Genomic DNA, 576716 nt, shown 5'->3' with positions numbered 1-576716 from the left:
ATAATTCACCAAAAGGCTTCAGCGACGGTGTCCGGGGATTAGGCGCGCACAAGGACGCCATTCTTTCGGGAGTTGCCGGAGCGTGGTGCTCGCCGAGAAGCGTGCAAGATGCGAAAGCGTGAAGGGTAATTGTGTGGCGAAACGCGCCCGAGCATAGAATAGCGGGAGACTGCGCACTGGAGCCTTCGGGTTCTGTACTCTGGCTGTTGTGCCGGGGCGTGTCGGTGTTGTACGCAGATAGTGCGCTAAATACGGGCTCAGGGGCTCAGACCGGCGGGGCTGCGTGGGACGATACGGACTGTTCGCGGTGTGCGTGCTCGCTTTCAATCCGTGGTTCCCATTTTGATGGTTGGCGTAGTCGATTATTGTAGGAAAGCTGCCTTAGTCTGTAGCTTATGAATGGCCCTCTTGTGTGTTGGGGGGAGAGGGGCAAGGGAAACGGTAGGGGGGCTTCCTTTGACGGTTTTTGTGTAAGTACATCACTGTGTACACCGATTTTGGTGTCGCAACACTATACTTTCCAAAAGGGATAACGTGGTGCGAAAGCATTGGTTAAGTCGTAGTCTAGTGGTTATTGTTGTTAACTAAAACTCGTGTCTACTACACCAAATTAGCCTGATACAAGTAGCATAGGCCAACATTATGTGGAAAATTAAGTTGCTTAAGACTTATGCGCACCACTCATGAACACTCCAAAATTATGCAGACCCTTGCAACTGTAGAAAGTGGTGTTATTCGAAGCACATTAAAAGTAGTTGATCATCTAACATCGTTTAGACTTCTGCAAACCATCACCACACGGACGAACATGTTTCTGTAATGCGAGTAATTGTGTGTTTAACGCGAGCATGCGCGTGACGACAGCGTTGACGACAATACATTCACACAGCACGACGTTAACGAGACAGCCTGACAACGGGAGGGGAGGGGGAGGGGGGGGCACCAACGTTAACAGATTGAGCACACCGTGGTTGTGCATATAATTGCTAACGCATTAAAAAACGAAAATTCAATTGGAAGGAAGGCGGCTACTTAAGTACACGCGAAAGTCGAAAGACTTGTGAGAGTTCACATATGCTGTAGAACCGTAAACGCCCTTACGGCAGTTGAAAAACGAATCCCCCGTCGAACCGATGCCTATATAGATGTTACGGGGTGAGACCGAGTAATCGTCGCTTGTTCACACGCAATTTCTATTAAGGGCCTCGCGCCGAAGTTTTTTGTTTGATTTCTAACTACAGCATACGATCGTATGATCCTTATAGAGACATTATTTCCACAAGTAGTAAGCGAATAATTCGTGTTTTACAACGAAGCTGTTAGTTCGACAGAAGCGCTCAGCGACGTTGTATTTGGATTCTCACTGTGTACTAGGCGCGAAGTTTTGACCACGCACGATGTTTACATTTCATAGAAGTGTAGGGAATGTTGGTGAGAAAAGAATGAAAATTTTCAAGTGTGTGCGTTAATTAATGGATAAATTAAAATTCATAAGCCCTCGTTTTACAGCGAAGCTGCTTCTGCGAATATAAGTACTCGAAAGTATCGTATGTTCGTCTTCTTCGTGTCCTAAAAGAACTAGATTATTGATCAAGTTTATATTTAGAAAAATAAGGGGGTACACTATAGTGGCGACGTGCAGGCAAAGTTGCAAAAAAAAACAAAACCAAAATAAAACGTCGGTAAATATAGCTAAACCAAAATTGCTAATTGTCTTCTTGCTGTTTGGAAGCGTTATAGTAAACGATTGTAAAGTTAGACCACTGGTCTGCGAACACCAAAGGTGGTATCACTTCAGTATTGTCAAGGAACAAGGTCCACGTTAAGGGTGATACGTACTGCAAGTTTGGTGTGTTCAAGTTAGAAACAGTCCTTGTAGGTAAATTACTTCTGCTTGCATTGCAAAGCTTTACAAGCGTATCTTACAAAGCACGCAGCAGGAAGTTTGTCTAATGTATTGAAAGAACGCAATGTGCTACGATGTTTAAATTTGAAGGAAATAAAAAGGGACATTTTATGCATAATGTATTGACAAAGCTTTATGAGCGTCGGGTAATCACTGCGCATTGTAAAAATTATTTCAGCAAGTCTTTGAAAGCGTTATATGGCCGTTATCAGCTAAGTTTTCCAGTGTCCCGAGAGAAGTCCGGTTCACACCGAGTTCACTTTCTTTTTTTAGATGCGAAGCATTTCTTGCCGGCGGATCTGTCTGTTGTCCCGTGTCCCACGCCCCCACAGCGCATGCGCGTCCCCTCCCCCTCTCTCTCCTCTCCTACGCTCCCTCCCTTTGTCTCCTCTAGGAATCCGGAGCGGCGCGCTTGACAGGTGGTGCGACAGCTACATACTCCGCTGGGGGCACCACGGTAGTTCCGCGGTATGAAAATGACGGAGCGCGCGCGCCTCATTCTCTCTCCTTTACAGCGCCGTGATGAGCGCTCGCACCGCTGCCTCAAACCATCTCCCGCTCAAGCTAACCATCTAACCGCTGCTTCGCATCCACACATGCTTCCCTTTAGCGGGAGATGGAGTAATTTTTTGTTGTGAAGATTAGATGCATTTTAAGTGTGACACTTGGTAAAAGTATAACATTTCTGTCCACTTGCAGTCTCACTCGGCGAGGTTAGGAGTGCAGTTTGTTGACGTGAAACGCCTTTAGAAAGACTCTAAGGGTGTCACTAATTGAAACCGATGTGACGGAAACATGTTATAGTATTATCGCTTATATCTTTGCGACCATACTACCCACGTACCTTGCCTTTGTATCGTTGCGTAGAAAAAAAGAAGCCATTACTAGACCATAGATGTGTCGCATGCACAGATGGTGCCGTTGTTTTCCCACGCATGAAACAATTGGAATTAAATTTACCCTCGCGGGTGGCGTTCAGAGAGAGGCAGCTCGGCAGTCCGTTGAAGCACAAAGTTTGAAGCAACATTGAAGCACGAAGTTTACAAATGAATAGTTACGTATTAGAAATGGACACAGCAGTTCTACAAATTGCATCTGATAGAGCCTCTAAAGCAAAGAAATTTGCGGTATAAGTTTACAGCTCACGCAAAATTGTTACAATACCTACGATGGATTTGCAGTTCCGCAGGAGCCGTGTGTCCAGGACATCGGTGAGATAGCGCAGCTGGATGCCGGCATTGGTGATGAGCGAGAGACAGTAACGGGGCCCTGCCAGGCCGCTGAAACGCGCAACCAGGATGCGGCGTTGACAGTGCCGAGGCATCATACGGTAGCATGCGTCGGATAAACGAAATATGGCCTCGTGCACTACCAATGGCGGCGCTGCGAAGGGTGCTCCAGTGACGTCAGCTGGGGGACTCGCCTTTGGTGTCCCCTACGCTCTGGCTGGAATAGATGAATTTTCATTCCTATCCTGCCGCTTGTACTGCGTGCTCGCGTAGCGCGGTGTTCTCCAAATATTATCTATATTTTCTTCTACTGGTTATTTTGCAAATTCCAGCATTATTAGGCCAACAAACGTCGGATCCTAATGTAACTTTCATACAGCCGCAGCCGTCGAGGTCAGGGGAATGATCATCACAAAACATCATGCCGAGTAAGTAAACTATAGTCTACAGAGCTTTGGAAATGAAGCTAGAATTCAAGGCCTATTAGTAAAACTATATTTTTGTACATGACTTCGTACATCACTTTTTTTTGCGTCGTCTTGGCGGTAGAGTTGAGTGAACATTTTACATTTCCTTTATAATTCGATCTAGTCATTTGGTGTTGCTTTGATAAAATTTTGTTTGGTTAGTTAGTTAGTGAGTTAGTTATATAAGGTTTTACGGCGCAAAAACAACTAAGGCTATGATGCGCCAAGCACAAGATGAAAATCTTACATTTTCATTGAGAAGCCATTTAACTTGAACATTATTTTCACACCACTCTATCATGTTTCCCAAGAGTCAAGCATCCTTTGCATATATTCTTGCAAAAAAAAAAAAAATCCCACTGCAACTTTTCAGTGCAAGCAAACATTTTTTGCGTTCATTTAGGTTATCATATTTACACGATTTCTCGTCAAAAATTTTTTAGAGGAGCGAAAACTATTCGTTAAACGTGTCTTTATGAGCGTAAGATTGAAAATATTTTGTTATGAAGAGTAGAAAACACCGCAAAACGTGTGTTTTAGGTAGACGTGGTGCGTTAAACATTTCATTGCGCCTCTGTGCTTCCCTTCTTTGTCATCGTTAGTTTAGCGCTACCACTACTTTCTCGCTCGAGTACCGGCGAACCGACACGTCTCAATTTTCTTGTCTTTGTTTCAAATACGTTATGACGCGCTTACAGAACAAAATACGCTGAAAACGGTGATCTAAGTATCTTTAGGCCAAGGGTTTCATTACGACCCGATAGCTCCTATTCGCATCGCGGGAATCTCGCCCGTGAACTATGCCCGCTGACTATGACACGAACAAAGAAAGAAGAGTCGGGTTACGTCAAGCAGGCTAACCCGCAGGGACCGAGAGGAGTAATCGTGGAAGTAATCAAGTTTAATTATCATGCGCACGTCAGCGCTGCAGCACAGTGATACGTAACTTTGTGTGCTTTTTTCAGAAATCTTGTCCGCTGTTCTACCATGTGCTCCAGACATTCCCCAACCACTGCAAACCTGTGGACGGTTGGTCTGCGGTACGCACGAAGAACTAGACGACAATGCTTGGATGTGAGTATGGTCAAGTTTCTGGTACTAAAATTAACCTTCCGAGTTCAATGAATGGATTATGCCCTCTGCTTGTGCTCTGCTTGTGCTGCTGTTTTGTTTTACGGAAAAGCGAAAAACATTCCAATTGTAAGTGAAAGGTGCACGGAGGAGGAGGAGGAGGAAAAAAGAAGGAAAGGCAGGGAGGTTAACCAGAAGCACGTCCGGTTTGCTACCCTACACGGGGGAAGGGGTTTAAAGGGATGAAAAGAAAGGAGAGAGAGAGGGAAGAAAGCACTCGCAGTATAAACACATGCGGTTGTCCCACACTTCACAATCGGTCACTGAGGCCAGTCGACTTCATGAACTGTAACAATGCCCGCGTCGCTTTGTAAGCCTGCGACGCGTGGGGCCATGGTCCAAGAATCTTTGTCTCTGAAAAGGTCTGCTGTCCAATCGGTCTAACACAATCCGGAGAAGGTCACGTTCGGTCTTATAAAGATGACAAAAACACAACACGTGTTCCACCGTCTCCTCACAGTTGCACGAGTCACAGATTGGTGTGTCGGACATGCCCAGAAGGAATGAGTATGCTTTCGTAAAAGCCACTCCTAACCAGAGGCGGCAAAGTAAAGTTGCATCACGGCGGGGGAAGTTCGATGGAATTTGTAGCCTCATTGTAGGATCCAGCCGTTGGAGATGACAGTTCGTAAAAATCGGGCTGCTCCATGACGTTTCTCTCTCGGTTTGAGCGAGTAAACGAAGACCCCTCGCAGCGTCTGTCCTCGATAAGGGTATAGGAACAGTCAGGGTTTCCTTATGGGCTGACCGGGCGGCATCATCGGCAAGGTCATTACCAACGATGCCACAGTGCCCCGGCAGCCATTGAAAGATGATGTCATGTCCGTTCATGAGGGCTTGATGGAGAACCTCTCTGGTCTCAAACACCAGTTGTTCATGTGTCTTGCGTCGTAATGCTGACTGCAGACTCTGAAGGGCTGCCTTGGAGTCACAAAAAATGACCCACTTTCGAGGTGGTGTTTCTACGATGTAATTAACTGCAGCACGTAGAGCGGCAAGTTCTGTAGCCGTAGAAGTCGTTATGTGGGACACTTTGAACTTCCTTGTGACTTGTAAGGTCGGGATGATAAAAGGTGCACGAATAATCAAGCAAACCAGTGATGTGACACTCAACCTTACATTTTCTGTTTTCGCAGTATCTTCGGGCTCTCTGAGCATGTTTGGCTTGCATCATTACGGACATTTAAAACTGCTTTTTCATGAATCCCTTACCTAATCTCACATTTTGCGCTAATGCCACATTGCATGCAAAATGCCGCATTTTGCTGCAATGCTGCTAAAGCAATGCACGCAATAACGCATCGCAGTGACCACATAATTTGTTGAGAACAGCATCAAACATTTTTCATGGCAGGGTAATGCGTTAGAGGCAACGAAAATGAAATGATTGCACATGTTGTCAACCGAGCATGGCGACCAACCACGCCGGGTGCGCTGAACACCGGCAAACACTGTTTTACAAAGCTGACACACCAATCCAAGATCAAAGGCTGTATACAGTTCATCGACAAAAAAGGGCTGGTAAGCCATTATGAGTGCACCACCGCCACGGAACAGTTTCGAGAAGAAATCCAATCCTTGCAGGCGCGTAAGTGCAAAACTGATGACTAGCAGGCGAAACCAGCAGCAATCCGGACAAAACGCGGCTCCGACGGTGACTCTGCTAGATTTATCAAGGAATAGAATATTGCGTGCATACTGTGCTGCAAACCAGCAGACTCACGACATTTAAAAAAGCTCGAGCAGTGACCTACGACGTCAAGTAGCCTTCACGTGTAGCGACCGTGGCGCGGCAGCGGAGTCTTCCAGCTGTCGTCACACGTCATAGGGCGGCATGAGCATCCGCCGTGGCTGTGGGAGGCAAGTGCTGCCGCCGGATACTTACCGGTAAAATAGGTACAAGCGCACTCCCGGCCTGGCGCTCGGCCATTATGAGACCTCAACGCTTGGAAAGCGGTGTTTGTCTCTAACCCGAAAGCTTCCCCACCTCAATAGGTGCATTTGGGGCGCCACATGGGAAATGGCCGCCATGGGATGGGCCAAAACATCAATTTTTTGGGAGGCGGATCCCGAGGGTTTCAACGGAAATTTAGGACGCAGGCTCCTTTCCCAAACGTATCACCCCTGAAGGAAGCCGAACGCCAGGCCCGGGTACGCTTGTACCCAGTTAAACCAGTGGGTGCCCGGCAACGGTGGGAATCGAACCCAGAACCTCCCGCAGCCGAGGTGGGTGCTCTACAACTAGGCCACGGCTGCGGTCCAATCACAACTTCCTTTTTTTTTACTTGGGGGGGGTCTCCCATGGCGTTCATTTCCCATATGGTGCCCCAAATGCGCATAGTGAGGTGGGGACGTCTTCGTGTCGGGGACAAACACTCCTTTCCAGCCGTTGAGATCCCATAATTTACTAAACTGCAAGCCTTCGACAGACTTTAAGTACAGTTTGAGCATGTGTGCATCTGTGAATGTACGTGTCATTTGTGTGTTTGTATGATCACGCGTTGTATGATCACCAGGCAGTCAGCTAGGCAAACACCTCAATCTTTCCATTAGAGACAGCATCTTTCTGTCGGCAAACAAGGGAGCTCTAAGCCGTAACCCATCACTGCTGATCTATGTAATTATGTAAGGGACATACATAATTTTATGAGCTATCTTTTCAAATAATGGCGCCACGTTTCACGCTGCTATTGTGTAAGACGCACGCGTCACGAAGCAAATATAGCGATTGAATTTGATTTGTTTTTTAATTCACCACTAAAATATGGTTGAGCGACGAGCAATGGCGGTCGTCATATTCTGCCAACATTATTAAAACGCATGCTTGAGCTCCTTTTAAAAAAGTCCTTTTTATTTTCTAGTTTGGGAATTAATATTATAAGTAAATATTGATTGGTTACGCCGGCTACTGACAGGTACGATCTAATTAAGTTCAATAACTCAGTCGGCACTGTTTTAGCTCCACGCTTCTCTTCTCTTCACCTTTACGTAGGGCAAGTTGGGAAATGCGGTGGAGGAGCTGACATTGCTTGCTTCCTGCTTCTCCACTTCACTTCTAAATGCACCCAGTCGCTTTTAATTAGAGTCATGAGAAATAAAGGTAATGAAGTACAAGTTATACCTAAAAAGCGCGACCTCACAAATACACACACACAAAAAAAACGAGTTCAAAAAGATCAAACGCAAGTGATCACATTCAGTTGCTTTTCGTGGTCGTGGTGTAAGATGACATCTCATTAACGTACATGTACCTGTGTGTTCCAGCCCGTATGTGCAGTACTCATGTCTATGCAGCACCTGAAGAATCTATGGTGTATTGTATTTACGATGCTCGTAAAGCATTTTATAGTACCGTTGTATTTGGCGTCATCGCTATGGAGTATTCAGACTACCGCTGCCTTACTACTGCCTTAATAACTACGTACACGAACTCCACAAGGCAAACCCGTAGTGTAACACGTCATCAGTTAATCCGAAACTATAGCATATTCGTTACGTACCGCGACCTGCACGTAAGTGCGTTAGGTCATCTAGGCAGAATGCGGCAAAAAAAAATTCCTTGCAGGTAGTGTTGCATTTCATCTTGTGTCTTAACAAAATGGAAGCAGCCGCATAGTGTCACCGCTTTGTAAGCGCCAGTGAATCGGAGAGGCAGCCGATTGGGAGAGACGAAGCTGCGCTTGTGTGTGTCCGTGGATCAGGACGCCAGTGTCTGTTTGCTATTCTTTTCTTGATTTTTGCTATATTACAACGAAAAATGCTAATGACTATTCCTACCCAATTGTGGTAAACGGGTTAATTACATTTATTACGGTCATTTTATGGTCAGTCGCGTAAGTTTGTCGTTACTTACAGAAAGAAGGGGTTTATCAAGAACGCTTGTCGGCAGTCACCGACGAGGATGCTGAGGTAGTCGCCGCCGTAACGTTGTAGTTTGTTTCTCGTGCCTCGTTTCTTATTTATTTATTTTTCATAGAGCACACTCACCGTCACATGAGACGATCGAGGTCAGCCATACAGATGAACTCGTTTCCAGCAAAAAAAAAAAAAAAAGATGCTTTGTTACCTTACGCAACTTTCGCCATATGAAAGCAAGGAGCAATGTTTTTGTTGCTGTTCTTTTTTTGTGAACACTTTCAGAAAGAGATCATTCTATAAATGCAGTGTCATTCGTTGTGGTCTCGTGGATTTGTGTATGGGTTTAACTGAACTCTATTATATATATGTTATTATATTACTAGTTCCGAGAGTAGGTGTAAGCAAGGACTTGCTCGCTCACACACACACACACACACACACGCACGCACGCACGCACGCACGCACGCGCGCACGCACGCACGCACGCACGCACGCACGCACGCACACACACACACACACACACACACACACACACCACACACACACACACACACAGATACGCGTGCGCGAGCACACACACGCACACCCGTAAACACACGCACAAACGCACGCACGCACATCCACACACAGTGCGCACGCGCATATAAGCATGCCCACACACACATACGCAGACCCACTATGCACGCACATACACACATGCGGACGCAGACACCCACACACGTGTTCAGACAAATGCTTTATCAAACACGAGCGCACACGTTCGCACACACAAAAATTCACACGTGCCCATGCATGCACGCACGCACTCAATTGCACGCACACATGCGCGCGCGTACTTACACGTGCATACACACACTCATGTGCAAATGCAAATGCGAAGGTACACGTGCACACAAGAATGCACACGCACTAACACACACTGTCTCCCTCCCTGCTGCCTCTCAAAAAACCTGCGCGTGCAAACAGACTGAATGGCACTCGCTGGGCCATTATACCGTTCCTACTCCAACTGTAATAAATCGCTGTACGGATTAAATTTGGCGCCTCTTCAAGTCAACTCTGCCGGGAGTTGGCAAAGCAATTTGCTTCTCTTGTGTGCCTTTACCGCTCATCCCTGACCAAAATACTCATTCAAAGCAGCACGAATGTTACGACGAAGTGCAATAAATGCGTATTTTGTTAGCTGGGAGCACCCTGTCGGCACTGCTAGTTGAAACTTTTTGATAATCGGCCGATATTTTGAAATATAATACCCTAAATATTGTGCCCATTCAGTTACGCTGTTGCATTTCCGTGAAGTTCCACAGAATGCCGAAGGGGTAATGTCCAAAAGTCCAAGGTATCGACTAATCTTGCAGTTACTAAGGAGGAACGAATCATGCATGTTACAGCTTAGCTTCCACATTCAAATTAATCGAGGCTCTGTACGAAGTGTCGTTCTAGATTGTTTGCCCTCTGCGTAGCCGAAACTGCCGTTCCAGATTTTTCAGTATGCCTAGCAATAAATTACTTTTTCACCGACAAAAATGTCTTTTTGGCCGTACCTTCCCATTTAACATCGACAACACTACTCTGGTGGAAACATTCTAACCCTTGCGTGGTGGATAGTTGTATTCACGATCTATTTCATTTCCAAATCATATACAAATAATTGCTTCGGAGCGCTGGAGTTTCTACGAAGCAGCATGATCAAGTCGTACAATCATAATTGCGGACAAATGCTCACATAAATGGAATTGTGCATACAGGTCGTTTTTTTTATTCGTCTTGATAATGAACATGAGGTCATGAAAATTGAAAATAACCATGCACAAATAACCTAAATTGAAAATACTCCATTATGCTAAGTTATAGCGCACCTCTATTCGTGTTTTCATTTCGCGACATATTGGCTGGCACGGACAATCCGTCTCGTGCGGCACGCTGCAAACGGAGCGAAGTATGGCGCGACGGCCTCGCTAATCTGGAGATCGCGAGAGCCAGCGCGATCCCAGACCAAAATACTCTTTTAAAGCAGCCGCCGCCGACAGACCACCCAGACGAGGCGCGCTACTCTGGCGCCATCTCGTATACGTCGTCGGCGCACTACGCTTTTTTTCTCACTCTTTCATTAAACCCTCCTCCTCCGCTTACCATCTCATGGTTCCAATGCACCCTCCTCCTCCGGTTTCCCCTTCATGTCTGTAATCGCCCGCTGCATTCCGCGTTCGCTTTGTTCTTTCGCTGTGCTTGTTCGCTTGATTACGCCGACGCTCGCCACAAGGAACGGACTGCGCTTTAAAACGTGCTTGGGCTTACGTGAGAGCTTCGACATTCCTTCGTGAATTCATTAAAGGGTCTAACACATTTAACCTGTTTGTCAAAGATGGGTGCATTACAATTTTACAGGGTTAAAAACTACCTAAAAGTCTTACTTGCGGTACCACATCCTGTTTATTATTCTTCAATTCATCAAACTTGCTTGGTGGGCAGCATGATATTTTCTTTGGAATAAGTACTTCAAGCTTCTAATAGAAGATGATGATTTCTTTGCTCTTTTTTTCTTTTTTTTCTTTTCTTGTTTTAGCGGCCCAATCTTTCCAAACTTTTTATGTTCGACAAATCGAAGAATTCTTCTCTTTTTCATCGCTCCTCTCCAGTCCTCTACGAAATTATACAAAAAAAATGTTGGCATAGCCGTTTGACCACGCCGCAATATATCCTGCGGACGATAGGTAAGGTCCTGGCAGTGAAGTACCTTCCGTTCATTTACAATTTCTGAGAAAAACACATACAAACTGACGATGCCCGCGAAGGGGCATCAACGGCTCTGCTGCGGCATGAGACTCGCCGCGTGTGCGTAGAAACAACGCGTGAATAAATCACAATGCCTTTCCACGTCCGCCAGTCACCCGCCACCGCCTCAACGGGGGATGCGAAGCGAACTTTTACAAGGGTTCTCCCGCGGCAGCCACGGCGTCGACGACCAGATCGCCTCGGGGGCCTCGTAGTGCGACAGGCGTCCGGTGGGGGCTTTGACGAGACTCGTCGTCCCTGGGGTGTGTCTGTCGCCGGGGCCCGCACGTCTGTTTCAGGAAAACAATACAAGGGCAAAGCACACGGGAATAAAGACGTAAACGAAGCCAAAGAAGTAGACGGAGAAAAAAACAGATGATGCGGCGTAGATCCAGAAATCAGGACAGCGCGCTCTTTCAATATGTCAGACGTCGCGACGCGCTGACCGGTGAGATGAAGCAGCCTGCCTGCGCTCACTGAAAGGACCAAAATGTGATGTCTTTCTCGGAAGCCGGCCCGGGGCAACCTCTGATGACGGGAAATAAAAAGAAATGATAAACATCTTGGGGGAAAAAAAGGGAAGCCAAGAAAAAAATAAGGCAATGCTGTCTTGCAGAAGCAGGAATGAAAGGTTGCAAAAAGGGCAATGCCATCGAAAAAGTGCTTCATATTGGCTCATTGTGTTTTGTTCAAGGTGTGCGTTTGTGCACCTGGGACGTGAGCGAGGAGGTTGTACAGCCCGCGGCTAAACACGTGTTAAAGAAAGAGTGTTGTTGGAGTTGTTTGAGTTGTTTCCCTGGAAAGGTCGAAACAGAAATCGCGCCCCTGGCGTCGTCACAACAGGCTCGGAAAAAATCTCCACTGTCACGCACCATTTTGACGCAATGCTTATTTTTTATAGCCTTTAAGGATGGTGAAAGCATTTGCTTGAGGGATCTGGAAAAAACAGTTGTTCGATTAATCTTGAAATGTTTATTGTGTGTTGTGTTTGTGTGCTGTGTTTGTGCTTTTGTTTAAAGAAATTTTTCGGCAGTTTCTATAAAACTAAGACAGCTGCTTATTTTGCTGAGTTTTGTGAAGCTAAGATTCTTAAAAGACGATAATAAAATTTAACTTCACATAACCTGCATACCCTGTACTATGTATAAAACTTCTACCATTGGTACCATTGTTGGGGTAGGTTCAGGTTAACATATCTTGAAAAGAAGGTCATCTTTTGTGACACGATCGTTCTTGCAGTTCGCTGATTCACTGATAGCAAAATACTATATATATAATGCACTCTAAACCTTTTGACCAATTCCGAAGGTTCTGCAGTTAAAAAGAAAGTAAACTAAAAGTTAAGCAGAGCGCTCGATGCGAGTGTAACATGATACTAAAGCAGGGTAAGGTAGCATAGATAAAGTGAAAGCGACTCAACAGCGGTTGACATCGAAGAAACACAAGGTCTTCTGGGAGAGCCTCTCTTCCCTTCTGAATAAAACACATGAAAAGCCATGGAACAGCAACACGTGGTGCACTAATGTACCCCGAAATGCCTTCTTTTTATACTTCGATGTCAACCACTGCTCAGTAGTAGTATAAACTTTATTTTGTCCGAGATGGAGTTTAGGGAGGAGGGGAGTGGGAGGGCCCTTCCTCTTCTTCCTCAGGCGGCGGTCAGGCCTTGTGCTTTGGCGGCGTCTTCGGCCATCTGGACGACCCGGAGTTGGAGATCCAGGTCTGAGCTGAGCAGTGCAGTCTCCCACTGCTCTAGGGTAGTGATGGGAAGGGGAGGCAATAAGCTAGTGGGTTTTTTGTACCTTATCAGGGGACATGCCCACATGATGTGATGAAGATCGGCTCTACCAGCGCATAATTTGCAATCTGCGGTATATAGCCCAGGATAGAGGTGACTGTACGTCACTGGGTTTGGGAAAGTGTGCGTCTGTAAAAGGCGCCAGGTAACCGATTGCTTTTTATCTAAATTTTTGTGAGCGGCAGGGTAATGCCTCCTGCCCTGGCGGTAGAATTGTAGAATTTTCTTACTCACTTTTTTTTTTGCCATGGTTACCATGCGCATGCCGCTACTTACACCAGCATAGTTTCTTGCCTCTTATAATTGCGGCAAGGAGTCATAGTTACAGAAAAACACACATTAAAAACGTTATTTTTTGTGTCGAGCAAGTTTATGCAATTAACAGTTTTTTTTTAATTTACTGTTGAGCCCACGGCAAACACACCCACTTCCGTGCTATTTTGCCCTCTACGGACATCTGAAATTTACCCAGGCTCTCCTCTCTTACGCTCCCCCCTTTCTCTCCTCTAGGAATCCGGAGCGGCGCGCACGACAGGTGGTGCAACAGCTGCATACTCCGCTGGGGGCGCCACGGTAGTTCCGAGGTATGAAAATGACGGAGTGCGCGCGCCTCATTCTACCTCCTGTGCAGCTCCGCGATGAGCGCTCGGGCCGCTGCCACGAAACCATCTCCCGCTCAAGCTAAGCATCTCCCCGCTGCTTCGCATCCACACATGGTTCCCTTTAGCGGGAGATGGAGTAATTTTTTCTGGAGAAAGGCGGTTCATTTTCCTGCGAGAAATCAGTTTTCATTTGAAATTCCGCACAAAACTACAAAATGCGGCTTTGCCCTTCGATCGTCTACACAAACATACGGGATGCGTAAACACGTAATGCATCCATACATTACCATCGACGTGTTTCTGTACGTGGAAAATCTGCACTCTTTTTCACTCCGTTACCGAAGCCTTAATCAGCAGTAGCCATAACAGAGTAGCACTTTTGCATCGCACACAATCACTTACAACTACACATTTCCTTCGGAACACATACACTCAGAAAACGTGCGTGAATTGGGGTCAGAATGCGGCGGGACTAAGGATCGCTAATTTATTTATTTTTCTTTAAATATACTGCACACCTTCTAGGTCCAAGCAGGAGTGGTACACAATATATACAATACAGTTACAATGGTGTCGCATTCAGAAAGAGACGAACAGAATCCAAGATTAGAAGAAAAATAATTTTAAAGGCAATTCGATGCTGAGTACATTGTAAACAACAGTGTCAACAATACAGAGTTCAGCTCATCTTATAGGTGTGTATTTGCGTATCGGATGCACGTGTTTCTTTGTGTCTGCGAGAGTGGGCCCGTGCCTTCGTGTCTTTTTTGTCTTCATGCGCCTGCGTACGTGCGTTCTTGCCAGGCGCAACTTTATCTTTCATCTATACTTCGTCTGCAGTTCCCCTTTTCTCGAATTGCGAGTCAAAATTTGCCAACGACGTGATGAAATGCTGTGCCTGCACGTGTTCGCCATACGAGCAGTCATAATGACGCGTATTGTGCCGCCTTCTCAGGCACTGCATGGTCACTGATTGCTCTCGCTTTGCATGCAAGAAAAAAAAAACGAAACTTCTTGCTTTTCTTTGACACCTAAAGAAAGACAGTTGTAAATGCAAATAGCACGAAATAATACAACATTTCAGGCTGCGCATCTACAGGGCGGGGTGGGTTGGAACATAGCATCTCCTCTCATTTACGTCTCTTCACCTCTTCTTCTTCTTGCATTCTGCGCGCAAAACAATTTCACCAATGAACACCGAAAAAAAAAGCGATATAAAGCAAGGCTGCCCTACTTCGCTTCGGTGCATTTACAGACGGCCCCGCCGAGGTAGGACTGCAAGTAGTCCTTGACACAGCCGAGTGCGAACTCAATTTTCTCCCGGTGCAAATCTTCTTCCCGAGCTACCGCGCCAGTGGTATAGCGCGGCCGCCGCTAGCGCGCACCCGGCAAGCTCGCGGCAGCCGAAGCCAGCGGAGGATGATAGCGGCTGCTATTTCTTCTCCCTTAAGAAGAGCTCAGCACACAAGATCAACCGGAGCTTTGGCGGCTGAGACGTTTCCTCCCCTTCCTTCTTCTCGTCTTTCTAGCCGTCCTTAATGCTGTTGCTGATTCTTCTACGCGGTGCAGACTACCAGTTCGCAAAGAGGCCTCACTGGCGGAGAACAAAGAAATTTCGCGAAGCAGTCCCGAGCTAGAGAGAAAACGACAGCGCAAATAAAAAAAAAAACGATGTCGCGAGAAAAATAATGAGGGCGAGTGAACAACGGTTTGCCCGAGCCGACAGCGGCGGCGTTTGGTGCCGCGCCGGCGTGAGAGGCAAGCGTCGGCATCGCGTCGCGTTTTCGTATAGCATATAACTCGTCCTCGTCGTCCTCGTCGCCTCGCCGCCGTCCGTCTCTCGCTCCGTATACACATCAACCGTCAGCTCTGCCTACAAGATCGCCCCGGTTCCGATCGGAGCGCGAGCGTATACGAGCGAGCAGACCGTGCTGTTTATTGTTATATTTTTTTTGTCTCGCCTACGCCGCCGAGGCGCAGCCACGTCAACGCCGTCCAAAATCATCATGATTGATGATAAGGCCGGCGCGCGTACTTCAAGTGGGGGCGGCTCACGAGCTCGAGTGTTCGGGCTCGCACGCACTCGCTTGAGTGTTGGAAGAAGGCATGGAAGAGAGCGAGACACACACACAGAGAGAGAGAGAGAGCTGGTTTGACATAGCAGGAAAGAAGAAGGAACTGACAATGATGCTTCCTGCGCTATCTCTGCTTTATTTACTTATTTTTTTATCATTCGCGCCCCCAGTGGGGTGTAAGGTACGAAGAAGATCACGGACGAGGAATGGAGGGGAGTAAAACGGGAGGATAGCTGGTCTGGCGGTGAGGAAGGGAAGGTGCGAATTTTGAATATTTCACACGGTCCAAAAAACGAAGCGACGCGCCCGCGCGCGTTCTAGCTGACGCCGTGCGCCTTTGCTACGAAACGCTTACGGCCGCGCAGCGCGCGCATCGTGAATTTCCCACGCCTTTGAACGCAGCGGCCCGCGTCTCTGCTCTCACTGGAGGAGAGACGCTTCTTCGCGAAGAAGAGCCATCGCTCACTGAATTCAGACTAGCAGGTATAAGGCTCCGGGCGAAGAAGAAAAATAGAGATGTGACGACGGTCCTCCAAGAGATCGGCTCGGGGGTGCCTGGAAATAAGGTTAAGCAAAAACGACAAATCTAGGAAGGCCTGAAGATTTCGGCTTTTTTGCGAGGCGAAGTGTAGTTCCGCCGCGTTTTCCGATGTGCAGAACGATATATCTCGACGCGCATATGAAAAAAGATATGGGCGTGAAATATATGCCGCTGGTAGCATCATATAATTTGAATGGAGTGATGCCCAGAGAAAGAAAGAACGAGAGTGTTGTCATTTTCTGTGATATAAGGAGTAATGCGCTTTACTTTGATGTTCTTGGCTTATAGCAAGAATGCGCCACAACCCTGCGCTCCCACACTTCCATTCCGAGCCTGTACCCTTGTCACATGCCCGTCCGAATTTTCATTGACTCTTTGCAGGTCGCAATTCGTGCGTTGACAAGTTGTTGGGAGACAACCCTTCACAATATTGCTTCGAGGAATACGCTGAGAGCTCCTCATTACGAAATTATAGCTCAGCATCACCGACGAGCGCTACCGAAGCGCATAGGTTGTACAATTTTCTAATACTATCATCGAAATACTTTCTTTTTTTTTAACAACGAGAGGCCTTTCGCTAATTCATAAGGCCTCTGAGAAAAACAGAAAGGGTGAGTTCGTCGGAGCCAGCGTGGGTGAGAAAGAATAGCTAATACAATTATGCAAATCACGTGCACTGTGTGAATCAATGTTATGCGAAAAATTTTGTAGGTAAAGAGGGTTATCTGGCATTCTTTGGTGCTCCGAAAAAGCGTTACCAGGTTTCAAAAAAAAAAATCGAGTCAGTGTAAGTTTAACGGATACCTGTGTGTGACGACAAGGGTAAGGTTAGGGCACGAGGACGACTGTAAGATGATGACGGCGACTACAATAGTGCGATGCCCTTGAAATTTGTGCGACGAAGTTTTGAGCTCGCTTTCAGTCTGCATTGAATACTCTAGCTTGAAAAAATACAACTATACAGCGTTTGCTTTCAAATCCTTCACACCAGTATACAGGGTGTCCCAGCTATCACGCAGCACGATTTCAAAAAAAAAAGTTGTCGCAGTTTCACCTGAAAGGCGAAGCATCAATTGCGATAGCAAACTTGTAGAGAGCTATACGGAGTAATGATATTAGCTTTATCAGCTGTATAAACTTGGACATGCAGCAACATCGGCAACACGCAGAACTGTTGAAGACGCCATCGGCGTTTTGCCCGCGTTCGCTCAAAATGCGTGCGGCGTTGGTGACTGTTGCCGGAGCCTCTGATATAAATAGGCACTGCGTGCCGCAGCTAAACGTCGCCTCCCTTCCCTCCCCCTCCCCCACGTTCTCTCGCTCGTCGAAAGAAGGCGCGTTTGCTCTACATACATGGTGATTGTGAAGGAGAACAGAGACACCTACTTTTGCAGCCCTTAAGCGAGCACGGCGCAGAACGCGCGTTTGTTCTCCGCCGTGCGTTCACTCCCCGTGAAAGACGCGCCCCTCGCGCCCTTTCACTCGCACATATAGCGTTCGGCGCTTTATTGGCATGGCCGACACCACCTTTCTGCACTTCGAGGCGTCGTGGAGTTCCTTGACTCGTCAGGGCTCTCCGCACGCCTCTAAGGACATTTCTACAAGCGGGAAGGCCTCACGGCCTCCCACTCCACCCCGGGCCTGACCGGCCTGGCACAACACCCCTGCAGACTCTGCAGCACGCCAAGGCCTTCTATCTCGGCCTGATACGTGCCGCCTATGCCTGCCGGTTTTGCTTCGCCCAGCCATGGCGTCTCCACTCTATCCCTTCTTTCGCTCCCACTTACCCCGCCCCGTTGGCGCTGAGCCGTGCTCCCTCAAGGGCTGCAGAAGATAGCGCCAACCTTTCCCTTTCCCTCAAGAACCACTTACCACCTTTATTGGCGCTGAGCCGTGCTCCCTCAAGGGCTGCAGAAGATAGCGCCAACCTTTCCCTTTCCCTCAAGAACCACTTACCACCGGCGACGATTTCTTCTCCAAATGACGTCATACGGAACCTCACGGCGACGGCGACGGCGACGGCTACGGCGACGGCTACGGCGACGGCTACGGCGACGGCGACGGCGACGGCGACGCCGACGGCAGAAATCTGCTTTTGAGTGTCCATATAATTGCTATCGCAATAAAAGAGGAACGGCGTTACGCAAAGTAGACCTAGTGCGTATTGTTTCCAGTACAGTGGAGTAGCCGCCAGTAATTTTTTTCGTTGCTGATATTTCATTAGCTAACTGCAAATAATTGTCTAACTCGAGAAGTACTGCCCTAAATATCAAAGTGTCAATGAGAAAATTTTAGAGCATCATGAAAAACTACCGATACAGCTTTCTGTTGCTTAGTACGTGCTACATAAAAGTGTTTTTTCCGAGCATGAAAGAAGCCTGCGAATACACGCAAAGTGCCTCGAGCGGCCAGTCGCGCGGTAATTCTGCGTGTATTCGCGGGCTCCTTTCATGCTCGAAAAAACACTTTTTTGTAGCACGTACTGAGCAACAGAAAGCTGTATCGCGAGTTTTTCATGTTGCTCTACAATTTTCTTATTGACACTTTGATTATTAGGGCTGTATTTCTCGAGTTAGATAATTAATTACAATTAGCTAACTAAATCTCAGCAACGAAAGAATTACTGGCGGCTACTGCACTGTACTGGAAACAATACGTACTAGGTTTGCTTCGCGTAACGCCGTTCCTCTTTTTTTAAATCGTGCTGCGTGATAGCTGGGACGCCCTGTATATGCCATTTAAGATCTCCGATAAGGTCAAGTGATATCATGGCGATGCGTCTACACTTTTTTAGTGAAGTGAGCTTATCATCATCGTCGTCATTTACGTTTCTTGCGATAGGTGTCATGTCTTCTACGCTCGTTATCTGCCCTTAAAAATACCTATAGAATGAGCGGCATATTTCTGAATAAAAAAAAAAGCGTTTGATCTTGAAGACATCCTATAAACAACGTATGTAGACGCCTTCTACATTGCCTTCAACATTTTTTTCAAAATTCACTCAAAAGAGATGAATGGGTATGAAATTATGGGTGCATGTGCAACTGTCAAGAAGTGGTTTACTCATATTCTTCTCATCCGCTTTCGAGAAATTTGACACTAAATTGATCTGGACCTCTAGCTGTGCCATCCCAGACGGCCGAAAGCAACCTTGAGGTGTGTTTCGAAATCACTGAGATTGCGTCAGAATACCGGACGCGACAGCATATGGCAATGTACAACACGTAGGTTCCTCATCTCTGCGTTTAAGCAATGAAATACAGTTTTTACCGTAGCAAACATGACGAGATGATGGAGATACCAGTTACATGTAGACGAAGCTTTTGCTGTCTAACGCTGGTACTTAAAATTAAAAAAAATTGCTTTTCCGAGTTTATAACATAACAGTAGACAATAAAAGCGATTATGTACCATTGTTGTGTTCGGGTCTCAGGAGGATATGAATGTGCAGCATGTTGCCTGCAACACATTAAGGCTACCACGTACTGACACAAATTGAGCTCTGTGTTCAACCTGTTCGAATGCACATTTCTAAAGAAAAGGCTACCCACCGAAAATGTGATGCATCAAACATAACCTCAATACGAGGTTTGTTGGTTTGTTGAGGAGAAAATGCATTAGAGAAATGCATGACGTTTGAAGGCGCGCACATATGAGTGTCCATAACACACTTAGTTGCAGTCTAGCAGTTAAATTTGTTTTTCGCTGCGCATCAGCCTCTTTGTAGATTTCTGCATACAAGGTGTCTTTTATTTAACAGCAGAGCTGTTTAAGCCGGGCGTAATGTGTCTGTTGAATCCAAAAATGTGGGCCGATCCTGGCGGTAGTGCAGAAAGGGTCCAAGCGCAATGGCACATACCCCTGTGAACTAGCGAAGGTGAGCTCTTGGCTAAGTCTGGCTAAGCATGGTTGGGACTACTTAAGCTTAGTCAGACGTCGATAACCAATGGATAGCCAATCAATAGCTAATGCGGAAAATTCGGGAAAATGTTGGAGATGACTTGGCAATGCTTAGCCTAGCCCAAATACGTGGCCAATACCTTGCGATAGCCAATCAATAGCTAATCAATAATCGATCAATAAATAATAAATTCTTCAAAATGCTGGGAATGACTTGGTAGTGCTTAGCCTAGCCGAAAAGCCAGGACTAGCTAGGGGCCCGTTAGCTCCGCCGTCTCTTTAGCATTGCGCCTCCAGTGCAAGCTATGGTAATTTCTTTTTGTGGCTTCACCAAGTGTTTAAAGATAGCCTGTGGCAAATTGCACGATTCTAACCTTTGATCTAAGTTACTCGATGAGGCGACCCTTACTTTTACGCGAAATCAAAATACTTAATTGAATAATGAACATAATTATGCTAGTTAAACTTTTTTGAACGGACTTCCCGGGAGCTCTCACCCGTAGTCTGCGACTGTCACACTAGCGCCGTAACCTGTCTTGTAGAACCATTTTGTACCTAGCAGGGAACGAACCCCAAATCGTTTGCTCCATGGCTGCAGTCGTCTCTACGCCTTGCCGGTGAGTCAGCGAACCCGCCGTGGCGCCCCTTTGCGTGCACTGCGGAGCGCGAACGAGCAGCGTGTCTCCTTAGACCTTAGCTAGCCGGGTTCGCGGGAACGTTGTGCATTGTATTAGAGCCGACAGAATAGCGTGTACGGTGTTGTGTGCATCTTGACAGCAGAAAAAAAAGTACGCGCATTTTTTTTTATTTCTTTCCCGCTATTGCAACTTCAAACAGTGTCGGGTGAATCATTGTCTAATTCACTAATTGAACTGACAAGCTGTCCTGCTCTCAATATGGCACCAACAGACAGCACACCTCACTCAATTGCTCGCTATATAGTTGCGCATGCTCTGAGTTAAAACATCAGTAAAACGTTCTTGAAGCGTTCGTTTCGTGAGCCATATTCGGAGCATCATAGCAAGTGCCTACGCTATAAATATAATGCTCTCATATAGAGGACGGAGTTCAAACAATAATTTCTGCTTGAAAATATTCGGTTCCTTAGCAATGTCCTAGCGCATGTTAGAAGAAAATGGCGCCCGGAAACCAATACTACCAAACCCTTCTGTACAGAACAAGAATAGAGCAAAAACAATGAATAGAAAGATAATTTTGTAGATCACCTTGAATGAAAAGCACGCATTTGATGTTACGTTCGAAATATTGACACATTGCTACCAGATTTAACTAGTAATGCCACTCATTGAATCGCTTATCAGAGTAAAGCGTGGAATGTGATGAAAGGGATCTGGAAGAAGGTTCCGATGTTAGGGCTAGTAAGTTAAATGGTGAGTGTTGGGGTCTGCTTAAGGTATCTTTTTTCTTTTATTTTTTTATTTTGCAATTACTACACATATTCCGTAACACTACTGTAGAAACTCTAATTGCTGAAATCACCTAAAATATATATCATTTCATGCTACAAACTCATAAGACGACCATTAAAATGTGAGATATACAGGTGTCATTCGGATTGTGTTGATACGCTGTCTACAACCCGAAACGGAGGCGATTGTGTGTCGAACTTAAAGATTGCACTCTGAACTACCTTGCGCAAGACTTGGCTGAGCCAGAAAGTATTTTTACCTTAAACAATCTGTGTACGTACTTGTTATGCGCATGTATCTCGTTAAGTAGGAGTCATTTTAATGTGGCATTTATATTTTTTCGCTCTAAAGCAATCTAGCCAGGCAAACCATAGGCGAGCATCTCGATGATCCAATAAACTCTCCCTTTTCACTGATAATGTGGTTTAACTGCTACAATTTCTTAGCATTTGAAAATGGTAATAAAACAACACTGCTGTGCTTAAAAAAAATTTTTTTAGTCATATTGGCTCGTGCACGTCTCAAGATATCAGCAAGAGAAAAAAATTAAGCTCCGATAAACTGGCTCTTATGACCTACGCTGCTTTCGCGGAAAAGAACCCAAGGTTATATAATACGGCAGCCGTCACGGCCACGAATAGAAAGGTAATCGGGGAAATGGGGACCTGGATCGTTTTCAGCGTCGAGCTGTTTTCCTTCTCCTACAAGGGCTATACGCGCCCGACCTTATTGAGTATTTCGTTCCTAAAGCAGCTCACAGGCGAATGCTTAGAAAACGAATCCGCCGATGCATGTCATAAATAATCTTCGTATTTCAGTTAAGGCCTTTGGTTCTGCTTCCCAAGACCAGCGATAAATGAAGCGTTCATGTTGCGGCGCAGTTTGCAGTAATCAGCACCATTGGTATACCTCAACGCCGAGCACATTCCTGCCTTCTGCGCCTAATGGAGTTAAATTTTCATTTTGAATGGTTTAGATTCGTTCAACGAATGGAGCCGACTGCACTGTTGCCATATCGCTGATTACGTAAGGCGAGGTATAGTTTTGCTTCTCGTGATTAGCTTAAGCGGAGAGCTGCATAGTCGCATTACTTGGTAATGTAGTATAACAATACAAAGAGAAGACCAATGCTAAAAAGAGCGTAAGTATGATAGGAGTCACCGACATAGTAAGTTAAGGCACGTAATGATATGGGGCAAGCACTTTACATAAAATAAGCAAAATATCCCGATATTATATAGCAGGCAGCAGAAACGTCAATTTCTACTCAAGATATGCGTTTTTGCACTAGCCGCCACCGAAACTCGGCTGCTTCGGTCTGCCTGTTCGACTATGTGATATATGAAGCTCTTGACTTTGAAGACCAAATATTATTGGCGTTTATTTCATCGCTATTAAATATTTTGGTAGAAACCTTGACAAAACGCGCAGTTGCGAGAACTAAGACTTTTGCATGTTATCGCGCGTACATTGTTTTTTTTTTTGTTTTTTTTTCACTATGACGGTGACCATTTTTCACTGTGATTGCACCATGGCAATATTTTACTGTATATAAAGTAAGATAAGTACGTTGTCCGCATGACCCTTGGGTTAATCCACGAAGCTTGTCGTTCGTTGCAGCTAGCTATTGACTAACTACTTTTACTAATAATGTGTCCGACGTTGTAACTGACAAATAGTTATTGGGGACAATTCTAAATTAGAAAATTTTTCGTTATTATTGCCCCTGATGTCAAAAACGTACACGCCGTCTTCTGGATCATAACAAAATCGGAAGTATTTGGCTGAGCAGAAATGCAATGTGAGTGACCAAGAATATGAGTATAAAAAACAGCTGCTGCTATTAGGAACTGAGCCCAAGAAACATTGCTTTGCATAGAATACACATAATAACATACACAAACTTGAATATTCTTTTAAAAGATATGCGCTTACAACGTCACTTACTGAGTTGCTTTAGTGGAAATAAAATTCAAGAACATCCCCATAACGTTTTCACGGCAGCCTACCACTGTCTTCTGCCAATGTGGAAACCGGACCTTCACATCCTACCGGCCATCTCATAATGATGAAAGTGAGAACATGCCGGACGGAAGTATTTCTGAAGGAGATCTTAAGATATAAAATTTGGAAGCCATCAACAAAACAATTACGGCAACAAGGTTCAGACACTGCACGAATTATCTCTTCTTATTTCTCATAACACAGCGTCAAACCATACCGTCGCACCTTCGATGCGTACAGCACCCCAAAAATTTAGTTGTAGAAGCCAAGTTTAGTTAGAATGTCTACGAAACGCGGTGAACTTGATGCGTCATGTCTTTTTTTTCCGTCTGCCGTTGTCTATAGACTTCGCAAGCAACTTGTTTAGAAATCTGCGATTAACAGTGGGCCAGAAATTAAATAAGTCGTTTACTAATTTTACTAAAAATGTCTCGTATGCTTACTATAGACAAAAGGACGAGTCTAAAAAAAGTCAAGCTGCGGACAAGCTATCGAAAGCTTGACTTTAATTTGTGCCGTTTTCTTCGTGTTATGCACCCAGATTCTGATTGTGTTAAGTGCAACATACTTTGGAATGATGCCTGAATATATACCAGACTAATAAATCTGTAAAAATGAAGTAATAGTTATTTAGCTAGAATAAAACAATAAGCAGGATGAATTATTTGAAGTGATAACGCGCATATGTATTGCTGTTAAATGCGATCACTTTATTTTTTTCCCAGCTTGGAAAAAGTTCCATTGCCATAAATCTACTTTTTTTTTCGAACGTAAAACCTGCGCAACCGAAAGCCTATTCTCCAAGGTCAACTTTTTCCGATGCTTTCAGAATAGAAGATCCTAAAACAGAATAGTATACAAGGAATTCAGATCTCTTTAGGATGCCCCTTTGGTTATTTGTAGGAAAATTTGATTTTGCAAGCACTTCTTGATGAAAATAAAATTTTAAAAATACGCCTTTGCAACATTCAACCAACCGATGAAGAAACTTGATTTCACCACCCATGTGCCTTATGTCTCCGCTGTAACGTGCGCAGAATACTGCCTATGAATGTCGCAACGACAGGAAGGAGTAAAAGCCACATCCAACCGAGCGATGCCATAAAATGAGATCTCGGACAATTTTGCTCTGTTTGTTATGGTTCCTATTCTTTCGGGGCGACTGATCCAGCAAACAGCTGCTGTATTCTTCATTCCCCTGCCAGAAAGTAAAACCGAAAAGAGCAAAGAGGCGACAATACCAAAAACTCGCGGCTCGATAAAAAAGAACTTGCGTTTATACAAGATAATTGTGCTGGTGGACCACCATCGCCCTCCCGCGAGAAGAGACTATCTCAGGACGCCAAAAATAACTTCAAACAATATCCAGCAATTGTTTGCGTAATCAAAATAGAGAAAGAGAAACTTAGGGCTTACTTCTAAACCTGCAACAGAAAGGAATTGCGACAGCAAGTTCACGTTTCTTTCTTGCAACCGCTGCCGTTATCCGACATGTTTTCGCTCATCAATAACGGCTTCAAGTGCACGTTGACTAACGTTTGCCCGCAAGGAGAATATGCTACGTACTCTACTAAAGATTATGTGTTTGATGCGGTGCTGCACTGTGACGTAATGACGGCTGTTGCCTCCGAGATGTTGGTGCCCAGCTTTGAGCCTTTTTTACCACCTTTTATTGCTTGACTAGATGTATTACTCTCAAAATGTTTCGGGAAATACGTCACAAACAAGAACACTAATTGTAGAACGCAACTGATTGAGATATTTCACGTCATTATCATCTCGGAGGCGCATATGAAACGGAAGAGGCTTCAGATAAAAGACTTCACTTACCAGTGCGAATTAAGAACTAAGTGTAGTAAAGAAATCTGATTAGGCATGTACCGAGTGAAAGAATGCACCGAGTTCTTGACGGTGATAACGCAGCAGAAAACAGCTGACCTGGCACCACTACTAAATATACCTACTTGAAGAGAGTGACTGATCTTGCGCGGAGTATAATATAATATGCATAAACACGTGGATCGGAGTGTTTGAAAAGTACTCAGTACGTGTTAGATTGGTACCAGGCAGGGGCGTAGCCAGGGGGGGGGGGGGGAGGGGCTGATGGGGCTTCAGCCCCCCCCCCCCCCCCCGAAATTTTTTCGTGCTGGCATGCACCGCCGACCAAAACTACCACCGACGCCGGTAATCATTCTGGATTTTGTCGACAATGTCCTTTTCGCGCTCGAAAAGACATTTCGGCACGAACATTGCGAACTCGGGCGGATTTAGTGACAACGCCCTTGCACCTGGAGTCACGTAACGCAAGGAGCCCCATCCGAGCACAAACTTTCAACGGCTTTTCGATAGCGAGCGGGCGCGTTGCGGCATCTCGCAGCGGCCGCGGAATATACGGAACGCATGGATTTCAATTACGAAACTTTATGGGTATAAAGTTCTCATAAACTTTTGACACGAAAGGTGCGCTGAAATTTCCAAAGGCATGCTTTAAAAGATTTTCAATACTGGAACTTTATGGGGTTAATGCTGTTATAAACTTGGGCCAAAATGCGCGCACTGGAATGCTCGTGTCCAAGCCGTTCCATAAATGGAAGCGCGCGCTCGCAATCTCCCACACACACGAAAATACTAAATATCACCGTGACTGTCAGCTAGCAGCTGATAATTTTCTCCAAACATTTTCAGGAAGCGCGCCCAATGTGATTGATCAGCTGGACCCGGGCAGGCAAAGTAAAATATGAGAAAACAGAAGAAAGTGAACAACCTATTATTGAGGATTTTATTTATTTATTTATTTATTTTTTTGCGGGCGACAAGGTCTGGCTCTCCGTGGCCATAGGGACAGGGGCCCCCTATGGATTTAAGGAATGCCCCTGCTGAAAATACAGGAATTTTCAGAGTGCTTCTTCGCGTGCGAGCTGATTGTGGAGATACATGTTTGAAGAACCATTTGGAAAGTTGCCCCAGTATTGCCTCGTATTTAAGCCCAGACGCACAAAACCAAATTATAGAAATTTTTGGTGACATTATCAAAGAAATCTTAGATTCAAAAGCAGGCTGCTTCTCCATACTTCCTGACGAAACGACGGACATCGCTGGAATCGAACAGCCTACTGTTTCGGCAAGGTACCTAAACAAGTATGCCAACGACATCAAGGGACTGTTTTAGGTTTTAGCACCAGAATAGATGCCCATCTCTCACTGCGACAGCAGGTTCTATGTAAATGTGTAAATACTCCTGCAGCTTCTAGTCACCCTTCCAGTGACCACTGCCAGCGCAGAGAGAATATTTTTTTAACAAGAGTTTATTAAAAAACTACTTGTGCTCTACAATGTCTGTGGAACGCATGGTTAGGCTGGCGCTTCTATACACCCACAGAGACGTCGGCATCAACGTGACCGCTTCGCTCAACTTTCCCGCCAAGAGAAGTTTGTCCTTTAGATGGCGAAGCAGCAAAAATCAATGCAAGTAAAAAGCACTGTTTCTTCAAGTCCATAAGTTCTTAATTATGAAAACGTATGACCGCTCATTAGCTTTTAAAACCGCAGACATTTTCGCCGTTTATTCTAGCAGTTAGCACCATGATCACAATTATCACGCGAATACAAAATTACGAGGATACAAATAACCAATTTTGACCGACCTTGCTCATTGAAAGCCCGGCCCACGCGGCGTTCGCCAAAAACACTCGGATATTGGGTAGTTAAACTTACCGCATCATTTGTGGCCTTCGTTTGTCCTTTTCTTTCCTTTTCAGCTACCTGCTTTTATTTCTTTTTTGCAACGAAGGAATACCCTCCTTTAATTTTGGGTGCAGAATAATTGTTGGCGTTGTGCAGGCAGTTAAATTACACATTTTCGCACTGATTTATGCATTATTCCTCTATTATTCTAGCCACATGGCACTGTCGCAACCGCTGCATGGCCCAAGTACATATCACGATTTCTGCAATCATAGTTATGTTCTTGCCAGGATCATCTGTCTTTCTGTGCTCAAAGTTTACTATCTGTGACTGAGCAACATGTTTATTTGTCGTATTTGACGCATTATATACACTGACGTTTGCTTAAATACGTAGATTTGTTGGAGACTCATGCGTATTTTTAAATATCTTACTGCGAGGTTTTGTGTATACAAGCAGTGAACTTTGTTTCCAGCGACTCTTTTTTTGCCCTTTAGGGAGTTGTATCTTCGCATTTGTATATTCCGTTCTATCTTCGCATTTCTAATATATACTTTGCAGAACTCCCACATTTTATTTGTACTCACTGCTACGAGTATTATCTCGGTGTAATTACAATACACGACGAATTACAGCTTCTCCTGCGCAATCGATTGCAACGAGGGATAGCGTCATTGAGGTTTCTTCCTGGCCGTTGCATAAGTAGAAATATGTAAAGAAGGTTCTTGAATGACAAAGATTCATCAAAATATTTGTCATCAACTTATTCATTTCATGGCCTTTACGTTTTTCATATAAGCTGCATTCATTGCTTTGCTGGTTTCGAACTGATATTGACCCTTTTGGCGGCGATCCCGTGGGCGCTGTCATATTTGATCACGTGGTGATGCGTCCATTGCTTGCCTCAACTGCCTCCGTTGCCTCCTTGTTTACAATGGAAATGTATGACGCCGGCGCGGCTTAGAAAACCTCTGTTTTCGGAGATATCGTAGACGGTGACTAGGTGGACGACCCGAAGCTTTGATCACAGCTTCAGAGAACATGCAAAAGCGCTTTCGGAGCTGATTGAGCTATGTCCAAACGGCGCAGGCAGTTTATATGGTGCTTCTTCTAAAAACGGGGCTAAATATGCATTCCAAGCTTTGCGATTATGAATTCAGTCAAGATTAGTGTGTTTTGCTCTTTGTTCTTTATTCGGCAAATATTTTGAAGCAGTGGCCTGTCAGTTTCTGACTCAGTGAAGTTCCTCGGAGCGGCCACTATCAGATTATTTTTTGCCTAACTGCTCGCGGGTGTGCTCAGTTCCGAATCCGATAGATTTGTTCTTGCTGCGCACAAGGCTTGAAACGTAGCTGTTTTGTACATTGTAATACCTTGAAGCAACTATATATTACGGCGAGTAACTTGCTTACTCTTGTGGACCGTCACGAAACATTCAGCTTCGACCATTGGTGCGCCATAGGTGTAGTCCGTCATTTGTGTGTATACAGTGCGCATATATTCAAGTGTGCGTCCATTCACTTATTCTTGATACGTCGGCGATAGAGTGGGCGTAAGTTTTCCTGACATTTGGACAGATGTGTATAGATAACGTGCGCGAAACTTACTATGACAGGAAGCGGCGCTACTCCCTTTGTCATTGTTTAACGAGTGGTACTCACTGTTGCCGACGTTCTGGGGATGAAGTCCTTTCTTTGAAGATTAGCGATACAAGGCTGGCGGATGAGCAAATTTATGTATCCGCGAGGAAAGCCGTACATCACGAAGTGCCGGTAACACGTTCGGACAGTTGCAGCAGCGGTCCGCGAACTTCGCCACACAGATTCATTCTATTCCTTAACATGCCAGTCACTATTTTTGCAGCCAACTACTTACTGCACACATCTTCAATCCACATTATTCAATCTAGCATGATTGGAGCACAGTGTGGTAGCGAAAACTCAGTTCCATTTCCGACAGCTGATCGCACAGCTGATCGCATTCGTGCGCGGTCGCTGAGGAGAGCTATGGCGCGCCGCCGTGAGCGCCATCTCGTTTCTCTAAAACAAACTGCTCCGCGAAAAGGGTCAATAGTTCTAAAGTTCATGTGATGTTTTCTTTACTTATTAATTAGACAAAAAGAAAACACGGAAGCATTGATATCAGTTATTTCTGCCACAATTTTTGGGGCATACGACTATATTCTGTTATGAAAACAAACATATTTTAATGGACAGTGCATAGCGTTCAATAATTCGTTTGCAGCATCTAATATACAATGAAATCGGCAATGCAGTTATTATTCATGCATGTGATCCTTCGACAAATTCTATAAGGAGGAGGCCGCGCTGCAACCTGAGCGCCCCCCCCCCCCCCCCCCCCGAACAAAATTTCTGGCTATGCCACTGGTACCAGGTGACTGACTCAGACCATGTTCTGTAAAAAAAAAAAAATTACTTCCCATGTATGAACATAAGCTTTCAAAATTGATAGCCTCGGTGTAATTTTGGCCTAGATTGCTATCCCGGAATTCATAGGGCTAGCAAAAGCAGCGGTGCGAAAACCATTTTTGCATTTACGATACTTCTGACGACTTCTGTCGGTGGAGCCCGTGGATGCTATGCAACTGTGTGAAAGACTATGCCCCCACCTGTAAAAAAAATTAAATTATGAGGTTTTACGTGCCAAAACCAGTTCTGATTATGAGGCACGCCGTAGTGGGGGTCTCCGGAAATTTGGACCACCTGGGGTTCTTTAACGTGCCCCTAAATCTAAGTACACGGGTGTTTTCGCATTTCGCCCCCATCGAAATGCGGCCGCCGTGGCCGGGATTCGATCCCGCGACCTCGTGCTCAGCAGCCCAACACCATAGCCACTGAGCAACCACGGCGGGTCCCCCACCTCTATGGGCCTACAACAACATGAAACCATACACAGTGCTACACATTCACTGACATTTAATCAACAAGCAATAATACAACTCACGATGTGAGGTGTTGTAAGGGAACGTATTCTTGTTATTTTTCTCTCTCTCTTGTTACGGTTACCCATCACTTACCAACCACTTTTCAACCCGTTGCGTTTAGTTTAGTAGAGTGGTCGTGGCTCCTACAAACAAAACAAAAAAAAACTTTGTTTTGCAACTGCCCTTATAAACACATACGGGTGTTAAATTAAGTGGCTCTTTGCGGGAAGATCTTATGGCGAGAAATAATACACGTTTAAACCTAGAGTAGTCATGAAAATTTTCATCGCTGTTTTCTTTTTGTTTGTAAGCTCGAAGTTGTTGCTGCTTTTTTTTAACGATAACTTGAACCAGGTAACAGGCTCTCTTATGGTTCCTTTATTCTGAAAAAAAACGAAAAAACTACAATAATAAGCTGTGTCTTTAGTAAGATATGACACGAACAAACTTAAGTGCTCAGGTGCACATGCCAGCCCTTTTCACTCCACCCTTCAGCTTCGAATTGTCTTGTACGGCTAAACAAAACAACTAGATCAAACAGAACACCCTGGGCCAAGTTGCATCCGAGATCAAAAGGGGACTCATGGCGGTGCTAAAGACCCTTTGCCCTGGGGGTCCTCCACGCAGTAACAACCTGAATGCCTTATCCAGTCCCTCGGGAAACAAGATGAAAGAAGGGGAAGGAACGGCTGCATGAGTGATTGCGTGGCGAGCTATACTAAAGCACAAAACAACGGGAAGAAAAAAAAACGAACACGAACGCTGCGAAGAACACAAGTGCTTGGCCGAGAAGCCAAAAAAAAAAAAAACGCGCTGAACATATAAAAGAGCGAGAAACAAGCGGCAAGCACTATCTCTGGCAGACGGGCGGGCTCAGCAAGCCGCTTATCTCCGGCAACTTTGATACCCCATAAAACGCGCGAGGCTGGAAAGGCGGCGAATGGCGGCGTCGGCATGGCGGGAGCGCACTTGGCTCGCCGCTCGCAACACCCGCGTGTATGAGCCCCGCTCTGCTCCGACTTGCCCGGATACGTTCTGGTCCCTCTTCTCCCGTCCTCCGGTTAAGCAAGAACGCGCGCGCGCGCGCGACCCGATAGCCAATCTGGATAGCCGTAAAATGAAAAGGGTCGCGAGGGCAGGAGGCGGCGAAGTTTGGGACCCTAGGCTGGATGCTCTCTCGGACCAGACGTCAGCGACCTCAACCGACAGGGCCAAATTGCCTGCGGAGTCCTACACAACCCCTCCTATCCCCCCTTCCCTCCTCTTCCACTTGCTTCTATGGTCTTACACCATACCAACCTTCGGCGGTGATGTTCGGTGGTCGACCCACATCCAACCTTCTGCCTGCCCCATGCCGAGGTAGTGCGTTATCTCGTCTCTGGTGGCGTCTCCGGGGTACGTCCAATGAGCCATTGGCCGCAGTCAGCGGCAACGCTGGAGTCGAAGGTCTAGGCAACGAAGAGAGGGAGCGGAGGGTGGCGGGTAGCGTACTGGATGTGTATTCGCGTATACACCCCCGCTGTTCCGGTGCTGCTGCCTGAAGAGAACCGCTCATCGAGGCGCAACGACAGAAACAAGAGCGAAGATTGTTGCCACGCGCTGTGACTCTCCCTTCAGGGCACGAATCGGTGTACTGCTATACTGCCTGTTTTGTTCGCTGGTTCTCTGAAGGAGCGCCTGCAGCTAAGAACCCCGCAGGACAGCTGACGTGAAGACGCAGAGTGTTAGTTATCCGCTGATTAGGCACGATGGCGGACGACGGCTAAGTGCTTGTTTTGCTCTTCCTTGAATTTGCCCGTGTGGTGTATTTTGTCTCTGCATCCGAGGCTGCGCAAATTCACCTACCGAAGTTGTACGCAGTATTGCAATGTTAATGCGAAGACCGCGAATGGCGCGCGAATAAAATTATATTATAATGGCTATTACGGGCAGTGCCGCAGCACGTAGTGCTGTGTGCTGCCATGTCAAGACCAGCAAGCAGTGGTTATAAGGCGAAGCGCCACAACAAAAAGAAAAGAGAGAGAGAGAGATTAAAGGTGAACCAGAAACTGCAAGTTCGCTAATGATGTACGCCACGTGGAAGCCATCTTGCCCTAAATAATGGACAATGACAAGTTCCCCATATCTGATCCAATAAAATGTTTCCAATACCAATGATAAAAATCTACCCGCCATGACATGTACAAAGACAATTAAGATATTCGCTGTGTCCACGTACGCAGTTTCTGCACGTGGCACTACGTCCAGTCCAACAACTTCATTAGAGTTGCTCAACAATAAAATAGTAGCGATAAAGAAGTCATATCCCGTATATGTCCCGCCGAATAATCCATAAGAGCCATCCACTTACCCGCACAGCGTTTGCCAGCACGCTTTCGTATGTCGTCACTCCACGAGCATGCCATAATGGTCAACGCTCGCTGATATATCGATGTTCCTGCGGAGTATTTTATTCCACGTGACTTAGATACCGAAAAGAACGAGCACATTTCTTTGCGTAACTTCCATAGCGAAATGCTAAGGACTATTAATCGGTGAATATAAATAGAAAAAAAAATCATACAAAAAGAAACCGCGAGATAGAATTCGAAGCTGACACTGTTCTGCACTTCCGCTGAATGTCAAATCCCGACACGCGACCCCGCCAGTGGCGGTGCCTGTTGATTCCTTTTTATTGGCCTCCGTCCACGCGTTTCCAGGGGGTATTATTCTCCGAAACCACAGCATAGGCCGCCAGAGGGAGCGAGGGCGCGCAACACGTCTGTCGAAAAGCGCCGCGCTCCACCGCAACTCGCACGCCGACTGGCAGGACGACGGAAAGCGAAACCGTATACCGACACGAAGGGAAGCTACAGAGCCAGGACCTGCTGGCAGTATAGATGGGGACGAAAGGAAAGAGCGGTGCATTGGGAGTGGGGTGGGGATAGGGGGATGCCGCTGCTGCCTTGGCCGGCGGGGGTAGCGGTGCTTCACACCAGAGTCGGCCCCCACCGTTGCGCCAGCCAGCAGGCTGAGTGTATTTGTAAAGAGAACAGAGCTACAAAGAAAACAGCGCGCCACGTCGACAGCGGTGCGAGCGTGTGTGTGACTGGCGCGGGGAAATCTGAGCAGCCGCAGCAGAGAAAGAGGCTGGAGCCATCGGGCGCAGCTGTTTCCTGGTGACGATGGCGGCAAGCTCACGGGCACGCACACACGCGCGAGCGCGCCTATGGGCACTCGGGCTTGCTTTCGCGCCGTTTGCTCTGCCACGTGAGGAGGGTCTGAGCGCGCCTGAGGGCTAGGACGCAAGCGAGAGACCGGAAGGAGAGGGGAGCTATAGGAATGAAAGGGAAAGAAGGAATTTCGAATCAACGCCAGCCCTAGGTGCCGTTCTATGGAATCAGTTCCAGCGGCGGTTCTCTCCCCCATTAGTAACTACAGGTGGACGAGTTGAAGAGGGGAGCGCAATCGCCTCACGCACAAAACACACAAGCGGGCGGACACACAGACGTGGGCTCTCATTACGCGCGTAGCTCAAGTAGTGAGAGGGCATAACAGGAAGATATTATCCACAAGGAAGAACAGAAACTATACAGAAGGGGAAAAAAAGGGGGTGGGGAGGAATTAGGACGGTAAGCTGAGATGTCACATTATATGGCTTTAGCTCACTTAGCCGCCGGCAAGCCCTGGACGAGACGCCCGATTTCGTTTTGTACATCTTCGTGCGTATATCTTGTAAGACGCCCGAGATTGCCCCCTTACATCAGATTAAATGTACACTTTCGCGATGCGGCCATTGCGACACGAAGAGAGCACCCGCTTGTCGCAAATCATCACGGAAGGGCAATACATTGTTGCGTCCTATAGTGCGTGCGCGAGCTCAACGCGTCCTATGCAAATACAACGTACGTCGTATTTTCCTTGCTTATATATATATATATATATATATATATATATATATATATATATATATATATATATATGTGTGTGTGTAAACGAGACGATTTTCATGATATATATATATGAGGAGCCAGCTATAATTGCACGCGCGCATTCTACTGCGACTAAACATACATACTTTGCTCTCGTACATAACTGAACGTAAGCGGAGAGTAAGCTGTTTGCCTTCGACTGCGAGTACGATTAATCTATTGAAGTTGCTGTCGAACGTACACCGTCCTGACACAAACTTCTGAAATGCCATTAAGTGTGTCACCAATGACCAAATGACTCTTGTTCGTAAGCGGCCTGTTTTTGCCCAGATAAATCACTGTTACGCTCGGCGTATATTTTAGAAGATAGTAAACGATGATAACAGAGTTGTATTTCTTTCCTGCTTTTCGTGCATGTTTCTAACTTACTATGCGAGGTTTAGATCGCATCAGTTTAATTTTGAAGCCAGACTAATATAACTACCGCCAGAGATTGTTTTGAGATAACAACGACCAACGTCGATCCCCAAATAAAAAAAGCGCACTGAGCAGTTGTGAAAATCGACTGAACGGACTAATCAATGCTGGTTTGGGACTCGACAATGAAATCGGCCCAATGTGGAAGATTTGCGTGCCTCGGCCTTGGATGCAGACGCGATTCACCCAGAGCGTGTTCTCACAATATTGACACTTCTACTAGTTTATCTTTCACCGGTGACCGCTTTCTACCGGTAACAAACGTTACCGCTCGGCGCAGGACGCGCCTGCATGTATCGGAAGTATCTGTGGCAGGGCTTTCCACGCGCGTACTCCGTGACGAAAACAAGAGTTGCAGGTGCTTCGTGCTTCAGCAGAAGTCTGGATCGGATCAGTAGGGCCATCAAGTATTTACCGACTCGCCAGTCTTGTGAACGAACAACGGCTGCGCGGGAATCGAGCATCATCACTGAAGAAGCAAGAGCCAGTGGGGAGGAAGGGAGCCCCACGTTCGGGATTTGTGTATTATCATTTTTTTAGCGTCTGCTTGCAATGGAGGAGCGGCTAAAGTAAGGTACTTAACTTACGTCGCTACTGCTTCTAATAGAGGCGCACCGACGTGTATCGTGGCAGCAATCATCATTTATGCTTAGAGCACTTGGAACCGAAGAAGCAGCTTTTCTAGGCTATGCGAACAGAAGGCGCTAATCGATGTTGGCGTACGTTGCCAATTGCTCGCGTTGACAAATGAACCGAGTTGTCGAGACAGATTACCCAAAGAATAGTGCCTGATCGCGCACGTGCTGGGACCGGCATAAAGGCCCCATATTCCTCGTGGTTTATGTCTGTATGCGTACATTGTAAGTAGAGAACAGCTCAACGTGAGTCGTTATATGGCAATATCTATCATGTTGCTTGCCATCCGAAACCTCACTCGGCCGAGCGGAAATCGCAAACGCAACTTTGAGCAATGTCAGGCAGAATAATATTCTAGGAGAACTGAATAAACCTTTCGTCTCAGATTGCAGAACGCAGACGTACTCTCCTATGGCAAAATATTTCTACCATAAACAAATTCTAAACTAACGTAAAACATGAATATAAAGATTAGCCTTTTTCCAACATACTGCGTTTCCGATCATCGAATTGTTCAGAGCTCTTTTTTTTTCATATCTCATGCATGCCGTCGCCGCTTTTATGGTCTCTAGTCACTTCTACTCTCTCGGATATAAGCTTTGAAATTACAGCGAAAGGAACTCCAGAAGCTCACTAAAGCGTTCTTTCAAAGCTGCCCTCAAATATAGTCACATGTATATCGCAAGCTTTCAAACGTTCTTGTCGGCCAATACTAGCATAGAATACTGCAGAACGATGCCATGGCGCAATCTGCTTGCGTAATCCGTTGCCCCGGTCGTCGCGTGCACATTCCTGTTAAAGACGTTTGTCTTTATAGACGGAATTTCGCTGCTGCATATCCCAGTAATGTATTGCGCGTTGGGATGTGCTTTTTTTTAGACTCAGTCCTGTGAGTCTTCTGAAAAGAAACGATGAATTAGTGAGGAAACTTGGCTAAATACTAAACGCAATAAAACATTCTCACATATTCATTCCTACAGCGTAGTGCAAGGCATGGCGCTCTCACTCGATCGCTTGGTTAGTTCGTGATTTCTCAAGTGGATGAGCAAAAAATGGCAAATCTAGCGACGTTAAAGTAGAATCCACGTGTCAGACAGCGCACGAAAAGTAAGTTACCATTCAGAGAAGAGGCGCTGAGGTATGTAGAGAGAATACCTTCTTCATACCTGCCGTTGAATATCATATCTTCTGCCCTGAGCATGATCCATCTAGGTACGAACTGATATAGTCAGGGCAGTGAACAAGGTTTGTACATTAAAAAAAAAATTACAGAGCCCTCGGCCAACAAGCAACATGCAAATGTCCGCTGAAACAACTCTGCAAAAAAATTAGCAGTGGCTTAGCTCGGCTATGCCTGGATTTACGTAGCGTGAGCTAAGTCGGCCACATCGTTCAGAACCGGTAGACCTGGTGGCATCGGTGGGTAACGATACCCATTGGTAACGCTAAAGAGTGGAATCTTCTGCTTAACGAGAAAGTTCTTGCACGTTGTACAAACCCGCGCCACGGTTTCAGCCCACTGAGACGCCGCCGCTAAACTCAACGTTTCACGCATGGCACTACTCAGCGGCGTCAAGTCTTTCATGTGCCATAGTCTTTCGCACACGTCGCACACATATCCAAACGGATTGTTTACGAAGTCCGTCTGGAAGGTCCGAGTCGCACTGGCGCTTTCGCTGAGTTTCACAGTATATTCAGTCGATCGGCGAGCCTTGACGTCATCGACGGTGTTTTGTTGTTGCTGCAGGGGTGGTCGGGCACGTCGCTCAGCCTCCTGGCGACGCCGCTTTGCTAGACGTTCGTCCCTTTGCTCCAGTGTCTCCGCAGCACGTTTAGCCTTCTTCTGTTCATTCCTCCTACGCTCAACCGCTAATTGCCAGGCAACTATTTCAGGATCCGATGAGTCAAGCTTCTCCGTTCTTCTGCGCTGTTGAGCAGCATTTGCGCTCTCCTTCTCCATGGCTATACCACACTGGCAAACGCCAGTCAGAAGCGCAGCGGCTCCAGCGCAGTGTTAGACGGCGACTGCACAGCGAGCGCGCGCCGGCGCCAGTGCGTCTACCACGGCTACGACGTCACTCCTCTGGAATGCGCAGACCGGCGGCGGTGAGTCGCGCGCGGCGGCGGCGGAGTGCGCGAGAGGTTCCGGCTCCGGTGGCTCCGGTGCGCAAGCCGTGTGACATCACTGATCCTTGCGCATGCGCAGCACGGCTCTTGATGTGCCGCGCGAAACGGGCTTGGCTAGACCAGTGTAGCTAACGCTACGAAATTGTGTTAAGGCAGTGACATTGTATTAGCGGATTTGTGCACATCTTACGATGTCCGTCTGCTACAAGTAAAGAAATGATTTGTTCATATGAGTGCTTTTTATTGCCCCATTAAGTTTGCAGACTCTCCAGATGCACTCACGGCGTCGGCGTCATGTTAAGGCTTTGGACGGTTAAAGAAAGATCATAAAAACAATGATAGCGTTCGCACTGCTCAGTGAGGCCCTCCAACCACAGGACAGATTGCTCTCCGGTGGTTTGGTGTCCTGTGAAACGTAGTTTAAAGCTGGTGTTTGCAAGATGTACCAGCCGTTCCGAATGTCAACGCTATTACTTTCTATGTTACGAGATGCCTGCGTCAAAATGACGGCATCGAACGTCGTCATCGTGCTCGCCTCCGTAGTTCGCAGAGGCACAAAGGCTATGTCAGCTCCGAGAGGCATAAAAACCTTCTGTCCCAGGGCACGTGCTACTGACCTGCAAATTATGACACTCAGAAGACCGCCGAAGTGTTTTGTAAACGCACGGCCGCACTTAGGGAAAAACGGGTGCCGCGGAATATACCACGTGGCAGTCTCGTGTCGCGTGAGGGCTTGGTCTCTGAGCTATTTCTCAGGGCATGCTGCGCGCCGCAGACAGTGGAGACCAATGAGAGCGACCACTTCAGTCACGTGCACACGAAGGAGCCGGTGTCATCTGGACCCACCGGATGGCTCGTTTCGTAGTCGCGTTCATGTCCTGCCGTTATATTGCTGACATGTGCTGTTCGCAGAGAGTAGCCCTGTTTGTGTTTGCCGGCGTCATCGACTCTCGAGTGGGATCAATTAACGATCGCTGTCGTGTGACGAGGACTACAGTAACTACTGACCAACCACAAAGTCATTGTTTTAAATTCCAATAAAAAAACTTTTGAACAAAGAAGGATGCAAGCCGATCAGCAGTTCATCGAAAGCGGGAACCACGTGCATTGCATTATACTATCGAAGTGCTGGCGCGAAGCTTCGCTACAGTATTTTAAATTGAGAAGCAACATAGCATAACGCCTGCACAACGCAAGCAACATAACGTCTGCACAACGTAGGAAGCGTGGTTGAATAAATGAGGAATACGAATGATCGCTCCGGTCGTTCGTATTCGTTGTTCATTCAATAGCGCAATCGCAATACAATCACGCAATACATTTCTGTGGTTTTGACCTTCGGACAAAACTGAGTTAGACACGCCGTGGTTGCTTAGTGGCTATGGTGTAGGGCTGCTAGGCACGAGATCGTGGGATCAAATTCCGGCCACAACGGCCGCATTTCGATGTGCGCGAAATGCGAACACACCCGGGTACTCAGATTTTGGTGCATGTTAAAGAACCCCATGTGGTCCAAATTATTCCGCAGTCCTCCACTAAGGCGTGCCTCATAATCAGATCGTGGTTCTGGCACGCAAAACTGCATAATTTTGGTTTAAACTGAGTTAGCTTTTTATTATGTTAAATTTTTGTACTGAAACCCGGAATATAATACAACAGTGCCTTTATACATCATGCAAATGTTTGTTTCCAATATTTGAGATTTTCTTAGTACAGTCACGGCCGCTGGATAAAAAAGTTGTCGCAGTTTCACCTGAAAGGCGAAGCATCAATTGCGATAGCAAATTTGTAGAGAGCTATACGGAGTAATGATAGTAGCTTTATCAGCTGTATAAACTTGGACATGCAGCAGCACCGGCAACACGCAGAACTGTTGTTGACGCCGTCGGCGTTTTGCCCACGTTCGCACAAAATGCGTGCGGCGTTGGTGACTGTTGCCGGAGCCTCTGATATAAATATGTACTTGGTGCCGCAGCTAAACGTCCCCTCCCTTCCCCCCCCCCCCCCCCCCACTGCCTTTCGTGCGTCAGAAGAAATCGCGTTTGCTCTACATATATGGTGATTGTAAAGGAAGAAAGAGACGCCTACTTCTGCAGCCCTTAAGCGAGCACGGCACAAAACGCGCGTTTGTTCTCCGCCGTGCGTTCACTCCCCGTGAAAGCGCGCGTCCCTCGCGCCCTTTCACTCGCACATACAGCGTTCGGCGGCGCGCGGCGACGATTTCATCTCCATTGACGTCATACGGAACCTCACGGCGACGGCGACGGCGACGGCAACGGCGACGCCGACGGCAGAAATCTGCTTTGGAGTGTCCATATAATTGCTATCGCAATAAAAAAAAAAAGCTGCGGCCTGCCGCTTGCATCGAAAACGGTGTGATCCGCCGCGGCACCACACGCCGGGGGCATCGGCATCGGCATAGCAAATGCGTCAGGAACGCGCTTGGAACGCCGTCGCGCGTGCAAGCCGACGCGTTCCATCCCCGTCAGCTAGCGCCATTCGGCCCAACCAAGCGGCCGACACTGCAACTACGGCCGTCACAGCAGCGCGCCCAACGCGGCAGGCCGGACCTTCTTTTTTTATCCAGCGGCCGTGGTACAGTTCCGGTACTGCTTTGACGGCGAAGTTGTAATACAGTTGTGCATGCATTAACATTGACAAACGCGTCCTTCCACACAAAGTTTGCGCACAAGTGTGCTATTGCGTGCTGTACAAGACTACCTGTTCACAACTGGAGTAGCCGGTACCATATGCGCGTGCCAACATCTCCTGTTTATTATGACGATAGAAAAATAACGTCATGCCTTCATAACGTATAAATCATTTTCTGCTATTCCGGTTGCAGTGGATGATTACCCTGATCCTACTGGAATGTGCGACTGCTGCAGAGGGTGGTCTTCCTTTTTTTTATTATTTTTTTCGCATTGGCTCCATGCTCCACCAAAAACATTGCGGCATCATCATGCGACGAATGTGTTACGTGTCAGTACAAAGGCAAACAGCGAAGAAAAACGTACGCTACACAAAGAAATAGATTGGGCGACTGTTGTGTGACAAAACGCGTTAAGCTGTAAGTGGTTCTAAGTCCTTGTCTCGTTCCATCTTTTTTCTCGCCTTCCATACAAATCTCTTCTTTGACCATTTCGTGTCGACATCAAAGCCTGTCGAGCAAACTTAGTAACATTTCAGCAGGTGTGCGCGCTCAACTACTGGTAAGTTCGGCGGCCAAAGAGGTGGCTGACGCTCCAAATTGTTACAAATGGCAAGAACGTTTTGTAAACGAGTTGCTTGCTGGCTTTCCGCCCTGGTTTGGGACCCTTATTCATAAAAGGAAAGCCATTTCAGTAAAATTGGTTTGTTAGAAAATATTCCATCCAATCTTGATGCTTGAACTTTTAATAGCGAACGTAATTGGCCAATGGCAAAAAAAAAACAAGCGAAAGAAAACAAATTCTTAAATTCAGCCCCAGATAACGAAATCACAGCATATTAATCTTAAGCCTCAGCAGCGGGCGAACAAAGAAAGCCTTAGCCGGGAGCCAATCGGACAGTTGGAGTGGTCTTCGTAAGCCGTGCCTTGCTTTCTTAAGCGAAGAAATCTAGTTGCTGCTCGTAAGGTAAAATTATACAGCGACGTTCAGCATTTTCATCAGTCTTCCTTCATTCATGGTAACACCACGGTTTTCGTGTCGACGAATAAATATTGTTGTTGGAGGTTAGCGTCATGCCTGTCTGTTCACGCATTCTTCTGACGCCTCATTCTGTTCATTCCACGCCAGTATTCAAAGCGACAAAGACAGTGTATGCCAGGACTCGAAAAAATGTCTAGACGGGAAAATACAGCATGTTTGCATGCGGGTCAGACGAATATGCCAGTGAAAATGGCACGGCATCGTTGTGCCCTGTCCGAGCTACGCGGGCATGGTACCATCTGCACTGGGCTTTGCAGATCGCATCTTTAATGGTCGTGGGATATATAGGAAAGGGAAACTAAAAAAAATTGGAGGACGCTTAAGCTTCGCCTTTAAGAGTGGAACGCGATAGCGTTATGGGGCCCCGTTCGCATCGCATTTTTCTTTATGAGTAGGCTTCACTGCAAGACACAACGGGCGAAAACCAGCTTACAGAGACCAAGCTTACACCGATCCCCGTAAAGTCGGCTTCACTTTTAAACACAAATGCGTCACTTGGAAGACATTTTCCCAGGGGCAATATAAGCCCTCTTATATCAAAAGGAGAAGGCCCTGGGACCTTTTTTATTACATTATGGTTTGTTGATGCCCCCTGGCGCGCACGTGTCCAAAACGCATTAGCCAGGCGAAGTCCCAGTTTGACCTGCCGTAGGGAGTGTTGCCTGTAGGCTCTTTAACCAGCCGAGGACGCGAGCGTCATCTGGATGGTATTTTACCAAGTCTACTACCCGGGTGCGCCGCTGTTGTATGGTAGAAGTGCTGGAAAAGGGGTTTGCGTTTGAGTTTCCTCGCAACATAAATACGTTTTCTCGTACATTCAAATTACAGTCCGACACTATCACGTCTACATGTTAGTGGTTAAGTCGTACTTCACGATTTTTGACGGATATTACTTTGAGAAATAAATTTTCGTTCACTAACGCCTTGCTTCACACGGAGGGACTGTGCGGTCGAGATGATTCTGTATGATTTTCTTGGCAGGGCAATGCCCCCGACGTCGTCACCGGATTTTCTGCGACACAGGGCCCATAACGAAACATGGTATGGTAAAGCTTTATTCAGAGAAAGATGGCTCATCGGCCTATTAAGGGTACTGGAGTTGGGGAATTGAGACATGAGGACAGGCCCAGCCACCGAGGAACGCTTCCCCACAAGGTTACCCCATCCGGAGATTTCCCTACTCTGCAGAAAAGGCAAACAGCGCTCGCAGGACACTTTCGGCCTCCGCCGAGGGACGGATCCACTCCTCGAAGCTGGCCACTTGCCCCTGGTGCTTTCGTCGGAGGGCTGCTTATGTTGGGTACTCCCACATCAAGTGCCTGATGGTTGGCGCAGCTGCAGTTTTACATGCTGGGCAACTGGTCTGTATAGGTGGTAGCACTTCCGTAGTGTTGCCCGGAAAGTGTCTTCTCTTATTTTGTGCACTCCAGTGTGCAAATACATCCAGCGTCAGTGTAGTACCGGTGCGGGCCTTGTGCACGAGTACTTGAGACGCACGCGACAAGCCTGAAGGCAGTGGATCTTCCTTAAGTGCATGTTTTCGCAGGCGTTCACGGAGCTGTCATCGCCTTTGTCGTTGTTCTAGGAAGGATGTATCTTCATTTCCGTCATTTTACAGGGGCACACAAGTTTCTACATCGCTGCGGCGGTTTAAGGAGAGTATCGCGCTCGCAGCGAAGTGAGCCGCTTCATTCCCTGGTACTCAGCAGTGGCCGAGAACCCACCATACCCGAGTTTCGGCTGCGTGTACCGTGCGCAGACTCCTGCTTGCCTCCGCTATCTTCCTTGCGATGGGGTCAGTGTGTGGGCTCGTAATACGCGAACCGCCGCCTGACTGTCGGTGTGTATTGTAATTTGTGACGTAGCTGGAGGTTCTTCGCGGGCTTCCTGCAGTGTGTTACAGACAGCCATGAGTACACCATGAGTACGTCTGGTGGTTCTTGATTACGAAATACGTACTCTCGGGCGGGCGTGATTCCAGTGTCGAGGTGGTATATTCCAAATCCGGCTCGCGTACTGTCGGGCGTCGTGCAAAAGGCAGCGTCCACGTAAAAGGGAGTGGCACTAGAGCTGGCTAGGCTCTCCATGTGCCGATTTGCGTAGCACTTTCTGCGATCTGGATGGAGGCGCGGGTCCATGTGCCCTGGCAAAGGTCGTGAGTCAACCAGTTGCGTATGTGTCTCCCATGGTGGTGTCAGTGGTGCGGGCTGCAACTCAGAGTCCGGGTTTCGCCAAGAGCACGTAGGAGAGCACGGCCCTGGAGAGTTGATTGGCGTCGGAGCGGGTCTACATTGCGTCTATGATCGATAATGTGTTCAAGTGGTGGTAGTTGCGCATAGCGTCGTAGATCGTCCAGCCGTGCGGAGCGTGGCAGTTCGGTGACAACGCGGAGTGCTTCGTTGTACAACACCTCCAGCTGTTGGACGTGTTGTTTCGTCAGTCTGTACGCAAACGCTCCGTATGTTGCGCGCCAGGACAAGCTGGAGGGCTGTCTTGGTTCCGGCCCCTCCGAGGCACCACGATATTCACCGTATCAAATGAAGAATCAGACACCAAGTTGGACGTAACTGTCAGATTCATATGTCGGGCCGACCATCTGCTGCGATCGGCACGCCAAGAATTTTCACATAGCCTTCGGTCACTAGTTGTATGGGCGCGCCCTCGAAGTGTAAGGCCACTTTGTGCCGGCGTTCATCATGGCCACCAGTGGTGATATACGAGGTCTTTTCGGGGGAGGGATTCATCCCCGTGTATTCCAGGAGGGCTGTTAAAACATAAAATTTGTCCGCATCCACAGGACGGTTCAAAATCTTTTCAATTCCTTGTCACGAACTAAGAAAAGGGTACTTTGCCGCAACGAACTTGCTTATTGTGGAAAAGCAAGCTTTTCAGGTTGGTAGCTAACACAAATACAGCAATGCACCAACCAGTCTCGGCAATTTTTATTGCGATAGCAATTATATGGACACTCCAAGCCAATTTCTTCCGTCATCGTTTCCGTCTTCGTGAGGTTCCGTATGACGTCCAACGGCGATCAAATCGTCGCCGCGCGCCGTATGCTGTATGCGCGAGTGAAAGCGCGCGAGAGACGCGCGCTTTCACTTGGAGCGAACGCACGACGGAGAGCAAACGCGACTGCTTCCGTCGCGCAAAAGGCCGTGGGGGGATGGGAGGGAGAGAGGGGAGGTGACATTTAGCTGCGGCACCACATACGTATTTATATAAAAACGTTGCGAGGCGAGAAGGTAGTAAAGACTTCCGACGCTGCTCGACGAGTGTCCCGTTCTGATCTCGTCGAAAACCTCCGAGCCGCCGCCAGAGGCACTGGCAACATTCACCAACGCCGCGCGCGTTCGGTGCAAACGCGGGCAAAACGCCGACGGCATCGACAACAGTTCTGCGCGTATCTGGTGCTGCTGCGTTAACAAGTTTATACAGCTGATAAAACTACTATCCGTATAGCTCTCTGCTAAGTTGATATCGAAATTGATGATTCGCCTTTCGAGTGAAACTGCGACATTTTTTTCGAGCGTGTCGCTAAAATGATACCAAGAAGTCACTAAATTATCCCCAAGTATTGCTGCATGTCGCTAAAATTTCCACTCACTCTCTTGTTATTTTCAAATAATGTAGGTGGTTGGAAACGTTATAAAATGGGTTAAGGAGAATAAGCTAACATGGCGCAAAGCATTTGCCGAAATTTGACGCGTTCCACTAGCGCCCTCGCAGGTGACAAATAAACTGGGATACTTAGAGTGTAGAAGTCTTTGAAGTTACTAATATAGTTCCTAAGGAATGGATGATGACAGCTGAAATAATTAGTTTCCCTTCAGATTGTGAGTCGACAAATCCAGCACATGAAAAAAAAAAGAAAGAAAAAGGTCAAATAAATGTTTTTTTTTTCTCTATACGAAAACGCCCTTCAAGACTTAATTTAACTCGAATGTCTCCAAAAGGCTGACAAATTGTTCTGTCATGCCGCTAAAAAACGTCGCTGGTTGCTATTTAGAAAAACTAGAATAACTCGAAAAACCTCGCGCTGTAATCTCCTAGCCTCCAGGCTCCCTAGCCACCGCCGCAGTAAGGCATCGGTCCCGGGTTCGAATCCCAAACCAACATAAACTTTTCTTCACTGCGAAGCTTTCTTTCTGAGAAATTCATATTGATTTCCTTCGTAGCTGGGGCTAGATTCGGTTATATCACAATTTCCCGTTTTAAGACACTTCTGTGATAATATATGGTACGCGGGAGTGGGAAATATAAACACATGAAGACAGTGCGCCGTGCGGTGGCTAAGAGGACACCGACTCTTGGCAAATACCTGTGATTGGGTATGTGCGAAAGGGTATCTACCTTAGGGGTCATCATCATCATCGACACCGTTTGTGAGCGTCGACAGTGGCGCCTCGACAAGCGTGGCTCGAGAGAGCGTGGCCCGTGGCGTGAGCAGTGCGCGAGATTTGGCGTTCGACTGCAGAGAGCTTCCTCGCTGGGAGTCCGGCCCATAGGAGCTATTGCCACCCGCGTCACTACGTCTGCACCCGAATCAAAGCTGTCACCAGCTCAGAGGCCACCTCGTCCGGTTCTTCCGCTGGGCAGGACCGCCAGTCCAGAGGACTGGCGGTCCTGAGCCTGGCTGAACGAGCGTTCGGGTGAGCGGCCACAGGGCTACCTCGCCTGCTGTGGACGTGACCCGGTGGGCTGATACCGTGTGCTCCCGGGTGCAAACCCCATCGTCGGGAAACCGGGCACATAAAGGCTCCGGTACATCGACTGTGGCGCAGGGCCACCTGAGCTCCACGATGTGGTCTGACCTCTGCAGTTCGACCCTGTTGTCCAACCCTGCTGTCCGCCCCTGTTGTCCGACACTGCTGTCCGACACTACTGTCCGACATCGGTCCCCCAACGTCTCCGACATGGCGACACCTGCTTCCGCATGAACTGTAGGCAGACTACATTTGACTAACCTATATATAGCTGCATGTCTTCTAGAACGTGTTTTGGGGAACTGTTCAGTGTGTGCCATTTCAGTGTATTACGTGTGTCCAATACAAGTCTGATGTGTGTTTCTGCATCTGCGTGCTGCTTCTATCTCTTTCTGGAGTGATCCTGCACCCATTAACATCACAACTTCTTCAACCTTGCGGAATTCCGCCCAACAAATTTCCAATTGCAAAGCTTTGTATCTGTACAGATGAAAAAATCGCCAAGGTTAGATAAATTGTTAGCACGACAACACTGGAACCAACGGAGCGATAACTAAGATGACAATAGTTGCAGAAAAAAAAATCATGCACCCGGCGCTGAAATCTAAGGAGCGAAATCAAGCTCGTCTTATCAGTGAAGTTAACGTCCGTTTGGTGAGAGACGCTCGGCCACGGCCTGTTTCAGCATGAGGCTTCATCAGTATGCGCATTTCTCTGCTGTCTTGCATTTGATTTTGCGACAGTGTTACAAAGAATTCAATTTTGGAACAACTTCTTGCAAATTTCCGCTCCCACTGTCCCGATACGCTGAAAGTGGCATCTCTAAGAATTTTAAGGTCCTTGGAATAATGCTGTCGACCACGTAGTGCTTACGTAGATTGCATTTCACGACTCAGAAACGCCTCTAAATTTTGACGGTTTCTATAGACTCTCATACCTTCAAACGCCACAAGCAGATTCAGAATGTCTTTTGGGCCTTGAAAAACACAACCGCTCATGTGAAACGTGGGCTAACTGGGAGCAACCCATCTCCTATGAATATCTTTAAATAAAAGACTTCGTGATAAATCATTCGAGAAAAGCGGACGTTTTCCACATAAACAGAAACTGTTTCCAGCTTGTGGCCTCAGACAGTGGTTGATGTCCTGATTCTCGGTTTTTATACTGTAGTAAAACCTAATAGGTTGTTGTTGTTGTTGTTGTTGTCATTGCTGTTGTTTATAATGATGATGTCTATCTTCACGCTTATTCTGCCTATATTGTGCGTTCTTTGTTAGCTTAGTTGAGAAAAGTTCTGTTTGGCCTATCGTGCGTCATGTCGTGCGTTTGGCCTATCGTGCCTCCTTTCTCGCCGGGTGCGCGTGTTAAAAAGAGGGACATCTCTTAATTCTCCACAAATCCCTTGAAATACTCAGTCACGTATTGTTAAAAAAGAAAAAAATCTTCAACCGTGATCAAGTTCACATTGAAATACTAATAATAATAAATGTCAGCAAGTTTAATTTCCAGCCACGGCAACTACATTCCGACAAAGGCAAAGTAAAAATGCCTCTTCACCGCGATAGTGTAACCACAGGCATTCAAAATTGTTTCGGAGCCCTCCACTAGAGTACTCGTAGCTCTTGCGCTGTTTGTGACGAAATAAATAAATAAATAAAGAAATTAGTGAGCTGATAAAATTTATCAATCACTTAATTATTCTATTTCAAATCTACAGCTCAAAGTCACACCTGTAGGCTATGAGAAGCGCCGTGATCAAAGGGTGCAGATTTTTTTAACCTCAATGGATTTCTTAAAAGTGTACCCATATCTCATTGCATGGAGGTTCCTGCACATCGGCTCTCTTGAGATTTGACGACAGCTGCAACCAGTCGCATCCACTTCTTTTTTTGACTGCAAAACAACGCCTCCACCGCGGAGCAACCGTGGTGGAATCAAATTGAAATGCCACGATTGCGAAATGCGATGTCTGAAACTTCGTACTTTGATTGCGATTTAACCAAAATGGCACATATCGCTTTCCAACTCACTTTCGCAAGACATGGACCGTTTTCGCAATACACCGTCAAATCCTATTCATAGTTACACCGGTTAGCGGGCTTCTGGGCCTTCCTGGATTACAATGTCGCTCCCTGTAACGTAGTTTTCCTATATTAGTTTTTTAAATGCGAAGCATTTCTTGCCGGCGGCTCTGTCTGTTGTCGCACGTCCCACACCCCCCCAGCGCATGCGCGTCCCCTCCCCCTCTCTCTCCTCTCCTACGCTCCCCCTTTCTCTCCTCTAGGATACTCTACGGAGCGGCGCCCGCGTGCCACACCCCCACAGTGCAGGCACGTCCCCTCCCCCTCTCTCTCCCTCTCCTACGCGCCCCCCTTTCTCTCCTCTAGGAATCCGGAGCGGCGCGCTCGACAGGTGGTGCGACAGCTGCATACTCCGCTGGGAGCGCCACGGTAGTTCCGCGATATGAAAATGGCGGAGCGCCCGCGCCTCATTCTCTCTCCTGTGCAGCGCCGCAATGAGCGCTCGGACCGCTGCCGCGAAACCATCTCCCGCTCAAGCTAACCATCGCCCGGCTGCTTCGATCGCATCCACACATGGTTGCCTTTAGCGGGAGATGGAGTAATGTTTTTCTCTATTGACGTTAGAATTGATTCTCGGTAATTGCTATTCTAGTTATACGTGTCAGTAGTTAAGCGCGCACTACTTACTATGTCAATGATTTTATAGTGATGCTTTTTACTGGGGCAAAAATGCATTGCCGATAGAATAAGTCCAGTCATTTCCCACGTGCAAGATCATATAAACTACAAAATTAAAAGACAAGTGCTCGACATCAACCAGATGCATCTTTATTTTCTGAACCTATGTTGTCAGCCATCAGCACCTTTTGACGAACATCTCCATTACTCAAGCAATAACTCGAACTTTGCGTTCGTCCGCGCGCGAAGTCACCTTGCTCTCAAACACTTTTAACGAGGACGCTGGAAAACATTTTGCGCCTGTAACTGCGCATAATTTTAGTTACATCTCGTTTCCTTAACGCTATAGTTTAAATGTTTTCGCGTGCATGCATAATCCTTCTGTTAAACACACTTCGAACTATATAAAATAAAAATATATAAGAAAAAAAAACAAGAAAAACGAAAGACCAGGTTTGCCTTCTCTTTTAAATGAATCTCGCGCGCGGAAAGATTAGTCTTGTTATTCAGCGCCATGAACAAAATTAAACGACAATTTTAATTATAGCTGCTGATGAAACTGATAAAACGCACGACTAAGCGTGCGACGCTCCGGAAGTACTGGCCCTCATAATGCGGACTGTCTGCTTATGGTAAAGGGACACCCCAAACAATGCAAGCCCATTTAAAAGGACAAATCCTCAAAATATATTAAACAAAATGAAGCAAAGGAACGGAAAATCAGCGGGACAAGCAAATTTCCCGATAGATTCAGTCAGATTCAAGTTCCAAAGAAGAAACGAGTAAAGTTTTTCTGTTTTTTTTTTATCCGTGCTTGTATATTTATTTTTAATTTCCTGGAATTGCACTTCGAGATTTTTTTACAATCGAAAGGAAGTGGTAGAAAAACAAGCAGTAACGTGTGAAGGGACAGAAATGGCCAGGGACACGTAAGTTTGCTGCTGTCTGCTTCAACGAACCGGCACTTCTGTTAACCTTTTTTTTTTTACTGCTCTCCCGGAGACAGTGGCTAAGGGGCAGCTGAAGCAGGTCACTGAGATTTGCGTTCCAGGTGTAGCACCAGTGCTAGGAAGAGATTGTTATAGATAAATGCAAAGGTACAAGATCAAAACTTATTGTCTAGAGAACCAACAAAAAATAATGAACGGCCGGGCGATGCCTGAGCGATCAGCGCCGAGTTCTCTTTTCGATCTCCCTAATTTCGGCTCCGACGTGCAAGAAGGGCACGTTGGCTGCTGTGCACACAATATCTCCGCAGTTGCTGACGCCTGCTAGCTGGGTGCAGGCGGTGGCCTTTAGTACACCCTGCATGCTCGGCTTTGCCGCTCTGCTTCGGAGCGACGGGAGCGGGTGAACTGCGCAGGGGGTTGGGAGGAGGGTGACGTTCGCGCGTATGCCCAAATTAACGACACGCACGCACTGTCGATAGAGGATCTTGGCTCACACCCAAGATATCTGCGCCGCCGAGCGGAAAATCGCGGCAGCAGCGTCTGCCTTTGCCCCCCCCCCCCCCCCCTTTTTTTTTCTATTCGCCGTGCTTGCGTAGCAAGCAAGCAAGCGCACACTCTCCGGGACAACCGAAAAGAGAAGGGGAGCAACACGTTTTGCCGATCAGGCGTGTTGGTCCGCCAGCCGCCTGTCTAGCACTCCCCCTTGCTATCCGCCCCTCCTCTTTGCCCTTCCGCTTCTCTTCCAACGCCTTTCCCCAACACCTTCTCGCACTCCACTCCACTCCTCCCTTTCTCGTTGCCCCTTTCCAGCTTTCCTTTTGTCTTTCGTCGCTCTGCCACTTGCCATCTCTGTCACGCTCGTCGTATCAACGGCTCTCTCTTGCCAACTTCCGCTCCCTAACTCACTCTCGCCAAGCCTGCGCATCGAGCTCTCACCCTTCTCCGTCTTTTGCCACCTTTGTCTAGCACGCTACGCCTGTCCCGATCTTCCTCATATCCTGTGCTCGAGCGCCGTTGTCCCCTTCTCGACTTTCTTATTTTTTTTTGTTATTTTCTCTCCGTCTCTCTTCTGGCTCTTCCCCTCATTTTCCTTCCTATTTCCGTTTATTCTTTTTTTCTTATCCCTTCCGTTCGCTCGGTTGATCCTCTCCAGGAGAATTAATCAAGGGCCGCCATGTTCGTTTCGGACCGCGAGCGCGCTCACGGCAACAAGGCAAATGAAGCCTGCGCCCCCCCCCCCCCCCCCCCCCCGCGCTGCTTGCAAACGACAAAGCAATTGACGGTGACGGGCACTCAACGCGCACTGCGCTTCATCGAAACCGACAGGAGCGAGCATGACGCGCTCACCGCGGACAGCTTGCTCACTTGGCAAGAGTGCCTTGGCTTGAGCTTTTCTTCTCGCTTATATGTCAGGGCAGAAGAGGGGGCCGAATGGGGAGCACGAATAAGCTCTCGTGATTAGGTTGAGAAGGTTATAGGCCCCGTTCTTCGGGGCTGTTACTCGTATTTTGCGCATTTACATTGCAGGACGGTGTTTTTGTTCCAACACGCTGGACTGGTGATCATGCCGATTGTGTTTTGGGTGTCAAGAAGGGGGTCAACTGTAATTTCTGGCAGCTTTATCAGCTCTCTGTATCTGTGCATGTGTGTGTGTTCGGGGAGGGGGGGGGTTGTGTGCGTGCATGCGTGCGTGTGTGTGGGTGTGTGTACGTGTGTTTATGTATGCGTGCGTGCGTGTATGTGCGTGTGTGTGCGTGCGTTCATGTGTATTGCGTACGCGCATGCATGCGTGCGTGCGTGAGTGTGTATGTGTGTGCGTGCGTGCGTGCGGCGGCAGCTTCTAGATCAGTGTCAACAAAATCGATGATGCGCTTCGTTGTCACCGTCGCTTTGTCAAGCTTTGTCGTGCTGCTGTTGATTTCATACGCGACATGTAACCTATATTGCTTCCTTCTTCCATTCTCGCATGTTTCCGCGCAGAATGCCACCAGAGCCCCGCTGCACATTTTATGTACGACTGGTCTCTGCTACCACCTTTGAATACACGGTGAAATGTTGTGTATGCAAGGGCTTAGCTTCTTATATTTTGCCTTTTTCCTTCCTATACTATTCTCTCCCTCTTTTATGCTCCCTGAATGTAGGCTAGCAAGCCAGGGGCAACCTTAATCTGCCCAGCTTTCCTTTCTTTTTTTCTTCTTTTTTTTCTGGCTCTCCTTCTCTCTGGCATGCTTTGGTGGTCTTCGACGCGATGGTCTCACTTTTTGTACGTGAAATACTAGGCGTAGGCATCAACACTCTGTTACTTCAGTCCGAGTGATAGTTTGTCACTTCAACCTCTGCCTTACGCTTAAATATTTAAAGAGCAAGAGATTGTTAAAGCGCGTGCTTTAAAAAAATTTGCGTAGCTTGCACTGGAGGCGCAATGCTAAAGAGACAGTGGAGCTGATGGGCACCTAGCTAGTCCTGGCTTTTGGGCTAGGCTAAGCACTACGAATTCATCCCCAGCATTTTCCGGAATTTATTTATAATTAATCGATTATTGATTAGCTATTGATTGGCTATCGCAAGGTATTGCCCGTCTTTGGGCTAGACTATGCACTACCAAGTCATCCCCAGCATTTCCCGGAATATATTGATTATTGATTGATTACCGATCAGCTAGCTATTCATTGTCTATTGATTGGCTATCGACGACTGACTAAGCTTAAGCAGTCCCAACCATGCTTAGCTAGACTTAGCCAGGCTCAGCTTCGCTAGTTCACAGCGGTGTGTGCCATTGCGATTGGACATTTTCTGCACTAACTCTAGAATCGGCCCACATTTTTGGATTCAGCAGACCCATTACGCCCGGCTTAAACAGCTCGGCTGATAAAAACATTCCCATTCAAATTACTTGCTGCACAGCGCGCGCGAGCGGGCGTACAGCCGGGGCGCTCGTTTCTCACTTGAGGCCCCTTTTGCAAAAAAAAAAAAACAAAATCATTCTAGGAGCTAACAGCGCAAAACGTATCCCCGGTTGCAGCTAACGTCGTAGCAAAAATAGTAAAGGGAACTAATTACGACTGAGGAGACAGAGAACTATATTGTTCCGCTCAGCAATCTGGGAGAAAAGCAACACCTCTTGTCCCATGGTATGAGGCAAAATAGCACAACCTTAACAGCTGCAAAATAATAATAACAACAAAATAAACCTTGAAGTTATAATGTTGTTGTGACATGTATTGTTAACTGATATGACAGCAATGGTCGCTCTTAGTTAATTGCGCCTCTGATGCGGAATCGTCCACCGAAACGAGGGACCGTTTCACTGTCCGGTACTGTTTGCTGTAGTAAAACAATACTGTTTTAGTAACACGGCGACTCTCTGTGGGTTCGTTTACGGTGCACGTCCGTAGCATGAGCAATGGTATGTAGTCATTCTTGTGCGGTTCAGCAGTAACTCTTAAATGAATATACGGCCGTATTAAGCACAACGTTTTTTGCTAAGGGGATAATTTTCAAGATTACTGAGAGCACTAACAGTCCGATGCGAGTGTGGTCGGGCATGGTCGAAACAGGATAGATTTAAAGAATTCAAGTAATCGATTTCGTTTGTTTAGGTGTATCGCTCTTGAAGCACATCTAAAAACTTTGTTTTTTACCACGCAATACAGCCAACCTGAGCACTATCATGTGGTTCCCTGTCTCACAACGGGCGTTGCACCTTCGCGTCCCAATTTCCGTTTTAAAATCAAACAAAAGAAAATTAAAATTAGTCATGAGGAACTTGTTAGCACAGTCATATGCGTAAAAGCACGCGGCAACGGAAAAGTTGGCATATCTCTTATTTTATGCCAATTACACCTGCCCGTCACTGTTGCCAGTTCCAAACACCGAGCTTAACCTAAACCGAACCGACTCTATCGTTCACTTGAAGTCCCAACTCACCCTTCCATAGCGGTGGTTTGATCCCAAAAACGCTCAGTGTTCTTAAATTCTCTATACATCAACTGAGCCAAAGCGAAACTCCCATTTTTTGCGTAATAACAGTTTTCTCATCCCGCCAAGACGACTAGAGCGCCGGAGACCTGGATAAAAATATAAGGTGAGAAAAAGGGGGGGAAAAGGGACAAGAAAGGGGGCCGGCTACCTTCCGCATCAAGTCACACGCCCAACCTCCGCACACATTTTATTCCTCGCTTTCCCCAGTGTCGATACTCTCGATCCTCCAGAGATCCTTTATTGCTTCTTCTGCTTTCCTCTCTTCCCTACCTTCCCTCCGCCTCCGCCGTAGCTCCCTCCCCCATCACCCCCCTTTTCACCAAAGCGGCCGCCAGCTGAGACCTGATGCGCATGCGCTCGCCCGCGTCCGTAGCCTCGACGCCAGGATCGATCGGAGCACGCGGACCCGTTCGGGGTCTCCCCCCCAAAACCCAGCCGCGCCAGAAATGTGCAGCTTGTCGCAAGCCGGACGCGCAGCTTTCCTCGAGGTCCTTCTCCCGTGCCCCACCGCGCTCCGTGAGCGCCGCGGGAAAGCGTGGTTTCGACGAGCGTGCACGCGTCGAGCGCCGGCGTCCGTGGAGGCAACACCTCGGTGCACGCCGGCGTGCGGAGAAGCCAGAATGCTGACCTTCGTGCTTTTCTGTGCGGTTGCCGCCGCTTTCGTTTCGGAGTGTCAGCCGAGTGCTTGCTAAGGCGAACACTGCGTCGGAGTGACTGCCCACAGGTATTACCTCGCGAGTATGCGTTTACAGTGACTATAGAGTGGGAAACATTTGTTTCGCTTCCGACGGTCTCCAAGCCGGTGCCTGCGGGCGACGAAGTCCTTCTGCTGGGCACTGTCAGTGATGAGCACGATGCGCTTGTGGTATAAAAGCTTGGTTTCTTGCGTCGGCGCATACGAAGATAAACGCGGACACTACAAGAATAAAGTGCGGTCACTGGCATCACAGTGAAACAGAAGGTCGCATGCTTGTTGCACAGTGCCGTCACCGCAGCGACCTGTGGTACATTTGTGCGCCGATGGCCAAGTGTGGGAACACAAACGACGCCTACAGTCAAATCGTCGCTAAGGACTTGGTGTTAGTTTCCAACAGGACACGTCTTCTCGCAACCATGTTCAGGATAACCATGCTTCAGCTGTCGCTGAGTTTCGTGTTCCCGCTTCTACTGCTGTCATCGACGATGACATCATGTTCTGCAAATGGTAAGGTGCCTCGGCTACATTGACGCACTTACATAAATTACTTGTAACGCTTAGTTTGCACAACTGTCGAGTTACCAAAACGCAAAGCTATAATGTATTATGATACGTTTTTAAGAGCTCATTCATTCTTGCAAGCGCTCAGTGCACGTGACCATATATTTCAGGAAGATGCTTTCAGGGAGATGCTTCAAGAGAAATTTTCAAAGCAACACGTTATCCCCTCGGTTACATAAAAAAAAAGAAAAGAAAACCGAAATCTTGTTGTTGAAGTTGTATGATCTTGCCTAGCTGAGCAAAGCTCACGGAATGTAGAGCTTTTATTGAAATCGCATTTCTTCCTGAGTCTCAACAACCAAAAGAACAAAGTTTGCGTTTTTTATGCACGTTTCTTTCACTCATCTCACCTAGTTTAGATTGCGTTCAAAATGACAGTCAATGGATCGATTCCCTGCCATTGGGTACATTTCTATACAATTGTGATCCTCAAATGATGTGGAAGAAACCCTGCACAAATTTCCATTAGCTTTGTGAATATAAGAGCACTGTTCAGGGCTGTCGCTCTTGCTACCGGTTAATTTCCAAGGGAGCGTCCTTTTTTTTTCGCACTGGCTGAATGACAAAACGAGCAACAGTCTTTTCAGTGAATCTTGCAGTAAAGCTTTAATAAGCGGATGTTATTAACAAAATTCCAACACAGTTTCTTTAACAAAGCACTGGTTTCATAGTAAGATCTTTTCGTGCCTACGATCGGTACACATGATCAGCGCGGATAACAGAACAAAATTAGTCGCGTACAGGAAATTGCAGATATACCTATTCTAAGAGCATCTTCCGTTGACGAAGCTATTTTGGTTATTTTGCATTTCAAATGTTTATCTTAGGCGTGTGAGACGTCAATGTAGAACTCGTCTGGCTGATACGAATGAGATAAAAATGTTTGCTACTGTTTGAATGTGAGACCTGAAATGACTTTGACGCTATGACAACGCATGTGCAACACCATTTCGCAAGCTAAGGTTCCGAAAGGGTCTGAGCTTATGTCTCTAGAAAAAAAAGACTGATTTTTCACTACATTTTTTTCGTTCTTTCTTTTAGAAAATGTGGTCTGTCTTTCTTCTCGGGTTATTGTCTACTTTCTTATTTTCCAGTGCAGGGTAGCCAACCGGACTCGGCCTGGTTGAGCTTCCTGCCCACTTCTTTCTCTCCATTGTAATATATCGGTAAATATCTGGCTGCATGGCTAATACGCTTTAAAATGCAGCACAATAACAAGACAAGGACTTTTCATTTCACTAAAAAAGAAGACAAGGAAGAAATATGAGATAACGGGATGGCGCTGTCTATCAACTTACAGATTTATTTCACTGAAGCCACTATACGAATATGCACAAAGAGCCAACACATGCTGTAATGGCAGAACCACGTCAAACTAATAACATTGGCTTCATAAGTCAGGCGGACCACCAGTATGTAAGCTATAGAATGAGCCACCAAACGTAGAAAGAAATTGCCCACAGGGCAGAGCAGGCGCATGATTGTCGATAGTCTATTCAGCTTCAAGGCAAGCCATTATCTCCCCCATTAATAAAACAGAGCAACCCCACACAGGAACCAATTTTCGCAATGTGATAGCCTTCAAGTCGGCCTACAGTTTGAATGACAGCCACACTCTTCACAATTATCTACGAGATGCGTTGGCAATGGTTTCTTCAAATCACCGTGATACTTGCCTAACTGCTTGCTCACACAACCGGCGCTTTTCCTGACGTAACGTTTGCCCCTCCCCCCCCCCCCCCCCCACTCAAAAAAAAAAAAAAATGTGTCCGATATGCAATGCCCATCTGAGAACTTCTAAACTTCTTTTTGTGAATAATTGAACAGATTGCCCCCTTGGTACCACTTCCGTTTTCCGCTCTGCGCGTTTTTGGATAATGGAACAAATACTTGCAAGTTTGTTCCTTTGCCCGGAAAAAAATATGGTTTGAACTTCGTGCGCAGACACTTAATTGATCGTATGGAACACCCGGTGAACGTGTGGTACGTATGTAATGTACTTATTAATGGGTCGAGCTAGAGGGTCATTGAATTAACGCGCAAAGACGAATTACAGTTGTTAAACTTGAAAATTGATAAAAAGTGGTATATATTAATTTTCGATTTAGAGAATCGTTTCTCCAACCTAATAGTGCTTTAGAGCACCTAATACCGAGTCGTCTCCGCTCGGAGTACTTGTACACATGCGATTAGCGGTCTTAATGTAAAATAATAAATTGACACAAACTATGAAAAAAAGGACATTCACAGCGGGAACGAGAATCAGAACAAAGTTTCTTCAGTAAGCAGTGCATTATATTTTAAAGTTTCAGTATCACATTTATTCGCCGAGTTATCCTGCTCTACCTCGTCACCGAACGCGTGACAGCCGATAAAAAATTTTGGGCCTTTTGATGGCAGCCACTCAGGGAAACTAAAAGCTAGTGGCGGAAGAGCAAGGCCCTAAATTTGTGACAACCTTGTCGTGGATGACAAACAACTTTATGATTATGTTTTTCCCCCCTCCGTTCTGTAATAAAGTTTCACCCACTTGCGCCCGTGGTCTTTCAGGGCGCTTGGTGCGCTCATGCTGAAAGCAGGCAAACTGCAACATTAGTAATAAATTTCTAACTCACTGATGCCCAGTAACATAAACAAGTACATACGTTCGTGGGAATATTTCAGTCATCGTAATACTGTAAGTAATGTTCTTGCTCAAGGCCGTAAACCATTAAATTTCCCGTGGGCGTCATTCTCCGGTTCAACTTAATCATTGTTTAGCGAGAAAAGCGCTAACTTCGTGCCTTCCGTCCGTTGTAAACGTGCCTCGGAGGCAGCCTGGCAGCATGTTAGCACTGCGTGTGCAGAAATGACGAGTGCGCTGCATAAAATATTATTTCGCTAATAAACGCTAAAAGGTTAGCCATGTAGCCGTGCTTACACGCAACAATTACGGGGCGCTGCATCCGTTCTTGTCCTGGGTTACAGCGTCACCCGATTCTTAGGCGTGACACAAGGTCAAAGCGCGGCTCCAACGTCGTAACTATATACGACCGTTGTGACCCATCTGCTAAATACGTACTTTGAAGAAGTGCTGGATCACCATCCGTTTCCATAGTGAAAAAGAAAATGCTGCTTGCTGCCAGTGCCTCTTTTTTTCTAATTTCTTGTAAGGCTTGCCGCCGTACATATTCCAACTAAGAAGAACGTGTATAGAGAGACACAGCTCATTTTTCTTTTACTCCTTGTCAGCCGACAAGATGGCTTACTGAAAATGGCATGTATAAATTTCCTTTTTAAAAGTAGTTCATGTGACACAGCACGAACTTTGAGACGCCACGCATTTTTATGCTAATACATTCTGTGGTTTCCTGCCTTTGCGTATGGCGTCGAGGTCACCGGGTGGCGGGAGAAATTCATGATCGAAATGCGTACATGTGCATACATTAAATGTTTAATATTTTTCAGGAAAATGAATCAATAAGGTACACTTTCGTTGTTTAAAGTTTTCTGTATGCTTAGCTACCTATATAGACTTGTCTACCCGACCGCATAGGATCGATTATGTAGAAGATAAACGATCAACATTTAACGTTGAGACGTAAGCACGTTTGAAGTCGTACTATGGTACTTCAGTCGCCATGACAACGGAACGTGGTTGCCCCGGTTACCATTATTGTCATAACGTCAAGCAGTTTTGTTGCAAGCTTTTGGGACTCGTATGCGTATGTTCAGTTCTTTAATCTTACCGTGAAAAGTTATGAATGGAGATTCTATTTTCTTAGGATGACACAAAAGTACTTAAAGTGTTAGTTGTATCTACAAGCTTTTGTACTCGCACAACCAGCGGAAGGTGGGCCGACTTGGACCCAATACGACATAAAAAACAAAAACAAATCTTGGATAAAAGAAAGCCAACCGGCCAGATGTATACAGAGAAAGCGTTTCCTGTTCTTGTGTTGTACTCTGATTTTTTATTATTAAAAAGATGCTGCTTTGCTTTTGGAGCAAAAGTCCAAAGTCGATATGGCGCGGTTGTGAAACAAAGAAATGCTTCCTTCTTTTGTTTCACTTTCTTAAATATCCATATGGATGCCTGCGGACAATCGGCACTACCAAGAGAAAAAAGCCAGTTTGCGTGTCGTCATGGGTTGTGTTTTATGATCGGCGTAAAAGTTTTATGACACGTGTGACGACAAATAAACAGCGTCTCACATGCCAACGCAACAGCGTAAGCGTCGTCGTCCCCGTAGTGGGATGACGCCATTTTACAAGTTCGGAGAACGTTAAAACGAACATAGAAAAAAAAAACGCCCCTCCCTCCTCCTCCCCCCCCCCACCCGTTTTTTGCCTCTTCTTCCAAACCTTTATGTTTTTATTTTTGCTTCTCTACATGGCTACCGTTCCTCACTACGCCGTAGGTCGACTGCTACTTCGCTCAGGCACTCAAGGCATGGAAGTGCACAGAAAGCTTGTGTCGTCGCATACGAAAGAAAAAAAGAATTTAAAAACGAGCTACAAACGAATAAAATGAAACCTGCCCGAACACTGACAGAGCGACTCGCGGGACAACGTGTGTCCCGACGACTCGGCACTGTCACGGACGTAAAGAACACAGAGGAACGCCTGGAGGGTGCGGGTGGCATCGAGGCGCAAGCAACTGGCAACAACAACGACAGCAGCTGCAATAACGGCGTCAGCAGAAACGCAGCTTCGATCTGTTTGTTCTTGCCGACCGTGCCAAATAAGTAATGAGTCGGAAGCGTTTATAAATTACGTCTCCCTTCAGAGACGTCGGTCCCACCACGCTCTTGTTGTTTTCCCCAACCGGGAGCCCGCTTTAACCCTCTCTGTTTTCCTGAGCGCGCCCACTTTACATTCCGCTCGCGTTAGCTAAGCGTTTATGACGCGTTCGCATTATGTTCCCTCGGTGTTAACTTGGCATTTACGACTAATTTTAACTGCGCCGCGGAATCAGCCGCCCCTTATGAAACGGGTGTTAATCCTAGTGGCCCATAAACTTTGCCTGCCAAGCCTGCAGAAAGAGATAGGGAAGGGACAACCAGTGATCCTCGCTTTTAGTTCCTCTCTTCGTTTATTATAATTACTATTATTATTATTATTTTATCTCCGGTAGAGGCATGCTTGGAGCGCGCGTTAGTGTTTTGTATCGGTAGGCGTCCCTGTCCCCGTAATGCGATTTTCAACCGTTCCGTTGTGTTTGCACGTACCGCTCTCGCGAGGATCGGGAACGATGCGGTGACCGTTCCATACGCAAAAAAAGTGCCTGTAAAATGAAGGTTCATCAGAAGCACAGATGAGAGAACAAGCTGAAGGAGAAGGGCGAACAAGCGGTACTGTAGCGTTGTCCGCTGACACCCGAAAACAGCGTGCCAACCTTAATTAACTGCTTCTTGTTTTCGGTCCCGCTATAGGGGGAGTGGGCGGCCCTTTTTTGAATGCGAAGCAAATGAATGATGATGGGTTTTGCTGGTTGGGATACCCTCAAGTAACCGTACAATCACGTTCTACGTAGTTTCTGTTGTTGTATCCTCAACATTTAGTTTTTTTCGTCTGCTTTCCTGTTCTAGCTTTTTGTTAGAATGATTGCTTTCCTTTGGTTTCTTTTTTTTTCGCCATTAAAATGCTGCTCTTCACACCAATCTTTCATAGCGCATTACACGCCACGAAAAGCGAGCGCAAACTTATGGGGTTCAAAGTTTCCATGAATATTATCAAAGTCTGCTTCTTTATATAAACGAATCTCTATTGCTTCTGCACACCTATATCTTGCTTATAAGTAACCATCTAAAACTTCTAGGAGCAGTGTAATATGCATGGAAGCGCCAAAATCTGAGTTGTAGTGGCGCCCATACGACGACATTATATAGCTTCCTTTACATAAACTAGACACCGGGAGGTCAGCAGTCGAGCTGACGCAACCCAACCCGAACGCGTTTACATGCATCTTTCCATGCCGGATGAGTGAGACAACGCATTCTTTGCAGGTGGATTGACAGAAACCACCTCGACTCCCGCTCTATTCGGTAGCGTTTAGAGGAACCCAATGAACGGATTTTTACCCAACGTGCCGATACAACCTAGGTTTATCGAATTAATGTAAACGAAGCTTATATGATATGTGTGTAACCAAGGATGAATGAAAATAAATGACAAAGCAGTAGCACTACTCATCTTCTTTTTACCTTTGTCCCTCCAATGTGATGTGTAGTCTATAGGAACCATACCGTAATCAGAGTGTCTATTGCGTCGTAGAAAATTTGGGCTATGAAAAGGAACAACGTTGTCAAGCGTCGTATTTACTGCACGTGCACAAAGAAGCTACATCGGAATATTTTTCTAATAGAGTTTGTATCGTTGCACCTGAGTTCATTAAGCAAGGTTGAACAGAACCCAATGCAAATCGTCTCGCCGCTAATCAGAGTCAGGTGTACATTGTGCGTGGGAGTGTTGCAATGTGGCTACGGCAACGGTAACTACCCGCTTTATTTATTATGCCTAGGGGCATAGTACGGTAATTAATGCACTGTTGTCGCATAACTTGTAATCCCATAACATCCCTGGGATTCTTCCTGCTATACAGTAGTCCAGGGGATCACCAGTAACCACGCGTACACGAATGGGTCATGCTTTTCACATTGATAGGCTGGTTACTCGAAACTTATCAGTTCACTTAGCGGAAGGCTCGCCAAATATGCACTGAGCACATGGGCGCAAGTTTTAATCTTCCCCAATCAGTTCCTAACTTGTCTAGTGCAGTGTACCTTTCTATAGCATCGAACGATTTCATGCACAAGCAGCGTAAGAGTGCCCATTAGCGAGACATCATGACGTCCTGCCGACCCCTTTGGTCTGATTTTTCGGTGTCCGAGTAGGCAAGCGAATGCCTTAATAAGGGCTCAAGTGCACGTTCCGTGATACAAACGACAAGCGGTGCTTGAAATCACCGCGGTAAGATCCCACGAGCCAGGTGAGCGCGTTAAGCTCCGGAGCGGCGGATTGGGGCGACAGTCTTTTGTAAGCGGACCACCCACGTTTTACCTCTAATCTTTCGACGATAGGTATATTGAGTTCTTTTTAAAATTTTAATTCCCGGCAGGTGCTTTCATCTCGGTAACTGGAACACTTTGAGTCGCATCGAATGGCTACGTCGAAGGTGGTCTCTTTCACTGCGTTTTGCAAAGCTAATTTTAGCTTATCTCGCAACATCTGGCGGTGGGAGAGGAACTGCGCGAGTTCTTTCGCAAGCAGCTACCAAATAATAGCAGGAGAGTTTGCTTTCCTTGATCAGCCCTGCATGAATGAGAGAGGCTGAGGTTAACGAATGCGTCAGAACGTTTGACGCCAGAACTGCGTAGTACAGGAGACACAAAACAAATAACAATTTCGATGGCGGCTAAAAAGCCACAGTGCCGGAGTAAATGATCTACAGATTCATTACTAACCATTACGTTTTTGAAACGCGAGTAACCCCCTAATTAGCAACGACCGTGCTCTGCAGGCATCAGACGCAATAACAGCGTACTTTTTTTTTCTCTCGTGTTGCCGGTTAACCGCTCCATCTGTCAGAGAGAGGAAATTCTTTAGATATGCAATTCTACGTAAACGTCTTGTTGGATTTGAATTTTTTTGTTTTTTTGTCTTCATTCACGCTGCTCCCTTCGTTATACAGGGTGTTCATTTTGATGTCGTACGAAATTTCTAGAAATAACCTGTGGCAAGTAGCATAATTCTTATCATTGAGCTGGATTATTCGATGAGGCGGACATTAGTAGCACGAGTTAATTTTTCCTAATTAGTTGAATGTGTGTTTCCATTTCTCGTGCTACTAATGTCCGCCTTTTTGAATAACCCAGAAAGAAGAGAGAAGAAGAAGAACCCAGCTCCACGCGAAGAATTGTGCTACCTGCCACAGGCGATTTTTAGAAATTCCGTGAACCTTAATTTTGTACACCACCCGGCATAGTAAAGTCTCACTGACTGCATTACGAGAGAGGAATATGACAATGGGACACGAAGAAACGTGCCGTATAGGCAAAGTTTTCATCGCTACAGAGGCTGTCCTCTGACCACGCCCTGCATTACGCATTTATGGATACCATTTCAGACGACAGACTAGTTTCATTAGCTTAGATCAGAGCTCCAATTTCTAATGTGTAAGCAGATGAAGGTGTAGTCCTGACAGTTGGGCATTGTTAATAGAAAGACAAAACTTGAAACACAATTTAGGGTGACTGTAACCTGTGTTTAGCCTGCAGTCAGTGTCTCGTATTTATCAGAGAGATGAAAGACCAAAGTCGCAGGTGCGAACGAGAGAACAGCAGAAAGATCGCGTGCCCTGGTCGTTCTTGTTTATCTTTGTGTCCTTTTTGCCTGCTTTGCAACGGCTTTAGCTGGGCTCCAGTGCTTTCAGGAGGACAAAGAAACTCACGAAAGGCTTTCCGCGGCGAAAGTAAGACGTTCGAGAGTTGCTGCGAATTTCCCACGCCTGGCGCTCCCATTCGGGCTGAAGGCGAGAACAAGAATGTGGTGCGCGTCGCATAAATCACCGATGCGGCGCGCGAGGAACTAAGGAAGCGAACAAGAATAAGAAGCAGACAGAAAGTACAGTGGTACCTTGCTTTTTCTTCCCTTGGATTGATATTTCAGGCCGAGCCCGACAACGCTCGAACCTTGGAATCGATGGTCCGCCAGCGCTCCCCTACCACGTGCAACACAACAAACGTCCAGCCAGCGCCCATGGAAGGACAGCGCAGGAACCATTGATTTGCCTCGCGTGAAGAAAATGTGTTGAACGAGACAACAGCAAAAAGAAAGAAAAAATAAAGAGAGAAAGTGAGTGAAAAGGAGAAGTGGGGCGACGCGAAATTTTGAAATTCCGCAGCTTATTCCGGCCAAGGAAACGAAAACCGCTGACGCGCTGTAAACACTCTGGACGCGCGGACCTCAGTGGCTATGCAAAGTGCTCTCTCCAAGGCAAGGGCACGCGGCTCAATACAAGCCGGCGAGACCGAGTTTTATGTCGTACAGCGCGCGCGGTTTTGTGTCATAAAGGTGTGGACATCGGGGGGAGAGCCAAACAAGTGGCCTTCGTCTCAAAAAATTACAGAATCGGAACTCTATAATATTAATGTCGCCTGGGCCTTTACTTGTCTTTCTTTTTTTTGTGAAAGAGAGAGAAAGAGAAGAAATAGAAAAAAAACAAGCACCAGCTGGTCTTTCCAGTGCTTGAGTGGAATGATGTGCTGTGCATAAGATGTGCTTACCCGTTGCCACTAGTGTTGTTCACGAAGACAGCATTAGTAATCCTGCAAGCGACACGCTTGAATAGCTCAACCTTAACCTTCTTGAGGTGTTTTCAATTCATTTTGATTTCATGTGCACAAAAATACCGCACTCGCAAATCCACAGTTTAAGTGCCGTTGGCGGATAGTATACAGTTCTCGTAGTACAAGGTCAGAATAATACAAGGTCACATGATAGGATATTATCCGCCCAACAAGGTAGCGTTCCGGTTAAAGCACTGTTCACACTTTTGCTACTTGACGTAACTCTCGGTTTCAATATAAAATGCATCAAATATACCCCTGTCCTTTCAATATGACATTAGGATAACACGGGCACTCTGCATTTTGTGCTCGTACTCAAATCACGACAACTCAACCTTCAAAATTGCGCATAGCATTCGCTAGAGCAACAAGTCAAAGTTACTAGTATTATTATTCCCGTATTCTTCCATAAATACCATACAGAGAGGAAGAGAAATGGGCAAGAATATGTCTCATTAAATGGACACAATGCACACCCACTTCAAGAGGATAAAAAACAAAGGGGAAGAGGAAACGAAGGCACACCACAATGAATCACGTCAATCACAGAGCATGCAAGTCTCACGAAATGACGTAGCGTGTAGGCAAGGTGTGTCTGCCTCTGTGTTCGCCCATATCCGATAGAGGCTTCAAGCGAGAAAAACACGGTACGGCACAGATCGTTTAGAGCGGTGGTGAAAGGAGGTGGCTTTGCAATGCCGAAATCGTGCATTCACAAGAGGGGAGAGGCCGAAGACGGTGAACAAGGCAGCAAAGTGGAGTGTTGGAGCGGTGACGGAGAGGGCCCAGGGAAAAAAAAATTAGGAAAGAAAAATAGGCACTGAGGCATGTTTGATAGAAGAAACGGGAGTGGTTTGCAAAACACGCGACGCCATGTTCCGCTTTGAAAATTCGAGACTTCCGTGCTCGCGGTTGGCCTCCAGATCTCGAGAGGCGGGCAGCTGTGAGAACCGGACTGGCCCTTACAAGAGCTCTTCAGTTTTTTTATTGCGATTATTGTTTTCAATGCGCTACAAAGGAGAGCGCTTGTGGTCGTTTTCAGGAACGTACACAACGTGACGGTGCCTTTCATCCGCAGCTTTTCGTTTTTTGTATGTATGTTGAAGTTCGGTGCGCGAAAAATCCTGGCGCTGTTCACAGCGGCAAGGATGAAACAACGAAAATGAACATGCTAAATATGCGTCCGTCTATTGAAATACGCGCGGTCTTTTTATATGTATACATGTTATTTAGTTTGAGAGGGCTACGTGACAGGGTCAACTGAAACTGAACAGAGTGGCAGCTTCCGACCAGCGCCAACGTTTCGACGAATGCGCATATCATACTGAGCAAGAAGGCGCATTCATCAGTGGTAACGATGGCAAATGAATTAACCTACCTCATTTGCTTGATATGTTTTTTTGTTGTTCTTTTTTTTCAGATAAGCCCACATCTCTCGACTTCAGTGCCTGATGTGGAGCAATTATGTTGGCCAGGAAGAACAATTATATATTTAAAAATACCATAATTGCACGACTTCTAAATCAAAGGCTGGCTTTACGAAGAACTTGGCTCCCATTACCAATAATTGCTCTCGAATTCTCACGTTACACATGTCGGTGAGCAGACAACAGCGACTCCTTACCAACGTTGCCATCTTTTTTTTTTCGAGCGTGTCGCTAAACAAAGACAAAGAAGTTGCTAAATTTTGCGAAATTTGGGGCCAAGTTCGCTAAAATTGTGAGTAAAACCTTGGAGCAATTTTTTTACAATGTATGCGTTTCTTAAACTAAATATTGTGCACTGACATGGCATAACGCATCTACAATAATGGTTCATGTTCGTATAGGTTCCGTGCAGGTGAGAAATAAAATGTGAACTTACCAGCATTATGTACATGCCGTTTACTTTCTCTTACACCCCGTCTAGGGTAGTAAACCGGACGCTTGTCTGGTTGACCTCCTTACCTTTCCTCTCCTTGTTTCTCCTCTCTCTCTTTCTACTTTACTAATGTATTTAGAAGACACGCATAACGACAGCAGAAATGTCGCGTTTATCTCGAGATTTTAAGATTACAACTTCAAATGAACACGGGTCACTTGACATTACTAGCGCAAGAGATACACTTCGTCCAGCATATTCCTGCAATTTTGTTAGTTTTCAGTGCTCGTGAAAGAGCTATTAAATTATGCGACACGATCTTGGTCATATTAACGTGGCAATGACAAACACGCGAACTTAATAGAGTTCAAATACTACATTGCCGCCCCGTAATCCACGCGTGCAGTATGGATTGGTCGAAAAGCCTTGCGAAACGCAAGCGGTGCACTCAGTTTCAGGTGAACGGGCCCTGCTGCTGCAATAGGCACCTTGCTGCAGTTGATCTGTTCTATTACTCAGCTGTTGCGGTATACACCGAACTATAAAATTTATTACAAGAAGTTTTGGCAACCGAATTTACTCTAACGCTTGCGAAGTAAATCAATCCAATGAACGTTGTGAAACTGCGGCACCCGTGGCAGCGTTAACCTAATGCGTTTTAAAAAGGATGGAAAAACACGCATTTTGTGAGCACAATGTGATGCCAGTTTCCCTCGGCGCGATTGACCGCAATGTGTGGCCTCCGAGAGTGCAGGTGACCGTTCAGTTATTGTGGCCACAGAGCCCACGTGCCTTATACAGCCAATTACGGCCTACTTTCCTTCCCTTTTCTCTTTCTATTCCTCTAAGACGTAACGCTTGATGCTCGTAACTTGCACTATAAAACTAAAGAGTCAACTGTTCTTGCAGAAAACTTTCGAGATGACTACGTACAGTAATTTATGATGAACAACAGGGCTAGCGTAGCAATACGCAAAGTTGGTTTTGCTGTTGGAAGCTTTGCGGTGTACACTAGACATACACGGTTAGTATCCTAGACTGACATGTGTGTCAGTCAGTCAGCGCTTTCAGCGCTTTTTCTTTTTGAGTGACGCAAACTCATTGTGCAACTCAGATTGTCAAGTTCAGCTGCTTTCTAGAGAAGACGTTACAGTTCCAAAATGCCCGGGCTAGAGAGAGAGAGGGGGGTAAGGGGAGACAGAAAGATACACATTGAACACACACGGAAATAGAGGGAGATAAAAAAAATTGCGCTGGCTTTGCTATCGCGAACACTAATGACCAGCGGAGCTGTGGAGGCTTCGCTTATTGGCTTTCTGTTAGCTCTATCTTGGCATTAATTAGCTTTAACTTGAATTTTCTCTTAACCCAGTTTTTTTTCTCTCTTTCTTTCTTTCTCTCTCTCCCTTTTCTCTCTCTCTGTTTCTTTCGCTCTCTCTGTCTCTCTCTTTCTTTCTCTCCCTCCCTGCTTCTTTCTTTCTTTTTGTTTCTCTCTCTCTGTGTCTTTCTCTCTTTCTCTCTCTCTCGCTCCCATTTTTTTCTTTCTTTCGCCGGTAGCAAGTTGTGTTACAATCTCGGTACAATGGAAATATATGGTTCCCATAAATGCATGTTGCGCTGCTAAGCACGAGGTCGCGGGATAAAATCTCCGGAGTCCCCTACTACGGTGTGCCTCATAATCAAATCATGCTTTTCGCATGTAAAACCCCATAATTTATTGCATGTTCTGCAAGCGTTAAAAAATAAGAAAGTGAATGCATAGCGCACTGCTCATGACGCTCGCCTTCGGAATGTGGGTACCCGGGTTCGAATCCCGCCTCGCCAAGAAAGTTTATTTTGTTTTACTTATTTCTTTATTTCTCTCGCTCTCTGTGTGTCTCTCTTTCTCTCTCACTCCGCATCTCCTCTCCTCCTATGTTCTGCTTTCACTCTCTCCCTGCTAGGCGATGCTGCGCACGACAACGAGACCAACCTAGTGAGCCCTTAACAGCTCCGCTGTAAAAGAAACCACACACACACACACACACACACACACACGCACACACACAAACACACACACCAAGGAACTCAGGGGTGTCATAGTCGTTCAACAGGTCGCTTGACCGGAGAAACTTCAGTAGAGCCTTCGTCGCCTTCTCGTGCGACGACCGCATCAGCCGGCATTCCAAGATCGCCTGCTCAGAAAGCGGCCGGTCGTCGAGGCGTGCCAACTTCGTCACGAGCTACTGTCTCTGGGAGCTGTAGCGGGAACAATGACACAGGATATGTTGGACTGTTTCCTCGCTGCCGCAACTATCACAGGCAGCCCTGTCAGCCATTCCGACGCATTCCATCTGGACTTTCCCGAATCGAGACAACTGCTCCCTGCCCACTGTGGCTTGGAGTATCTTTTACGAATGCTGGCTTGAGTAAATACAAAATGTCAATACCTTTAACGCCCGTCATATCTTTACGTAATAAAGGTGTAAAGTAAATAATAAAGCTGTAAATGTATCAAGTGCCATTACAAAATAATAAAGGTATCACTTCCATATCTAGGCCTACTGGTGGGCCACATGTCAGACTGAGGTAAAAAACAAGAACTTCGCATGTACTTCGGCTGGCAGATGACCTGCAGAATTCTCGGTTGTGACACATACGCTCAACTGTTGACTCCTGAGACCTTCTTTTTTTTAGTATTTATTGCAACGAGTGGAATGTTATGCCTGAATATTAAGCAAGTGTACTGGAGGCTGTACATAGATGACATTCCTTGCTCTATAGATCCTTTGAATGAATCATGATGCTATAATTATTTTCATGCGAGTGCACTTGCTTTAGCTTTTTGCAGTGTCCCTCGTCCCGTGTCATATAGTAGTAAGCAGGGACACAAATGGATTAATAAAACAGCAGTTAGGCTTGCTACTGTTGGTAGCCAGTGAATCAAGTTTAGTACAGGCATTCTGGTTAGCACTGAACGTGTAATACTGCTGTCCCTCTCTTAACACCTCATGCCGGTGTAGAGAGGCGCGGCTAATCCTTATTACGCGTGCTACAAGCGTTGCGCTAATGGGCATTAAGGTTATGCACTTTGGCCAATCCTTACGCAAGCAAACTAGGACCTTTGGGAAGAACAGAATAGTAATAGACAATTAGGCAAATATTTTTTTTCTGTACAGCCAGCAATTTTTATCTAGAAAAGTGCGCATTTTTCTCTTGTGAAAATGAAGCGCCAGTCGACGAAGACTTCAAAGAAGGTGAAATCACACTGGCGCTGCTCACAGTTTTAGCAAGAACTCATTACGCAAACAATAATGGATGCTAGTCAAATTATAATTATACAGAAAAGGCGTGGGACGTCGTAACACTTAATATTGGCATCGAGATACCTGGTGGTGAGCTTGAGTGCACAAGAAACTATAGCATGTAGGCAAAGGCGCTAAGCACAGCATGGTCGTTCACAGAAAACAGAGCCAACAAGAACGCTGAGCGTGCGCAAGGGTAAATTAGGATTGTGCTTTTACACGATAACGTCGCGAAACGCAGGAAATTGCCAGAGGTTACTGGTTTCCACTTCAGGCGGCGATGCAACGTCGGCGCATACATAGCCGAGTAGCATACTGCGGCCGCCGTAGTTTCTAATGCATCATAAGCGATTCCAACAAATCTACCAGCGATCTGGAAATGACGCGCAGTACGCGACTGGTCTTCAGCTGTTTTGAATTTTTATGATTTTTTCAGCACCAAATCAGTACACAGAGGATAATCTAAGATGCAGCTAAACCACCGTGTTTGTAAACTCGATAACAAGCTAAAACAATGCGTGAGTAATGAAAAGCTAAGCCAAATATCCGACCTCCATCGGCTTTCTTTAAATCCGCCTTTTTACTCGTTCCTTTCTCATCTTCAAGCGCAGCAAGAGCCGTACACGACCAAGAAAGACGAGGCAACAAAGCAATACAGTCGGCGATCACGTGGTTGCACTGCCGTCGGCGTCTCAATCGTCACACAGCGATGCAGTCTAGCCGCGCTCGATCCCGGAGTGCTCAAAGAAAAAGGTTTTATGTTGCGCGCTGTTGATTCCACATTCCGCTCGCGTCGTCCTCTGCCCCCCCCCCCCCCCCTCCCTCCCCCTTCTTCCTTTCTCTCCGTCGCTCTCTACCGCGCAGTTCCAGCGCGCCCTTCTCATTTTCTCCCAATACACGCTCACTTTCTTTCGGCCTTTCTTCTTTTGTTCTCCGCTGCACTGGTAGCGTCGACGGCCTTTGTACTATGTCTTCGGCGCAGCTTCGGCTTCGCTACTGCTTAGAAATCGTCGGCGCGTGCTTTATTTTTTTAGAGACTGAAGCATATCCGCAGCAAAGTCAGTACGAAAACGACATGAGCGAAAGAGATAGAGAAAAAGAACGAATGACTTGCGTGCTTCTTCGCAATACACGCAAGCAGTGCGGAAGAGTGACTCAGGTGAGCCGGATGGCATCGTATACAGGGAACCGAGAGAAGCCACTGGCATTCGGCAGGGCAAAGAGAGGTTGCAGAGGAGGGAGTGACGGGCACGCGGGAGCTTGGGTTGCGGAAGGCTTTACTACCTCTCTGAAAGTTCCGATTGGAATGGAGGCTCCGAGTGTGTTGAGCGCTACGTGAGCGTTGAAAATAAGACGCATCTACCCTCCTCCTCCGCGCTCCGCTCCCTCTATTCTGCCTGTTCGTCCTTATTATTTTATTCCAGCCCGCTCGAAGGAGGCTGGAGAGCCGTGCGATGCGTGCTATGGCGTCCGGAGGAGGCTGTTGTTACGCGCCGACAGAACGCATCGAGTGCGCTGGCTCGCGAGCGAGCGAACGCTTGGGGCAGTGAAATGAAGTTTCCGTGTTGCCGTGAGAGCACGTGCTTCCGCGTCGCGGGGCTGCCGAAGCTGGCGAGGGACTTTCGAAAGGAAAGGCAAAAATAAGTGCAGGATCGTGATTAAATTTAAGGTCGGTGGGATGATGAAAAGCAAAGGAGATGGAAAAAACCGGAAGTGGATCAATGGCCTTGTGTGGCTGTATATATATATATATATATATATATTGGTTCAAAGAATATCGCCACGTGCGCGAATTTGTTTCGTAGGGCGCCCTGTCTTCCCTTATTGTCGGTTCTGCTCCAAAAAAGAAGAGACAACTATTATTCCGTATAATATTTCGTTCAAAGTGCATGCGCAAAACCATAAAGCCACTTCCACGATATTGTATTCGCGTGTGTATCAAAAGGAACGAAGCCTAGTACGTCTAGAATACTAATTTCTTCGAAGCTCCGGGAATTGACCACTTCCCGAAACCACAACAGATAGCACGGATGGCGATATGCCGGGCGAGGGCGGCTCTGCGCTCCGCGAAACTAATCACGGTCTAAAATGATGGATCAGAGTGTTTGTTTGTGTTCATCCATGATTGGTTCCCGAGTCCCATTCGCCATCCACTTCGTGCATATTGATCACAAGCGCGGCCCACGCGAGGCTGGCAATTATCGGGGCAGTAGTAATAATGAGAAATAAAATAATACCTATTGAAAGGCCATAATGCACCGCGAGAATGGTGTACAAAGTGGTATAAACTCACATACACGCTGCCAGAGATTACCATCTTATTCGGCTCACATAAAGGTATAAATGTACAGTGGATATATCACACCGCATACAAGAAAGAGAGAGAGAGAGAGAAACGAGATGGGAAAGGCTGGGAGGTTAACCGGAACGTAGATATCCAGTTTGCTACCCTGCACTGGGGAAGGGGTAAGGGAGACAGAAAGATAAATAAAAATTCACACACGTAGAGGGAGTTGTAAAAAAGAAAAAAAAAGGAAAACAAACACGAGCACACATACAAAATGCACCACATATGCCATACCATACAAACACATCGAATCCGGTATATTGTATATGACAAATAAAAGAGAGAGAGAGAGAGACAGAAGAAAAGGGGAAAGGCAGGGAGGTTAACCAGATGAGAAGATCCGGTTTGCTATCCTACGCTGGGGAGAGAGGGGAGGGGCAGGTAAAGTGACAGGAAAGTAGAGATAGAGAAAGAAAGGAGCACAGATACACAATCACAATATAACAAATAAACATTACAGAAAAAGAACAGGGACTTATTTTACAGTTGGAAAATCGTCAGATTCCATTATTGGAATGTTGGCTATCGTATACTATGGTAGAGTATTATTTTGCCAACCTGATATTTATTGCACTGCAGTATAGCTATATGGCTGGGTGTGAGTATGCAAAACGCAGTGCCCTAAGCAGGTCTGTACTCCGCCATTTACTTTCTTCAATACAAAAACAACAACGAACAAGAGACAGTTAATAGCGTCTGCGTCGTTTGCGTCTCCCTCTTTGTTTGAAGAAGACAGAGGTACACAGGAACACAAACACTTGGCTGAAACTTTCCACAAGTCGCCTTGTCGAAACATCAGCTCCAGTGACACCCTTCGTGCGACAACAGCCTGCGTGGTGAACTGCGAGAAAAATGTTTCCGTACTTGTACCGTGTTTCTTGCTACACCAACAAAATGAAAGAAAGCATATACTGCATCCAGCAACATATCTGCGCATATACAACAGAAACAAACTCTGGGCGGTAATTGTATGAAACAGGCCAAATGCGCAGCAGCGTGGAAGTAAACACAAAGTAATGATTGCGGATTGCCGTTAATAACTAAGCCAGGTGAACTGCCGGCTGATTAGTGTACGAAAGACAGAGGAAATACGCTGCATGTAGTGTTGGTGGCTAAATATTACGATGCACGGATTTATTCTAAGAAAAAAAATTCATTTCGTTTTCTTTTTTCAATTCCCGCCGACAAAGTGTAGATTAATGGAACACTGTGCAGAGTGCAACTTCAATTCCAGACAAAGTCTGCAGCATCGCGGAAATTGAACTCTTCTTTAAGATCTAGCTTTTTCTATTTTTTGGCGCCGTTTCTGTATGTACTCGTCCGTGAAATATATGTCATTGGTATTTGCGTTTCCAATCAGAAATCACAAGACTACCTAATTATAAACAAACTCCTATCGGTTGCTCAATGTGCATTAAATAATAAATGCTTCGAATTACACGCTTCGTCGTTTCTGTGCCCTCTCAGGTCAGAAGACAGGACACAAGACGCAAGGTCTCACTCAGACGGGATATAAAAATCGAAGTCCCCCTCGTCCGATATTAACACGACAGCGTTATAAGGGCCCCGTGTCGTAGAAAATCCGGCGTCGGCAACCGGCGTCGGCGTGCGATGTCGGCGGGTGGCGGAGAAAATCATCCCCAACCATCCCGACCAGCCCGACCGCGCAGGCCCTCCACGCGGTGCAAGGTTTTGGTGAACAAAAATTGAATTTCTCAGAGTGAAATCCGTCAGAAAAATGCTAAAGTCGTATTCAGCATCGGATTCGCCGTCGGATTGTTTACCAATCAGCGTCGGATTGTAATTTGAATGCACGAGAAAACCTAATTCTGTTACGAGGAAACTCAAACACAAACCCCTTTTCAAGCATTTTTGCCAGACCTACAGCCACGCGTTCGGGTACTTCAATTGCGAAAATGATATCCAGATGGCGCTCGCATCCTAGGCAGGTCAAATTGGGACTTCGCCTGCTAATTCGTTTTGGACTCGTGCGCGCGTCGGAGTAATAGCAATCAATTCATAAATTAATAAAAAAGGTGCTAGGGCCCTCACATTCTAATATAAGACCACTTTTATTGCCCCTGAAAAAAGGTCTTTGCAGCAATGCATTTCTGTTTAAAGTGAATCCAACTTTAAGGGGATCGCTGTAAGCTTGGTTTTTGTAAGCTGGCTTTCCCACGTTCAGTGTTGCAGTGAATGAAACCTACCTGCCGTATGCGAACGATGCGATGCAAACGGGTCCCGATAACGCTATCGTGTTCTACTCTTAAAGGCGAAGCTAAAGCGTCCTCCATTTTTTTTCTTCTTCGTGGTTGGTACGTCGGCACTAATTCCAGGAGTTCGATACTTATTTCACTTGCGAAGATTTCGGCAAAAGCGGAGGCTGCCACGGGCCACCAACCTAAACAAAGCCTATCAACAACAACAACAACAAAATAGAAAACAAACTAAAGTTAGTAGAGCACTGCACGGGCCGATTTTTTTCATCCCGGGCCCGGCCTGGGCCCGTTTTTACGTTGGACTGCCCGCCCAAGCCCGATCAAAACTTTTATGGCGAGACCGTTACCCGCCCGGCCCGGCCCACCACCCCTCTACCTTAGGCCCGAGCCCGGCCCGAGCCCGACTCGAAACCGGCCCGAACCCGGCCCGAGACCGAAAATTGATGTTTTTCAGAGTTGAGACGCCCGAGAATAACTCGCTGCACGTTACATGCACACCACCAGAAAGCCCGAACCCGGCCCGGGCCTGCGTCAAAAGGCACACGCCGTGCCCGAGCCCGGCCTGAGCCCGTGAAAAAACTGTTCTACCGGGCCGGGCCGGGCCCGGGCTTTCGGGTAAGCCCGAGCCCTTGCAGTGCTCTAAAAGTTAGTCACCAAATTTGGCACGTCGCAAAGGCGGCGGCGCTTGCAATTGATTTTTAGCTCCAGACCACACTCCTTCCTCAAACACCCGTGTCGGCAGCGTTCGTCGCCCACAGCCATTTGCGCCCACTCAGCGGCCATCAAGTCGCAGTTTCGACCGCACCACCCACTAACCGAGAACCTTGAGTATACTAGTTAAAATTCCAAATCGATACGAAAATTAAACAAAAAAATTGCCATGGCAACAATAGCAGAAAAACAAACATACACGCCCCGCCATCACCGGCGGCGTTCTCCCTGCGTGAATCCTACGCGAAAGTCCGCGCGAGCCCGCGTCGGCAACTTCGGCTCTTCCGCGTCCATCCGTCGTCCTCGGCTTGGTGCGCTCGCTCTTATCAGACTGGGCGCCGCTTCCCGAGCAATTAGTTCCGCTCTTTTATTCCAGTCATACACGCCACGCACTCCGCGTCGGCTGGTCCGCGATTGCGCTGCTCGAAGCAAACACAGACTGGTGGGTGGGTGGGTGAGGCGGAAGGGACGCGCCAAACGCGATGAGCCATCCACCACTGAGAAGAGAAGGACGCGGCGAAACATGAACGCGTAACACTGGAGCCTGTTCGGACACGCGCTTGAGCTCCAAACACACACGCACGCAGGAACACTCGAACCAAAAGGAAAAAGCGAATGATCCGGGCACCGAAAGGGGTGGGTGTCCCGGGAACAAGCCGAGTGGCAGCGGATCTAAATCTAGCGAAAAAAAAATCGGAGGGAGGGGGTGGAAGCGTGGTGGGAGGAAAATGAGCACGAGACCTTGCTGCGAGGCTCGGAGGCGGGCAAGCAAAGCCACGCTCCATGTTTGCTTCTTGCGTTTTTCGATTACGCGCCGTGTCATAACCAGCTCCGGAGCATCCCGTCGAGAGGCCGGCGGCGGCAGCAGCGGTGAACTGATTTATCAGGGGAGCTCCAGAAGCGGCCGGCGGCAGATTCTGCTCGCGGCCGCGTGCGGGAAGGCGGGCACCTTCCTCGCGTCCCACGCAAACAACGGGTATCGGGGGAAGAGTCCGGCCCCGACTGTACCATGAACGCAGAAACAACGGAACGAAACAAACAAGGAAAAGCGGGACTATAGTGGCTATAGCTCCCTGGCTGTCCCTGTTTGGGATGGCAAAAGGCAAAAAACGGGTCGGCAGGGAGCTCGGGCAAGAGCTGGAGGAAAAGGGAGAACGGATGGAGGGACTCTATCCCGAGGAGGAGACACAGACAGACACGGCGAAGCTTCTTTGCCACGTCTTTATTATTACAGCGGAAGGAGATAGCTTCCCACGACTAGGGGTCCAACAGTCCGGGCGGCAGCCAATTGCTGTCGGCTTGTTTTTGTTTCACCGTTTTCTTTTTCTTTTCTTTCGTTGTTTCGTTCCCCTTGGTTTCCTTCTGGTATACGAATGGCATGACTCCCTGTCACTGTTTCTGCTCTCTTCGTATATACGGCTTCCCCGTATAGCTCTGCCGGTTTTCCGCGGCAATTACCGCTGGTGCCTAGCACTGCGGAATGAACACGTCTCTTACACATGTACGCACAATTCCTTGCCCGACATGTATGCCTAAATTGTTAACTCGGCCTTGTCGGTTTCTTGCTTCAGAAGGATTAACTGCTGTGCTTCTTTGTCTGACATGTTGACCGGAAAACTAAGCGTGAATAATTTACACACAGACATATGGAACACACGAAGAGAAGCTTTAGTCCCTTGTTATAGTGAGGAAACAGTTCTTATTTAATATAAGCTTTCGCACATTCGCTGTGCAGTTTTCTCGCTGGTAAGAAGACTACACTGTTGGTGTAATAAGTATGCTAAACAGGATCCCGAAAACCAAGGATGTTGGTGCGTGGCATTACAAATGTCATGAGGAGCCGGGTTTTCTGTTTCTTGCTTTTTTTATGAGCGTAATGTAAGTGCATCGCTTCGTTAAGAATGAAATGTGTACCCTTACGTGCGCAAGGTTCTTGTGTATCTACGACGACGCTGCTCGTCTCGATTGCATTATCGACATGGGAGCAAGTAAAAGTGCTGTGGCCACCCGTCTCCCGCTCATTGCAAATACATATTAATTTACGGTTGCATACGTCAAAAGCTACGTGATTGGTGGAAAGAAGAGTTACAGATTTCTGACAAAGAACACAGCAACGATTACGAGTATCAATTACAGCACAATTTCTGCATTCTCATGCCCCGCAGTGTCAGCACGCAAGAACGTGTTGATCACCGTAAACTCTATAAATAAAGACCCCAGCCGCGTGCTATCGAATTCAATTTTCTTCAATAAACGCATGTACGAGGCCGATGTTAGCTCAAGTTACCTGCGAGCCAATATACGTTCTAGGTCTAACATGCCGCCCTACCAGCCGGTGACTCTCGGCGATGGCGCTTCCGTGAAGGGCGATATTGTTGCGCGTATTCGACACGTATGGGGCGCGGTGTTCCGGCGACAACGTGTGCCGCAAAGCTCTTCCTGGCGTCCGCCTCGACCTTCGTATTACCGGGTGTTACCCGCCTTGGCCAGGGTGCGCCACTCTCCATCGAGTTTTCCTCGGCTGGTTTCCGCTTTGGTGGCGGCGACCGTACGGCTCGTTCCGCTGGCGCTTCGTTACACCCTCCCCTTCCTCCCACCACCTCGCCCCAACCAAACTATCTGCACGCCCCCCAATAGCTGCCGGAACCTACGCCGCGCGTCGGCAGCGGCTCTATCGCGTTCGCGTCCCTGTCGGCAACCGGCGCAGCTTGATTAATTCTGTTCGGATTAGGGACCCTAGCAGGCCGGCCCTAATCTAAGTTACTGAGGCGCGAGGCTCAGCAACAATTAATGGAGGCCCGGACCAATCAATTCCGGATCCTCGGCGAAAGGGGAGGACGAAAGAGAGAGGAAAGAGGAACGTTGGGCCCTCAAGATCTTCTGGAGGGGACACAGTGCGAGGAAAACAGAGAGAAAGGCGAGGGCTGGCGTTCCTCGTGCGTTTCTCGTTGCGTTGTTAAGCTGTATACGTTCGACGATATACCCTTCGGGTTTCGCAACTATGCCGCCGCGGATACTTGCTGCTCACACTTACACACCCACGGGTTTTCTCTCTGTTTCTTTTTTAGTTCTGACTTTTTTTTAGTTTCACGTCTTGCAATTCCTCGCCTCTCTGTCGAAACCTTCCCTGCAGGATTAGCGCCCGCACGTTCACGGTTTGCAAGCCCCGTGGCAAGGATTTAACAAGTAACGCAAGCAGGGGCTGTGTCTCATTAGTGACTGTATTGATAATGAACTCAAAGGTTGCAGACGTGAAAATGCATAAGGATAAGCTCTGCGTTACGAACAAGAGTGCTGTAGGAGAAGTGGAGTTCTTATTTACCGCACAATTCGAGTGTTACAGCGGGCTGGTAATAACGGACACTAGTCAAATGTGTTAGTTCGCCTATTAATAGATAAGGCGGTAAGCCAATGTCTGTTACATGATGCGAAGAAAATACTTTCTGATTTCTGCCACGATACTTTATTCGTGCTCACTGACGCTGCCCATTTAGTATCGTCGTTTTATGATTTCTTCGACAAGCATGAACTATATCTAAAGAAGAGAGGATACCTTCATTTCTTGATGATACCCGGCAATAGCTTCTAGAACTAGAAACATAAACAAGCCAACACCATGCCGATGCCTTTGCGAATGTTTTTTTTATTAAGGAAGAAAACGGTCGCAGTTGTGCCCGAAACGCCAATCATTGATAGCGATAGCAAAGCAATATACAACACAGAGTAAAGTTCATAGTTATATGGGCCGTTTAAAATTCAGTAAACACTCGCTTACCAATTAACTGAACCAACATGGTGTCACGCGCGTATAAGCAAGCGTGAACAAACCTCATCCGATGACTGCGAACACTCACTGTCACAATGCAGGCATGATGAACAGCGCCTCAGCCGGTAGAGAACGCTTCGCGCTGCCTTTCGCGTTAACGCGTCTTCAAAACTTCAGATTACGAGACCTCCAACTATAGGCGTGCGGGAAGACAGAGTACATGAAGCTACCAGCCATCTCGGCTCGACTAACGTTTGCACCCGCCGTAGAATACCTCCAAGATAGGGTGCGCGGTCCATGCATGTGCTCAGCCACATCATGCACAGTCATCGCCAGACTCGCGGACGAGATGCCTGCTAAGTGCTTCCCCCCGCCTTTTTTTTTTCTTTAGCTAGCTTGATCACCTGTCCATTAACATTAAACGCGCGGGACGCGACCATATCGCACTAGGACTTCATACGGAACATCACGGCAACGGAAAATTTTGCTTGCAGTGACCACATAATTGCTATCGCAATACAAACTAAAAGATTGGGAACGGAGAGTCAGTATTTCTATGTAAACGGCTCGAAGCGCGCCAAGTTGTTTACTCCTGTACTAAGCCTTGCCTATTGCTATTTAGAGGTTGCGCTTCGTTTGTTACACACACTGATCATGCTAAAGAGAGGTCATGCAACAAAGTTATGAGACCTGATTCTGTTTATTTCATGCAATAATTGCTTGCCGACTGTAACAACATATAGGCGCTAGTCGGCAAGCAATCGGCGACGCAGAAAAATACAAGTGGTCTGAAGTTAGGGCACGAATTTAGTTTGTCTTTCACCAGGCGCGAAATTATTCTTTCTGATCAGCCATTAGACAAAGCAAGCGCAGTGAGGGGAAAATTCTACATAGTGGCCGCAACAGGAAACACTTCCCAAGCAATCAAGTATCGCAACAGACACGCTTAAAATACGAAAAAAAAACAGCAAATCCAAAGAGGCCGTCGTTTCTCTACAGAAGAGAAAATAACTTGCAACGTGCCCCCCTTTAACTCCATTTGCACTCTGTTGCTCGTCATGCAAGCTTCATCGCCCCTTCGCTCGGAAGAAGAAAAGAAACTCATTCTCGCATATGCACTTGTATGGTTCTCTTCTTTTTTCTTTTTTTTTTTGCTATTTGTTAGTTCGTTTGCTTGTTATTTTTCGGTCCTCGCACTAATATTAGCTTATCACGCCTGGTACCTCTTTTGGGCCGCTTATCCGCCAACGGCGAGGGAGCATCCGAGCAAAACCCGCATCTCCCAGATCGGCCGTTCGAACAAAGCAGTCACGCCCGAACGCGCATTTGCGGGACCAGAGGCGCGGGCGATTGCAACCCGGGGGAGAATCGGGGGGCACACAAAGGCCCGCACGCCCTAAATAACCTTGAGTGGAGGGAAAGGGAGTCTCAAGCCCAGACAGAGAGGGGAGCTAGGGGAGAGAAGCCACAGATTGACGCACACACTCACACGCGCGCACGCACGGACACACGAAAAAAAAAAAATTGGATAATAAATATGAACGAACACAGAGACCGAAAAAAAGAAAACGGCGACGCGCGGAAGCAGTGGTTGTGAGTAGCGTGCTTTTACACGCAGCGTTTACCACGGAGGAAAATTCCTGACCCGTCTTTGTGCAGGCCTGCGCTCGGGCCAGAAGCATATCGGCCTCGCAGACTCTTCATGCGACAGCGCACGCTATAGGCTCGCAGATGTTTTACTGTACGCTGTTGTTGTTTGTTTGTCGGTTAACTCGTTGTTTTATTTTACGTTTCGTTTTCTATCTGCTCAGCTAGCTGCTGCTCTCAGCCGGAAGAAACACTTTTCCCACTTAGGAATTTCTCCGAACTCTGCCATGGCCCGTCACGGAGCTTGACGCTTGGTGAAATAACCAAAACTGAAAGGAAGAGAGAGCGTGCGCGGAGCAGCCCATACGGCGTTGGACAGAAGCCGTGTTGAACAGTGCGCCGCAGGACTTGGCTTTTGCGATAGTTTTAAGGGAGCAAAGTAATCTAAACAAGAAACACGATAAAAGCACACCGTCTAGCGCTTCTGGACCAAGCCCCATTTCGCACAGTTCTGGGGCAAGCTGCTGGACGCCCTTGGTCGCATCTGTTCTTTCTACTTGTTTTTTTTTCGAGCGTCACAACACACCAGCGAGTGGCGAAAGTACAGCTTCGAGGCGGCAACGGGGCGGGCGACGGCAGCCGACTGGGCTCCCGTCGTCTCGTGCGGCGTAATTCGTTTAGAAGCTGTCAGTGGCAGTTTCTCTCCAATCGCGAGACTGACAGGAATGTAAGCACACCCCGATTCTTCCTCCACCACCGGCTGCCGGTGGCCTCTACATACTTCCCTCACGCCCCCTCCTTTTCTCTTTCCATGCACTGTCTTGCCGTGCTGGACAGGCGAAGGCTTTAATCAAAAGACCACAGAAAAGCAAAAGAAACTGACACGAATACACATAATGCCACGGCCGATACGCCAGATTGCTACACTTCGGTATATTGTCAGCGATAGCGAGAAAGGAATCCTGACAAGTGTTTGCTACAATGTTGTGTTGTTGTCGACGGAGGTATGTGTGTTTCGGCACGCACTGCAGCGCTGAAGATGCGAAGCGAGAAAATTATCCGTGCAAGGGGCGGGGAGTCCGTGGAACCGATGAAACACGTAATACTGGATAACTGAAAAAAAAAGAGAAGTGACGGCAACGTTTCAGCGAAAGTAAAAAGGAATTATAAACAGAAAGAGCGCACGTAGAACAAAAGAAAGAGGGCGGAATGAAAAATCTAGAGAGGAAGGCAAACAGGGTAACAAAGGGGAAAAAAGAGGGGGAAGTTCAGAAACAAACATTGGCAGATGCGAAACTGCTGCTGGGACATATAGCATCTCGTTTCCTCTTTACTCTTCGTTCTTTATCCCTTTGTGCTCATCGCGCTCGGTCTTCCGCTTCGTTCGACTCCGCAAGTACATGACAGACAACTTTCCGTTGTCAGCCACAACATCAGTGAAAAACGACCCACACGCTCGTGGGGGTGGATGAACACAGATACGTACCACGCGCGGTCTCATCCACCGATATATGTGGGGACGGGCTGACTCCGACATACATGTTTGCGTACTGCCAGGGAGCATTGTTTCATGGCGGGTCGGAAAGAGCACGGGAATACGTCGAGGCTTCGAGCAAACAGAGAATGCCACAGAAGAGGGGGAAAAACTGCAACAACACCAATGAAACCCGGAAGGGAGAACGTTAGTAAACCCGATATATAATGCGACGCGGCGCGCGTACCAATGAACGCGTTAACTATATACGCGCGCGTGCGCTCAGGGAAATTGACATACAACTTCTTATTTGCTGTTCTTTGCGAAAGACAGTAGCGACGAAGCTACCTTCCGCTGTAGTTTAGTGGATACGACACTGCGCTGGTGAACTCGAATTAACGGGTTAGATCCCGGCCGCGGCGGCCGCACTTTGATGTATACGAAATGCAAGAACGCTTTTCTACCTTGTTCTAAGGCACATTAAGGAACCCCAGGCAGTCAAAATTATTCCGGAGTCTCTCCATTACGGCGCGCCTCATAATCATATTCTGGTTATGGCATGTAAAACTCCAGAATTCAAATTATATATAGTGCCCACGTTACCTTCAGGTCAATACAGCATTTACAGCCACTTTCCGGTTGCGTTTGCGGGGTGACGTCGTAGCTGCAGTAGCTTCCTGGCAATTGTCATGCTGCATGTGAAAGTTAAAATATGAGTAATGAGACCAAAGAAACGAAGCCGCCTCATCTCTTAATCGAACTTGCCGGCCTTTCTCTCTGAAGAGTGACGCTTAATTTAGTAAGTGCGGCCCCGAGAACGTTGGAGTTTCGGGAGCCACAATGCTTCACAAAGTGCATGTTTGAGTGCAGACTTATCTTCACGATATATTAGAAACCAGTACTGGGGTTAAATGTCAGATACGTTAAACGAAACCAGGAGCATGCGACAAGGAGAGAGAGAGAGAGATAGATAAGAAAGATAGGAGAGAGGGGACGAGCTTAACGAAAGTGGACAAACCCGGTTTCCTACCTTACGTTGGTGCCACGAGAGGCACAGGCCGAAAGATAGTAAGAAAGTAGGTATAGACGGAGCCTATACAACAATCTGAGCTGGTCAAAATCAGGGCCGCAACGTAGGCTTGTTGGTTCATCATATAAGGGCGAACATTCATCGTAAATAAATAAATAAATAAATAAATAAATAAATAAATAAATAAATACAATGACACATGGCAACACACATACCTTGTGCCTTTCCTGTGTGTGTCTCCTATGTTTGGGTCCTTCGAGCGCAAAATGTCGCATTGGCGGACGAAGTCACCGCGCACTATCACAGCAAAAGACCCCGCGCAGCACAATGAACACCAATTAAGTCTGCAGCCGTTGGTGCATGCTTGTTGTCCTTCAGGATTGCAGCAGTGACTTCATCGCCCATCGATGTGATTACTTACGAAGGTGGCATTCCAAAGTAGAGTGCTGTAACAATGGTCTGTCAGCAACGCTAGTTGGCAGAGTCACGAGCGACCGTCTCTGCACAGTGTAGAGGAATGAAGTAAAACGCAAGAGCTAATACGCGTCTAGTAGTTTATTTGTTTCTCTCTCTCTTTCTCTGGAAGGAAGTATTATTGTTGGAAAATAAATATTACTTGCTATTATCTGTGGTAAGCTGTGTGTCCGCCATTTTCCCTTATTCTGAGTTCATTCAGTGCCTGAATTTGTTTGCCTTTCAGGGACCTGGCTTCGAGTATTCCGTATTTATTAGAATGCGCAATATAATGTAGACGGGGTAAATGAACTACATTGTGGGGTTTTGCGTGCCAGAACCACGATCTGATTATAAAGTACGCCGAAAGGGGGGGGGGGGGGGGGGGGACTTCGGAATAATTTAGACTGCCTGGGATTCTTTAACGTGCGCCTAAATCTACGTACACGGGTGTTTTCGCATTTCGCCCCCATCAATATGTGGCCGCCGTGGCCGGGGTTTGATCCCGTGACCTCGTGCTCACCCGCCCAACACAATAGCCACTGAGCGACCACAGCGGGTAGACGGGGTGTCAGAAGGTCTGTGTGAGCTGACGTCACATTTTAGTCTGCCTTACGTGGATAATATTGTTAATTTACTCCGACATTTTTTATTATATGTTATTTAGGATATGTTCACGCCTTTAAATGGCGCCGGCTACTCCTTTTCACATAGAGATATGAAAGAAAGAAAGAAAAAAGAATTAACCTACATGCATTAAAACTAAATGTCGACTCCAAATCAGAATAGCACAAAGTCCAATCACATAAGTACACTAAGCCACACTAATACTTAGAGTCAACTCAGAAACACAGCAACACAAAGTTCAGTCACAAAGACGCATTAAGGTAAACACAAAATCCAGTCACATAAGTACACTAATGCCACACTAAAACTGAAAGTCAACTAAGAAAAACAGCACCCTATATTTGTAAGCTGAGACTTTTTCAGTGTGTTACATGGGATCTTTGTTGCGAGTTGGTGTGCGTTTATGTCAATTGACTTTAAACATGATGAAATAAAATGAGACACCAAGATAATTCGTTTTTGCGGTAAACCGTCAGAGAGGGAAGACAGCGCACAGCCAATTGAGTTCATCGTAGCCTCTTTGTTGTTTTAGGACGTGAAACACAATCTATTAATCAATCAATCCGGTGTGCTCTCGGAAGGTCGTCGAGCAAATCCCGGTAATTGACTTTTGATAGGCTGTGTGTTAAGGATGAATGAGATGAACAGTGATTCGCACTTTTCCCGCACACCGACATATCCTAATGGTTTCCTGTTGCGTCCGATAAGCCATTACACGCACTTTATGGAGCCACGCTACGCTGCATATAGAGGCGCTGACAATTAGCAACATCGAAGGTGCCTCGGAAATGTGCTCCATGTGACAGCTGCTTTGAGCGCAAACTCTGCACGGAAAACTAAGTGAAGTGACAAGACGGCGCCTCTGAGGATCGCTGTCGGCTTCAGCTTGTCATTTGCCGGTGAAACCAAAATAACGAGAACAGCTGCTGGCGACGCGACGATGAGGAAACGATGCACGCTTGGTGGTGCGCTTCGGCGTATGTTGTTGCAGGCTCGCCCTTTTTACTGAAATTTGGCCATGCGTGCACTAACTACTAGCGACAGTTAGGTTCGACTGCCTTTGCCTCCATTGCCCAGAGGAGATGGAACATCCAAATATATCGCAGCCAGAACAACTCGTCATGCGCTTTTCCAACACTCACAAAGGTTTTGTATTTAAAGTGAGGTTTCTTGGCGGAACTATCCCGAACATGAATGACAATGGCTGTTGGGTGCCGTTGTCTTGCCGAAGAAGAAGAAAGGGAAAGAGAGAAGGCAGGGAGGTTAACCAAAATAAAGTCCGGTTGGCTACCCTACACCGGGGAATGGGAATGGGAAACACAAAGATCACAGAGAGAGAGAGAGAGGAGGAGGAAAGCAAGAAGGAAATTAGCGGTGAATTCGCTGACGCGTGTGGTATTGCACTAAGAGCTCATATTTAACCCTTTCGCTACCGAGCACGCTCTCCGAAAGAGACCCAAGTATACAGATTGTTTGGTTAACAAACGTAAACGCAAAGAAACAGCCAAAATTAAGCAATTGAAAATATTTGTTTCAGGAGAAGGCTTAAAAAATACTTCAATAAAATCAACAGAGAGTTTGCTCGACCGCTGTAATAATAACAACGTCACTCTGTTGCTTCGACATTCGGAGCTTAGCAGAAAAGTCGTGTTCTTTGCTCTAAACAAGAGCGACAGTATCACCTTGATGAACACTTGTCTTCAACCGTTCTAAATGTTGGCCTCTGTATGGCATACTTATAAGCAATGTATAGTGTACAGCGCCATGCCGCAGTCTTTGCACCCGATCTTGGTTTTTTTCGTGGGCTTCTCTTTCGATCACGTGAGGATAATCTTGACTAGACGAAGCGTCTCCTCCTTGGCTTCTCAGTTCTAGCAGTTGACGCAATGTATTTGTAGAAGTGGCGAGCGATAATCATTGGCACGAGCAGCCGAGGATTTCCGTTGTTTTTGCAAGGTTGAAGTGACGTAGTCGACGTCTTGTAGACGTCGACTACGTCATTTTGGAAAGCTGGTTGCAAGCACAAAGAACATGTCACTCTGTCGTGTGACCTGTCGTGCAACATCGAAAAAAAAACACATGCAGTGAAGCCGAACAACGATTGCTCTGTGAAGCTAGGGTTTTACACGGCAAAATCACGATCTGGTTATGAGACACGTCGTAGTGGGGGATTCCAGATTAAGTTCGACCACTTGAGATTCTTTACCGTGAAACCCAAAGCATGGCACACGAGCATTGTTGCATTCCCCAACCATCAGAATGCGGTCGACGTGGCCGGGATTCGATCCCGCGACCTCGTTCTCAGCAGTGCAACGCCATAACAACTGAGCCAGCGCTACGGGTTCGCCAGAAACCGTGCAGCACCACAATGCACGTTGGAGGCGCGATGACGGACAGGAAGCTCGCACACCGCCAGCCGGTGTCCGAGTGGCTATGAGCAGAGAAGAGAATTTCATGCTATTTGTAGTTTTCGTGAATGACGAGCATTTACATGGGGACAAAAATTCAGCCCAGGTGTTCATGAGTAAGTTAAATAACTTTATTGGAGGTCCGGCATCGGGAAACTACACTGTAATAACAGAGCTTATCTGGATTGGCATTCGCAAGCCGCGAGCTTTGAACGTGCACCCGAGTCCGTCCAAAACATTTTTGTGTCATATATAAAAACAACCTCGAAATGAGAAGCACTGAAAAATGAAAATTCCCAGTATAGAGAAAACGATGTCTACAGATTTGTTCAGAACGCATGAATTGGGTAGTGAAAATTGTTTTTTTTTTGGAACAAAAGGAACCGATAACAAATCACACGAGCTATTAGAAAACACGAGCAATGAAAAAAAGAAAACGCATAAGAAAGAAAAAGAACAGTGAAGGAAGAGCAAGAGGGATGTTATAGAACTAAATGGTTATATGGAAACGAGTGGCTCGCAAGGTTAAAAAAAAGAAAGAAAGAAACGTATAGGTAGAACTAGCAGCGAGCGAGCATGCTTGAATTCAAGAGTGTAAGTTCCAAAACAACACTGAAAGCATGGGAGTGGGAAGAAAGTTGAGCAAAAGCGCACGGGCGGCATTTCCAAAGGTGCGCGGGGGAACTGGGAATCTAGGGAGGGGAGTAAATGGGGAGGCGGGGGTGCAGTAGATTTATGGGTGCCGTCGGCGAAACAGAATACCGCGGCGACTAATCTCAGCGCCTCCGGTTGAAAGAATAGTGAGAAGAAGAAGATGAAGCACAACAAAAAAGGTCCCACGCAAAGATCAGACGAGGTATAGCAGAACGAACGGGGAACAGGAAGAGATGGTTCTCAAAGACGAAGAAAATAAAAGGAAAAAGCACTTCGAAGAGTGCCCGAAAAGCGCAGGCAAAAAAAAAAAAATAGGGGGGGAGGGGGGATCTTGGAGTGAAACTAGGAGAGGTGAAGTTTTGTTCTGTGCTCCGCGCGTTTTTTACTTCTTTTTTTCTCAGCGAAACGGCATTGATAAATTAGACGCTAAAAAGTCGTCCCCCAAGAATAGCGAACAAAATTCCTCCGCCGTTGCGGTTACGAGCGACGATCGTTTGTTAACATTTATTTATTACGCGTCTCCATTACGCGCTCTTATGCTGCGGCGGACGTTGCTTTGCCCAGTCACCGTCTCGCCTAATGGAGCGTATAGGAGACGTGCAAGGTGTCGGCTCAAGTCTGCGCACCCAGCTTTTGACAGCGAGGGCGTAGCTTGAGACGGAGATCTTGGCGCAAGAAGTGACGTCGTCGGCCGACACCGAAGCGAGTGCGTTGCTGTAAGGTCGCGCACCGAAATTTATTGAATCCGTTTATCATTTTACCGTCTATGCAGAAGTGCGCTTCTTCCGGGGTCATATTTCGCGTTGGTTTAGAGGGAATTCGCATTCGTAATATTGATGGCTGCGCCAAACTTCTGTTTCCTTACTTTCTTTATGCAGTGTCATTCTTTAGTTTATTCCGGAATAATTTGGTACATCAGCAAGCTCTTGACTTGCAAATCCTTCAGTTTTAACTAGGATATTGTCAAATTTCTTCGAAGTCAGGTTAACCATTGCATTTTACAGGTGACTGGCTGGTCGTGCACACACTTGGGTTGCACCCACTTGAGCGGAGACAGGGAGGGCGGACGGTTGCTGGCAAGGTGTCCTAGTACCACACAGATGCTTTTTGTTGTGTGTGTGTTTTTGTTTTGTTTTCTACCGGGGGGGGGGGGGGGGGGTCAAGGGGAGGGCACCTGCCCGGTGTACCACTCCCTGGCTACGCCACTGCGTCCATGGCTATTATGGTCAGCACACAATGGCAGTTGCACCTGAACAACCTGTGCGTCAGTTTATCGACAACACATTTCTCCTTCACAGATAACCTATCAAGATGTGTGGACGTTTCGAGCTAACCAAACATGGTAAATGTTTCATGCATTATTGGGATGGTACCCCTCGTTTCGCAAAGGCTTTCCTGCATCCGGCTTTGACGAAACCATCCCTCTCTCCGCCTGCGGCACAATCATAGCAGCAGCTCAAAATTTTCTGATTGAGTTACGCCAGACTTTACAAATCAATGGTGTGCAGAAAACTGCAGTCGTGGCAACTTCTTTCTCTTAAAAAAAAAACAAGACATTCTTCGTCGTTTGAAATGTGATGAATGTTTTTGGTGTCGATCGCACTTCCAGACGCGCCCATGTTAGTTTCTAAAAGTCATAGGTGTCACTGAAGTCGGGTTGTAGCCAGATACAAAAAAAAAAAAACTGTCAGCCCTTCCACTGCGGAGGAGATGGAAGACCAGCGAAGCTGTACTATGGTGGGAATTATGTAATTCTAATTATGACTATTAAGATGTGATGGTGTAATTGGTTATTTCAACTAGTAAAGAATGAGAAATATATATGATCCGGTGGTTTTCATTTATTTAGTGACCGCAGGGACTATGGTCTTATGGTCGCTACGGTACAGCGCCATAGGGTGTACGGCAAAGGTTGGCACGTTCTTCATAAACATGTCACCAACGCCGCGGGCGTTCGGTGCGAACGCGGGCAAAACGGCCCCGCCGTCGACAACAGTTATAGAAGTGTATACGACTAAGTTATACGAAGTGTATAAGCATTTCCTCGTGGTCCGTGGCATCGGGGTGCGCGTTGTTTGTGTGACCGCACACAACCGCTGTCAAAACGCTGGCTACGTGACGAAACGGCTAAACGCCGTTGTCGACACTGTTAGGGGAGAGGCGGGCGAGAGCCCAAAGAGAGTCGGCGACACAGGTGTCAGAGGCCGGTAGGGCTGCGCGCATGCGCCGCAGTGGGAGAGCGGGCACGCACACGCACAGTCTAGGATGCCTCGATGCTCCCTCAAGGGCTGCAGAAGATAGCGCCAACCTTTCTCTTTCCCTCAAGAACCACTTATCATCCCTCCTCACCCACAGCTCGCCTTCCACTGGGAAGTCGCGTTTGCTCTCCGCCGTGCGTTCGCTCCCCCGGAAAGCGCGCGTCCCACGCCCTCGCACGCTTTCACTCGCACATAAGTCGCGTTTGCTCTCCGTCGTGCGTTCGCTCCCCGTGAAAGCGCGCGTCCCTCGCCCTCGCGCGCATTCACTCGCACATAGACCATACCGCCAATGAGAGTTTTTTTTCTATTGTCGGACGCGGCCATCGAAGAGTGAGCCCTTAACAGCTTCGCTGTAAAAAATCGGGCTCAATGCTAATGGCGCAAGGATAAAGACACAGCGGAGCTGATCGGTTCCTAGCTTGTCCTGGCTATACGAAGTGATGCTAAGTTATACGAAGTAATGCCAAGTGATGCTAAGTTATACGAAGTGTATAAGCATTTCCTCGTGGTCCGTGGCATCGGGGAACGCCTCGCGTAGCACTTGCAGTCCGAGAACACGTAGGGGAAGTGGGGCGAAAGCTATGCACAGTGCACGGGCGGCGCGCAGCAAACGACACGCCGGGATGACGTCAAGGTGCATGCGCAGTAGTGCGTAGCTGGTGGGAGCTCGGTCGAGCCGCCGCCAGAGGCGCCTGCTGCAGTCACGCAGACACCGCAAGCGTTCGGCGCTAATGCGGGGAAACGGAGAAGCGCCGATGGCATCGGCAGCACCTCTGCGCGTTGCCTCATTGGCGCTCTCATTTTCTCTTTCTCTCTCTCGAGCATAGCGCGTGACGCGCGCACTCTCTCTCGCTCTAATTTTCTCTTTCTCTCTCCCGAGCATAGCGCGCGACGCTCCGCGAGGTGGTTGCTTCTGTTTCCCGAGCATAGCACGCGATGCGCGCCCTCTCTCTCTCGCTCTCATTTTCTCTTTTTCTCTCCAGAGCATAGCGCGCGACGCCCCGCAGGGTGGTTGCCTAGGCAACGCAGTGGCAGGCGGCACACATTACGGCTGGCTTAAACAGCTACTCTGTTAAAACTCCGCGCTCGAAATCCCGTGGCGGTGGGTTGGCCGGCGAGAAGCCGCTGCGAGCGGGGCAATTCTCCCGCGGAGGCGCAGCTCCACTAACGTAAAACTTGTGGAGGTGCGAAGCATGCAGTGATGCACCGCTAATGGGCTCATAACCCCGTATACGCGGCCTCCCCATTACGACAACAGAAGTGAAATTCTACAATGGAATGATGAGCGGCAACGTAGCCAGCTGTGGAAGACTACGACAACCACGAACGCGGGAGCAGTGGCACGAGTGCGTGCAGAGCGCGAGCAGGAGCGGCTTGCTTGCCTACGACGATTACGACAGGAGACGCCGACAGCCCGGGTGCATAAGGTGCTTAATTCCCTTAGGTGCTTCGCACCTAGAAGTGAACTAGGAGGTTGGGTAGAGCACAACTTCGCCGATGGAATTATAGTTGGCCTATCGAAAAAACGTTTAAGACGTTATAAACGCTGTCTTTACGTAGGCCTCTTTCAATAGCCGTGAAGTCCTCATAGGCTAATTCTTCTGTGCACATGTGTAGCAGGTTCACACGATGCAGAAACTACCAAAGTAATAAAAAAGCCTCAGATACAATTTTCTTGCCTAAACAGTAACACCTAACCTTTAGGCCGAATAGCCATCTGGCGGAGCACTCCCAACAGAAAAATTGAAGGACGCTTAAGCTTCGGCTTTAAGAGTGGAACGCGATAGCGTTATCGGACTCCGTTCGCATCACATTTTTCTTTATGAGTAGGCTTCACTGTAACATACCACGTGGAAAAGCCAGCTTACAAAGACCAAGCTTACACCGATTCCCTAAATTCGGCTTCACTTTTAAACACAAATGCATTGCTGGGAAGACATTTTTACAGCAGCTATTGAAGCCGTCTTATGTCAAAATGTGAAGGCCCCAGGACCTTTTTTATTATTTTATTAATTGTTTGCTGTTGCCCCGAGGCGCGCGCGTGTCCAAAATTTAGAAATGCTCGGTATTCAACATTCCCCTCAGTGTTGCCTAGAACTAAAGTACAGCGAAACACCATCAGAATTGGGGAACGCTTAAGCTTCGCCTTTAGGAGTGGAACGCGATAGCTTTCGAAGATCACTGGCTGCTTATCAGGCTTTTTCTCGTATATTCAAATTACAATCCGGCACTATCACGCCTGTAGGTTGTGGTGAAGTCCTACTTTAAGATTTCTCTGCGGGATTTTACTTTGAGAAATTCAATTCAATGTTCACTAACGCCTTGCGCCACGCGGAGGGCCCGTGTGGTCGGGGTGCTTCGGGATGATGTGGTTCGTCATGATTATTTCCGCCAGACGCTGTTGCTTAACGCCGACGCCAAAGCAGACACCAGCACCGACGCCGGATTTTCTGCGACACGGGGCCCGTAACGCTTTCGTGTTAAAAGTGTGTGTTTTCCATAAGCGGCTTGTGCTTACCCCCACCGCACTCCCACGTTGCTGTACGTGATTTTGCCGGTCGGCGTGCTCTACTATGCGTCAACTGCTTGCTAACGTAAGCCATTCTCTTGCGACCAGCTATCTGCTACACACTGCGCTCTCGGCCTCAACGGCATGGTGGTACTTCAAAACATACTGGTGCCACTCTTAATTCTCTATGCGTTCTCACTGCTGCTGCGATCAGCAACATACCAACCGCACACCAATCTTTGCTTGTTAATGGTATAGGCGCGTTGTTGCAAGGAGTATATGCAAAAGAAACCAGATGACTCCACCAGTTCGATGTGCAGCTTTAGCCGTCTGTGGCCTTGCGTGGAGCTAGAAGAATGGTTATCAGGGGCCAGGTGCAGTATGTACCTGGCCGCTGTTAGCTGCAGTGTGGCGCGTTTGCTAATAAAATATGACAAGTTGGAAGAAAGAATGTGCGACATCGTTGGTTGTCAAAGTCGAAGTTTATTCGACAAGAGTACAGAAGGATAGTTTTCAGGCGTACAGAAGAAAAAGCTCATTACAGCCTTTATGAGGTCCGTACCCCTTAAAGAAATTCACATTGCCAACATGATGCTAGCAGCATTTATGCAATGACTGCGTATCAGAAAGTATGCACATCATATCGTAAAAAAACTAGAAACAGACCAAAACAATGTTATCTATTTATTTAGATGTAATGACAATCTGTAGCGGATCATTTGGTTAATGTTGTAAAAACATTGATGTGCTTATGAGGACATGAAGCCTGTGCCTGAGCGAAGGATGGATTGCATTAATGTTAAGAGAATTGTTTAGCGATCGCCATCAGCCGTGGCTCAAGGTGGCCTGTGAGTTGAACAGAGAAGACTCACAGCCGTCTGCGCATTTTGCCACGGCCAGCTGTCGCCTCTATCGTTCCATCATGACATAGCTCCATTCAATAGTTCGTATATAATGGCACGTGCCGTTCTGCTGCTTCCTGATATGTGCAAGTTTGATTTCTACCTCTGGGCTGGCAAATAACAAATATTCACAGGGGAAATTCGTAGAACACTTACTTCCTGCTCCATACACAGCCGATGAAATTAAGTTCCACTCGAGTGCATACGAAAGTGCGCGCGCTTTGAGCGACGAATACGACAAGGAGCCCGCGTCGCATTGTGCCATAGTGTATTTGCGAATCTCTCTTCGAGAAACCCCGCGAACGAAAACGCACTCTCCCGCGTATTACTTTTGTTGCTTAAGAAGGCACGAATGGCAAAAAGCCGAATAAAAAGACCGCAACGCTCTCGTCAAACACAATTCTCCGGAAACACGCACACTCCATATCCCCTCCCCCCCCCCCCCCCCCCCCGAAAAAAAACAACTTCCTTAAAAAGAAAGAAATAAACAAAAAAGAAAGAAAGAAACTGCAGATGTAGCAGCAGTATACAGTACTCGAGTGTCGGGATCCCGTCCCTCTTTCGGAGCTTCAAAGTACGTAATAAAGACGGGCTACTCCGCCTGTTCTCGTTCTTATATCGGAAAGAGAGCAGCTCATTAGGGAGCTTCCCTCTTCAATGAGGCGTGCTCTACTTTGTATTGTGTTGCGCGAGCGCGCTCTGAACAACTCGCGACTGCCGCTCTTCTTACTCATTCTTCTCGTCCTCTTTCTTGCCTCATTCACTGTACAAATACCCGACGCACTAGGATAAAAATTATCAGCAGCGTAGCCAAGGAAAAGAAGGAAGGTTGAGTGGAGAGGAACAAGAAAAATGCAAGGTGCGACAGAAGGTAAAGAAATGGGCTCTTCTCTCTTTCAAAGGACGAAGAACATTGTTCTTCAAGGTGAAAAAGAAAGAAAGCCATGCAAGAAGTATGGCGTTGTCACGTGATTAGCGACATGCAAACAGGCAACCCAAGAAATGAGCAGGGAACAAGAACAAAAGCATAAGAAGTAACTATAAACCCATTGAAAGCAGGAACGAAAAGAAAAGACGCACTAAAAAAAGCGACGAGATATGAAAAGAGAGCGAAACGCAGATCTGTATACTTTATGCTTTAGACATAGAGCTCGTGCTTCGAAGGCAGGCTTAAAAAGAGATACAGAATACTCTGTGGCTGCGGAAGCGAGCAACATTGGGACGCCGCGGAGAAGTTCAGGAGCAGGTACTCGAGATGGGAGTGGGATGCCTGAACAGGGGCGGGATGTTGCGTTTGGGAGGGCGGTTAGGAGAGATGGTTGGGCTTCGTCTAATGAGCAACCCAGGTGTGTGTACCTCATTAATCTACTTCGTGGTCCATGGAGGGAGCAGAGTGTGGAGAAAAGAGGAAAGAGAAAGAAAAAATTCCCACGGAGTCGCGTCTCTCTCCTGGCTCTCTCTCTAAATGCGGGCCGGATAACGAGTTTGGCGCGCGAGCGACTCGCAATCTCTCTATATCATCTTTTCGTAGCTCGCCATAGATGGCTTGTTTTATCTCTCTCTTTCTCTCTCTCTCACTTTCTCAGCTCAGCGCATTGTTTCTTCTTCCTTCCCCTGCAATGGCTTCTGCGCAACCTGATGCGTTTTCCGAGTGATCTTTAACAATGGTTTCCCCTTTCTTTTAACTCGGTCAAACGGCGGTGGGTTTCGTTCGCGATGAAACTTGAGGAGGCTGAAGAGAGTATAAAGTGAAAAAAGAAAGATACGATATGCGTGGATAGGGAGTCTTCCGGCGCTAATGATGCGGCGCCAGATCTTCTAGATGCACATCTTGGATTGCAGCTGTTGTTGCTCTCTTAAATCGCGCTATCATTAACTGCCGAGAAATCAGAACTGGCGCTGATTCAATATTAATGTGGAGAGGCGAGCGCACTATAGTTTGAGAGCAAGTGCTCGGCTTACTTCGGCCACGGAGCGTGGAAAAATACGGAAGACGCGAAGCTGCGTGCGAAGCCGAGCGAATAACTCCAGCTAGCTCCAGGTTTCGGTGCTCGAGCCTTAATAAATGGGGGGGGGGAGTAACATAAAAACGGCCGGTGATGCATGGCTGTTCAAGTTATCGTCAGTGGTATTAAGCCACAAGTCTGGTTGAGCCTCACGATTGATTACACATGATTACATTAGTCATTATGCTGAGCTAGCCTCGTGATATTAAGTAAAGCTATATAAGTAAAGTAAAATAAACAAGGCTGAAGAGTGCTTGTGGTTCTCAGTCTCGTCCGTGTTTTTTTTTTTTTCACTTTTTTATTTTACTCTAAGGTATGAACCAATTAACCCAGCAACAAGCGTTGTCTAGTCTCATGAATTCTGATTACACTTGCGGGCCTGAATTCTTTAATTCTTTGTTTACGAACAGTGCCTTCGAAAAGTTAAAAAGTTGCTCCAAGCGAATCAGTACTGAAGAAAGCATGAAAGTTTGTGCCGACTGAACTTCGCAATGCACCAACTTGCTAAACCACACATCGAACACGATAATAATCACGATAAGAAAGCTATCAATTGCAATTCTGTGGACATACTCCTCCTTGCGCAGAATGCCAAAGAATGCTATAAAGCTGCGTCGGCTTACTGAAAGTATTTGTTCCGTGTCACGGACCATGTCATCGCAGTAGTATGATTCCCTCTTCTGAGCATTTGCGGCCATGAAAATAATAATTAAAAGCAATGCTGAGCCAACAAAGTCAAAAATAAGAGTGGCGCATACCAACCCTCGTCGTTCGGAAGAGTTCGCATCTCTAAACACCACATTCCCGTGTCGTTCTAGTTTTTCTACTCTTTTTAACGTCAAACTGATACAATATATATATATATATATATTATATACAAAAAATTCGCACGTGTCTATATGGTCCTGCTAAATTTCTGCGAGCACGCTTGAAGTCTAATGGAAGCTTGGGATGCCAGGGAATTAAAAAGAAAAAAAAGGACAAAAAGCAAAATAAAGGAGTGCTCCAAGAAAATGTGCGGTGGAGAACCGACAGGACGCTCTGCGGCAGTTCGGGCAGAAGAGCGTTCCTCCTTCGACCGAACAATAATACTCAGTGACTGTGGCCGCCGGGTAGGCATTCCAGCGCGGATAATACGTTGCTACGGTTCCGCACGTCGACCGGACGCAGCGTTCCAAGATGCTTTCAGCGAACGAAAGCGCCAGAAACTCTCAAGCTCGCCACTTTTATTTTGCTATACATTCCGAGTCCTTACAGGACGATGTAAAGAGAACAAAAGCCACACACACACGGCGAAAAGCACAGTCTCTTTCCTTTTCCTCCTATAACTATTTCTGTAAAATTTACGAGCCTGTAGAAAAGTGTCTTCTCGTCAAGGTTTTGTGGCAAAGAACTTCCTTCTCTTTACCCACGCGAGGCACATGCTATTTTGATCATAGTCGAACTCATGCTGATGGATGTTAGGCGATCACCTTCGTATATTAAAGTACGTCATTTGTCGCTGTGGATCGCGATAACGCAAAGAAAGCGCGTATATAGCTTCAAAGCCCAGGAAAGTGAACAGCTCCTATTTGTTGCTTCAGTGGTAAACGAAGGGAGATGGGGTGGCCTAAAAAAAGTGTTTCCGTACGGATAGCCTCGCATTGGAGAATTTGACATGGATTTCCACACCGCTTTTTGGGTGCTTGCATGTCGGTTGCAATTGAATAACGCTGCATGATAAAAAGGACAAAAAGCTTACGCATAGACAGCGTCGTGTTCTGACGTGTCTTGTCCGGCTCGGCTTGGATATAATTCTTTGCAAGAGTAAACAATAAAAAAGTCATTTGTCATTGAGTTGATAACTTATTTTGTTAATTAGGACGGGAACAAACAGCGCTAGGACGGGACGAAGTGAGTAGACAGACAAGGCGCTGAACTAACAACCACTGGTTTATTGCTGGGAAGGCAATATATACAAAACACAGGTTCAGCGCAGAAGGCTACTCACTTCGTCCTACTCACTTCGTCTACTCAGGCTACTCAGGCTACTCACTTCAGGCTACTCAGGCTACTCACAGGCGTCTACTCAGGCTACTCACTTCGTCTACTCACTTCGTCCCGTCCTAGCGCTGTTTGTTCCAGTCCTAATGATGTACCAACCAGCCCAGACCAGCACACTCCTTTATTTTGTTAATTATTTCAAACAGCGACCGCCTTTCTTAAAAAGGGAATTAAAGTTTTATTCATTCATTCATTCTCACTAATTAAGAAAAATGTCAATGTCCGATTTGCTGCTGGGCTACTGGGGGCACTTTCTGGTCGAACTGAACTGAGTTCATCGTATGAAGCCCACACATGGGGGCGCTGCCACACAGTAAAATCTGATGCTTCATTGACTTTATTTCAAGGAATACAATGAATAAACAGTTTAGGACAATGAAGGAGCCGTTGATTTCGTCTTTTGGTTGCTTCAATGCTGTAAGATATACACAGATCTGCACCGACACAATGAAGTGTTTGATACAGCAGTTGCTTAGCCTCCTATGCATATTATACATGTTCAGTTGCCATCATTACTATTGATACGCAACAAATATTCGAACGTCCTTTGTATGCCAGCTTCAGGCATGTTAGAAACACGCACGCCATCTTACCTTCCTAATGGAGATGCCGCTCTGAAGACGGCCTATATTCAGAAAACAGCCGGTGCCTAAAGCTGATCGTTAAAGCAGGGGCTCCTGAACGAAGGTAGTGGATATATCATCAGCGAAAGCAGCTTCCAAACGTGAAAGAGCTCTTAATAACGGGATGCTTTGCCAATTCAGCCCCCAGCGGTTTACGCAAGGCTGATCACCTATGATCCAATGTTTCCTGCATATTAAAGCGCTCAGCAAAATTTTATGAGAGCAAATAAATGTGGTGGCTCTGCAATGATCAATATCCTCCACCGACGCAATTAACAAATACAAATTAGAAGCACGGCAATAAAAGCGTAGTAGTTCCTCCGAAGAACGGAGAGGGCTAATAAGCGGGGATCTCAGAAGCCTGTTTTCATTATGACTACTTTAGCTGAAGTTTTAGTTAAAAGTTTGTGCTCTAATTAGGGACTGGCTTTAATCACGACCAGAAAACCGAGGCCGAGATCAAAGGAATGCATTAATGAACTGTATACGTATTAGCGAGTGCCATGAGAAAAAAACACAACATTGCAAAAATAAACAAATCAAAAACGGAATTCATAAGCAGGTCACTCGCGCAAGCAGTTCGCATGCAAATTCCAAATCGCTTTCGCATTTAGGTGATGAATATTTATCGTCGGTTTTGTATGAGCCCAGTGAATAAATCAGACGGGTGACATTTATTTCGCGAGACATGATGAAGCGCTCTGAGTGAAGCTTTTGAAGGACGTACTTGTTCGAATCGAGACCGTAAGATAGTTCTGCGCTTTATGATCTTTATATGCATTTGGTGCGGATATCATAGCAATAATAACCACTTGCAAAGTGTTTCAGCTGCTCAGTGCGTAGTATGAAATCAAATTCTGCGCAGTCTCCCGCACAAATGATTGGTAGGCATGTCCGGGATAATGTAGCGACTTCTATTCCAACGGTATTCCTTTCCGCGCTTCGTCACGGACCTCAATGGCTCTCCGCTTACGTTATCAGCGGTGTTGGAAAGGAATAGAATCGTGCGAAACAAATCGTGACATTCCAGCTGCTCGGTTTCCTCGGCGCTGATATCTTACCATAAAAAGCATAATATAGATTTCTTAGGTGATTATCCGCTTGTGTTATTTTACTAGTTCGTATGCGCATCGTAGCAGGATTAGTCGTCCCGATTGTTGCTAGAAGTTTAAAAGATGATACGCATGGCCTTGCGTTTGCATTCGTGCAAGTATAAATATTCGGGAGTATTTAACAACACTGTCAATTATGACTATTTGAACAGAAATACCACAGCACCTGGAAGATGCTTTGCTTATTCTAGCGTAACCAATCACCATTAATTTTATGCCACCAGGCAAAATTTTAATGCGAAAGCATTATATGGCTCATGAGGCGGTAAATCCAGCGTAGTGCTCGGCGTTGGCGTGATCACGATGTCTGAAAAGGCTACGAACCTTCGACCTTTGGTGGGAGTCGAACCCTCGACCTTGCGTTGTGTGACCTTGTGACCAACACCATTGGTGTTGGTGTTGGTCACACCTTTGGGGGTGTGTGACACACCGCGACGTGACGTGACTAACACCGTTGGTCACGTGACGTCGCAGGTACTTCTGCTGACGTGCCGCTCGTGTCACGTGACTCCGCCAGTGGCGCCACCAGGCGTTTCCATGCTTCTGTTGAAGTGATCGCAATGCTTTCGCATTCATCCACATAGGGATAACTAAGTTCTCCTTGATTTTCTTTTATTTACCAGCAGAGCTGTTGATGCCGAGTGTAAACTCTCTGTCGTCAACAGAAAGTGTGGGCCGATCCTGGCGGCTGTGCAGAAAGGTTCTAAGCGCAATGGCACATACCCCTGTGAACTAGATAAGCTGAGCCTGGCTAAGTCTACTTAAGCACGGTTGGGACTACTTAAGCTTAGTCAGTCATTCATAGCCAATCGATAGCCAATCAATAGCTAATCAATAACCGATCAATAATCAATAAATTCCGGAAAATACTTGGGATGACTTGGTAGTGCTTAGCCTAGCCCAAATACGTGGCCTTGCGATAGCCAATCGATAGCCAATAAATAGCTGTGCGATAATCGATCAATAATCAATAAATTCCAACAAATGCTGGGGACGACTTGGTATTTCCTCGCCTAGCCCAAAAGCCAGGACTAGCTAGGTGCCCGTCAGCTCAGTTGTCTCTAGCATTGCGCCTCTAGTGCAAGCTACGCAAAAAAATTTTCGGGCATTTTTTTCACTCTGCGGTAATTTACTACAATGGGTACAGTGAATACATCTGAAGGCGACAAAATAAACAAATCCAACACACATATTGGGACCTATATGCAGCGAAGCTACAATGAAGCGGCTTAATAAATGTTACACAACTAAGTGCGACTTGAACAACTGTGTTGATTTTCATACATGTGCAACGTGTAACTTCATTCAGTGCTTATGCTTGCGTAACTGCACAGGTCGCAATCTCTGCCGAAATGCAAACACCGAATCGAACGGATTCACTGTGCGAGACGTCTACGTGCACAACATTGTCATGATCCTAAAGACGAGGTATGATGCTTGTCGAGGGAATAATGGTGACGACCGGTGTATGCACGGATAAGTATGGGATAAATGTAGTCACATTTTAGGATTCTGTATCTCGTGTGTAACAGTGGCACATATTCATTTAGGCGGATTAACCGAGAATGGGCGCATGCCAAATGGGGCACGAATAGGTACACCAACTATAAGAAATTCAGGGAAGAAAAAAAGAGAAATGCTGAATATCATGCCCTATTCTATCCAAGAGATATGGCTGCTTTAGAAATTCTTACGATTTCATGTTACATACACAGGTTCTATGGTCTTGATTTAATGCGCTATTACCGAGAAAACTGGCTCGCTCACTGTTACTATTTTGTGAGTCAATTCCGTGATACGACGTATATAAACCGAATTCTCATCTCCTGCTGGACGAGAAAGCGCGAAGGACGTGAAACAACGGATAATAGGTAAGGAAACCTTCCCTTAATTACGTGCTTGTATTACTGTGCTAGATTGTCCGGCTGGTTGGGGCCTTTAGTGATCACTAATGTTTATATAGCGTCGTAAACGATGAGATATGGCTCGGCGACACGATGTAACAAGCGCATATTCGGCCTTTCCGTGTATATTTTGCTATTTCCAACGCCATAGTGCCCTAAAATATTGTTATTCACTCTTATATTCCTTATCGCATGACGTAACCATGAAGAATGAAAAAAAGTAGGCCACCTATATAAACGCTTACCTGTGACGTCTTCACGGAGGTTGACATCAGCGTCTTTCTTGACTTGATATTAACATGAAGCGGTTGCACTTGTCCGCAAAGAAATTCACTTATATATTGGTTCTTCTAGTCGATTCAGCCGTATTATCCTACGAAAATAGTTAACCGGAGGGATACTTTTCGTGACGACACCTCCATTTTTCACTGCCCCCTCAGCACCCTCCCCCTGCAGCTTGAACGGCTTGAGCACGCTTCCCAGCTACCACGAAAGAAAAGAATACAGAAAACAGGCTGCATCAATTTCTCCGAATCTGAAATCACTTTAGTGCAGCAGGAGCAGCACCTTGCCAAAAACAACGCCATCTTCTACATATTGCCCACGATGGCCCCTGAAATACATGCACAGACGCCACCACTCTCGGAATCTACGTGACGCGCAAAACCGCGCACAAATTGCCAAACGTAAAAGTTGCATTATAACCCTTTGGTAAGCGTGTGCGACTCCGAACTGCACATTGCCGTAGGCGCATGAGTTCAATTCCCACTGCTGGGGATGCAGGAATTTTATTTGATCTTCCCTTGTAAACGATGCGACTGAATGGCCAAAAGAACGCTTGGACCCAGCAAACGAGGTTTCGAAAATTGAACTGCTGTCACAGCAAAAGTCACAAAATTATAAAAAAAGAAAAGCACGCACGTTGTTGAATACTTTCATGCAGTAGCTGCCAGAATGCCAGAAAGTTCGAATGACCAACTAGCTCGTATTTCTGAGTTGTTCAAATAACGTGACGCTAACCATTGCCCGTATAATACTTTTGAACTCTATCGTAACAACCAGAATCTCGTGCGATGTTAGTGTCATACTTTCGCCGCCGGCTGAAAGAGTTGGGCGACCGTTGAACTGGAACCTGCACAATGAACCGAAAATCGAAGGAAGAGAAAGAGAGACAGAGATATCGGAAGGAGCGCTGGCATCGAGCCGCACCACCTTTGCCTTTATTTTGTTTTCTTCTTTTTTGTGTTATGAGGGCCTCCGGGTTGCCGCGCGCCGCGTTATTCGGGCCACGGGCCCCGACGCCTTGAAGCGCCTCTGCGCACGCCACGGGGCGGGGCGGCAACCACCGGGAACACGGCAAATCAATTACAAGAGTCCGGGGAGTAGCACTGCTCCCCCTGTTGTTTTCAACTAGCCCAGAGAGAAAACGCTGCCGGTGGAGCCTCGCGCGAGCGTAGAGAATCGCAAAGTGCGTGGAGCGAGTGGCAGAGAATGAAGTCGGGAGCTTGGAGAAGATAAGCTGCAAATCAGCAGCAACGGAAAGCAAGCGAAGCGCGCGAGAACCGAAATGCACGCACTTGTTCAACGGCTTCTCTAAATCAGTGCAGCTCTCTACATGCTTGAGCGATAGCGCCGACAATTCGGGAAGCCCATTTCGAAGACCTACGTTTCGCGCATCTACAATAAACGGCTCCGGATTAGCCGACGTCTTGACGACCTGATCGTTGGCCTTCACGATTAGCCTGAAAGATAAGCGTTTGAAATATAGGCCGTAACTGTCACGCGTCTCCCGCTGACCTAAGTCAGCTAAGCGCATGCTTAGCTGACGCTACTTTCTTACTTTCAACCCCACTGCAGCGATTTCGGGGAGGCGAGAGAGTAGCGGGTATTGCTATGCGCGTCGCGTCGCGCACGCTTCCACTGCGATGCACTGTATACACGCGAGGAGTACAGGAAAGCGTTCGCTGCTGCCTCCCCCACGCCGCGCGAACAGCGGCATCTTGTCAGCGGTCGCGTCGAGAGACAACTTTTTGTTTGATTGATTACATGTTTGTTTCGTTCTTAGTCGACACCGTGGTCTGGCAGGGCGTAGCCCGACGCATTTGTACACGCTCGTGTAGCGTTGGCCTTTCAACACGCTTCGCAAAACTCCTTTCGGTGCTTCGAACCGGTCAGTTCCTATTCTCTCCTCCTCCCGCTGGCCGCTGCCTATGGGGGCAGGCGACTAAGCGAAACCGCCGCCGGGAATGCTCAGGAAAGAATTTTCGAGTCAGAGTTGGGCTCTACCCGCGAGGGAAGTGGGCCTTTTACAGCGTCCGGAAGCTGCCTGACTGCGCACTCTTGCTTGTCATCTTTCTTCTTCTTACCCTTCTCCTTGAGTGGACGCGACCCTCCTTGTACGAGCGAGAGCTCGACGCGAGACGTGCGAACACCCCGGGTCACGTAGCGCAGGCCGAGCGAGAAAGTGCCTGGCTCTGTGTCGACGTGGCGCCGCTGCTCTTGCTGTTCGGGAACGCTGAGGAGGATCTGCTGCGAAGCGTGTTCAATCGGGAACGTATTGAACAAGGCGGAAAAGCGTGTTGCTGACGTGTCTTCGGGGTACATTTGAAGAAAAAGGAAATGTTCTAGAAGGGGCGGCAGAGCGTGTAGCTTCTTGTCCAGCTTATTGAGATTCATCGCGAGTGGAAGGACAGGCAATCTGTTGATGTGGTGTGTACTGGCTTGGCTGTCACCTAAGGTTGGTCTGATGGATGGTCATGTTGAAAAGGGAAAGGTATTCTTGAGGTTCACACGGATATTAATCTTAACTAGAAAGTATACTTCGAGCAAGTCATGTTAACTTTTCACCGGTTTTATAGAGTTCAAATTTTTTTCCTGCCATGTCGACATTTCAGCATTCCACTCAGATGGCAAATAAAGCGGGCCGTAGATTTTGAACTTCCTTCCGACCTTCTCCATTAGAATATACGACGCTGCGTGAGTGTTATCGCGCGAGTCAGCTAACGGTGAGACATATGCTAAGGAATAAATGAAGTTGAACAAATTATACATGCATAATGTATATTCACACTATACTGGTCATTTTGCTCGTTTACGCTGTGCGCACACACGCGCGCGCACACGCACACAAACACGCACACACAAGCTCGCTCGCTCGCTCGCTCGCTCGCACGCTCGCACGCACGCACGCACGCCGGCAGGCATGCAAGCATAAACCTGAAACCTGTCTCATGGCTCCCCTTTATATGGAACCACATGTATCTCAAGGGTAAATCCTACTGATCTGGTTTTATGTTTAGTATAACGCAAATATGTCAGTTGCAGGCGATTTATTAAAAACTGACGCAGGTCGTCTCTCCCCTGTATCTCTAACTGCAGCCTGTGAGTGCTGTCCCAATGCTCGCTATGAGTACATTCGTTGGAAGATTTTCTTGAGTAGGCATTGCTTAGGGCTCAGGCATTTCATTATTCTCTGAGAAATTACAGAACCCACCATAAAGCGGTATTAAGAACGTTGAGCAGACTGCAAACTCCGAAGTACGTTACAGTCATCATTACAATCTGCAAGTTTGGCTAGAAGAAACCACGCGTCGTAAACCCCATCATGCATTGACTTAGTGTTGCAAGGCCCCAGTCCTGCACCTCCTGCCAAGACCATGACTGTTTAGATGGAGTACATTATTCTAATCTTTGAGCAGCCTATGCGCTGGTAATGTAGCGTAGTAAATCAGGCTAGAGCCATATTTATGCATGAAATATCGCGACTGACGTTAGAGCTTTGCTTTGATTTTGTTTGTTTTACAATTAACTACGAAGAACTGCGAGCAGAAGCAGGACGGAAAGCAGAAAGAGAGAGAGAGGGAGAGAAACACGTAATGCGCTAAGATGAAGCATTTTTAAATACCGTCGATACTTTTGAGACAAGGCTCCGGGCGAGACCCCATGCATAATGAAGATACGCAGTGTTCTTCGGGCATATTTTCTCTCATCTCGTTCCAAGCGCTACTGCGCAAAGATGGAGCTCCGTTGCGGTGAAAGCCAAGTTAAAAAAAAAAAGCGGAGAAAGCACAGGGGATCAAGATCGGAGACATGGTCGTCTCCGAGGCGTAGCGAGGCCTGGGACGATCAACCGAAATGAGCCCATTATGCAAAGCCGAAAAGAAGCCTGCTCGGAGACTGCATTGCAGCCGAAGGCTCCACTAGAAACATAAAATAAAATAGGGAAGGAACAGCGGATAAGGAGGAAGAAAGAGTACCAAGGATGGGTGCGTTAGGAACTTAAGAGCCCCGAAACAAAAGAAGGAAAGAGGGCCATTATTTGGGGGGGGGGGGGGGGGGAGCATTTGTTTCTTTTGCTTTTGCGTTCTCGCGAACTATATACATACCACAGCAAATGCCACGTGAACGACGAAGTGCAATCGTTAAGAAAAGCGCTCAAGAAGATTTCGGGGAAACAATAAGAGGGTAAGTTGGATCAGGCACAAAATAAAAAAAAAGTGAGGAGATAAGGAGTCGGACGAAGGTTCATACGTTTCTCGATGCGAGTGCTGCGTTTTACGAAGAAACAATGACATGGAAGAGGCCGTTTGCGGGAATTAGCATCTTTTACAGTTCCCACTGGCTGCGCTCCTGATATCGCTCATATAAGAGATGATGCCCTTTGGAAGAGCTGTTAATAAAGCGCAGAGGCGGGCAGTCGAGTAAAGAGAGCAGTTTTAGAAATGATCTCAGAGAGCTTAGGAGTGCCTGAGCAACAATACTCTGTCTCTTACTTTAGCTTGCAAAATAATTACCCTAACATCGTTACGGTGTTTTCTGCTGCCTGGAAACAAAACAGAGCTGCTCCTTTGTCAAGTTGTCATTTATTTTGTCCCTCTGACGTCGCCTAGCTGTAAAATTTGCGTTTGAGCCTATTACTTTAGCTATCAGTTCAATGGACTTGCTTTGTCAATCAGATTTTGCCAACTTCCAGTTTTTGGAGCTGTTCATCAAGTTCACTCAAGGTGGAGTTTAATCTTCGCTTGACGAAACAGACAAAACAGTTACGGTATTAGGAGAAGCGCTAATACCATCTGGAAGCAGAGTAAACTTTAAAAAAATGAATGAAATGGCGTGAAAGCTAGTTTACTGCTGCACACTTGACTCACGACGTTCACCGATTACATACATTAGGTATATCGAATGAACCTTCACTGAGAATTTTTTTTTCTGCAATACAGAAATGACTGCCACGTTCCGAAATAGCGGTGCTCTACATGCATTCATTTTCCTGCACCATCGAATACCAATGCGACTCTGAGTAGTCGAATTTCTTGAAACACGGCAGGCAGGCATGGGTGTTTAAAACTAGAAGTGTAAGAGACGCGTAGAGGTTGAACGACCACAGAAAAATTTCGGTGAGCCTTGTTAATGTGCCACTTTTACCCCGACATTGGTTTATGCCTTGCGCCAGGGAAAATGGTTGAGTTAGCAGCCATACAAAGGATGTAAAGGTTTGCTTTATTACAGGAATTGTTCTCTTCATTACGTTTACTTGTTGCAATGTAGATATGAAAATACCATTTATTTTATCACTCGGTAAATTCTTGGGCAATATACTAGGCAACGTGGGCTCCTAGAAGGGTAGTAAAGGTGCCACTTCTTGAAAGCGTCTTCCTGTCAAATGTTCTAACTCAGTCGGTGTGCACAAAAAGATGAAAATTGGTTCCGCCATGACGGCTCAACTTTGAACATGTGCATGAGCATGCGCGTGGTGCCGCCGAAATTCTAACGACTCACTCTCGCCTCACACGGACTGACCATCACGGAGGATATGTCTGTGTCGCCTGGCTGCCTCCGAAAAGCTGCCACATGGCGCGGCAGTGTCTACTCAGGCTTCGGCTGCTTGCTATCTCTGTCATTGCTCCTGCCTTCTAGCGAAACTATAATCTTAAGAAATCAGACAAGTTTGCACTCGGTCGCGCAAAGCTTATAGGCACAGCGAAGCTTACTGGCTGTGACTGCTGGGTAATAACTTGGTTGCTTCTAGGTCTTAACTTGGTTTAACTTAACTACGCATGTAGGAAGGTATTCTCGAGCGATCATTTTCGGAGGTACCTTCCCTTTCGCGACATTTCGCGTGACTAGCGCTATACGCGTCGGCGCCTACGAGCGACAGCGCTCCTGGCATGCCACAAACCCAGGCATGCTAACCAAGGTTGGCACAGTGCCAAGAACGCTGCTGCTTACCGACGGCGAACGCGTTGGAGGCTAGCCGCTCGATATCAATCGGCCAGCTTCGCTGTGTCTTGAGCTTTGGGCGGCCTAGTGCAAGCTTTCGCCTTTCTTTTTTTTTTTTTCTCCTGGCTCAGCGCACCGCGGAGAGAAGAGAGACAGGGGTCGCGAAGGCAGGGAGCTGGTGAGGAGGAGACCGCGTGCATGCGCACGCGGCACATATCGCAAGTGGTCTCCTCCTCCAGGTTGCCATGGCTACGGCGTGGCAGTTTCTTGGCACGCACCACAATTTACGGCTGGCTTAAACAGCTTCGCTGTTAATAAAACACTGCACATTTACGAACTTGTGTATTTGTCAATGTGCCCTAAAGCTGTCATTGGTTCTTAGAATTCACGTTTCACGTTCGTGTTATGACCACTTTCCTTGAAAGAGGGATTATCCTTTCCTTTCATTTTTCATTCCTTCAGTGGTATGCACTCTGAAGGCAAGAAAATAGAGAAGAGCTTTTAAACAAGGGGAAAAAAAACCTGTCTCGGTTTTCATAACACAGGATCTAAAGATTGTGCGTGAATGCAATACTTCGTGCTCACCATTTTTACGTAACCTTTTATATCATATCTAGAGATATCAAACACTTTGCCGAGTATAATCAGTTATTCACAGCCGGAAACGTTTAGTGCCTATGGTGAACTTATTCTTTCGTCAAAGTGAAAACATAAGAGCAGTACCTGTCTGCGGTCATAAATTGCTAAATTCCGCGAGTCACAAAAATGTCATATAGCCACTCATGTTGCACGATCAGGTGCTTTGACCCGGAGGGTGCAGGTACGAGCATTGCAGTTGTATGTGTGAAACTATGATGATGTTGGCTGAGGATTCACGTAGATGCTGCCTTTTATTACGAATCGGAAACTTTAGCTTGGATGAAAGGCTGGCATGCTCGTCCACGTGTGTATAGTAAGTGTTTATAGACGCATGCTCAGGTTAAATCAACTTGTAGTAGAACAACAAAGGCGCGGCTGGTTTGCCACTCACGTAGACCAGAAGCGCTTGTGTTTTCCGAACGCACAGGTGGGGCTTCTGTGAGGGCGGAGAATATCCCGCCATTCCAGAGAACGAGTCATGATGCATGCCCGGTGAAGACTTGAGATATATGTGGTATAAGTTATCCCTGGGATAGGCAGTGACCGCAGGCATATAGATCATGGTGTAAGCCATGCGCTCATCTTTACAGGGAATCGCTGTCTTGCATAAGGTTAATAGTATAGGTCACGTTGGGCCTTGTGAATTGAATGTAAGTAGCAATTAAGTCCATCGGAAGCAGACGAAGACAGAGCAAGGAATTTTATGCTCCCATGACCTGTCCATGCTTGTGTCATTCTCGTAGCCATATATCTTAGCTTTTTCTTCCTTAACTTGCTCCGTAATCCGCGGACTTTCTCGGTTAACGTTTTGTCAGTTTATTTGTTATATATATGTTTCACACTGTTCAGTTTTTCTTTTTTGCCATCTTTCTTCTTTTTCCTGTTCTTCATATATATAAATTTCGGATAGCCAGTCCTATTTGGGGCCGAACTTCCCATATTTCTTATTTTAATGAAGAAGGAGTGAGAGGTACGGAGCGCTGTAAGGCACGTGAGGGTTTCCTACCGAGGTCACGACGGCGCGCAGAGGTATCAAGGCGACTCAGTTTTAATAAGGGGTCCACACGGAAAGTTCGCTTGACCCGAGATAGAGCATTTCTAACACTACGCGAAAACTGGAAATAATCGTCCCTACGTATATTCTAAAGCAAGAACAACAACAACAACAACAACAATATTTAAAAACATATATTGGAGGAACTGTTCTGCCGAAATTCTACGGGCTCACCCGGCAGTGCAGGTTGGTCTACCGGAACACAACATTCTTGTGCAAGTAAGAAACTGGGGCACATGGAGATTCGGTGTCGTTGACAGGCAGCTACTGCGTATATACATGGGGTTGATATCAGTCATTAGACAGTGGTTCGTGATTAGGTGTACACCACCGACCTTGAGCAGTCTGCTTTATATAGAACGCAAACAAAATGTGCCTGCTGCATGACTTGTGTTGTCAGCATACTTTGTATATAAAAACAATAGCTGCGCGTTTTTTTTGTTTTTTTGTTTTTTTTACAACAGTAGACTTCATGCCAGCATTCGCTGTCCGACTTAATCTAACATAATGCGCTATCTCATCGGCACATAGAAAGGTTTGTATGTTTTGTGGGGCTCACGTCTCGAGACTGTGAAATTGGAAGCCAGTGTTTGATAAGCACTCTAAGGGTAAATAAAAGCCAATGTAACTTGTTTTATTCTCGAAAGCTTGTCGGGCCGTAAATTACACAATACTACGATGTCTTAATTACCTCCTGGAGAAATGTAAGAACAAAAATTTTGACAAAGTCTATAAATACCACCGGGCGATTAATTTTTTTCAAGCTTTTAATATTTAGTGATTGATATAGCTCACAGTTCTTATACTGGGAAATATTCTTTGCTAGCAAATATAACTAAGAAATGTTCGTGCGAATTAAATATGAGATCCTAGGTTGCGTTGGGAAACGGGATTTAGAATCAACATAACGAAATCACATGGCGAAGGCAGGGACGTTAAATAGAAGACAGGCGTCGGAAACATCAATTACAAGCATGAACTAGCAATAATTATTTTAGTAATTCGCGATGGCTTATAATCTACTTTACATTGTCGTGAGGAACGTACGCGACACCGCCCATCAGGTCCGGTGGAAATTTATGTCCAGTTCAATATAATTCTCTATTTTTTTTTCTTTACGAATACGTAACATTTGTTTCTAAAATGTCGGTGACCAGCAACCGCAAAAGCCAGCGCTTTTTTGAACTTCGTTTCGGGTTTTCTTTTTTTTTCTTTCTTCCTCGCATGAGAAGAATTGCACTGAAGCTATTTCTGTCGTTTCGAAAAACGACCTCTTCCTAACACCAAAGTTTGACGAGCGTAACAAGCCGATAGTAACTGTGACAACGCGCTTCTGGGGGCATATGAAAGCCGAGCGTCGAAATATTGCACATAAGCGTCCACCACTGCAGTGAATCCGAGATTGGTCGAAGAAAACTGCGACAAGATTCCGAGATAGATCGTATCAAACGAATATATATATATATATATATATATATATATATATATATATATATATATATATATATATATATATATATAGAATGATGAATTCAAATTTGTCGCTGGAGGCGTTACGGACGGAATGAAAGCACTCTGAAAGAGAAATATGGGAGAAAGCAATTTCACGACAAAACGGCCGCAGGAGGCAGCAGCAGCTTCAACCGCTCGCGACAGTAAGAAAATGGGCGGATGGCAATTTAATTTGGAGCGCCGACACACATACGCTCACAAAAGCCGAATTGTCCGCGAGCAACAAGCGCAATAAAGACGAAAAACACCTTCCGTTGTTTTTTTTTAAGATTTCTTTTTCTTTTTCTCGGAGCCCGAAGCGAAACGCAAGCGGTGAAAGCGAGCGCTCAAAACAATAGGCGGGGAATTACGAAGAGAAAAGGCCTCGCGCGGCTCGGGAACAAAAACTAACAATAATGGTGGTGGTAGAAGCAACAAGACGGAACAGACGCTCGGTGCTTTGAAGCCGGATAAATTATGGACAGTAGCGCAACAGAAGGCCCACCATCATTCGTTATTATATAAAAAGACAACTAACACACCAGACAAACACACACACACAACAAAAAAAGAAAGGTTAAACAAGAAAACCAAACCAAGCCAGAGCTGGGGTTACGGAGAAAGCGTGTGAGGAGCGGAACAATGGTTGAAACCTGAATAAAACATATCTAGAGTCTGATTCTACTTCCTCACGTTTCTTTCTTTTTTTTTTCCTCTCTCTAAAGCGCCCACTCCGGTACACGTGGTTCTTGCCTAGGGAAAAGGCTTTGTGCGCGCGCTCACAAAGAAATCGCAGGCTGCTTGCCCCGCCAGACGAGCTTCGAGCAAAAGCAAGCAACATAGCCGAGAGGGTTTTAAGAATTGCAGGCAGGGAGCAGGCGGACTGCGGAGAAAGTTGCGGTGGTAGACTGCGACCGTGGACCATCGCCCGCCACCGCCGCGGCAATATATTGCCATGGGAGTCACGCGGCGGAGGGGGGGGGGGGGGGGGGGGGATGTGTGGCTTTCCTGTTCCCCCCCCCCCCCTACCCCACCCCCTCTACCACCAAGCTCTCATGATTCCGCTTCCGCGAGCGAGGATTTCAGAGGAAAAGCCTTCAAAATGGTGCAGCGCACTTGTTTGCTCGGCCGGCTCGCGGGAGTTTTATTGCCGGCCTGAGCCGTAATATTAATAGGCTTCACTGTTTACACCGCTATCCGGTGCGTTTAGTTGGCGAAGCTCGCTACCGGCGCTGTATTGAGAGGATGTCAGTATAAAGTGATGTCGAAACAACAAAGGCCTATACCGGAAGCCGACGCTGTTACGTTGTCCCAAACAGAGTAGTTCGGGTTTACTAACGCGCGCACCGTGATCCTTCTCGAAGAAAGAACAGAGCATGCTACTTTGTTATTTTTCTGGTTGATCTAAAGAAAAAAAAAAAGGGGGGGGGCGGCTCAATACCCAACCGAAAAGCAAGAGGATATCCCGGAAGCGGACCGGTATCCCGTAACTCCCAGAGATTGGGGAAGCTTTTCTGCACGTCGTCACCAAGTATGAACTGCGTGCTGCATACAGGACTTCAAACAAGCTCCTCAACAAGCTTGTCAACGTAAATCACCGCGCAGATTAAAATTTCCCAGTGGTTGTGTACGAAATTCCCTGCATGGACTGCAGCTATCTGCTACATCGGTGAAACCGGCACACTCTCCAGACGACTGAAAAAGAACAAGCTTGACGTCGATAAGAACAGCAGTGATCACCGGAGAAAGAAGCACGACGAAGATATTATGACTTGAATCCTTGCTGATACAGTACCGAATGGATGGAACTTTGGCCTAAGTTTATTCCCAATCATTACGTCACGCGCCGCGTAATTAAACTAACGACGACCTTATGTCTACTGCACTGTGAACAAGAGAACCGTGTGAGTTTCGAAAAGTCAATTAATTTGACGACTTTGACCTCCATTAGCTTAGCGTGGCGACTCTTCGTTGGGAAATAGAACCGGGAAATTAGAGGAGCGTGATTGATGATCGAAGAGGCGCAGCACATGACGACCTTCGCACTCCGGTCATTGCAGATGAGCGTCTCGATAGCCTGGCGTCATCTGAGCTAGCTACTCGGGATCATCAGCGGGCACTGTGAACCTAGTTTTCAAGCCTTGGCAGCCTTACTTGCTTTGGCAATGAGCGCTGTCTTAGACTGCAGACTTTGCGCGGAGCCATTCGGCATTTTGGCCCGTACCCACAAAAAAAGTTATTACGCTAGAATTGTTCGTAAGAGGAAATTCCAGATAATCTGGATATGGGGACGAGCGTTGCTTTTTTTTTTTTTTTTGGTAATGGGTTCATTTGTGTGATCATTGCGGCGGAATATAGCACATCCCATGCTGGATGACTACGCGCAAGATATCGCAACGAGAGATGTAATACTGGACCCCACGAATGGCATGATGTGGTCGAGCACTGACACGGCATCTTGAAACAGGTGGATAAACCGAGTGCGCCCTCCAAAAGTTCTGGACAGGCGCTATACAGGGTGTCCCAACTATCATAGTAGTTAAATATATGCAAATGCCACGTAGCTGGACAGAACCAAGTTAATGTTGTTTGCAATCGCTTGGAGATACCCAGATTATTTTTGCAGTCCGCCTAAGTACATAGTCTTAATTAATTAATCAACTTCTCAAATATTATAATTAGATGGCAAGTGTCAATGAGAATATTGTAGAGCAACATGAGAAACTTCAGATACAATTTTATGGTGCTGAATACGTGCTACATAAAAGTTTTTTTTTCCGAGCGTGAAAGAAGCCCGCGAGTACACGCAAAATTGTCGCGCTACTGGCCGCTCGAGGCACTTTACGTGTGTTCGCGGATGTCTTTCACGCTCGGAAAAACACTTTTATGTAGCATGTATTGAGCAACAGAAAGATGTATCCGGACCTTCTCATGTTGCTCTACAATATTCCCATTTACACTTTTCATCTAATTACAATATTTGAGAAGTTGATTAATTAATGAGGATTATGTACTTAGGCGGAATGCAAAAATAATCTGAGTATCTCCAAGCGATTGCAAACAACATTAACTTGGTTCTGTCCAGCTACGTGGCATTTGCATATTTTTAACTACATGCATGATAGTTGGGACACCCTGTATATCATGAAGCAAACATAGGCCTCCTATGCCTAACACCCCGTTGAACTTCACTGTTAGAATAATGGGAGTTATGAGGGCGGAGAAGCAAACCGCGGAAAGCATAGGGATCAAGAGGATTTACACCATAATGTATGAACCCCCTCTCCCCCCCTCCACCCCCCAAAAGAGTGGAAAGGGAAGACGCCGAGTGGAAAAGGAGGTGGCAGACGGCAACAGCTTTCCAATGAAATCCTTCTTTTCTTTTTTTCTCGTTTTTCTCATCCTCTTTACAACGCTGCTGAGGTCACCTCACTATCATGAATCTCCGGGCGGCTAAACTCTCGCGCGCCCACGCGTAATCCCATTGCTCGGCGCGCCGCACGTGCGACTCGCAATTCCGGCGCATTAGCATCGCCAACTATCGCATTTGCCTCGCCGTGCGCCGCTCGCTCGAGACGCTTTCTCGTTCGGCAGGGCGTTAGAGTGGGGCGTACAGAAAGAGGAGGAGGAAGAGGAGGAGGAAGTCGAAAGCGAACGCGCGCGGCTGCTGCAAACCGCGACGATCAGCGACAAAGCGGCCTCCGCCCCTGCTTTCCCGGACGAGCGAGGCGGGAGCGGTTGGGGAAGCGACGAATAGTGCAACGGCGTCGGCGACGACGACAACGCTCCACTTTGGTCGCCAGATGAAAACTAATGCAACTGTCGCCGCGGCGATGTTTGTCTAGATCAGCGCGTCGCACTGCTTTCGTTTCCCCCTCCTCCTCTTCGGCGTGTTGCGCGTGCCGCCCTGAAGCCCCTCGCACCGTATCTCTCCGACTCACCCCTTTTCCCTACTCCCTACGTTCGTTCCCCCTCTCCCGTTCCCGGTTTCGCGTTCCCTTTCTCTCCCCTTCCCTGCGCACTTGAGTCCTGACGCTCCTTCTGAACTATTATTTACTATACGCTCGTCTCTGCGTGCAATACTGATCCCGTTGTTCGCGTTCTCTCTAAGAGAAAGCGCGCCCTCCTACTCGCTTCAGTGTGCCCTTAAGTGGCAACGTCCTTCCTGTTAACGTGCCCCGCTTTCTTGCTTCCCATTTTCTTTTCCTCCCTATCCCGCCGTCCTGGAGCATACTAAGTTCCTCGTGTGGTTGTCTTTCGGAGAACTGTGCGCGCATTCTGCCCTGCGACGATGCGCGTCCTCGATGTTTCGCGTGGGTTCGTCGTGAGCACGCGTGCTTCCATGTTAGCCTGCGTTTACTCAGGGCTCGGTAAACGTGCCGCACGCCGCATGCAAACGTTCCGCTGTGGGACGGGCAACCTGATTTCGCGAGGTAATTCCTGTTTCTTCTTATTATTTCGTCGGCAAATTTTTGCTTTATTCGTGCATGTCCGTATACACAGTGTGTGTGATTTCTAGCGAATTTATGCGCCCACCTATGAGACGTGAACAGTTCCAAACACAACATTCGACTTTCACGCCGCGATAGAGATCTCGTCTTTTGCGATTATCATTCACTTGTTCCTGTATGTTATTTATGTTTTTTTTTTAATTTCAAGATACTGTCAATTCTCTAGCGAAGATTGTTACAGGAATGGCAATAAAACATTACACAAGCATAGGAAACAACTCACTCAAGCAAAAAAAAAATCACAGTCTTGCGCAACTGTCTCTTCTTTTGAAGGTAACATTTGTAATACATATACTTATAATATACAAACATTAGAACACAGTGGTTTCAAATGAGAAGAACACAGAACGGACAAAGAAAAGAAACGTTAAATGCAAAGCCTACAAATGGAAGTAAATGGATTAGTATTAGGAGCTTAGGAACTCCGCGATGATATCCTGAATTTTTTCTAGAAACCTTTGTAGTGAGTAATAGTGAAAAGGGAACTTGGCGCAAACTTCAAAAACTTTTTTTTTCCTCTGCACTGGAATGAAAGTATCGACGCACAATATTTTGTGCAGTACACACGACAAGGGGCTTTTAACAGTGAGTTATTGTGTTTAGAACTTCTGAAGTGTAAGGAATGCAACGTTATTACTGATCTCCTGAACTCTTCCGACGTACGCGTGTAACTATTATCTGCTTTTCTTCAGTGAAACCTAACGCAGGCGTCTATGTTGTCTCAATATGCATAGCGTGAGTCGTTAGTTTCGAACATGGTCGTCTAGATCTGTTCCGCTGCCCAGCAGAAAAAAAAAAAAAGAAAGGGGGGGGGGGGGGGGGGCAAGAAAACAGCTATATCCGCCTCGTCTCAATCTTGAAAAATTCACGCCCGTCGAAGAAGAGCCATCAAAGACGCGTAAATGAACTATTTGGTACATAGCCGGAGCCATCGAAACACCCGACTGCGAATTCGTCGCTCAAAGGAACGACACCGTTTTGGCCGAATGCTTTACGCGCGGTCGCCATGCTTGGCGATCTATAAACCCTAGACTATAGCACTCACGCCGAAAGAGGGGCGCCTTGAAAACATCATCAATACTGCACGCGGCAATTCGGTTTGTCTAGCCATCTAACCGCCGCGACAAAAAGAGGCCTGTAAGGACGTTAAAGGCACTGTTGGCGTCGCCCGAGAAACTTTCGCCGAGCCATAAATATTTAGACACGAGGCGTCCTCAGTCGAGAGTGCGCGTCGTTTCGTGGAGGAACAAAAGAGGCGAAACATTTATTATGCAGATAAACAACTTCATTTCGGCGTATACTGAAAGCAATCGCCTTTGCTTCGACTTTGGGGAGTGATGTTTTCTTTTTTTCTTCTTCTTCATTTCGGACTTTTACGATCCTTGTGCACTCAGTATGGTTCCAGTCCACATATCTCACTTATCTAAGTTTGATGAGTAAGTAAAATTAAGGGGTTCCGAAGGGCTCAATCTTGCGCTAGTCGCAAACATGCGATTTAACAGACAATGAAGCCAGGGAAAGAATATAGCACGCAGTAAACCTATGCTTGGCTTTTTTCTGTAGGAGAAGCCAGTTGGCGGTCAAGCTTCAGCCACTTTTGAATAAGGAGCTGGTACATAAGAGGGGCTAACTTCCAATTATTACAACAGTTTCACCAATAATGCTTGCACGTGTCGGTACTTCAAGTCACGTTAGCAATGAGTACGGTGCTGCAAAAAACAAATGAATGAAATAAAATGTGGTGCAGAGCAAGGGGAAGGGTGTCCCAGACACAAGAATTTTATATATGACGTAGTATAGCTTTATTCCCTACTAATTAGTAGGCTAATGTCATTGTACTTCGTCATATTGTGTTAGGTTACGTACGCTGCTTTTTATTATATAAGGGAATGGTCTACCTACATTGCCACGTACGTTTGGTGAAAAGGCGCAACGCTTTGCCTGAACGACGTCGGTTTAAAATGTGATATCCAGCAAAAGCCACGGCGTGCTATTCCCTCGCCGCTTTCCTGCAGTCAACAGGCGCACGCGACTCTAAAGCGCGATTGTTGTCCCGTCGTAGAAACAACCGAGCCTAAATGCATACTACAAAAGCTGCTCACTTCTCTCGATTCCTGATTTCAATAGTCTCGCAGAGCACCCCATTGTTAGCGCTTCATGGAGCGTGCATGCTAACCTCCTACGGCGCTGCCACACGGCTTCGTGACAAGGCGGTTGCCGAGGCTAAGTAATTAATGGTGAGTCAGCAACCAACGGGGTTTGCGGAGCTCCGTATGCTTCGGGAGAACCGTATTCAGGGCGCGGCTTGCTCTGTAGCGTCGCAATTTCGCCGTGCAGTCAAACGTGCGGCCTTGCAAGCTCGCCTTAAGTGTCTCCGCCGCGCTGTTTACTTTCGACTGGTCCTTAACAGGCACCTACTTTTGGTGCAGCCACAAGAACTACACATCTTACGGGTTTTTGTGTATTATTTCACAACAGTTAGAACATAGGCTAGGTGGGGTGAGATGTAGGGTGTGAAGCAGCCGCAAGAAATTTTGTTTGGATTTGCTGGGTCAACAGCCGTGCCCTGTAGATGGGCAAATACCCATGAAATGTCGGTACCCATGCAATACTCATGAAAGTGCTCCGTAAACTACAGGAAACACAAATATATTTTACTGCATCTTGAAGCCGCATCATTGCCGAAGCTTTTACACTAGAAAAAACAAAAACAAAGGGTGCCGAACGGTGGATACAGTTGCTTTTCGAAGAAAACTATACAGCAATATAGAATTATGTGAGGCATGTGGAATTATGTCTTCAGAAGACACCAATTTATGCATATAAAACAGCTGAAGCCGCTCGGCAGGCAAATACAAAGCGGGTAGACGAATATAATACAAGTCATATGTCATGAGAATCAAGAGGCTGCAGTGCACGTAAGCGTCATTAAGTTCTCCTCATGTCCCTTCATCAAGCTGCTTTCGAAACGCGGTGTGATGGTTGTTCCAGGAATTTCGTTAATCACTTTTTTGTAGAACTTGTAGATGCGTTCAAGGCATGTACCAGGTGGATGACAGGTGTAGCCCATTGTATGTATCACAGAAATCAGTCTCCACGATTCGAAGCTATATATATATATATATATATATATATATATATATATATATATATATATTACGCAACTTTCCTTCCTCGTGGGTCGTAAACTAATAATAATAATAATAATAATACGTAGGTACATATTTAGGGGAAATTGACAGTTACGTTACTTTTTGAAAAGAAATGACACACTTAGAAATCATAGCGATGACTGTAAATGCAGAGTAAGTGGTGTCATTTCCTTCGGTCATGAAACAAGTACCATTTCTGATCAATTAAATTCTAAACAATCAAAATAAAGCGCACTTGTTAAAAGGCGCCTACTAAGGCACGAAGTACAATATCATTGTTATAAATGTATTTGTTCAGCCATATGATCATCATAATAACCCTTACATCAGCAGGCTTTAGTTAGAGAGATTCGCCTATCTTTAAGGGCCTTCGGGAACATTAGCTGCAATCTTTACATGCCTCACCACCGTTAATTGCGCTCTGTTTCGTTGTTTCTTTTGGTTGTTTTGGTTCATGAAAACATTATACCCCAGTACACACGAGCATGAGCATTCACAGCACGTCTTCAGGTCGCTTTACGTACCTCTGTTAGCAATACCCTGGCTGCGGTGTTGGTTGCCTTCGTAGGAAAACACTAAATGTCCCGCCGGTTGTTTCGTTTTCCCTCTCCTTTTAGCTACCACACCGTAGTGTCACACAGGCACTTTGTAAAATTGGCCGCAGAGCCAAGGTCTTGCAAGCATTGTGGGCCTACTGCGCAGCAGCACATTTCTTCCTCTCTTTTCTGGTCCTTCTCTTCAGGTTTTCTTTTCTCTAAACGCTAAAAAGGAGCAAATTTTTTCTGCTCAAAAGAACTAAAACCACGCACACACACCCACAGGCGCTCAAGTGAGGTACACGCGAGCACTCTCGCGGAAGCTGCACAAACACAGACAGCAAGCAAACAGGCACACACACACACACACACACACACACACACACACACACACACGCACACACACACACACACACACACACACACACACACACACACACACACACACACACACACACACACACACACACACACACACACATATATATATATATATATATATATATATATATATATATATATATATATATATATATATACATGGACACTCGCCACGCAGGCTCGCGGCCTCGGGTCCGCAAAGTAGCCATTCCGTCTCGCCTCGCAGTGAAGTACGACGACGATGCCGAGGGCTACGGTGCGGGATGGACAAAAGAGAGTGGGTAGCGAGTGGGCGAGAGTGGTGAAAAGCACCCGTGGGCTTTCCCCTGGCTCGCGGAAGATCGATATTAATAACACCTCCCGTCCTAACCGCTCTGGCCCCGCTCTTCCTGCGGCACGTGAGGGGTGGCATGGGGGTGGAGGTGAGGCGGGGGTGTCGGTGAGACGAGACCGGGGCCGAGGCAGGCTCGTTAGCGGCCGGACTGTCGGCCAGGCGCTCCGTCGCTGCCTTGCGTAGCTGTCTCCCTAACGCGGTCGCGGTGGAAGTGCCCTCGCTCCGCTGGCGGCGACAACGGCGACGACGAGATCGTCCCTTCTCCCGCAACGTGCCGCACCAGAACAGTAGCGTACAGTAACGCTGAAGCTTCGCCGCCACCGCAATACTGCGTCTCGAAATCGTACCGGTCACATTATGTACACTTTTACGGTTTTGTTAATATTTTGTGACAGCTTGTCTGGGGCCGATTGCAACTCCCCTCAGTAGCACACGAATGACAAAATACAGTATGCGGAATCCTGCGAGGCGTAGACGGATTTCTCAAAGGAAAACTCGCAAGCAAGTTGACAGTGTAACGAAGCCATAAAGGAAACCCTTACGGGTGGCACACGAACTAGTAAACATTGTAGCTGCAGCATTTGGCTACATTCATGTGATTGCGAACTTCGCGATTCCTGAACAGGTCAAAAAAGTGAACAAAGAAATATTTGAATCATTCCCCTAATAGTGTTCTAATATGCACAGACGTTTGCTAACATCCATGTAGTAGCGGAAAAGTTCTTTTTTGACGACCTTCGGGTTGCCTCAGTCTAATTACGCTCATTTGCGTTCTTTTCTATTTCCTTGTGACATAAGAGCGTAACAAATTGTAAGATGAGCGCTTGTAATAAGCACGAGAGCCGCTGTTGCGCTTCTGACAGCATTCGCATGCGCCTTTTCACTAGATTATATTTGATCGCTCATCCAGCGATATTCGATAACCTTATGTATTTCACCATTACAAAATACTTAAAGCTGCGATAATATTTAGACTAATATATAAAGCAGACAACCGATACGTGTAACCAGTGTACTTCCAAGTAAACACCAGTACAAGAAGGCCTAGTTCTACTGCCAGTCAGTGCATTACCTTTTTTTCTTGCTTATATGGGAAGTATCCTTGCGATGGTAACGAGTTCGGTCACATGCTTAAGCACTACACTGAAATACCGGCTCCCGCCTATGAAACGCTACAAAAACAGAAGGCAGCATCTTGTCACAAAGTCTATCTGGAGTGGACAAGCCAGCTCTCACAACTCTTTTTAAACAAGCGATGTTGACACCGGCGAAGAAGACGCATCCGCTCCGAGTTTATGTACCAATATAAGAAGACGAATGCTCCCACTGAAAGCCACGCTTCTGAGCGACAACTTTCGGGCGGCAGGTTGTCTGTGTCCTCAAATAAAATGAGGGAGATTAGCCTATCATCGCGCGTTACGTCACGGCTTTTAGGGAACATCCGTTATGTTTTTGAGGTGTTGGCTACGAGTACGCTCACGGAGCGCCAGCTTTTAACACGCGTCGCTGGGAATGGGGGTTGATCCCTACAGATTACTATATCTTAAAGGAATGTGGAATGTGGCGCAGGTACCTCAATAATATCACGAAGCTCGTCGACAAGCTAGAGCAACACACAATTTACAGAACCGACAGTTATGCGTGCCAATGTAACTCTATTTTGAGGAACACAGCGTCAAAACTTCTTTCATTCCTATTTCAATTTTGTTTCAATTCACGATTAGTGAGCAGTACAAATGACGCCGCGCTTACGTTATCACATGGATTGGCCTATGGTGAACGGTGGAAGATACGAAAAATAGAATAGAACAAAAAAAAAAAAATAGCTACGCTATACCTGCCCAGTCCAGCAAATCCTGTAGTGACAACACAAAGGGTATATCGGGAACATATTCAGTCCACCGCTGTTGCTGCCGGAGCATGCTTTCTTTTTTCTCGTATCCGAGTTAAGGCCTGCGGACTTTGTTGGAGAGCCGGGTAATGTGCGTGAGGGAAAATGGTGGCACCCACGTGAATATAGTTATGAACGTAGCGAGAAACCACGCTCGAGGTTCTCGGGAGAAAAATTATGTGTCTGCAGGAAGAAGGAAAGCTTTAATTATTTTAGTTAGTTAACTTTAGTTTAGTTCTAAGGTTTAGTTCTGCATATGAGCTAGGCTTTTTTATTGTCCCCCATGCTAACATCCTTGGAATAGCGGAAAAGCTCCCTTTTGACGACCTTCGAGTTAAAGTAGCTTTTAGTTCCAGTCTAAGGATTTCGCTTTCTTCCTCTGTAAAGAGGAAGACATGTGAAATAAAAGAATCTGAATCCAACCGAATTAGAAAGTTGAAACTCCCCGAGTTGCCGACTAATTAACATTGACCCTGCACTGTCCTAGCTTCCTGGTTAGCACAGAAGGATACAGTGAATGGCTCGGTTAAGCTATCGTCCCGGGTTGCACCTACGTACTTTTAAGAGGTTCCTTTCAGAAGCGAAGCGTTCTTTCCGAGGGACCTGCCACAGTTTCCTTCGTAGCTTGTTAGAAACAGATGCGGGGGTGCACCAATGTACTCTTTCCCGAATATTTATATCCCTGTGGCTGCTTGGGATTTTTTGGTGAACATTTGAGCTCTGTCTCGCTACAAGTGAAACCCAGCGAAAGCAGCGAACATGCACGCGAGCTTAAGGACCATGACTGTTGGAACAGTGGCGCTTACATCTATGCAAACAACTATGCCCTCTCCAAGCACACATCCGTCCACTGTTTGTCGCTCAGCATCCCACGTATGCGTATACACGTGCGCTTACGACAACGTCTCTTACTGAAAAACAAGCTGACACACACACACACCCTCGTCCAGGCATAATCAATGTCGTGCACTACCAGTACCACGCACTGTTTGCAACTACCACACTACACTCGTAATCCAGTTCAACATAGGCTCCTGCAAGTAAGTGGAACACATTTGCCACAATGTTCCAGTTATTATGTGACGCCTATGTGGAACATATGACCTTGAGCATCGGCTCTTCCTTCGGTGGAACTTCTTGTCACCTAATACTGCAACTTACCGCCTCCCGCATCTTAATACCACCTCTACAATCATTTTACCGTGATTTACTCTTAGCAAGAACTCTTCCACTCTTATATATAGTTCCATATAATTTCACCAAGTGGAACATCTCAATCTCATTCCGCATAGGTTCTGTCAGCTATGTAGAACATATCTACGAGGATGTTTCACTTACTTAGTAGAACATAGGTGGAACGAGATTGAATGTATAGAATAGTCGTCGTTGCAGCTACGCTGCACGCAACTATAGCACTTCCCGTGCCTGAATGCAGAAGCCGTGCACCATACGAGTGTGCGTCGTTCTTGCCATCTCTTACATCTCTCTCCTGAGCTCGTTTTCCTAGCGCGTACCACTCTCTCCTCATTGCTGACAAGGGCCTGAGTGCTTCGCGCGACTGCTGTCGCCACGCGCTAAGGACCCGTGCGTGCCGGCTACTGCCTCTGCTGGAGAAAAAAAGAAAGAAAAACGGCGATATGGGGCTGGCCATTTCGAGGATTGCGGAGAGCTCTTAAAAGATGAAGAAGATGTGCGCGGTATGGCAGCAGTGGCCGCCCGTGGCCAATGGACGTGTCTGCGCATATGCTTTCGCCGATTGCTTCGCTCCGTGTTTCTCCAAGGAGAACTCTGTTGTACAATTCGAAGGACGCAATGGGCCTTTCTTCCGAATGTGTCTAGCGAGAACAAGCGTGGTATAAATACCAAAAATGGGCAACGTTGAATCGTGTTCTATTAATGTCATTTATAGTTCCGAAACAATCTAAAACAGCCTGATATTGCTCCTTTCGGCGTGGTTGTATATATGCTAACACACGTACGTACTTGTGTAAGTCGTCCACTTTATCATTGCGATAGCAATTATATGGACACTCCAAAGCATATTTCTGGCGTCGGCGTCGCCATCGCCGTGAGGTTCCGTATGACGTCAATGGAGAGGAAATCGTCACCGCGCGCCGCCGAGCGCTGTATGTGCGAGTGAAAGGGCGCGAGGGACGCGCGCTTTCACGGGGGTCAACCCACGGCGGAGAGCAAACGTGCGTTCTGCGCCGTGCTCCCTTAGGGCTGCAGAAGTAGGCGTCTCTTTCCTCCTTTACAATCACCATATATGTAGAGCAAACGCGCCTTCTTACGACGCGCGAGAAGCCGTGGGGGGGGGGGGGGGGCGAGGGGGAGGAAAGGGAGGCGAGGTTTAGCTGCAGCACCAAGTGCCTATTTTAACACGAAAGTGTTTTATTCCGGGGTCCACCAAGACTTCACTGACGTATTTCCGTCACGGAAATACGTCATAGAACATAATACAAAGAAAGAAACCAGAAGAAAAAGTTCCACAAACATGCAAAATTTGGGAATCGAACCCACGACCTCTCGGTCCGCGACGATAGATCGCCGAGCGTTTAACCCATTGCGCCACAAACGCATTCGCAGAGAGCTACACAGACGCGCCTTATATATCTAACCATAGCCTCCTATGATCTAACACTCCTCCGTGTACCCGCGCTCTTGCTCGGGGCGGTGCCGCCGCCTATGAGCAGAAAAGAGAAGTACTGCATTATGACACTAAAGCCCGGGATACATGGAGCGAACTTTCTCGACGAACTTCACGCGTCAAGTAACGACGCGGCGACACGACGCAGGATGTTTGCTGTGTTGCAATACATGCGGCGAACGCCGCCGCGCGTTGGCCGCCGTGTTGGCGGCGGTCCCGGCCGCCCGCTTCGAACTGAATTTGGCGTTGTCCTTGTAGAATTCACTTAGTTGGAAGCAAATGACTGCGTAAACGGCTTTCGCTTAGTCTCAGGCCGCTTCGACGACAGAGTATTATGGATAACCTTGAGTAGTTTTCGAGATCGCTTCTCGTTTCGAACGCGTCTAAGCCTAGCGAAAGAAATATCCGATGCCAACGCCATCTATCGGGGAAGTCGGGAGATAGGCATGACGACAGCATGTGGCCTCTGAGATCAGAAGATTTCTGTTGAAGGTTGTTGTAGAGAGCTTGCACTGCTTGTCTGTTTCCTCGCAGATCAGCGGATATGGGATGTACAAATACAACGCGATTCCTGAGAGATCATACTAGGAACTACTCAATCGGTGCAGAGACATGCAGACACGGCAACACCAACGCGATTGCAGACGACGCGAAAAGGCGCGCGCGCGCGAAACACCAGCATGCATTGCGACCGGAACTAGTGCCTCCTGATTGGCTGTCGTCCACCGCTGCGCGCTAGACGCTTCCGGCGGCGGCGTTCGCCCGACGAAAATGTTTGGACAGGCAGATCGGCTGCGGACGGCAAATTTCTTGACGCCGGCCGTCGGACGTTCGCCGCCCGACGAAGTTCTTCGCTCGGACGCCGGTTATTCGCTCCATGTATTCCGGCCTTAACGCGCACCGACAGTGAACGCTTCGGTGGTCTCAGTACTACGACGCCTCGATGCCAGCATTCGAAGGGACGCTGGCATCAAGAAGCACTACCAACGCCACCTAGGTGGCGTTCACCGTACTCAGCACAGCGGAGCGTGGCCTCCGCAATTAGCTCTGAAAATGTTTCTGAAGTTGATCGCGGAGGCTGCAATTACGACGCGCTGTACGCGCTGATTTGACTCGGTGACGATTCAGTTACGTGCTTTGTCTTGCGCGTTGTATTAGTGTGTCAGTTACGTGCTTCGTCTTTCGCGTTGTGCTAGCGTGTGCAGCGTAGTGCAGCTTCCATATGCACGACGGTTGCTCATGGTCATCGACGTTGGTAGTCGTGATGGAGGAGACGTGCCACCAGGCGTCAGCGTGGGTGCATCAACGCCTAAGGGCGCTTTAGCCACAAAACACCAATAGACATTATATATCAATGTGCAATAAACATTACACTACTTCTGTGAAGACACGTTTCACTTTCGTGTTCTATACCGATTCCTATATAAGAGGGATCAACCACATTTTTTATCAGATGCTCCGGCAACAGTCACGAACGCCGCACGCATTTTGTGCGAACGCGGGCAAAACGCCGAATGCGTCGACAACAGTTCTGCGTGTTGCCGGTGCTGCTGCATGTCCAAGTTTATACAGCTGATAAAGCTACTATCATTACTCCGTATAGCTCTCTACAAATTTGCTATCGCAATTGATGCCTCGCCTTTCAGGTGAAACTGCGACATCTTTACTGATTTCGATTTAACATCTTGCGAATGTGGAACAATGGTGAATGTGAAACATCACTAAGGGGTTTGATGTTGAACAATCAGTGAATTGGCCGTGGCGTTTTTCTGTGACACTCAGCCCGTTAACAATCCCGCATGCAATTTGTGAGGGCATTTAGGCATGTCTGTTGACAAATTACGTCACGAATGGTGCATGGGATTGCCCAGAACTAATAAACAACACGAAGGATGTGGCCTCCAATGAAAACCTCCAGGCGCGTTGGCGGAGCGCACTGCTCAGCTCTGGCCTGGATCACCAACTCTGGGCACTCCAGCAGGCCGAGGAAGCAGCCGGGAGACGTGGTCTCTCTGCTGGCTCATAGGCGGGCGCCCACCCAGCAATTTGCCGGAAACAATAAAGTTCTTATGGTGATGATGATGGTGTATCAGTGAGCCAGATACATCAAAGAATGTGGTTGGTTCATCTGTCGGATGGTCGGTCGGTCGGTCGGTCATGCCGTTCTTTGTCGCAAATAACTGTACTTCAGGCATTTCTTACCTATTAGTGCGTCGATCAATTGACTGATAGCTCACTTTCGGTGGTCATGGCCTGGTGCCGTACTAGTAGAAAATTTCTTGCAACACACTGGATGATCTTTAGGGGTGAAGCTCCTTAGGGTGTGGGTCTGTCCCTCCTCTGTAGTATGTAGTAGTAGTAGTAGTAGTAGTAGTAGGTAGCCACGTCTACTTTTATGAAAAAAAAAATTCCGAAAGTTGAGTCCGTAGCGCGGAATCGAACCAGGGACCCCTCGCTTCCAAACGCGCGGCGCTAACCACTACGCCACGAAGCTTTTTTTTTCTTTATTTCCAGTTTGGCTACAAGCCTGAACAGGAGTTTGTCAGATCACACTCGTTTTATATGTGCTAAAGCATCCCACATTGGTATCAAATCTTCATGACAGTCAGTCGTTTTGTACACATCACGTACTTTCACAACCATTTCAACAAAATAATCATGCACAGATCGCCCTTTAACATCACAGTGTCTATATGCCAACAGAGAACGCCATACTGCATGCAGCCCGACTACGCCACGAAGCGCACATGGACACACGCACCACGATGACAATAAATACCCAACATTAACGAAAGACTGCGCGTTTCTAACGCGTTTGTGCTAGCGCATTACGGCCCGTGTAAGAAGCTGGTGTAAGACGCCATGCCCTCTCCGCCTTACCCCCGTATTCATAAACGCTCCTCGACTTGAACTTGACTTGCCACCGCCTTGGGCAGCGCGTTCCAAACGCGTTGAAGGCGGTGGCAAGTCAAGTTCAAGTCGAGGAGCGTTTATGAATACGGGGGTTATACTCTCTCAGCAGTCATGTGATGGCGTCGGCAAACGCGGTGCACGTTCCGGCATGTGTAAACGGCTGCGTAAGACGCTGTGGCCTCTCCCCCTTACTAGAGAGTACTGCACGTTTCTAACGCGTTTGTGCTAGCATCCCCTTAAGCGGGAGATGGTGCAATTATAATGAAGGGCGCTGTTATAAAATAGGAATGACGTCACATATGGCGCGTGTCATTGGTGGAAGTCAATCGTTCGATTTAGTGCGGCGAGACTGGGCGAATTACACGGAAGATTCACGGTTTACCGATGATTCCCTCCGGAGCTTCGCCCACTCATCATCATTCACCCCGTGGATATGCGGTGTTTTTTTTTTTTATTTCTACTATGGCCACTCTTTACCCCTTTTGTAGTCTTCGTCGTCATCGTCTCGTAACTGCATTCGTCGCTGCCGTCACTGTCCTTGTTGCTTTAATGCGTTAGCATTTTTAGGGTACTTCATGGACATTCCGGGGACACATTCTGTCTATGCATAATGCGACGTTGAGCTAATTGGTTCATGCTTGAAACGTGGTTTTGGTGCAAGGAAAACTAAACGGAAAGAAGGGACAGAATGAGCGCCACTTCCAACTGAATTCATTACACAGACACACCCAATTTTACGCAAACAAGATTAACATGCGCAAACCCATCAAGTGCACTACACGTGTAAAAGAAAGAAAACAAAAACGTGCTAGCAATGCACGTCCACGTCGAACACAAGACGTGGGATGCCGTTCTTCCGTATGGAACCTTTGCTTACAACTCTTATCTCAGTAAGGACCGACAAGACAAACCATCACGGCCAAAACATCAGCATAGAGCATCCAAAAATTCGTTATTGTGCAATGAGACCGAGGGGACACTGACACTAGAATCAGTCTTTTTCTTTATGTAATACGCTTCCAGCATTTCACGTGCCAAGCATGGCGCTCTTTCTGTCCCTTCTTCTTTGCGCTTAGTTTTCCTTACACCAGAACTACATTTATATCTGCCTGTCTTGTCTGTATTTAACCATTTCTCCTCCAACCTAGGTCGCTGTTGAGTCTATGACCAAATGGTTAGGGCATCGGGCTGCTGTTGTGAGGGAACGGGGTTTTAAACCAACCGCTGAACCAATTTGAGTCACTGAGTACGTGCAATGCTTGTTTCTTACGCGAAGCTGTGGCGTAATTTGATCCTAATTATTAATGACCTCTGCGCTGCTTTCAGAAGCCCTTAAATGTCTGCATTTGCCCCCCCTTTTTTTACCAAAATAGAAAAAAGCGATTGCCGGCATTGTCTTTCTTACATCCTCCAATGACAAAAATGTCTAGAAAACCATTATTAAAGGCCTCAGATGACAAAAAAATACGTATGAACCAAACTCCAAACATGTCTAGCGCACTTCTCCTCCAAAGTCACCGGTCCTTCACTGAGCGGGAGACGACGACACGAAAACAAAGTGCACGCAGATCAATAGCAAAGTGCTCAAAAATAAATTGAAACGGCACTGAAGATTTCCTAGCTACGTTCTTGACAGGCCTAGGACGTAGCTAGGAAAGTGTAGTAAACGTACTTTTTTTTATACGTACTTTTTTTTTTCCTACGATATTTTGTGGAGCGCTCTTGTTGGGGCTAGCCCGTGGAGAAAAGCGGATTACTGCAGGCGCGCCTGCGAAGCAGAAGATCCGCCATCTCGAAACTACCTTTGAAGCGACACTTTATCGGATGGAATCGCAGCGGAAGAGTGCTCTTCTTCTTGCGTCTCGCCGAAGAAGTTGGAGGGCCCCGCTCGGGCGCTTACTTCCTTCCTAGCCCCACTTCATGGCTTTTCTCTTCTCTTCAATTAAAGATCCCGGAGAGTGTAGGGGCACACAACGTGCTTTTGAGCGTGCCTCAGAGCCAAACCCCTGCGCAGCCACACTGGTACGCCTCACTCGTTCAGTCGACGAGATATAGAAAAAGAAAATGGACAGACCAGTAAGGACTATTTCTGAAGTGCTCGCTCGACGCTCTTGCCTATTGGAGCGACAGGAAAGCTCAGCGACGCAACCCAGCTATCACTTCGTTCGATGCAGAGCTGAGCCCTTCTCAGCGAAGCAATTTTACTGAATCCCCCCCCCCCCCCCCCTCGAAAAACCTTGTTTTTTTTTGTATTGTTAGGCGTTGCGCCCTGTAGTGGGGTAAAGAGATGGAGGAGGGCAGAGTTTTTTGGATGATGAGCAGCCTGGTTTACCGTCTGGATCTTCTACGATGCCAACCTGAGCTGTGTCAAATATATAAAGTCGTGCGGGGTGCTCAGGCGAGACGTAAGTAAAACGCCAGAAAGAAGAAAGAAGAAATATTTAAAGTCGAGAGCATCTTGCTGCTAAGGCTGTTGACAAATATATTTTCTGAGCCGAGAGAAAATAGGTTCAAAGGACTCTTTACTGGACGCAATTACTCGTCGTAGCAGAGGACAACCTAGAAATAAATCTGAGCTAGGAGAGGGCAACGTGCCATTTGCTGCTCGCGAGAGTCAGATCTGTTTGAAGCCCAACTTCTGCTGAGTGGTGCGCAACATACAGGTATTCCCGCAAAGAAATGTATTCACGTGGGTCGCTTGAGGTAAACTAGTCGTTATGAGCTCAAGTCAGAGGGTCGTAAGGCTCGAGTGTACAGCGGTGAATTTTGAAGCACGTTTTGAGGGCGCATACTACTGCAGCACACGCTCAATCATGGCATGCGTAGATATGAACGTGTACAATGTTTGCGATAATCAGTGCCTTGCTTTACAGTGCTGCTCGTTATGTTTATCAATAGGATTACTGTTTCGTCTAGACGTTTTCCTATTATTGTCGGGCGTACTCGAAGTAAGTTTTCTCTTACTAAGATTTCTAGCCTAAGGGCTTTTTTTGTGATTAGGGACCCTGATTTGCAGTGCAGAGACTCCATCACATTATTTTTGCTGTTGAGCGTGGCAAATGAAAGCTCCTAAAACCCGTAGCAGATCCTATCTTAGCGCCTGCTTCGTATGTTTAAGCTCAGGAGCACAGCTGAAACATATCTCCTCAAGCAGTTTTTTTTTTCCTACTAGTAAAAATAGCACACACAGCTACACAAAGCGAATACCAGGTGATCTGACGCGCAAGGAAGGCGCGCCTCGCGATCCATTAGGACGCGAGCTTCCCCGCGCGCGCGTCCAGCCGAAGACACTTGTGAAGAGCGTCGAGATAAAACCGTAAGCGGCGCTGCATGATGCATATTAGGTGCCTCCGAATATCGGGCTCCGAACGGATTACGAGACCTGACTACGACGACGGAGACGACACCAGCGAAGAGCGGAGGGAGCAGCCGTGTGCAGTATACATCGCGGGCGCGAGAGAAACCGGGCGACGTTCTTATCGTCATCCTTCGACCCATGCACACACACACACACGCACACACACACGTACACACGCTGGACACCGAATGCGGCGGCGAAATAGATCGCCGTCTCGTACTCGCTAGCCCCACTCATAATGTAGGCCGCGCTCTCTGCGCTGTGTGAGTAGGGATGGTGGCGGGAAGGGGGGGAGGGGAGGATTGGAGGGGGAAGCGCAGGCCTGCATCGCATATCGGCCGTGACGCGCGCGCGCAAGCGCGCGCACTTATGAAGGCCCGCGCCGAAGAAAGCGCGCGCGCCGAGCGCCATCCATTTTCGGATGCACACCTCCTGATAAGCCTGCTCATTGAAAACGGTAGGCCTCACTCCTTCGAACTCGGCTCCCTTCCACTCCCAGCCGTGCCTACATCACGCCGCGTCTGTCCGCTTATGGCGCCCTTATATATGCAAGCGCCGGAGAAGCGCTATACCTCCCCTGGATCGCGCCGCTGCCTCGCTCGCGCTTCCTGTTTCGCGGCGGATGGACGAACGCCCACGCGTGGTGAGTTCTGACTTCGTGCCGGCGTATATACAGTAGTATACAGGCCGGTGCAGTCAGTCAGCACGCAGGTCTTTTTTTTTTTTTTTTTTTTTTTGAGGAGGACGCCGTCGGATGGGACGGACGAGGAAATATGGTGAGGGAGTGAATTAGATGAGCTCGTTCCGTTCGCGCGAATGCGTAAGCAGCCATGGCCTAATAGGAGAGTGCCGCCTCATCCGCTGCCTACGGTTGCCTCTGAGATTGCATCGTGGATCACGCCGAAAAGGAGCTCGGGTGGGTGGGTGCGTGCGGGCGGGGTTCTTTGCGGGGCTTTCTCGAGAACGAGTTGCGCTGACCAGACGAAAGGTGGAGGAGTCGGATAGAGTGCGTGTGACTGGACCCGGAGGCTAGATTCAGCTATCGTTTCCGGTATGGTTTTAAATGTTCGTGGAAGACGTAATAAGGATAGCGACGTCTCATGCGCTATCGGTAACTGGGTCGCTAAGATTTTATTAGGAAGGGAGCCCGTTAGTGTACAAGGTTTGCTGAAAAGCTGTTAGAGATCGACGGGATAATTTGGTGGCTATTATCACGACAGAGGTGACTAAATATGTATGACTTCTAGGCCCAGACTACTCTAAAGTTGTAAATATGGATGTCCGATCTTAGGAAATAAATCACCACCAATTTAAAAGAAAGGAACAATCAAGCATTAAGCGCATTAAGTAGCAGAGACTTGTTAAAATTGGTTCCGAAAAGCCAGATTGGTACTAGCGCAGCGTAAGAGAGGGAGCCGCCACCCCACAAGCGCTCAATTGCTCCTCCTTCCAGCGCTACTCCTGCAGCGGCGCATCACTGCTTCGCACTTCCCCAGGTTTCACGTGAGTGGAGCTGCATTAGCGCTGGATTTGAACTACACAAGCGCAGGATTTGAGCAGAATTGGAGCTACATTAATCGCTGAATTTGAGCAGGATTTGAGCTGGATTTGAACTACATTCGAGCTACATTGTGCAACTGGACGGGGTTGCCACAAATCATCCGACCGCAGCCGAAGCCAACGGTTGCGCGCTGCAACCATTTCGGGCGATTCGCGCTGTTTCGCTTCTCTCTCGTCCGTCTACTGAGGACTTCGAGCTTAATTTTTTTCATCAGCGCAATATCTCAATACCATGATTGGCCCGCTCCCTATCTGCTTGCCACACATTTATGGGGCGCGTCATGGGCGCGTCTCTTCTTTCCGACGTTATCTGTCTATCCACCGCTCCCTTGTACTATGCAAGTTATTTAAGACAGATTCAGTGCACATTACGCACATCTTGAAATGCTTATAAACTACCATAAAGCGCCTAATAAGAATACATCAAAAAAATTGTTTTTCGATAACTTACTTGCACAGGTACTGCGCGGGTAGACCAATAAACAAATGATAAAAGGCACGGATGGCTTGACCACGTTACTCCTCCTCTTTCGGGGGGAATATAGATAATCCATTGAACCTAGAGGCGCGCCGAGGCTTGAATGTTGTGTCTTGATACAATTAGTTCACTCATTTGATGACGTCGGCAGTTCTCGCGGAGAACCAGAATTTTGCCACACTAGGGCCTTCTTGCATAGGATCATGGTACCGGAATAATGAAGCTATTCTTTCGATCTTCTCAAGTTGATATAGAATGGCGCCCCGCTAAGTTATCACTATAGGACTAGCCAGTCTTGAGTGCCGGATGATTACGGACGAATAAAATCGAGCAAGAGGAATCGGTTGAATTTACTGTGTCGGTGTTTTTATATGTTAAATGTGGAACTAGGGCTTCTATGTTGTACGCGTTCGAAAAGCCGATGTTCGGTTTCGTCTAATCCCGATCCACATAAAGCGATTTTCTTGCGAAAAAGTTGGCGCAGTTTCACCTTAAAGGCGAAGCATCAATTGCGATAGCAAATTTGTAGAGAGCTATACGGAGTAATGATAGTAGCTTAATCAGCTGTGTAAACTTGGACATGCAGCAGCACTGGCAACACGCAGAACTGTTGTTGACGCCGTCGGCGTTTTGCCCGCGTTCGCACAAAATGCGTGCGGCGTTGGTGACTGTTGCCGGAGCCTCTGATATAAATAGGCACTTGGTGCCGCAGCTAAACGTCGCCTCCCCCCCCCCCCCCCCCGGCCTTTCGCGTGTCGGAAGAGGGCGCGTTTGCTGTACATATATGGTGATTGTAAAGGAGGAAAGAGACAGAGACGCCTACTTCTGCAGCCCTTAAGGGAGCACGGCGCAGAACGCGTGTTTGTTGTCCGCCGTGCGTTCACTCCCCGTGAAAGGGCGCGTCCCTCGCGCCCTTTCACTCTCACATACAGCATTCGGCGGCGCGCGGCGACGATTTCATCTCCATTGACGTCATACGGAACCTCACGGCGACGGCGACGCCGACGGCAGAAATCTGCTTTGGAGTGTCTATATAATTGCTATCGCAATAAAACTGGCGAACGGCCGCGCGCGCCATCCGTCCGGCCTGCGGCTGTTCGCCGTCGATCAAGGCAGGCTAGATATGTTCGCAAGCGGTCAACCGCTCGGTCCACGCAGCGAATGTAGGCTGTCAGCGCGGACCAATCAAGGGTGTGGTCGCGTCCGACTTCCTGCCACCGCATTTGAATCGGTTAGCCAGCCAGAGAGCTAGAGCGAACATGGCGACAAAAGCTGCGCGCATCGCGTAACATGATCGACTGATCACAGCCGTCTAGGAGCGACCAATATGGTTCAGTTGCAGATACAAAACTATTTTACATGCAAAGCAGCTTATGGCGGGTGCTTTGTCCGTCCCTCCGTCCCGCGGCGTCCCATACCCCCACAGCGCATGCGCGTCCCCTCCCCCTTTCTCTCCTCTCCTACGCTCCCCCTTTCTCTCCTCTAGGAATCCTCTACGGAGCGGCGTGCACGACAGGTGGTGCGACAGCTGCATACTCCGCTGGGGGCGCCACGGTAGTTCCGCGGTATGAAAATGACGGAGCGCGCGCGCCTCATTCTCTCTCCTGTGCAGCGCCGCGATAAGCGCTCGGACCGCTGCCGCGAAACCATCGCCCGCTCAAGCTAACCATCTCCCCGCTGCTTCGCATCCACACATGGTTCCCTTTAGCGGGAGATGGAGTAATTTTTTTACTGCATTTTACTGGGAATCACGCTGTTTCTAGCAACACAGACATCGGGGCGGTGGCGGCGGCGGCCGCCTGTTTTTCGCCGCATGTGGGTGCAGCACGGCGGCGGCACGCTGGCGTTCCGCCGCACTGGTGCGGGCCGCGCGAATTTCACAGTGAAAGTTCGGTCCATGTGGGCGGGGCTTAACGCGATTGTCCACACCGCACTGATATTGCGGCCTAGGCCAATCTACGCCATTCGAGTGAGGCGAAACTGAACGTCGACATTTCGCATGCGTACAAGACTGCGGCCTAGTTCTTCTGAAAATCAGTGTATGCTGTCTAACTAGTGCACCACGGAAAGGTGCAAAGAAAGCTTTACATTCGGTGCAAGTGCAAAAACAGGTACTATGTGCTCTGTAACGTTAGGTTTAGTGTTTAATTTCGCGATCGAAGGCATCTGGCGATTTTAATAACTCAGCAGGCAATCAGAATTTGATCGCTTTTCCCGCTGAATAGGTATGGGAGATCACCTAGGTGATCTCCTATACCAATGTCCGTGTCTCTTTGAGCATCCCATTTCATCTGACTTTATACACCGTGAACGTTTCAATAAGAACCACATTTGTCGAAGAGTGAAGGCGCATATGAAGTTGACATTTCCCCTTTCCCCTGGACATGTGCATACAAACAACCCTGACTTAAGTTCAGACGAGGAAACACGCAATAAAGTTTTACTGGTTGGTTAAACGGTATATGTCGAGAATTTCTGCCAAATAGTTATAGGTCAGCAACCTTATTTTTCACCCTAATTAAGGACACGCGGGAGTGAAAACTTTCTCGCATCTGTACAATTAGCTTTGTCGAGAACGAACAACGTGATATCTGCACCTAAAGCCTTTTAAATTTCAACCTTCCGTGTAATTCACTTAAACTCTCAGCGTCGATGTTTTTCCATTCGATATTATATCCCTCATGCCTGTTGGTCGGCGCTAACCTGCTCTACCGAGTACAATACGCGTCTGATTTTGTATGAACATTGAATCTTCATTATCAGATCTTATACCACGCAGTAATTTTAGCTATTTATTTGGTCGATAACAAGTCCATAGGGACAGCCACAGTACTATTACAGTATATTACTCTATTCATTGCTTCATCCTCAGATTCATTTTCATTTCTTTTTTTCTTTGTTGGCAAGTAATTTTCACAGAATCAATTTATATGATGTTGTTTGTGCTTCTAACTTATAGATCCCTACAGACCCTTCCACAACAGCTATACAGGATAAAAATTGATATCCACGAATTCACGTCAGCATTGTCACCGATGACGAACTTTCAATAGTGCGCGACATGGATGAGAAAGCATCAGTTGCTTGATTCTCCATAACCCTGCCGAGAAGTAGGCAACAAAAATAGATTTGCGTCCATGCAAAGAAAAAAAAAGAAGATTGAGTATAATAAAACCAACGGACCAATCGTACAGGCAATAAAAAAAATTACTACGAAGGCCGCTCCTGGTTTCCTCCTCTCCTTGCTTCCTCATACGAAAACTAATCACGTCACGTAATGGGGAGTGGCGAAGGCCATGCTTCGGACAACTTGCTTCGCTGCGTCGAACGAAGATCGTTGAACGAACGATATATGGCTGATTGACCCGACTGTGCACATCTTTCTTATTTTCGCGAATAAGTATATGGTCCACGGGAAATAAAAAATAAAAACAACATTTTGAGCTTGTGACACGCCAATAGCATGAGCCAGAACCACTACACCAGAAACATAGAAAAAAAATATTCGTAGAACAATTTTTGCGTCTATTATAGGGCCTCGTTTTCTTCGCTGTCAATTTTCTCCCTTCTGTTGCTTCCAAGCTTCGATATTTATTTATGTCTCAATTTTTTTTTTCTCAAACGCGGAAGGGGCTGGGGGGAGAGAAGTTCTCACAACACTTCCTGAGTCTTAGTGCCCGTTTCTCAGTGTACTTTGCTGCCTTAATTGTTCCTTTATTGTAGCTGCTACAACTGCTACGTGACACGAACTTCTCATAGCGACAGTTTACAAAACTACACTCCGAAAGAAAAGGCTCGAGGGGAGCAAAACAAACATCGCCAAATACCCGATTATAGGCAGTACAACACCTCCCGATAAGAACGTATTTCAAGCGAGTTGCCAAGTTTGCGCCGAGCCTTCACCATTCTCTTCGTCCTACCTCGTCGTCGACGTGTTTCCTACTCTGTTCGCCCGCCTCGCCTTCACCTTTCGCAATTGGCCTCTGCTAGCTGGAAACTAGCTTCAATTGTACTTCAGCTTTTTTTTTCTCTCGCTTCTTTCCCTCTCGCAATCGCATCGCTGCTTTCGTTTGTTGTTTACTAATAATTTGTTTTGCGACATCGTTTCGAAATTTCTCACTAAACGTTTATGCCATCTCTTGCTTTTCACATGAGCCCGGCGTCTTTCCCTCTTTTTAGCTTCAACCGCGCAGTCTGCTCGGCTCTCAAAAAAACCATCGTGTGTAGCAGTAGAAGCTTTAATGTTCGATATTGCCTGCCACCTCCCTTCTGCACTTTCCTTAACCCTGTCACCTTCCGGGCACGTCTATCTTCTTTATTTCTATTTCATTTCTCCCACGCCCAGTTTTCTTTTTTTCTTCCCACCCAGTCTATTCGTTTGATTCCCATTGCTTGCGCACGTCCTCCCCGAATTTGTTGCCGCTTCGCCACATCAACCCCCTCCTTCTACCAGTCCTTTCACATATTGCGAGCCAAGGTGCTTTTCCAGCTATCTTGTCCGAGGATCCTGTCCTGTCCTTTGTCAGCGAATGAAGTAAAGGCAAAACGCTGCGCAGCATTTTTTTCCGTTTCATTGGATTCGCAATGAAATCGATTTAGTGTGGGACAACCGAGTTGCTGCGTGCCTGTTGTAGTGTATTGCTGTACACCCGCACATTTTGGACACCGAATAAAAAAAAGGCAAAGCCCAGCCATGATGCCACTTTTAATCTTTTCTGTGAGGCGCTGTTGGAGAAGTAGGATGTCTGCCATTGTTTCTTTCTTCCATTATTTGTGTGTGTGCTTCTATATATATATATATATATATATATATATATATATATATATATATATATATATATATATATATATATATATATTTGCCTCAGTACACGCGATAGAGTACGAACGGTTTATTGCGGGGTCTACACTGCGGGACAAGCTTTTGCCGTTTGGTGAAAGAACTCGATTCGTCCGTTGTGATTACTGTCGTTTTTCGTAGAGCGGAAGTGACACGTAGAGTGAACAATGGCTCGGACACGAAAGGTTGAAGGGGCGAAGAAGGGGTAAAACAAAAGAACGGCAACAAAAAGACAACTTTGCCAGGGCGCGCAGCAACTTTAATTTGAGAGTTGCCTGACAGTTGCTAGTACCATCGTATACGGCAGGAACACGCAATAACCCAAGTTTTTAGAAGTTCCCCTGCCTTATTATTTTATTTTTTGCACTTTGACGCTACAGTTAGCGCACGCGTCGGGCTTCTTGCGTTAACGCTGACCTGACGACCACGCCTGCGCGCTGCGAGCCTACGTCAACAGATTTAAGAAGAAACATACACAACCTCTCCCCCAAGGAAGTTGAAATGTACTGACTGCGTTGTTTCCTCGGTGCATGAAGTTTCTCTTGACAACTGAAAAGCTCGCAGCGTACGAGGAAAGTTATTTCAGCGATGCTGTTATGACGTTTTGTTTCGCTGCTCGTTTTATAAGCGCTTCTGAACAAACAATGAAAAGGTACTATTTTGCTAGCTGCACACACATCTCTTAGCTGTTCTCATGGTTTGTAGCTCTGCGCGCTTATTAATGAAATAAACAAGTGCCGTCAACGCGCAAAAAAAAAAAACACGCATAAGCGATTTAGCAATTTTGTTTCTTTAGAAAATCATGTCGATCTTAGCGCCACGATTACCGGAAGATACATTCCATGAAATGTAGTCTTCAATAGGACAGACCAGCTAAGTCACAGTTCCCTAGCTCTGGCGAGCCATCAAAAAAGAAAGTTTCATGAAAGTTTCATATAACTTACAGTAAATTAAGCACAAACCAGCTTGCTGAGCATTGTCATAGTCTACATGGTGTTTCAGGGGCGTTCGGAGGCACTTTTTATTGCCTATTATTTGCTGTTTACGATTGACATCGTGAGATGCATTTTGATTTTCGCCATAAGTTTAACATGTCGTTTTAAAGAAATTCAACTGCGGAAGAACATTTTTTTCTCCAATTGCTCTTTGTCTACTTATTTCTTTAGTTCACTCGTTTCCTGTGCTACAGGCCACCGAGGTACACTCCATGAACCACAATCAAGCCCTGTTAAGAGGAATTTTTTGAATGTAGATTATGGCAATAGGTGACGAAACGCAAGAAATAGCGCTTGTGCGCAAGCGTCTTTTAAGGGGAAAGATAAATATGTGTCCACTGAAATTCGTAGGGTGCGAATAATATTCTGAACAGTGTACACCACTTGAATAGTTGTCATTCAAGAAGAAGATGGAAAGAAAAATGCGAAACTTTGCTAGGCGCTTTTATACATTTCTGCTTCGCATGGGACAGTTTACACGCTCACCTTTCGTGATGCTGGAAGGTGAGAAAGTTGCGCCTCGATACAGCAAAAAAGAATGGACCTTCCTTTCTGATAAGAATTTAACTATACTAATGCTAACGAGTCCTTTACTAAGATGTCATATCTCAGAAATGTCGCTTTACCCAACCACCTCGGCACAGAAACGCGAATGTTTTGCCAAACACGATCCGGTATACAAAAACATACATAATTCCCTCAGAGTCGATTTGTACGCAGCTCGAGGAAGCCTAACGCGAAGTACTTTCCCGAAACTTTTCGGGCGTTCGCACCACTGGAGAAATTTTCAGGAATTAGCACTCCGCATGAGTTCCAAGTGCCGCGCGAAGATAATCCCGTCGTCCAAGCTGCCTTTCCTCGCCCAGAAAACTATCCCGACTCTTTAGAGACTAACTGGGCGCGACCAAACGGCGTCTGCACGTCGGGCAGTGTTTACACCACTTGAATCCCCGAAACCGCAGTGAACGCGGCAGGCCCGGATTTGCTTGCGCACCTATTGTCTCCGACGCGTTAACGTCCCGGCACAAACGAGGGCTCGTGCAGTTTAGACACCGCTTGCGTAGCGAATCACCCGCACGATTCCTCCTTCCCAGCGGCAGCCGCTCTGATGCGAGCGCAATCGCAAGACTGCAAACTGTGCGCTGTCTGTGTAAACGAGACCGCACCAGAGAGGACGACCGTACACAAACCGTGTTAAATTCGAGCACAAAAACTATCAGGCGCAAATACACACAGAGAGAGAGAGGGAGAGAGAACAAGGACTCTAGGTGGAGCGAGACACAAACTAAACAGCCGCTGCTATAAGCAGGAGTGTGGGTATAGCTCGCGAGACTCCCGTGTCTCGCCTACAGTGCAGGGGAAGATCAAGAGCCCCGGGTACTTTGAAGGCACGCGTGTTCTCTCCCTCACTCGCCCGCAGCCTACAGCGCGCTCCGATGCCGAGGATACGGTGCTTGCACCATTCCCCGGGGCCAAAGCACGCCCTTTGCAAACACGGGCCAGGACGACGATCGCCGCCCAAAGAACGCCAGCGCGAAGTGGAAGGCCGCCCGGAGACCTGTTCCCAGCAGCGCCTTGTTTGATGAGAGCGGCCGTGGAATCGCGTAAGCGCTATAGGCGCAGCCCGATCCGGGTCTCGGTCGCATCGTGATGCCTGGCTGAGGAGAGCTGGTTTGTGTGCGCGGGCGGCTCAGCGAGGAGGGCTTTGCAAACTGCTTTCGGAGTGTGTGTTTTTTCTCTCTCTCTCTCTCTCTCGCTCTGTTCGGGTCCGTTTGAGCAACTCGTAGGAGTCGTCGTCTGAAAGCCCGCGTGGTGCGGTGTAGCTTTTGCGCCGACGTGCGGTGTGGTGCGAAACTTGCTGCGGGGTAGCTTTTATAACTGCTACCGCCGTAGCGGGAGAGCGGGGCTATACCAAAAATGTCACGAAAGAATAACATTTCATGGGTGGGTAATCTGTAGATGAGTGGTTTCTGAAAGCCTGTTGCGTTTTGGGTGCGCTGAGGAACACTTTAGCTTCTCGATAAGACGAAGAAAATGTTTTGAAAAAAAAAAGGCTATCAAGTAGTGCATAGAGTAAGAACTGTCTCATCACTTGCTATTTGTAACCACCGAGCGCATTATTTTACACTGTATATACATGTATGGACGTATTTGTCATCCAGTGTATATGTGAACGACGAGGAAGACAAGCAGTGATCCAGACATGCTCAGGTGCCATTTCTGTGATGAACCAGAATCTTATTAGCATTTCTGCACGCCACACTGTTATGCGGTAAGAAGCCGGGTCACCGTTTCTTCTCTTCAGTGAGTCCGTTACGCCTGGAAAGCACGGAGCACGCACGTGTGCTCCATGCGCAGTTAGTGCACATGGAGCACACGACGTGGCGCCAAGAGCCCGCAAGTCTGCGCTTGGGGTGAGACCGACGTCAACGCCAAATGGGGCGCTGTCCTACTCGCGTGCTCACGTCTAGACGGCAGTAGCACAGCGAATGTATCTCCACTGTTTGCCGCAGTATGTCACTTGCCGCAGTATTGCCGCAGTCACTTGCCGCAGTTGGTTGGCACGAGTCTGTCACTCTTATTTTCTATGCGCTCACTTTGACTATGTGTATAAAGAAAATATATAGTACGATACACCGTGCAGCCCGTGTGGAATTACATAGTTTCACCACGGTCGTTCTTTTACTAGGGGTATATTCGTGAAATTGCAGCCGCATGACCAAATGTGTTCCCATTCATAGCTGATATCGGTCACTGTGACAAAGCTACTGCTAAGTTAGATTCATGAAAATCTTCACTGCATCCTACTCGACCAACAGTTTCTCCTCAAAATCTTTAACAACAATACCTCCTGCTAATACATTTCGGCAGTTAATCTATACGTTCCATCGAAAGATGGAACGTATAGATGGAATATATTATTACTTGTACTGACTAATTTATCCAATTAAATTAAAAAATAATATAAAATGAAAGTGGATGAAAAATCAACGCACCGCAGGTGGGGACCAATCCCACATCTTCGCATTACGCGTGCGATATATATATATATATATATATATATATATATATATATATATATATATAATTTATTTATTTAGGTAAATGAGTAAGTACAAATGGCAATACTGATGCCTTGAGGTTGCGTGTGTGGCTAGCTGCCTGCCTTCACCCAGCTAGCTGCTTTCACCCAGAAAGATCACGTGCCCCTGACGCCTGCGGCAGAAAGGATGCTCCACATCCGCCGCCAAGGTTTCTGAGTGGTGGCACTGGCTAACACTCCCAGGGTTAGTTCTAGTAGTAAAACATAAATAGCCAAGAAAGTGGATGGGAAAACGGCGCCGCGGTAGCCTAATTAGTAAAGTATCCCACGCGTAATGCGAAGACGTGCAATCGTTCCCCACCTACAGCAAGTTGTAACAGCGGAGCGGAGCTGCTTAAGGTCGACGTTGAGCCGCGCCGAGCGTACGCCAAGAATCGGCGCAGCTGGGTGAGGAGCGCAGGTGTTCGGAGAGCGGCGAGGGTGAGAGAGGAGGATGGCGCGCGCTGAGCAGCAGATGGGTAGAGCTAAAGAGAGGGCAGCGGTGAAGCAGCGGTGCAAAGATCGAGGGAGAGTGTGCGCCAAGCAGTAGTTGAGGTGGAGCTTAAGAGAGAGAAGTGATGACGTAACCATGACGTGCAGGGTTTTCCTGAGTGGTAGAGAGCGTGTGCTGGCGACGGCGTCATTATGTGACCCTTCGCCGTGCTCCCTCAGGGGTTGCAGAATCAAGCGTCATTTCCTTCTCTCGATGACTCTGTCTGTCTCTCTCTCTCTCTTTTTATTGCGATAGCAATTATATGGACACTTCAACCGGATTTCTGCCGTCGGCGTCGCCGTGAGGTTCCGCATAGATAAAATCTTCGCCGCGCACCGTATGCCCCAGCGGAAGCGTGCGGGGACGCGCGCTATCACGGAGAGCGGACGCACTCAATCTCCCACGCGCAAGCAAGGAAGCGGAAAGCCAGCGCCGGAGGGAGCAGGGGGGGGGGGGGGGGGGCGCACTTCTACTCTGCCAACAACCGCGCTCGTCGCTCGACCGCACCGTCTCTTATCTCCACACAGCTCTGACCTTTATGCATTGTGCATTCGCCGCTCAGTTTCTGTTGAAGCGATAGACCGCACGTACCTTCGCCCGCTGCAGCGTATGGGCTTGCTGCCAGCGTTTTCACAGCTGTTGTCTGCAGTCATTCAGTGTGATCTATTCATGTTTGTTTGTGCGCGCTCACACCACGCTTGTTCATTCAGTTAGTAATAGTCGGGCCACATTTTCCAACGCACGCTACACATGTAATGCTGCCCGGATCGGCAGTGCAGCGCTACAGGTGTGTCCCTTCGCACGCGGGCTGCCCACGGGAAGCGCTTCACATCAACACCACCGTTTCACACGCGCCTTCTCGTGGTCATCGAGTCTCTCTTCATGTCGGTCTACTTACGCCGCAGCACACCTGCTTACTTAATCAGCTCATGTTTACTACAATTTATATTGCCACCAAAGCCGCTCACCTTACATCGTATGACATTGCTGTGTTGCTATCGCATTCATTGCTTCGCCCTTAGGGCGAAACTGTGACATTTTTTTCTCATTCTGCCATGAGCATGACTAGTACGAAGAAGCAGCTTTCTCCCGAAGAAGAAGAGGCGCGGCGTCAACGGCGTCACGATGATACTCGGGAGCGGCTTGAACGACTGCGCGCAGATTCAGAATTCCGAGCAAGGGCTGCTGAAGCAAAGCGATGTAGGAGGATTGGCGACCCGCCGTGGTTGCACAGTGGCTATGGTGTTGGGCTGCTGAGCACGAGGTCGCGGGATCGAATCCCGGCCACGGCAGCCGCATTTCGATGGGGGGGAAATGCGAAAACACCTGTGTACTTAGATTTAGGTGCACGTTAAAGAACCCCAGGTGGTCCAAATTTCCGGTGTCCCCCACTACGGCGTGCCTCATAATCAGAAAGTGGTTTTGGCACGTAAAACCCCATAATTTAGGAGGGTTGGAGATCCAGAGCTTACAGAAAGATGCTGCGTCTCGGCAACGCTACGAAGAAGCCCACCGTGAAGATAGATACATCGATGTTAAAGCTATGGTAAAGCTAGCAAAAAGCTAAAGTTAAAGCTAAGTAAAAGCAAAAGGTAAATCTAAGTAAAAAGTCAAGTTAACGCGCCGGAGTAGAACGTACCCTGCACCCCCCCCCCCCCTCCCTCGCCTCCCCCAGTACGCATAAGCGAAGTTATAGCTAAGTAAAAGCTAGTATAAGCGATTAGCTCTGCTGTTTCACCAGTCTTTGCGACGTAAAGTCTGTGAAGCTGGCAAAATAGTTTTTGATCCACTCTCATCTTCCATTCATTTATAATTTCTTTAATTCTATCAGCAAGTATTGATAATTCTCCCCTATGTTACTCTTGGTGTCTGCGTTTGCAGGGTTTCCAATCATATGAATAATAAAAATTGGGCCCCTCGGTTACCTTTCGTCTCGTTCAATTCAATTCAATTCAATTCATTTTTATTGATAAGTAAATTAGTACATAGACTAGTATACAGGTCATATATATATATATATATATATATATATATATATATGCTGATTTATCTAGCTATTTATTTTAATATACATGGTTCTAACAAGTGCACTGAGCTAATAATTGGCAACATAAAACTAATCTCCGATCCTTACTCATAAGCACATTTCAGTTTGAAAGAACATGAAAATGAACGCTTTAAAAAATATCATATAAAAATTCAGCAATTTCCACTGTTGCCTTTTCATTCTTTCCGATAATCCTTACGTACACGGCTTCTGAATAATTTGGAACCGATGTGAGAGTTTGCAGCATTCACAGCCCTGGAGAAGTCAGCCACTAATGTAAACATTATTTGAAATACTTTTTAACAACAGTTGATTCTCTCTTCATAGTGCTATTAGCTGGCACGCTTTCTCTAGCAAATATCTGCTATATAAAAGGGCCACATAATAGCCAAATGACATTCCACACTGTCAGAAATATTCAAGTTTTGTCAGTGGTTTCGCCAATGCAGCGATTACAGCTTGCTCCAACTTTGTTTCGCGACTAGTTTTATTTAGTGCTTTCACACTTTTCTGGCTAGCCTAAGTGAGAGACCAATGCGGGATGCAATTTAAGCACAAACGAACTTGAAACAAGATGAAAAACATGCGTTGGAATTTTAGACACTGATTACTTAAGCTCTCATATTCCAAATTCCATGTCCCAGTATTTCATTTAAATTCCAAAAATCGTTTTCTTTGCACCCAAGACAATACACTATCATTTCAACGGCATAAGAGAAAGAAACAAAAAACGAATTTTTATTTAAAAAACAAGAAAAACGCCTAAATTAGCATAAAGCTACTGAGGAAGCTTTTGTTCGCTTAGTGCTTGTGTGAAACATTACGTGTCGGCCTATATTACGAACTTCCGATGGGCATGACGGCTAGTTAAATAGAAAGAGATGAAGGGACAGTGAAGAGGTAAAAAATTCAGCAAAACTTCTACAACCACTTTTCCTAACATTGATAAAGGAGAGAAACATTCTACGATGGAGCAAGGACATAGCGGATAGTAACTAAACTCGAGTGAATATGACAAGACATTGAATGGTATAGCACATACGATCCTGGGTATTTCATCATGACCTCACTTCATCTTTTAAATACAAAGAATTTTCTTTCCTAGTCGGAGCCAAGGTCAGAGCGAGGTCACGCGCACGGATGCGTTAATTTTGTCTCCGAATAATGTCGGCCGATTCCGGACATAGTGCAGCTCTAAAAGCCGCCCGACATTGTGCAAACACAGCATGTAGTGCAAATTAAGGCGGCCCAATTGACCAGTGTCGGACATAGTGCAAACAAACACAGGAAATAGTGCAAATTAAGGCAATCCGATTGGCCGCTACTGCGCGCCGTGTAAACTCCCGATATAGGGCGAATTAGGGCAGGCCACGGCGGCAGAAGATGCACGTGAGCTCTTAATTACGTGAGCTCCAACACCAACGTGCCGTTGTTGTCATGATGTGGTTGTCATTCCGTTGTCATAATTATATTACTTGAAATTGCGATCATTATTTCATTGTCATGTCAACGTCATTTTCAGCTGTTTTTAATCCGTTGCTCTCACTGCGTTGTCATGTCGTCGTCACCACGCCGTCTTCGAGCACTCGTCGTTACACCGTTCTCATCGTTTCTTCGTCGTTATGCCATCGTCGACATCGCGTCGTCACAAACTCGCAGTCATACCGTCGGGGTCGTTGCGTCGTCTCATTCTGTCTTAGCGATTGCACTGTCGTCAAACCATTGCCGTCATACCATAGTCGATCCGTCGTAGTCGTCAAACCATTATCGGAATGCCATTGTAATTATTTTAACATCGTCATCTTTTTGGCATCACTATAGCATCGGCATCACAATTTCGTCCCACCGTCGTCGTCTTCACATGACCGTCAAGTAATCGTCGTACGTCGGCGTCATACCATCATCGGCACTCTTCGCACACATCTTCGCGGTCTATATCTTTCGTATGGCACAGATATGTGCCATACGAAAGATATGTTTCGAAAGAATGTTTCGTATAGGCACCGTGCATTGCAGTTTGCGCGCGATCTATGCGCCACACTCAAGTGAAGCTTTGGGACGGCCAGCGTAAAACCAGCAAAACTGGAGAGACGCTGAGTACATTCGCTGTGACACTTTCGATCGCTTATCGCCAGAGAAGACTGTGCGAGTTGTGAAAATATCAAAGTGCGCATGCTCTACATATGCCTGCACACGTTCGAGGTCGATATCAGAAGCGCGAACAATTGCGAGCTTGATATCGTCAAAGCTCAGTGCATACCTCTCAGACGAGTGATGATAAGGGAGCCGTTGTCATTCCGAATGGCGTATCATTTTCATCGCCTCTCTAGCGGCCGGTGTCGGCAATATTGGGGTGAAATTTGAAATGTCGTAGCGCCATCTGAACAGTGAACGGTGCCCATGGCACAGATAATCATCAAAGATAGTTTGCGCCTTCATTTTTTTTAAGTGACGCTTTGCCTGCGAACCCTCCCGGGCTTTTCTGACCATGGCTACTGCTGCTGCTGCACTTTTGCCGAAAAGCCAACAGTAATAATAATAATAATAATAATAATAATAATAATAATAATAATAATAATAATAATAATAATAATAATAATAATAATAATAATAATAATAATAATAATAAAAGCGGGCAAGCTTGCACTCGGTCGTCCAAAGCTTAGCCACAGCGAAAGTGTCAATCCTCAAGTCTTACTGGCTGCTACTGCTAGGTATTAATTTGGCGGCTGCTAGGTCTTAACTTGGTTTAACTTAACTACGCATGTAGGGAAGGTATTCTCGAGTGATCATTTTCAGAGGTACCTTCCCTTTCGCGACATTTCGCGTGACAAGTGCTGGACGCCTCCGCGCCTATATGAGCGACAGCGTTCCTGGCATGCAGGAGCAGGCAGGAGCTGTGTTTGTGTCGGGCCAAGCGAGTGCGCACCTGCGCCGGCGGTTACTAGGCAACGTGACGTGACGTCATCGCTATTGTTTCGGCACATGCGCGGCTAGGCAACGCGGGCGGCGTCGGCAGCAGCTCTGCGCGTAGCCTCGTTGGTGCTGCTACAATTTGTTTCTCTCTCTATCTCGCTCTGTCTCTTTCCCTCTCCCCAGCGTGCTCTCCTTCCCTCTCCTTAATGTCCCATGTCAAGGCAACTAGTGCACGGCACGGAGAGGAGGCGAGGCACACGCCGCTGCGCGAGGTGGTTGCTAGTAATGGTGGTTGCTAGTAATGTCATAGCTCGGGGAGGTTTTGCGACAGCAGGCGCCACTTTTTACGGTCAGCTAGAACAGCTTCGCTGTTAAAATAACTACGTGCCCAATGTTGCGATTGGACCGAGACCCCCGCACAGCAGCCTGATACTAGAACCAGTAGGCCACAACCGTTTTTTTTTCTTTTTTTCTTTTTAAACAGTGGTGTTGTTTAAGCTGACCTTCAGTCCATCTGTCGCGAAAATGTGGGCCGATCCTGGCGGTCGTGCAGAAAGCGTCCAAGTGCAATGGACACCTGTGAACTAGCGAAGGTGTATAAGCCTAGCCCAAATACGGGGCCAATACCTTGCGATAGCCAATCGATAGCCAATCAATAGCTAATCGATAATCGAACAATAATTAATAAATTCCGGGAAAAGCTGGGGATGACTTGTTAGTGCTAGGTGCCGATCAGCTCCGCTGTCTCTTTAGCCTTGCGCACCTATAGTACAAGTTACGCTTTCTTTTTTCGTGGCAATTGTTACAAATACAAAACATTAAAGGGAAAATGAGACATCCACCCAAATGTAGCAGTTGCTACAAAGGAAACCCATCCGGGTTCTTCGAAAGAAAAGCCTCGCAGTTGAAGAACAATTCGTCCTATTCCGGGACTTTGGGTGGGTGTCTCACCTTCCCTTTAATTACTTCTCTGCACCTAGTGGGTTTCCGCTGGACTATTACGTCAAATACAAAACATACGTGCACAAGTTCTCTACATAGCAGCCACACAGCCTAAATCCTCTTAGACGCCATTAGGTCCCAACCGCGCGTCAAGTCTTCTTGTGCACCCGCCAGACTAGCTCTTTGAGACGATCATCGCGTGTTGACCATGATGATGACTTCCATACTACGGCACAGTACCCACAACGGGGGGATATGCAAGAAAGCGGGTGGTATACATCGTGCCAACGTCAACCAGCTCTTTGAAATGATTGCCGCCTGATTATGATGCCGATGATGATAATGATTTCCATACTATGGCACAATATCCACAACGGGGGATTAACCAACAAGCGGGCCGTGCACTTGAAATAGATCAGAATGAACACAAGCTAATGTAATAATTGTCACATTTCGTAGCACGGGTGCGCGCGAGCTAGTTTCGCTTACGTCAAAGACGAATGAATGAAATGGGCAAATTTAGAGCATTTTATTAACCGCTTCACGATATATTCACTTCACATAGATTCCAAAATGTGCATTGGATCTGGATATATATCTTTTTTTTTATTGTTCCGCGTAAGCTGGATTCACACGCGGGACCAGCCGACGGTCATGGCGTGGTTCAGTGCCACCGGATCAAGCCACGCACAAGGACGCGGCCGATGAGTGGCTAGAGCTACAATTCGTTGCAGCTCGGCCACGTCAGGATCATCTGCGAAGCGGCTTGGTGATCCGGCCCTTTGTGTCAATCCAGCTTTACCGCACACCATGGAGTTTCCTACAATAATCACTAGAGGGAACTCTTGCGCTGCGATCTTTCAGCCAACATGGAAATGGCGGGTATAGCACGTGGATTTGTAGGATCTTCGTACTTGGGGCTTCAGACGTTCTTGTGACTTTCATTTATTGCGTTTTTTGTGGGCCTAAAGTGGCGTAAATTACATAGCAATTTAAACTTTTTTTTTAAATACAGACGGCAATAAGACTCTGCAAGCACGCATAATCGCTGCTAATTGCAGTGTTCCCGCTCGTCCATGCGTTCGTGGTGTAACGGTGCCAATATCGGGATTTTCTGTTCGAGGTCCTCTGTTCGAATCCTGCCGTCTGACCATTTTAATGTTTATTTTATTATTTATAACCCAGTACGTGGTTAAAAATTATCGCATTGCGAAGTCACGATGCCATTTAAAGGCCTAAGGACGAAGTTTAGGCAAATCCAGGTACCATCCTGCGTGTACCATCCATGTACCATCCAAATCCATCCGGCGTGTACTGGCTGCACTACCCTGCCTGCGACTCCTGTAGTCACTAGCGCCGCGGTTCCCTCTAGTATAATTGTACGAAACTCTAAGCTGCGCGCCGTCTGTGAATTGCGGGAAAAATCGGGCTGTCGAATCTTCGTCCATAAATAGAAAAACAATCGCCAAAGAGGATTGCACAAGTCTTTCGTCCTTTCACGACCTTTTGCGTAAGTAAAGCTTGAAACATTCTAGTGAAACTAAGAGCGTTGGGTCGTTTGCGTAACAGAAACGTTGATGCATGGAATTGGATAGTTGTGTAAAGAAATGTTCTGCCCACGTGTACCGTGCGAAACAGTCATTGCGCTGCAAGCTGATAAATATGCACAAGTTGTGAGAGCCACGAAATATGTGTTTCCAAAAGAAAATCGCATTGCGGTGGGAAATATTTTCTCGGCCCATTTCTTTCGAAATAAATATGTTAGGAAAGCACTTATTATTATTCAGTACCGCACATATAGGCAGGTCATCATAGTGCTGTTGTAGCTAAACAAAAAATATGAGGGACACTTTAAGCATTCCGTTCTATATGTAGAGTTCTAGAAATATGGTCCCTGAAACAAAGCTTTGTACGCAATTGCATGAATATTAGCTTAAGGCTTAAGGGTTTGCGCCATGTTTCCACTTCGATTTTTTTCTGTAATGTCATTCTGATTAAGTATTGGATATGCATAAACTAGTTCTTTTCTGTTTGCTGGTTTTCTCGTTCGTTTCTTTCTTTGTTTTGTTTTGTTTTTGTTTATCTGCTTGTTTGTATGTTTGTTTGATTGTTTTGCTTTCAAAAAGGGAGTGATAGGCATCTTCTTCGCAAAAGGGACACTGCCAGAAAAGTCTGCAAAGCCATGGGAGGCGCCCTGGTTATTTGGCGTAATTGCACAGACGTGGATTGCATACGAAGTAATAGTTGTGCTTGTTCGTCGTTATGCCCATAGTTAGACTTGACGGACCGTCCTTATTTGGTTGCGCGGAACCTTAATGTCCATGAGTGTCCTCGTGGCGTGAAACCATGCACGAAGTAATAAGAATTTCGTTATCAAGGCGTCAATGCCTGCGCCAATGTAGACGTACCGTATAGCCATTGTCTCGAATGTTTACTTCAAACATTTTATTTACCAGGAAGACAGGCGATTCCTTAATATCGAGGAAGTTATTCCTTTTTGAATGATAATTGCGTGCTTGTTTTATTGGAAGCAATGCTTTCAGCACACTAAATAGGTTTGTTTCTGAGGTACTAATTCTTTATGCATAGTGGGTAGCTTGCGCATTTTGGCTATCAGATACATGTTTCTTTCTCATTTTTTCATAAAGGCGCTAAAATATACCGTTTAGCGAGTTCACTCACTCAAAGGCATTGAAGTTTTGAGAGAGAGAGAAAGTGTACTGGCGATAACTGATAGGCACCTACGGCTTCGGTTGCCAAACGTTTTGGCAGAAACCATCTCAGAAAGACTGTCGACCGTTAATACGATTAGCATTCAAGCAATGCAACGGCACACCGTATATATTGCCACTGCCAAAACACTTCCCGTATGAGGCGTGTACTGCAACCTGGTTCCCCTTTCGCGGTTACTTTCATTGAAGAGTGGCACACACTTGGTGGCATATGGCACCTACCACGTGACCCAAGTTGGCGTGAAAGAAGTTCATTGAAAAGCGGCACATACCCAGTGGAACACACCGGTGGCACTTACGAAGAGACTCAAGTTGTCACGTCGGGAATTTAGCTCGATCCCGTCATAGATAGATACCGTAAGGTACATGAAGTACCCTAAGGGTGCTAATCACATTAGTACATTTACACAAGGACTTCATAACCCGTTTATGTTGTTTACAATCCGTTGAGACTATATCACGAATCGTAATTACTGCTTATTCATCTGCATATCCCCTGCCAAGTGGTACAGGTTTACTATTCGCCCTATCGAGCGATCTTGCTGCACACACAAATGAATCACCTTTTTTTTTTTCTTTTCAGTATCGAGAACAGCCCGTTAGGTCTAGCAATGCCAGGCTTTAGTCCTCCGTCAAGTACACGCACTTTCGCGTCTCATCGCATCGACACAGGCTCGATGAGCTGCATAAGATGTCCCCTGCTATACCGTTAAGTCAATAGAACGGCCGTGGTCGGAACACTTCGCTCGCAACTGGCAGTCTGAGAGAGAGAGAGAGAGAGAGAGAGGATATGAGGGAAGGCAGGGACGTTAACCAGGCTGAGCCTAGTAGGCTACAGTCAGTGTTTAAACTTTGCTGTGCCCAAGGATAATGAAGCGCGGCTGTCTTTAATTGCACCCCCCTTACTTGCCCCTCCCTTCTCGTTTGCTCGGATGGTTGTCCAGCCGAGCAAGCTTGGGCGATACCGGAGACATTGTAATCAGTGACTAGTCCACGAAGTGTGTCATCGCAAAAACTTTAATGTGGGTTCTAACGCGGGGCGGTGCTAGAGGCTGAAACATCACAGTGCGCGCACGACTCACAACATTAACCAGTCAAGTTAACCAATTATCGCACTAACTAGTCTGTCTAAGCAGGTTTACCCAGAATCTATCGCTTTACTTTGACCTTATTCGGGCGAAGTCTTCAGGCAAAATTTTTCCATAAACCAAACTTTTTCCTGTAATTGCGCCTGTTAGGGTTCTTATCAGGTGTATCGTCAATATATATAAAGTGGACGCTGATAACCGCCGGCATACGAATAAGAGTTACAAGGCCCGAAACAACGTTGCCACCCGTTTATTCTTACAGTTATAAGCAGTAAAACTATCGGAAGCGAAGCTTGAGCGTCCGTAACACTGAGCCGTCACCTGAGCATCAAATTAGTTCAGAGTAATGTGACGTATGATTGGACTAATTAAACTGGACAGATTGTTACAACAATTGAACACCCGTCGTGCAGTTCCGGTAGTATATAGCACGTTACAATATACATATATACATATATATATATATATATATATCAAACTAGTTCGAACTGCGTTACGTATGTTCCGTCGTTCTAATCTTGTGGCCACTTTATTCAGCACGTCCTACATCACATTACGCCTTAACCAACTGGGCTGACTGGTTGCTGTTTTGACCTATTTAAGTGTGTCAAAGCCTTCTGTGTCTGCGTGATTTTATTTTAACGCGAAAGCGTTAAGGGCCTCATGTTGCAGAAAATTCGGCGTCGGCATCGGTGTTGGCGTGGGCGCGGGCTCGCCGGCGTCATTGGTGGGAATAATCATCCCAAACCACCCCGACCACGCAGGCCCTTCGCGTGGCGCAAGGCGTTAGTGTATAAAATTGAATTTCTCAAAGTAAAATGCGTCAGAAAAATCGTAACATACGACTTAACCGCAGCCTACAGACGTGATAGCGTCGGATTGTAATTTGAATATATACGAGAAAAAAGCCTGATAAGCAGCCAGGGACCTTTGAATGCTATCGCGTTCCACACTTAAAGGCGAAGCTTAAGCTTCCTGCAAAAAAAAATTATTTTTCTTTATGCGTACAGCAAATGTGAAATAATTTCGGGATGACCGTAAAATTATGGTTAAAGAATCCTCAGCAAAAATAATGCGAAGCCTGCTTAGCAACCGGAGCACCTACTAGATACTGACAATAAGCTTCTACAGCCACTGTCATTTCAGCACCGTCTAACAAAGCCATGCTAATGCAAGTCTTGTACTTCTCACACAGCGAACCACCTCTCATTTTTTTCGGGACAGAAACAAAACTACTCTTTGAAGCACACAAATACACACACAAAAAAAGTGGGGGAGCGAGCAAATGGGGAGGGAAGTTGTACTATCTACAACACCTCTCGTGATGAGCCTTCCAAACGCCAACACTATACGTCAGGACCCCAATAATGAAGTCGTTCTCTCTTAACGACGACAGCTTATTAGCACGCTATTAATCGTTACAAAAAGGCTGTCATTGCTTCTACAAGCAAGATACCGCAACACGTTCGGTAAGGAAGCGCTGTTACATAAAGCGCTTAGAAGACCACGTAAAGAAAGAAAAAAAAAAGACATGGAGACAGCATGGAACGGCGCGTATTATGTACGAAGACTAAAGCGTTGCGACTAAGGACGGACCAGGATTAATATTGCGAGCGGTGAGGAGTTATTAAAAATGTCGCAGGCACGCCGGGTCTTCCTCCTTCGGCGCCGGCTTTGGAGACGCGCCAGTGCTCGAACAAATCCGCTCGAATCCCGCTCCCCGGAGAGCTTTGGCGCCTCGCTGGGTGCGGCGTGGCCACCCTAATCCCGCGCAAATTTATATCTCCAGCTTTCCGCCGAGGCCTCTGTTGCTCGGAGACGAAGGATGGACTGCCATGGGAGCACACGAGGAAGTGCGTCGCACTTTTTTTTTTCTTTTACTTACGGTTGGTCTGGCTCTAAATCGCCCTTATTGTAGGCGTTCTAAAGAACGTTCAAAGGTGTCTCCCCGGCGGGGATCATAAACCAGAGATGCCAAAGCTGTAGGCGACGAAAGTACGAAGAAATGTGAAAGCGTGAACACTGTAAACTTACGTTTAGCGAAACTGAAATTTAGGATAGCTGGGGTTACGCGGTGAAATGGCTTTTAAATATGTCCTCCGTTGTGCCAGCACTCGGTCGTTTACACGTGCTGTGGGAGTGATACCCCGTGGTTCACGCTCCGCTTTTTTCGATGTCTCAAAACGCGCAGTGGCGTGGCCTCCTTGAGAGGGGCGAAATGAAATGTGACGGGTTCTCTGCAAAAAAAAAAAAAAAAAAAAAAACTAATATTTCTGAATAAACTAGAAATGAATGTCAATCACAGATATATACATTGTTGCCCTTTGCGTCACATTGTAAACTGCCGTTCGAAAATAATATGCGCGTCCCTGAACCTTGGGAGCGTCAGCGTGAGCTCCCGCGGACGGAAACATTCGCGCTTACTTTCTTTAAGTTCGCTCTCTGTCGGTGTGTATCACATGTTTCGGAAGTGTCATATTTTGATGCATGGAAAATCGTGGTAATGATATTGTACGAAATGAGCGCGTCTCGTATGACATTGTTTTCCTGAGCGATGCACGAACCTGGCGCGTATGCAGCGATAAGATGGCAAGACCACGTTGTAGGAACTTCCAGAGCAATTGTAAAGCTTTTTGTGGTATATATATATATATATATATATATTATATATACATATATATATATATATATATACATATATATATATATTATATATATACATATATATATATATATATATATATATATCTGTGAAAGAGGGTAAAACAGGAAGGGAGTGGTTTATAGAGGTGCTATGCAAATGGACCCCCCAGCGACGGCATTCTCTGAGTAGCAAATCCAATCTAGAAGGCTATGTTTTTGCTAGCTGCAAAAGCATATCCTGAAGTGACTGCAAGCCGGAAATGCGTCATAGACGCTATGCTTGGACACCACCTGTTCACCACCTGATAATACATTGACTTTCTAGACATCATTTTAAAGAGCAAAACAAAAGAAAGTCTTACCTCATACAATTATCAATGTATACTAGTATATATGTACTGCTAGCGTAGTGCTGACAAAATTCAATTATTTTCCGTTTGACCTGTGCGGCTCTTTAGGACGCGGACACATTGAGGCACTAGTACTCAGCACTCCGACCTATGCACTTGCCTAATCGGACTCGTAGTCTCATACAGACACACTCGGGATCACCAGAACTCGAGGATTCACGGAGCGAGACACACACGGGAATACTCGGACTAACTACCTCCTATTGATTCAGACTTGGTGAAGCTCATGGACTCAATCTCATTAAAGTGTGCCAACGATATATTAGTCATGTATACTGTTACATTCACACAATCTGCACCGACGCAAGTACAAGTATAGCGGGTGTTGTGAACATGCATAGTTGCGTATTAATAACACAGGCTTTGTGCAAGCCAGCTCAAGAAACCGAGTCTAAATTACGCCCCTTTACGCCAGACTCGTTCTAAATCCCAGCCAAACATGCTTCATTACCATCGCATCGGGAGGTGTCCCATAGGAATTCCAGAAGCGCACAGCGGTTAGCAGTGGTGAGTGCACCTTGGTGTTACAGTAAAAACAAACGAAAAAAAAAAGCGACTGGATATATATACTGGCGTCATAAGCCACGCTTGCGTGATTGTGCATGGCATACTGCATTAGCTAGAGCGCGCAATCTTTATAGGATGCAGCCCTATCCACACACAGCACATGAGCTCTAGGAGGGGCGATCGTGGTACCGTAAGGCGCATGATCCAAACATCATATATTTGCTTCTCTTGAGCAGTTGCATACAGCTTTTTTTTCCCCCGGATACGACTTTCGCATACAAGGCTGTTTTACGCTGTTTTTCACTTTCTCAAACTTCTCTTTTTGTCGCTGTTAACAAACACGTCAACAAAAAGATCTACGTTTTCTTTTCGATCTAACCTCGTCCTTCACGTTACTGTGACGTGCCTTTCTAGTACACTTACAGCGTTTGCATGAATGCGATACATTAGAATGATTATTCAGGTCTTACTGGGTGTGTTCAGATAATGACAGACTAAGGGGGCCCCGACTATTTTTAGTTTTCAGTGAAATCGTTATACGATGTGGGAAAATGGCTCTAAAAAAATCAACATTCGTTTTGCAAAAGTACGGATGTCTGGAAAATAAGTTCTTATTTCACTAAAGGTGGTAAACAGTGTTTTGAAGACTTGAACTTAATAACGCCAATATGCTATGAGGTGAAGTCAAAGCGCAAACGAAAATTTTGCAATGGTGGGACTCAAATTGAAAAAAGAAAGTTTTTTTTTTTCTGGGTGAAAATGCAAATTACTCAGGATTAAAATTTCCATGACGAAAGTGTTATGCTTCTCAATTATATCCGCTTTTCTGCATATTTTTATGGATTATCTTAATGTATTACCGACATCTAAACATATGCCAAAATAGCATTTGTGCCAAATTCAGGCTTTTATTTTAGATCCTGTGCGTAGCACAGAGGTGAAACTAAAGTGTTAGGAGATGTTGCGGTTTAGGTACAGTTCTATGAAAATAATACCAGGTTTTCTTCCACGGCTATTTTTGTGAGAATATTCCCCAGAACGCTATAATTAGCGCTTTTTTACCTGGGTGGTAAGGGTTAAAGAACACAAAAGTATTGTGTGAAACTGTTTTCTAATGAAATACAAATGTACAGACAACGCAAAAATCCGAATTTTGATAGAATGCACGAGACGGTTGACTTTTGGCAGATTCCTTTCACACCTGCTTTTTCACCGTTTCATGGAATTCAAAGGGCCTCACGTGCCCAAAAACTTTTTTGCCGGTCAATATTGCGAAAATACTGACAAATTAAAGCTTACATACGTGGAATTTTTCTCGTAATTTTTTGAGCGAATTATTATGCGTCGAGCGCCCGAGTTGGGATAGTTGGCGTGGAATGACCCAAAGGAAAAATGAGCCACTATACGCTGTGACACAGCTGTCAATGAATTATGGAGTTTTACGTGCCAAAACCGCGATCAAGATTGTGAGGCACGCCGTAGTGGGAGACTCCGGAAATTTGGACCACCTGGGGTTCTTTAACGTGCACCTAAATCTAAGTACACGGGTGGTTTCGCACTTCTCCCCCATCGGAATGCGGCCGCCGTGGCCGGGATTCGATCCCGCGTACTCGTGCTCAGCAGCCCAACACCATAGCCACTGAGCAACCACGGCGGGTAATGATACCGCTGTCAATATGGTACCACAGGAGAAATAATGAAAGCGCATAGCTAACATATTTACATATGTAGCAATTTTATTATTTATTGATTAGGAAAGAGAAAGCGAGGAGCAAGGCAGCCAACGGCCATCAGAAGGGGCACGACACCTGCCTACTCTTCGGAAAGGAGGAGACAAACATAGAAATGAAAGGACAGGAAGGAGGGGAGGAAAGAGAAAAGTATGTAGCAAAATAAGTTGAAAATAATGCATTTATGCTTTGGGATTGTAATTATTCATCAGGGCGAGAACAACAGTGAGCGGCGCTGTATGGTACTGCCTTTTGCGTACGCACTGGGAGCTGTAAGCAAAACCAAAACGAATTAAGACACTGCCCTGGATGGGAAAAGCCTTCGCTATAAAATCGAAGCTGTGAAAGCAGCAAGTAAACAAGCACGCTTAAATGCGCATGCCAAATACCCGTATATATTTGTGGCGCCTCATGAGAAGCATGCTCGACAATGTTTCGCGCGCAGGCGCCAGACGCTTCCTTACATCTGCGATTCCCTCAATCATACTGAAAATTATGCAGATACCGTGCACTTTGGGACTCGATGTTATGCGAAGGAGTTTTCAGGTAGCTGGCTATCCTCCTGCATCGTTTGGAGTTCTACAAGGAATTGCGCGTGTGTAACGCGAGCGTGTACGGGAAGATGAAAGCGAATCGACGATAACGACCGTATGACGGCGGCGGCGAAATGAAGATGAAAGCGAATCGGCGATAACGACCGTATGACGGCGGTGGCGAAATCATGACTTATTTGCGTCTTGACTTATTGCATGTGCCTTGCAGTTAAGTAATTAGGCATATCAGCGCTAAAGGGGGCCACTCACCCCCTGTATTAGGAAAACACGCACATCTCCAAGGACTGGTCTGAAACAGCTTGTCTCAAAGTCATCCTGTCTTTGCTTCAAAAGCTCCGGAAGCGATTCATAAAACCGGCTTTATCTTTGAAACAAAATAGGTAAACAATGCAGCCTGAAGGAACTAAATAGGTATGTCCAGAAAATGTCCCCTTAGTTTGGTCGCGGCCCTAGCGACATTTCTTTGATACCTTACATATAGTTAACCACACACGCCGACAAGTACAAAAATGGGACGAAGTCAGCCCTCGTCTTCACCCATGTACGTACTTCTCCACCTTTGCGCTGAGAATAATCTAGGTGAATAACCAGCCAGACAAATCAGACAAGCTCCTAAATAGCAGGACTCCGCATTCTAAGTTATGGCGTCATTCGGGAAGGCGAGAGTGCTCAGCTTCACTGGGGAATGGGGACGACGCTTGAAATGCTTATCCTTTTTTGCAATATTATGGTTTTTAATGAATGCAGCCACCGCACGCGACGTTGTGGCTCCAAGCACGTAGTCATATTGTTATTTTGAAGGTGCATTTCGTCGTCAATTATACCGATGGTGCTTGAATAGTTGGCTTTGAAAACATAACAAATGGTCATGACAAATGGAGCACTTAGCATTTGAATGCCGTTGGTGTGCGTGTAATTAGCCTTCTTACAGTTCTGCCTACTTGTAAGTTCGTTACGATGACTATAGATGTTGCATTATGGAAATTGCGGAACGGTGCGTGACAAGATTGTTTGCTTATGCGCGATTGACACGTGTACGTGTTTATCTTTCTCCAGTGACCGTATTTCCACCGGCTATCAAATGTTAAACCTTATCACTTGGTGCAGGAGGCACCTGCATGTATGGGAAGTTTCTTGAATATTATAGATGCTTATATCCGGTGTCTGTGGTCACCGAGCTTTGTGTAATCTGATCTTATGCACCACGCGAATTGTGTAGGACTTTCTGGAAGGCACGCTGGCACCAGCGATTACGCTGGAACCTTCGACGAGTCATGTATAAAAGCCGACGCGCTTGACCCGCTGATCAGATATCGATAATCGCCAAGTTGTCTCGCCCGTATCGTTGTGCTTCGAGGGTCACTTCCTTTTTTGGGGCACATGTTCGCCCAATAAAAAGTTAGTGTCATGATTTACAGTTTTGCTACTGCGTTCTTCACCGTCACTACAACGTGATAATCTCGCTAATAAAAATCAGTTTATAAGCCATCTCAAACGAGCGCGTGTTTGCCTTGGCTGATGGGCTCGGCGAGCGTCGGCGACGACTGTCGGCGTCCTCGGTGTAACTGAGCTAACGAGCACAGCGAAGGATGAAAACACACGCGGCGCGCAACTGGAGATGAAAGACGGCGATAGCGAAAAGACTGCGAGGAGGAAAGTGGAGGAGGAAAGCAGAGAAGGAGGGTGCAGCGGAACCATGAGGCGGAAAGCGGAGGAGGAGGCTATGGCGAAAGCAGGAGAAGAGCGTGGTGCCGCGCAGGACTGGCTCTGCGGCGACGTTCGCTACGAGACGGCGCCAGAGTAGCGCACGTCTTCGGTCCACCGATACCGTATATGGAAACAAAACGCTGCATGAGTGGAGGTCTGTCTACCACCCCTCCTGTGAATCGCATTCATGCGTCACCCACGCGCTGCCTCTCGCGATATCCCGACTAGAAAGGCAGTCGCGCCACACTTCGCTCCCTTTGCAACGTGCTGCACGAGACAGATTGTCCGCGCCAGCCAATATATCGCGAAATGAAAACACGTATAGAGCTACGCTCCAATTTCGCTTTAGGAAATATCGTAATCGTCGGTGTTTTTTTTTTTATCCGAAAGAAACACCAAGTTAAAAGTTCTTGAAGAATAGGGTGACATCGTTTCGGCGATAATCCAAGCGATTTTCCAAGCGATTATCTGGATTCTAGCGCAGTCTTTTTTAACGATGTACCAATCTACAAATTTATTGAATTCCAGCATACTTGTCTAAAAATATTTGTGCTCACTTGAATTTTTTCAGAGCATTTTGTTAATTAAATTTCATTCAGCACGTTCTTTCGTGGCATTTTTATGGAGGGACCCGCTCGACGTTTTACGCCGCCATACATCTGGTTTGAAAAGACATTCATTGCACAAGTCCTAGCAAATACAATGCCGAAAGCCGCTATTCAGGGACGAGGCTTATGTGTCTGTTAGGCTGATATGTTTGAATATACAATTTAGTTTTCTCTACCTGGCATGCTACGCATATGTACCGCACAAAAACAGATGCAGACATTTGTGTTGCCTTTTCTTGCTTTTCTTTTTGCGAACGTTCTTTCATCTATGAATTTTGTTTGCTTGTCTGTTTCTTTATTGTATACACAGGGCGAGACGTGAGAGAGGTAAAAAAAAGTATGCTTGCTTCCTTTGTTCTCTCCACGAAGAACCTACTGAATATTTCATGCGCTCGCGTACGACCGCTCCTGCGATTCACCGGACAACCGCGAATCGTTATCGCTTTGCGCCGAGTAAGGTGAATTCATCACCCAAGATCGAGCTGATGACGACACTTTTCTCGGTTGGAGGCGCAGTGCGCTGAAGATACCGATATATACGAAAAAAAAACTGTTACCGATCCATTTTCGCGTTGCCTTTCTTAGAATTTACCACAAGGCGAGAAAGAATGAAACGGGTATTGAAAAATGGAGAGTGTTGCCCTTACGAAAGAAGGATGCGCGTTGTTGCAATGGGTTGGTGCCAATAGAAGCAGGCATAATCCACCGACTGTATTCACGAAGAAAGTAGCTCACATGCTCCATCGCGCTTGCCAAGCTATTTTAAGGCGCAAGCTTGTGCGCACATGATTTGCAGTGTTTAGGGCGACTTTCTCTTTATTTGTATTCTTTGTGATATAACACGGGTATATATCGTATTGGTTTAGGTGTTTCTATTCTCAACACTCGTACGTGTCCTTTTTATCTGGTGGTAGCTTTCAGCATTTTGCATGTGTAATCCTTTTCTGTAGTGACGCCGTACATTTTAGTGTTGTGTAAAACGGTGTGCACGACTGCTACGCAGACGTAAAGTCCCTGTCCTTGCGTCATACGCGAGGCATACGCGACCTTTAGTTTGTGTGCGCGATTGACAAGCCACTATTCTAAGCAGTCATTATAAGCACGCGCAGTTACGCTAGAAGATGACACAGTATTTTCACTCACCAAATAGTGCAATGTCCTGGTCCTGCTCCTGGTCTTGTAACGATCACAGTTAATTTATTATGCTTTTTATTTCTTCGCCATTGGCTCAGACGCCGGTGCACTGACGTTATTGCTGACGCTGCAGTTGGACGCATTCAATGCGGAATATGTTTGGTATGCGCAATACACATCGTAGTGATTATGTTTACAGAGTTTCGGTCGCTGAATATTGTCCATAATTTTTTGGGTAAAAGCTCCTCAACGCCGCCGCTTCTTGTAGTAGCTGATTCCATTTGAAACAATACAGCTCTGGACAACGACACGCAATACCCCGTCGAGAGGCATTTGTGGCCAGTATAACTGTTTGGGCGGGTTCCACGGTAGCACTATGTGCCAGAGTCTGCCTTGGAAAAAAACAAAAACAGCGTTGGCATTTGATTAGCAAGAACGAAATACTTCACTGCAAAAATTATAAATGAATTCTAAATACACTTCTAAGCAGGAACTTTCGCCACTTGGCAAATTAAAATTGTAACTGCGTGGTCTACTTTCAATCGATTGTATCATAACTAAAATTCAGTCATATCTCAAGTGCATAGAGTGCTAAAGCTTTGCAGGTGTGGCAACATTGAAAAGAAACACCGCACAGTCGTAATTACTGTTTCGCATCTTTTTATCTTGCTTGCTCGATTACATTCCGCCTCGACACAACACTGATTCCTTCCTTTCTTTTTTTTTATCTGTTCGACAAATTGCCCCGTTGTTAACACGACTTCACCACCACACGTGCCTACCTACCACAAAAGTCGCTTAGAATGCGCGGTGGTGTAATTTCTCAGCCTCGAACAATGTTGACTTGGCAGGACGTTGCTCGTGCATTGACCAAAATATGATGGCAAGAGAGGCATTAATCTTTTCCTCTCGTCAATTTGCAAAACGAAAGAGAAAAGAAACAAGGAAAACACCATCGAAACCAAGACACACAACGGTGTCGCCCATAGAACGATGTTTCGGAGGACAATAAGGTTCGGAAGGCGATAACGCCGCCCCCCCCCCCCCCCCTCTTCTCTCCCATCTCTCCGCTTTGTCAAAAGAACCTTGCAGGATGTTTCACGAAAAATCCGGGCCATTCTTCCTTCTACTCCTCCTCCTCATTCAGGCTTCTTATAAAAGCATGTAATGGCCTCGGCCGGCCAACCGCTGCTTGGGCAGCAGGAAATTAAAGACAGGCGGGGCCATACCCTCCGCTTCCGTAAGGGCAACGCCATGTAGTCTGTGAGTCTGAAGGTGTAGAGAGAGGAGAATGAGGGGAGGGGGGTAGTTACTGAGGGATAGGCCAGCCCTCCGTTACGCAGCACTTACGTCGAGGGAAAGAGTGAAGTACGGCAATGGCGTCGTGAAAAAGCGCGTAAAGAAAACGACGAACTAATGCTAAAAACGTAAGGCAGAAGAGCCGACGCTGTCCTGAAAGTGGTGGGGCACGAGCAGCAAATATAAACGAGTCGTTTCTTAGGGTCCTCGCGTCCCCAAAGTCGCCATCAAAGCCTCGTAATTTGTCAAGGGTCGATCCTAGCCACGGCCGCGACGATCTTTCTTTATGGGCCGGGTCGCGGCCTTATAGGCGCCTTGTGGAAAGGGTAGAAAAAAGAAGGAGGGATACATAGAGAGAGATGGTGCGGCGGTGGAGGCGGGCGATGCGCGGTCTTGCGTCCTGAAATGACTCCACGCACACACAAAGAAAAAGAAACAAACAAAAAAGATGGGCATCGCACAAGACCCAAAGCACTACTGGGGCCGAGGAAAGTGGGTGGAGTAGAGAGGACAAAGACGAACAAGAGCAACAAATAAAAGCGCGCTGTAGCAACGGAATGAAGCTTATCGGGCACAGAGGCGGAGTTTATATTCTTATTTCCCCCTAACGAAGTCACAAAAAAATAAGAAGTCCGCATAAAAAAGAGGGAAACTGGTAAGCGGCTGTAGGGACAGAGGGCGAGTCTATATGCGCGGGGCGGTTCGTTACGTCAAGCTATGTAGGCTAGGAGCACCACCAATTACGGAGAGAAAACTCAGGCACATGTCGAGGCCCAATTGCAGACTCGGAAAGTTCTTGCTGAGTCTACGCGAGCCCGTTTAGGGCACAGGGTAAGAGATTGAGATAAAGTAATATGTGGAACATAAGTTTTCTAGCAAGAGTGTGCAACTCGGATATAAATTGACAAGAGGGTTAAATTTGACTAATATGTTTCTGTTTCATTTTGTTAACCCCTTCTGTGACAGTTTTTTTTTTTTTAGGAAACACAATTTCTCAGATTTCTTGATGACTAATTCACTGTGGACCGCTTTCATTATTGCAATACCAGCAGTTCATTTGCTATTTTCTGTTGTCTTATACTTGCAATTTTTTTTTCATGTTTTTGAGTTGAACGTGGACAAGGCCAAAGAAACAATCTATATATATAACGCGCGATATTTCTCAGAACTGAAGTAAGGGGCGTTTTCTTATATTCGATGCTATGCGTTATTGGTGGCAGTGGCGTGGGACAGAAATCGCAGAGGCGCCAGCGGTGAAGCGTTTTTGTCCCGCCTTGCCGAGGAAATCAAGCTCGCCGGAAGTTCTAAATCTTTCTGCGAATCGTTAGTATTAGGTTGAATCTTCGAAGACGACTCGCTACAGCTTTTCAGTTCTAATTGCTTGCTTGAGGTAAACAAATGTCCTAGAATACCACGAGTTCAAAAAACAAACGGTGCCCGTCGTCGCTGCAGGTACCCTCACTCCATGCAATCATTTTTGAAAACCCATCGGAGCCAGACTTCCACGTCGTTCCCGGCTTATAAGCATTCGCAAGGTTAGTTTTCTGGAACGCTGGTGCCACCTAATAGTGCCCCGTTCACGTCAATATGAGGAAACTACTGCCCCTCGCCCGTGGGACTCAGTAGACGAAAGCAAATGCCTGGACGAGTAAGACTCGTCCTTGGCACTAAAAAAAGGTTAAATCCGTAATATACAATTTCTTATTGTTTAGAAACACTTCCTGAAGCGAGCTTTCCCTTCAGTTTATTACGAGACATCCTTGTAACTGTATTCAGGACTAATTGATTTTACTGATGGCCAGAATTTTCGGCGCCATCAAATTGTTTTATGACCTTTTATAGTTATAACAACCAATGCCTGACATCTTGCGGACAATAGTTTGCTGAGTTGTTGCCGAGATAATGAAATAATCCTTTTATTTTCAACTTGGGCACTCATCTTCTAACACCTTTAAATGGCAGTGGCATTTGTCTTAGCCTGAACTACCGTGTAACTGCGCACTGTCCCATTAACTTACCAACACACAAAGTCAGATTTTGTAAGCGAAGTCTATTAGATCAGTGGTGTGGTTCTCCCCTCAAGAATACCGACCTGTTTCGTGCTTTGTTCGTTGTTCAGCTGAAATCATCGTTTGGCAGTGCCATAGACTAGAACAATGCATTTCCAGGAGTGGCAAGATACGAATGTTTACAGAAATCTAAGCTCTCGGCTTATTATAGACCCAATACAACAAGACAAATTTGCCCGTTCCGTCTGCGCTGGTCGCAGTCACACTTGTGGTCCTCGTCCTACTCATCGATCGTGTTGCATACTGGTCTGTGTTCTTCATTGATTGGCGTCCGCTATTCAAGTTCGGTGAAGGGCGTAATGCGTGCAAACAAGTCGATACGGCCCACTACACGCAATAGACACTCGGAAAACAACTAATCAGATTCACAAGAGACAAATGAATCTGACCGTGTTCAATTGATGGCCTTCGAAGAATGTAATGCAGGCAAACAATTAGATACACAACATTAGGTTCAATGTGCACTAGGCTAACATCACGTTTACAAGCCACGAATGAAGCTGACCATGTTCATTTGGGGCAAAATTGAATGAGACAAATAGCGATGCCTGGATGCCAAAACATATTCTGTGTTTCTCAGTTACGCACAGCCTGGCATGTAAATGAAGGCTTCAATTACGGGAGCGGGTTTTCGCATCAAGATGCGAGAGCAATTTGCAGCTTCCACTCGGTGGCAATTTCGCGGCCGTGGTGGTCGGGAAAGCACAGTCATCGAGAACAGCCGCCTGCGTATAAATTGCTCGACTTAACCATTACGAAAGTTGCTTGTGCATTTGGCACCGCTGAAGGAACCGCTCTGGGGATCGTGAAATGCTAAGGAGTCTGAGGTCGGGCAAACTGCCGAGGATGGCAAACGTACCGTTACGAGCAAACACTCGAGACCGCGTGAGTGGTGGTTGGGTTAGGTGGAGTGGTGTCTGGTAGTCAGTGTGGAGCGAGATTTCGAAGGAGCGAACGGCCGTTTTTAAGGTTGAATACTTTAAGTATTATGTTTATGAACCATTATGCGGATATGGTGAATTTCTGCATGCAACCGTGAAATGGTAAAAATGCGATACACAATTTGGAAAGGTTTAATTTTAACCACCTGCAAGGTTATTTTCTCCCGTCGTTCTGATTCGGCACATCGTGAACTCCCTGCTAGAAGGGGGGCTCCCTGCATTAGGCAAAGCCGCGATGTGTTGGCCCGTTTGGAGAGTCGTTTGAACAGGTATCGTTTCCTTTTGTACACACACGTTATGTTAAGTATGTCTCATCAGTTACGCCCTCTAGTTGCCTAAAATATGGGGAGTGGAAAGGGTATCGACATCTCTCTACAACAAGTCAGAAGCGCAAGAAAGCAAGAGAAGTGTAGGAGATATATTTTTTTCTTCTGTCACTTCACTGAAGATATTTTAAGGGAACGTACCAGCTTGCTTTTAAAGCAAATTTTAAATAAACTCGAACATTCGGTGAATTGTTAATGAAGAAAAATTGCCCCCCCCCCCAAAAAAAAAAACAAAAACAAAAAAACTGAGCAAGTAGCAATGTTGGAAGCCTGCATTTCGCACGCACTCACGCATAGGCTCGCCTATGCACACTGTCACAAGTTCTATCACACATACACGTATAAGTACAGCCATCGTATCCGATCATCAAGACAAAATCTTCTGCGCTAAGACTCGTAAGCGCCCTCTCCATACTGTTCGCATGCATATTCGAACGCCAACATGGCGGCGCACGCGCGCACGCACGCACGTACACACACACACACACACACACACACACACACAATTTGTATATATATATATATATATATATATATATTGTTTTCTTTCTTTTCGCAGTTATATATATATATATATATATATATATATATATATATATATGTATATATAACTGCGAAAAGAAAGAAAACAACAACTCCAGAGTTTGCAGAGAAGCAAGAAACCCAGCAAAACGTGAAGCCAGTCCGAGTAAGACCGATTGAAACGGGGCTTTAGTCTCGGCCGACGGGTCTTCAATCTTTGCGTCTCGACTCGCGACGGCGTATATATACAGAGCGCGCCGTGTCTGACGGAGACCAAACAACTCCGAAGCTTCGACGACGGCGACACCGCTTCGAGAGATGCCAAGAGCGCGAAGCCAGCCGTCGAGGAGGAGGTGACGTTCCCTTCGGCACTGTGGCGAAAGCAGGCCCCGGAGCAGCGTGTTCGCTGATTTGTTTGCAGTAGCGCCGGCTGTCGTTTGGGGGCGAACCACGCGCAGGGCGACGGCCTGGACAGAAACGCGTGAGAGCAGGGAGGATAGAGAGGGGGGCTTGCACGGGCTGGAGAGGAAGGGTGGGGGGATTCGTTTGATTGATGATGTGACGGCACGCCACGCAAAATGCCCGAAAGTTTACCTCAGTCACTGGCGCTGTGCCGAAGCGCCGCATTTAGTCGAGGGGGGATTCTGATAGATTCTGCGCGGCTTTGCCTCAATTCCGATGGATATTGCGAGAGAACGCTGCCAGGAGTGTCGGCATGAATGCCTCTTGGCAAGGTGGAGGTTAAAGTACGAGGGAGTGTAGGTGCTTTGGAAGTGTGATGTGCATGCGAAGGTTGAGAAAGAGGCACGGCAAGTGCGAAAAGCGATCTTATGCAATTCGCCATCTTCGGTATCAGCAGGTGATCTTACAGCGTTTTCAGCAGGTGAATTATGAATTTTATGAAGTATGAATAATTCATAAAATTCTCTCAAAAACATGAAAAGGAAAGTCGTTGAACTCGTGTTTCGAAAATTACGACAAACTGCCGATCCAGCTGTCTGGCTGTGTAGAAAAACATTAAGGCATTACTTCTTATTTCGAGTCTTTCATTACTACGAATGAAGGCAAAATCAGAGTGAACAGCATGTGACTATCAATTAAATTTTCCTAGTATTGAGTGCCATTCACACGATTTCATATATAAGTGGTTTTCAGATCTGCGTTACCTATTCAAAAGCCTTTCTGACAAAATTAAGAAAGTGAAAACATACAGTGCTTTGAAATGATGTCATCAGCTTTCAATTTCAGGCCCCTTATCTGTGCTGTACCGCTACGTTCCAAGCATCTTAAATTAAAATGTCTCCTTCCATTACGACATCAGGCAGCCGCATAGTAGATCATCTGTATCAGTCTTCGTTCTGACACAATGTGGCTTTCACTGCATGTATGTTGACGTTACGCAATTTCAGCAGCATACTTGTACGAGCTCGGCCTCAGCAGCGGGTTAACCTATCGAACACGCCCCATGATGCAGTCAGCTTTCAAACGTCTTTCATCAATCGCATCCTGCCTCGCTTCCCAGCCAATCTTCGTGCGTATTCAGCTGTCTTTTTTTTCCCTTTCCTTTTCCGCTGCACAACGCGCCACCCGAGGCACTTTGCCACGCTGTATACCGCCGGCAGCTCCAAAGCTAATCAGGCAGAGGGCTTCTTTTCTTCCTCGCTCCTCCCTCTCACGATCCACGTAGCTCGAAACGTGCCAACAGAAAGAAACTGCAAGCGTCTACACTTTATGGGAGCAACTTTGTGGCCTGCACAATGGCTGAAACCAGTTTCGCGACTTTCTCATTCAGCAGAGGCAGCACACAGTAGTGGATGCGGGGAAATAAGGCCTGGGCGGCGAGGGACTCAGGGGCGGTGTGGGAGGGGCAGGGACTTCAGAGAGCTCTATTCCCCGCTGGACGCCGTGTTGGCGCGTTTATTTCGGGGGGGGCGCATTCGGATGCGCGCTCTGTTTTGTCGCCGCTGCACTGCTATTGTTGTGGAGAGGGGCCGGCCAGGGACGCGGCGCCGGCTTGCCTTGTAATTAATTCCGATCGAAGTGAGAATAAACGGCTCGGCCGCCGCCGGGCACCGGTGTGAGGGACTCGCGCCTGGATGGCCCTCGGGGGAATAATTAAGCAGCGCTGTTGCGGCTGCCGCTTTCTGTGTCGCAGCGCAAGCGCCGCTGCCTCGTCGCGCGGAGCCCAGTCACCCGCGTTTTGGTGAGCCATCGACTACTCGGCCGGCTCTCCAACATCCTTCCCTCCGCTGCCACACACCCCCTCCTCACCGCGCATCCGCTTTGCAAACTCAACATTGGGAAGAGGTAACTTTGGGATACCGCCGCTCCTCACCGCTTGTCAGGTTCGATGCTGCCGTATTTACTAAACACAGTGCATCGCTAGCAAGCCTTGCCCTCGCGGGAACCGTGTGCAACGATTCGCACTCCTGGTAGCTCTCCCCGTTACAGTGACTATGGTGGGAGCTGACTCCGCTTCGTCGCAGAATTTCAAATATTGGGCTACACCTAAAAAAAAAAAATGCTGACTTTCGGGATACGAACCTGATGGCACAATTTTCGCGGACAGTACATTTGTTTTCCATTACGTACGAATTTTGGCATCTAGAGTTGTTTATTTGCAACACTCGTGTGCGTTGCGTTCGTTTTTCGTCGCAGTTTTCTCTGCCCTCTAAGTGCGCACTAGACATGCAGTCCTCGCACATTTCGTATTTAGGATGCCAATGATTGATTTTGTTTGCTTCGTTGTTGTGTTAATCGCAATAATCGTCAACGTCCCTACTGCCAGTCCTGTCATCCTGACTGCCGGTGCCATCATCAAAGCCTTTTGTTTGTTGAGGAAATAGTAATACTACGGTGACTTACCATCCATGGAAGAGCCGCCTGTACACTTCCGCCGAAGAAAAGTGAAGGAAATAAGGCATTCTGCACCACTCCCAGTTGAAGCGTGAGCGTAAAGCAAAGTTGTAATACCTAGAGTCGAGTTGCAGTAGTCTGCACGTCAGCAAACGTCATATACAGTATGTTTCTACGAATACTTTAGGTAGTATTTAAGAATAGCTGTTTTGAAAAATAAAGGCAGGTTCCTACGGAGACATGCCGTCAGTGGTGGTGCACGGCTGATACGGCGTTATTAGTCGCTAATTAACAAGGATTCATCAATAAACTTTAAGTTTTTAATGGCAGCGGACTCATCGTAATTGGGAAATTGAAACGACCTCTTCGTACAAGCCATATCAAGTTGTGGATCTGGGAAAATTCGGTTACTCTAGAAACTGTGGCACGACGAATTTCGGCTGTCAGAGCGCGGAAAACTGAAACTAGGAGCTTCACGGCATATTGTAGCGCGAAGGCGCCATAACAAAAAAGACACACAGACACACGTCACAGACGCGTATGTGCGCGTCTGTGTTTCTTCGCGATTGTGCATTCGCACTACAGTGTGTCGTAATTAAAACACTAACTAGCCCAACAAGTCCTCAAGCTGGAAGGCTGCAGGGAGCTCAAGCCTCCCCCCCGAGGCAATGTTCTATTTACGTCACCCAGCAGCGGGCAGTCAGCGCGCTGTAACAGCAAGGAGCATCGAACCGCACAACGCTAGCGGCCTGCGCCTGAGTAACGTAAGCAGAACGTTCTCTGTAGCCTCCAAGTTTCGGTTTCGCGAGCTCTGGTAACCGAAATGCGTCGTGCCACTGTTCCCCAAGGTAATCACATTTTTTTCACATCCAAAAGTTGATTAAGTTTATCATAAATTTTCAGTTATGATGAGTCCGCTGAAACTAAAATATTGAACGTTAATTAAATGCTTTCTTTTAATTAGTGACTAATTACTCTGTACCACCCATCATACCGTGGTTGCCACCACTGACGGCATGTCTTCGAATGAACCGTACTTTTATTTCGAAAACGGCTGTTTTTAAACATCACTTATCATGTTCGTAGAAACACCCTGTAAACATGCTTTGTCAAATATACACCTGTAAATTAATGAGTACAATGAACTGCATATTTGCGTTGCTGAACCAATGCTACGTCATAATATTACATATAAGAAACCAGTGTAAGAAAGGCGTGGAGAGATCCGAAGAAGCGACGAAACAGTGAAGACAAACTATTGCGCACTTTACACAGCATTAACTGTGCTTAGTATGAGCAGAAGCAAAAGTATTCCTCCCATCTTCGAACAAATGTGCCGAGCCGTTACCTCAGCGCTGAACTTGCATTTGGCATTGATCGTATATTCCAGTGCATTGCGGTGCCATCGCGTGTAGAGTTTTTCTTTATCTGTCTAGCAATAATAGTTATGCTTTGCGTCTCATAAGCCCTGCGCCCCACTTCATTTGGGTACCCGTCGTTATTTGATGCAAGACATGCTCTGTCTCTGCAGTTCACCGTTTCTGACGGTCCTTAACCTAACTATTAACCATGGAATCAACGGCATTGCATTCCGCAGTGCCCTGTAAATCATGAAAGGAAAGTTGTTTAGCAGTGCGGGATTATTGTTAAGGACATCTTTCTTTCTTTTCTCTTTCTCTCTTTCTTTCTTTCTTTTTTTTTTTTTTTTTTACTTTTCTTTGCTGTTCTTTCTGTCAGTGGGTTACGGCCATATACTTCTGCCATGCTGTTTTTCAAAAGTGCCCTTTAAAGCGTGCTTTGCCTCAATATTATACTGCTTGCGGCTGAGCCACTAACGATGAATGCCATGCGTCGTGCGTTGGGAATTGCATCGGACCTCGCATAATACAAGTTGCATTGAACCTTCAAATATTAAGTTAAAATCTTTCAACAATTTTAAAACGCACATGTCTCACAAGTCTTCTTTTTTTTAATGAGACGGTCTGCAATGAGACGTGAGACATATTCGAAAGTCATACGATATTTCCGTCAGCTACGATGTAGTCGCGGTTCCTAAACAAGGTAGTAATTTTAAAGAATATTGCAGCGAAACAATGAATAACTATAGTTGCGTTGCTCACAGTGTTTTCTTGTTAAACATTATATAGAGAAAAAGCCATACAGCTTTGATTGTTTCAAAGATAGCATGATCACGTCGATGCAAAATTTTATTTTCCGCGTGTACATGCAAGCAGAAGAATTAAAAACAAAATAGCTTCCTGTGTCAGCTATTGCACACACAATTGAGTGGTGATACAGTCTTAAATATGGGTCCCATGAGAAGTACAGTTTTCGAATAGAACACAATGTGGCACCAAATCGAATTGAGCAAACGACAGTATTTCGCGAGTGTGGCAGTTTGAGAGAGCAGCAAGAACGCTTTAACAAAATCTGGTAATTAGAAACGCAGTTAGAAAGACTGCAACAACTGGTGAGTGAACAAAACTACAAGCGCATAAAATAGCAGCACGTTCAGTTTGACCATCTTACTTAATAAGTATAGAAAATAGCACCGCTATATTATTAAGGAAGTTTATTTTGCTGTTGTGGCGGCAAATGCCCGTATTTTCAAGATTGTAAACGTCGCTGTTTTTCAGTGCGTGCTAGGTAACTTTCGTGCTCTTGCTAGGCAGCCGCGTCTTCTATAGCTGAAAACTACTGTTGTATATTAGCAGTTTCCTGCGTTGATAACCCTCTTATTTGAGACCTTACTGTACTAGCACGTAATTTCGATGAGCACTTGTGGCGATTCCAATTGGACTACCATATAGCTGGGGCAGGTCGGTAGAACTTCATTGTTGTACACGGAGAGATATAAGAGACTTAAAATCTACCACGGCCGGTGCTGTTTTTCATTCGTGCAATATCATTTATACGGACACTCAAGACACACTCTCTCCATCGCCGACACCGTGCTATCAGGAGTGCGATGGTGCGTATGTGTGGTCTGTGCACCGAGTGTTGCAGGTCACGTTCTCTCTTGCCGGTTGAAGACGAGAGCAATTTCTTGCGATGGCGAGCAGTTAGAGCAAGAAGGCTGGTTCTTCATGGATGGTGCTCCATACAGATGTTTCATAAGCGCGTTAGATGTGTTCAGAGCCGCGAGTTACACCCGGCTATATCGTTTTTAGCTGTAAAACAATCAAACAACGTGCACTTTTCGTCAGGTTTCGCGCATGCAATTGGCTCGGCAACAGCGTCAGGGCAGTGCTTCTCCTTCCGCTGCTATCATGAACATTGTGCGTATGCGCAATGACGTTCCTGGTGCGCAGCTATGTGCGCACACTGGTCAAACCTCAACGGACAGTAATCTTCAAGCCACAAAATAATCAAATACTTTCTTTGCTTGCAGACAAACATGACGCTTTTCTGTTGATTTCCCCTAAAGCACTAGGAAGTCTTCATAATCTTGCCTACGCTTCAACATGTGCGTATGAAATCTCTCTAGACCCTATATTGAGCCCCACCAAGACGTGACGACTGGTACGTCGCCGGTGGCACTTTAGATCTCCCCAGTGTTACGACAGTCTTGGTAGCTGCAATGTGTCGCGCCAGCATGTCACCTAATTGTTAGAACACCGACTGAGGAGCTCTAGCTCAAATCTAGACCTTACCATCAGTGTTAATGCTTCGCCCTTCCGGCAAAAATTACCGATTTTTAATCTAAGCGCAAGATGTTGCTTGCGTGCGCGATATTATTGAAATATGCAGCTACGATCCGAATATTATGTCACACAAACAACCTGCCACCGCATTCTTCGTTCTCGATAAGAGGTATCGAAAGGGCATATAAGCTGGAAGCAAGAATCCTTTAACTTTCCGGCTGAATATCGGGTGCCACATGGCTCCACAAATGCGATACTCGGGCAGAGTGAAAGAAATTGTGGCGGCCATATCCGTGCTCTCCATTTGCGACGTCATAGTCCCCAAGCTTTCTTCATTAATTTAGACATTTTCTTTTTATGTCCGATAGTGCGGTTGTCTTTATGCATGTAAGCCAAGACGCCTGAAATTCTCAATTTAGAGTTGTTAACGGTATGCACGTGTGTGCACACCTTCGATACTCTATCACCAAGCTTATCCAAACAATCGTCCATTTACATTACCTCGATCGGTGTAAATGAGCCTTTAGGTGCGCTGAATTATTTGGAGCTAACGCCACCAGCTCACAGTCCGAAATGAAACAGAATTTCTTCGTTCCACCACATCCGAATGCGCACCCGCTTTTCGTCGCTCTTCGTCAGAAGCGAAATGACGACGACACGTGCGCTCAGCGGATGGAAATCGAAACTATAACTCTCAGAGAATACCGGTCGCACCTTTGCTTAAGCACCAAAAGAAAAGAGGCTCGCGACTCACTGCGTGTGTGGAACTGCAATAAAATTCACAGAGTAATACACGAACACTTCGCGGCAGCCTCAGTGCACACGCCGTTTCAGTTAGAAACTACCAATGATGGGAAAACGACAAATTTATCGCCGCCTCACAATGTGCCGCGAAACGACACGTTGGCAAATGACAGTCGGATGAAGAAGCGGAATACGAAGCGGGCGGGGGGGGGGGGGGGGGGGGGGGGGGGGCGGGGGCGAATAAAATGTGAGATTATGATGAGCAAGAAAAAAAAAAGAGGAAATGGGGTAAAGATGAAAAGACGCCGTACTGGTCGGGACCAGATTGGATAGTATACGTGAAAAGAAAACCAAGGAGGTATCTTGCGGAACTGTGTCTACCGTTCGCTCTCATTTCGTGTTCTTCTTTTGTTCCTCGTGCCACGGCTCGTGGCACTCCGTCTGCAGGTGCGCCATGGCAGCCGCTTTAGAAAGACAAGTCGTCGCGTGCGCGCTTTGCGCAGGAGCGAGACAACGACGTCGACGACGACGACGGAGGAGCTGGCGGTCATCAAACTGCACTTACCCGGCACTGCCAAGCTAATGTCTCCCGAGACGCGTATGAAAATATGTACGCGCACGCGAACAGCGTCTCACACAAAACGATATGAAAAAAGAGAGCGAGATAAAGAAAGAAAGGATGAGAATAAATTGAGCTGCAGGAGAAAAGAACCCAAGTAAGCGATAACATGCGCTCCGCTTCACTCAGTTGAGCCCCTGAGTGTCCCAGCTCCGCGGGGCACCATCTATCGCTCGCGAGGGAGGAAAGAAAGAATGGTAGCCGCGTGCGAGAAGAAGGAGCGGAGAGGTGGGCACACACACTGCTGCCGCCGCCACCACCGCCACCAGGAGCAACGGCGCTTCAGGTTCAGTAAGGCGGCACATGCAGATGCGCCGCCATTTGCGACGCCATCATTCTCGGATCAGCAGCCTCAACGATGTACGGCTTTCTTTCTTTCTTTCTTTCTTTCTTTCTTTCTTTCTTTCTTTCTTTCTTTCTTTCTTTCTTTCTTTCTTTCTTTCTTTCTTTCTTTCTTTCTTTTTCAACAAAACGACCTGCGGCGCGTGCTGTCGAGGAAGCGGAGGGAGGGGGTGATAGCTGGCCAGGAAGCTCAGTACTGTCGGACGTTCCGGGCGCGTCCATCACCGCCACCTCCCGCGCGCGCACCGAGTGCTGCCTCGGTGAGAACGGCGGCGCGGTGCCCCCTGCTGCTACGCGTCGTTATCGGAATTTGCAGATGACGTTCTTGATCTGGTTGCGCCGCGATAATTAGCGCGAGGAGACCCTGTGGCGACGACGACGACGACGACTGAGCTTCCTCCCTTTCTCCCCAAGCACCGCGCGTGCTGGAGATATATAGGGCTTTTGTGGCAACTACGTGGTTCGTTAGGGATGAGGGAAGGGGTGAGAGGGGATCTAGAGTGCGACGCGAAGGAGGGTACGCTGTTGGAGCTTTGACGTCTGCGAACGCCAGGAGACGGGGCGCCGTCGCTTGAGTGGAACAGACCGTGACACTGATCGAGTGCTCGGCTCAAATCATTAGTCTGCTGCCCCTTCTCATCGGTACGTTCTGTTTGTTGTATCGTCTTTAGGTATAGATGACGCTCCTGTTGCTTGTGCGACGCAATGTGATGGCGCTACCTACATATTGCGATATGAAACGTATTTATTCATTTTTTTTCTTCGCACTTTATGAATCAGACGTAACAATGGCAGCTGTATGCAGTGTCTTAATTACTAACATTGTCTTCTTTATATGTATAGTTAAGATTTAAAATTTAGATTGTGGGGTTTTACGTGCAAGTAAAACACTCTGAATATGAGAGACGCCACAGTAAGGGCCTGCGGAATAATCTTGACCCCCTGGTGTTCTTTAATGTGCACTTAAATCGAAGTAAACGAGTGTTTCTGCATATCGCCCACATCGATATGCGGCCACCTCAACATGGATTGACCATGCGAAGACGAGATAAGCAGTACAGCGCCATAAACACTGGGGAAGCATGGCAGGTAAAATAAATATGCTTAAAAGGCTCTTATGAACAACTTTAACACTATAGTAGCCACTGAAGAAAAGATCATGACTAAGAATTAAAATAGCGGAGTGGCCTTAGCAAGGAGGGAGAGATAACGTTTTTTAAAGTAAACTGGAGAGGTTTGCCTTGCGGCAAGTCTAGTGTGCAATTCCAGATGAATGCAATGACACGCGTAAATAAAATGATACACACAGGATACACGACAGCTAGCACAGACATAGCACATAACACATAACAGAACATACAATGCTAAAATATACCGTCGAGACCAGTGGCCCTTTGGAAAGTTAAGAACATCTTGCGTGAAACAAGTGGTACGTTTAGTGCCGTTATTCGGATGGTATTTTGCAGTGCAAAGATATTGCAATTGCAGATTAAGTACACCGTGTTGCCGGGTACATTTTGCGCTAGGCACTGTGGCCAAGCTACTTGCTTAATTTTAAAGAAGGAACGAATACTAATAAATGACAAAGAGTCATGGGGGAGTGCGTGAGTGAACAATAAATGTATACGAGAAGCGAGCTGTTACCTAAGTTTGCCTTGCTGGTTCGGCAGCGAATCTTAGTGCATTAGCAGGCGGCTGACAAAGAATACCGCGTAGACATAATATTCTGAATCCTGTCTGATTCTGAAATTCTGTCTGATTACACTTCGCGCCAGCGAGGACTGCTAGTTACTTCACTTTTCGCAGAAACACGGCGGAAGGCTTTGGCGAGAAGATGCTCTTGGGCTAAAAAGAATCGATATATATGCACTCGTCTAAAAATAAGAGGGGGGAGCGTGCTTTTTGTCTTCCCAGTGGCATTAGTATATTGCCCGCAGGCGAGCCCTGCGTGGGCGCAGAGCGCCCGCAACTCGTCCGGAGCGGCGGCGCCATGTTGACACGACCCAGAACCACGCACGGATGACCTCGCGGCGCGCGAAAACACGGCGTCCCTAACAAAGGCACGGCTAATTTGCCGCCATCGCAGCGGCAGCCATAGCTCGTGCCTGCGCGCGCAACAGTGCGCGACTCTCGACGAATATACGGGGGGGGGGGGGGGGGGGGATAACATTCTCACAAAAGAGGCACAGCCTGTCACCGCGCGCGCGCGCTGGAGCGCAGACAGGCCGCTATACCACGCCGTCAGCCTATGGGCGCTGCACGCTTCACCATTTCGACAAGGCGCGTCGAGCCGCACGCGTGCATTGTACGAGAGAGGTGATCCCCCAAAACGGTGCTCCCTGCGTTCTCTCTGCGTTGCGACAGAAGCGCGCGTGCGCTCAGTGGATGGGAAAAGTGCGGAAAGAAAGTATACAATTACAGAAATGCGCGTGCGAAGAGAGAGTCCGTTGCCTGGAAACTGGTGACCCGGTAGGGTGACCTTTCGCAGCTATAACCGAAAATGCGGGCTTCGGCCTGCGCGTCCAGCTCGGACTTCTCTTCGAAGAAGAAAGGGAAGAAAAGCGAAGAGAATGGAAAGCAGTAGGTGTATATTAGGTAAGAGAAAAAAAAATGGTATAAAGATAGCTCTAGCCAAGTTGATTTACAGTGGTCCAACGACACAAGCCTGCGAATAAGAAAAGAATGCACTGCAAGGGTAGTCGGAACTATCTGTTGGCACTGCTCGCTCCACACGCGTAAGTCCGAGGGGAGCTTTCCTCCGTACATATCGCGCTCCAAACAGGAGCAGCACTGCACTAACAGCAGCAGCAGGGGACCATCGCTTCGGCGACAAACGTCGTCTCGTTCTCGCGGTGGCCGTTGGCGCCGTCGGTTCGCGCATATTCCAGCCGCTCACGCGCACGCAGTATAACTTGGCGCCGCAGTACACACCCACGCGGGTCTGGCTGCGTTTTCTTTTCCTCTCGCTATCTGCCCCTGTCTGACAGCGCTGTCATTTGTGCAGCGTTAACGACCCGTCCGCTTCACGGCGCGCTGCACACGCTTGGAAAAGCGCAGCCTCTGCAGCCGCGAACGGATCTTACGAAGGTGCAAAAAAATTGCGAGGAGGAAAGCGAGCTCTACAAACAGGACGACGAAAGTCACAAAACAAAACAAAACAAAAAGAGAACACACGAAAAGTGAAACCTGAGATAAATAAGCAGTCGGCACAATCAAGACTGCAGCCCTACGCTGCAGATGTCGACAACGTCATAGCCGCCGCTTCCGTCCCTTGCAGCACACACACACACACACACACACACGGACACGCGTGCTTACGCCAACATTCGCGAGCCAGCTAGCTACCGGTGGCCCCCATCCCGCCACCTCGCGCGTTTCGCGGAAATATATCGCCGAATTACAATCTGCTAATGCGCCGGAATGAACTCCCTGCCGCAGCCAACGAGCCAGCCGACAGCCTCGTACTTACACGTCCTGCGTTTTCTTTCTTCCTTTCCTCTTTCCTTTTTTTTTTTTTTTCATTCGCTCTATACCAGCCCACACGGGTAGACAGACATCCGCCCTCGTGTACATCTGCGTAAGTACACGCCGCTCGGATATTCGCGCTCTCGTGCCAACGGCCATGCCTCTTTACGCACGCGTGCCATCCGAGTAGAACTGCCGCTTCCTTTTCCCGGACCGCCCCTCGTATAAACACTCGGCTACTTCCTCCGCCTCCTCATTTGCCGCTCGCTCATTTACGTTTTCTCTCTATCCGCTGCAACAGTCATCATGCGGTTCTTTTTTTTTTGTGCTATCCCTCCTTGCTTTTAATTTTACATGCCTTCCCTTTTCCCGCCTAAGTGCGAGCGGCTTCTCTCTGGCTTCTACTATTTCCTTTTGCTCTGCCTTCAATGCTACACACCAGTGTACGCTGGCCTATCGTAGTAAATGCGTACTGTTCGGACCATTCTGCATATCACATTGCTTGCTATGACATTCGTTCCTTTTTTTTTCATTTTTCCTTCTAAACCATCTCAAGACGCATTTCCTTCCTTTTGCTATTTTATGCGTTAACTAATGTTTCTCCCTTTATACTTAATTAATATTCACTTCTTTTTTATGTTGTAATTACTACCCCTGCTGCTTGCACCCATTCCTGGGGCCTACGATACGCCGTAAATTAAAAAAAAAAACTAAAAAAAAAAAACGCACCGTTACAACACCTTACTCTGTGTACTCCTTCATTATGTTTACTTTTGTGGCTATGAATTTCACTTCCATAATTTTTTATTCGTTTTTGTTCAGCTCTCTACGTCGTTCTTGCCCACGGATGGGCGATGCGGACTCGCAGGCAACCATTTCCAGTGCTTACGCGATTCTTGCGCGCTCAGGCGCGTTGGTAGAAAGAAAGAACAACGGGTGTTTCGGCTAATCTATTTTGACGTGCAGCGAGCACCACGCTGGCTGTTCTAGGCCACGTCCAACATAAACAGAGAACATGCAACGAAGAAAACTCGTGGCGAGAAAAAAAAACCGAGTGCGCAAGCGTTAAAAAGCAAACGTTAGCAAAGCATCGCTGAGCCCGGCGTGTGCTGAGGTGACGCTTACTTTTTAGGGAATCCTTCGGGGAAATGATCACGCGGAACATTCAGCAGTAGAAGCAGCAGTTATATCCGGCTGCACCTGCAACGACGTCTAAGGAAAGAACGGTATCCTGAGGGAACGGAACAGCAAAATAAGGATAAATACGAGGACGTGCGCGAGTACATCTTTGTTTTAGCTCTTTTTTCGAGGCTCGTTTATTCCGGTGCGTTCCCTTTGCTTCTGTTGTTACTTCGGGATATTTTTTTGCAACGAGCCTATCTGAGCGTTGTGTCTGCCTCTTTCTGCACATTAGCTGCAGGCAGCTCCGGAACAGCGCGAGAATGTTCGCACTGGTGTTAATAGCGCGAGCTTTCTTTTCTTTTCTATTTATCTTTCTTTCTTCATTTCATTTCTTTTTTTTTCTCTTTTTTCTTTCCCTATGTATTTCTTTTCTTATTTTTTTTCTTTCTTTATTTCGGCTTCACGCGTTCTGCTAGATCTCTTGAAGATTTGTGAATACTTCCGCAACGTATTTGGCTTGTGAGAAAAAAATATTCAAATAGAGCAACTTTATTTGCACTATTTACTGTGGTTTGTATTGTTGTTGCATTTGCCCACTTTTGAAATTCTGAGCTTTGTATTTGTCTCCACTGTGCGCTCGTCAAGTTTCTCGTGAATCATTTTGTCATCCGTTTTGTCCCTCGGTGCGCTGCAAACGCTTGGCCTTCCTTTCGGTCCTTCCCAGCTTGACTGCGAACCGCAATCTTTTCTACGTCGCCTAGCAAAAAAAAGCCTCCTCGCTCCTCACCCACTGGTGCGACATTGTAACCGGCGGCGGCCGACCGGCAACGTCAGGATTAAAACAAGAACAAAATAGATAAAGAAAGGTAAGAAGTCACATTGCGGGTAGAGCGACGACACTAAATGACACAAAGGCAACGGAAAACAAGAATATACATAGAGCCCCCTAGCATAGGATAGGATCGCATATGGTGATGAGAATTACGTCAAAAGCAAGAACCAAGAAGAACGAGGAATAGCGGAACGCGGGAATGGGCGAGTCATTTGCAGCGCCGCCAGCGCCCAGCGCTTCTAGTTTGCCGACTCTGTCCCCGTCGTATTCTTTATTCTTCTAACCGGTGCGCGTGTTCTCGAAGCGTCTATATTACCTCCCTCTGGCCATGGTAGCTGTGGCCAGCACCTGGCGCTGTTTGTGCTGCGCGTTAGTTTCGAATGGAAATGCTGCCTCGAATGTAGGCATAGCACGACGCTGTCGAGTGCATAAAACGAGATGTGGTGGAACGTAAACAATCGGGGAAGCAAGAAGAGATTCAGTGGTAGCGGGAGAAGAATACGAAAGCAGAGAAAAAGTGAACGACGCACAGACTGTTTGCTGTAAGCCTCAGAGCACGTGGACTAGCCAGATATACTAGGCGAACCCCCCCCCCCCCCCAAAAAAAAAAAAAAAAAAAGAAAGAAAGAAAAAAAGAAAGAAAGAAAACCGATGAGACGAATGCGGGGAAGCTGTTTATTTCTTCCTTTCTTTCTTTCTTTCTTTCTTTTGGTAGTTTAAGAAAATAGGCTTCCTAATGAATATGTCCCCGCACTTCTGGACATACGCACATAATGAACGGAAGCGTCTCGTCTGCAGGTGGACCTTACGTGGCTACCTACTACCCACTACTTCCTCCAACCGGTCGGTTTTCATGCGAATTCAGTGAATGCAGAGACGTTGCATAAGCCAGCCAGATTACTTCTTTTTGCCAAGGGTAAGAGTATCTTCGCAGTCATTTTGGAATTTAAACAATGCTAGTGATTACCTATGCAGCGGATGCCCATTCTACTGCTTGACGCTCATGCCCTGTTAGTGTCCCGCCTAGTTCCTTTCTGATGACATACGAGAGAGAGAGAGAGAGAAGTCATAAGGGAAAGGCAGGGAGGTTAACCAGGCTGAGCCCGGTAGGGTACCCTGCACTGGGGAAGGGGGAGAAGGGATTGAAAGAGGAGAAGGAAGAGAGAAGTTCACAGTTCACACCTCACACATTTACAGTCAAGCGTTCATGGCTAAGTTTCATCAATGACATACGAGAAAGTCAATATCGGTAAGCGCACAGAGTGTGGCCGTGCAAAGTTCTAGGACACATTACGCTTTCCACTTGAGAAGTTGTCATATTAGAAACAGTGGGTTTTGAGGAGAAGCGCTGTCTGAGTGCTACGTAAGAAGTCGTAAGAAGCCGTTGCGCTCTGAAACCAGCGCACGGGGCCGTTAGGCACACATTCTTGATCCTTACAATGTTTTCTGTCTGGTGTAGACGTTCCACGTTTTATGAGACGTGGGAATCTACGCGAATATGAACAATGTGAGTGAATAGCCGAAGGCTTCTATCAAGATATTCACTTTATTAAAGGAATGATGCGCTGGATGGAGTGAATTAGTTACAGTGAGGCTATTTAGGTATATATTTATGTATATGTATATGCAAACGGAATGAAGTGTGGCGCCAATCGGGAGATCACGACAAGCAGCGCATGGGTGATGCGTGGGCGTGATTCACAGCAGTCGCCTCAGACAGACCTCCACTCATGCAGCGCTTTGTTTCCATACAGAGCCATTAATTAACACATATGTCCAGGTGGTATAGCTGGCTTTACATATAAGATGATTCGTCCTGGGTGTTGTCTGCAGTGGCGCTACAGCACCGTCGTGACCTCGCAACTCGGTCGCTTGGCTGCGTGATTGCACGCGCCCTTTGCATCGTCACCTCTGCAACGGCATTCCACCGTTCATTGAACACTATCGTACCTGCCACGAAAACGACCGAAGTGCCAAAGAAAGTTATTCGTTTTAAAAGAGATACAGTTCTTCCCGCTAAGTCTTTCCTCATCATCAATGGAGCACGGTTGTGTTTGCACAATTCAAGGTAAACCCCGTATATAATACTGGAGCAGTAGGTATGGAGCTGACATTAAGAAGCGGACAAAAATAAAACTGCAACAAAACAGCAAAAAAAACGAAAAGTTTTGTGAAAGGGTTGTAAGAAAGACGGTGAGAGAGAAAAACAAATGAAAGGAAGGGAGGTTAACAAAAAAAGTCTGGTTTGCTACCCTACATGGGGTAAAAAGAATGGAATTTAAAGAGATAGGAAGAGAGGAAGACATGTATAGAAGAGGGAATCGGCACACAAAATTGAAGCGGCACACGTCAATACCAAAATCTATCACGCAGAACCGCAGACCGAAAGAAGTGAACTAGCGCTCTGGTGGCTTTTAGCGCACACGTTCATTGAGATCACTGTCCAAGTATTTTCTGCTCTGACAGTGGCCGGCTGTCCAGCGTCTCTGACGTAGTACACAGCACCTGCCTCTCCGTACTATAACGTCGGCAGATGTACAGATGATGTGAGATTGTTTCTTCACAGCGGCAAGTGTTACAGGTGGGGCGGCCGGCACATCCAATTGTGGACGAGTGTGACTTGGTAAGCGTGACAGCAATCCACAGCAAGTAGAGCAGAGTTTCTTCACACTTTGGTTGCCAAGGCGGTAGGTGGATCTTCAAGTCAGGATCCACTGAATGTAGGAGACTTTCGTTGAATTCCACAAGGCCAATGCATAACCACGTGCCATGGAGCGAAGTGTAACTGCTGCGTCTGTTCTTGCGAGTGGAATTAGCATGTATCTGCCACTGCAGGATTGACAGATTGGTAGGCAATAAGATACATTGTGAGGTGGAGTTCAAAAAAAGGTTCACCGACGATATAACAATACTCCCTAATGTGAAATATGAGCGCAGCACTATACGTGTTTTCATTTCGCGATATATTGGCTGGCGCGGACAATCTCTCTCGTGCGGCACGTTGCAAACGGAACGAAGTGTGGCGCTAATCGGGAGATCACGACAGGCAGCGCGTGGCTGACGCGTGGGCGCGAATCACAAAAGCTGCCACAGACAGACCTCCGCTCATGCAGCGCTTTGTTTCCATACAGACGACGCGCGCTACTCTAGCGCCATATCGTAGCCATCGTCGGCGCAAAGACCATCTTGCGTGGCACTACGCTTTTCTTATCACGCTTTCGCCATACCCTGCTCTTGCGATTTCCTTCTCGCGCTCTCTTCGCTATTGCTGTCTTTCATCTCCCGCTGCGCTCAGCATTCGCTGTGCTCGATCGCTCGGTTACGAGGGACGCCGACGCTCGCCGTAGGAACGGGCGCCTGAGAGCTACACTCTAAATGCAAACCGGATGCCCTCCTGACGGGCGGTGGTGTTTCTGAGTTTGTCGAAAAAAAAAACATCGAGAAAAAAAGGAACAGGCGTCCTAATTTATTGATGATTATCCGCCTTGAACTATTTATGACATGTTCTCGATTGGGTTAAGAGAAAATAAAGAAAGCAGTTTGTACAGAAATGGGTGTTTTCAAGTTTGTCTTTCGAGATACCAGGACATTTCTGAAAGTCCGTTTTCGAAATCGTGAGTTTCTCGCAGAGGTCGGCCGTCGCAGAAGCTCAACGAGTGTTTCTTTCTTTCGCATAGTCAAGCAGCACATAGAAGATGACTGAGTAACAATAACATGCCGTTAATGCCTCACAAACTGAAAGAAATTGCACGACAATTTGGAACCAAAGAACGAATGACTTAAGTAAACAGTGAAGAGGGAACCGCTGCTTCGCTATGTTGACACGGGACTTGTTTCAGTTCAATCGTGAATTTTGTCGCAGTTTGTGAGAAATAAACTAGAGGGACGTAATTTTGCGTGTCGATGCATCGAACTGGTCTGTGCAAACATGATTTGTGTAGTAAAAAATGCTCCCGACATTTTATTGGATTTTATTTTATTTAGTCAATTTTTTTTCAACCTTGAGCTTTGTTTTGTTATGCTCTTGCCGAGTTTTTATCAGGTATTTGCCGTTCACTGGCATTGAATCGAATACAGAACCAAAATTTTGTTTGATCTGCGAGTCGATTAGTGAAAGGAATGAACTTGAGAGGATACTAAACAGGACTGTTTCTTTAGTTCCGCAAAACGCTTTCGTTAACCTGAAACATATTTGCCAACTTTACCGTAAATGATGATAACCAAGGGCGTTAAAAGTAGTTTTTGTCTCAAGTTTATCTCTCCGAAAACGTAAATAAAAAGAAATTACTCGCAGAAGAGTGTTCAGTGTATAAAACTACAGTCTGTACGAAAATGCTGTGGACATATAGGGCTGAACAAACACCATCGGCGAGTACGGTTGCTATTTAAACATGAAGTTTTGAGGAATTCATTCTTGCAATCTTGCATTCGCAGACAGAAAAACTGTGTTGGCTCTTCATTGTCATTGTATTCTCCTATCTTTTTCATAAATGATGAAGAATCGTGCCGGTGCATTTCATTTATTATTATTATTATTATTATTATTATTATTATTATTATTATTATTATTATTATTATTATTATTATTATTATTATTATTATTATTATTATTATTCATAGCAATAGTTCTATTATTTGGGGTACAATAACACATCTCTCGAAGACGCAGCAGGAGCACTACAGATGCAGAGTCAAGCGTCGTGGTTCAAAAGAATTCCGCAGCAGCTTCATGGGCCGCGTAGGGAATTGAGCGCGGCCTTCTGAGAATAGGAGTTTGGCGAGCGCAGATTACGAAAGGCCAAACTGGCTCAGCAGTACACAGCGATGTATGCTGAAAGTTATGGATCGCAAATGTGTTGAGGATTTCGCTGCAGCTTTCACAAACCGGCCCCCCGATATAAGCGGCGCAAGTCCTCGCTGGCGTGGACAATCTGGCACATTTACGCACCTAACGTGTTGCTCGGGCATAAGGACGGGTTTGCGAGTCGAGTTAAACTGTATTACCAGACCTGAGTAGGTTTCGATTCCCTAGTGATTCTTGCATCCGGGTGTAAGCGGTATATATATAGGCGACGGCGTGAAGCAGCTGCGCGTAGTCGAATTTGCAAAAGGTGTAGTCGGTTGTGCGCTGGAATCGCAAGAGCCCCCCTTGTCTCGTTTCCATGGATACCGATCCATGGCGTTGTCCAAGAAAAATAAATTTTTCCTCTCTCAAATGCGATTTTATCCGCCGTCTTATATACTTGGTGTAACAGAAATGAGACATCCTTCGTAATTGGCACTGAGCTGAGAGTCCCACATTAATAACAAATAGGTTTTAGAAATAGCGCAGCCAAGCGACCTTGCGTACTCAAAGCCCCACGCTCTACTTGCGTTCATTTGTACTTCTTTTGCCTTCTGTCGTAAAGCTTTTTGTATTCTTTTGTACGCCCGGTAGTTTGGGTACCCTAGCTTTGGGGGCGCGACACCTAAAGTACCCTACTACGTGCTGAGATTTTTCTTTCTGGGGTTTTACGTGCCAAAACCAGTTCTGATTATGAGGCACGCCGTAGTAGAGGGCTCCGGATTAATTTTGACCACCTGGGATTCTTTAACGTGCACTACAACGCAAGCACACGGGCGTTCTTGCATTTCGCTTCCATCGGAATGCGGCCGCCACGGCCGGGATTCGATCCCGCGATTTCGTTCTCAGCATCGCAACGCCTTAGCTGACTAAGCCATCGCGGCGGGTCGTGCTGCGATTTTTGCAATACGTGTTGTTGACTTGCCTATGTCATCGCTCTACTGATAACCAGTACCTTCGCACATCTCGACAAAACCATGTACTCAATCTGAGATTGCACTGCACCTTTTGATAGCTAGTAGGAAGGCAGCTGATATTGATAGAGTTTACAAGATAGCAATTGATATTCATAGAAGGCAGTTGATACTGTTAGAAAAACGGTTGCTTTTTTTTCATGCGCAATTCCTGTCGGCTCACTAGCCGACCACCAAGCTTCCTGCCATCATGTGCCCGACAAAGGCTATCTATGTCATTCAAGCCCCACTAATTAGCTTGTAGCTTAAGCGCTAGTTGACTACCTTCGGAAGGTGGACCTTTCGATTAACCGGACGTTCGTCTGGTTGACCTCCCAGCCTTTCTTCTCCTTGCTCTCTCTCTAGATTAGGCCTCAATAGAACCCCAGGTGGTCAGAATTAAACCGGAGCCCTCCACTACGGCGTGCCTCATAAACAGAACTGATTTTGGTACGTAAAACCCCAGAAAGAAGAAGAAGGCCTCAATAGGACATAACGCAAAATTGATGCATAGGAAAACTCTACACTTTTGGTTTTCTTAACAGCAGTTCTGTGCGACGTTAACCTTGTGGTATAAGTAGACAGTAAAATGAAGTGAACGTTGCCTTGGATTTGGCCTCTCACTTGAATTGATGATGTAAACATGATTGATCTGTTGAAAAAGTGGGGCCTTCCAATATTTGTCAGCAAGCTTGAATAAAGGAAGAAACAGAGTAGAAAGAAAAAAAATATCATCCTCATTGCAGGATTACGAGGTCTGCGCATGGTTTTACTAAAAAAACTGAAATGCCATAACTAGTTGTCTCATGGTTAAGGCTGGCCAGTCTGGTGCCGACCCCAGTCGATCTCTTCAAGTGCGAGGGAACAATAAAACAGTAGTAACAAGTATAATATATTTGTACGAATTAACTTACGCATTTATTTCGTTTTTTTTTATGATTCTGGCAAAAGGATAGCGACTGCTATGAACGAAGAACTCCCCCCCCCCCCCCCTATTTTTTATTTAAAACTTGCTTCTGCTAGATTACGACACTTCGGAATTTGTTCGCTAGGGTTAACCTCCACGGATGGCCCCACGTGAAGAGTTCGCAACAAAAGGAGATGGTGTTCGCAGATAAGGCAACAAACGGCGTGTTTTTGCGAACGCACGTTCATTTCGCAACGCACTGACGTCTCGACGGCGAGCACCGCTGAATCCAGATCGTACGAAGATCGGACACGTTACACTGCTCACAAGACGCAATAGATCGCAGCCCGTGTTTCTACTGGGAAGTTCAGCTGTCAGACGGGGAAAGAAGCTACGAAGTGAGACAAAAAAGAAAAAAATAACGATCGCACGCACGACATAGACAGCCACACCTTTTTTTTCCTTCTCATGAAAGACCTCTTGTCAGATGGAGCGTGAGCTGCAAGAAAAACAGCTATGCGTCACCGAGCAAAGAAGAAATCCAGCTGTACGCATGCACCAGGACAGGGGAAGGAAAGAGGAAGTAAATGCGATTTACATTGTGCCGTTAGAAATTGAGCTTGTTGCACATACAGCAAGTTCACTCAAGGTTGTCAGCAGGAGTACAATCTTTAGCTTACTATCAAGAGGAGCCTGGCCCGATGCATTGATTTTAGGATACATATACCCGAGTGTTCCGCGACAATCCAGCTTCTTCTACGTATAGTGGAGCGTTAGCTCTGAGGGGATGCTTTGTGAAACGATTTGCTTTTCATCGGTGTGAGCAACGCTGAAGCCTTTGTTTCGCTTTTGTATGACTTGCGCCATCAGGTGAAAGTAGACGTTCAGAAATGGGAAAAAAAAAAGAAAAACCTGAGTTGCACTAGACATCAGTTTTTGCTGGCGACACAACTAAAAAAAGATGACCTCGTTAGTTTTCTCTATTAGTAGCTTCGCTTCACCCGAAAAGTGAGCCTGGTTGGGCTATGTCTCAAGAGGTGTCTGCTATGGTTGGAGAGGTCGCCTAGAGTTTGCGCAAGCCGCCTTGTCTGGCTTGCTTCTTACGATTCCCTGCTTTGTTTATACCTTGTTGTTTTGTCAGGGATAAGAGCTAACTTGCTGTTCTTTTACTCCACCGGCACTTTCTTCTTCATTCGTCTCTATTGATGTACGTTTAGGCGGAGGAGATGCGCCTTCTGCAAACAAGAAACCGACATTTTGGCCTATTGCGCTCATCTTTCGCAAACTCAGTGGTCTGGCTACAAAGTTACTTTATCTGCTGGTGCGTTGACCTCTTCCGAACTTCGTGTTTGCTTTTATGTTCCATAAAGGAAAAGATGGAATCACTTTGATCGGGAACCCCGCTCTCGCGAGAAACATGACGACGCGGGTTTATGGGGTTCTATGGGGAAATCATAAGCACGCTAGACGAAATTTTATGTTTGTACGCATCAAAGTAGGTCCTTGTTGCGGCGATGTGTCATGTTATCTACCGTAGAATGAACAACATTGGAACTGTATATTATAAGGATGCGGCATCCTCGGTGCCACTGAGGATAAACAAGCGTGCAGTTAAAAAAAAAAAATTAAGAAAACCGTGTGGCTATATATGCATGATGTTACATCCGCAAAGGGTGATTTATGCAACGCGAACAGGTCTTGTTATATCGAAAAAATCCCATTCGGTGCACTGGCTGATGTTTCCAGAAAAACAAATCTGCAGATTGAATGCACAGATTGGAATATATGTGACGTGAAGCTTTTGTCAAGCGGCGTGTATTAAATTCAATAAAACTAACGTGGATGAGTACAATCATGTTTACTTTCATCCTACGCAGCGTGAAACTTCATGCAATGTTTATATTTATTCGCCACAAAAAGCCAACGCTTTGTTTCCATGCAAATGTCTATGTTTACGCAATACATAAACCACAAGCTATGCCCAAATGAAGGCACCGAACCAGGTGGGTGCCCGGTTAGATATATCTGCGCAGAACCGTCACGACGTCGAAGGCTATGTATAAATGCTCGTCGATGAAACAATGTTGACAACAGGTGTGTGCAAGGAGAAGTAAGAAACAAATATACGCGCATAAGGATTATGCACCTCTTCTGTCACAATGGCGCATACACTGGATGGCCAAATCAAAGAAAATATAAGCAAATCAAATAAACCGTTATATGTAATGCGTTATTCCAATAAGGAGGACCGTGTACTTTAAAGATGCTTATGAGCCGACCTTATTGCTAGCTTTCATGTACATTTCTATTTATTATTACGCAGCACAAAGGCGCGCTTACTGGCACAACCTTTTCTGCTAGCATAGAGGGCTTACATAAGCCCGTTTACCGGCATTTGCATTCGGCGCCCATGTAAGCATCGAATATATATCTACAAACATATGTGCCGAGATACCAACCGGCCCAGCAGCAGCATCAGCAGCAGTAGTAGCAGCAGTCACTCCAAACCTGGAAGGGTAGGCAAACGATGAAAAATTATGCCGATCGCACGCACTGCAGCAGTCGGTGGACGCTGGACTTCTCAACGGCTTCCACCACACTCTCAATGCCAGGACGCTATTGGTCACACGCTGCAGATAGAACTGCATGCACGGGTGTATGGGCTGACAAATACGAAAAAGCAAAGCCCGATGGTTAACACCTATACGCACATTGTAATGACGCGATTGCTTGCTCTTCCCAATTGAGATGGTAGTAAATGTCCGGCAAGGTCGCACTGTACCACACGAACATCATTTGGGTCGTCAATGTTTCCAGTTAAAACTAACTAGTTTTCAAATATATATATATATATATATATATATATATATATATATATATATATATATAACCCAATGGCTCTCGGCAAACTTGTGACAATATCTCAAAGAGTAGCAGTACAGATCAGTTATGTTGTTCGCGTACTTTAAGTTGGTTATCCCGTCAGGATATTTAAAAAGGTGAAACTGTAGCACTGGAAGCAAAATGATGAACCTAATAATTCTTAATTTATTTAGGTAAGCCTTATGGCATAGGCCGCTGCCAGAGTACTTCAACTTCCCGCACCGTGCGGTCGTTCAAAGTCAGCATGTCCCAATCCCATCACTGTATCAGATTCTTCTTCATAATAGGATAACGTAACAACGCTTGTTACTTCAAGTGCCCTCCTAACTCCACTATTAAATACCTTCCTTAATGATATTGTGAATATTATGTCTTGTTCTCCTCATTATGTTCTTCTAATCTTGAATAAAATATTATGGCTTGCCCCTTTGACCTCTGATACTTGCAATTAACTTTTTATCTCAATTGCGCTAATAGCGAAATTTTAGAGAAAAGAGAGAGAGAGAGAGAGAAAGAGAAAGCGGATGTCAACCAGACAGGCAGCCGGTTTGTTACCCTACACTGGGGTTAAGCTAACGGGGGATATAAAGAAGTGGAAGAGAATGAAGACTAGAAGTAACAACGGTGCTGAAGGTGATGTACATTAAGATTCACATAAATTTTACTGTTCTCACACAGACAAAAACACCAACCTGATTGCGATCAACACAAGTGGTCCAATAATCTTGTCATGTAGCTTTCATGGGAAAATTATACGTCCTTTAATAACGTAGTCTTATTTGTTTTCTATTTAGATCGATGATGAGCTTAGGTGCACTTGATACATTCGATGCGAATTACGACTTCGCGCAACGGTCAGATTGCTTGATAGAGAGAGAAAATAAACTTCATGCAAAAGAGCACACTAGCGTAGGTAGCTCCTCCGCTCTGTAGTGGGTGGTGCTCTCAGTCCAGGAGTCCAGTGGCCTTAGCTGCCCTTCTCGCTCGGTTGGCCAGGTTGAGCTGGTCCGTCGAGTCGGAGCTGGACAGCGCTGCCCCCCATTGCCGTGTGGTGGGGTGTGTTATGGGTGTGAGATGTGGTGTGTTTGCGCAAGCCCATACCATGTGGTAAAGCGTCGCGCATTGATCGCAGTGTGGGCATTTATAGGAATACAGCGCAGGGTGTATAGCGTGGTAAAGACTCAAATGTGGATATGTGTTTGTTTGGAGTTTTCGCCATATTACGGCTTTCTTTAGCGTCAGAGTATTGTGAGGCGGTGGTGGTGTTTTCTCGTGAAAGGCGATAGTGTTGTAGGATGTGCGTGTAGTTTAATGGTATGGGCTCGGGATGGAACTGCTCGGCGCGGCCCTCTCGCGGCTCCCGGCGTCCATGCGCTGAGGCGTAGGCGTGTGCCTGCTGATTGCCACATAAGGACTCATGGCCCGGAGTCCACACGATTCGGATGTATGGTGGGAGCTGGCATGCTCCATTCAGGATGCTATGTGCGGTCCGGGAAATTTTGGCCCTGGAAACATTTCTGCAACAAAACGGGAGGCCGTGCGTCGAGCAATCTGACAGTCCGTCGTAGTTCTGACGGACTCTCACATTGCTTGTCGCACTGCTTACGTTTCGTGGCAGCTATTGTAAATTTCAGCCTGACAATGACTTGCAATATCATGGAGGCACGTGCTACTGAATAGCACTTGTGCTTTGAATTCTGGTGGTCCTCACGAGCTCAAATCATTGCGAAAAAAGAGAGCATTTTATTTTTACGTCATAGACACTTTATTAGAACAGGATATGGCTACAGAGCCATACACAGGGTTAGGATCTCATAGAACCACATATACGGTTAATACACATAACATATAATCCCAAATTTTGCAGAAGGAAGGAGCTTTTGTGAGTGTGGACGCTTTCGGCTAGGGCAACGTACATGTCTGATAAAGATTATAACTTCACAAGACAAACCTCCACCATGCCTAGATCGTCAACATACTACCAACCACCCCGATGTTCGTATCAAAGGCTCCAAAAGTTCAACGAAATAAAAATCACTGTCAGCATGGCATCTCCTGAGGAAGTAGGCTTAATTGAGCAAACGGGAAACCCGTTCAGCTAATGGAAGAGCCGACGCATCAAACGGGAATGTATGAGTCGCTTCTCTCGGTTTGTATTTTGTTGTCTTGTTTAAGCACACTTTTTTGTAGACTTAGTGTGCGCATCCGCATCCGTGCGTATGTGTGTGCGCATTTATAGGAAAAATAAGTAGTTATAATATTTGAGTTGTGTATTAGGATAGCCGGCTAAAATGTAGCCTACCCCCTTCCCATGTGTGCGCAGTTATTAAACAATAACAAAAAATAAACGGTGACCAGAATAAAAAAAAAATGGTGACGACGACAGCTCTCGGAACTCAATTCGATTATGTTTCCTGGTGCTGGGTAAAAAAATATTTTCTGTCCTGAAAATGCACGTGATCTTGCTCAGTTATACCACTGGAAGTTGGTAGCATGGCTCGTATGCTTGACACGGCATATAAAGGTATCTGGCTTGGCAAAGTGTTCGACAATATATCCTATTGGCGATGATTACAGTGTTGTCCCGTGACACTACGCACCGTATCTTCTTCTTGCGAGGTTTGCAACCTACTTCCTTCCCATGTAATTGCAGTCATGAAACTCCTACAATAAAACGGGGCGTTGGTTTTAACGCTTAATATTGTTTGAAAATTGTAGTAACTGTTTTCAATCTTACATAGCAGAAATTACCAATTCCCGTTTTCTTTATTTTTTTTTCACTGAGTGCTTCAAACATATGCAGAAATTGGCAGCAGTACATGCTCGAATTTATTCTCCTTGCTTTTTCTGATCTAGTTAACTAACAAAGAGGAAATAAATTACATTTACAGTATAAAGTGAGATTCAAAACTTTGAACTTAAAAAAACAAACACCAGCTCAAAAAGTGCTCTTACAAAGACAAGATAGGCTAATTATAGTATTGCTGGGTTTAATGAGAAGGCGGAGATGTTAGCTTGGCTAATCGCCTGGCATACTACTCCGGGGGCAGTATGATTACATAGTGATTACATAATTATGGTTACATAGTGATCACACAAACATATAAACACTGCAATGCACCCACAAGCGCGATTGATTTTATAGAGGAGTCTGTATAGAAAGCATGCGTTGCACTAAAGAGACCACTGGGAATCACAAGAAACGTTGGATCCACATTTACTGGAGAGTGGTATCCGGATCAATTCTGTCGAAGTTATGTGTGCGGCTGTAATAACACTGTGATTGTGTGTGTCCTAATCATTGGTGTGCTCCCATTATGTGGGACTATAAATGCAATATAATGCATTTAAATAGGCACTTCACACACATATACCGTATGTACCTAAACACCAGATTTTGAGCAAAATAAAGTGTCACTTTGAGATTCAATTTTTTTCGTGAGTTGCACTGAGGAATGTACTAGCTTAGATATTGCGAAAATGTAAATCTTAGATTTAGATATTCCTCTTTCAAGAAACTAACTAAACGACCCACCTCTTTCGGCAATCTGAGGCACAAGTAGTCAGAAACGTTCGAGCTGTATACTGGGATAAGAATTTATTTACTCTCTAGTCACCATAAATGAAGATTTTATTGAATCCGTGCCTAGTGCATGTTTAAAATATTCGGACACGTTTGCTAGCAGCGTAACTACCCGACATGTTTCAAAATATGGCCTCAATGTATATAAATGCATGATCCAGCGATTGAAACTTACATCAAGTGCTTACAAAAGCAATTTTAGATTTACCATCGTAACATCTATCACCCAAAATTTTGCCTTGTTTTAGCGCCACCGCCCCAGTTCTGGACGCTTCGGCATAGGATCTCTTTTTTCGTCTTGATTTCTTCTAAGCACCAGAGTTTTATAAACTGTGGTGCAGGTCCTGTGGAAGTATTCAGTGAATCAATCAATCGCTCACTTTCCTTTTGTAGAAAGGAAAGAGCAGCCGCATGGAAAAAGCTGCACTGAGTAGTTTGACGGTGTGGCTTCCCCCCCTGGTTTGAAAGCTATGGACAAGAATTAACACGTGATTCATATTTCTCTGTAGAGGCATTTAAACAATATACATGAACGCATACGATATCCTTAGATGAACGAAAAAAAACTGGAAAGAAGTCAACTAAGGTAGGGAAGGTGTCTGTTCTGAGGGACAACTCAAGCGTTCAGCAATCCAGCTGAAATTCCCGACAGCGCTACTAAAATGTAGGTGCACATCAACGCGTTTCTCCGCGAAGGCGAAACATCGCGCGGAAAGTGGCCGACAAGAGACGGGACTATCGAGAAGATGAGGTGTTCAGCCCGCGCAGGAGGTTATAAGAGCCGAGGCGGCCTCTCTCTCCATTTTCTCGCAACATTCTTCCAAGAAAGCGACCTCACTCTCCCCGGCATCGCCGACAGCGACGGCTGTGGTAGCGTGCTGTGAGAAAGAAAGGATCGCCGGGAACCTATCGCGATCGACGGCGACAACTCTTTCATCGATCCGCTTCTACTAATCTAGGAGATGGTTCCCCAACCCAGGAAGGAACGAAGTGGAGAAGGATAGAAGAAAAAATAAGAAGCGAAGAAAGAAGGCGCCCTGCCGCCCAACCACCCACGCCCGCGCAACCACCGACGGAGCCAGCGAGTGAGCGAGAATTCGGGCGACGGCCCGCCCTCCCTTTTTCTGCCGCGCCACGATGAAAGAGAGAGAGAGAAAGAGAAGGGAAAGAACATCGACGCCGCTTCAAAACACGCTGGTGGTGGTGGCGGCGGCAGCGACGACGGGCTTGCTCGCCGGTCTCAGTCAGTCGATCATTCCGCTGGGCTTAGATAAACACCGCTGGCACCTCTTCTCTCCCACTTCTCCTCTCTCACCCCGCAGCCATCCTCTACGGACCACCGAAACGCTGCATTCCCCAATCCCTTCTTGCTGCGTGCATGATGCCACTCTGCCAGCTGGCGGGGCGACGGCTGCGTGCGAGTTACGGCTGCATTCTGGTCAGCTCTTTTGCTCCCCGACGCTAAATTGATTCTCGTCTCCCCCTCCGTCCAGTGTGCGTTGTGGGTGCTGCTCCATTCGGCTTTTGCTCCTTCTGATGATGCTACTTCTTCTGGGCGCCGGGCATCGCGATGCAAACGCCGTCCGTCGTGTCTGTATACTATACTATATACTGTAATATACTACACAAGGACGTGGTGGCGCTGTCTAGTGGCTTTTGCTTGTCGTCTTATTGGCTTTCCTCTTTCTTTTTGCACTCCTTGAAAGGGATGGCTGATATTTATTGGCCGCGCTTCTTGTGGAGCTGACACATATATTAATTAGCCGCCGATGCAAGTGCCAACGTAAAGCTCGGCCTCGCACGTCTTTCAGTAACACTGTTTAATACACGCACGTATATTTCTGCAGTAATATTTTATGCCCCAAGCCGTCTATCGGGAGAGTAGATTGATAATACAGAGTATGAATGGTGAACTGTGAGGCAATAGTTCATTAAGTGCGTTTTTTTGCATGGCTTGATTAAGTAAGGTCACATACATGTCGTGTCCACGTACCAAGCAATAATGCGAACCTTCGTTTTGGTGCCATTAAAGCTATGTTTTTTTTTTTTCTAATATACATATGTTAGCTTGCACCCAACGAAGGTACGTTAATCTGAGGACACTTTCCACAAGTATGAAAACAATTTGCTAGAACCGGCTTGCGCACAACAAAAGCGGGATTTCAAAGAAATTCGCGCTTGTGCCCATATTCATATATGCTCAAGAAAAAAATTGCTCTAGTTCACTCGAATAGCGCAAGTGCAAGACGCGGGCGAATTAGCATTTACTTCCAAAGTTTCATGTTAGCATGTGCATAGCGTCAATATAAGCTTGTATTGAAAGAAAATTATGAGTATTATCAGCACTCTACTCGCGGCACCGCTATGAAAGATTAACACCACCAACACACCATACACAAACTAGCTTAGCACGAAAAGTTTTCAGCACAAATTGTCATTTACGCCGCATTTTCTTTAGAGTGTAACGTCGTCTTTAGTACAATTGCATATTTATACTCATTGGATGGTGCTTGATAATATCAGCGCGCTATTTATTTCATATCTTTCGTATATAATAGTTCCGCTGAAAATTTGGTGAGAAGCACGATGCGTTCATGGATATCCCAGAATCAGGTCGCAACACCAAAGGCAATAAACGTAGCACAAGTGCGATGTAGAATCAAATGATCGCTAATAACTCTAAAGCTTATCTTATCATAGCAGGCTCATTATCTCATGTTTAAACAATAAAATAGGCACAAGAAGATGGGCCAATGACAAAAATTACGACGCGGCTAGGTGCTGAATTTTTCAACATCATCATGTCTTTATTTGAACGTCATATCTACTGTTCAGAAGAACGTTAGAAAACCGAATATGTGACTTGACGGGAACTATACACCAGAAACTTGGCTGTCGCAATTGAACTTTAGGTAAACACAGTGTAGTAAGTCAAAACAAGCAGGACGCCTCGCACGTACAACCTCTAAGTAGGTGCTTTTATACATACTTGACAGTCTGCTCTGGAAAGCATAATATTGTAACACATAGGCAGTTTATAAGTACTCTAGTTAGTGGAGCTCAAAAATTACCTCAATCAGGGGCGCTATAACGTAAAATGATTCCAAACTGTTTTGATTCCATTTCTGCAATCAGCCTCCGCGATTGGTCAAAACATTTTTGGGCCACTCCCAACTACGCCTGTCTGTCACGCGACGTCACGAAAACCGCCATAGCTTCCCATTTGATATAACGTGTACACACTGATTATGCATGATTAAACCGCACAAAAGAAAAAATAATCATTCCTGATTAGACGCCTTTGCGCCATTATCCCTCTGCTATTGGTCCAATGTTTTCTGGCTACGCCCACTTCGCGTGTCTGTCACGCGACCTCACAAAACCGCGAAAACTCAACACTTCAAAGTGACGTGTACGCAAAAAAATGCATTAATATGCCGAACAAAACTGAAAATTTTTCTGTATAGCCACAGGCTGCCCCGTTCCGAAAGGAATAGAAGATGGCTGGCCGCCGATCGCCCAGGCCCTCGTTACTCGCACCGCCTGGTGAGCATGTATTTATTTGCGCTTGATAAACCTTTTTGCGTGGCATTAAAACGTTATCGATTCCTTTCGACATGTATACGACACCGCTCTGCCAACTCTTCCTTGCTGAGGGTCCGTTTTAGCGGCATTCTTATCCTTCCGTTGCACGCCGCCGCGATTTTCGACCAGCCACCGCAAGCTAAGTAAGGCGAAGCGGACGAATCCGAGAAGCCGGCACCACCCTCTTCATGCGGTTATCTATTTTCACTGTGCTGGCTCGGCCCCATCGAAACTCTCTCCACTAGAGCGTGCTCCTCGCCTCTTCTCAGCCAATTAGATAAGAAATACCGCTGAGTGTAGACAATGTTACTGGTTGTGAAAGCGAACAAAGGCGACCTCCTATGAACGAGGAGAGTGTTTGATTGGGTTGTTCAGACAACGCTTCTGGTCACCGCCCGACGCTTGCGTCAGTGGTTACGTAATTTTGACGTCGGGAGTTTGGAATCAAAACAGTTTGGAATTATTTTACGTTATAGCGCCACAGTAGCACGTGCATATAGAACTTAAGAATACTACTTTAAAATACAATATTTTCACACATAGGCACACAAAAAAACCTAACAGAGAACTTGACTACCTTCTTCAAAACTGGTTCTAGACCTACAGACAATCCTAGACCTACAGACCTAAGTGGTTCTAGACCTAGGTAGGTAATCCTGAACATGCCGAGAGCTCGCACACAGCCTGCACGTATTGCCTTTTCGTTCGCTGCCCTTGCGCACCTCTCGCTCAAACGAGCGTTTTTGAAGCGATGTCTACTGCCGTTTACAGCACACCTCACACCAAGAATGTGATTCTTGCGTGACTTCGAGGAAACGTTCATATTTAGTTGTTTTGTCATGGTTTCACCTTATGCATTTCGCCTTTGCGCGACTTCGCCTAGGACACGCCACCCGCAGGCATTTCAGGCTTGAACGCGCATGCAGGAATAACCACCGATCTGCGGAGAGCACCGGCTGCGTGTGTACGTACAGAAGTGGCTGCTCAAAGCCAGGAGACACGCGAAATAATATTTAGGCAGGCGCGTTCGCTGCTCCAAACCTGCCGGCGGCACGCAACACGATGAGGCACGCAATAGAATGAGATCTTCTGCACGAGATGGCCTACCACAAATGGTAGGCTTTCGCCAGAGGAATACGCCTCTCAAAGGAACATTCACAGACACGTTATGCAATGAAAGCCGACTGTTAATTAGACGCTGCGTTTTGCAATAGACGTCAGATGTTCGTTATGATCGAAATAGGTTAGTGATGCAAGGCACGATTGTTGTTTCTAGCTTTCTATCAGCAGTTATTTTATTGGAAGAACGCACTTGTTGATTGTTAGCTGAGTTTGTAGCAGTCATATAACCTAGAAATATATCAACGTTTTTATATATAATATTCGTTTTAATAGCCCACCCTCGTAAATATAGTGACTTGACTATATACGCACATATGTAGGCCTGTTTCAGTCGAATACATTGATAATTGTAATGTCATATTGTGTCACTACTAGTTCTCTCTGTACTTTCTGTGTCACTGGACACAGAAAGAAGCCGTAACACAGTACAGCGCAAAAAACTTTCCTCTAACCACATCGACTGTGCTCCGCACGTTTGAAATAGCCTGCATTTCAACTACTTACCTTGGTTACTGAAATATTGTAACGGTATTTTGAGGAGTAAAATATAAGAACTGGATTATTAAGGGCGAACCTGTGCCCTGAAACTATGTACAAAAGGAGTTTTCAAGAACGTTCCACACGAGCGTCTCTGCGCCGAACGCACTTCTTCTTCTTCTCCAGTGATGGTCCGCACCACTGTCTCGTGCGCGTGCACGAGCGGCATACATTGCGCCACCCCACGAAACCAAGCAGGCGCGCGAAACGTAGCAGACGCTCTTTTGACAGAGTGGCTCGCTGGCTACCGTCGTAGAAGACTTGCTTGGGAGCAGACTTGCGGAAATATAACAGGGGAGGGGGGCTAGTTGCATACAAATTCTGTGCTCATTGTTTATCCTTCCCATTCATGAAAAAAAGTTGTGACGAAGAGAATCAAATGGCGCCGACGAGCTCTGCGTTAAGTGGACATCTCAGAGCCTCCAGAACTTACAAGACACGTTACTTTTTTCGTGGTAATATGCGCGTAATAGCAAATGTTAATGAAGGGATGGAGAAAGATGCAAAACAATAATGACCAATAATCATGGTAAGACGTTTTCCAGTGGCAATCAAGTGACCACGATCGGGGTCGCATAAATATAAAGATGGAAGACTTGCAAATATGACTTACATGACTCGTGAATCACACAAGCCAGTGCTGCCGCGCATTTTAATGTGACTAGCATTCTTTGCTTAATCTGGCCATTCTGACTCCCGTATGCTAGAACGTTTCGCCCCTCAACACTCTACCTCGATTCAAGAAAATAGATAGCAGTGCCACCCCTTGACAAAAGTAGTCGCCGCGCTTCATGATCATCCAGGGCAACCCTTGAGAATCGTGACGTTTTTTGTTTCTCCAGCCTCGTCATTCGGTTCTCGTCAGACCGCCGTCGTCGCGCCTTCGTTGTCATGCAGTTGTCATACAGTCGTCATCGTCTGATGTCTTAATTCCTCGCACTGTCGTCAGGAAGTAGTAGTTATGTCACCGTCATCATTTCAGAATGGTAATATCCCATTGTTGTCATGTCATCCTCGCCATACAGGCTTTGCCGTTGTGTCGACGTCATTCCTTCATCATTGCCACTTCGTCGACGTCACACAGTCGTCGTCTTGCTGTCATGGCCGACTGTGGCGAGCGAGTGTCGTAGCAACGTGAACCAATCCCAGAGACAGTGTAAACCCCTATATCCGAATGAACGGAACTTTCAGAATGACGACTACAGGTTATAAATAAAGACCTGCGCCTTTCAGCGATGTGCTGTATCACTGCATTGCTTGAACACTAATCGCAGTAACGTCGACAGTCACCCTGAGATGGGTCCTGTTGGAATGTTTTTCTTTCATTTTTTTTGGCTTCCGCCTATTGCAAGGCTACGAGATAAATGTTGCGTTTGATTCAAGCTTCGAGTTGTTAAGAGTTTTTGTTCATTGGCTAGAAGCGAAAATGGGTGTATATGTTGAGACACTTTAGGAAAGGATAATCTAGAATTGCAGGCAGAAGTTGGAATCAGCTAGCGCAAAACAGGGGTAATTGGAGATGACAGGGAGAGGCCTTCGTCCTGCAGTGGACATAAATATAGGCTGATGATGGTGATGATGAATCTAGACCAATAGCGGAATAGCAGGACACACTTGAAAGATAGTTTTGTACAGCTGCCCCACCATGCTAAGTACAGATGTTCAAGGGATAACACGGAATTGAAGATGGCTTAGTTCCAACACCATTGTTGCCGCAAGCGTTTCCACGTACCAGTTAGCTTTTCTTGTTAGAAAAGCATTGCATACGGGAAAGCTTTGCATACTGAAAAAAAAAAGAAGTAGAGGCGATCGCGTTATTACTTTATGAAATAGCTACGAGTCGGGTCAGAGTTAGAAGTGTTAGCACCTGACGTTCGTCGTCTTTACTGCCACTCCCACTACCGCCCATGCTTTTCATCTAAATTTTTTGTTTAGCGCAGTTGCGGCACTCGCCGAAAGAATATGACCCCGAAGACACGAAGCTTTCGTTAAGACGCGCACGCTACTCGCAAATCTGTTAGGCGCAGTAGTTTAATTTTGAGCACGCCCCGCGCTATCTCACTGTGGCCGTGCTAGAGCGCTGTTTCACGACACTCTCCGCGCTCTGACACACTGCGAGCCTTGTTCGTCCGGGACAAGCCGAGCCAAGGCAGCCACGGAGACAACTCGCTGCAGCCAGCCTCAGTGCCGGCGGGCTGGCAGGCAAGCTGGGAGGAAGAGATAAATGGGGTATAATTTGTTCCGCTGACCTGCACGGACAGGAAGTAGCGAGGGGAAGAGGTCGTATCGCAAACCCTGTACCCACCCTCACGGCACCCACCCTTTTATTCCGTCGTCCTTGTAACCTCCTCTCTATTTCCTTCACTCCTTTGCGCCCATTCAACCCCCTTCCTGTTCTTCTACCCTGTGTCTGCATCTTTTCCACTCGCCTTCTCTGCTATGCGGCGCAGCCTGCCTCCGGAGACTCCCAACGAGTGGGGAGGCTGGGGATGGTGCGCGATGTGCGCTAGTTGGCTATTCACGGCGCTTCCTCGTTACCACCACCGACGTGTTTCCTTTCTCCTTTCGATTCCTTTTGTCTTTGCGTTTGTGCAAATTGCCTGTTACAGCTTAAATCCTTTGTTTTTTTCTTGCGTTCTTTCTAGACCATGTTTTTTTTTTCTTTTTTCACGCTTCATTTATTTTGAGAACACTAATGGGAAGTATGCTAACGTGACTTACGGCTGCAGAATAATGCTTTCTATCTATTCTTAGTTTTTTGTTGCACTAAATTCTTTCTTTTCAGAATGGACGGGTTCTACGTGGGTAGCGATAATTTTGCCGTCCCGTCGAGGGTTCGTTTCCTTCGAGTGTAAACAAATAACTGAGCTGCTGTGAGAAAATAAAGAAATAACTAAAAAGAGCTTATAAAAATTGAATGAAAAAAAGAATCAAGGAAAGCGAGACAGAGAAATTGCAAGAAATAAACGACTACGGAGCCACGAAGTTTTGCAAGGATGCCTCAAGAGAAGATGGATATTTAAAACTTTCTTTCTTTATTAATTTCTTTTATTATTTTTATTTTTTGATCAGAAGACTATGGATAAATCCTTAGAAGTAAGACAGGTTGCTTCTTTCATTCAATATGTTTTAACACTGCGCAATATTCATTAGGTGTGTTTCTCTTTATTCGCAATATATTAGCAAAATACAAGTTGTCGTGAACGAGTGACTGACACAGATTTAGTTAGGAAGATAGGATAGGATAAGATAGGAAGATAGGAAGTTAGGAAGTCCTCGCCTTGTTTACAAGCTATGTATTATGCTTAAAAGTTATGCAAGCACAATGACAATATTGTGCTCCATGTGACGTGATTCAGTCAAGAGGTGTGGATTATATCCTTTGCAAATAGAGACGATGCGTACAAGTGTGACTATTTCCATTCTATTATATATATAACACTTTCATAGTATGAGTGGTAGCTTTCCTTCTCAGATTTCGTGCCCGTTTTCCTACTTCTTTTGTGCCACTTCCGAGAGGAACATCTTTTCTTCTTCCATGCGCACTTGATGCTCTCGTAGATAACTGAGATCGAGAAGGTTCGAAAACTTCAATTATTACGGTTTTGTGAGTACATCGTGGCAAAACCTCGCCGAGGAGCACGTATTGCCATGATAGCGTGCTATCGAACAGTGATGTGGGAGAAGGCCACACTTGCCTCTCCATTTCTCGGAACAAGAGCGTAGGCGCGGTAGGTGTCTGATAAGCATACACAACATACGTATACGTATGTCCTGAAATATTCATGAGCGTTTATTTCCGCTTTATACGTTAAAGGGTAAGCGTCACGTCACGCCGCTTACCCTGTAATGCATAAAATTGAAAGATCGGGTGCATAATTCCTGGATTTCTTCAACGTGGCGTGATGACTTAGCTTTACTCCTTTATTCAGAGACAGGAAAGCCGAATGACATTTTCCATACCGATAAATAACGCGCTCGCAGTATACCCAAAAAGATACAAAAAAGAAGAGCAAGAAGTCGAAAAAGAACAGCAAACTTGTCCTCCGGCAAGTATGACCTTGCTGTAACGATAGAACTCTTTCATTGTCGGAAAAGCGTTATAACCGGTGCTCTGTTTGTGTGCGTCTCTTTTTGCGCCCTCGATTCCCCTTTAGGAACGCTCTGTGCACAGTCAAGTCACTGGCTCTGTTTTCGCAGAGTCGGGGGGTGTCCTCGACTGATAAAAAGCGGCCCGACAGTTGGCCCGACACAGATCATTAATCACGCCCGCACTACTAGCTTCAAGGCCCCCTTCTTTAGTTTCAACGCGCAATTTATTTTCTGCGATTCGTTCGCTACCTTTATGCTAGCTTCCGCGCGAGCCCTTTATTTCTACGTCCTGAAATTCGCTTCGACCCTTTTGCGCTCCAATTTGCTTTAAAGCATCCATGTAGGTTACGCTCCTTGAAGGCGCTTTGTTGCGCTTTCCAATTCCAGTCATTCCAACATTTCTGTACTGATACTTTGGTGAACGGGTTTTTAAAATGCTTTAGTTTACTGCAACCGTGACTTTTTTCGGCATTTTCTTTTTCTATCTAAAGGAAACAGGGGTTTGGGGGAGGGGGTTCTATTTGGCTCGTATTGTTGACCGAGAACGTAGCGGAAGCCACTACCTCTCTTTTGTGTCGTCGTGACTCTGTATATTTTGGCTTTGTTTTGGGTCATTTTTTTTCCTTGTATTACATCTTCCTTATGAACAATCTTAAGCACTGATCGATACGCTGTAGGCTCGAGGGTAAGTACAAAAAGAAAAAGGCAGCAGTGGTGCCGTGGGCGTCAGTTCCGTACTTTTCATTTTACGGCGCCCACCGCCGGTTCGCCGATGTTCCCTGGAGAGGAGGATGAACTCGCGCCGAACAAAGGAAGACCCACTGCTTACCAACAGAGCGATGGCTCCCTTTGCTTATATATTACCTGCAGGTCGTTCTAGCCTTGAGTGCGATGGAGACCGTTCTACGCGCCACCTCTGCTTTCTTTATATGTCTCAGGCTCTGTTCGAGCGAATGAGGCCCGTCTAGCTTCGTTCTTCGTTGTGAAGGAGCCTCGCGCGCAATCCGTAGTGCGTTTTTCCATCTTTCCTTCGACTAAACCTAAACCTGTAAACTACTGTGCGACCCCTGAAGCAGAAGCTCCAGACTAGCGGGGTAAGGAGGAGGAGGAATAAATATTTATCGTGCGAAACAGCGAGAAAGTGTTCTTTCTTCGCCCTATGTGGGCGGCTCTCTCAGTCCAGAAAACCGTTGGCTAATGCAGCGCCCCGGGCCCGGTCCACCAGACTTCCCTGACCCTCCAGGCTCTGTGCCGTTAACATTGCCTCCCATATGTTTTTCGATGGCCCATAGCGGTTCTGAAACTTCATCTTGATTGTTTTATAGCGGTGTGGGCACAGCAACACCATATGTTAGAGGGTGCCCGGTACATCACAAAATCGGCATATGTATGAGAATTTTGTGGGGTGCATCGGGTGCATGATAATTCTATAGACATATGTACTGGTTTGTAGCCTGCAGATGGTGCTGGCTTCTTCCTTGGCTAATTTTGGATGTGGTAATGGATATTGTCTTCTTTCGAGTCGGTAGTTGGTGGAGGACATTCCCATCAACTACGCCGTAATATTGCAACAGTCGCGGAATAAACATATTTTTAGTAGCGGGTGGCGTCTCTTCAAATGTGGCCTTTCTCGGTGTTTCGGATCCTCCTTGAGATCTGGCAAGCTCTGAACATACTGCCAGTCATCCACATCGATTTGCCCAAAAGGCACACTTCCCATTGCGTTCCATTACGGTATTAAAACTGAAACTCTCTGACTACTTAGCAATGTTCATTGTTGCTTGAGTTGGTACATAGGTGGAACGATAGAAATGAGCGCACAAATAACAGGGACGAATAAGGACACAGGACAGGTGCCACGGACAGGTGAGAACCTGTGCTTTGTCCTTCCTCGTCCCTGTTCATTGATAGTTCGTTTCACTCACTCTGATTGCATTGAAGAGTCCAATTTTCACTGTATTATGAGTCGTTTTTCTCTACAGTTAGAGAGTACAAGCCCGTCTCGTCCAATAATGTCTAGCTGACAGGAAGGTTTGGCAAGGGCGAAGAAAAAATGACTCATTGCGTTTCTTCGAAATGTTTTGTAAAATTTGGGTGCTGTTTCTAAAGGTATTAGGGCTTTTGATTTTAACGCGATAGAGTTAAGGGCCCCTTCTCGCAGAAAATCCGGCGTCGGCATCGGTGTCGGCGTGGGCCCACCGGCATCTGTGGCGGAGAATGTTGTCCCGAACCACCCCGACCGCGCAGGCCCTCCGCGTGGCGCAAGGCGTTAGTGAACAAAATTGAATTTCTCAAAGTAAAATCCGTTAGAAAAATCGTAAAGTACTACTTAACCGCAACCAACAGACATGATAGCGTCGGATTGTAATTTGAATGTACGAGAAAACATAATTCTGTAACGAGGAAACTCAAACAAAAACTCATTTTCTAGCATTTCTACCATACCAATAGCGGCGGCGAGATGCGAAGGTGGATAAAAAAGAAAGCTGCAGTTGCCGGGAAGCCTGACAAGCATTCAGGGATCTTTGAATGTTATCGCGTTCCACTGTTAAAGGCGAAGCTTAAGCGTCCTCCAATTTTAAGAAAAACATTTGTTTCTATTAATGTACTGGGCGTGAATAGGTCGCCCTCATAGCTATGTAAGTAGTGCAATAACACCCAATGAAACCATCAAGGTATCGGCTGAGCCGAGAGAAAAAGATTTTTGTTTTGTTTTGCATCGCACGGTCAAGCCTTCACATCCTAATTTAAGGTGCAGCACTATGCATGCTGTGTCAAACTGGCCTAATGGTGCTTTTTCAAGCGAAGCTTGTATTGCCTCACAAGTGTCGGTGCCGTTGTAGGTGTGACCACACACACAAAAAAAACTCTCTCTCAAACGACGCGAAAATAAAAATTCAAGCCGTGCTTGTTCATCGGCATGCGCTCGTGCCACTGCTCCCGCGTTCGTCGTCGTCATCTGCTTCTACAGCTGGCTGCGTTCCGCTAATCATTGCAGCGTAGAATTTCACTTCTCTCCAGTCGTTGTAATGGGGAGGCCGCGTTTACGGGGGTATGAACCATTGCTTAAGGGGGTATGTGCCATTCAATGTCTTATGTAACGGACAGATTTAATTTTGAAGCACTTTCATGGAAATCCATCCAGAATGATCGCGCTCGGGAAATGGCTCGTCGTTGACATACCGATTCTAGCGTGACTGCTTCCGAAGCCCAGGCGAAACGTCAGCGAAGAGCCGCGGACCCCTAGTTGAGAGAGCGCGATCTCTGTCTGTCTGTCTGTCTGAAAAATTTTATTTAAACTACACGGAGGAAACTTGAGGTGGCCCGGAGGGGGCCACCTCTCACACTCACTAGGTGGGCTCCTCATTACAGGAGCCCATTGGCGACCGCCGCGGCTTGTGCTCGGTCGACCAGGGCCTTTTGGCTCACCAGGTTGGAGCAGTTGAGCAGGGCTACCACCCAGTCCTCCCGGGTGGGGCTTGATTTTGGGGCGAAGTTCGGGGTTGATTGGCATCCGCACACCATGTGGAAGATGTCGGAAGACTTCTTCGCACAGTGCGGGCATTTTCCTGTACAGGCAGGATCAAAGTGTTTTAAAACTGCCGGGCGCACCAGTGTTTTGGTGTAAAGGCGGAGGAGTGTACGTTCCTCTGCCTTTGTAAGGCCCTTACAGGGCTTAGGATAAATTGCGTGGCCGAATTGGTATAGTTGAGTAATTTCTCGAGAAGTTAGGGCCGGATTGGGTTCGGGATCCATTTCGGAAGGGTCTGAAGGCGTTGCCTTACGAGTGAGCGCGCGGGAAGCGGCGTCTGCCGTTTCGTTCGATGTTGAGGCCAAACGTCAGGGAAGAGCCGCCGACCGTGAGTTACGGGAACGCGATGCTGAGGCCACATGTCAGCGTTGTCTAGCCCTCCAGGAACACCTCGAAGGTGTTGCACGCATTGGCAACGCTAGCGCCAACTTCCCCGGTGCGACGGCTAGGTTTCACCGAGAGTTTCTCAACCGGAACTTCGGAGTCAGCTGCAGTGCGTGTGACCGAGCACAACGTGGTATTCGTCAGTGCAATTTGTTCGGAGGAACACCGAAGAAACACACGACAAGCTTCGCTTACCCCCATTTCTTCGACAAGGGAAGGGTGACTAATTTTTCAAAATAAGTGAATAGAAGCATTGTGAAAAATTGTTCGACAATTTTTTTTTTGTCAGACAAACCAAGATATGTTCTTTTGTGTTTTGCATATCTAACACCATCCGTATGGTGCAACGCACAATAAGAATTGTCTAGGACTGAGCACATTTCAGTTTACTGAAGGCCACAATGCTTTGACGGATATTCTCATAACCGTATCAACGCACAGATTTGTTTTTCTTACATACTTAGAACGCACTGATGCTCCTCAATTGTCTTTTACAGTGTACCGCCATATACTGCTTGTTGTAAAAAATTTCCTATTCGACACACAAAACTGACAAAATTGAGAAAGTATAAGTGCCTGCCTCTTTCTTGTATAATTAAAATTTTTCATATTAACTAAGGCGTAATATAAGCTCTGGTATTTCAAGAAAAGAGGAAAGAATTTGACTCAGAAAAGCTCCAACGTTCCACAATTTCGAACAGTCAGTGTGTTGATTTCAACATTGGGGGCGAGCTCCAGCACTGTAACGCTGGCACTGCCGTCGGCGTGACGTTGTATGAGGGATCACGTGTGGACTGCTGCTGCACTGGCCGCATCGGCGGCATGTTGTGTAGAGTAGCGGAACTGAAAATGAAGGTTATTAACAACATCTTGTGAGCCTTGTTCACGCTGTGGCTCGCAGCGCAGCTATGATAAATGATGAGACAACGAAAGATTCGCAGAATTATTGTATCATTGTGAAGGGGATATCGTATGTCCGCGTGAGCAACGAAGTGGCCAGAGCTGCATAGTGAAAGTGGTTTCGAAGAGCTCCGGAATCTTTTTGATTAATTGCTTATATCCAGTCAAACGCTCATATGCTGTTACCTAAAGCACACTGCGTGGTGTAAACACGCACATTACCACGGGTTCATGATGTCAGAATCTGCGTATAATGAAACGGCACATGGGCGGACAGAACGGCGCTCTGTCCTGCCAGGTCATTATTTTGCCGCTTTTGTCGCTGAATTGTCCTGCAAAAAGTTGTGCATGTGATATCAAACTCAGTTGTTTTAGAAGTATGCCATGTGTTATGTATCTATCTTTATATAACGCACTTTCTTTTTGGAATTGCCTGTGAAAACGTAATTCAGCCTTGTTTTTCAAGTTGAATACGTGAAAATGCGGACATAACTTCCACAATAAATTGCAGTGAAAGGGTGGTGAATTCCACGCATTGGCTAACAAACTTTCTTTAATTATTCAGCTAACGTTACGCTTAACAGTGAAGACATTCCCGTTTTGCTGAAATCCCAAGGCTAGCGCCATTTGTATCATCCATCTCCGAAATGTGGTACGAAATATGTAAGCATTCCTGTAAACATTTTTTTAAATCTACGTCTAAGTGTCCCTAATAATTCTGCAGCGCTAAGGCATATTTTAGCACATATCTTTTGAACATATATGTGAAAAATTATGCTAGTCTCAGTATTTCTGCGAAGCAGATATAACTGCAACAGTACTCGGCTGCAATTTTGAAATTGGTCAATCATTTTAGCTAGCTACATAAGTGTTCCAGTTTGTCAGGAAACTAATGCACGGCTCTTCATATATCGCACCTGAACAGTACGAATTGCGTTATCGTTCACACGTGATCTTCAAAAAATTTGTTTGAAGCAACAAAAAGAAAGACAACGGAAAGAAGCAAACAAACACATTGCCAATACCAATACCAGCGAAATAGAAACATTGCGCGCAGCCTTATATAAACACAAATGTGCAGTTGCTCTCTGCGAGAGCACGCGCTCGCTGCATTGAGTCATCACTGGCATCGGTCGTACAGTCAGCACACAACACGAAATTTATTTCACGCCCGTCCTCCTCTCAACAATAGCTTCTTTCGCGCAAGAAGCCGTTTCGGTGGACCACGTTGCGACATACGCAGAAGTGACTGCTTATTGTATTTTGTGGAGCGACAGGCGTCTGCAAATCAATCTGGGCTTTCAGCTGGCCCCAGGAGCATTATATTTGGTAGTAAGCAGCTTGCCTCACTTTAAAAGCACTAACGGAAATGTGCAGGAGGGCGGCTTCGCGGTGTTTCAATCGAGCGCAGCCAGCCAATCTACGCGGAGTGCATACGTGTTATCCTTCATACCACGTCATCGGAGCGCTTCAGGTAGATGGCGCCACCATATGTCTTCGCCGCCAATAGTCGGACACACTATCCTTGTCCGAACCCACGACCAGTATTTGGAGACGTGCTTGATTTGCTTTTAGCAAGGTATCTACCCAGCGCACCTTCTTATTACTGCAATTAGCCTCTATAAATCAAAATGAAGTGTTCGATTATCACCACCGCGAGCAAACGCCAAACAGGTCCACTGATCTGCTGAAAGCTTAACGAACCATGTCACGAGAATGGAAGAAATAGTATATATATATATGGGAACTATGACAGTTTCGTTCGGTTCAATGGCCTGTCATCCAGATGTACGCTTTAGGACAAAAGGTACAATAAAAAAAAAGAAGTAGGCGAGATCTCACATTCTATCTCGCCAACTTGCAATTTCCCGGAACTTTCATCACCATGGTGCGCTCTTGCGACAGTGTGCCCGTGGGGATAATTCTTGCGCTTGAACGGCGCCAGGGAGGTTATTCTCTCAAGGAATCCAATGGATAACTTCGGGGCTGGGCATCGTAGTGTGCGACTGTTTAAAGTTTCATCCTAGCGACGCGCACACAGAGCGACTCCCCTTTCACAACTTGAGGAGGAGATCCCAACGATATATTAAAGTGGCCGCGAATAAGCTGCAGGGCAGTTTGCTGAAAAAGTAAATAGGAATTGGAGCCGTAAAATATGTCGCACGAAAATACAGAAATCGTACCTCTCTTCAAGTTCAGCAACGCCATACCGCACCCACATTTTCCCCTTACGGTTTCCATCCCCTCGGTGCTTTTTTTATTAAACGCAAAGAATCAAACAGGATTCTTTAACAAGCAATGGATCTTCGAAAAATAAGACAGGGCCAAGCAGCGGGAGAAGAAAAATAGGGGTTGTGGTCTAATGTTCCCTCGTGTTATTTGAACCCCACGTGCAAAATTTGCAGCGCTGCACACGCTTATTTCGGCGAAATTGGACAAAATAATAATAATAATAATAATAATAATAATAATAATAATAATAATAATAATAATAATAATAATAATAATAATAATAATAATAATAATAATAATAATAATAATAATGATAATAATAATAATAAACCATTTATTTACCGTGCCCAGGAACAACCATGAGGTCTATGTGCTGGCGCAGGAATGCATAAAAAGTGAATAAATATAACAATCTTGAAAAGAAGAGTGTATACAGAAAAAGGAGCAAGGCGAATACTAACGAAAAAAGGAGGAGACGGGCAATTGAAAAACATGTGCATCTATAACACAACAACGCAAAGCTAGGAAAAGAACAATGACAGTAAGTTGTGACAATATCAAGATCATGAAAATACGTGTTATAAAGACCCTGTTCTCTGTAAACGGTAGAATATGGGTGATGACAGGCAATAACATGGAAAGGTCTATTGTCACTGGTGATCTTGCGCGGAATACGAAACATTATACAACTGAGGAGTTCGAGGCAGTTGAAGATACCGTGAAGGAGTTGGAAAAGAAACAGAAGGTCAGCGCGATTACGTCGGCAGTGAAGTAAGGGCAATGACAATAATCTAAGAGCGCTAGAACGAGGTCCAGTGTCCACGTTAGCAAAGCGGTGACAATATATGCTTAGAAACGTTTCCTAGACCCGATCTACAATGTCAGTGTTGGATCTAGAAATGCCATTTAGGACGACCAACGAATAATCATTGAGGAAGACAGATTGTTGTCTACAACTTGCGATATGGTGTAGCAGAATTGAATTATCTCGATAGTCGTCGAAAAATTCAGAGCCCTTCCCTTACTGTGAAGATGGAAGCCAGCGAAGCTGTGACTGTGGTGGGTCTGCTATAGGAAGGCTTCGGAAGAGATGCACTGCCGCAACGAACCCGTAGCTATTTCACGCTGTTAGGCGTCCCGCACGCCGCCGATCGTGGCCAAGTCTCCGGCGTACTAAAGACGGTCACAGACGGCACAAGTGGCGCCGACCGGGTTGCCGATGAACTCTCGTTGAAACCTCGCCGTCGCCCCGGGGAAACGTTCCGATGGTATGCAGCCCCGGCGGCGCGCGTAGCACTTGCGTTGCGCTTCAATGGCTCGATCTTCGTCGGTGGTATTCGCCCGCCGGCACCCGTTGCACTGACGCTTTTGCTCACGTCGGTGCCAGAGAACGGGGGATAGGCCAAGGAGCGGGTGGTACATATCGAGTCAACACAAAGTAGCTCTTTCAGATGGTAGCCACGTGTTAATTATGTTGATGATTTGCACGCTATGGCACATACCCGTAACGGGAATCGGCCAAGAAGTGGGCGGTACATACCATGCCAATACCAACTTTCTTTCTTTCTTTCTTTCTTTTTTTTCTCCCTGGCTCATACCCGCATATGCAATGCGGGTATGCGCCACACGTTATTTTATTAGCGTTAATCGTGACGTAACTGACAAGAATGTGATGTTATTGATGTCATGACCTATCAGTCATGTTAGTCATGGATTCGTACACTTCCATGGCAATTTTGGTATATACCAAGGGAACAACACGCGAGTTTTCGCTGCGGATAATTGTTGTTCTACGCATCGTTTTGCCCGCGGACGCGATCCGCGAGAACCTAGCCATATGCAGCTTCGCTGTAAAAATCACTGCCCAAGCACTCCGTACAGATGATTAACCAGCGAATCTGAAACGTGAGGCCCCAGTGTTTATCACTGGGTTTATCCCGAGGGTTCATTAAAGTATTTCTCAACTATCGGTTACGTCTGTTTGTTTCTTAATGATGTTACACACACGTTCGGCTGCGACGGAGAGAACGATGTCACTGACGGTATGCCCGCAGTCCGCTGCTGTCGCATTGCCGCTTGCGATCTTCAAAATTAAAGTGCTTCAAAATTAAATCTGTCCGTCACGTAAGACAATACAACTTGCAGAATGGTGTAGGAGAATTGAATTATCTCGACAGTCTTCAAAAAGAGCCATGAGAGCGCATTGCAACGCGTTTAGTTTGAGCTTAGTGTGAGCTTAGTAAAGTACACCGAGATCAATGATCTCACATACCTTTCATAATGGTACATAATCTACAGAATAAGAAAGAGAAATGCTTGCTATTTTGCGTGTGAAAGCACGACTTTGGTCTGAGCAGCATTCAAGGTGAGGTTATTATTTTTGCACCGTTTAGAAAAAGATAACAGGTCAGACTGTAGGCTGCGGCAGTAATCAACAGTATGAATCTCCTTAAAAATCTTGATGTCATCATCATATTGAGGGAACGAAGAATTCCGAATAGCGGAATGAATGTCACTAGTAAAAATTTTAAAAAGGGCTGGTCCTAATACTGATCCTTGAGGGACGCCGCTAGTTGCCATGTAAAAAGAAGACGCTTGGCCATTGATGTTAACATAACGTGATCTATCAAGAAGATAACTGCGGAATACATTTACATTTCATATGTCAACAACAAAGTGCTTAAGCTTGATCAGAAGCAGTGAGTGGCTGACTACATCAAAAGCCTTGCTGAGGTCACAATAAATGGTGTCGACTTGCCCTCTTTGAAGTACCGGTGGGGATCTCTGTGTCATGAAACTTGTAGATTTGTGATAGTAGAGCGGCCGGTGAGAAATTCATGCTGATACGGAATCAATTAGTTGTTTGCAGTAAAAAGAATATGTTGTAAAGAACAAGTTCAAAAATTCCTAGACGTGACACAGTGAAGAGAAATCGGGTGATAATCCGAGACATCGATTTTACAGCTACACTTATATAAAGAGAAAACATGAGCAGTTTTCCACATGTGAGAGAAAGTGGAAGAATTCAGAGAGTTAATAAATATATATGTCAATACTGGCACAAAGATACTGCCATGAGCTTTTAGAATTGTGGAGGGAATGACATCATAGTCGCAGGATAGGCAAGGCTTCAAGCGCTTAAGGCATTCGCTGTTGAGCTTTCTTTTCATTAAACAACACAGCACTAGATGTAGGGACCGTCGTGTGCTGCTGACTGACACCAGCGCTGAAACCAGAAGTTTTATACGAGTATAAGGATGAGGAAGGGGCAGCAAAACAATCCGCGACTGCTTGGACTTCTACTTCTCTAGAGTCGAGCAGACGAAAACAGACTACATGTTTACTAGATCGCTTACGGATATACCTCTAAAATTCCGCCCGCCGGTTGGAGGCTCTCTTTTCCAAGAACGCAATATATGAGTCGTGATTCCGCTTATGGAGGCGTTTGCAAGTAGTTCGAAAAAAAGCGGAATTCTCTCCGCTAATTAGGCAGAGGAGCTCTGGATTTACGGTGTGCGCGATCTTTATGTTCGCGGGCAGTTATAAGTTCACATGAGAACCAATGGGGATACTAGAGCATTTAGGACTGTACTGGGGAATGTATTTGCGCATACCGCTCAAAACAAGGTTCGTAAATTGATCTACTTGATCATCAACGTCAATAAAGACTTGCTTCACTGGCGCATGTTGTTGGAAATCAGAAATGTTATATGTGTTGGTAACCAGTTTAAGTGCGTAATCCTATTATGACAACAACGACAACAAAGCCATTCTGACGGAACGGTTTACGGAAGTCCACAAAACAGTGCAAACCTGAACGTCGTAGGACCCTACAAGGAAATGGCGTACAGGATGCTTGCAATGGATGCGCTGTCCTAGCAGTAATATTGCTGTTTAACGCAAATAGGGTCTACCCTAATGATGTGTGGCATTACCAAGCGCAAAAAAGGCTATCAGTTTCTTATTCTTCTCGGCATGCGTCACCACTGAAAACATACGTCGGATGCTACCGAGTAACACGAACATGACAGTCTAGGTTAGCCTAAGTCACTTAGATAGAAATGCCAGAGAACGGAAGAATTAGCGTATTTACTCGCGTAATGAACGCACTCACATAATGAACGCAGCCCCAACTTTAGTCGTCAAAATTCATTTTTTTTCCTCCCGCGTAATAAACGCACCCTGAACTTGCTGCCGTCAAATAGGAGAGACATCAGATTCGGCGTCCGATATGGCGTCCGGCGGGTGCTATGGTATCGAACGCCGTATCGGATGCCGAATGGTACCGTGTGTTTCCTACTTTTATTGCGATAGCAATCACGTGGACACTCCAGGCGGATTTCGCCCGCGTTCGAGGGAGGAAAGCGGGGAGGAAACGCGCCGTATTTCGTCGCACGCATGGCGCCGGTGGGAGGGGAGAGAGGGGGCGATGCAGCAATTGCACACTGCGTGGTCGCGCGTGCCCTATCTTGAAAGCTATCTGCGTCGGTGGTTGAGTCTAGGTGCGACGGCGGCTTATACCTTTGTGCGTGCTCCGTTATAGCCGCTCAGTTGGCGTTGAAGCGATACACGGCACGAAGGGCACTTCGCTCACTGTTGCCGACCGCGCTTCCCCACACCAGCGTTTCGGCAGTGAGTGTCCGTGGTCATCGAGTGTGACTGGTTCATGTTTGCATGTGCGCGCTGACACCATGCTGGTTAAATTACTTTGCAAGTGTATCCTTACTTCGTATCTACGCATTTGCTATCGCAATCGACGGTTCGCCTTTCGGGCGATACTGCGACTTTTTTAGAAGTGACCGCAGAAAAAAAAATTGCTGAAAATTTTACCCCGCATAATAAACGCACCCCCCCCAGCTCTGCGCAGCTTTTCGGGAAAAAAATTTCATTCATTATGCGAGTAAATACGGTAATGTTTCTAACACCGTGCTTTCTACCTGCTTATCCGATGCTGAACGACAAGTTGCGGGTTTGTTTGTCGGCCTAGGTGGCCGCGTGCCGACAACTTCTTTGTTTGATAACGCTCATGTACCGTGCTCTATTCGCATTTTATTGATGTTTTGGTGGTCCCTGATAACCTGGAATCAATTGCAACGGCGTCTTTCATCGCCACATGTTACCCTTTGACGTTACACCATATCATTCATTATCAGATACACCTACTTAGATTGATGAAATTTTGCAACACATGGAAGAAAATTGACACCATTTGATTTAACTTTAACGAAAAAGCTCTGCGAACGAATCAAAGAATAGCACTGCTCATAACCGTGGGAAAACGTGAAATATTTATTCGTTTACAAGCAAATGATGGCCGTGATATACAAGTATAATCGTTCGAATCGCATCACAACATCAATTATTATTCAACGTTGATCACGATCAACCAGTACTTCTTGTTCAATAGCATGCACGTACACCCACGTTGTTGAAATTAGAATATTGGGCAGTTGCTTCCGCTTTCACACCAAAGGCATAATGCTTGTCGCTTTCTTGCGGACTGATAGTTTGTGAGCTTTGACAGGACAATGCAAAACGCTGTAGAAGCGCTTAAACCTCGCTACAATTCTGGCAATGTGATCAAAATAATAATACGAAAGGTTAACACATTCGATCCTGTGAAAGCCAATCAATCTATTTCAGCCAATCATTGCGCTCTGTCAATCCGTCAATCACGATCAGTCAATTGCTGTGCTATGAAGTTCCACTGCGATGTACGCCTTCACATGACCTAACATCCCAAGCTACAGAACTGAGCGAATGTTTAAATAAGCAATGCTCAATATTCGTTTTTCTTGAACGTCACTGTGCACTCTTTTCACTTGGGGCCCTGCAAGTGTCGCCGCCTGGTTTCGTCGCCGAGGCTTCAAGCATGTTGGTACAAGCAGCCATGACATTACAATGAACTGGGATGTTACATGCTGTCGTCATGCTACAAGGAACCGTGATGTTGCAATTAACCATGGTGTCACAAGAATACACCCAATGTATCGCTCATACGTGCGTGCCAACGCAGTAATGATGCTGAAGCGTAGTCTTTGCTTTGCCTGGAACACGTCTTCCTTACAGGCATAACACACTTCACAGGTGCCTTAAGTTACTGTATTGTGGTCACACGTCAGAGAGGAGGGCAAGAGAAAGCATTTTTAGCGTAATATTCATTCTCTTTTCATAGTGCTGAAGATGCGCTTACGTCGCGTTATTCATGCCGGGACTTACCGTGGCATCTTCTACCGTTATCGCCTGAGTGACATGTAAAGGTGGATCACGTGCGCGGCATCTAGTTCGCTGGCACCGGGTGCTACGTTTTCAATCTCATCAAATTTTGGCGGTTCTAGCAATCATTTATACGCGAGTAGGCTTTGTGTGTTGATTCGACAATTTTCTACGCTATATAAAAATTCATAATTTTTCCGTGCCCCTTTATTATACTTGGCCGGTAATCGCTGCCCTCATGGCAGTTACTATGGGAAAATGGGCGGATAGGCGAGTTTGTCCGAAACCTGACCGGTCGTTGAAAGCTGGTAGCTCCCTTTTAAAGCAAACATAGGTGCGTATACAGAATCACGGGACTTGGCCCACGGTTAGTGAGTGATCTAGATACTGTAAAGGAATCACGCAACTGTCAGGTGCAGCCAGTAGTGTGCGCGGTATCGCAACGTATATAAAGTTGGAGTGTTTAGCTGGCTTCATCACAACAAAGAATCCTTCCGACGCTGTGGAAGAGCTCTTTCTTGGTATAGTTTTCGCTTACGACACGAGCACACTTTGTTTGCTCGGTGTGTTCAAACTGATCATCGTTTTTTGCCTGTGTAATACTGTCGCATGCTCCTAATAGCAGCATAAATGTGCGATGTAAGGACCTAGAACCATTCTGACGCAACTCTTAGCCACTTCGTGATTAGTTCAACATTATTTCAAGAATATTTGGTCAGGTCTTTACAGTGCAAAGTTATCTTAGCCTTATAGAAGGAAGGAAAACATTTATTAGCTCCTGCAAGCTGTGAGTTGCCTCACAAAGTCGGCTGCTCCCACGTTGGGACCGGCAGGCAGCGCCTTCGATATTAGTGTCGTATTTTTCATGCGGATAGGAAGCGCACAACGGGTGATTGTGCATTGTTCATGTTTCTCAGCACTGGCTGACGTATATGATGAAACACAATGAAGTTTTGGCTTTCAGTGCAATGAGTGTAAAGAAAGGAAATAAAACATCGTGAAACTCTGATGCGCGCGTTGTAATTTTCTGCGTTGTGCCATAGAAATGACCTAATCGTATGCGATGTTGGTTCCACGACGTCATAAGCGTTTCTTATTTGATTTATGAATAAAAATTAAAAGAACGCATGTAAATGTCTTTTCATTTTTTGATAACGGCAAGCACAATTTAGAATATCCATAGCACGCACGTCGTGAATTCCCATGTACGAAAATTTAGGGTAGGCACGCCGCGACTACAGATATGTAGCATACCAAAAACATTACCCAGTTATAATTAGCCCAGACAGTGCTTTTTTTCCACCCAGATACATTAACACCGATCAAAAGATTAAAAGATTCCGGTACCGATTCTAAAGCAAAATGTGTCAGCAATGGTCATACACTTCAAGCATGCTTTGCCTCTAACACTCTTGCTTTACAGACAGAGCACGCTTTACAGGCAATGTGCTCTCCGGTTAGGGTAGGGTGTGCAAGCGAAATCAATTTGCACTGCAACATTCATTCTCATATCGGTGTGCTTTGGGCTGCGAGCCTTTAACAGCATGTTTTATTGCGATAGCAATTATAAGGACACTCAAAGCGGATTTCGGTCGTCGGCGTCGCCATCGCCGTTGCCGTGAGGTTCCGTATGACGTACAACGGCGATGAAATCGTCACCGCGCGCCGTACGCTGTATGTGCGACTGAAAGCGCGCGAGGGACACGCGCTTTCACTGGGAGCGAACACATAGCGGAGAGCAAACGCGCGTTCTGCGCCGTGCTCCCCGAAGGGCTGCAGAATTCCATATCACCATATATATCACCACCCCTCATGTAATGTCCTCACGGGACCCTTGAGGTATAATAAATAAATAAATATAGAGCAAACGCGACTTCTTCCGTCGCGCGAAAGGCCGTGGGGCGACGGGCGGGAGGGAGGGGAGGCGACGTTTAGCTGCGGCACCAAATGCGTAATTATATAAAAATGTTGCGAGGCGAGAAGGTGTTAAAGACTTCCGACGCTGCTCGACGAGTGTCTCGTTCTGATCTCGTCGAACACCTTCGAGCCTCCCCCAGAGGCAGCGGCAACAGTCACCAACGCCGCGCGCTCGGTGCGAACGCGGGCAAAACGACGACAGCTTCGACAACAGTTCTGAGCGTTGCTGATGCTGCTGCATGTCCAAGTTTATACAGCTGATAAATCTACTATCCTTACTCCGTATAGCTCTCAACTAATTTGCTATCGCAATTGATGCTTCGCCTTTCTGGTGAAACTGCGACATTTTTAAATGCGAAGCATTTCTTGGCGAACATTTGCCACTTTGACAGTATCTATCTATCTATCTATCTATCTATCTATCTATCTATCTATCTATCTATCTATCTATCTATCTATCTATCTATCTATCTATCTATCTATCTATCTATCTATCTATCTATCTATCTATCTATCTATCTATCTATCTATCTATCTAGCCGCCTGCGTCTTGGTGCTGTCATGGTCGTTTCGTTAACTTATTATGTACCGAAATTGGCATAATAAGACATGAGTGTATGACGAACATAAATGATAGGTCATGACATGAATGTCATGGACATGCGTGTCATGTACGTGATGGAACTGCCGCCTACGTCTTGGTGCTCTCGTGGTCGTTTCTTTAACTTGGTATTGTACCAACATTTGCATAATTTGACAGGAGTATACGACGAACACAAATGATAGGGCATGACATGAGTGTTATGACGTATGTGTCATATAGGTAATAAAACAGCCGCCTTCGTCTTGGTGCTCTCATTATCGTTTCCTTAACTTGGTAGGTAGGAAAATTGGCATAGCATGATAAGAATGTATGAAGAATATAAATGATAGCTCATGACATTGATGAATTGTATGTCATGAAACCGCTGCCTAAAATGACAATGACTCAGCGAAAAAAAATTAACACTCAAAAACCACTGAAATAGGTTCAGGACATGGGTCCTAAGTGAAGAAACACTAAAGGATGATGGTAGAAGTCATAGTCATCCGCATGACTCAGCAAAAATGATAATGACACAGCGAAAAAAATTAACCCTCAAAAACCACTGAAATTGGTTCGGACGTGGGTACTAAGTGAAGGAAACATTAAAGGATATATGGTAGAAGTCATAGTCATGAGCATGACTCAGCAAAAATGACAATGACTCACCGAAAAAAAATTAACGCTTAGAAAATGTCGCAGTTTTGCCCGAAAGGTGAAGCATCAATTGCGATAGCAAATTTACTAGTAGAGTATACGGAGTAAGGATAGTAGTTTTATGGGCTGCATAAACTTGGACACATTCGCTTACTAACTGTATTGTGTCGTATTGTGTATTGTGTCGTAATAATAAATGAAATGAAACTGAATTAACAAGCGTGGTGTCAGCGTGCTCAAGCAAACATGAATAGATCACACTCGATGACCGCAGACAAGCATTGTCAAAACACTGGCGTGAGCAAGCGCAACTGCAGCAGCGAGCAAACGTTCGTGCGAACTATCGCTTCAATGGAAACTGAGCGGCCGAAAGCACAGCGTATACAAAGGTCAGAGCCGTGTGGAGCTTGCGTTTCAGATACTGTGCGCGCGACAGCCCTCAGCCGCGCAAAGTGCAAGTATGCAGTTCCTGGCAGAGTATAAGCCACGCACCGCCCTTCCACGCTGTCTTCCCGCTTTCCTCCTTTCGCGTGGGAGATTGAGTCGCCAGTTTCCCTTGCGCCCGGTTGCAAGATACACATTTAGTGCCACAGCTAAATCTCACCGCTCCTCCATCTCTTCCTGCCTCTCTCTCTCTCCATTTCATCCCCCCACGGCTTTTCGCACGTCCAGAGACGTCGTGTTTGCTCTACGCCGTGCGTTCGCTCTCCGTGAACGCACGTGTCCCTCGCGCGCTTTCACTCACACATACAGCATACGGCGCGCGGCGACGAGTTTATCGCCGTTGGACTTTATACGGAACCTCACGACGACGGCAACGGCAGGAATGCGCTTGGAGTGTCCATATAATTGCTATTGCAATAGAACCAATGGATGGGTTCGGATGCGGTACTAAGTGAAGGAAAAGGCTAAAGGTTGATGGTCGAAGTCATAGTCATGAGCATGACTAAGGCTTCCGCCTTTTTTATTATATTGTATTTAGGAGATGTTGACGCCTTTAATTGGCTCCGGCTACTCTTTTTCACATAGAAGTATGAAAGAAAAAAAAAGAATTAACCTACACGCATTAAAATTAAATGTCAACTCCAAATCACAATAACACAAAGTCCAGTCACATCAGTACACTAATACCACACTAATACCGAAAGTCAACTCAGAAACACAGCAAAACGAAGTTCAGTCACAAAGTCGCATTAAGTTAAACACAAAATCCAGTCACATATGCACACTAATGCCACACTAAAACTGAAAGTGAACTCAGAAAAATGGCACACAACGTTCAGTCACATAGGTGCACTAAAGTAAGCACAAAGTCCGGTCACGTAACTATACTCAGAAACACAGCAAAACGAAGTTCAGTCACAAAGGCGCATTAAGTTAAACACAAAATCCAGTCACATATGTACACTAATGCCACACTAAAACTGAAAGTGAACTCAGAAAAATGGCATACAACACACGTTCAGTCACATAGGTGCACTAAAGTAAGCATAAAGTCCGGTCACGTAACTATACTAAAATCACGGAACATGAGATAGCATGTATTCGATTCAAATGAAACTCCATGAACCCATCTGTCGAATTGACCATAGAGTGAGTTCATCACAGTTAAACACTCTTTTAAATAGTTTCCGAGAATATTGCTCGCTTCTAGAAATCTTTGGAGGGCCATTAACGCTCGTCTTTGCAACGAATATGTTGGCCAAGGACCTAATATCTTCCTGAGGCTGAAGGGCCTGTGGTCTAATGTCTTTAAATCACGTGCTAAACGTTGTCTGTGTGTGTCGTGTCGCGGACATTCTAACAGAAGATGCTGCACATCCTCATCCGCGTGGCAACAAGTACATTCCGGACTATCAGCTCTTGAAATTTTTTGTAGAAAATGTTTTGTGTACGCGATACCGAGCCGAAGACGGTGAATGAGTGTTTCAAAGGCTCTGGTTGTATTCGCCTTAAGGTCTTTTAGGCGTAGCTAAAGGGACTCCTGAGGAGTCATGACATGAATTTCATGACATGCGTGTCATGTGGATCATGAAACAGCCGCCTACATCATGGTGCTCTCAGGGTCATTTAGTTAACTTGGTAGGCTCCCCACACACTGCTTCGCTTAACGACGATTCCCACAAGGCGTGGGATCTGCCGACTATTTTTTCCTGTAAAAAAGGGACTGTACACCGTTTCTGTAATGCCACTATAAAGGAGTAATGTTCTTACTTGTTATTATTTCTATTTCTAGCTCTTACGATAATGCGCTGTAAGCTTTTTTTTTCGAAATCAGTTTTATTTTCTTTAACTGTGTAGTGTTTACACGAATAAACCGCAGTTATGAATATGCCTTTCTTTATTTCTCTTTCATTTAACTCTTTCGTTCTTACGTGCCGCTGTTTCCAAAAGGGCGCGTCACAACTGGCTCCGCTATCCACTCTTTTGAAGAGATAAGCCGTGTGCCTGAAATTTCTGGGAGACGATGTCATGGAACAGCGCGTTAGCATAGTGTTCATGGAGACGTTAAGGCGTAACTTTAAGTAGTTGCCTTCCGTCTACCACGAATGGCCATTTCCATCATCCGCTTGCATGGTGGGAAGCTGCAGGAACCGTTTACAGGTAGGGGAAAAAGTGGTGGGCGCATTACCGACCGCGGTGGCGTCTCCTGCTTAGCTCACATTTTTTAGTTGGCTTAGAGTCTAGAAAGCATGGTAGCACTCATATTGGGCGTGTGATGTTATTTCATCTTTAAAGTGGGCTGTGTTTAGCAAAAGTCGGAGTAAGTACAACGGTGTAGTGATGCGGGGGAGTGGCAGGTGTAGGCTTGGTCGAAATGGGTTGCATCACTTTGCGAACATTTGCGTCCTATAGCACATGTATTGCTGTATGAACCTTTTCTATTTGAAACTGATTCCCACATGGTGTGAGACCTTTCCTCGCGTTAGGCAAGCTGCAACCGGTATGATTAGCCTGACCACAAAGGAACTGTCTAGCTAATCTGACCGCACAGACACTGGCTGGAATTATGCGAGAGCAGCGTCTATGTTTTCAGTTTTGGCTCCGGGAACGCCTATGCGCCCATGGGCTGCATCGACACAGAAGCGCTGCATCGCATCGCTGCCGTTGCATGCGGAATGCGGCCATTAGCGGCGCCACCGCGTACGCCAGATGGCAGGGAGGAGAAAACGTGGGAGTGGCTGCTTGATGGGGACAGGAGAGACTGTGCACCGACCTGTCAGCGCGGCTCATTTCTCATCCGGGCCTCCGAGCTCTTCTCTGGACATGACTAATTTCTCCGGGCAGACGAGTGCGGCCAGGCTTATCTGGCTTGCGAGCCAGAACGTCGTCCGAGAATTCATCTGCATGCCGTGATGTCTTCGGACTAGAGAGTCATTACGGCTTGACCAAATAAAGCCTGACGCCCTGCGTACTGGTTTGGAAAAATTGCGTTCCGCTCTTTCTCCTTACACTTGAACCAGAGCTGATTGATTCAGGGTAACTCGCCATGATAACTTCGTGCTGCCCGACCAGACGACAGATATTTAGAAGAGGATAGCTCATTGCGAACCGAATCAATAACGGTATGGTAACTCATGAGAGTAGGTGTTGTAGCATCTGTGCTGAAAGCTTCACTAATAACTGGATATGCTAAATTTCGAGGTTCTGGGGGGCTTTCTTACTCGAGTACAGAGACTAACCCAGTCTGAACTATAAGCAGTAAGAAAGCAGGATTCTTTGTAATCGATAAATAAAATTTAGTCAATACCTTCCGGTTTAAGCAGGATTGGCGCAAATGGCTGCAGCGAGATGAAGACATGAAAAGAAATAAAGTGAAACTGCATACCTCAACCGTACCATACAGACAATCATGACATGGCTGGTCTATATTTAATGAAGGTTTATATCTAACAAATTTGGCGCGTTAGAAGATCCCTCTGAACGAATTCAAGCTAATGGCATACTGCCATTATGAGCGCGGAGGCAAAATATTTAGGGGTAGAATTCCTCTCCCAACTGTACGATAACAAACGATCTCTAGACCCATCACCATATTTATCACCTTTAACGAGCATGCTCACCCAACACAACCACCAAAATGCGCTAAAGCTCAATTTTGTACGCACTGACATGTTGGAGTCTTCTTTTTGTCCGAGGACGATACATACAATAAAATTCTTTCACTGAAGCTGATGAAACATTGCTGTTCGTTTTCTTGTGTGTCGCAGTTATATTTTCTTTTCTATTGCCCGCCTTGCTTGGAGCTTGAGTCGGCAGTATATAATAATAATAATAATATTCAATCAATCAATCAATCAATCAATCAATTATTTATCGTGCCCAGGAACAACCGTGAGGTCTAGGTGCTGGCACACGTATACACAGAAAAAGAAGTACAGCAGAGAAATATTAGTAAAAGAAAAAAAACAATGATTAAAAATAACAATCTTGAAAAGAAAAGTGTACATACATGTAACCATAGGCGCAAAATGAATTCACAAGAAAAAGAAGAAGGGAAGTTGAACAATATGTGAGACTAAGACACAACAACGGAAAGCTCCGAGCAGAACAAAGACAGAGAGTTATGAAAAACATCGAGGTCATGAAAGTGGGCGTTATAAAGACTCTGTATTCTGTGGACGGTTGAGTGTTGCTGGTGACAGGCAGCAACATGGAAAGGTCTGTGTTCTCTGGTGATCTTGCGCGGAATACGAAATTTGATACAACTGAGGAGTTCGGGGCACATGAGGATACCGTGAAGGAGTTGCACGATTACGTCGGCAGCGAAGTAAGGGCAATGGCAATAATCCAACAGTGCTACAGAGTCCGTGTTAGCAAAGCGGTGATGATATATGCAAAGAAACTTTTTCTGGACCCGATCCAATAATAAATTCTTCTTCTTCTTCTTCTTCTTCTTCTTCTTCTTCTTCTTCTTCTTCTTATTATTATTATTATTATTATTATTATTATTATTATTATTATTATTATTATTATTATTATTATTATTATTATTATTATTATTATTATTATTTAACGACCCGTCTATGTGGCCTGTTCAAGCCGTTCCGTGGGGTGCTACACGACGGTATGCTTCATGCTTCTGAGAAGTCCGCAAACGATGAAGGTAGTGTGTAATCTGGACATTTTCTACCAAAACGTTCGTGGACTTCGCACCAAGGCGCGTGAATTTTTCGCCAATGTTATTTCGCCTTCCTTTCCTATTTTTGTTATTTCCTAAACTTGGCTCTGCAGTGAAATTTCCTCCTCAGATTTTTTTCCGCCACATTATAACGTCTTTCGCAGTGACCGGGACTTCAGTAGAGTTAAACAAAATGGTGGTGGCGTACTTATTGCCGTTGACAGCTCACTCACATGTGTAAGGCGCAGCGACATAGAAAGTGTACAGGAATTGATTTGGCTTGAAGTCAGCCTAGCGCGCTGTGAAAAATTGTTAACCGGAACCTTCTACGTTCCACCGAATATTTCTCCTGCTTTATTCGATGAGGTTATCTCTTCTATTGAAAGTGTCTTATACTCCCATCGCAAGCACAGAGTAATCCTTCTTGGTGATTTTAACACACCCGGAATTGATTGGAACACGCTTACATATTCTCATTATAAGCATTATATAGACAACAAATGCAGCCTGTTGTTAGACTTTCTGTCCTTCGGTTCTCTTCAGCAGCACAACTTGATCGCGAATTCCTGTGGCAACGTTTTAGACCTTTGCCTCTCAAATGCTCAAGCTATAGATGTCTCCCGTTCTGACATTTCCCTTGTCCGTCCCGATAAGTTTCACCCCTCCCTTAAGATAACTGCCTCTGTGTCAGCCTTGAGGCAGAGCTTCTCCACTGGCATTAATGAATCTTCTCGCTTTGCTTTCAAGCGGGGTGATTATGTTGGCGTGTATGATTTCTTCTCCACCAGAGATTGGTCCATGGTCACAGATAAAACCAATGTTGATGACCAAATAGATCAGTTTACGGAGCTTGTTATGAGCGGTATGCGCAAATACATTCCTCAGTACAGTCCTAGGCGCTCTAAATATCCCCACTGGTTCTTATCTGAACTTATAACTGCAATAAAGCATAAAAATCGCGCGCACCGTAAATCCGGAATTCCTGTGCCTAATCAGTGGAGAGAATAATTCCGCTTTTTTCGAACTCTCTACAAACACCTCTATAAGCGGGATAATGACTCATATATTGTATTCTTGGAGAAGAGCGCCTCCGACCGGCCGTCGGAATTTTGGAAGTATATCCGCAAGCGTACTAGTAATCGCGGAGAGTGTTTTCGCCAGCTCGACTCTAGTGGAGTAGAAGTCCAAGCAGTCGCAGATTGTTTTGCTGCTCATTTCTATTCCTTATATAAACCTTCAGGTTTCAACGCTGGTGTCAGTCAGTAGTACACAACGGCTCCTACATCTAGTCCTGTGTTGTTTGATGAAAAGTTGATCAGCGAATGCCTTAAGCGCTTGAAGCCTTCCCTATCTTGCGGTCCTGGTGGCATCCCTTCCGCAATCTTAAAAGCGTATGGCGGTATATTTGCCCCAGTATTGACATCTATATTTAATAGCCCTCTGAATACTTCCAGTTTCCCTCGCATGTGGAAAACTGCTCGTGTTTTTCCTGTATTTAAGTCTGGCTGTAAAATCGATGTCTCAAATTATCGCCCGATTTCTCTTCTCTCTGCAACGTCTAAGGTGTTTGAGCTTGCTGTTCACAACGTATTGTCTTGTACTGTGAAGAACACATTGATTCCGAATCAGCATGGATTCCTCACCGGCCGCTCCACTATCACAAATCTCGCAAGCTTCATGACACATATCTCCGCACCAGTACTTCAAAGGCGGCAAGTAGACACCATATATTGCGACCTCAGTAAAGCTTTTCATGTGGTCAGCCACTCGCTGCTTCTCATCAACCTTACGCACTTTGGTGTTGACTCGTCAATTGTAAATCTCTTGCACAGTTATCTTATTGGTAGATCATGTTTTGTTAACGTCAACGGCCAAACGTCTTCTTCGTACATGGTAACCAGCGGCGTTCCTCAAGGATCAGTGTTAGGACCGCTCCTTTTTTAAATTTTTATAATGACGTTCTTTCAACCATTCGGCATTCTTCATTCCCCCTATATGCCGATGACATAAAGATTTTTAGGGCAATTCACACTGTCGATGACTGTCGCATCCTGGAGTCTGACCTGCTTTCTTTTTCTAAATGGTGCACAAATAATAACTTCACCTTGAATGCTGCTAAGACCAAAGTCATGACGTTCACCCGCAAAACAGCAAGCATTTCTTTTTCTTATTCAGTAGATTCTGTACCATTGTGCAAGGTCTGTGGGATCAATAATCTCGGTGTACATTTTGATACAACCTTACACTTTTCAGCTCACACTAAACGCGTTGCAATGCGGGGCATGCGCACTCTTGGCTCTGTTTGCAGACTGTCGAGAGAATTCAATTCTCCTACACCATTCCGCTAGTTATACACAACAATCTGTCTTCCTCAACTCGAATACGCGTCGGTCGTCTGGAACGGCATTTCTAGATCCAACAGTGACATATAGATCGGGTCCAGAAAAAGTTTCTTAGCATATATTATCACCGCTTTGCTAACACGGACTCTGGGCCCTGCTCTAGCACTGTTGGATTATTGCCATTGCCCTTACTTCGCTGCCGACGTAATCGCGCTGACCTGCTTTTCCTTTTCAAACTCCTTCACGGTATCCTCATATGCCCCGAACTCCTCAGTTGTATCAAGTTTCGTATTCCGCGCAAGATCACCAAAGAACATTTCCATGTTGCTGCCTGTCACCACCAACACTCAACCATTTACAGAATACAGAGTCTTTATAACGGCCACTTACATGACCTTGATATATTTCACAACTCTCTGTCTCTGTTCTGCTCGGAGCTTTCCGTTGTTGTGTCTTAGTTTAACATATTCTTCAACTTCCTTTCTCCTCCTTTTTATTATGTATGCATTTTACGCCTTCGGGGATATGTATGTACAGTTGTCTTTTCAAGATTGCTATATTTTATTCATTGTTTTTTCTGCTGATATTCCCCTGCTGTATTTCTTTTTCTATGTATACGTGCGCCAGCACCTAGACCTCACGGTTGTTCCTGGGCACGATAAATAAATGATTGATTATTATTATTATTATTATTATTATTATATTATTATTATTATTATTATTATTATTATTATTATTATTATTATTATTATTATTATTATTATTATTATTATCATGATACTTGATATCTTTCATAACTCCTTGTCATCATTCTTTTCCGAGCTTTGCCTGGTATTATAATATCATGTATTGTTCAAGTGCCCTTCTCCTCCTTTTTCTTTTGTATTTACTTTGCGCTTTGTTGTCGGTACTCTCTTCTTTTCACTATTTTTATTTTTATTCATTTATTGTTTAATGATTTTTCCCTGAGTGTCTTTTTTTTTTTTGTAATGTATGCGTGCGCCAGCACTCAGACCTTAGGGTTGTTCCTGGGCACGTTAAATAAACATGATTGATTGATTGATTATTATTATTATTATTATTATTATTATTATTATTATTATTATTATTATTATTATTATTATTATTATTATTATTATTATTATTATTATTTTATTATTATTATTATTATAGTGGATGAACGCAACCCGTTCGACTAACACATCTATTGTAGATCACTTGAAGATAATTCTAGATGAGAAGGAGTGTGCACCTACAGGTGAATGTACAAATATTCAGAAAGACATCAGCAACAATAAAAAATTACGTGTCGACCTCCAAAACACCAACTAAGCAATTAAAGCATACTTCTAGATCTCATTTGGATCAGCATTAACATCATTTTACCGGGAGGCTAACCTAATAATAATAAACTTCTTATATAGGCAAGACAAATAAAGGGAGCACCAAGTGGTCATCTTAGGAAAAAGAAAAAAAAAAGAACTAGAAAATAAGAATTGGAAGGAAAAAGAGTGGAAATGAGAACTGCAGCGTCGTCGATAAAGCACACTTGTGCGCCCGAGTTCCTTAACAGCTACCAGCTAGAAGCGATATGCTCGGCTACAGCGAATGTCGCTACTCAGGTGGTTTTCAGTTACTTAAAGCTCAAGTGCAGAGCAATAAACAGTACAGTATTCTGGTCGCTACTGTGTTGCGTCACTTCAAACAATGCGCTAAAAAACCTAGCCTGCTCGCTCCGTGACTTCGGACGCGTATGTCTCGTAACGAAATACATGGCAGGCTTGCTCATTAGAAGACTTCGATCTCAAGTTACATGATTAGTGTCGCATTTACATCACGTGATCAGAAACAGAAGTCCGGGGTATTTGGTGGCTTCCTGCTGTGTCATAATTTACGAGCGACAGCAAGTTGTCCTGACGTTTCTTAACGGATGCAGCCACAAGGATGTTTCCCGAGAAATCCTTTCCACATCATGTTACATTGACGTTTCACAGACTCGCGTCGCAGCTTATATTGAGACAACAGCTGATGAGGAGTTGACGATGTACAGTTATAGATGTAGCTAGAATGGTATTTTCTCCTCCTACTTCGGTGAACACTCATGAACTCATTGACCATACGTACTTTCGAAGGTTACTACAGAGCAAGACATATGTTGACAGTGGGGAAATAGACTTTCAAGATTATTTTCATTGATTTGGCGGAAGACCCTTAGTCACTGGCCAGGAAAACAATGGCCAGTGATATCTTTCAAGAATTTGAATTACCATTCGCCGTATCCTAAATGTATGAAACGAGCTCGGTGCTCGGGTACAGCCCAGCTCATGCTGATTTCTACATGCCTTTCTTGAGGGCGACTGGGCTATGTGAACGCCTTTGATTTGCTCAGGCCCTCCACGTGCGTGCGCGAGCTCACCGTGTCCTTCCTCCCTCCACCTCCTATCTCTCTATCCCATCTTTCTGTTCCCTCTTTCCCGTCTCCCAGAGTAGGGTAGCCAACCAGACGCATTTCTGGTTAACATCCCTGACTTCTCTCTTTCTCTACTCCTCCTCCTACATGCCTGCAAGCGAGCGTCAGTCCTTTATCAAATCGGTCAATGCTTTTCTATATGCTACCTAACTAAACGCGTGGAAGTAAATCTTTCACGGCGCGTTGGGCCTAACTTGTGATATAACAAAAGAAAGCAAAGTAAAAATGATTTCGCGTAGTTTTATGGTGCAGAATGAACTGTGTGCTTATAGCACGCTACAGATCACTTGTCATTGTCCTGATCCTGTCTCCCCTCCGTTTTTCACACCATACTCTTCTTTTTTTTTTTTACCAACAGAGCTGACACGACCGGTGTTCCTCGTGGAACCTCCAAACCGCGTGGTGTTCAGCAACGCCACCGGAGCCCACATTCCCTGCTCAGTGTCCGGTTCTACCGCGACCCCAGATCACGTGGCACACGCACCAAGGTCATGCCGTGGACTCTCAGAGTGGTGCCGCCGTTGCGAAAGGCACCAGCGCCACCACCTCGGGCAAGGGCGGCTCGGGGGACGTCCTGGTCGCCTCGGCTACTCCGTACGGATTACGCCGCGTGCTGCAAGACGGCACTCTCGTGTTCCGGGCATTCGGAGAGCGCGAGTACGCAGCCGACGTCCACCATGCCACGTACCGCTGCTCGGCAACAAATGGCGTCGGCACCATCGTCAGCAGGGATGTCAAGGTCCGAGCAGGTACGCCCCAATTTCGATCTGTCGTTGCTGAGTGGTGGAGCGCGAATGGGCAGCATGCTTTGTTCACATGCTCACAGAATGCTCTTGTTTCTTGTTGTTTAATAACCGTACACAAATGGTAATGTAGGCTGCATTAAAGCCGGCTGCTCCAATATTTAACTACCAATTCCGCATAGTTATGCACACACATACGACAGACACACAAACATACCAAGTCTAAAAAAAATGTGAGTGTAAACAAAACCATAAAAAAAAACAGAAGCGACTTATATGCTTGCGTTGCACGCCATCTTATACGACTTAAATGCACGTCATCTAGAACGGCATGAATGTCATTCTAACTGTAACACTGACACCAAGCACTCAATATGCATCTTCATTGTGTTGTTTACAAGAAATACTTCTACAGGGTGCAGCCAGCCTGGAAACAATGGGCAGTGCATGGGTTTACCTAAACTTTGACCGTTTGGTTTCAAATAACCTTGCGGCTTCGTGAATTTACCATTTTCAGCACAAACTTATTTTTCTTAATGAATGACAATAATTTGCAGTTATTATGCACGTTTAAACCTGCGAAGTTTAAAAATCTTCAACGACAAAAACTTAGCATATACAAAAAAAGGTCACGTGCATCTTAAATAGACATGACTGGTAGCATGCGCTCATTAATATAAACAGGTACACACAACAGAAACGTTTCCTCTCAAGCGTACCTCTACGTTTCCTTAACGGTTCCTCTCAAGCACAAATAATTAGCTTATTATGCGGAACGCACGGTGATTGTACGGGCACAAGAGAGAGAGAGAGAGAGAGCAAGGAGAGGAAAGGCAGGGAGGTAAACCAGAAGAGCGTCCGGTCCGCATCAACACATGCATCGAGGAGACACACGCATATCCAAATTCCACACAACATGATTGGTTTCCGTGCTCACTTATTCACGCAAGACGCCATGCTACCGCTCAAGGAACAGATCCTAGACGACCAAATCCGGGGTACCAAGGCGATCCTCGGCCTAGATCTCGAAAAAGCGTTCGACAACGTGGCGCATTCCACCATTCTGGACCATATCACAAATATGAACCTGGGAGTCCGAGAGAGAGAGAGAGAGAGAGAGAGAAGTCATAAGGGAAAGGCAGGGAGGTTAACCAGGCTGAGCCCGGTAGGCTACCCTGCACTGGGGAAGGGGGAGAAGGGATTGAAAAAGAAGAAGGAAGAGAGAAGTTCACAGTTCACACCTTGCACATTTACAGTCCGAGCATACAACTACGTCAGGGACCTCACGGACGGAAAAGCCACGCTCATTGCCGGAGCCATGGAAATGGAAGAACTGAAACGGGTAAGGCCGCAGGGCTCAGTCATATCCCCCTGCTCTTCAACCTCGTGATACTCGACCTCCCGCGGGAGCTACAAGAAGTGGACGGTCTCCACCACACTATCTATGCGGACGACAACACGATCTGGACCAGTAACGGAAGCGACGGCCAGATAGAGACCAAACTCCGAGAATCCGTCCGCCAGGTAGAGGAGTTCCTCGCGGGGACGGACCTACGATGCTCCCCCGGCAAGTCGGCACTCCTGCTATAGCGTCCCAACCTCAAGGGCAGATCGCCCAAGGGATACGGCGGAACGAGAGAACACGAAGAAATCATAATCGACAGAAAGGACAGGCGCGAAATTCCAAAGGTAAGCAAGATCAAGGTCCTATAGGCATGATCATCGAAACGAACCGAGTTAACGGTGAGTCTGTCAACAAACTAACGACCAAGGTCAGCAACGCCATGCGCCTGATCCGGCGGATCACAAAAAGAAGGAAAGCCATGGGAGAGGAACGCGCTATCATACTCATCCACTCTTTCGCCCTCAGCCATATCGCCTACGTGGCCGGCCTTCCCCAACTGGTCAACTAGCGAAAGAAAGAAGATTAACGTCCTCATCCGAAGAACTTTCACGATCGCCCCCATCCTCCCGGACTGCACAACATGCTCAACGAGATCACCGAAGCACAACGCATATATCAGCTCGAAAGACTCACAAAGACCGACACGGGCCGATACATCCTCGACCAACTGGGCATCACGTACCCCAACCAACACGGACACAAAGCGTAAATACCCAAGGGAATACGAGAAACCATACACGTTGCAGCCATATCCCCGAACGTCCACCCAGACTTCAAAGGTCTCAGACTAGCAAGAGCCAGAACCCTCCTCCTATCGTACGGCAGGGAAATCGACGCGCACTTCGTTGACGTCATGGAACACCCCGACGGCCGACGCTTCACTGTAGCAGTAATAGAAGTCAACTCCAAAACCGACAACGCGTGTAGCGTCGAAGCCCAACATCCAGAGGAAGCCGAAGAGGTAGCCATCGCACTGGTCCTCTCGAATGTGGACTGCAACACCGTCCTGAGGGACTCCCAGACGACGGTAAAAAACTTTGCCAAAGGACGGATTTCACCCAAAGCCAATAACATCCTTAAGAGAAGACGCACTCCCAATGACCACCCCAGTCTCATCGTATTGTTCCCCGCCCACGACAACACGGGCAACTAGGCACCCCCGAATCTCAGCAAAGTAGCCCATCGCAGAGCGCGAGAGCTGACGGACCGCGCCTGGTCGGCCTCTCGGGAAGACCCCCGAACCGAACACGACAGACTGACCAGATACAGCGATATCACAAAGATGTACCAACAAGCTAGAACAGCATTCCGACCACCACACAAAGAGCTAAACAGGGCACAAACAGTGGCTTTACGCCAACCTCGAACGGATATTCCCCGAAGTACACAAAGAAGAGACATGAAAGATATCCAAACAGGAAACAGCTACACTCAAACACATGCTATGGGAATGTAACGGCCAACACAAAAACGAATTAAACTCCGAGACCATATCGCTAAGGTGGGCCGCCGCTCTGCGTAGCTCCGACCTCGGCGATCAACTCTGGGCCGTCCAGGAGGCCCGCGAAGTCGCTGAGACACGATGTCGGCGTATTGTCGTGGGAGACCTGAACCCGGGTGGCCAAAAACCTGCAGGAAACTTCAATAAAGTTATTACCAATCCAATATTTTGCAGCTCATGCGTTAGCCCTGAAAAACTCGCACTCTTGTAGAAGGAGAGGGCGCTATAACCTAAAGCTATTCCAAACTCTTTATTTCAATTCTGCACTCAGTCCTCCACAACTCGTCCAACCGTTTTTGGGCCGTCTGCCACTTCGTCTGTGTATCATGCGACACTGATTATTCATGATTATATGACTGGATTATTCAAGATTCATATCACTGGAACAGCGAAGACTCCCAATCTGATATGACGTCTACACACTGATTATTCATGATTAGACCGAACAAAAGAAAAATAGTTATTTCTGATTCAACGCCTTTTTCGCTGTTAACCATGTGTTATTGGACAAAGTTTTCGGCTGCGCCCAGTAGGCATCGCCTATCTGTCACGCCACGTAGCAAAACCGCGAAAAGTCACTGCGTCGAAGTGACGTGTATGCGTCATAGATGCATTAATATGCCGAACGATACCAATTTTTTTATGAATAGCCGTATACAGCATCGTTCCGAAAAGAAGATGGCTGGCACTGGCTACTGAGAACTGCCGGGGAGCATGCATTTCTTTACACATAATGCTCGTAAAAATTTTTGCTTGGCAGTATAACGTTCTCGAGCGTTTTCGGCACGTATACGACATCGCTCTGCCAGCTATTCTTCGCTGAAGATCCATTTTAGTGGCATTTTTAACCTTACGTTGCACTCCGCCGCGAGCTTTGACCAGCAACCGCAGGGGAAGCGCGCCAATCGCAGACGCCCGCCCCACCCTCCTCATCCCGTTATCTACTTTTGCTGCACTGGCTCGGCCTCACTGAAGCGCTGTCCACTTCAGCGTTCTCCTCGCTTATTGTCAGCCAATGAGATAAGAAAAACCGCTCAATGTAGGCAACTCTATTTGCTTTGAAAGCAGACAAAGGTGACCTCCTATTAAGAAGGAGATGATTTGATTGGCTTTCTCAAACAACGCTGCGGGTTACCGCCCCATGCTTGCGTCTGTGGTTACGTAAGTTTGATGTCAGGAGATTGAAATAAAAACAGATTGGAATAGTTTTACGTTATAGGGCTTCTGACTGCTGAAATAGACCTGTTTCTGGTATGTTTTTTTTTTTCAACAGTCGCTACGATCGCCCGAATACAACACATCAAGAATTTATAAGTTTGCAGTTGTTATAGTACTTCCGCCTTGACGCACAGTTTCCCTAGTGAAAAATGTCTCAGGATCAGATGCAACGCCGTATCGTCAACTTTGGTACGACACACCTTCTTACTACGACATTTAAGCAAGCGCAAGGTGCACAGAACAACCGTTAAACGAAATTCCGCCAACGCATTTGATCATACGCATCAAGCACGTCGTTATATCCGTTGAAGCGAACTTTCTTCCACACCATCTACGCATCCTTGTAACAACCTACGACGCCATTAAGGCACTGTGGCATCAGTAACGGCCCCACTTATCCCGAGCACTGACGCTGCAAACGACTTTGTCGCATCGAAGTGACAATGTTGTAATCAACGCCAACGAGACGAGCGGAATCAGAGGGAGAGATCCAAAGGCAAAGGCTCGCGAGGAAATTCTTCTGCCGACAAAAAATTATGGCCAGAAATTTGAGAGGCGCGAACAGATCATCAACAAACTCGCTCTCGTTACCGCCTAAGAAACCTTCTTCCGCGCAGCGTCCATCTCCCCCCTCGAGATTAGTACGACGCGCATTGGGTCCGCTCGACTATAGGTGTGACGTTTAAACACGAAGCAGCCTGCGAGCATGCTAGACGATTTCCTTCCTCCCGCCAGAGCAGAAAACCAACGAGACGAACAACGGTGGTGACAATGGAGAGGAGGGAGAGGTATCTGCATAACGACACCGGTCCCCGCTAATCACCCAAGTTCAGGACTGCGCAGCTCGCAAGCGAGCTGCGCGCGCCTCGGGGAAAGAAATATTGGAGACCGGTTGGCTCTTGTCATTAAGAAAGCATTAAACAGCAGCCGGTCATTAGGAGCCGGTCGATTAAACTGGAACAACCGGGTGGGGATCTCTCTTGGCCGATTACTGGCTCCGGCGCGGTGTGATAGCAGTGCTGCGTGTGTGTTCGACTCGGCAGCAGAAAAAGGAAATATTTGTGAAGTAAGCCCGAGGCTTCCGCGTGTGCACTAGCCACACACTTCATGAATACCCGCTTGCTTTTCTTTACCGCGAGTGCTTGAAGCGAGAAAAGCGCTTCCTTATTGAGGTACCGTCTTTGGTTATTATTAAAATGAACAAAAAAAAATGGGAACACAGGTACCGTCTTTCGTTCAGCCTCCACTTCAGTCACCAATATAGCGCAGCTGATTGTTCTCGTTTAAAAAAAAATACAGTGGCCACACGTCAGCCGGTACCGGAGCATCCAGGACTACAGGGTGGCCGATACTGCGCCGAGCGGGTGTTATTAATCGGTGCCGCCTTTATTTTGTACGGCTACGTCTGGTCGTGATTTTGGCCGTGTTTGCTTGGTCGCGTAAGCAACGCCGGTGGGCCTAGTTCGCTATCTGCGTATGAAAGTTCCAAGCATCGTTTGTTCTCCGTAATGAGTCAGCGAATGAAGATCAGATACGGTACTGAGAGCTGAGAACGGCGCGCTGGACGCAAATTACCTATCTGTATATATAGGAAGTGTATTTATGGAAAGGAGGCGTGGACAAGCATTTATACAAGAGCTACACAAATATTTCATTCCTATAGCGCAACGCCGCAGAGTCAGCCAGTTTATTATTTGCCAGTGTCAGTTAGAAGGTGTTATTTAGGAGCTCAAGGAGAAGTGTGCTTTGAAATGCACTTGTTATCGTGTGAGACAGACGTCACTTTGCAAACAACACGACTTACCGAAATTGCTTCGAAGACGGTGGAGTAATCGTTCGGAGTTTTCGTTAGAAATGTTTCATCTCAATGTGAAGCAGCTTTGTACATCAATGTGTAAGCCTTTGACTCGAAAAAGTTCAGACGGAACAGAGTCCTTTAACGCCACCAGAACAAACGATTTCAATCCAAGGTAAAGAGGACACGAACCCGCGAAAGAGCAGGAACATAAGGAAAAAGGCGGCGTGAGACAATCAGGTCCCCTTGGTCGGTACGCGACGACTTCCCAAGTAAACAGACAAGCACGAGAACCGCTGGACATGGCAAAATCTAATAAGGGCCTGGCAGCTGATGATTACATGCTTTGGCTGTCGACTTTTCCTTACAGAGACAGTTACGCTGTCACAGAAGCCGGGAAACATTCGTTGAGAAATGCGGCCAGCCCCCGAGTTATCAGTGCAAAGCCAAAGAGCGTCCGCAGCGAGACCGGCAGCAAATGGAGGGAACAAGGGGGTGGACTACAAAGGAAAGAAACAGGAAAGAGTGGCAAGAGCTGTCAAGATTTAGGGTGCTTTAGACATGATTACGTCTCCGACTGCGGCGGCGGACAGCGCAAACAGAGTGGCGACGACTGACCAACCGACCAGCCCACGGAGCGACCGACGTAAACTGGCACCGAGTCCCGTTCGTAGCCAAACGAAGACTGCAAGAAAAGGTGGCTTGGAAAGGGGAGGTACAGAACACAGAATATACAAAGCGAAAACAGACGCGTAAGGAAAAAGGAGAAAGCTGAGCGGATGAAACGCGGACGCAGAGGGACAACAACAGTCGCGAACAAAGCGTCGCGGATTACCGGGCCCGTGGCGACACGCTGCACAAAGGCAGTGCCGGCAGCCGCCCTGACACTGCCTGTGCGTTCGGCTGACCGGGGGGCGTCGGATGAACGTGGCGAAATGCGGGCGTCGGATTTCTTTCTCGTCGTTACCCTCCCACCGGGCCTCAGTCGAGCGACGGCGCACCAACGCACGCAGTAAGCTGGAGCCTTCTAACATCGCTGCCACCCCTTCCCTTTCTTCTTCGCTAGAGGGGATGCTAGATCGAGCGAAGCAGGCGGGAAAGTCAGCGCGGCATCAGCAGGGCGGCAGCGGCGAAGCGCATCCTCTTGCGCTGCCTCCGCCGCTGCCACGCAGCGGTCACTCACTCGGCAGAAAGACGATGTTGGAGCCGGGGCTGAGGGAGGGGGGAGAAAGGGTGTGGCTGTGAGGAAGAGGAGGGCAAAGATGCTCTCTTCTTTTCTCCTGATGGATGCTGACAGCAGAGGTGCCGCCGCCGGCAACACCGTTAGTAAGAACCGGCGCGTGCACGGACCGCCTCGGGGGAATTGTGCAAGGCGCTACAGTTTGGAGAAAGAAAACGCAAGGCGCCAGCGAGAAACAAAAACGATGTGGCTGCCGGGAAGGGAGCGGATAAGGGAGGATAAAAAGAAGGAAACGAATACAGACAAGGATACAAAATAAAAAGCCCTAAAGAAACGCTCAGACGTGTGTTTTGTTGCTTTCCGGACGTCTCCAGTGTCCTTTTTATTCATACTTTTTTTTAACTTTCATATGGGCTTAGTTTACGTTTACTTAGAGGAAATTCCAAGGAAGCGAACTCTAATGAAAGCTTCTTTGTTCTCGCGCACTCGCTACGCCGTTTTCAGCGTAGCAAAAGAAAAAAAAAACGGTGATGAGATTCTCCTCTCCTTTTGCATTTATCTCTTACTCTCACTTTTTTGCCTTCTATTTTTCGATAATTTTTTTTATTAATTTCCTCGCAGGGATTGTAGAACCATGAGAGCTAGGATCGTCCGCCCATCCGCTCGGGAAATGTGTTTCATGCTTTTCAGGCTCTGGGATGAGTGGCTCGCCTCTAATTCACCGCGCTTTTTATTTCTTTTTCTCTCTTTCTTTTTCTCCGAGGGCTCAACGAAAGTTCCCTTCCTAACGTCGTGACGTAGAAGATGAGTCTAAAATTTAATAACGCGTCTTGATCGCACCGCTGGCTACGAAGGGAGACGCTCACCCAGAGGATAGAAGAAAATAAACGCGGATATCAAGAGTGCCCTCCCCTTATGGCTAGTCCTAACTAAGACTGCTCAGCAACCGTGAACTTACGTGGGATTCTGCCTATGGCATTCTTTTGCCGTTATGGCAGAATTAAAGTACGCACTGAGCATCACATTTATAGGAGCCCGACATTCACTGTGATTAGAAGCTTATAGAACATCATTACGACAACGTGTATATGGTTACAACATCTTCAGGTGCAGGGCAATTTTGTCTATTTTCTCGTGTAACAGGTGCACTTGACAGAATTTTCGTAAGGGTCACGTCAAGATTGAACAGAAGGACTGATCCCACGCCCCGGTCTCTAGAGCTATAGATGAGCAAAATAAAGCACGGTATACTCGTGAAACTTGCATTAATCGCTTCTGGCGACGAATGGAGAACGCCACAATGAGAACCGCAGGGACTTGCCTTCAGTTCTTCCAAATCGAAAACCTAAATCGCTTCTAACTCGCATTCACCTTCGGTGAGTGTATCGAAAATCCTCAAGGGAGCACCGACGACAGGCGAACCAATCTCAAGAACTTTCGTGAAAAAGGAAGAAATTTCGAGAAATAATAATAAACCGACCACGCCCTTCAAGTTGAAATTCCGCCCTGGGCTCCCTATAACTTGTCTCGACTTTCTCTTCATAAAACGCTTCTTTAGTTTTTTTTTTTTGCTCGCCTAAGACACCTTTTGATGAAACAGATTCGTCTACAACGCCTCGAGACACACTGACAAAGTCACAAAAGGGAAGTGAGTGAGGATGAGTTGGAGGTGAAATGGGAGGAAACTAAATCGAAGACGAGGACCCCACATGCGCGGGTTGAAAGGGGGGCAGGGGAGGAGGGGGGGGGGGGGTGACTCCCACTTTTGAGTCGGACTTCTATTAGCACGCCAAGGAAAGCGGAAAAGACTGCCGCCGTGAGGACCCGAGGAAGAAGCCGGAAAAACCGCCACCGACGCCCGAAAGAAGGTTCCCCGTTATAAATGGGCTGGATTTGATGAGGATTGAGAGCTGAGCCACGTGGCGGGATAAAAGGCGCGCCGCACACTTTATAGCCCGAAGGGGCGGCGAGTAGATGGCAGGGGGAGTAGCGGAACCGTAGCGCCATCTGGAGCGCGCACCCCGTTCGCGTTCTTTTCGTCACCGACGCGCGCGCGCAGTATTCAGCCCTACCCTAATGAGGTGCCGGATATTCTGCTGTCGCATTTCGTTCCATCCTTCTTGCTTTTTTCTCTTCTTCTTTCTTTCACATCCCAACGCTCTTACACTTTCCTATGGCAGTTTCGGTGCCACCGTATGTTGTCGCCGTAGGCGGGTGTCCATTGTGTGCCTATTTGGTAAGAATCGTTATCATGTCGTCCTACCAATGATCGAATTAAGAGAAACTGCTTCAGCCCATGTCAAACCTAAAAAGTAAATAGGAGTAATAAGCAAACATTTATGAGCCAATTACCCTTACGAAGTAGCAAAATGGTGATTGTGACCGCGAAGAGGGACTTGGTTGGCAGAAACTATAATATGAACAGAGCGATTAGGTTGAACAGAAAGCACTGTAGTCGATCCGCCAATTTGGTTCCCATAAAATGAAAAAAAAAAAAAATTGGGGGCTATATTTGATTTTTCATCATAGAAAGGTTGCCAGAGAAGATGCTGCCGCTGGATGCCTTATTGAAGCAGTGAACACTATTGGTCAGAAACGTGTTGACAAGTGTATTGCTTTGAAATGTATATTAGCGCATGGTCACGTATTTGCATAGTTTGAATCACTAGCCCGGTCCCAGCGTTCCTAGCCCGTTTGAAAAATCCTACTTGGGTTGTCAGTCACGGGCTTTCTCTGGCGGTATAATCTAGAGCTGTCTGTTGAATTCTTTGCAGGCGATGCAGCCATTGGTTCTGAAGGAGCTGTGCAAGGTTGTCACACACATACTGAAGCATAACGCTTAGCTACGAGAAGCGCACTGCTGTAGGATGCGTTAAAGTTTCATGAAACACTTGAAGTGTCCAAGCGTTGATGCGCGAGTGAGCGCAGCATATATGCCGGCGTGTGTTAACTTAGGCAACGCGAACCCAAAGTAATGGCTAGTGCGCGTCGGCTCAAGACAGCTGCTGCTCAAGACGGCGCAGCTAGTCTAGCGGTAAGCACAAGAGGAACCCGCCTGCAGTTCACACCACTTACATGACGCGTCTGTGCGTTGGCAATACCCTGTATTGCTTTATTACTTGATTGCTAATTGCATTAACGTCGGCATTTATCGTGAGATGGGCTGTGCCACAATGTGTTAACTTTCACCGTCGCAGTGATATTGCGAACTGCATGTGTGTTATCATAGGCTATAGGCCTCCAGCCTTTGATATCGAGAATCAATCTAAGAAGGCCGCCGAGATAATGCTCGCATTTTGCTGCCGACGTGATATAAAGCGTAACGAAAGTCTACAAAACCATCCACTTACCGTGAAGGGGGCAAATAAGGGGTTAGAAACGGCTACCAGTTCAGCCTGAAGTTGGCCAAATCGCTAGTCTCAGAAGCCAAGACTGGTGTTAACTACACGAACAATGAAAGTATTCGCAAGGAGCTGTGGTTGTCATAGGATGTGGTTGTTAACTTCATACAGCCTGCGTGACTAGTGCGTCTGCAGATAGCGCCCGTTTATACGTCGTTCGTGCTCCTTTACGTCCGGTCCACTTGTGCTGCATAAACTCGGTCTGCTAACCTCTTTGCCGTTGATGCAGCGTTATTTATTTTATTTTTTTTTTGCGACGGATCCATGGCAAGTTGTAGTGAAACACCGCTAAACCTAGTGTTACCCTCCGGCTATGAAATCACAAATCGAAACTGAAATTGCGTGGTTTCTCTAGCACCTACAGGTTTCTCTAGTTTCCAATGTCGAGAAATAACCTCAACAAGACTGATGAGATAACGGCCAAACTTTTCTGCTGAGTTGACGTGCAGGGTAGCAAAAGTCAACGCCATTCACTTCCCGTGAAGAGTGCGAATGAGTCATAAATAGGTACCCGTTTGGCTAAAAGCGATGAGGCTTGGCGCCGTCATGCAAAACCATGACGTAGTTTTCATTCCATTCTGTTATCGGAAATATGCGGGAAACCTAGCATAAACCACTGCTGCGGTAAAATACCAAACCGAGAAGCTCGGAAAATACCTGCGCTGTGTAAGCATAGAAACTGTCAACAACCTAAAGAACACCATGGTCAAGCATTCTACTAATCTACTTCTGCAGATGAAACGCCATAGCCCCGATATTCACAATATCCGCAGTACCTTGCTGTAGAAGCATCGTGAATTTAGCTTTCCGTCTGTGCCGACACCACTAAAGATTGCAAAATCTCCCGACATTTTTTTTTTACTCACATGCAGTGATATAAGCCGTGAGCTTGCACGCCTGCACAGAGTCAGACGATGTTTTAACATGACAACAAAAAACTGGCCTTTAGATGCTGCAGGTGGCGCTGAACAAGGAAAACGCAATCAGGCATCTCCAGGTCATTGAAAGAACTTTGTTTTCTTTGGCTGCGATCTACAAGCATCGTCACTCTACTACATCCAGACTGTATATCTACTTCTGTTATCTATTCTGAAGAGTACTAGTGGCAAGCACACAATGCGGAAGCATCCAGAGCCCTCCTATGGGTATAGTGTACCTTGGTAGCAGAACGACGCAAAACAAAACGCTAGTTCCTTGCTTCTATCGCATGCGCTTACTTCATGGTCTTCATGGTTTATGTAAGATCGACCTGTCCCATTGTTGACAAACGCCTCTGTAACTCGATGCTCAATAATGCAAGAGGAAATATTCCTGTTTGTCTTGTACCCTGTCAGCTGCCGCACACAGACGCTGTTACAGGGTCTTCTCTGTAAGTAGCTCATGTGTCAAGAGCGAATATGAGGCTTTGAGAAAAAATCGCGCCATTTGCCCGTGAGCAAAGCGATCGAAGCAAACATGTGGATGGGAGTTGCTCTGGAATGGCATAGGTCACGGCAAACGAAATCTTTTTTTTTTTTTTTTTTTTTTAGAGTTAGGTTTCAAAGACGGCACACGTGCGCTTCACGATTCCTAAAAGAAAGAAAGACAGATAAAAGACCGATCCCATGCCCCGCCCCTATACTGTGGCATGTATTTTGTATTTGTGTTTGTATACTTGTAAGCTCCTTTATTTTGCTGTTGCTATAGGGCTTTTGCTGCATTGAGAGAAAAAGTAAAGTGAGTGAGTGAGTGAGTGAGTGAGTGAGTGAGTGAGTGAGTGAGTGAGTGAGTGAGTGAGTGAGTGAGTGAGTGAGTGAGTGAGTGAGTGAGTGAGTGAGTGAGTGAGTGAGTGAGTGAGTGAGTGAGTGAGTGAGTGAGTGAGTGAGTGAGTGAGTGAGTGAGTGAGTGAGTGAGTGAGTGAGTGAGTGAACTTTATTCGGTCCACGATAGACGCGAGTAAACTCGACGTCACCTGGATAGGCCCACTCAGGGACCTTCAGGTCAAACCTGACGGCCCTCTCGCGGGCCCTCTGGACTGTCAGGATTTGAGAGGTCTAGTAACATTTTTTTTTCGTGGCTACAGGCTCGCAATAAAAACTGAAATAGACTGGATACAGGAGACGCCCCTGATGTAAAGGTGTACGGATGCAATTGCGGCCTTATGAGGATTCAAGAATCTGTTGGCTTTCATAGTTGCCATGAAGTCCAGAAAGTGAGCCGCCTTGACAAACGTTTGGAAGCAGCCTGATGCAGGCAAGTGCTGTCGTACACACACACACACACACACACACACACACACACACACACACACACACACACACACACACACACACACACACACACACACACACACACACACATACTTCATCGTCTAACTGTTGATACAGGACACAGCGATCAGGATCTGCGGCTTGTTGTAGCGAGCTGAATAGCCCTGCTTTGTGTAACGTTCTTGAGGCAAAACGAAAATTATAAATAACTTCATCACAAGGAAAAGCACTGTAAGGTATAAGGCGAGAATCCTCGGCTGAAGCATGCTACACTAATAGAATGAGCATGGAAGCTTTTAATATAATGATAAATATAATTGCCACAAAATAAGTAATTGTATATATTAGGAAGTGGCGTTGCTTTTAATATTGAAAATGTTTATCTTAAATTTACACTAGGTAGAAAGTCAGGGCGGTTTAAAATAATGCCAAGTTTTTCTTGAAGTTTCGGAGGTGTTTTCATAGTAAATGTTACTTCTTAAATGATTATATAACTGTAGTTATAAATGTAGTGAAAAACGCCGTTCACTGAGAGAGGTATATTTGAGGAAAGGCAGAGAGGTCGGCCTGAGCGATAGTTTGCTCTGGCTTCCTACTCTACACTGGGGAAGAGGGAGGGGGGGGGGGGCGAGATAAAGAGCGATGAATGATGATGATAAGATAAGGAGGTGCGTATATACATGACCATCACGTTGGGGTCATTCTAGAGTCGTGCGTCGAGTCCAGTGGCTTGAAGGAAGGCTATAGTCGCTCCGATGACCACAGCTGCGCTGTTGGCATCAGGCCAAGGACCTAATACAATCTCATCGTATATTGGTCTCGCAAATACCTTGCTTAAAAGCAATAATTCTTATGTACAACTACAGCGGCATCTTGTGGCAGAACTTTCAAACTGTTGGCTGAATTAGCCTCTTACTACGTTTAAGTATGAAGTTATGGTAAGCCGACCAGAGTTAATAGTTAAAAAGATTATCTTTGCTGCTCAGCATTGAAAGGCATTATCGGCGGTCTTCGGGCAATTATTTATGCCTACTGGTACGAATATTGTGCTCCTGAAAAGGATACCTTGATGTTTATTGCAATCGTTTTAGGATACGTCTGGTATATTCGTGCGCACAGCGACCTTGCAATTCAATCGTCTAAGTACTACGCTCCAACCTTCGAGTACTTGCCTTGCAGACAACGACAACACTAAAAAATAAGGGTTCTTTTAAAAGTGGGTTCTCTGCAACGTTATTGATATCAGTGTTATTGATAACACGGTCGTTTATTACATTCTTTTGTCGCGAATAAAAAAAGAGAGAGAAAGACGTTTTTGGCGGCCCATAATAAAAGTAAAACGTACATGTCGAGATAAGGATGCACAAGATATGCATAAAATATTAGAAAGGGGGAAAAAAAGAGCTATGTAACACAAAACGTTTTTCTTTTTTTTTAATTCTCAAGCTTACATCGGTAAAAGAAAGTTGCGAACTGGAAGCCAAGCAGCTTGGTTGTTAAATGAGGGCGCGCCCGCCTCCAAGCGGGCTGGGCATAATCGAACTCCATCGCTTACAACGGCGACGACTTTCGCAAACGCTCCCACTACGTGACTCTTTTCCCAATTACGGGGGAAACGGCAGCGGCAGGAATTGTCACGCCATCTGAATAACGGCTCCGCCCTTTCCCTTCCTTCCCCCTCGCACCCTTAAACGCCTCCTTCCTTTACTCCGGCTTTCGATTCCCGTTCCGCGAGCTTGGCTCGTTCCCAAAGTCCTCTCCTTCTCCTCTCACTTCCCAATAAGTTCATTCATTAGCGCCGCTTCCAGTCGTCTCACACTGACGACGACAGCGAACATGTTCCAACGAACGAACGAACGAACGAGCGAACACACACACAGCGCGAACCACATTTTCTCCGATTGGTTACACCACCCTCCTCCCGTTCTTTCCCGAGCGCCGCAGAGGTGCTGGGTGACGTGCGCGAGACCCGACTCAGGAAACACCATGGTGGCAGTGGTGTTCACTGACATCTCGATTCCAGGAGCAAGCTGGAAAGACATAGTAACGGGCAGAAGGGAGGGGGAAAAAAGCAACAAAAAATAAAGCCAGCCGGAGGAAAGTGTGTGTCTGGAGAGCGAATGCTTTTTGAAACCGAATTAACAGGGGCCGGAGAAACAAAAACCTCGACCTCGCGGCAGACAGCCAGGCGGGGGCAGGAGAAACAAAGAAAAGAAAAAAAAAATCGGGCGCTACAATGAAACGCGGAGGTGGCGGCGAGCGCGTACTCGCGATGGGCCAATTTGTGAGCTCTCTCTGAATCCAATTATGCGCGTTTGCGCCGCTGGCGCCGGCGGACCGGTGCGAGATATCCATTTTGTCTCACGTGCTGAAGGAGTGCCGTTCTGTCTTGCATCACGGAATGGACTCGCTTGGAGGCCGACAACATCACTGACGTTGGAGGCGAGGACACTGCTGGAATAAACGATAAAAAAAGAAAGAAAGAAAGCGCGACGGGGCAAATGAATCCTATTTAGGTAAAGAGACACTCCTTAATGTACCCTCTCGGTCGTATGTGCCCGACTTTCAAGTACTGTTGTACTCGCGTTTCACTGCCTCGCGTCTAAGTGTACAGGAGAGACAAATTGGCGTTGTTTGTCACCAAACGGCAAGAAGCATCACCTCGCGCCACCATATTGCGTTAGTTGAGACGGCGGAGAAGCGGCAACACGAAGCAGGAGTGTGCAAATCGGGGCGGCTGGGTCACTGCTGCTGCTCCGAGCTCGCCGTCGTAATGAATGAACCCTTCGAGAGAAAGCAGCAGCGTACCCGAGAGGAGAACCGTGGGGACAAAAAGGCGAGAAAACGTGAACACAAAAGGTTGTCGTGTCAGGGCCAGAGGCAACACCGCTCCTCCTCCCAAATCTCCGAATGAACGCAATTAGTAGAGCGACGTGCAGCACTCCCCAATTTCCGAAGCCGTTTGTTTTCCGAGCCGAGCTTGGACTAGCAGCAGAAGCTGGTTTCTGCTCCCACGAAGAACAAAAGGCCTTATTGTATAGCGCCGCAGAGGCAGAGAAACAAGCAAAAAAAAAGAACAATAGATAATACGCTGGAAAATGTGGGGAAAATGGGGAGTTGTGGAGCGAAAGAAGGATGGTAATTCTCATTATACCGAATTCGGGACAACGCGTTTACTATATAAAGACAAAACTTGTCGTTCACCAACACCCGTAACCTATCGAGAGATAGGAACAAGAGAGAGAGAGAGATAAATGTGTTAGGAAAGCCAGGGAGGTTAACCGGAAGAGAAAATTAACCGAGAAATAGTATAGAGGTGTTCCACATAATAAAGCGAAGGAATAGGGATATTATTACGCCACACATTTCTCAGAACTAACTGATAGGAAAAGCCGCATGATAATTTGTTCCGGTTCAGTGGCCGTTTAATTGTTCTTTCTTAGTTTCCGTCACTACAAGGTGCCGCTTGAATATATACGCCATCGATATTTTTTTGTGGGTTTCAGTGAGCTTTTTCCGGCTTAGAGTAGCACTTTGTCGGCTGGGCCGTTCTGCCTGTCCTTGTGTTTTGCGCAACCCCAAATCGTCATGTAAGGATTTCCAGCTTAGGAACTATTTATTTGCTTTGTTTATAACGTGTTTCGCTTCGAGATGCAAGAAAGGAAAGATGCGTTCATTTTCTCTGTGTGACGTGATGCAACCCCTTAGAGGAAGATGTAGCACTACCACACGTGCATGTTACATGACTCGAGCCGGAAATCGACTTTAAGGAAATGTCTGTTGGACTACGTTCGCCCTTATAGCATATGCACAAAGGTTACTCGTCTAAACGCAGTGGTGTGAGTGAAACAACTTTAATCGGTCCACAATAGACGCAGTGGTGAAATTTCTTCAAGGTAGACGCTGGACCATCGCCTCTACTCCGATAGGGACCACTGGCCTGAAGACATTATTTTTCACATACTTCAATGTCTTGTTGCGTCATGCAACTAACTTTTATAGGGTTTTTGCAGTACATCTTAAAAGCTCCTCCATCGTAGCTTTCTTCTTCTTCCTCTTCTTTATGGGGTTTTACGTGCGAAAAACAGTTCTGATTACTTAGTACGCCGTAGTGGAGGGCTCCGGATTAATCTTTGACCACCTGGGGTTCTTTAACGTGCACTACAACACAAGCACACTGGCGTTTCTGCATTTCGCCGCCTCCATCGAAACTTGCCTCAGGCTCTGTAGTATCTGAGCGAAACCATGTTTTCAAGGAAGTCCGCTCCAGGTCTGAGAATATGCTGCCTGACTGTTCCCTTAGCACTTTTTTAGCCTCTTAAGCTGCTTCGCGTCCTGTTGAGCGATCAAACAAGACGTGCTTTTTTTTCCTCGCATCTAGCTTTTCAGGAAGCAGGTATTGAATCGAAAGAAGAGTCATCAACGTTTCAGCATAACTTGTTTCCGTCTAGTTGTGCGCGAAGAAGGTCGCAGCGAACGTCGTTAAGATGACAACGTCCGTATCGAGCACGGAATCACTGTCATCAGGTTGAATATTTCAGCCAAACGGCGCTTTCCGTCTTTTATGATTCGCAAGTTTTCGCGGTGAGCTCAGCTGTCATTCCCCACGCATTTCATGCTACATTAAAAGCGAATTATGTGAACTCAAGAAAAAAAAAAGGAAGCAGAAAGAAAGAAACACACACACACACACACCAGACACCCATTTCCTATTCGCCATTTGTGGGGCGCCGCACCACGCACCCAATGTTCGGCGCAGACTTCGAGTCGATTGAGAAACCATAACCATTACGTCGTCAGTCGCTTTCAGTCCAAGCGAGAGAAGAAGGCGAATGGGGGAGAGACAGGGACGCGGACGCCACATTATGTTCCTCAAAAATAAGCCCCTGAATGACTCGGCACCCAAAAGTTCAATAATTGCTCGCAGCGCCACGAGAAAAGGAATATGCTCGCGCGATAAAGATCGCGGACCGATGCCGAGCGTACATAACGGGTGTATACGCAAAAACGATCCAGTGCGCTCCGTATTCAACTCCATAGCCCTCGCTTTTCTTCTTTTTCTAACCGAAAAGTGCTTCTTTCGAATGAGAGAGAGCAGTCTCTAAAGGATGCATGTAATAATAAGAAAAAAATTAAATCAAGTGCGACGATCTTAGAACGTCGGCAGATTTGTTTCACAATCAAAGAAGAGCGGAGCCGATTGCCACGGTGATAGCGCTCTCTGGCGGCGAGGAGGACAGTGAGCGGTGCCTTTTCATTTGCCCCGTCATAAAACACGCAGATGGAGCGAGCAGGAAGATCGGGGGCCGGCGAAACAAGCTTTATTTTCCTGCTCATTTGGGAAACAAAAAATGGCGAGTGGAACGAGAAACAAGAACTAAATAATAGTAACAATAGTAATAAAGGGGAAAACCGAACGCGGGGCGAACGAGAGGAGTAGAACGATTTAAAATGAAGCAGACTCCGTCGCGACCCGTCTCCTAATGACCCCGCTTTGGAACGCATCAATGGCATGTCCGCTTCGCTTGATGGATTTTCTTAAAACAGCCATTCTGAACTGCGCCGGGGTGGTGGTGGTGGAGGGGCGGTATTTCAATTCTACCCGTCGCTTATGCCTGAGCGTTGCGGGAAGCGTGCGACTAAAAACCCCGATCGCCGATGCAGCTTATGACGCTGCTGTTGCGGCGTCGAAGAGTTCGGGGTGGGCGACCCGAAAAGGAGGGGGGGCGTAAGGCATAGCACAGCCGACGGGGTGGGTGTGGATGGGGGGGTTGTATGCTACTAGAGAACGAACAAAAGAGCGCCAACAGTCAAAACCTCGAAATCCAACTTGAAGAATCGCGGGGCGCCTCTGTTTGGGAGTGTACGAGGCTTTTTCTCCGTTATCGCTCGCGCCGGTCTGTCTGCGTTTATGCCCGCGCTGACAATTCATTTTGCTGCCTCCCTCATTCGCTGCCGGGCACCCCATTATTGCGCTTTTCTAGCTCGATTATTTTCGCCCTGTCATCCACTTGTGTACTCAACAGCTTTCGCGAAAAGTTGTTATTGTCCGTTCTCCTTTTTTTTTCTGTGCTTCGTTGCTTTTTATTTGAAGGCAGCGCGGGTACTGCTGGCGTTGAAAGGAGAAAGCGAAGCGTATAGCCGCACTCGCGCGCGGAACGAACAAACAGCTCTGAATAGCGCGGCCACTGTGAGGGAGAAGGAAGTGAAGCCTCTTTGTAATACATACTGCTCCGTAGAAACCAAACAATCTTTTCGCGCTCGACCGCGTTGCCCCATAAAAAAAAAAAAATAAACACAGAGTGAGGGCGGCGCTGGAAGCGGTTTCCAGTCGCTTGCACCTCGAATGCAGAAGATAGCGAGGAGGCAAATGAATAAATGAAAAAAAAGAAAGAAAAGCACTGCAGTAAAGGGAGCGATAGCGATTACGCTGTCTTTTTTTTTTCGCGGCATTCCTATAGAAGTTATGGTGATTGCCGAGTGAACAAGAAAACGACCATGGGCCATAGCGAGGCAGTCTCGTTACACTCCCATAAATAGGCGTACTCCGCAATTATACATACAAAGTGCGCGCGGAAGTACGCGCCTTCCCTATCACGCTCGGTGGAAGGAGACATGTCGACGTTGTGTTGTGCGATTTTCGCCAGAACTGCGGGCTTAGCTTCTTGCATATTGCTATCGGAAATGTGTTCTAATAATTTAATTTGCACGTCATAGCATACTTTATTTCAAATTTTATGTGCTTGAGGGTCTCAGGACTGTACACAACAATACCCCGACACTAACCCCACGACCCTCTCGTCGACATGGCACGCTGCCCTGCGTAGCTCCAACCTCGACGACCAACTCTGGGAGGCCCAGCAAGCCTGCGAGGCGGCGAAGAGGCAACACCTCCATGTCCCCACGTGGGAGACCTAGGCCCAGCCACCACCTCTTGCTGGTTTTAACAAAATTTATTCTGTCAGTCAGAGTGTCTCGGAGGTGTTTCCAGGGCGACAATCAAAGCACCTTTTGATGCGCTTAGCAGCAAAAGTAAACACTCCAGTCACCTGCTGTGTGTTGTCCTATTGTGTGTTGTCGTTCAGGTTAAGCTTTCTCTTAAACGTTTTATGTCTATGAAGCTTGTCTCGCGTGAATATAGGCAGTCGACAGAGTTAACACGTAAGCGGCAGGAGCAGCTTGTCATGGACAAGATGAATAAAGCCTTTGTTTTAAGGAAGGGGAAGGCTCTAGGCGGCTGTTGGGGATTAGGTGGGAAGCGAATCTGGGTTCCCGGATTGTAGGCTGACGCACATCTTCATCTCAGTCTTTGATCTACCGCTTTATGCTGACTCAGGTGCATGTTCAGTTCCGCCGCTCTCGCATGGGCTGGTCGACTCCGTCTACACTACTCGAAACAAGCCACTTTGGCTGCCATATGTCGCAATGGCTTTCTGTGTTTCAGGGTTAGTTTGTATTCCAATTGAAAAACAACCAACTGTCACTCGTAGCAACAGCTTCTTGGGCCCGCAGCGTGCCTGGATTGAAAAATGACAGATTTTGTGTTTTTTTTTTTTGTGGGGGGGGTGAAGGAGGGTATCGCAACTTCATGCTGCCTTTAGTACCAGCCTCCTAGACGATGCTTGCCAGAAGCAAATTCAGTTCAATTCAAAAACAGCATGTGAGAGGCTGTTGTTAACGCAGTAATTAGGTTTGAAGCTGAAGAAAGCTTTCTAGTCTGCTGATTTCTGAATTGAACTGAACTTACGTCATTTGAAGAACTACTACTTTTGATGCATAGAACGTAATCCGGGTACACTGACATGGACATTGTATCTATTCATTAGCAAATTGGATGTCCTTGTGTGTTAATGCTATGTCGCAGCATTCTGTGTGGGTTAACGACTGATTTTTCTGCTGTTTTCTTTTCTGTATTGACTGTTGTTTAAGCACGTTTACAAAATGTGCTTTATTGCCGGAACGTTTGTTTGCTTGTTTGTTTGTTTGTTGTTCATATCACCTCATAATATCATCCTTTGCTCAGTGGGCAATCTGTTGTTTGTAGAGAAGACGGCGACACAACAGTTGCCAACATATCTAATTTAATGTCACCTGAATCACTTCTGTACTCACGCTCCGGTATTACTTATTATGGCCTCCGAAATAGATGCATAGACGCCACCGCTCCAAGTGATAGCGAAGTGATGGACCCCGCTTACTCCCATCTTAAGATTTCTGCACGCGCGTGCGGTTAATACGCGGTGGCAGTGGTGACACAAGTTTTGTTTTTCTTCGCCATATGGCGAGTGAAGCTGAGAATGAGGAGCTAAGCCCAGCGGTGTCGACGACGCCGTAATCGAAAGGCCGGCGGGTACACACACAAACACGCGCACTTACACACACACACACACACACACACACACACACACACACACACACACACACACACACACACACACACACACACACACACACACACACACACACACACACACACACACACACACACACATGCAAGCGCACGCTAGCTTGCTTGTTTGCTTGTAGGATACAAACGCTCACACACAAGTGCACACGTGTAAACACACAAGCACACGACACAGGCGGAAAGAAGGCCGGGGCAGATTTCCCGCCACGCAAACATTCGGCTCGACAGGACCGAACGCGCAGCGAAAACGAACCTCTGTGCAAACCGAGCAGTGAGGTCTCGTTTCGTGTCGAGTAACATATGGAAGGGGGCAAACACACGCCTGTCTAGGACCAAAACATACGGGGTCGGAAACCGAAAAATGGAAGGAAATGACGGAGGAAAGTAATAGAAGGAGAGAGAGAGAGAAACTGGGAACACCATCGTTCGCGGAGAAGCACAAAACAGGTAAAGTAAAGCCGGGCCAAGAAACAGAAGCGCAGTAAGAAATCCGAATACGGATACGCAAGAAACAAGGGGTTAGAGGAGGGGCATAAAGCAAACAAGGGAAGGGGGAAGGCGTGCGGCTCCGAAGGAATGGTGCAAGGGTGTGCGCTCCTCGGTAATAACCCCGAGACCTGTGTCGCTGCCGCTGCCGGTGACATGCCGCAATTACGCTCTCGAGCGCGCGTGCGCGCCTGGCTTTAGCATGTCACTCAGCGTTTTGAGTTGTGGTCGCCCGGTGGCCGCGCGGCGAAGGGGAACATGTCTCTGCGGCCCATTTATATCCACGGCTATCGCTAGCTATAACGACGGCAAACGGGGCCGTGTTGTTCTTTTTTTTTTTTTTTTCTTGCCCGCGGCCGCTGGGTCTGCGATGGTGCAAACAAGAAGAAAAATAATACGAGAAGGGCCGCGTCGCGAAGCTGAAACAATGGCCGAGACAGAAAGGTATGTTTCAAATCCGTTACACTTTAGTTCTGGCTGACTCCAGTGTTTCATAGATCCACGTAAAGATGTGTGGAATGGGCCCACCATGGTGATGCGGTTTAGAGGTGCTGCTTTAGTAGATCCTCAAAGAAATAGCCTCGTGCATATACGTTTGCTTTTATTCTGCCTTTCATTTCATTTCGTTTCATTTTAGTGCTCTCGGCACCGCTAAGGCGTTCCAGAGAGGAGTGGGTTGAGTTAAACACTGATCCACTTTACATAAGCAGTTTGTTGCGCGGGATTATCAATTAAAGCAAATTAATTGGAAGGCTGAAAGATTGCTGATGGATATGATCGTAGCAAAAAGGTGGTTCCAGCCACGGCTTGTTCTAGGCACAGAGGAAGAGGAAAAGCTTTTGTTCACCATCCTAAGCCTGTGGGCTGGCTGATAGAGAAGACAAGCAGATACACTTAGGTGATAACCGGAACCTCGTCTCAGATGTCATTAATTTGCTGCCGCGGGTCGCAATACCACTATATATCAAAGCAGTCTTTACAAGAAAGAAGTTTACAGGAAGGTGGACACGCCACGGCAGTTCAATAACTATGTCATTGCGCTGCTGAACAGAGGGTTTTCTGGTGCAAAAAAAAAAAAACTTGTGTACCTAGGTGCATGTTAAAGAACCCCACGGGGTCGAAAAGATTCCGATGCCATCTACTAGGAGTCTCTCATAGTCTCAGCGTTGCTTTGAGATGTTGAACCCCATGTATCAATCAATCAAACGTCTTCAACGCCACCATTCGTTACATTTTATACGCAATCACCCAACAATTCGTGGTGACAACTCACGTGACAGAGCTTCGATGCATTAGATAACCTCCGCGTCAGCCATTCTCCGTATTACTCTATCGTATAAACCCACACACATTTCACAAACTAGAAAAGCATGGTGAGTTCAAAGTTACTTTTATTTTTTTTTCATAAGTCAAGATACCGGGACAAGAGCTGTGCGGTGTTAAGCGCACATGCAATGCGTGTAACCTTCATGCGTGTAATGGACACCAAAACAAGGCCAGAAGTAACAAACAAGCCACCCAGGACTGCGCGCGTTTACAGTAGCGCACTGCAAAGAGCACGCCATTTCACGCGCGCGCGCGCACGGCTCACAACGAAATAAGGGAGCGCGAACAGCAAAGCTCAGGCTCCCATACCAAATAACGTCGAGGACGCTGTCAAGATGTACGAACTGCAGCTAGTAATTACGGCGCATACCGTCCCGCTCTTCTGGCTCCCCTCGTCACATTTTGTAGCAAGAGTGGCGGGAAAAGAAGAAGATTTCGAAGAAACAAACTAACATGAGCCACACGTACTAACAAGATATAGGCTGGCCCTTCTTTACGCTTGAGTACCAGTCTTCGACAGTATCAGGCCGGGATCCTCTCAAGCATGCCGAGGTTTCTCTTGTTTTTTTTTTTTCTTTTCTTTTTTTTTACTGCACCCCATTTTCTCTTTGCATTAACATGAAACATTATTTCTTTCGCATATTTTTTAAGAGCGAAGAAGGGGAAATAGGGGATTGGGGAGAGGGCTTGAATGGTGAAGGCCGTGGGAGGCCCGCCTTTGCATCGGAGTCGCTAAGTTTTATTACATAGAGATCCCCCTCCACATTCTTGCTGCATGCTGTGCGCCTCTGTTTCTCGTGGACAGGCCTCTGCGCAAGTTGGGCGCCCGTCTGCTCAAATCCAATAAAATGCGCTGTAGTGAAGAAAGAAAGAAAAAGAAGAAAAAAAAAAACGAAGCACAGAACTGAAATAGTGGGGGCAGTGGCAGCGTGGCAGGGTACGAAAGAGAGAATAGGGGGAGAGAGGGAACGAAGCGAAGGGCAGGAACCGGGGTTTTAGGAATACTTGGCTGGGGGGAGAGGTCTTGCTTCGCTCGGGCTTTAAAGACAGAAGCCCGCTTCGATGTTTCGTTGCTTGCTGCTATAGAGTTAATTTCGCGCCCTCCACATTTTTTACGGGCGGCCCCATTCCTTCGTTATATTTTTTTTTCTATCGTGTACCGTCGTACAGCCTGGGCTCTTCCGCCTCGTCCATATTGGATCTCGATTTCCTGATGAGCTGATGGAACCCGTCCCCCGCCGCGATAGCAGATGTCTGAGCCGCTGGCCCCGTCTTCGTCTTCTCATCGCTCTTGGTGCTGGTGTAGCAGGTTTCATCTATTTATTTCCTTCTCTGGTTTAGGATTCGCTCACAGTTCGTTACTTCTTGCTCGGCTACGCACGCTTTCAGGGACAAGCTAATTTAGACGTATACGACCGAGACTTCGCTTCGAGCCCCGCTTCGTAGGTTCTGATGTCTTCGTGTTGCAATTAGGCTACGCCGCTGACGTTTCATTTCTTCATTTTCATTGTCACTGGCAGAGGAAAAGGAGTGCGGTGTTTAATATGCAGAGGCGAACTAGACCTGGTCGCGTAACTGTGACTTTGTTTCTTGCTCGTTTCGAGGCAGCTGAGAAGCTTTGAAGATTTTCTTACCCGTTCGCGTTGCATCATTATGCGTGAAGATGTGGTGGATGCAATATTTGAAGAATTGGAATCAGTGCCTGTGTCAGGCACCGCTAGCGTTTTCCTTATGTATTTATGAATGCGCCCGCATGAGCGTTTATAACGCAATACATTTTAGTTAGATAAGCAGGACGACCTCTGTATCACTGGCACCGAGAATAATGCCCCACGGCACTATATTAAGCAGAGATAACATGGATTATATAAATTCCATTTTATTGACTTGAACACCGCATCACTCTACTAAAGCCACGAGCATAAGTGCGAGGGATATATATATATATATATATATATATATATATATATATATATTAATGTTAATGCGTCCTGAGCACATTCCATTGAAAGGTATGCTTGATCAACGTTGTTTAAGTGCCCGAGCCAATATCACCTAAAATTGCGGAGAAATGTATCCAAAAGATAAGGTTGTAAAGATGTCCTAAAGGCCTGTGTGATCGCGCACTCTTAATGGAGGTCCATTATACGCGCTTAATTGCAGAGAACTGCAGTAAAACAGAAAATAAATGCGTGATTAATACTTGGTAATGTTACGGCCATACTTTTATGCATGTTCTAACGCTTGCTTCAAAAGTTTAATTTAATTTAATGGAATAAAGAAAGGCTTGTAGCGACGTAGTTATTGATCGAAGTTTCCTTTGAAGAACTGCCCAGGCAGCCCTTCGTAGTTTTAACAAACATTGCAGCAAAGAAGGGGGTGGGGGACTGTGTCGCCGAATAGCGCGCTTTATTATGTAGGAGAGATGACAATAATAATTATTATTATTACATTTGCGAAACGACGCTTCATGCAGTGCGCCTTACAGTGACATAAAAAGGACAGTCCAGCACAATGACGAATTCTTTAGCTTTTTTATCCTTGCGTGCTACTACTCTCCAATGTCTTCTTCCTTTTTTTCTGTTTTGTCATGAATTGTTTGATATTTTTTTTACACCAAGATATTAAAGAAGTAAATGCACCCATATGGCTCAGCGGTGGCCGGGTCCATCCATCGACAAAGACCTCGTCGTTAAACACGCGACACCCTGTCCCGATAAAAGCATGCAACGATGCGAACGCTGCGATGGGGCCAACCATTTGCAGGACGTGATCGCCAAGGTTTGGAGTTGTAAGAAAGCTTCGTCTTTGCACGACTCGCTGGCTTAAACATCGTTGTTTAAGTGTGACTGGTCAGCGCATGGGTATCAGTATATCGCCCACCACTGTTATATGCTTTTTCGCAGTATTTTGGAGAAGGCGGTAAGAGCACGCGCATAAACCGGTGCAACGCTTCCTTGGTAAAAAAAGAAGCGTTTAGTTTTTACGAGCTACCGTTGCGAACATCTTGGTGATTTCCTTTGATGTACCACAGCGGCATGCGTATTAACGTGAGGAAACCTTTGTGGGTGATATGTTCGTTAAGTATGAATAAATGAGGTACACATTCGAAGAAGTTATATTCCGCAAGGGCCATTCGTGATTGATCACCGCTGTGGTAATCATTCCGTTGCCACGTTTATCAGTATGAAGAGTTGCAAGCGCAAGAACACCACCCAATGAGGGAACGCTGTAACGTTAGGGAAGTTCGTTACGTGCGAATATACCTTTTTTTGTGTGAATATTTTAGGAACTGAGCGAGTACCATGGTAGCGCTTGCGCATACCTTCGCAGAACACTTTTCTCGGCACGACTGGCGGTACTCTGTTTTCGCTGATGACATTGACCCTGGTGAGATTAGCCACTAGGGCTGGTTTTAACAATATTTTCGCTCTTAACTTAATTCCTTATGACGGCCCCTATGCGTCTGTTATCACCCCTACCGCAGGCTATCGGGATATACGGGTGTCTGTTTACCCACACCGCAGTGTCCATAACTTCGCGGCGTTTGCTAACAAGTCCACTGTGCAAAAACTGCTTGCCTAAGAAAGCTGTAAGAGCCAACGACAAAATCGTAACTAAACACAAGCCAATAAAACACAAAGCCCTTATTTACAAATCCCTTCGTACGTTACAGCGGTTCATAAGAACAAGCTCCAACTAATCATTACAGTATAATTATTAGAGGCGGCCGGCTATTTACATTAACAGCATGTTCACTTGAGTTGGTTGATGCACTCCGTGAAACACCAGGATTTTGAACAGCGCCGACACAGGACACACAAAAGAAGTTCAGGACAGACCACGCTGCCATGTGCATCTTTTCTGTTTCGCACCGTTCACAATTCTGCCGTTTTAAAGGCTAGTGACAGCTACTCAAAGAACTAAGCTTTAGGAATTTGGGCCATAGTTCCTGCCCATAAAAATCACCGGAAATCCGGCCAACAGTCCCTGACCAACTGACCCCTACTGTAGCTTCCATCGTACTGCACGGACTCTGGAGGCGCAGAGCTGAGCTGTCGAGACGCCACGGTGAAAAAAAAAATAAATAAAGAGGCATCGAAAATACGCAAGGCAGAGCCTGCAATGGAAAAGGAGTCCAAGCAAAAAAAAAAAAAAAAAAAACGGCAACGAAAGAAGGAAAGAGGACCAAAATAAGTAGGGCAGACGCGATGCTGGTGGTGTGGGTAGAATTGCGGTGGATGGAAAAGTGTGAGGCGGGTCCGGGCACGAGATTGACGCGCCCTATTGTCAACTTGGCGCTGGCCCAGCGGCAGCGAGCGACGCAAGCAAAAGCCGGCCGACCCTTCTTGGCTGACAGAGACCACGCGTGCTCCTCTCCCGCGGGACAGGGAAGCCGGGCCTTCTTCCGAGAGGCGGCGGAAGAGCCCCCCTTTCCTGCCGTCCTGCAAGCGCCGCGCTCCCGATAGCCTTACTCACTCCCGCCATGGCTGAGCGTGTGTAGCACATGTGCGGCTTGCACGGTAATAGCCAGAAGCTGCAATGTATATATTTGTAGCACGAAACTATATAAGAGGGTGGAGAGAAACTTTCAGGAGATTGTGGTAGCAGCGAGCCTACGCGCTTGCAAACATTGTGGAGTGGCTTCTTGCAAGAAACGCGAGCTGTTCTCTTTTTCTTTCTTTTTAACCTGGAAAAATGAAACTTGAGCGGGCAAGATTAAAGAAAAAGATGAGTTGAAAAAAAAACAATCTTATGTGAAGTTAAAGAGTGCACAAATGCGTAAAAGACGCCCACATGTCATCCCGGATTGCCGGATGCATCATATGGCGAGTCTTGAAATATTACTCGCCTTCGCTCAAGAACCAACATGCAGACACATAAATGCGCAATGCAACGCAAGTCTTGAGCAAGAGCCTCGACGACTTCAAGATTTGATATAGTGCGTGCATGGCATGCATGATGGTGCAAGGGTGTTTCGTTTTCAAATAAACCATGAGAGATATTATGTAATTTTTTTTCCAAGTCGCGCATTAAATCATATAAGAAAATAATACTGACGTTTCACTTTATTGCATCACAGATTGGTGTCTCAGAAAACGAGGCAGCTGCTAGTACTCTTGCGACTTCAGCAGACAAACTTGATTTCACTGATACACCGTATGCAAATTTGCCCACGCCTGACTGCTTATCTACGCCGCTACCGACAACACTCACACCAGAATGAACGTGTCCGCCAAGGGATTGCACACACTGCTACAAACTCTGGCCGTGCCTGAAGCCACCGCGCAAGGTTTTTTTTTTTCTTGCTCAATTTACGCATCGGGCGCGTTAAAGTATCACACCACATTAACCAACAAAGGCGTGCACCAAGCCTTTAGCGCCTTGCTTGTGAACACTACAGCGAAACAGTTACGTGCCTGCTATGAGAACGGTATTTTGCAATGCCGAGCATGTTCCACCAACTTGATCTTCTGCAAACTGCGCTCCATTATTTGTTATTTCCAAAAAGTCGAGCTACAACTCGGTATGCATGAGGCTCGCAGGAGAAAATTCAGGAAACAGTTGCCAGTCTACTTCTCTTCATGTTTGCTTATTTAATAATAATAACAATAATTTAAATTATATACTAAAAGTAAACAGTAACACTTTGCCTATTCTGACCATTCTTATTTGCCTCCCCCTATTTTTTTCCCTTTTGCGAGATGAACTCCCAATATACCACACGAACTACGCCGAACTCAGCTCGTATTGCAATGACTCACTTCCTATTATGCGAACCAGGGCACATGAGCTGACTTGCTCGAGATAATTGTTTGAATCGTTTGGTGAATGAAATAGAAAGAGGAAAAAAAGGGAGGTATAGAAAAATTACGGAGAGAGAGAAAGAAATAGAAAGTTTCCCTTAATACATGCGCTCTCAAGGAAAGGATCATGCGGTGAAAAGTGATCAGGCCGACCCATTCTTAAAGAGCACTGTGCTCCCGTGAACGGTAAAGTTAGTGCTCCAGGATCTTTTCCGTTGACAGGCAACTGGTTGCCCAATAATGTTATTGCGTACGAGTGCGATTTTCTTCGCGCGTCAAACTAAGGAATGTTGCCCAACAGGTGGTCGATAGTCTCAGCGCAACCTCTGCAGCTAGCACGTGCAGCAATGTCAGTCATTCGTATTCAGAAGAATAATGACACAATTGTTAATGGTATTGTCTGTTTCTTGTTAGCCTTGATCAGGACGCCTCCTTACGCGAAACTTTATTTGCTCTAGCAATACATGTTTAACCTTTGTGGCAAATTCAAGTTGTCATAACAGCATTAGACCAACAATTTGAGAAGATCGTACGAAATGTATTGTGTGGTGCTAAGTGAGGGGTAACTTTGTAATGGCAGCAGCCAGCGAGGACAGTTCGCTGCACATTTCTAGATAATATACCAATTTGTGATGACGTATTCAAGAAGGCTAACATATAATATCAGCGCACCTGAAGAGTCAATACTGCAAAGATCGAGCTTGCAATTCCAGTCACGTGCGATCTATTTTCTCTGAGGCTGGCGTAGAGAATATCCGCGTCATCATCAGCATTATCACCCACACTACCAGCACCTCTAACCCAGTGTTCCGAATCAACACACGGGCACATATAGACGGGGTAGGTAGGAGCTCCGGATTAATTTTCACGTTCCCAAAGCATGGATACACACGCCTGTTTACACTTCTCCCCCAGCAGGATGCAGCGCCCGCTGCCGGATAATGCCCCCACGACATCGTATTAAGCAGCGGAACGGTAGAATAGACATATAAAGCAACTAAACGTTACTTGCCGATTAGCTCCAAACATCAAATGTCTTTCATCACATATAGGGTGTTTTTTTAGCTGCACCAAATTTTTAAACACATCGACGACACAGACGCTAGTTTTGCGGCCAGTTTCGGTTTCAAGCAGCCTATCAAGGGGAACTAATTGTTCGCGTAGCTCCCACATGAACTCCGCTATTCAAAATTTTTTCGTTGAGATAGGAAGTGTCGAGGACGGGCCCCAAAGTACTCATTTGCTGTAGCCACTTAATGTTGATAATTATAAAGTTAATTACCGTAACTTCGCTAATTACGCACGTAAGTGCGGAAATTGCTCTGTATCCAGAGGCCGCCAATCCGTACACTCAAATGTTAAACATAACGTGACAAAGATATATATTTGTATAATTTTAAAAATTTGGTGCAGCTAAAAAAAAAAAAACACCCTGTATAGTGGCACCGACGGCGTGGTCAGAGTACAGCCACGACAAGTTACCCGTAGTAACTTGCATATAGAAAATAAGTACACAAGTAAGGGGTAAGAAAAACTTGACCGACTTCGTATCAAGAAGTACCTCTCAGAACAAATCCACTTTCGCTGCTTCCTACGAGTGGCCTATGCGCAGCTGGTGGCATATATTGCCGGGCAGCCCGCGTCAAGTTATAGCCGTCCGAGCTCGCTGTGTCCATTTTCGCGCGATATGAAATTCGCTCTCGTCCACTCGTCGAGTTATTTTTGTTTTCCCTTCACGGGTGGCACGACGTCCCATATGACGCCTCGCGTCTCTGTCATATATCGGGAGGCATAGATTCGGCCGCAGAGCTTCTCGTGTTGCTTCCGGAAAGGAGAGAGAGAGAGAGAAAGTGAAGGAATGCGTCAGGGATCGCACGCAGCCCGCCTTGAGTCGGGCAAATGTTTTCGCTCGAACAGCGTTGGGCTTCGCTGGACGCAATTGAAGTCTTCGCTTATCATTCGGTCGCTCGTACGCTTCTTTGCTAGATGACGTTAGGAAGCAGGCAGCCAACGTCTGAATGTTGAAAATGAGAAGGCATAACTATCGAGAGTGATTCGAGCTTCGAGTCTGTGACCGTAGACAGTTCGAATTGGAAAATATATCACCAAGGCTATACGCCCAGCTCGCTTTCCGAGGGGTTTTGACTGCAGCGCCACACCGTGACATACGTGCAGTGTTTGAGCAAGACAAGTCTAATTTTACCATACTGGCCGTGTTTCATTAAATTTAATAAAGAAAAACTAATGGTTATGTTCGTTATTATAACGGGTTACATTGCACAGCATAGCGGTGTCGGATCTTTTGAAACTAAAATTAGGGAACAGCGGGTAACGTTACGTTTCCAAGGTGCACTTGAAAAGCAGTGACATGATTAAAATGGTAGAATTACTTGAGCACCCAATACTTGAGCATTTGCGTTCACTGCGCAACGTGCTTCTGGTGGTCTTTATTAGATCCGTTGTTGATGTCATACTCTCAATAAATAACGAGTGTCTCCTTTGAATTCTATGCATCGCCCGGGGACCCCAAAAAAAGGAAATCTTAGCCTCTTCGAGTCGTTAATATATGTGACATAGTTTCGCTTTCGTGACCGGCATTACTGCTGCCGCCTATAGTTTGGTAATTTGAATCTCAATATGACTCTAAGAAGCCATGATCTTGCCTAGCGCAGCGCTGTTCCATATCCCCCTTCCTCTCAAAATAGTTTTTCACAGTCTGAGTTTCGGGGTCTCTCAGCATGGACTCTCTACAATGAAACAAAATAGTTTATGCTTTTTTATGGCTATAAGTACATGTTAGTAAGGGAAATAAACAAATTCTGCCAATCAAGAATACAGCAGCCTCCATTCGTTTACATATACCAGTCTTATGCAATTATAATATTAATCAACACACTGTACGCCAAATTAAGACGTCAATTTATTTCTCTAATTTTTCTGCATTTAGGACGACTTTTTACTCATTGCGCATGCGTTTTCTAATTACATTTTGCCGCACGCTATTGTTGTTTATAGAGAATATTATATTTTTGTAGTTTTTATGAACTTTAACAACCTTAGATACCAAATAAATCATTTGCACACCGCAATAAGGCAGGTATAGGCGCTTTTTCATTAATTTTATTTCCTGCGAGTTGATTTTTCTTATAAGATAAATTCTGTCCATGTCATTCTTTGCCACGAACAGCGCCTTTTGTCCCATATGCACCCCACCCAACGTCACTTTCGAAAATATTGATTTTAGGCTCACCTAGAATCGCATCGAGCCTGCTTCGCCTTGCACAATAATGTGCACCGCGCAAGCGCAGATCGGAACGCCTACAATCCATCCGGTAGCGCCAGAGACAGTCCAAAGCCAACACGCATCTTAGCCAAAGACAATCTGGGGCCACGCGCAGCCCCAACGGGGTTTGACACCGATAGAGGAAAGGCGCGCGGCCCTGCGTGCAAAGAACGCGCTGGGGGTGGCCTGCTGTGTGTACCCTGGGAATGATGGCTCCCGGAAATTAAGGGGGACACCTACGCCTTCTCTTCCGTCTTTTCTTTTCTCTTCCGGCTGCAGCCACTGCGATTGCACCCCCCTCCTCCCCCCTCCGCCCCACGTGTGACGCATACAAATAATCTCGTTTTCGCGTACGCACATCGAGCTTCTCCTGGCGGGCAGCGTGGAGACGCAGATGCCGGGTATGGACGTCGTGACGCCGATGGTACTATATGCCTTCAGTCATATATTCCAGCGGCGTGCCCATCCGGAGGGCGCGGGGGGGGGGGGGGGGGGGGGGGGGGAGGGGGGGGGGGGGGGGAGGGGGAGGAAACGGCGAAGGAAGAGCGCTCTGCGTATATTATGCGCTTGTCGACGCTGTCCAGAGGCTAATAGAAAGGCAGAAGGAGATTCAACGTGTTTTAGGTCATACGGTTCACGCCGAAATAACCTGGACGACGTTGTTGTTCGTGGAAAGCACGCACTTTTAAACGCCCGTGTCCCGCGCATTAGCGGCACGTTAAAGTTCCACTGGTGGTCAAACTTGATCTGGAGTTCCCCCCTACGGCGTGCCTCGTAACCAAATTGTGGTTTTGGCGCGTAAAACCCCAGAATTCAATCGAAAGTATGCACTTTGTAAGTATGGTGTTGGAGCAATCCTACGGTCTATCATGAGTGCGCCAATGGCGAGTGAAGCGCTGTAACTCTGAACACAAGCTTGAGCGTCTGATATCAATTAAACGCGTTACCTTATGTAATTGCGACGCGAAGAAATAAAATGAATTGGTGGCTTAAGCTACAATCAGCTATGAATCAATGGTCATTATTTTCCAAAGTTGCGGTCAAAGTGACTAGAATCACTCGTTTGGTTCTAGTTACGTTGGTTGTGGTTGCTGAAATTTTGGCGTGTCGGGTTACCGAAATTTATCGACACGTCAGAAGAAAAAAAACTATTATACCAATAGTAATCCTGCGCTCTACACTGAAGCGTAACCTCGCCACGTATGGAGCCGTATTAGAACGAGTGAACAAGGGAATCTTGTAACAGGGCAAATTAGATAAAGGACGGCGACTATGGTGATGTAAGACCTAGCATCCAATAGATACTAAGTCGACATCGAACAGTTCCACTGTCTGTGTTTATAGATAACTCAAACTACGCTTCCTTATACGTACGCAGCGGCAGTAGAGCAGTTGAAGACGAATTTAAATGCATTTTGCACGGAGCAACGCAACCTCTCGAATTATCGTCACACCTCTACAGCATCGGAGGCAGATTGTGCTCGTCCAGTGTCATAAACATGCAACAAGCTGCCACCAGCGCTGCGCAGAAGTAGGCGCATTGGAGGCCGCCATCGGCGTTTCAGTTCACAGCGCAGCTATCCGAACGTCGCAATATTTTGTGTTTAGTGTCCACACGCGACAAGATAAAAAAATTTAAAAAAATTAAAAAAAAATTTCGAAGCGTCCCGTGGTATTTGTCTTGAGGAATACCAGCTGGCAGACATATACAGCCGCGTGCATATATACTTCGCGCGTTCAATATTCTCGACAGCCTCGCCCGTGGCGTGCGCAGCATAGAAGCCACCGAGTCGTGGCGAATGCAAAAATCAATGAAAACGATCGCGCGAAATGTCTGCTGGCGAACGTGAGAGTGGCCCGGCTTGAGAGCCAATCATTGCGTTGAGAAGCGCGAAGGAGAAGGGAGAGCCCTCTCGAGGGAATCAAAGGAAAGAATTTTTTTTAAAAGAGAAGAAATAAGTGAAGGCAAATACCGGGCTCCTCAAAGCTCGCGCGCGTAAAAGCTGCGAAGGAATGTTGGAGGGTAAAAGAGGGGAGTCGAAAAGTGCTGAGAAGAAAGAACAGTTCGTATGCAAATCAACCTCATGGAACGGCGCACACCATGCCGGTTTTTTCGAGCCGGTCGGGGTCCGCGCACCTCTACCACTGCGATTTACGTGCGTGCTTCCGAACCACTTCTAATAATTCCGTGCAGTGGAGCCAGAGCAAGCAAAACTATAGAACAAAATCAGTCGCACCGACACGCTACAGCCTGTAGACCTTCGAAACAAAGCTCTAGGGAGGCTCCGTCGTCCGCGGTACCAAATTAGGCTTGCCCGTGTTTACGAAGAGCGCTTTGTCTAAGGCTCCGCTATGTTACCATGTTTAGAAGCCGAAAACTCCTTTCGTTACTTATCCCTTGCACAGGAATAATACGCAAAATTGCGATCACACGCTGTTTGGCAGGACTGCAGCCCACGCTCATTGGACGGTCACACTCGCAGCTGTGTCTTCAACAGAATGCACAGTAGCTGCACGGAATTTCTGAACCAGGATACGAGGAAGCTGTTGCTTGCGTTTGATCGGTGCAGCTAGACGTGTCGGTATAGGCGCAAGCCGGTGCGTTCAAGCATTCCTTCGGTGTAGCGTTCACGAAGCAGCTTGCACTACAACCGTCGTCCCCTTTTGCAGCTCCATTCCCATGCAACCTTTTCAAATGTATACACGCGAGCACGCTCGGAGATGCTGGCGTATACTTGGCCCGGCTTTCTTTTCGGTAAGCCATCGCCTCGCGCACTTCGTTAACCGATGACAATAGCCTCTCCTAGCAGTCACAGCTGGCGGGCAAGCACTCCTTTCAGGATGTAGATGCCGCGGCACTGGCGGGAGTGTTTCGCTGCGCGTCTCATTTGGCGCAACGCTGTGCTTCGCCGACCGAAGGCGTTTTCGAGCAAGCCGTCGCCGTTCGCGTAAGATCGCGCGCGCGCGCGCGCGCCCGCCCGCCTTCGTTGTGTCGTGGTCGGAGCATCCGACCAGCGAAGCCGTGAAAGAGGAGCTGAGCGCGAAACCACGTCTGGCGCAGGCGGCGGCGGTGGTGGTAGCGGCCGCTGTTTATGCAAATAAGCCTCTGTGCGGCGGTGGCGAGCCCATGTATATTGCTTCTTTTCATATTGAAAGGCAAACACGAAGCGAGCCTTTCGCCTTGTTTACTTTTCATTCTTTATTTCTAGGGGCGCCCATGAAGATTTTTTTTTTAATCTTGCGCAGACTTCTACAGTAGGTGCTCCTTCTAGGTTAAATATTTTGGAATTGATAATGCCCCGCTAAAATCAATTGGGCCAAAGAAATCATCTAGCGTTTTTCTATTTTGTTGATCACAGCTCGGATATTGGGACGCAGTCATGTGATTGAGCGCGCAAGTGGAACAGACCAAGTTGAAGTACAATTTTAAGGAAGCGAAATTATTTATAAAAACGAGCTGAAAGCTTTAGACAGAGTTCTAAAGCTTCTTTTTCCTCTTTCATTCTTTCTTTCTTTCTTTTTCTTTTTTCGTAGCTGCGCTGGCACTCGTGAAATTTGATTGAAAATTTGAATGTCTGCGGATGTACTGAAAAGTTGCTCATTACAGTAGGTGTTGAAACTTCTTCCTTACACTTAGCCGACGAGCATTCACCGTCACGTCAGTTTGCTCCAGCTGCTTGCGCGCGCTACTGCAGTGGTGTCTCCCCCATCAAATAAATATTTGTTCTGTGCCGTTCCACTGCACGGTGTCTTGCGCCTTTGAAGACAACGCGGTAGCCGGTGGACCCACAGGTCCAGCGCAGTAAGAATAAAATCACTATCCGGAAAAAAAGATATGCAGGCCGCACGGGGTTCCTACTAGAGATAGAGAGATAGACAAGAAAAGGATAAATGATAAGCACATAGGTTAAGCAAGACTGAGCCCAGTTAGCTACCCAGCACTGCGGGAAAGAAAAAAAAACAGAAGGAAATGGTTAAGAGAAGGAGAGAAAGTCCACTGTTGATGCCGCCAACGTAGAGAAAGTTCTCTGCTCGTTAAACCTCTCCCGAATTCATCAAATATACATATCTGTCCCTGGTCTGAATACTTCAGTCCGGCATCCTTCAGAAATCGCAGTAGTGCTTTTGTGGCCTTCTGCAGCTGTAATATGCGAGGCCATGTTCACAAGATCTTGTCCAGCGAAGAAGGTATTCCGTCTAACTGGCTAAGAGCGGTGCGCAGGACAAGCCCTTCATTTTCAAAGAACGGGTAGTAAACCCTGAAGGTATTCTGCAGTTTCATCACCACCACAGGCATTGCAGTCAGTGCTATGGGTCATTCCAATCCAGAATGAGTATGCGTTGGAGAATACGCACAGGCGTAAGCGACACAATAGAGTTCTATCACTTTTGGGAAGGCTGGGTAACAGGCGTAGTTGCATAGAAAGGACGAATGAATACAAACAATGGTGAGCAAAGTCAGGTGTGGACCACTTCTATAGCGTCGAAGCATGCGCTAGCTAGCATAGGTGCTGGGCTACGTTAGTATTCTATAAAGGTGCCCGAACAAACTTGGCCCCTTCATGTGGTTTTCGAGCCGCTTCGTCAGCAAGCACGTTGCTCGCGATACCACACTCACCCGGCAGCCACTGAAACACGATGACGTATCATTTCATGATCACGTACGCGGTGGTGGGTTTCTCGTATCTGCGACTCGTTCACGGGACCCGCGATAATTAGCTGACAGAAGTCTCTGTAGAACTTCCGTCGAATCTCAGTGTTGACCACCAATTATTCTGTTGTTGGCTAATGTAATAAACGTGGCCTCGGAGGGCAACAAGTTCGGAACATGTCGATGTTGTGACGTCATGAACCTGGGTTCGATGTTGATTGATATTGGCAGATAACCACTGAGCCAGTGGCTCTTGTCTGAGAGGAAGAGTCATCAGTGTACACGTGAACTCTATCAAAGTAGCAAAGATGCACACAATCAAGAGTTGCTAGCTTCGAGGCGAGAGTAGATAGGTCAACCTTCCTACTTATCCCTAGGTTGGAAAGACACCCTTCAGGTTGCCGTAGACACCGCAAAAGTTGCGATGAAAGCGTTGAGGTTGTGAAGGCCGATGGCAGGGAGTCACAACGATTGTCGATCACTGTGGAGAATGACGCCTGTGGCCACTGTTCTAGAAAACAAGAAAGATAGGTTCTTGTGGCTATGACGAACATTTGCGTGCAAACGCCCCAAACATAGGGCCCCAACAAAGTTTAAGCGTTGCGAGAACACTATATATCTGCCCTTAGAGAAGGTAGCTTAAAAAAAATTACGTGAGCCGTGATAAAAGAATGCAAATATTCTGCACACCTCCTGGGTTCTAGTTGAACGGGACAGTTGCACTTTTGCATTTGCGCTTAGTGCAACCCTCAAAGACGCGCCGGTCAGTGTTGCGTGGTCCTCTGCTTGGTTCATGTTGCTTCTATGTGTGTGCTCTTTTTATTCAATCTCTGGGGGTGGTTTGCGATAGCGTTACGGGCTTTCGCCCCTCTCCGCTGCGCATTACTCTTCTTGGCTCACACTCACGAAATTTATATCACACAATGACGTTCGAGTGCCCCGCCGCTCCTTATAGCGGTCGGTGCGATATGAGATGAACTCAGGGTCCTATGGGGGATGGCATTTACGGAAGCAAAATTTTGCAAGTAGGAGACGCGCTTTTCTTACACAAGGCTGTGTTGCACCCAGTCACGTATCCACTTAGCTTACGGTGTTTGCTAACCGGGACGACTGAGACAGTCAATTCTTCAGGCAGTGTATTGATATGCATGAGAAAAGTGATCCTTTAGGCTCGAATATGCTATAAGTCTTCAAACTAAATACTCTTTTTGAAACGGTGATTAGGTGTGCCACAATATCTATCGCACAGCACATTGCAATACTACCTATAGAGGAAAAATTGGCATCACTGTTAATGCGAGCTTGTTAAAGAACTTAACAACATACTGTAATGCGAAGTCACAATCACAAAGAGGATGCGCAGACTCACGTCACAGTCGCTGGTTGGGTCCTCCTGCAAATTGATAGAGAGCTTTATGGCACAACAGGTCCGAGTTTGGTTGGGGTCGTCTTTAACATGGCTTGAGTTAAAACACTGCCATGGCTGTTGAAATAAATATTTCGTGCAAAAACATCTTTATAACAAGCCCTGGTTCTCGCCTCTCTGGTAGAGCACCTTGCATAAGGTATAACAAGTAAACAAAGAAAATGAAAATGCGTGCGACGCGCTCAGTCCTAGCCTTTTCTCCCAATTCAGAGACCAAAAGGTGGTGCTTTTGATACTTGACGCAAGTAGGCACCCAAGCATGAGGAGCTATGTTGCCAAGAGATTGTTATCTTTTATGTTTTTTTACTAGATATTGCCATCGTCTATTTAAGACTAGACGACGAGGACGAAGAAGTTCGTGGTTCTCGTACTACACTCCTGCCACGAGTCTTAATGGGAGAAATAGACATTATTGAGATTACGGTTGTCACCACAGTCGGTGAAGATAGCGACCCCGTACAATTGGTCTAGCCAGTATTTGACGTCTTTGAAAGCATCCCCGTGGAATGGTTCAGGCCAGGCGCGTAGCCAGGATTTTATTTCAGAAGTGTGGGGTATAAGGTTGTACACGCCCACATGGTGGTTTCCAAGATCCTTTCAGGTCTCTCTTATGATTTTGGCATTGATTATTATGGTTATGTAATGCCAGGTGTAGTTGTAAACTGGACAAATTCATAGGTGACGAGCTAGGCATAAAAGGGAGCAGGGTGCCCGCCAGAAAAAAAGTTCGCAGGGGAGGGGGGGGGGGGGGGGTGGAGCAGAAGCCCGGTCAGAGAAAGAAACACATTTATATAGATACATGCAGGGTCTGTTTGAGAGAATAAGTTTCCTTGTCACAAAGAGTATAGACACTGACTCATTGACTGCCTAACTATACCTGTTGGCTAGCACGCAATTATATAATGCGGACTGATGCGTGCAGGAGGTACGTCGCTCGCTAGCACGACGCCAGTGTTACCTTCCTATTACAGTAGCTTTTATACAAATCTAAATTTTAGCTTAAGAATTCTTTTATTCATTCGTAATCTTAAATACGCATGCAATACTTCTACTAGTTTTCTTAGTTTTCAACACTCGCGGTTTCCGATTAAGTAACTCTCGCTCACACAAAAAAAGAAATGATAAAGACGTTGTGTCTTCAAATTAACGCTAACATACGTGGCTGTGGTTTCTGCAACTGTAGATGTCACGCGGGCATTTTTCGGGCTTTATTCTGGTCTCTAAAAGAGATAGAGAGTTCAATAGGACACCGCTGATCGTACCCTGTGTAGCCCGAGCTGACCTTTGTTTCTTAATTATTCGTTTGCGGGCAGCTTAAGTTAAGATTTTCATTTCTTGCTAAACTGACAACTAAAACAAAATACGCGATCAAAGATTAAAAAGAAGCACCAAATAAATCGAAACTGTTGGCGTTCGTCCCCTGACTCTCACATGTCTGGTCATCTGCTTGACACTAAACTTGTAAAAAAAGAAAAAAAAATTGTACCAACTAGCCCACCTACCAGTTCTACTGAGGTAAAAATACATTTGAGTAGACAAACTAGTGATATGCCTCCTTCCGCTATTGGCTTTTGAGAAAGGAAGTAACTACGACAAGTAATACAATAAACACAAACGTTACGTTGTTTTTTCAGTGGGTTCTCCTTTTTCCGAGACGTGCCAACTAGTTAGACTTCGGATCTCTATATACAAACAAAGGAAGAAATGCTGCACTGCGCTCTCTGTGACGATGTCGGGATCGAATCAATGGCCGCCTCCGCCACGCGAAGTAGGCAAGCCTGGTTTCGCTCGTACTGGCGTCCTGCCGCCAGTGTTCTTTCAGGAAGAGTTGACCTCGCCTATAGTGTGAATATTTTAGCGACGAGATTACCAACATCAAGCTTTCGGTTTGTGCAGGAAGCACGCGGTGTGACGGTGGGCTCGTTAGGTTGCTGGTAAACATGGTTCCCCTCCTCCACAGCCCAAATGTCCTTGTTGACTACAGGCGCCTCGGCAGCTATACTCGCCCCGCTATACTTCCCTTAATCACGTTCCCCGAGATCTGTCTGGCGTTCGATCATAATGGGTCGGCCTGCTTCAATAATGCAACCACGTGGGCTTCTGTGCCTAAAGCACATCACGCACCACGTCCTGTGCGCTAGGTTCGACTGGTTGCATTTGTGCCTCGGGGTTGTCCATTTTATATGATCTCGGTCGATGCAATCGAAGGCTGCGTAGGACGTGAAAGTTGACACGTGACATACGATTTCTGTTACTTGCCGCTTACGATAGTAAAAGATAGATATCAAATTATGTCTTTATGCTAGTGAGCATCTTGCGCCGGGAGCTGAATAACCGACTCAGTTGTCAGGCTTCACGGCCGTAGGCAATGTTGAGGTTAGGCTGTCTGCTCTTTATCGATGTGTACTTTATAGTCTAGATTTATTCTTCACTGTGCGTCGTCCCATATTTTTGCTGTTGCCCATGATGTGCGACCAGTCACAGACATAGTAAACGACGCAAACTTCGGGGGTTTCATATTGCTCCTTTCTGCAAGCAGTCAACTGTTCAAATCATATTGTATCTCAATCTTTCTCTGTCTCTCTTTCTCTCTCTCTCTGTAGTACGCATTCTTGCACACATGTCGTAGTAAAGGTTCACTTGAACTGCATTGAACTGGGTCTGTCCATGCGAGACCGCTAAACTTGTTTGCTTGAAAAGAGTGCCATTCAGTAGTATGTATTGCCTTTCTGATGCTACATATCGTCAACTGGGGTTATAAAGCGCGCTGCGGATCTTCCACCTACTATCCTGTGACTGGCAGTCCGTGTCATGCAATGCGAAGTATCTTTATTCTATTTAACGTACCCGTCACTAGTTCCAGTGTGTTGTATTGTCAATCAGTGCGTAGATTCCACGCCGTGATGACAATGACAGTAGGCGCTAAACTCTTGTTGCAACGTAATGTGATTAGGCATCAGTAATAATAAAGAAGCACATTTTGTGATCGATATTCATGCATTCATTGTTATGTGGGTTTTGCCACGGTCGTCTTCAGAAAAATCCATGGTCTGTATTTCACTTCTGTTTTCATGCTTTGTGTGCATCACTCATAGAACTCATTTTTTTTTTTACATTGCAGCATGCCTTAATAAATGTCCACATAATTATAGCCATGCTCTATATATATTTTCTTTCGCTTTCTTGTTTGCAAAGTTTCCTGCACTGCCATGCGTCACCATGTAATGTGAATTAAAAGATAAACTTTATTTATTTATTTATTTATTTATTTATTTATTTATTTATTTATTTATTTATTTATTTATTTATTGAGTGATTGATTGATTAATGAGTTATTGATTGTAACGTACAGGAAGCAGAATATTACATATAACATTTTTAATGCCAGAATATGATCACGTTTGTCACATTCCCATAGTAGCATAGAACTCTCTACAGGTAAAAACAATTGCTTATAATTCACAACTTGATAATTTATTTTCTTTCTTCCTTAAGACAGTCATCCGTGTTTCCGGGGCAAAAACGTAGACGCTCATTTTCTTGAAGCGCTCAATTCTGCCATTCTTGTGTTTGCCTACTGGCTTACAACAAAATAGACGTATCGAACCAATAAGACATAACATAGCTCGTCGAAATCCTTTGACTGTGGCTACAGGGGCTACAGCAACCTTTGTAGGTGAGTCAAATCACTGCGCCCCTAATATTTTCTCGCCCGGTCCGAATTCATCGATATCTATCGCATGCGAGCGAACATTACCTTGCGCCGAACCTTTGACCCGTATACCTTGTCTGCTGTCCGTTGATTAGTTTAGAGATAAATGTACGATCGCATTAGCCATGGCTGGCGGAGACAGAGAGCCATTAGGGACGCTGCTCGCATAGTTCGACGAACCAGGTGCTCGACAAATGAGATGCTATCAGCCCTTAACGGTGGAACGTTCCGGGATGAGCACGTCCTTCCATACGCCCAGCTATTCAATTAAGCAATATTCTTGACAGCGTATGGACAAGGAAGCTTGCCACTTCGGAACGCCGCGTATGGCTTTGGTTGGGCATTCGTTTCCCCGCATTATCACATTAGGCCAGAATTAAGGATAAGTGTTGCCAGAACTACAAGAAGCAGGCAAATGAATACCGCGAGGTAGAAACAAGCATCGCTTCTTTTCGCATCACCATTAATCTTCATAAGAGAAACCAAGGGTGACATTTTTTTTTCTGTTACGGTGTTTTGATCGCGGTGCTTGTCGTGCGTTGCAAAGAACAGCAAGTTATATTCTTCTCGATGCATCCGTTGTTCGGGCACGGTAGAAAGGGCCGTGTGCGTATATAACTTAAACGGATAATGGTGTTCCTTGTGTTGGGGAGTCCCCCTTAGTTAGCAACCATCGAGCTCACTACCCTGATCTCAGACACGTGCCGTCCTCACCACCACTAATAAAGCCATCCACTCGTTTCTTTTTCGAGGATCTCAGGCAGCAAGAATATAACAAAAAATCGTCGTTTGCAGAAGACACATCCCGACTTCGCATAAAAAAGAAACACGGAAGAAACAAACTTGGAAAACAGGACTGTAAGAGAACCACCAATGGAGCACGCATAACAGATAACGCAAACTTTCGGTGGGGGCAGGACTTCAATGTTACATGGCTGCTGTTCCCGAAAGAAGGCAACCTCTCCCGTGCCACGTCTGTCCACCTCCATGCCGGCTCTTTCGTAGCCGGTGAGGAAATCGATGGCGCTTTCTACTTAGCAGCAGCCATCATGGTGTCTCCTAATGATGTTACCTCATCCTTTCAGTGTAATTAGTAGATGGGGACCCAATTTAAGGGCACCTTGTTACCCTCATTGCAGCCGGTGCGCTTCGAAATTTTCTTCACGTGAAACCTGGTGTCACGGTATCGATCGAGTGAGTGAGTGAGCAGAAAGAAAGAGGCTAAAGGCCGTGCTTGGCTATACGCCGTCGGAGAGCCGGGGCGACGCCGGGATAACAATGCGGTTTCTCCGCAAGAAGTTTGTTTCACGCGCGAATAAGAAACTGCGCTCTAGAAGGACCCGGCTGCGCTGCGGCAGGCTAATGTTTATAAATGTGGCCGATGACTCTAAACGAGGCTAAATTTTGGCGGGGACTCAAATCACGAGAGCACTTAACGATTCGTTGTAGTCAATGGTGGCTTGCAACGCGCGGTCGAATCGATGGTCATTACAGTCGCGAACAAGACGAACTGCGCCGTTTCTGAATGCGAAAGACGAAACTTCTTTACGTAGCCTCCGGCGGATTGTGAAAAGTGGCAGGGTACCCAATGACTCGAGAGAAGGGCATTTCGGCATTGACAATACCGTAGACACGGTAGAAGCAATTCTCCCGTGCAACCTTGAGCGTTAAGCCTATAAAACGAACTTCTACGTGGGTTTGTTCGTTTACAGCGCCCTTAGACACCATGGTGGCTCAGCTTTCGGCTGCCGAGTACTAGGTCACGGCTTCGATTCCCGGCTGTCATTCCTTCGGGACGTTAAAACAACCAATTTATATTTGTAATTTAAAGCACCGTTATCTGAGCTGTAGTAAGCAATGTGACAGTCACCGTAAGCTTAAAGCACTAAGGAAGCATAAGGTTGTGTTTACACCTCAAACAAATTGGATACACGCTTGAGGATTAAGTTTACGTAAATGTTGCTATATTTGCTTTACTTACAAGAGTATCAGATGTGCGCACCCACGTGCGCAAGTGCTTTGATGTGTAAAGATAAATTTATCCGAGGGATCAGTTGCAGATGTTGGAAGCATGTGCTTACTGTTACCCCATTTCACTTGTACGTACATATAAAGGCTAAGGTGCTATGAATGATGAAAAATTACTGAAAAAAATACTGATTAACATGTAAAATGAGGAATAAAAACATAGCGGTTGGCTTAATGACACACTTGAGCGTGAGGTCGAAAAGAAATAAAATAAAATTCAAATGCATGCACAGTGTCGTTACTTTTGGGATAGACCCCAAGAAAGAAAAAGAAATATTCCGCTTAGCCCTTAAGGCCCTCTGTTATTATCTGGAGGAGGCCACGGTCCAAGAGTGGTACCTAAAGAGAGCGCCGGACTCCGGATTGTTTTAAACTTGATACCCATTTCCCGCCTATGGAGGTCATGAAGTAGACGAGTTAATAGCACATGTCAGGTGCCCTCATCTGGATCTCCAAAAGCACACGGTGACGATTAAGCGTGCCTATTGTATGTGAAAGCTGTATGTGAAAGTGGTTGGTGAAGGTCACACTTAGCCAAAGTTGACTGAAACAGTTTCCGCGTTTCTCGCTAAGTTAACAGAAAGTCGAAATTTTATTCCTCTTCAGGGCAACTAGAAGGCATGGCATTTTCGCCTTATGGAACACGAAAATAGAACTCTGTTCGAGACCAAAGCTCGGTCACTCCTATGTAAGCCTTGGAATTAACACGCTGACGCTGCTAAGTCTATTGCACACCAAATAAGTTCCGAAAAATATAGTTCGCGCTATAACTGCTACACGTGCGCTCATTCGCAAAATTGAAATAGGTACAGAACATGAAAATATTCAGAACATGAGAATGCTGTCCTGAATTCAGAAAGCTTTTCCTTCGTAAATGGTCTTTGCCATTGACTGGCGACTTTGCTAATGATATGTAAATCACTAGGATTTGTATGAATATTCTTTTGCGAATGACTCTAGTGCAAAAGGGTTTTGTGAATATGGGCCGAGGTAACGAAGACGACTAATGTAAGCGACTATTGTGCAGATCACGTTTAATGATACTTCTACAAGTTTGCGCAGCTACATCCCACAACCTTACCAAACAGTATAATCAAGATTCCCTGCATATTTAAATAGTGATGATTATATATTGTGTTTTTTAAGTGATCATGCCATTTTTGACGAAGCTGCTTGATTACGAAAAAAAGAAGAAGCGATCTAATGTTAATTATGAGGAACGGGTGTTTGACATGACAGCCTCCCTGTAGCAACTGCGCGCTCATGCACAATCTCACAAACTTCCTTTCGGGCTTGACCAGAGGTACTTGCACCAATAGAGAAAATATTAATCACTGAAAGAGGAAGGCCCATACCCGATATGGGTTGCTCTAAGCTGGTCTTTCTTGAGGAATGATATTTTCAGCAATAGAGGAGGTATGGTCCAGTGATTCTATATTCCCACATGACGCACAGACGTTCGATGGTGCCAACGAACACCTACTCAAGTAGATATTTAATTGCAGTATTCGACATCGTAATAGGGTAATCGAAACTTCGCACTGCCGGGAGGGACACGACCAGACATTCCAAGGGAAAGCTAAATGTCGGTATTCCGGTTCAGTCAAGAGGGGCTCATTTTTTCGATTATAGGCATTGTTGTTGCTTTTGAAATCTTGTCACCACCAGCAGAGTGAGGTTAGGTATAAAGAAACCTACTGCCTTTGCCAAGCTGTCTGCAATCTCATTACTACTAGTCTACAATGTCCAAGTCCAAAACCGAATTTCTTTACCATGCGGTGGAATGAAAAAGTGTAGTAACCGGTGAAGTAGCGAATTATTCGTGCTTTCTAGCGACATAAGAACTGACAGACCGTCTGTGTGTGACAAATTGTTAGAAAATTTGTATAGGGCTAAGCAAACGAATTCAGCTACAATAATTGGCGTATAATACAATGTAGGATAGCAAAGCTCCATGATAGCGTTCCATAACAGATGCCTATCGCCGATTTCTCATCTTTATGTGAGGTGTCCGTGTCATATACTCGTTCAAGAGTGCGACTAGTGTCGGTTTGGCTATGAGCTGAGCATTCTTTGGAAACATAATCGCATTATCAAACTTGCAAATATTACATCCATTTATTGAAGTCATACATCGATGTGATCGTTGGCTAGCATTTCATTTTGCTAAAAGGCTCTGCATAAACACTTCCTGAGGAAGCTTGAATCTTGGCCACATGGAATCAAAAAATAATGCCGGTTGTGCGACAAACATCGGTAACTTGCCCCGGGAACATGTTCGTATGCTCCATAAAAATATTTTACTGTTAGTAGTTGAAATCTCTACGCTAAATTTGGTACGTTTGCTTCTAAATACCGAAAAAAATTCACGAATATGAGAGGATTGCCCTTCGAAGGGCTTTGGGGTATTTTGACGACAGGCCTGTTACAGAGGAGAACATCGTGGACTCGTGGCCTCGTGCGTCTGCTATGTGCAGGGCTACAAAGGCGTTGCTTCGTTTTTTTTTTTTTTTTTTTTTTTTTTTTTTTTTTTTTTTGAGGTGTACTGGCCTGTATGACCGCCTGTGACGAAACTCAGCATTGAGCGATTGACTGTGTGAATGTGCAGGTTGTGAACTTCTCTGTTCCTTCTCTTTCAATTCCTTTTCCCCCTTCCCCAGTGCAGGGTAGCCTACCGGGCTCAGCCTGGTTAACCTACCTACCTTTCCCTTATGACTTTTCTCTCTCTCGCAACACACTTAGGTACACCAAGACACTGACGTAGGGCAAGTCTCTTTATCATAAACAGAGATTGCAACTTATAATTTGGAGAGCCATATATCAACAAACTACCAAATTTAAGAACGTGTCTTACATATGAGCGATAAATGTATAGTATCCCTACGCAAATCAAACTTCTTGTTGAATTTTCTCGTCAACCAATCTAGAGTGATTTCACCTTTTGTCACAATGTTTTTATCTGTCTGCCTTTTTTCACCGCGCATGCTTTCTGTTTTACTGTCACAAATGCACCTATTTCACCTGCGTCTACATAGTCCACGGCAGCTTCGAAACTCACCCGATTCAGCCCCACCGCACATACTTGCAAAGACTCTTGAAAATTTCTCTAGCGAATCTCGTTATATATCTGCTGCTCATTTCTTTCACGTTAGTGCCTCGCTATCTTCTTTATTTTTCTCAATCTTTTTGAAAGTTTCTTTTTATGTGCTATTACGCATTTCCCCCGAAATACCAGTTCTAAAGAAGTGGCTTCGATTCCGAAAACTTAAACTCACTCTCTAAAAAAAAGGAATTTTTTTCAGAAAAGAACGTAGTTAATACAGACAGAAAATAAAAACGAATAGGTAAGTAGTAAACAGCTCTTGAAACGATGTGGCTCATCCAGGAATGGCAAATGTTAAAGTTAGCTATCAAAATCTTTCTTCGGCCACATTGGATTTGGTAAGTGCTTATGACGAGTGCGCACAAAATGTGGAAGCCTGCAATGCAGTAAAATACTATAAATATAACGCGGAAGGCAAACACTCGCGTTTCCTGGGAGTGCATTTTCATCTGTCAACAGGAAAACGAGACGCGTTCTGTCTCCAAATAGCTGCTTAAGTGGGTTTGTTTGCTTGCGTTTCACACCACACAAATGAAGATGCAAGAGTTAGGCGCGTTTGGAGTGGGCACGGCAAGCGTGAGCCATGGAGCATTATACTGGAGACGTGCTTTCAGCTTAAAACCGCTCTAAAAGCATTAGAAAGGGTGGCCCGTTTCTTTGAATGGGGTGGGTCCAGGATAGTTTAAATATATACGGCTTCTTCTTTCTGGGGTTTTAGGTGCCAAAACCAGTTCTGATTATGAGGCACGCCGTAGTGGAGGGCTCCGGATTAATTTTGAGGACCTGGGGTTCTTTAACGTGCACTACAACGCAAGCACGCGGGTGTTTTTGCATTTCGCCTCCTCCAAAATGCGGCCGCCGCGGCCGGGATTCGATCTCGCGACCTCGTGCTCAGTAGCGCAACACCTTAGCTGACTGAGCCACCGCGGCGGGTTAAATATATGCGTTCCTTCCGTTGACAGTTCGTTACGACAGAGTTCGAATACGAAAATTTTGGAAGTGCCGAAATGGTGATAAACTTGCCCGTTGTGTATCAACGTCAGAAACGTCACACACCTGAAATTACTAGAGCAACATTACGTTTGTACCCCGTAACAGTTGGCACGCGAATAGTCGCTGGCTAACAAAAATGAAAATAAAATATAATAAAAAAAATAAAGAAAATGAAAGGAAAAAAATTGTCGCCAGGAACACTTAAGACACTTTAAGACTACTGACGCGTGGGAATGCGAAAGCATTATAGCGTTTGCAGACCTCGGATCATCATGAATACGCTCATTTTATACATTCATGAAGTGGCACCACCTCCTCCCCATTTGCGGCGCCGTCACGTGCCCAATGAAGCACGCACTAGGCCACACCTTTACTCAGCCAGATGACGGCTGTGACGGAACGTGTGCAATGACGCATGCACCTGTAGGCACACGTTCTGTGAGCCAGAACCGTCGGGGAAGTGTTCTCGTATCGCACGCCGGAGGCCTGGGGTCGATTGCCACACAGATCAAGATGCACCAAATTTTCTTTTCAAAGCCATTTATTTACTTTGTTCACAGGAGCCCCCCTGAGAAACGTGACGCCAATTCGATAATTTTTAGACGTGTTTTTACTCTTTGCGCCGTCGGCCATTTTTGGTACCATCTTTTGGCCACGCCGACTACGACGGGTTTTCGCGTAATGGGGCTCAAAGTTGGCTCAAATTACGGGCGCATACGGTGAAAGTAGCAGTAGAAAAAGGCAGGAAAATGGGGGCGGGGGGGGGGGGGGGGGGAGAAATTGCCCCGTTCCTCGCTCTGCAGTCGTACTAGCTACCGCGTCGGCAGTGATGAACGGTTGCGCGTATAGAAGAAATGACGACGCAAATCACAACCTTCTACAAGTGAACGTGCATTATAGCGCCCAACGCGGCAGCAGAAGATTCATTATGGTGCTAGTTGTTTTCATTTTACTGAACGAAAAAAAGATCTTTTTATGTCACTCATTAAAATTCTCCATTGTGTGCAAGCACGCAATTCAGAACAAGGGGTTTTGCGCGACTCCAAGCTCAGCTATACAAACAAAATAAGAAAGGAAGAGTCAGTTATACGCATTTGTGCGTAGAATAGTTCGTTCATGGAGAGGGGGAACGGTCTCTCAAAACCAAGAAGCCACACCATGAGAGGCTTTCGGGCGTGAAGCTTTGATAAATAAGCCTCTCGTGGCAAGCGATTGCGGCTTTGGCCCCATTCGCGTGCCGAATACTAATTATACAGGCCGGCCCCGGCGACGCTCGTATTTAATTAACTTGGCTACGGACGAGCGCACGCATTCGCTTCCGCGCCCGAGTGAAGGGAAACGCATTCTACTTATTCGTAAGTTTTTTTTAAACAAGCGCGTTTTAGCCTAAAAAGCGTTTTCGCCCACGACGTCATGCGCAAGCACGCGAACGCACAATCGCGAACCCAAGCGTTTTCAGTGCGCATAAATTACGCTCGGAGATGAGAAGCAAGCATGAATTCCGCTTAAGGGACAGCGCCGCTGTTTGGCGCCTTAATGCCAGAGTGAAGCTCCGCGAAGACGCTGCCGCAGCTTGCTCCCAACTGAAAGTATCACTATAATATGGGAAGCGTGAAAACGCGTAAACTGACGACAGCGGGGGCACCGGATATGCGGCAACTGTCAACTAATGCCTTCATTGGACAGAGGGACTTTTATAACAGGAATCAGAAAAGTGCGCACTTGATATAAAGTAGTAAAAGAAAACTACGAAATTTTCAAAGCTCTACAACTTATTACTACTTATATAAGTACTACTATACTATTATTACAACTATTTCTACTACTGCTAAGGTACACTATACTACTACGACTACTACTACTACTACTACTACTACTACTACTACTACTACTACTACTACTACTACTACTACTACTAAGCTACACTGCCACCAGTCTCGAAATCTCGTTCTGTACAAGTTTCACTAAGTAAATGGAATAGTTTTGCTAATATGTTCCACCTAGTTAATGGAGCTTAAGTATAACTATGTAAGTATTGTTAACTATGTAAGGAGTGATATACCGGAAGAGATGCAAGAAGTTCGAAAGAAGAAAGAGCCGGTGCTGAAGGACATCCGTCCTGCCACTTAGTAAGTGGCACAGTGTGGAGTTATGTTCCGCTTAACGCAGGCTATGTGTAAATGACATTAGGAGTGTAGTGCAATCGCCCCACAACAACGAAAATGCCTTAAGGCATCGTTGCTGTACTATAGAGAAGAAGCAAGAAAGAAATAATTTACGCTTAAGACCGAGAGTAGGGAACACGAAGGCATCATGCCTTCTGCGTACGCTTCTGCGAGTTTCTGAATTGACGGGCGCATGGCGAGAACGTTTTAGCTGCTGTGTTGTTGTTGATCCCAAAAGACGCTCAGGCTCATGCTTCCACTGCCAGGGCAACCAGCTTGCGATGGGTAACGTCCAGCGGATACACGAAGGTCAGAATTCTCATGGAGGACATATCGGTAGGGGAGCAGTTTAGCATGATCGTGGCTGCATGCAACTTCTGAGTACTGGGAACGCAAGCGAATGGCGGCAACACACGGCACTCCTCGAGGGAGCCATACGGGAGGAAGATGAAGGAGCATGCATGTACAGGACACGTGTTAGCATGAATTAATTATATGACGTCATGCGGAGCAACAACCTATTCCAGCACCACGTGTCGCGTCACGAAGAGCCTCGGTTACTTGCTGTGTAAATATTACAATGAAATTCAGAATTTATTCGGCGCCAATATCCAAAACCTATACTTGTTCCAAAACCATACTTGCTTCGACCACATTGACAGATGACCTTTTCATCACCGTCGTAATATTAGGAGATGTCCCGTACGACAGACGATCCCTTTGAGCATCATAGCTCTAGATATTGATACCAAAACATCAAAAATACTCCCTCTCGCGCTCGATTATAGCTTATCGGAGCAATAACATTCCATCAGAAACAAAAGAGAAAAGGGCGCAGGTTAAACACCTTTACCTAAGCTACATTCCTTTGTCGCTTCCAGAACCCGAACCTTTGAGGCCGTCAAATGGGCTCGAAAAAAACTCGGCGGGACGTGTGTAACACGATCGATCGCTGGGACGCTTATATCCGAAACTGCGGGGGGTGGTCCCGCTCCTCACTGTCGACTAGCATTCCGCGTTGGCAACGTCGACCTTCCGTTTCCTTTCGTTTGACAGATTCGAATGGCTATGCGTCCCGGCAACACGAGAATTCGTTTATGTGCATACTGGCGCCGTTTCCAACAGTGAACGGCGAGAGCTTTCAATCTTGCTTCAGCCCCGAGAAAGGCCTGCTGACAACGCAGGCGCGAGCGTACTCAAAAAAGCGGTGGCAGCGGAGGTTGAACGGATGCGGCGGGAGGAGGCAAGGAGAAAGGGAGACGGGGCGTTGAAAGGAAAGCACCACTGTGACGCGTGTGAGCGTATGTGCGCGTCTGCGTGCTTGCGTGTTTGAAAGGCAGGCCGAGGATTGCGTTTGAGGTAGATTGCGAGCGAAGCTGCCGCAACGCTCCGCTTATTCGGCACCTCGACGGCGCTCTGCGCCGCGATCAGAGAATGCTGAGATCGCGGTCTCTTCCGCAAAGCACGCTCAGCAATCCCCGCCTTATACAATTGCCGCCGAGCTCTTAATTTCAACTCGAGCTGTCAGTCAGATTCGCGCCGACTCGTTTTCAGTGGAGCCCATTGTAGGAGACGCGCCAAAAGAATAGTTTTTTCAGCGTTTCGGTTTTATTATTATTGTCATTATTACTATTTAGCCCTTTCTTGCGTGTGATTGAAGCTCTGACTATTATAGGCTTTGCATGCATAGTAAATAGAGCTCGTATATTTGACTGAAGGATTCAACAGTGCTAGCGGAATGAGAAAAAGAAACTGAGAAACGTGCGTAGTAAGATTCAGTATGGTGGAGTATATGTAGGATAAAAGGAACGTTGACCAGAGTATGCCATCGAACCAAACAGTGTCTATATGGCAGCCAGGTTTGAAGGCGACTGCTCATTTACTAATATCATTTGTTCATGTGGTGTGAAACATTGTACACCACATGAACATTGAGCACCATATGTTTTGTTCACGACATTGTTCGCAGCATTGTTCACAGCAAAAGAGATTCAGTTACTGGATTTTTATCGTGGCAGCCATATAACACGCATATAATGACACTGTTGGAATGGTCACAAAGCAGAAGTGTCGGAAAATGTAATGGGAAAAATACTGCCAGCGAAGTTTAACAAACAAAAATAATCGTGATGCCTTAATGGCAGAGTTCTTTATTTCGTGTGCTCTGTTATGATGAGTAACTAAATTGCGATGCATTTGACGGCGACGGCTCCTGGCGCCACACCTTTAATCTCGGCTTATAAGAAGAAGTATAATGTGTCCCCGAACGGAGACATCAGGGGTGTTATAACGCAGACTTATTCCAATTAGTTTCTATCCATTTCCGCAATTATTCCTCCCCGATTTGTCAAAATCCTTCCGGCCACGCTCACGTCGCTTTTTAACAGCGGAGCTGTTTAAGCCGACCGTCAGTCCATGGAGCGTGCACAAAAAAAACCTCGTTGAACGATGACGTCACCACGCGTTGCCTAGCAACGACCTCGCGGAGCGGCGTGTACTTTGCCTCCTTTCCCAAGCGTATCACCCCTGAAGGAAGCCGAACGCCAGGCCGGGGTACGCTTGTACCCTTCTGAACCAGTGGGTGCCCGGCGGCGGTGAGAATCGAACCCACAGCCTCCCGCAGCCGAGGCGGGCGTTCTACCACTAGGCCACGGCTGCGGTAGAACGCCCGCCTCGGCTGCGGGAGGCTGTGTACGCACTGGTAATGAATGATTATGCCAAACAAAAGAAGAAAAAAACTATTTACCATTCTAAGCCTTTGTCTTCATTAGCTCTACGCTACTGGTCAAAATTTAATCATGTTAAAGTGACATATAAACAATAAAGATACATTAACATGCCGAACAAAACTGAAAGTTTTTGAGATAGTCGTAAACTGACCCGCTCCGTAAGGAGTAGAAGATAGCTGCCCGCCGATTGCTCTGGCGTTGCAGCTTCCCTACAGCAAAGGTAGATTGCAAGTACACCAGTTCACTGAATCTATTTGCAGCCACAGTCGAGAACGATCTACGTGCACGGCACGAGTAGGTATCAAGTTGTCCTTGTCCGGTCTTTTGTAGCACGTTGCTAATCATGTTGATGACTTTTTTTCAAATATGCTATGTTTTTACATTCTATAGTATTATTGGGTTATACTTAAACAGTATCTGGATGTTATTTTGCGCTGCTGCGAAGGCCATCTTGCCTTCTTCTTCCTTGCATTGCCATCACATGTATATAGTACATCTCTTGATGTGCCACTCTTGTATGTGCGAGGAAATCATCGAGCACCTATCGTGTACCTGTCCTCGTTACGACGTACAACGCCTCTCTCCCAGGACAACTTTAAACGGACTGGACTCGAGACCGTTCTCTGAGTCCAATATACTCGGACCGTGGCTACGCCACGGTCCGACATCGGGAAAGCCTTTGGCCTACCGGTGCCTACGTGGGCGGAGCCACCGACTTAGCCTGGGGGCTTTTGCCCTCGGGCCCTAGTTTCTCTGGACCTAAATAAAGTTCTTGCCATGCCATGCCATGGCTACGCCCATCACTGGCACAAAAAGCGATGCGTGCATTAGTACAGTAGTTGAAGTGCACCGGTTCAAAAGAGCGCTTATGGTGTCCCTGGAGATCGTCCCACGTGTACTCAGTATTCACTCTCTCCCTATTTTCCTCTTTCTATTCCCTCTTTTCCTTACCTCTAGTGTAGAATAGCAAACCAGACGCTCTTCTGGTTGACCTCCCTGCCTTTCCTCTCCTTGCTCTCTCTCTCTCTCTCTATTGTGATATTGTTGCACTTCACATGTATCTTGCTGTATATATATAGACCCCTTCCCTCCAATAATCTCTCATGATGTCGGTAGTATAAACAAACAAACAAACAAACAAACAAACAAACTATAAGCAAATAAATATTGAAGTAAATAATGAAATAAAGAAATAAATAAAGAAAATAAATGCGCAAAACACTCTCTGCAATATTAAAAACATCGCTTTGTCGCACTGTATTGCTTCGGCTCACAGCCTCACTTAGCATTTCATCTAATAATGCGCACAAATCAACCGATCACATTGTGGTTTGTGGCATCCATTTGTTCCCAAATGTCAGTTCTTTTTTTACAACACCCGCCTATACACCTGTGCACGCACTGCAACAGTATATTTCTGCGAAGTACAATTTCTCCAAGTTCCGAGATCGAACTCCGTCCGTCGCTGGCGCAGAAGGCTATTTTTGTGCTTTTCACTTTTCGAAATGTGCCAGCCTCAGAGATCATTTGTAATACTCCTGCGCATCCTCATGCGTGAACGCAGTTTTCACTTTGTTCCTGTTGTACTCTCTTTTCCCTTATCCCCTGCATGAGTAGGGTAGCAAACAGGGCGCTCGCCTGGTTGACATCCATACTTTTATTCTCCTTAATTCCTATCTAATAATTGCCCATAACGGCGATTAAATTTGTGTGGTTATGCGCAATACACCAACACTCGTCTACAAAACCTGTATTGATGCACATAATACCATTACTTGCGTAATAAAGTGGGGCACAATAACGTGAAATGTGTATGAAGAAATATTTCTTGTTCGCAAGGAAAGAGCTTTCATCGCAATTCTACCGCTCCTAAAATGGCCCACTTCTGAGTCGCACAGTTTCAGAGCCCTTACAATATTTCAGTCGAATTCTGAGAGCACCGCTGTGCTTTCCATTCACGAAAAGAGTGGGTGCTTAAATCGAATTGGCTTGAGCAAAACATCGAACTACAGAATTCTGCACAATTTCTCGTGAGCTCTGAAGCACCGGCTTCACCGTAGACTATCTCTTTGTAAACGCCGAGATTTGAAAGCTCCGAGGCAAAATATAACGCAAATGCGTCTCGTACAACTATTGTGTGTGCAGTGACAGTAGAGACTGGACGAACAGCGAGCGCACCATGCCTTTTGCCGCAAATCAAATAGTGGCTCCACTGGAATGCATACTCTTGGGCGAGCGTTGGAGGCAAATGTTCATAAAGCATTTCCTTTGTGATCCTATGGCCCGAGAGAGCACATGTTCGCAATCTCTTGAACGTCACAAACGGCAGAGAGGAAACACTGTGCGGATCAAAGAGCACGGCGACAGATCATAAATCGCCGCAGAATCAGAGGCGTGCTTGCGCAGCAACTCTCCATTTCTGCGGAGGATTTCCGTATGGAGGAATCTTTTCAATCTCGAGCTGCTCCCCCCTGCCGAAAAAAAAAACAAGAACGGAGCAATGTTGCGCTGAATTGCCATAAGTCCGATACCGAGCGCTCTTACGGAGCACGTCCTCTACAGACACATCACAAAAGAATTCAAACGAATAAAGAGTATATTAAAGGAAAACAAACTCGTACGCCCCATCCCGTCGCACGAAAAGAACAAGTTCAAAGAGCGTAAACACGTTTGGTTATCGCGGCACTACGAACTGGGGGCCCCGTAATGACGAGGACGAGGGGGAAGCAGAACGGCCGTGAAAGCAAGGAGAAACACTAACTGACGGGGCAGGAAGAGAGGCACGAGAACGCGGAAGTCTGGGCTTAAGGGTATATGATTTATGAGAGCTCTCTGGGACAGAATCTAGGCAAGTAAGAAAGAAAGGAAAAACTGTAAGGAGCGAGAATCCGGCCGAAAGGGCCCTCCCCGCGCTGAAGAAAAAAAAGATACCTTGAGCACCCGTTCACGTGCAATGGTGTAATGCAACGTGCTCGGATATATACCACGGCGCAGAATGCCGCCGTATACTGCGCCCGTATTTTCTTCGCGGAATCGACCACTACAAGCAATTGCGGGTGTATACGGTCGGCCAAGAACTATACGGCCAAGAAATAAGCAAAAGCGGGGCCTCGCGACGTATACTGAGAAGGAAACGAGCAAAACGCCATTGGTTCGCAATTTCCGCCGACGATAGCTGATGTACGATGATAGCCCTGTGTTCCTTTCCAGTTATCGGCGTATAGGCATAAGGGCGCGCCGTATGGGCGCGGATGCGCCGGAAACTGAATTCTGTCACGCTTGGGGCTCGGAAGATGCTATAGCAATGCGTGGCGTCTCACATTCTTTTCGCTTTTCAGATATGTGGCAGCCGCTTCAAATTCTGTTTGTCATATATGTGGGAAAAGACTCCCCAGTATTTGGAAAGTTTCAGTACGACGTTCCCGGCCATTTACCGTAGCGCACACACAACGGCAATGGTTCCGATTCACGTATGTCCTCGAAGAGGCTTTTAGTAGAGAGCTACGCGCATCGCCAGCGCATGCCCAGCGCTAAATGCTGTGACGCCATCTGTTTGACAGAAATAAAGGCGCGTTCTCGGAAATGGTGTTTCTTTTTTAATGCGAAAGCGTTATATGCCCCATTACGTGAAACTCCGTCGGCGTGGCCGAAATATGGTACCAAGAACGGCTGGTGACGCAAAAAGTAAAAACTCGTCACGAAATGCTCGGATTCGCGTCAACTTTCTCAGAGAGGTTTCTGTAAAGAAAGTAAATTAGAGACCTTGAAAAGATAATTTGGTACATTTCGGTCTGGGTGGGAATTGAACCCGGGCGTTCGAGGTGGGAGACGAGCGCACTTCCGCGACGTCATAGCGGCACGGCGGTCCTGACTCACTAAAGGTGTGCCTAGTGCGTGCGTCATTGGGCACGTGATGGCGCAGCCAATGGGAAGGAGGTTGTGCCACGTCAAGAGTGTATAGAATGATGACGCTGCGAGGTCAAAAAACACTACAAAGCTTTCGCATTCTCACATGTAAGTAGTCTTAAGCGTGTCTGCCGATTTTTCTTGTTAGGCCTACCAGTGTCAAAATAGGCGGCTGATCTGAATAGTTTTGGACAAAATGCTAAACATAGTTACCAGTAACAACGTAATTAACGCCGTTATAACGACCGGCGATGCTCCGCATCAGCCCATGGTTCCCCTCGGGAAGATGGTGTAATTTTTTTCTTAGGAATAAGAAAGTAAATTTTGCCATTTGTTTCATCGTGTTGCGATATAGTGCAAGTAGCAAGGTAAATTCGAATCGAAGAGGGTGGCTGCAAGCCACGCAGTGCCAGCGATACTTCAATCCGAGAGTTACCGAACATACGTAACACGCAAAGCTCTTCATTGCGTTCTGTGCACGGGTGCTTTGAACCCACTATATTATAACATAAGCAAGTAATTTGCATGCGGTATAATATAACTTTCTATTGCCTTTGCGGTGAACATTGCGTCCGCAGATGGCGCATGAAGCGCAGTCTGCCAAGAATATATGCGGGATCACTGTCTTACAATATTTCAGCACTCTACTGCATAGACACGGCAAAATGAAGGAATAGAAACATGGCTAGCAGTGACTCGAACTGTCTACGCAATCTATAATCGATTGATTGACTTGGAACTCGGGCGGAATTACCTGGGCGAAGTAGAAAAGCGACAATGAATGGCGGCAGAGTACAATTATTATTATTTGATTTCTAAACATACAGACAGGAAAGAGAAAGCGAGGAGCAAGGCTGGCAAATGCCACCAGAAGGGGATCAACGCCTGCCTACTCTTCAGAGAGAAGGAGACAAACATACAAATGAAAGATAGGAAGGAGGGGAGGAAAGAGGAAAGAAAGAGCGAGATGACAAATCTCAAAGAATAAAGTACAGTGTACAAATGAATCTATTGCATGCAAATGTGTGTATATTACGCGATAGCGTTAAGGGCCCCGTGTCGCAGAAAATCCGGTGTCGGCGGCGGTGTCGGCGTAGGCGCGGGAGCCGTTGGCGGAAATAATCATCCTGAACCACTCCGACCGCGCAGGCCCTCCACGTGGCGCAAGGCGTTAGTGAACAAAATTGAATTTCTGAAAGTAAAATCCATCAGAAATATCGTAAAGTACGACTTAACCATTACGCGTTCCACTCTTAAAGGCGAAGCTTAAGCGTCCTCCAAATGCTTGATATTCTGTCTAGTAAACTGCATGGCGTGAGTTCATGCAACCACTCCCAGTAGGCACACCGGATGTTCTGCGTGGTGACATTTTCGACCCATCAGTCTTTCCTTCTTTCTGTTCACAATGGGGTCAGTCAAGAAGAAAAACAAAATATGTCAGGCGAACTATCGCAACGAAAACCGCAGCCGTTGCTTTTTACTGAGTAAAACGAGCCTGAACAAACATTTTGCCTCTCTTCTAGTCGAGAAGCCTGTTTGCATTTAAGCGATTTGCGGTTGCCTATCATGTTGGCGTCGGAGTTGGCCCATAGTCGTGAACTCAGATATTTTCACTTCATCTATCTACTGCCGCGTTGCTGTTCTTCTTGATATAGTAGGATTGTTTTGTTAGCTCTGTAAGTGTCAATTTATTATCGAATGTTTTCAGAAATAACTTCGGGTTTAGATGTTCTTCATGCGATTGACATTCTTTCAGAACTCAATCCAGTTTGTTTCTAAACCATCCATAATATCAGCATGAATCACTGGGTATGTGGGACACTGGGTATCCGCCGCTCTTTAGCGAACTTCTTTGACGACCACGTGTGTCACTGGGTAAATGCCAATTGGTTTTTGCCGCTATTCAATGACAAAAAAATTATACTTTACGTGCTGGGGCTAATCGAACTCGCGTCATATACCGGGTATTTCAGCGAACACTTTCAAAAATTTTTAAAGGTTGCCTGCGGCAGATAGCACAATTCTAGTTCATGAGCTGGTCTACTCGAAGAGGCGGAGATTACTTGCAAAAGAAATTGAAATGTATGATCAACTAGTAAGCCAAAAAGAAACTAATTAAGTTTTTAAGTAATTACCTTGTGGCCCATAATTGCAATTTACAAATTCTAGCCGTGGAGTTCGTAAGGCGGATCCACTTCAAACGAATTCGCAGGAAGACACCAGTTTCGAGATATTAATTCCCGAAGTTTGTGGAGAAATGCATTGGCGTTCCAGTTACTTTTGTACTCCAATGCATAAAATGACGTTTTGTTAAGAAAGTAACGGGAACGCCTATATATTTCTCCGTAATGTTCGGGAATTAATATCTCGAAACTGGCGTCATCCTGAGAATTCGTTCCAAGTGGATCCGCCTTTCGAACTCCACGGCTAGAATTTGTAAATTGCAATATGGGCCATGCGGTAATTAGTTAAAAACTTCACTAGTGAGTTTTGATTGATTAGTCGATTATGCATTTCAATTTCTTGTACAAGTAATGTCCGCCTCTTCGAGTGGACCAGCTCATCAACTAGAATTGCGCTATCAGCCACAGGCAACCTATAAAAATTTTTGAAAATATTCGCTGAAACACCGTGCATATATTCAGACCCACGCCACGCGCGTACTTCACGGCGGCGCCGCTTGTTAGAGCAGCGACTTGGAAGCGGGATAGTGGGGGAGCCAGGCTCCAGCACACGCCTCATAAATGGCGCCTTGCGGAGGTGCCAATACGGTTGGTTGCGACATTGCCTAAAGGGTAATCACATTAACGCCGACAGTAATTCTCAAATGATTTCTGTCGGAATTCTTTGCTACTGCTGGCGCATAGCTTGCGAAATACTCGCAGGCTAGACAGAAATGCTGTAACAATCATTTATTCAAAAGTACGTTTCGCTCACATGATTATGTGACTGAAAGACAAGTATGACCAAGATGACTACAAACCAGATTAGTATCAAACTTCTGATTAGGCGCGTATAGATGCTGCCTTGTCCTTAGTGCGATGAATGGTCGCTCCTAGTTTCATAGAATTTCAGTCAAGCACGAATCTTAGTCGCAACTTTTAGTCCAATATGAATAGTATTTTTTATATTGTGACTTTTCTATGTATTCCTTGATTTTAAGTCTTAAAATACGAACATCTGCTGCTCACAGTCATGTACATACATCATGTTTCCTGACATATATAAATAACATAAAATATAATGCATTAGCATATGAGTGTTAGTATGCTTGACTTGAAACCTCAAGATCATTGGCTCGATTCCTGGTGTGGCACATGTTTGCTGTTTCCTTTTGTCTTTCTTTTCTTTTTTGGGGAGGGTGGGTGGAGCTTAAGCTCGAGCCCAACTCCGATGCCGCCTTTTCAAATACATATAAAACGCAGAAATACTTTTCTGAGATAACCCCCGAGCCAAGTTTAATGAGATTTGTTGCATTTGTGAGAGAAAGTTTAATTCTAGTAACTGTTAAGCGAAATTTTTATTTAGGAGGTGAATAATTTTAGAAAGATTGCAGAAAATTGTTAAGCTTGAAAAAAAAAAGTACGACGACAATGTTTACAAATCCGTAACTGTGCACGAAAACAGATACGGCAGTTATGTAAACTGCATCCGTTAGAGCATTCAAAATGAACAAATTTAGCATATAATTGATATTCTTTTACTTGAATTTGTTACGATGTTTACAAGGGTTCTGCAAAACATCCTACTCACATATTAGAGGAGTATCTAAACGCCATGCGTAATACACCAATTTTGTCCCCTTTAGATGTACCATTAGACGCATTTTACGCAATTCTGATGTCACTTTTATTTGCTGAGTGGCAGAGTGGTAAACTCGATGGTATGATTTTCCTAAAATTTCCGATTTTCAACAATTAAAAAAAAAACATTGACAACATAAATCAAAAGTCCGCCTACAGCAGCCACTATATTTTAATGTTTTCTTTTAGGCGCAACAAACCTCATCAGATTTGGTGCGTGTTGTGGTTGTCGAGAAAACGATTTCTCCTTTCCCGTGTATTTATTTAGGAGCCTTCAAGCTTGGTTTATCAATACTTTGCTGTCACTTTACCTCCCCCTCGCCTCTCTCCCCAGCGTAGGGTAGCAAACCGGATCTTCCCATCTCGTTAACGTCCCTGCCTTACCCTTTCTTCTGTCCCTCTCTCTCTCCAAGCTAAAGCTTCCTCTTAACGCTGAAGTGCTCTTTGCAGGGCTTCAGCGAAAATACGTACCATGTACTTACTTCATGCAATGATCATCACACGAATCCATGAGATGGCAATCGCTTGCCGTTGTGTGCCTACCTAACGGTTAGGAAAGATTAGCATAGAAATGCTAGAAAGGTTTGCTTGATTAAAGGAATTGTACTTCTAACGATGTATTTTTCTTGCAATTATGATATTAGGGTCTTATTTGTTTTTTTCTTTTACGTAACACTGTGCCGTACCTAAACCAAAGCAGGACCAAAGAATGAACACACAAAGAAGCGTAATTCACCTATTTGAGAGCGCAAAACTGCCCTTCGCGCAAAAATCACCAGCGTTATTTCTTGTACCCGTCTGTGAGTTTCTTACAACCACCTCTGTTTTTTATAGATGAGCGTTGTTGGCTGTGCCCGCGGATTTGCACTCTACAGCGTAACTGTGATTTTTTCCCACGAGACTTTCTCTTCTTGTTTGCTTACAGATTGTTCACTCGGACGTCATACGCTGCACTCGATCGGCACAATGAGTCGTCTGAACGTGACGCTATATTGAAAGATCGTAACGTTAATCCGACTCGGCTGAGCTAAATTTGAATTCCTCATGCTATCTAACGTGATACATTTGCCTAGGTCATTGCGAAATCTATAAAGCATCGTGAAAGTCCGTATGAGGTACATTAACTATCCCTAACTGCCGTCTTTGCTGCGCCAATCAATGAGCAGGTGCCGTAAATGGAGCATATATACAACTTGCATCTGAAAGACCAGCAGTTCGAATCAGAACTGGGTGCAAGCAAAATTTTGTGCTTTGTCTTTTTATCAAGAACCCTTGATGAGGATTTTTCATTTCACTTCATCTTATTTTGGCCCATTTAGAAGCAACTGGAGAGGGCCATGCTAAAACCTACTTATTGGCAACTTGAGTGGTCCCTGGCCCCCTTTACATATTGGCATACCGGTGGCAAAGAACACTTTCAGAAATGAAAAACAAATAACAGTGAGTTACATCGATTAAATGGAGTAATCACGATTCTTTCACTGTTAAAACACGTGGTTTCACTGTACCATGGTGATTTGAATCATAGTTTTCGCAAGGCAGATGAGCTCCGATGGTGTCAAGGCATGGATGTCAATACCGGCTTCTAGATACGAATTTAGTAGCCGTGGCAAGGTGTTTGCGACCGTTTGATGGCCGTAATTTGTTCTCGAAAAAGGTATGAGCCATTTTTCATGGCCTCACGTGTCACATGTAGGTGTATTCTCTTTTAAGTTTCCTATATTTGTCATTAAGTTGCTTCTATCTTTTACCTGAAAGTAGTAGGTGCGTAGGATAGTTTCTTTCTAGAGATGATGACTTTTTGTTATGTTGTACTTGGGGAAAAGACCTTCTGTGTGTGAGTTGTATGGCACATTTGCAAGGGCGCGTATTATTTTTTTTGTGTGCATCAGTAGTATTTTAGAGAGATTGGAAGCTGATGTTGTGCCCCATAGAAGGTGGCTATAATTTACATGCGAAGCAAACTGTGCATTATAAATGATCAATTTACTTGGTAAAAGGTACCGATTTCGATGCAGTATATAGCTGTTATGCGGCTCAGTTTCTGGAGTATAAATTCACGTGAGTGTCCCATTTTAAAGTGTCGCTAAAGTATACGTCAAGTATTTTTACCGCGTCTACAACCTCTATATTCTCAGAGTTGTAAAATATCTTGTGGGTCAATGAAGTACACGTACCTCTTGTTTTAAAGATAACTGCTTGTGTTTTATTGGAGTTTACTTTTAAAGTTGTCCTGGCTCCATTTTGAGAGATGGGTTAAGAGATTGTTCACTGCACCAATGAGGCCTGTATAAGAGTTGCTTGATAAAAAAAAAACAAAAAAACACTTGTATCATCTGCGTAGTTTGTGAATTTTGCTTCTCGGTCGATAAGAACTATGTCGTTTATGTAGATGTTAAATAGCAATGCACTAAGGATACTTCCCTGAAGGACACCCGTTTGTATTTGTCGTGCAGATGATATGCTAGTGTTTATAGACACATATTGTTGCCGATTTCTAAGGTAGGATGTCAGTAACTGAAGAGGAAGGCCCCTGATGCCATATCTTTCAAGCTTAAGTATTAGGAGGACATGATTTATGCAGTCGAACGCTTTTGTGAAGTCTATGAAAGACCATTTACAAGTAACTTATTTTCGAGGTTTTGCAGTATATATTCTTTCTGTGCTACAAGTGCTAGTTCTGTTGATTTACCTCGTTGAAAACCGTATTCAGCGCCTGTGATTAGTTTATGTTTCTTGCTGAAACGATGTTAATTGGTTAGGAATAATTTTTTTCAGACCTTTAGAAAACTGCGGGAGAATAGATATCGGTCGGTAGATTCTTGCGACAGAAGCCACGAAACGTAGTAGATGCATCTCCTGCCAGGTATGGCTGGTGAAATGAGCACTGACAGAGTTACCGAACCACATCGACCGAACCCGATCAACCCGACCTTACACTGTAGAAACAGAAAGCATTCTCATCCAAATGTGCCTGGCTGCCAGCACGTGCGCGGGCCTCTGGAGATAGTGGAGAGGTTCCTGTGACCGACTGGGGAGGGCTATCTATCTAAAGCGTCCGGACGTAGGCGAGCTCAATTCCGGTCGATTCGCCGCGATCCCTCCATTTCTTTTTCCTCCCGTCTCGGCACCACCAGAAGAACCCCGCTTCTCCGCGCATCGGAGTCGAGTATCATTTATCAGAGCCTGCCTTTTTTTTCCCGCCTCCATCGTTGTTCCTTCTCCTTCGCCCCTTTCCACCAACCAACTCCCCAGCGTCAATTACCTTCGGCGGTGACCTAGGAATTCGTTGCAGCGGCAGCACCAGCAATGTCTCCTACGAATGCCATCTTGATGATCGTCAACCGATCCTTCGCTCTATTACTTCTCGCCTCCGCTCGGTACGTTCGCCCTGCGTATCCGGTGGCTCCTCCAGCGTTATATAACGCCAAGCTATCCATTTCCGTTTCATAAACAGTATACTGGAATCGCACCACTCCATACGCCTTCCTTCCGGAGCCTGCGCAGCAGGAGACATGCAGCAATATTGAAGCACTTACGAAACGAAGCGTTCATTTCGACGCTTTCGATCGAGCGCTGTCTGGTTTTGTGCTCACCGATATCTTTGTTTTCTTGCGAGTTTTAGAGACTCGCCTTATTGCGACTTGTGTAACGGGCTATAGTGTTCACATGGTCAACCTAAACCGTATTTCGCTGAAACCTCTCTTCGCGCGCCTGTCGGTCAAAGCAGGAGATCCTCGTACACGTTATAACGTGAGAGCCATCGCTGACGTAGTCATCAATTTTTCAGCTAGCAAATGCAGAAAATTTTGAATGTTCTGCATAAAAAAAGAAGAAAGCAAGAGCCAGTAAATTACTAGTGAAGATGAAAAAATATTGTTTTACGACAATATTATTGTTAACGTAACACCGATCGCACGTGACTGTGCTTTTCTGCACTTGTTCAGGTATGCTGTAAGCAAAAGAAAGAAAGAAAGAAAAGATAAAAAGCACCGTTATTCCACCGCAATTTAATCTGTAACCATTATCCGTTCTTACAGCTCTTTTGCCATAACACGCAAGAAATCGTGCCGATATCAAGCATAAATATTAACGGAATACAACGTCCTTATCATAAGTGAATGATTGCCTATCGGAAGCGAATGCACCACGATCTCATAACTTGCTGACACATCACCCAAAAAGTTGTAAAAAATTAAATTATGAGGTTTTACGTGCCAAAACCACGATCTGATCATGAGGCACGCCATAATGGGGGACTCCTGAAATTTTGACCACCTGGGGTTCTTTAACGTGCCCCTAAATCTAAGTACACGGGTGTTTTCGCAATTCGCCCCCATCAAAATGCGGCCGCCGTGGCCGGGATTCGATCCTGCCACCTCGCGCTCAGCAGCCCAACACCATAGCCACTGAGGAACCACGGCGGGTCTAAAAGTTGGGAACGAAAGGATAGCCATGCGAGGCGTTTCGTTTTGTTTAAATTTACCAAATCACTCGCGATACCACACATGTGTTACGCAGATATGCTTCAAGCATCGAGGTGTTTACGTATAGCGACCATCGAAGTGGCCGAAGTCTCTCCGTAATGATATTGCTTTAAAAAAGAGAAAAGGGAAACAACGTCAGAAGAGTTATACTTCGGTCACGCGGGGCACCGTCTATAGCGATCCAGCCCGATTGTGATCAAATTCCTAGGTCACGATTTGGCTTCCTTCCGCAGCATGTGCAAATGATCCAATTGCGATCAAGAAATTCAATCTCGATCGTGCTCGACCACGATTGAAAGTACCTGTGTCACACCGGTATTATAGATAGAGTGCTGGCGTTTTGTTTTGTTGTGGTACTTGCATGCTCATTTCGTTCGCGGCCCTGAAATTTCGGAAATTCTGGTCTGATATTGGCAAGTGTTGTCTTCTCGCAGGTTCATTGCATTAATGCACACTGTACCCGTGCAGATGTGCCGGGCTCCGTGCTCGACTGAATTGCGCAATTAAACAAAATACGGTACCTATATATCCTCAGTGCGACCGATGCATATTCAAGGAAAGCTTTCCATGCCTGCGTCCCCTGGGTTAGACGCGTCTACTCCTGTAACTTTGTTGCCGAATAAAGTTGGCCAGTACTGAAAACTCGTCCGCTCCCGCAGACGGTGTAAGCGAAAACTGAGCTGATCCCGGAGGCAGTGTAATTTGCCGTCGCGTGGGTCACGTGTGTCGCATGGCGGGAATATCCACACGTGGCCGTGCAGTCACGTAATAGCTATTTATTTATTTATTTATTTATTTATTTATTTATTTATTTATTTATTTATTTATTTATTTATTTATTTATTTATTTATTTATTTATTTATTTATTTACAAAATACTGCAGGCCAATGCGGGCCCAAGCAGGAGGGGTTAAATTACAACAGAGCATTCAGAATTACACTACAATACAAGCATACAAGCATTCAAAAGAAAACAAACCGAAACGCTCACATCTATGTTGTGATTTCAACAGATTAGAAATTGATCAGGTCTATTGAGTCAGTGCTGTTTAGAAATGATATTGGTACTGCGTTCCATTCTTCAATAGTACGGGGGAAAAAGGAAAATTTAAAAGTGTTAGTTCTTGTTTGATAGGGAGTTAAAGATTCAGAGTGGTGATGTCTGGTTACGCTTGTAGTTAATGTGCGTACATATGGAGCAGGATCGATCGAGAGTTTGTTATTTTTGAGGAGGAAAAGAAATTTAAGCCTTAGAATTTTCCGCCGTAGTTGTAATGTCTGTATACCTTGACTGCGCATGATAGTAGTTGGTGAGTCGCTTATACGATACTTAAATAAATATACCTAACTGCTTTCCGTTGAGTCATTTCTAGTGCATTAATACTGTGTTTATTATGTGGATCCCAGACTGTGCATGCGTATTCCAATTTCGGCCGAATGAGTGATTTGTATGCATGAAGTTTAGTTTCCGCGGGCGCTTGTCTTAGTTTATGACGCAGAATACAGAGTTTACGAAATGAGGCAGCACATACATTAGAGATATGTGAATTCCAACTTAGATTGTTAGTTATTGTCACACCTAAATATTTATATTCTTTCACTTCAACGAGAGGATGAGTAGAAAGATTATAGGAAAACTTCCACCTATGTATTTTCTTGGTTATTTGCATGTATGCTGTTTTTCTTCATTCATTTGCATGTCCCATCGTTAACACCATGAATAAATGCTGTGAAGGTTAGTATTGAAAAGTTACTGATCCTCTCGGCAAGAAATCTCATGAAACAAAATGCAGTCATCCGCAAATAAACGAACTTGTACTGGTTTAGCAACAACTTTGATAATATCATTATTAAAAATCAAAAACAAGGGAGTACGCTACCAGTACGCTACCTTGGGGTACACCGGAAAGCGGTGCTGAATATAAACAGATTTATAGCATCTGCAAACCGAAGGTTTGCAGATGACATTGTCCTATTCAGCAACAATGGAGACGAATTACAGCAAATGATTGAGGACCTTAATCGAGAAAGTGTAAAAGTGGGGTTGAATATTAATATGCAGAAGACAAAGATAATGTTCAATAGCCTGGCAAGAGAACAAGAATTCAGGATCGCCAGCCAGCCTCTAGAGGTTGTAAAGGAGCACGTTTACCTAGGTCAATTACTCACAGGGGACCCTGATCACGAGAAAGAAATTTACAGAAGAATAAAATTGGGTTGGAGTGCATACGGCAGGTATTGCCAAATCCTGACTGGGAGCTTACCACTATCGCTGAAAAGAAATGTGTACAATCATTGCATTCTACCGATGCTAACATATGGGGAAGAAACTTGCAGGTTAACAAAGAAGCTCGAGAACAAGTTAAGGACCGCACAAACAGCGACGGAACGAAAAATGTTAGGCGTAGCGTTAAGAGACAGGAAGAGAGCGATGTGGATCAGAGAACAAATGGAATAGGCGATATTCTAGTTGACATTAAGCGCAAGAAATGGAGGTGGGCAGACCATGTAATGCGTAGGATGCATAACCGGTGGGTCCATTAGGGTTACAGAATGGATACCAAGAGAAGGGAAGCGCAGTCGAGGTCGGCAGAAAACCAGATGGGATGATGAAGTTTGGAAATTTGCAGCGCAAGTTGGAATAGGCTAGCGCAAGACAGGGGTAATTGGAGATCGCAGGGAGAGGCCATCGTCCTACAGTGGACATAAAATATAGGCTGATGATGATAGCATTTAATTACCTGCATTCCAAAAGTTTCGCTTCAAATAAATTCCGACAAGTGCGTTTGATCTGCGTAATCCTTATTTTTAGTTTTTCCTTTTTTAAACTTTTTCCCGATGACAGTCTGTTTTGTAGATTTCAGATCGATTTGGGGTTCATGGGATCTGGGTATCTAACCACTTTCTTCTCCCAATTTAGACCATTTCATACTTTTTAGTGCACGTGAAACAATGAGAACAGCGTTAAAATGAAGCATGGAACGAAGGAGACGCACCAAGTTAGCCTAGATCTATGTACGGAGCACAAGCTCTTCATAATTAGAGGAAGAATGTCGTAATGAAACCCATATGCGCTTGTTAAAATTGCGGGTGCCTAGAACCGGAACTGGAAGTGTGGCTTTACTCAACAAAAAATGTCGGCCGATGCTACAGATAATGCCGTCTAAAAACGTGGGCCGATCCCGAGGTTAATGCAGTCAAAAAAAGAAAGAAACTAAAGTAAAGAAAACACAAGATCAAGTAAAGGGTCCTATGTAAGAGTAAGATGGCACCAAAACAGGAGGAGTAGGCTTAGGTAAAGTTAAGGCGACTCAAAAGCGGCTGACATCGAAGAAAGCGACAAGGTCGTCATAGGGAGCCACTTTACCCTGTGCAATAACCAATTTGGAAAAACCTGAACAGCGACAAACACGACACACTAATGCACCTCGGAAGACGTTGTATTTCTTAGATGTCAACCACGGTTGACTCGCCTTTCTATTTTGTTTTCAGACACAGAGCTAACCATTTTGAAATAGGCAGAATACAGAAAAATGCACTCAAATAGGTAGGTGAGATTGGTTTAAACGAATTACTACTTCTTCCAGTTTAGTTACTGCTTAATTTCTATGTAACGTCAAGGTTTCCGTAAACTCACTCCTCTTGTGTAGTATTCTTTACATCAGCAATTAGGCTAAATTACCGATAATGCGCTCTATCAACTCTTCAATGCCCTGTTTTGGAATTCTGGATACCACATGTCAATTAGCGAGGTTAATAATAAATGCAAGCTAGAGAACATTCCATTCATCATGTCAGGCAGAAATGAATTTTATGCATCGAGCAAGAGAAGATATCAGACCATAAATCTCTTCCAGAGATACTGACTCCAAGACAATTTGTCAGTGGAAGACAAATGAACTTTTCATCGTCTTGGCACGGCTAGGTCCACTTCCTTCACTTCAAATTTCTGAGCACCAAACAGCTTGTTCTTAACATTTATCAATCAAACAATTACACCAATAACAAATACCATATTGCGAGTACACCAAACTCGGAACAAATATATAGCGTTAGCTTTGATTGTTTACTTCGAATCCGTTCGCGAAAGAGAGAGAGAGAGAGAAAAGAAGAGACAGAAAGAGAGACAGAGCCTGCTTAATGAAAACTGGGTAAATTTCCTGATGACACACGCAGCATAGTGTTCCAAATGACATCAATTAGAAATAAAATGATATGCACAGTGCACGTCAAAAACGAGAAACGTACAAAAAACACAACGTAGGGCATAACACACAAATTAATTACAGTACATCGTTATTACCAATCATTTTACGACCTTATTATTATTATTATTATTATTATTATTATTATTATTATTATTATTATATACGTAAAACCAGTAGCCGTCTCCATTGTGGATGACTAAACCTTTTTCTTTAATATTTCATTTCACTAAAACGAGTGTCACTGAGAAAGGTCGAAAGCGCCTTTGTTACGCGGGTAGTGCAGGCGGCGCTATTTATTAAACTAAGTACCATTTGCATAATATGAACAGCGAACAGGAAATAACTGATCAGAAAACTTGTAACGCGTAATCACGTAAGGGTGTGAAGTGTAATCCCGATGTAGCGGGTTTCAATAAAGTATGATACAGTAGCAAGTGTCAATGAGTCTTAAATAAGCCAGTGTTACAGATGCAGGTGAACTGTGAAACGGAACAAGACAGACATTGCAGTAGTTTCGGGATTGTTCTCATTTTAATTTATGTTAATAGAACGCGTCGTAGCTCAAGGTGTATTAGTGTATAGCGCATTTTCAATGCGGGAACTAGGATAAGTCAACTCTCGCGTCAATAGGCTGCAAGAGCAGAATAAAGAAGCTACGTCTGCTTGCGCTAAGGCTGGCACATTAGCCGAAATACCACTCGGTTGGCTATACACTACATTTGAGGAAGGGGAAAGGAGGACAGAAAAAGAAAGAGATCGGCAGACTTCCCCAATTCCTGAGGATCTGCACTTGCTTACAGTGACGGCAGTAGTCACAGCAGACAGCGCAATCTTCAGAAGAAACAAAATTTTACATTTCGTTGTAACAGTGTGATAGTTTTTTTTTCTTTTTTTTTGGCGTTCTCGCTGTTCATCCTTCACCTGACGTTTTAATGATTTTGGTCGAAGCCACAACGGGATCTCGTCATACTTATGCGCTTGTTTTAAAGTGATGTACAGAATGTTGCGATGCACATTTGGCGGTGTTTTGCGGTGTAAGCATAAAAACATTGTTAGCTTTTGTCTTATTATGTCCGTAGTACACGTACTCTTGTAATAATTTATTAGTGAAAGGACGGCACAGCAACTACGATATCAAAACGATAGTTAATTGAATGGGTTAAACGGATGTGCTGACGTACTATAAGAATATATGTATTTTAGATATTAAAAAAAACCAACAGCGTCGGGGATTACAGAAACGTCCACGATTTGCACATGAGATGGGCTTCTTTATAAAACAGTGCGCTATTGGGCTTCTTCCCGAGAGCCGGCTTTACTGCTGTTACATGATGAAGCCACCTCGTCCGAGGCAACGCCGACAAATAAGGAGCCTCATGCGAACATTGCGTGAGAAGTTCGCGACGCTCCGATTGGCCTATCCCAGCCCCGACGTCAGAAGGTGCGCCGAAGGTCTTTTGAGTTCGACCAGGCGCGCTGGGCCCCAGAGAGCTTTCGCAAAATTTTCTGCCGCGGAACTACAGCTTTAAATGACACACGCAGCTGTATTTAGTACAAACGTTTTTTGTTTTCTTCTGCAGCCCAAAACATGAATGGAAGGGTAACACGGGCCGACATATTTAAATAATAATAAAAAAAACACTATCCTCGTACAGAGAACAGTGGGGCAAAACCAAATCTGTCACAATTTTAGTGCGGAAAACACGGCTGGAGTTAGAAAGGTACGCGTAGGGCAAATATTAAAAGATGGTGAAGTTAACGGATTCTCAAACCCACTGTTTTTTGTGTTTCTTTACACTGCATGATTCACGAGTAGGTCCTCTGTGGGAGGTACGTGGACAAGTCCGGTGTTCTGAAACCTGTTGTTTCAGCTGCTAATATTACGAAGTCACATTGGCTCAATCACCGTCAGTTCCGTAACATATTTCTTTGAATTACAAGACTCTGAACAGCTCCCAAACGTAAATCAATTTGTCCGCGGTATACATGTGGATTTTTGGCACTACCTACTTTTGTAAGTGAACTTTCTCCAGAATTAAAAATGTGAAGTCGAGATGCAGGGCTTAGTTCTCTTGCGAACACCTGAGATCTCTGCAAAGTGTTGGATTGTCAGGCTTTCCGTCAATGCTCGCTTAAATAAGAAATTCAAAGCATCATGTCCACCACTCCTTATAGACCCCGTCCTACGTCTTGGCAACGTGATGTAATTCCCGTGCATTCAAACACCACATGTTTCTACGAAAACCTTTAGTCATAGTCAAAAATAGCCGTTTTGAAATAACAGGCCGGTTTCTTCGGAGACATGCCCTGATCGATGGCGACCATGGGGTGGTGGGTGATACGAGGTAATCCGTCTCTAATTAACAAAAATCAAAAATGAACCTTGAGGTTTTTATTTTTCAGCGGGCCCATCGTAATCGGGAAATTGAAAAGAGCTCTCCGTACAAGCCGTATTAACTTTGGATATGAAAAAAATGCGATTACCCGCGAAACTGTGGCCAGGCGAAATTTGGCTATCAGAACCGGTGAAACCGAAACTATGAGGCTGTAGCGCGTGTGTTTTCGTATCTCGCGTGCTCTGATGGTCAGCTTTTCAAATGCCTATACGCGTATCATTCTAAGCTTCACTTTATTAACATAACCGTATACTCGATCTTACAGAGGTCGTATTTTCTGTCAAATATTATACGCAAACATTGTCAAGGATAAAATAGTGCAATACACAGGACACAGACCAAGAAGAAGCTACACTAGGGCTCTCTTTCCTGTGTATTGCGCTATTTTATTTATGACAATGCTTATACCAACTTGCCTATGCTGCCACACTTCTAAAATGTAAACATTCTGCACAAAAGTCAACACAGATTTGTAGAAATACCGGAGTTGCGGTAACGACAAAGTACCAAAAAAAGGACCTTTGAAAGGAACAGTGACCAACGCAATGTCATGTCTATCTGCGCCAGGCCATCTGCTTGGCAAAGATAGAAGACTGTGAACAAGCTAAAAAACTGCGCGGTACAGGGAAATGTGAACAAGCTTGTTTGTCAGCTCCAATGTTTATATTATATCAAATTGATGTACTCACGTGGACTTATCAAAATAAGCCAAATTCTCATTCTAAAATAGTTTTCGCTCCCTTTCAGAACGTTCTACCCGAAGTTCAACGCAAGTAAATAAAATAGGAAATTATTTCAACAAAACATATCCATTAAATGAATGAAGCTTTTCAAGTTTTTAGTCTGCGCCAGTGCCGTTACTTAGGTTTCCAAATTTATTTTCACTAACATTTGTTTATTATCTATTGTCGGGCCCTCAACTGCGCAACTGGTCGCAATTGTGGAATTCTGGAAAAAACGTTAGGAGGGCCCTGATCTAAAGAAAAGGGTAAACCAAAATCCCAATTATATAAACGATATTATAAACAAACAGTGTTTGTTGCTGTCATGGCAATAGGTCGCTGAGCCACATCGTCCACACAGGCCACCATTTCTCGTGCTTCATGCATCGTAAAGCGAATTTGCCACTTGACAAGTTAAGCCAGCGACTGCCATCGTAGTAATTTATTTAACTATATCGTTACTATTAGCACCAGTGACACATTTTGCGCAATACTTGGTATCGACGTAAGGAAGTGTTAAATAAATAACAAAGCTGATTAGTAAGAAGAGTTTATAGTCAAACACCTTAATAACGAAGTGTTTGGGGTCCGAAACCATTCGTTATACAGGTCACTTCTAAAGGTCACGCACCACAGAACTCACAATAATACCGGGACCGAATTATTCATTCGTTATACAGGTGATTTCGTTGTAGAAGTGTTCGTTGTAATGGCACTCGACTGCATACTGTATTCTAAGTATTCTGCGAAGGCAGATCACTCTCAATCCTGAAGTTCGGAAAGGCCTTCTCGAACAGCATTCGAGTGTAGGCGCATTACGACTGTTCGAACGGTCTCAGTGGAGCGAAAAGAGCAAACCGCCTTTCGAAACACCCAAATGCACGTGGGAAGTTCTCTTTTAAGTGAATTACTTGGGCACGACTGAGCGTAAAAACATTAAGTCCCTGCATTGTTCACCGTATGAATGTCGATACACCAAGCAGCGTGGAAGAAATGGTACGTGGAGAAAGAAGCGGAAGCTAAAATGCACGGGTCGTACACTTTTGGGAGCTCCGAAATTTGTAAAACGCACGCAAAATGGCAGCAGCTTAATTTAAACGTCCTTGTAGAGGTACCACGTAAACGACGGTTCCTCTAAAAAAACAGTAGCTTTTTTTGAAGACTTCGCGGCTACAAAATGAAAAGCACGTCTAATGGTTGTTCAAAGCGTCTTTACATACTTCAGCCGGGAACCCAACTTACTGCTTTCTCAAGATTCTTCTAAATTGATCTGCAGTAAAGCGTGCTTCGCGATCATGCCTGCTCGTTGCTACTGGCATATCTCCAAACAACAAGAGCTCGCAGGTCATTTATCATCGCAGTAGCGAGTAAGCTGTCCTTTCCGACAAAAAGTGATGTATTTAGATGTGTAATTTACCGTGTTCCCTCGGTTTGGTACTTGCCTAACCCAAATTAGAAATCAATTCTTCCAGCGCCGTCCCGCTTTCAGTAAAAAAAACAAAAAACAAATTAGTAGTGGAACTAACATGAAATGAAACATTGCAAAACCCCATCGATCGCTATAACATGTTACAATTCTGTAAAGGTTGCACAAAAGAAAACACACCACCGAACACAGGCGAGCTTTGTGCATGCGTCACACTTTGGCTAAAAATTCCTGGCGAAACTTGTCGATGGTTGTTTTTGAAGAAACCTGAGAATTTGCGTTTGACCGTAGATTGCTCGATCGACAATATATCGATGTGCTTCCCGCTGAGTCAATAGAAACAACTTACACTGTGAATTTTCGCAGTGGTTAGTGAAGAAGTTTAATCTGCGCTTAATCAATACGTGCAAAGCATGGTGAGTGAATGTATAGCTCGCCATACCGTATAATCATGGATATCTCACTCAAAGCAGATAAGCCATCACCGCTAGCGCCGGATGCAGTTGTTTTTCACGTCAGATGCGAAATGCCCATTATATGACAACTAGTGACTTAATCAATCGGAGCAGTGCTTCGTTACTTTCAAAACCGGTAATGGACGTTCAATAATTATTGATAATGTCAACATGGTCACGGCGCACTTCATTTTGAGAATTACGATTCGGGAGGATAAAATAATAGTACACGTTCCGTCAATGCAGACGAGGAAATCTCTACCTGTTTTATAGAATCGGGTGATGTGAAAGCTTAAGCAGTGCCCTATTTTTAAATAATTCAGTCTTTGTCAGAAGCCAGAGACTGATTGAAAACTGTCTATTGTGGTAGTGGTGTGTACGGGCTCAGAAAACCGGCCGACGTGCTTATATAACTCCGTACACCCCTTCCATTTGTGATATAGCGCGCTTAAATTGCAGCGGAGCGAGATGCAATGAATATTTTTGTGTGGATGTTTCGATAAGTTCAAGATTATTTTTCCTTTCTTTTTTGTTTACGAGTGGAGGCTTTGTCTGGAATGTGGGAAATTTCAAGCCCGATCAAATTACTCCTAAGAGAAATCTATGCTAAAAGCTCGAGCAGAATTTAATAACTCAACTATGTTTTCTCTGTTTAGATCTTCACAGTCTTTAATGATGACGATGATGATAATCACGATATTTCAAAACAGGGCACGCACCCACAAAGGTGCATGGGCAAAGAATCGGGTGGTTTGAACGCACTGAAAACTAAGGAACATTTTTTTTTGCAGCGAAGCTTTATCTGGCTAGGTTCTGGCCGATCGCGTCCGCGGACGAAACGACGAGTAAAACAACAATTAGAAACAAGTGGGCCGATCCTGGTGATAGTGCAGAAAGGGTCCAAGCTCAAGAGCACATACCCCGGTGGGTTTGGGGACCTGTAACACGCCCTTGAACTGCCCTTCTCACACGTGGGACCCAAAGAGAAAAAAAAATGCGCTGGAGCGATCAACGCTGTTGCCCAAACGCTAGTCTATGACGATGCGCACCGAAACGTCAGTGATAAAACGTAATAGTCTACCAACCAATAGCAGGGCTTTATTCTCCCCTGACATAGCCATTTCCCTAGCGACGTCATCAATTGCTCCTTGGACTCGGTATGGGTGAAACCCAGGTCGCTCGCTCCGAAGAGGAAGAGCGCACTGCAAGGAGCGCCGGCGCGTTCAACAGCGCGAATGAATGCGAAAGCAACGAGAAGCCGAATGCGCGCGCAGCGGCCCAACATGCGGCGGCCGATGGTGCAAGGTGGTGTGAATCTAGTCGCCTAAACTCGCTTTCACTCGCGCATACAGCATACGGCGCGCGGCGACGTAATGAAGTTATGTGTTGTGTCTTTTCAACCACTTAACATAACCACAAAAATAAAAATATATATAGTTAAACAAAACCAACAGCTTTACTGGTCTTCATCTTCACACAGTGGAAGGGGTCTGAATTTTTTAAAATTTTTCCTGTATATTGCGTTCTCTTCAACGCTTCGGGCTCCTCTTTAGTTCAGCAGCCTTTGCGTTACAGCAACGCAACAACTCAGTGCTTTGAGGCAACAAATCCATCATAACAGAAACCAATTTGCGTGATAAAATAATGATAAAAAAGAATGCCCAAGAATGCGCAACACGTAGTTTTCAGCCAATAATTGGAGCGCTTAGCTAAAGGATACAAGATACAACCAATGAAAAGTGGCTGTGGTAAGTGTCGCGTGAAGGAAATTGCATCACTTTGAGAAGAAAAAAAAAGCATCAAATACGGCAGTTCGTAATAGCGACAGCCCGCTCCAAAACGAAGATTGAAAGGCGCGTAAAAGCGGGAGATAATTAAAGCGCTTCGTGAAATTGCATCCCGCTGTTTACTCGAAAGAAGAGAAGCACCGCGACCTTTCAGGCGGCAGCCTTTTTTCCTCGCGTCTGTATCATTATCCCGATGCGCAGCTCTTCTTTTAGGAGCGCTTCTTTTTTCTTCTTTTAGCGACGTGTTAACCCTCCCACTTTTTTTGTCGTTTATGTAGGAGTTTGCCTCTTTCTATCGTGTTCGGCGCACCGTAAGATCCCATGCTTCTGTTGTCACCCGACCTCGAGCTGATTGAGGCACGCTCATGTGTCGAAAAAAAAAAAGGCACCTTAGCGACAGCGCTCTCTGGCGGCGCCCATAGACTGCGGCATTGTTATGGCAGCTTTTGCTCGCCTGTCAACAGCGAGGCGGTGACTCCCCTTGCTCTCTCTCTCTTTATTTCATGCCTCCCACTACTTTGTTTCAGCGTCTTTTGGATTTCTTCGCTATTTTCTCATGCTTCGTTGAAACCTGAGCACAGATGCTGGCGGCTCCTGCATGACGACGCTGCCGGCGCCAAATGCCAAGAGTTGCTCAGCGCCTGTTCCTTTAGTCGGTCGAGTACCACGGTGACGATCTCGTCAGAGCTGGCGTCGCGGTGCTGCCCGCGGGCGGGTTGTGTAAACGAAATGCCGTTCCAGCTTTATCAAGGAATCACAAAGGTCCCGAGCTGAGTATAAGCCCTGAAAAGTCGAGCCTACACTCCCCCGCGTCGCCTCCCTCACTCCCCGACCGCCGTACAGAGTTCTCGGAGCTCGACGCCGATGTCATCGGGTTGCAATGCTGCCTAGATCCAATCCTGCTTGCCTTCACCTTCCTCCTCCTCACGTTCCTGTCTGCCTCGCCCGTGTGGCTGCTTGTCTGCTTCCTAACTTATTCGCCCGAATGAACGCCGCCAGCGCTTTTGTCCCCGCGCATTCCAGGTGTTATTCGCGGCTCGTGTCCCGGAAATTGGAGCCGCATTGCGAGGCCTTTGTCGGTTGCTCAGCTCGTTGGCGCGCGTGCGGAGGACAAGAGATTGCAGTGCCAATAGGGACGTCTCGGTTTGACTGACTGGGAAAATGTGCTCTGTGTCGGAGCCGCTGTTATGCGGCCTCCCGCACACGGCCACATGTTGGAATACGTAGGCGCAGAAGGTGCTGGAAAGCCGTATCGCGAGGCCGGAAATGTCTTGTTTGTATTAGTACTATAAGCAAAAGGTGCTGCCCTTATGAGGCTTTATAAACAGCTTTAGTGTGTACACGTACGTGTAGGTGGACCTTTGTACTGCCATGGCCGCTGTACTGCTTGTCTGTTTGTGGGATCCCTCTGCATATCACGTTTCGCACGTCCTATGCACAGAGTAGCGTACCAGACCACCAGCCAGGCTAAACTCTCCAGTTTGTGATTAAAAAGAGCATCTCCATTTCTCTCTCTCATAAGCGATAAACTGGCGTTCAAAGAACTACGCTGTTATGCCCGGCCTAAACAGAATGTCGGGAACTGCACGCGGATTTCATTGCTGAAACCAGTACGTCACGGTGCAACCGCAGTTTTGCGACTGTTATTAATACACATCAATACCCCCCGATTTACTCCCTGACTCTAACGAGAGCCAGATGTAGCGCTATAAACGAAAGTTCGGAAAACAACACACACACACGCAAAAGAAGAAAAGGAAAGAGAAAGTAATTCCCCAGTCTCCATTGTCTTTTTGATTGCTTTATCTCACTTACTGCGAACTACTACGATGAGCACCGAATATTATACACGTTTAGAGCCCTTTTATGTACTGGTTGAAAACATTGAGGGAATTCCGTTACCGACTGAACTACTCCTGAAAACTCCTGTACACCGCTTAAAGACACGTCCGCAGTAACCGCCGGCAGAGGAGAGGCATGAACCGTGCACGCTGCAGCAGGTGAATACATGTTCGCAGCGCCATCCATTGAAAAGCACGAGATGCAGGACATGCCCCGTCAACGAGTCCTCCCCTAAATGGCCTTTATTCAGGCCGCACTGCCTACTGACATGTGCGGGTGGTCGTTTGAGTGCTCTTTGGCCGTGCTACGAAGACGGTTAAATGCACCTATTACGAGAACAACCAATTATTCAAGGGATGATACCACTTATGCTAAAGCTAGCGCTTAGTTGCTCTTTTACATGAACTTTGCAGTGCTGCCAGAGTGCTCTGAAACGACCACCCGAATATGCCATAAGTTCGCCTTTACTGCTGGCGCGTTTCTGTTTTGGCATTAGCTTCATGCGCCATGGTTAGTGAACCTTGCAGAGAGCACGCGCAGAGCAGTAGGAACACGGGTGGAGCAAAGGGAGAATTCGCAGCAGTGCGTGTGCGCCACCGTCGGCAACAGCAGCAGGATCGTGCAGCTGAGATCGCCATCTTCGCAAGAACAACGTATTCTTTCTGATGCCCGCATCCCAGAAACTATTTCTTCTATTTTACATTCTTTAGTAGCGTGGCCTGCAGTGACGGGCCCTACTGTGTGTTCTACTTTGTTCTTTTTGATTTGTCATCTCACTCTGTCTTTCCTCCTTTCCTCCCCTCCTTTCTATCTTCCATTTCTATGTTTGCCTCCTCCTTTCTGAAGAGTAGGCAGGCGTTATGCCTCTTCCGGTGGCAGTTGCCAGCCTTGGTCCTCGCTTTCCCTTTCCTGTGTATATTTTTTGAAATCAAATAATAAGCAAGAAATAACGCCGCCTTCGCCCGCTATAGAATCGCCTGTTGTGACCTATACAGAATATTGCATGAACTCAGACTCTAAGAGTCTGCGTGGTCCAACAATCCCGCGCAAACTGCCGAAGTGCCAAAGCATTATGACAGCGCAGTGGTTAACGCACCCGGCTCCAAGCTGCCCATTTCAGCGTGCCCATGAGACCGTTTCCTTGCGGCGTTGGCGGGCGTAGTTTATGGCACCATACGGCGATGCCGCATTGAGGAGGATGACTACACGGCATGACGTCGTCGACGTACGGTTCCAGTGGACTCAGCTTTCCTGCTTTAACTGATGTCGTAGTGAAGCAAAAATTGGTGGTGCGGTAGCGGCTAAGATTCTTGCTTTGGAAAGGTACTATTTTTCTGGTTTGATCCAACAGATACGCCTTTTGCGTCACATCATGCCATCCGTGAGCCCAAGTGTGACGGACAAACATGACTAGCCCACTTTATTGTTTATAACTGCTGAGCACAGTAAAAAAAAAAAGGCGTTTCACCTTCTCTTCCTGCCCCCTTTAACCGTAATTGGAATGCTACATTGCAGTCGTGCTCGCGTGAGCAACATTTTCTGATTGCTACTTTGACAAACTATCAACCAACGAAACCGACTGACTGATTGACTGAATGGGACTAAACGACGATTCGATGGATCGCTTCATTGAGGAAAAGTCGCAGTTTCGCCCGAAAGGCGAGGCATTGATTGCGACAGCAAATTAGTGGACAGCTGTACAAGGTAAAGATAGTAGTTTTAGCGGCCATATAAACTTGCAAACATAGACACACTAACTAGATTAAAAAGCATGGTGTCACGTGCGCACAAGCAAACATGAACGCATCTCAATCAATGACCGCGGAGACTCGCTGTCAAAACGCTGGAGTGAGTCAGTGCAGCAACAGCAGTGAGCGAATTGAGCAACCAATGGCTTGCAAGAATCAGCCGCGCGGGCGGGCGCTCACGGCGCAGAACCCCCTCCCCCTTTCCCCTCTCCCCAGAGGCTTCCGGTCCGGCGGGAGGGCGCGACCGCAGTAAAGCGCGGCCCCTCCCTACCCTCACTCCGGAGCGTTGTGCGCGACTGGAAGACTGCGCGCTTCCTTCCCGCTTCCCGCCCTTGAGTGCGCGAGCAGCGACTGCCGGATCACCATCGCATGCTTTCACTCGCACATTCAACGTACGGCACGCGGCGACAAGTTTATCGCCCGTGTACTTTATACGAAACCTCACGGCGACGGCGGTGACGGCGGAAATTCGCCTAGAGCGTCCATAATAAAGTCTAGAAGATCGCTTTTGTTCAGTGGCACTATCGGGAACCGGGGCCACGAGTTCAAAGAGAAATAAGAAACCCCCGTCAAGTGATGAGACAATTCCACCTTCACAATAAAAGTCACCCATGCTCATACGCTCAACTTGACGTATTTCTAATCTTATCGGACTTTTTGGTGCTGTCTGCACCGTATAGCCCGTAAGAACGTCTGACCGCACTTCCTTTAGCGTCCGGCAGTTGAAGCATGAGCTCTTTTTTTTTCGGACTAAAGAATGACCCAATCTTGGCCCCGTAATTACTTCGAAGTAGCGATATGAAGAAAAAAAAGAAAACGAAGAACTGCTGACACTGCACCCACGTTTCATTAAACGAGGCATGTTTTACCGTAAGGCCTCAAAGTATTGAAATGCCGGAGGAAAAACTGTAATATTGAAAGCCCGTTCAAAGTTACTTGCGCTTACTGTCACAATTAGTTTATCTTAGCATAGGATGGGGGCACTCAAAACCACGTTTTCTGACCGTTCAAGTACAAAAACTAATAAGTGGTAGAACTTGTGCTTTGAAAACTCTTGCGTCAGCTACGACGACATATTTTGTATCTTATTACGGACGTACACGCATGCATAATGAAATTATTAGCCTTGTCGGCGGTAGTAGTGGGGATCCTTTTATTAACCCGGATTATTCAACAGACCTTGCACAAAGACTTCCACAACGCGTGCGCCTCTGCAATTTTAATATAAATGTAAAGCGCCATTAACGCACGAAAATTGGCGGTCACTTCGATGTATATCGGCGGTATGCTTCAACGTTATCCGAATGTTCCGCGTTCACAGAATTCTTAAGGCAGTCACTTACTTTCCCGGCTTTCTGTCTTTTCTTTGATTAAAACTGAAAATTAACCTAAGAATTCTCAGTCTGTAATTAGATGAACGTGACATAGCAGGATACATTTAGTATATAATTCATTTGTATAACTTATTGTACGAGCTTTGAAGAAGCAATATTATAATGACATGAGCCGCTGGATAAACCAGTGGCACATATGCTGTGAAATAGATAATTTATTTTAGAGCGATGATGAACTTAATGAGAAATTGGCGATAACATATAGAAAAGATAGAGACACATATAATATGCAATTACTCTTCAAGTGTGCATACAGGTGCTTCCCAAAAATTCCACGAAAAATAAAAAAAAATAAACAGAACAGGATTCTGTCAATATACGGCTTCACTCACCGTGTTTACCTGAATTTCACCTTAGTGTAATGACTTAATGCAAAGAACCAACCTTCACAGGGTTCTGCGGTGTAGGTTTTTTATTTCACTTATTCACAACACAAGTGATGTAGATGCTTAAACGGGAGCGCACGAAGGGGGCAGAGAGAAAGACCTCTTGAAGCCATACTGGTGATAACATTTAGAATCGCAAATTTTCAATCTTATTTTTGAAGCCGTTTATGGAAGTCAGATTTGTTCGGTAAATTCTACGATTCATCTGAGCCGATTCAAGTCCCACGATTCAAGTCCCACGATTCATCTCGGCGAATGCCTTCGAATCCACTTCGGGCGTTCGATGAACACTGCGATTCCTAACGACTGCAGGCCTCTAACTTTCTCCAATTTTCTTGTGCAAAAGTGATGTCCCATCTTACCAGCGATAGCACTAGTCCGTAAGACCTTTTGCCTGGAGCCTTTTATGTGTCATATGTACTTCCGACGTGTCAGAGCACCCAGCATTTTATTCAAGACATTCGTACAATTCTCACTGGTATTGGTGCAATCGTCAAAGCCTCTTCTGTGACACATGTCTTAGACGTGCACCTATATCTCGGACGCAACATCCGTCATTCACCTAATGCTTGCTACACAGGCGCCACAATACCATGCCGCACTACTCACAGAGGTGCAATACTCACGCAATAGTCACTAGTGAACGCAATATCTGCGTCTTCATAGCACAATTTCATAACCTGGCACTCAAACGGGGATTCATCACAATGAGCATGTACAATGCAGGTCCATAAAATTTTACAGGACACGGGATTTGCGAAAAAGCTACCAAGCCTGGGCACATATTTTCAAATGCAATGTCTCACTCCGTAGTTGTTCTTGCGACCTACACAGTAATTCAATAAATTAGAAACGACATGCCTTAGCGAACCAGAAATTAACATTTGTCAAAGCACGCATGTCCCGTAAACTTATGTGGCCGACTGTATGCCAGCACTGCAGCGCGCAAGAGAGGCTTGAACATGCTATTGTAAGTCTTTTCAGGCGCAGTCTGATGCAAATAGTCTTCAGATTTTTTTAGAATGTTGCTATTGCATGGGAGACGACGCCCGGGACGAAGGCTGAGCTCTTGTATTTCAACATAGCGGGACACAGCCAATGAACATCAACCCGACGAATGATGATGATGATGGATGGGTATATACAGATGAAGACTATGATGAACTGCACAGTTAGCGCTCACACTGACTCCCGCCCCCTCACGAAAACGGACGGCAAGGCAGTGAGTCAAAAACCGTACGAACGCTGAAGATATGGCTTCAGGCGAGAGACGTGAACGATTTCAGTGCTGCGGCAACGGCGATCAATAACCGAGGTAACAGGAGCCACGTGATAGTTCACTGGCAGATGTTCTTTCAAGCAGGGTATATGGACCGCGATATACCTATGAAGAAATTCTTCACAGAGCCCCGGTTCTCGAACAGGTGTCCACAGGAGCACTTCGTCGCCTGCGTGGAACGAAATGACACGACAGGTCGCATCACAACGGACTTTCCTTTTGTCCTGAATGGTCGCGGTGTTGGCGCGCGCAATCTCGCGGCAGTGGGCGACGCGGGCGGCGAACTCCTCTGGTAGAGATGTGGATGGAACAGAAGGCGTAGAGAGAAAGGTGGTGTCCAAAACAAAAGACAGTGCACGGCCGTACACGAGGAAAAGGGGGCTGTAGTTTGTTGTGCGTTGAAGGGTAGTGTTATAAGCAAACGTAATAAAAGGAAGTATAGTGTCCCAGTTTGTGTGGTCGGGTTTAACCTGCATAGAGATCATGTCGGACTGAGTTCGATGGAAACGCTCGGTAAGACCATTGGTTTCGGGATGACACGCTGAGGTGGTCTTATGGATAGTGTTTGAGGCCTGCAGGACTTCAGCAAGAACATGGGAAAGAAATGTCTTGCCACGGTCACTTATAAGAGCACGAGGCGCACCGTGACGCAAGATAATGGCGTGCAAAACAAACTCCGCGACTTCAGAGGCCGCACCAGAAGGAAGAGCTGGCGTCTCAGCGTAGTGAGTGAGGTGGTCCACGGCGGTGACAATCCATTGGTGACCCGCCGGTGTAAGCGGAAGGGGTCCGTATAAGTCGATACCCACGAGAGAGAGCGGTTTAGTTGAAGAAACGCAGAGAGAGGTCGGCTTCAGCGTTAGTTTGCTCTGGCCTGCTACTCTACACTGGGGACGGACGGGCACGGCAATGGTTGTAAAGGACCGGTGGGAAGAGAGGTCAAATGTTTTCGATGTTGGCATGACGCACACGAACTGACGTACTAGGCAACACTAGTAGACAGGCCAGGCCAAAAATAGCGAGTCTTAACGCGGTCGTAGGTTTTCCGAAATTCTAAGTGGACAGCCGTTGCGTCGTCGTTAAACGCTTGTAAAATTTGCAGTCGAAGTGAGCGAGGGACGACTGGGACCCATCGGTGACCGGTAGGGGGGTAAACTTGCTGAAATAATGATCCATCATGAAGTTTAAACCAAGCAAGTTGTCGTCTTAAGCGGCTGTTCGGAGGACGCGATAAGCCAGTTAGCCGGTCGATAATTGTGTGGCAGTATGTATCTGCACGTTGGAGGGAGGCGAGGTCTCTTGATGGCAGAATGTCTACCGAGGTCACGAACCATACCGGGGCCGTCGTTGTCGTCGGTTGGCAGGGTGGTGCCGAACGGATGAAAGGTGAGACATGGGCATTTGGCGACAGCGAGCAGCGAGATAAAGAGTCAGCATCTTGGTGTTGTCTGCCAGACCTATATGTGACAGTGTAGTCGTACTCCTGCAAACGCTGCACCGAATGGCCGAGACATCCGGACAAATTCTTCAAGGAGGACAACCAACACAGAGCATGATGGTCAGTCACAATTGTGAAGTGGCGGCCATATAAATAGGGCCGAAACTTTTGTATGGACCATACGATGGCAAGGAATTCTTGTTCAGTGATAGTATAGTTTCGCTCAGCAGGAGACAGAGTACGACTCGCGCAGGCCACGACTTGCTCTTCAGACGCGTGGTTTCACTGCTGCAGAACAGCGCCGATTCCATGCCCACTTGCCGATTCCATGCCCACTTACACACAATATCTTGTGTGTAAGATAGTAGAGGCTGTGGGATCAAAGTGATGAAGCACTGGTCCTGACCTGAGGCATCGCTTGAGGGTCTGAAAGGCGGCTTTACATTCATCCGTCCAGGTAAAGGGCGTGGTCGTGGTCAGAAGTTTATGAAGGGGAGCTGCGACAGTCGCGAAGCCACGGACAAAGCGGCGGAAGTACGACGCTAATCCGAGAAAGCTGCGAAGGTTTTTAGGTGAGGTTGGTTTTGGGAAATGCTGTAGAGCAGCGACCTTGTCGGGATCTGACTCAATGCCGTGCTTGCTGACCACGTGACCTAATACATTTATGCTGCGCCTCACAAATCGACGCTTCTTAGTATTGAGCTGGAGACCGGCCTTGTCTAGACGCGTGAGAACGTCGTCTAAACGTTCTAGGTGCTGAGAGAAGCTGGACGAAAAGATGACAATGTCGTCCAGGTAACACAGGCAGGTCTTTCATTTGAGGTCGTACAGTACGGTATCGATCATTCGTTCAAATGTGGCTGGCGCATTGCACAGACCAAAAGGCATTACATCGAATTCGAAAAGGCCATCAGGTGTTGCAAACGCCGCCTTCTCTTTGTCGGGCTCATGCATCAGGATCTGCCAATATCCAGAATGCTATTCGAGGCTCGAAAAGTATTCGGCACCTTGTACTGTATCCAAAGCATCGTCAATACGAGGCATAGGATAGACATCCGTACGGGTAATTTTGCTTATTGCCCTATAATCGACGCAAAAGCATACCGAACAGTCCTTTTTTAACTAGAACAACAGGAGACGATCAAGGGCTTGCTGAAGGCCTTATAACGTTCCGCACGAGCATGTCGGTGACTTGGTCTTCTATAACCTTCCGTTCAGCAGGCAATACACGGTAAGGGCGGTGACGAACGACGCGGGATCTGTCTGTTTCGATGCGATAAGCGGCCACTGTTCTTTGACCCAAGCAATCCGAACAAACGTGAAAGCAAGTTTGGTGTTTCCTTAAGATGATCAGCAAGGCATCAGTCTAGGTTGGACTCAGATCTGAACTCGCAATGGCCCTGAGAGCACTAGGTGAAACGGCCATGGGCGTACACTCGGCGAAGGACGAAACAGGCGAAGAAATGACGACACATGCTGGTGCTGCGTCGATAAGGATGGCAACAGTGGGCCCTCTCTGACAGCAGAAGTGGCTCTGATGTCCTGTTGTAGGCGTCAGACTGGCACAGCCGCGTGAGAAACAAACTAGACAAGAAGTGATGGCGATTCGCCGAAAAATGCAGCGCTGAGAAGGGGAAGCCACTGCGTCGCCTTCGATATTTTTTCTTGATCTAATGGTAAGATTGCGAGCTTGGCCGAGTGGAAGGACAAAATCTGCCGCTGTGAAAAGGTGGGGCGGCGAGGAATCGGCAGCGTCAGAAAGCCCGGTGTCCGTAATATGTATAAGTGGTTGACCGCACGAAATGACAGCAGATGCAGCTGACAAGAAATCCCAGCCTAAGATGATCGGATGAGCGCCCGACAAAAGCACAGTAAGGTGTGTATGATGGCGAATTCTGTCGATGATGACACGAGCAGTACACTGTCCGGTAGGATAAATCGGACTGTCATTGGCGCCACATAAGACCGGGCCAACGTATGGCGTTTGAACTTTTCGTAGACGGAAGCATAGTTCGCGATGAATAACAGAGATGGCGGCGCCAGTGTCCATAAGAGCATCGACGGAAACACCTTCCACACAAACAGCAATTAGTTGTGTGAGCAGGAGGAATTGGGACAGTTCGCGAACTAGCAGTTTCTCCTCCAAAAACTGCAGCGTCTAGTTTTCCGAATGGTTGTCGAATGAATTAGAGGCAGGATGCAAGGGCGATGAAGTACGGCGGAACGGTGACGGGGAACGACGACGGGGTGAGCGAGAAGAGCGGGACATGCCTTGGGACAAAGGAGGTGAGGGCGAGCGACTTGACGAGGATACATAGCGTCTTGGAACGTAGGCGTCATATCTCGGCACATAGTCTCTCTGATAGGCAGCATAGCCACGTCGTTCACCTTGCTGGCGCCGGCGGCAGAAACGAGATATATGACTACGTATGCCACAGTAGAAACATACTGGCCGAGAAGGGTGGCAGGTAGAGTCGTGTGGTTGTACGGGGGCTTTCGTTGCCGTCGAGGCCAGGTAGTCGCAGACAACGGCAGCACGGTGCAGATGGAACTGGTACCGCAGGCCACGAAGCAATCTCGGCGTAAGAAGGCGCACAGACAGGCGCAGGGGACCGGGCACTCGTGACGCTTGTCATGGACGCCAGTTCTTCTTTGATGATCTCGCGCAATTGCTCACAGAGACGCAATGGCGGTGTTGGCCGGAGCATGGCCGTGAAGCTCCTCTCACACAATGATGCGGATGAGCGCTCGCAATTCGTCGTTGTCGGTAAGGTGAGCGTCGCAGGAGGCGCATGGGATACGAAAGGAGCAGATCGCGGCAAGGCGTTGGCATGTCGTGATGATGTCGCTAACTGAAGTGGGGATCTGAACTACAAGAGCGTTAAAGGCAACCGAGTTGATGCCCTTCAGGATATGGCGGATACGGTCCACTTCGGGCAGGTCACTCCAAGCGCGACGGCACAGAGCCGAAACGTCTTCATTGTAAGAGGTACTATAAGATTCCTCGGCTCCCTGGATGTGGGTAGCGAGCTTCTGTTTCGCTACTTCGGAGCGCCCAGCAGATAAGACGAATAGCTGGCGCAGCTGCGCATTAAATACTGACCAATCAGGGAAGTCGCGTTCATGGTTGAAAAACCATGTTTGGTCGACCTCCCTCAGGTAAAAAGCAATACTGCGGAGCTTGTGTGCCTCATCCCTATGGTTGCAAGCGCTCATCCTGTCGTAATGGTCAAGCCAGTCTTCCATGTCTTCGCCGCGAAGACCAGAACTATTATCACTAGACACTATTATTAGAAGCCAGGCACTATTATCACTAGTTTTCTTTAGGCCTATCAATGTTCTCATTCATTCTAAACAATCTTGATCATCAGAGCAGATAATTGCTGTAATTACACTATTACGACGTTCCAATTTCATTCCAAGCACCCCCTCCCCCTTTGACGTTTTTTCCAGCGCTAACAACGATCGAATAGAGAAATAATATGGCTACCGCATGAGCGATGTAAAAACTCTTTTGACTCTGTTTTCTACGAAGTCCCACCGGCTTAGCCTGACACGTGACTTCCTGAGCGACGGCACAAACCCTGAGGAATTAGGTTCATGGCGTGACCACCATCATTTCAGTCCCTCAGGCAGTGAGCTCCGAATAAGATAAGCGCATGTCTCCCCGCGGGCCGCTTGCTTGGAGCCAGTTCGAGCAAATACAGGGTGCGTGATTCCTACCTCGTACGGGGGCCTGGTTGAGCGTTTATATTTTGTAACTTTGGCCCATCCGCTCTTACCGACCCTCTCCTACGGGTCGTCCTCACCACGAAGCTCTCACCATTCAATGTTCGCGTGCCCAGTCAGACACGAGAAGAAAGAAGCGAGGCATCTCGATGGATAAATAAAATACGAAGCAGCCAGCCTGCCAGGCTAAACATAGTTCGCGGTGAACAAAACTGAAGGCTTTATCGGAAGCAGAAACGAAAGCAGTCATGCCAGCCGGGGCGTATAACATCGAACGGCCTCGGGAGATACCTCATCAGCTCCGTCCCCCGGTGGAGGGGTAAGTAAGTCAAGATTTAGGCCAAGCGGGAGATCGCAAAGTCAATAAGTGCTTGGTGAAAGGGCAAGCACGGTACACGTCGTCGCGACCGTTGTCCGATCGGTTTCCGATGCGCTCGAGCGCGCTGCGTAGTTCGGGCCGCTCGGTTGAACCATTGTTGCATGGAAGCTCTCGGCGTGCGTTCTCTGCCCGATGCAGGGCATGTCACATACCGCTTCCAATCGTACATTCATCTGTTCATGAAACTAGATTGCTGCTCACTACCAAGCTGCACTTTGAGGTCGTTTTTTTATGTGTGTTCATGTTTGTTGGAGGGCGGGGGAGGGGGGGGGGGGGGCAGGGGGGGTTGATGACCTATTTATTCACGTTCAAAAAGTATGAGTGCAAGCTTCATTTACAAAGTCCGCTTTGAGAGTGTATGCAGAATCTATTGCTGAGTGCGCCTCTTTAGCCACTCTCCATTAGAGTTTCTGGAATCTGGTTCGCGAAACACCGTCGCATCGTGCGACCAGCAACTACCAGCAATCCTGCCAAATGGACATCTATATTCTAGACCAGGCTACACATCGTACCTGGCCTGTCCGAGAATAACAATATCCCGCACAGAACAGATATGAAGCGATAGACCTCACTTACAAAGTGAATAAAAAATAGGTCTGCGGTCTTAAGGGCCGAAACTAGTTCCTGATTATGAGACGCCCTGTAGTGGGGGGCTCCGGACTAATTTTGACTATCTAGATTTTTTTAACGTGCTCTTAAATTTAAGTACAGGAACATTTTTGCATTTCGCCTCCATACTTCGAGCTCAGCAGCGCGACGCCATTGCCACTGGGATACCACCACAAATCATTACAAAGTGCTGCTCATGTTTACCAGACCTTACATTACGACGCCATGGTATATTATTTGAAATATATTCTGATGATGCAGAAGTGACGTAGACATCATATGTTTACTACATCTTAAATGCTTCTTCGCTTCACATAATGAAGCTTGTAATATCGGTTAGTAGCAAAAAAATAGACTACTAAGAGGACTACTATGTTCAGTGTACGAAGACGGAAGAAGAAACACGGCTCCTAAATACATTAAACTAACTTGGTCAGCGTTCCATAGAAATATTGCCTTTTCATACATGTACAATTTTCTGTTTTTATGATTTAATAAACGTATTTCTCTCTCTCTCTCTCTCTCTCTCTCCATAGAAATATACGCAGAAGCAAGAAAACAATATAGCACCAATAAACTTCACCACACCAACTCGGTGATAAGAATTTCGCCGCACATCATACACAGCTTCAAGCAAGACGCAAAAACATTCAAACTGATCAACATATTCAATCTCGCGTTTCGATAAGGAAACTATTGGAGCCTTGTATTGACGAAGCAGCAACGCAGCTTCTCTACTAGTGAACACGGAACTACGTGGCTGCGCACAGCCATTGTTTTATCCACATGTGCCATATGTTGCAGCTTAACAGCTTCCCCTTTTCAGCATATATTCATAACTTGCCAACATTGCCCTCACCATCAGGCGTACGCCGTGTGCTTATCGCATGCGCACGGTTAGCCTTTCGCTGAACTATCTGTCACGAAGGGTTGGTAGCATGCTGTTGTCTTACCTGAATATTAAAATGCTAACTTTATACACGTGCATGGGTACCAACTGCCTACATCATCATCATCATCATCATCATCATCATCATCATCATCATCATCGCCATCATCATCAGCCTATATTTATGTGCATTGAAGGACGAAGGCCTCTCCCTGCGATCTCCAATTACCCCTGTCTTGCGCTAGCTGATTGCAACTTGCGCCCGCAAATTTCCTAACTTCTTCACCCCACCTAGTTTTCTGCCGTCCGCGACTGCGCTTCCCTTTTCTCGATATCCACTCTCCATTATTCTTTTACCCCAACAATCATTTGTTGTAATTCGTCCCCATTGTTGCTGCCTATATACACCGTGTTTCAGCGAACACTTTCAAAAATTCTTAAAGTTTAGCTGTGGCAGATAGCCCAATTATAGTTAATGAGCCGGTCTACTCGAAGCGGTGGACATTACTTGCGCAGAAAATTTAAATGCATAATCGAATAATTAATTATTTGCGCAGAAAATTTAAATGCATAATCGAATAATTATTAAGAAAATCACTAATTAAGTTTTTAACTAATTACCTGATGTAATTTTAACTAATTACCGCACATTGTAATCTACAAATTGTAGCCGTGGAGTTCGCAAGACCACTTGGAAGGAATTATCGGGATGACACCAGTTTCGGGATATTAATTCCCGAACTTTGCGGAGAAATGCATTGGCGTTCCAGTTAATTTTATGCTTCAATGCATAAAGCGACGTTTTGTTAAGAAACTAACTGGAACGCCAATGCATTTCTTCACAAAGTTCGGGAATTAATATCTCGAAAGCGGTGTCATCCCGCGAATTCGTTCAAAGTGCACCCGCCTTGCGAACTCCTCGGCTACAATTTGTAGATTACAATATGGGCCACCAGGTAATTAGTTAAAAACTTAATTAGTGAATTTTTAATAGTTAGTCGATTATGCATTTCAATTTTTTGCGCAAGTAATGTCCACCGTTTCGAGTAGATCGGCTCATTAACTAGAATTGGGCTAACTGCCACAGCTAAACTTTAAGAATTTTTGAAAGTTTTCGCTGAAACACCCTGTATATACGCGCGTAACCGCAGCTACACATCTGTCGGAAGCGGTTTTAGGGAAGTGGAGCGCAAAGATCAAAAACGGTAAGCTGACGCAGCGACATTTTGAAAGACACATATCCAGCCATATATCAGTCGACGTACATCTCACTATTCTCGCAACTTATATCGGCGTTTGTGTTCGCCACGCACGCAGAGACGCTGAGAGAAAACCTTTTTTTTTTTCAAGTTTACGCTTTCAAGCCTGCATGCTTGGTGCGCCTTCAGGCAGACATAGCCCACAAAAAAAATTATAAACTCCGCTCTAGCAGAAAGACTTGGGTTAGATTGTGAACGTTTAGTTTTGGCAAAACGGCGCTAAATCAGACAAGCATTGAGAAAGGTACACACACTAAAACGTTTGTATTGCCTTTTCGGAGATGTGTATAGATACACTTAAGAACAGAGTATAAATTTATAGTCGTATGCATTTTGTCGGCTAGTGCTTATGGTGGCATTGCCGCCCTTTTTCCAGAAGTTCGATCGCTGTGGTAGAAAGTGCCCTACATGGCCCGACGCATTCTCACTTTTTATTTTAAGTTTAACCTGCTATTATAAATTTACGCTCTGTTTAATTGCTCATTGCGACTAAAAACATAACTACCACACAAAACAAAAATAGCTGCATAAATGGATTCAAAACATGAGAACGCGAGAAATGATGTTTTGATGGCAACGGTGCGCAATTTTCTGCAAGTTGCTGGCACAATATTTATCAACGATGCGAACATTACTAACAAAACGTTGACATTTTCCATACACGCAATAACTTTTGAAAGTAGCCATTCGAAAGTGCTGCTTTTTATATGCACGAGAATGCGCAAAAATGACTACATAATGCTTGAAGTATCACGCTTTTTTTATTGAAAAATGTCTCTCGAGAACGCAGTCATTAATGAAGATTTCATTGCTATTTCAAAAATGGCCATTCCGGAACTTCTTCGGGGAGTTCAAGCCATGTGGTAACAAAGCTCTAGGTCTCTGAGAAGTCTCATTATTTCAAAAGAATCCCAATATGATAATTACATAAAATAAGAGGTTTAGTCAGGAACCACTCCACGAAATCACATACGCGCTCGGATAGTCCCACGCAACAAATAATGTCAGATATGACAGTGCGGCAGATGCATAGTCGCATGATTTGTACCTATTCAAGGCTACGATACTATACGGCGTGGACACATTCGATTGTCATTCAGAACTATGCCAGTACACACTTAAAAGCCATCTGCCGTGCCCAGAAGCAGACGAAATCCAATTTCAGTAGGTTGACGCGTTTATAATTGTTCGTGTCACCGGGTTATTCCCGAAGCAAGCATTTTCTCAGGTAATTAGCCGACAGTGGTGGTTGAGCCAACAGGCCCGAAATTACGTAGGTTAGCAGTATCTTTTCATGGATAGAGTGTAGGTATAACTTCAGCGTTTCTCGAAGACGCCGGCATGTCGCCTTCAGTTGAAATGCCACTGATGTTATCAAAAAAGTTGCAGTTCCGCCCGAACGTCTGAACATTGATTGCGGCAGCAAATTATTAGACAGCTATACGAAGTAAGTATAGTAGTTTTACTGCCTGCATGAACTTGTAAATATAGGCGTACTAAGTAAATTGTCAAGCATAGGGCCAAGCGCACAAGCAAGCATGAACACATCTCACTCGATGACCGCGGAAACTGGCTGTCAAAACGCTCCAGTGAGGAAGCGTGTTAGTAGCAGCGAGCGAATTGACCTTCGTGCTGCATCTCACATCAACGCGGACTAAGCTGTGAGAACACAGCACACGACGGACTGTGTCCCAGTCGCAGATGGCTTTCAAGATAGGGCGGCAAGGGCGGGTGCGCGCGGTGGCGCCTTAAGCATCAGCCGCCGGAGTAGACCGCGCCCTCCTCCCTCCTCTCCCCCCGGAGCCTTGCGTGCGATGGAAGACGGCGCGCTTCCTTCCCGCTTCCCGCCCTTGAGTGCGCGACCCGCCATCAGCGGCTAACCCCCGCACGCTTTCACTCGCACATAACGCATACGGCGCGCGGCGACGATTTTATCGCCCTTTGACTTTATACGGAACATCACGGCGACGGTGGAAATGCGCCTGGAGTGTTCATATGATTTCTATCGCAATAAAATTGAAAAGTCATTTATTTCAAGCTTCTTCAACCAATCTTTCACCAAGTCGGAGATCATGGCAGCCTTAAACAATCTCACGAGAAACACGACGCCCGGCAGGGATAAAATTAACAACAAGACCCTCCGTAACCTGGACGACGGGGCGACGGAGGGTTTACTAAAATATATCAATGAAAGCTGGCAGACCGGCAGCATACCGGCTTCCTGGAAGCACGCGGACGTAACGATGATCCCGAAACCCGGCAAGCCCGTCAAGATACAGAACCTGCGCCCGATCTCTCTCACGTCGTGCGCGGGAAAACTCTTCGAGCACATGGTCCACAATCGACTCTCGCCCTACCTGGAAGAAGGGGGGCACCTGCCGAATACTATGTTCCGTTTCCGACCAAACCTCTCCACCCAGGACATTCTACTTCAGCTAAAAGAACAAGTCATCGACGGCCTCAGCACACGCCACAAGAGTGCCATCCTGGCACTCGACGTGAAGGGAGCCTTCGACAACGTCTCACACGAAGCAGTGCTAAACAGCCTACAGCGGACCAACTGCGGACGGCGGACATACAACTACGTCCGGGACTTCCTGACGGGTAGAACGGCGACCATAGGCCTGGGGAACCTCAGGACCGAGAAGTTCCAAATACCGCCCAAAGGAACCCCCCAGGGGTCGGTGATCTCCCCGTTGCTGTTCAATATAGCGATGAGGGGATTGCCGAAGCTCTTGGAGAACATCAGGGGTATCCATCACGCAATATATGCAGACGACCTGACCATATGGACGTGTACGGGATCGGTGGGCGAGCAACAAGACGCACTGCAGGAAGCCATCGACAGGACCGAGCATTATCTACACCGCTGCGGTCTTTCATGCGCGCCGGAAAAGTCGGAGCTCCTGATCCTCAAAAGGAGGACAAGAGGGCGGCCTCCGCAGTAGACACCAGACCCAACATTGACCCTACATGGAGTCAACATACCCAAGGTGGACGTACTCCGTATTCTGGACCTCACTTTCCAGAAGGACGGTGCCGGTCTCGCCGCCATTAAAAAGCTGCAAGCGACAGTTACCCAAGTCGCGCACTTGGTGCGAAGAGTGACTAACAAAAAGCACGGCCTGAAAGAGCAGGACACAATCAGATTGATAGAAGCCCTGATAATCAGCAGAGTCACTTACGGCACCCCGTACCTGGGTCTCAAGAACAGCGAGAGAGACAAATTGAACATCCTAATACGAAAGACTTACAAGCTGGCACTGGGGCTTCCACCGACAACGTCGACGGAGAAGCTACTCAGCCTGGGCATCCACAATACTTGGGAGGAACTAGCAGAGGCCCACAAGACGAGCCAGATAGAGCGACTCAAGCTCACCAGCACGGGCAGGGACACCCTAATAAGACTGGGCTACTCAGTCGAATATGAGTCCAGAAAACAGCGGGTTCCTCTGCCCCTGAGGGAGAAGATCACGGTGGCCAGCATCCCGAGAAACATGCACCCTGAATACAACAGAGAAAGGAGGCGAGCGAGAGTGCAAGCTCTACGTAAGGCCTACGAAGGATCAAAACAAGAAGAAGTCAGATACACCGACGCGGCAAAGTACAAGAACAGAGCGGCCCACGCTATCAGCGTGATCAACGGCCAAGGACAAGAGGTAGCAGCAGCCTCAGTAAGCACTTCAGACATCGACTGCGCGGAAGAAACGGCGATAGCCCTGGCAGCCACTACGGGTAAGCGAGAGGGAGATCACATCACAGTCATCACGGACTCGCAAACAGCATGCAGAAATTACCAAAAGGGCCGCATTTCGAAACAAGCCCTGAGCATCCTCGAAAAACTAGACAATTTTCAAGAACTTTACATTGTCTGGGCCCCGGGACACGAGTCCCTGGCGGGTAATGAAGCGGCTAACGCTGCTGCCCGAGATCACATTCTCCGGGCTATCCCACCGGGTTCACGAGCACCGGCAGACCAACATGATAGCGTCCCGAAAAGATACTCCGATATCCTGAGTCATTACAGACTGGGCAGGAGGATCTACCCACCCCCGCATCCCAAGCTAACAAGAGAAGAGGCAGTGATCTTCCGCAAATTACAGACCGGCACATTCCCGCACGGCACCCTGCTACACGCCATGTATCCTACGAGCTATACTCACAGATGCGCCTTCTGCTCTGCGCCCAATACCCTCTACCATATGATATGGGAATGTCAACAAAACGCATCGACACCACCCATCACCGGACCAACCGTCGAGCAGTGGGAGGCCCAGCTGACAAGCCCGAGCCCTGAAGACCAGCATCGCCTGGTGAGCAGGGCCAAGATATCGGCTCAGGCCCACGGCATCCTGGACTAGGGACGCCGCCCACCTCGGACGATTTTAGCGTCTGCTCATTTCCCTAAATAAAGTTTATTCCTCCTCCTCCTCTTCAACAATGCATACGCCAGTTCGTCTGGTCAGGGCGCTGTACGTGGTGACATACAGATACATACAGAAAAAAAAAGTCGCAGTTTCACCTAAAAGGCGAAGCATCAATTGCGATAGCAAATTTGTAGAGAGCTATACAGAGTAATGATATTAGCTTTATCAGCTGTATAAACTTGGACATGCAGCAGCACCGGCAACACGCAGAACTGTTGTCGACGCCGTCGGCGTTTTGCACGCGTTCGCTCAAAATGCGTGCGGCGTTGGTGACTGTTGCCGGAGCCTCTGATATAAATAGGCACTTGGTGCCGCAGCTAAACGTCGCCTCCCTTCCCTCCCACTCCCCCCTCCCCCACGGCGTCTCGCGCGTCGGAAGAAGGCGCGTTTTCTCTACATATATGGTGATTGTAAAGGAGGAAAGAGACGCCTACTTCTGCAGCACTTAAGAGAGGGGGGGGGGAGGTGTTTATTATACATAAGGAAGAGACGCTTAATTCTGCAGCCCATAAGAGAGCACGGCGCAGAACGCGCGTTTGTTCTCCGCCGTGCGTTCACTCCCCGTGAAAGCGCGCGCCCCTCGCCCCCTTTCACTCGCACATACAGCGTTCGGCGGCGCGCGGCGACGATTTCATCTCCATTGACGTCATACGGAACCTCACGGCGACGGCGACGGCAGAAATCTGCTTTTGAGTGTCCATATAATTGCTATCGCAATAAAATGTAGGTCCAACGCATACGTCGGAATCTTTGTGAAGCAAAGGTTTACTCAAGCAGTGTGTATTCAACTGACAGCGATGCGTATAATTTCTTATAATTGTATAAGCACAAAGGTAGCAGCTTTGATCTCATGCAATTTTTTCTGTGTTTGTTAATGCACTACACCGCTCACGAGCGACGCCGTAATGCAAACGCCAAATCAGGTGGATGCACAGCGTGAGACGTCCTCGCAACGATGTCACAAGGACGGATGCGATGTATGATGCTTATCGAATGAAGAACGGTGATTGCAGGTGTATGTAGGATGCACGACCCATAGCTTTATACATTTAAGGATTCTGTACCTCTTGTGCCAAGTGCGAATTGGCCAAGAAGGTGCAGAGGCTCAGTGGCGCACACCAAATGGATAAATCACAGAAAATCAGGTAAAACAAGGAAACCATTGAATATAATGCGCTATTCCACTAAAATGTTTGTATGTATTTGAGATATCTGTGAGCTGACATTATATTTTCATGTTTCATATAGGAATTTGGTTTGTTATTACGTAGGACATGGGTACGCTTATTGGCCCTACTTCGTAAGTCCGCACACACGGTTTATATAGCCTATTTGCTGGCACTGACGTTTACCGCACATATATACCTTCGCATATAGATCCACAAGTGTATGCGCTGAGATACCGACTGACCCAGCCGCAGCCAAGCCAAACTCAAAGAAGGGTAGGTAAAGAATGCTTGGCTTTCTTTACCTACTAAATACCTTGCATACTAAATACACTTACCAAAGGCTTTTGTATGAAGACAATCTTTTTGGCAGATAGAAATAACTTATATAGCCGAAAGAACAGGAGGCAATGCTGTCGCCATGAAGTATACGAAACGTCCCCCAAACTGTCAATGTTTACTTTTGTATCAACCAATGACCGAAAGATCAGGTTCCAGATCTCGAATGTGGTGGAGCAGCTTTCATTGCGCTTTACTGGTGTGCTTGTGTTGTCACTGTTTCACAGCGTACGTTGTTATGGGCTCTTTCTAATAGCCGTTTCGGTTCGCGATGGCGTCCGCCACCACCGCCGCAGGTAACTGTAACGGATATCGCCGGAAATGCGAAAAAGTACCCGGTCCCCGCCGCGTTCGAACCCAGGCCCGCTGCTCGGGAGCCGAATACTTTACCACTGAGCCACGCAAGCGCTTACTATCCGGCAGCGGAAAAATGCCCTATAAACACGCCCTACGCAGGCGCGCAAGCGCAGACGACACGAGCCTCTGCCAGTATGGTGGCACCATCTAGGTAAGGCGCCTGCAAACGCAGCGTGCGCAGGCGCAGATGACAAGATCCGATTCAGACGAGGCGCACAATCAACGCGATTCCGAGCTGCCCGAGCCTCCACCAGTATGATGGCGCCATCTAGTTAAGGTGCCTGCATACGCAGCATGTACGATATGTAAGTTGCATATAGCAATTACATGCTGCATGTAACTGGACCTGGTTCATTGAAGCAGGCTAGGTGACCATGTGTCACCAGTCCGTTTTGAAGATTCCAATAAACAATCATGATCATCATCATCAACAACAACAACGTACGGTGCCACGGGTCAAGGGATGTGGGGTGTGCGCCACGTATTAAGGATACCTCTTCGGTACACGTTATGGCTGGCGTCTCCTCGCAAGGTACGAATCGCTGCTGAAGAAGCTAATCTAGCTACGTGCGCGGCTACAAGCAGGCTTGATCGGGCTCAGGAGATTGCTGTGCAGAGAGCATTAGAAGCCGCAGCTCCCGTCTACGCCGGCGGACAGTTCAGATCGTTCTCGTCAAAACGAGGCGACTAGACTTTGCCGCGAAGACCCTGTTCTACGTGGTGCCGAAATTGGAGCTGCTCTTGAGCAGCTCCACCAGCTTACGCTGTGACTGCTGCGTGTGCCGCGCAGGCCTGTGACATTTTGTTATTGTTGTGGTTGTTGTTGCAATTGCGATTGTTGCTGTGATTGTGACTGAATCTTTGCTCATGTTCTTAATAGTGTACTTGTGTGCATTAATGCTCGGGCCAAAACTTCAATAGTCATCGCAAATTTTTTGGTCTCTCTCTCTCTCTCAAACATTTGTGCAGTTATCCTGGAAGAGTTCGAGGCACACGTGCACGATGACTATGTTCCGCGAGGCAACACGGCACTGTTCCGCTGTCACGTTCCTAGCACGCTGCGACAATATCTCAGCGTCTCCTCGTGGACCACGGAAGATGGCCTTGTGATCGGAAGGCACGAGACGCAGTCGCGTGAGTATTGTTTCATTGATTTGTCTCTATTTGTTTCATCTATTGGTTATCACTGCTGCTGTTGAGCTTTAGGAATGGATCACACGCCTATGGAGCGGGACTGGCCAAGATATGCTCAGCGGTCGTTAAACATGCACGAGGTTATTATAGATAAATCAAGGTAACATGAACAAACGAAAGCTAAAAAAATAATGGGCGTTGCGTTTTTTTAGACTACTTATCCCTTAACTTTCTTCAGCCCATCGACATATAAATCAAAGTCGAAAGCACAAGACAGGCGAAGTAAGAAAAATTTGTAGAAAAGTAAGCAGCCTTGTAAGTGCCTTGCGACAGCTTGCACTTTGATTGGAGTCATTGATTTCATATTGGTGGTCACGATGCCCAACCAGACTGGCTTTCGTTAGGCCTTTATCTTTGGCCTATCAAACGTCCCACAATAACCTTGCACAGCGAGGGAAGTTGCGAGGCATGCTCGAGAGCTACAGACTGTGATGCCGATTGTTTATTTTAAATTCAGTCAACTGCGCCCAGAAACGGAAGGGCAAGTGGCGTTGGGACACTAGAGATCGCATGGTGGTACGCATACGATTAGCTGACGTCAGCTCTGAGCTCCGCGCCGATGCCACATTACCATGAGACAGAGTGTTTGGAAAGCGGCAAAAATGCAACGAAGTGCTTCCCAGAGTGGTGTCGGTCTTTCATACACCCGTTGTCATAACATAATCGCCATGCCGTCGTGCTCATGTCATTCTGGCCATTCAGGCTTCGTCATCTAGTTTTAGGGGCGAAGCACCATAGGGCCGAGCCTTGCTCCCCCCCCCCCCCCCCCGCGTCGTCTGTAGCTCTGGTTTGCATGGAGTCCGCTAGGGGCGCTGCGGTCGTTCCCGGCGTACGCTCTCTCCCTTCAGCCATGGATGATAACGGTCGCTTCTGATAACGGCGCACCCGCTATGGATGAAAAGGCGAAAGTGGCGGCTCAACTGCAAGCGGAGTCGAGGCTCGCAAAGCTGCTGCAGTACGGCGACGCAGACAACAAGCGGACCCGGAGTCTAGGGCGCGGGAAGCTGCAGCAAAGCGGCCACGCCGACAAGCGGTCTTCGAGCTGAAGGCTCGCGAAGCTGCAGCAGCCCGGCAACGCCGGCATGCGAACCCGGAGCATAGGGCTCGCAAAGCTTCAGCAGTACGGGAACGCCGGCAAGCGCACCCGGAGCTGAGGGCTCGCAAAGCTCGCGCTTGAACCGAGCATCGGCGCCGCGAACCTCATGTAGAGAACTGTTCCGGCGTTATGCCACCGCTTTCCGCGCTGTCGCCGCCTCTGGGTCCACTTGCCCGCGTCGCCGTGCTGCTGCACTGATCACAAGGCAGTGTTAATGAAGGGAAAACGAAGTCCGCACTTCAATACCACATACGACCAATAAAACAACAGTGTATATACTGTACACACGTGTTGTCACTCATTTGCATGTTCTAGTGGGCAATGTACGGGGGATTCACGCTTACCCGAATGATCGCCCAGTGCTTCGCCCACTCATCATCTTTCACGTCGTGGATATGCGTACATTTTTGTCATACCATCTTTGTCACGAAATTATCGTCAGGCACTCGTCGTCTTTCCAATGTCATGCCGTCGTTGTCATGCTGTCATCGTTACAACATCTTCGTCTCCTTGTTGTCATGCCATGGTCATCATACCGCCTTTGTCGTTGCATCGACGTTATACCTACTTCGTCATTCCGTCGTCCTCACTGCGTAGGCATCATACAGTCGCCATGCCGTCATGCTCACGGGCGACCTTGGCAAGTGAGTGTAATAGAAAAGTGGGACCATATCGCATTATGTCGTTTATAGACGAATCAATGGAAGTCTCAGAAGGACCACCACTGATCTTAAATAAACGTGACTTCAGGAATAGGCTGTGTCGCCACACTGCTCGAACGCTAATGGCATTGCCATCGACAGCCGCGGTGAGATGAGTTCTGCCGTAATTTTTCAGTAACGGAATTCAGTGGATGTTAATCAACGCAGAATTTCCTCGTACGAATATTGTGTATGACAAGCAGGCGAGAAAAAGCTGCAGACCTGGTGAATGTAAACGGCTGGTCACCCGGCATTGTTGGTTTTGACCTCACTCGTGTTGTTGTTCGGAGGCATTGTACGTACCTAAGGATAAAGTAATCGCAACGGCCACTGAAAGAACCTTGTCGTCGACATGCTAATGTGTCAACGCTGCAACCGGACACGGAAAAAAAATGTACGCATATCCGCGAAGTGAATGATGATAAGTGGGCGACGCACCGGGGGATCATTCGGGTAACCGTGAATGCCCCGTACATTGCCCACTCGAACATACAAATGAGTGACAACACATGTGTACAGTATATACAATGTTGTTTTATTGGTCGTATATGGTAGTGAGGTGCGAACTTCGTTTTCCTTTCATTAAGACTGCCTTGTGATCAGTGCAGCAGCACGGTGACGCCGGCAAGCGGACCCAGAGGTGGCGACAGCGCGGGAAGCGGTGGCAAAACGTCGGAAGCGTTCTCTACCTGAGGTTGGTGGCGCCGATGCTAGGTTCAAGCGCGATCTTCGCGAGCCCTCAGCTCCGGGTCCGCATGCTGGCGTCAGATGTTGCCACTAACATGTGGTGCCGGCTACTAAGTTTCACAGTGACATGGTCATCATATATTGTGACATATTATCCAAAATATCGCGTAACATTACATTATATTTTAAAACTAAGAAAATAAGAAAAGTAAAAAGAATAAAAAAATTCTTAGGCAAGTGTTGAAAATGTTTCTTGAGTATGTTAAAGGGAATTCACACCTACAATCAATTCACTTGCTGAGAGCAACGGATCAGTGAGTTGAGTAACAAACTTCGGGTTCACTATGCGTATGGTTGCCTCAATACCTGCATCTACCTTACGGGCTTATCACGTTGGTGGTGCAAGCATCTAAACGATTATCGTTGAAATTTTACGATCAGAAACCTTACTAGAAGAAAGCAGTTGTACTAGGCGTACATTGGGACGTGCCGCGTCACACTTTATACGCCCTGGTTTCTTTACATTCCGCCTTTTCAACTTACATATATAGCAGTTTTTATAGTCTACCATTTCACTTTGCCCTGTCGTTACAAGCAACGTGTTGTTTTGTTATAGTGGTGGCGTATCTTGTAGCTGCGCACGACACAACTAAACAGTCAGTCTTCTAAGTGCAACCTGAAGCTTTCATTTTCGGCGTCTCAGTAGTGCAAAAAAGAGGCATGAAAATAAAATATGGTCCTAGCTAAACTGGAGACGCCGAAATGAGCGTGTAATTATAGAATGGACGACTATACTTGTATGTAGCATTGAATTTTGTCCTTCCGGTTATCATCAGTCTTAGTAGTCTATGACTGAAGAGCATGAATCATACGTAGTCTCAGACGAAAAAAAAAGTACTATTAATAGGACGCTTCAGGCGAAGGTTATTCTCCATGCTCTGCGCACGTACTTCTGGAAATTGGAGATGTGGCTGCGGGTGTGTATGGAGAGGGGGGAGAGAGGATGGAGGGAGGGAGGAGGCACGAGTTTTGCACTGGTAGAAAAAAAAAAGACTGTTAGATCACTAGGGAACCTTATATCAAGCAAGAACTTCTTAGCCTTGGAAAAAAGGAATGCGTCCTCATTAAAACGAAGGCTAATTGTAGCAACGGGGAGCGAAATGGCCCGAACACACGTGGCTAGTCCTGAGTTCGTAGCGAAAGTAGGCGCCCGCCACTCAGTTGATTGCCGACAGCGTCACAGCAGACGTTGCTGCATTCGTGAACGTAATCTCCCCTTGCCTCGGTGGACAAATGACGACCAGCCCCATAATCATAAGGGGGAGCCTCGAATGTGACTAACAATGCAACTACGATGGCCGTCATCATCGTGTCGTTAGGCGAACTGGCGAGCTTGTGTCTTCGCACTTTTTTGGTGGTGAGTGTAATTTTACGCCGTAATTATCTTCATCAGCTGTGCCGTTCTCGTGTTGCTGTTGGCTTTAGACGTGAAGGAACAAGGCTTACGAACCCGAGGGGAAAAAAGTGCGGGCTGAAAGTTTGCATCAATTATCTATTTGTTTTATTAGCAGTCATTTCCTTCCCCGCGTCTTTTTAATTTCCTACTTAAGGACACCATGGTATGTTTAGATGAGCAATCAACTAACGCGTCTGGGCAGAGCTTCTTGCCTGTCTTAGCGATCTCATATTTTGCTTATTATTTGCCCATATTTTGTTTATTAAAGCTGCGCGTTCGCTGTTGTTGATTATTGAGTGACTAATGTTTGCCGGAATGGGCCACCGGTTTAGTGGAGATCGCAAGATCACGAATAATGTCTTCTCTAAAAAGCAACAAAGAAAATCTAAGACTGAGAAAAAGAAAACCCAACGAAAAAAAAAAACAACAAGAACGTACGTCAGTAGTAGTAAATTTCAAGAGCGTAAGACAATAAAGCAAGAAATCGTATTGATCCTTCTTTCTCAGACGGTAGGTAGCGAATGAAAAAGTAAAGCATGAGAAATTAAGTGACTACCTTAACAGCCGCGAAAGATAATCAAAATTCTGCCATTTTCACCTTAAATCAGTGAGCGCATTGCGTAAATGTTGCTTCCTGGGAATTCATTTAAACTGCATAAAAATTTAAACTACAAACACAGAATGAGCAGGACAAAACGATTACCTGTTTCGTACGTGTCATTAAAGGTTCAAAAGTATTACCTCCTACAAAGCAGCTTGTAAGGAATTCCTGCTTCTGAATATAATAAAAAAGTCGCAGATTCGGCCGAAAGGCGAAGCATCAATTGCGATAGCAAATTTACTAGTAGAGTATACGTAGTAAGGATGGTAGTTTTATGGGCTGCATAAACTTGGACACATTCGCTTGCTAACGTAATTAACAAGCATGGTGTCAGCGCGCTCAAGCAAGTATCCATAGACCACACTCGATGACCAAAGACAAGTACTGTCAAAACGTTGGCGTGAGCAAGCACGGCAGGAGCAGTGAGCGAATGTTCGTGTTATCGCTTCAATGAAAACTGAGTGGCCGAATGCACAGCGCATACAAAGGTCAGAGCCGTGTGGAGATCGCTTTCAAGATACGGTGCGCGCGATAGCCCTCAGCCACGCAAAGTACGCAGTTCCTGACAGATTAGAAGCCGCGCACCCTCCCTCCCACGCTGCCTTTCTGTTTTCCTCCTTTTGCGTGGGAGATTGAGTCGCCAGTTCCCCTTGCACTATCAGTGCTGCAGATAAACGTCACCTCCCCTCCCTCCCTCCCTCCCTCCCTCCCTCCCTCCCTCCCTCCCACGGCCTTCCGCATGACCGGAGACGCCATGTTTGCTCTTCGCCGTGCGTTTGCTCTCCGTGAAAGCGTGCGTCCCTCGCGCGCTTTCACTCGCACATACAGCCTACGGCGCGCGGCGACGAGCTTATGGCCGTTGGACTTTATACGGAACCCCACGGCGACGATGACGGCGACGCAGGAATGCGCTTGGAGTGTCCATATAATTGCTATCGCAATAAAAAGAGATTGATTAGGAAGGGCTGGGAGGTTAAACTGGTTGCACTTTGCTTGCTAACCTACACAAGGGGAGAAGCGGGCCGAAAACCAGGAAAATCATCTACTTCTTCTTTCAAGCGAACAGAAAACAGTTCGGGTCATAGACGACGCTAGTGGCAAGAAGCTAGGCAGTCTGATAGTAAGGCCACCAATTTGTATTAATCATCTTAAGTATACGTGCAATAGGTATAATTCGAATAAAAAAAAACTGGTATGAGGTGATGGAAACAGGAACTAGGAAAAGGGATTTACATTGCTTGGAAGTCAAAGAATGACAGTATTAAAATTTATTCGCAAGATGCTGCGGTGTTTTCAAATAACTTACACCCTTATTCACTTTTACGGGTGTAAATTATTTTCCAATTTGGGACGATAATATAACGCTCAGCGAATATCACATAACCGCAGTGTCAAACCACCCGCCTAAAAAAAATTATATTTCTTTGTTTGCATTAAACTATCCTCTTGCCGTCTCATCTCTGCGTGCGCATATTTCTAGCAGTACCCTCTGGGCATACTTCTCCAAGTTTCCGTATTAGGGCAAGGGCATCAATTGTTTCGTTTAATATATTTTACAGATCTGCTGCGTGATCGCTTCTGCTCATTTATTCCTTATTCTGGTGAACTCGTCAGCGTTCAAACCGAGAAAGCGTTTTTTTTTTGTCAAAACGCTCCGAAGCCAATGTGCGCGGGCGCGAACGCGAAATTGAAACCAAAGTATATGCGTAGGTGCATCTCGCACAGACGCCTGACAACGCAATCCTCGAGTAAGAAAATCCGGGAACCAGAAGAGACATAAAGGCAAGCTTGTTTCGTCGCACGTGCTTTGCTTGACGCGGCTTTGGAAAATGGAGAAACTTAATCGGAGGGAATGGAAAGAAATCTTCCGAATTGGCCATCTCGAAACACAGCTTTTGACTTTTTGGGTGATGGCCATTTTTCTTATCTTTATTTTTTTTTATCTTACTGCGACCACGCCACGTGGCGTTTGCGTCGAGTTGCAGGAAGGATATGGGAGGTTGTTGCTTCGCTTTGACAACGCAAGTCACTCGTGCCAGAGAAAATGCGAGCGACAGGCTCATTTCTCTTTTGTCAATAGCCGTCAAGAGTTGCATCTCTCCAAGTAGCAGCAAGCAAAGAAGCGGCATCCGTTAGTCTTAAGCGCAGCGTGAATCGGATTTCTTACGCATCATTTGCGAGCTCCGAACTCGTTGTCAGAAAAACAAAACAAAAGTTGAGTAAAGAAACCGTGGGATCAAACAGCAATACGCGATGCAAGTTGTATATATGGTCTGGACTTCTGTTCTTGGCTGTTTATGCCTCAGATAACAATCCAAATTTTCGAGGCACTGAAGGTCGACAAATGTGTTTGCCATAGCCATACGTATGTATTGTGCATAGGCGCAACTTTTGAGAATGGCGGAAACAACCGGCGCTCAACTTTTTTTTTCTTTTACAGCGTAAGCTGTTATGCGCTCATTCCAATAGCCGTTTCGGGTCGCGATGATGCCGCCGCCGCCGCCCCGTAGCTGCTATCGCACTGCGAAAAAAAGTACCCGCTCTCCGCCGGGATCGAACCCAGGCCCGCTGCGTGGGAGCCGGATACTGTACCACTGATAGCAAGCGCTTGCTATACGAGATATGAAAATGTACTACATAAACGCGCCCTATGCAGGCACGCAGGCGCAGATGACGAGATGCGATTCAGACGCGGAACGCAAACAACGCGGTCCCAAGCCTCCGCCGGTATGGTGGCTCCATCTAGTGAAGGCGCCGGGAAACGCAACCTTTCAGACACTGTAAATATTGCTGCCGCCTTAACTAGATGGCGCTAACATACCGACGGACGCTCGGGATCACGTTGATTGCGCTAGATATAGTGCCTAGAATATACTTACGCTAGATTAGGCCCGTTGCAATGGCAGCGAATGTGACAGCCGTAGTTGCATTGTCGGCCGCTTGGCTGGGCTGAACGGCGCTAGCCATCGGCGATGGAACGCGTCGGCTTGCACGCGGGACGGCGTCCCAAGCGCGTTCCTGACGCATTCGCTCAAATTACTAGGTAGTACCACGGCCGCTGGATAAGAAACATTTTTTTTTATCCAGTGGCCGTGGTAGTACTGTCAAAACGCTCATCTAGCTTACGCTGTGACTGTGCTGCGTGTGCCGAGCAGGCCTGGCATTTTTAATTTCTTTAGCGATAGCTTCGCTACTCCTGTTACAAACCTAGAAAACGCCCGCTTCCCTAAATTTGACCTTCAAGATCAGCCAAGGTCAAACTGGCTCTGCGTATGCCACGTGGGCGCCCATAACTTGAAGGCGATCTGCGATGTGGACAAAGTGCGCGGTCAAGCAGGCCTCATCTTCAAAGCCATAGATATTCTCACTATAACACCTAGAGGGTAAACTGGCGCCACCGTCTATGCGAGTTTCTAAAAGGGCGTCGTGCCCTCATGGGAATGACGGGATATGTGTCTGCGAGGCTTGTGTTGGCTGCTGTTGAACGAGGCTTCGTCTAAAACGTGGATATGGCTACGCAAATAATACGTTCTTAAAGTAACATCTACATAAAATGCTTTCATTCACCCATATATCTCTCAATAAAGTTTACTCACCCACAATGCAGAATCAAGCGAAGAAAAGCAAGAACAGACGACAAGTTGTTCCAAAGCGAAAGATAATCTTGTCGTCTGCCCTCCAACTTTAGCGGCCAGCTGATATTTTTTACGTTTCATATAATTGTGCATCCAATAGTAAGTCCTGAAAATAAAACAAAGCATATTTTTGTGTAATACTAAAGCTAAAGCAGTTTTTACATGCTGTTTTAGCAGGAAATGACTCATTGTGAAAGACGGAACGGTGCTAGCCAGGCGCGTCCTCAAGGCGTTCTGGCTCTCCAAGAACTAGCCAATCTGAAGTCACAATATACCGGCATTCCCATGGATACCACAGCGCAGCAGTGCCAGTTTTCCCTCTAGGTAATATAGTGAGAAACTCTATGTTCAAAGCGATCTGCGATGTGTAGAAAGTGCGCCGAGTGCTGTTATCTTTGTATGCGCTGTGCTTTCGAGCCTTAGCTCGCGTTGAAGCGAGACGCTGCTGCTGCTGCGCCGATTAGCGGCTGTGTGTTGTCTTGTAGGGCAATTGTTGATGCGGTAGTTGCCTACAGCGCCGAGCAGCGTCTGTGTCCTTTCCCAAAGCAAGCAAAACCGCGCTATCACTCGACAAACTTGGCTTACCTTTTTTATTTAATTACATGAAGACATATAGCGTTGCGTGTTACTTGCCTGCTGTGCTACGTTAATTGCCGAAGGGGACCTGAAATGAAAGAACAGAGATTGAAACATTGAGAGCAACAACGTAATCACAGATTCATCTGCGGGTGTTGATGAAGTTTAAATGCTTTCGATAAGCTGGGCATGCTAATTTCGGCTAGCTTCATTCGTCGTTTCGATCTCTCTATCTTTCTCTCTCTCTGTATCACACAAACACACACACGCACGCACACATACACATGCACACAAACGTGGGCACACACGCACGCACACACGCGCAAGCACGAACGCACGCACACACACGCGCACACACACACGCACGCACGCACGCACGCGCACACACACACACAAACACACACACACACACACACACACACACAAAGAAAGGAACAAATAAAAAGCCATGTGCTAAGTAGGATAAACTGTTAGGTTGGTTGGTCATGACTAGCTGATGAGGGCAAATTCGATGCATAACTCAGCTATCAATAGCACTGCACACCTCATAATATGACCTCTTTGGCATCCGACTTCGATGTACATTCGGAATCCTGGGATGTGTTGTATATTGTTCGTGTGCAAGCCTAACAATACGGGTATTTGTAGAAGATATCTACCGCTATTAAAACGTTGTAAGTAGCACTTGTCTTCCCTGCCGTTGTGGTAGTCTTCTGTCTTTACGCTAATTCCCCTTGTCGGCATGTGCTAGGTTGAAAAAGTTCCGAAGTACTGCAGCGCTGGCAGCTGAAGCAGTGCGTTTCCTTCGTTTCGTCGCCTCTAATGAGACTGGCTTCAGCGCTTAATTGCCCACGCTGCTTGTACCTTTAGGTGTCAATCGAGGTTGCTCCAGCCTCGCAAAGAACAAATTCCGGCGTATCTTTCAACCCCATTCCTTTAGCATGTAGCCCCAAAGGTCAGCAATACCGTACGAACGTAACAGCGTGCGTGCATGCATGACGATATTACCCTATGGGCCACCAGCGGTGCTTTAGGACAAAAAGAACGAATTGTGCCAGGAGCAGCAACCGCTGTTGAAACCTTCGCTCGCAGCAGCGGAATGAGCTGCGCTGCCGTTAAATCGGAATTGATCAGGATCCCAGGTCGAGGCAGCCAAAATTGCGAGCCGATCAACCTCTTTCTAGGAGACAGCCAGATAAGAGAAGTCCAGAAAATGCGACTCCTCGGACTGTGGCTGCGAAGCAACAAACAAGAGGACCACAACATTAAAACTCTTCGACCTACGGTGAAACAGATCTCCCGTACGATTCGTGGAGTAACCTATCACCGAAAAGGTTTCAAGGAAACTGTGTGAGAGAGAGAGAGAGAGAGTGATCAAGAGAAGAAAATGACGCTTGATTCTGCAGCCCCTGAGGGAGCATGGCGCAGGGTCGTGAAACTGAGACGATCTGGCTCGTTCAAGCTTTTGTGCTAAGTCATCTCACATATAGTCTTCCACGAAAACTGAACTGAAGGCCAGCGCACGCAGAGCGGCCGAAAGGGAACACCTGCTGCCACTGTATGCGTGAGGCAGAAGGCACCACCGCGACGCCCCGTCACCCTCGCTGTCGCTCTCGGAAGACTATGTTATCCGCGCATTTCTTGTCCGCGCAAGCTCTCGCAATGGGTTCTAACCGCGCCTCGGTAAGGCAAGTCAAAACGCGCCAAGCGCCTCAATGTGCTCGCATGCCCGCGAGGAGTTGATAACTCGAGGGCACTGCTCAGCGGCGCTCAATTTCTCGAGCAGTACACGACTCTAACCCACAGCTCACGAACACGATTGCTTCATGGGTGAGGGGGTGATTGACAAAGTAGCATTGTGAATGTACATGGAATGATGCGAGTAAAGCTTCAAGTGAACCACAAAACATAAATTAGAGGCTCGAAGATGCCCTGGTAAATTGCCTGTAAGGTGATGCATTGATGTGCCGCTGGCTTTATTGGCCGTATCATTATCATTCTTCGATTCTTGACTAAGTGTCATGGCCGGTGTCACGGCCGCGGGTCTAGGCACAATTATGCTGCACAGAGCCGCGTCCACTGAAGCGGATAACGCGTGGTAGGTGTTTTAGTCATGGCTGTGTAGCACCGTGTTTATAACGCAGATCTTTGCTATACTATGTGGACGTGCATGCTACAGAAGACGGCCAAGCGGAAAATACGTCCGAAACAAATTTATACCGTCTCGCTGCTTCCGCATCAATGATGGTGCAGAAAGTAATCGCGTTAATGCAAATCGTCCGTGTAAATTACTTATTACAGCGTAAGCTATTATGGGCTCATTCCAATAGCCGTTTCTGGCCGCGATGATGCCGCCACCGCCGCCCCCGGCTCCGTAACCGCTATCGCCGGAAACGCCAAAAAAAGTATCCCGCTCTCCACCGGGATAGAGCGCATGGACCTCTTCCCACATAATATGGTCGGTTTTCGGCCTGGCCTATCGACGCAAGAGGTAATGCTAATGCTGAAGAAGCAAATCTTTGATAGCGGCACTCGGGACGTGAGAGGGATTTTCGCCCTGGATCTCACTAAGGCGTTTGATACAGTACTACATCGATACATACTGCAGGCCACGGCCGGGATAGGCCTGGGAGTCAAACTTCAGGCCTTTGTCAGGTCATTTTTTATGAATAGAACCGCTACTATTCAGGTGGGACAGATTCGGTCGAGCGTGTACGAACTGGGGGCTCGGGGTACCCCCCAGGGATCAGTCATCTCACCACTGCTCTGCTCTTCAATATAGTCATGAAGGGTCTTTCAGAAAGGCTGGGCGGCCTCCCGGGCATAGGTCACGCTCTGTACGCAGATGACATCACTATCTGGTGCGCAAAGGGCTCCCTAGCGGAAATGAAGCAAGCTCTACAAGCGGCCTTGGACGAGACAGAGGCTTACCTCGCGGACACAGGTCTCAAGCTGTCTCCGAGTAAGTCGGAGCTGCTACTTTACAGACCGGCAAGGCAAGGGGTTAGGGGTCTGACACCGCTCAACCAGCTACCCGTGGCATTATACGCGAATAATGGGCAGAAAATTCCTGGAGTCGACTCAGTCAATATCCTAGGCCTGCTCATAGATTCGAGGGGCTGTAATGCCAGAACAATTACCCACGTTACAGTCAAGACGGAGAACATGTTGAGGTTAATCGCTAGGGTGTCCAACCGAAAGAAGGGGTTAGGTGAGGACAACCTCCTTCGGATGTACCATACGTTTCCGATGAGCCATATTAACTATGTGGTGTCAGCTCTAGTATGGACCAAAACGGAAAAGAGCAATTTAAGTACCTGTCATAGCCAACTCGCGGGGAGCAGCCGAAGCGAAACAGCACACTTGATACCGTGGAAAAACACTGCCCTTTATTTCCTACGCACTCATCTTTTATAGCAACCTAGTGGTGACGTAACACGCCACATATGCAATCTGTTAGTGATAACACATCAGCGCGTGTTCCGGTGGCTATTATGTTACAGTACCCTCATGCGCAGGAGCATCAAGAAAGTGCTAGGTTTGCCGATTGCCATGAGCTCCGACAGGCTAGATCAACTGGGAATGCACAATAACATAGACGAGATCATAGAGGCGCAGGTCACTGCCCAGGTGGTCAGGCTGTCGTCGACCAAGGCTGGCAGGCGAATCCTTGACGTGGTTGGCATGGCTCCTAGGATAATGGAGGAACGGCGGATAACACTGACACGGGAACGAGAGAGACCTACATGGTGGGGCCCTTCCCGCGAAATGTACATCCACATCATAACGAGGGTAGACGTAAAGCCCGTGCACGAGCCATCTTGAAGAGAGTTAGGGATGACATAGACTCTTCGCTCTTTGTCGATGCGGCGCAATACGGCAACAGGAGAATGTTCGCGATGTCGGTTATAGACGGGCGGGGAGTGCTTCGCTCATCCGCCTCGGTAAGGGCGGCCACCCCGGCTATAGCAGAGCAAATCGCAGTTGCGCTGGCCTTGTGTGACCCAGAGCATTTCTAAATTTACACCGACTCGAGAGACACAATCAGAGCATTCGAATCGAGTAACCTCGCACGAGAGGCGGCCTCTATTCTAGAGAAGAGGGCTTGCCCCGGTTCTCATTATATTACGTGGTTCCCCGCACACATGGGGATGAACGTTCTCGAGGGCTTCCCAAACCTCAACGAGGTGGCCCACGATCGTGTGCGAGAACTCACGCGCCGCGACGGTCTGGAGGCTCCGGAGGGGCAGGAAGGGACTCAGCAGAACGATCCACTTCTCACATTTATTGAAATTACTAAACATTACCAACTTGGCAGGAGAGTTTATCCTCTTACTCACCCGAAGCTCAGCAGAGGTCAGTCGGCTACTCTTAGAATGTTGCAGACGGGATCTTTCCGGTCGCGGGGCTTCCTTAGTAGGATACACTATGACGTGGACCCTGGTTGTGCCGACTGTAATAAAACCTTTTGCTCTATGGCTCACATGCTCTGGCGATGTCCTGCGTTACCTAACGACCTACTCTCCAGCGAAGCCGAATGGGAGGAGGCCATCAGAAGCGCGTTACTCCGAAAGCAAGTCCAGGACTATCCAGAGGGCCCAGGAAAGGACGGAGCGTCACGTCGTTCTGTCCTCTACGTGGGCGCGGCCAGCGGTTACAACGGCCTCAAGTTAGGGGGTCCTGACAGTAGCTCCTCAGGATCAAATAAAGTTCGTTGTCTGTCTGTCTGTGTCTCCGCCGGGATCGAATCCAGGCCCCCTGCATGGGAGTCAGATACTTTACTACTGAGCCACGCAAGCGCTTGCTATCAGGAAGAAGAAAAATTCCCTTTATACACGCCCTATAGGCACGCGCGCAGGTGCAGACGACCCCAGCCTCCGCCAGTATGGTGGCGCCATCTAGTTAACGTGCCTGCAACCGCCGCGTGCGACGAGATGGGATTAAGACGAGGCGCGCAATCAACGCTATCCCGATGTTAGATGTGCGCCACGTATTCTGGGTACCTCTCCGGTACACGTTATGGCGTCTCCTCGCAAGGTACGAACTGCTACTGCAGAAGCGAATCGTAGAGCAACGTGCGCGGCTACAACCAGGCATCATCAGATTTAGCAGACTGCTGTGCAGGGATCTGCATTGCAAGCCGCAGCTCGCCGCCGACGCCGGGCGGACAGTTCAGATCGTTCTCGTCAAAATTGAGGCGAAGACAATTTGTCGCGAAGACCTTGTTTTGCGTGGTGCCGAAATTGGAGCTACTCTTGCGCCCCTCAACCAGCCTACGCTGTGACTCTGCTGCGTGTGCCGTGCAGGCCTGTGACTTTTCTTTTTCAGACTGAACCTAAATGCGTGGCGTTATCAGTCAAATTAGAGAGCTCTCGTATATCGGCAGCCGAACATGACACCATCGTAGCTGCACAGTTTGGTGCTACTACTCTTCAGCGCTAGTCCTGCGTTCTTCCTAAGTATTCCTCGTTTGTTCGCATACTCCTACAATCAGTCTATAATACTGTCAAACGTTTGTGCTCGCTACCGCGCTTAATTAGCTATCGACACCTCGACTTCGTTCTCTTTCTCTCTTTGCATACCAGCGACTGAACTAGGGCCCAAGTACCGGGTGACTTCGGATGGCGACCTGTGCGTGTTCGGGGTGACAGACTGCATCTGATGCAAGACATCGTTACCGCTGTCACGTCCGACACCGACTGACTGGGGACATCCGGCCCAGTGTCAGTGCCGGCAGCCTCTTTGTCACGGGTAAGGAACTCTTGGCAGCCCCCTTTTGCCGCCTATCTTTCTTCCTGTGCTGAATGCTTACATCACTGATTGCGTTTAAAGATCTCCTATCCTGGCATCCGAGGAAGTTACGGCTGCCTACGCAAGAAATGCATTTGACTAGTATGCGGGAAAGTAAGAGACACTGATTTATGTCAATATAAATGTGAAGTGTCTATATGTGCTTCGTATATGTCGCTGTATTATATTTATGTATCTTTTAGCAGTTTTTGTTTTACTTCCAAACTGATTCGCTCCGATTTTATGAATTATTATAATCTCAGAGAAGTGGGACAAGCATTACTTGCTTGTCGCTAAACGCCCAAATCCCAAGCGCTTTATAGAAGTGAAATAAATTACGTGTCTCGTTCAATTTTTCACGCCAATAAGTTGTATGCTGTGTTAAAGTCGAAAGGTAAACATGAAACCATGAACGCGTACTGTCGAAACTTGACCGCGCTTGTGTTTATGTCTCCTCGTAGAATTTACAAAGTCCCGGACCACTTGTAGACGGTCATAAGCTCATAAAAGAAACACCTTAAGAGTGTTCGAAAGTTAGTGGCGGTTATAATTTGAAATAAGATATAGAGATCATACTTATCGCGTCCTTTTGTCAACTTTTATGTTACAATGTCGAATAAATGATAATTTAAGTTATATGATTTGAGCACTGTCGAGGGGTTTTCTTTACGGCTGTACACGGACCTGTAGAGGTACACCCTTCTCGGTCTCCACAGAATGTGTGCTTAGAATCATGCTCCTTACAAGCGCAATTTAAGCGATCATACAGAAGTTTTAATCAGGCAAACTGGGGGGATATCAAGGGCGTACTATACTGAAACGCTCTCGCATTGCAAAGTTGTTAATAAAAGTTTTATTTCATTCAGTGGCTGATTTGGCGCGGGGAAACATTTTGTCATTAATTGCGTGTACGTGCAGTTCTTTCAGGGTGAATTTCATAAAGTGCTCCATAAGTACATTCTGATGAGATGTCATCAGGTTTGGGTGCTGAAATGTAGGAGGGAAATGCAATAGCGCAATTAGGTTAAATATTACTGTTATTGCCGAAGTAAATGATATGTTAGTTATCGCTTGCCAATGAGGAAGTATTTTTATTCATTTCGTTTTGTGATAAAGTTGGAAATGGCCAATTTATGATGTACAATCAACAAGAATTTGTTCTAGCGTAACCTAGTGCTCTTTATATTATTATCTATGGTTTCGAGATGTTAGTTCCTGCAGATGGTATCGGCTACTCGCCTTCCACTAATGGAAAGATGCTCCACAAACGATGGTGTGCGCACATGGTTGCGCAGAGGCGTTTGTCACGGGCAACGGACGTAAAAAGCACTAGGCGCAAAAGCAAACACTTTTAGCAACATTCTTAGTGGCTTTGGTGAAACCAGATTGCGGCACAACATCATATTTAATGCGCGTTCGCTGCACGCTTATGAGACAAAGGATATCTTATTGTGCTCCAAATTGTGTGCATATCAAGTAAAATTTAATGCAATATGCTGTTCGTTATAAGCAGATTCGACAGGCACTGAACCTTTTGTCCATGTGGTGATGGATGTCATGTGTCATGCGCGAGTGCCACAGTACGATACGCGTGTCGCGAACGGTATTACTGCCGTGTATGAGTCCTTCTATAAGCTTTTTTAGACTACTTATTGACCATTTCAAGATTTCTGATGTTTAGTTCATTTGAATGTGAAAAATAGCACGTAGAGACGTTATCGCAAGTGGTGGAAATATTGTCTTTCCTAACATACCAATAGAAAGAGCCACCTCTGAATTATAAATATTTCTGGGTGTCAACTTAACTTTTTGCTGCAATGTGGAGTCCTTAAGAATAAGTTCAAGTACTTACGACCAGGGTGGACTGTTTCAGGAAATTTGACTTTCAAACGTAATAAATCCCTTAGTACTGGTTTAGTTCCCAGCGTTGTTGTTTTTCTTCGAAAAATCATCATATATGTACATCTCTAGATTTTAGCACAATGCACACGCCGGACAGAAGCATATATAGTATGTTTAAAACGCAAGCATTCTTAATGTCAACGCCTGTTACATTAGCAGAGCGTCTGAAATCATGGGCTTGTTACTAAAGGGCATTGCGATATCTCAGCTTTAATGTATCTTGTAGCGTAAAACGCCTTGCTGCTCCGAAATGAAAAACAAATTACATCCTGCATGCTGCGTATCGTTTCGGTGCATGTATCACTTATTTGCACCGGCAGCTCGTATCTCAACGAGACAAACTTTTGGGAAGCGGGCTTCTTTCATACCGGCAGCGACTTCTGTGGAGACTCGCCCACATCACCCCGCGATCGTGAAACGTATCTCGTCCAAGGAGCTTCCCGCACCCGTCTGCGCACTCCGGGCATTCGTTACGACACACACACAACAGGCATAGAGCAAGACTCCCCACGCGGACTTCCATCGCTTCTGCTGAACAAGGTTGGCTCAGATCCCGCTCGCTTTCTCGCATCCTGCCCAGAGTATACGGCGCAAGACCCCGTTCAAAGCCGTCATCTACAGAGTCGTCGAGGCTGCACGTCGCTAGAGGGTGTCATCCTGCAGCATAGAACAGGGGAAGGAGCAGAGGAAGCTGCCAAAAGGAACAGCGATAAACGGTCCGGCGTCGGCAGAGAGGAAGGGGCTCAGATCTATCTCCCTGCCCCCGTACAGCACAGCGGCAGTCCTTACAGCGAGTCTTGTTGGCAGGTGACAGAGGAATGGTGGAGGATGAGGCGCGCTGAGGTGGAACGGGAGGAAACGCCAGCAACTCAACAAAAGCACGCGTTGCTGCCGCCTAACGCCCTCTCACTTTTTTTTTTCGACTGCGCCAGGGAAGGCACCACTTGTCCCTGCGTTACGAAAAGGGCGGCAGGGTTTGGGAGCAATGGGCGAGCGAGCCTCTTGTGCACCCGTCCAAGAGGCTGTCACCAGGAAACTAGCGGAGCGGAAAAACTCTTCCGTCCGTTCGGAAATCACTGACTCCTTGGGCGCGCCTAAAGGAAACCCGACAGGGTTCAGCCACGCTTCTTCGTCCCACGCTGACGACGAGAGAGCTCACGAGGCGGCGCTGGAACGGAAGTAGAAGCAGCAGCGGCAAGCGATACGGCGTGGCATGGTGCCTCGCTGCGTTCCTGGAGCGGGGACTGTTCGGATCGAAGCCGCGTGTTAGTGAAATTAAGGGCTGCTATCCTAAATTACGGGGCCCAATGTGTCGTAACTGGCGAGTTTGACGGAAGTGCGCCGCGGCGGAAAATAAGGAGAGAACAAGGCATTGTCCTCAAGTCTTTGCCGATTGCTCTCGTAGTGGTTCTTATAGCTTAGTCGGGCGGTCCGCTTTCCATTCGCCCTCTTGAAACTCTCTGCTTTCTTATCTTCGAAAGCCTCGATCAGGTTTAGCACTTTTTCGAATCGTCATCTTGTTTGACTATACCCCCTGTAGCACGAACATTGGATGAACACTGCACTGAATAAAGATGAATACTATTCAGAGTATTGCACGTCACAATTTAAAACCACTTACGATATACAAATTGTTTCTAATGCCCTGCTTTTTTTTTTTTTTTTTGCTACAAGGGTGCTTTCGGAAACACGCGAGCATTCTCAAGTTGGACTCCTATAATCCGCACGATTCACGTTGCGGTCATACCTAGCTTTATATCGCTGCTGAAGACTAGAATGTGTGGCATTGCGATAACACGTCTGCTTGGCGTCTGAGTATTTTGAGTCCTAATAGACGACAAGGCTTGCAGTATCCTTCGTTTCGACAGCTCCTAGCTCGACAGCGGTGCTGTATGTTCGTGCTTTCTTCAGCGTAGGTGAAGGTGACCGTACGTGCCGGTTGATTCCTATATATATATATATATATATATATATATATATATATATATATAACAAGGGAGAGAGAGTGATAAAAAAGAGGTTAAATGGTGTGAGAATGCCCGGAACGCCCATCTTGTTACTCTGGAAGTACAAACAGGAGATAGAAACCCAACAAGTTATTTGACTGAAAAGGGTGGTAATGATTTCTTGGAAGACATGTTTGTCTATTCACGGCACCATTACCCCTAGAGTAAAAGCTCAAGGTTGTACGAATATCATAAATAGGCCTGTGGCTTAATTTACTGTTATAAGAATTAAAAAAAACTTTTAAACGAGGACGACATCGACGAGCTGGTCTTGAATTTATTTACTGCTGGATGGAATGTTTTTGTCCGCTGTTAGTGCAATGAGCAGCCCATTGCGCAGAATGCCGGTATTGAATGCCAAACATAAGGGTCTCACGAAGGGCAAGCTTGCATACTTTAGGGCGCATTATTTCACAGGGATCTGAAACAGCTTTCTTGTTGATTGGACCGGAAAGGCTGTCTCTAAATCGCTAACGACGAGCCTGGAAACTGAAGACGCTTATTTTTTAGAGACAGCAGAGAGGCAAAAGTCTGAGATGACGTACCCTTTCGACCAACCAGCTGCCCTCGGCAATTGACGAAAGGGAAAAGAACAGAGGTTCAAGAACTATGTCCTACGGCAAGCATGAAGGAAAGAGGCGCGGAATTACAATGACATTACCAATTTGCCAAATGTAGGCGTGCATGTCCGGAAAACTAGGTTTACAATCCCGTCGAGGGCGCAATAAAAGTTATTCTGAGAACGGCTGATTGTCTACAATGGCTAAGGATGCAGCCTACGCTGCGCCTAATGTGATTAAGCATCGAACGAGAAAATTCGCGAACATTGACGAGGCGGCAATCACTCACCCTTCGTCTTGCGAAACAAGTTTCGCCTGTGGGGTCCTCCGCACAACTCCGGTATCTCGTCCCTTACTTGCCCGAGCTCTTCTTGAGGCAGTTTGTTAAGGCCTAAGTGGCCTTTCGGACATTTCATAGCTGGGTAATTGAACGCGCACTAAGTGCAGCTTTTAACAGTGAAAATCAATCTCCTTCCATGTCCTTCTAAAAATACTTGAAGCCTTTGTTTGTTTTTTCTTTAGAGCCGTGAAACGTGCGTGCAGACTACGCTAGGATTGAAGCCTCTCTAGATTTCTTTAAAAAGGTTCCCTCTCAAACAGAAAACAGCAAAAGTAGGGCCACCTCAACATGCCCGACATGTTAACATTCTTTCGCAAACACTTTCCTTGTTTCTGAGCTTAGGTTGCGCTAATGGATTTTCTCGACAATGGCTGCTTTTGTGTGTGCATATTTGGTCATGATAAGTATGCACTGTTATATGCTATAAAGCATAAAAACAATAGGGAAGAAATAAAATGCGAAAACAAGCTATATGCTTTATGTCTGCGGATGGCGGCTGTGCTCAGCATAAAGGAATCTAATTAGCCAACACTTGTACAGCGCTTTAAATACAAAAGAGTGCTCTCTGCCAGGGATCGCAACAGCCGCGGTTTGTCCTCACAAACAAAGCCACCGGGTTTATTCCGAAAAAAAAAAAAATGTCGCGACAGTGCTCATACTGCTACAAGGCAGATCAAGCAAAAAGAAAAAAAAATTGTACAACCATAAACATGCAAGTTTAAACTTTCTTATTATATTAAATTACTTTCTTTTTATATTAGGAATCTTAATTAGAATATGCATATTAAGGCGTACGTGCTCTTTCAATGCATACATATTAAGCTTTACAGTGCTAAATGCGTATCATGGCCATGAAACACCCGATTCGACGCAGTTGATTCCGTATAGCACGTCAGTCTAAAACCTGTGTAGAACGTATAATGGCTGCCTGCCTGCTCTCGGCTGGGAAAAACAGCACGGGCTTCCCCATTTCCCGTGCAATTAGCTGCGTCGCACAAGCAATTTCTGCTTTATATAGGGATTCCCACGTCGTAATTCGAAATTAGCGTACAGAGTGCCAAATTTGTTATTCAACGCCTCAAAACTCAAGCAATTTAGAAGTAACGAACAAAATGGAGTTGACTTCGCATTCCATTTACTTTAAGCACCTAATACAAGCGTATGCCATACTTACGTGATAAGAAATATTAATTAAAATATCTCTTTATTGTGGATCTATAGGGACTCTACTTGCTTGCAAAAATTTCGTTCCCCAAGGTGCCTGTGCCAGAATCATTTGCGTAGCCCTTTTATTAAAGTTGGTGATAGTTTTAACTTTGAAAGCCGTACATTAAGTACACGGCAGGAGTGAGCTCATTTCTAAGTTCTTAAAACGCGCGTTTCACAAGAGCTTGCAAGACAGCCCGGTGACGTTGGAGATCTTCAGCTGATTTAGAAAACCACCATATTGCTATTGTTTGTGCTGAAGAGGCTGTCTGCGAGGCCAGTAGCGGTTGCGTACTCAAATTAGATTGAGGCTGATGTGCTTGCGCCATATCTGGAAAGACTCCCCTGACTGCACCTCGCGCATTCTGCTGCGGACTGTTCTCATGCCGAGCGAAGCGCTGTCGGCTGAACGTACTGCGAAACCGAGTCCTTTGTGCGCTTTGGCAGAGTAACAAACCAAACGAGATACTATAAAGAGCTTCGAATGTGGGTTCTGCCGCTTCTATTTTGCAAAGTGTCTACGACGCATCGTTTTTATTTTTTCTCAATAATGAACCGCGCTTTAGCGGACGTAATGCTAAATACTGATGCTTTCTGAAATTGCTGAATCATTATCATTTGTTTTTTTAACTTACAGGAAAAGAACCAAATTGGGCGCGCACAAATATAACCCCCTCTTGGGCAGCGGTCTATAGTTCTAAAGCTCATTTAATGCGTCTGACTCTGCTGCGCTACTAAGTTAATTGCTTTTAATAACTTTCATATACGACCGATCGTAAGAGCGCTAGTTAAGAATAACGTAAAAGAAAGACAGCAAAAAAAAAAAAGGACTGGCCTAATATAAGGATTCCTTTCTCTCGATTCCATTCTATTCTTATCACCTCCTGGCTAGCCGATTCAGGTGTTAACGTATAGGTGGGTCCTCACTAGAACCACTGGCGAAACGCAAATAAGAATAGCATTGGAAAAGAATGGCTGCATTATACTAGCGAAGGTTTATCATTGTACAAGAACAGCAATGATGTTAGGTCGCCTGTCTCAAAAGATACTCTCGCGTTATAAAAGGCACTTTCTTTTCTTGTTTCCCTTAACAATATGTGGCACATATAATCGGCGTGCATTGTTCATTTATGTTAAAAGGATTGCCATGGAGACATTGACGCAAAAAAAAAAAAAATACTTCACCTACCATATCGCTTGTACACCAATAAAAATGCAAAAAGACGAATCTATGTATTGCCGTCTATGTATGCTCATTTGTTTAACATAAGCTGCTACCAAGTGAGAACATTTTAAAGATGTGGTGTATAGATTTATTAGGATTATGAAACGAAGGTTCTCGGGTATCTATCGCCAGACCATGCCCTCAACACTCGGAAATAAAGATCAAAACGACAGTGCGATGACGCCGAACTTTTCATTGCTGCCTCGTGTTTGCTCGCACTGAGGAAATTTTTCGTTTGCAGAAAACATTTGTTCCCCGTATGTTTTTTTTCTTCTTTTTAGTATACGAATTCACTTTAACGCAAACCATCATTGTTTGCGAGCGGCTTGCTAATATATTTGCACAATGGTTGAAACCCCATGAGGAAAAGCTTATGCTTGTCCATAGAGGTGCAAAATCATACGTTGCGATAACATACAGGTTTCTCCACTTTCGCTTTCTCACACAAGTGTCTCAACTATGTTCTCATCCCACAAATAGCCAATTTCTTGGAATCTCTTCGTCGTCTATACATGCAGTTCTTGTCTATAAAACCTCCCCAGTGGTGTGAGTGGACGACGTGAAGCAGCTAATGTAGCCGCAAGACGAGCGTAGTCATGGCCTCCTGAATTAAATTAGACAGCATATAGATTGTTCAACAACTTCTCATAGACCATTCTCTCTTCTTATAGACTAGTCACTTGTCTCATTAAAATCTCTACACGCTCTATAAACGAAATGCGACCAGCATTCGTCTTATAGGCCGGTTGTGGTAGATATAATTTCCAGAAAGACCCATGGAGTTTGTCGAAAAAAAAAGAGTAATGCCAGAAATCGACAGGCTCTGATAGACAATCTATAAACTCTACAAAGTATATGCAGATCGAACAGGCATCTTGAAATCTATATGAAGCGAATGCAATTTTTTATTCCTTCGTTTTTGGCATAAAAGAAACGGGCGCGCCCATGCATGTGACTGCCCCTCTCTTACGCACGCATCCTTCTCAATGTGACACAGTACAGCGAACCTCTCAAAGACCTAGTCAGCATTGGCACGACAGAAGTAAACGTGCGCTTGTGGCCTAACAGTAAGAGTATTGGGCTGCTGTGCTAAGGGACCGAGGTTTAATCCAACCACCGGGCACGTAAGTGTTTTTAATTCTTAGCTATTCGGCGAGGCAAGCAGTAGCCGCCACGGTCAGAAAATTCAGGGAAGGTGCGCAACGAAAGCTGACAACAGTTGCTCTGAATTCTCTCGAGCGATGTCGCTCCGAACACCTTGGCTAGTGTTTGAGGCACACAGTTGGCAGCGCTGAGTTACTGGCTACAGCATGATAACATGCATGAGTGATAGCGTATTATTATAAGTCTAACGAGTTGTGTGTGATGGTCACGCGTGGCAGCGTTTGCTGCTTCTCGGCGAGCATGAGCGAGTGTTATGTACGAGTTCTGTGATGTTGCTCATGTTAAACATGCGTGTGCGCTGTAGACGTGCTTGAAGTTTACAAGAACACATTATGTGAGTGATGGGAAAAACGCGTGTGTGGCCAGAACATGGGCCGATCGAATTCTCCAAGCTAGCAGGTAAGCGAGAACATGTGAAGGTTCGCGGAATACGGCCGTGGTTTCGCCACTTTATTCGCAAACGATTATAAGAGATGGATATTTCCAACCAATTATATTGCAGAGCAGCTGGAAGATGCCGTGGTTGTTTGTGTCACCTTTTGCAGATTTCTACGGTGCGATCTGTTTCACTTTTTTCGCTGCCGTTTCAAGAACGCAGAGCCCACATTTCACTCTTCGCGCACACATTTCTCCATTGAAGCAGGAAATGCGCCTGCACACTGGAATTATAATGCATCTTAAACAGCCATCAGTTCACAGAAAGAAGAGTTCTTATACCTCTAAACACAAGCACTTCTTGCTCGCAATCAAGGCGGTAAAATTCGATAACACTACAGTGCAGTAATGTTTAGAGAGTCTACCTAACTAGGTGCACTGTGGCTGCGGGGGCCATCCTTAACGAGCACGCTAATTCGTGCTCAGAGCAACATTTACATGTTCCTTAATAGCATGCAGTCCACAACGGGCTTCATTTGCCTTGAAGGGGAAGCAGGGAATTGTGGGTACCCAAGCGAAAGTGATTCGTTTATTTGCACGCCATAATATACGCTGCATTAGAGTAGTGGTCCCTGAATAATGATCAAGCTCTGAATGTTAAGAGGACAGCGTTAGGATTACCAGCGCAACGTCATAAATATTGCTCAGGGACATGGCTTTAAGGTTCTTCAGTGAACAGCGCGCTAGGCTGCATGCTAAACATGGTAGACGCATGGTAATTATCAAAAGTTGCACGTCTGAGGAATATTGAACGCCTAGTGCGGAATAAGCAACTTATGCCCGAAATGAACGTGATATCGTGGAAGCGCCGGTTTCCTTCCGAGTGTATAGTTTCCTGGCTTATCTTTTTTTTTTTTTTGCGGGCTCGATGTTCTATATTTGTGCGAGAGCTATAATGTCTGAACTCATGGCTTAATATCTTTATTTTTTCTCGGGACCGCTTCTAATGTGCCGATTGCTTCAATTAGGAATTTAAGTACGTTGTTTTTACCTTAGAGTTCTTTCGTTCAAAGGATCGTTTGCACAATTTACCCCTGTATCAGCCGTTGTCTCCCGGCATGAATCTTCGTCGTAACATCAATCACACAATTCCAATCTGAGTAGAATTGTGTGACGTAATTACAAATATCATATGCTTAATGATTGTTATATGAATAAAGTATATCGTATTCATGCTAATCTATGAATTCCCGAAACGTGGTAAATTTTCATAAACTATGGATTGTGTTCTTATTTTCAACGTTTATTTTTGGAAAAGACTTCCGCGTGTTTTATATGCGTGCGTGCGTGCGTGCGTGCGTGCGTGCGAAGCAGAGTGAGACATTTCTCTTGTCTTCGAAGGCAAATGGCGCTCGTTGCTAGCAACCCCTTCATGCAAATATTGATCATCCTCAGAGTAAGACAACTCCGTACACACAAGCGCTTGCTGTACCTGAAATGGACATCACTAGCGACGCGATGTGCTTTGTCACAGCAACAAAATCAAAACGAAACAAAAAGAACAATAAAAAGAAAGACGCTAAGATAGGTTTCAAAATCTATTCCACAACTTTTCTGTTACCAATGCTGTTTTGTGCTGGTTATGCCTGAATTTGGCGTGTTTTTACCGCTACGAATAGTTTCTTCTGCTTAGTTAAATTTGTTTCAAGGTTTTGTAAGAAACACTGGCGTTCGAAGGTGCTATGCGTGACACCAAAACTACTGCTGGCGTGCTCGAATAGGCCGCCTCATCATGAACCGTTCATGGCGTACGCAACACGTGGAAACGATTTCCTATATCTGTTTTACACAGGCATGGACACCAGCTCAATACTGCGGTGTATGGGGACAGCGTTTTAATTCTCTTTGGTTTCATATTGTACTATGTTTGACGAACAAAACAAAACATCTGTAAGGAACATTGATGTTTGGGTTGCAATCTTGCTAATTAATAGAGTAAATACATGTACTAACAAGGACGATCGGCAAATAGTACGGCAGAGGAAAAATATCTAAAAAAGGCAAGGTATCGAGGCGCATAAATATAAGTTGTTTTGTTTTGCTACTCAGTGAGGACAAGAGAAGATATGAGTGAAATGAGAAATAATTTAAGCAAGATGTTACGGTGGCGTAGTCTTATCAATTACATAAGCCCCTGGTTCCATGATAACGAAAATAAAAGTGCGTGTATTAGCGTTCTGTCCTGTGTGCTTCTCGCTGTCGTCCAATGCCCTTTTCGCTTTAGTTCATAGTGTCTCAAGCTCGTGTATTCATGAGCTAACACTCATTTGAAAACAGGAGAGCGGTTGATATACACTTGCATAGAAATGCTTCAAGAGAACGACGTAGCGTGCCGCTGAACAATAGTTTTTTTTTTGCTTCTTGCGATGGACAAACGCACATAGAAGCGTCGCTAAATACGTGTAAAATAAAAATAATTAAAGAGCCACGCTGCAGTCAACAGACTTCTATATATAAGTGAGCGCCCTGAATGCACGCGGTGAAGGATTCACCGATAGAAACGCTATCTTTTTCGGTCTCTTAGCAAAACAGGTGGCGGGCTAGCACAATGAATCTCTCGGGTTTGTTGTACCGAAGACTTTGATGATTTTCACAGAAATCGGGTTGCCTACAGCTCACTTAGGAAATTCTGAACGGCAGCCGCAACTCCCTGCGGGGCCAGAATAAATCGATGTGTTTCGCCGGTCGCGATGCATCTGGCTCTGATTGCCAGCGTTGCATTGTTTGTGCACTGTTTATGTGTCCTCGCTGATCAAACAGGACCGAGCGAACGACGAAGCGGTGAACTATGCCAGCATCCGGCTGGTCGCCCCGTCACGCGGGAATAGTTGGGTCGATTGTCGAACACGTGGATCGGTGTAATCGATGAAAGACGGGCTCGCGAATCGCCTTTCATGAACCGGTGTTTGTCTCCCGCAATCATTTGACACGGTCACATCAATAACGCGGCATTGCCTATACTCGTACAATGTACCCTGTTGAATGGGCAAAGCATAGGCCTAACATCGGCGTAATGCGGCGTTGCCTATAGTCGTTCAAGGTAACTACTAAATGGGCAACACATTGACTTAAACTCCGCCTCGTCTTTGTCTTCGCTCTATGAAGTTTACTTACTATGAATTCCCGTGTTGTATCTGGAGGAGCCTCTTATATGTTCGAGCAGCCCACTTGCATTTTTATAATGCAATTTCACCCCCTATAAGCAACTCGTACCGCGGAAGATTACTGTGGAAGTTGTCACGCACGTAAGTTTTTACAGAAGAAGCACTCAACATTCGCAATATGCCATATATGTATATCCATTCTGTGTTCACTTGAATTACGCTACTCCTGGTACAACTGTTTCAACTGTTACTTCAACTGATAATCTCGCTATAGACCAGAATTTGTTTTTGTTTTTTTGCACTCGCACCCACGTTTAGAGCGAGCGTACTTATTCTCGAGACCTGTCACCATTTGTCAGCGTGGGCCGCGCAGTGACTGCGGGTTCGTGAACACTGACGGCAAGCATGCGATAAGAACAAACTGAACGGTGTCCTGGCCGTTCATTTTGCCGTTCCTGCAGCCTCTGGTAAAACAAGGCTGCCACCTACGAGAGCTTTAAATTCTGGTCTATAAAAAGCTGCGAATGCAGATATAGTTTGAAAAAAAAAAAACGTGGCATTGCTCTCGGACTTATCAACCAAGCCCCGTAGTGAGCGAGAGAGACTGGTCCTTTCAAAACAACGATGCGACTTTAATGCACCTCAGTTCAAGCCGAATCACATTTTGCACAGCTTACACTGGGGAAGAGTGATTCCGCCATGGAGCTTGTAGGTCCGAAACCATCGGTGGAAAACGTGAGCCTACTGCGTATCGATCAACGGACACGAAGTTCTGCGCCGTAAATCGACAAAATGTCGTCCTAATGTACCAGTGAATAAATAGAACGAGATGATAGGGAAAGGCAGGGAGGTGAACCAGTCTGAGTCTCGTTGACTTCTCTGCACTGGAGAAGGGGGAAATGAGATTGTAAGGTGAGAAGGAGGAGAGAAGTTCAGTTGATCGCAAGCCGTCATACGGGGAGGCTATAACGTAAAGCTATTCTACTCTGATTTCATTCCAATTTGCTGACGTCAAACTTACGTAACTATCGACGCAAGCGCGGGCGATGACCCATAACGTTGTATGAACATCCCAATCAAACCTTCGTCTCGTTTACAGTAGGTGACGTTTGTTTTGTCTGAAAGGGAATAGCCTTGCCTACCGTGACAGGTGTACCTTATGTAAATGGTGGACGAGAGGTGAGAAGTGCTGAGAAGTGCAGGGGGTTTCGGCGGGACCGAGCTAGCACAGTTGTAGTAGATAGCTGATTGAGTAGAGTAGTGCCGGCGTCTGCCATTGGTTTGATTCTCCTCGCTTACCTTGCGGTGGGTCGTCGGCAATCGCGGTGGCGTGCGACGGGGCTTGACAAATGCCACCAAAACGAATCCTCAGTGGAGAAGAATTGGCAGAGCGATGTCATATACGTGCCGAAAAGGCTCGACAACGTTTTACTGCAACGAAAAATTTTTTCATTCGCGACGAAATCTATTTTCGCTGAAAGATCTGTGTAGCCAGTGCCAGAGTTATAGGCAGGAACGCTACAACTATTCCTAATTGGAATGGCGGACAGTGCCAACTGCAGCACATGTGGTGCTGAGGAAACCACCAGACATCTCTTATGTGACTGCCCCAGATACGAAGAAGAGAGGATTGCCCTTCGGACTGCTTTGGGGCACTTCAACGATAGGCCTTTTACGGAGGAAAAGCTCTTGGGCCCGTGGCCTCGTGCGCCTGCTATGTACAGGGCTACGAAGGCAGCTGCTGCGTTTTTTCGAAGTGCACAAGCCTGTATGACCGCCTGTGACGAAACTCAGCGATGAACGCTTGACTGTGTAAATGTGCAAGGTGTAAACTTATCTCTTCCTTCTCCTCTTTCAATCCCTTCTCCCCCTTCCCCAGTGCAGGGTAGCCTACCGGGCTCAGCCTGGTTTACCTCCATGCCTTTCCCTTATGACTTTTCTCTGTCTCTCGCTCTGCAACTACAACCGCAATCCTTCAGTTGAGATAGTTTCGTGGTAATTATTTTTCACTGTGCCCGCTTTTTATTAGGTAACAGTAAGAATTATCTTCTCTAGTGCATCTTGTATGGCGTAAACTTGCCCTCTATCTTAATGGCGCGTCTATCATATGCCTGCAGGGCGCGTACAGTGAATTTTCGAGCACATAAATAGCTATTTGCAGTATTACGCAGCTATTTAATATATTACGCGTTTGCTTGCTTGTCTTAATCACCTTACTGCGTGCCTTGAAGGGTAAGGAATGACTTGATTAGATGAACAGGATTACAAATGACATGCTCAAGGAGGCTTAAAAAACAGACTCCCTGACACTGCTACTCCTCTCCGCCATTGTTCTGCATAAACGGTTGCCAATTGAGTGGTTGAATTCGGTTAGATAGAGCGCGTATCGACTACATTCACCCTGCATAGTTGCGAACTAGCTTTATAGACTTGGCTAGTTATAACGAACAGTTACGTTACACTTACCAGAACGGCGAGGGAAAGGGTCGAATCTTCTTCCCTGAAACTTTCGTGAAACTTTGGGCGACGCAAATTTTTATGAAAGCTCGCCCTGTGATGGTTCATAGTACAGCGAACTAAAGGCAGTCGTCGACGAGATCAACAACGGGACATGAACTGAGAGCCTCTGGTATATTCTGGGTTTACGGTTTGAAATAAGCCAAAAACGACCCACCGAGCAATAGCAAAACGTTTTCCATTCTTTCTTTCTTGCTCTCATACAAGGTCCCACGCCATAACGGACATTGGACTTGAGCAACCACGTAAGACGCTCGCCGTAGTAACCAGGTTCTGTGGAATGTCCCTGAAAATAGCAGCTGATCGCTTAGAGCCGCAAATGAAACAATTTGATCATTGTCGTCTACTCACAATGCGATGCTTGCAGAGCCCAACGGCAAGCTGGCACCGCGGATCCTAAAGGGCCAGGCGTCGGTCGAGGCCGCGCTGGGCGAGGACGCCGAGATGCCGTGCCTAGCCCGCGGTCACCCGGCGCCAACCACACGCTGGTTTCGGCGCTCACCGCGTGGCACGCTGATCCCAGTGCGGTCGGGGTCGGTGCATCTTACGGGTGCGTTGCTCCTCCGCGCTGTCAGGGAGTCCGACCAGGGTCGCTACACTTGCTTGGCCAACAACAGCGTCGGCGAGGACCGCACTGACACCGAGCTGCTCGTCAGACGTAAGTGCCTCGATACATCTCACTTGTATTAGAAAAAAAAGGGTGTGGTAGACTTAAGTGACTCCTTGATTCCATTAACTCAATTACTGCGAAAAGCGGTGTTAAGGTAGTTTCTCGTGGCTGCTTTCCTTTCCCAATCCACTTCTTTTCGAGATGCTGAACCATCTCCCACCTCACGTTTTTGTAGAGCATGTATCCGCTACTGAGCTGTTGCCTTTCCCGACTTCTGTCCTTTTCGCCCTCTATCAGTCGATAGAAAGGCCCTGGCTACGGTGCTCCATCCCCCGTTTTTATAGCGGACCGTCTTCTTTTCCCGCGGCAGCATACGTAACTGATAGCCAGATCAGTCACGAAGCTTTCGTGTATACTAATTAGTCACACCCACCGTGCCGATTCCCTTTTCTTCCTATTGCGCATAGTTTTGCGCAGCCCAGGGTTATATGCTCATTCGAGGATGGCCATGTTCAGCTCAATTTTTTTAGCTTATAACCCTGTTATTGCAGTAGGAATGGACGTGGAATAGTGGTTTAGCACTCAGCTTGAAGAAGCGTTAGGAGCTAGTTCACTTTTCCACGCCACTACTGACTTTTTTTCATGTTGCATGAAAATCCTATGAAATTCCTGCGAATGGAAAAAAGTAGCACGTTCAGCCCATTTCGTAGCTGTTTTACCGCGAACCTGTTTAAGCCAGCCGTAATTTGTGGTGCGTGCCAAGAAACTGCCACGCCGTAGCCATGGCAACCCGAAGAAGGAGGAGGAGACCACGTACATGTGCACGCGGTCTCCTCCTCGCCAGCTCCCTGCCTTCCCGACCCCCGCCTCTCTTCTCTCTGCGGCGCGCTGAGCCAGGAGAAAAAAAAAGGCGAAAGCTTGCACCTTGGCTTGCACTAGGCCGCGCAAAGCTCAAGACACAGCGAAGCTGGCCGATTGATATCGAGCGGCTAGCCTCCAACGCGTTCGGCGTCGGCAAGCAGCAGCGTTCTTGGCACTGTGCCAACCTTGGTTAGCCTGCCTGCGTTTGTGGCATGCCAGGAACGCTGTCGCTCGTAGGCGCCGACGCGTCCAGCGCTAGTCACGCGAGATGTCGCGAAAGGGAAGGTACCTCCGAAAATGATCGCTCGAGAATACCTTCCTACATGCGTAGTTAAGTTAAACCAAGTTAAGACCTAGAAGCAACCAAGTTAATACCTAGCAGTAGCAACCAGTAAGTTTCGCTGTGCGTAAGCTTTGCGCGACCAAGTTCAAACTTTGCCGTTTTTTGTTGTATTTGTAGTAAAAAAAAAAAAGGTTGAGCCAGAGTGATTACCTGCATTTGCATATTTCTGCCACCTATCAGCAACACAATAAACAAATAAACATAATGATATAATACATGTAGTGACTAAATAAATTAAGTCAATTAACATTTGCTCAAGACAACATGATCCGTTTTCAAAGATTGGTAGAATTTCTCAAGGCCTTGCTGATGTGCTCTGAATACGAGCGAAGTATACGAGAAGTGAGAAGAAATTACTACGCAGGAAAAAGCGTTTTGCTAAAACCCTTTAACTACCAAGGCCGAGCTGTGCTCTCACTATAACGCTAGAACAGCTATAACTAGTTGTGCTGGTTATAGCTTTTCGCGCTAATATCGCCAAAATGAGCCGTACTCGTCCAGCGCACAGACGATATTGCTTTGATTGCCGAAGACGAGGTGCGACCTTCAACCCAGTTCGCGACATGGATTTTATTTATTTATTTATTTATTTATTTATTTATTTATTTATTTAAAAATACCTTACAGGCCTCAATTGAGGCATTGAGTAAGGGGGCAGTACATAGAAAACACACAGAAAATACATAGAATATTTCACATACATAAAACAATAGCAATTGACAACTCAACCGGATCGTCAACCGCAGTACTAACGCGACATAGTAAGATAGCGGTAAAAACGGTGACATAACGGTACCATCGCTACTATAAGGTGCAAGAACGTAGTGTAAATACAAGAATGCGTGGTGCGACAATCATAAAATTTCACATTTTATTAGACATATAGTCTGTCACAGCGTCACAGAATGAATCATGGTTGGACAGGCATGCGATGGTATCCGGGAGAGAATTCCAAAACCTGACGGCACGATGAAGGGCAGAGTATTGGAATGCGTGTGCTAGAACCGTAAATGCGGGCATAGCTGAAATGATTATGAAGCCTGTGTGACGTGGAGTAGGGTCGTTTCAAGCATGCCGGTGCTCAAGTGGAATGAATGAATTTGTGAAACAGTGTTAACAGGGCAATGTCTCGGCGAGTGTTCACGGGATTGTAAAGAAAGTTTAAGATTTATTTAGTTACACTGGACTGGTAGCTGTAATAGTTTAAGATGAAACGGCTTGCCCTATTTTGAATCCGTTCTAGCAGTTCAATTAAGTATTTTTGGTGAGGGGACCAAATGGGAGACGCGTACTCCAGCTGGGACCGAACGAGAGTTACATAAGCTAGCTTATGTAACTCTCGTTCGGACATTATGGACATTTTCGTTCGGACATTTATAGCTTATGTAACTCTCGTTCGGACAGAAGGGACATTTCTTAAGTTGCGTCGCAGGTATCCCAACGATCGGGAGGCGTTAGCTGAAATGGACGTGATGTGTTCTGACCAAGAGAGATTCGATGTGAATAGCACTCCTAGATACTTATATTGATTAGCCATTGCAACAGGGTAATTATTAATATGTTATGGATACGACGAAGTTGTCGGCTTCCGGGTAAACGACATTACTTTGCACTTTGAAGTATTTAAGCTCAATTATCCATTTGAGTTTCGTCACTTCAACAGTGTCCTTGCACTATTTCGATCTATTTTGTTATCTCTTCAGATAATTACGCTTGATCTGACATGTTTACCGATGGATAGTCTCTTTTTTAGAATAGATGTTTTGATTAATATTTTAGGCGAATGTAAGGGATAAAATGCAAATGCAATATGCTCTTCTAATCTCTGTGTAATCTGGACGAGTCTCCTGTAATCAAATAAACATGGAAAGATTTGTGCACTTTTTTAGGAAAGAAGTTGGGAGCTATAGGTTTAAAACTTGTCAGAGATCAGACATATATCTTAAAATATTACGTCCGTATGTATCAAAGCGTTGGCTTGTCTATTCGAAACACTTACCCTGGTTCAGTCTTTATGCAGTTTCTACCCCGGTCTCGACTTGAAAATCTTGAGTGCATCCTTCAATTTCACTGTCGCCCAGAGCGCTTCGAAGGAACGCGAAACAGCGTTCGGCTATTTGCTTTCACCACAAGGGACTCCTTCTCCTTGTAGATAGATATCGGCCTCCGTTTACTAAATTTACTGCTATACTCGTATGTGTAATTGCAAGACAAGGGCGATGCAGGCATCTCTTTCTTGTCAGCTTATATTTACCGAAAATTAAATTATTTCGTTTGAAAAAGATGCCTTTAGCACTATTCATGCGTCATGCTTTAGAAAAACATCAAAATGTGCTCATAATAGAACCTAAACAAAAACTAAAACAAATTTGCGCCATCGTATCCAACGAAGCAGATGCCATGACAGCCGCAACAGCCCAAGTTTTCAAGCCAACCGGCTGCACCACCTGAACTAATCTCTTTGCCTTCGTATCCCGGAGTCGAAAATGGCAAGGAATGGCTTTTACGAAGTCTTTTGCTTTCCATATCCCAGAGGCAACGCCATGTGGGGTGGCTGTGGTAGCGATGACGCTGCTCAACACCTTCTGTCTGACTATCCTCACCACAATCTACATAGACTGATCGCTCGCAATCGCGAAAGCGCTTTGGTCAAAGACCGCTAAAAGAGAAAATTATATTAAAATGCCGACCTCTCGAGCCATTGCAGCTGAGGGCGACGAGGATACTTGCAATTTACAAGGGCAACAGATATACACAAGTGGCTGTAGCATGAATTGGTATTCATTTTGCTGCAAGTGATACTGTACTGAGCTATGACACCGTTCGGTGATAGAGACCTGTAGTGGTCGTGTGTCTGTGCTCCGTGCCCCCCCCCCCTCTACTTTATTATCCTTCTACCTCCCGCTCTCCCGTTCCTCAGTGTAGGGTAACAAACCGGATTTTCCCTCCTGGTAAACCTCACTGCCTTTCCCTTTTCTTCGGTCTTTCTCGCTTTGTGGAATCCACGAATGATGACAAGAGCGTGACTTGGTAAGAGAATCTACGAACGTTGTGTGATACATAGTCCCTCGCTTACATTCGTTACTACAGCTTTTAGCGCAAACCTTGTCGTGCTACGAGAACAGGTTGAAAGAAAAACTTCCAGAGTAAACATAACGCGAAGCTAAATATGAGCCACGACATAAGGCTGCAAGCGTGTGTAGAACTAGATGTTATTTAAAAGCTTGCCGTCACCGGTGCTTGCAGCCTGTATACGTTACGTTTATATGACGAAATGTTTCTTCGTGACTACTAAACATTGCAAGTATATATATTTTTTAAATGTGGAACACAATCAAATGGCGTGAGCTCCCAATTTGATCTTTAACGTTCTGCGCGTAAGCAACGCATTATACACAGAAAAGGAAATCTTCTCTTATTAATTTGAGTTCTGAGACCAGCATGCATATTCGAGGAGTAACACTCACCGCATTTTTGCTACTAATCAAAATATACAAGGCCGCTGTGTTTCACTCAAAAGAAATGCCAAACTCACAAGACAGGACATCGTCATCATCATCAGCAGCAGCAGCAAGAGCAGCAAGCTATTTTCATTTGCACTGCAGAACGAAGGCCTCACCCAGTGATTTCCAATTACCCTTTCCTGCCCTAGCTGATTCTAACTTGCGCCTGCAAATTGCCTAATTTCATCACCCCACCTAATTTTCAGCCATCCTCGATTGCGCTTCCTTTCCCTTGGCATTCATTATGTAACTCTAATGTACGACCACCCGTTATCTGCCCGACGCATGGCATGACCTGCTCAGAGCCATTTTTTTCTCCTAATGTCAACTAGAATATCGGCTATCCCCCGTTGCTTCCTGATCCACACCGCTATCTTCCTGTCTATTAACGTTACGCCTAATATTTTTCATTCCATCGCTCTTTGGCGCGGTGCTTAACTTGTTCGCGAGCTTCTTCGTTAGCCTCCAAGTTGCGGCCCCATATGTTAGCACCGGTAGAATCTAGTACACTTATCTTTTCAAAGACAGTCGATATATAAGAGGAAAGATACATGCGGGGTAAAAGCCAACGTAGACAAAAATAAAAAAATATTTAATGGTGATAAAACAGCCAGACGCTCCCCAACCATCCTAACCTACGTATAGGATAGACAGAGGAGAGAAACAGTGTTACCGTGGTCTCGGGAAAACATGTTACAAGAGGAGAAACCTACCTCATTTGTTATATTCATTGGATAACTGCGCAGAACCAAGATCATTTCTGCTCGGACGAGCGCAGCTGCTTCTCGTAATGTTAACAAAGGGCTCTGGCCAAAACGAAGATTTCGTCGCTTTGGGAAAACACGATACCTAACTTACTAATGAGCAAGACTGCTACCGCTTCCGTCGTTTATCTCGGGGCCGCACTTTCTAATTATTCTCGTGGGAACCATTAATTTGAGAGAGCAGCCGCCGGCAGTGGGGAGGGCTTTAAAACTGCGTTCCGCGCCAACTCACGGGAATGTCACCACAGCCGGTCGTTTATTACGGAAGCCATTCGTTGCGCTCCGATAGCCATTCCTATCGACAGTTCCGCATTGCCAAGCTGTTTCCCCCGAAGCTTGAAACTGCCGGTTCTTCTTGTGTACGTTTTCTCTTTTCTTTTTCTTTCTGGTTTGTTTTCGTAACCAGCAACTGTCGGAAAGGAAGAATTATTGCGATTGCTGAGGTAAGCGACGGGGTTTTCCTTGTCTGCCGTCAACAGCACGCGTTAAATGCGAATGAAAGCAGCGAAACGTTAAAATAGCGGAAATTTGGGAACGAGAAGGGTCATGCGATCTTATTTGTAGAAGCATTGCCTCACTGCTTTCATGGACGGAAGTAGGCACTTGACTTTATTCTTTTGCACGCCCGTGCAAAAAAGTAATTCTCACGTGTTCAGTTCTAATAAACACGTGAACACGTGTCTAATAGACACAGTGTCTAATTATATGTGTTACAACCCTCTCGCGTTGATGTTTGGATGACTAGCAGCCGTGCACTACCGCGGCTGCTGCGCCATTGTTAAAATTAAGATTATACTAAATTGTAGGGTTCTATACTTGCCAAAACCAGGATATGATTACGAGGCACGCCGTATAATGGGGGACTCCGCATTAATTTTGACCACCTGGAGTTCATTAACGTGCACCCACTACACGGTACATGGCCAATCTTTAATTTCGCCCCCATCGAAACACCTCTGTCGTGTCCCGTGCTCAGGATTTGCAGCGCAGTGCCAAAGCCACTAAGCCACCACGGTGGGTTGCACCGTTGTTCAAATTCAAATTCTTTTTTTTACGTTCATTTCTTTGACACACTACAAGGGCATCACTGTGAGGATCCTTATGCCAAAGGCTAGTATGGATCCATGCAATAATACCACTGAAATTATTTGAGGACAGATGTTACATACTGAACACTACCGAAATAATACAAAAATACAAATGACGCAAAATTGAAAGCACAAAGTAATAGCGTATTAAAACAAATTACACAAGTACACAAGAGCTAATCATAATGAGAAGCAAGACTATTATGTCAAGAGCAGCATTCATTAAACTAAAAAGCACATCTCACTGAAGCGACCATTCATAGTTTCAATAACAAACGCAATGGCGACAATAACATGGATGACAATGTGAAACAGTTTCCACATTAGGCAACAGGTAATTATTTGCAACAGGAAAAAAATGTCTTTAACGAATTAGAAGGGTTGGACGTCTCTAACACAGCACAAGGAATCTTATTCCAAATGTTCACTCCTGCGTACTGAAGGCGACGCTAGCCATAGTCGCTATGGGACATGGGGACAAGGAATTTTCCTGTGATGCCGAGCGACTATTACTTGTGGCTGTATGAAATGTGTGTGAAGGAAAAGAAGAGACGCCAGACAGTACTCTTAGTACAAGTAGTTCAACACGGAAATCTCGAAACGATAATACCGGCAAGATTTGGCGGCTCAGAAACAAAGTACGAGTGGGCGCATTCGGGGATGTGAAATTCATTATTGTCAATGTTCGCTTCTGCAGTCGTGAGATAGGTTTAAGGTAAGTTCTGGAAGTGTACCCCCAAGACTCTATGCAGTAAGTTAATCGTGACCGGAAAAATCTGACGTAAAATGTTTTCAGCGTGTGCATTTCGAAATGCCGCCAAGCTTTAGACAGAATAAAACATGCATAATAAAGTTTCTTGCACAATTTCTCAACTTATGGTTTCCAGTTCAATGCTGCATATAATCTTACACCCAGGTATTGAATTGCACTGGCTTCTTCTATGTCATTATCTCCTATTGATATTCCGGAAGGCACATTCAAGCATTTCTACGGGGGAATGCAAAAATAACATATTTATTCTTGGAAATAGTCAAAGAAAGTTTATTTGCGGAAAACCATTTACTGACGAGCTCAAATTCTGATTTTAAAATATGAACGGCGGTTTCAATGGACTCAGCGGTAACCACCAGTGATGTATTGTCAGCGTATATAATGGCACGGGTATTACTTAGGCAGTCACGTAGGTTGTTTATGTATATCGTGAAGACTATGGGTCCCAGGACCGAGCCCTGCGGAATACCTACAGAAAGAGTCTGAACTGGACGCGTGTTCGTCTATGATAACACACTGCCGTCTCCCACTCAGATAACTTCTGAAGAAGTCAAGTGACACACCCCTAAACCCATTTCTTTCTAGTTTTTTGCGTAAAATACTGTGGTCCACGGTCTCGAATGCCTATTCATTAGAATTCCCACTTTTGTAGGTAGGAACCACCTTGGCAAGCTTTAATACGTCAGGATACATGCCGGTGAGAAACGCTTTATCAAATAATGAGGCTAAGGTACCAGCTAGGACACCAATGTTATTTTTAATTATGGACACCCGCGGAATGCCGTCGAGGCCCATAGTCTTACTAGCATCCATTGAATTAAGTTTACTGACTACTTCATCACTACTTATTTCTATAAAACCGAAAGTCGATTTATGGTACTCTGGCAAAGACGGTTCATCTGCAACACCCATACGTATGAGTAAATCAGTACCGACTGAACAAAAGTGGTCGTTAAAACGATCTGATAAAAGATGTTTATCAACGGAGGAGGCCAAATCAGGAAATGTCTGATTTGAAGCGGTAGACGGAATTATAGAGTTTACTATAGCCCATAGTTTCTTATATTTGCTGCTACACGAGTTTTATTTGCTTACTTTTGTTTATGCATAAAAGCAAGAGCTTTGTTTCCATGGATTCTGTATTGAGTGCTGTAATATACCAGGTGTTTAAAATTAAGCTCTACGGAATTTTTAAATATCGCCTGTGGCAGGTAACATAATTCTTTTCATTCAGATAGGTTAGTCGAAGAGGCGGACATTTGTAGCACGAGAAATCGAAACACACATTCAACCAATTAACAAAAATTGACTAATGAACTTTTTATTTAATTACTTTACGACACATACTGCAATTTACAAATTGTAGCTGGTGAGTTTGCAAGACACATCCACTTGAAATGAATTTCCAGGATGACACCAGTTGAGAAATACTATTTGCCAAAGTGTGGAACGAAATACATGGGCGTTCCATTTACTTTTGGGCTTCAATGCATAAAACAGCAGTTTGGTAAAAAAGTAAGTGGAACAACAGTGCATTTTTACGGAGAGTTTGATGGCGCGTATCTCCAAACTGGTGTCATTCTGGAAATTCATTCCAAGTGTATACGCCTGACAAGCTCACCGGCTACAATTCGTTATTTGCGTTTTGATTTCTCGTGCTACTAATGTCCGCCTCTCCGAATAACCCAGCTCAACGATAAGCATTATGTTACGCGCCACAGGCGATTTTTAAAAATTCCGTAAAGCCTAATTTTGAAGACCCGGTACATTCCCTCTGTTTTGTTTCATTTTAGTGTGCCAGTGATCTCGTATTTTTATCAAGTTTAGTACAGTTTTTGTCATCCAAGAGCATAATGTGTGTGTATAGTATGTTTTCTTCTTCGCAATGCTACAGTCCTTTTATACAGCTTTAGTACTATTCGTGAAGTTGCGGCAACGTTCATTCGCATCCATTTCATCAAGGTCTTGAAATCTGATTTCAGATAGCATAAGTGTACATTTCTGGTAATCAATTTTCCTCAAACATTTACACATGCTGTCAGAATTCTTACGTCTATCGTCTGCCCGATATAAGAAAGCAGCGGCGAGGTGATTTGCGACAGCTGTGTCATAAGCCCCAGCGAGATTACAAGGCGGTGCGAAATTGTATAACACATGCTCAAGACATGTCGAGCTAAATTCCGCTATTAGTGTAGGAGTACATGTAAGATTCGTAAATCCAGATGAAGATAATAAATCGATGTATTCGCTAAGGCTGTTGTCTAAAGTATCGATCTTAGTATCGCCGACGATAATTGCATTTTTGTTCATTTCGGTTAGAAGCATAAAACAGATTCGAGATCACTCGGGAACATGTTGCGATCTTCATGTGCGGCTCTATACACAACACCAAGCACAATACCTTTCCTGTTCAAGGAACATAAATTTCGACCTGCCACTGACGCACGTGTCGAACGAGGAGCAGTGTACAAGAGAGTTTCTAGTGTAGAAACGTGCCCCACCTCCTCGATTGGTAGGAATGCGAGGACTGGAGAAAAATAAATAATTGGGAATATTATAGGTTTCACCGGGCATCAGCCAGGTTTCTGTAATCGCTACGACGTCATAAAGAAAACTGTGCTGCGCCAGAAACGTCCAGAGGGCATCAATATTTCTAGCTATACTCCTTACATTGCAGTGCACTATGCCTCGAGGCTGATTTAACGTGTAGAATTTCTCAGCTGGGTGTACAGTCAGCATTTTGTAACAACTAGATTATAAGGTCGGCCTCTGTTGCAATGCGGATAACCTCAGAGTTGTCAGCCTTTCGTGCCAAGATCCGGCCACGAGATACCCATGCATATTTCCAGTTGCAACGTTTCTTCTCAGCTCTAGCCTTAGCCAGCAATACTTTATACTCGGAGCAAGCATGTTCATTTACGAACACCGGTGCTGATCCAGACAGCCCCAGGTCCGAAGCGGGTAAGCGAGATTTTTTTCTTTTTTTGTAGATTCGTGCAGCTTGTCACGGGCATCAGTCAACCTGAACTTGATGACGATATTTGACTGTTTCTTATCTTTTGTTGGGACCCGATGTACGATATCAATATCGTTCACCGTTATGTCCGCTCCAACCTTCATGGCGAGGGCGAAAACAATGCCTGTCAGTGACTCGCTAGATGTTTGAGGCATGCCTTACAGCTTGATATTATTTCTTCGACTTATACTGTTGAAGTTCGGCCAGTTCTGCTCTGGTGCGTTGCAGCTGTTTGGCAAGTTCCGCAGTTTTCCTTCTTTAGATGGTTTTACTCTCCCTTGAGCTCGCGTAGCTCCCCGCGAGTTTCGGCCAGTCCCGTCTCAAATTCCTCAAAACGCTCGCTCATAAATTCGACCAATTCCCACTAGGGTGCCAAGCTTGTGGTTGATGTTGTGGTCCATGGTTTCCAAATTGCTATTAAGCTAAAAAGTATACTTCCAAGCTCTTTTACAGTTGTTGGAGACTTATCGAAGATTTTTTTTGTACCGGTAGTACAGGAAACGTGATGCGTGTAGTGTCGATGCGTCAGTGACCGAATCGTCCTTAGCAGTGGTCCGTCCAGGGTCGAGAGCGCCGCTTTATACTCCCCGTGACTCCAGTGCGCGAGAGTTAGCGCAGCAAACCAGGTACACTTGCGCCAACACAGCAGCCGCCGGGCCCTCTGTGACGAAGCCGGCTGAAGTGAACAGGTTAATGAAGGGCAACCGTTCGTATGTGGTTGTGAACGGAGCAGCAGCGATGGTGATCCAGGTAGCGGTAGTACGGGAAACGTGATGTGTGTATACTGTGCCGATGCGTCAGTGACCGAATCGTCATTCACCTCGTCCTTCGGAGCCTATGTGAATTGACCTTGCAAACGGCCACTGAAGGACGGATGGTCCGTGACAAAAATGATCGCTACACCACAAGACAAGCAGCGAGCAGCGAACTTGCTCCGCCTTTGAAACCAAACCTTGCGATAATCCTGATAAACTGTACACGCGTTGGGCTGTGATCGTACTACAGAGTGGCAACGTCGACGCGACGAATGGCTCAGGCGCAAATTTAGCGCAACAGATCGCAGATATTTTGGCTGCTTAAAAACAAGGATACTGCGAAACTTTTCATTTCGCCTTCTTCAGCAGTTGCTAAATTTTGTGAGGAACGAAGAGAAAGAGCAAGCGAAAAAAGTTTAATTATATCCGGTGAGGTTAGCCTAGTGACAGATCTGGCAGGCTACTCCACGTGAGGTAACGAAGAGATGAAAGAAAAGGACTAAGATGAAAACAAAAGCAAAGTACTACACGCACAAAACATACACTAACAAAATGGCTCTAACAAAGACGTTATTTGCAAAACACTGTCCGAATGGGTCCGCTAATATTTGTTTCACATATATGTAGACACTTCCGTTACGGTGCTGCGGATTACCCCATTGAAATTGAATTTTCGTGTTGGAAAATGCAAAAGAAGTGAATCTGCTGCTGCATTACCTCATATCGTGATGAGTTTGCTTTAATTCAACGCACCAAGAAGCGTCTCTAGTATATATATTAACAGCAGAACATAAACTAATTTTATTTTTTGGGAAATCTGACAGCCGGAAAACTCCGGTTCAAAGTTTTATAGCTTCCAAAAAACGACTGTTGGCATCAGTGATTACTAACAGTTCTACAGATGATTATCCTTTCTGTTGTTCGCCAAGTTAGATGCTAGAGTTCTGCATTATTGCAGGGACTTCCTCTCCCTACAGACCAACACAACGAACGTAGTTCTGATGACTGTCAAAGTTGTCTACTCTAAGGCTTCTACAAGAGGAACGTCAAAGTCTGCCGATAACTTCGCACAAGAGAACCTTCTCAATTTCATTATTTTCGTTTAAGAAAGAAACTGCGTGCTCTGTTTACCCTGAGAGAAGACCCTCAAGTTGCATCAGAGCCGCTAACGCGACTTCATTCACCTAACTTCAAGGGGGCGCAAATTATGAAGCCCGGATTTCGTTAACGCTGTCGATGAAGCCCGGCATTTTCTTTCAAAATATGACGTCCAAATTACCACGCCAGCATTAAACGCCTACGCGAAGCCGGCTGTTAGGAGAGAAACGCGGAAACACGCTGAATTCAATGCCCCGCCATCCGTATTAGCTTCTAGGGTTTATTCCTTGCCGATACTTTGTTTTTCTTTACTTCTTTTTCTAACTCTGTACTTTAGACCTGAGCGAGCAATCGAGAAAAATTAAAACAGTCTCGCGTCACCACCACAAAGCAAATATCGTGCGAGCGTAACTAGAAGATGCTTGCGGGCTAATTAAAACCGGAACTCTAGCGTTCACGACCCCTCTGACTCCCCCACCCTCTTCCGTATTCAACCCGCATCTTCTCCCCAGACACCAGCTCTCCCACGCGAAGTTCAGTTCGCCTACCCCTGCGAGCGCGCTTAATTTGCGCCGGGTGCAGCTTTTCATCGGGTACAACTCAAACACTCTCTGTGCTTCTCCCCCGGCTTTAATACGCTAGCAGCAGATGGGCAAAGCCGAGGGCATTGGAGGTTGAGGCGCCGTGGGTAAGGTTTTTTTTTTTTTTTTTTTGCTAGGATGATGAAGAACAAGAACAAATAAAGAGACGAGGGGGAGCGGAGTGTGGAAAATTGTGTTTCGTCAGACTGCACCACGTCTTTCGCGAAAGCGGAAGCTTGCACACGCGCGTGCCCAGAAGCTTCGGTGAGTTTAGCCGAAAGAACTCAACGCTTTAGGCAGTGGCACGAGGTGCATGCGAGAGAGCGCGCATTCTGAAGTAGAAGCGCGTTGGCATATAGTGCCGATGAAAGATTCAAGACCCCTCGCCCGATGGCCCCCAACGACCCTCTCCACCTTCTGCTTCCTCTTCTCCATCTCTCTCACTTCCCACACTTCCTCTTATACATGTGCAAGTAGCTTCGACGAGGTTTCAAGAAGTTTTCATAGCGGAGAATCGCCTGAAAGAAAGAAAAATTCTCGTCCGCTTGAGGGAAGTGACATAGCGCATGACGCGTTGAGCCAACCTCTGTTCAAAGCAAAGTGTTTAAAAACAATGACAGAAATGAAAGCGTTGCTGACTAAAGCGAAGCATTCATGCGTTTTTTTTTTGCCGCGCAGATGAAGCTTTCAAAGAGGGATAATAGCAAGCTGAGAGCCACAAGCTTTTGCACCACGCTTGCAGGAAGTTCCAATGAGCTCTTGCGATTATTTGGTGTCTCCGTGAATATATAAGCGGTTTAAGTGCGCGATATGCGCCAGGGGAGGGGTGCAAACACGGCTTTCAGAACACCGAGCGGAGGAGGAGAAGGAGGAGAAAAGAACGGAGAGGAAGTTGTGGCGAGCGGAGAGGGAAAGCGACTCCAGGGCCGGGGTTGGGCAGCGGTTTAATTTCGCAAGCCGTAATTACTAGCCCGGTCGCAACCTCGCTTGGCGACGTCGGAGGTCGGGTTCTCGCCGCTGCCTCGTGCTGCCACACCGTCCAACCCCATTAATGCGGCCAATTTAGTTTGCAAAAAAGTGTCTCGTACAGAGGGCTAGCGAGCCGTAAGCACGTGAGCGAGCGCTACGCTTGCTCGTTCCTTCCAGCAGCTGGATCCACGAAAAATGAAAGTTACGCCGCTGACGTGCGTTTTCGTTCAGTTGATTGATGCTTGAATTCTATCTAGACTCATTAAATTGATTATTAATGTACTCAAATTGTCACATGTATTTGACGTTTCTACCACATGTTCTTTTTTTTAATCTCTTGTTGATTGACTGAGAACAAAATCTTTCAGTTGAAGCTTACATGATGCATGTATCTCTCTGGTATGCTTGAAAAAGAAAGCATATTTAAAAGAAATGCTTCCACGTGGCATTAAAGATCACTCCAAAACAGTGGCGGATATCATCAAATAATTATTTAACCGAGCGAGCGGTGGAAGCGGAAAATCTGCCAGCAGCTTCAATATACAAACGATGCAGCAGGAGTAAGATGACAGTCGCGAGTTAATGAAACTAGTACCCCAGCTAAACTTTGAAATAATAAATGGAGATTGGCAGGCCACGGAAACCCTAAAAATAGGTCGTCCGCACTTCTGGCGAAGAAGAGGTTAACAGCAGTCACAGGTGCCTGGTACTCAGAAAGTATGTGTGATGTGAACTTTCCAGCTTTTTTTTTTTTTTTTTTTTGGGGGGGGGGGGGGGGGGGATCACGACTGACACAGAGCACGGGTAATAATGCGAAACCTTTGTCGTTCAGTGGCCTTAATTAGGTTGCTGCTGGGTATTGTTCTACAACTGAAAATTGTAACTGGAACATTTTGAAGACAATGTCTTCTTTTCTGACTTCATGTGGGTGTGGAGTATCGGGTATCTGGCTATCTATGTTTAAACTTTAAACAAAAGGCGCCATTTTCTTACTTTTGAGTGTCGTACGAACCTGAGAAAGGTATCAATGTGTAGGTCTCAACGAGACAAGAAGCGAGCACTAGTCAGAGAGCAGGAAAATTAATGGTATGGACGTGATTAGCGAAAATATTGTTGACCATAACCACATGGCACCATAGACTGCACTATCTCCATAATTGACCCACCTGGCCTCTTGATCAAAATAAGAGAAAGGCATGGCCACCAAAGTTGACGCGAAAGAAGGCAAAGTCGACGTGCATCCCTGTAAAAAAAAAGCGAATGGAAAAATTAGGCACGAATCAGAGAAATAGAGGGTTCGGAAAAAATTTAATACTGTTAGCGATCTGCCTAGCATGCACTTTATTTTACGCGTGAGCCCGGGGTATCCCGGTTGTTTCCGCACGCCCTACGTTTTCGTCTCGCGCGTTAAGTTTGGCGGGCTTTTGATGACAAGGCCTTCTTTACTGACTTCACAAGGGTTTCGTGCACGTGGAACCTGACTATCTTGTGTTATGATTAGCCTGGAATTCAGTGTGGCAAGTCCGGGCAACGTTCGCTTACCTTTGTCGAGGTAATTGCCATTTTTGCGAGAACAAGTCATCGCTTTTGTCCCCTGCCACTCCCTCAGCTAACCCAGGCAACAAAGATAAGCAACCAAGGTGGAGCCATCGATGTCACAAATCGACAAGAGGACCAAAAGCGTGTGGCGAACACTCAGGCACTGGCACCGCCATGGGCGCACCTAAAGCCCCGCCTGTGATTACTCAGACAACAAATGCAAACAACCAGGGAAAAACGACATTTTTATATGAGATCCCCTCGCTTTCCTGGACAAAACCCTTCTTTCACAGAATTTCATCTTCGCTTCAAAAGTTTAATACATTGACATTGCAATAAGCATTATGTCATATGCTTGAACAGTGCTGCCGGGAGCTTGCTTGATACATTGTTGCGCAGGAAAGTTCATCAGCTTAGAAAAAATCAGCAGTGTTCAGTGATCCCTCGACTGAACTCATTTACTTCGAAAGAAGTCCAACCCCTGGCTCATGCCAATGCCTCTTACTTTGCACAAATTCCTGCAGTCCTGTGCAAATTCACCTTACTATATATGCAACTACAACTACCGCATATGAATGGCACTTCTTTGACCGACATCCAAGACAACCAGGAGCCGTTTCAGTTAGAAGAATGCTGAGAATGATAGCTACGAAACGGCGCTGAGAACGCGAGCTGCAATGCGTCCCAGCTATGATGCGTCAGTGTAATGTAACGGAGCCGCAACAGGGCCCTTACCGAGCTTTTCGCACATAGGGCTTTCTTAACAGGAACTTCCATCTTGTTAACAACTTCGCAATGTGTACAACGTCTGGTCTTGATATTCTATGCAACACTGCCTGCTGTTGCCTCCTAAATAAGCGCACAGACGCCATCGCTCTCAGCGTATGTCATATCCAGGAATGCCCTTTCGAAAAATTGCCCTTTCGGGCAATGTATCAAACTTCACCGCATAGTACCAGGGTAACTCAATGAATAGAATTTAAAAAAAAATCGTCATTGAAAAGCTAGGCAGAATAACAATGTTTTGGTCAGCACCAATGCATTGCTACAGGGCTCAGGGAGGTTCCAAAAAAGTGCCGGAATTGCGTACGTTATTCGAAGGGAGTACCCTCTCAACATTAATAACTTGAAAAATTGTTGAAATTTGGCCGACATTTAGAAATACACTTTTTTTTAAAAGCTGTTCATGGAGTTACGCTGTATATCTCGGTGAAGTATGACAGGTGGCTGAAGGGGCAATGTTCAGAATTTCTAGGTATACGGTCACACCCAAAACCCCACAAAAAATTTTAAGAGCTGTAGTTGCTCGACATCACTGTGGCTACCGCCACCGGTTTCCACCTACACCGTCTGGCAGGGGTATTAGTTCTATGCCGAGTGACAGTGATGGGGAAAACTTCTGTGTTTCTTCACTATTCGATGAGGATGAGCAAATGGGCTGACGTCTCGACACCGGTAGTGGCATGGTGCGTAAGGGAAAGGACAGACACAAAAATCCTAGTTGACCCCCCCCCCCCCCCTCCGCCCCAACTATCTGCCATAGGAAACACAAAAGCCATCACGTCAGGCAATGGTGGAGCCCTACTTGGAATTAGAAATTCTGGGCTTCACGGAGGCAGCTTGAGACCGTTGTATTCCTGTTAATTTTGTATTAGCACGATGTCATCCTAGGAGGACGTGTTTTACTTTTGGTCCCTCGAGCTCTCCTGCCCGGGTACGGTAACACAAGTTATTTACAAGTCGATGAAGTTAACATAATGTGGCCGCTGGACTTCCCTTTATCTCTCCATTTTCTTTTTTTTTTCTACGCAGGATGTGGCGTGTATGGTATACGAGAATTCTCAAGCATAAAACTAAACTCTTCCGCTTCGGCACTCATCTCCTTTCACAGCGTTCTGTCTACAATTCCCTGAAATATTTGCCTGATAAGCTTGAATCCACTCTCGATTTCTTCTACCTTGATCTTTTTCTAGATCCAAATTCCAGTCGCGACGGCCGCGTTTTACCGGAGGTGGAATGCGGAAACATTTGCTATCCCAAAATGTTCGGACATGTAATGCAGACTTATGTGGTTTGGAATCATCCTGAGCCCCTCGTTATAGCATCTTTCCTAGGCAAGGTGTAACTTTGCAATGTCAAAAGCTATCGATTCATTGTCTTTTCAAGCTTCCAAAATGCTTGAGCGGTAAATATCCATAAGAGCATATATAGTAAGGGAATGACTTTTCCCACCAGCGATTTCGATACGAACACCTCGTAAGGAAAATCAGGCAAAAACGGCTGCCGTCAACTTGTCTTCTCCAGCAGTACATTTGAATTAATAAACGCGTAGCCCGTGTCAAGTATCGTGTCATCGCACTTTCCATGCCCGCGTTTTTTTTTTTAATCCTTTCCAATTAAGAAACGCATTCCGCCGTGCCTACCGGAACGGCGACGCCGTGTCTGCACCCTACACCACCGCCAGCCGGGAAAGTTCCAAGGAATTCACGATGCACGTGCTTTCCACCTTTCAAGGCGCGAAAGAAGTGTTGGGAACGCGCCGAGTTGTGAAAGATTGAAAAAAGGCGCTTTCGACGAAGGGGTGTGGCGCGCCTTTATTTTGCGCGTCCGCGCGTGGGGCAAATGGGGTCACGAGCGCTTGAATCAAGCGCGGATTCACGGCGGCTGCGCTTTAGTCGTGAACGAAAGGTTTGCAGCTCGGGAGATGATGAAGCGACGCTTGGATATTTCGGAACCCGCTGATTGTTGTAGAGGGTGAGTGAGAGCGCGCGCTCCCCAAGTATAGGGTGCGTCTTTTTTTTTTTTTTTTTTAACACGAAAGTGTTTTATGCCGGGGTCCACCAAGACTTCACTGACGTATTTCCGTCACGGAAATACGTCAGCTTACAATGTACACGAACATAATACAAAGAAAGAAACCAGAAGAAAAAGTTCCACAAACATGCAAAATCTGGAAATCGAACCCACGACCTCTCGGTCCGCGACGATAGATCGCCGACCGTTTAACCCATTGCGCCACAAACGCATTTGCAGAGAGCTACACAGACGCGCCTTATATATCTAACACTCCTCCGTGTACCCGCGCTCTTGCTCGGGGCGGTGCCGCCGCCTACGAGCAGAAAAGAGAAGTACTGCATTATGACACTAACGCGCACCGACAGTGAACGCTTCGGTGGTCTCAGCACTACGACGCCTCGATGCCAGCATTCGAAGGGACGCTGGCATCAAGAAGCACTACCAACGCCAGGTGGCGTTCACCGTACTCAGCACAGCGGAGCGTGGCCTCCGAAATTAGCTCTGAAATCCTCTACTCTTTCACTCGTCGAGTACATCGCGCTTAATAAGTGGCGCGCCGTGTTTCCCGCGCCTTTGAAGCGCACTTTTGCGCTACGCGTCGCCCCCTCGGCCACCCGGATTATATTTTACGCGAAGCGCCTTCCTCTCCCGGTTCATTACCTAATGGTGCTAAATTTCGAAGAGTTCTCAAAAGAGTTCACAATTTTGCTTCAAATCTGCCGTTAATGGGTACGAGACGAGAAACTTTTTGCAGTGGCATGGAAGCACGTGTTTCGGGTTGCAGCTGTTTGTAGTCTACAAAATCATAGCAGTACGAGGTGAATTTCGCAGAAAAGAAGACCGCTCATCTGTACGTAGAACTTTTCAATGCACTCGGGAAGAAGGTGCGATTGTAATTATTTGCAGCGAAATTTTACTTCTCATGCAAAAGAAAATACTGTTGTTGCAAATCATGTTTTCAACACGTAAAGTGTATATACATTTGTCAACACCTACGGGGAGTCTGTGTTACCTCAAGTGCTACCACTCGAAAACACCGACAAGAGAAGCATTGACGGCGGACGTACTGAAAGAGAAGCAATGGCTATGGCGTCAGTCCCTTCTTTTTATCGTGTCTATCTTTTGTTGCTTTAACATCGTCGACACATGTCGAATTACCCCAGCTCAGAATTCTTCTGAAGCTTCATACACACTATTTGTGCATAGGAAGAGAATGTCATTCATAATAGACTCGGTAACGAATCACGGCCATCTAAACTAAGAATATGATTACACAGTGGTGTTGTTCAGCAATGTGCTTGTCGCTATGACAATTTTCTTCGAAGAAAATAATAATATAGGTGCATCTTTTCCACTTATGTAAAAGTCCCAATACTGCAGATGATATGTGTCATGTAAGTCTGGCCTAGTTATATTACGCATATGTTATCAAAGTGTACTTGCGTTCTACTTTATGCAAAGCCTAACTTCTGTAGTGTTCTCGTACAACTCCCAGGACTTTTATTTATTTATGCATCTGTACAATGTTTGTCTTCTCTGGCTTACTGCACTCATGTGCGGAACATTGCGTTCATGCTGACTATTTTTAAGTGTTGTCGGGTGTATTTCGTGCGTGCATTTTCTATGCCACACAGCGAGGCAACACCGACGTGCCACCTCAAGTTGTCGAGGTTTCCTTTAAAATGACGTGCTTCAAAAACAAAGAAGTGCCCATGCATTTGGTAGCGATGAGGTGCGCCGAATGAGCCATCATTTGAATGTGGTCACAAAAAAAAAAAGGGGGGGGGGGGGGTTCACTGCCTTCGTCGTGTACTTGACGCGGATGATGCTGTGAATAATGGTAACGACGATTATGTCTTTTTATTTCGTGTCCTTACCAATATTTTTTCCTCCTCTCCCCCCAAAAAAGCGAACGCTAGCGTCGTGGTGCTTCCCGAGGAGGCCAGGGTCGAGCTGGGCCGAGCGGTGACGTTCAACTGCTCGGCTCGCGGTTTCCGTGGAGCGGTCGCCTCCACCTGGTGGGTCCACGATGGCGCGCCCCTCAAGGCCAACCCACCACGCGTGGCGCTGCGATCGGACGACCAGCGGCTGCACATAGCCAGCGTGCTGCGGGAGGACGCAGGCATCTACCAGTGCTTCGTGCGCTACGGCGACGCCACGGCCCAGGCTAGCGCTCAGCTCAGGCTTCGCGGTGAGTTGCCGTGAAGGCTGGATGTCATGCTGGTTGACCAGAAGGCTCAGACTACAGCAGGGATTTTTTTGCAAGCAAGATAGCCATGGTGGTTCTCCAGTGCTCCCACATCCTTCTGTCATTACAGCCAGTACTCCAACACGGTACAAATACATCACGTCATTATTAAACTTTGCACGTTGGAATACAAGGTAGCTCGGACGTTGTATAGAAGCCGGTAATATACGATACTTGTTGCCTACACTTTAAAAATTATTTTTAATTAAGTCAATAAATAAATAAATAAATAAATAAATAAATAAATAAATAAATAAATAAATAAATGTTCTCGAGCTTCTTTGTTAACCTCCAAGTTTCTGCCCAATATGTTAGCACCGGTAGAATGCAATTATTGTACACTTTTCTTTTCAACGACAGTGGTAAGCTCCCAGTCAAGATTTGGCAATGCCTGCCGTATGCACTCCAACCCAATGTTATTCTTCTGTGAATTTCTTTCTCGTGATCAGGGTCCCCTGTGAGTAATTGACCTAGATAAACGTACTCGTTTACAGAGTCTAGAGGCTGACTGGTGATTCTGAATGCTTGTGCCCTCGCCAGGCTATTCAACATTATCTTTGTCCTCTGCATATTAATCTTCGACCCCACTCTTACACTTTCTCGGTTAAGGTCCTCAATCATTTCTTGTAATTCGTCCCCATTGTTGCTGAATAGGACAATGTCATCAGCAAATCAGAGGTTGCTGAGATATTCGCCGTCGATCCTCACTCCTAAGACTTCCCAGTCTAAGAGCTTGAAGACTTTTTCTAAGCATGCAGTGAATAGCATTGGAGAGATTGTATCTCCTTGCCTGACTCCTTTCTTGATAGGTAACTTTCTACTTTTCTTGTCGAGAACCAAGGTAGCTGTGGAATCTTTGTAGATATTTGCCAAGCCTTTGTCAACCTCTTCACTGCCTAACAAATGCAGACGAGAGTTTTAAAACACGTATGGCTTGATTGGTTGGTTCTTTTAACATTGCCACAACCAGAATTATTTTGGGTTGTTATCTCCCTAAGCTTTATTCATCCTCTGTTTCTCAGTATCTTTCGCAGTAAACCTAATGGTAACAATAAACTTTCCCAAATTTTAAGCGAACGAATGGTTGTACAGCGGTTCAAGATAATTGAAATTTTGACGTTGCTTTTACACCTTTACAAAAAAATTTTTTTTGCTACTAACGCTTGCGTTGCATACTCGAACGCGCAGAAGCCGGCAAAGCGCTTGTAAATTTGCTTTTCTGCATGACTCCGGACTTCTGTAACGGAGCCACGCCAGTCCTGTCGAACGTTCATTTCTGCCTCTCTTTTTCATGCAGAGGTCCACTCAAAGCGGAGTGTGCAAAACCGTGTCAGCCGGCGCTGGAACGGCCAGAACAGCTACCTCAAGTCGAGGAAAGGTAATCATTCTCCTCCTCCACCTCCCAATCCTTAAGAATTTACGCGTCGCCTATCACCAGGGGACCCCTTCATCTCTGCTTTTCTTCCGCCATTTATCCCACGTGTAAACGTTTCGGTACATGGAAATGGGATGGAGGAGGCCTTTTATAGCTTGCTATTCGCTCGCAAGCGCAACTTTTTTCCCATTCCGTATTAGACCATTCGTCACAACGAACGGTCCCTCTACATCGACCTGTTTACTCTTGCTCAAAAACGGGAACCGGGGACGAAAAAAAAAAAAAAAGAAGAGGGGCTCAGTAAACGAAAAGAGCGGATGGCTAAGAAGCAGCAGCAGCACAATCGAACCGAACACTTAGGAGGTAAAAGAAACAAATAGAAAGAGAAAAAAATAAAGAATGAAGAGCGTTCTCGGCGCGTGACTCGAGTGAATGCAGAGCCCGAACGGCGGGAAGCGCAGGGCGTTTGTCAAGGAAAATAAGGAAGAGCCGTATCCCGACTGAGGAAGTAACGCGTGTCCTGGGAGTGGGCACACAATTTCTTTCTTTTTTTTTTTTTTCGCCGAAGTCGACGGCACCAAATACAGCGCAAGCGGCGCTTGTCAAAGGGTGAGAGAAGAAGGGGGTTCGGCGCTTCCTCGGCGGCACGGCGGCGGCGGCGGCGAGACGCACAAGCGGTCCCGATTGAAAATCGAGTTTGTTCAACCTCATTACGGGCGCCTCTGAGGAGCGGCCGCGCCGCGACTCCCTTTTGAGAGACGAAGCACTGGGGGATCCCCGGCGTCGCCTCGCATTACCTTTGACATGTCGCGGCGCTGCCGAGCCGGGCATGCGCGGACCGCTTGGCTATGGCAGCCGCCATTTTGTCACCACCTACCCCCCCCCCCCTTCCTCCAGCCTCCCTCCTTATATACGCACTCACACTCTTATCGCCATATACAGAAGTACGTCCCTTCCATCTTTAATCTTCTTTCTTTGATTCCGTCACTGACTTCTTTTCCATTCATTTCTTTCCCTCCTTAATTCTTCACGGCCTTTCTGCTTCCCCGCCTTTGCTGCTTTCTTCCTCGCTTCCTTCCTGCCTTTGTTGCATCATTCATTCTTTATAGCATTTATTTTCCTTTGTTGTCCATGCATTATTTCGGCAAGGCCTATATTTCTGCATGATTTTTCATTCAGCCCCTCTTCATTCATCTCTCTTTATACTATCTTTGCCTGCTGTCTTGTTGCCATCTTCCTTTGTTTTATCGTTCGGGACTTTCCAGATAGCTTGCTTCCATTGTTTCACCTTCGCATTCGTCATACGTTTACTTTATTTCTATACCACCTACGTTATTTTCATGCTGCCCCTTTTGCTATTCCTTCTCCACATGTTCACCTGGTAGCTGTTCCCTTGTTTTTGACTGCCCTATCAGCTTCTGCGCCAATGCTTTCAGGGCTTTTGTTTAGCTTAATTTCCTACTTTCACCTTTATTGTACCCAATGTCACAACTGTTTTCGTCCCCTGTATCTTCTCCGGGATGATACGGCGATCTTAATCGGGCTCGGCGATTTCTCTGTGGGAATTGTTGCCCGGTCGGACCCCGACATCCACCATTATTACTTGCTTTCTAATTAATAATCCCCATACAAACAATCGGGTGTTGGCAGTGCCTTCCACTTATTACTATGTGTTTGTGCGCGGAGGTCAGGCGGGGTGAACCGGTCGCTCAGAGTACACTACGTTGATTATTTTAAACTGAAATAATGTCTCAGCTGCGCAAAATCATATTTTTGTCGATCGCTACAGAAAACAAATTTTCTGCTCGGCAAATAATCAATCTCTACATTTAGCGGGGGAAAAAAACGCTGACTGATCGCGCAATATACTCAGGTGCATAAATTATTAGGGGAAGAGTGAGGGCGACGAATAATCTGCCGTTTCAGGAACATCCCACAGATAAGGTTGCTTGCGTTCGCATAATTTGTTAGAGAAAGGCACGGCAAGCGGGCGCACGTAAGCCTATGCCTTCCTTATTTTTTTTTCTGTAATACGCTGTACGATATAGAGGCGCCGATGACTAATGGTGCCTCGACGCAGCAGATTGTGTGGCACTTATTCATTCCCCCGTAGCCACACAAAAAGTCAACGCAGAGTGCGTGTTAAGACAACTGCTAACAGCGCAGGCACTAATCCGAGTGAGGTCTCTTCTACAACCATAATTACGCCTGTTGTTGGGCCACGGTTTCTTTCGCACGATCTCAATTATGCACGCGAGTATAGTGTTGGCAACATGTCTACGGGCAGCGTTCACATTGTTGCAACAGGTCGTTGTATTCTATTTAGGGATGAAACAGCGTTCTTGTTACCATCTGTACAAATACCTTTGTTCCTGTTCTTAATGAGTCGGAGAGTTCTCATGCTTCTGTTACGCACAATCGTCGTATTGTTTGCCTCTGCGTTGCGAATTACGATTGACGGGCAGACGTGTGGGGAATTGAAGAAAACCAGATCAAAACGTTTATATACTGTATGTTGATAGGCAAAACAAATCTGACGCATGGGAGAACGGTTTATGACACTTAACCATTAGGCCTAGTTTGCAAGCTGCGGGGTGAGACCGCGTGACAGCACCCACAACCACGCGCCATATATTCGAGTGTTCATTTCAGAGCACTGTGGCTGCACTGCGAAGGTCATGCAAGAGATCAACTATGCATCATTTCCAGATTAAGCGGATTCCGCTGATTTTAGCCCTTCAACTGGCAAGGAAAGAAAGGCTTGACCTAGAATGGTTTTATTGCTTTAGTTATGCTTTACTTTGCTCAAATACATACCAATTGAAATATTAAATAGTTTCTCTTAAAAATAAGCGAGATACAGTAGTTCAAAACCATTGTTGACCAGGTGGTGAAAGGTAATTGTACGGCCCAAAACTGGTCTCTGGCACTGGCTTTGGCAAGGACAATGTGGGTTCTTGAGATGTACCTTTATGGAGTTAAGAAATAAGAGCTTGCTTAAAAGGGGGGAAAAAGCTCCCGTTGGCGAGAATATGGCCCCCACGTGCGCTCACAAGATGACGACAAAGCCTTCGGGGTTTGTGACCAATACATCTGAGGCAGCTCACGCTCGACATTTTAATGAATACCACTGTAGAGCAGGTACATTAATAAAGGTAAATTGAAAGGCACATATTATAATTTGGATTTGTCTATCTTTTGCAGATGCTTTTGTTAGGTCAACAATATTTTTGAGCTACGAGGTAAAGGGTCAATGAAGCCACATTATTGTTACCATACACAGTTGTTTACATAATACAGCTTTAAATCTGTTTTTCACGAACTACGTAGAACTGCCAGAGTGCACTGAAGCGACCACCCGAATATGCGAGTAGTCTTATTTGTGCATGCTATCCTGCTTTCTTCTGTTTTTGTTTTTGTACTCTCAACTATCGTACCCCTTCTTCTCTTTTTCACGTGCAAGATAGCCAACTGGGGCGATCTTTTGGCTAACCTCCCTGCATTTTTGCTTTATATATATATATAATCAGCGAGACGTGTTCCACAGAATAATCATTCTTGGGCCGGCTTGTCCATGTGTGCGGATTAGTCACTGTCCGTGTTTCAGAAGCAAAGGGCCGTGCAATAATTCCCGCCCACAACAGAGAATTGGGACTCCCGCTGTCCTTTGAATTCTCACTGAAATCATATATAGACGTCATTTGCGTATAGGAAACAATAATAGAACCGACTAAGCGTTGTCCTCAACTTCCTATATTTACGCATCTCCATTCCTAACCTAGCGATACCCGTTTTCAGGGACCTGCTGTACAATAATATTTATGTCCACCAACGTCTCCATTTTTTTACCCTCTCAATGAAAGAAAGAAATTACTTTCGCGAGGCCTAGACAGGAGCTTAACTGGTTTAAAATACGCACTCCTTTCCCTCTTTCATTATTTCTTTGTTGTTTTTTTTAACGCATCGCATGACCTTCCAGTCCTAAGCAGAAGTTTTGTGCCTTATACAAACATCGGACAAGGAATACGTACAGTCGGTGCAAACTACTTTCTGTAGCTTGAAGTCCCAGATTCCACTACAACCTCTTAGAAAAACCATCTCAGCCATACCTCTCAACTTTTAAAAAGCACGCTTCCGGCGGTGATTCGGCTATCTCAACAATTCGTTAGCCCGAAAACATTGCCTAGAGCCTGACCTTTATGGACAAACGCTAAACGACAGTTTAGGTTGGTCCCTGAGAAACGGATAGAACCGGTACTTTCGGTAAATTACCTTCGGCTCGGAGGCTCCTGACTCGTTTCTCCTTTCTCCTGTATCTCACCGTGACTTCATCCAGGCTGGTTGGTTCGACGCTTCGTTGGCGTCTCGTACTTCCCGCCGACTATAGTTCTGCCCGTTTTTCCTCCCACCTTTAATGCTCTTCTTATCTTAAACGGACACAAACAAACAAGCAAACAAACACGTGGACTAAAAAAAAAAGCATGCGTCAAACTCAACCAAGTCCCGCTTTGTTATTTTAACACACCTTCTCTCGGACTACCTTTTTTTTCTCAAGTCTCTTCCCCAGCTCGTTCCCCTTTCGGTTCTACGGGGACCACGCGGTACGTCTGTTTGTGCGCAGCAACGAAGAGAAGCGGCAAGCCTGGCGCGAGAGAAACCGAGGCAATATCAATCTTGGGGATAACCGGGCCTGTAGCAGCGCCGCGGACACACTCACTGTTTCCCAGGCGCTGTTTCTCTTCTGCCCTCGGCGGGACCGCGCGCAAGGAAGCAGGAGGGGAACCTGAAAGGGGCACCAGCACGCAGACTTTACGGCTCCGCTTGGCTGGCCCATTAATCACGGCTCCGACGTAGGCCTTTGGCCTCCGCCGTGTTCATTTGGCGTCGCGCTGCGCGCTCCGCTTCCTCAAGATGCTCGGCAAGGGAAGAGCGAAGGGAAGGAAGGGACAGGCATGGATATAGGGAAGGCACACGGTACTCGCTCGGGAAGGGGGGGGGGGGGGCGGAGGGGGACAAGCTCTGGCATAGCCCAGGGCCTGCGCAACGTTGCCGGGTGGCGAGGGAGAACAGGGAAGAGAACGAGGAAGGGAGTGGGGAACGAGCCCGACCGGGACAGCTACGCGTGTCCCGAAAGAGGAGCGAAGGACACGCCTCGGAGACGACGCCTGCGCAACATCGTTGGGCGGTGGTGTGCGCGGGAAGTTCGAAAGAGACAGACACGTTCGCTCGCCTGCCCGCCCCGCCCGCTGCGTTTGCTGGCGAGACAACGCCGCCCCCGTCATGTTGTCGCGACCGTCTGTCTTGAGGTGCGGGAAAAGGAGGAGCGCTCCAGATCTGTCCCTACGCTGCTGCGGGTTGCCGTGGCGCCGCCGCTTCTTTTTCCGGGTGTTGTACAACGTGCCGTTGGTTTGCGACGCGGCCAGCGGTTCATGCGCGCGTGTGTTTGTCAGTTTTGCCTACATAGAGTCAAGACCTTTAGGAGTGGTTGCTCGAAGTTGCGTTGGCAACGCGTCCCCTTTTCCGGACCTGTTGCCTCAGCGCTGTAGCTTCTCTCTTCCCTGTACCCGTTCGCCGTGCGCTTTACGGCTCAATTTCTTTCTCGCGTTGTTCATTTCGGCTCGAGACGTTGTTGCGGGCGCGCACGTCAACGTAGCTTTAATGCAGTGTTGAGTTTAATGGAATAACGTAGCGCGGCTTCCGCCTCACTGGTTATTTTTTCCAGTCACCTTCACCACGGAGGCAGTGTAAGTGATTGTGCTTGAAAACAACAATAGACTGCTTGTATTTCTTTATTTCTGTCTCTATCTTTTTTTTTGCAGCGGGAATTTTTCATCAACAGTTTTATGTCGTAGTCTAGTGTGGCGCCATTATTTGCGCGTATCTTTTCGATTTTCGTTTCTTTTCAAACAAGTAGGGAAACAGTGATCAATCATCCCTGAAAATAAAATGTTCTTATTGTTGTTTCCAAAAGTTTTCTTCTTGCGCTGCGCACATGTATCATTTACTTGAACAGCGAATTAAATGTTCTCCAGGCAGTAAAGTGCGCTTTAGTAAGCGCTACCAACGTTCGTACAAGTTTCAATAAACGTGACTAAAAGTACAGAATGCTCCTCAAATAAACAGATTAAAGGAAGTCTTATTTAGGCTTAGAATGTTAGAAAAATCAATTGGTGAATTTTTAAATGTTGATATGTAAGTTAAAAATTTATAAATGTAACACACTCTCTAGAGCTGCAGAAAAAAATGATGGGAACGACAGGTATTTAAAAAATGCACATATTTTCTGATTGTCGGTTGAGAAAGCGTTCTAAAAATATTTAGGTGTTTGTAAAAATCTGGATTATTCGTGAGTAATTGCGAAAGTAGCGAGCTCGAAGTGTGATATTTGCATTTTTATATAGTTTACTGCCACGAATATATCACACACACTATATATATATAGTAAGCGCTACCAACACACTATATATATATATATATATATATATATATATATATATATGCACAAAACGTTCCAGAACGTTGCACAGACTGTATGAAGTGAGGCAACATGCCTTGATTAGTTGATCGGGTGGCAAAGGCTATGAATAAATAAAAAAAAAACACATGTAAAGATCTTTTGAAAATGATCCGGTGAACTAACATCTTCACCGTGTTCGAATTCGATGTCTCATTCTTCACAAAAGTAGATATCTCTCTTGTGTCTTTTTTCAGTCACCTCATCTCTCACATTTATGCACAAGTTAATCACTCCGAAAAATCTCCTCGTTCGTTAATTGGTCTCTCAATGTCACTGAATTCAAAGAACACCAAAAAGACGCAGCTTCGCCCGAAATGAGAAGCATCGACTGCGATAGAAAATTATTACACAGCTATACGAAATAGAGGTTGTAGTTTTATCAACCGTATAAACTTGTAAACATTCGCTTACTAAGTAAATTAACAACCATGACGTCACTGTGCACAAACATGAACACATATCCCTGGATGACCGCGGACACTCGCTGTCAAAGCGCTGGTGTGAGGAACAGTGGCAGATCAGTGAGCGAACTGACCGTCCTGCTGCCTCTAGTTTCAACACGAGCTAAGCGACGAGAAAACAGCGCACACGAAGCTATCAGCCCTCGTCGTGTCTAGACTCTGTGCCCGTCGCAGATCGCTTTCAATATAGGGCCCTCGCGGCCGCGCTCAGCCGACGCCGGAGTAGAACCAACGCCTCCTAGTAGCAGGCCTGTGCACTCCGCTTTATGACGTCCTGCAACTTGGATCCAAATTTCCATTGTCGAGCCCGGCGTGTCGAAATCGATGACGTGAAAATCACCGCGGCTTACTTGGGAGCACCGCATTAGATGCTACAGCAGTCGGGCAAGGTAGCATGCCATCATGAATCGAAGTGCGCAGGCCTCGTGCTATGTAGGAGGAGGTCGCTCTGCACCGGGCCCGGATGTAATCTCCAATAAGCTCCTCCGAAACTTGGACGGACACTCAGGTGCGCTGCTCCCCGAGGAAGTCAATAAAATCTGGGAAAAGGGCCTCGTCCCTGAATCCTGGAAGACAGCCTCAGTGGTGCTCATCCCGAAACCAGGCAAACCTCTTGCGCCGGAAAACATGCGGCCCATCTCGCCTACGTCCTGCGTGGGCAAGGTGGCCGAACATGCCATTCACAACCGTATATCTACGCACATAGAAACTAATCAGTTATTCCCTCACATCATGGTCGGCTTTCGGCCGGCACTCTCCACACAGGACGTCATGCTACTTATAAAGAGACAAATCATTGATGACGACACTAGAGAGACTCGGGGAATCCTGGATTTAGACTTGTCGAAGGCTTTTGATAACATCTCGCACCGGTTCGTGCTAGACGCGATCTCAGACCTGGGCCTCGGGCCACGATTCCATGCGTACGTTAGCTCCTTCCTCAGGGATCGCAAGGCCACTGTCAAAATAGGGCAGATCAAATCCAAGAAATATACATTGGCAGCGAGAGGCACCCCGCAAGGGGCGGTCATCTCTCCCCTACTATTTAACATCACCATGAAGGGCCTCTCGGAAAGACTGGCCGCAGTCAAAGGAACGGGTCACGCCCTCTACGCGGATGATATTACTGTGTGGTGCATGGGAAGGTCTGACGCTGCAGTTGAGAGTGCGCTCCAAGAGGCGCTCGACATCACAAAACACTTCCTAATAGATACGGGCCTGAGTCTGTCAACGACCAAGTCCGAACTTCTATTGTATAGGCACACCCGACGGAGGGTTAGGTGCTCCACACCTTTAGATCAAGTTCCCATAGCCCTCTATACGAGGGACGGACAACAAATCTCCAGAGTGGATACCATAAGGGTCATCGGACTCTTGCGTGAATCGCGCGGGGGCAACTCACATAAGACAGCCCGCATCACCTCCAAGACGGAGAACATGCTTAGGATTTATCCTCAGGGTCTCGAACCGCAAGGGGGGGGGGGGGGGGGTTAAGTGAGAGCAATCACCTCAGACTCTACCCCGCGTTTCGTATGAGCCGCGTTAACTATGTAGCCTCCGCGTCGTGCTCCTCTAAACGGGAAGAGGCCAAAAACGACGCCCTCATGCGCAACAGCATCAAGCGCGTGCTCGGTTTACCACTCACTACCAGCACCGAGCGTCTCATGCAACTTGGCATGCACAACACCCTGTCAGACGTGATCGAGGTCCAACGAGTGGCCCACATAATACGACTCTCGTCATCGCGAGCGGGGAGATGCATCCTCGAATCCGTTGGATGCGGTCACCCGGAAATCACGGAGCCGCAACGCGACCCTATCACCCATGGTCCGAGATACGTTCAAGGTAGAATCCCCTGCCACGTAACGTCCACCCTCAATACAATGTAGGGCGCCGGGTAGCCCGAGCTCGTTCCCTATTAAAAGTGGCGGCGGCCACTCCGAATCCAGCATATTTCGTTGACGCCGCCCCGTACGGGCGCTCTGATCACTATGCCGTACTTTCCGTTGACTCCAATGGCACTATTATTAACTCAGCATTCATGCGGAAGGTTTCTGCAACAGTAGCCGAGCAGGTTGCTGTAGCTATAGCACTGAAGTACCCTCTGCGTTCCCATATCTTTACCGACTCCAGGTCTGCAGCCCGAGCATTCGCCTCCGGCTCGATCTCAAAGGAAGCGTTGGCCATCCTCGGCACCGAGGGGGCTGCTGATTTTCATATCATCAAATGGTTCTCGGCCCATATGGGAATCAATGTGCACTCTGAGGTTGTTAACGCCAATGAGTTGGCCCATGACTGTGCGCGAGGTCTTACACACCACGGTGGTTCCGGTGGCCTCACGGGCGGCGACTTAGGACTGTACAGGGATTCGCTCCTCACCTTTCATGAAATTTGGCACATTATCAACTTGCTCGGTGGGCCTTTCCGCTACCACATCCTAAGCTCACTAGACCACAAGCGTCGGCCTTTTGCATGCTCCAAACGGGGTCGTTCCCCTAATGTAGAACCCCACTGTCCAGACTGAGGACAGGCGTACTGCTTTTTATCCCATATGCTCTGGCAATGCCCTGCGTTACGCAGCTCTTCGCTTACCCCTCTAACGAACTGGGAGGGCCCTTAAGAGCGGCGACCTCTCAGAGCAACTACAGGATGTCCGGAGGGCCTGCTACAGGGCGGAGGACCACGATTTTCTGACCCCGACGTGGGTGCGGCCCGCGACGGCTGTGGGAACTCCCTGAAAAGGGAGGTGCCCTAACGCGGTTCCTCAGGACCATCAATAAAGTTCTTTGTTTGTCTGTCTGTCTGTCTGTCTGTCTGTCTGTCTGTCTCCCCGCCCTGCTCCCTTGCGTCTGCGAAATCGAGCTATCATCCCCGACTCACTCTCGCAGCATGCTGTCACTCGCACCCACAGCATGCGGCGTGCGGCCACGATGTTATCGCACTTGAACTTTATACGGAACATTACGGCGACGACGACGGCGGAAACGCGCCTGGAGATTCCATATAAGTGCTATCGCAATAAAAGTGCTCTTCTGACAAATACACTCGCATGCCCGAGTGACGATTGCTGTCTACTTGGTTACAATTGATGGTCGTGGTTGTGCTTGATTGTAAAATGTCTAAAAATTGAAATTACCTTGTCTTCGACACCCTGTAGTCACTTATGACAATTAGCAGTGGCTCAAGACTCATTAAGGTTAAAGTGTTCTTCTCACTCTCTCTTTCCTAATTTTGTGTGAGTGGACCAGGCATGCAAAATTGCGATTAACATAATGTCTTTTACCTCTTCAATTGCTTCTATCCCTCTAATATACACGTGGCTAGAAAATGGTTGTTCAAGCACAGCGTTCCGCAATTTGTGCTACTCGGTGCCAGCATAAACGGCACATGCGTTAAACAGTAAGGTGCAACCCACGAGCCTTGGCCTTTACAGAGACGCCTCCCGAGCTGAAGGCCGTGTTCACGCGCAAGCTGGTCGATCCGGGCGAGCGATTCTCACTCCGCTGCGTGGCCTCGGGCAACCCGCTGCCGCGGGTCACGTGGGCGCTGGACGGCGGCATGGTAGGAGAGAGCCACCGAGTGCACTACGGCGACTTCGTCAGCTCAGCGGGCGACGTCATCAGCTACGTGAACGTGACGTCGGCGACGCGCGACGACGGGGGCCTCTACCGGTGCGAGGCCTCGAACGACCTGGGTACCGCGTGGCACGACGACCGCATCGACGTCCGGGGTCCACCACGAGTGCGACCCATGGCCAATCTGACCGTCACCTCGGGCACCACTCTGGTGTACCACTGCCCTTACACGGGACACCCGGCACCGAAAGTCACGTGGAGTCGAGGTCGGTGGCGAACTACGAGCACCATGATCCGCATGCTAAGATAAAGCTCGGCTTTCCTCGTTGTGGTTGTTGCTGTTGCGTACATCATAATTCCCGCACGACCTCCGCCAGCAGGTGTTTGTCCTGTGCGCGCCTTTCCTTTGTCGCCTCAACTTTTCTGATGGTCAAGCACGACCAATAGACCAAGATGTGGGAGATCTAGCATATACATGCAAACTTTCAAGGAGTGTTGAAATGCGCGGCAACAAAGTTTGTCTCATTACTCCTTGTGAGGATCTTTATGAAGATTAGGAGAAATTAACTAGTAAAATACTAGAATATAAACTAAAAAACTAGGAGAGTGGATAACAGGGCCAGTTGGTACATATTCATGGTTGTTTGGAAGCGCAAACACACACAACGAACCTGACACAATGAGCGCACACGGCAACTAAACTCAGGTGTTTATTCCTTGTATGCATAAAATTTAGTCAGCGCTCGTTGTATTTCATCTTTCTTCGTTGTGTGTGTCTGCTTTTCCAAACGACTATCAATAATAAACTAGCAACTGAGAACTAGGTGAAGAGGATTGCAAAAATACTTTATACAGATGAAGAAATAGGATTAGGAATTCAGTGGCGAGATGAGGTTGCTATATATATACAGGGTGTTTCAGCGAACACTTTCAAAAATTCTTAAAGGTTGCCTGTGGCAGATAGCACAATTCTAGTTCATGAGCTGGTCTGCTCGAAGAGGCGGACATTACTTGCACAAGAAATTGAAATGCATAATGGACTAATCCACAAAAATTCGCTAATTAAGTTTTTAATTAATTGCCTGATGGCCCATATTGCAATTCACAAATTGTAGCCGTGAAGTTCGCAAGGCGGATCCACTTGGAACAAATTCTCGGGATGACACCAGTTTCGAGATATTAATTCCCGAAATTTGCGGAGGAATGCATGGGCGTTCCAGTTAGTTTTTTAACAAAACGTGGCTTTATGCATTGAAGCACAAAATTACCTGGAACGCCAATGCATTTCTCCTCAAATTTCTGGAATTAATATCTCGAAACTGGTGTCATCCCGAGAATTCGTTCCAAGTCGATCCGCCTTGCCAACTCCGCGGCTACAATTTGTAAATTGCAATATGGGCCATCAGGTAATTAGTTAAAAACTTAATTCGTGAATTTTTGTTGATTAGTCGATTCTGCATTTCAATTTTTTGTGCAAGTGATGTCCGCCTCTTCGTGTAGACCAGCTCATGAACTTGAAATGGGCTATTCACCACAGGCAACTTTAAATAAATTTTGAAAGTGTTCGCTGAAACACCCTGTATATGTTGCTTTGCTTGAGCTGCGTATCGTCATGACATAAATGCCGGGAAAAATCAAAGCTGGCCTCTAAGACACGATGCTTACATTTATTTCAGAATAATGAAAGGTCATCCTTGTGCTTATGTGAAGATATATTCATAAAGAAAATTTGCAGGCGCAAGTTGGAATTTCTCAGCGCAAGACAGGGGTAATTAAAAATCGCAGGGGCAGGCCTTCGTTCTGCAGTGGACATAAATATAGGCTGATGATGATGATAACGATATTCTTAAAATAGCTAGCCGTTCTAATTAGCCAGGATTAGTTATAATTAATTGCTACCACTGCAATCTCACCTCATGGGCCTCAAGTCCCATTTCTATTTAAAACCGTAAATGCTTTTGCTAAGAGAGGGGGGTGAAGTGAATAGGGCATATAAAGGTAATATTTTAGCTAACTAAATGAGTACTTCGTTCGCCCTAGCATGTGCATTAGTTACGAAATCGTTTACAGGTCTGAGCATGCATACGCAATAGCAAAAAGACAGCTATGGTTTTTTCAACTCACGCTATAGACCGTGGAATAATTAAGTGCGCTAGCCATAAAGGAGCAGGGGGCTGTTATTTATTAAGTTCAGTTGTCAAGCAACATCAGTGTGCTGTATCCTAAACGTACTACAAACAGCGGAAGAGCGCCTCTTTGACGTAGCTAACATTGACTTGTGCGGAGCTATTGCTAACATTTGGTAAGTGCAAACAACAAAAAACTTTGCTAGGCAAGATCCACATGTACCTTTACTAACATGATTCCACTTCCAAAGTTTTGAAGCTTTGGAGGCTTAAACTAAAGTGCAATATACGAGGCATAAAAAAAATGCAGCATGCATTGATGTGCTTAGCTTGTAGTTTGCAAAGCGTGCTGATACCTGAGTGGTTTCCGATTACTCTAGAAGCTCCATGTGTAGCCGAGATAGTTTCGCTCGCCTTCAAAACGCTGAATAAGTACAAGTGTTGGTAAATTAAGAAACAGGAAAATGCAGCGGGAATGTTTTTTTTTTTTTAGAATCGTAAACAACTTTTAACGCATATGATTTACTCAATATATACGTCTTCCTATGGTAGCATTCTGCTCTTGTCAATGTCACGGCCACAACAATTGCATTTCCAGAGCCTTTTGTTGCCAGTAAAGCAGCAGTCAATGTTTTCATTTATTATTCTGACCTGTGGAATGTCCATAGGTGGCAGGGATCTTCCACACAACGAGAGGCAGCGTGCCTTCGAAAACGGTACCATTGTCATCACTGACGTCACGCGTGAGGCTGACGAAGGCGTCTACACGTGCCGGGCTACGACACCTAAGCAGGAAGACAGCAAAGACCTTAATGTCAAGATCATCAGTGAGTACAAGCATGTTCGGCTTCATTGCTTATATTCGGGGAATGAAAGCAGGGAAGAGTACGGGTAGGACACAAAGCATTTGTCTAAAGAAGATTACTTAAATTTTCCAAGTTTTTTTTTTGCGTGCATTGAGCAGTCCCTAAAAGTTCTGAACACATTTTTTTATTCAGCGCTTCGAAAACATCAGCAAGTATCTTCCTCGTACGGCCGTATTGTACTTCAGCCTTACAGCGCGACAGCCCATATATTCAATTAGTAAATGCAGTACGATGACTCACGCTTTTGTTTTATAACCTGCGACTTCGTAATGAGATGCTTCTACCGTCTAACTCGTGACAACTCGTGACATCTGCGATCGCGGGGTGGCGCTACCCTCCATTCGTTGGTAGGGAGACTTGCACGTAAGTTTTTGTTAGGAGGGGTGTTCAACGACAAAATGAAAAGAGCTTGGTGACAGCCGCTACCACCCCCTTTCCAAGCAGATATTCATAAAATATTATTCATTTATACATCATGGAGCCAAGCAAGAGAGTGCCGAGTAGAAACACATCAAAAAGTTCGCGCGCACTTCCGGAAACTGCTGGGCTACGATCGCCCAACTTCGCTCTTTCAAGCGTTGTGCGGCCGAGTGCAAGTTTTTTTTTTTTGTTTGCAACACTACTTTTATTTAGTACCTCTATATTGCGCCACAAACAAAGGACTACTTCTTTCAGCAGTGCGGCTATCTCAAACGTTGAGCACATTCTCTCAACGGTAATGCCGAGAGGCGATGCGCATGTACATAAAGCGGACCTTAAGAACAGCTCGCTAAAATTGTCTAATCTGTCGCACGAGGCTGGTGAACGTCTAGCGAAAATTTGGAGGACGCTTAATCTTCGCCTTCAAGAGTGGAACGCAATAGCATTCAAAGATCCTTGACTGTTTCTCACACTTCCCGGCAACTGCAGCTTATGTAACCGTAGTGTTACCGGGAAACGCTGGCGGTGAACGCTGTGCACGAAGGCGCGCTTTCTGATAGAAACGCGGCCTCTTTCGTGAGGCCGGCCTTCTTTTATTGTTTGCACCTTTATATTTCAACCTGAGAAGCATTAAAGCATAAAAGGCATGCGCTGTCGATGTTTTGTTTCATTACTATTGTTTGTGGGCTGTCACTCTCAAAATTCCGAGGAATAACTTTGTAAAGAATGCAAGACAAAGTGTGAGCAACTTTAGTGCTAAAATATATGCGGAGGGCCTGCGTGGTTGAGGATGATTTTCTCGGCCCCGGGCGGCAATGCCGACGCCGGATTTTCTGCGACACGGGGCCCTAAACGCTATCGCGTTAAAATATGCGGCTAAGGCCGTAAAGCATTAGGCACGTCTTGCACGTTCCCGATGAACGAGTAAGACTTTAGCTACGTAGCGCTAACGCTTCTGTTTGGGCACCCGTTCGCAGAAAAGACGGTTCTGAACCCGTTCAACTTTCCCAAGACGCTGGCCGAAGGGATGCAGGTTGTGATCACCTGCTCGGTGCGCTCTGGCGACACGCCCATCAAGATCTGGTGGCTCAAGGACGGCGTGCCCTTCAGCAAGACGCAGCTGAACATCCAGGAGGCGTCGCTGGGGGACCTCGGCTCGAACCTGGTCTTCAATGAGGTGGGCCGGGCGCACAACGGCCGCTACACTTGCGTTGCAGAGAACGATGGCGGAATCACGAACCACACGGCCGAGCTGGTTGTTTTCGGTGAGTGGATCGGCGCGTGCATTGTCTTTATCGTTGCTTCGGACAACGGAGAGGAGCATAATCACGAATAATGAGGCTCTAACGGAAGAAATTTACTGCCGAAATTGCTATGCCTTCGTGATTAAATCGAATTCTGAGAAGCCTAGCATGTTGAAACAGTAGTGGGAACAAGGGAACTACAAGGAAGAAGTAAACAGGGAAAGCACTGAATAAATAAAACAAAAGGAATAAAGTCACAGTTTATGAAAGAAAAGGATATCTAATATAACGACACCTTGCCCATCCTGTACGCCAAAGCAAGAGATAAACATGGCCTCAAAAGTATTTGCCAATTGACCAGATAAAAGAGCAACTGCATGTCCTCATATTAGGAGTTATTGTGATGTTTCAACAACATTAGAATCTATTTTTTACGCAGGACACTGTATTACGCACATGATATCCCCTTTTTTTGCTTTATTCCTAATTTTAGCATCCTGCACAACTCCTTGATTATTTTCTCATGCTATAATTGCAATACGTTCCACATTAACCATAACTCGCCCAGCTTTCTCTTGCACTGAACCTCATATTGCCTTTGCAGAAAATGAGCTGTGCGTTCTTGGTGGTAGCGTTCGGCGGCAGCCGCTACCAATCGCATACGCTCTTGTAGCAAAATGGGCTCAAGAAACAGGAAAAACGCGCAAGACAAAGCACGTAACTGAATCGTCACCGAGTCAAATCAGCGCGTACAGCGCGTCGTAATTGCAGCCTCCGCGATCAACTTCAGAAACATTTTCAGAGCTAATTGCGGAGGCCACGCTCCGCTGTGCTGAGTACGGTGAACGCCACCTAGGTTGGTAGTGCTTCTTGATGCCAGCGTCCATTCGAATGCTGGCATCGAGGCGTCGCAGTGCTGAGACCACCGAAGCGTTCACTGTCGGTGCGCGTTAGTGTCATAATGCAGTACTTCTCTTTTCTGCTCGTAGGCGGCGGCACCGCCCCGAGCAAGAGCGCGGGTACACGGAGGAGTGTTAGATATATAAGGCGCGTCTGTGTAGCTCTTTGCAAATGCGTTTGTGGCGCAATGGGTTAAACGCTCGGCGATCTATCGTCGCGGACCGAGAGGTCGTGGGTTCGATTCCAAATTTTGCATGTTTGTGGAACTTTTTCTTCTGGTTTCTTTCTTTGTATTATGTTCTAATTGACCAAGTCTAGCGTTTTAGTTTCCTGGTGTTTTTGGCCGTTCTCTCTCTGTCACACACACGGGTTTAGAGTGCTCGCAGAGCAAATCGGAGATACTAATACTGCGACCCCCAGACCAGAGCAGAATAAAAACCCCACTACCCAACATTAAGGTGTACGTCAACAACACTGCAATACATCACGTGGATTATATGAGGGTCCTGGGCCTTTTTGTACAAAAGAATCGCCACAACAACTTCACCATTGATCGTCTCACCATAGCAGTGAACCAGACGGTCCATTTAATCACCCGAGTGAGGGCACGCAAGCAAGGTATGAAGGAGAAGGAGCTACTCCAAATCATCCACTCCTTTGTCATCTCAAGGCTCACCTACGCCCTTCCCTACCTAAATCTACTCCAAACTGAAAAAGCAAAACTGGACCGCCTCATTCGCAAAGTGTACAAATCTGCACTGGTGCTCATCCGTACCACCCCTACCGAGCACCTCCTAAGCCTGGGGTTGCACAATACCGTGGAAGAACTTCTAGAAGCACACCGCATGGCGCACATTCACAGACTTCAGGGAAGCAAGACAGGCCATTGGATCCTGGACCGCATCGGGCACAGAATGTCTCCAACGCACAACGATCCGGCCACCGTTCCCCCCAACATCAGAAAGAGGTTCATCATTAAGCCACTGCCAAAGAACATGCTGGCAGGTCATCACGACGGTAGACGAAAAGCAAGAGCTCAAAACCCACGGAGGTGGCTCTAAGGCACCACCTGGTAGCCACCTCTCACTAAGCAAATTAACAAAATAAGGTTGTTTCCTCCTCCTCCTCTGTCACACACACACACACGTGCGTGCGCACGGTCTCCGAAGCAACATACGTTGACGCTGCTCAATATTCCTTGCCACATAACACGTACGCAATTAGCGTAATTAGCCTCCCCAAGATAATCAACAACAATACCAACAACCAATTTACTCCTCGAGCAACACCAATACTGACGGCCTGTTCTGTGCGTGCCCTCAACTCGGCGGAGGCAGAAGAGGCGGCCATTGCCCTCGCTGCAGCAGCCGGATTTACAACCATAATCAGCGACTCAAAGACCGCCATATCCAACTTTGCACATGGAATCGTGGCCCCAGCCACACTACGACTACTGCATCCCCTACTCTCCCCTAAACAACAAGATAGTGAAGAAGAACCCACCCCAATTGAATTGATATGGGTCCCGGCTCACGCAGGGAACCCGGGGAACGAGGCGGCCCACCAGTGTGCTCGAGGATTCGTCAGCCGAGCGGTGGGTCCCGTCTCAGACCCAGGGGACCTGGTCAGCGAGCCACTGACCACATACCACGAAATTGCCCAATACTACCGCCTCGCAAGACGGACAAAACCCCCATCCCATCCCAAGCTCACCAAGGGACAAGAAGTCTCCTGGCGCCGACTCCAAACGCACTCCTTTCCTAGCCCACAAATATACGTACACTTTTACCCTGACTTGACAGACCCACACTGCTCATTATGTGGGTCCATAGCCTCCTTAAATCATATTCTGTGGGACTGCAGAGAAGATCTCCCCCCCACCAGATCTCCTGGCCGCTCTCTCGCCTGAAGCGTGGGAAGCGATACTCATGAACCCGAACCTGGAGGTTCAACTTCGGGCCATCAAAAGAGCTGAGGAGGTGGCTCTAAGGCACCACCTGGTAGCCACCTCTCACTAAGCAAATTAACAAAATAAGGTTGTTTCCTCCTCCTCCTCTGTCACACACACACACAGGTGCGTGCGCACGGTCTGACAGACGGATAGATACAGAATTGGAAGAAGCTTTTATTCGAAGAGTGAAATGCCCGGAAAAATAGAGAAAAACACTATGTTGTGAAAGCTCATTCACTACCAAATTTGCCCTACCAGGGACCACTAAATTTCTGTATTCAGCTCTGATCCTCCGGCGATGAGAGCGCTTTAAAATATGCTACCACCATGATCGCCACTTCAGTGTTCACTTTTATTGCTTATGATTTGTGCACTCTGCTTTCATGAGAAGCGCTGGTGCTGTTTTTGTTTCTCTCCATGCAATGCAGCGCCTTTTCCATTCGCTTAATCTTCATTCGGGTGTGGTTGCAATGTTCTGTTGCGTCTACCTCGATGTAGCCGAGAATGCTTGTCACGTTTTTTTTTAAATTTTTTTTTATTCCTAACATACGTCTTACATGTCGAAATATATGCTAGCTATTTTCTTTTGTCTCTCAACAAGCGCCTGTGGCTATTCATTCAGGAGACAAAATTATATATGCAGGACGATACCGCATTATCACGAAAGCCGGGCAACGGGCAGAGCTTAATTTGATATTCTGCTTTAAACCGCCGTCCTCTTTGTAGTAAACGTACTGTAAAGCAAGTTTGAAACTGCTCATTAAATTTGTGTTAGCGTTGTATGCGACGGTGAACTAATGAGCCAGAAAGTAGGGCATGTGTTGTAGAGCCGGCTTTACATTCCGTATAATAATGTCGCATGTCTCTCGCAATCTGATTACTGGGAATTCTGTCCAGCCGATGAGTGCCAGTGGAGTACTTTTCTGGTGATTGGTAACAGTGGCGTACTGTGTTCGAAAGTAGCGCTTGTTACAATATGCAGGACCTCTAGGAGAGAGGTCAATATCACGCTTCGTCGTTATGCGACAAATAGCTATTTTAATAAAGGCGACGCTCTGCAAACAAAGCCCTGAGCCAGGAATGTCGTCTTGCATGAACTCCCGTTTGGACGCAAGCGCAAAGTTTCTCGCATAAGTACGTTGATTACCCACCAGAAGAGATATTCAATGTATTACAGCTGTAAAAGTGCTTATAATTCTATTCTTGAAAGACTACGCAGTCATATTCTGCAATGTCATTTGATTGCTTTTAACGCATGGGAAGAATATCTATTTGCCCAGAACTATATGCTGACGGTGTTCGGATAATAATATCCGACTTGAAAGCGGCACTTGTTCCACCTGAAGAATCCAAGGTATTCATTTAGAAATAGCCGCCTAAAAGAGTGTTTTGACTAGATGTCTTTCTCCTATGGTCTCCCGCAGTATTCAATACCGAAACTTGATTTTATTGAACAGAAAGAAATGCCACCTCCGATTTGAATTTTTTGTCTATACTCGCGGACAATCTTTTTGTACAACTCTTTTTTTGAGTGTGCAATGAAGAGAAATCTACGGGGGTGGAGCTTCTGCAGATGTGCTACTGCGCCAAGTAGTTCAACAGTTCGACAGCAATTTTGGTTTCTTGGAACATATGCTGAATCAGGGCAGCTTCCATGTGCGACGGTTTCGCATTTGCCCAAACGTGAAAGAAAAGGCAGAAGAAAGTGAGCCAAATTTTGCCGTTGTAAGTGAAATGTCCTTGTTTTCTCGTTCTCAGCTGGAAATGACGTGAATGAACATGTGGGACCATGACGAGCGCTCTTGTGCCTCCGTACCTTTCCCTTCTTTGCCACAGAAGGTCGTCTGCGAGTATAGTGTTCTTCCGGCGTCCCAGTGCACATTATCAAGTACGCGTCCCTCATTCTTAGATAACACAGTGTCGCCACCACGCATACAGTGCCAGTCTTCTTGAACTGTCCCCTATTCACCGAGTAGTCGGAGAAAAAGCTGGTACTCAGAAACCTTGTTTACAGTTTGCTATCCCCCGTATTCTAGAACGTTCTCCCACTCAACGCTCCACCTCAACTCAAGAAATTAGATAGTAGTGCCACTCCTCGACAGAAGTCGTCTTTGTGCTTCATGATCATATACGGCAAATTTTGAGAAGTGTAGCGTTTTCATTAGTCGAAGGGTGGCGGTGTGCTGGACTCGATGAAGTAGAGGAAAGGCTTCGAGTCGAAGGATCGTTTGAAAACACGAAGGTACAACCATTGGTACGTCACACAGACTGTTGTCGCACTGCAGTCAAAACGTTTTCTTTGAACTCACTACTGTAAGTGACAGTCGAGAAAGACATTATGTGAGATGAATATCGGTTGAGATATTGCATTTGAGCTCGCTTGAATGATGTTTTTGGGGGGATAAGGAAGGCATTGCTCCCTTGTGCCGTTAACTACAACGAGGCTGGTAAGTGTGCCTATTTGACCTGACAAACTTACTGGATGGCTCTCTTCTTTTTAGGGTTGAACTTTCCGTGTTTTCCACTTACAGTACCGCCAAAATGGAAGATTGAACCGAGCGACAAGTCCAGCATCGTCAGGTCGAGGGTTACTTTTGACTGCCAAGCGGAGGGCCATCCGCCACCACTCATTCGATGGAAGATAGCCCTCGGTGAGTTATCGGAGCAGTCCCTGCCAAATACCCGGGCTAGCTGAGCGCAGTGCAGCTAGTCATAATCAGAAAATACCCCTATGCGTTGGTACCGCCAAGCAAACCTCAATTGCTCTCCCCTTTGTTCCTAACACCATATGATTTGCCCAGTAATAATAACGTTTTACGCAAACGCCCTTATGCGCATTTATGCAACGCGCGGGCGTTTCACAATTTACCGTCTACCAAATCCAGCCACGGAATGGTTTATCGATACATACAGTCGTTCGCCAAGCTCCGATGCAATATTACAATGAACTCAGCCTGCAGACATGCACTCCCTAAATGGCACAGCCTTCCTGCACAACGGGCCACGGCAGTTTATCACCATTCAATCTTGCGCGCCGTCCTGACAGAACGATGATCGGTGTAGGGGGAGGGTTGGGGGAGGTGGGGTGATGGGCGACATTCGCAAACAGTACAGGTATCCTGTGCGCCGTCTCGCACATACAGGAGCCGGTGGTCTGTAGCGCCACCGTTCGCCGAGTTTCCCAGATTGCATTGTTACAAGTGGCGTGACTTGGCCACATCGTCTGTACGTAATGGACATACTAGAGTCGCCGTGCATGAAAAGACAAAGAAAATATGGACCAGGCAATCAGCCCTCTTTCCCTGTCTTCACTCAACACGCATCCTCCTTTGAAGGACGCTCGCGTGGCATGATAAAATGAGGCCGATCAATAAGAAAAGACAAGAATGAGCATAAATGATACCGGGATGTATAAAAGCTAGAACGAAGCAAGAAAAAAATCCTAATGAACTCTTTCTTTTTTTTTAATCTGTGTTCTTTCTTCTCTCAATACTGGTGCACCTTCAGCCCCTCTCATTTCTGCCTTTTTATATCGTCTTCTTCTTTCGTCTGAAGTTATAACCTGTGACGTAAAATGCACTTTTTCCGCACTTCCAATCTAACCTCTCTTTCCTTTTTTTCTTTCTCTTCTGCTGACCAAACCCGCCGTTCCTGCTCCCTCCATCCCCATTTTCTTTCCGTCTTGCGGCCACCACAGGAGACGATGCGGGCAAGGCGTTTAAGTCCATAATCAGCAATTACCATATGCAGATGTTCGAAAACGGTTCGCTCATAATCAACGACGTCGAGCCCAAGGACGCCGGGCAATACCTCTGCGAAGCGACGAACGGAATCGGCGTCGGACTCAGCACCGTCGTTCGTCTTTCGGTTCACGGTGAGTCGGTCGCACCAATGGCCGCCAATATTCTCGCCCTGGAATGAGTGAGCTCGGACGATAATAAACGAAATCGCTTTTTTCTTCTTTCTTTTACATATCATGCAGCGTGTTTCTTTTCTTTATTTCATTTTTCGTAATGAAAATGATTTGAGCCGCGACAGTCGGGCACCACCTCTCTTCACAACCTGATTACATTTCCATCTTCGCAAATGAAGCGACCGTTCTGTTTGACTGTCTCTTCTTCTCTTTCATGCTTCTTCTTGTTCTCTTCTCCTTCTCCTTCTTCCTTTTTTTCTATTCCAAGAGAAGCCAGATGACGAGACCACTAATCTTTCCCAATAGCTCGATTGCGTAACGAATGTGAGAAGAATGCCTGACAAAATGTCGCTGGGGCTTTCTTGTTGTGCTTCGCAACGTGTGTCGGTGCATTCAAGTGCGCCCACAAATCGTCGTTCTGATATAAAATACGTGTTTTTCGACCAAGATGACAATTGCGATATTACGAGAAAAGCATGAAGACCTTTGTGTCTATTTCACTTAACAGGTGTGTGTATTTGCATTTGTGGGCAAATATTCGTCGCTATCTATAACCGTATATGAGTCCTCACTGGGAACTGCTTGTACTCCTCCCGTTACATTTGAGAGTGATGTCCGCGTTAGCTTGGGTAATTTTCATGGGATTGTAAAGGAATATATATATATATATATATATATATATATATATATATATATTACACGTTTTTCTCTTTTTAGTATCCAGGAAATCTAATCGCGGATTTAACTTACACAGGAGCTGAGGGCTCCCGTAGTTTGCTCCAATAGACATAGTGTGACCAAACATGGACAACTTTCAGTTCCATTTATTTATCATTTCTTTAATTAAATCAAGAACTGCTGATAATTTCCCCTGTGCTGTCCTTGCTGTCACTGTTTGTTGGTCTCTAATGACATGACTAATACAAACCGGGCCACTCGGTTTCCTTTCTTCACTTTCATATATATATATATATATATATATATATATATATATATATATACAGAGTGCTCCACCTATCATGCACCAAGATTTAAAAAGATGCAAATGCCACGTAGCTGAGCAAAACCAAAGTAATGTTGTTTGCCATGGCTTGGAGATGCTGCAATTATTTTGAGCATTCCGCCTAATGACATATTTAGGCTTAATCAAATAATCAACTTCTCTACTATCATAATTATACGAAAAGTGTCAATGAGAAAATTGTAGAACAACATGACAGACTCCCAATACAGCTTTCTGTTGCTCTATACGTGCTACATAGAAGTGTTTTACCGAGCGCGAAAGCAGCCCGCGAATACACGCAATATTGCCGCGTGACTGGCCGCTCGAGGCACTTTGCGTGTATTCGCGGGCTTCTCTCACACTCGGAAAAACACTTTTATATAGCACGTATTGAGCAACATAAAGCTGTACCGGGAGTTTTTCATGCTGCTCTCCAATCTTCTCATTGACACTTTTCATCCAATTATAATATTTTGAGAAGTTGATTATTTGATTAAGACTAATTATGTCATTAGGTGGAATGCACAATAATCTGAGTATCTCCAAGCGACGGCAAACAACATTACATTGGTTCTGTTTAGGTACGTGGCATTTGCATATTTTTAAGATTGGTGCAAGTTAACTGGGACACCCTGTATATATATAAACAAGAACGATCGAAACTTCTCGTGAACCTTTCAGGACTCGCCACCGGGTTCCACAGTTGCCCAATAACACATGCGTTTCATGTGTATTCGAATTTTGTTTTTCAGGTGAGAGGTTTAGGTTATTATGCAGTGCACGTCACGATCACTAGCGAAAAAACACTGCGAAAAAACACATTAAATATTTTGCCATCTGTATTTCTCTTTCTGCACCCAAAAAGAAAAGACGTGAACAAACGTAAATCAACAAGCAATTTACAAAATTCAGCTTGTTTCATTGTGTTTATAATATAGTCATGGAAAAAGGCACGATTTAACTGGCGAACTTCCTTCTTCGTCCACAGTGGCCGCACATTTCAAAGTAAGCTACCAGGCTCTTCGTGTGAACAAGGGTGAGCAAGCCCGGCTGATATGTGAAGCTTTCGGAGAAAAACCGCTCACGATAACGTGGAAGAAAGACAACATGATCCTCGATCATCGCTACATATCAAGGCAAGTCCCTCGCATTCAGTTTATTCATATTTTCCGTCTTTCGGCTGCTAAGCAATGCCATGTATACAGACACTAAACAATTTAACACCCTTAAGGCTGTTAAAAGGGTGTTTTTCAGCGAAGCTGCTAAGGCTCAGTCTTCGATGGTCGCGTCCGGATGCAGAAAAAAAAAACTCTCATTCGCCGTATGCTCTATGTGCTAGTTAAAGCACGCGAGGGACGCGCGCTCTCACGGGGAGCGAACGCACGGCGGAGAGCAAACCCCACTATACTTCCGTCGCGCGATAGGCCCTGGAGGGACGGGAGGGAAGGAGGGAGGGGAGGCGACGTTTAGATGTGACACCAAATGCGTATCTTGCGACCGGCCGCAAGGGAACTGGCGACTCGATCTCCCACGCGAAAGGAGAACAGCGGGAAGTCAGCGAGGGAAGGAGGTAGTGCGGCTTTAGCTGTGGTACACCATCACATCTTAATAGTCATAATTGCAAATACATAATTCCCACCATAGTACATGCTTCGCTGGTCTTCCATCTCCACCCCAGTGGAAGGGCTGACATTTTTTTTTTTTCACTTTATAACCTTCGGTATACTCATTCAGCACCCATTATATTGAAAACACCACGGTGCGTACAAAAAAAATAAAAAAATAAAAAGTTAACACCCTGTACGAAAGGTGTCCGCACGTTCCCTACCGTTAAAAACTATCCCTGCCGCTATAGGAATGTTAGGTTTCAAGATTAACGAATACATTTTTTTTTCGATGCAAAATGTCACCTTCTGCAAGGTTTCTCATGAAATGAAGCAGTTGGAGTTTCTGGAGAATTTTAAATCTAAATACCAATATTTGAAGAGCTAAAACATGCTACTGAGTGTCACAGTGGTTAGGGTGTCCGGTTTCCACGTGAAGTTCTTGAATTCGAATCCACCTCCATGCCTTTCTCTCGCAACCTATTTTAGAATGAATTGTTTGTAATTTGATGCTGCTTGTATAGTAGTACTAATAAACAACTCGTAAACAGTATAAAGTATAATGAGCTGAGGGCGACATATTTCATTAATTTCACTTCTACTTCAGCCAAACACCCTTTGTTAAGGGTGCTATTCAAATTGGGCGCTTGTATTAGAACCCTAAGAGTGCCCGCATTGCGACAAATTGATTTACACCCTTAAGGGTGTTAAAATGTTTAGTGTGATATATCTCATAGGGGCGATATTTCTTTAGAAAATGTAGAGGGCTATATAAAGGATGCGCCTCTACAATTATAGTGCCGCACAATACGGTGGTAGCTAACGAGAACCAGTATGTTTTCCTCATAACTTAATTAACGTTCTCACCCCAAGAAGGGCCACTGTAAAAATCCTACTCGCGTCTTCTTGCAACTCCGTGCTTCGTAGAAGATCATGCTTCGGATCGCGTCATGACACGCGCCATGTCGTCATTGATATGATGGTTGCCATTGTTGCGCTCATTTCAAAGGTTAAGCTGAGCTGGTTAAACAGCTGGGCGGCGTAAAAGAAATAAGAAACGGTGAATCAGGGCTGCTGCTGAATGATCGCTGTTGATTGTTGTGTTATTCCGGACTGCGCTCATCAAGGCGCCACCACGCACCTGTCGAAAGTGGGACTACATCCAAGCTGCCCACCGGACTACCATCTGTGGATGTATGGCCAACACCATTGGTTACCTGCTGTGCCTTATTGAACAGAACAAGTTATGTGTGTGTACATGGAATTCTTCACAACTTTTATGCAACAGGACAAACTTTCGAAAAAAAAAAGAAAATGTACCCGCACGTACTGCGCAAGACCTGAATGAACAATTGAGCAGTGAAGGAGGGAAAGGAACCAGTAAGGCTGCCGCAGACGTGAAGTTCATTTTTGGTAGAGTAAGCATATTATGCTCGCAAACCGGCCAATGGTAACCAAAAGGTGACATACGATTTTTTAAAATTTATTTAGACTCGTGTAGTCCAGAAATATGTTTGCATAATCTATATCGTTTTTCCCACATTACCTGCTAACATTAACAATTTTATTTTGAAATGCCCGATTTTTATTGCTGCTTTACGTTTGTCGTTGACGGCAATAGTTGTGTTGTTGCTTTTTTTTTTGTCCCACTTGACTCCAGTTTGGGTCAAACATGATATTTAACGAATGCAAATATAGTCGACGACCCATTTTTCAGAGCCTGATATTGCGGACCTGATTCAATATTTGGAACTATCCACAGTCATGCTACCAACTCAATGAGTGACTGTCTAGCTGCAACCGAAATTTCAGCCACCGTTATGTCAATATTTCATAAATAAACTGCGTAGTAAACATTACCGTTTCTCTGTAGCGCAGGTCATTCGTGCGGCGACTAAAAAGCATAGCGCCCGTCTCTTCCCAAATTCGATTCTTCTACACGACAATGTTTTAAAGAAACAGTCGAAAATTTTAATAATAAAACAATCATTTGTCTATTTCACCAAATATTACTCTTGTTTTGGTTAGAATAAATTTTTTTTTTCAAATTTCAAGGTTTGCAGGCCTGCTGGCTGTGTAAAAATACCTGGCGAACTTGTTAATCTCTGGACGACTTCATTTCTGAGAGTGTTTAAAAGTTCCCTTGTAACCCCAACCTCATTGGTAAAACATGCAGCTTGGCAGTACCCGCGTAATAGGGAGCCAAAGAAAGCGCCGCACTTTGTCAAACACAGCTATGTGTGACCAACGTTTGAGAAACGAAGCACAACGCGTTATCTAGTCAACCCACTCCAATTTATACTCTCTGAGCGTCAACCCAAACTCTTCCTAGCGCGAAGCACTTACCTCCTACCTACTTACTCGTTTACTCGCACAAAAAGCACGCGTCCCAAAGCGTACCGTCGTTCGTGGCAATCGAATCACCAGCACGCCAACTAACCTAACTTGACCCCCCAAAAATTTAAACCAACATAAGTCAGTTCCTACCTAAAAACGTCGCAGAACGTCCTCAAAAATAAAGCGACGAAATGACGCCAATGATGGAATTAAACAGCAAATATAACCAAAGCCGGCACACGTCGGGTTGATCGAAGAAGCGGCAGCGGCGGGGAGAAGGGAAAAACCGCGCTGAGAGGCCATTATTACCCGTTCGAATCGAAACCGCAGGCAATGGGGGCAGCGCGGCCAGTTTCCGAGAGCACGGCTATAAGCTAGTAGTTGTAGTACACGGAGTACTGCTGCTGCTGCTGCTTCTGGCGGTGGCAGCGCCGGCAGAGGCTGAGACGTGAGGCGCGAGCCCCAATATTTCGCCGTATGCCGGATCCAGCAGACTTTGCCGCTTGTACGGCACGCCGCGGGGGGAGTCTTGAGTTTAACGATGTGAACATAAATCCCCGGTGGCTTCCGCTCCTCTCCGCAGTGGTGCGCGCGACGCGGTCGGTGCGCTGAGCAGCTCGCTGTGCATAAGGGAGAAATCAAGAGCGAATGCGGCCTTTTCCGTACATTTGGCTCTCGTTTATTTTCTTTTACCAACCAACCACTCCTCCCCCCTTTTTTCTCCTTTTTTCCTCAGACGAGACTCTCACGAGGACCGTGTGCTCACTTGTGTATAGTACGCTGTAGCTTGTTAGCGACGGCGAGTATTGATTTTCGTTCTCGAGTCTCTTGCTTGCGCTTTGCTTTACGGCAGCGGTGCTTTTGTTGTGCGAAGGAAAGAGAGAGAGAGAGAAAAAAAAGTATCGGGACGTTGGCACAGAAGTTTGGAACAGAACATGGAAGAGTACTTTGAAGGAAAGGAACAAACAAAAACATTCCGTTAGCGCGATGTTGGTAATAGATAAGGTGATCGATAGCTCTGACGAGAGTCGACCGACGCGGAGAAAGGAGGCGGAATGCAGGAAACAACGTTGCAAAAGTTGGCAGTCTGAGAAGTTTTTTGCTTCTCGTTAACATTTTTTTTTCGCCTACCTAGCGGCGGGTCGAGTGATTACCTAACACTGTCTGTGTTGCTAGCCACCACATCCTGTTGCCTAGTTAGAAGCAGTTTATTTATTACTTATTTATTACATACCTCCATGCTTCGTCCTAGCGGGCATTACAGCCAGGAGGGTACCATAAGAATAAATCCAAATCAATAATATCACAGACACAAAGCGCGGTAACTATCGTCATTCTTTTCAATACAAAATTATCGGGCGAAAAAGCATTTAATTCACTTATGGATGGCACAAAAATAAAAAAAGTATATCGAAAGGCGTCACTCTTAAAAGGAAACTCACGGGCTTTTAATGCATGATCACGTCTTTTCGAGATATAAGATGGTGACTTAATGTACTTTTCTCTGCCATTCCTCGTTTTAGCATAATACACCTTGTTAAAAAATGCAACCTATAATTTGTCGGTGGTCTTTAATTGGTGGTTGTGATATATTAATATTACTTTCTGTCACGAGCAATTTCCTGCTCTATATAATAACTACAAACCTCACTGTCTTACTTTGCACTTTTTCAAGCTTATTGGTCAGATCGGCCATGCATGGATCCCGACAAATGCATCCGTATTCAAGTAAACTGCGAACACCAGTGAAATACAATTATTATTTTAATGTGTCGGGTAACTGACTGAAATTACGGCGTAAGAAAACGAACGAACCCATTGCCTTATTTCTGATGTGCGTAATGTGCCTATTTCACCTAAGGTCAGACGTCATTAAAATTCCCAGATATCTATATTCATCAGCGTTCTTGAAGGCCATATTAGTTAAATGTATAAGTACATGAATCAAATGGGTGCTTCCTTGAGAAGTGGACGCGTACACATCTTTGAACATTCAGTGATATTTCCTACTTTTGGCACCAAGCTCATATTAAGTCTAAATCGGACTGCGATGATCTAATATCACACCCCTTATTTTTGACCACATCAACTGCACAATCGTCCGCGAACGTGCTAAAGACGAAAGATATTTGTTAATTCAATCGATGACACTGTTATGCAATTTATAGGCCCAAATTTTTCAGATGAGAGATCATGTGCAACACATCAAATTATTTTTTGAATTATTTTTTTTTCTATTGCAAAGACCAGATAGCGAAAAAATTAAACTGAGTTGAACATGAAAAACGTTGACGAACACCATGCTGACTGGAACTGAAAATAGTGTTAAACTAAACGCTGCATGATTGAACTGTAAATGACGCCTTCCATGATCTTGCATGTGATACTAGTTAACGATACTTGTCTGTAGTTTTTACCATTGTTCCGTTTTGATAATGGGTACAACCCGCGCCAATTTACAAAGGACTTTCAACTAAGAACTTTTGAAGTATCCTTGAAAAATAAAAGCATACAACCCCAGAACAGTCTTTAAGAATTGCTGCCGGAACATTATCAGGGCCACAAGATGTCTTCTGCTTCATTTTCTCTAGTTGTCTACATACATCGTTCACACAAAATATAACTTCAAGTATTTGATTTATCTCAGTTAGGGAAAACCATGTTAACTTTCGGTTAAATACGAACGAGAATAAAAGTACTTGGAAGTTGATCTGTTTCTTTATCGTCATCGATTATGCTTTCGGAGTGTTTTTGAAGGAGAATAGAGTTATTTTCTTAGCCGTTACCCCTAACATACCTCCAGAACATGTTAGCATCTTTGACTAGTTTTTCCCCAAGATTACTAAAGTAAGAGTGCTTAGCCATTTCCACTTGACTTTGAAAACTACTTTTCAAACTTCTAGCTCTAACCTAGTCATTTGGAACTTTTCTCTTTTGAACTTCAGATAAACTCGCCCGATTTTTGAAATTAAAGTGCGCAGCTAATAATTGAACCACGGCTTGCCCCAGTAGTTGGAATGAATGATTCTTTAGTACTACCATGTCCGTCACTGTAGAGACAAAATCATTATCATCATCATTATGATAATCATCTCCCATTTTTTGTCCATAGGCTGCCTACGAACATAATATACCCAATGAACGATGATGGTATGATGATGGACGTAGCATCAGCCCTAGGCTGATAATTATACATCATCATATCAGGCAGCCTATCATCAGCCTGCGGCTGATCATAGGCTGTCTGATATGATGATGTATGGGCTGCTGGGTTTATAAGCTGGCTATGCACATAAAATAGCCAAGGTACGATGATAATACATGCAGACGATGAGGAGGATGGCACTCACACTGCAGTGACAGACTCGGTAATGATACAATAGAAACATTTTCATACCATAAAAATATATACCACAATTATATACAGCCATCGTATTTGTTCGCCAAGTTCTCCATTCATTCCAATAAAAAATTAAAGAAACCTACACCGGAGACACTTATATTATTGCCTATCTAATTTTGACTTCGGTCTTGAACATTCAGATGCATAGCGTATAATCACGAGTCTCTTGTTTTGTCTCACTCTTTCGGAGCAGAGTTGAATTTTTAAACAAGCGCATTGCGGTCACGAACTTCTGTAGATATATTGTAAGCATCAGTCAGCAGGAGGTAGCGGTAAGTCGTCGCGATAGTTCGGATAAATACTGATACAAATATTGCGAAATTTTGGACAACAGAAATGAAATTTCTCCCTTCAGCAACGTTCAGAGCAAAAGAAAAGTTGTGTTGAACGTTTTTTTTTAGCTGCTGTTTTTATGTTAAACACTAGCTTATGTATAGCGGCAAGGGGAAAAAGACAAGTACTTTTTTTGACAGCTTTAAGTGCTGAAGCAAAACAGAAATGTGCGCCAATAGCCTAATAAATTCTGACATGAATACATTTGCTGCCTGAATAGAAAAAAGTAAACTTCCGGATGAACATCAGTAGCGAACCTCCGCGTTCTCACGAAAGCCCTAAATAAAAGGCAACCGCAGCAGCAAGCCGGTGGCAGAATAGAGAGAAAGAAAAAGCGGTGTTTCGACAGCAGGACGTTCAGTTCGGGAGACGATACGAGAGCTTGCGGCCGCTAACAACGGTAGTCGTGCTCCACGCAAAGCAGAGAGCCGAAGGGGGTTGAGAGTGGAGTTGGGGGAGAGAGGGGCGGGGGGTCGAAGAGATGGGGTTTAGCGGGGGACGATGGCTATTGGAAAAAGAAGGCCTCGATAGCGCCACGCCGGTGCGCCAACGTCGAAAGGACAGACTTTGGACGCAAGAGATTCGACGCGTCACTGGAGGATGTTTTTCCCCGCATAGCGCGGGAGAGCCACTGAAAAGCCGCCCGCCAAACACCACAGCCAGAAAAATAATAATAATGACGAACTAGAGTCTGTTACGGACCAAACCCTCCCTACACACCCTATAGAAGGTACAGGCGAGCGCGAAAGAGAGAGAGAGAGAGAAGAAAGAAAGAAGCGAAGTAAACGAGGGAGATAACAAACTGAAGCAAACCGTGTAGTACTCCATTCTTTTCAAGCGCAATAGGCCGGCGCGATGAGGAGGCCTCCCTCGAGTACCGACATCAGCGGCTTCGAAGCGACGAGGCTCGCAGGCGGGCGCGCGAGGAGAGCGCTGAGAGGAAGGAGGTTCTCACAGCGGTGCGCACGGTGCGCTGGGTATCGACCCATTAAGCGGAAAACCGGCCGGCTAATTAAACGCCCGGAGAAAAAGCGATGGCTCCTTTTACACGGGAAGCCCACACACGCGCGCGCGCGCGCGTTCTGCCAACGAACGAACACCGTGCGGTGGGCTCACCCTTCTCCGTCGTCGTCCTCCATCAGGGCGAGTCAATACCGGCTCGGCTTTTTTATCTACCCGCGTGCGTGTACGAGTATGTGTGTAGTTATTTGCGTAACACGAGGGAGCCCCGCCTCTGCGCGCTCCCTGCGCATTAGCGTGTTTTAAGAGGCCTCGCTTTGCGGCCACGGCCGTGCGTCGCTTACCGCACTGCGTAACGGGATACCGCAGCTTTAGAGGAGAAACTGTTGGCGCAGACGGGGATTTGAGGCGTCGCCTTTTGTTTTACTTTTTCTCTTTACTTTAGCTGCGATGTCGAAAGCACGAGAATCGAAGATTGAGCTGGAGGTAGTTGCGGTGAATTGCGCTCTGGGGCAAAACTGAGCTATTTGCAGAAGTGCTTGACAAATGTTGAAAACGCAAAGAAACAGGGGCGCTCAGAATAAGATGGAGACTTGACGTTATTAACAACGGTAGAACACGGATTGTAGAACAAGGACAGCAACGACAAGCTGTTGCCCTGACGAAGACAAGCGGACGGTTGTCGAAACGCTGGCTTCAGCGACGTTTCTTGTTCTGCCGCCGCTATAATTGTCAATGTTGAGTCTGCCGAAGAGCCTGTTCGAGGAAGCTTCTGGCCTCGGCCGATATGTGTGCAGCGGGCCGCCTTTACACAGCGCTTTTCGCAGCCGCAGAAGGGAGAGAGGCGTTAGGTGCCAAGCCGAGAAGAAGAGAAGCTTTTGGTATTGGCTGCTCCGTATACTGCTTTCGCAGTAAGAGAACGTACGCAGTTTGTCGCACGTTTTGTCGGCATCGCCGACTGGTTCCGGCTGGCGTCCACGTGGTCGCAGCATTGCGAGTCAGCCCCCATCTTGTGTTGATTGCCGGCTAGCTGTCCGACCTAGAGGCCGTTGTGGAATAGGAATCAGGCTTTCACAGTTTCACAGCATGCTGCATGACACGACAGCATGGTGTGGTGGCCGTCGGCGACTTGCCTTGCTCTGCGCCCTACAGGAGTATAGAGTTTAAGTGCTCCCCGATTGTTTGGAAGTTTCCACTTGCTTCCTGCAGAAGATCGACGCAGTCCTAGAGGAGGAGCTCACGTCAATGCGTTCGCTAATAACTCCCTAACCGGGTGTTATTAGCGAACGTAAAATTAAATTGTGGTATGTATGACGCGATCAGGAGGGGTGGCCTTAGGTTTCCCGCCTTGCTACGCGGATGTTACTCAACGAAGGCCTAGTGGAACGAAGTGCACCGGTTGTCGTGCTCAGTAGAAAACATCAACATCGGTCATCGGCAAGATGTACATTTGACGTTTCAGGGGATGGTCATCCCGGATTGACACGGAGTTCCTTTCTCCTATTTCTTCCTATCTATTCCTACCCTCTCAAAATTTTGTATCTCGTCCTGCTGTCACCACGTAATGTTTGTTTCTCACGTGTTATTACTTTTTTTCATACTATTAGAGCCTTTTTAGAAGATATAGGTGGACTTCGCAGCAATGTATCTAAGGCTTCCGCGTCAATATATCTCAAATATGCGAAACCTCGCATATTTGGGCAACTTCACTGCAGTTTATTGTGCGGATGAAAGTACCAAATAATATCGATAGCTTGACGAAAGCTCGTCTAGTCGGGGATGATCATGGCAAAGAAAAGTTAATACGGACCACAGAAATAAAACTTTAAAAGGAAACAAATGACGTTTCGGCTTCCGTACGGGATCCTTGTTCACAATCTTTTGAACAGGGTTGTAAACAAGGTTGTGAACAAGGTTCCAGTACTGAAACCAAAACGTCATTTATTTCTTATAAAGTTTTAATTCGGTGGTCGGTGTCCGCTATTGTTTGCCAGTTACCAAATAGGTCTATCGAACCTGGAATTGGATATTAAAGAAAGAAAAGCTGGAAAATTCTCGAAATTATGCGATTACCCTCTGAGTTCTTTATAGAACTAATATCATCGTCGCTATGCTATCTCAGGTTTTCTGGTTTCGTACTTTCATAACGTCTTAGCCGAATATTCCAGCATTGAACATACCTACTGAACTGCATTGTAAAGTTAAAGAAGCAACGTCTTCCTAGATTAAATTCGCTTCTTTTTTCTAGCGCTAAGGCACAGCGTATAGTACAAGGCTTAAAGTGCTCGATGCCGTCTAATACATTTACGATATACTAAAAGTTTTTGCAAGAAAGCCCAATTACTGATCCCATAGTGTGGACGTTGGACTTGAGATATAGCAGAAACATGCTGCGCCTTAAGTTAGCGCTGCTACCATGTTTTTGTTCATAATTATTATCTTTGTTAGTACTGTAAAAATGGTTATAACGTAGGGGGTTTTATTTCTGAGAATTTTTTTTCATGAGAGTCTAGAGTACAAAACAATTTTTTTTTCTACTGCCGATTTCGTTTTTTAGTTCTCCTAACTATCTTTTTTTATATCTTTGCCGATAGAATTGTGCGGTGTAACTATTTGGGCTTGTACTACCGACATCAATTCAAACGCGAACAATTACCAAACTCCTCCAGTGTGTTGTTCCATTTTCAGGTTCACAGAATTTGTAATAGCAGCTTAATTCAGACTGTATAACGTACACTTGTGATTGCTCAACGCTTAGAAATCGGCTACAAAGAAATTGCACGTCACACTTCCCTGTATTACACGTAACAGGCGTTCCGATAAGTTGTTTCCTGCTCGCGTATCAATTTATTCTCGTGGCACCTTCACACACTGAGCTTCATAATACACGTACTCCCTGAGAATAACACATACCGAAGTTTATGTATTCCGTTCTGGTGCGAGTTACTTATATTATCAGTAATTCAAGTTAAGCAACTATAACCGAACGGCAGGCAAAACTCTCGTTTCAGACTATCATCCATTAAGGAACAAACAATATATCCTATTTTACGGTTTACATTGCGACAGCAGTTCGGTCACAGAATAATAATATACTATCGAGCAAACTAAGTTATACCATTTGGTCGAGACCATTATAGTTAAGAGACGGGTAAATATATTAGGCATGTCGACAGTATTACACCGATACATTAGGCACGGTGAAGGCGCATAACAAGGAAAATATTGTAACAACGCTCCTCTTCGCATTATACCTTTACGGCTACAAGAGGCTATTTTTAGTGCAACACAACAATGGCATCATGTGTTATCGCCTTCCTCTAGCACGCTTAGGTTAGTGTTACGAAGTTCTTCCTCTACTAATCGTAGCGCCTAATGAGATTAAGGCCAGCCTAGACTCACCTCCTTTCCATATCAATCAAGTCCACCTACCAATTTTTTGACACTGCGGGCACCACACAGACAGCAAAAAAAAAAAAAAAAAAAGCCGCCAAATCCCACGCCCTGTGGGAATCGATGTTATGCGAAGCTGTGTGCGGGGAGCCTACCAAGTTAATGAAACGACCATGAGAGCACCAAGACGTAGGCGGCTCTTTCATGACCTACATGACACGCATGTCATGACACTCATGTCATGAATCCTCAGGAGTCCCTTTAGAGACACCTAAGAGACCTTAAGGCGAAAGCCTTAGTCCTGCTCATGACTATGGCTTCGACCATCAACCTTTAACCTTTTCCTTCAGTTGGTACCACATCCGAACCCGTTGCATTGGTTTTTTAGTGCTATTCTTTTTTCGCTGAGTCATTGTCATTTTTGCTCAGTCATGCTCATGATTATGACTTCTACCATCATCCTTAAGTATTTCCTTCATTTAGTGCCCACGTCCGACCCCATTGCAGTTATTTTTGAGTATTGATATTTTTTCGCCGATTCATTGCGTTTTTTGATCAGTCATGGTCTTGACTATGACTTCTACCATCATCCTTTAGTGTTTCCTTCAATTTGTAGCCACGTCAGAAACCATTTCAGTGGTTCTTGAGTATTGATCTTTTTCGCTGGGTCATTGTCAAGACCTGCATGATACGCATGTCATGACATTTATGTTATAACCTATCACTTATGTTCGTCATAAACTCCGGTCATACTATGTCAATTTTGGTACCTACCAAGTTAACGAAACGACCATGAGGGCATCAAGACGTCGGCGGCTGTTTCATGACTTACATGACACGTATGTCAGGACATTCATGTGATGACATATCCTTTATGTTCGTCATATACTCTTGTCATAGTATGCCAATTTTGGTACATACCAAGGTAACGAAACGATCATGAGAGCACCAAGGCGTAGGCAGCTAGTAGATAGATAGATAGATAGATAGATAGATAGATAGATAGATAGATAGATAGATAGATAGATAGATAGATAGATAGATAGATAGATAGATAGATAGATAGATAGATAGATAGATAGATAGATAGATAGATAGATAGATAGATAGATAGATAGATAGATAGATAGATAGATAGATAGATAGATAGATAGATAGATAGATAGATAGATAGATAGATAGATAGATAGATAGATAGATAGATAGATAGATAGATAGATAGATAGATAGATAGATAGATAGATAGATAGATAGATAGATAGATAGATAGATAGATAGATAGATAGATAGATAGATAGATAGATAGATAGATAGATAGATAGATAGATAGATAGATACTGTCAAAGTGGCAAATGTTCGCCAAGAAATACTTCGCATTAAAAAAAATGAATGAGCGAGTGAATGAATGAATGGGTGAATGAATGAAACCTTTATTTGAAGAAGGGGTGGCTCCGTGCTAACACAGAAGTCCGTGACTGCAGTCAAAGCTCTCCTTCAAGCGCCACTAACCTTCAAGGCCGAGGCCCGGGAAGCAAACCCTCGATCTAGCGCTCAGAAAAAAGAAGAAAAACAAATAATTCAGAATCAGACCTCGCCTCGAAGGGCGCTCTCGTGAGTGCCACATGTGGCACCGGCCCTGCTTCGCGTCTTCTTTCTCTCTCTCTCTCTCTCACGGTCTCGAAACTGAGTCTTCCCATCGCAGCCATGACTGAGGCCCGCTCATTTCGCATCGCCCATTGCGCGCAGCACACCGCCGTAATTAGGGCACGTTCTTCTCGCTCTCGAGATCGCCGAGCCTTCCGCACCAAGCTCTGAAGATAATCGCTGCCGCCGGTCAGCACCTCGGCCAGCGGAGACGCTCCAGAATGGCCGCCCGCATCCCAAACTCGAGGCCCACCACGTCCGCGACGACGCGATGCTGGTCGCCGCAACGGGAACGAGCGGTGATGCGCTGGCGTTGGGGGAAGCGGTGGCGAGCGCCGACCGTTAATTACGGACGCTGAGGGCGTCCCGCGAACAAGCGCGAGCTCGCCGCGTGTTTACGGGCTACTCTGCGTAATAGCGAAAGGCTGATTAAGGAGTGTCATTGCAACCATTCGCGCAGCCCCGGGTTACAGAAGGGCGATTAGGAGTTATTAGCTTCCCGTGCGTCCGGCGTGCTGCCCGCTCTTGTGAGTCATAAAATTAGTGTAATTAATTTCTCGCCGGCAGGAGTCATATGGTGTGCTGCGTGACGCTAGATGAAATTATGTCCAAAGTATTTTGTTTAAGGCTATTCTTGTTCGGACAGCGGTTGCCGCGCAGAACATCACTGTGTGTGCTGATGTAATTATTTCCTCAAATAGAAAGTTTTGTGGCCTGCGGTCTTGAAAACACTTCTCAGGAGCGTGGGACCAGTGCGATAAGAAGTGGCTTACTATGCCTCTAGGAAGGTAGTCGTTCCGACAAGCTTGTATGGAGTCAAGCAAGGCTCGGGTGGATGTTTCAACGCTGCTTGCACTTGCTATACTTCAACCACCTGCTGGGCTACCAAGTTATTAACAACTCAAATCTATGCCAGCGGAAAACTAGGAGCCAATTATGCGCCTTGTCTCACGTATTAAATTCAGTGCTCACTGATCTTGACCCCAATCTGAGAAGCAGAAAATTATTGCGCCAGTTATGCGATTGCAATCTGAAATTTTACGAATAACAAACTATAGAGACAAAACGAAATGATACATACTTCTATCATTTGTGGCCATCTCTTCCACACCTACTCTTGTGGGTTACCATTCTGCCCCATCAAATGAACTTGTGCTTAACATCACCGTACCACGTGCCGTATTCGCCAGCTTCCCGGTGCACGAAGACTGGCCTAATTATATTGCTCCTAAATCGTAAGAGTACAATCGGTGAGGTTCTGATGTTTTCTTGGCCGGAAGAGTGTAAAAGATGATTTCTGGCCTTTATAAGTGAACTTCATTTACAATGCCTGTTAGTGTGCACAAAGAATGACGTATTGTCCTTGGTCTTACAGTTTCACCCAGGACGACACGCCAACTCCGGATGGTCTGACTTCATCGCTTCTCTTCGCTGCCACCGAAAGAAGTGACTCTGGCTTGTATACCTGCCTCACCACAAACAAGTTCGGGAAGGATGAAACCAACATCAAATTACTCGTGCAAGGTGAGCTATTTCACATGCCAACAAAAATGATTAAAGGGTGAAAAAATCGAGACAGCCCTGGGGCGAAATAAAGCACAGTTTACTGCTCAGAAGCTCGTGAGGAGCGTTAAGTTTTCACAAAGACACGAAGAATAGCTTTGAATATAGAATGTGTAATTACATGAAAATCAAAAGCAGCATCATTGCCCGTGTAGAGACAGCACCGCTGCCGTAATAACTCTCATTGCCATTTAACCCTGATGTCCACTGGTGAAAGGAGCTGTGACAAAATTCTGTCAGTTGCACGGTAGCTGTCTCGTCCCATCCAAAGCTTTAGCTGAATACTTTTTATTGCGATAGCAATTATATGGACACTTGAACCGGATTTCTGCCGTCGGCGTCGTCGTCGCCGTCGTCGTCGCCGTCGCCGTGAGGTTCCCTATAGATAAAATCTTCGCCGCGCGCCGTATGCCCGAGAGGAAGCGTGCGGAGACGAGCGCTATCACGGAGAGCGAACGCACTCAATCTCCCACGCGCAAGCAAGGAAGCAGGAAGCCAGCGCCGGAGGGAGCAAGGGGGGGCGCACTTCTCTGCCAACAACCGCGCTCGTCGCTCGCTCGAACCGTCTCTTATCTCCACACGGCTCTGACCTTTAAGTGCATTCGCCGCTCAGTTTCCGTTGAAGCGATAGACCGCACGTACCTTCGCCCGCTGCGGCGTATGCTTGCTGCCAGCATTTTGACAGTCGTTGTCTGCGGTCATTCAGTGTGATCTCTTCGTGTTTGTGCGCGCTCACACCACGCTTGTTCATTCAGTTAGTAATAGTCGGGCCACATTTTCCAACGCACGCTACACACGCAATGCTGCCCGGGTCAGCAGTGCAGCGCTACAGGTGTGTCCCTTCGCACGCGCTGCCCACGGGAACCGCTTCTCATCAACACCACCGTTTCACACGCGCCTTCTCGTGGTCATCGAGTCTCTCTTCATGTCGGTCTACTTACGCCGCAGCACACCTGCTTACTTAATCAGCTCATGTTTACTACAATTCATATTGCTACCAAAGCCGCTTACCTTACTTCGTATGACATTGCTGTGTTGCTATCGCATTCATTGCTTCGCCCTTAGGGCGAAACTGTGACATTTTTTCACTCATCCTTATCGTTCTCCGCATTCCTTCGTTTCTGCTTCCGGCTATCGTTGTACAGTTTATCAATAATTTCATCTCATTCTCCCTCCGAGGCGGTCATGATTTGGCCATTCACTCAACGCTTTCTATCGGACCTGGCCAGTACGGCTATGTCAAGTGACTAGAAACTAGCCCATAGTAATAGACAGTTAGACTACCTCATTCCGTATTTTCTTCGTACAGAGAAAAAAAAAATGCAATCAGCAGTTTGTCTGCCACTGAAATAATAAAAGAAGAAAAAAAGAAGCAAGGCTCCGCGACCCGCTTTTGCTGCATCTGTAGCGCGGTGACGCTTAATCGTCGACTCGAGTGACAACCTTACAGTGGTATTAGAGAGTTCTCAGTTGTTCTGCTCGTCATCATGATTGGTTGCCACTTCTTTGTAAACTAGTGGCATTATGAATTAATTTTATGTGCACCTTGTTTGTCAAGGCTCTCGTTCCCATTCAAAACATTCGACCTCGCGTAGTGTATTGGCTCTCCATTTTATCGAGGCGCTTAGCTCAGTCATAACACCTTTATTTTGATCTGTTCTTGATTAACGACGTTTTCAAGCTTAACTCGCTCAAACCCACCCTCCTCCTCACCCTCTCTTCCTGGCACACAACAGTAAAATCGAGCCCGCGTTTAAGCGTTATCGGCCGTCTCAAGTTCGCAACATCGCTCACTGTTAATTTTTTTTCTCTTTTTCTTGATGTAAAGAAAAAAAAACGTTGCCCCGAAAGCAATGCATCAAAGGAGCGGGCGCCTCTGATATTTCAGTGTGCCCACGCAAGATGCTTGCTTTCGGCGCGACACTCCAGGGCAAATATATCGAGCGAGCCAACACAACTCAGTGACGGGAAATAACGAACCGCTGCATACACCATTCGAAGAAATAAAACAACGTAACCGCTTTCTTCGACATCGATCTTTCTCGGTGTCCTCCGCCCCAGTTACCGCGTGTTCTGTCCCCGCGCTATCTCGAGCGACGAGTTATAAAGAGAGAGAGATAAGAAAACGAGAGCAAAATTGTTGTGTGCACGAACGCAGATAAGAAAGTGAAGCACTGACACGGACAGAACGTAGAAAGAGAATCAACTAGCGGACGCGGCGCTCGTTCCGTGCGTGCGCGCGCACTCACAGCAGCCGCTGCTATTTTCCAAGAAATTATTTCACGGCCCATTGCACGCCTTCTCTTCATGCCTGGACCATCGCTCAGGAGGAGCGCAGCCTCCGCTGCCGCAGTTGCTGCTCGCTTGCTTGCCAGAAATGCGATGCCGCCCTCTCTGCCATCGGAGCGGATTTGGACGGCGTCCCGCAAATTTATGTCGCTGGCGCGCACCCGTTCTCTCCTTTTGATGCTCGGTTTGCAGTTATGCCCGCGTTGAGTTTATTGAATTTTAATTCTTTTCGGTTTTTCTGTGCGTTTGAAACGCCTGTGGAAAGAAGCGAAAATGTTCAGATGGTGCTTCAAAACTGTCTTTACGTGGCTATGAAAGAACCTAGGAAGAACGAAAGTAAGAGATACTGTAAAATGGATGTGCGAAGGCAAAAAAGGGGGGAAAAAAACTGGCGAGTGGATGGATGCGTGACGCGACCTTCGCGGATGAGCCCCGTAAGGTCAAAAGTAAACAAGCACGGGCGACATTGTACACTACTCTTCCCCTTCCTTTCTTTCTTTCTTTTTTTTCTGCATCTTTTCCTTCTTTCTCTCACTTTTTTTATTTTTTGCTTTGCTGGGCTTGACATTTTCCACTTTTGGTAAATTTTCTTCGTAGTTGCTTGCCAGATCTCGCTGTGTTCAGTCCATTAGCCACTCTTTTCTCTTGGGTTCAGTTTACTTTTTCTCTTCTGCCACGGACACAACTGTCGTTTGTAGCTTTATTTCTCGAACCGCCGATTGGACAAAATGAGAACACGTGCCGTACACTTCAACGCACACACGATTTTTTCTACAGGACTGGACTAAGCCATGTCTGCACTCTTTTGTATTTTCTGTGCGCTACAGAGCTCCAAGTTATGAGGAAACATAAACGTCGTCATCTTCATCATCACCGTTGTCGTCGTCGTCGACATTAACATTATCACAATTATCATCAGCCCTTTGAAAATGCGAATGGCTGCGAATGGCTAATCTGTACTGCTCTGCCGACTCGGTCATATATGCCTGCGAAATTTATAAACTCATCACGATACCTAATTCGATGCTGTCGTTGACTGCATTATCCTTATTTTAGAATAGAAGAGAATACAATATAATATATGTCTATTAGAAAATCCTACGTGCCCTGTAGCATAACCCTGTTTGCCCCTATATAACCAGATAGGAATTAACAGGATTATGGTAGAGGCACATAGGATTTTGCAATGTAGATATACCATGTTTATTTCGGCACCATGTACATAACCACAAGTGAATCTTAGTCCACTTAAGCGTTGTGGCTGGTGTATGTGACTATAAAGAATATTTAAACTGTGAGGCGCATTCATACAGTCATCTCTATGTGCTGATACAGCTCAATGAAGCTGGAATTGGATTCTGAAAGACTCGTGTATATACATCTATCCGCCGATGCGTGAAAAAACACCATTTAATGGTAGAAAGTATTTGCAGACGCAACATCTGTAGGTTAAAGGTCACACAGTCGGCCTTGGAAATTAAATTGTAAGGTTTTACGTGCGAAAACCACGATTTGATTATGCGGCACGCTGTAGTGGGGAACTCAGGATTAATTTGCACCACCTGGGGTTTTATAACTTGCACCTAATGCACGGTACACAGGCGTTTTAACGCGACAGCGTTAAGGGCGGCGTTGTCGCAGAAAATCCAGTGTCAGTGTCGGCGTCGGTGTAAGCATCGGAGTCTGGCGGAAATAATCATGCCGAACCACATCATCCCGAACCACCCCGACCAGGCGGGCCCTTCGCGTGGCACTAGGCGTTAATGAACAAAAATTAAATTTCTCGAAGTAAAATTCGCCAGAAAAATTGTAAAAGTACGACTAACAGCAACCTACAGACGTGATAGCGTCGGATTGTAATTTGAATACACGAGAAAAAAGCCTGATAAGCAGCCAGGGATCCTTGAGTGCTATCGCCTTCCACTCTTAAAGGCGAAGCTGAAAATTTTGATAGTGTATCGCTGTACTTTGGTTCTACGCAACATTGAGAGGAATGTTGAAAACCGAGCCTTTCTAGATTTTGATTGGGGCCCATGTCGCAGAAAATGCTTTTAGCGAACGAGCAACCTGGCGCTTTCACATTGGTTACTCAGTTCGCATAATCTTTCTTAAATGTAGCTATACGCACTTTTGCTGCAATAACAGTAGTGTTCGCAGAATTTGTTGCGGGCTGTGGAGCTTTCACCAGTTTTATCGCGGTGCGATGATTTATCACCAGTCTATTGTAATACGTTGAGCTTAAACCGCTACTGTATTTGTATCCTCAATCCACGCTTCCAACGTGGGCGCGCCTAGAAGTCGTATGCATCGATGAGCAGGGTATTCCGACTGATGTCATATCAAGTGAGCACGCTACAAGTTCTGTATGCATCACTTGCTCAACTCTTACCATTACCATATTATTTTTGTTTTTAATTACTTTATCAGCCAAGCACCTCGCTGCCGCATCATTCTGGGGCATGCGTGAGAAAACCCACACCGGGCTCGGTCGAATACTTCTGGCACTGCGGCACCAAGCACCATGCTTTAAGAGCGGGTAACTAAATTGCTGCCTTGGCAATCAAACATGTCTTCTACAGACTTATCATCAAAGCTTCAACTGCCCGGCCAGCGAGCTGCGTTGGCTGCGGCACAGGCGCGAACACGTGTCACGTGATGTCATTTTTACGTCATAGCGATAGTATCGCTGGTCTCTCCAGTGGTGGACCTGGAGACAAATTTGTTAGTACCGGTAGGACGCAATGATTGTATACATTTATTTTAACACGAAAGTGTTTTATGCCGGGGTCCACCAAGACTTCACTGACGTATTTCCGTCACGGAAATACGTCATCTATGACGTATATTTCCGTCACGGAAATACGTCATAGAACATAATACAACGAAAGAAACCAGAAGAAAAAGTTCCACAAACATGCAAAGTTTGGGAACCGAACCCAAGACCTCTCGGTCCGCGACGACAGATTGCCGAGCGTTTAACCCATTGCGCCACAAACGCATTTGCTGAGAGCTACACAGACGCGCCTTATATATCTAACACTCCTCCGTGTACCCGCGCTCTTGCTCGGTGCGGTGCCGCCGCCTACGAGCAGAAAAGAGAAGTACTGCATTATGACACTGACGCTATAGTGCCTAGAATGTACTTACTAGTGTGCCGACCGCCCGGCGTTTCCAATGGGAGACGCTGGCACTGCCGGTGATGCCTTCCGCCGGAGGCCCCCAGACGGCGACACTGTTTGGGACCGTGCTAACCGAGCGGCGCATCACGCGTCACTTGCGCTTCGGGTGCACTTCGGATGCGCGTTCGTAAGCGCAGTCGGTTGCGGCGCGTTGTTGCTTTCGAGCAAGTAGCATGTGGTGCCTCCGCATGTCATTGCTGGGTTTCTTTCTGTGCGCGTGGTTCGCACTTGTGTCTGTTCACGGACGGAACCGAGATGTCGTCGCAGAAAACGAGGCGTAAACACAGCACCTGTTTTGTCCCATATTGTACAACTGGATACCGCTCAAACAACGAGCAAGTCTCATTATTCAGCGCGCCTGTTGACTGGCCAGAACGTTTTGCCGAGTGGGAGAAGAATATAAGAGGGCTGATCGAAGGCTAACTCTGGCGGCTGTCGCTTGTGAGAAGCACTTTAATAATTGCTACATTGAGCGCTCCTTCAAAATTAGTCGACGGCGTGTGGCCCATGAAAATGTGCCCTGTTTAATTACCTTCATTTATGGTAATTAATTTAATTTATGGTAATTAGATACAACTTGGTGCGAATTTGAACATGTCTCGCATATAATAGTTTACTATGGAAAAATGTTACACTTCTTCGGAAACCACGTATTTATTTATTGGTATTTTTCGCAGAAACACCCCGTATCGTGTAGCGTTATAATGATAACTGTGCATACGATCGTTTGCAAGTGCAACGAAATCATATTCTTTCGATTACACTTTGCACCTCAACCAACGTTTCGCAGGGCGAAACGGGCTGGGGCAGTCCATTGGCGTCTGTCGCACACGCGCGCGTTGGCTAGAGACGCCGCTCGGCATAGCACGGTCCGTACGGCTATCGCCGTCTGGTGGCCGCCGGCGGAAGGCATCATTCTCCGTGCCACCGGAAAGCCCGCGGTCGGCACACTAGTAAGTTTATTCTAGGCACTATACTAACGCGCACCGACAGTGAACGCTTCGGTGGTCTCAGCACTGCGACGCCTCGATGCCAGCATTCGAAGGGACGCTGGCATCAAGAAGCACTACCAACGCCACCTAGGTGGCGTTCACCGTACTCAGCACAGCGGAGCGTGGCCTCCGCAATTAGCTCTGAAAATGTTTCTGAAGTTGATCGCGGAGGCTGCAATTACGACGCGCTGTACGCGCTGATTTGACTCGGTGACGATTCAGTTACGTGCTTTGTCTTGCGCGTTGTATTAGTGTGTCAGTTACGTGCTTCGTCTTTCGCGTTGTGCTAGCGTGTGCAGCGTAGTGCAGCTTCCATATGCACGACGGTTGCTCATGGTCATCGACGTTGGTAGTCGTGATGGAGGAGACGTGCCACCAGGCGTCAGCGTGGGTGCATCAACGCCTAAGGGCGCTTTAGCCACAAAACACCAATAGACATTATATATCAATGTGCAATAAACATTACACTACTTCTGTGAAGACACGTTTCACTTTCGTGTTCTATACCGATTCTTATATAAGAGGGATCAACCACATTTTTTCAAATATAGGCGGTAAGCTGCCTTCGACTAAGGAAGTACGTCTCCAGTCCCCGTCGTTTTCGTGAAGTAGAAGACATTAAAAAAGTCACAGGCCTGCGCGGCACACACCGCATAGTCAGAGCGTAAGCTAGTGGAGCAGCTCAAGAGTAGCTCCAATTTGGGCGCCACGCACAACAGGGTCTTCGCGGCAATCTGTTCGCCTCGTTTTGACGAGAACGATCTGAACTGCCCGCCCCGCGTCGACGGCGAGCTGCGGCTTGTAATGCTCTCTGCACAGTAGTCTGGTGAGCCCGATCAAGCCTCACAACTGCAACTTAGATGTCGGGCACGCTGAGTTTGCAGGCACCTTAACTAGATGGCGCCACCATAGTGGCAAAGACTGGGGATCACGGTTTTTTTTTATTGCGCGTCTCGATTGAATCGCATCTGGTCGTCTGCGCACGCTGCGTTTGCAGGCGCCTCACCTAGATGGCGCCACTGTACTGGCGGAGGCTCTGGTCATCTGCGCCTGCGCGTCTGCCTAGGGAACGTTTATAGGGCATTTTTCAGCTGCCCGGCCGATAGCAAGTACTTGCGCGGCTCAGTGGTAGAGTATCTGGCTCCCACGCAGCGGGCGCAGGTTCGATCCTGGCGGGAACCGGGCACTTTGTTCGCATTTCCGGCGATAGCGGTTACGGCGGCGGACATCATCGGCGGCCGACACCATCGCGAACCGAAACGTCTATTGGAATGAGCCCATAACAGCTTACGTTGTAAAACACCGTGCGCACTTAGTATCCGTCAAAGGCAGCATTGGTTAACAATGAGGAACTGTGAGATATTGCCTCTTTCAATGGCAGCACCAAATGGGCAGGATGCTTGAAACGGAGTCGCATAATTGAGTCCGTACACATTCACTCACAACATCCGAATTGGCGAAGCATCCGTGAAATAAGCAGTATCCTTACAGCACAAAAATACCTAGACTGTAAGGCGTAGCAGATCTCACTGCGATGAACTCGGGAAAATGCGAGCCAAGCCCCAAAATTTCGGTATGTTCGAACGAGAAACGCGTAGCGTGCGTCACTTGCGGAAACGTGTTCCACCAGTGGGATATTTCACTGCTTTGTTTTGGGTAACAACGAGACTTGTGAACCAACTACCGCCGCTCCGTCGAAGTTCTCTTGGATACGTCACGCCGCATAACTATGTTCACGGTTGTACGACTTCAGCTTTCATAGATGTCATGCTCAAGCGTGGTCAGTTACGAAATATTCACGCACTTGGACTTTATCAAGAAAACGTACTATATTCCCTTGTAGATGATGGCTACATGCAGCTTTGAAGAGGCGCGTTATGAAGTTGCTCATGTTGCTGCCGTGTGGTGCCTCCGAATATCAATTACAGGATGTGCTTCCAAGCCACCGCAAAGCTTGGGCTTTTCATGGCCACTACCATACATGGACGATTGCAGGGCATTGTAACTCCTGCACACATGTCTTGAGGTCATTAGTGTCATGCTGCAAAGGAGAGAAAACGAAGCTTTGCTATACCTGTGATAACTTAGAGGCAATGCCAGCACACAAATGCAGCCTAATGGACATGTAAGCAACAAAGTTACCAGGCATCTAGATAAAATCGGGGATTGAACACGGCTACTTTTCGAAAACAAGCCCTACTAGACGGCGCAGCTATAGATTAAGAAATGGCCGAAAATCACGGGATTCCTTTTCTGATAGATTATTTATAAATGTCAACCTGTCCGAATAAAAACACGCGCATTAAAAGAGACAGCTGAAGTTGACGTTAACTCCGAGGAAAGGTTCAAAATTCGGCAGATACACTTAAGACTGTTTACGTGTGGGAATGTGAAAGCATTATAGTCCCTTTTGTGAAATGCGATAGCGCTCAGTTTATACACTTATGACGTGGCGTTGAAAGTCCATATCAGTAGACACAGCACCGATGAAATCCGAAGAGCAAGTGACGCGCGGGAGGCAGCGTGCTTATCTTATGCACTCGTGACTTGCGCCACCTCCTCACCATTGACGGTGCCGTCACCTGCCCAATGGCGCACGCACTAGGCACACCTTTAGTCAACCAGAACCGTGGAGCCACCGATTGGTCCGGGAAACGTGCTCGTCTCACACCGCTGAGGCCTGGGTTCGATTCCCACCCAGATCGAGATGCGCCCAATTTTCTTTACAAAGCAATGGATCTATTTTGTTTACAGGAACCTTCCTGAGACATTTGAGGTCAATGCCAGCATTTTTAACGTGTTTTACTCTTTACGCCGTCGGCCATTTTCAGAACGATCACTTGGTCACGCCGCCGACAACGACGCCGGATTTTCGCGTAATGGGACATAATTATAATGCTATCGAACTCTTTGCCACGATCAAGTCAACCATAATTCTACCTTGCGCTAAACAATGGTTGTTACAGGAGTTGAAGACTACAGCACACAAGCGGCCGGGGACTAATGAGGAAAAATGAATCCAAGCGCTGACGGCCACGCTTTGTCCTCATCCACTTGTCAGTTGTACTCTTCAGGTCATGAATAACCAACCACCCTAATTCATTACGTTGCTGTGATTGTTGTAACATTTAAATTGCTAGTGCTTCCCGACAAGAGATACAATTCTAAATGGCTGTTCAAGTTACAACCGCCTAGAAATCTAATCGCAGGAAAGGACTCTTTAAGATTGATATATTAAAAAGCTGTTACTCTTTGCGATAAAATAGGCATAAATAGATGGTAACAACCCACCGGACAAGTTCACAAGCCATTCAGAAAAAATGGCACGTTGAAACCAATCGATAACGAGAAGAACTAGGCACATATTCGCAAAGCTTCTGTAAGTGCTTTCTGCCATTGGCCTATACAACGGTGATCGTGCCATTATCACGGCGATCCCAATCACGGGCGACGGGCACTCGAGCTGCAAACAAATGAGCGAATGCTCTTCCGTAATATAGGTCCTCTGGATGCTTTGAGGTAAAGAAGCACCCTTCAACGAAAAACCAGTGCCGCTTTCAGAAATCGCTAGCTTCACTCCTCTGCGCAAAGTTTACGTAATCTAGATAAGCGTGCTGGGTTCTGTATGACTTTTTAAGCATAATATAAAAACGTCGCAGGTTCTGCCAGATGGAGAAGGATTGACAGCGATAGACAGGTGTTAGAATATTACACAATGTAAAGCTCATACTTTTATAGGCAGCATAAAGTGCAGTAAACGTTCACCTTACTAACTAAACACGCGTGGTGTTTTCCGACAAGGGGCACGAATGAGCATTGCTCCCTCGAGTAGCCGCGAACACTCGTGGTCACCGCGCTGACATAATAAGAAGCGCCGGCAGCGGGCAGAGTGCGAGCTTGTCCCAAAGCGAACGTTCCGCGCTGGCACTTCCTTTATAACGTTTCAGTGTATCATGCCTCCGAAACTCCTCAGATCACGTGATACCAGAAAGCTGGTATCACGTGGCCGGCGAGTACCAGCTTTCACGATCGCGATCACGATCAGTATCGCGATCACGTATGGCGAGTACCAGCTTTCTGGCCTCGACTGAGCACCCGCGCATGCGCGGCAGATCACGTGACCTCCAACACCGGGTGGGTGGGCCGCGCATGCGCCGTCAAAACCTATTATAGCTCGACGACGGCTTCAAACAAGAGCTTGAACCAGAGTCTTAACCGGACCAATCACTGTTTCCTGCTTTGATTTTGTCGTACACAGAGACTGAAGCTTGCGGTCTCGTATGCTATTCTCGTTTTCAATCGGAATTTGTGCTTGCAGAGACACCCGACCCGCCTGATGACATTCGAGTTGCAGAAGCGACCAGTCGACGCATCTCGCTGCGCTGGAATACGCCTTTCAATGGGAACAGCGATATCCTCGGCTATTTCGTTCAATGGAAGGAAGTTTCCGGTGAGCTGCTGTTCGTGCACGTAAATGGCACATCCTGCTGCAAGGCATATCTTGGAACAAAATAAGACGCCCGCTAAGAGCAACAAATCAATCAGGAGCGTAGGAATGAATGTTTGCGGAGTGTTCATGGAGGGAACAATAGCATTCATAGGTTTACTCTGTCACGAAGAGTGGAAGAAATACCAATCTTCCTATAGGAACAGATCGACTATGAGCGTATTATTTCGCGAAACGAGCACGGACCACTTTTGAATAGACAGTAACAAACAAAAACAAAAAATGTTGTTTCAATATAGCGTCCTTTTGTTCAGACTAGTACAAGTTCCCAGCGTTTCAGTTATAAAGCAGTGGTATGCGAAAACCAGTTGGGCCCATGTAAAGAGAAGCTGACGTCATGGGAACTCAGACCATGAACGATAAGTACGAACTTTTGCATTCCACTATTATTTGACAGCTGAAATATGTGCGGTAAAGTCTTTCTTGTTATGGAAAGGACACTGTGGTGGCTGGAGTTTTCTAAAAGGTCATATTGCGCGCATGTTTTCATTCGCTGGAATCAGCCAGAGAAGATCGCGCTGCTTGTTCCAGTAAATGTAGGCAAGAATCCACGTAGGTGAAAGCATTTGTTTTCACCAGCTTTGCTGCATCTGCAGCATTGGAGCAGCGCGCACAGAGAAGGTATAAAGAGAGAGCTGACTCATGAAACGTACTTCCAAATTATGTTAGGCGTGGCGTTAATGTGTGTACATCCTACCACGTGATGGCCGCACAGAGTGAAAAACTGTGTTCTCTGAGGCTGCCAATTAAGGTCCTGACAAAGGTGCTGTGGCTGCCAAATAAGGTGCTGCCAATTTAGACATGCGTTAATTTAGACATTAAGGTGCGCAAAATTAGACATGCTGTCGCCACGTCAGAAATACCTGTCGTGAGCTTATAGACGAAAAATGCTATTACGTCAAGCTAAGCTGACATAATACAAGCGTAAATTTGTTTAACTTTGTCAAAAGCTACCATTTAGTTTTTCCGATAATCAGGTACAAGTGAAAGACTACCACTGGCAATAAATTCACCTTCCTAGAGCAACTGCCGCTGGCGCCACAAAATTCGACAAGTTCGAACGAACGTTATTTTTATATTTATTATGACAAATAAAATTCGCTGAGAAAGCAGAGTAAGTTTGGTATAGTAAGTCTCTCAAACATTTCTGGCAGTAAAACAGGCCCAAATTCAGCCAACGAGTGCGATACGACCATTACGTCCAACGCTGTGGTAATCTCTTTGTTTGCTTTGTATATATAGATTTATTTATTTTTACATACTGTAACTCGCACATAGCATTGAAGGAATGGAAGTTGTTATACTTAAACCACTCCCCCTCAAAAACTCTTAAATACTTCCACTCATGAACCCGCATTAGCGTTACTACGTTAGAGGAATATTTACCCATAGAACCATGGAAGGTGAAGCTCGATTAAAAAGTACCGTGACAACTGTTTTGCTGAAACTAATTTATAACTGCCATGACTCGCACCACGCGTAAAACTGGCAAAATGAATCTTTAAGGCCGTGACGATTATCCGAGGACTCAAGGGTGTCATAATAAGCAATCATCGGTATCCAGACGAAGCAGGTAACTTTAGGAGCAACGCAATTGGGCAAATTTTATCATCTAATAAAAACAGTAATGGGCCTAGCATTCACTCCTGTGGAACACCAGAGGAAACGTCGACGATGGGGAATTGAAATTGAGAAAGTTGGGGAGAAAGAAAAGTGGGAATCGTTAACAAAAAGTAAATTCAGAAAGGTCAAATCGGCCTAAAGGTGGGACTGTCGGTGCGAACGTGTTTCTGTTATTTTTTCTTTCTGAAGATGAATAAATAAGGCGTTGGCACCAACAAATAGTACCGACCGCTGCTTTTCACATTGATGACATGGAAATGCATCAAACAATAACATGTCTCTGTTTTCTTCTCTTAACAAATGCTTAAGTCACGCGAAAATTCAATGTCCGTTGGCACAACGCTTGTCGCATCCGTCCGCACACAGCGGCAAGATGACCACGATTTGTGTTTTATTGCATTTACTCTCAGGTTCCTGGCAGAAGGATTCTCGACACATTGAGGTACCCGGCTCCAACACGTCGGCTGTGCTGGATGACTTGGAGCCCATCACTGCCTACCACTTGCGCGTTCTCTCTGTGAACAAGTTCGGGAGGAGTGAGCCCAGTCCTATGATTTCTGTTACTACGGACGAAGAAGGTAACGTTCGCATTCTTTTGAGAAGAACACTTGTTACGCTGAAGAACTGAAATGATTTGTTCTTCGTAATAGAGCGTACTTCAACTGCGAAGCTGAATGAACAGTTTCGATGTGTTCTCTATATATCCGACAAACGCTGATCAGAAAGAAGGCCAATACTCCATATATCAGAAGTCAATTCTTGGGTGCACAAAAAAAATATTACCGATGAAGTGCGAACACAAAGACCAACGCTTGTCGGTAACATTTTATATTATAGGGATGGGTCGGGAACCTTGATGTCTCACACAGAAAATTTTTCGTTGGTATAGAAAGGAATGAGTGCTCCTTAATACGACAGCATCATACAGAACACTCACCGAATCGTCTTGTAAGTGTCGACGCAAAATTAAGCGGGCTGACCCGACGGCACTTTTGTTAAAGACGCAGATGGGTCGATAATAATAATGCTATCGCAATACGGTCACTCAGGTGTAGCATTAGAGCGTGCTAGTTTTGCTTCAATGCCTGCCTCAGCTTGCTGATTGCAACTTCACAAACTTTTATTTAAGGCGTATACTATTCATTGGTGCTTGCAGAACTGTTGAAGTATGTCCTTGTGCACTTGAAAATGAGAACACTCAGTAGAGCGAACGATTTCCCCGCATCTAATCTGAATTCCTAAGTTGTAGCATAATCGAATAAAATTTCAGCTATATGAAGTGGCGCTTTCGGTATCACAGGCAATAGCGGTGTTGTGTTTGTACTGCCACTTTGAATTGAGCACGGAGCACGGTTATAATGAGAGAATGTCGATAATCAGAACGGCCTGCTTAGCTTAGGACTTCAAGCACGCCAGTTTTCTATCATTAGGGCGGCAGTGACGAACTACAAGTACGCGAGCTCACGCGCGCGCTCCTGTTATGTACCTGAGGTGTGGCAGTTGCACTTTACTGCCGCTTGATTATCATTATGGAACTTTTAACCGGAACGTTACTTGCGGAGCGCCTTTTCTTTCTCCGCTTTTCCTCAGTTAAGCCCCCCCCCCCCCACCTTTCGATTCAGCAAGTAACGTATCTACTGGTCCCTTGAAAGTTGTCAATAAAGAGACACTAATGAGAAACAGTCAGTTAAACTACGCCGACAAAAAGCCTTCTGCTAGACGAACATAGCCTTACTCCCCATAAAAGGAGCGAGAATGAAAGACATACGGCGGTGCCTTCTGAAGCTACCGAACAAGATGACGTCGTGACGTCATTGATTTTGATAGCATCTGCGCAGGTCTAGGGATTTACTGATGGGTAAAGAATAACTAAATAGCGCTGCAAGGTAACTAAAGACTCAGCTTACCCACTATTTCAAAAATTTGAATGCAGGAGCGACGAGAAACGAATATGACACATACAAGCGCCCACTCTTCTTCCTCTCGTCTGTTCTGCGCTCTAGTTTACTTTCCACCAATGAAATGCAAACTACCCCAACTATCGACCCTCGATGTTTGCAAATGTGAAAACGTTTATAGCGTCTGAATGACTCAAATACGAAATTATTGGAGGACGCTTAAGCTTCGGCTTTAAGAGTGGAACGCGATAGCGTTATCGGGACCCGTTCGGATCGCATTTTTCTTCATGAGTAGGCTTCACTGCAACCTAGAACGTGGGAAAGCCAGCTTACAAAACGAAGCTTAAACCCATCCCCTTAAAGTCGGCTTCACTTTTAAACACAAATGCTTTGCTGGGAAGGCATTTTTACAGGGGCAATATAAGCCGTCTTATATCAAAATGTGAAGGCCCTAGGACCTTTTTTTATTATTTCATTATTTGTTTGCTGTTGCACCCAGGTGCGCGCGTATCCAAAATTTAGAACGGATTGGTTTTCAACATTCCCCTCAATGTTCCCTAGAACCAAAGTAAAGCCGAACACCATTTGAATTGGAGGACGCTTAAGCTTCGCCTTTAAGAGTGGAACATGATAGCATTCAAAGATCCCTGGCTGCTTATCAGGATTTTTTCTCGTATATTCAAATTACAATACGGCGCTCCCACGTCTGTTCATTGTGGTTAAGTCGTACTTTACAATTTTGTCACATGGTATGATACTAGAATTAGCAGTAAGCACTTCTCCAGGTCCCTGCGAGAAGGCGGTAGACATTTTTGTACTTGTTTTAAGGTCTACCTTGTTGAAACATGTTAGCTTCTTGCTGCCGTTTCATCAGCTCTTGTCCCGGCATTAAATATCTAATATGTGCGTCGACAAACGGTACCTTCAACATAACAGCACACATGCATTTGATGGCGCCACGGAGAGTGAGTGAGTGAGTGAGTGAGAGAGTGTGTGTGTGTGTGTGTGTGTGTGTGTGTGTGTGTGTGTGTGTGTGTGTGTGTGTGTGTGTGTGTGTGTGTGTGTGTGTGTGTGTGTGTGTGTGTGTGTGTGTGTGTGTGTGGTGTGTGTGTGTGTGTGTGTGTGTGTGTGTGTGTGTGTGTGTGTGTGTGTGTGTGTGTGTGTGTGTGTGTGTGTGTGTGTGTGTGTGTGTGTGTGTGTGTGTGTGTGTGTGTGTGTGTGTGTGTGTGTGTGTGTGTGTGTGTGTGTGTGTGTGTGTGTGTGTGTGTGTGTGTGTGTGTGTGTGTGTGTGTGTGTGTGTGTGTGTGTGTGTGTGTGTGTGTGTGTGTGTGTGTGATAAAGCCGGTGATAAATGTGAAACAAATTTGATTTCGAATATTTTACGTTTATTTGTTGATGCAAAGAGTAATTTTTTACAGTGCCTTCAAAACCGCCTGAGGACTTGGTTGTTGTGCCAGTGACTTCCCAAACCCTGAAGGCTTCGTGGAAGGTAAATATGAAAAAAAGCAGCATGGCTGCATGCAGTGATGTTGTAATGCAATGCATAAATTTAAAAAAGGAACATGTGCGACGCACTTAAGTGAAAGGAAGTTGGAGGCAAGAATTTCATTCAGTCCTGAAAGCAAACTTCTCTTTCGCCGCACAGCGTCAAGTTACTAATGAACCATGTAGCCCATGACGAGGCTTAAGTTACTCTTGTAGAAAGCTGCGGTTATCTTGTGCATAAAAATAATAATAGAATCCCATTTGTAGAAGGACGAATACTTGGTATTCTACGGGGCTGTTTTTCAATCCCTGTACCAGTCGCCAAATGGTGTGCCATAATTCGGAAGATGTGTGTGCGTTCTACAATTGACTTAATCGTATACGAATAACTTTGTTTTTGCACTTGAAATAAAAATAACGACCGCAATGTTTATTTTCTTTTCAGCCCCCTCCGAACTTTTCGGCTCATGGACGGATCCGCGGCTATTACGTCGGCTACAAGCCAGTTGGGTCTGGCGAGTCCTTTGTCTACAAGACCATCGACGTTTTGGACGGCTTCGTGCCCGAAATCAGCATCAACAACTTGAAGCGCTCTACTAAATACAGCGTCATCGTCCAGGCGTTCAACGGGAAAGGCGCAGGGCCACCGTCCACTGAAATCACTGCTCAAACTTTTGAACATGGTGAATAGAAGGCTGAATATATTTCCGTTTTATTTTTATTTTATTAAGTGTGACTACTAAGGCATAAATTTAGAGAAAAAGTATGTATACTTTTAAAACCTATGTGCCGATTTCGTTGCCTCTCACAACGTTTTGTTCGCGCTATTGGTTAGCAGAGGCATTACACGTCATCGTGTGCCATCTAGGCAGCCATCTAATCAGCCACCCACTGTCCATAGAGTGGCGGTATGCAGAGATCGCATGGTAGTTCGCGTGAAGTACTGGATAAAAGCGAGTTGGAATGGTACTCTAGGGAAGAGGCAGCGGGAGGGTGGGTTAGCAAGTATTCGGAAGTAGGCCCTGTCATTTCGTGTTATTTGTTTATTGCTCAGTCGGAAAGACAAGTGTGTATGCATCTGCCACAAATTGGTTCCTTCCTGACAAGTTTAGTTGCAGCGGAGAATTTGGGGAGTCCTCTTTGAACGCAGTTTTTTGAACGAGGCGTTCACGGTCGGAAAATTGTCAAAGCAAAGCTGCTAAAGATAATTTGGGAATGTTCTTTTCGTAAGCGACTTGCATTTTCCCTGGTAATGCGGCATAATATTGATAATAATAATCTGCAAGTTTCCGTGGATTGTAAACATTTACTTTGAACTGAATGTCTAGGTCTCTGTAAGACAAAGAACTTAACTGCAGTAGGTTTTTATTCAACTGCCTTCCAACTGACCTGCAAGGAACGGCACTTGATGCCTCTGTGCGAAAATGAAGGCACTGTAGTCCTCTTTTTATCCTTCACAAGAAATGCTCAAAGCGCCTTGAACGATCCTTTTTAAACATTATTATCGGTTCAAAAGAGCTATCGATCTAATAGTTAAGACGGCCATCAGAATTCCTGCTAAATATTTCCTAATTAGTACAAAGACTTGTCAGCGCATTTAGAAATCTACCTATAGCCCGTCACGCGCATGAGCGAATTTACCGCATCTTTCCTTCATCTATCTATCTATCTATCTATCTATCTATCTATCTATCTATCTATCTATCTATCTATCTATCTATCTATCATCTTTATATTTCCCTGTCAGTTCCCCTAGCATTGGGCAGCCAACCAGACCCATTTATGGTTCACCTCCCTGCCTTCTATCTTTCTTTCTTCCTTGCAATCATGGTACAAATCCAGACGACTCCTCATGGAAAAAAATAAGGGAACGCTCCTCTAATTAAGGGCGCTTTCTTGAAAACATTATTCCTGCATTTTCGCATCGATCACAGCAATGCACAATATTCATATCTGTCCTCAGATCGAAAAGACTTACGCGCGTAAGCATTACGCTAAGTGCTACGAGTACATAGCTTTGAAGGATCCTAATGAGTGAGTCATCAAATGTGCTTGCTGTTTAGCAGTACAGATTACCGTTCTGCTTAACTGACATTTCTCCTCTTCAATGGACGACGATGCAGATCCACCTCTGCCGCCTGTGATCCACGTTGTGTCAACCTCGGCGAGTGCCGTCACCGTGTCGTGGGATGTGTCGGCGAAAGAAGCGAAGCCCATTACAGGTGTGTGCGTCTACTTGCTTCATGAGTGCGTTTTCTTGATTTTTACTAATTAAACACGTTGTGTGTCACTGTCCTCGCAACAGTGTACAGAGACAGTCGCTTGCAACGGCGCTAGCTCACGTTGAATACAGACCATTATCAGAACGAAACACTTCGCAATGCCGACCTCATAAGCCATCGCAACAGAGTCTGACGAAGGCATTGCTAGTTTAAATTTAAGCACAACCAACTTGCACAAGCAGCGGTTGCCTGAGTTGGTGTTTTTCGCCTCAGAAGCGACAAAAGAGCCGAAGAGTGAAGTTGCACGAAAAGGTCATTTGGTATCTATTTAGCTCCACGATGTGCGCCCCAACCATGGCGCACGCACAGCCATAAGCAGACAAATGTACATGAGTGGCACCCTCTGGATCTAAGAAACCATCGTTTTCCCGAAGGTGTTGCGTACCACGCAAGGCGCAGGTTTCTATTTACCTTCCACCGTTCATATACATACTTGCATTCGTGCGCAATTACTTATCGTAGCGCACCTAAGGTTATCAGCTAACGTACGGAATGGCCTTCTTCGCTCAGCCGCCCCCTGCTTCCTCGTTATAGACAAGTGTGTCGGGCACGGTACCAGCGCTCGCTCTACATTTCGCATTGTGCTTGATGAAAACGAAAAGCCGCTAAGTAATTGCAGTATCATTCTCAGTTATCTGAATTTTTATGGAACCAGGACGTTTATGTAAAAAGAGAGTTCTCTACCACTACTCCATATCATAGGATGCCACATCTCTGGTGACAACATGCTTATGTATGCTGGTAACAGCATGTTGTAAGCAGCAGCTTTAAAAGTGCAGACTAGCAACCAAATGCTTTATTTCCAAAAGTAGTATATATATAAAGGTTTGCGGAAGGAATACACGTAAAAATGGCGGCAGATCCCACCCCCTGTGGGAATCGATTTTATGCGAAGCAGTGTGCGGCGAGCCTACCAAATTAACGAAACCACAATGAGAGCACCAAGACGTGGGCGGCTGTTTCTTGACCTACATCACACGCATGTCATGACATTCCTGTCATGACCTGTCATTTATGTTCGTCATACATTCTTGTCATACTATGCCAAATTTGGTACATACCAAGTTCTCGAAACGACCACGAGAGCACCAAGACGTAGGCGGCTGTTTCATGACCTACATGACACGTACGTCAGGACATTCATGTCATGACCTATAATTTATGTTGGCCATACACTGGTCATACTATGCCAATTTTGGTACATACCAAGTTAACGAAACGACCATGAGAGTACCAAGAAAAAGGTGGCTAGATAGATAGATAGATAGATAGATAGATAGATAGATAGATAGATAGATAGATAGATAGATAGATAGATAGATAGATAGATAGATAGATAATAGATAGATAGATAGATAGATAGATAGATAGATAGATAGATAGATAGATAGATAGATAGATAGATAGATAGATAGATAGATAGATAGATAGATAGATAGATAGATAGGATAGATAGATAGATAGATAGATAGATAGATAGATAGATAGATAGATAGATAGATAGATAGATAGATAGATAGATAGATAGATAGATAGATAGATAGATAGATAGATAGATAGATAGATAGATAGATACTCTCAAAGTGGCAAATGTTCGCCAAGAATTGCTTCGCATTGAAAAGAAAAAGAATCTACACGACAAATAATCTATTTATTTGGTCAATAGGGGGAGAGACGCAGAACTGACGCATGCGACACCGCGTGTAAAGATTGCGAAGGCTTCCAAACTCTCGCGTGCACGCTATTCGTGGTACTTATTTACCATTTTGCATTTTTCGAAGACAGAAGTGAACTCGCACTATCTATCAATCGTTGGCCAGATGCCTTTAAGTGAAGCTGCAAGTTTCACGCAAGTGGCCATTATTGCATCTTCGCGTTTGACCTATGTAACAGCGATTGCACGTGAGCGGAATGAGCGGTTGCACGTGAGCGTAGACAACGTGCGTGCGACACTCAAGAAGACGAGCTTGCTTCTTTGAGGAAGGCTTTGTTGGGTTTTGTTCTTGACTCGCTCTTCTACACACTGCAGCCAGCTTGCTATAGGGGTGATAAATACAACTTTGACTCCAGCCATCAGCGCTACTTTCATTATGTTGTGGGGCAAGCGGTGTACGTAGGGGATAACTGCAGTCCTTGAAGCCCGCGATGGATGTTTCTGTTTCTTACCGTTTTTCATTTCATTGACTAACATTACTGCAATGCTGCGCAGTATGTTGTTCGGATAGCCAGCACGTCCTAACCGGTCAACTTTTGCTTAGAAACTGGGTTCTACAGAGTGCTCGAACGAGTGTCGTATGAGACGCTGCGCCACTGGCCACAGAGCTGTGTCTCTGGTCCGGTGGTTCTGGTCAGTAGTCCTTGATGAAGTGGTGCCCGAGGTAGCAGTTGGCTCCTGCGTACGCGTAAGGCGTGGTGGTAAGGGGAGCACCAGCCATACTGCCACAAATAACCACCTCCCAAAGCATGCTAACCGCATTTTTGATAGCCAACGGGGATTGGTTCTATTATAACATTTTGTATAAGTGCAACCGCCAGAGCAGCAACATATTTGCTACGACTCGCCGGTATATGCGGTGATTAAATCAGCTCGGACAGCCTACGCCTTTCCCCGCCAAACCTGACGCTGACCAAAATCGAGTCAAAAAACATCTGCACGCAGTTTCAGCTTGAACGCGCTATTTGCGCGCACGTGGAGGCAAATTGTGCGAACACGCATATATATACACACGGACAGAGCCGGCGGCCGGATCATTCATTATACATGGCCCAGCGCTGGCGCGCCAGTGTTGAGCGAATAAAGGAGAGGGCTTCGCCATCTAGGGGCTATATATGCCTACTGCACTGTTCACGGTCCCTCGCTTGCATTATTCATGCTAATGCACACCTGCACCACGCAACCAGCGATGAGAAGTGAGAAATGTACCGGCAAATACCACGTACAGAAAAGAAAAATAAATAAAAAACCGCACGTCAAACTTAGGCGTTTATGTTTCCCTTGAGCCGTCCGTCTACGAAGTTGTACGTTCTTGAAGACCATAAGGCGGTGCCGGGTTCTGTATGCATGTATGCCGCGAATATTATAGGCTTCGGGGTAAGGTTGGAAAGCTATGTATGAAAGATGCGGTTCCCGCACGCTATGTCGGCTCTCTATAGGCGTACGCTTGTGTGCGCGTGCATGTGGTATTTATTTTTATCGATGGAGGAAGGCGTTTTGTTAGGGTGCGTCGCTCAAGCGGGGGTCGCGTATCGCCAACAAAGCGCGACGCTGACATAGTTTGGTGACGTGGGCCTACGCTGTCCACTTGAGTCCAGGTGTTTCGTTATTCTTGTTGTTATTAGTTCATAGAATATTAAACTATAAACTTTTGAAATGCAGAAGCGCTCACTGTGAGGACAATTTATTAGGTGGCAAGGCGACAGACGAATTCACCAAGTCGAAGCGTTCTTTCTTCTTTTTTCTGTTTTCTTCTCCCATCGACTCACATATCATCTCGGAAAAAAGCTCCCTGGTAATTATTTATGTGGTACACAAAAGTTAATTTAACTCACAGATAGATTAACAAAAGGGTTAGGCGAATATTCCAAGTTTTGAATAAAATTGAATACTACTATCTTTATTCTTATGCGAAAATAAACTCTTTGGCTCTTTCGAATATTCGAAACGAAATACTTCGCAACAACTGAATGTTAAAGTCTAGTTACTGTTCTTCAACTGCCAAACAATGTATCCTAAATTATCAGAAATGACACAATGGCAAACGTTCTCGAAGCAACGTGGAAACGAAAGGGGTAATGCAAAGTTTGTCTTCGGCTTCGCGGCGGAAGGCTACATGAAAACCTGGGATTTTTGCTTGTAGTCTGTCAGTGTTTTTGGGCAGTCTAGTTATGTAGCAGGTTTATCTCTTACGCCATAACCTGTATTTTTTTTCTTGAAACACGCCTTTTTGCAAGTGGCTTCGGCATACGAGTCCTTAACCAGCTTTTTTTTTTTTTCCACAACTTGTGATCTTTTTTTCGGCAACTTTTTATTTAGCGCTTTCGGAAATCTAGTCATACAGCAGCCATATTTTCTAGGGGGACTTGTTTTCAACCAGGTTCAAGGGTTGGGGAGAGGTTATACGTGCAGTTTTTTTTTTTTGACAACTAGTCACTTTTTGTTTAAAGAGGATCCTTTTTCATGATAGTTAGCAGTCCTTTTTAGAGTAGCCAGCACAGGCGTGGTGCCTAATTATGCCGAAATAAGTATTTCTATATACTGTTAATATATGCGTCGGCGTTCAGCTATATTATATGCGGTATTCGGTTCGATATTCGACACTTATTATTTGTATTCGATTCGTATTAGCAAAGTTCATATTCACCCACCTCTAGTTAACAGTGCTTCTCCACGAAACCCATTATTGAACATAAACGTATTCACATATATTGTCTATTTTTCTCTTACTGTACTATGCCTTATACCATCCGGTTGGTATGGCATTCACCAATCTGGCACTATTTGTCAATGTTTCCGCTACGAAAGCCTACAACGCATTTGACTAGCGTAACAGAATCGCATTCTACGATAAGCCATTGAGATCTCAATGATCTGCATAAAATATTCAACCATACGTTGTTTGCATATACCCGAACAAAGCCTGGTGAGTACAGCGCGTGACGCCCACTCAACGTCTCCTAAAGATGTCATGTCACGTAGGCGTCTTCAGTCCATGAAGTTAGCTCGTGTGCGGTGACATACTATCTCGTTCAAAGGAGGACGCCGGTAGCGTTGGCGGCTTCGTCTCTTGCGAAACATGGTTAGCAGTGGCAAGGTCATCTTGCTTCAAGTACGTCACGTTAGGCAACGCTTATAGCCAATTTCCAGAACTAAGAAGAAGTGGGATGGAGAGGTGGCCGATCTGGTTAAGATTAATTTCGCCGTTGTGTATCGTCATTTCTATGCCTTAGATTTTGTTCACGCTGTACATCACGATCGAAATGAATTTATTTATAGCGGGTTCTGACTGAATGGATTCTATCTAACTTAAGTATCTCAAAATTCATGCTGGAAAACTGAGGAACCAAGCATTGGTACTGACACTGAACAGGTTGAAATATCAACGGCATGTCTTTCCGCTTCACCGGAGACACCGTGTACCGAATCACTGCTTTATTAAAAAAAGAAAAAAGAAAACTAGAAGAAGCGCAATACTTAACGTCTTCTTACAGGGTATAAGTTTGTGTTTGATCTACTGCTTCACCAACCGTGGCGGCTAAACGGCTAAGGCATCGCGCTGCTAAAACGAAATCACGCGATCAAATCCCAGTCACGGCGGCCGCACTTAAATGGGGACGGAATGCAACAATGCCCGTGTGTCGGGCGTTGGGTGCACGGTAAAGAACCCTGGCAAGTGGTCACAAAATTATCCTGAGCCACGAATACGGCGTGCCTCATAATCAGATTGTGCCTTTGGCACGTAAAAACCCCAGAATTTAATCTACTCTTTGGTGGCTCGATATAGGCTAGGCAAGCTCAAGTTTCTGCTAACGACACGGTCGCGTGCTCTCCTTTCTCGTTGGAGCGTCTGCCCTACTTCTTGAGTTGGCTCCCGTGCTGCTGTTGCGTTTTAATGATACGAACTGTGATCGCACCCCACAAACCTGGTGCACAGTATTGTATTCATGAGTGAGTCAGTGGCCACGACAGCCTTGAGAACACAAAACGCCAACACCCGCCAGCGAGATTCTCCGAAATTCCAAAAACAGGCAAAGAATAAAACAGTGTGAAACTGTTACCAAGTGAAATTGCGTATTTTTGTTTTCGTATGTCTTCTCAGTCGTGCCGCGAATTAAATCAAGTGACCCTTACATGTGCAGCGAAGGACCATTGTAAGCTTTGCATGTATGGGCGCATCCCGTCCGCTCATTGCTGGCATTATTATAATTTTTTTTCAGGATGATGAGTGCTGTAGGACAGGCCCATAGAAACCATTCAGTCATGGTTACGTATACAATGCGGTCTTTTCACTATCTTTCACTTTTTTTTTCACTTTCTTTCCCGCTATCGCACACTAATACAATAAATAAATGGAAAATGAGACATCCACCCAACCGTAGAAATTGCTACAAAGGAAATCCATACGGGTTCCTTGAAGGAAAGGCCTCGCAGTTGAAGAAAAATTCGTTTTCGTCCGGGACTCGAACCCGGGACCACGCCTTTCTGGGGCAGCCGCTCTACCATCTGAGCTAACCAGGCGGCTAGCAGATGGCAGGGCGAAGCAATTGCTTTGTAGCAATTGCTACGATTGGGAGGATGTCTCATTTTCCATTTAATTACTTCTCTCCACCTAGCGGGTTTCCGCTGAACTATTACGTCAAACACTTGCCTTTACTTCGAGTTGTCGATAGATTCGACTTCGCCCTGATATCTGCTAGCTGCTTGGTTAGCTCAGATAATAGAGCGCCTGCCCCGGAAAGGTGGTGGTGCCGGGTTCGAGTCCCGGACCAGGACGAATTTTGCTTCAACTGCGACGCTTTTCCTTCGAGGACCCCCGTATGGGTTTCCTTTGTAGCAATTGCTACGATTTGTTGGATGTCTCATTTTCCATTTAATTACTGTTTAGAACTTAAACGTTTATTTTACCTCCTCTCCACCTTGGCGGTTTCCGCTGAACTATTACGTCAAACACTAATATAATAGCTTGTATTGGCGCCAATGGGAAGCGGAAGACCATGATGTGTGTTTTCCAAGATCTGCATCTGTGGTCTTGCGGGCGTATGGGCCTGCCGCGTCTCGTAGGAACGACCGGAGTTGATAATTTTGTATACAGGGTGTCCCAGCTAAATGTAGCCAATGTTTTAAAAACGACGGAGTGTGCTAGGAGGCTCAAACTAACTAAATAGCGCTAAACGCTGTTCAACTACGCAACAAGGAGGAGGAAGAGGAACAAAATTAAAGAAAGGTAGAGAGGTCAACCAGACGCACGTCCGGTTGGCTACCCTGCAACAAAGACAAGGTTGGGTGTTCGAGCTAGTTCACGTTTGCTTTTTTAAAACAGGTGTAACAACGTGAAAATCGCCCGAAATAAATGCATTTAACAAAATAAAAAAGCGAGTTATCGTATCGTCCAGCGTATAAAAGCAACTTCGTTTTTAACTTGGAAGTTTGCCATGGTCATAAATGGTAAGAGATAGGCCTGCACTGACTACTAATGCAAAAACCGTTATCGGCTTCTTTTTCCTTTTGCTTTTCTTTCTTTTTTTTGTTTTTTTGATGCGTAAACATTCATTGGCGAGTAACCCAGCAAAAGCTGTCCATCCCGTGAGGCCGTATATCTGCAAAATAAATGTATAGTTGGTCCAGTTAACACGTGCAATTGTTATAATAATGCAATATTAGAGAAATCGCGCTAGCAAAATAAAAGAAAGGTACTTCAGACTGGGATTCGAACCATGGACTGCACCGTGGCAGGCAGATGTCTGAGCGAGCACCACACGAAAGAATGGTTACGTCGCTGTTGCCACATCAAGGTCATAAAAAATGAAAATAAAGAAGTTAACACATGTAATAGTATAATAGATTAATAGTAGAGGATTGCTAGCGCTAGCAAAAAAAAACTGGTTACGTCGACGTCGCCGTGTCAAGGTCATAACAAAAAGGAAAATAAGGAAGTTAAGACATGTAATCATTGTAATAGTGTAATAGTAGATAATTGGTAGATATGGGTAGACATGCATAAGCTAGCTAAGTAAGCAAGCAAAATTGAAGTAGCAGCCAAGCCAAAGAATGCTTCCGCTTAGTAGACAATTTTCAGAATTTCAGTAGCATTTTTTTTTCCTTCTTTTTTTCACGACTGTCGTGGACCCTTCGTTCTTTCGAAATACGAATGAGAGCGCTGCCATGCAGACGCACAATCGCGCAGTGAGGTCATTTTCTTTTCGTACTTTGCGGGCTTTCTTAAAAACACACGAAATATATATAAAAAAACATAACGTCATGAATACAACTTCATCGGGCGTTTGTGAGCGCGCTCAGCAACTTTTCAAAATTGATTTATGCCGTAAAACGAGTATTTAAATTTCCCCACAATTAAACTTCACTAATTAGCTAACTATAATTGCGCTCCAGAAAATATTTCGAAGAACTCAAGAAGACTTCATGCTAACAACATACTGTTGTTCTCGTTCATCTGAAATGTACCACTCTGTCATAAAAGTTTGGTTCTAGTTACGGCAAACATTCGGTACACTTTTAGGAGCGGAGCTGTTTAAGCCGGCCGTAACGTGTGCGGCCTGCCACTGCGTAGCCTAGCAACCACCTCACGGAGCGTCGCGCGCTAAGCTCGTGAGAGAGAAAGAGAAAATGAGAGCAAATGAGAGAGAGAGAGAGAAACAAGTTATAGCAGCACCAACGAGGCAACGCGCAGAGGTGCTGCCGACGCCATCCGCGCTTCTCCGTTTCCCCGCATTAGCGTCGAACGCTCGTGGTGTCCATGACTGCAGCAGGCGCGTCTGGCGGCGGCTCGGCCGAGCTCCCTCCAGCTGCACGGTACTGCGCAAGCGCCGTGACGTCATCCCGGCGTGCCGTCTGCTGCGCGCCGCCCGTACACTGGGCATAGCTTTCGCCCAACTTTCCCTACATGTGCTCGGGCTGAAAGTGCTTCGCCATGGCGTTCCCCCATGCCATGGAGCACGAGGAAATGCTTATACACTTCGTATAACTTAGCATCGCTTGGAATTACTTCGTATTACTTAGCATCACTTCGTATAGCCAGGACCAGCTAGGAACCGATCAGCTCTGCTGTGTCTTTAGCCTTGCGCGACTAGTGCAAGCTACCCCGGGTTTTTTTTTTTTTTTCAACTGTTGGAGAAGTGTCCTGGAAAAATAAGCACTTTTCACAATGAATTTGTGCCCTGATGGAAAGGGCAGAAGGTTCACACAAAGCGTCCCCACCATACAATTGTTTGTGTCCCCCTTGCTTCCAGAGTAGCAATGAATGGTGATTCGTAAGCGCTGTTCGTCGTTGGCTGCTACCTTGGCTAATAGCGGGGTAACTGTCACAGTTGACCACTACCGGTCATTACCAAGCACTCCAATGGAGAAGCTGTTTACTATGCCATGCTCTGCGTTTCACGAGGGTGTCATCTGTAGGACATCTAGTTAACGATGTTCAGAACGACACAGCCTCCAAAATCACCGACCATAGTTCAACTCTGCACCGAGTCTATAAGTCTCTGAGGCTGTGGGAAGAGCTGCCTGAGTAACAGAAGGACCATACAATGCCTTGGTGGTCTATTATACTCAATTATCTCGGCGACATTCTAATACTTTTATAATGTATGGCTTGATAAAAACACAGTGTTTAATAAATGAAGCCGACTTATTCCAGTAAATGCGGCACTTCTGTTTTCGACTCTCTGATGTGAAAATAACGCTTGATTTCTTCCGTAGATTTCTAGGCAAAATGAGAGGCATTACTTTTTATAGGAGTAAAGTGCCTATTAGGTTGTAAGTTATTTTATGGTGCGTTTAAGTTTTATAGTATATGCTTGCGTTATGAATGGTTTGACTCAGAAACTAACCCAGAAATGCGCAGTGCTGACGCGCCATCTCTCGGATACACGCTAAGTTGAAAGCGATTCAGGCGGGTCAATAATCTGACGTCATGGCCAGTTATTGATTCGAGGGAGTAGTTCCTAAGGCGGTAGATAGAGGTCGGTAGCTCCCTAAGTTGGACTGACATTTCGCCACCGGAAAAAAAATCATGCGCGCACAATTCCGCAAGAAGCTTTTAGAATTGTGAAAGAACATTTTTATACCGGCTTCTCATTTGAAATGAAGTTGGTTGAAATTCGAGAGTGCTTTGTTATTTTGGGTGTTATTGAATGGTTCTGTTTTTCACAACGCAGCAAAAATTTTCAATGGCGCAAGATAGAAGAAAAGTATGAAACGTGTTCATATGCCATTTGTGATCTGTGTTTCTCTGTGTTCAACTATAACCGATAATGTTAGAGAATTGTTACCATTTTGAATAGATGCAGTGTGTGTTAACTGAACTTGATTTTCTCTCAGTAAACACGCAATAACAATTGGATTCGATTATATTTGAAAATCTTAGACAATTCTTCTAATTTAAAGTTGACGTGGTGTTTATAAACTGAACTTCATATTTTCTCAATAAACGCGCAACTGCCCATTCGATTGCGCCAGATCAATCGAGAAACACATGCAAAGTGCAGCAAAATCTATGCCTCGTCTGTAGTAAGCTAGACAGTAACACTATTAAAAAAAAAGGTCTCTATTTCATAGGGAGGTAACAATGATCGCAGAAACAATATTGTTCAGTTCAGTGCAACTTTGTTCAGCGATGGGAAACTGCCAGGTCATTTTTCCTTTTTTGATTTAGTAAAAGCGCAAAAATAGTGTCTTATATATTTGCGCTCTAAATGTTAGCAATGTTATTCCTGATAACTGCACATAACGCGAAATATTTTCGTGTGTGATAAATGTTCTAAACAACCGGGTTTACATGAGCTGGCCAGTGAACTTACTGCCTCTCATTTGGCCCATTAAAATGGTAGGTCTTTACGGAGCATCATCTCCGTTTAAGTGAACTCGATTCGCTGGAAAACAATTATCCGATTATCGACTGTCGCACAGAGAGAGCTAATAGATGAATGCAAGAGATGTTTGCCGGGTAGCACGCCTAGCAACCTACTGTAGATAAAATTGATGAGAAATGAAATTATTTGCAATGTGTAAACAAAACAAACCCCCCACGCAGCATAAAAACCAAATAGAATATCTTATTGAGACCACTGTCTCTAAGGAAGGTGAAAAGCGCCTTCATTGCACGAAGCATACAAGATGCGTTAGACCATGAGTCAAATATGCTTCAGAAAGAACCGTCTTAATGTCTAAAATGAACGTACAGCCGGTCAAGTATTTAGCTCGCTCATGTAAAGGCTGTTCTTTTTTCTACTTTACAGCCTGTTACTGTTGAACGATCTTGCGAAACGGTCGAGGTTAACTCATGCTCACAAAACTCGTGAAGATCGCATAGTCATCGGTTAGGTTGTTCGTATTGTAAGGTGCTGGCGCACAGCAGGTCGGTGCTCGTGGGAGTCAGCTAAATATGGCCGCCTCTACATCAAAGCAGCGCTTCCTCTATTTTTTTACAAAAATAGAGGAGGCGCTGATCAAAGACAGTCAGGACTTGAGCTATATACGACACGTACTTACCGCATTCGTGTAAGCTCGGCCTGGGTCGGCTACGACTTGCTTTTGTAACTGCGCTTAGTTTTCTTCAATTTCTAAATGTCACGCATTTCTCAATTTTCTAAAAGTCCCGCTACCTATTTGCATTTCATTCCAAACACGCACAAAAGCGTCTATTTTATACGTAACACTTTAGGAAATCATGCGCGCATCCTAATGCTTGAATCAATAACAGGTGCTTACACGCCGCTATCACTAGAAAGCGCAGACGGTGCGTCCTCTGTAAGGACACAAGTAATTTTAACAAGGGCAATAGCAGCGTGCGCAATAATCGCATCGTTGCCTTATTTATAGCAGGGGCGATAAAAACACAATCACCACGACTACCCGCAATCACCCCACAAGTTAAATGTAATGCGTGTGCAAGTGAGCTAAATCCAAGTGTTCATCCCCATGTGCTGTAATGCGAAGGATGGAAGGCATTACGGCAAAAAATACCGGGATAAAGTGGGGATGTTGTTCGAGGACTGGGTCTTACCATGGACCCAGACTAAAGTGTAGAAACACCTAACTCATTATGGAGCTTCGCGTGCGACGCTTCCATAAAGCGCCGCCCTTAGCTCCCTTCCCCTTATCCGCTTCGCCCAAGTAGGCTGAGAGCCATTACTAAAAAAAATTTGCCGCGTATCTGCGTGCTTCGCTGCAAATGTCGTCGAAAGACGATAGTCTTCTGCCGGCCGTACTACATGAGTGCTGGTCTGATCCGCGGCCACCCGTGATGCTGTTCTCGTACCATTTCCGTCCTGGCATGAAGGTTTGTTTGAACAGATTTCATTTTACCGCATTATTTCATCAAGCGGCCATTTATGTTTTGCCCTGCCTCAGACAGCGCTTCCTTTATGTTGAATCGGCCGCATCTGGCTGGCATTGATAAAATTGAGGAGGCGCTGCAGTGAGACATGGACGCCATCTGGCAATACATCGGGAAACATGAGCTTGTGCAGAGGGTTTCCTTCCTCCATGGCAGAGGGCGCTCGTCGGCGCGCAGTCGGGGAACGTCGTTCGTCGGCGCGCATAGCATGGCATTTTCAGCGCAGCTTAAGAAACTAGGGTCTTTAGAGTTACGTATCTATGTATTTTCTATTAAAGGAACACACCTCCTAATACTTACCTAGTGATGTTGCGCCTCAGATATGCGTAATATTTACTTTGTGATCGATAACGTTCACAAGTATGAACAGCCGTACCAGTTTAAGTAGTGTGGGCGGTAAGCAAGTGGTCCAACTTTGGCCGGGTGGCTGAATCGGGTGACAGACAGACAGACAGACCAAATTTTCAGCGTTTAAGTTCCCCAAGAAAGACTATCGTCTTTAATATTTTGTTCTCTCCTGTGCTCTCTTCTCACTATACCACGTGGTCCAGTTATCCACGATGTTTTACTGTTACGTCTGAAACCAAGTAGCCCTACATATCATTCTTGTATAACGATTGTTTTCGGGGGGTGACAAACTAGTTTGTCACCAGAAAGCGTTTCTTTGCCGGTTTCTCTAAGAAAAAGGGACGCCGGAGACGTTAAGAGAATCGGACAACGCCACCAGCGTCCCGTTTTCGACGAGAAAGCGGCGAGAAAACGATGTCTGATGACGGATGCCGGGGCTGTGACGTTGACGGGACGGCGCCGTTCGACTGCTGTGTCAATCAGAAATTGCAGCACTATCGCGCAACATTGAGATAGGTACACTTTACACACATACACTTTTTCTTTCACTTTGACACTCCTAATGCGAACACATTAAAAAAATGGCCTGGTGTGTTGCTCGTAGGTAACACTCGTCCGTAAATGGTTATCAGTAAAGGTGCGTTAACAGAAGTGAAAGTGATCAGGCCACAGGATATATACGAACAGCATATTGGGAACTGCATTTCGACCCGTGAGACGCCATTCGTTTTCATTTTCTCACATTCTGGCTTCCTTCCGGTGAACCGTTGCAGGGTTCGTGCTGTACTGGAAGTCGGAGACGGGCGACTGGAGCGAACAGGGAGTGGATGGAGCGGCCACGTCGCACACGTTTCAAGACCTCAACTGTGGCACACGCTACCATTTCTACGCGGTGGCCTTCAACGATGTGGGACGCAGCGAGCCCAGCTCCAGCGTCAGTGCCACTACGTCTGGAGGAGGTGAGTCTCTCTGATTTCACCTAAAGAAGATTTTACGGAAGCACAATGTGTCTGAGCTGCGTTCGCGGCCTGCCGGACGTCTTCGAAAATCCTTTATTATAGGGCAAAAAACGCTTGTCTACAGCAAAGTTCGAAGTCATGACTTTAGTATACGAGCCACTCATTATAACCCCTCATCACAACAGTTAGTTTTTTTCTTTTTTCGTGGTTCTTATTTCAATAAGGAAACATGATGCACAAAGGAAAACTACATAAAATAGTTTGAGTACAAGGTGGCCATATCCCAGCGACACGAAAACAAGCATTATATAGAATATTACCATCATACTAAGAACAGTTAGTCCGTGCTTAAAACTCTGAGGCAAGGATCAACCAGTCATCGCAATAAACATTAAAAAAATGGAAGTGTAAAGATCTGATCAAAAGTGAATACCAATCTGGATGACAATATCCTAGGCCATTCATATATTTCCAGTGCCTTATCCCATCACAGAAATGTGCCTTTGAGAAAACCGCTGCTTCAGTATTTCTGTCTGGAATACGAGTTTTTCGCAACCTATAAAGCTCTAGGAACAAAAAGGAGATTTAATCTTTACTTCATCACGGCAGGCTGAAACCATATATTGGATACAGTAGGATGAAAGAAAGTTTTTCCCGGCCTATTTCTATATAAATCATTCCAGATTGAAATGCGAGTTTACAGCTATCATTTCATGTTTACGGTATTCGGTATCATTTCAGGAACGTTACCGAGACGCACTCAATCGGTGAAAAGAAAACGTCGTTTTTCCGAACTCACGTTTCAGCTGGCAAGTTTTTTACATTAAATTTAAAAGGGGCGTTTTTCTAGAAGGAGAAACTGGATTTCATTTTCGGCTCTCGCAAGTTCACCGAGTATGCTGAGTGGTGAAACAGCCTCGGAAAAAAAATGGCGACAGAACCCATCTCCCGATTTCTGTCGACCGTAACGCGTTAGCAATTAATCACCATAGCGACACAACGTATTTCCATCGTCGAAACGAGTTATGTATTAGGCTTGTGCTGGAGCGAGACTCCTCTTTCGCACTTCCCCAACAACACTCGGCGCCATCTATCGCCGCCACCGCAAAGCCTGCGCATGACCCCCGAAATGCATGGCGCCTGAGAAACGGAACATGCAACAACCGGTCTCCTCTCTCGCGCTTCTATTTGGACACGCGGCGCCATCTAGTAGCACCGCCGCGAACTCCGCGCGTGACCTCCGAAACCAGAAGCGCTGTGCGCCGGTGCCTGCGAGCGCTGATAAGTGTTCCTTAGCTTGCCGCGCAATCAGTGGCACATAGTCAGTAACCCAAGTTGGCGAGAGCTTTATTGAATAATGGCACATACCTAGTACACTTACGGCACAGCTCGCTAAAGCGTTCGCGTAAAAGGCGTTTATTGAAAAGCGGCACATACGCAGTGCATCTTTGCCGCAGCCTGCTAAGGCGTCGGGTTGCTGTCCTTCAAGAACCCTTGCGACTTTGGTGCGGTTCCGCTCAACGTCGGAGAAATTTAAGGGATCTTATCCGTCGTTGTGGAGCGGAACATTCCCAGCTCCACATACGATTTACCATGATTGTTATCAAATACGTTCACTAAAGAGCGGCACACACCTACTGGCACATACGCAGTAGTGCTAATTGGTGTCAAAGAGTTACTTTCAACAGTGGTAGCCGCCCAGTACCGCGTCTGCAGTGGCCCATGTCGGCGGGAAAGAGGTTCTTTGGAGAGTTGCACGTATGTACATACTGCCACATACTGAATGAACCACGTTGGTCCGATGGTTCGTTTCGAACCCTGTTACCTCAGCATCTATGCCCGACGTCCTACCCGTTTCCCCACTTTCACCACCCGGTGACCAAGGAAGGCAGCAAAATGGTTAGATACATGCTTAGATACATACATAGGTTGAAAGATACAAACATAAATAGATACCGGTAACTTCGTGAAGTATTCTAAGAATGCTTACGCCTGAACAACGTATCATAATTATGGAAAATGTATCAAGCGTCAGCAGGCAAGGACAGATCCAAGGCAGACGACACCACAATGCGCTATTCCATCTGTCACCCTTCTGTCCTTGTCCGCTGGCGCTAGATAGGTTTTTCAAGTCAGTCCGCCAACACGACCCACAAATGGCAATGCTATAATAAATGATGATAAAACTTTCTAGGTGACAGAATACGCTAGTACTTTTCCTTGGCACAACAATCATACGTACACCCGTGAGCAAACTTATGCGGACCACAGGGTTACCGAAAAAACTGAACTTCTTCGTAATTAGCAAGCATAAACTGGAATTAATGGGTACACTGAAAAGTTCGCAACGACAAGTTTGGACTGCAGTCCTCAATCTCAAGCTACGTTCGCAGGCAGAGGGAAAAAATCGGCTTTATCGCGCAACCCCTGGTTCGTATACTTTTGCTCATGGGTGTACGCTCGAGGCGCAATTGCGCTGTCACCGTTGTCAAGCTATGCTGCTATCAACGACGCATGCGCAGCCCGCACGTCTAGAAAGGCATGAAGAGAATGAGTTCGGCTCAAAAAATGACGAAGCCCATGTGAAAGCACCTCCAAGCTCAGCTCAATCGCTTCCGCTGGAGTCAGGGCAGCGTTCGGGGGACGTATTCTGCGACGATCACTTCGACGATACTATACGATACGATACTTCGCGTGACGTAATACTCACCCAACCAATCAGCTCAGCCTATTTTGCTCAACCAGCCAATCAGCGCACGCTATCGCCGGAAGTGATCGTCGCAGAATACGTGCCCTAGATTCCACTACTGGCTTGAGTGCTATGCGCAAACACATCAGCGCTCCCGCTGAGCAGCTGTGCGCATAACACACCGTCGTAAACGTGAGGCTAACTTTACGTAATCCTTTCTTTGGACGCTAACTAACACCCCCGTACACAATCGAGGTGCGATGCCTGCAATGGTGTTGGCACGTTTCTAATCACGCCAGTGTTCTGCGACACCTTCAGCGTAAAACTGAATGTTGCTATTGCTTTCGATGCTTTATCTTCGGGCGAAACTGTCATTTTTTTATAATACAAGACAGTCACAAAAAAGCCGTAAAAAATAAACTTTTCGCGTAAACCCCGATGTACGAACAAGGCCAAGAAAGAATATTGGAACGGACTATTAAATCCTGCAGGAAATGAAAGAGATTAACGTGGGATAAAGCCCGCAGGATCCCATGAGACATTCGGCCACGTGCTGAAAGCGTGTAAATCTTTTGCACAAAATGTTTATTTAAGAGGGATTTGCCAGCTGCTATATCTAACATAAAATTAGTACATAATAAAAGAAACGAAGATGGACCATAATCCGTAGCACAGCACGGTATTGAGGAAAAAAAGGCGCACAAGAGTAACATAAACAAGTTCAAGCACATAAAAAAAAAACGCATGCTAAATTTGCGGCATTGTAGAACCACAGCTTAATTTCCAGCTAAACCGTTTCGTTCAAACAGCTGTATTAATAACTATCTCAAAGCTGTAACCAATCCAAACTCTTTCCTACTTTGCCTGCATATGACCAGTAAGATTTCTTCCATTTACTCCGAAATTGAAATTGGGTGTCACATTTCTTTGTCTCAGGACACCAGAAAAACATGTGTATATGTCGCTTGTGTACATAGTGCTTTCGAGGGGGGCAGTAAGTTTACTGCAGTACCATGATAAACGCGCGCACATTAAAGTTCGGACACATAAGACCTTATAACACATGCTGTTCAATTAAATCAAGTACACAATAGTCGTCCCTGTTGATTCGCCTTCCAAGGCCAGAGAGAAAGCCTTCTACATGCTTCTATAACGCCTTAAAATAGCGAGAAAACGAGCATTCAGTAATTATCTGCAGAGACCATAACTATCAAAGAAAAAATGAAACCTAGCTCACGCAGCAACACCTCGCAAACCACCTATTTCTACCAAGTGTGAACTCGGTACTGCATTCAGTTCTGTCAGGAGACTATGAAAGATTGCGTGTAGAAGAGGCACAATGCTCTCGTACACTTTTTGTAAAGACTAAAATTTTACTATAAAATGTCAACATTCATCGCATATTATGAGTGACATTGCTCCTATCTCCATGTAATTTCAATGCCGGGGCTATTTATAATCTTTTCAGGGTATTGGGCGAACAAATAACGCGCTTCGTATAATGCGTTTAAAGGGGAGGAAAACGGATATTCGCTATAGTTACAAGCCATAAGCTGTCATAAGCTGCCAGAACACAAGATTTTACTTATTTTGATTTAGTCTCTATTTAACTCATATACTTCAATTTTTGCTTTAATATCACCAAAAAAGAACCTTTTCCTCCCCTCTTCATTTCATTCAAATCGAAACTCAGTACATCATTTACGTCTCCCAAGGCACTAGAAAAACGCACTTCATATATAGTCACACATAACACCTTTGCTGTAAGGAAATAAGTATCATGTAGCGGATGGGCACCTTGTTTTCTCTATCTGTAATTTTTTTCGAAATCGCGGGTTGGGAAGCCGCCCAAGTGTACCGGCTGTTAGGGACCACTGCTGAACGAAGTTCTTTTCGCCAAGCTAGAAATGACCCTTCGCCTAAACAGGCCGAAAATCAAAACGCTTCCGCTCATAAAAAGAAATTGTGTGGCCTCACAGTTTAACTTAGTTTAGCTCGTCATGTGGTATGCCGTGCAGTTATGAGCCACCCGTCTGCAAAACTGTAAACTGTGTGTTTTTTTCACAGAAAACTTCAATTACTTTTATAATTTTCTGGAACTGTCCGCACCTACACATATACCCTCTGCTGTGGCATCGTGAACTAGTGGACAAAACTTTGCGTGTGTTCGTGCTGCTTGAGTGTACTGAGCTCTTTTCAGCGCTTTCGGGTTTTCATTGTGTTTGCCACACGAAGCGGAGTAGCCGGCATCCCTTACAGGCGCTAACCTCTCCTATATTTCCATGATATGCCAAGTGCGGTGCCAACAGCTGCTTGTGACAACCACCTCGCTGCAGTTTGTTCCCAGTAGGAGGTGCCAGTAACTAGAGCACTGCACGGGCCCGGGCCGGGCCCGGGCTTGAGGCCGCAGGCCCGGGCCGGACTCGGGCTTGAAGCCACGGGCCCGGGCCAGACTCGGGCCCGCTCACTGAAGGGCCTAAGTAGGCCTTCGAGCACACGCGACCGTTATGCATTGCATGGTTCCATGCATTCTGTGCCAAGCTGAAGTGACACGTGCAAGATGACTGTTATCATCAACATCATCATCAGCTTATATTTATGTCCACTGCAGGACGAAGGCCTCTCCCTGCAATCTCCAATTAACCCTGTCTTGCGCTAGATGATTCCAATTTGCGCCTGCGAATTTCTTAACTTCATCACCCCACCTAGTTTTCTGCCGTCTTGGACTGCGCTTCCCTTCTCTTGGTATCCATTCTGTAGCTCTAATGGTCCATCGGTTATCCATCCTACGCATTACATGGCCTGCCCAGCTCCATTTTTTTTCGCTTAATGTCAACTAGAATATCGGTTATCCCCGTTTGTTCTCAGATCCACACCGCTCTCTTGGCTGTATATCTTATCAGATGACTATATCTTATCAAAGAAAATAGTAAAACAGATGAAGTTCTCATTTTTAATAGCGGAGCTGTTTCAGCCGGGCCTAATGTGTCCGCTGAATCCATAAATGTGGGCCGATCCTGGCAGCAGTGCAGAAAGGGTCCAAGCGCAATAGCACATACACCTGTGAACTAGGGAAGGTGAGCCTGGTTAAGTATAGCTAAGAATGGTGGGTACTAATTGCCTATCGATAGGAAATTGATAACCCATCAATAGCTAGTCGGTAATCAATCAATAATCAATAAATTCCCGAAAATGCTGGGGATGACTTTAGCCGAGCCCAAATATGTGACCAATACCTTACGATAGCCAATCGACAGCCAATCAATAGCTAATCGATAATGGATCAATAATCAATAAATTCGGATAACTTGGTAGTGCTTAGCCTATCCCAAATACATGGCCAATATCTTGCAATAGACAATCGATAGCCATTCAATAACTAATCGATAATCAATCAATAATAAATAAATCCCGGAAAATTCTGGGGATGACTTGGTAGTGCTTAGCCTAGCCCAAAAGCGAGGACTAGCTAGGTGCCCATCACCTCCGCTGTCTCTTTAGCATTGCGCCGCCAGTGCAAGCTACGCAAACTTTTTTTCTTATCCGCAAAAACGAACATTGTTTATGCGTAAGGAAAAATAACTTATACAAAGAATCCTTCCTGAAACCATTTCCATGTTACCGCTTTTGCGATCACACTATTACCAGTTTCGATACTATGACATTATTTTAGCGCTAAAGCCAGTTACTTTTGTGCGTCAATGCATAAAACAGCGTTTTCCTCAAAAAGTTAACTGGAACGCCCATGCATTTCGTCGGACACTTTGAAAATCAATATATCGAAACTGGTTCAGTCCTGAAAATTCGTTTCAAGTGGGTGCGCCTTGCAAACTCAGCTGCTATAATTGGTAGATTGAAAGATGTGCCGTAAAATAATTAATTAAAACGTTACTTAGCGTAATTATGTTAAATATTCAATTAAGCGTTCTGACCATCCATTAGACCATCTGTGTCAGAATTAGCTTGGAACTACATAAAACAATTAGCCTCCTTAGAGCGTCGTCGCATTAATGCGAACACAAGAAATCCTGAGATATGGTCAATTCCATACTTCAGAACACTTTATAAGCATCAGTCGTTAACACATTCCCTACCATTCACTTTGAACAGATACAAAAATGGCGGTAATTTCAGTAAGGAAGAACCCAGCTGACACTTTGGTCGCTTGTAGTGTATCTGATGTGATTATTATTCTGCCTTTGTGCATGGTTCTGAGTATATAATGTAAATCAGATTTCTTTTTCTTAGCAAATTTTGATCTTGTAAAATTCAGTCTCATGCTAGGTTGTAAAGGTGGTGTTGCGTTGTTTTGTATAGCTAGTATTGTTATTGTAGTGTTGTTTAAAATGCATTCTGTTAGAACGCTTTCCAATTCTGTTAACTCACCGTGACGCAAATATTCTTTGTGGTTCCGTTTATACCTATTTCGTCTATGAGGAATTCCAGTGATAGCTGGAAATATATGTGAATTATTGTGCATGTGTGCACCCTGTTTGCTGTACTATTGCCTTGCCTGGTCTTTTGAGTCACGTCAAGCTACATCATCATAATCATCATCATCGTCATCATCAGCCTATTCATGTCCAGTGCAGGACGAATGCCTCTCCCTGTGATATCTCCACTTACCCCTGTCTTGCGCTAGCTGATTCCAACTTGCACCTGCAAATTTCCCAACTTCATCGTCCCATCTGGTTTTCTGCCGACCTCGACTGCACTTTCCTTCTCTAGGTATTCATTCTGTAACCCTAATGGTTCACCGGTTATCCATCCTACGCATTACATGGCCTGCCCAGCTACATATGCACATATGTCAAGCTACATATGTAGCTTTTAGTCCAAAATTACCGTTCAGCATGTAAAGTGGACAATAAATTGATGGGATTTGATTGATTTCGTCGGACACTGAAAATTATTATCTCGAAACTGGTTTAGTCCTGAGAATTCGTTCCAAGTGGATACGCCTTGCGAACTCGGCGGCTATAATTCGTAGATTGAAAAATGTGCCATAAAATAATTAATTAAAACTTTAATTAGCGTAATAATGGTAATTCTTCAATTAGGCGTTTTGATTCCTCGTGGAAGTAATGGCCGCCTCATCGAGCAGTTTAGATCAAGGATTATAATTGCGCTATCTGCCACAGGCAATCTTTAAAAATTTGGTTCAGCTAAAATGAAACGCCCCGTATATTTGCATGCTAAATGACATCATAGAACCATATCGTACAAATCAAGGTAAGTGCATGCGTACCACCAGAAAAATAGTAGCACAGGCAATGGGCTGGATTACTGATGTTCCCGTAGGAGAAACAAAGATTTCGGTCTTTTATTGCTTATATACTGCAGCTCATTAAACCTCTAGAAGGTGAGGCTGACAGATACGGTACAATCTGTAAGTAAAAAAAAAAGAATTTTTTTTTCTTACAGGCCGGGCCTCGTCATGCACACGCGGGCCCTAGCTAAGCTTAGTAATGAACGCCCGGGCCCGGCACGGGCCCGGGCTCAGTAACACGGGCCAGGGTCGGGCCCGGGCTTGGAACCACGGGCCCGGGCCGGGCCCGGGCTGGTCTCGATCATGTACGCGCGGGCCCGGGCTGGGCTCGAGCCTCGTAAAGCGGGCCCGGGCCGGGCTCGGGCCGAAAAATCAGGCCCGTGAAGTGCTCTACCAGTAACATCGAGAATCTGCGCCAAAGCGGCCACTCATGCAATTACCTCATAATTTTATATCCTGTAAGGGTTTTAAGGTTTCTAGCATAAGGAATTCCGATACTTCAATGCAGTTACTGTCTTATCGCCTTAGCGCAATGACTGAAAACAGTTGTGTTACGAGCTCCCCACTACTCAATGCATTTAGACGCCCTTGGATATCTTGAGAATCCAACGTGACCGCTAACTTTTTTAGATATCAGTCATTGAACTGTCATCATTATTGGCGTCGCTTCATTCATAACTTCCCTGTCGTCATTGATGCCACACTATTGCCGTTCTCATCTTTGTCATACCTTAATAAATAATACAATAATAATAAGTTTCTTGTTATTGTTGTTGTTCTTTTTTGCGTTCCGTACATGACATAATACGTGACGACCGAACAAACGAATGAACAATATCGACCCGTTTCCTAACATATACTGGTCGCACGCTGTGAAATGTGTGAGATAACGTATGAACAGTAGGGCGACACATAGCACTGATTCAAATCTTGGTAAGGGCTGCCAAAGCTTAATGCCTCAGATACGCCGACGGCGGAACGTGTTGGGATTATGCGCGAGGTAAAACGGTCTAATAAATGTTATTAAGTGGCAAAACAACATGGGAGTATATTTTGTATTTGAAATAATTAATCTGCATACCGTGCAAAAGGACAAAATCAAGGAATAAGAAAAAGAGCACTACAATATTGCACTACATTATTAAAGCATAACCAGGTGTGCTTTCAGACGTCTAGACATAGTAGAATTCACGTTGTTCGCACATACTTTTGCGACATCGTCCCGGCAGAGGCTGTCTATTCGCGTACGTAGGCGCTTAAAGCAATAGAAGAACCGCAAATATTCTCAGACGCGGGAATGCAATCAGCTTAGCACGTCAGCGTTACGCCGTAGCGAGAACAATGCACACAAAGAGAGCACAGAATGCAACGTCTTGCATCAGCTCAGGCCTATTTACCACTTCTTGAGCCCCCGACATGCTCATAGTGCATAACCAAAATAACGATGACATTGCACTTTGTTTCTTAAAGGAAAGTGCCATTACTGTATAATCGTCATGAAAAAAGTCACACCGAGTGAAGGACTATAGCTTTATTTAAACTTAGACAGGTTATCTTTAGAAAAAAGCTTTTAAGGGCTAGGAAAGAATAAATAAATGATGCAAATGTTTCGACATGCTTGAACGATTGGTCGTTCAGTGAAGGCACTGTCGAAACACTGCGGTCGACGGCGCTTTTCAGCGAAATGGGGCAGGTGACTTCATCCTGCTGAGTCGCGAAAAAAAAGCTAGAAAGGAAAGTGAGCGAAATGTAATCGAGCGGCACAGACACATCTGTCGTCACACGTTCTCGCGTTAAATGCCGTTAAGTTTAACACAAGCAGCTTTGAAATGCTCACAGCGTGCAAACAGAGATGTCTCAACTGCTCGGAATTGCGACACGCGCAAATGTGCTACGTTTATTAAGAGCCAGGCTCAAAGGTGCTCCTATAATAGAAGTGCTGGAACTGCCGTGAGTTCATTCCTCGGAATGCAGTAGGTGGAGGTGACGTACCGACGACGATAATTTGGAGCACACTTAAATAAATGTCGCTTGCTCTCTTTTTTCGGTAAAAGGCAGGGGAAGGACCTTTAGTACCCTTTTTCCTTGATCGTTTTTTCTTGGTGTTTTTATACAAGGAGCCGTCGAGATTATTATTTTGAAACTCGGCTCCACATTTTTGATTGCGTTAGGGTTCTGGACGTTTTACATAATGATATGCATCCGTTAAGCTCATTTATTTATTCTAGACACTGGTTTGAGCCCATGTTTACAATTGATAGCCTTTAATTATACTTCTGCACGTTGATTTCACTGGAATAAAAGGCGGCTGTTTTCGTGAATAAAAAAAAAGTTTTCACACCTCGAGGAAACAGTGTTGCAATGTAGCTGCATGCGCAAATTGCTAAAGTAGCGTTCCTCCTGTGCAAACGTTTTTTTTTTCTTCTTTAGATTGCAGCTGCGTCGGTCATTTCATGCGCAACCAGGGGCCATAGAAGATCTATAGGCCGGACGCTGATATGACGCGGCTGTGGTGCCTGAGCACCCTGTCACGGTATCTTCTTGCATTGCCGCTGTCGAACCCAAATTATCTGAGTGCGACGTGATCAGTGGCACGGCGGTTACTGTACAAGCGAAACTGCGGAGCAGTAAAACAAAGCAAGGCATAACATTTAACGAGCTGTCACGCGCCAGGGCACCAAAACTATCGTGCGCCTGCAGTAACCACATCATTCACAATCTATGCCCCCAAAATGAGCCATTTGTGCGCTTGTATGATAACAAAAAGGCATAAGAAGAAGCAACTGACCGCACTACTATCCGTAAAGACTCTTAAAAAATTACTAGAGAGAACTCTGTCGCCAGTGTCTTTAGGAACAGCAAGCATGGCCATTCAGCCAGTATGGGAATGATGGACAGCGCATGGATCTGCCTAGAGCTTCATCTTTTTGGCTTTCAGAGGGTCTTTCTTGCTATTTTGCATATTGATAATTTCAGACAAGATATTGCGTTATAAGTTTTAAATGCATTTTTAAAGTACTTAACGTATTTCCCGTTGTCGTTGCATGCGATGCAATAGACGCATCGGCGGATACATACACATCCGCAAACTATGAAGTGATCACCAGCTTAGTAGCTAGATGCGATGAACGCTTTTTCTTTCGATGCTGGGAGGTGGCGGGCCCAAACACCTTGTGGTGTATATTATGAACCGACTGCCGGTGTAACCGTACCTATGTGTGGAGCACATAACTAGTCGTACGGCGAACTAGCCCTGGACCTCCTCGGTATAGTTCGACACGGTATCACTTTAATTCCAGCTGCAAAGTCCAATCTCGGCAGAACTTGCGTGGCATTCGGGTAGGAAAGACTTGAGATGGGATCAGGTGTTAAGGGTTTAGTGCCGCGCAAATTACAATGTCGTTGTCGAGAAACGTTACGTCGAGCTGCGTCGAGCGCAAGAACAAAATAATTTGGCTCACTGGTTCCCCCCAAGCCCCGCCAGTGACACACCGGCGAATTTTGTACTACGCGAACAGATCAAACGCAACGTGTGCCGGTTCAGCAAATGAAGAGGCTACTTCACGTACATTCCGGGATATATATATATATATATATATATATATATATATATATATATATATATATGTGTGTGTGTGTGTGTGTGTGTGTGTGTGTGTGTGTGTGTGTGTGTGTGTGTGTGTGCGTGCGTCTGCACGTACGTATGTTTGTTCGTATATAACTCATCGCTGCTTAAAATAACGATAACTTAAGAGTACGGTTATCTGTTGCCTTTGAATAAGACACAGCTTCGCTTTGGTTTAAAATAGCGCACTTGCACGGCATTCACGTGAATAAACACGTGCTCGTGAGGGCACTATGCTTGTTCAGGGGCCAGTTATGTTAACCATCAATGGGGCAGTTATGTTAACTGGAAACATAAGGGCCCAATGATGATCACAGTACGATGCACATGGTGTACTGCCGGCAAGAGGAGGCCAGTATACTTCATTAGCACCCTGTGGGTTATTCGCGCAGTTGCGTACGCCACTGCTAATTTGTGTGCATTTTAATTTATTTATAGCACACCCATCGGCAAAGCATCTCATAGAAACATGCTCTCCATCTCTCTCTCTGTTTCTTTATTATCTTTTCACATTCCCCTCCCTCGTTCCCCAGTGTAGGGTAGCAAACAAATTTTTTTCATTCTCCCAGCCTTTCTTCTTTGTTTCGTCTCTTTTGATGGTTGCACTTCCTCACTTCCCGCAGCTCCCTTGGCACCGGAGAAAAACGAGCTGCTCTCCAGCAACTCCAGCGCGGTGCAGCTGAACCTGCGCTCTTGGAAGGACGGCGGCTGCCCGATCCGCTTCTTCACGCTGCAGTACAAGCTGCGCGGAGAGCGGGAGTGGACTCCTGTGCCGGAGACCATCGATGCGGTTGCCTCCGATACCTACGCACTCGGAGGCTTCCATCCGGGATCGTGGTACCACCTACTCATGTCCGCCTCCAATGACGCCGGCTCAACCGAGGCGCAGTTCGTCTTCGCCACGCTCACTGCCGGAGGAGGTGAGGTCGGGAATTGGAAATGGCCTGCTCCTTATTTTCATATTGCAGGACCTCGTTTTTTTTTCTCTCTATTAGCAGCTTTCCTGAAGTCCGGCTCATAGTCAGAAGTTCTGGTAGCTTGAGATATGCGGGAGAACTGAGCTAAAGGAGAGTAATAATGAATCGTTTTCCAAACCGGATCAGAACACACACACAAAAAAAGAGTGATACTTCTCTTTGAAATTATTACGCCTTACTGCGTTCCACAAACAGTTGGTACATTGTTAGTATATTTTTCAAGAAACCCGAGTGAATATAATAAGGAAACTTAATTGATTAAAAGATACAAAATTGACAAAGCAATCAAAGTGTTTCCTTACCAGCAGCGGTAGCTTAGTGGCTGACCGGGTGGAATACCGGCTGTGGCCAGTATTCCACGGAGGTCCCGTGTACATTCCTTCTACCCAGCTGGAGTGGTTTTGCGTGCTACGTCGCGCCAATATGTCGTGTCCGTGTGTAGTTTGAACGCCATTCGAGTAGTCGTTGCTGTTGTTGCCCATCCAACCCGTGACTCATACCCACTATGGGTGATTGACTGAGAAATGGGTGAATTATTCCAACTTATAAAGGCAAATGAATTTTCAGCACTGCTACAAAGTGCTGCAGGAAGGGTAAATGACAGGTTAAAATTAAATTAATAATAGTAGAAACAATCAATAATGACAAATTACTGGGGTCTCTTATGCTCCAACTAAGACGACTTGAAGGCGAAAGCCCAAGCACCGCTAACTGAATGACACGACGACCGCTTTTTGTTAAGTCATCTTCATTGCGAACCTATGTTATGCATTCATTTTTCCAAGTCATCCTCTATTCACCAAACTCGGACCGTGACTCAGCACTTTTTTTACTAGTCATCATCACTGTGAAACCGAAATTTGCAGTCGTTTTATCAAATAATCGTTTTTTGCAAGTCACCCTTCCTATGATTCACCTAACTCAAACCATGACTCAGCACTTTTTTGCTGAGTAACTTTCACTTGGACGCTCAAATCTCCCTTATATTTATTTGCAAGTCACTCCCCTGCTCCATACACACTTGATTCACCCTATAACTGCTCGTTTCACCTTCATTCACTCTATCCCCCATCTCAGTTTTACTTCCATCACACTTGGTTTGCTCTATTACTTAAAATTTCCTATTTTCATCACTTTTGATTCACCCTATCGCGACTTGATTCACCTTCATGCACTCTTAATTAACTCTCATTTTCTCTTCATTATCTTAGCTTACTCTATCTCATCATTATCTCTAGTTCGACTCCTATCATCCCATCACCCAACTAAACCTCCTAATTTCACCATCAATTCGCTATTCACCTCATTCACCCCTCTGTATACCGATTTTTATTTATTTATTTATTTATTTATTTATTTATTTATTTATTTATTTATTTATTTATTTATTTATTTATTTATTTATTTATTTATTTATTTATTTATTTATTATACCCTCAAGGTACAGTTGTACATTGCAGAGGGGAGGGGCAAGGTAAATACAGAGGCAAATCACACAATCGTTGATATGAGTGTCAGTACCGTCATTACCCGTTACTATCTCCAATTCTTGGTTCTTGGCCACTTTTTGGGTTTTAACGCGACAGCGTTAAGGGCCCCATGCCGCAGAAAATGAGGCGTCTGCGTAAGCATCGGCGTCTGGCGGAAATAATCATGCCGATCCACATCATCCCGAACCATCACGATCGGGTGGACCCTCCGCGAGGCGCAAGGCGTTAGTGAACAAAAAATTGAATTTATCAATGTAAAATCTGCCAAAAAAGTGTAGAGTACGACCTAACCGCCGCCTACAGACGTGATAGCGTCGGATTGTACTTTGAATATACGAGAAAAAAGCCTGACAAGCAGCCAGGGATCATTGAATGCTATCGCGTTCCACTCTTAAAGGCCAAGCTTAAGCGTCCTTCAATTCTGATGGTGTTTTGCTGTACTTTGATTCTAGGCAACATTGAGGGGAATGTTGAAAACCGAGCCTTTCTAAATTTTGATCGGGCCCCATGTCGCAGGAAATACGGTGCCGGTGTCGGCGTCAACAGAGTCTAATAACGCTATCGCGTTCCACTCTTAAAGGCGAAGCTTAAGCGTACTATACGTTTTTTCGACCCTATTTCCGCTTTGTCATGCTAATTATCATAAATAATTTAATGACTATCATTTGTCAATATTTATGTGTCTCATGTAATTGCCTACCGATTGATATAGATTGTTATGGGGTTTGTAATCACATTTTTGAGTTAGATTTTTTGTACATACTTCTTACCATTTTTTTATCCGAATTGGGGCTCCCCTTTTTTAAAATCACCTCAAAACGAGACATATAAGGCTTTCGCCTTAATAATCCTAATCGCTCAAAGCAAGAAACGCTACAAATTTAACAGGGTGTTCAGACGGGCTCCGTAAGAAATTCCTAGAGTGCAAAGCAAGTATCGCTCTTGCCGAATCCCAGAGTTGAGGCCCCAAAGGGGAGTGTGCAAGCACCACGGTAAACCTTCCTGTCGGTGTCAGTTATCTGCCGCTTTTCTATTAAAATTACTGGCAGCTCAACTTTCAAGGGGCCCGCACAGGAGCGCATGTTACACGAATGTTTGCTCGCTGCCTCAAATCTGCCTGCAGGTAATCCTAGGTGTAGCGTCTTTCTCTATTCGCACAGTTTTGACGAGGCAGCGAGTTTCCCTACCCAAGTGGAAAAACTGAGAATGTCTTCTAAAGATCAATAAGCGTGATGTAAAAGAAACCATTATTACAGGATATATTTTATGTCGACATCAAGAAAAGTCGGTTCAGCAGAGCCCCATGACGTGTTTTGTAATATATCACCTAGGGCGGCTGCGTTTGGAAGCACGGCTTCCGGGACATGGAAGAATATAGAATGTCGATAAGACCCACCTGCACGATGTTTTCTGAGCAAGAAAGTATGGAGAAAAAGTACAGCATTCGGGTACGTGAAAGTTACTTCTGCCGTGGAGCTGTCAATGTAGTACACACTAAACTTTGCTTAAGAAGAGGAGAAAGTCACCTTAGTGCTTTCCTGCATACGTTCTTTTTTTTTCGTTTCATATTTTATTTATGAAACCACAGCGATCACAACTGCATCGGACGTGCTTCCAAAAAGAATGATCGCTTGCTATTTTTCATCAATATTGATGCCGAGATACGAAGCAACAACAAAAGAAGTGATTGAGGATAGCGATAAATAACGCGACAAAAAAAGACAGGAAAAATATTTTCACCAAGACTCTTATTAAGAAGGACGATAATATATATTAGTGGTGTAGCACTAGACGCGTGCCTGCGTGCCTACGTGCGTGCGTGCGTGCTTGGGGCCAGGTACAAGGGGTAACCGGAAATGAACGATAATTTTTTTTTTACTGAAGTGAAGGGTAGCTAATACCAACCCATGCCTCGAGGCAAGCGTACTACAATATGGTCCATATCAGTTGCCCAAGCACCATCCTTGTGGAAAGGTTTTTCAGCTGAAAGCATTGCTCTCTATTGAGCCTTTGTCGCCGTCTGGGTTTGTTTTGCGACGGAGGACGTCAAAAAGCTAAGTGCGGGTGTAAAGTTATGTTCCAACTAGGTAAACTGTTTGATATGAATGAGCTCGGTCACTTTAAATTGGTACATTAAGGTCAGCCAGTCAACCAGAATTTTCAAGTTGGAATGGCCAAGCGGTTGCGTGATGCAGTTCGTAGAAAACGCTCCGATGAGTGGAACTCGGGCGAGTGGTTTGTGCACCACGGAAGAGCTGTCCCCTCTCAATACTCCCAATATATTGCCACTTGTGACTTGTTATCTCCAAAACTGAAACGAAAGCTTTAAGCAAATCGTTTTTAAGATGCAGAGGAGATATAGATAACAATGGAAGCGTTCAAGGTCATTAGAATGCAAGAGTTGCTCAACAGTGTTTAGCAATGAAATGCGTCGAGAGAATAGTTTAGTCTGGCTGGAAAACCTAGTTCCAGCATGGTGTACTTATTTTTAATAACAATGTAATTCTTAGCGCGTCCCCCCCCCCCCCTTTTTTTTTTCTTGCGTAACGATTATCTGTGTGTCTAGCTTCTTTCGTGGGCCGATTCCGGAGATGGTGCAGTGAAATAAATATGGGCGGATCAGGGAGGTAGTTCAGTCTACAAATGTAGGCAGTTCCCGTCGTCTAGTAATCGGCGCCGATCCTGAAGGTAGTGCAGCTTAAAACCGTGAGCCGGTCCAGTGTGTATGTGCAGTCTAAAAATCTGGGCTGATTCCTATAATAGCACAGTAAAAAAAATGTGAACAGTCCAACGCTCTCTTCACGTGAGTAGTGATGCTTTAGATTGCCATGCGCACTGACTCCACCCCATTTTCACCCCTCAGGAAGGGTGAAACAACAGTGATCGTGGTGATGGCAGTGACCCCACGCTCAGGAAAACCTTGTCTTCGATAGACTTCGACTGGAGGTTGAATCACCTTCTGATTTTTCGTCTCTCTGCAGCCACTATACCCCCGATGACTCTGCACCCCGAAGAGAGCACGGCGTTTCCTCGGAGCGTGACCCTCGTGGTGCCCATCATTTGTGCCTTCGTCGTAGTGCTGGTCATCGGTGCCGTGGTCTACATGATGTGCAACCGCCGAACCAGAACCCACGATTACAGTGCCACGGCTCAAGTTTCTGGTAAGCGTATGAATGAGTTACAAACACACGTGTATTGTGAACCACGGCATTAAATGTGTATAATCAAACCACTGCCTATAAGAAGTCTGCGATAACTCAGGTGCCCATTAGCTGACATCCGTGGCTCGTGCGCTCATGCATCACCACTAAACACTCCAAGCCGCGTTTGGGGCTTACATTTGACCTTGCAAATTGCTTACTTTTCTGTACTAGGAATTCTAAAAACCGAATTGCCGTTATTTCAGTCTGTTTAGTTCCTATGCGAAATGCAATCAACGGCCTGTTTAGGTAGTAAGCGCGGGGATTGTGTGAATTTATGAGATCAGATTTAAGGCAGATAGTCACCATCTGATTGTTGCTTTTCTCCTCTTTTTGCTCCTTTTTCTATGTTTCTCTCCATCTCTATTTTTTTTCTCAGTGTATCATGTCGGCTTCACGACGGTGTACGCATACATTAATTCCCATTGTTTCACCTCTACACTCACGTATGGTTATGCGTGTTTCAATGCGTATCCTGCATATTCTTTCTTTCCTTGACACAAATTTGGCAGCAATCTTTTGGGTTCTCTTCTTTTTTCGTTCAGCAGTGCAACATAAATAATAATTTAGATTCGCTTCGTGCCATCTGAAAACACGTCGCTATAACAGGGGTACATTATTCTCTGTGCCATGTAATACCCAGAACAGAGACTTTCTAAGTATAATATGTGGAGAAAATACAATACGTAACACTTCTTAGTTGCTTTTAGAGGATTTCTTACCTGGTGTAGGCTAGCGCTACGACAGGGCAAAAGGGTTGGAGGGGGGGATAGCTTTCGCTCATTTGTCACACATTGGTTTTGGCATGAATGCGTAAACAATGACAATTAGAACAGTAAGTAATAATAACAATAATAATGATACACTTTATTAACGTGCCCAGGAACAACCTGGTGGTCTTGGCACTTGCGCACGTGAGACATGGTAAAACACACACACACATGTATACACAAAGAAACAGGAATAGAAAGTTCACATTTTATGCAATTGTGATTTACAATATATAACACATATTATACTACAACACAGCAAAACACAACATAACATATCACAACATTGCATCACATACCATGTTGTAACATAACAAAACACAACATGCAAATACAAAAATTAGCATTGAGATTTCTGGAAGGCTGGACACCAAGCGCACAGTAACGGTGTCATCGAATAAATCGGGCAAATACATACCAACAAACAACAAAAAGAGTACACATGTCATACAGCAACGGTCCACTACCTAACATGCAGAAAGAACATTGACATTTCTGAAAATAACTAATGAAATGGATTCGAGTGCAGATTTGAATGTGTACAAATGTCCATGGAGCATGTCAATTTCGTATGAGTGTTTGTTGCAAGCCAACAAAATCCTGACCAAGGTATCCTTTGAGACGCCAGGAGTAGAGACATAAAAAGACACCCTAGTTATTTCCCACGAATTCTAATAGTAAAGTTACGCAATATTTTTGTACAATCTATGGGACTATTTACAAGCTTGAATAAGAAAGTTAGGTAAGCTTTCGTGCGTCTGCAGTCCACGTCTTGTAGACAGAGCGAAGACAGAGCGAGCAACATTTATCTCAGTGGGTAATAGAAACATCGTCGAAGTCGCTGCAAAAGAAAGAAGCCGTGAGTGATCGTTGTACCACTGAAGGTGCCGATCGGCAAGGAACTATTTAGATTCACCAGAGACGACGTCATGAAGCCGGGCTTATCAAGAATCGAATGTCCAAGTACGGCGTCACGAGAGCTGTTTGGAGACAAGGCTTGTAGAGAAGTGATAACTACCTCAGTAGATATGCCGTAAGTGTCCCTCGACGGAAAGATAAGGCGTGCAGGTTCAATCTGGCAACATGACTCTCGTGTCGATTCTACGTTCGTTACGGTGGAGACTAGGCTCTACGTACATGAATCAAGGGGACGTGGAGGCTCTACCGGTGTCAAGCACAGCCTTTTATTTTTTAGTGCTGATGACGTCAGTATAATCCACCACCTTAGGTTAGAATATGCTAAGTTTGAAGAATTTTCTAACCTTGCCTCTACGGACACTGATGTCCCGTGTGTGTTTGATGTCGTGTGTTAAAGGACACCGTATTTTTTACCGCGAAATTTTCCTTCAGTGATAGCTTGTTCTTTCTTTCCTAGTTGAGACCAACTTTTGCTTCCACTGATTGCAGATGAGGAAGCTACAACACTTTAGTTTGGCCAACCTCTCTGCTTTTTTCCTTTACAAAACCCCTTCTCTCGATATCTACTCCTGCATTGCAGAGCGTGCGTGTGGCGGTGACATGAAGGGTGACTCCATCTCGATGACGTCCGTTGGCAAGAAAGTGTACGAGGCACCCCGCGGTGATCCCCTCTACTTTCCCTCGCCCTACGCCACCACGCACATTTCGGTGTACTCCGGTGACGCGGACTCACCATCAGGTGGTGCGCATCGGGGCCACCCGAACGTGGCCATGGGTGGCGGGGGTGGTGGCGGAGGCGTTGCTGGCGACTGCGGTCCACTCACCGGTCGACCGGAACACACCTATGACGTGCCATTCCCGCCAAAACAGGTATGTTTCTCTCGTGGCCTCCTTTGAAACTGCTCTTTTTAATTGCAATAAGAAAGCAGAATGGCTTTATCACCTACTGAAAAGGTACAATGCGTAGATGAAATTTACGGAAGAGAAAAAGAAAGGAAAATAAAGGAAGTCTAGCCGCCGTGCAATTCATGTCTGTGTGCTTCTACAAAAGCTTGAAGTAAGTGTTTCAGAGACAGACTTTAGGTAGTGCAGTATTCTCTATTTTTGATCTTCTTTACATCTCTTTTTTATTATCTTTTATTCCCCTTGCCCCCTTTCCCCAGCACAGGGTAGCCAGCCGGTCTGAGAACTTGCTAACCTGCCTGTCTTTCCGTGTATTTCTCCTTCCTTCTTTCCTTGAAATAAGCGAATGCGCGAGTGAGTTTCAGAGAGAGAGAGAGAGACAGTGGTTTTGTTCTAACGAGATAAACAATGTTCAGGTCGATAGAAATAAGGACATTTAAGCAACACCTTTGCATTCGCACGGACAGCAGTTATATTTGAACGCGTTTTTGAACCCTACTGTGGGCCGTTACAGGGCAGCTTCCAAGTGCTCTCAGAAGTGTAAGAGACCGAAGAACCAATTAAAGCATCCACAAAGATACGGTTCATGGTAACGAAAATTCGTGCAGTAAAGAAAAATGCATTGTGCTATTTTTTTTGGTAGAAGTAATCTGGAAGCCATCCTACGGACCCCTCTCGAACTAAATCGAGCCCTGTTTCATTATGTTGGCATAGTCGGTGAGTGTCTGGCAGTGTTGGAGCAAGAAGTCTACTATGGCCGTATTTTACCACTGATGCGCACCTCATCACCGACGACTCGTGTGTCTCTGCAGTACATTGCTAAGCTCTAGACGGAAAATCGTCTAGGCTAATGGTTAGGTGCCAGAATTTCATTAGTAGAGTAGACGTGTCCGTGGCTTGAGCTTTTTCTTTGTTTTCAGCCTAGCAGAGGTAATCCCTCTCTCCCTCTAGGCGCTGAAATGAGCTCCCCAGCGCTCCTTCATTGACCACGAATGAGGCCGCTACGTACCGGAGCACTGGCAGTACACGAAGTTTAATTGATTTGGCCGGAGTTCATTATTGTGGTCTCTTTTCTTGATGCACTCAGACCGAATGCACCGCACTGGGCAGTTATTGTTCTGGAGAGGTGTTGTCTAACCGTTCGTACACGTTGAGTACGTTCTCGCAGTCGTATTCTACAGACGATCAACGCATGAGCAGGTTCGCAGCACTATACACAAACCAACCCGGCAAGACGCATAGTTATCGGGAGTGCTTTTGAAGCGAGTGGCTTTAAAACGAATAGCTTTCTTCGGCTCCTTCGCCCATTTTTGTGTTGGTCGGCGGCCTGACCTTGCTTGCCGATGAAAAGGCACGCGTTTTCGCGCAACCAAGTAGCAGGTCACATTCATCGCCGAACGCCACTTAGCTATTTGAGGTGCATGTGATGTCACGCAAGTGCTCTGTAGCGTGTGAAGGTTTAGGCGCTGTAGCCAGCGGCGGTGCTGCGTCGCGTTTCTGCGTCGATTGGGCTCAGGGTCGAGCGGTGCGTTCATCACCGAATTTCGCTGCATTCTGGAAGACTAGACTGAGCAGCTAGACTGAGCAGCTAGCTGCTCAGTCTAGCGCTGTTGGCGCAGTTTGGAGGCGCCGACCTTGGCAGCGCGCCAAAAGGCGCAGCCATTGGTTGAAGCGCTCGCGATGACCAATCTCTCATTGTGCGCGCTTCCACCGATGAGCGAGGACAGCTCGGTCAAGGTCGCAAAGCTCAGTTCAATGGAACACCGCAAGATAGCGTTGCCCTCCATGCATCACGGGTGGCAGAAAGTCGACGACGATGATGCATCACGGGGTGCATCATTGTCATTTTGCAGCTTCATCATCCAATTCATCATCATCCATCGTCGTCACTCCATCGTCGTGATATGCTAGTCATCTCATTGACCTCATACCGCTGTCCTCATGCTGGCGTCGTTATACCTTCGTTATCATTTCAGAATCATGATGCCATTGTCGTCAACCGTTGTCATACTGCTTCCAACTGCGCCAGTGTATACTGAGAAAGCCGGCAGGCACTCGGGCATCGGAAAGGGGCGCAGAATTTTAAATGAGAACGCTATAAAACATCATTTACATTGACATTTCATGGAGGATGCGGGACCTACATACCCCTAAGTGATTCGACGAGCTGGAGATCGGGAGCGGAAACGTCTAGCCCACACCACAGCAAACACTTGAACATTCACGTTAGTGACTCGTAATCATCCTATGAAGTTTTCCTTTTTTTTTCGTAAGTGCTATATTTGATGGAAATTTTCAGGCGCAAATTGGAATCAGCTAGCGCAACACATGGATAATTGAAGATCTCAGGGAGAGGCCTTCATCCTGCAGTGTATAGGCAGAGGATGATGATGATGATGATGACGACGATATTTAATGGGGCAACCACCTTCCCTAATACGTCCAACGTAACATTTGGTTCGCATCTGCTTTTACGAAGAGTTCTAGTGCGAATACGTTCTTGTCAAAGTGCGCTATGTTCATCAAAAAAAATTATTCAAGAGAATACGTGGCATAAAACCAAAGGATGGGCTGCAAGCACTAAATTTACACTACCACTTCTCCATCCAGCAAAATCCTAAACACGACGAGCAGATTTCAGTGGTCGCTACACTAGGATACCAAGGGACCAATTTAACAGACCCTCTGGTTCGTAAATTACTTTTTAGCATTAGCTGGTTGCCGGAATAATACAGAGAAAAGGCTTGTGGTCAGATGTAGGCCGAATCGGTCCACTAGTCAAGGTAAGTCATGCAAATCCGATACGGGCTGCAAGAATTGAAGACTCTGCGTGCCAGGTTCAGCCTTTTCCCTCTTAGCATTCTTCACTGCACTGTGATTGGTTTTTTCCCTAATATTATGCTTCACCGCAATACACTGTGTATGGTCATTCGCAGCACGCACTGGCGGTTAGACTTACTAAATTGTTTTTGTCATTCTGGAACGCATATAACACCCTTGCCGCCACCCAGAGGAAAAGTTTTACACGACCCTTTTATTGCAAATCATCGGCCCACTTACAATTGCTAGCTTTCTTTGTGCTTCATCTACTAAATTCTTTTTCAATGTTCTCTCCACTTTTTCATTCAGTTTCCTACACAGATGCCACGGGAGTTTGATGGAGGAGACCCACATTACACATCCATCTTCAGGACAAACCAGAATGGTAGTACGTACCTCTGCCGTTCTTTAAAAAAAGGTTTTTGAGTGTGTGTGTGTGTGTGTGTAGCTGCGATCTGATATCCTTACGATCTTTAATAACAATGTGTCCAAAACAGCGGGATAACCATAAAGTGTAACTGTGCGATAAGTATGATAAGTGACAAGTGTAAAGCGGTGCGTGTCAGTACTGTAGATGATCAGTAACTTGCGCGTCATTGTCTCGTTCACATGCCAGAGGAACTTAGCGACTGTTATATGTCACGGAAAATGTCTTCCTGCCTGTCTATTATCTGTATAATATATATATATTTGTCGAAACATGTCTATTATCTCCTAAGATATAGTTATCCTATAAGGTCGTGCGGGCTTTGCATGCAATCCCGTATCATTATCTGATAAAAATGCATAGTCGCTGCTTACAGAAATACACGTGGTCAAAACATAACGGTCTTGTTATATATATATGACGTAATGCTCCTCGCCATATTTTTTGGTCTTTTAGAGAATACGTCACCGATGGAGGAAGCTTCTCAAGATGGCCTTTCTTTATCTTGACACGCATAGACGGTCACTATAAGAACAAAATACTTTAAAACATTATTACAAAGGACAACTGGTTCGCTATTTCGCTTCCTGCAGTCTGTGGCTGAGATGTTTAAGCGTTAATTTACCTTTTCTTAGACACCTACTTTTGTTACATTGTCTCTAGAATTGCTTTCCTCCCCAGCTGTGCAAGGTAGCAAACCGGTTAAGCTTCCTGCGTTTACCTTCTCTATCTTCTTTTCTTACCCTTGATTTAATCACATAAAATAATAGGACAAGAGCCACATGGGCTTTCTTCCAGAGCTTCGAAACGACTTCGAGCCATTGGGAAGCTCAGAAAAGTCCATTGCCACCAAAAAGTGTCACATATGACGTGCTTTGAAACACCGGCGCTATTCTGACTGTTTCGCTTAAATAGCTCATGCGATGCTCGTGGTGTTTCGGTAATGGGCGCAAAGAGAGTGGGGGGAAAATAAAACTGCATAATTTTTATTTGCAATGTTATGCAGATTTAACGCACATTTTGACAACTCCTAACGCACAATGTGACAACTCTTACATTTCCTAGTATTTCTTTTTATTATTATTTACTTTAAGTTTACGACCTGCTTCTTGGCCGATTCCTCGTTGTGTGTATGTGCTACAGTATCGAAATCATCATCAACACGTGGCGATTATTTCAAAGAGCTTTCGGGGGTTGGCACAATAGCAGCGCACCTGCTCTCGGGGTTTGACAGTTTGAAAAGTAGGCGTAGAAAGATTAGAAAAGTTTGCTTTATTAAAGAAATTGTGCTCTTGACGTTATATTTGTGGCAGGGAGAATATTTAGGTATCATTTGTTTTATCGCCAAATAATTCCGTGGAAAACAAGGCCGGAAGCCTGGACATGTATAAGGGTTGTAAAGATGGTAGTGTTATATCGTGAGTGTTACGTATTTGGCAAGACAGCAGCAGCATTACGCATCCAACCAGCAGCCACGGTAACGAAAGTCGGAGAGGGTTCGCAAAGGAAGCTACGCCTTTAATATTGAACGTCTTCTGACAGCCGAGTGCACCTCTTTTCGCAGGCACCCAGCTGCTGCTGCCTAGACAACCAGCAGCCGCTTATTTTTCTCCTGCCGCTCCTAAACTTTGCAGTAAAAATAATAAATGGAACGCCATTGCATTTTTGGCCACAAATACCTGCCTAGATGCGTGCAAACATTGGATTTCAATTCGGGCTACGTCGACATGCCTTGAGCACTGATTGTCGTCAATTACAAAATTCAAACGTGAGCTATTAACAAATACTTAAATGTGGATTAGCAAACCTTATTCGCTAAATAACTTTTTTGGACATTATACCACAATGTCCGCACACTTATGAACGCCCACCCCGAAATGTTATCGTTGCCTCTCAAATCAGCTGGATATTGGTAACCAGACTCACTCAAGCGCCCTGTTGTTTTTCGCCTATTGCTCCCTTTAATACACCGCCATTGTTGTAACGCATATGTCTTCACCGTTTAGCCGAAGAGCACTTCGTTGAGGCACCACAGCATAGAACTTTTAAACTAACCTGCCCGTTTGTAGCTTGTTCAAGTCAATTCACTGGGAATCAAACCACCTAAAAAATTCATACACATACCTATATTCTTGGTTTTCTTTTTCTCCGTGCATCTTTAGGCTGTGGTTAAACTTCTTCACATGTTAAATGAGTCTGCTGAAGCCACGGCGCAGGTATTCGAACAAGAGCATTCGAACTTCTGTCAAAAGCATGTGAGCCCTTATTCACACAACGCCCTAATGCTAGGATTGTTCGTAAGAGCGAATCCCACCCAGTCCTAAACCTGGACATTTCATTAGCGAAGGCAGTTGGCCAATGGCCAAGAGCACTTACGAACCAGAAGTTTTGTAAATTGGTACCCTGTATTTCTTGATCGCACTTGTCCCGCATGTTAAGCGTTATCCTATAATTAAGGTAATTATATTTTCTTCCTTCAGCAACAGATGGTGAAGGGCACTGGGATGAGCTCCTCCTAGAACGAGCATCGTACAATGCAACCGAAGCAAGGTATGATCGGCTACCGAGGCAACATTTCAGCCTGTATGGACAAAAGGCCGAGCAGAAACCTACAGAGAGGTAACGTATACCATCGAAACTGTGTTTCCTGTGCTGCTAAATTTCACACAAAAGCCATTGTGACACGCGGCACACAGTCAAGTTGCAAAACTCGTTCTTGCATTGACTCACTAGGCAATTATGCCTCAACTTCATTGCCGCTACAGAACATAAGGTTCAGCGCATGGCTCAAATGTACCAGCTTAGACCGGCCCGCGATAAGCCGGTACTTTGTCGTGCTTTATGTGATGCTGCGAACCAACCCTCTCATTATTCCATCTCAATTAATTTTAATAAAAAATAAATATAAGCCTTATTAAACCTTCGTTTATTAGGCACAACCAAATTAAGGCGGATCAAATCAACCGTGGCGAAGATTCGCAGGCATAGCTTCGATGATTGACGGGGAAATGTTATCATTTCTTGTACGGTGCTTCACATTTATGAATGAACTAAAATTATTTGCTTACCGCTATTTACTTGCTTTACCTGCAATAAAAAAATAATGCTGTTTGAAATTCTATTCGCGGTATTCGACAAGATTAGTTCATTCTGCGCAAAGTCTCTATTCAAGTTTTAATCATTTGTACTTCTCGCTAGTCGAAAATGCTTAGATTTTGTTTTTTACATGTCGTTTAGTTTTTCATTTATGTTAGTGAATACATTTCACTTTCGTTGAAGTGCACCAATGAACACATGCGACCACGGAGCAAGGTAACTAAGGAGAGGAATCCTCCCACCCGCGCCAGCGCAGGCGAGCGGCGATTAAACGTCATGCAGAATAGCGGGTCCCTAAAGGGAGCCTATACAGTAACTCTATTTGGCCCGCGCACGAGGTGCAGCGTAACCGGTGTTCCGCCTCCACGAAGCAAGATAACGAGTGTGCCGCCAAACGTCATCTGCTCACCACACGACGTTGAAACGTCGTCTGGTCACGTCGTCTGCTCACGCACAGTTTTGCATCGAAACCACGCAGCTAATCATTTTGAGGCATATTCATGACCGCAGTGCTTTTCCCATGCTTTATACGTGCTTCGGAACGCGGCTAACGAAACTAACGCGCGAGCGCGAAGCCCAGACCTCCAAGATCGGTTCGGCCCACCATGCAATCTCTGGGGCCTGACTGGAGTTGACAATGTTTTAAACTGCCTGCGACAGATGGAGCCTCAGTCTCGCCAGTTTGCAGAGCGCGGGACGTGTCCTAACCGTGGCATTATCTGACCGCGGGTGAGAGGGAAGCCTTCCCCTCCTGAGTTAACTTGCTCCGTGCATATGACTAAGGGAGTGAAGAGCCCTGTCCTTATTGGCTTGTGAGCGTGTATTGTCCGCGTTCATAGAAAGTTCGACATTTGGCGGAAAACAAAATCTTTAGAGCCTCAAGAAATAGCCGAACGTGGCCTAAACACTTTAATGAAATGCGTCACAAGAAATGATCTGTTGTATGTAAAAGTCCTGTGCTTGTCACTTAATGTGTGAGGTATAGGCTACAGGTGGATACCTCTACACTCTTACGCGCAAACAAAAAAAGCAAGAAATAATCAAACCGAAATGAATAAGCAATAGTATACTGAAAGGGACATGGGTAATCAATTTATTTTAGGTAAAAAGTTACGGAAGCAGCGTCCAGGCAATGTTTTCCCCAAGTGGTGAATATTTTCAACTTGCATTGTCTCTCTGGGCTTCTGAATGGGATGCTAATTCTGATGGCGTACCCAAAAAAATACAGTGAACATTTTTGTGCAATGTAAAAATAGTTCTCTGGTACCTTTGGCATTATAAATAGTGTTTTTATAGTAATTTTCTAGTACTGATATGCACGTGTGCATGCGAAGTTTATTTACGCTTAACATTTTAGTGTTTGACCGCTTAACTCCTGAGGCCGAATTCATAAAGCTTACATTTCGTAAGCATTGCCGTTTGCCACTCGCCTTCGTTAATGATATGTTCAACGTTATGATTGGTCGGAAATTTGTCATACGACAAATTTTAGTGTAAGAGGTTTAGGTTTCTACGATGTGCAGGTTTCTGTGAATACGGGCCCTGTTCACAAATTTAAAAGCTGTTGAGTACCTTCGACAGCAGAGGACATGCAAATTTTATCGTTCTTTATTTGTTTTCATTTCTTTATAATATTCAAACAGCGTGATCTATAAATGCAAACAGAAATTTAGAATAAAGGTCACCTTGAATTCAGTAACAAACGAGCAGAGATTACGCAGACAGCATGGCTCGCTGCCAATCGATTGTTCTGAAGCACGTCCTTCCACAACTACAATTGCAAAGACGCTAGCCACTGCAGCATTGTTCCTACGTCTGTGTAATTGTGTTGCCTAGAGACGACGCTCTCATGCAACACAAATGCAGGAACAGCACGTCATTCTCTAATGCTGTGTTGTCGTGCAGAACCAGAAAATCAAACACATCTTGTGTTGCTTTTCAAGCCTATTATGCTACACGCGGAAGTATGAAGCGATAAGAGACATTTGACACTGCAATGTCCACTTAAAGCAACACCGACAATGGACATTGCCTAAAAGCAAATCGTCTAGTTTTTTCTTTTGTGCGAAACAGCCTAGTAGCACAGCCCCTTTGCCGCCTATGTCTCATTTTTTGCTACAACATTAAGCATGATGGGTCATAAAATAATTCGATGATGTTAGGAGTCAGGGGCGGTATTCGCGAAGTTTTTCGCTCATAAGTGGTCTTTGCCATTGTCAGGCCGCCCTCATGTCCAGCATAACGATTGGCTTGGATTTGGTCCAACGAACAATTCTAGAGCAAGAGCTGTTTGTGAATACGAGCGCAGATTATGTTTTTACGTCAAAAATCACCATTTATTTCAGTTATTTATTTAACAATACTGCTAATCTCACACGAGATCATAGCAGGGAGGGCACATACATGATTACACTGCAAAGGTGCATAAGAAAGATATGTGAAACACAATACAATACAGTATTACAATAATTATGCGTCAAGTCAACAGTGACAAATATATAGGACGTAAGTACATCGAATACAGTAGAAGTAAGCAAAACAAAACTAAGTGAACAGAAGGGAGCACAATTTTTAAGACGCCAATGCGAAATCAGAATACAGCGAAAAAAATGCAGTTCAAAAATGTTGAAAATAATCTGTAAAGTTAGTGACGAACAGCTTATGCACGCATTATTTCCTCGACCAACACTAGAAAATTTTCTAAAGTCGGAGTGCTCGTGACTGAATGGTCCAGTTTGTTCCACTCTCTGACTGCACGATTAAAATAAGAGTATTAGAAACACTTTGAGTTGTGCTTGTGTTCAACAAGGGTGTGAGGACGTTTATGACGTGTAAGTCTTGTACGTGATGAAGAGATATAACTTTAGTTGTGTCAACGTTTATTTCACCATGGATGAATTGATACAAAAACTTCAGTAGGGCTAGCTTAGCTCGATTTTGTAAGGTTAGCATATCAGCTTGCTTTAGTAAACTAGTTGTTGAGTCAGTTAGCATCTATTTATTAACCATAAACGTTAATGCCTTTTTAAGCACCCCCTCCACTCTGCAAATAAGTTCGTTAGTAAAATGAAACCATACAATGTTAGCCTACTCAAGGATTGGTTGAACAATCATGTGACAAGCCAACAGCTTTGTGACGGGTGGTGCCAGGTGAAGGTGTCTTCTCAGCGAGAAGAGTCGCTTTAATGCAGTCGATGTAATGTTTTCAACACGCGTATTCCATCGGAGATCATAGGATAACGTTAAACCCAAGTATTCATGCTATAAAATCCTAGTCAGAGGCGTGCCATTAATTGTGTAGGTGAAGTACGATATTGGTTTCTTTCCACTTATTCTTAATGTTGCCGAATTCTGTGCATTGATCTTCCACTCCTGACACCAAATGAAAACAGACTCTAGAGCAGAATATTTAGGATTTCATGACCATCATTACATATAATTTCACGATACAAGGTGCAATCATCCACAAAAAGACGGATATTTACATGACACCTAGCAGGCATGTAAATAAGAAATAAAACAGGTCCCAGGAGGCTATCCTGGGGTACACCGGAAGTTACAGGGGCTAAACTAGAAGCTTCATTATTAATTTAACCGAACTGTGGTTGGTTAGCGAGGTAGTTCTCAATCCATTCAAGAGGACCGTCACGTAATGTTGACCCAATTTTTTTATTAGTTTTTTGTGTGGTACGCGGTCGGAGGCCTTTGAAAAGTTTAGTAAAATTGGGTGTACCTGTTGTCTATTGTCTATACATTGAGATACTATGTCATGCGTTAGTTCTATAAGTTGCATGACCCTCCAAAGTCCCTTGCGGAAACCACGCTGGCATGGTGATAGCATAAAATATTCGTCAAGGTATGTGGTTATGTTTTAGGACTATGGGTTCAAGAAGTTTGCATACAGTCGAAGATAGTGAAATAGGTCTGAAATTAAACGCCTGAGAAGCGCTTCCAGATTTATGAACTGGGACAACCTTGGCAATCTTTCAATCTGCAAGAAGGGTACTCGTTGTTAAAGATTTGTTAAAAATTATGCACAGATATTTAGCAGTCCACTCAGCATATCTCTTAAGAAATACGTTGGGTATATTGCCTGGCCCAACAAATGTTTTAGTCTCAATGTTCAGCAGAAGGTTTATTATCCCTGCTTCAATTATTTTAAGTGGACCAATATGCCTGCGGGCGCACGGCTCTATGTGCGGAAGGCTCCCGTCATCGATATTAAATACTGATTGGAAATATATGTTAAAAGAAGTCACGGTGTTTCGGTTGTCAGCACTAGAAGTTGTAGTGCCGTCATGCTTCTTAGGGTTAAGGTAATTCCAAAATGTTTTAGGTGCGCTCTTCAAAATATTAGGAAGAACGTTGGCGAAGTTGTTAGCTTTTATCGTCCTTAAATTTAGATTTCATTTTGAAAATGGCTTCACTGAGGCTATGTCTAGTTGCGTGCACGGTCTTTACTTTTAGCCTTTTTCGTAGCCTGTTTACTTTTCGTTTCGCCTCGATAATTTCGCGTATAATCCATGGATTAGCTGTGTTTAACTTTTTCGCCTTACTTGGTACGTTCTGACGAGAGCAAAAAATAAGATGTCTTTGAACACAGGACATCAATGTCCGTAGAGGCAAGGTTAGGAAATTCTTCAAACTTACCATATTCAAACCTAAGGTGGTCGATTATACTGACGTCATCAGCATTAGAAAAGTCAAGAAAGGCCGTGCGTGTTTTCAGAGTTTCTGCGCACAACCATGAATGTGTATAGTGCAGTATGTGAGCTTGTGGTCTGATATTCCATCCATTATTCGAGTATCTGTATGTTCGTGTAAAAAGTGTTTGCTCAAGAATACCAGGTGAAGAATGTTTGATGCGGTAGCCTTAATGCGAGTGGGCTCTGTGACAACTTGGCATAAGGTAAATGGAGCATCGTATCACAAAAAAAGTTCAGATGAAGCAGATGGCAGCTGCAAGGCTTGCCAATCATTATCTGGCAAGTCAAAATCTCCCAGTAAGATTAGTCTACCACATGATGCATGACGTTCTAAGTAGTTTCATAATGACTGAATCACGTCATTATATATACCAGCCGTAGGACTGCGGTAAACGCAGCGCACGGTGATAGCGACCTGGCCTATAGTTATCTTGCAAAAGATTGTTTCGACGTTCTCGATGGAAGTGTAGGCATTGCCGGTACACAGAAGTATCAGGCGGACGCACACATGTACCTTCTCTCTTCGCCTGGTCTGTCTTCATTGAACGGCTTCTAGTTTTCTTGCAGTAATTTTTAACGTTACGTTGGGTGATATTACGAGTGAGTGAAATGTTCATAATTTCTTGTGACTTCCATAATTCACTGCTGTTTATTTTTTCTTTTTCATATCATGTTGAATGTCGCTTATATTCCATCAAGATTTAACCCTGACCCAACTTATAGTTCTTTTTCAATAGCTGTGGTCTTTTCCTGCGTTCTTGCTCGGGCTTTCTTTAAGCACACTTTTGTGTGGCTCAATTTTTCTTGTGTATGCCAGTTTCCATGCATGAAAAGTGATGTTAGTAGCATTAAAGGCTTCGGTTTAAACGATAATCATAATTTGAATATTACAGGATCTCGGACGAGGACAGCAACCCGGACGAAGGGGAGAACCGGGCATTTGAAGGAAACACTGCCACGTCGGAGAACTTGGAAATGTCTGAAGCCGAATGCGACCGAGACTTTCAGATATATTCTAAAAAAGGTATGTCATTCTCATAACAAAGCCTTGTTCTTTTTTGTGTGTGTTCCTTCCCTTTTCGTGCTTGGTGTGACCATAGCGATTCCTGCAAAATTGCTAGAGGGATTCTCAGGCGCTGCTGTCTAGGGGAGCTTTGTAACTTTGCAAAGTTTGCATTTGAAACAGGATATTGCGTTATAAAGGCAACAATTAGCCGTGATTATGCGTGTGCACAAAATTTTATTGTCTTTTACGTTCTGAAAAGAAAAAAAATTATGCAGATGCCTCGTACTGTGGGAATCCAAGTTATGCTAAGCATTTTGCAGGTAGCTGGTTATTGCATCGACCCTGCGTCGGAGCACCTCAACCTGCTCTTTCGCTCTCTCGATGACTTCGAGCAGGCGCTCATTGTGAAGTACGGACATGTTGAGGGTCAGAAAAAACGTGGGCTTGTCTAGATGCTCGATTATTGCGAACACTTTCCCCTTCCTCTGCGCCAAGTAGTAGTACGCCATCCTCGAACTGCTGAAGTAAACCTAAGGGGAACGCAATGTACGAGTCTACGCATTTATCGACGAAGCTGTGGTCTTCCAAGAGCTTCTTTGTGAGCGTCAGGAGCAGGTTGGCGTGCACGGGGTGGGAAACGTGAGCATATACGCACGCGAACGTTAGCGTATAGCCAGCAGCTCAAGTTGGTAGGGAACGACAGCTCGCCGGCTTAGATAGATTAGATTTGATTAGATATATTACACTAGATAGATTGATAAAACAGATAGATAGATAGATAGATAGATTGATAAAACAGATAGATAGATAGATAGATTGATTGATAAAACAGATAGATAGATAGATAGATAGATAGATAGATAGATAGATAGATAGATAGATAGATAGATAGATAGATAGATAGATAGATAGATAGATAGATAGATAGATAGATAGATAGATTCAAAGTTCCCGAATTTCGCAAAGAATTCTTCGTATTAAGAAAGATTGCTTGAGAAATAGCCCGTGAAGGCAGGCATAGCCTAGTAAATAAAGCTGCCAGAACATATGAAGCCAGAAGCATGAAGATCTGATAAATCCATTTATTAACCGTCACTGCCGTGGTAGCAGGGTTATCTCAGTTCAATGCATGGAACCATCTAGCAATTTCTATTATAAATCTTTATGTTGTTATTGTGTAGAAAACGCCACGTATGTGCAACTACCCAACCAGGAAAGTCACATGTCTAATATGCATATCACGTGTGCTTAATTGTGCAGCCACTATGCCTAATATATAAAACGACTAAAACCGCGAGTAAACGAGTAACGCCTCTGAATTCAATGCATTTCACAGTCGCTGTTCCGCATTGCACTGCTTGTTATTTGTTTTTCATAAATAGAAGAGTTTCATGTGTTGAACATCGCCTGGTGCACAATCAAAATTATTCTCGCGCGAAACAATAAATAAATAAAAAAACAGAAAAGCTTATCACTCTACAATTTGCATTACGCTAACGATGACAACATCAAAACGAAAAAGCACAAAAAATAACTAATTGACTGTGGTGTTTCCCTTCTTGTTGGTGCTATAAAATTTATGAAGTATGAATCAACTAGACGAGCAATGGTCGTGCTTAAATTTATGGCTATTAAATTCCCCAGCCAGAGTGGTCTAATACGAAAGCCACACAGCTGAGAATAATCGAGAGTTCCACGGTGTCAATATTGAGGACCACGACAAATAAAGTGTGCGGCAATGTTGACGGAAGTACTGTTAAACACTCTCAAAGAAACATGGATGGGTACCAAGGTAGAAGCGCTTCCGCAATAAAAACACAAAGAGCAAACTGTTTCGTCGTGGAGAAGCGAAATAAAGAAGACAGCAAACGCGAGTGAATTACTGTGTAGAAAATGAAAACGCATCCATTCAAGGGGACGTGCTGCTGGCGAAGTTTTCTTCGACTGCTTTTCATGACTCGGCCAGATGGCTCGGCTGCTAGACCGTTGGTGGCTAGGAAAGAGACTTAATTATTTCTCTGATATTCCTCTCTGTCTTAAAAGTTATCCAGCCATGGTAAATTTTACGTTGCAGGCGCGAATGTGGTATTTAAAACTTCGAAGTCGAACTTTTCGTTCGTAGATACTGTCTGCCATTGGCTGGTCGCCTTCACAAATCTAACATCTAAAATTTGGCTTACACTGCTTCTACGAAGAGTTCTAGCGTAACAACGTTTTTGTGAATACGGGTCGGAAGCCAATATTTCTGAAGCAGTTCGTACGAACCTCGTAAGAACAGGAACTAGCACGCCATGACAAGGAACTCATTATTAGTAAAGATGGCCTGGTAGTTACAAATTGTTCCGGCTAGCGAGAAAGTTTGTGTACGTGGGCCAGAAGGCCACATTCATGCGTGAATTCATATTTTTGGTATACTAGAGCTCTTAGTAAGAACCACCACCGACGAAGCGTGACAGCAAACATTTATTGAAGGTAGTGGGCCGATGACAGAAATATCTCGCGAAAGCACATCTTTGGGAATTTCTTTCCAGAGACGATGTTCCCGACTCAGCTCTTGAGCTACGCAGGTTCTAGGAAGTAGTAGACAATGGTGATCGTGAACGTGTGATTAGTCGAGGCGGCCAGCCAACAGAAATTCTTATGAAAAAATTCGGCCCGAAATTTTCACACGCAGTTGGTGGGAGGCATATGCAATAAGACTCACGCCTTCATTGCGTATACTTAAACAGAAATGTTTCCCAGAGAAGCGTGCAGACCCGCCACGGTATTCCAGTTGCTATGGCTTTGAGCTGCTGTGCTCGAGATCGCGGGTTCGATCCCCTCCACGGTGTCAGCATTGCAGTGGAGGTGAAATACAAAAACGCTCTTGTGCATAGATTTAGGTGCAGGTTAAGGAGCCCCTCAGGTGGTCAAAATAAATCTAGAGTCCCCCATATGGCAGTGCCTCATAATTAGATTGCGTTTTGCGTTGAAAATCCAAGAATAATTTTATTTTAAAGCGTTTTGCGACCATCACTTACATCACTGTAATTACGCACCACTTGACTGAGCTTACGGATACCAGAATACACTGAAAATACGTGTGATAGCTCAAGCTATAACTGGGAAGCTGTCCAAGATTCAAAATACTAAGTCCTGACTTCAACTACGTACTAAATGGCTGCAAGTAGCTTGGCTTAGAGTACCCTTCGCAGTTCATATATAAATGTTACTTGCACGTTACCATTTCACGCCAACGTTTGATTCTATATTTCTAGAGTATTTAACTTAATGTCTAGAGAGTAAATCAATAATTCGAAAGCAGGAGCAGCGCTGGTTTTTATGAGCAAGCTTTGCATTCTACCCAGCTTCAAAATCTTTAATAAAAGGAGCGGGAGATGCAGAAAGTGTCACATCAGGTGCCCGGCAGGAGATTTCGTAGGGATGGTAACAGTTGAAAATTCCCCTACCAACTCAGCTGTCTGTGCTAAACAGGAAACATGCTAAAAAATAGCGTAGCTTGCAATGGAGGCGCAATGCTAAAGAGAGCGGAGCTGATGGCCACCTAGCTAGTCCTGGCTTTTGGGCTAGGCTAAGCACTACCAAGTCAGCCCCAGCATTTTCCGGAAATTATTGGTTATTGATCGATTATCGATTAGCTATTGATTGTCCATCTGATTTGCTATCGCAAGGTATTGGCCACGTATTTGGGCTAAAGTAAGCACTACCAAGTCATTCCCAGCTTTTTCCGCAACTTTCCAGATTAGCTATTGATTGGATATCGATTGGTTTTTGATCACTGACTAAGCTTAACTACTCTCAACCATGCTTACCTGGACTTAGGCTCAGCTTCGCTAGTTCACAGCGGTACGTGCCATTGCGATTGGACCCTTTCTGCACAACCGCCAGGACCAGCCCACATTTTTGGATTCAGCAGACACATTACGCCCAGCTTAAACAGCTCCACTGTTAAAACAATGCATGTAAATGGCTCATCGACAGCCCTACGTTCCCAAACACTCCCATGTTCCAGAGCAATAAAAGAAGGGTAGATTCTGTGTTAAATAAAGCATAGCCCAACACTGCAATGACAGAAATTGACATAACGTCTCTTCTGGAGCTGCAGCTGGTGGCACTGGTATGCACCGAGAGTATGCACAGAAACGTCAACACCCTCAAAACTTCAGGTGGTGCAAGAACATGCCAGCATCTTCTAGAACACCTCAACCACGACACGTCTCGAGCTAAATACGGTGGTGATATCAGTGAGCTAGACGTTCTTAAGTAGACTCTATACAATTTCCCGACCACACGGCAGCAATGTATCATCATCATTATCTAAGCTAATGATGATGATGATGATACATTGATGCTGTGTGGTCGCGAAAATGTGAACGAGTGTTCGATGCACTTTGCGTTTGAAGTGCATTGCCTTGGAATACCGAAAGTGCGCTTCTGTTTTATCTCATTCCCAGGTCGAAACCTCTCGCTCGTGCAGTACGGGAAGACGAGACCCGCGCATGCCGTGTCCTACGTGACGTACCACTGAAACGTCGAGCTAAAGTGACTCCGCATACGGACGAGAGATCATCGGTCGTTGCCCCGAACGTCACCCGGATTCAGGCGTCTTAAGAAAGCGCTCAGGAGAAATCCCTTAGACGGATGCTTCGGCTGAAGCCCACAGACGTGCAAGTGCACGTGACTTGAGCTTCGTGGTGGCGACGATGCATACAATGTGCTCACTCGCGAACAACCACTGTGATAAGTGAATGGAAGTGGTCGAATTGTTGACACCAGGGCCATATTGACGGTCCTGTGTACGTGGCCAGTGCAAAAAAAAAAAAGAAAGGACAATGAAGAAGAGAATCAAAAAAGTACTTCTGTGAAGTTTGTGAACGTTGTTGAGACGCTGCGTTTAACGGATTACACTGAGCGGACGTGTGTTTTTTTTTTCGTATTTCGCTGTTCAAAACGACCCTTACGGCGTGAGTGAGGAACAGTACAAGCGCCGCCTTGAGCTTTGCGCTTGCTTGCCAACGTTGGGTCATCAGTTGTGCTTCCATAAAGACGACGTGACAGCGCGCCCACTTGTAAAAAGAAGACACAAGAAAAAAAAAACGCTAACTCAAGCACAAGGTGCTGAGCTTGTTCACAGTTTGTTGTTTGACGTTTCAACGTTTGTACAACTTACCAGAAGCACATGAACGATCATATAGGAAAAGATCGTGTGTCTCACGTATAGTGATGTGTTGAACTGCAAGTTAGAGATGCATTTCCGTACATTTTACGTGCAAAACATAGAAGAAGCGAGAGGAATTTCCCCATCCCGGCACATTTCCCGCGTTAAGATACATCGTGTGTTAGGGCTAACGAAACTGAAAAGATTTCTGTGAAATTTCTTTCACCAACTGTTCTGCTCAATTAGCACGTTGGTTTTGTGCGAGTTTTATTTGTAGTTTCTGTCACCCAGAAGGCAGCCTGTTGTTCTTCCTGATTATGGAATGTTGATGCCGCACTTGGTGATTAGCGCTGTTAATTAGCAGGCTGTGTCTATCCTTGAAAACTGCCAAGCGTTATAGACTGATCGCTTACAGTCAGAGGGAACAGCTCTAAAAATTATACCCTGTCGTTATGCACACGCAATGTACCAATGCAAAGAGATTGGAGTTCGAAACCCTAAAGATACGGTAACGACTTGTGTCTGCACACTTTATCGACATGAAATATTGTGCGCTTTGCGCGCGAGTGTTAGCGTGTTTACGATGGTGTCTTTCCATTTGTTACGTTTGTTGATATCTCACGCAGATGCAGCGATTATATAGTAAAGTGATTTGGAAACTTCATTTTGCGGGAGAGTGTTGTCCTTCAATTTTCAGCATGTCACCTATGCGAACACCAAACGTTAGCGTTGTGCACCAGTGTAATGTTTTCTCTGCTTCGCTGCCAAAAAAGAATTCGTGGTCTTTCCTTGCGTTTTCTGATGCGGTCAGGTACTCGTGTTACTCTGAAAATAAGCCGAAGTAAGCCTAAACAGCGTCCCATTTCTTAAATGTATTATTACTTACTTTCTTTATGTTTCCAACTTTCAGGAAGGGACGTTAACAACTCCATTCAAAGCTGTAGCATAAGTGAAAATTTACATGCCTATCATGAAAATTAAGGCACCGAGAAACATCAAATCAGCGTGTAGCCGGCTTCTTACGTGTATGTTACTAACATTTTCACGCAACACATAAGCATTGCTCGCAAGTGATTATCGAAAGTGAATGAGCATCAAGCAACTAAAATGTGGACCTTTCTGACGAAAGTCTGCTTTCTTCACAAGTTTTATACCCTAATGAAAGAAAAATATTGTTTGCGATGTGTATTGCATAACATGAGATATACAACTTATGCACGCTCATGCCGGCTTTTAATATCTAATTCCGTTAAAATGACGTGGTTAAAATATTTTCACCATGGTTTCTCCTATTTTTATTTCTTCGTTTCGCTTGTCGTAGAGCAATGATATGCAACATTTCATTGTAGGCACACTTTTAGAGAACTTTTTTCGTTAAATATTGCAACTAACTTAAACTTTTTGCTATGCTTATGGCGCGACACCCTGTTAGGCATCTATCCCCGAAGTGAGAGCTTCGCCAGAAATATTTGGGGTAGTAATTTGGTGAAGGCAAGTAAAGAAAGCAACAGCTGCAGGAAGGCGCAGGGACGAAGACGAGATGAAACTAAGGTAATAAAATACAACAAAGTTTTGTTTCATTTGAACACAACTTTCATCCTTCTCCTAAAACTCGCAGTTGGTTCACTTCCGGTTGCACAATTACGACGTCATTCTGATTCCTTTCTCATAGGAGACATTTCTTACGGAAATTCCTTATGGCCAGGGTAAAGGGACTTTTTTTCTTGTTCTTCTGTAGAAAGTCAATGAGTATGTGCTGTTGTCATTTTCAGAGGCGGAAAACTGTCCTGCGAAAACGTTCTAAATCATTGTGCCTCTAGTTATGAAAACGTTGTAACTAGGCATTATCGTTGACGTCCACTCACATAAAGTCACCATGTTACACTGCCCACTTGGTCGCCATAGTGAGTTTAAGGTATTTGAAAGCTTTCGCCTGTCTTTCTGTGTTTTCCCATAATGATCCACGTTGTTTTGAACATGACCATAAACGCAATCGCCAAAATTCCCGATCAAGGAGATCGCGCGTTTCCTATTTTTTTTCTGAAGGTAATTGGTTTATAAAATTCAGGAACACGCAATGGTGCCTTTCCATTTGTGTCACAGAAAGCATGTATAATGTTGATATGGTGTAATATGTACATTGTTTATAAAAGATGGTTCATTAAAACTTGCGACGTTGGTTCTGTGAGTTCTTGGTGAGTGTGATTTTGAATTATTGTTTTGGGTTTCACTCAAAAGGAGTGTACATTTTACTGCCACGACAGTCAAAAAACCGATATTTGGTTTGGTGCGCCTGTCGGTGAGACCGCCGACGATGATGGCGGTCGCAGTCATCCTCAAACCGTCCCTATCACGTCGTCGTCAGGCCACTATCTTTCGCCGCGAGCACCGCTGCGCTCCTCGCGTAGCAGGCACTCTGCGCCCCAACAAGCTGGATTATGTAGCACAAAGTTTTAGCCCACAAAGCAGAGCAGTGCCCGTGAGTGCATCTTCATTCGACTTAATCAAAGGATTAATGACGTCCACCCTCCAGATTGTGGCCGTGTCATTGTCAAGGCCTGATGCAGCGCGGTCATTTTGCCTACTTCCGCGTCGCAGTACTCTAAAACACTGGAATTCACCGGAATGAGCCAACACATGACTGTCCTGTCTTGATCCTTTATTGGCACTGCGACTACCACCTGGTCTCTCTCGATGCGACAAAACTTTACTGTACCACTTGTGTTCGGCGTCGCCTTTACGAAATGCATACTGTTGTCGTATAGGCTTGATGAACAGCGCCTTGTGCTGTACTTGTGATTGCGAAGAGACGATCCATAATATCCGATATTATTGTCCTCTTTTGACATGGAAAGACGGAGATCGCGTGCCGCTTTATACCAACAGGACGACAGAGCACTCATGGATGAAAAAATGCTAGGACTATGGCCACGACTGTCATCCACGCTGAGGGCCACAAGGGCATTGCCGCACTTTTTGGAGTCACTTGAACTCTCGTTACTTAAACTTTCAGTTGCAAGTAGCGAAGTGTACTGTCTTACTCGTGCCTTAGTTTGTGGCCCAGTAATTTGCTCTCCGATTAAGCCATGCTTTCACGCCAAATCGCCCATTTCTCGCTTTTGATCTCCGACTGCCTCTGGTAGTGCGGTAAATACTGTTGTGCGTGTGCGCGCGCCCCTTGTTCTTCCTTTCCGTTCGCCCATAATTTTTCCTTGTATTCCCTCACAATTATCGGCGGCGGTGGTGGTGGTGTCACGCTAAAAAGTGGGCCGATCTTGGTGATAGTGCAGAAATGGTCCAAGCTCAATGGCACATACCCACCTGCAACGCGCCCTTGAAGTATACCCTTGTCACACGTGGAACCCAAAGAGACAAAATCACCAGTCCTTCCCCTGTCGAGAAAATTGGAGTAAGCGAAGCTTGACGCCCTATTCTAGCGTGCCGATTCTAGCGTGAGGGCTTCCGAAGCCAAGGCGAAACGTCAGCGAAGAGCCGCGGACCCCGAGTTGCGGGAGCGCGATGTTGAGGCCAAACGTCAGCGAAGAGCCGCCGACCCTGAGTTTCGGGCAAACGAAGCGGAATATGCCTGCGACAGCGTCGTGTTGCCACAAGCTTCGCTTACCCCCATTTTCTCGACCGGGGAAGGGCTCTGAATGTTTTTAATTTGTCGCTAAGACGTACGTGAAGACCACCTCTACAGTAGGCTTATGTGGCGAGGGCGACACAAAGTGAGATGATAACTATCGGCGTTAGCAGTGCAATTACCAAAATTGAATACTTAACTTTTGAGTGGCTGCAGTAAGTAGGCACGTTTGTATTCAAAAGTTAGAGGCAGTCGTGTTTCTACAGAGTTCCACTTGGCAGAATTGTTCTAGCGTATTTGTGATTTGAGATATCGAACTGCGAAGTTTAATTGCCGTTCGCATGATTACGCATGCGAGACCATGACGACTGGTGTAAAGCTCCTTCCTTATCACGGTATAACAGAAGCTTATCACGCTATAACAGAAGGCGCGAGCAAGGGGATGAAGACGACGATCGAAGAAGCGTTCGTGTGGTTGTTGTTCCGCCATCTCGGCTTCGCTTTGTGTATATTCTGTCAATATATTTCCCTTTTGTTTTGCCTGCTCTTATACCCGTCACATTTTTGTTGGAGTTGCGGGATACCAAGTCGATACAACGGAGCTCTGCAGCGGCCGACGCCTCGCTCTTTCCACAATGACTGAAGAGATTCCCACCGCAACTGCGGCAACGTCAACCGTTGTCGTTGCCCAGTCCAGAGATCCAGGCACGTTTTCTGGGAATGATGATGTCCAACAAGAATGAGGGCCTCGATATTGTTGGGACCATTTCGACTTCTTTTACGCGGAACAAGTGGATTGCCGTTGCCACTGACCGCACCACATAATATGCCATCACCAGGGCACTGCCAACAAGCTGTGCCACTAACGTCACCGACTTTCTGCTTTACGATGTCATTCTTCACCACGGCGCGCCACGAGAGCTGCTGACTGATCACGGTCGCTCATTTCTTTCAAAAATAGTTGACGACATCCTTCGTTCGTGTTCCACACGTCACGAGCTAACCACAGCCTACCATCCGCAAACAAATGGACTCACCGAGCGTCTTAATCACACGGTGACAACGATGCTCTCGATCTATGTTTCCGCAGATCATCGTGATTGGGACGGCACTTAGCCTTATGTGACATTCGCTTATAACTCGTCCTGCCGCGACACCGCCGGCATTTCTCCGTTCTACCTGTTGTCTGGCCACCACCCAACGCTGCCCTTTGAGACTCTCCTGCCATGAGCTGCCGACGCTCCTACAGAGTACGCCTGCGATGCTGCTGCTAGGGCTCAAACCGCTTGCCAGATGGCACGGGATCTTCTCTCTGCCTCGAAGATATCCCAAAAGGCCCGCTATGACAACCACCACAGAACCGTTCATTTCTTTCCAGGCTTGTTTGATTCTTCTGTGGACGCCGTCCCGCCACGTGGGCCTGTCTTCGAAGCTTCTGTCTCGCTACTCTGGCCCTTACAAGGCTCTCCGCCAGCTCAGTGAAGTCACATACGAGATCACCCCGGTGGACAGTAGCTCGTCCTCATCTGTACTACCTAGTGATATCGTTCACATCACCCGTCTGAAGCCCTACTTCTTTGACAACCCTTCCCTTCCTTAAGTGCTGAGACGGCGCTTCCACTAGCGGGGGTCATATTGTCACGGTACACAAAGCTCAGGAGCTTTATTATAGAAGCACCCAGCCGTACTCGGGAGAAGGGACCAGAGAGGCGCCAACAACAAAAATCTCTTCTTCCCTAGATGCCTTCCGGAATCTCGAGCAGCCCGGTCGTCATCTTTGTCGGCGCCAGGGCGCACTTGTGCACGAATGCCGACGCGGCATTACCCTCCCTCCAGAGCGAGCATCGTCCCGATGCTGATCAAATCGTGACGGAAAGACTCGTAGTTGATAGCTTGGCGGTGTCCATTGCACTCTGAATGATATGGCTTCATGCGCACTACGTGCACTACTTCAGGCACCTGTTGACGGCGTTTCGAGCAGTATGAACCATCACCAACCACCTCGTAGGTCACGTCGCTAATACGGCGTAGAACCTTGTATGGTCCGAAGTACCGGCGTAGAAGTTTCTCCGAGAGCCCTCGGCGTCGGACGGGAGACCAAATCCACACTCTTTCCCCGGGCGTATAAGCGGCAAATTGGTGGCGGAGATTGTAGCGTCGTGCGTCGCGTTCTTGCTGACTAGTTATCCTGACGCGGGCGAGCTGTCGTGCTTCCTCGGCGCGTTCAGTGAAATCTGCGGCATCTGCATCTGAACCATTGCAGTCATGAGGCAGCATAGCGTCAAGCATTGTAGTGACTTCTCGACCATGGACCAGAGCGAACGGCGTCATTTTCGTTGTTTCTTGGCGTGCCGTATTGTATGCGAATGGGGCGTATGGTAAGATTGTGTCCCAGTTCTTGTGCTCCACATCGACATACATGCAAAGCATGTCTGCGATGGTATTGTTGAGGCGCTCGGTAAGCCCATTTGTTTGTGGATGATAGGCCGTCGTCTTCCTGTGGGCTGTGCCACTCAGCGTGAGCACAATGCGCAGAAGCTCAGCTGTGAATGCGGCTCCTTTGTCGGTTATGATGATCGCTGGAGCACCGTGTCTGAGGACAATGTTCTCGATAAATAATCGTGCTGCTTCAGCTGCCGTGCCGCTCGGAATTGTCTTGGTTTCCGCATATCGGGTTAGATAGTCCGTCGCGACTATGACCCATCTGTTGCCGCCGACAGATAGTGGAAAGGGGCCCAGGAGGTCTATGCCAATTTGAGCAAACGGCGTTTCCGGTACTGGAACGGGGTGCAATAGTCCAGCGGGTTTAGTCGGTGGTGCTTTGCGTCGCTGACACTCAAGGCATGTCCTCACGCAGTGCTTCACCACTTCTGCGAGCCTAGGCCAGTAGTATTTTTGCTTGATTCGTGCTAGTGTTCGCGTGTAACCAAGGTGGCCCGAGGTGGCTTCGTCGTGGCAGGCTTGCAAGATTTCGCGGCGGAGAACTTCGTGAACTACTAGCAGATGGCTCTTCCCTGTTGGAGAGAAGTTCTTCCTATAGAGAACGCCATCGCGCAAACAGAATGAAGGTAGACTCCGTGAAAATAATCTCGACACCTTCGTAGCTCGCCCTTCCAAGAACTCGATCAAGGTGTTGAGCTCTCGGTCGGCTTGCTGCTGCCGAGAGATGGCGGCCGCATCAACAATCCCTAAAAAGCCTGCGCATTCATCCGCATCTGCGCTCGGTGATTCAATAGGTGATCTGGAGAGGCAGTCGGCATCAAGGTGCTGTCTTCTCGATTTGTACACCACTGTCATATCGTACTCTTGAAGCCGTAAGCTCCAGCGTGCCAAACGTCTGTACGGGTCTTTCATATTGGTGAGCCAGCAAAGCGAATGATGGTCGCTTACTACTTCAAAGGCGCGACCGTATAAATACGGGCGAAACTTCGTGACTGCCCATACGACGGCCAGACATTCCTTCTCCGTGGTTGAGTAGTTGGACTCAGCACGTGACAATGTTCGACTTGCATAAGCAACTACTCTCTCGGCACCGTCCTGCCACTGAACAAGGGGCGCTGCGAGCACGCGACAGGATCAGATGTGCAGTATTTCGGCTCCGTCTTTTTTCGCACGGAAGCGCTAGCCACCTCTTCGGACCCCTAGGAGAACCTTACCACCGTCTCCGGAATGTGATCCGTTTCATCTGGACACCACGTTCTGGCAAGTGGACTCATCTTACGACCTTCTCGGGCATTTTACATCTCGACGCCGGTGGCGGCCCAGCTAGGCCTACTAGCTATGGCGACTCCCGGCAGAACGGGGAATCGTCCCCAAACTACTCCCGCACCTGAGGCGGACACTTACACCGGATACGACCCCCACGGCATGCTGTGGACAACCATCCAGACCTCGGACAGCAGACCGGAGCTTCCCCAAACCTTTAAAAGCACCTCGCTTGCTGCCGCGGTGGCAAGACGAGAGCGGGCGAGCGGCGCAGCAATTGCAGCTGCTGACGCGGCAGCTCAAACCTGTTCCACAACACTCCCGCCGCCTGCGACGCGCTCCGCGGGCCCGCAGCAGCGGAAGAAGAAACTCACGTGGCAACCTCTACCTCTGCCAAAGCCGAAAACGACGGATTTCGTCGTCGTCCTCAAACCGCGGACTCGATTGTCCCTCACCGCCGTTTTCCCCGAGAACGGAGCCGGCAGCGCGCTCATCGCCCACCTTGGAGCAAACGCCAACCGGCTGGTCACAGTAGTGATGGTGCGGGACCAAAACCTCATCCTGGCCTACACCGCAGACCCGCTTATTGCGGACAAATTGATTGGCGAACTCACAGTTCTCTCCTCAGTCGGACCGGTGCCCCTTTTCGGGTACCTACGCGCGGATACTCAGGACTCTTGCTACGGAGGGGTGACAGTGCGTAGTACCGACACCGAAGCCGAACTTGAAAAACGCCTCGACTGGCCGGAGGGCGAGATCCTCCACATCCGGCAATTAGGCACCACCAACAAGGTGAGGCTCACCTTTTCCGGCAAGGTCAAGCCCAGGTACGTCACTTACGACGCTCTGCTAATCCTGGTACACCCGTACAAAACGACCATACCAGCATGTAGCCAGTGCGGATCTGTTGGGCACCGCCCCGACGCCTGCCCTGGCCCTAAGTCGGACCTCTGCGGCACCTGTGGCAACACGGTGCCACTTATGGATGGCGATCGCGCACCTCACGAGTGCACACCAAAGTGCGCTATTTACGCCGGACCCCACGTCACAGGGGACCGGAGCTGTAAGGAGCGCTACAGGGCGCCACCACCCAAATCGCCCACCCCTCCACTGGAGAGCCAACCCGGCCCCACGAAAGGCAAACGCCAGCGACCACGGAAGCCGAGGCCGCCCGACACCCGGGCTTCACAGCAGGTGACTCCATCTCCTGCCACCAAATCTCCTCCACCCCAGCATCCTGGAGCGGGGACCCCCGGGCCTTCCAAGCGAGGCCTCACTCCGCCGGGACCTCCCACCGAGAGGTCTCCATCGAGGCAGGGCCCACCTGCCTCCTCCACATCGCACCCGCCGCCACCCGGACTACAACCTGCTGCCCAAGGGGAACTCACATGGGCTGCTCGCATCCAACAAGGACCTCAGGTGAGCGGCACGGGTATGGCAGCCTCCCCACCCCGACCCCCTCCCCCCGAACCCACCCAAACCATCCACACCTCCCACTCCCTCGCGGGAACAAATCGAAATTCAGCAACTTAAGGCCAGAGTGGCCTCGCTAATACAGGCAATGCAGGCGCTCGTGAACCGCTCGCCCCCACTTCCTACCTCGACACCTTCCGGGCCAGCACCGGAAGCGATGGACAGTGCCCCCTCTGAACAAAGGGACTGCACGGCACTCCTCGCTCGGATTGAAGCGCGTCTCAGCAACCTGGAGGGCTAAATGGCCTCCATAGCAACCACTATCGAGGATAGACTCGCTGCTGCCATTCAAACCGTATTCGACCGCATCCCGGCCATGATAGTGGCCCAGCTGCCCCAAATCGTTTCCAGCACCCGTCGACCTACCACCAAGCTTAAACGGGTGAATAAATCGCAGATGCAACGGCCACTACCTCATATGGCCGAGGCTGATCGGCAGGCTGTCAGTTTGACTGCAACCCCAGATAATAGCCCCAGAACGGGCAGCGGAGCGCCTACCTCTCTGCTCTACTGGAACCCACCCAAAATTCTAATCCCCAAGATGGCGGGCCACGGTCTTAAATCACGCCGTACCCGCGCTAATTCGGACCCTCTTACAATCGTTCAGTGGAATTGCCGGGGATTTCGACCCCGTACTAAGCGGGCTGCTCTCCGGCTCCACCTAGAAACCTATCCCGATTTACCCGCGGTAGTGGTTCTTCAGGAGCCAGGCGAGCACGCCGCCCTTACAAATTATACCGTGTATCAAAGGGACGCACAAACCGCAATATGCGTGCACCGAAATTACACCGCCAACTTGGTGGATCTAGAATGCGACCCGCCTTACTCGTGTGCTCTGGTGACCCTCCTCCCTCTTAGGAAGCAGGACCCCCATCCATACACATTCTTAATATTTACAGTTCACCCAAACTGCCCAACATAACTTACACCGACATCTTTAGCAAAGCGCGCGCGGCGGCAGGCAGGGAGCCACTAGTCATAGTAGGTGACTTTAATGCCCCCAGCACCCATTGGGGTTACCATCGGGAGGAACGACGCGGTAGAAAATTGCCGAAACTGATTTCTACCATGGGCTTCACCCTCCTGACGGACCCCACACACCGAACACGCATTGGCAACTCTGTGACTCGCGACACTTGTCCCGACCTCACACTGATCAAAAACATCAGACACGCAGATTGGCTCAACACCGAGGAAACCCTCGGCAGCGACCACTGCATTGTCCTCACCACAATCCGAACACTCCCCCTTACCCGTCCTTACCAACAGGCAAAACTTCCCTACTGGGCTAAATTCCGATTGGAGTACAACAATTCGATCCCCATACCCCACCAGGGCTACGCCACCTGGTCTCAACACCTCGTGTCGTCACTTCGTCACACCGAGCAGACGGTTCAACTCTCAGAGGCCACACCTGCAGTGGACAACCACCTCCTGCACCTCTGGGAGGCTCAGCACAGCCTAGTACGCCGCTGGCGCCGACAGAAACACAACCGAAAACTCAGACTACGAATCGCAGCCCTCACTCAAGAAGTGGACGAGTACGCGGCCCAGCTCGCCGATTCTAACTGGGTGGAACGCTGCAACACTGCCGCTACGCAGATGTCAAGTCGTAACACCTGGCGTCTTTTCAGGGCTTTCATAGACCCTAGCCAAACGCGCACAGAAACACAAAAACACTTACAGCGTGCACTTCACGCATACGTGGGAGACGCGGAGAAATTGGCACAAGCGCTAAGAGATAAATATCTCAGCAGTCGCCAATAGGACCCCCTCGGACTGGCGTACTCCTATGCAGGCACGGAGAACGCTGACCTGGATAGTTGCTTCCAACTCCACGATCTGAAGGCGGCCCTGTCCAAAATGAAACGAGGAACGGCGCCAGGCAGGGATCGAGTGACGGTTAGGCTTTTAGCCAACCTCCCTGACTCGGCATACCTTCACCTCCTCGACTATTTCAATCAGCTCTGGGAGGGGCGTGAGCCCCTACCGATTGATTGGAAAACGGCCTTGGTTACTTTCATACCCAAGTCAGGCAAATCCATTAACATTGACAATCTCAGACCAATATCCTTAACCTCCTGTGTGGGGAAACTTATGGAAAGCATGGTCCGAGATAGGCTCTCTGAATATCTGGAAGCCCAACACACCTTTGCGGACACCATGTACGGTTTTCGCCCACATCGCTCTGCACAGGACATTCTCCTGCAACTACACCGAGACGTTATCGAACCAGCGGAACACTCCAGTGACGACAAGGTAGTCCTCGCCTTAGACCTCAGGGGAGCTTTCGATAACGTCACCTATGACATCATTCTTACCCACCTCTCACAGACAAACTGTGGGCATAATGCTTTCAGGTATGTTCGCCAATGCCTCGTGGAATGGCAGACATACCTCCGTATTCAAGACAAAGAGCATGGCCCGTACCCACTCAGTACGCGGGGAACACCACAAGGAGCGGTCCTCTCTCCTCTCCTGTTCAACCTTGCCATCGCTCACCTCCCCCCATTGCTCAATGATGTCCCAGGCGTGCAGCACGCTCTGTACGCTGATGACATCACGCTATGGGCAACCCAGAGATCTCTTGGAAGCATCGAGACGTGCCTGCAGCAAGCAGCGTCGGTAGTAGACGACTACGCCCGTTGCTGCGGTCTCGAATGCTCACCGACCAAATCGGAATACGTGCATCTTCGCCCCAAACCAAAGAACACCACACAAATCGAACTTTCCCTGCGTACCGGGTCTATCCCGGAACGTGATGAAATCAGAGTCCTTGGGCTCTTCATCCACACACACCGCAAGATCGACACCACCCTGCGTAAACTGCGTACGGTAGGGGATCACGTGGGCCGTATGATCCGCCGGGTTTCGAATAAACGGGGAGGCCTCCGGAGCAGGGATGCTCTGCGCCTCGCCAACGCATTCGTGACCAGCCGGATCCTATATTCGACCCCCTACCTGCGTCTGCGTAAATGCGACGAGAATACACTCGACTGTATACTCCGCAAAATCTACAAACGTCCCCTTGACCTCCCCATCTCGACATCTAACCAACGTCTCGCAGACCTGGGCATGACAAACACATACGGGGAACTTAAAGAGGCTCATCTCAACAACCAGTACCTGCGACTTGGCACGTCGCAGGCTGGGAGAGACCTCCTACACCGTTTACACATCTCCTACACCTACCCGGTAGAAGAGCGGACCACGATACCTGAGGACTGGCGTGGTGCCCTGATCATTCCGCCTCTGCCCCAAAACATGACTAAGGGGACCTACGATGGTAGGCGTATAGCGCGGGCTAACGCCCTACAGCAACGCTATGGCTCACGCACGGGGGTCTTCTACACGGACGCATCCGGCCCGCATCACGGCGGGTGGTACACGGCTGCGGTTGTTCACCAAAACGTACCTATTCAAGGGCTCACCCTACGAGCACCCGACATCACACACGCGGAAGAAGTCGCCATAGCACTCGCCGCAGCGGACCCCGCATCTCGGATCATCATTACCGACTCGCGGAGTGCGTGCCAAAATCTCATCCGGGGTTGCCTCACTGAACGCGCAGCCCAAATTCTTAAACAATGCTACTATCTAGATCGCCCCAACCCGCGTACAATCATCTGGACCCCTGGCCATACAGGGCTAGGTGGAAACGAGGCTGCCGATGCCTCAGCCCGCGCACTAAATTACCGGGATCCGCCTCACCCTCCATTGCCTGATGTTCCAGCACCAAATCCGGCTACATCCTTCAAAGAAATCACGACCCTGTACAAATCGCACAGGCTCAGATTCCCACCACCGGCATCGGACCTAAACAAGGCGGACGAGCGCTGGCTCCTCCGTCTCTACACCAACACGGTATCGTGCCCGGCCATACTCAGACACTTTAACCCGGCATTCTCCGGGGCCTGCCCACACTGTGACCATCCGTTCGCGGACCCATTCCACATGGTGCGGGCCTGCCCATCAAACGCGGCGGTCTCGCCACACCCCTTCCCATTCCCCCCTACCCGAGAGAGCTGGGAGGCTGCCCTGCTCGGCTGCTCGACCCTGGAGGATCAACGCGCCCTAGTGGCACGAGCGCGTGCTGCAGCAGAAGCCACAGGAAGACTAGGGACCCCTCCTACATTTTGTGAGAGGCCGGCCCTTAAGGCCGTCCCCAACTCGCTCCTGTCATCACTCAATAAAGTTTTTCACCACCACCACCACTGAACAAGGACAGCTCCAAGGCCCACGTTGCTGGCATCGGTGTGGATCGCTGTTGACGCATCCTCGTCAAAGTGAGCGAGTACTGGCGGAGTTTGTAGACGCTGCCGTAACTCGTTAAACGCCGCTTCTTGCTCCTCTCCCCATACAAACGCAACGTCGTCTCTTGTGAGGCGGGTGAGTGGAGAGGCGAGATGCGAAAAATTGGCAATAAATTGTCGGTAATAAGCGCAGAGACCCATGAAGCGTCTCACCGTCTTCTTATCCGTAGGCCGAGGGAACCTTGCGACTGCTGCAGTTTTATCGGGGTCAGGCTTAACTCCTTCTTGACTAACTACATGACCTAGAAACTGAAGCTCTTCAAACCCGAAGTGACATTTTTCAGGTTTCAATGTGAGTCCCGCAGACCGTATGCCTTGAAGAACTGACAGCAGCCGCTTTATGTGTTGTTCTTCGAAAGTGGCGGAAGAAACAATCACATCGTCGAGGTTCACCAGGCATGTCTTCCACTTCAGACCGGATAAGACAGTATCCATGAGCCTTTGAAACGTGGCTGGGGCCGAGCATAAGCCGAAAGGCAGAACCTCGAATTCATAAAGCCCATCAGGCGTCACGAATGCCGTCTTCTCTCGATCACGCTCATCTACCTCTATTTGCCAGTATCCACTCTTAAGGTCCATAGAGGAGAAGTAGTGCGCATGCCGTAGCCTGTCTAAAGAGTCATCAATCCGCGGCAGCGGATACACATATTTCTTTGTAACATTATTCAGCTTGCGATAATCAATGCAGAACCGCAGGCTACCATCTTTCTTTTTGACAAGCACCACAGATGATGCCCATGGGCTGTTCGACGGCTGGATGCCATCATCCTGTAGCATCTTTTCAACCTGCTGCTGTAGCGCCCGCTCGATTGATGTGGCCTCTTTAATGAACTCGTCCACTGTTGTCGGCAGATTGCGCACAAGGCCAGCGAACAGCTGCTCCTTGACACCACGCATGAGATGGCTGAGCTTTTTAGCCTCCGGTATGTTGGGATCTGCGTGGCGAAACAAACGCGCCATGTCTTCGGCAAACATGGCGACACCTTCATTTGGCTTTTGGATGCGCGTATCGAGAAGGCGCAGTGCGTTTTCACATCGATTTGTGTCCCCGAATGTGTCGAGAAACCGACGCGAAAAGTCCTCCCACGTTGTCAGACTTCCCTCGCGGTTTTCAAACCACGTCTTTGCACTTTTTTTCGAGTGCGAAATAGACGTTGAAAAGCTTCTGGTCGGGGCGCCAGTGATTTGATCTCGCTACCCGTTCATACTTCTCCAGCCAGTCCACCGCATCTTCATGTACGTCACCGTGAAATGGTTCAGGAATCCGAAGGTTTTGAACTGTTACCTGAATTGGGCTGCTTGGAAGTGCCATTGCTGGAGCTGGGGTGGCGGCCGTTGATGAACACGATGTTTGCAAGGCGCCAAATTCGGGGCTCAAACCTTGCAGGCGGTGGCTCGTGCGGTGAACAGGCGTCTCGACGCGTGGGTGTCTTGTGGGGCTAGATGCAGGGCTGCTCGTAGGAGTGCCGATCATGAGGCGACGGTACCAGAACCTCCACCAGTGTCGCAGTACACAAAGCTCAGGAGCTTTATTATAGAAGCACCGCGCCGTACTCAGGAGAAGGAACCAGAGAGGCGCCAACAACAAGAATCTCTTCTTCTTCCCTAGATGCCTTCCGGAATCTCGAGCAGCCCGGTCGTCGTCTTTGTCGGCGCCAGGGCGCACTTGGGCACGAATACCGACGCGGCAATATGTTACAAGCCATTCCCGTACATTCGAGAAGGCGCGAGCAAGGGGATGAAGACGGCGATCGAAGAAGCGCTCGTGTGGTTGTTTTTCCGCCATCTCCGCTTCGCTTTGTATATATTCCGTCAATAGATTTTCCCTTTCGTTTTGCCTACTCTTATCCCCGTCATACTACCATCGTTACAGGCTGCTCGGTTCCGTGTTTTGATAGCGGTTCCGACTTCTGCGCTTTGCGATTACACCAGCCGAGAGTGAAAGGGGAGCAGTTGTCACTTTTGCCTATTCCTCCTTCCCGTTATCAGACTAAACGCCGAACGCAAAACGCGCGCCACATAAGGGGGGAGCTTTTTGCCGGTCATCACTGTCTAGCATGCATAACCATGCGAACGGCAGTTAAACTTCGCAGTTCGATATCTCAAAGCACGGATATGCTAGAAGAATTCTGCCAAGTGGAACTCTGTAGAAACACGACTGCCTCTAACTGTTCAATACAAACGTACCTGCTTACTGCAGGCAGCCAAAAGTTATTTATTCAATTTTTGTTAATTGCACTGCTAACAGCGATAATTATCTTACTTTGCCCCCCTCGCCACATAACCCTACTGTATAGGTGGTCTTCACGTACGTCTCACCGCCTAATTAAAAAAAAAACTCTCAACTTAACTTTGATCAGCCTGTATATATATATACAGATATATAGACGAGGCTCATATGCATCATGAAGGACGTATATCTGCTAATAGAAAAGTTGATTACATTCAACGATTTTATTACTTCAATACAATGACATTACATACTAATATCGGTAAAGCGCACATGGTAGTCAGATAAGCACTCCCGCACTTCAAACAAAACTTTGCCCGCCGTAGCTACTGAGATTTTACCTGATGTTCGCGCGGCGATATGGTCTTCATAGCGGAACGCGCTTACTGCAGAACTATCGCTCAACAGTTCGAGCTCGCTGTGTGGCGCTCTACGGAGACTCTGAGAGCTATGACATCTGTACAAGTATTTTGGAAGTGCAACAGGCGGCACTGCAGCGGATAAGGACGGCATCGGTTTTGTATCAGCGCAAATAGTAGTTCTGCTGGAACACGGCGGGGACCGCTGTGAAAATGAGACGAATTGCTGAAAATGGCTTATTTGCTTTTTTAGAACTTTTTATACTGTTTGCATTAAAGGCGAATTTACACAAAGCAACGAAAGAACCTTCGTATTATATTATGGAATAATCAGCATGCTTCTTAGTTTCCGCTGGAGTGTCTAAAGCCAAGCAATCCAGTGTCCCTTTCACATTCCTTAACTCCCATTAACGATGTTTGATATTTGTCTAAAAAGCAATATTGATCTCAAGTACTATTCTGGAAGCACCGAAGCCAAAATGCCACTCGCTGCTAGCTTGTATAATTGATTGAAAGTTATCTGGTCGTGAAGACCGTTATTAGTGGTTTCAGAGGCAAAGAGGGGAATGTTATGTTCTCTTACGTTTGAACATTACAAGCTTCCGTACCTCTCATCCGGATAGCTCCTTCAGACGAAAGAAAAAAAAGAATGTTTGTAGGAGCGCAACTAAAACCGGTAATGTTCTGTGTCCTCTGAACCGGTATCTTTTTTTTTTGTTGCTTTTCTTCATTAACCCACTGTGGTCTCCATCAAGTCTCCCCACTGATCGCTGGAGAACTGCAATTTTAATCAAGGCAAAGCTATAGTGAAACGTGTAATACACTGAGTGTTATAAGCAGGCGAAATTGCAGAAATGTGGATTAGAAAGAGAACGTCAAGAAACACCCACCCGGCGTTGTGAATATTCCGGTCAATGAACGAGGTATCAGGTCACAGTTCCTATCAACAAAATTGGTGTTTAGTAGATTATACCAAAGACTTTTAAATAAGATGATTATGATGAATGCAATGACGCAGCATTGTGATGCCCACTTGTAGCACTTTACAACGATGTGTGACTAATTTATAAACGGAGCTTACACACTGGACAATGAAAATACTGCGCCAGAATATTGCTTACACACTGGACAATGAAAATACTGCGCCAGAATATTGCCCAGAAAATGGCGAGGCCTTCTACGAGTAGATACAGGGTTAGAACGTTGTCTAACAAACTTGGAAATTGTCAGACGTGCTTTCGCACTAAATTGAAGTTGGTTGCGGACGAGATATCACTTGTGAAACGCGCGTGGCGAACTACAGCCCATGCGGCGCGGTGCATCGATGGGGCATGATACTTGTTGGTGGGAAATTATAAATACTTCGATGATCGTTCACCAACGATACCGCGTGCAGTCGGATCGGTCTGCTAAGACGGTTCAGAAATTCTGTTTGCAATAATTGAAGTGTCTCCATAGTCGGGTCCTTTTTTTTGGTGGGGGGGGGACCTACTTGCAAGCGGTTATGTATTCTTTTTCTGTAAGGTCGATGTTTGCGCCAACAGTCGCGTTAATTTCAACACCAATTCTCCCGCTATCAATTTCTCGCTCTTCCAATGTATGCCTTAACATCTTTCACAAAGCAAGCCAAACGTATGTTCCCGGCTCACGTGGTGCGAAGTGGTGTCCTGCCGATGACACCGTGTCATACGCAAGTCATGGTTGTGTGCGAATGCGCACCTTCACTGTGGCTCTAGTCACGATCCGCTTCGTTGCAGGCGCAAAGGCCAGAAGAGGGGGCACTCTACGATTAGGTGCAGGCGTGAATCAATAGCGCTGATGGTGTCGCTTGCAAAATCTCGCGCTTGCTACCTCTCGCCCTCCCCCTCTCCCTCCCGTCCTATCCCCCCCCCCCCCCCCACCCCATCTCTCATCGCCCTAGCGCAGGCAGCGATAAACAATTACCCGCATTCAGCTCCGATGTCGACGCCGAAGCCGTTTCAAAAGAGTAAAACAGACACGGGCATGGGAGTCAGCCGTGTCGACGGGCATCGGCTAAATCCACTGCACGTCGTCGTTTCCAGGCAACCTCGTCGATTGTGTTCCATTTGCATGATTGCGGTCGTACGCGGTTGAGCCGCGGGCTAGCGTCACGATGAGATCGCCTCTCACCAAGCGTTGTTCCTCTTCTTCGTATAGCATGCGAACAAAAGGACACCGCCGCCCTGTGACCAAAGTTGTCGCACCGGTCCCGTCTGGTCTTCTATTGTTCCAGGATTTCGGCACCTCATTTCGAGTTGCTGAACTGTGTCACTCCGATTACGCAGCTTTGGCAACACTCGAGTTGATTTGGATGCTTCGAAGAGACATGTTCGTACAGGGAGCCAGAGACGCAATGAGATCTACTTGCAACGCCGTCCATGGAAGTTTGAGAACAATAGCAAAGTTTAGCTATGTGGTTTTCAGTATCACTTGTCAGTTTCAATCTAAATACAGACTATAGGAAGTGCAAATTTGCATTAGACACACGCCAGAGGCTTCTTTGTTTTGCAGTGAAATATTAAGTATGAAGCACTGAAAGTTGCTTCTTTCATATGTCTATAGGCAACTGACTGCCCGAAACACTAGATATTTAAGCGTCAAAAAAGAGCGGTTTTTTTTTAGTTTCCTGCGTAATAAGTTCTAGCACAGTGTGATGATATTGATAGTGACATTGTCAGTGCCTACAGTGCCTCACTGACAGTCTTTCTTACGAAGAAACAATTATATCGATGGAATGACGAAGGCCGTATAACGACGACGGTATGACGACGATGAGCCGATGTTTCTGAAGGTATGATGGTGCTAACACGAGAGCGTGAACTGGACAGCATGACAACAACGGTATGATAACGACAGCATGACGAGATTCGGGTGACAAAGTTAGATTGACGACGTGGAACTACTGCGACGGCCTCCCGACCACCTACCTAGTGGCTCAGCCTATTAGGCAACTTGGGATAATGGGGCAGCGTAGGAAGCGTGGCGACGACAGCCTGACGAGTGCCAGATGACGAAGGTCGAACTAGGTATAACGATAGAACAGCCACGACATCATCCCGACCACGAGCACATACAGGCCGACCTTTCGGCATTTCGTATCAATAAATTTTTCCCTCTAATTATAGTGGCCCAAACTGGTAGCCACCATGGGCCACATAGCTGGCTTAGCAATATAAGACCAGACCAGACCACCCAGACCAGACAGACAGACACTCAAAATACCTGCAATGTGCAAAGAATGCTAATTGCATTAATACTGGGACTTTGGGGAGACAGCTGCTAGGAACATGCAGTTCGTTTCATCAAAGCAAAATGAACTCCTTTTATCTCGGTGCATGTTGACTGGAAACTTCAGCATGCACTTTCGATTTTCAGTGTGTATATACGTGTTCGTGTGACTCTTAGCAAAGTGCGGAGTGCGGATCGTTTGTGGCGTACCCATAGTTAAAACAGCGGCAGCAGGAGGCAATGCACGCTAAAGCAGAGCACAACTATACAGTCACTGGCAACCTAGGAACGAAGTGGTCAATTCAACGCCTCCCAACTCACAGAAAATTTGTATAAATGTGCTATGCGGTTACGTTATCTATCTACGATGACGTCATGGTGAGGTCGAACTTCTTCCAATATCGACGTCTCTCAGGAACTGTTTCGTAGCGCGTAGCAAGTGCAGTACGGTTGCGTGAGTGGAGCTTTTACGAGATTCTTGGGTTGTCATTGAGGATAACAAAATACGCACGCGGAGGGCCTCAGCAGGTTGATGACGGCAGAACTCGACTGTCCTATGCAGCAAAAGGTAGCTTTGCGTGCGAACGTAACCATCGCACGGACGCGAGCGTTCTCATGACGGAAACGTCGATCAAGAAGAACGAGAACGATGAGATTGTTGTGTAAAACCTCTCGAGCTCAGCTAACGTGTAAAAAGTTACAAAACTTCTATTTTTCCAGCAGTCCGCTTACATGTCTATATGTAATAAAGAAAGAAAGAAAGAAAGAAAGAAAGAAAGAAAGAAAGAAAGAAAAAAGAAGAAAGAAAGAATAAAACCGAACATATCGTAGGGCACCGAGAGGCAGCGTACACAAAGGAGGCGCACTTCGTCTTCCGTTTGAACTCAAATAACCAGCGAAAACTTCTCGTTTCAGAGGGACAGGCCGAAAAATTGCCGCTGTATTTGCAATCCATTCGGAGCCGCATAAACTGATAACTCCGCACAAGCGCACAAGAAGAATGATCACCAATGCGAAAAAACGCCGCGCCGCGCTCTTTCGAGGAAGGCGCGCAGCGAGTGAATGTCGCCGCAGTTTTCTGGGCTCCACGCCAGGCCTTTTCCACGCATAGGCTCGCTTCGCTTAGTCCCGCTGCTGCACGATATTTCCTTTCCTTTCTCTCTCTCTCTCTCTCTCTCTTTTTTCTATTTAGCGCGCACCATCTTACAGCTGTCGCTGCACTTCCGTGGACGAATCAGCGCAAATAAACCCGCGCATGCGCACCAAGTTAGGAAGAATGAACTCGCAAAGGCGCACAAGCGTAACAAACGCCAGCGAAGTTCGCGAAGCGACGACTAGCCAAGCAAAAACTGAAAGCCTGCCACTGCAGGAGGAACACGCAGATAAACGCACACTGGAGAACAACGTAAACTCTATCGGTAATTGCGTGCAGCATATTCAAAGCAATGTACAGCCTCCCGCATTTTTTGCTATATCGTGCGAGAACACTATAATGTGGCCGTACGTCATCCTGAAGGGAACATCTCATTAGACGACTCTTGCACAGGACATTGCTCAGTGCCCTTGAGAGTACTTCTGCCGGTCTCGCTGATTGCCGCCGCTTAAAGGCACTAAAATGACGCGTGATGGACGTTCACGCGATATAGCTAAATATGCGGTAGGCTGTACATTGTCAAATCATATATAACATGCCACAAATTCGGGAGCAGTATTCTTCGCTATGTGTTCCATTACATCCCTGGAGCACTTGACGAACAGCTAGTATTTCAAGTAGTTCCGACAGAAGACAGTGACCGTGTCAGTTCTAAAGCAAAACTTTTTTTTTTCTCATCTTAAGAGAACAGGAATGGCTGTGTTACGCCAGGGCGTAGGCCATACGCCACATAGCATACGCCAGGACGTATGTTAATATGCCAGGTCGTATACCTAACAATAGGCGTACTGTTACTACGGTGACTATCGGTGCAGCAGTACAGGCTTAGCTCTGATGAAACTATTTCAGCTCAGAAAGTGTCTTTCAGGAAGAAGTTCCGAGCTCACCATCTATAGTAGTTCATCACAAAATTTCGCGCGAATATCGTGTTTTCGCACTTATTGGTGGGTGTTACCTTTTCCTCTCCACATCAGTTTTATTGGAACAGATTTGCCCAAAGAGCTCAGCATCGCAAGGGTCGTCGGGTGGAATATTTCGTAATTGTACGTGTAACTGAACTGACGCGTGTCTTTTCAAGTCGTTCTCGCACGCGTAACGCTGCACGAAACTTGTCGGGCGCACAAGAATGCGCGGCCAAAAATGTCGTAAACGCGTGCGGGTTTCTAAAATGACTAGCACTGGCGCGCCGCAGTGCCGGAGCCTTTGGCGCCATCAAACGAACCAAATCCCGAGGCGGCCGAATGTGTGCGACAAGGCGGCGGCATCGCTCTGCCAACGCGCGAATAACGCGTCTACCGCTGGTGCACCACACGCGAGTACTTTAGCGCGTGGAGGGACAGCACCACCGGCAAGTATTTATTATTCATGCTTCATTCTCCAGCAGCCCTGATCGCAAGAATGGCTCCACTTGGCGAGTTAAGTTTTGTTTCCCACTACACGCGACTTGAGGCGAAACAAATCATGCCGGTGAGCCTTCTACAACTCTAAAGGCAAAATAAAAAAAGAAGAAAAAAAATGAGGGGGACTGGTGTGTGGATAATACTACGTGTGACAGAGTTTACCTCACTTTGCCGTATTATTAGCGCGTCAAAGATAAGAAATTGACGAAAAATGTACAAAACAGCTTCCCGACAACAGTGTGCTCAGAACGGAAAGCCTGGGAGCATCAAGCAGGAGTCGCACTTGCTAAATATGACTAAATAGTCGCGTCTCCTCAAGACATACGGAGGCACTCTTTCGGCAATAGAATTTTCAACGGAAGCATATCGCCAACAGCTGTTTCTTCAAAGAGGTTTGCGTGCTTTATTACGCTAAATATTCTTTAAAATGTGCGTACACACCGTGTAACTGTGAAGAGACAATCGAACGAGTCTTGTGTTTTTGTCCTTGTAACGGCCGGTCTGAAATGTGCTAAAGAGGCCGCATATTATAGTTTTCTCGGATACAAACGTACATTATAAGCATTATAAGACCGCGAGCTTAGAAAGAGACAGAGAGAGTGAGAGAGAGAAAGCGAAGAGACAAGATAGGAGAGTTAACCAGACAGTTTGCTACTCTGCACGTGGGGGAAGAGGAGTGTTAGAATGAGGAAGGAGGAGAAAAAAGAAAGGAGAGAGAGAAAAAAATAGCAACCACTACTAAAGAACAGAAACGACAGCGTGGTTACAGGATAGAACGAAGCACATGAAGAAGGAATGGCATGCCCTGCAGTGAATTGCGTTCACTGCCCCGAGTTCTCACAGCCAAGGCACTCATCCGACAGCTGTACGCATGCACACAGGCTCGCACACGCGCGCGCTTAGATACGAAGCCGGGCGGCGTCGTCGACGCATCCTTCCCGGGCATCTTCCACTCGGACGAGGATAGTATGGGAGCTTCTCGTTCGTCACTCTCCCGCTAAATCGGAGCTTCTCAAGCGTGACTGGGGCCCCTCTCCACCACAAGCCCTCTGTAAGAGTTTTTGAGTCTTGCGGCGTGCGAGCGGCGCAAATCGCGAGGATAATAAAGCTAACTAGAAATCGAGAACCGGCAAGGCATCGTGGAAGCGAAGGAGGACGTGTGTTGCTGCGAATTGCGGCACGCGCTAAGCGCGCTGGCCAATAGATGCACGCTCGACAATGCGTAGCTGTTCGCTCTTCTCGGGAGAAGAAGTGCTCGGCTCAAAGGAGCGAGTTTCTTGCATGGCTGTGCGAATGCTCGCTCGAGTGTATCGCCCGCAGCGCTTGTCGATGCTCGACAGAGGCACGACATGGGTAGGGTACAGAAAAAAAAATTGCTGCGATGAGCCCAGGGGCAAAAGCCTAGTGGAAATGGATTGTGAACGCACGAAGTGTAACTGTTGCCTAATACCATAAGCTCGTCTTTGCGCTAGGATATCTGCATTTTCTCGCTCGTGCAAGATCATCCAGCCCACACTTCACAGAGAGCACGTGAATTTTGGAGCGGAAGAGTATCAAAGTATTTTACGTTTCCTGGCTTACGGGTTACGAGTGAATAAAAAGTGGAGATAAACAGATTAGACGAGGGACTGGAGATGAAATATCCCGTCATAAGAGAGCGGACCGGTTTTAATTATTCTGTCAGTGCGGCACGGAATCCGCGACACGAGCATATTCTAAGGTATTGCTTAGACACGGTGGAATATCTTGCGCCAGACTGGTCGCGGGCTGCGAAAATTAGATTTCGCAACATGTATCGAGTGCACATTTACATACGTAATGCCTGAACAAGAATAATAAAGAAACACGTATTTGGCAGACGGCGCCAATTTCACGTCTCTTGAGCTCAGACATTTCAGTAAGTTCATTCAACAAAACATGAACAACAAAATATAAGATAAATGAATGTACTGTGCCGCCAGCAACAGGAAACCCTTTCATGTTGATTCACTTTCTTTTTCTTTTTTTTTTTGCATATGGGAGCGGCCTTCTGGTGGCGACATGTTACACATGCACACACCAAAATACATTATATTACGACTTAAATAATATTACACCTTCTTTTAAACTTGGCAGTTTACTTATAATAAGTGTTCACGTTAAACGAAGTATATTCACGCGGTCAATGCAAAAACGAACAGAACGTTACCTTGAAACATTCTCATAGAGCCTTTACATACCAAGCCGGCGCAATTTTAAGCTCGGCGATCTCGCATTTTTATTGTAAATACATGACTCGATACCACGATTGGAGTGGCTGTATAGTACATGTATGATACTGTACCTGAAATAAACCTTTTTTTTTCCTTTTTTTGGCACCTGAGTACCATATTGATTGCAGTGACCAGGGTAAATATTGTGCCACTGGGAAGCTCATGATACAGTCATATTAAATAAAATGCTACAATATTTTCGAAAAAATTTGGAAAATTAGTTCATTCTATCCAGACTATGTAGTGGGTGAAAGGGCCACGATTGTGAACTGCTCCTGTTTCTTGTGTTGCAAACGTTTGCGAAGTCATTCGAGGTAACATCCTAAGGAGCATTCGTCACTTGAGGTTCATCACTCCCACCACTCTACGGCAAGGCAGCCCTGCCTTCAAGTGAATCAATATCGCATGGTTATTATATGGCATGGGGTACAGGAACATTTTGAAACTTTGTTGAATATAGAAATAGTTACCTGGTCGCGGTCCTATCTAAAATTTACAACAAAGACCAGACGCAGACCTGATGGTCAAGGCTATCATTACTGGGTATGCCAGCTGTCACTGGCATACCCAGTAAACATCACTCCAAAACTGCTTTGGTAACACTGAACCAGTCATCTCGTAAATGTGAAAAGCATGCGCAGAACCCCGGCCATAACTAGTAGGTGCAAAGAATAAAAATCACGTGAGCACAGAACAGGCTTTGCACATTGATGGAGTGTTAGGCGCTTACCCCGCTTGTCCGTTTGCTAGCTGTACAACAAGACTGCCACGGCGCACAGTGTCTGCCACGGCGCACAACTAAAGGGTTTCTCATTTAACAAATGTTTTTTTACAGCGAAGCTATTAAGGGCTCACTCTTCGATGGTCGCGTCCGGATGTAGAAATAACCTTGCACTCGACCGCGCAATGCTTGAAACAGCAAAGCTGGGGGCGATCACAGCCCAGCATTTTCCGGAAGTGCCCGCGAACTTTTCATCTTATTACTCATGATGATGATAATTTTTTCTTCGCGCGTCTCGGACTTGCGGCTGTCACTGCGCGTTGCATAGCGCAGCTTGCAACGCCGACACCGCGTTCCAGGAGACCCACTCCGTGAATGCGTCTCTCTCTCTCTCTCTCTCTCTCGCTCTCATAGCGCGCAAAACCTCTTCACCACGCAGAGCACGAGCGTACGAACGCGCCAGCTGTGGAGGAATACCACGACGCTCGAACGCAATCATATGGTTCTCATAAATGTACACGCTGCAAGCGTGGCTGTATAGAGTGAGAGTCAGACTGACGGTATGGTTGTACAGTTTAGTGACCGCTATACTGTATGCGTTAGCCATGCTGTTGGCACAGCGGCCGGATGCTGTATGTTTATTAAGAAAGGTTTGGGTATAGTGGAAGAAACAGTGATAAGTTGTCAGAGTGGACGATTGTTGTCTTGTGATTTAGTATATTGTAACAAGGAATTCCGAATAATATGTGTGTACGCACTAACAAAAGTAAATGACCGGCTTAGCTTCTTTCAAGAAATATCGCAGTACATGAAAACAGACAGATGTTTGATAGTGTTAGGAGATTTCAATTGCGTTTTGAACTCTGATGATCGTTCGCATGATGGATACTGGGCTGATAAGAGCGTTGACTTCTTCTTTCTGGGGTTTTACGTGCCAAAACCAGTTCTGATTATGAGGCATGCCGTAGTGGAGTGCTCTGGATTAATTTTGACCACCTGGGGTTCTTTAACGTGCACTACAACGCAAGCACACGGGCGTTTTTGCATTTCGCCTCCATCAAAATGCGGCCGCCGCGGCCGGGATTCGATGCCGCGAGCTCGTGCTCAGCAGCGCAACACCTTAGCTGACTGAGCCACCCCGGCGGGTAATATAAGAGCGTTGAGTTCCTGAGGGGGGCCATAAGAAGAGCCCTGTTGGAGGACATTGCACATTACGAGAATGGAGGTAATAATCGGCATTATACTCATTTTCAAGGCAATAGCCATGCAAGGTTAGACAGAGTGTATCTTTCGCAAGAAATTGCCACACTGTGTGATCATTACAAGGTGCTGAATATAGCATTTAGCGACCATTGTTTAGTAGCCTTCACGATAGGGAAGAAGATCACCGTAAAACCTAGAATGAAGTGGGAAACATGGAAATTAAACACGAAACTCTTAAAGGACGAACAATTTGTAAAAAGTGTACGAACAGAAATGGCTAAGGCAAACCGTAGCTATGAAAGAGGATGGGGTGAGCGATGGGAGAGGTTTAAAGAAGTCGTAAAAATGAATGCCATAGAGCGAGCAGTAGAAATGCGTTTTGAAGAGCGTCAAGAAGAAGATAACCTGAAAAAAATGCTGCAGGAATTGCTGGATGCTGAAACTGCGGCGCCAGGCACCTTTATGGAAGAAATAAGAAGGAAGTGTAAACTTGAGGCTATCGACACGGAAAAATACCGTGGTGTGCTTGTTCGCGCACGAACGGAAAAGGTCTTGGCCGATGAAATGCCAACAAAGCGTGCTTTGGGAGCTGAGAAAAAGTATGCGAGGAGGAACGAAATAGTTGAGATTGAATACAAAGGGAACATATGTAGAGATGCAGCAGAAATCAATTATGCATTTAAGGAACATTACAGAGAGCTCTTCAATTGTAGAATACCGAGCAAGCCTGGCTATGAGAGCCATTTTTTAACGGCCCTTCCTATATTAGACGCCGAAGAAACAGAAAGATTATCAGTAGATATCACAGCAAAGGAAATTGAAATGGCCATAGAAGACCTTAACGCTGGAAAATCGCCAGGACGTGACGGCTTAACTGCAGTTCTTTACAAAGCCTTCTGCTCGCAGATAGCCATCGTATTAGAGCATGTTTTTAAGGAGGCGTATAAAACAGGCCGTCTGCCACCGTCCTTTAAAAGGGCGTACACAGTCTTGATACCGAAAAGCGATGACGCGAATAAACTTAACAAAATCACAGGCTACAGACCAATTACGCTCACAAACGTAGATTATAAAATTTTAATGAAGATATTTGCTCGGAGACTACAAGGTGTTATTGGTGATTTAGTAGGACCGCATCAGACATGCGGGATAAGAGGGAGGTCGATATTTACTAATATCCATGTGACTCGTAGCATACTTGAAACGTGCGACGCAGATTTTAGGAAATTCGCTATGTTACACATTGATTGAGAAAAGGCATTTGACAGAGTATGTCACGATCTCGTGTTTGCAATTCTTGGTTATGCAGGTGTTGGATCATTGATAACAGAGGGAGTTAAAATGGCATATAATAATTGTACAACTAACCTCATTATCAACCTTGAGCTAACTGAAAAGATTGAAGTGCGTTCCTCTGTGCGTCAGGGGTGCCCCCTGTCACCTCTTTTGTTCGCGATATATCTAGAGGCTCTATGTAAAAAAATTATTGACAGTCCGAATGTGCGTGGTTTCCGCCTAGAAGGGTGTGAAGTGCGTTTATTAGCTTACGCTGATGATGTCGTTTTCTTTTTCTGCACTGATAAGGAGTGTTCGAACTTCTATGAAAATTATGCGCGAGTTTTGTGACATGACAGGTAGTAATATAAACCTGAATAAGTTTGTCGGTTTGTGGCATGGCCAGTGGCAGACAACGCCACGTGTTTTTGAAGGTATGCAGTGCACGCTCACACCTGGGATTTACCTTGGTGTACCGTTAGGCCCTCATCGAGACACCAAAGACTTGTGGAATGGAAAGGTGCAGGAATTGAAAGCTCAAACTGACAAGTGGGCCGGGCGTGACCTCTCAATATTTGCACGCGCAGAAATTTGCAGAATCTTCTTAGTGAACAAGCTGCGGTATCTCATGCAAGTCCTGAGCTGTTCCCGATTCAATTTTAAGAAATTTCATTGAGCATTCGCCGTGTTTGTGTGGCAGTCAGAATATGAAAGAACAAGCAGAAACAACTTGTTTCGCAAGTTAGGCCAGGGAGGCTTGTCATTACCAAACTTATTCTTAAAGCAACTGGTTTTTAGATTGTTGTTCTTGCGAGACACCACAAATCCTTTCTTGCGAACGGTTATTCAAGTGCGATTGAGCAATGCTTTACCTAACTTTGATGTCTCGATGAGGGAGGGTGGGTGTTACGCAACGAGTAAATTTCTACGTGAAGTGGTCGGGGCCTTTAGATTTTTAAACCACAACTTTTCTGCTGAATATTTGGCTGCTGTAACACGTAAGTGGATAAGCGCTGATTTAATAGAAATTATGTTCCCGGAACCATTCTATCGATTATTGTACAGTGAAGGCCAAGGTAAAGATGTGCTAAAACGTGTGAAACGAATGATGCGAATGATGGTTCCAGGGGGAGTGAAAACGTTCTTTTTTAAACTACATACTAATACCTTGCCTGTAAAAACATGGCTAGAAGAAAAGGGGCAGTACTTACCATGGGGTACTAACTGCTTACTTTGCAAGAAACCAGAATCTATAGAGCACGTGTTTCTAGATTCTTGGAGTGCGGTCTTCTTCTGGGACATTATGCAAAGAACTATTAAAAAAGAATTACCGTTAAGACCCCATGGTATTCCATACTCAACTACAGGGCGAGACGGTATACCTTATGACACGTTCTTTCTCCTCGGCCTTCACAGCATCTGGAGAAACCGCATGGCTGTAAGGAATTGTGACATTAATCCGAGAACAGTAAACTCTTACTTTACTGGAAATCTGAGTAAACTTCGTGAAGTGTTTAGGAAATTAGGTTATGACGATGAACTATTGATCTTGAGGGATGCCCTTGTCAAAATGAAAGTTTTGTAATCTCAACCCCAAGTTAAACATCAGCGGTGGGAAAGAGAATATTGTCAGCTGATGCAGTAGTTTGTATTATTGTGTTTGCTGAATGACTGGAAATAAAGAAAAAAAAGTGGCTGTATAGCCTAGTGGTTACGACGCTCGCCTTGAGACCGAGGGAACGCGGGCTCGAATCCCGCCTCGGCAAGGAAGTTTATTTTATTTTCTTGCTTGGTAGTTTCTTGATACGCACCACAAATTACGGCTGGCTTAAACAGCTTCGCTGTTAAAAACTCATATTCCGTATGCTGTGTGTGCGAGAAAAAGCGCGCGAGGGACGCGCGCTTTCACGGGGAGCGAACGCACAGCGGAGAGCAAACGCTACTTGCCAGTGGAAGGGGAGCGGTGGGCGAGGAGGTCATTGAGGCACCCGAGACCACGGAGTAATGGCGAATTCCATTGGGAGAACAGGAGCACTCAAAAGCACGCTGAAAGTGCTCGTTCCAGAGGCGACGTGTTTCAGTGGTCGAACAGGAGTGGGAGCGCCGTCATCCAGTGGTAGAACAAGAGCAGTTTCGCGGCGCCGAGAGCAGCTGGGAGCAGTCCGGACTGCTCTCGCTTGAAAAGCGGAGTACGGAGGAAGTCACGTGGCTTAAACCGTCATATCCTCCTCATTTCTTTTTATTTTGCTTCAGCCGGCGCGCGCGGCGGCAATGGCAGCCTAGCGTAGTTTGTGTTTTGACACCGCTGATTTTGACGTCGGTGATACGAGCGAGCTTCGCAGCGATTTAGCGACAGATCCTGGCATTTCTAGTCCGCCTTGCTTCTCGTCGGATGCGCGGGGGACAGCGGCAGCAAAGCGTCTTCGCCTTGCTGAAGTGCTTGAGACGCTCGACGGTGACAGCAGCGAAAGCTGCTAGAGCTCAACTTGAGATGATCTTCGCAGGCGGAAACGTTGAGGAATGCGTCGGCGCTGCACAAAAGTATGTAGTACGTGGCCGCAAACGGTGACAGCGTTAAGCCCGACAGATTACAAGATGATCAGGCGTGTTTTGCCGCTCTCCTGCAGAGAATGGTGGGACGTCGATTGCTATTAGTCACATGGTACATTTCTCCTCACAAGTCCCCCTCCCACCTGCTCTCCGAATGCACGCCGTATTCCAGTGGCGGGTCGAGTGTCCCTGCTCTCACTGCGCTGTCACCCGACTCCGCACTGCGCGGCGCCCTGCTCCTCTTCTCCCAATGGAATTCGCCATAAGATAAGAGAGGAGCGCCGACTTCGCTCGGCTGGAAGGGACACATTCTGCAACGCCGGTTGCTGCTTCACAGCGTGTTCGCCAGATGGCGGTACGGATAATAAAAAACTGCGGAGGGGAGAGGCAGGCCCAACACACCGAAGGAGCAGTGACGCGGGCGGGAGAAGCAAAAAAAAAAAAAAAACTCTCGTTGCTCGGTCACTCTCGTTGCTATAGCAACGGTGCCTGCTTGCCTATCCGTTTTGTCGTCTGATTCGCACGCCCTGATGCCTGTAGCGCGCCTAGCTCTTGCGGTTCACGGAGTGACGTTAGCAGGAGAAGCAAGTCATGTATCATTTTATTTCATTTATTTTATACAGAGCAAGTGCAGGGCATTTGTAAGGTGGGCTACATGGAACTATACAAGGCACAGGAACAGAAAATACACGAATTACGGAAACTAAGACGGAAAGAAAAACAAGGCAATTATTTCTGCCAGTGTTTCCTGCTTATGAATTTCACAAGGGGAGCTGAAATTATGTGACTCAATAACTGGGGGAATCTTCTTGAAGGCAAAAATTCCGAATTTACATTACGGCAAGTCTCCGCACAAGGAAACGTGCCTGCACTGTGTGTAGTTGTAGACCAATTGAGCTCCTCCCGTCCTTCTGCATCGGCGTCTTCTGGTTCCTCCTGGCATTCAGCATCATTGAACTGCGCCAGGCTTCCCTCAATAATTGAAGAAACGGCTCCGTTTCGAAGTCGAAGCACTTTCTTTGCCTGTAGTAGGACATCGCCTTGGTGCTCGCTGAAGTACCTATCAAAAATAGGGTGCTTCTCGAAGTGTCGGGCACATAATTTGTCCAATGCTTTAAACGCTCGCCTACTTTCAGAAATTTATTGTTACCTCTGGTGCAGTAGCTGAAGATCAAATGGCGCCGCGAAGTGCAAAAACTTCTCGGGTCCTTTGCCATGCCCAGATTTACAGCCGGGAACAAAACACGGTCCTGTTGCTCAGTCTCTTCAAACACAAGTATCAAGATACCTTGTTCCATCAGGCATGAATATATATACTGCAGACACGGTAAACAAAGCGTAGAACACGAACATTCCAAACCATCATGCCTTTGCATACGTTCAGGCGTCAAAAACAAGTGCGCCTGTTGTGTCTTATTGTACAGCATTATTTGTCGTCTGTTTCCTCTAAAGACATGTAAAAATGTTTCGCATACGTGCACAAAAGCGGTACCATGTGTTTATTTGAGCTTTTATTATTTGTGCGTATATATTTTTTGTGTTTAATTGCTGTCAAAATTGAGACGGCCGAGGGCCGGAATTTCTAGCAGACGACACGCTCTACGCGCGCCACCCTGCCCGTTCCGCCCAGAATGCGTTGCGCGGCGGCGAAGTCGGCGCTCCTCTTAATCTTACTCCGTGCCCTAGACCATGCGTTTGCGTGCCCGCTCTCCCTATGCGGCGCATGCGCGCAGCCCTGCCGGCCTCTGCCGCCAGTGCCGCGTACTCTCCCTAGGCTCCCGCCCGCCTCTCCCCTAACAGCGTCGACAACAACATTTAGCCGTTCCGTCACGTAGACATCGCGCTAATGCTCTTATCACTTGCCCTTACGACTCGCCATGGCCCGGCCGCGTGCCGTTCGTTCGGTGGAACAACGCAACAAGCGACGGGGAACTGGTGACTCTATCTCCCACGCGAAAAGAGGACTGCGCGAAGGCAGCGCGGGAGAGAGAAGTTGCGGCTTCTGCTCTGCCAGAAACTTGTACTTTGCGCGGCGCCGGGTGGTCGCCCACACCGCATCTTGAAAGCAATCTGCAACACAGCTCCTACCTTCGTATGCGCTGCGCTTACGCCGCTCAGTTTCCGTTGAAGCGATAGACTGCATGAACCTTCGCCCGCTGTTGCTGGCGCGCTTGCTCACGCCAGCGTTTTGACAGCGGCTGTGTGCGGTCACACAAACAACGCGCAGAACTGCTTTCGTCGGCGGCGGCGTTTTGCCCGCGTTCGTACCGGACGCGCGCGGCGTTGGTGACGTGTTTATCAAGAACGTGCCAATCTTTGCCACATATCCTATGGCGGTGTACCGTAGCGACCATAAGGCCGTGGTCCCTGCGGTCACTAAATAAATGAAGATCGCCGGATCATATATATTTCTCATTCTTTAATAGTTCAAGTAACCAATTACACCATCACATTTTAATAGTCATAATTGTAAATACATAATTCCCACCATCGTACAGCTTCGCTGATCTTCCATCTCCACCCCAGTGGAAGGGCTGACAGTTTTTCAGTAGGAATTTCATAGACAGAACTCAGGGTCTGTCTGCAAGGTCCTACTACTGAACCATGCATAACAACGTGCTAAATATTGCTGAACCTGGCCACGACATTTCATCAAACACCGTTTCAATGACGTTAGGAATGTTTTCTAGAAGCCGTTTTATCTAACGCTGTTTGATCAAACGCTGTTTCACCTAACAGGCCACGCCAGTTTCATCAAACATGCTGCACTTATGGTCGTGTTTCATCGAACGTGTTTTAGCGACCGGAAACGCTCGCGCTAGATTGAGGTGCACTAATAGAAGTTAAAGCAGCTTTTTCCTGTCCCGAAAGACGTAAGATGACTGTCACTGCAGCTCGCAAGCGTGAAACAACGCAAGGCACGAGACGTAGTGAAGCAGCACAAGACGCCCCCGAGTTACAATTAAGATTTGGACGGCAAGCGGCACTTCAGCTTAGAACCGACATTTTGGCAATGAAACTCCAGGCTGAGACTTCCCTTGCGCCGCCATTGTGGACCCCTTCAAGCCTCCATATTCCTGTGACGCTTTTGTCGTGTTCGAATTGCACACTTGTTTCTTCACGAAAGTGGTCCCACATAAATCGTGACGTGGAACAAAGAAATGAACAAGCAATATACTTGGCCAGAAATGAAGCAAACACTTCTTGTGATATTTATTTACGCAGAGATGACGGCGCTGTTTCGTTTCATATACGAAGTGTACGGTGGAATGCCGTGGCAACGACATCATCTTTTAATTTGTTGAGGAATAGTCCTGAATAAATCGCTAACAGCCGTGTTTTCGCGGTAGCTGCAAACCTAGCGGCCGCTCCTTCACAACCAAACGTTTCTTTTCGTATTGTCTGGCACTCCAGTAGGGCGTCCAGATTGTTCCCAGTTGCTTGTTGCTCTTGTTGTAAGTGCTTGGCAAACCACCAGAAGTCAAGGTGCGCAGTATCAACGGCTTTCAAGGAAGTGGCTCTACCAGCTTTCAATTGTGTTGTTACCTCGTGGTTGTCAGCGAGCCATCAATTGCTCCAGTTGGACCACTTGTTTGGTGGGAATCGAGCCTACGTGCGAACAAGAACCTCGCAGGGAAGCTGCATGGTGTCATGGATGTTATATGCCACGAGCGATGTGCCAGCGCCGTTTTATTGAAGGAATATCTGGCGTCAATGAAAGCAGAAAATTTTTTTTTCTCATGATGTCAAAGCTACAGCCAAGGTTAATTTGTAGGTATACCTATCAAATAACAAATGGCAAATAAACTTTTCTTTGCGGAAAAACCGGTAATTTTGTTTCTAATTCCAAAGGGCGTAAAAATCAGCAGTAATGATTCACTGAAGTATCTTCGGTGAAACGTCCTTCGATGAAACCTCGTTTCATGAAACGGCGTTCGATGAAACGGCGTTCTGCAAAATGGGTAACTTTTGATGACTAAAGAAGTGGTACTCCAGCACCGACACAAGAAAACTAACGGTAGCTTAGAAATACTGACAGTATCATCAAAATTTGGACATTTAATAACAAAAGATAAGTGAAACGAGACTTCTTCGATCGTAGGCGTACATATTTTGTATAAATTTCCTTCATTTTGAATCAACATCACATAAAATTAGTGCCACCGCTGGAACTACAAGCTCACCTTCTCTTCGCCTATTGCTTGTTTAAAAATTTCTTTAGTGGACAGAGATGATGGCGGCAATCGAAATGCTGTCAGGCTGTTTCGTATTCCATTACATGCGCACGCAAGCTCTATCCTCAATGAATTTCCCCACATAAGCGGTTCTATTACTTAAAAACACCCATGTAAGAAACCGCAAAGTTAGCGTGCTAGCAATCTTCTTAATAGAACACGCCCACTTTGGGCATTAAACTACTCCGTGCTTTTCATCAGGATAATGAATTTACATAGTATAGATCTACTGGCATAATATGCAGTTTATTTACAGGTACAATTTATGCTAGGTGAACATTGAGTGATCTCAGAATGATGCTCTTAAGCATGCATCTTTGTTCACAAGCGAATAGAGCCGTGATTGGGGCAAATCCTGCTGTTCGCAAAAGCTGAACAATTTTTCGACAGCAGCCACTGTATATACCATTATGCTAATCAACTTGTCACTCTAATAAACACTCTGGAAACTCGAATGTGTCGCGTTCTTAGCGAAGCACTCATTTCGTAAACATTCGTATAGCGTACTAATTCTTTTCACACACTATTAATTTCACGCCACGGTAAACTGACACTCACTCAGACGGCAGCCTTCGTTCATTCATCCACTCCTCTCTCAGGCTTCGCCCTTAACGTTACCAAACTTCGCCGTGCTGCGAGCCGTAGGCCTCGTCACTGTCAGCGCTCTCATTGGACCGGATGCGTCACTGTATAGTCCCAGGCAGGAAGGCTACGAATTTCCGGTCCAGTAGCTTTGACTGTCGCCCAAGCGAAGATCGATAATGTTAATGAAGTGGCAAGCGTGACGGTCGGCCGGAGTTTGGTGCGCGCCCGCGGATATCAAGTTGCGGTGAGCCGTCGTGTTTGTTCGACGAGTCAACCCGATCCACCCGTAGAGGTGCCACGTAATTCTACACCCACCCGCCTTCCTGCACGCCACGCAAATCGACCGCCACAGATTGCAGCCGCTGCAAAACAAGTTTCCAGCTTCTGGCTCTAGCGAACACTTTACAAGACCAAGCAATCATTAGCTTGCGGGCTGCAACTGGCTTTCCCGAGCGAATATCAAGTGCTCCCTATAGAAACACCATGTTGCGATGTCAGCTGGTTCAATTAAAACTTTTGAAAAAGTCTATCGAGTTGCTTCGCCACTACGATCATATTACAATGGCAAGGGCCTGTATAATCGTGGAATCATTTCTCATATGGACTTTAAAAAGGAAAGCAAGAATGAGTTGATCCGCTTCAATTTCCCGAAGTTGCCTTAGGAGCTTTGGAAGATAAAATTGGAAGCGTCATTATATGTGAGAAGACAGAGGCTCGATCGAACGAAATAGTTTAACACAGTTTTTCCACATTTTGTCCACTTTAACATTTCCAGAGGCAAACACTGATTAGAGTTTTCTGCGCGGTAACGGCACCTTCAGAACATGATCGTCATTTATTTAGTGGCAGATTCTACTTCTGGCTACCATTGTTGCTTCTGTGAGAGTGCTTCGTTTGTGGCGTTATGCGGGAAGCTACGTCCATGCTTGCAAGTGCAAATTGATTGTAATATAGTTTTTTGCTGTTCACTCCCGGATACCACGCCGTTTCACATCCACCTTTTCTATCATGCGGTGTTTTACTAATGCTCGGTTAATGCGTCTCTGAAGGAATACCTGACAAAGCTATACCCATGAACCCCTGCCTCACACATATGGAAAATGGTGCGCAGTCTTCGAGCATCGCCGCAACAGCGCCACCCCTTCAAATGCCTGGCTCTTTACAAAGGCCGCCAACAGATCGACGTAGCGGAGAACTTCTTTTCGAGGGTTTCTGGTGAACCACCGTCCTTCACCGCACCTAATCCGTGTGACGCTCCGATCTTGCGGGACTTCTCGAATGAACAATCCGATTTTCATTGAGGAGTTGCAAGTTGCGTTGCCAGCGTGCAGACGTTTCATCGCCTGGACCTCACGGGGTTACATACGCCGCTCTGGGAAACCTCGGTGCGAACAGCCTTCCACGTTCTTCTGGACGTGCACGACAGTTTATGGCGCGAAGGACTGGTTCCTGCTGCGTGGAAGTCCCGCCGGCTCGTCCTACTGCTCAAATTAGGCAAATAACCTCTAGGCGTGGCGTCTTATTGTCCAATTGCTATGGCCAGTTGCCATAGGAAAGGTGATGGATAGAATGGTGTTGACACCTCGAGTAGTATCTAGAACATTACGATATATACCCTGATATTATGTCAGGTTTAACATGCGGACGCTGTTCTATAGACAACGTCACTGACCCTGTATTATCCGTTCAGCATTAAAACAGATTAAGGACATTCTCAGCGGTGACATTCCTGGAAGTTAAAGGTGCTTACGACAACACAACTCATCGATCCATCATTCACCCCTTCGGCGATGTAGGCTAGGTGGCCCTTTTTTTTCGATGTATATTCAGGCACCTCAAGGACAGCTTATTCTTTGTGCAAACAGAGAGTGGTGCCACATCACAGCATAGCACCTACCATGGCATAGCACAAGGCAGACTCTTGAGCCCCACGCAATTTAACCTTGTGCACATCGACCTAGGTGGTTCCATTCTGCAACCCGTTCGTGTGTCGATCTATGCATACGATATACGTATATCCGGTGAGGAAACGATGATGAATGCCAAAACCTGTGGAAGAGGTGAAGACAGCGCCGATTTAAAGGAATGGTTGAGCAATTAAACAGTGTATGATTGATGGCGGTGCGGAGAAGGCGGTAAGGTGTGCTTACGTCTTTAATGTCTTATGGCGGACGCTGCAGATGAGGCGACATCAGCTTTCGGGTTTCCCGGGCAGCGTCCATCCGGAGGACTTAGGCAATCCACTGTTTCATAGCATCGGTTACGTTACAAGGACTCGCGTATTTAGTAAGCATGGCGTGGGGAAAAGAAAGTGCCACCAACTAACGCGTTTATTAAGGCGGAAGCCTTAGGTGGCTCATGGGTTAAAAAATTTACTGTCCGGCGTTATGACACCAAAATTCAATGCCACCAAAATTTATGATTCCACCCCTAATGGTCGAAACCACGACCATTGGTCGGAGTCGAAACCTAGACCTTTGGTGGAAAAATTGACCGTCCAGTGTTATGGCGCCAAAATTTAATGGCAACGAAATTGATGGTGCCCCCATTGATGGTCGAACCAGCGTCCAGTGTTGGGAGTCATACCCATGACCTGTGGTGTTAATTAGAGCGAAATATAATAAAGCACAGTTAATTAAGCCAGTGTTAATTAAGGCAGTCGAACCCACGAGATTTTTACAACGCATTGGAATGAGTATGTCAAGAAAATAATTAACGTCTCGTGAGCGCGCAGGCTTTCGCCTTCATCCTCTTTAGCATATGATGAAGTGACTGTCAACTTTCTTAAGTTGTTGACGACATGACCGATGCCAGGACTTCTGTGACTGCTGCTTGGGGCTCCATTTACAACCCCCACGTGCCCAACGACCACCAGCGGGTACCTCCTTCATGATTTCCACGAAAAGAAAATGCGGATGCTTCGACGCCAAAACCTAGTGACGACCGAACATGCAAACCTACACTTCTCATTCCTTAACATGGAAATGCAGATTAAAAAAGCCGGCAGATCCCACGCCCTGTGGGAATCGATGTTATGCGAAGAAGTGTGCGGGGAGCCTACCAAGTTAACGAAACGACCATGCGAGCACCAAGACATAGGCAGCTCTTTCATGACCTACATGACACGCGTGTCACGACATTCATGTCATGAGTCCTCAGGAGTGCCTTTAGCTACACCTAAGAGACCTTAGGGCGAAAGCCTTAGTCATGCTCATGACTATGATTTCTACCATCATCCTTTAGTGTTTCCTTCACTTGTACCGACGTTCCTTCACTTGTACCGCAATCTTTTCTGGAGCCATCATTGCTCGTACCTGAAGAAAAAACTGTCGTCGATAGCCCAGGTACTGAGATTCATGTGCGGGAAAACCTGGGGCGCATCTGTACGCTCCATGCTTCAGTTGTACAGAGCTCTATTTCTAGGATACCTACGCTACAGCCTTCCAGTGGTGTCCAATACGTGCAAGTCAAATGTTCGCTCGTTGGAGAGCTTACAGGGCCAAGCATTGCGCACTTGCTTAGGACTTCCTCGCGGCGCGTCAACACCTGCAACAATCGTCCTCGCCAAAGATCATCCGATCCAAACATACGTTGCAGTGGATTGTCTCAGGGCGCCTATCCGCCATCTTTCCCGCGTCCCCGATCATCACTTGGCGTTCTTGCCTTCGCAGAGACCTCGTTCCACGTTTTATGAAATTATCGTCACCAATCCAGATTGCCTTCCATCAGAATACACCCCAGCAGCAAGGCCTTCATTACCCTTGTGGTGCCTGCAACAGCCTCAGGTTCGCCTAAGCATTCCAGGAGTAAAGAAGGTCAATCACCCAAGAATAGCTCTTAAACAGATGACGCTGCTATTATTAAATGAGACCTACTGGGACCGAATACACATCTATACCGATAGGTCCGTCTCATCTACCAGTTGCCGTTGTCATTCCGGCTGCGAAAACCCCACTCAAGTTCAAACTGTCACACGTGACATCATCAACAGCGGCAGAGCTTGCTGCCCTGCGTGCTGCTTGCAATACCTTCTGCAAGAGACACCTCAGAAATGGGTCATATTTTGTGATTCTAAGGCAGCACTTCAGAGTCTGCATTTTGCCATTTATCACAGGACTCATGAGCAGCTGGTATATGAGATAAGAGAAGACCACCATCAAGCTATCCCTAAAGGGCATGAAATTATATTTCAGTGGCTACCAGGACATACCAGCATTGCTGGTAATGACCTCGCCGACGAAGCCGCCCGGTCTGCTCATCTGGAAGGCCGACCAGTCCCAATCCCCTTATCCAGGAGCGACGCTGCAGGAAAACTTCATATCATGGCTAAAGCTATGACATACAAATATTGGTCTTCTCTTAACCTCCCGAAGTGTCATCTCCACAAAATTGACCCATACTTGAAGCTACAAGTTCCATCAAACATTTCCCGCTCAGAGGCGACAGTCTTGTGACGCCTCTGGCTCGGGGTGGTATTTACAAAGGCCTACTCGTTCCTCATTGGAATTGGGGATACGCCCATGTGCGACTCTTGTGGAACTACAGAAACAATTGAACATGTCTTATGTCTCTGTCCCCAGTTCGACGTCGAGCGTGAATCTCTCCGGACAGCATTGAACCGGCTGGACTCTCGACCATTTTCTGAAATGAAGATCCTTGGACCATGGCCGCATGCGTCGATGGCACATAAAGCCACGAAAGCCTTGTTGCACTATTTCAAGTCGACAGGTCTTGGCGACCGTCTGTAGACTTCGTGCGAAGTTTGTGCTCTCTCTATTTCTTTCTCTCTCTTTTCATCCCTATACCCCCTTCCCCCAGTGCAGGGTAGCAAACCGGACGTGCGTCGGGTTAACCTCCCTGCCTTTCCTCTCCTCTATTCGTCTCTCTCTCTCTCTTTGTACCGACGTTCGAACCCATTCCAGTGGTTTTTGAGTGTTAATCTTCTTTCGCTGAGTCATTGTCGTTTTGCTGAGTCATGCTCATGACGATGACTTCTACCAGCATCCTGTAGTGTCTCCTTCACTTGGTACCACGTCCGAACCCATTCCATTGGTTTTTTAGTGTTATTCTTTTTTCGCTGAGTCATTGTACATTTTGATGAGTCATCCTCATGACTGATTTCTACCATCGTCCTTTAGTGCTCCCTTCACTTAGTGCCCAGTCCGAACCCATTCCAGTGGTTTTTGAGTGTAAATATTTTTTGGTGAGTCATTGCCATTTTTGCTGAGTCATGCTCATGACTATTACTGCTACCAGCATCCTGTAGTGTTTCCTTCACTTAGCACCCACGTCCGAACCCATTTCAGTGGTTTTTCAGTGCTATACTTTTTTCGCTGAGTCACTGTCATTTTCTGAGTCATGCTCATGACTATGACTTCTACCAGCATTCTGTAGTGTTAGTACTCACGTCGGAACCCATTTCAGTTGCTTTTGAGTGTTAATATTTTTTGGCAGAGTCATCGTCATTTTTGCTGAGTCATGCTCATGCCTATTACTTCTACCAGCATCCTGTATTGTTTCCTTGACTTAGTACCCACATCCAAACCCATTTGAGTGGTTTTTGAGTGTTGAACTTCTTGGCTGGGTCATTGTCATGACCTACATGACGCGCATGTCATGACATTTTTGTCATGACCTATCACTTAGGTTCGTCATACACTCCTGTGATAATATATGAATTTTGGTACCTACCAAGTTAACGAAACGACCATGAGAGAAGACGTAGGCGGCTGTTTCATGATCTGCATGACACGCATGTCATGATATTCATGTCATGACATATTATTTACGTTCGTTATATACTCTTGTCATAGTATTCCAATTTTGGTACATAACAAGTTAACGAAACGACCGTGAGAGCACAAAGTCGTAGGCGGCTAGATAGATACGGTCAAAGTAGCAAATGTTCGCCAAGAAATGCTTCGCATTTAAAAGAGTAGCAGGGGATGACTTGTGCTCTGTATGGTTGCGACAAAGTTTGCAGGATATAGACGAAATGCACACAGACGTACGTATACAAACGTACGCTTTAGATGCCCATGTATCGCATACGTAACATATGGTGGCGAGAGTTCACGAGATTCGTAACAATGCTCAATGTCGAAAGCTTATATCCCCAGACCATCTAGCTCAACGTTCGCCAAGGTCACGGACATAGTCTTGAACAGACCCCCCCCCCCCCCCCTCCCCATACGAATCGGACAACTTGAATTGAACATATTGGACATCTTGCAAACACAGAGCAAAGAATCAAATAAATATTTCTCCAAATCGCAACACTGTTTCAGAAACATCTTTAGCGCGCATGTGGCACCCCTTTGTAGCCCTGCAGCATATTTATTTGGTATGCAGCAAGAATTTCTGATGCAGTAGTTTTCTGCCATAAAAATATGGCAGCCTTAAGTGTCTATGTTGGCGGTGCCCTTGCAGTGACCTTGCAGTGACCTTCGCGAAACTGCGCCGTGACGAAAAATGGCTGACGCCGGAAAGAGCAAAAAAAAAACGTCTAAAATGCTCGAATTGACGTCCCATTTCTCAAGGAGGTTCTTGTAAACTAAGTAAATTAGTGGCTTTGAAAAGAAAATTTGGTAAATTTCAATCTGGGTTGGATTCAAACCGGGGCCTGCACGGTGTTAGACGAGCCCGCTTCCCTGAAGCCACGGCCGCTCCATGGTTGTGGCTTACTAAAGGTGGGCCTAGTGCGTGCCTGAGTGCACACGTCACGTGGTCACAGACACCCTCTCGTGCCACTGCTCGCGCGTTCATCGTCGTCGTCTTCTTCCACAGCTGACTCCGATGCCGCTGATAATGCAAGCGTTCCCATACTGTCCCTCGCACTCGTTCCACTGCTCGCTCGTTCGTCGTCGTCTTCTTGCCAGGGCAGCCCTACGGCGGTGTCGACAATGGTGATAGGGTGAACTAGAGCACTGCACGGGCCGATTTTTGCAGCCCGGGCCCGGCCCGGGCCCGTTTTTAGATTGGGCGGCCCGCCCGAGCCCGATCAAAACTTTTATGGCGAGACCCGGGCCCGGCCCGGGCCCGGAAATAATCTACGTTACCCGCCCGGCCCGGCCTGCCACCCCTTTACCTTAGGCCCGAACCCGGCCCGAGACCGAAAAATATATGTTTTTCAGAGTTGAGACGCCCGAGAATAACTGGCTGCACGTTACATGCGCACCACCAGAAAGCCCGAGCCCGGCCCGGGCCCGCGTCAAAAAACCCGAGCCCGGCCCGGGCCCGAGTGAAAAAGCACACGCCGTGCCCGAGGCCGGCCCGAGCCCGTGAAAAAACTGCTCTACTCGGCCCGGCCCGGCCCACGGGCCGGGCCGGGTCCGGGCTTTTGGGTAAGCCCGAGCCCGTACAGTGCTCTAGGGTGAACACGCCTCTAGCGTCCATATTGTTTCTATCACCATACAAACAGCCTGACAGGCCCAAGCACTACCAGACTTTTGCGATAGGTATAGGGGATGTTCATCACGTGCATGTCTGGCCCACCACGTGATGAACATTCCTATGCCGGACCTCCAATAAAGTTATTTCACTCACTCATTCACTCATCACGTGCCACTTCAAACTTCGTTGTAGTCGTTTATGGGCAAATAGCAACGATTGCTAAATGATTGCTGGTTGCTCTATGACATGACCCTTTGTGTGAGCGACAAAAAGAGCAGATGAGATGCTCTCGGCTCCCAAATCAGAAATATCAGTTAGAGAAGAGGAGCTGACCCTAAGTTGGAGGTGCCGACCAGAGGTATCTTTCGGAAGGTGACGTTTGGCCTTCTCATCACTCAATTACCACCACTATGTTTTCGACCCAGGCATCCCTACATACATGGGAGTATACCTGATGTAATATCCAACGCCTGTATTATTAAAGCGAAACAAGCAAATCGAGCATCCATATCTTTTTCTCATCAAATATTGGGTAATTAAGACGTGCTGAAACACCACTTCGTATTGGTGCTGTCCTAGGTTTTATACTTGTTTTCTCAGACTTATGTACATAATTTTTAGCCATAACGGTTTTTCACTGACACGGACTAAACATCAACAATAATGTAGTTTATGGTGACGGAAAAGAAGGCACCAATACCAGGAAACGTACCATACAAAGAATCTCCCAGTTATCGGACAAAAATATTCTTGCTTAAGAACTGCCGTCACCCGAATTATATACCAATGTGTGTTGTTGTGAAGTATCCCTTTATAACCTTACAAAATATGCGAAGTAAAGCAGATACCGATATCAAAAAGGTCAGGAAAATGGGATACATATGGACAGACGAATATGTTATTAATTTTGTCACACCGTACGCCTCGTGCTGTCTTGTTAATTGGTTTTGCACTATAATCAGGTGTTTCGTAATGCGCTATAATTAAACTTTCTCACACATGAAGCGATAAGACAAGTTGCGCGGCATCGTATAGGATATCGTTCAATCTGTATGTGTAGCACCTTCGGCTTATCAAGATTGAATCGTGTATGCCAATAACCTCTTGCAACAACTAAGCTCAGGCGTGTTACATAACCTCACTATGACAAGTCGTAGCAGGAGATATACGAGTATGGCATCCCTGTCCCATTGTAGCATACTTTTAATATCTTGCTGCTGAAAAAAGTAAGCTTTATGGCATGTCTCCTACGCGTTCGAAATGGAAATTACACACCTACATTTTCTTTGCAAATGTAAATAGGGCGTTTCGTAAATTGTGCATGGCCTCATGTGAAATTAATTAGTGCAAACGAGATCCAATGCCGAGTGTGGGCGACCTCATTAATTCTAAGCGAGGAAATGAGCAAGGTTAAAAAAATAAATCAGTGTGATCTGCGGGTCTTATTTTTCGCTATGTAATATTTCTGAGACCAACCAAAATCGTTGCGCACTTTCGTTTATTTTTTATTTGCTAGTTCACGGGATGCCCCTTACCGGATAATGCATCATATTACGAAAGAGACCAATGCGTGCGATTAAGAAATCAGCCTCACAGCTTTGCGATAAGGCGCGTTTCTCGCAGTCTCAAAAAATTCTCAGTGCACGCAGTTAAAATAACAACGGCTTTGTGAGCAGTTTCTGTACACTGAACGTTCTTGGCGCCATGCTAATTCTCAACACGCCAGAAAACAAAAAAAAAAGAGAGAGGAAGAGAAATAATATTGTTTTCACCTTTAACCAGAAAATGGTTACAACAGATATAAGAATGCCCGGCAGCCTTTCCCGTGTTCTGAACACATAAGAGGGTTTGTGACGTATTTCTGGGTCATAGTAAAATATATACTAAAAATGAAAGGCAGGGAGGTTAATCAAAGCCGTGTCCGGTTGGCTACCTTGCACTTCCGGCAGGGGAACGGAAAAAAGATAGAGAAAAGATAAGAAAGAAAAAATCTCACAATAAGCAACACTCACTGGCCTGGAACATTACTCTCCGATCACTACTTGTTGTTGGGCTAGCAGGTTCATACTTCTTAGGATGTAACGGGACGCGAATTAAAGTAAAGTAGAACCACGACAGGAAAAAGCGTCCCTCGCCACTATGCTTATTCATAGCAGACAGGTTCACCTTTAGAGGAATGTTACCAGCGCGCGCAAATACAACTACCGCAATCAGACTACAGAGATGAAATGGTGAAAATGCATGCCTATTGTAACATGCAATCACAGAATTCACGTTCAGTTCTACGCAGAGCCACTGGTGTATCGCTAATACAAATAACGTGGTTCTTTTTGATGTAGTTCTTTTTGATTACATCAAAAAGAACTACATCGTGATTTTTTTTCCATTGCATAAAAAGGAAACACGATATGTGTGCCGTTTTCTACATGCAGTGCGCCAATATAACAGGTTTTTCGATTGGGGCGGGTCGAAGTTAGCATCCTGTGGCGGCCATGTTGTTTTGGTGGCGTCTGTCTAATCTGTTGTTTATTATTGAGCCACTGATGACAAATCCCTAAATCAAGTTACACGATTGAGCAGCTCGTCCAAATGATAAAACTGTATTGTTAAAATGACTGTTCGTTAGTGCAAACGTTGCGCACGTTGCGCCCATTTTACGGCAGACGAGGTGGTCATTCAAAGTCGACTCTCCAACGGTTGGCTGGCCAAATTCTAGACGACCGTTTCGGTAAACAATCAGCCAACGCCAAATCGGTGGAGAACATCGTCGCGGTCCGTGAAAGTGTGCAGGAGAACCCGAGGTAGCCAATTCCTCGCCGTACACAAGAACTTGGCCTTTCGCAGACTTCAACTTGGTGACCTTTGCGTCGGGACTTGGGCCTACACCCGTACAAGATCCAACTGACCCAGGAGCTCAAAGTTATAATCAGCATAGACAATGCCGTTTGTTCGCTGACTGGGGTTCGGAGGGTTTGGAAGAGGACCCCATTTTGACCGAAAAATTATCCTTTAGCGACGAGGTGCATTTTTGGATGAATGGCTACGTTAACAAGCACAATTGCCGTATATGAGACGACGCCAACCCACACGAGGTTCACCAAGTGGCAATGCATCCACAAAAGGTTACTCTGTGGTGCTGATTTTGGGCTGGCGGCGTCATTGGTCCGTAGTTTTTTCTTTTTTTTTTAATGACGTTGGTGAGGCCATTACCGTCAACGGCGAGCGCTACAGAACGATGATAACGATTTTTTTAGCCCAAATTGAACGATATGGACGTAGACGACATGTGGTTCCAGTAGGATGGCGCTACATGCCACACAGCGGACGCCGCGATGAACATTCTGCATGAATGATTTGAGGGTATGGTTATCCTTCGCAGAGGTGACGTGAATTAGCCACCAAGATCGTGCGATTTGACCCCGCTAGACTTTTTCATGTGGTGTTTCCTGACGTCGCAGGTCTATGCGAATAAGCCACAATCGACTATTGAATCTTAACCGAGGCCATCGCTCAAATTCAACTGGATCTATGCGGCACTCATTGAAAATTTGACCACTCGAATCCGTGCCACCGTGAGAAGCCGCGGCAGACATTTGAACGATTTTATATTCTATACATAATGGCATACATAGGCCTTTCAAATAAAAAAAATCGTTTATACCTCACACACCGCTTGTTTTATTCCATTTCAACATCGACCCGCCCTTATTGAAGAACCCTATTTGCGCACGCTGGCACTTTCTCTATAAAAGTGAATCTGTCTGCTATGAATAATTTTTGCACGAGTGGCGCTCTCTCCTGTCCTGATCTTCCCTCACGTTATTTTGCGTACAATTACACCGTAATAAATATTTATCTGCGAGTGTCTTCATGGTAAGAATTGACGCTGACAGAGAGAGAGAAAGAGAATTTAATTTAAGGAAGGCAGGAAGGTCGGCCTGAGCTAGCTTGCTCTAGCCTGCTACTCTGCACAGGGGAAGGAGGAAAGGGGACATAAAGACTAGATGAGGGGTGATGACATAGAAGAAGGATGCACAACGATAAAGGCAAGTTCAGCATCCTCATAGGTATGAACAAAGTCCACAAAGATCATACAAAAGTGTCATCCACCTGACAGAGAAATGCCGTGTAACAAAGGGGATTTCCGTAACACCGAGTTAAATGTTGATTCCAAGCAGATGAGGCATTTGCGTACACAACAACGGCTACCTCGCATTGCTGCTTTTCACAGCATAGCAGAGGCCCCAAAGCGCCTAATTATTTGTAAACTCCATCACAAACTATGTTCTCGACCCCGGGAACCAACTCTTCCCGTTAAACTTTTCTCTCTCTCTTTCTCTGCTTTCTTTTCTTTTCAGTTTCAATGCATCGCTGGCGCCCCTTTCCCATAGATTGAGCAAGCACGCTAAAATTCTGCAATGTTAAACGCAAAGGTTACGCATTTCGCAAGATAAAACCCCGGGCCGTGGACGTTAAGTGATGAGCACAAACTCCAGAACCATGAGCAGCAGCGACGGGATCGCTGCACCATGCGACCTCGTCGGCGATGAAGCGGGCCGTGATTAACAAACGACCGCTAGATATTCACGCGCACTTGGGCGCGAAACACGGTGTCCTCTTCTACAGCAGCTCTTGCTGTAGAAAAAAAAAACGGAAAGATGGCAGAAGTAAAACGCTTCGCATACACCGCTTAACGCACAAAATGCGGCGCTGCTCACTGCCCTCTGCAGCGTGGGAGGCCTCGCGGCGATTACCGAAACAAGTTCACAGACAAGACAGGCCTTCCCAGAGCACACACGAAGCATGAAGATTCCCAGAAACTGTTGCGGCCGAAGAAAAACTCAACTGTGAAACGATCTGCTCGGCATGGCATGCAAGTGTTGTGTTCATTCCACCCTTCGCCAAGCTCGCTGTCTCTCTCTCTTTCTCTATCTTCTTCTTTGTCTGTTGCATCGATATTGCAAACATCAACATCTCGTCGCACTTTTTGTCGTGTAGTCTGCACCCGCGACTCACCTACGATTGAGTGGTGGCTCAGCGTGGTAATGGCTAGGCTTCATGCACCGTACAAAAATTGAATCAGAGAAAAGTGTTTGAAAAAAATGTCACAGTTTCGCCCTAAGGGCGAAGCAATGAATGCGATAGCAACACAGCAATGTCATACGAAGTAAGGTGAGCGGCTTTGGTAGCAATATGAATTGTAGTAAACATGAGCTGATTAAGTAAGCAGGTGTGCTGCGGCGTAAGTAGACCGACATGAAGAGAGACTCGATGACTAAGAGAAGGCGCGTGTGAAACGGTGGTGTTGATGAGAAGCGCTTCCCGTGGGCAGCGCGTGCGAAGGGACACACCTGTAGCGCTGCACTGCCGATCCGGGCAGCATTGCATGTGTAGCGTGCGTTGGAAAATGTGGCCCGACTATTACTAACTGAATGAACAAGCGTGGTGTGAGCGCGCACAAACAAACACGAATAGATCACACTGAGTGACTGCAGACAACGACTGTCAAAACGCTGGCAGCAAGCATACGCCGCAGCGGGCGAAGGTACGTGCGGTCTATCGCTTCAACGGAAACTGTGTGAGCGGCGAATGCACGGCGCATAAAGGTCAGAGCCGTGTGGAGATAAGAGACGGTGCGGACGAGCGACGAGCGCGGTTGTTGGCAGAGTAGAAGTGCGCCTCCCCGCCTCCCCCCCTCCCCCCCCCCCCCCGCTCCCTCCGGCGCTGGCTTCCCGCTTCCTTGCTTGCGCCTGGGAGATTGAGTGCGTTCGCTCTCCGTGATAGCGCGCGTCCCCGCACGCTTCCGCTGGGGCATACGGTGCGCGGCGAAGATTTTATCTATAGGGAACCTCACCGCGACGGCGACGCCGACGGCAGAAATCCGGTTGAAGTGTCCATATAATTGCTATCGCAATAAAATTATCGTGACAATTCATTTCTTGAACGCGGGTTACGCGCAAGCGAATGGGTGTTGTCCCGCAGTTTCTAAGCTATGTCTTCTTGCCTGACACATCCGCATTGCCGTAAGCCGCCTAACACGTTCTTTGGGAGTCTCGTGGGCAAGCGTGGCCCACGCCTTTTACCGGTCACGTTCAGGTCGTGCCCGGCGACTGCTGTCGGCTTCAGGATCGGTTGACTCGCGCTGGGCCTGCCGCCTCCTTCATCCCTGCTCCATCCTTCTAGCTCGGCCTCTCAATCGTCAGACGACACCGCTACATTCATAGTGCACACACACAGCCCGTACCAAGTGCCAGAGGAGGTGAACCCAGCGCGCCTCCGCATACCCTCCTCCTCCGCGATGCCCCGCCTCCTTCCTCTTCCCCCTTCCGCCACGCGCTCCTTCTCTCCACTTCCAGGCCCCTCCTGCTCCGGTGCTCGCTTCCCTTTCCTAGCGCAGCGGCCTCCAACTTAATTTCGCCGATTTCACAGACGGGGCATGTACGCTTGAGCTTAATAACCTCGCACCGCAGCAGCACCAACGCAGTGACTCCATTTACTAATTTTAGGGCAAGCGAAACCCTGACGCGAAATATTTTTAAAGCGAAAGCTCTACTACGCAATGTCTTGCAAGGTCATTCATTGCGTCGGAATGATCTTGAGACGCCGGAGCTTAAGTTTGGCAGGTATGACGTCGTGCCACGTGATCTGCTGCGGAAAATCATCGCAGCTGCGCTCGTTCAAAGCCTCGCCGCTGCGGTACCACGTGACTAGGCGAGGGTATAACGACTGCTTCGCCGGCGCTTGGTCGCTCAGTCTCGCCATGGATGGCGCGCTGGCTGGGCCGTCTGTGCATGCGTTTCAGCACCAGTGACAGGCTGAATGCAATCATCCATAGATATAGCTAGACAGCAGGCTGCGAAATATCAAGCAAGGACAAAGTTGGCTGCTGAAACACCGGAGCAAATTGAGGCCAGTTAGCACGTTATAGAGAGGCTTACCAAGCGCGGAAGCGTGCAATAATGAATCATTGTGTGCATAGTATTTGCAAAACCAAGCCAAACAGACCTTTTACTCGTGATAACTAGGTTTACAAGAGTTAAACCTCAGCCAATTTTTTGTTGTGGTCGTGGTTGCTGTTCTGTCCTCTATCCACTCTCGTCCAGCCACAACTCCCTTCACTTGCGTCAGAACGCTAAAACGTGCTGAAAACCCACACGTTACGTTCTTAAAGTCAGCCACTATTGCTTGAACGGGAAATGAAAGCCATCGTTGGGGGTTCGAAACTGAGGAAGGCTGCTTTTCCTTTTCGAGGTTTATGAAAACGCTCATTTTTTACGCCTTGAAGCCTGATATGGTCAATAGGCCTAAAAAATTTAGGACTATTTGAATTTCTGGAAGAAGCTTAGTTACCACAGAACCGCAGAAACTGAGGCCACTGAGTGGTCATAGAAATGGTAAGAGTACAGTCACAAATAGGTTTTCCGGCATTTGGCATTAAAGTGTGTTTTACCCATTTAAGAAGAGTAGATTTCGACCTCCTGGACCATATGGCAAGAAAATGTTTACTTATGACAAAAAACGTATGACAATGAGTTACTCATTGAACAAGGTTCAAGGAAGCAAATACATTGCACGGACAAGACGCTATGCGTTAACTACTCAAAAATATTTATAGAAGGAATATGACGCGTCCGAGCGAGCTAGAAAGACAGAATATTTGGCTATAGAGAGTAATAAACCTTGTTCAATAGCCACACATTAAAAATTAAATTATGAGGTTTTACGTGCCAAAACCACGATATGATTATGAAGCACGCCGTAGTGGGAGACTCCTGATTAATTTCGACCACCTGGGGTTCTTTAACGTGCACCTAAATATAAGTATATGGGTGTTTTTAGAATTTCGCTCCCATTGAAATGCGGCCGCCGTGGCCGGGATTCGATCCCACGACCTCGTGCTCAGGAGCCCAACACCATAGCCACTAAGTATGCAACTTCTAGCCACCATACACTGAGCAACCACGGCGGGTAGGCAGACATGACTTGAGTTATTCACTAAAGCTTAGAATTGTCAGAGAAAGCTATGTAATTGAGTGAAGATCATGAGTGCCAAAAAAAAAAATCGGAGTAGCTTGCACTAGTGGCGCAAGGCTAAAAACACAGCGGAGCTGATCGGTTCGAAGTGATGCTAAGTTATACGAAGTAACGCCAAGTGGTGCCAAGTTATACGAAGTGCATAATCTTTTCCTCGTGGTCCGTGGCATCGCGGAACGCCTGGCGAAGTACTTGCAGTCCTAGCACACGTAGGGCAAGTGGGGCGAAAGCTATGCACAATGTACGGGCGGCGCGCAGCAGACTACACGCCGAGATGACCTCACGGCGCATGCGCAGTAGCGCGCAGCTAGTGGGAGCTCGGCCGAGCCGCCGCCAGAGGGGCCTGCCGCAGTAACGGACACCACGAGCGTTTGGCGCTAATGCGGGGAAACGGAGAAGCGCGGATACCGTCGGCAGCACCCCTCTGCGCGTTGCTTTGGTGGTGCTGCTACAATTTGTTTCACTCTCTCTCTGACTCTCATTTTCTCTTTCGCTTTCCCGAGCATAGCGCGCGACGCGCACACTCTCTCTCGCTCTCATTTTCTCTTTCTCTCTCCCGAGCATAGCACGCGACGCTCAGCGAAGTGGTAGCTAGGCAACGCACTGGCAGGCGGCACACATTTAGGCCGGCTTAAACAGCTCCGCTATTAAAAAAAAGCTACAAATACGTATAAATAATGGGCACGAGCGATACAAAAGGATAGAATAGGTACAATACTGTGCCTATCGCCTCTATATTTCCACTGCGGCGTAAGCTCTTTCTGCTCTTCTTCTTATAGCTCTGAAATGCTCATATTCTCCGTCAACTGATGTGTACTCATCAGGAATGGGCACTTGTTTCGTACACGTTTTCATTGTTTCTTGTATCACTGATGTGAGTTTCTCTACATCAGTTTCACAACCCACTCGACTGAACGAGTGTTGACGAAAGAGCTGCCAATTTGTTATATTTACGTATCTTCATTCCGCAGTACTTTTTAATCCTGGATGTGGTATAATAATCAGCAAGTTATCACTCCCATGTGGTGCTGTGTCTGTTGTCCACCCAGCACTGGTAACAAGATCGTTAGAGCACAGTTTTACGTCTATACAACTGGCATAGCGATATCCACGCGTAAATGTCACAGATCTATCATTCAATAGTGACAAATTGCATATTTCCGGGGCGCATTGAACCATATTCCCACGGGCATCACAGTGATTACTCCCCCATGTTACGTTGTATGCGTTAAACTCCCCACATATGATAATATTTGATCTTGTGATGCTAAAAATATTGACCAAATTATCAGTCGTAATACGACTCGATGCTTGAAGGTATATGCTAACGATTGTTACACATATTTTAGCGAGGTATACTTTCCAGGCTATATATTCGGGAAGATCCGAACTGCTTGATTGAATAAGGTGGGAGGGCAAATCTTTTCGAACACAGAGCATTGTTCTACTGTTTCCCGATGGACGAGAGAATTTATATATTCTATAGTTAGAAATACGAAAATTATCACGTACACCAGCCTCTTGTTTGCACAGTATAGGGAAGCTGTATTGTGCAAGTCACTTGCGAAAATCAGCAGATTTGGATCGAGGGTTATTAGCGTTCCACTGAAATATTAAGACATTTTCATAACGGCTATTCAGGATTGCCATCCGGTAGCACTGATGTGGACAGCTGACTCATTAATGGCTCCACACACAACAGCGCCTTTACCTTTGGCAGGAGTAGCACACCCAGGAGCTCCGCCAGGGGGAGGGAGGCGGGGGGGAGGGGGGGAGCGGGCAATTTTCACCCTTACAGGCGAAAATTGCCTCTTTTGTTCCCTAGAGCTGCTTCAGTGAAATTCAGCGCAAAGCCATCGAGCACGCGGTTGGCCCACCTTGAATTTAAGAGTAAATGAAGAAATACAAGACGATGATACAGTGTTTTTTATCAGCAAAAGTTGGCCTCAAGCTACCTCCTGAATTGTAATGAGAATGTGAACAGAGCACCGAAGGCTGAAGGGACACGTTGGACCGTAAGGCTCGATGCATGGGGGGGTTGTTAACTCGGCCTCAGGGGGGGCGGGGGGGGGGGGTTAGAATACCCGAACCACCCCCCGGCGGTGCACCACTGTCTGGCAGCTTGTACAGCTGAGGTAGAGCGGTGACGATTGCTCGAATTTCAGCGAACATCATGGGTAGATTCATCTGTGACGGGGTGACGTCACAGATGATAGCACTGGATAACACCAGTGACGTGGTGTTATCCTGGAATGGCGGTCTTCCGGCAGCCGTTTGCGGTGATTGCTGAGGGGTGTTCTGAGAGTATCGCTGAGGTTGTCCTAGGTTAGGTCGCTGGTATTTTGGCGATGTGTGGTCTACAGTGGCCGTAGCAGAATTATGACTCCGCTGTCTCTGGGACAGCGGTACCGGGGTAACACACACTGAGAAACTGCCGTCTCTGTTTACTTGGAACATCTGAACTTTTTCCTTTGCCGCCGAGACAATTTTTGAGGCAGCATGATTTGGATTCACTTGCTAAAATTGTGTTCTTCTTGTGACGGTCAGAACACCACCGGGATTCTTTCACTTTTTTTTCTTTCACCAATTATTATTATGAAGACACTGAGTGTGATGAAGCACCTTTCACAGATTTGAAAGGTGCTGCATCACACTCAATGTCTTCATAATCGCTTAGGTCATAGTTTGAAGTATTGTTCTCCTGATCGTGAGTTTCCTCAGGACGAGATCTCTTGCTCTCACCTTCGCTGGGTTCCACCATGTGGGCCATCACCACCTTGATGTTCAAGGACTAGCCGCGCTGGCTTGATGATGTCATTCGCATGGTGTGTGTTGGCAGAATCTTGGGGCGCTATAACGTAAAATAATTCCAAACTGTTTTGATTCCAAACTCCTGAAGTCAAATTCACGTAACCACCAACGCAAGCATCGGGCGGTGACCCGCAGCGTTGTCGGAACAACCCAATCAAACACTTTCCTCGTTTATAGGAGGTCACCTTTGTTCGCTTTCAAAACCAATAACATTGTCTACACTCCGCGGTTTTTATTATCTAATTGGCTGACAAGAGGGCGAGGAGCACGCTCTAGTGGAGAGGGTTTTGATGGGGCCGAGCCAGCAGAGTGAAAATAGATAACCGCAGTGAAGAGGGTGGTGCCGGCTTTTCCGATTGGTCCGCTTCGCCTTACATAGCGTGCGGTGGCTGGTCGAAAATCGCGGCGGCGTGCAACGGAAGGATAAGAATGCCGCTAAAACGGATCCTCAGCAAGGAAGAGTTAGCAGAGCGATGTCGTATGCATGCCGAAAGGGCTCGATAACGTTTTACTGCCACGCAAAAAGGTTTATCATGCGCAAATAAATACATGCTCGCCGGCAGGTGCGAGTAGTGAGGGCCTGAGCGATCGGCGGGCAGCCATCTTCTATTCCTTTCGGAACGGGGCAGTCTGTGGCTACTCACAAAAATTTTCAGTTTTGTTCGGCATATTAATGCAGTTTTTTCGCGTACACATCACTTTGACGTGGTGAGATTTCGCGGTTTTGTGACGTCGCGTGAGAGACAGGCGAAGTGGGCGTAGCTAGAAACCATTGGACCAATAGCAGAGGGCTAACGGTGAAAAAGCGTCGAATTAGGAATGATTATTTTTTGCGGTTTAATCGGGCATAATCAGTGTGTACACGTTATATGAGATGGGGAGATATCACGGTTTTCATGACGTCGTGTGACAGACAGGCGAAGTTGGGAGTCTCCCGAAAATGTTTTGACCAATCGTGAGGCTGATTGCAGAAATTGGAATCAAAACAGTTTGGAATCATTTTACGTTATAACGCCTTTGTAAGCATTTCTGCGTTGCACTCATGTGCCTCAAAACATGCTGGTGGTCATAGGGCTCATGCCACCGTTCGCAGCTGCCTGCCATCGTAGCGGTTGGAGACATTCCCACGGAGAAGGCAGTGAAGGCTTTGTACCTGGTTTCAATGGGCTCGTAAGTCGCTACACTTCTACCACATGGGCATGCCAAAATGTCCCCAATAACTCCCCACATCGAAACGCAACGCACGAGCAGTGGGAGATGGTGCTGACCAGCTCGGCACTGTAGGATCAGCGAAAGCTTATCGCCAGAGCCGAAAGTGCTGCCACCGCCGCTGGGGCCCTGGACTGAAGGCTCCACCCACCACGGAAATCGACGGTTCTCCGTGCCCCATCAAAATAAAGTTTTGTCTCTCTCTCTTTCTCTTCTCACTGAATTCCTGAGTAATGAAGTCCAGGCATAATTTTAACAACTAGTAAAATTGAAGTAAAGGCGATCCCTAAATAAGAGATCCAGCGTCTCGGAGAACTTCTTTCGTCTGCTTTCTTGTAGATTTGTATAATGTTTGCTTTCTTCCAGTTATCTGGTACACTTGAAGTCGTGAGGCATTGTGCACAAAGGGCCGCAATCTTTTCAAGCATGATATCTCCTCCGTAATATATTAAATTGACTGTTATTCCATCTTCTCCAGCCGATTTTTCCGGGGTCATGTCTTGCAAAGCCCTTCTAACTTCATCGCTAGTTATTGAAGGAGCCTCTGTATCCGGTTCATCACTATTTTGAATGAAAGTAGCTTGGCTGTTTTGGGCACTGTACAGGTCAGTATAAAATTCTTCCTCGGCTTTTACTATGTCATCGAAACTACTGAGGATAGTACCCTTCTTATCTTTCAGTGCATACATCTTGCCTTGTTCTATGCCAAGTGTTCTTATTGATTTCATGCTGCGTCCATATTTTATGGCTTCCTCAATCTTTCCAGCGTTATAACTTCGAATATCCCTTACTTTCTTCTTGTTGATCAGTTTTGACCGTTTAGTAAATTCTGTCTGATCTCTTGAGTTCGACACTTTCATGTTTTGTCGTTTCTTTATTAGTTCCTTTGTTTCTTGGAAAAGCTTACCTACTGGTTGCCTTGGTGCCTTACCTCCCACTTCACTTGCTGCTTCTGAGATCAAAATAGTTACGGTTTCATTCATTACCTCTTTATTTTTAACTTCCTTTTCTAAAGCTGCATATTTGTTTGCGAGCACCAGCCTGAATTGGTCTGCTTTTACCCTTACTGCCTCTAGGTTCGCCTGTTTCCTCTTGACTAATTTCACTCTTTCTCTCTTCAAATTGAGAGAAATGCTAGACCTCACTAACGTATGGTCACTGCACTTTACCTTACCTAACACTTCTACATCCTGCACTATGCTTGGATCGGCAGAGAGTATGAAATCTATTTCATTCCTTGTTTCTCCATTAGGGCTCTTCCAGGTCCACTTTCTGTTGCTGCGCTTCCTGAAGAAGGTATTCATTATTCGGAGACTATTCCTTTCCGCGAATTCTACCAACATCTCTCCTCTAGTGCTCCTCGAATCGATGCCGTAGTTGCCAATTGCTTGTTCACCAGCCTGCTTTTTCCCAAATTTTGCATTGAAGTCGCCCACGACTACAGTATACTGAGTTTGCACCTTTTTCATCGCTAATTCAACATGTTCGTAACAAAATCGGTTCGCAGTATTGAACAAAAAATAAACAATAGTATTAGTGTTATTCAGCAGCAACAATCTGAGGTGGCAAAAACAAATAATAAGGCTACATACGGTCACAAATATAAGATATCATTTCATGTTCCGGCTGTTTCACGTGTTATCATGGCAGTTAAAAAAAGAGCAATAAAAGAAACACCACAAGCATCGCGGTGTGAACGAACAATTATATGTACATTCTGACCCGGCGAACACGTAGAAAAGGAGGCCTCAGATAAAGAAAAGAGGGGGTGGGGGTGCCATTAACAACAGCCGCCTTTGTGCAGGTAAGAAAAGAAAGTCATAATGAACATCGTTTCGTAGTAAACCGAGGCTACATTTATCTGATTCTCCGTGAGCGACTCAAATAAATAAAGGTCATTTACTACGGTGGTGAGTGCAGCCAGAAAACGGCCTTCGAATTTCGTTTCGCGGGTTCAGAAGCGACGATGTAATTTAAATGCTAAAAAGAAATTGCCAGGAACGCTTCGATAACGAGCGAAATTTTTGATGCGAAGAATTTTCCATGGCTTCGCCGAGAGCTGCTACTTGTAACAAAATACCCGGCCATTTCGCACGACTCGGGCGGACTTTTTCCCCGCTTTCTCCATCTGTCGCCTGACACAATGGCTTTCCGCTTCGTCGTGCGAGATTCAACTTATATCGCACTTTATCTGGAGAGCGCCCGGTTTGGTGGAATGCAAGGTAGTTTGTATCGATCACGTTCGAGTGTGCCTTCCACTGGAGTACCGACTCATTGCTTCGACAAGAATGAATTCGATAAATTAAGCGCGGCGCCAATTAATCTTCCTTAGCAACGACTCATTTCCCTTACAAAGTTGCCCAGCAGTCGTTTCTTAATTCGTGCCTCAGTGAGCCCCCGAGGTACTCTCGCATGGACTGGTCTCGAAGTACCTGCGGACAGCACCACACCGAGAAATTTGATTTATAAAGAGAGATGGCTTGATAATTCTTCTCCGAATTTAAGCAGTCCTCGCGTTTTCAAATAGTTGCTTGCGTAAAATGGTCGTCTAAATATGCATTTTTTTGTGTAGTAACTGTGCAAGCAGTTCAATAAATGATAACGCATACTGTAGGGATACGTAAAGCGTGCGCTCGAATGTCCTTACGAAATTCGAAAGCGGAAAGCTGCGCATCTTTCTATCACGTACGTTGTCTTTAGCTGCACAATATACCTTTCCTTTCTCGCGATTGCACTGCCAGCTGTTAGAAAATCGATTGAATCTCTGCAGCCATTCAAAGTGGAACAAAGGGCACAGCGACGCTATAAATATTCCACCACTCACTTTTTTATTAGCAAACAACTGCCCCGTGTTCAATTAGTATTGTTCGGTCTCGTTGCAAGGACAGAGCTAATGGAACTTCACTTGACAAACGAAGGTCTCTCAGTGTCCCGGAGCGCTGTCGCCTAGATGGTCAAATCGTGAAAGAATGCGAAGGGTGATTGCGCGCCACGCGAGGGTTTTGCGAGGATTCACGGTGACCTTGGAGAGAGGTTAAGTGGCCATTAGTGTTCGCGCGTTTTGCGGCAGTGACAGTTTGCAAGCGAAAGGGTGCGCTCGTAATGGTCAAGGCAACGGCGAAAAACCCAACCAGCTTAAGGAAGAGGACTAAAGCGCTACGAGGACTGGTGCTTCTGCCTGTTCTCGGCGTTTCGAAAGTTCCCTTCTTCAAAAAGGAATAGGTATATGCAAAAGGCTGCGAAGAAGGCGGTGCAGTTTTCTCTGGCATGCAAAAAACCGCAATGCTTTTGAAGAACAGAAGCGGCTTTTTCTTTTATGAGCTACAGATGAAACAGATCTAGCTTGAAACGTGATATAATTAGATAAGGCGCTAATGACACGGTCGCTGTGAGTCATGGTTCATGCGCCACTGCAAAAAAGAAAGAAGAAAGAAAGAAAGAAAGAAAGAAAGAAAGAAAGAAGAAAGAAAGAAAGAAAGAAAGAAAGAAAGAAAGAAAGACGAATCAACAATAACAAGATAACGACTCGTGCCCGGTTAGCTACCCTACACTTCCAGTAGAGGGAAAGAAATATAAGAAAGGGGAAGGGATTGTGGCGTGCAAACACCCGGCAAGGAACGCTCATTCGCAGCTTCACAGGCAGTATTAAAAAAGAAATTCTACACAAAAGTGGTACGCAACAATGGCTTCCGCTTATAGTACAAGGTCTTCCAATCTGGCACGCCGTCTACAGTGGCGGGGAGAAGTTTTATGCCGCTGCAGAAAAGTAAAGAAAGCTAGGAAGCCTCATTCCCCAGGTCTTCGCACTACGGAACGGTGTAGGTCCATTCCTTCCTTCGGTAAAGAAACGCATGACATGCGTTCACAGTTCTCTGGTGCCCTCCGGCTGTTTACAAAATGGTCTCTGCAATGGAAGCTCGCAAGCAGAAATCTACACTTCAAGCGACGCCGGCGGCATACGTGCTCCTGTGTGTCAGAGATGTCGCTCAGAGTTCGAAATAAGAAATATCGACTGGTAAGAAAAAGAGCAACAGTAACCTATCCGGTAAGTGAACAAGGCTGCAGAATGTGCCAGTGAAGTTGGACGAGGCGGAAAACATTGTCACCTGAGGAAGCGTGGGCACCTGTTGCAATCGCTTGGCGACCGAGCCACTGGGAACACATTAACTGAAGAATGTATTTGAGCCATAATAACTTGGATTCACTCTGATACAGGAGGGGATCATTAGGCGTTCTAAAGTAGCCCTTGTGGGCAAGGAGATGTAATCCCGTTCCCTCAGATGAAATTTCCTGATTCACGAACACAGGCTCAGTCATCTGCACAACGAAAATATCAAGGCAACAATGTAGGTAGGGATCACCGCATTTCCCTGTAATTAATTACATGTTTGTCCCTTTCTCTTCTATTCATAGAAAGTAATCTACCATTTCCAGGGGCCAATCCCTGTAATAACGGGAATGGGCCCCTCGAGAGCTTACGCGCTAAGTCGGCTTAGCATTTGTGGCGTTTCGGAACTGAACATTAGGTCGCGTTTTCTATTTTTCGGCAGCAGCATCGCTTTTCGGATATAATAGAAAGCAAAAGATGTCTGTGTGCAGAGTTTAAGGAGCAATTCATTGAAACTTCTCCTGGCTGCCCAACGAAAAACCACATTTAGACGAAAAAAATAAAGAAAAGCCTGGGGCAAATATACGACATGTTAAATGGAAACAGATAAATAGCCACCGGTGGTTGAGGTAAGGGCGGAGCTTCTTTGAGCCGTTTCTCGCCCATCGACTGGCAATCGACTGTTGTGAACATGTAGTTATTCGATATTGAAAGCCACCGAATAAATTACATTTGATTACATTAGATTGTGGGGGCTTAACGTCCCAAATAAACACTGGGAATATGTGGGACGCCGTAGTGGAAGTCTCGGGACTCACTTTGAACACCTGGTGTTCTTTAACATGCACCCAGAGCCAAGAACACGAGCATTATTGCTTGTCGCCACCATTGGAATGTGGCCGCCACAACCGGAACTCGAACCCACGACCTCACACTGAGCAGACGAACACGTACATAGCCCATGAGCGGCTGCAGCTGGTGAAGGTCTTAGATTATTGCTTATTACTCTCAGAGCAACGGCAAGGGATAAAAAAAAGAAAAGAAAAAGGTCGACTTGGAAGAGAAAAGGAACAGAATTGCTGTAATACTATAATGTGCCCGGCATAATACCGAAATAGAACCTGTAGCGCATTACTTTTATGAGTATAAGGAAATTGTGCTGCAGAAGCGAAAAGCCAGGCGGTATCAGAAAGTACGTCATCATAATTACCTTACTGAAGTCTTTTGCAGAATGAACGTCTCACCGAGCAATCCCTATAGTCACCCCTGTTTGCCGCCAGCAGACCCCATCATATATTCTTGCGAATTTTGTTATCTCATCATTGGGAATAAATGGCTGAAACCCTCGAATGCGTTGCCGCGGTAACGGCTACGCATTCAATGTAGCGCGCTGACCAGTGGCAATTTGCCCTGCGCATCGCATAGCTTGCCAATCTCCGCGTCACCAGCTTAACCTCAACTAGGGCACTAGCTGCCGGCGTTCGTTCCGAAGGTATACGTGGAGTAATTGAGCAAGTGACCATTTTCAGCGCTGATTTCAGTACATTGGGTGGGGCACATGACGGCTCACTGCTACACTTATCCTGCATACACAGCAGCGGCGCCCACTAAACGAGGAGAAGAAAACACAGAATGCACCATCTGCACCGGTCAATATTTTCTCTCTCATTCTTCGGGTGCCGATTTCGTTCGGGCTGGAAATCTCCTAGCCTGTTGCACATTGTTGCCCTTCTCCGCGCGTTTCCTCGTTGCAATGTGTGAGCCGCTTTCCTGCTCCTTTCGATTCGGGGGTCCGTTTTCTCTCTTGGTTTGCTAGGTCCGTGGCAGATTCAGCCCACTACTGATCAATCATTGTCAGATTCCGCGCTTCTGGCGAATGATATATCGCCATACTCACGCGATTCCACGTCCAATTTCTGCTTCGCGAAGTTCTGCAACACCTGCAGCCTACTGGGCGCACCCTCCTTGTTTCAAGTGATGACTATCTTGGGGAATCATTGAAGAACCTCGCTCTTTTTCGCGAAAGATTCACAACGCTACGATTCAAGTACCGAACCCGTTCTATGCGGAGCTCCTTGTGTTTATCCTGTCTACATTCAATTCAAAATGAACCGGTCGCGCATGCGGTGACGACTTTCAGACGCTATAGTACAGTTCTCGTTTTCATTATGCGTAGCCATTGAAAGTTAACTGCGAAGTGATAGCCATAATATAAACTGCAATGCGCGCAATACCAGAAGCTTTTATCTGGACTCGGCCGATGTTATAATTGACATGGTGGAAGGCTCGACCCGATATCGTTAAAACTTTTTTTTTTACATGTGTGTATACTATAAGTGGTTCTTTTTTAAATGTCTTAGGTTATTTAACTTCGTGCGTTTCTCCAACATTGCTGACTGCATTACTTGAGGTGATATGACACAAGAATTTGCTTTGGGAGAGACATTATCGGTCAGCGTTTTTTTTTTTTTTTGTTCTCTTGTTTTTAGCGAGGATTTTGGGATCGTAGATTCTTGAATGGTCATATTTCCGTTACTGTGAGCCTATTACTAAACTAAAGAAAGCTCAACGTTCAGGTTCCTGCCTGTCAGTATAGAGGTCGCTTGTCGCCATTCCGAGACCATTTCAAACTTTTCAATAATCGGCGCCAGTCTGGTACGAGGGTTCAGCTATCCTTACCCTTTCTTCGCTCGTCTTGAACGTACTGTCACTGCTGTTAACGATGACAGAGAGTGGCAATCACCGGGTAATCGGTGTCACAATCGCGGAGTTGGAGGACAGGTAAGCACTGGTATATCAAGGCTAACCCAGCGCTGTAGAACCTGGCAAATACGTCAAACCAGCAAAAAGAATCCATAATATTTTTTCGGGAATTTCAGTTTTTCTTCCATTGCCGGACTTCATGGGCGCTGTTCATTCTTTATTTTTATTTTCTATAACGAGAAAAGAGGCTAGCCCGGGCCGCCCGCGATGCAGCTTACTGCGCTGGCCAAGAGTACTTTAGGAATATTATTACTGATTCTGTTCCCCAACTCGGCTTGAGAAACTACAAAATAACGCTAACCGTTTGGCGGGCCGTATCCTTTTCATCCGAAACTATTATTTCTAGATGACCCGTTTCGCCGAGTGGCCGACCTCTTGCGGTAATGAGTACAGTGGAGCGTGCTAGAGTTAATAACTAAGAGCGAGAAGAATTGCAAATGTAAAAAAAAAATTGTTACAATATACGGCGCATTAATTCCGTATTGCACTAACGTTACACTATTTACCAGGTTTTCTTCTTTCCCAATTACCAATCAAAATTTTATAAATAATTTGTGGCAGACAGCACACTTCGACAAATTGATGTTGACTACTAGGCTGTTCATTTCAAGAAAAATCACACTGATGATTTATGTAATTACGTACCTTTATAATTTACATTAAACTAATTACCTTACATAAATTGATGAACTGAAGCCACTGAGTACACGAGACACCTCTCAAACTTGCCACAAAATTTATTGCTGTTCCATATACTTTTAACAGCGGAGCTGTTTAAGGCGGCTGTTATTCCGTTAGTCGTCCACACACACAAAAAAAATGTGGGCCAATCCTGGCGGTAGTGCAGAAAGGGTCCAAGCGCAATGGCCCATACCCCTGTTTACTAGCGAAGCTGAGCCTGGCTAAGTCTAGCTAAGCATGGTTGGGACTGCTTAAGCTTATTCAGTCATCGATATCCAATCGATAGTCAATCAATAGCTAATTGATCATCAATCAATAATCAATAAAATCCGGAAAATGCTGGGGATGACTCGGTACTGCTTAGCCTTGCCCAAATGCGTGGACAATACCTTGCGACAGCCAATCGATAGCCAATCAATAGTTAATCAATAATCGGTCAATAATTATTAAATTCCGGGAAATGCTTGGGGTGACTTGGTAGTGCTTAGCCTAGCCCAAAAGCCAGGACTAGCTAGGTACCTGTCAGATCCGCTGTCTCTTTAGCCTCCAGTGCAAGCTACGCTAGTTTTTTTTATTAGTTTTTTTTTCACTAGAAAGTGCTTTATAAGCACTGCATGGCCAGTTAACGGGCACACCAACTGCACATTTAGGAACGCAAATCTGAAATCGAGTGTTTGAATTCCATCTAAGTGGATGTGCCTTCTTAATTCATTGCCTCAATTTGGTAAAGTGTAATACGTACCCATGATTGATCAGCACTGCATGGCCAGTTAACGGGCACACCAACTGCACATTTAGGAACGTAAATCTGAAATCGAGTATTTGAATTCCATCTAAGTGGATGTGCCTTCTTAATTCATTGCCTCAATTTGGTAAAGTGTAATACGTACCCATGATTGATCACATAGCTGTACACTAGTGCACTTTTGTTATTTCGTCTATGTTAAGCAGTCAAGTTTTTCCGCGGTATTCCCAAAACATTCCTCGACTCGAAGCACTTCCTCCACTCTACCGAGTGGAGCACAGCACCGCCCTTCGACTGAAGAAGACACTACACTTTTCAAGAACTGCCATGAGCTGCCAATGAAGCGCAGTGACCCTTTCTGTCGTAGGGTGGCGCTTTCTCAAGCCGAGGTGGAGTGTTGCGGAGGAACGTTGAAGAACAGGACGTTGCAGAATACGGGGTATGTCTTCCCAATCGATGAGTAATCCAGCTCAAATATGGGAATTGTGCCATAGGCGAGGTATTGCTTTTTCGACATAATATGGAAACAATATTCATGGCTTTTAGCCGTGCTGATTTGCGGCAATCTTAGCAATGGGATTCTATACAAAAGTAATGCAAAAATCGGTCCGCTAGTGACAAGAACTGGAGGAGAGAACTACAGCGAGGCTCTCATAGCCACAGCTGCCGCTGTGTGTGTGCACAGTCACCGCTGGAGTTAGTCTTTATCAGCCTGTGAGCTTTGGCGCAACTGTACATAGCATGCAACTACCCCCCGCCTTTTTTTTTACCTCTTTTTTTCTTTTGACTTGAGCAAGATCCGGGAGTCTTTTCACGCACAGTTAGAGACACTGTCCTGAACAAGGAGAGTACTTCCCTATCGCGCTAGCATCTATATGTATTGCTGTTCCTACCTGCTGTTCAGCAATACGCAAAGCAATCTGCATGCGCTTCGAAGCAAAATGGTGCCGGGTTGAAACAGATTCGAACCAAAGGACCGCGAATCAAAGCAGTGATACCTGTGAGGCCGAACTCCTCACATACCGAAACCAGGCTCTTGTTGAGAAATCGGACAAGGGAAGCCCTGTATGCTATTACTGTCACTCTCCCCCCCCCCCCCCCCAAAAAAAAAAAAAGAAAAAAAAATGCACCCAGGCATAACTCAATACTTCAACAAAAAAAAAAAACAGTAAACAAAGAACGCTACCGTTGACTCATAGTAGGGAAGAGTAGTTTGAGAATTGAACGACTGCACAGACTCCGAAAGCTAAAACGTGCCGCTCGGAAGAAGCCATGACGAGCGCCAACAAGAGTATCTTGTGTCAGCCGTACCAAGTCTGGACAGAAGCAAGAAAGACAGTATAGACACTGCGGCTGCGATGCGAGGATGTAGAGCTCGGTTTCTCTTCGCGCTTGCTCAGAGATGGTGAACTCAGCGCGCGGTAGCGCAATAGTTAGTGCACAGCGCAGTATAGCGCGCACCAGAAACGAAATAGGGGCGCCGGCAGCTCTTTTTTTACGACTGCCCGGTCGACAGCGCGCGCAAACAACCGAGCCCAACGCCTCTCCTGCGCGCGGGTCATGCGTGCCACCGCCCGCTTACGCAGAACTCGATCGGAGCGCCCCCTCTTCATAACACACGCCCTCACTCACCACCCCTTCCCGACAGCAACAATATAAAAGCTAGAAAACATGAAGGATAAGAAATGAAACAGAAACGAGCAACCGACCAACGACTTGCTAGCGTGCGAGCGTTGCGGCATCGAAAAGTGCTCGTAACACGATGGACAAAAGGCTCCGGCACGTTTTCAGAAGCACCGGCCAGAAAATAGGTTTTTTCCTGGGCCTCTACCCTCTTCGCACCACAAGCATTCCTCTCTCAGAAGTCGGCGGGTACTTCTAGCACTGCTTACTCGGGCGGGTCCCCTTGTTTCTCCGGTCCCTTATGTGTCCTGTTTTTTTTTTCGTGTTTTTTATTTATTTTTTTCGCGTCTTTCGGTCGGCATAAAACTAAAGCCGGTCTGGCATAGCAGCCTCCCCGCGATAAGAGGTGACGATCGTCCGCGTTTTTATAGACGTTTGCACATTGTGCTTATTTGAGCGCATTATTTGCTTTTCTTATGTTTCATGTGGTTTAGCTGTCTTATTGTATCTAGCACGTCAGAAGCCTCCCAACGCACTAAATATAGGTAACCACATAAAAATGCACTACAATGTCAAACGCGCGGTGATCACAGACTTCAGCGACCGAATAAAGACAAGTTGAAGCACCATGTTGAGAAAGCAGCCAAGCACCGGCGGCTGCGGCGTATCACACGGTTTTGTTTAGTATTATTTACGCTCTTCTTGGGCTTTTCGTTTGACTGATTGTCTGGTTCCGCTACTCCATCACCCACATTGCTGTATAAAAAGAAAGATAAATCAATTCGGAAACAAAATATTTCCGACGAGTCGTTGATTTTACCCGTTCTTTAACCCCCCACTACCACCCCCAAAACCAAACACACACACACAAGCACGCACACACGCACGCACACGCGCACACACACACACACACACACACACGCACACGCACACACACACACACACACACACACACACACACACACACACACACACACACACACACACACACACATGGGCGCAGATGCAGCAGAATTGATTTCGTACTGTACAATACCTTACTCTACATTCGAAATGCTTCTGGCACCATGACTCCTGCAGAGCTTTGCGTTGCTATGTTTGGATTTGTTCCACCTTGTCTGAAAGAATCGTGCCATCCCGCCGACAGTGTGCGGGAGGCGCTGCAGCGATACAAGGACCCCCGACACCGAAACGCACCGGAAAGAATTCGTGACCAAAACACAACACCGAATCTATTTTGCCACGCCACCTAAATTTGGACTACGTTGAGTCTTCGCTACCTACAGGGAAGCATGTGCGTGATTTATTCTGGAAGCGACTGCCTGCTCGTGACGACACTGGTATCCCAATTGCTTCCATACTTGGAAGCCTATCCAATGGCCAAAAGCACTCCGCAACACGATATTGCCATCCGGCATTACAAAACATGCGCTGTCTACATGCGCTGTCTGCGGGCCCAGGCTTTTAGATGGTGCGTATTTTAGATGCCCACGACTTTTACCCTTATACATTGTCCATTCGTTTCCACAGCAGTGGTACACATAATTATGATTCATGATTTCCTCTCTGTGTTCGAAATGTTTCATTCTATTCTAACAACGTGATACAAAATCGGGCAGTGTTAATTGCGAAGTTTTCAGGTGTGGGCGCTCCAATGGTAACATAATAGGTTTTAGCTGGGCTTTGCAGGCACGTTTTAAAGAGCGGCCTACGGGGCCTTTTTTGCGTTGTTTACGTGATCCCGCTCAGCTGCGGTAACGAGTACATCGGCCTTACTGGTCGATGCTTAAATGAGAGCATGTACTAGCACGGAAAGCACGTGAAGAATGGTTACGGCAGCCACCTTGCTATGCACGTTCATATAGCTGCGGATGTTTCCCAAATTTCTAACACACGAGGTTTATCGCCAAAATCTATGACAGGACTGAAACAGAGCTGAGTGAGGCCTTTCACGTCAGAAAACAGGACTGCAGTAAACCATCGTTGCCTTTACTAGATAAAGAAGTATCGTTTTCGGCAGGGCATTTGTCCACGTTATAGTCACTCTCAACACATGCATCTTTGTTCAGTCACTCTATAGAGCTCATGTTATACTGTTTCTGTTGTGCCACTGATGACGTCAGTGCGCATGCTGCTTTTGATAGCGTTCGTGGTGTAAAACGCTCCTCTGCCTGAAGGAACAAAATCAGTTGGTAGCTGGCGCTCGTCCTGTGCATTTGTCTTCTTTCGTCTTCGCTTTTTCGCGCCATAATAATTATACCAGTATGGTAGGCCACGGCCGCTGTATAAAAAAAAAAAAGTGCGGCCCGTTGCGTGGCACCAAAACGGCGTCTCGGGCCTAGTTCGCGCGCCCGCTCTGGCGCCACTGCTCGCGCGCAGCCGTTCACAGAGAAGCGTTTCCACAGCCGCGTTTGTACGCGCGACAGTGACTCTAATCAGGCCATAAATAACGTGTTTTATAGTTGCACATTACAGATGGAATATTAAAGTCCTTATTAAAGTGCCGATTACCCCACATATGTGAAAAGTCTGCCCTAGGAGTGCCAATCTTTTCTAGAGTGGGCCTCAATGCTCTCCATGAAGGCATTGTACGATATCATAACCACCTGTCACCTACCTCTCTCTGTATCTACCACTTCCTCTTACTCCAGTGAGGAGTAGCAGGCTAGAGACACGCTCTTCAGGCCGACCTCTCCTCCCTTCTCTTCATTAAAATCTACTCTCTCTCTCTCTCTCTCTCTGCCCGCTCGACTCACATGAAATGAAAAGAAGTGCTCTATTACAAATAATCGGGAGTGGGTTTACGTGTTTCTTCAAGACGACTTCAAAACGATTGATCGCGTTTATTTACAAGATGATGAATGCGAAGGTATCGCTCAGCGAAAACAGTCCACGGCGCCGCACCCGATCCAGCCCAGCTTCGTTCTTCTCTTCAACCGAACTCCGCTCGCACGTTTCAATATTCTCTCTGAGCTGGTAGTGGCACGGCCACTAGGTAGGTAGGTAGTCGGAAGAATCTTCACCCCGTTTCTATAGGGGCAAGAGTGCGTGCAGCTCCCATGTTGGTACGGGAAGGCCAAGCCTCATCGCCGCATCGTGGGCCTTCTGGACAGCCCGCAGTTGATCAATTCATTCGTGGCTCTTTTTACATAAAAAAAAGTGCAGCCTGCTGTGTCACGTCGCCGCTAGTTGGCGAGCGCGTCTCGGCTGAGTTGACAGTTGCGGCCGCTGTTTTTCCTGAGCTCGAAAAAAAAAAAAGTTTCCTGGGCTGCGCGCTCTCTTTTTTTTTTTTTCATGTACGGCGGATAACCGGGAAACACAGTCGGTACTGCAGTCGGAAGCACAAACCCAATGTTCATGTTCTTTTTATAGTCATTCTCAGTAAAATGTAATGAACATACCAGCGACCAGTCGCTTGGCTCTCACTTGCTTCCTTTCCCTGACGGCCCTTGGCGAGAAATATTCTTCAGCCACGCTTCCCGACGCTGTAGATCGCAGGGGAATTCGTGGTACTTCACAGTAGCGTCTCTTCTCGCGTTCGAGTTGCACAACGGCACACAACAGCTTCGCGGCATCACACCGCTAGAAAAAAACAGTCTGCCACACACGCGCACACAAGAGAAACGTACTCAAGCACAAGAAACATCAGGCAAGCTGCTCACACACGCTATCACACAAAAAAAAAGCACACGAGAATGCGCACGAAAAAGCACATTGACACGCATAAATCCCGAGGCAACCACATTGTATCACGAATCGGCGTGTGCCTTGCGTACCGTAGCAGTGGCGCCCTCACCAAAAACAGCGGCCGCGACTGTCAACTTAGCCGAGACGTTCTCGCCCATTGACGGCCACGCGACGCAGCAGGCCACACCTTTTTTTTTTTTTTTTTTTATCAAGCGGCCATGGGTAGGCACACCGAAATATCGGGCCAGTTATTCTTCTAGTTCTGTAGAGGAGCACTACAGGTGAGCCTCGCACATTTCCTATATCCACGATCTGTGAATCTTTTTAGAGCACTATACTTTGCAAACCACCGGACACCCGACAACAACACTATCGAGAGTTTGCATTTTGTCCTACCAAGGCACGTCCACATGGGTAACCTTAAGTCTTCGCAGCCCATCTTTGTATTTTACGTCGCATATATGACACTGGCACATCTCCCTACGCTAAGTGGAGAGGGGAAGATCAGGAAGGTAACACCGCAGGCCATGCAAGGAGAAGAGCTCCCACGCTATACACGATGGACTTGCCATTTGAATATGACAGGGACTTGCTCCTGCAAGTTGACATAATTGACAGCAGTCGGCACTGAAGAGAGTAGACGTATTTGCGCAACAAGACGGTTCAAGAGCGACTTAATTGGCTGTATCCTATACGCCCATTCACCAAGCGCCAGCCAGAGTCGATGAAGTTATGTCCGTGTTTATGGAGAAGTCCCGCCGTATTAAAATCGCGGTGTGACGCAAACGTTCGAAGCGGGGACAAAACGATATCATTTAAAAATAAAAAAAAATGTCGCAGTTTTGTCAGAACAGCAAAACCATCAATTGCGATAGCTAATTAGCTATACGAAGGAACAATATTAGCTTTATCGGCCGCATAAACTTGCAGACATTCGCTTACTAACTAAATTAACAAGCACAGTGTCACGCGCGCACAGGTAAAAATGAACACATCTCGCTTGATGGCCACGGAAACTCGCTGTCAAAACGCTGAAGTCAGGAAGCGCGGCAGCAGCAGCGAGCGAATTGACCTTCGTGCTGTTGCTCGCTTCAACGCAACTAAACGTCGAAAGCACAGCGCATACGAAGCTACCGGTACTTGGCGCATGCACTTTGTCCGCATCTCAGATCGGTTTGAAGATGAGGCCGGCGCGGGCGCACACTTTGTGCACGACGCAGATCGCTGTCAGTATATGGCGCCTGCGCGACCGCGCCGTAAGCAGCAGCCGCCGCCGGAGTAGAACGTCCCCCCCCCCCCCCCCGCTCCCTTCCTTCCTCTCTTGCCTCCCCTCTCGGTGCTTCACGCGTGACGGAAGACAGCACACTTCCGCCCTGCTTTCTCCCTCGCGCGCGCGAGATTGAACCGCGATCGTCGGCTGACCCTCGCAAGCTTTCGCTCGCACATAAAGCTTATTGCGCGCGGCGACGATGTCATCGTGATTGGACTTCATAAGGAACATCACGGCGACGGTGACAACGACGGCAACGGCAGCAATGCGCTTGAAGTGTCCACATAATTGCTATCGCAATAAAAGAAACTCATAAAGACAGTGCCGCGTTTTTACGGCCGTACTCTTAAAACCACTTATGTAGGAAACGGCTAGGCGTAATGGAATTATCATGCCGTCTTCTCATTGAATAATCTCATGCCTCCTAAATCTGCGAGCGTATACGCTGTCGCATCGCTGAATAAAATACAATATGTATAGTAGAGCTTGAATCCTCATTCCTCTATGCTTGTTATTTCACGTTGTCTGGTGCATTCAAACGAAGCTATTAACAAAAAGACGGACCACAAAAGAAATATTTAATTCAAGTTTGATGCTGCCTCCCCAAGTTTACTTGTCTATATATCATCAGCTAGATACCATTAAATATATAAAAACACACAAAGCACGCAAGAATAGGAAAGCGTGAATCATTTGTCAATTACTATATTTAATAGTCGTTCCACTGTGAGGCCTACCTTAATCATACCATACCTTAATATACCTTAATGTCACCAAGAACAGATTGAATTGTTTTGATGCATGCGAGTGAATTTGAATTTCAATCTGAGGCGGTTGCAGACGGGCACTTTCACCAACCCCTATCACCTGCACCGCCTGTGGCCCGCGCTGCACCCGTCGCCCGGCTGCCCGTGGTGCGAGCACGAACGGGCTGATATGGCCCATATACTTTGGGAATGTCAACGCCCTGAAGAAGAAGGACCAAGAGGAAGGGGGAAGATAACAGCAGGACCTTCTGAAGCGGGGCGCTTCGCTGAGAGATGGCAAGCCGCCCTCCTCAGCGAGGCACCCGAGGACCAGGAGTGGGCCGTCCAGCGGGCCAGGGCCATTGCCGAGGATCTCGAAAGATTTTTCTCCGGCGATGGACCCCTGGCAGCCTAGCCCGGGCACCAACAGCCTTAACCGCTGGACAAATAAAGTTTATTCCTACCCTATCCTATCAGAGGGTCCTTGTTTGTGTGGGTTGTATGCATGCATACATGCATACATGCATACATGCATACATGCATACATATATATGAGGTTGTGCCGACTATCATTCACCAAGATTTAAAAATATACAAATGCCACGTAGCTGGACAGAACCAAGGTAATGTTGTTTGCTGTCGTTTGGAGATATTCAGATTATTTATTGCACTCCGCCTAATTGCATAATTAGTCTTAATTATTCATCAACTTCTCAAACATTATAATTACATGAAAATGTGTCAATGAGAAAATTGTAGAGCAATATGAAAAACTCCCGATACTCCCGACACTCCTGTTGCTCAATACGTGCTACATAAATGTGTTTTTCCGAGCGTTAAAGAAGCCCGCGTATACACGCAAACTGCCTCGAGCGGCCAGTCGTGCGGCAGTAAGGTACGGGTAAGAAATAAACAAGGTCACAGTGGCCTCGCAAATGCGGAACCAGATGAAGTAAGCTTTCAACATTGCTGTAACGTGAATTGTATTGAGGACAGTGCTAACCGAAACAACAAAATGAGAATAAAAAACCAATAAAATATCCGGTTATTGATTGCAAACGCAGCTAAACGGACACGTTAATATGCGATGAACTTGGTTGGTATGGTGTTGACGCTCATTGCAGCACGACGCGGAGGAGTTTCGCAACGGTACCATGCAAACATGCTCTCACGTCTACGTTACTCCGGTAATGAGGCCAACGTGGTTGACCCTTTTCAGTTAGCTTCTTTTTAGTCCTACTAATGACCGGAATTCTATGGCTGCTTTTATAGCGCACTGCTAAGTGTCGATTTATGAGTAGCGATATCAGCACGAGCGCAATAATGTGAATGGAGTTCGTCATATCAATTAAGGTAGACAGGATAGGACGCTTTTCAAGCACGGGTGCCGACGATCTGCCAATCGTGGGTCATCTGTAGAAAACACTGACACAGTAAAGTTAATGTTGTTAGAAATATTACCTATAAAATATGTGTTCTAAGAGAACACGGAAATATAGGAACAAGGCGTCCTGTGGAAAACGGAAAGTCCCATGGCAGCAGATATGCTGTTGATGTCTGAGGTCATGTCATTTTCATACAAACGATAATAACACCTCTTTAACTCTGCGGCCACCCTCTTGCCAGCATTTATACACACCTGAAAGCTAGGTATGAAGGCGCCTTCGGGATCCGTCAACTGTGCAAGATCGCGTTTCTAACTGGCAGTTGTGAATACATGTCATTTCCTAGTGTTCAAATAGTGAAGTTTTTTAACCAAGCTGATTTTCAGAATTAACCACATACGGCCTTCGAATGTGAAATAAAATATGCAATATTTTTTGCTTCTGAAAGTCGAAAGAAACCACACAGAGAAAGGTTGGCATCTGACATCGTTGTGTTCGAGGAGCAGAGTTACCTGGTAATCAGCTCAGCTGAATGCCTTGCGAATGAAGCATAAATAAGTGAAAGATCAACATAGTTTCTGGTTGGCTTTTAGCGAGCACCAGAAGCGGCCGATGGTGAAGGTGCGTGACCATTTTTCATAGCAGCCATGCTTGGAGGATTACAATGTTTGATTAATGTTTTTTTGATCCAATTTGCACGCTACGCTGTAGCCCAAGACAGGTTAGGCTAAAGGTTAATCGTCGTTGCAACCAGTATCATCATCATCATCATCATCATGAGCGCATATTTATGCCCACTGCAGGATGAAGGCCTCACCCTGCGAACTCCAATTACCCGTCTTGCGCTAGCTGATTCCAACTTTCGCCTGCAAATATCCTAACTTCATCACCCTATACCTAGTTTTCTACCGTCCTCGACTGTGCTTCCCTTCTCTTGGTATCCACTCTGTAACTCTAATGGTCCACCGGTTATCTATCCTACGCATTACACGGCCTGCCCAGCTCCATTTCTTCCACTTAATGTCAACTAGAATATCGGCTATCCCCTTTTGTTCTCTGATCCACACCGCTCTCTTCCTGTCTCTTAACGTTAGTCCTAACATATTCGTTCCATCGCTCGTTGTGCGATCCTTAACGTGTTCTCGATCTTCTTTGTTAACCTGCAAGTTTCTGCTCCAAGAGAGAGAGAAAATTTTATTTACAGAAAGGCAGAGAGGTCGGCCTGAGCTGTAACTTGCTCGGGCCTGCTACTCTAAACTGGGGAAAAGGAACTGGGAGTAAAAGGGTTAGTGAATAATGATGATGATGATGATGATACGAGGAGGAGGTGTGTATATACAAGGTTACAACGTTGTACCATCTCTAAAGCCGTGCGTCCATCCCAGTGGCTTGTAAAAAGACTTTAGCGGCACTGGTTATCAGGGCTGCGCTGTTTGCATTAGGCCAAGGACCTAAAGGAAACTCGTCTGACAGGGGCCTCTTATCGACTTTTGCTATTGAAGAGACCAGTTTCTGTCGTTCTTACGCGTACGCGGGACAAACGCAAAGTACCTGATCAAGTCTTTCTGGCACATGGCAGTATTCACAATTCGGGCTATTGTCACTGCAACCAATATGTCTACAACGATTCGTGAATGCGACACCAAGGCGAATCCGGTGCACCATGCTTGTTTGGCTTCTTTAGAGCTTGTGAGGAATTCGGTATTTCATTTCTGGGCCACATTATGTATTTATGCAGAAGTAGACCCAATGCAACGTCTGCTCCATATGTTAGCACCGGTAGAATGCAATGATTTTTTTTTCAACTAAAAGTGTACAATCATTGCATTCTACCGGTGTTAACATTCCACGGTGCTACCGCTACAACCTTTATATGCGGCCGTAATCGTATATCAGTTTGAGAAATCAAATAGTTTAGTTTAAAAAAGGAAAGAGTGTTGAAATTGTTTTGAAAATTTTACATATTCGGGCAAACATAAAGCTACTCACTCCATAGGGATACCCGTTCTGCCTTTGGCCTTGAGGTCACGTTCCATCATGTTCCATGCGTGTTTGTCTCGGTTCATTGCAACAATTCTTCAGTTGAAATGCAGTGACATTAAGGACGCTTTAAATAGCAAAACAACAAAGTCACTCTCTCCCCAGAAAAGTAATTGGCCTCCCTGGTGCAGTGTTCGGCCACTACCTCCCTCATGACTCCTACAATTAACCCATGGCCCTCAGTCCCCAGCGGCTACGGAGAACCTGACCAAGGAGGACCAGGCAAAATGTATACACCGAAAGATAAGCAGGGTAATATCATCAGCAATTTCGATGACATAGTAAGAGCAGCGGAAGAATTCTACGAGGTCTGTTAAAAAAGTATCTGACTTTCGGCCGAAGAAAAAAAAAAAAACTGGCATAACTGGAGCGTTGGAAACCTAATCAATCTCAAAGTAGTCTCTTTTGGACTCCACACACTTCTCCTAGCGGTGCTGCCATTGTTGTAAGCATTCCGAGAAGGCCTCTTTCGGAATGAAGTTTAGCTCAGCTGTCGTTGCAGCCATAATGACCTCTCTTGTCTGAAATCGCGCTCCTTTCAATGGCCTCTTGATTTGAGGAAACAGCCAGAATTCGCAGGGGGCCATATCAGGACAGTAAGGATCCTGTTGAATTACAGCCTGTTGACCACAACTCCGGTCTCTTGAGCCGCACAGCATCATGTAGGCCGACGGACGACATCGCTGTAGTACTCTTTGGTGATTGATCGACCCTGTGGTGTGTACTCGTGGTGTACCACACCGCGGGAGTCAAAGAAAGCAGTCAGCATCACTTTGACGTTGCTGCACACTTGGCGGGCCTTCTTTGGTCTTGGTGACGTGGAATGCTTTCACTGTGACGACTGGCATTTGGTTTACGGGTTGTACCCGTACACCCAGAACTCATCGCCAGTGATTATGGTGTTCATGAAGTCGGGGCACTGTTCGTGGAATCCAGCATGTCCTGTGAGACTTCAACACGAAGTTGCTTTTGCTCCACCGTGAGCAGCTTCAGCACGAATTTCGCCGCAACTCTCTTCAGTGCGAAATCTTCGGTCATAATGGAATGTGCAAAAAAAGTGCTGATGCTCACCTCTTCCTCAATTTCTGAGATAGTCACACGACGGTCCCGCATCACCATAGTGTTCACTTCTGCAATGAGCTGGTCATTTCGGCATGTTGATGGCCGACGGAACCATGGCTTGCTGTCCCCCGATGTGCGGTCGTCTTTAAACCGGTTGTACCACTCCTTAAATTGTGTGATGCTCATAGCATCGTCACCGAAAGCCGTCTGAATCTTCCGAATGGTTTCCACTTAGCTGTCGCCCAGTTTCTGGCAAAATGTGATGCAGTAGCGCTGCTCCAGTCGCTACGCCATTTTTCTTGCAATAAAAAAAAGCCGACGACAGCCCTGCGCACTACCTCACTCAAACACTGCGTCCCAGCGACTGACGCTTTCGGCAGGCGGGAAAAAATTCGTGCATGCGCACGAATGTTCAAGGTCAGCTGATGCAAGCGCGCTTGTTTCATATCCATCAGGTGTTCGCAAAAAAATAAGGTCGGATACTTTTCAAGCAGACCTCGTATAATGACCTGTACAGTTAAATCCCTCAGCAGCTGTTCAACACTACTTCATTCGAAGTAGTGATGAACAGGATACAGAGGCTCCTTCTATAACTAGCGATGAAGTTAGAAGGGCCTTGAAAGACATGACCAGGGGAAAAGCTGCTGGAGAAGATGGAGTAACAGTCGATTTAATCAAAGATGGAGGAGATATGCTTGAAAAGCTTGCTGCCCTTTATACGCAATGCCTCACGACTTCAAGTGTACCAGAAAGCTGGAAGAACGCCAACATTATACTCATCCATAAGAAGGAAGACGTTAAAGAATTGAAGAATTATACACCCATTAGCTTGCTTTCAGTACTGTATAAAATATTCACCAAAATAATTTCCAATAGAATCAGGGCAACACTTGACTTCAGCCAACGAAGAGAACAGGCTGGCTTCAGGCAGGGATATTCTACGATGGATCATATCCATGTCATAAACCAGGTAATAGATAAATCTGTGGAGTAGAATCGTCCTCGGTATATGGCTCTCATAGATTATGAAAAAACATTTCATTCAGTAGTGATACCAGCAGTCATAGAGGCAATGCGTAATCATGGAGCGCAGGAGGTATACGTGAATATACTGGCAAATACCTACAAGGATTGCACAGCAACCTTGGTTCTCCACAAGAAATGTAGAAAGATACCTATCAAGAAAGGGGTCAGGCAAGGAGACACAATCTCTCCAATGCTATTCACTGCATACTTAGAAGAAGTATTCAAGCTCTTAGACTGGGAAGGCTTAGGCGTGAGGATCAACGGCGAATATCTCAGCAACCTTCGGTTTGCAGATGACACTGTCCTATTCAGCAACAATGGAGACGAATTGCAGCAAATTATTGAGTACCTTAACCAAAAAAAGTGTAAGAGTAGCGATGAAGATTAATATGCAGAAGACAAAAATAATGTTCAATAGCCTGGCAAGGAAACAAGAATTCAGGATCGCCAGTCAGCCTCTAGAGTCTGTAAAGGAGTACGTTTATCTAGGACAATTACTCACAGGGGACCCAGATTATGAGAAAAATTTACAGGAAATTAAAATTGGGTTCCACTGCATACGGCAGGCATTGCCGAATCCTGACTGCGTGCTTACCACTGTCGTTGAAACGAAAAGTGTACAATCATTGCATTCTAGCAGTGCTAACATATGGGGCAGAAACTTGGAGGTTAACAAAGAATCTCGACACCAAGTTAAGGACCGCACAAAAAGCGATGGAACGAAAAATGTTAGGTCTAACTTTAAGAGACAGGAAGAGAGCGGTGTGGATCAGAGAACAAACGGGGATAGCCGATATTATAGTTGACATTAAGTGGAAGAAATGGAGCTGGGCAGGCCATGTAATGTGTAGGATGGATAAGCGGTGGACCATTAGAGTTACAGAATGGATACCAAGAGAAGAGAAGCGCAGTCGAGGACGGCAGAAAACTAGGTGGAGCGATGAAGTTAAAAAATTTGCAGGCGCAAGGTGGAATCAGCTAGCGCAAGACAGGGGTAGAGTTCGGTTCGCAGTGTGAGGCCGTCATCCTACAGTGGGCTTAAATATAGGCTGATGATGATGATGATGATGATGATGATGATGATGATGATGATGATGATGATGATGATGATGATGATGATGATGATGATGATGATGATAAAATAGCAAAACGGTGTCTATGTTCAGTATACAGTGGCTGATGGTATCGCTATGGTATGGCATATGAAATATTTCTGTTGCTCTGAGGCACTTCAGTACCAGATATTGCAGTGTCCTGCTTTTATTGCTCAACGCCACACCGTTACTAATGCACTATGATCTTTTTCGCTTGCGGTGTACGACCCTCCATGAATGCCTTCATGCCAATGGTTGTGCGTCCCGACGTGACTAGAGTTAAGGCGCCCTCCTTACTTTTCTGAAAGGTACTGACTTGTCCCGTTTGTAGCCTATTTCTTTTTTTTTTATGCTTGCGAGTGGCAAGGCCTCAAACATTTGTTAATCTATTATTTTAACAGTTTTTTTTTAAATATTGTGACCTGCAGCGATTTGTTCTGTTCCTACTAGCGCACTCTATTCTTTGACATTGTTACACTTTAGTCTTTGAGATCTGTGATCTTGATCTTTGCTTTCTCTTCCCTTCTTCCCATTTTCCGTGTCTATGTTTCTGTCCCCTCTTTCCTGCAGTAAAGGCAGGCGTTGGGCTCCTTCCCGTGAAAGAGGCTGGCCTGATCCTTCTAATTTTTTTCCCCTCGAAATTGAAATAAACAGAGGAGCTATTGCCGGTGGCTGACGACGTCTGCTCCTTTTCACTTGGTTAATAATGTAGGATAAAAAGGGTAAATTTTTGCTTTATTTTCGTTCTTAGTAGCGTATATGCGCTCTTCCAACGAAATAATAATACTAATAAGAAGATGGAGTAGACGAAGAGTTCAGGTTGTCGCTGCGCAAAAGAAAAAAAAAAGCTCTATGAGCTCAGCTTGTGACTACGTGCTTCCAAATACCCATACAAACGGTCACCACTCCGTGACTTGCCCAGATTTCTAGTCGTAATAGTCAGTAGAAAAATAAAACTGAAAGGAGGAATTACACTACATTGTGCACTTCGTGGCAGCTTGGTAAATTAGAAGTTCATGAGCATGACCTTCCGGGGTTGGGTTTTGCACATGTGATTTATGCAAACATAGCATGACCTGTAATCGGGGCCTCAGTGCTCTTGTAAGTGCGCACGGTTCGAATATACATGAGTTATGAAGTAAACTACGAACTTATATTTAATCGCCACCATGTGCTCCTTAAGAAACGTCATGACTCTCAAACGACGTTTTCATCACCACCCCCACACAAACTGTCGTATACCCGTGCGGAACGGCGATCGGAGGCCTGAAAATTGGGAAAGTCTGTGCACTTTAAGTTCGGCGGAGCAAAAATAAAATAAAAATAGCAACAAGAACTTTGATTCTTGAAACACGCTTAATTGCTTCTTGGTTGCTCCAAAATTTATCCCTTGTATAGAGGGCGCCGTCGTCAATAGGGTGGAAGAACAGTGCACTGGCTAAGAGGAGCGAGACTCGAGAGGCCGAGGGAACATTAGTTTCCTGTCCTCGTTATGAGCGAAATCTTCAAGAACGGCGAAATTAAAGATGAAGTGCGCCCCGTGAAAGCAAAAACAGTACGTCGAGGGACGTTAAATGAATCCCGGGAAGGAAGATGGTGGAAGTAGTACAGGACCAAGATGCAGGATGAAGTGCTTTTCGCGGGGGCAAACATGAACGTACTTATCAAGAAAGGACACCTTCCTTTCAGTCAAAGATAGCACAGAGAAGAGGGCTCCGAGTAGCGCAAGGCAAAAACAAAACGGTCCTTCGGGCGCTTCTATTGTCTCCCTTCCTTGCGACCGAGTAATTCGAACGAAAGAAAAGAAATAATCTCGTTATGGCGACAAAAGAAATTTCTCTTCCAATTTAATCGGGCGCCCCATTTCTACTTTAGACCACCCCCCTGTGCTGCGTACTCTCGCGATCGCTTCTACAACATCGCTGTTCTCATGTCTCATTGCGTGCGGGCTTCATAATTTCTTAGGGTACACCGCCTGCTCCCCCCATGCTGCCGGTGGGCAAAAGTGAAAGTGGTCAGAGCGGGTTCGCTTCGTCCTCGTTCTGCCGATCTCAATGGGCACAAAGAACGTGGAGTCGCGCTCTAGTTACGAAAGCAGTGGTCGTAAGAAGTGGTCACTATAAATGGCAAGGGGACACGTGATAACGAAGCCAAACCAATTGTAAAGCATGTACGCATGCAGGACGGCGTTATCAGCATTTTAATGGCCACGTTGAACAATAACTCGCCCTGACGCATAATGGCTGCATGGCTGACTTTTTGCAGTGGGCTGAAGCCATCCTTGCACGTAAACAACCAACAAATAGTCACTCACACATTCACGATGTGTTTGTGCGTGTATGTTTACCTAACAATGGCTGAGACATGACCGCCATGGTTATCCGCACCGTGTTTGCATCGCCTTAGCGTCGCCGCGTTTAGGCTTCTGAAGATCACCTAGTGGGCGACACCACTTTCACTCTCGTTTTGTCTCTTAGTGTCACAGAGGCAGTTACAAGAGTACATAATTGTGTGGTTGTGCCAGCTAGGTTGTGTCGGAAAAATGAATGATGCCAATGTTGTCTCTCTGCCTCCTGCTTTTTTTTTTCTTTTTTTTCCACCCTGTGATTAAATACCATACACTCAGTAGCACAAATGTTAGATGTTTGTCCGGTTTTGGTACATCACTGTGTTTATGTACTTCAGTGTTACCAAGTCGGGGGCGCAAGAACCTTTCTGTTTTTGGGATATGAAGTTAAAGCCTGATCAGCACAAATATTGGCTATACCTTTGTTAATGACTGTGTGCTTGTGTAAGGCACTCCACAACGAATGTTGTTGTGCGTGTATCTACGTTTCTATCAACTTTCTCTAAATATTGGATGTAACTACGGCTTCAGAGTTGCATTCATTGTCAAAGGGCCTGCAAATTTCACGTAAAATAACGTATAGTCTGCTAGCAGAACTTTACTTAGAAAAAAATATTATTCCGCACGTTGACGAAAGGTGAAAATTATTATTGTATTCTACTGGAATCGCGCAGCTTGTTTGAATGCGGTTCGTTACGCACGGCAATGATTACTACCCTTGTTTCTTTTATTGCGATAGCAATTATATGGACACTCCAAAGCAGATTTCTGCCGTCGGCGTCGGCGTCGCCGTCGCCGTTGCCGTGAGGTTCCGTATGACGTCAGCGGAGATGAAATCGTCGCCGCGCGCCGAACGCTGTACGTGCGAGTGAAAGGGCGCGAGGGACGCGCGCTTTCACGGGGAGTGAACGCACGGCGAAGAAAAAAAAACGCGCGTTCTGCGCCGTGTTCCCTTAAGGGCTGCAGAAGTAGGCGTCTCTTTCCTCCTTTACAATCACCATATATGTAGAACAAACGCGCCTTCTTCCGACGCGCGAAAGGCCGTGGCGGGGAGGGGGGCGGGAGGGGGAGGGAAGGGAGGCGACGTTTAGCTGCGGCATCAGCGGGACGGCCTCGCGGCCTCCTTTAGGGGCGTAGCTCCTTAGGGTGTGGGTCTGTCCCTCCTCTGTAGTATGTAGTAGTAGTAGTCGTCGTCGTCGTAGTAGGTAGCCACGTCTACTTTTATGAAATAAAAAATTCCGAAAGTTGTGTCCGTAGCGCAGAATCGAACCAGGGACCCATCGCTTTCGAACGCGCGGCGCTAACCACTACGCCACGAAGCGCACATGGACACACGCACCACGATGACAATAAATACCCAACATTAACGAAAGACTGCGCGTTTCTAATGCGTTTGTGCCAGCGCGTTACGGCCCGTGTAAGAAGCTGGTGTAAGACGCTGTGGCCTCTCCGCCTTACCCCCGTATTCATAAACGCTGATGGCGTCGGCAAACGCGGTGCACCTTCCGGCATGTGTAAACGGCTGCGTAAGACGCTGTGGCCTCTCCCCCTTACTAGAGAGTACTGCACGTTTCTAACGCGTTTGTGCCAGCGTCCCCTTAAGCTGGAGATGGTGCAATTATAATGAAGGGAGCTGTTATAAAATAGGAATGACGTCATATATGGCACGTGTCATTGGTGGAAGTACAGTGTCTAGAATATATTCTAGGCACTATAGTGGAAGTCAATCGTTCAATTTAGTGCGGCAAGACTGGGCGAATTACACGGAATATTCACGGTTTACCGATGATTCCCTCCGGAGCTTCGCCCACTCATCATCATTCACCCCGTGGATATGCGGTGTTTTTCTTTTTTAACACGAAAGTGTTAAAACCATGCCGGGGTCCACCAAGACTTCACTGACGTATTTCCGTCACGGATATGACGTTCTTAAAATGTACACGAACATAATACAAAGAAAGAAACCAGAAGAAAAAGTTCCACAAACATGGAAAATTTGGAAATCGAACCCACGACCTCTCGGTCCGCGACGATAAATCGCCGAGCGTTTAACCCATTGCGCCACAAACGCATTTGCAGAGAGCTACACAGACGCGCCTTATATATCTAACACTCCTCCGTGTACCCGCGCTCTTGCTCGGGGCGGTGCCGCCGCCTACGAGCAGAAAAGAGAAGTACTGCATTATGACACTAACGCGTGAACGCTTCGGTGGACGCTTCGGTGGTCTCAGCACTACGACGCCTCGATGCCAGCATTCGAAGGGACGCTCGCATCAAGAAGCACTACCAACGCCACCTAGGTGGCGTTCACCGTACTCAGCACAGCGGAGCGTGGCCTCCGCAATTAGCTCTGAAAATGTTTCTGAAGTTGATCGCGGAGGCTGCAATTACGACGCGCTGTACGCGCTGATTTGACTCGGTGACGATTCAGTTACGTGCTTTGTCTTGCGCGTTGTATTAGTGTGTCAGTTACGTGCTTCGTCTTTCGCGTTGTGCTAGCGTGTGCAGCGTAGTGCAGCTTCCATATGCACCGACGGTGTTTCTCCGCTGTCTACTGATACGAGTGTGATGGCACCGACTACGAAAACTGCGGCATTAAGCGCCGTCGAAAGACAACGACGTCGGCGAGCTAACGTCGCACAAGTGAGTTTAGTGCAGCGATGGACACGCCAGGGGGGAGCGGGAGGCCTTCGCGCCCAATGTGCAATAAACATTACACTACTTCTGTGAAGACACGTTTCACTTTCGTGTTCTATACCGATTCCTATATAAGAGGGATCAACCACATTTTTTTTTTGTGTGTGTGTGTGTGTCTGTGTTTGTTCGTGGGGGGAGAGGGGGGAGGAGGGGCTGAGTAGCGATTATGTTCTAAACAGTTGGCGTAATTTACGTCAGCTGATGCAAGTTATAAGTTATGCGTGTACGTTAGCCGTGAACCTCTTTGCGGGGCTTCAGAAATTTATGTATAAGCGCATCTGTTCACGTATTATCTCATTGTTTGCCGTTCACGTAATATTGCGGCGCTCGAAGATTTCTTGTGTCCTCATTCAATGGGTCCCCATAAAAAGTTTCAGTGTATACATAAAAGGTTACACTTATCCGCCATATCTAAGTTCTTCAGACATACCTAATTTCTTGTAACTTTCCAATTCGCGCATATCAGTGGAAATGCAGGCGCGCGTTCTAATAGGCGCTTGACTAATAAGGTTTAAGATCCAAATGTGTAGTAAGGCATGCGACCGGGGTAGTTGGTGTTGACACATGCTGTTTGACAGCGCGAAGTTAGACAAGACCGTGAAAAAGGCGACAGACTTTTGTCTCTTTGTTGTCTCTTGCGTCGTCTTTTTCCCGAGTTCGCGCTGTCAAAAATAATGGCCCGAATGTGTGCCCGATCTATGAGCTAAGTTGCAGTGAAATGCTGCATATTAACTTTCACGACTTATTTCACCATTTTCTTTCCTGGAATATCAACAAACACGCATTCTTACATTCCGCCGCCAATAGAATTCTGCCCCCATAGTGCATAACAAAACATAATACCATTATTGGTATCAGCAGCAGAACGTCGTGGGCATTGACCAATCTCGGCGGTTAGAATAACTTTTAGGAATAAGACTTTCAAGCATCCCGTGCCACACCATAATGTTGAGAAAAACTTCAAGCTTCCGTGTGCAGACATATTGAGGCCCTATACCGGATTCTCCTCACGTAAACAGCAGCGAGTCCAGCGTCTTCTGACAACAAAAGGATACGACATTCTCGGCAGATTGTGTCTCTCGAGTTTTGCCTTTAGAACTTTGGCAGACGACAAGGGCTGCACGACATTTCCAATTTTCTTCAAATGAAGCAAAGGTTCCGGAAAACAGCAATCTATATTCGAACAAATAAAAAAAATGTTCCGTGTCGTATAACCTCAGTGTGCTACGAAAACAGGCGAGCGTCTCACGTTCCCATTTCGACGCAGCCACAGCTTACATGAAGCGCGCTTCAGACAGCTCTTGCTTTTTTTTTTAATAAAGAAACAAGAGTCGAGCTGCAGATATTGAAATCTTCGCACTACAAATATAGTTCTTCGTTTTCCTTTATTTTTTTGTAAACAGACAAGATGGCCGTCCAACCACTGTGAGCGGAAGGTGAAACGCAATTTTTCAAAGTGTAGTATCACGTCGTCGTCTTGCTGGTCAGCCCTCTCCCCCCTACCCCGCCTTCTTTTTTTCATTCCTTATTTTTCTCGCTGAACGCTTTTCCAGTTTTGACTTTCATCTGCAACGTCATCATAAAAGAGAGCGCACACGGTTTATAGGCAGCACGTCCGTGCACCCAGACGCGCAGGCAAGCAGGTACACGCACACGCACGAACAAACACGCTCACACGTGTGCACATGCCCACACACAAAAAAAAACACGCGCACGCGCATGCGCATGCCCACACACACACACACACACACAGCAGGGAAAAGGATGGAAGCGCCGTCTCGCGGACAGTCGTCGCCAAGCGGGCGACGGGAGACAAAATAGCCACAGCAGCTTGCTTTCGCGTCCTATACTCTGTGGCACTCTCCCTCATCCTGCCGGCACCAATATCATCAGGCCACTTGGCGTTCCCTTAACGGGGCGCCGGGAAGAAAATAAATGGCAGCCCAGAAAGAAATATCATGTGCGTCGTCGAAGGCGAGCGAACAAATAGGAACAGCCACCGGCACCTCGAGCGAGAAAAGCAAACGAGGGGGCAGGCGGGCGACTTTGAAGGGAAGAATTACGCCCAGAGAGGAGCAGTGGGGTATAGCGGCGATAGGGAAGAAAGGGTGAACGGGGAATCTTGCGGAAAATGGGAGAGGAGGAGTCCGCGGAAGAGTGGAGGAGAGGTGCGACGGTAGCACCGCGTCGTTTTGGGGCGCAAGACGTATATTTTACGTTCGCTCTAAACTTGGTCCTTTTCATTTTCGCGGTGCCACCACGCACGCTGCCTCTCTTTCTCTATTTCTCCGCGTGTGTGCCGCGCAGGCCCTGTAAGCGTCGGAAGCCGGTGGGCCCAATCAAGTGAGCCCCCCTTTCCCCTCGCACTCCTCCCCCATACTACTCGCTTGCTCGGCTAGATTGATGCGACACCTTGCGGCGCTCTCGCGAAAGACGTTTCTCCTAAATCGAACAGGCCACTGGTCGCCCCAAGGCTTCCACAAGGCTGCCAGGCCGGATGGCTGGGTTGTGTGTCAGCTGATGATCAAAAAAAGAAGAAAAACTAAACATAAACAACAAAAAGAAAATTCGGTAAGGGAAGAGTAAAGGGATAGGTTAGACGCGGTGGAGCCTCTGAGCTTGGGATAGAGAAGCGAGCGGCGGCCCTTTTGCCTGCCTGCGTTGCTGCCTACAGCAAAAGTGAAGAATTCTATTACGGCACAAACGAAGTACGACGCGTGGAAGGCCGAAAGTGGCGAAAGTGTAATACGCGGTGAGGTTGCTTGCTCTTCTGGCTGCTTGCTCCGCTAAAAGTAAATAACGAGTGAACACGGAGAAGGCGCGAAGAGACAAAAAAGGTAGAAGTAATGCCGACACGCATCTCTTTTGTTGTTAGAGTTTCAAACTTTTCAGTGAGCCTCGAAAACGGCGCGTTGAGCGAAGAGCTTGTCTCAAACTGGGTGCGCCATAGATATAATACTGGAACCGGTAATACTGCAAGTTGTGGATGCCAGCCGATCTCTCCGGCGAGTGAAAAGACAAAAAAAAAGCTCGTTGCTTTGCAGAGGTAAAGGAACCGTGGATCAAAGAAATGAAGCCTCTTTTTGCAAATGGCGTATATACATGATAAGATTATTTCACCGGCTTGCCACAATGGTCGGTGCAGAATATTTGGAAAGCATGCTAAAAGAATGTATGTGCTTGGGCAAAACATTATGCCACGACTATCTCACCGTATTGACATTCAGCAGAGTTCAGGTGCTCCAACCCTTATCTACACGCCGGAAAGTCTTCCAAAAATGTAGTCTCAGAGAATCGACAGCTAAGTTGTGAGTGTTATCGCAGCCTGAACTGCGTAGCTCAGCATGGAATATGCCTAGCATATGACAATGTTCTTCATGAGGTTATAATAAAAGCTCTGGAAATGGTTGGCCTCGGCCGTCGGCTTTATCGTTGGACACGCAGTTATTTACATATGCGGTCACTATTTGTGAATACCGAAGACGGCCCAACTTCGCAACACTATACACACCGTGGAGTACCACAGGGTAGTGTGTTGAGCCCAACGCTCTTCAACCTTGTGCTCATTGCTCTCGTAGAATGCCTACCAAATACGGTGAAGTTGTCAATACATGCCGATGAAATATGCCGTCTGGGTATCTGGTGTGACGCGTCTTCAAGTGCGTGCAAGGCTCCAGAAATCTGCGACGTTGATAACGACTTACCTTTGCGAACAAGGCCTCAAGATTTCCTCAGAAAAATGTGCGTTGGTCGAGTTTAGCGGCAAACCAATGGCTTCATATGCCATATCCATAAATGCGCTAAATATTTCTTACATCAGGACGCACAGGTTCTTAGGGGTAATCATCGATCGCGACCTTTCTTGTAGTCCACATGCCACCTACTTAAAGAAGCGCCTGACAGCCATCTCTCATCTCTTCAAGTTTCTTGGAGGAAAATCCTGGGGTAGTTCAGTACACGCGATGATGCAACTCCACAGGACTCTGTTTCTCGGGTATCTGAGGTACAGCTTCGCAGTGCTGACCAATACCTGCAGAAATAAATCCTTACGATCGAAAGTGCTTAGGCACAGGCGCTTAGGGCCTGTCTTGGGTTGCCACGATGTACATCAGCATCAGCAATTTCGATAACATAGTAAAAGCAGCGGAAGAATTCTATACTGACGTGTACAGTGCCCAAAACAGCCAAGCTACTTTCATTCGAAATAGTGATGAACCGGATACAGAGGCTCCTTCAATAACTAGCGATGAAGTTAGAAGGGCCTTGAAAGACATGACCAGGGGAAAAGCTGCTGGAGAAGATGGAATAACAGTTGATCTAATCAAAGATGGAGGAGACATCATGCTTGAAAAGCTTGCGGCCCTTTATACGCAATGCCTCATAACTTCAAGTGTACCAGAGAGCTGGAAGAACGCCAACATTATGCTCATCCATAAGAAGGGAGACGTTAAAGACTTGAAGAATTATAGACCCATTAGCTTGCTTCCACTATTGTATAAAATGTTCACCAAGAGAATTTCCAATACAATCAGGGCAACACTTGACTTCAGCCAACCAAGAGAACAGGCTGGCTTCAGGAAGGGATATTCTACGATGGATCATATCCATGTCATCAATCAGGTAATCGAGAAATATGCGGAGTACAATCAACCTCTCTATATGGCCTTCATAGATTATGAAAAAGCATTTGATTCAGTAGAGATGCCAGCAGTCATAGAGGCATTGCGTAATCAAGGAGTACGGGAGGCATACGCGAATATCTTAGCAAACATCTACGAGGATTCCACAGCTACCTTGATTCTCCACAAGAAAAGTAGAAAGTTACATATCAAGAAAGGGGTCAGGCAAGGAGACACAATCTCTACAATTCTATTCACTGCATGCTTAGGAGAAGTATTCAAGCTCTTAGACTGGGAAGGCTTAGGAGGGAGGATCAACGGCGAATATATCAGCAACCTTCGGTTTGCAGATGACATTGTCCCATTCAGCAACAATGGAGACGAATTACAGCAAATAATTGAGGACCTTAATCGAGAAAGTGTAAGAATTGGGTTGAAGATGAATATGCAGAAGACAAAGGTAATGTTGAATAGCCTGGAAAGGGAACAAGAATTCAGGATCGCCAGTCAGACTCTAGAGTCTGTAAAGGAGCACGCTTATCTAGGTCAATTACTCGCAGGGGACCCTGATCACGCGAAAGAAACTTACAGAAGAATAAAATTGGGTTGGAGTGCATACGGCAGGCATTGCCAAATCCTGACTGGGAGCTTACCACTGTCGTTGAAAAGAAAACTGTACAATCATTGCATTCTACCGGTGCTAACATATGGGGCAGAAACTTGGAGGTTAACAAAGAAGCTCGAGAACAAGTTAAGGACCGCACAAAGAGCGATGGAACGAAAAATCTTAGGACTAACGTTAAGAGACAGGAAGAGAGCGGTGTGGATCAGAGAACAAACGGGGATAGCCGATATTCTAGTTGACATTAAGCGGAAGAAATGGAGCTGGGCAGGCCATGTAATGCGTAGGATGGATAACCGGTGGACCATTAGGGTTACAGAATGGATACCAAGAGAAGGGAAGCGCAGTCGAGGTTGGCAGAAAACAAGATGGGATGATGAAGTTAGGAAATTTTCAGGCGCAAGTTGGAATACGCTAGCGCAAGACAGGGGTAATTGGAGAGCGCAGGGAGAGACCTTCGTCCTGCAGTGGGCATAAAATATAGGCTGATGTTGATGATGACATCAAAATCTGAAAACATTGCAATTGCGCATGACTATCCTGCCAATATTGACATTATTATGGAAACGCTCAGAGCACACGTCAGACACCTTGCCCGCGCCCCTTCGCCACTATCTAGCCTCACTCCCAGAAGACCGACAACGCGCCTTTTTTTTTTTTTTTGTCAGACAATACTGCCTTACCGTATATACCTTCCATCAGGTTACACAGCTGCAACGAGAGTTTTGTTTCCTCCTTGGTCTTTGGCTCAGCCACAAGTTCGACTGACAGTGCCAGGAATTCAAACGAAGGCGCAAATCTCATCATCAGCTCTCAAGCAACTTTCGCTGATCTTGCTATACGAAAAATACAGTGATCAAACCCATCTATACATTGATGGTTCAACCACGATGCCCGGTTCTGCAGGATCAGTGTTTTTTTCCTGCGAAAGTCTACACCTTGAAATTCAAGAAATCACACCAGACGACATCGACAGCCGCAGAGCTGCTCTTCGTAGCGCACTTCGCATAATTCGTGAGCAATCACCTAACAAATGGAGTGTTTTCAATGACTCCAAGGCATCACCGCAGCCGTGGCCTAGTGGTAGAGCGCCCGCCTCGGCTGCGGGAGGCTGTGGGTTCGATTCCCACCGCCGCCGGGCACCCACTGGTTCAAAAGGGTACAAGCGTACCCCGGCCTGGCGTTCGGCTTCCTTCAGGGGTGATACGCTTGGGAAAGGAGCCTGCGCCCTGAATTTCCGTCGAAACCAACGTGAGCACGGAAAACAATCCTGCCAATACTGAAATTATTATGGAAACGCTCAGAGCACACGTCAGACACCTTGCCCGCGCCCTTTCGTCACTATCTAGCCTCACTCCCAGAAGACCGACAACGCGCCTTTTTTTTTTTTTTTTTTTTTGTCAGACAATACTGCCTTACCGTATATACCTTCCACCAGGTTACACAGCTGCAACGAGAGTTTTGTTTCCTCCTTGGTCTTTGACGGATTGCTTGCTACATTGCTTGCTTTCCGCCTTGTGCCGTGAACCCTATGGACAACTAGTCCTAGACATGCGAGAGCTCCTTCATCGCCTCGTCAAGCAAAGGCCATGACGTCACCTTTCAGTGGCTCCCTAGCCACTGTGGCGTAATGGGCAACGAATATGCCGATGAAGCTGCTCGATCTGCTCATGAAGACGGCGCACAGGAACCAATCCCGCTGTCAAGAACAGATGCAGCAGCGAAACTTCGAGTGCTTGTAAACGATGCCACACAATCGTTGTGGAGCACACCTAGTTTTCAGCAGACAAGTCTGCCTCGACTGAACCCCTGTCTTTGGCTTCGACCTCCACCTGGACTCTCCCGACCCTAAACAATGGTACTTAGCCGATTGTGGCTTGGCGTCGCCTTTACGAAGTCGTTTGCTTTCCGCGTCGGATCGGAGGATAGTACTGCGTGTGACCACTGCGGCGACGAGGAAACTATCGAACACGTGCGTACTTTGTCATTGTCCCCGATCCAGGCGCATATAGGCAGTCACTCGCGACCTCGCTGGCGCGTCTTGACGACCGGCCTCTTTCGGAGCAGACAGTCATGTAACGCCGGCCGATACAGTCGTCACACAATAAGTCAGTCAAGGCACTCTTGAAGGTTTTGCGTTCGAGTAGACCATTTGACAGACTTTAGTTTTCATGGACGTTTCCAACCTCCTCTCTTTTTTTTTCGTGACTGCCTTTTCTCTTTTCTATTTTTTCCACCTTTCATTCCCCTTAATTTCCCTTCCCCCAGTGCAGGGTAGTAAACCAGATTATTGTCGGGTTGACCTCCCTGCCTTTCCCATCCCGTTTCTCTCTCTCTCTCTCTCTCTCTAATCTTTAATTATTTATATCACTGCTGATAAGCCCCACTGCCGGATTGCGTGAAGGCTGAGTTATGAATACAAATAACTGTCATTGGTCTCACGATAACACTGATTTTCGATGTCATTTTTCAACTAATGATGATCTGTTATCGGTGTGACATGGGGTACGGGAAGGTTTGTCCACTGTATAGTGCATTATGCATAAAATATATTGCGTTTTTGAGGTCGTGCTTTGGGGGCGCAGTTGGTAAATAGCGTTTGCATGGTTGTGGTGAGATGTGCTATGACGTCATCAAGGAAATTCATTGCCAGGTGGCAAGCAATTGAAAAATGTATGACCAATGCAATGACGGTGCCTATTTCTTTCATCTTTGGGTCAGTCTCAATTTTAGTTTGCTCAGATAAAGCAACGCACAAGGATATTTTCCCTGGTACATCATCATGGTTCCTCGTCCTACGACCGCAAAAATTTAAATGGCTGTTTCGTCCTTTTCGACACCGCTTCTCTTTCTCTATCTTGTTTGCACTGCTTTACAATCCTGTGCGTTACCATCTAATGCAGAGAGTCATTTGAAATTTTTTGTTATTGTACATTTTCCACGCGTGGGAGTTTCAAGGTAGTCGTGTTAAAGCTACTTGTCGTGCCATCATAGTCATCTTGTCGTTCCATGAGGGGAAAGAAAGGAAAACCCTCTAATGAGTGAGTCATTCAGTAAAACGCCAGGAATGCGGTCGCAATAAGCCTCCCGGTAACATCATCAGCGTAGTCGTCGTCGCGGAAGCACGACTCTGTCCCAGAAAAGAAACAGCCCTGTAGATAAAGACGCAAGATGAAAGAAAAGCCATATTAGTTTCACCTCGGCGAGCAAGAAAAGGAAAGGCGAACGAGGGGCAAAAATAAGCCAACCACTTTAGTCAACAATTAACTGTACCCCTTTCTCGTTAGCAGATGACTCTGCTTGTTTGGTGGCTGCACTACTTTACGAACGACTTCCCTTTGCTGTGACTTGTTTTGGCTGGATTTGCTTTGTCACGCACCCTTTCTTTCCTGCGGTTACCCTTCTCGGCGTTTGCTTCGTTAATTTGGCTGTTTCCCGCCAGCTTTGTCTCGGCCGGCGTAAACAGCCCTTCTCGAGCAACTAAATCTTTGTGGGAGCGCATTGCTGGCGTACGCAATCACGACTAGGGCCTTCAGTAAACAGACAGGCCCAGGTAATGCGCCGCACAAACACTGTAATTCGAGGCAGGCATCCGCTTCCTTCGCACTGTCTCGCCTTACCTCACCGTGTGGCTGTGGATGGTTTGCAGTGTGACCAGACGAGTTTTTCAATCACTGAACTCCCCTGTATGCGCGCCCGACGTGGTCCAGCAGACGTTATGCACTGTAGTAATAAGTTGATACGCGTAAAGAAAAGAACGAAACAAGACAGTGCACCATGTGGTGCTGCAGCGTCCACGAGGGCTGACGTGGCAGTACCACGTTGGGGGCTCACGAGCGCTACCAGGTCCCAAGAAACTGGGCACACAGAGGTGCCGGTTCTTCGACCATGGCGCATGCAGAGACACCTGAGATCGACGCGAGCCGACGTCAATCCCTGCTGTCCTTGGGACTGTCAGTACGAGCGGGGCTCTCCATCTCTTCAATGACTTTCACAAGCACGCAGCGGCCACCTAAGGAACTCTAGGCTGCGCGTTAACTTTTCAATTCTCGCGTTGGTTTAAGTTTTGCGGAATCCCGCAAGTTGGAGCAAGTATCATGAAAGGGTAAAATTATCGTCCACCCGAATGTGGCACGAGGCTACAAAGGAAACCCACATCGGGTTTCTCTGAAAGAAAGCTTCTCATATGAGGAAGGCCAGTGGTCCCGGGTTCAAATTCTGGAACAGGAAGAATTTTTCCTGCAATGCAAAGCTTAATTTCACTAGAAACCGATATGGGTTTCCTTTGTAGTTTCCTGCTACATACTTCCTACACTTGTGGGAATCCGCGGAACTGATTTGCCATCCACGTATGTATGTTCAGTGTTCGTTATTATAACAGTCTACGATTGATCTGTGTGTGTGTTCTATTGTTATTTCAGGAGGATTTGCTGCAATGTACGTACTGCAGTGTGCCACCAGCTTCTTGCTCGAGTGGACATGAAACCAACCCAACAATATTCCATTACATGCACCCACACCGCTATCATTTGTGCACCGCGACTCTACGATAAGCAATCAGGGAACAGGCTTTCATTTCGCCTTCAAGATTAGCCCACTATGATACCTGTGAGAAAGCCACTTCGGCTGAGAGCTTCTGAACGCTGTTGCGTGCTCCTTGCATAAAACTGAGACATAATCACATGATTAAAATGTGATCGCTTTGATATTACGCTGTTTTTACTCGCCCACACGAAACCTACGAAGCCGGATACTCCCATCTCGTTAACATGCTCGACTTTGGCCAGCCACCTTTCTAAATAATGTGTTCGCTATCATGATTCCCTGAAAACTGTTCCTACGAACCACAGTAGCGTACATCCTGATTAGTGAGTTCGGGCGCCAGTTTGCAAAATCTGTGCCCTAATTTACGGCAATAGATTCACGTTACATCCAAGCACAGACTTCTTTGCACAGGCATAAATCTGAAAATAACCTATATAGCTCAATTACCTGCCCGAATCTCAATACCCCAAACATTATTGCAGAGTAATTAAAAAAGTTACTTTTGAAATTCAGCTGAAATGGCGCGTAACAAGCACTTCAAACGCCGTAGTAGGGCATTACAATATATCGAGTAGTGTGAAGTATTCGATAGCGACTCTGTATCCAAAAGGCATTTGTATACATTAGAGAGGCACGCGGTTATGAAAGCGGTAGCCTGAAAGAGAAAGAGCATAGTCTTTCGGCAACCTGGAGCACAATTTTGCGCCATCTATTTGACCCTACACCTTTGTTATAACCTGCAAGGACACTTGTTTGAATATTTACTGAGTGTATATAATCTCCGTTACAGATTGGGTGAAGCTGTTGGGTTCCACGTCTGACAAAGAAACCCCGCAGTAGGACTTCGCCTTTAGTGTTCCGACCATAACGAAGGACGCGATCTCTGCATCGACGTTTCCTTCATCCACAGTCAGCCTTGTACACCGTCAGGATCCAAGCGCGTTCTGCAGCCCTGACAACGTCTATGTCGAGGACTGGTTCCCTATACTCTAGCGTGTAAGTAGCCACGGGAGGTGGTATTCACGAAAATAACAGCACCAAGAAGGAACCTGGAAAGCACGAGGACGAATTAAACAACTGCGACGTTTGCAACCTGAAGGTGCCAGGGCCGTCTGGCGTGCCTTTCGGACGGACAAGTTACCCAAGGAAATAAGTGGCATGTTGCGTTGGAACATCGACAGAATTCTAACATCAGATGTGCAGTGTGTGCTGGCTTTGTCAATCCGGGGAAAGCTTCACTTCGGGGCCAACTCCGACGTGAAACTTGAAAGGCCTTTAAGGAAATAAAATTCAGTTAAATTCGTCTATTCAGGTACATGCAAAACGGAAAATTTGCTCATTAGAGAACTGCTGAA

At 46.2% G+C, this 576716-nt stretch overlaps 1 protein-coding gene across 1 annotated transcript; it reads left to right on the top strand.

Moving 5' to 3' along the window:
* Window positions 1–227484: 227484 nt before the first annotated feature.
* Window positions 227485–486746, top strand: LOC119448721 (Down syndrome cell adhesion molecule homolog; the record flags this gene model as incomplete). Its single annotated transcript, XM_049666473.1, has 28 exons — window positions 227485–227869; window positions 326129–326293; window positions 337906–338101; window positions 338624–338783; window positions 340757–340856; window positions 355722–356012; window positions 375959–376240; window positions 377595–377675; window positions 388084–388491; window positions 391020–391178; window positions 392615–392902; window positions 398264–398383; window positions 399430–399606; window positions 401637–401788; window positions 415708–415846; window positions 426664–426795; window positions 428886–429053; window positions 431792–431862; window positions 432304–432541; window positions 433982–434080; window positions 447330–447515; window positions 459722–460018; window positions 464547–464726; window positions 467034–467323; window positions 470486–470564; window positions 473084–473222; window positions 479299–479429; window positions 483866–486746. Coding segments are annotated over 28 exons (5187 nt in total), but the record flags the coding sequence as incomplete, so codon positions are not given.
* Between the last annotated feature and the right edge of the window lie 89970 nt (window positions 486747–576716).

This window comes from Dermacentor silvarum, chromosome 4 (genome assembly GCF_013339745.2).
Source record: "Dermacentor silvarum isolate Dsil-2018 chromosome 4, BIME_Dsil_1.4, whole genome shotgun sequence".
NCBI lineage: Eukaryota > Metazoa > Arthropoda > Arachnida > Ixodida > Ixodidae > Dermacentor > Dermacentor silvarum.
Note: the sequence above shows the minus strand (reverse complement) of the source record. Positions and strands in the feature narration are given on the sequence as shown.